Source organism: Symphalangus syndactylus, chromosome 11 (genome assembly GCF_028878055.3).
Source record: "Symphalangus syndactylus isolate Jambi chromosome 11, NHGRI_mSymSyn1-v2.1_pri, whole genome shotgun sequence".
Lineage (NCBI taxonomy): Eukaryota > Metazoa > Chordata > Mammalia > Primates > Hylobatidae > Symphalangus > Symphalangus syndactylus.
The window spans coordinates 43880230-44452564 of NC_072433.2; the positions used below are offsets into that span (position 1 = coordinate 43880230).

At 49.8% G+C, this 572335-nt stretch overlaps 3 protein-coding genes and 1 long non-coding RNA gene across 6 annotated transcripts in view; 3 read left to right on the forward strand and 1 right to left on the reverse strand.

Annotated features, from left to right (window-relative positions):
* Positions 1 to 2235, forward strand: part of LOC134731783 (uncharacterized) — an 11060-nt gene extending 8825 nt beyond the window's left edge. The window contains exon 2 of the long non-coding RNA XR_010114372.1: positions 1882 to 2235. This is a non-coding gene — a long non-coding RNA (uncharacterized lncRNA). The remainder of the gene's footprint in view (positions 1 to 1881) is intronic.
* Positions 2236 to 71440: 69205 nt separating this feature from the next.
* On the forward strand, positions 71441 to 439273 carry ZNF423 (zinc finger protein 423). Of its 3 annotated transcripts, none has more exons than XM_055299154.2 (8): positions 71441 to 71828; positions 138100 to 138159; positions 197141 to 197341; positions 288806 to 292020; positions 300894 to 300978; positions 401619 to 401750; positions 403375 to 403490; positions 435507 to 439273. In XM_055299154.2, the coding sequence occupies exons 1-8, from the start codon at positions 71789 to 71791 to the stop codon at positions 435534 to 435536; spliced, it is 3879 nt and encodes a 1292-aa protein (XP_055155129.1). In that variant the 5' UTR covers positions 71441 to 71788; the 3' UTR covers positions 435537 to 439273. The 3 variants fall into 3 exon arrangements, with proteins under 3 accessions (XP_055155129.1, XP_055155130.1, XP_063468815.1); XM_055299155.1 differs by lacking the exon at positions 71441 to 71828 and adding an exon at positions 105168 to 105236; XM_063612745.1 differs by lacking the exons at positions 71441 to 71828; positions 138100 to 138159; positions 197141 to 197341 and adding an exon at positions 264657 to 264766 and having other exon boundaries at positions 435507 to 436202.
* LOC134731870 (A disintegrin and metallopeptidase domain 3-like) lies at positions 404521 to 409346 on the forward strand. Its single transcript, XM_063613093.1, is given in 3 exon segments — positions 404521 to 404560; positions 408503 to 408772; positions 408775 to 409346. Coding segments are annotated over 3 exon segments (882 nt in total).
* Positions 439274 to 528159: 88886 nt separating the features above from the next.
* C11H16orf78 (chromosome 11 C16orf78 homolog) lies at positions 528160 to 551904 on the reverse strand. Its single transcript, XM_055299794.2, has 5 exons — positions 551619 to 551904; positions 547842 to 547961; positions 547095 to 547218; positions 530906 to 531161; positions 528160 to 528457 (listed from the first exon to the last, which is right to left on the reverse strand). The coding sequence occupies exons 1-5, from the start codon at positions 551766 to 551768 to the stop codon at positions 528310 to 528312; spliced, it is 798 nt and encodes a 265-aa protein (XP_055155769.1). The 5' UTR covers positions 551769 to 551904; the 3' UTR covers positions 528160 to 528309.
* Between the last annotated feature and the right edge of the window lie 20431 nt (positions 551905 to 572335).

Below are 572335 nucleotides of genomic sequence, written 5' to 3' on the forward strand. Positions count from 1 at the left end.
TTTGTTGAAAAGACCATCTTTACTCCCTTGAATTGCCTTTGCTCCTTTGTCAAAGATCAATTGACTACATTTATGTGGGTCTATTTCTGGGCTGTCTACTCTGTTCCATTAATCTAGTTGTCTATTCTTTCATTAATACCTCAGTCTTCATTACTGTAGCTTTGCCGTAAGTCTTGAATTCAGGTAGGGGCAGTCCTCTGACTGTTCTTTGGTATTAAGTTAGCTATTTTGGTCTTTTACCTTTTCATATAAACTTTAGAATCAGTTTATTGATATGCATAAAATAACTTGCTGGAGTTTTAATTGGGATTGTGTTGAATCTATAGAATTTGGGAAGAACCGATATCTTGATACAATTAAGGCTTCTTATACATAAACAAATAATATTTCTCTCTATTATTTAGTTCTTCTTTGATTTCTTTCATCAGAGTTTTTTAGTTCCCCTAATATAAATATTCTTGCATATTTTGTTAGATTTATGCCTAATTCATTCTTTTGGGTGCTAATGTAAATAGTATTGTGTTTTTAATTTCAAATTCTACTTGTTCATTGCTAGTATATAGGAAAGTGACTGACTTTTGTATAATAACCTTTATCCTGCAACCTTGCTATAATTGCTTAATTCCAAGAGGAATTTTTGTTCCATTCTTTTGGATTTTCTGCGGTCAGAACAGTTTCTTAAAACTTATACCCTACTTCTTTGCTACTAAGATCTCATCTACCTAGTGATAGATTTTGTTGGGGAATGGGTAGGAACTGAGAGGAGGAAAAGAGCTATCCTGCTGTGAAAGGTGCATAATAATTGTAAAACAGATACTAATTTAAGGAACTTTAAAATATGTGAGAAAATATGCATCATAGATCAGTCTTTTTCCTAGAAGCACAGCGCACCGTGAACTCCTTCTTAGAGTAGAAGATGCATTAGTGTTGGGGCTTCATGGCTCCAGGTTGCCAAGGGTGGGATGCCAGGAGCTAAGACCCAGGCTGTCCAGGGAGCTATGGGTGTCTGCGCAGCCCCAGATCTGCATAGGGCCAAAAGCCTGGTGTTCTGGGACTGGAGATTCAGTGGTGCAGCTCTTGTCCACCCTGGGGCCTTTTCCAAGCAGCCAGTGTCAGGGGTCTCAGTCCACAGGTTGCCAAATTGGTGCTTGTACTTTTTTCTGTGTTTGAGCATAAAATATCAACTTCTAGGCATGAAAGAGCCAAACAAATGAACAAACAACAACCCAAGGATAACAAAACACCACTTTTTGCAGTGGACATGTGTGGTTTCCTTCTGCAGGGATTTTCCGCTCACAGCCCTTTGACAGCCCTGTGGAACATCTCAACCCCAGGGACTGACTTCCCAAGCCCGGGCTACAGAGGCCGTCGTGTGACTTGGGCCTGGCCAATCAGCATATTCCATTGGCTTGGCCTTGGTGATTGATTCAGGGATGGTCCCGTGATTCCAGCTAGTCTGGTGAGAGCCCTCCTCAGGACTTCTGCCAGGACTTCCTGGGAACCCCGCAGGTGTACCCTTTCTGGTGGGACTGCCAAACCCTTAGGACGTCATCCTCGAACTGGGATCGGATAGGGAACAACCTAAGGGAGGGGATGGCGAACCTGCCTGAGTGAAGACACAGATGACTGCGCAGGCAAGGAGCAGGTTCCTGAGGCCCTGGGTCCTGGTGCTGGAAGGCAGCCGCACCCTGGCATTTTCAGATACTAGAACCAGCGACCCCCTTTCATACTGAATCCTGTTTGATGGGTGTTTATCACTTGACTGACATCCTCTAAGAATTGTGCAGTGGGCTGTGTGGAGCCAGCCACCTCCTTCCGGAGAGACAAACTCTCAACTCTTTCAGAAAATAGGCTGTGTCTGTGCCTCTCTCTCCTTCCTAGAACCTGAGGACGTCCCTCCTGACTCCCCACGCCTGGGGCCGACCTGCACGCCCTCCGAGCCACATTACCCACGCAGCCTTGCTGGCGATTGCGCTGAGCAGCACCTACCTGGTATACAGCTGCTTGAGCATCCGTCTGTCTTTCTGTCTTCTCTTCCGGAGAGTATGAGTCCTGGAGAGCTGGAGCCCAATCCGTCCTCCCTCCCCTAGGCCTGGGCACCCTACCTGGCACTTGCCTGGTGCTCTGTGAACTGAATGGGAAAAGGAAAACAGACCAAGTCACCTGGAAAGCAGGCATGGGACGAGGAAAGATCACTGGTCTTGGAATCCAAAAGCAAAGGGCGGCATCGTGGCACTGCAGCTCTCTGGCTATTTGCTTGGGCAAATCCTGGCTTTCATCTCCAGCTGCCTCGTCCATGGCAGAGAGATCATGGGTCTAACCCTCATTGTGTCACAGTGAAAGCATGCTCAGGGCCAGCATGTGGGGCTCTCACAGAGGTTCCTCCTATTCCCTGGGCATTCGCCCAGAGCTGTGTGTTTTACACTTGCAATCCCCTCCAAACCTCCCTGCTACTGGATCCGGAAGGCTCCATTTTACAGATGAGCAAACTAGATGCAGTGAGGTTGAGTCAGTTGCTCAATGCCACACAGCTGGTCATCGAAGAAGGCTGCCCTTGAGCCCAGATCTGCTCACCCCAGAGCCCTGGGTCCTAGCTTTTCGGCTCTGGTCTCTCTGAGGCTGGAAGGGCTTCCCTGAGCAGTGGCCAAGCCAAGAGGTGCCTTAGGGGAACAGCTTTGTTGTGGTTGTAGAGTCAGGGTCTCCCTGTGTTACCCAGGCTGGTCTCAAGCTTCTGGGCAAGTGATCCCCCCACCTTGGCCTCTTAAAGTGCTGGGATTACAAGTGTGAGCCACCACACCTGGCTGGCCTAGGAAAACTTAAACCCATCTCACATCTCCCCCAGCCCCTCCCACCCCTGAGTGAAATTTATGGTTTAGGTAAAGACGGTGTGCCTGTGCTTCAGCTTCAAGACCAGCCCGCAGCCTCTGCTCCTAAGGCAGGCTGCCAATCTCCTAGCCTGTCCAGCCTGCCCCTACTCGGTGAGCTGACGAGACAAGGAGTGGGGCTAGGATGCTCTGAGCCAGACCACACTTGAAGCTTCCGGAGAGCCAACACAGGGAGATCCTGTCCTGGGCTCCAGGCCTTTCTGAGATAAAACCCCTCCATCTACATGTCTCAGTTGGTGCCTGGTCCTGGGCAGCATGCGAGGCCAGGCTGTTTCCAGTTTTGAATGTTCCTATATGGTAAAAATGAAGAAGCATCAACACAAATTTCCACAGTTGTAGTGTACTTACATAAATAGCTTTCACAGATTAATGCTTCTAACACACAAACAGTGTGATTTAACTATGCCAGGGTACTAGCATATTACTTTAAAAATTGATTTATAGGTCACTGAAGGGAGGCTGGCCTGGCAACGGGCCGCAAGATTCAAAGTGGAGAATGTCCCTCGTTTCCATCCTGTTTCTGTGACTGGTATATGACAGTATTTAGGGAAGGTGAAAAGCATACCTTTGTGGCTCCTGTCCTGATAAAGTGGGCAACCAATTGCCACAGTCAGGGTTGGGGAGGGGCACGGGGATGTGGTGGAGCCCTGCACCTTCACCCCATCACCTGTGCTGGAGTTCCTGCCATCGGAGGCTTCCTGAGAATTTCCAGCCACCAGAAGGGGGCAGACGGTGACTTCTGAAGCTGGGATACAATGGGTCTGTGAGGAGGCAGGCAAGAGTGGGTGGTGGCGCCAGGCCGAAACCGCTTCCACCACCTCCACCACCTCGGGGCAAGCTGGGCCCCCATCAGCTGAGCTTGGCTCTCCGGAAGCTTCAGGTGTGGGCTAGCTCAGAGGATCCCAGGCCCACTGCTTGTCTAGTCAGGTCACCAGATTGGGGAGGGCTTGACAGGCTGGGGGGCTGGCAGTCTGCCTTAGGAGCAGGGGCCGGGGCTGGTCTTGGAGCTGAAGGACAGGCACATTGCCTTTACCTGGACTGTACATTTAACTAGGGGGTTGGAGGGGGCTGGTGGAGGTTTGAGGTGGGTTTAAGTTTTCTGAAGCCAGCCAGGTGCAGTGGCTCACATCTGTAATCCCAGCACTTTGGGAGGCTGAGGTGGAAGGATCGCTTGAGCCCAGGAGTTTGAGACCAGCCTGGGCAACACGGGGAGACCCCATCTCTACAACAAAAACGTTCCCCTAAGCCACCCCTTGGCTTGGCCACTGCTCAGGGAAGCCCTTCCAGCCTCAGAAACCCCCAGAGTCGCCGGATCGTCCTGCATGGAAGACAGACACAGATGCAAGTGTCTAAATGCCTTTGTGCATCCTGGTTCCAGGTGGGAGGTGCTGGGAGATGGGGGCCTCTCACTTAGAAACTGCCTCCCCTCCCAAACCTGGACACATGGCCTGCTGCTCCACACCACCACCACCAGTGTTGGCGGTCGCAGGACGCCGAGGGCCCGTGGTATGTCTGGAGCTTCCTCGTGGACAGGCCTTTCAGCAGTGTGTCCTGCTGGGCCCGGTCCCTGTTGAAATTGAGCCCTTTGCGGATTTCCTAAGCCACAAAGCATCCCCAGCCCTGGGATATCTCAAAGAGAATTTTTAAATGACATGAGCTGGACATGCAACCACAAGGTGTCTGCCCAGATTAAGGCGAGCTCCAGCATGGGCCTTTGAAGGGCACTCGATTTCCCAGGGTGAAGATGGATTTCCACAACAGAATTCAGAAAAGCCTCCCCAGCTCACACTCGTCCACTGGGACAGGCCTCACTGTCCCTGGGGACTGCGGGGGGAGGTTCCAGGACAGCAGGAATTTTTCACTTCCCACCATACACTGCTGCCCAGGCAGTGGTACCAGCACCAGAGTCCCCGGACCTGTATCTGCCCTGAGTGTCCTACCTCCACGCTGTCCCTTCTCAGCAAAAGACCCACTGTGTGTCTAGCCCTCAACCCCACTGGTTACATACCCACGGCTCCCGCAGCCTCAGAGCAAAATCCAGACGTTTACTGTGTTTCTGTGTGGCCTCCAGCCTCTCCACTTCCTCCCTCCACACACTACCAGCCACCTGGATGTCCAGTCTCTGGAGCCCTGGGCTTGCCCTGGGACCGTCCCACATTGCCATGCTCTGTCTGGACCCTCTTGCCCCACTATATGCAGCTAACTCCTCTCCATCCTTCGAGAGTCAGCTAAAATGTGGTCTATTCCAAGAGGACTTCCCTGCCCACCAGGACCCTCGGTCCTGTCCTTCTGCTCAGTGCTGTCATAGATCTCGTCATCACTTATTTATGTCACTACAGTCACAAGCCCAGCTCAGTGCCCAGCACATAGTAGGTGCTCAACAAACATGTGTTATGTGAACGCAGGAGCCCCTCATATGTGTCTGCACCCTCCGGGAGAGGCATACCTTGAGGGGGGCTTTGACCCTAAATCCAAGGGTATCCAAGATACATCTGAGCCAACCTTAGGTCTCCATCTGCCCATGACTCCCCACCCTCCTTCCCTCCCCTGAAATGCACTTTCTTCATTCACTACAGATCTAGAACCTCCTGCAGGAACCGAGCTGAGCTGGCTAGCTGCAAGCTTCTAGGCAGGGAGCAGGCATGGCCAGTCTGGAGGCTGCCTGAGAGACTGGGGCTTTGCTTCTCAGGCCTCACCCGCAGCACCCTCGTTGGCTCACTCTCTGAAGCCCACCTTCCTGGAAAAGCAGGAGCCCCAGCCCCACCATTCCACCAAGCTCCCACCTCCAGCCTGTTGCTGGAAGTCTCTTGGCCAGAAGGAAAAGTGTCCCTTCACCTAGACAAGGCCCAGGTCCCTCTGTGAGGGCTTTGGACTTGGCAGACAGCATTGGGTGCATCAGTCACCATTCAAACTGGCTTTTTGAGCCACACACAATGCTCAGACCTGGGGGACACCACGAGAAGTAAATATGGCCCCTGCTTCCCCAGCCCCAGGCGTATCCCAAGAGCTCTCATCCTTTCTGTTCAGGAAAGACTTTTGAACACATTTTAGTGGCTCATGAGAAGGGATTGAAGGACCCTAAGCCAGCAAAAATGACATGTCACTGGCAGAAGAGGATGACAGAGCCTGCTAGAAGCCCACTCTTATGCTGTCTGCTCAGGGGATCCTTTGGAAGCAGGACAGAGGACAGGCACCCCAGGAGTGGTGGCCAGAGTTAAGGTGCAGTGGGGCACAGCAGGCAAGCAGCATCCTGGCAGATGGGAGGTCCCATCCCAGCTCCCACCAGCTCTTCTGTGTTCCTGGACAAACCGTTAAATCAAGGTGGTGAGTTATGTGGCCACAGGAGCCAGGTGGCAGGATAAATGAATCTCACATATCCAGTAGAGAAAGCAAGACCCCCACCTGAAGGGTTGGCTACTCTAGCCTCTGGTGCCTGGCAGAAATGAGTTACCAGATTTGATGATTGTTTAAAAAAAAAAAAAATCTTCCCACTTTATTATTTTGTTTAGAGGCAGAGTCTCATTCTGCCACATAGGCTGAAGTGCAGTGGTGCAATCATAGCTCACTGTACCCTCGAACTTCTGGGCTCAAGGGATCTTCCCGCCTCAGCTTCCCGAGTAGCTGGGAACACAGGCATGAACTAGCATGCCTGGCTAATTGTTTTATTTTTATTATTTTTGGGGGACGGAGTTTCACTCTATCTCGCAGGCTGGAGTGCAATGGTGTGATTTCAGCTCACTGCAACCTCCGCCTCCTGGGTTGAAGTGATTCTCCTGCCTCAGCCTCCCGAGTAGCTGGGATTACATGCGCGCACCAGCATGCCCAGATAATTTTTGTATTTTCAGTAGAAACGGGGTTTCACCACATTGGCCAGGCTGGCCTCAAACTCCTGACCTCAGGTGTTCCACCTGCCTCAGCCTCCCAAAGTGCTCGGATTATTTTTATTTTTTGTAGAGAGGAGGTCTCGCTATGTTGCCCCAGGCTGGTCTCAGACTCCTGGGCTCAAGCGATCCTTCTGCCTCGGCTTCCCAGAGTGTTGGGATTACAGACCTGAGCCACCGCACCTGGCCTAAATTTCCCATTTTAAATCTTGGCTCAATTATAAAACAGAAAAACAACAGAGCAAGGCAGACAGTGTTTCTGCAAGCCGTACTTGACAGGGCAGTCTCTCGATTAGGCTCTCAGAGGGGCCACCTGTAAAATGAGGGCACTACTCGGGGGTGAGAGCCATCAACAGCGCCTCCTAATGGATCAGCTCTGCCCATAGGCCACAGACCTCATGGCTACAGCTGATTGGGCCAGGAGTGGGCACCTAGCCCAAGGGCAGCCAATCCCAGGCTAGCAATAGTTTATGCTGTGACTTGGGGCAAATAGTTTATTCTGTGACTTGGGCCACCACCGTCCTCACTCTTCTTACTCCTGGTCCTCCCCTGCCTAGCCCCGTAAGTCATGCAGAGCTGAGTTCAGATGGTATCTCCATGCCAAGGCCATCCCTGATCACCTCTGTTTAAATTGCCTCCTGTTGCAGGGCAGATATTTTTTTCTTTTGCATTTTTTTCTGTGATGTATCTACAGTACCCAGAACGATGTCTAACACATCATAGACCCTCATCAAATATTTGTTGAAGCAACTAGTAAATTCCCACAAGTCCTCCCTTGTCGCTCCACAGCCCCTCACATGTCTTGTGCTAGCTCCAGCAGGACTTTCTGGCACCCAAAAGAAGTAGATTAGGCCTGGCATGGTGGTTCATGCTGGTAATCCCAGCACTTTGAGAGGCTGAGGTGGGAGGATCGCTTGAGCTCAGAAGTTGGAGACCAGCCTGGCCAACATCACAAGACCCTGCCTCTACAAAAGTTTTTTAAAAATTAGCTGGTTGTGGCCGGGTGTGGTGGTTCACACCTGTAATCCCAGCACTTTGGGAGGCCGAGGCAGATGGATCACTTGAGGTCAGGAGTTCGAGATCAGCCTGGCCAACATTGTCTCTATTAAAAATACAAAAATTAGCCAGGCGTGGTGGTGCACACCTGTAAACCCAGTTACTTGGGAGGCTGAGGCAGGAGAATCGCTTGAACCTGGGAGGCAGAGGTTGCAGTGAGCCAATATCAGGCCACTGTACTCCAGCCTGGGTGATATAGCAAGACTCTATCTCAAAAAAATAAAAAATAAAAATAAAAATTAGCTGGTTGTGGTGGTATGTACCTGTAGTCCCAGCTACTTGGGAGGCCACAGTGGGAGGAAGGCTTGAATTTGGAGGCTGCAGTGAGTTATGATCACACCACTGCACTCCAGCCTGGGTGACAGAGACCCCATCTCGAAAAGAAATAATAAATAAAGCTAAATTTAAAAAATAAAATAAAATAAAAATAAAACAAGAAGTAGATTAACTTACTTCCTCACTGGCTGTTATGCAGAGTAAATGAGAAGGCTCAGCAACAGTGCCAAGCACAGACCCCGGCTCATAGTAGCTCCTCAGTACATGTGTGGATGTTTTCTTTTAGGTCTTTGCTCTCTTTCAGTTGTAGTGAAGTTGTCTCAGTGTGGACCTTTCCATGGCCTCCGTAGGCAGATGGGAGCCCTGTCAGTCATTTGGAAAAGCCCCTGGTCAGTCCCAGGCCCACACACTCACTGGGCCTCTCACACTCAGAGCCTTTCTGGAATCCTGAATCTGGGTCCATTCCAGGCCTGCTCGAAGAGCATCCAGACATGGGTGGTGAGCGTCATGCTGGAGTCTATGGCTGATAAAGAGATCACTGAGCAGCCCATTCATATTGTGTGTCATCCAAAGGAAAATCAACTTTAAACATCAGATTAAATATGACAGGCGTTTTAAGAATGTATTTTCCAAGCAATGCACTGCGATGGGAACAGGGCCGGTGGGCAAGTTGAGGCTGCGCTGCTGAGACGTGCAGTGAGGCCTGCTGCAGACACTTTAATGGGTCCACTGTCTCTGGTTCAGCATTGCAGCCTTGTGGATGCCTAGACTGGAGGGGGCCTTCAGGCCAGGCTGCTGGCAGCTGGGGAAACAGGCCAGGAGGGTAACTGCCACACTGATGCTGGAACCCCTTCCTGATGGAGAACCAGGAGGCTGCTGGTCAGTCCTGGCTAGAATCTTCCTGGGGACCCTGGGTCTGTCACTCTGCTTCTCTGGGACTCGGCCTTCTTTTCTTTGAAATGGGGATAACCATACCCACTGTATTAGTCTGTTCTTACATCACTCAAAAGCAATACCTGGGGCTGGGTGATTTATAAAGAAAAGTAGTTTACTTGGCTCATGCTTCCGCAGGTTATAGAGGAAGCATGGCACTGGCATCTGCTTGGCTTCCGGGGAGGCCTTGGGCAGCTTCTACTCCTGGTGGAAGGCGAAGCAGGAGCAGGCTGTCACATGGCAGAGTGGCAACAAGGAGGGCGGGGAGGTGCCATACACTTTTGAACAACCAGACCTTGTGAAAACTCATGATCACGAGGACAGCACCAAGCCATGAGGGATTCACCTTCATGACCCAAGCACCTCCCACCAGGCCCCACCTCCAACATTGAGGGTTACATTTCAACATGAGGTTCAGGTAAGACAAATATCCAAACCCTATCACCCACCCACAGGGAGGGATAAACAACACTAGCGAGGGTTAAAGCACTTGGGATTTTTTTAGAGGCAGGGTCTCACTCTCTTGTCCAAGTTGGAGTGCAGTGGCACAGTCATAGCTCACTGCAGTTTCAAACTCCTGGGCACAGGCAATCCTCCTGCCTCAGCCTCCTGAGTAGCTGGGACTACAGGCGGGCGCCACCATGTGTGGCGACTTCTTAATTTTTTATTTTTTTTTTGTAGAGTTAGGGTCTGACAATATTGCCCAGGCTGGTCTCGAACTTCTTGCCTCAAGTGATCCTCTTCCCTTGACCTCCCAAAGTGCTGGGATTACAGACCTGTTTTAAGCCACCCTGCCCAGCCTTAAAACACTTTGAAAACGAATTTATTATTTAAACAAGCAAAAGTCCCAAAAGAAAAAAATGTTCAAGCCATGCAAAAGGCTCTAAGATACAGAGTAAGTTTCCCTGCTGCCCTTGGACACTGGCTTCTCCCTCCCACCCCCCAGAGCGCGTCCCTCCAGAGATATTGCTCCCACACACACACACACGTGTACACACTGTCCTGGACTTGGCTTTTTCACAAGAGCCTATATAGACCTTGGAGCTTTCCATGTCGGTTTAGAGAGCGAGGCCTCGTCCTTTTCAGTGGCTGCTGTGGATTCTGCCATGTGGCTGTCCCGTGCTCTGTTAGCAGTCGCCTACCTACCGGCATTAGAGTGCTGAAATCTAAGCTGCAGTGAATAGCCTGGTTCATGTGTGCAAAAGCTTTGAAGAGTGGGAAGCACTCTGTAACTTAAGAGGTTTTGTCGGGAACCTGAGCAAAGGGTGGGGGAAAGGCTGGGACTCGTAGCCAGTAGGTTCAGGATTTGGCTTTGCTGACTATTCACAAATCTTCCTCAACCCAAACCTGATTTTGTACCTGTCCATGACGTGAGCTGAACCACATACAAAGATGAGTTTTACAGGCATCCAGCCCTTCCTTACCGTGGAGGAACATCTGTAAGGACTCTGCCATCATGCTGAGTGAAGAGACTTCTGAACTCCCAAGGGTCTATCTGAGGGAGACCAGGTCGGGGGTGCTGTACCCTAAAGAGCCTCGCATGCCTTGAGCTTCTTGTGCATTTGGAAATTCTTGATGTCATAGATACCCGAGGAGGCTGTCCAGTTTGTAAAGCTCCCCCAAGGGCTCTGCCCCACCACTCACTCCCTCCTCTGCTGGGACAGATGCTGCCCCTCAAGCTACAGACCTGCCCCTATCAGCCAAGGCCAGGCAGTTCCTAGTTCCTCCCTGGCCCCCCTGCCTCTTCTGCAGATGATTGACAGAGAGGTGTTCATCTGCTCAAAGTAGACCTGCTTCACTGCTGGGAGTGTGGCCTCACCCATGGCCCCTGTTGGATAAACTGCAACAGGACTCCACAAGACCATCACCATGCAGGAGCCCTCTCCACTAGGCACTGGGAGAAAGTTGGGAAAATATTCTAGCATGGTTTCTAGTCCCCATGAAGAACCAGTAGAGGCCTCTTTCAAGGGATAAGACTAATATTTGATGGACTTACAGGCTAGCTGAATGCTAGTCACATAATCGTAGAATCTGCTATGCTGTTTTCACGTCTATTTTCTCATTTCATGCAGGGAAGTAGGTAGAGCAAGTGTTATCTCCATTTGACAGATGGGGGAACTGAGTCTCCAAGGTAGTATGTGGGGGACAGGCTGTTGGTTGCCTGTCCCACAGCCATCCCTCCACGCCTCACACACAGACCCTTCTTCATCCCCATTTTGCTTGTCTTTCTTCTTCCCAGGGGCCTGTTCTTCTTCCCAGGGAGAGTGGGCCACTCCACAGCCCAGGGAGTGATTTTTGACTCATCAAGCCCTGTTGACCTCTTCTTGCCAAGGACAGATAAACAGAGCATGAGAGCCGGTGCTGGCTGAGAAGTCAACTGGGTACTGGCGGGGAGGTTTCCCTCGCTCTGATAAAAGGACCCAAGTTAAGAATACTCCCTTTCATTTTTTGCCTTTGATGGTCGTTGGCTACATGTGATTTCTAGAACTCCTATAGCCATCTTGGAGTCAGGAGGAGAGTTAATGTAAGTTGTCGTGCTAAGGATGTGCATCTGTTATCTATGGCCACGATAATACTGTGTGACAAGCAACCTCAAAACTCGAAAGGCATTCAGCAAGAAGTGTTTATTGCGCAAGTGACTGGAGTCAGCTAATATATTAGATTGGTGCAAAAGTCATTGCGGTTTTTGCCACTACTTTTTCACCAACCAAATACGTTGCCTCAGATGTGTCCTTTGTGTCTCTCATCCTGCAGCAGGTTCTCAGGGAAACGGCAGAGGTGCAAAGGACAAGCCCTAGCACGCATCATGCCCATTTCAAGCCTCTACCTGCATCCGTGTGCTAGAATGCATGGGTCAAAGTCAGTCCCATGACTGAGCCCCCTGTCAAGGGACTGGGGCTGATGGGTACCCAGGGATGTGGTTACTGCATAAATTTGGGGGTAGGGATGAAAAATGGGGGCCATTGCTCTAACCTATCACGGACGGCAGGGCAGAAAGATCAAAGGAATCTGCTCCCTGATAATGTGATTGACTTGCTGAATTAATCGAGCCTGGAGCTGCCCTACCTCGAAGCCATTGGCTATTCAAGAATAAAGCTGGGTGCAATGGCTCATGCTTGTAATCCCAGCATTTTGGGAGGCCAAGGCAGGAGGATTGTTTGAGGATTCACAAGTCTGAGACCAGCCTGGGCAACAAGCAAGACCCTGCCTCTGTAAAAAAATAAAAATAAAACAATTAGCAAGGTGTGGTGGCACATGTCTGTAGTCCAGCTACTGGAGAGGCTGAGGCAGGAGGATGGCTTGAGCCTGGGAGTTTGAGGCTGCAGTGAGCCATGACTGCACCACTGCACTCCAGCCTGGGTGACAGAGTGAGACTCTGTCTCTACAAAAAAAGAAAGACAAAATAAGACTGTTTTGGTACCAACGATATCAAAAGAAGAAAAAACAGTTCTTATTTTTTTTAAAGCCATTTAGTGGTTAGTCTTCTGTATTCGCTCCCTGAATTGCTAACAAGCCCAAGATCCCCTGGCTGGAAATGGGTGGAGCTGAGGCTGGATCTGAGCCTCTTGCAGTGGCTTGGTGTCTTAGGCCTTCGTTATGTTTCAGAGGATGTGACTGGACCTCCTGCTCTGCAACCCCAGACCACAGGAAGCTTTGTCATGCACAGGGCTGGCCTGGCCAGGGACGCAGAGAGAGACTCCTGCTCTGTGCTATGGCCTCACACTTCTGAAGTGTTACCCACAGCGCTGGGTGTGGTCTTGGGGAAAGGCTCAGGCCCTGAGGAGCTGGGCCGGTTGCCTGTGGGGAGACTGACACCCCACTGGGGAAAGGGGCCCATGCAGTGGCTTTTGTCTTGGGCTTTGAGGGCCACTACATATGAAGGAGTCTCCCGGACCAGTCTCTCCACTCTTATAGAATGGTTCCATCCAGAGCCATCTGGTCCATACCCCAACTCCATACAGGCACATACCTAAGCCATGCCAGGCTGATCAGTCAAGGTCATGACTGGATTCCCATCAAAGACAGCAGCTTCCCTGGGAATTTTGTGAACAGAGGACCCAGAAGGATCCCAGAAGGTCTGCAAACCATCTTTAGTCTCCTCTTCAGTTCATTCATGGGATTTGCTTGCAAAGGGGACATCTACTGGATTGGATTCTCCCCATCTTTCTCCAGGTTCTGAATGGTGGAAATGGAACTGAGCAGTCACCCCTTGGAAAAGGGTGTATAGGTTAGGAACAGGTCAGCTGCACATAATAGAAAACTCAAAATAATAGTGCCTTAAAGAAGATAAAGTTTATCTCTCTCCTATAAAACAAGCCCAGATATAGGCAGTTGAGGGTGGTAAAATAGCTCTACCATCAGTGACATGCTTCTCTTCTGCCCCACCAAACACAGCACTGGTGTTCATCCCTGAGATCACTGCATGGCCCAAGATGGCTGCCAGAGCTCCAGCCATCATGACCAGGAGAGTCATAGGTACAGGAAAAGCAGAAGAGCAAAAAGAGGCTCCTCCCAGCTCTGGCAGTTCCCTTTCAACATCCTTCCCAAAAGTCCTGTTCAACAGTTATACTCACTTCTCATTGGCTGGGACTATCTTTGGCTGCAAGGGAAGTAGAGAAATATGCAGGCTGAACATCAGCGTTTAATAACCTCAAAGAGGAAAGGAAAACTGGGTAGTGGGGAAGGCCAAGAGCAGCCTCTGCCACAAGGATTTCAACCTACCTCTTAGGCTACCACAGATCTATTGGTCACCTAGTGTATGCCAGGCACAGGGCTGGGCTGTGCTACACAGAGATAATCAAGACATGGTCCCTACTCTCAAGGAGCCAACAATCAAGGGCGATGGTGGACCACAGATAAAGTGGCTCTCCTAGTTATGAGTTTGTTTGGGAGACAGAGTGTTTTTTGTTTGTTTGTTTGTTTTTGTTTTTGTTTACAAAGCGATCTTTGAAACCTGGGAGAATTCACACATGCTCTGGAATTTTGGAGTCTCTTCTAACATTTGAAGCTCTGGCAACACAAGGCCTGCATTCTCTCATCATGGCAGCAGTTGGCTGGAGAAGTGGCTGCCCTTTCTAGGAAGGCGCCTCTCCTGTTGACCACAGTCCCACCCAGCTCTGTTGCCTCACACCACCGAGGATACCTATATGGCCATGGTGGGGACACTGGTGGGTGGCTGGACAGTGAGCTGACACTGCAAAAACCACCGTTGCAGATGAGAACTCACTGGAATTTGTGCCTCTCAGGGAGGAAAATGGCTCTGGAAATAAAAAAGCAAACCAAACCCACACACTTTCCCAAAGTCCCATGTTCTTCTCTAACAGAGAGAGGGAAGATGTGAAAAAATCCTTTTTCACCTTCTCCTTTCTTCGAGAAGGCATCTCCGGCATGTGGAGACAGGGAGGGCTGACAGAGGCAGGCATTTCTCTTTTCCGAACAGGCGACCCCTGTGTCAGGCCAAAGGCGGCCCTAACTCGCTGAAGGGGGAGCAGCTGTCGGGAGCTCCTCCGAATCCAGCAGGGACCACGGCTCCCCACTCAGCTCACCTTGGAGCAGAGGCCCTTCATTAGTGCTTGGTGCTGTCTTCACAGGCTGCCCCCTGGAAACCTTTCTCCCAGGCCCAGGGCTGGCGGATCTTGCTGGAACCACCCTCTGTCTGACTTCAGTGCGTCCGCCTGGCAGCCCCAGAGCCCGTGCAAGCCGCGGGGAGCTGCGGCCCATTCTGGGTGGCCTCCCCTCCTGCTCAGCCCAAGGGTGTCTTGCAGCTATAAATTGAGTAAATTGAAAATGTTACTGAGGGTTGGAGATAAAAGAGAGAGCTGGGTGTCTCCATGAATAAAACATGGGAGGGAGGCCATTTCTTGGAAAAATAGAGAGAATAAATTGCCGTGGATCAATTTTATCTAATTTCTTGGCCGAGCTGCTGACATGCAAATGAATGTGCTCATAATTTATGAGTGAGCGATGGAGATTACCAGAGGGAAGAGATGCCTGGAGTTCTGGTGGAGGAGAGGGCAGGGGGGCACATGGTCGAGGATTTAGCAAAAGTCCACTAGGCTTTTTTTCCTTAAAACCTAAAGATTTAGAAATCCTCCCAGGGAAGGTAAAAGCCAGGCAGAGGAAATCCTAGATTCCTGGGCCTGTCTTTGGGGCCAGTTCCTCTGATCACCTACGTTCTGTCCTAACCCCACCGCTGGCCAGCCCTGATCACAGCAGATGTGGTCGTTAAGCCACCAGGCCTTTGATCAGTGGGTCCCCACCTCCTTACACCAGTTTTGCCTGCTGGATTCAACCTTGACCTTTGGTTTCCAGCCTGAGACTTGCCTGATAGGTCCCATCTGAACTCACCCTTCCTTCTGAGTGCCAAAACCCTCTGGAGGAAAAAGGCACCTGTCTCTTTTCCTTAGAGATGACACATTGGCCCAATCCTGCCTACTGTCATGTTTTCTTTGGCCTGAGCAATGGCCACAAAAAGTCTGAATTGGTTGCCAACATTGAAAAAATTGGTAGATTCCTCACGCATTTTAAGATGTCTGGCTTCTACTGAAAGATCAGGCCATCTGGTTACACAGGCTCTTGTTTTCACTGGCAACAATGGTCTAGAATCAAGGTAGCCCCTGGCCCTTCGAGGCAGAGCCTGCATGCCCCAATTTGCTTCAGACCCTCCCTATTGCCTCTCTGGCCCTGAAGTCAAATGGCAGTTGCTATTGATGACTGGGTTTGCACTGTTGTTTTCTTACAGTGAAGTTAGTGGGAAAGTGAACTATCTCCTTTCCTCATAACTCTAAAAACATGGGAGGGTTACAGGGACAGAGAGAGAGCAAGTTTCAAGAGGGAGAGGGTACACTTTGTGGGGTTTTTGGTGGGAGTGATGGACGACATTTATGGTAGGTATGGTGGGATCTTACTGTGTTGTCCGGGCTGGTCTTGAACTCCTGTCCTCAAGCAATCCTCCTGCCTCAGCTTCCAGAGTAGCTGGGAACACAGGCAAGAGCCACCATGCCCAGCTCATCCCTTCTTTTAATAATTATTGAGCACTGACTGTGTGTAGACTATGAGAGTATCGTGGCATAAGATTAGGTCTCTGCCCTCAGGGAGCTTAGTTTCCAGGGGTGAAAGAGAATACACACAAAAGCAAATAAATAAACAAGATGATTCCAGAGGGACATGAGTGCTGTGAAGACCGGGTCACATGTGACCAAAGAGGCTACTTAGAAGAGGTGACCAAGCCCCTGGTGATAAGAGGAAAGCAGGACTGTGAAGATCTAGGGGAGAAACAGCAGTGCAGAGGCCGAGAGGCAGGGTTGCTGAGCTTCTGGCAAAGCTCTGCAGGGAATTGAGCTCACAGCCCCTGCTTCTCAGCGGCGATGGGGAAGGAGTGCACTGGGCTGCGTGGTCACTGAGTTCCCTGCAAGGCCCGGCACAGTCTTGAGTTTGCAGCCTTCGTCTTGCCATTCCAATTCTCTGTTCCTGGCACATGGTGACTCAGGGCTGGAGGAGCTTCAAGAAGGAGTACAGGTGGCCCAGGGCAGTCTCTGGGGGCTACTCAAATTCTCCTGGTGGTGAGTACTCACTAATTAGTGAGAGCCTGTTATGGACAGAATATGTCTCCACGAAATTCCTGTGTTGAAGACTAACCCTCAATGTGATGGTATTTGGAGGTGGACTCTTTGGATGGTGATTATGGTTAGATAAAGTCATGGAGTGGGGCCTTCGCAATGGGATTAGTGCCCTTCATGGGAAAATGAGGAGACACCAGCTTCCTCTCTCCACTGTGTGAGGACACAGCGAGAAGGTGGCCATCTGCCAACAAGGAAGAGAGCCCTCACCAGAACCTGACCATACACCCTGATCTCAGACTTCCCAGCCTCCAGAACTGTGAAAAATAAATACCTGTTTAAGCAGCCTCCCAGTCTATAGTGTTTTGTTATAGCAGTCTTAGCTGATGAAGATGGAACCCATGAGATAGGCTCCACTCCCACTCTACAGATCGGGACACTGAGACACAGAGGGTTTGGTAAGTTGTGCAACACAGATGGTTAACTGGAAGAGAACAGCTTTGAACCCATGTCTAGCTGGCTCCACCGCCCAACCTCACTAGTACCCTTTGGCCCTCTCCAGTTGGCCCTTTCTTGGTCTGCTAAGATGACAAGTTTTGTAGTCAAAATAACTTACTGACCACTCCCCGTCTAAAACCTTGGATGGGCCAGGTGCAGTGGCTCACATCTGCAATCCCAGCACTTTGAGAGTTAGAGGCAGGAGCACTGCTTGAGGCCAGGAGTTTGAGACCAGCCTGGGCAAGATAATGAGACCCTGTCTCTACAAAAACTTTAAAAAATTATCCCAGCACTTTGGGAGGCCAAGGCAGGTAGACCATGAGGTCAGGAGATCAAGACCATTCTGGCCAACATGGTGAAACCCCATCTCTACTAAATATACAAAAATTAGCTGGGCATGGTGGTGGGCACCTGTAGTCCCAGCTACACGGGAGGCTGAGGCAGGAGAATCGATTGAACCTAGGAGGTGGAGTTGCAGTGAGCCAAGAGTGCCAGTGCACTCCAGACTGGTGACAGAGCGAGACTCCGTCTCAAAAAAAAAAAAATTAAGAAATTAGCCAGGCGTGGTGGCATGTACCTGTAGTCCCAGCTACTCCAGTGGTTGAGGCAGGAGGACCACTTGAACTCAGGAGTTCAAGGCTGCAGTGAGCTATGATCACACCACTGATCTCCAGCTTGGATGATGGAGTGAGACCAAGTCTCAAAAAAAAAAAAAAAAAAAAAAAAAACTCGGACAAGCTGCATGCAAGGCACCACATGATCTGACCTTCTCTCCTTTCCTTCATAATGCCCCTTTCTGTCCCTCAACCTCCTCCAAGAAGCTCTGAGCTCAGTTTCCTGCAGAGCTTTGCCAGAAGCTCAACAACCCTGCCTCTGGGCTTCCGCACTGCTGTTTCTCCTTCAGATCTTCACGGTCCTGCTTTTCTCTTATCACCAGGGGCTTTGTCACCTCTTCCAAGTGGCCTCCTTGGTCACATATGACCTGGTCTTCACAGCACTCATGTTCCTCTGGAATCATCTTGTTTATTTATTTGCTTTTGTGTGTATTCTCTCTCTTTCATCCCTGGGAACTAAGCTCCCTGAGGGCAGAGACCTAATCTTATGCTGCTATACGCTCATAGTTTGCACATAGTAGGTGTTCAATAATTATTAAAAGAAGGGATGAGCTGGTCTTGGTGGCTCTCACCTGTGTTCCCAGCTACTCTGAAAGCTGAGGCAGGAGGATTGCTTGAGGCCAGGAGTCCCAGACAAGCATGGGCGATGTAATGAGATTCCATCTCTATAAAACATTTTTTAATGAGCCGGGCACAGTGGCCCATGCCTGTAGTCCTAGCTACTTGGGAGGCTGAGGTGGGAGGATCACTTGTGCCCAGGAGTTCAACATCAGTCTGAGTAATAGAGCAAGAAAAAAATAAAATAAAAAAATACATGACGAATGAAAAATGGCATATCTAGGTATCTGACCCTTAGGAAATAATTCACAGAAGAAGGGTGATGAGAAGGAGGTTCTATGATAGTGAGGTGAGGCAGAAGGGGAAGGGGTGCTGACACAGCTGCCCTCTGGAGCCCCAGGTCAGAGGGAGTCTCACAGCTCACCCGGAAGGGAATCCATATATACAATGATTTGCAAGGCCACCAGTTCAGGGAGGAGAGGCTGCTTGCTGGCAAAGGGGTGTCATTGGCTGAGTGGGCTCAGGGTAGGGCCTGAGGTGTGTTTCATCACTTCCAGAGCATCCTCATGGTAGCAGTGAGAATCAAGGTGTCCTGCTGCATGAATAAATAGAGAATCAAGGTGTCCTGGAATGTTGCAGCTGCGAGTGAAACTGATGCTCAGGGAGGGGACACCTGGCCCAGGTCACAGCAAGTCCATGTGGACACAGAGGAGTCTTCTTGGGGTTAGAGCCTGCATCTTGGGGCGTCTGAGAGTCCAGAGAGATGTAGGCACTGTCATTTCTGAGTCTCTAGATAGATGAAAACAAACAGACAAATGCCCAAACAGGGTTTCAGAAATTGGGGTAAATTTTAAATGTTTGCATTGAACAAACTAACATTTTAATATATTAAAAAATTATCAGGCAATGCCATCATGCTCTTCAGGAGATAATCATAGTTTTTAGGAAAAATGATCAACTCATATGTCCTGCAGGGGTGATCTGGGAGCAAATGGATGTTGTTGTAAGATAAACATTGTCTTTTTTTCTTTTCTTTTTTTTTTTTTTTTGAGATGGAGTCTCGCTCTGTCGCCCAGGCTGGAGTGCAGTGGTGCAGTCTTGGCTCACTGCAACTTCCGCCTCCCAGGTTCAAGCAAATCTCTTGCTTCAGCCTCCCTAGTAGCTGAGACTACAGGTGCACGCCACCACACCCAGCTAATTTTTGTATCTTTAGTAGAGACGGGGTTTCACCATGTTGGCCAGGCTGGTCTTGATCTCCTGACCTTGCGATCCACCTGCCTCGGCCTCCCAAAGTGCTGGGATTACAGGCATGAGCCACCGTGCCCAGCCGAACATTGTCTTTTCTATTTATTCATGCAGCAGGTCCCTATGACCATATGTGGCAGCCCAGTGGGAGACTTCAAAGCCTCAAGTTGTGGCAAAGGCCATATGGTTTCCTTGAAACAGGCCAGGGTTAGATGGTCCAGGGTGTGGGTCCCACTTGGGAAGCATTTATGAACTAAGTTTTCTGATCTAGAAACTGGCACACTTTGTATTTCACAGAGCTGATTTCAGGATGGGTGGGTGTGAAATGCTTTACACTGACTAAATACTGGCTGCCAGGTTCACCTGCAGAGCTGGAATCCAACCCCAAAGCTCTTGCTCTTTGTATACCACTCCTCTGCCCCCATAAGCTCATCTCTTGGAAAGGTTTCAGAACTCTTTATTAAGAGACCTATCCCTTGAAAGCAGAAATGGGATTTTTTCTCCCAAATATGTTCCTTGGGGGAAGTTTCAAAGTGAATTCTTGTAATTTCCCATTATAAAATTTCATGTGCAATTACAAACAATGAACTGTGAGCATTAATTGGACAGACTGGGAGATTTTCTGTTTTTAAATCACAGCCTATTTTAAATCCTTCCAGATCACAAGAAACTGACCTGAGAAAATGAGCTGCTCGAGGGCAGCCCAGGCAGTCACCTCTGCAGTTCTCCTTGCTGCATCTTGGATTCTCCAGGAAAGGTGGCCGCCATACACAGAAGAGCAATGGGGCAACAGGCTTCCCAGTTCTCTCAGCACACACGTGTGTTTGTGTGTTTAAATAGTGGCTTTCTACCAAGTCATTCAGCCTGATCAGCACACAGTAGGTCTGCATCCATCTATTCATTTAACCATCCACCTATCTAACCATCATCCAACCATCCATTCATCTACCCAACCACCCAACCACCCATCCATCTATCCCTATCCATCCAACCATACATCCATCTATTCACTCATCCAGCAATCCATCCATCCATTCACTCATCTAACCCTCCATCCATCCATGCCTCTACCCATTCATCCATCCACCCATCCAACTATTCACCCATCCTGCCACCCATCCATCCATCCACGCATCCATGCAGCCACCAATCCATCCATCCACCAATCATCCATCCACCCACCCATTCATCCATCCACCCATCCAACTATCCATCCATCCAACCATCCATGCATCCAACCATCCATCCATTCATCCAACCAAGCAATATTTGTTGAGTACCTACTATGTGCCAAGCACTGGGCATACAGAAATGAACATAACAAATAAAAATCCCTTCTCTTTTAGAGCCAACATTTAAACAATAGAGACAACGACAGTAAACACGATACACAAGAACATTATACATTATATTAGAAGGTGTTAAGTGCTTTGGAGAGAAACTAACTGGGATGGAGAGGGATAAAGTAGAGGGGAGCTGCAAGTTAAACAGTGTGGCCCAGGCAGCCCTTCCTGAGAATGTGACATTTGAGCAAAGATTTGAAGGAAGGCAGGAAGCAAGTCAGGAGGAACCTGGAGTGGGAGTGTTCCAGGCAGAGGGAAAGAGCAAATGCAAAGGCTCTGTGGGAGGCAGAGGGGGAGAGGGCAGCATGGAACCCGGTTCATCCTTGTCAGGACTTTGACTGTTACTCTGAGAAAAATGGGGAGATTTTGCAGGTTCCAAACAGAGAAGTGACATGCACTGATACACTTTTTTTTTTTTTTTTTTGTGACAGGGTCTCGCTCTGTTGCCCAGGCTGGAGTGCAGTGGTGTGATCTTAGCTCACTGCAGCCTTGATCTCCTGGGCTCAAGCGATTCTCCTGCCCCAGCCTCCTGAGCAGCTAAGACCATAGGCACACGCCAACACACCCAGATAATTTTTGTATTTTTTGTAGAGACAGGGTTTTGCCATGTTGCCCAGGCTGGTCTGAAACTCCTGAATTCAAGCGATTGGCCAGCCTCAGCCTCCCAAAGTGCTGGGATTACAGGCATGAGCCACCATGCCCGGCTGGTCCACTTTTTAAAAGAACTGCTCTGGCTGCTGTGTTGGGAATAGAGCTACTCTGTTCGTTATCAAAACCACTGGCCACATGTGGCTGTTGAGTGCTTAAAATGTGGCTTGTCTGAATACAGCTGCACTGTATGTATACATACGGTCTGGGTGTTGAAGACTTACTATGAAAAAAAGGGAAACTAATTAGCAATGTAAAAACATTGATTATACATTGAAATGATAATCTTGTGGATATATTTGGTTTAAAATACATGAATAAAATTGATTTTATCCATTTCTTTTTACTTTTTTGGGTGCGGCTACTAGTGTGGCTCATATTATGTTTCTTGTTGACAGCACTGAGGTAGATAGGACAGGCCAAGAGCAGAAGCTGAAGACAGTTAGGAGGCCATGGTCAGACCGCTGGAGAGAATGGCAGCTCAGCCAGGTGCTAGGCATGGTTGAATTCTAGGAGTGTTGGAAGCCAATTGTGATGGGTGGGGGGCGTTCATAGATGTGTGTGGATTGAGTATTTGGGGCAGGCACTGTCTATTGAGCTGGGATGGGGAGGTGTGTGGGCTGAGAGATGAGGAGCAGAGTCGGAGGCCTCTGACACCCTCTGCCTGTGACCCAGGGAGGCTGGAAGGAAGCTGAGCGTCAGTAAGGTGCAGTGTAAGCAGAAGTCTCAGATGACAGGTGATTGAGTAAATTCAGGGCCTTTACTTCCTCATCTGTAAAATAGAGGCAGTGGGACCCAAGCTCTTAGAGCTGTGAAAACTAAATCAGCAAGGATATGAAAGGCCTGGCGTAGGCGAAGTGTGTAATTGATGAGGCCACTGCCATTATTCCAGGTACAGGGACCGTGGGCGGGAGGACCAGGGGCTGGGGAGCGCCTGTCCCCCTTTGTTCTACTTCTTCAAGAAGTCCCGCAAGCTAGGTACAGTGGCTTATGCCTGTGATCCCAGCACTTTGGGAAGCCAAAGGAAGAGGATCACTTGAGGCCAGGAGTTCCAGACCAGCCTGGGCAACATGGCAAGATCTCATGACTACAAAAAATTTTCACGGTGAAACCCCGTCTCTACTAAAAATACAAAAAATTAGCCGGGCGTGGTGGCGGGCGCCTGTAGTCCCAGCTACTCGGAGAGGCTGAGGCGGGAGAATGGCATGAACCCGGGAGGTGGAGCTTGCAGTGAGCCGAGATTGCGCCACTGCACTCCAGCCTGGGCGACAGAGCTGGACTCCGTCTCAAAAAAAAAAAAAAAAAAAAAAAAAATTTTTTAAATTAGCCAGGTACAGTGGCACAAGCTTGTAGTCCCAGCTACCCGGGAGGCTGAGGCAAGAGGATTGCTTGAGCCTGGGAATTCGAGGCTGCAGTGAGCCATGATCATGCCATTGCACTCCAGTCTGGGCAACAGAGCCAGACTCCATCTCTAAAAAAACAACAAACAAAAAGAAGGCCCACAAGACTACTCTACTTGTTCTATTATCAGTGCTCAAATAAGTTGGCTGGCCTGCTGAAGAGGAAGGGGCCTCCCATTCTCTTCCCAGGGCACTGCCAAGATTGCAGATGGAGGCCTGGTGGCCGCAGAGGAAGCAGGTTGGAAGCACAGTCCCTGTACCCTGCAGCCTCCTCACCAGTTTGGAGGCAGAGGGGACATAAGCCAGGGGATGAAGGGACGCCTGGAGGTGGGATACTGGGGGAACCCTGTGGTCTAATGGGAGGAGGATGCTCCTACAGGCGGTGCAGAAGCTGGGAGTGAAAGTTGTCTGGGACGCGAGGCTCTGCCCTTTTGGTCTTTGCTGGCAGGGTGGGGCGAGGGAGTTTCTGTCTTCTTTCACCACCAACCCCCTTCCTACCCAGTCTAATGCGGAGTCTTGCATACAGTAGGTCCTGAATAAATATCCATTGCATTAAAAGAGCAAGGCACTATTGGGATGCACTAGGGTAATGTCTGTTTAATGTACAGCAGGAAGAGCACTGGAAGGAAGTACTGATCCCGCCTCCTGTTGACTGAGTCATGCGTAACCTACATCTGCCCACCCAGGGCCTTCTAGATCCGGTCTCCAACACCTCTCACCTCTCACCTGGACACCCGCAGCAGCTTCCTCACTGGGTTCCTTCCTTCCACTCTTGCCCCCTCAACCCCTTCACACAAACAGCCAGTGGGAAGGTTTTATTTTATATATATATATATATATATATATATGATGAGGTCTTGCTCTGTCACCGAGGCTGGAGTGCAGTTGTGTGACCACAGCTCACTACAGCTTTGACTTCCTGGGCTCAAGCGATCCTCCCGCCTCAACCTCCCAAGTAGCTGGGACTAGAGGTGCACATTACTGCACCTGGCTAATTTTTTTTTTTTTGGTAGAGATGCAGTCTTGCTATGTTGCCCAGGGTGATCACAAATTTCTGGCTTCAAGTGATCCTCCCACCTCAGCATCTCAGCCTCCCAAAGTGCTGGGTTTACAGGGGTGAGCCACCATGCCTGGCCAACAATGGGAGATTTTGAAGATGTAAGTCAGATTACGCTGTATCCCTGGTTAAAAGTGTCTACAGGCTTTCCTTTCAACCAGAATACAATGCTGTAAGGCCCTGCGTGATCTGGCCCCAGGTCTCTGGCCAACTTCAGGCTTTAATGCTCTTTTTCTCTATGCGTTGTTTTCCTAGATCTTTTCAAGCTAGTCCCTGCCACAGGGCCTTTCCACTGGCTGTCCTTCTGCCTCGAATGCTGCTTCCTCCCAACATTGCCTGGGTTATGTCTCATTATTCCTGTCTCAGTGCAAGTGTCTGCTCCTCAGAGAACACATCCTTGAGCCCCAGCATCTAAGAAACCCTCAATTACTTCCTATTTTAATATCGGCTGGCTGTGGATCGCCATCTACAGCACTCTTCTCCATGAATTTGGTTACCTATGTCCTGCTTCTCCCCCACCAGAGTGTAAGCTTTCTGAAGCTTCATCCATCTTGGTCTACTTCTCACATCCAGCCCAGGACCTGGAACATAATAGGTACTCAATAAATGTCCATCAAGTAAACAAAGGCCCTTGTTTATACTGATCTCGAGCACTCTGTACTCATCATTTTATTTAGTCCTTGTAAGGCTCCTCTGTCATCACCCTTCTGGAGACAAGTGACCTGCCATTGTGAGGACTGAAACTGAGTATGTCTGACCCTAAAGCTCGAGCTGTTGAACACTGTGTGATGCTATCCCACTGACCGGGGCTGTGGCCCTGTGATCTAGGTCGTGTCCTATTCCCTCTTAGAGCCACACTCTGCCCCTCTGATGCGGAGGGTGCTGGCTGAGCGCTTCTGAAGTCTGCAGCTCTAACTGTCAAGGGTGTGGTTCTCCATAGGGGTATAAGTGCCTTCTCAGGAGGTTTAGGTCTGGGATATTCCCATGGGGACATTGACATCCTGAACTACTATACTTGTTTTTATTATAAACACATATGCATGTATTATACTTTATTTATCTTCTTAATTCATGTTAGGGCCAGTCTATGAATTTCATATTAGGGTAGTAGAAGGGGTGTTACACAAACGTGTTATGAAAGGGGGCGTCCTGTCATCTAGGGTGACAGAAGCTGGAGGAGGGTCAAATAAGTTGGCTGGAGCTAGGAGCTCCAGGGTGGGGGTGGGGGCACACACTAGGAGCAGCAGGAGGGGCCTGCTGGAAGCTGACGGGGTCTTACATCTCCACCGAGGAGGTGGTCCCACGGGTGTGCATGTGTGTAAAAATTCTGTGAGCTGCACACCAAAGCTGGGTCACTGGACTATTTATAATGCCAGTTTTTAAACCTTAAATAAAATAATATTAATATATGTAAAATACATAAACAAAAAAGTGGGCCTTGGGACAGGAACCACAGGGCCAAAGGTCTCTGCCTGCAGCCTGGGGGTCCTCCGTGGCCCCTCATCTAGTGAGGTTCTGTTCCATTTCTCAGACTCAGCTCCAGTATAGACTCCACCCTGACCCCATCCCTCGAAGTTTCTCGGCGGAGCCCCCTGAGCCCCACCCCATGCTCCCTTCCTAGTCTTTCTCATGTGGTGACCTGGTGACTTGCCAGTGGCCTCCTTGGCTATGAGTCCCAGCTGGCGAATGTGGCTCCCACTTTGGCACGTGGGACACAAGCTGATTGCAGTGGTGTTTGTTGAATGAATAAGCGCCCACTGTGTGAGAGAGGAAGAGAGAGGGTGGCTGCTCTTCCTTTCCCCAGCCTCCACACTGTCTTCTCTAACTGGGGAGAATATGCACATCTAAGCTCTGTAAGCCCAGAGGAGGGAGAGGAGGAAGGCCTGGCCCCCTGCACACTCTTTGCAGGGCAAAGCTGGCCTTGGAGGGTGTGCCAGTGGCTACATTAGTAGCAGCTACCACTGGGCTCAAGGCTCACTAGTTGTCCCGTGTAATCCCACCCTTGAAATGAGTATCTGGATGCCACCCACGTTAGAGATGTGTACCTGCAGGCTCTGAGAGCTCCGGCCCCGTCCAGAGGCCACACAGCAGAAGGAGCAGGGTGGGAGCCGTACTCCAGCTCCCCACCCTTCCATTCCCTGCTCAGTCTTGCTCAAGTAAAAAGACGAGGAAGGAGGGAAGACAACATCTTCCAGTTTTCTGACACTTCCTTACCTCCAAACACTGGGTCCTGGAGTGGCTGGTCTTTAAAGCAGACTTCCTTATCACCCAAGATACAGATATGGCCTGACCTTCGGATACCACATTTGCAGAACATACCTACATGAAAATAGGAGGGGCGGCAGTTAGACCTAAGGAAGTACTTCCTGACTGTAGATGATAAAATACTGTCTTGGGAGGGTTGGATACAGTGGGCCTCCACCCCGTGAGATCTGGGCTCTCTCAGGCCCAGGGTCTAATTCTCTTTGAGCTCTTGGCTCTTGAGACCCTCCACGGCAAGAGTGAGGCCAGCCAGGCATGAGGCCTCAGGGAACTCATGTTTCTGTCCTCCTTGGAGAAGCAGGGGCCCAGGGGCCCAGAGGCCCAGAGGGCACGAGGGGGAGAACACTGGGAAACTTTTCCCAGCAACTTTCCAGTGGCCTGAGGCTTCCTTTGACAACACAGCCTGCTGCCTCCCTGGAATCAGCCCCCGTGGGTGCGGGGCCCTGGGGACGGGCCTCTGGGTGATTGGAGCTGGACAACTCCCAAGCAAACTTCCCCTCCCTCCGAGTTCCTTCCTAGGAGGGCCCTGACCCCAGAGTCTCACTTTCCAGTCCCTTCCCTCAGGGACCAGTCCCCTCTCGGGCTGGGGCTCAGCTTAGGTTGCTGAGCAGAGGCCACCAAAGACCCAGAGGACCAGGAGGAGCTGGAGAGAGCCCCGAGGACCCAGTGCTCCCAGGGCCTGTTGCCAGGGCCACCACTTGGAGACTGGAGCTGCATCCCAGAGGTTCCAGAGGGTGAGCCTCCCTGGGGGCCATGAGAGGCCTTGGTAAAAAAAAAAAAAAAAAAAAAAAAATGCAATATTCAAGTGGTTAACGAGGCACAAGGATCTGTAAGCAGCAGCTTACAGGGGCCTCCTCGCCACGTGTTTGCTTCTGAGGATTCCCAGTGGAAGGAGGGAGCCCACGCTCCCTGGGGACACAGGTGCAAGAAGCAGCTCCTGTTGTCTATTTCATTCACCTTCTCTTGCTGGTTGCCCCCAGTGGAATTTACTCATTCACTCATTCAGCATATATCTACTGGGCACCCATTCCGTGCCAGGTGCTGAAGCTACAGCACTGAGCAAGATGGCCAGAGGCCCTGATCTCAAGGAGCTGGCAGCAACAAACAGAGAGATCAGAAACAAACGCAGCGACTTCTAATTGTGATAGAGGCTGTGCTGGCAGGAATCAGAACGATGTGACGGAAAGCGAGGGATAGGAGAATATTAAACCAGGCCATCAAGAATGGCCTCTGTAAGGAGGGGACATTTCCTCTGAGGCTCAATGAATGCACTGAGGTTCTAAAAGGGCAAAGGGCCCCAGGCAGATTCCAGGAACAGTGAGATGACCTGAGTGCCAGGCGTGGCAGTCAGAGGCATCTGAAAGGTGTGATCAGCAGGGGCCCGTCGTCCTGGGCTGGGCTGGGCTGGCAGTGGGTGCATGTTGGATTTTACTCTGATAGTCAGGGAAGCCACTGGAAAGTTTTAGCCGGGATTGGTGTGATCAGCTCTGCATTTGGAGGACACTGTCCTAGAGGCCATGAATGGAGTGGGTTGGAGGGGCCAGTAAGGGCGTGCAGAGGATGGATCAGAGGTACTCCTTAAGAGCCCTGAGGCCTCTTAGGTGGGTGAGACACAGTGCTGGCTTCCACTTCAGTCTTCAAGGTAACAAAAGGGTGGCCTATGGAGGCATTTGCAACTATAGGGGTTACCCTGGGTTTTTTTGTTTTTGTTTTTGTTTTAGAGACAGAGTCTTGCTCTGTTGCCAAGGCTGGAGTTCAGTGGCACAATCACAGCTCACTGTAGCCTCGAATTCCTGGGCTCAAGCAATCCTTCTGCCTCAGCCTCCTGGGTAGCTGGGATTACAGGTGCCACCACCATGTCCAGTTAATTTTTAATTTTTTCATAGAGATGGAGTTTTGCTATGTTGCCCAGGCTGGTCTTGAACTCCTAGCCTTAAGTGATCCTCCCACCTCAGCTTCCCAAACTGCTAGGATGATAGGCGTAAGCCACTGTGCCTGATCTTACCCTGTGTTTTAATTAACCATCTGTGGCTGCTGTATGGGTAGAAGAGGGTTTCAGGTTATTATTTTAAAATGTGTAGATGGGGCCAGGCATGATGGCTTACACCTATAATCCCAGCAGATGAGGGAGTCTGAGGCGGAAGGATCGCTTTAGCACAGGAGTTCAAGGTTATAGTGAGCTATGATCAAATCACTGCATTTCACCCTGACTGAAGAGTGAGACCCTGTCCTACAAATGCACACACACACACACACACACACACACAAAGATTCTGCTTTTGTGGAGCAAGAAGGGACCTGAGTTCAACTCTGGCCTGAGAAGTCCAGGGCAGATCAGGCAGCTGGTCACTGGGCACCATGACCAGCCCACCCCCGGGGCAAAGCCCAGTGAACGAGGCATGGGAGGCTGATTTCACCTGTGCCCCTCGGAATGAAAAGGGAGTACTTAGCTGGGACTAGTGCAGAGGGCAAACGGAAGCTTGCTGCCCAGCTCATGTTTCTTTCTGGTAATATTCCTCTCTGCAGGATTCACTTGGGGACCAGCTCGTTTCAGGCTCTACAGTCACCAGGATGGTCCCATCTCTGATCATCAGTGGGCAGAAGATACCTGGTTGTGAGTTCTAAAGAGGAAATCTCAAGTTAGTTCTGGTGAAAGGCAGAGAAATAGCTGGAAAAAGTAGAGGGGACTGCCAAGCTTTTGCTCTTCCAAAAGTTCTGGAAAAATAGGAATGGAATAACTATCTTTCTGGAATAGGATGCAGAAACAGTCCCTTATAGTTGCTTAAAATTCTAACTCCAGGCTTCCTCATTCACAAGTCTGGATGGTGCTCCCAGGGAATATGGAGAAGTCAGCCAGCCCTGGAATCTCTGGCTGGAGAAATCTGAGGGTCACTGAGTGAACTCAGGGTGGCATGGGGTGAAGAGTGGGTGCTGAGGGAGCACTTCTGTGTTTAGATCTACAGTCTAACCCTAGGATCTGCTCCATCAGAAGCCATCTCAGAGACAAGGACACGAATCCAAGCGTGTTTAGAGGGGATCTCAGAGAGCACCACAGGGGAGACAGGAAAGAGCAGGGCAGGAAGGAAGCCAGTAAAGGGTCTGTTTCTCAGCAGGTCTGTTTCTTTCTTTCTTTCTTTCTTTTTTTTTTTTTTTTGAGACAGAGTCTCACTCTGTCGCCCAGGCTGCAGTGCAGTGGCGCGATCTGGGCTTACTGCAAGCTCTGCCTCCTGGGCTCATGCCATTCTCCCGCCTCAGCCTCCCAAGTAGCTGGGACTACAGGCGACCGCCGCCACGCTCGGCTAATTTTTTGTATTTTTCGTAGAGACGGGGTTTCACCGTGTTAGCCAGAATGGTCTCGATCTCCTGACCTCGTGATCCGCCCGCCTCAGCCTCCCAAATTGCTGGGATTACAGGCATGAGCCATCGCGCCCCGCCCTCAGCAGGTCTATTTCTGAGCAGCTCTGGGAGTCAGCACTTGGCTGCACCCAGATGGATGGGGGAGCCAGGGCATTTATATGCCAGCCCTCGCCACCTTTGGCTGAGGGCTGCGTGGAGGCATATGGGTGTGGCATCCACTGTGTCTGCTGCAGCAAGTTATGTAGCCCAAGCCTCCACCACTTCATCTATAAATGGGGATAATAAGAGCAACTACTTGCTTTAAAAAAATAAGTAAGAAGCCTGTCTCTTCAGGTGACTGAGACCGAATGAGAATGCTCGTAAGGCTTGTGCTTCAGGGCGGGGCACGGGGCATGTACTCTTCCCTTTGTTTGATGGATATTTACTGTGGGTCTCACAGTGCCAGGCCCTGGGATTCCACAGAGAACACAAGCGACTTGTAGCTTATCCCCGTGAAGCTGGACTCATGAGCAATCCTCGAGTCAGCGACAGCAAGTGTGACAGAGCCACAGAAGGGCAAGGCAGGGTGGGGAGGCGCCCTAAAGCAGGCACCGACTCCCCTTATGGAGGCACCATGTGAGACAACCCCACCCCAGTGTCTCCCATAACAGTAATATAGCCCGTTTCTTTTTTCTTTCTTCTTTTTTTTTTTTTTGAGAGATGGTCTCACTCTGTGGCCCAGGCTGGAATGAGTGGCGTGATCATGGCTCACTGCAACCTTGACCTCCTGTGCTCAAGTGATCCTTCCGCCTCAGTCTCTCAAGCAGCTAGGACTACCAGGGGTGTGCCACCACGCCGGCTAATTTTTTTATTGTTATTTATTTATTTATTGTTAATTTTTATTTTTTAGAGATGGGGTCTCGCTATGTTGACCAGGCTGGTCTCAAACTCCTGGGACATGGCCAGTTTCTATGGGTAAGGACTGGGTGACATTTTGGTTTGTGTTCAGGAGTCAAGTGGTAGGAAAAATATACACTAAAAACACTAGAGTGGTCCCCAGTGCAGGGAGGTGGTTGCATTGTGAGAGAAACGAGGGCCCCGAGGCCAACCGAGGAAGGAGGGGCTGTGCTTCTATTTCACACTCACCCATGGAGGGAGCAGTGGGCAGAGCAGCCTGCCTGTTAAGATGAGACCAGCCTGGCCAACATGGTGAAACCCCGTCTCTACTTAAAATATAAATATTAGCAAGGCATGGTGGTGGGTGCCTGTAATCCCAGCTACTTGGGAGGTTGAGGCATGAGAATCTCTTGAACCCGGGAGGCGGAGGTTGCAGTGAGCCAAGATCCCACCGCTGCACTCCAGCCTGGGCGACAGAGCGAGACTGTCTCAAAATAAATAAATAAAAAGTTGACCCTTTTCCTCTCTTTCTTCCCCCACCTCACATCCCGAGAGGTGGTCCCATACCTGAAATGAGTTGGGATGGAATTCCACTATTGTCACCAACACTGTGGACCCCTGCCGTAGCCCCGCGGCACTCCCCATGGTGGGGGTGCCCATCTGGTGGCTTTTGCTGCCAGCCCCTGACTTTCTCTGGCCCCTGTGCAGGAGGCAGGTCAGGGCGGTGGGGAGTTGGCGCTCCCCAGAGCAGCTCCCAGCCAGCTCAGCTATCCCTCAGCAGGAGCAGCTCAAGCACCCTACTATGTCTCCCAGGATGCCCCAGCCACCACAGCGGCCACCAGGGCAATGACATGCTCCGCCCCTGCTTCCCTGCCCTGCCTGGACTGTCTTTCCCCATTTCCTTCCCTTGGCAAATTCAGGGGTCCACTTCCAGAGCTTTGTTGACATCTTGCCCAGCAGCTGGTCACTTTTCCTATAAGCTCACCTGACAGTTTCTCAAACTTCTTTTGTCACGGATGTACACAGGAGCACTATTACCTACTTGGCATTTTTATTTAAATCAATGTTTTAAAATTCTTTATTAAGTTTTTAAAGGCAGGGTCTTGCTCTGTTACCCAGGCTGGAGGGCAGTGGCACAATCACAGCTCACTGGAGCCTTGAACTCCTGGACTCAAGAGATCCTCCCACCTCAGCCTCCTGAGTATCTGGGACCATAGGCACATGCCACCATGCTGGCTATTTTTTTTTTTTTTTTTGGAGTTTTTGTAGAGACAGGGGTCTCACTATGTTGCTCAGGCTGGTCTTGAACTCCTGGACTCAAGTGAACCTCCTGCCTCGGCCTCCCGAAATGTTGGGACTATAGGTGTGAGCCACTGCACCTGGTCTAAATCAATGTTTTAATTGACTCACACTTTTTATTATGACAAAATACATATAATGTAAAATTTACCATTTTAACCATGTTTAGGTGTACAATTCAGTGGCACTAAAATTATGCAATCATCACCACTACACATCTGCAGAACTTTCCCATCACCCCAGACAGAAACTCCGTCCCTACTAAACAGTGACTCCCATCCTTTCCTCCCCCAGCCCTGGTACCCTCTATTCCACCTTCTGTTTCTATGTTTCTATTCTAGGGACCTCCAATCAGTGGAATCACACAAAGTTTGTCTTTCTGTGTCTGGCCTATTTCACTTAGCAGAATATTTTCAAGTTTCTTCCATGTCGTAGCATGTATCAGAATTCATTTTTTTCAGGCTAACTGATATTCCACCATAGGTATATTCTACATTTTGTTTATTCATCTGTTGATGGACATTCAGGTTGGCTAACTTTTTTTGTTTTTTGTTTTTTGTATTTTTTGAGATGGAGTCTCACTCTGTCACCCAGGCTGGAGTGCAGTGGCATGATATCAGCTCACTGCAACCTCCACCTCCTGGGTTCTAGTGGTTCTTCTACTTCAGCCTCTCGAGTAGCTGGGATTACAGTATGTGCCACCACTCCAGGCTAATTTTTGTATTTTTAGTAGAGACGAGGTTTCACCAGGCTGGTGTCGAACTCCTGACCTCAAGTGATCCACCCGCCTCAGCCTCCCAAAGTTTTGGGATTATAGGCGTGAGCCACCGCGCCTGGCTAGGTTGGCTCACTTTTTAAACTCAGCTATATTCCCTAAGCAATAGTATCCATGAAAGCAAGAATTGGATAGTAAACTTTGTTTTCAATACTCGTTAAATAAATACATAACTAACAAACCAAAAAAGAAAAAAGTGTGTCTGCAACCACTGGAGTGACCCTGCCTGTCACCAGGGCTTCACATGCCACTCTGGGTAGCATAGAGGTCCCAGACTGCCTACATGTACAGGACAAAGCCAAGTGTCACCCATGGCTGAGGCTCCAGATCTAACCAGTGCCTTATCATTGCTGAAAATTACTTGCTGAATGGTTTAGGTCTAGGGGCTTAGAATCTCCTCTGGCCAGGAGAAGCTAGGGCTGAAGTCCTTCAACATATAGCACAATCCAAGAACTAATGGCCCCACCAACATGTGCCGGGACTGGGGGTTGTGCCCAGGGCCCTTGGATCTGGGCTATATCACCGATGCCTGTGCCTCACACAGGTTCCTCCACCCGGGCCACTTCAGTACACACCAGCCTGATTTCCAACTGCCAGATCCTGCGTTCCTTCACCTGTGGGTGCTCTCTGGGCACTGGAGACCATTTTGCCACTGTAGGGGAGTCAGAGATAAGCCCCCACTCCTCTTTTAGCTCTTAGTGAGCTCTGCAGCTGGTGCTAGAAACCAAATTGACACCTGGCTTCTGTCCTGAGTCCCTCTGGCTAAGAGTCTCCTCATTACATCCTTTTCCCTCTTTTTCTTTTCTTTCTTTTCTTTTTCTTTTTAAGACAGAGTCTTGCTCCGTCACCCAAGCTGGAGTGCAGTGGCACAACCTCGGCTCACGGCAATGTCTGCCTCCCAGGTTCAAGTGATTCTCGTGCCTCAGCCTCCTGAGTAGCTAAGATTATAGATGTGTGCCATCATGCCTGACTAATTTTTGTTATTTTAGTAGAGACTGGGTTTCACCATGTTGGCCAGGCTGGTCTCAAACTCCTGATCTCAAGTGATCCATCCACCTTGGCCTCCCAAAGTACTGGGATTATAGGCATGAGCCACCGGACCCAGTCACTTTTTGTTTTTAGAGATGGGGGTCTCTCTCTGTTGCCCAGGCTGGAGTGCAGTGGCATGATCATAGCTCATTGCAGCCTCAAACTCCTGGGCTCAAGCAATTCTCCTGCTTCAGCCTCCCAAGTAGTTAGGACCGTTGTGCCCAGCTCATTTCTTCTTTCTTTTTTTTTTAATTGCAATTTGGGAATGGAGTTGGGGAAGGACCTGAAACTGTCTCCCTTTCCAGTGATCTGTCGTCCACAGAGGGTAACCCCAACTGGATAGAGCTTCTCAAAGAAAGGGAAACATTGTAATTAACATGTGAAATTCTGACTTCCGATATTATTAAACTTGTTACGCTCATATAGTGCAGAACATATTTAAAAGGCAAATTAATATGTTATGTGTTAATCAGCTTGGATTAAATTGGGCTTTGAGAACTCAGAGAAGCAACGTTAGTCCCACATGGATGCTATGAAGGGTTTTTAAGGCGCTGTTCCCTCCTCTTGAAGTTGCTACCACTGCAATGACTCAAGAAGACACGGGATCTTAAGAGGAACCCCAGCCTGAAAGTGTAGATTTGTGAGTGTCTTTCTGTTAAGTGTCTGTTTAAAAGTGGGTTCCTCTACATTTAGGTCCCCTGACAGGTGTGTGGAGAGAGGAGGAGGAAATTAAGAAAGCTCTTAAAAAAAAAAAACAGGGAAAAGCCTACTCTCGGCAGAACAACCCCAAGGAACTAGAGCCGCCTACACAAACATCCGTTCCTCCCACAGGCAGTTGGTGACTGGCTTCCCAAGCTTGGAGAACGTGAGGGAATAATCTTGGTCAGGGTTGTGCTATTCAGGATCCACGGAAGGATGGAATGAGGACACTCTTAGCCAGTGTGACTCAGGACAGAGGCCAGAAAAGGTGAGCTGCTCTCTCGCTGCAAGGTCCATCCTGGGGTCCTGGCCACATCCTGGGGCTTCAGAGCCCTCATGCTAAGGCCGGTTGCATTTTAAAGCTCTCCTTTGCAAATGCCACATTCTTCCCTGATCTCCTCCTACCTCACACTCCCTCCAGTGGTGGTCCTCCAGTGACCCCTTCCTCCACCATCTGCTCTTTTTACACCACAAACCCTTCTGTTTGTGGAAGGGTGACCTTTTTCCACTTCCCAAGTTTCTCTTTGCATCTCCTCCTCTGCTGATCCTTCTAGGTCTCTCTCCTCCATCTAGACTTTCCCCTCAAACCTTTTGGTTTGTTTTGTTTTGTTTTTTGAGATGGAATCCTGTTCTGTCACCCAGGCTGGAGTGCAGTGGCACAATCATGGCCCACAGCAGCCTGCGACTCCTGGCTCAAGTGACCCTCCTGCTTCAGCCTCCCAAAGTGCTAGGATTGCAAGCGTGAGCCACTGCACCTTGCCCTCCAAACCATTATGCCCAGTGTACACAGGTCATCTCCACACAGGACCCCTAAGCTCAACATCCCCCAGTGGAGACTACCCTCTTCCTCCATGACAGTGCCCTACCTTGTGTCTCATCTACCCTAATATCCCAGGTGGAATCCAGGGGATGACCCGCCTGCCTACAGAGAGGAGCTACCCACTGCCGGTCTCCTCTGAGCTGTTCTAACCTCAGTAAACCTCCTCTTCATCTGGCTCACCCTCCACTTGCTTGCATACCTCATTCTTCCTGTATGTAGGACAAGAACTTGGGCAAAGGCACCACCAGCCACAGAGGTTTCCAGCCAGAAAAGCAATACCCCAAAGATCCTGTAACAATATACTATATATACATCTATATACTATACTATGTAGTATATGTATTCTTAGATATATTACATATAAAATATATAAATATATTATATATAAAAATAGTATATATAAATAATAATATACAGTATAATATATAGTACATATTATAATTTGATTCAATTGCTGATTTGTCTCCCAGCACTGGCTTTACTTCATCCAGTCACTCTCTATCAGCTTCTGGAGGGGTAAGACCCCTCAGCGGACCCCACTGTTCTTGGCTTGAAGTCCAGACTCTTCCGAGTGACTGGCAAGGGCCTCTGGGCCCCTGCACTTCCTCCTCCCCAGGTGCAGCTCCGGCTCCTCCCTACAGGCACCGCAAGATCCAGCCACACTGGTCTCTGCAGCTAGGAGGCAGAATAGGGTAGCAGCTATGCTGGGCATTGCAGCCAGGCTGACTGGGTTTCAGTCTCAGCTCTTTTACTTGTCAACTCTGACTTTGCAGAAGGTCTCCACTTTGCTTAGGCAGTGGTGGGGACTCAATGAGTTACTATATGAAGAGAATTTAGAAGGATGTCAGGCACATGTAAGTGCTCAATATCTATGTAAGGTGTTACCACCATCAACATTATTATTACTCTCTGAACACACTGTAGCAAGATCTTGAACATCGTCTCCCATCAAGAGCCAGAGCTCATGGCTCCCATCCTTGAATCTGGGGGGGCTTATGACCGCTTCAACCAACAGAAGGCAGTGGAAGCCAAGCGCAGTGGCTCAGCCTATAATCCCAGCACTTTGAGAGGCCGAGGCGGGCGGATCATCTGAGGTCAGGAGTTCAAGACCAGCCTGACCAACATGGAGAAGCCCCATCTCTACTAAAAATACAAAAATTAGCTGGGCGTGGTGGTGCGTGCCTGTAATCCTAGCTACTGGGGAGGCTGAGGCAGGAGAATCACTTGAACATGGGAGGTGGAGGTTGTGGTGAGTTGAGATCATGCCATTGCACTCCAGCCAGGGCAACAAAAGTGAAACTCTGTCTCAAAAAAAAAAAAAAAATGGTAGTTGAAGTGCTGCTTTGTTACTTCCAAGGCTGGGTTATAAAAGGCAGCTTTTATCTTTTCTACTGGAATACTCATTATTAGAGCCCTGAGCTTTGGTCTGGCTATGCTGAGACCACCATGATGTGAGGAAGCCCAAATCACATAGACAAGCCAGGTGTAGACACTCTGGCTGGCAGTCTTAGTCTCTGAGTCACTCTGGTCTGGAGCCAGACACGTGAGTAAATGAGACTTCAGGTGATTTCAGCCCTCAGTTTTGAGTTGCATCAGCCTCAAGTTTCCCAGCTGAGGCCCCAGACATCGAGGACTACAGACAAGCTCTCTCCTCTCTGCCCTACCAAAATTCCTAACCTACAGAGTCTGTGAACTTAATAAAATTGTTGTTTTAAGCTGCTAAATTTTGGAGTCATTTGTTACACAGCAAGTGATAACTGATATGCACATGATGCTCTTCTTCTTCTCTGGCAAACTCCTATACATTCTGCAAAACCCTGCAAAAATGTTGCCTCCTCCTCTGAAGCTTTCCCCAGTTCCTCTATGCCCTGGAAGCTTCTCGTGTGCGTGTCTCCTGTGGCCTTTTCTTACCTGTGTGGATCTGTTTTGCATTCATCTCTCTCCTTAGACCAGGCATCCCGCAGGGTGGGAACTTGGATCCACCTTTATGTCCCCAACGTCTGGTCAGGGCTGCACAGCATAGTCAGCTACATTTGCAGAATAAATTAATGTGGCCAGAGCTGGCCTGCAGGACAGAACTATCTGGAAGATATTAGCATAGTTTCTGCATCATGGGACTCAATGGATATTGGTGCAGTGAAGAAAAATCCTGACTTGCTGGGTTCGGTGGCTCATGCCTGTAATCCCAGCGCCTTGGGAGGCCGAGGCAGGTAGATCACCTGAGGTCGGGTGTTCAAGACCAGCCTGGTCAACATGGTGAAACCCCATCTCTACTAAAAATGCGAAAATTAGTCGGGCGTGGTGGTGCATACCTGTAATCCCAGCTATTCGGGAGGCTGAGGCAGGAGAATCACTTGAACCCGGGAGGCAGAGGTTGCAGTGAGCTGAGATTGTGCCACTGCACTCCAGCCTGGGTGACAAGTGATACTCTGTCTCAATTAAAAAAAAAAGGAAGAAAAGAAAAAGTAAAAGAAAAATCCTGACATTCAAATCCTATAAAATCACCTACAGAGCTTTAAAAATTCCCAGCCCCAAGCCCCACCCCAGGTCAGCTGAATCAGACTCTCTTTGGGGGAAGCCCAGGCCACTGAACTTAAAAAAATATTTGCTAGGTGATCCTAACATGCAGCCAGGTGGAAACCACTGCCGTTTATCCCCGACAAAAACGTCAACGATGGGGTTGGGTAGTGCTTTCTGAGCACTTACCACCTGCCAGGTGTTGTCCTGCAGTTTTCATGAATTAACTCATTTAATCTACACCACCACCTTATGCCGAAGACACTGTCATCAGTTCATCTGTTCCCCATATTTTTTATTGAGACAGAGTCTCACTCTATCACCCAGGCTGGATCGTGCAGTGGTGCGATCTCGGCTCACTGTGACCTCTGCCTCCCTGGTTCAAGCAATCGTCCTGCCTCAGCTTCCTGAGTAGCTGGGACCACAGGTGCATGCCACTACGCCCAGCTAATTTTTGTATTTTTAGTAGAGACGGGGTTTCACCATATTGGGGCTGGTCTTGAACTCCTGACCTCAGGTGATCCACCCGCCTCAGCCTCCCAAAGTGCTGGGATTACAGGCATGAGCCACTGCGCCGGGCCGGTTCCCATTTTTTAACAGCTTTATGAGGTATAGTTGACACACAATAAACTACACATTTTAAAGTGTACAATTCGATAAGTTTTGACATGTACACCTACACCCACAAAACTGTCAACACAGTCAGACAAGGACCACATCCTCACCCCCAAAATTTTCCTTGTGCCCCTTGTCATTCCTCCCTCTGGCCACGAGTAACCACTGAACTGTTTTCCATATCTATAAATTAGTTTGCATTTTCTTTTTTTTTTTTTTTGAGACAGAGTCTCACTCTGTTGCCCAGGCTGGAGTGCACTGGCACAATCTCAGCTCACTGCAACCTCTGCCTCCTGGGTTGAAGCCTCTCAACTTCCTGAGTAGTAGCTAGGATTACAGGCATGCACCACCAAGCCTGACTAACTTTTGTGTTTTTAGTAGAGATGGGGTTTCACCAGGTTGGCCAGGCTGGTCTCGAACTCCTGGCCTCAACAGATCAGCCCACCTTGGCCTGTCAAAGTGCTGGGATTACAGGCATGAGCCACCTTACCTGGCCCAGTATGTACTTTTCTTCCTCTGGTTTCATTCTCCCATAGTAATTTTGAGATTCATCCACATTGCTATGGAATAGCAAAAGTCCATTTCTTTTCACTGTTAAGCAGTATTCCACTGTATAGATGTATCACATCATCTCCCAATTTAGCTTGTTTGTTTATTTATTTGTTTTAGCAACAGGGTGAGGACCCTGTCTGCAGTGGCAGTGGCACAATCATAGCTCACTGCAGCCTTGAACTCCTGGGCTCAATTGATCCTCCAACCTCAGCATCCTGAGTAGCTGTCACCACAGGTGCATGCCACCACGCCCAGCTGATGTTTAAATTTTTTGCAGAGATTGGGTCTCACTATGTTGCTCAGACTGGTCTCCAACTCCTGGCTTCAAGAAACTCCTCCCTCCTCACTCTGCCAAAATGCTGGAATTACAGGCTTGAGCCACCGAGTCTGGCCTCTGGCCTCATGTCCCATTTACACAATGAGGAGACTAAAGCTCAGAAAGTGAAGTGAAGTGAGTTGCCCAAAGTTCCTTGGCTGGTGAGCTTGAACCCAGGTGATTGCATCAGGACCCACTCTCCTAACTACCACCTGTGCCTTCTCCCTGTCTCTAACTGGGCCATGATGCCTTTCACTAGGGCAGAATGATGGCTCCCATACATGTCTGCATCCCAGTCTCTGGAATCTGTGGGTATGTTATATAAAATGGCAAGCGGGAATTAAGGTTGCAGATGAAATTGAAGTTGCTATCAGCTCACCTTAAAATAAGATCCTTTTGGTCATCTGGGTGCCTGATGGAATCACAAGTGTCCTCTAAAGTAGAAGGAGGAGGAAGAGGGGACAGAGTCAGAAATTTGAAGGCAGTGAAGTGAATTTTGACTCTGAACATGGAGGAGGGGACCATGAAGCAATGGATGTGGGTGGCTTTTAGAAGCTAGAAAAAAGAAGGAAATGGATTCTCCAGAAACGACACAGTCCTGCCAACACCTTGATTTTACCCCCAGCAAGGCCCATTTCAGACTTCTGACCTCACAGACTGTGTGATAATAAGTTTATGTTGTTTTACGTTGCTAAGCTTGTGATAATTTGTTACAGCAGCAATAGTTAACTAATACAGTGACTTTGACCAAGCCCTTCTGGAAGGTATGTCTGAGCCTCTGGAAAGCAATTAGGGGGTGTAGAGTGTCCAGGGAAAATGGGGGCAGACTGAGCCTATCAGAGGATGTAGATTCCCAGGCAGGTGGTCACACCCCCAGATCTCTACCCCAAACTCACGTCCAGGCTCTGGCTGAGATATTCTCAAGGTTGCAATGGGGCAGCTAGGGACTGGGAGGCCCCAAAGCTCAGAGATGTCTGCACCAAGCCAAACATTCCCAAGTTCTCTGCATTCCTAGGGTGAATTCAAGAGGCAGGCTTTCTTCACCAACTGAGCCTAGCAGACCCAGGCCCGAGCTGCCAAGGACGCTGGCCTGGCCCAGGGTTGGCCCTGCAGTGGGTGCAGAGAAGCAGAGAAGACCAAAAGCCTTGGAGAAGGAGTGGGGCGCGGGAGCCAGTGGGAAATGCAGCGAGTGAGAGCATGCTTGCGCTTACAGAATAGGAAAACAAACTGTTTCTCCCATACACTCTCAACCCTCAACACAGAACACTTCTGCAACCAGATGTCTAGGGTTTTTCCCTGCACCAAGCAATTCTCCAATTGTCTGTGGACATCCACTGGGTGTCTACAGTTCATTTCAATTCTGACACTACCCAGAGCTACTGCAGACTCCACCCATTAAGGGCTTAGTTGCGCAATGCTACCCCCCAGTTCAGATGCCAATCACAAGTCCCAGGTTTTCACTTGTACCTCTTTTTTTTTTTTTTTTTTTTTTAGACAAAGTCTTGCTCTGTCACCTAGGCTGGAATGCAGTGGCACAATCATAGCTTACTGCACCCTCAAACTCCTGGGCCCAAACAATCCTCTCACCTCAGCCTCCTGAATAGCCAGGACTACAGGCACACACCACCACGTCTGGCTAATTGATTTTTATTTTCATTTTGTAGGATGGGGGTCTCACTATATTGCCCAGGCTGATCTCAAACTCCTGGCCTCAAGTAATCTTCCCACCTCAGCCTCCCAAAATGCTGAAATTACAGGCGTGAGCCACCTTGCCCAGCCCCTGTCACCTGTACTTCTGATGGACTGGTTGTAAATCAGAATTACCACAACTCCCTCATTGGGTTTGATAATTTGCTAGGATGATTCAGGAAACTCGGGGAAACACACTTGCCAGCTTATTGGTTATGAAGGATGTGATAAAGGGTGTGGATTGAATATCTGATGAACAGGTACATAGGGTGAGGCCTGAAAGAATGCTGAGTGTAGCAGCCTCTGTCTCCATGGAGTTGGGGTGCACCACTGTCCCGGCATGTGGATGTCTTCAGCAGCCTGGAAGCTCTCCCACCTCACGTAGTTCTGGGATTTTTGTGGATGTCATCATTTAGGCATGACTGATTTTTAACTCGCTCTCCCACCTCTTACCCTTACCCAGAGGATGGGGGTGGGGTGGGGAGATCCACGTTTCTAGTCGTGGCTTGGTCCTTCTGGTTCCCAGCCCCATTCAGAAACCCAGGAACTCACCAAGATTCACTTCATCAGAACAAAAGACACTCCCATCACCCAGGAAATTTCAAGGGATTTGGAATTTCTCCAGTACTAGGAACTGGGGATAAAGACCAAAATATAAATATGTTTCTTTTTTTTTTCTTTAGAGACAGGGTCTTGTTCTGTAACCCAGGCTGGAGTGCAATGGGTCAATTGTAGCTCACTGCAGCCTTGAATTCCTGGGCTCGAGTAATCCTCCCATCTCAGCTTCCTGAGTAGCTAGGACTACAGGTGCGTGCCATCTCACCCAGCTGATTTTTAAATTTTTGTTGAAACGAGGTCTCACTGTGTTACTCAGACTGGTCTCAAACTCTTGGGCTCAAGTGATTCTCTTGCCTCGGCCTCTCAAGTAGCTGGGATCACAGGCGCCCCCCACTGTGCTTGGCCCTGTATTTCATATCATAAATCACAATATCACAGTCCACCTTTCACTCTTCAGACACGGATCCCTTACAGCAAAAGGACATATAACTCAAAAAATACTGGCATGTTACTAGAATCCCATTCAATCATTAATAATTCGTCCAGTCCACCACCACGTCATATGAAAATCTCTCCCGGAGGGGGGCCACTCGGGTTTGCAGGCTTGCATTGATCTTGTCAGGTTCCAAAAGCAGGAGTGGTCTTGGCAGACATAGCCTCACCCTTTCAGGCATCTGCTATGATAGAGCTAAGATACACTCTCATTTCTTGCTGTGTGCCTCTTTCAAGATGTTAGTGTATATTGGATTTCCCTCATTATGTAACCCCTTCCTTCCTCCCTTCCTTTATCCTCAGCTACTCTTTCTCCTTCTCTCCATTTGTGCCCAAGCTTTTCCCTCTGTGGAAGGGACATTATTTTTGGCCACCGTGCTCATCCAGATTGCAGGCAGTAGAGCTAGTCCAGTAAGCACCTCCCCCTGAGTCCACTCCCATTCAGATAAAGTAAGATTACCCAGGTGTGGAGTTAGTGGGCTACTTTTAGCACCAGTCAATATAGCTGCTTTCACTGTGAACCCTGATTTTGCCAGAGGGTGTGAAGGCACAACACGCCCCATCAGGCCCTTAGGAATTCCAACAAAGTTTAAAAACAGTTACAGTTTATTGCCTAGGAATCATCCCGGCATCCAGTACTTGGAGTTTCAGCCCTGTTCCTGACCACTGCATCAGGTAAGAAAAAGGGGACAAAAAAAAGTTGACCTGATATGGAGAAGGCAAAAAAAAAAAAGGACAGGCATTTCACCAACCAGCATCCTCCTCCTCTGGCAACAATTGCATCATCACACCAGAGTGATATGATCAGATATGAGCAGGAACCTATGGTGCAAAGGTCCCTCTGGCTGTTTTGTGGCCAATCCACAGGAGAGGAACAAGACAAAGGGTCACCTAGGAGGCAAATTGCAGTTAGTGTGAGAGCAATGCCGGGTTTCGGGGGCGGGCACTGGGGTGGTGGCTGCAAGCTGGAGGGGACTGGGACAACTTTGGGAGGAGGGGTCGCTGACAGCCAGTGGGAAGCCCCATCCTGCTAGGATGAACTTTGTTCGTGGCTTCGGGATTTGCGTCCTGGAAGGTTTTAAGACCGGCACTGTGGCTGGTGGGGTCCTGGGACTGGGGTCGGTGCACATTCCAGGGCCGGCCAAACTCAGCCACATGTGAGGCCAAGAAAAAAAATGAATGCTGAAGAGCCCTGAATCCCTGAGTGTGTTTATGGAATCTTTTCATTGCCATTGTTTCTTTCCAGGCAGAATTTCTGAGGAGGAGGTTTAAGAAAGCTTTCCTGAGCTGGGTGTGGTGGCTCACGCCTGTAATCCCAGCACCCTGGGGGCTGAGACAGGAGATTGCTTGAGGCCAAGAGTTTGGGAACAGTCCGGGCAACATAGCCAGACCCCATCTCTAAAAAATAAAAATAAAAAAATTAGCTGGGTGTGGTGGCATATACCTGTAATCTCAGCTGCTTGGGAGGCTGGGGTGGGAGCATCACTTGAGCCCAGGAGTTTGAGGCTACAATGAGCCATGAAGGCACCACTGCACTCCAGCCTGGGCCACAGAGTGAAACCCAGACTCTTAAAAAAAAAAAAAAAAAAAAAAAAAGCCTTCCTGAGGAGCGTGAGCTGGAGGCAGCTTCCCAACCCGGTGAAGCATGTTCTTGGTCCATCTGGGCAGGAGGAAGGATGATTGGCGAGCTGTCCAGATGGTATTTGGGGCCCAGGTGCCCTCTCTGGCGCTGGATACAACACCCTCATCCACACAGGGCCTGGGAAGACTGTCCCCAAAGTGCTAGGGCACAGAGCCCCAGTGATGGCCTGAGTGTATGAAAGCTGGAAAAGGGGGCTCTGCCCTGCAGCCTCCATCCTCATGGAGGTAGCCCTGACCCAGTTCCAGAGCCCAAGCCTGCCCTGGCCTTCTTCCCACTGACCAGGGCTCAGGGGCGCTGACAGCCAGGCATTCAGGGTAGGGGGCGTCTGGGCAGCCACCATCTCTCCTCTAGCCTGTTCTGTCTCCAACCCTGCCATGGTAACAGGCAACCCCCTCTCCCACTGTTAGGGGCTGAACTGTGTCGCCCTAAATGTCATGTGTTGAAGCCCTAATCCCCAGCACCTCAGAATGTATTTGGCGGCAGGGCCTTTAAAGAGGACATGAAGTTAAAAAGGGGTCATTAGGTTTGGTCCTTATTCAGTATGTCTACTAGCCTTCTAAAAAGAGATGAGGACACACAGGTGGGGCACAGTGGCTCATGCCTGTAATCCCAGCACTTTGGGAGGCCAAGGCAGGCAGATCACTTGCGGTAAGGAGTTTAAGACCAGCCTGGCCAACATGGCAAAACCCCATCTCTACCAAAAAGTACAAAAATTAGCTGGGCGTGGTGATGCATGCCTGTACGCCCAGCTACTCGTGAGGCTGAGGTGGGAGAATGGCTTGATCCCAGGAGGTGGAGGTTGCAGTGAGCCAAGATCACACCCCTGCACTCCAGCCTGGGTGACAGAGCAAGACCCTATCTCAAAAAAGAGAGAGAGAGAGGAAAAAAAAAAAGAGATGAGGACATAGACTCGTGCTCAGGGAAGACCACGCAGGCTGGGGAGAGGACAGCCTCTACAAGCCAAGAAGAGAGCTCTGCCAAGAAACCACCCTGCTGACAGTATCTTGCCCATGGACTTCCAGCCTCCAGAATCGTGAGAAAGTAAATTTCTTGTGCCGAAGCTGTGCAGTCTGCAGTACTTTGTTATGGCAGCCCTAGAAACAAATGCAGCCACCCTCACAGCAATAACACCAGCCAAGACACACTGCAGGCTTACCAGGTGCCAGCTGCAGTGACGAGCCTGATCCACGTGTCACCATTCATGATCCTCACTAACCCTGGGGATCAGGGACCTTGTGGCCAGCCCGGCTCTGCCACCTGCCAGCTGTGTGGCCTGGTGAAATTACTTTGCCTCTCTGGGCCTTCGTTCCTTCATCTGTTCTCCAGGGCTGGAGTAGTACCATACCCCAGGGTGGTTTTTAGGAATGATTTAGGCTTAAAAAGGATTTAGAGAAGTTCCTGGAACATGGTTGGTGCTCACTAAGTGTTGGCTTTTATTTTTCTCATTTCGCAGATGTAGAAATGGAGATTCTGAGAAGTTAAGTAACTTGCTCAAGGTCACACAGCTAGGAAGCAGTGGGGCCACATTCGAGCCCAAACAAGGCTGACTGCAAATGAACTCAACTATGCTGCCCCATTGCCGCCTGCTCTGCTTCCCAGGCACATGGTGGCCACCTCTGTGACTTAGCCTGCCATACTTCTGGACTGCAGCTGGCCACGACGCGGTCAAGATCTGTTTGGGGTCTGCCTCCCCTGCTGCCTCGAGCCTCTCCTTGGGACCGGAGCAGCCCCAGCTCTGAACACAGGGCTCTGGATGTTTGTTTGGGAACCACGTTCAAGTTGCACTTGGCCTGAGGTTATCTCCAGGCCTTACCCTCTCTGTTCATTTCTGCCTCGAATACTCCCTGCAGCCCTGAGCATTGGGTGGGGCAGGGGATGTGAGGTTCAGAGAGATGAGTCACTTGCCCAAGGATACACAGGGCAGAATAGGGAGGAGACCCCTGCCCTTCTGACAACCTCAGGTCTGGTCCTCTGACTCCCCAGGCCAGGGAGCTCCAGGAGGGAGATGGGACTTGCCTGGGGCTGTGGGAGGGGACCGTGACCCTGCGTGGTGTGTCTGTGGGGTATAGGCCTGTGCTGGCCTCCACAAATGCTGCCGCAGCACCACACCTGCTGCAGTAACAGCCACGTACGTACATCTGAAAACTGCTCCATGAGCCCAGAGTCCCAGATGACAAGGAGGGCTGTGAGGGACATCTTCGGAGACCTGTGGCCCTCTCTGGAAAGATCTGTGTCCAGCCAGGGGTGGTGGCTCATGCCTGTAATCGCACCACTTTGGGAGGTCAAGGCAGGAGGATCGCTTGAGCTCAGAAGTTCCAGACTAGCCTGGGCAATATAGCAACACCCTGTCTCTATAAAAAACTTAAAAAATTAGCCCGGTGTGGTGGCATGTGCCTGCAGTCCCAGTTACTTGGGAGGCTGAGGTGGGAGGATTGTTTGAGCCCAGGAGATTGAGACTACAGTGAGCTATGATGGCGCCACTGCATTCTAGCCTGGACAACAGCGCGAGACCCTGTCTCAACAGCAGCAACAACAACAACAACAACAACAACAACTTATGTCCAGAAACGAATGTCCTTGCTCCATCTCCTCTCCACCTGGTAAGCGGTGTCCAGCCCACACTTCCTGCATCCTCTGCATGTCACAATGAGAAGGTGGGTGGTTTATGGCAGAGGCAAGAAAATCCAGCAGATCCCATCAGCTTGGAGGGCCCACTGTCAGCCCCTCTACCTGCTAAGGCTGGAGGGGTGGGTACATGGTTCTTTAGACCACAGACTAAAACAGCAAAACAGGCTGGGTGGCTCCATGTGTACCCCTCACCTCCTCACTCACATTGGCCATGGGCATCTGAGCTGTTGTTTTTTTGTTTGTTTGTTTGTTTGTTTCTTTTAAAGAGCCAGGGACCAAGAAAGGGTTAAGCAGCTCCCAATCTGACTTATGAAACTAGAAGCTCTCGCTCCCAGCTGGCCACCCACAGGCCTTTGTCATCTGGCCTATGCTGGGCTGGGAGGTCTCTGGGTCTCTGCACCCATCTGGCCACCCTGTCCTAGCACCATCGTCTCTCATCTGGCAGCTGGGACAGCCTCTCACTGGTCTTGCCCTATCTCTGCAGCCTACAGGAGCTCTCTGCCCTCAGTTGGTGCTTACCCCCTAAAATCCTTTTAAGTGGTTTTACACTGCTCCTATTAATAGGATGAACCAAAGCTTCTTAACTGGCCCCGTGGCCTGCCCGATCTGACCCCCTTCCTGACCACCCAGGCCATGCCGTTTCTCCTCAAATGTGCCAGTCTCTGTGGGCCCTGCAGGCCTTGGGGCATCCTCTCGGCTTGAAATACTTTCATATCTCCCTGCCCATTCCCCCTCCCTAGCCCGTGGCTGTAGACCAACAGATCTTGGTCCTCTTTTTCACAAGGCCTGCTTGGAAACTGGTTGTCCCCCAATGTCTGGGGCAGGCAATACCAGTCAATCATAGGTGGTATGTGAAATGAAACACATCTGCCACTCATGCACAAGTTCAGATCCCAAGGTCCCTCTCAGCTCTCCCCTTCTGCTTTCTAAGACTGTTCCATCCTCAACTTGCCCTTCTGTAAAACGGGGAGAAAGAGATCCCTGCCTCCTCTGTCATCCCAAGGGGCTGAGAGTGTGAATCAAGGTGGCTGTTTTCACCTGGGTATCTGTTTCCTTGGTGTCTGCCCTGCCTCTTGCCCCAGAATATCCCCTTCTACCCATGGATTTCCACTCTGACCCCTGATAGCTCCCAATAGCTAGCATAGTGCGCCCAACTGCAGGTATTAGGATGTTTAAAGTGTCCATGTAGACGTGGACTCATGTGCTGCACCCTCTTGGCTCTGAGTTACACATCCTGCTGCAAGTTTCTGAAGCAGGAAACAGTATGTGGCAGTGGAGGCCACAGGGCTTGCTGGGCGTGGGGCTTTCCTAAGTGACATACAGAGGCACCACTCCTGCTTGTCTCGGGAGGGGGGTGTTCTTTGCAGGTTGGTTTATCTTAAAATGATTCAGTGGCAGTTGGTAGTTACATAGGGTCAAAAATGAGCACAGGACCCGGAGTTGGAAAACCTGGGTATTTCCGAGTTCCAGTTCTGTCCCTGGAATCCGACCTGGGAGTATGTGGACACGCCTTGCCCCTCTCTGCCCTGAGTGTCCCTGTCTACACAGTGAAAGGGAACATAAGTCAGTAATCAGTGTCTGCTGGTTCTCCAACTGTTGGAGAAAAAATCAGAAATCCAGATTTCGGTGTGAAATTTCCAGACTTTTGGAAACAACAGGTGCTGGAGAGGGTGTGCAGAAATAGGAACACTTTTACACCGTTGGTGGAACTGGAAACTAGTTGTGGCAGAGAGTGTGGTGATTCCTCAAGGATCTAGAACTAGAAATACCATTTGACCCAGCTGTCCCGTTACTGGGTATATACCCAAAGGATTACAAATCATGCTGCTATAAAGACACATGCACACGTATGTTTATTGTGGCACTATTCACAATAGCAAAGACTTGGAACCAACCCAAATGTCCATCAATGATAGACTGGATTAAGAAAATGTGGCACATATACACCATGGAATACCATGCAGCCATAAAAAAGGATGAGTTCATGTCCTTTGTAGGGACATGGATGAAGCTGGAAACCATCATTCCGAGCAAACTATTGCAAGGACAAAAAACCAAACACCGCATGTTCTCACTCATAGGTGGGAATTGAACAATGAGAACACCTGGACACAGGGTGGGGAACACCACACACTGGGGCCTGTCATGGGTTGGGGGATGGGGGAGGGACAGCATTAGGAGATATACCTAATGTAAATGACGAGCTAATGGGTGCAGCACACCAACATGGCACATGTATACATATGTAACAAACCTGCACGTACCCTAGAACTTACAGTATTAAAAAAAAAAAAAAGAAATTTCCTGACTTTTACCTGCTAGTAATGAATTCACTATTTTATGAACTGCTCTGGGGATTTAAGGATACATGCCAGTAAGCCAAGCTGGGCCCAGGGACCACTGCTTGCTAACTCTGGACTGGAACGTTTCTGCCTGACATTCAGTACTGTGGTTCTCACCAGGGGTACACATTGTAATTACCTGGGGATTAAGGGGAAAAAAGCTAACTCCCCACTTCCCCCCAGAATGCTGACTTACTGGCCAGGGGTGGAGCATCTTGAGGAACTTGAGGCGCAGCTGAAGGGCTGAATCCTGGGCTGGCTGGGTGGCTGGGTGGCTGGATGGCTGGGGTAGGTTCCGTCACTGAGCCTTGTCTTAGCCATCTGAGCAGCGGGACAGTGGGCATACAGGCAGCATTCTCTTAGGTAAAGGGCTTGGCACATTAAAAAGGTGCCCAGTGAAGTGAGGGTGGAAAAGCAATTGGAAGCTGCTTTTGACTTAGATGCTTGAACCTGGCTTTGGAAAACAAACCCTTTGGCTTTCAGGACGGAGACAGTGGAAAGTTTCCCCAGGTTGGCAGCTGGAGCACGTGAGTCTGGGCGCCAACTCTGCCTCTGGCCAGCTGTGAGGTTTAATGTTCTCTGCTCTGAGTCTCAGCATCACCTGCTTTCTTGAACATCATATTGACTGGGCCTGTCTTCATTGTGAATGCCCAATATTCACCCCAATTTATTTGAGGGGAGACACTGACTCAAGGCGAAGCTTCCACCTGTGTTTCCCTGGGAAATCCCCAGGCAGCCTGAGAGAGTAGGTATAATTGGCCTATTTGACTGATGGTGCTCCCTCAGGGAGACACAGTCTGAGAGGAGCCCAGCTCGTTTTGGAACCCAGCACATAAATGTATCTGACTCCCAAGATTAGGGCAGGGGATGCCTTCAGGGGCTGGGTGAGCCATTGAGAGAAGGGCTGGGTTTACAGTGGGATGTGTGGGGAGTGATGTGGTAACCTAAAGAGCCCAGGCTCCAGCTACGAAGACTGGGACTCACGTTAAAAAACAAAAAAACAAAACAGGCCAGGTGCGGTGGCTCATGCCTGTAATCCCAACACTTTGGGATGCCAAGGTGGGAGGATCACTTAAGCTCAGGAGTTCAAGACCAGCCTGGGCAACATAGGGAGACCCTGCCTGTAAAACAAACAAACAACCCAAAAAACAAAACACACACACACAAAACAAACAAAAAAACGCCAGGCGTGGTGGCGTGTGCCTGTAATCCCAGCTACTCAGGAGGCTGAGGTGGGAGGATGGCTTGAGGCAAGGAGGTCAAGGCTGCGGTCGGCTGTTTTTGTGCCACTGCACTCCAGCCTGGGCGGCAGAGTGAGACCCTGTCTCCAAAAAGAAAAAACAAAGTTGTACACAAGTATGCTGGCCAGTGAGAACCCTGGGGCCCCCGGTTTGCGAACCCCTACTGGGCCTGCGCAGTTTGCGGGGCTTTGGGTTCTCGGATCCCGGCTGGAGAGAGAGGAGCTCCAGGGCCTGCGGGGCCCATGCCCAGGCCTGGCGGCAGGGGGCGCCCAAGCTCCCGCGTTGACCGCTGGTCCTCCCGGCCCTCGCAGACGCCTCCCGGGGCGGGTCTTCAGCTGCTTGCCCTGGGAACAACCCTGGCCAGCCGTTCCCGCCCCCCGCCCGCCACGCCGCACCCTGACCCCTACGCGGCCCCCGCCCAGCTCCCTCCTGTGTCCCTGCCCCCTCCCGCCCCCTGGGCTGGCCCCTCGACCCTCTGATCTCACTCATGCCTCCCGCCGCCAGGTCCTCCCTTACTCGGCCAGCTGGGCGGCTCCTCAGTTGGGGGCCGGGGCCTTGGAGCCCCCAGCCTCGGGCCTGCGCCCTGTTCTTCCAGCTTGGGGGCTCCCTCTTCTCTCGCCCTCCTCCCCTCTCCTTCCTCCCACCCCCGCTGCGACGGCTTCCTTCTCCTCCCACCCCCCATGGCTCTGGAATTCCTGGTGGAGCCTACTCCAGCCCGGCCTGCACCCGAGCGTGCAACAAGTCCCGCCGAGCGTGCGCCCGGGGGTGCAGGACGGGGCGCGGGCGAGCACGCAGATGAATACGCGGTTCGCGGGCAGCCGCGGCTGCATGGACCTAGCTGGATGTTTCAGCGTGCACACGTGCGTGTTTCTGCATCCAACTCTGCTTAGACACTTGTGTGTAATTTTCTGTGCACACACATTCAGTGACTCTTGAGGAAAGTTTTCTGAAAATCTTGGGCTGGCAGTTTAAATATAAAAAGGCTTTGTTTAATGCCAGAAGCGTTTTCCCCCATGTTCTGGAAGTCGAGAAGCGTTCACCTGCTTCCCCCTTCCCCTCTTAAAGACCCGGAGGCCTTGCTAGCATTGGGAGAGAGGGGAGAATAGAGGGAGGTACACCAAAGCAGTGGTTCTTTTAGAGTCCACTTCCCCGTGCCTGTACCACAACCCTACCCACAAAAGGCCTTCTCAGGCCCTAGAAACCTCCCTAGTCTTTGTCTTTTTCCTGGGCTGTTTAGCTTTGAATCTTCTTCCGCAAATATCTGGGTGTGTTACAATGATGCCAACATCATTCCGGTTTTGGAATTCAAGTTGCAACTTAGCCAGCATGTGGAAGACTGTGGGGCAGGGTGTTTGGAGGGCACTGTAGAGGAAGGTGGGCAAGGCAAGGAAACTGAGAGCAGGGGGGCAGAGTGGCCCAGGGAAGGGGTGTCCTCTCCTTGAGCTGACCACTGTGAAGTGGGTCATATGTCTTATAAGGCTGTTTGCGTCTATTTCTTTTATTGTACATTTAGTGCCTCGGAGTATCTGGGCATAATAGGTATTAAACAAAGACAGCTGGGCTGGGCGCGGTGGCTCACGCCTGTAATCTCAGCACTTTGGGAGCCCGAGGTGGGCAAATCATGAGGTCAGTTCGAGACTAGCCTGGTCAACATAGTGAAACCCTGTTTCTACTAAAAACACAAAAATTAGCCAGGCATGGTGGTATGTGCCTGTAGTCCCATCTACTCTGGAGACTGAGGGAGGACAATCACTTGAACCTGGGAGGCGGAGGTTGTGGTGAGCCAAGATTGCGCCACTGCAATCCAGCCTGGGCAACAGAACGAGACTCCATCTCAAAAAAAAAAACCCAAAAAAACAAAGACAACTGTTTATGATTTTGTTGGGTTTTTTGGAGGCAAAGGTATAGAATAGTGTATAAAACCATACACTTTGGATCTAGACGCAAATCCTGGCCCCACAATTTTCTAATAATATAACTTCATGTCAATTTCTGTGTGCCTCTTTCCTTCTCTGTAAAGTGGAGCCAGTAATGATTGCACACCTCCCAGGGTTTGTGTAAAGATTGAATGAGTCAATTTACATAAGCACTGGAACAGTACCTGGCACATATAAGTGCTGTGTAAGTTTCAGTTTTTATTATCCCTCTAGAACAGAGGTTGGCATCACCTGTTTTTATACAGCCCTCCCTTGAGCTAAGAGTGCTTTACACATTTTTAATGGTTGGGGAAAAGAAAAAGAAACACTCATATTTCAGGATACATGAACATTACACAGAATTCAAATTTCAGTGTCCATAAATAAAGTTTTATTGGAACACAGCCACACCTATTCATGCGTGTTTTCACACTACAAAGGCAGTTAAGTCGGTTCAACAGAGACCTTATGGCCTGAAAAGCCAAAAATGTTTACTCTCTGGCCTTTAGAGAAAAAATTTGTCAAGCCCTGCTGGACAAGGTCAGCTGCAAGAGTGCAGAGATTTTTGCCTGTTGGATCATTAGTGTATCCCTAGTGCCTGGAACTGTGCCTGGAACATAATAGATGCCCAATAAGTATTTGTTGCATGAATGAGTTTGGCCCCAGGCAGTGGTGAGGCAAAGGCTCCAGTGTTCCTGAGCTTGGCATGGGGGTCTGTAGTGATTCAAGCAGATGCTCGCTTGGAGATCAGAAGAAGGAATTTGCCCACCCCCAACCCCTCAGTCTCCTTAAGCGGGGACCAAAAATCAGACTGGCCACAGGGAAGCTGCTCCTGCTGAGTTTGGCCTTGCTTTAGGCGAGGCACTCACATGGTCCTAACCAGATCCTTTCTATCCAGCCAAACCACACCCTAGGGAGGGACAACTTGGTGTCATCACTGGGGGGGTCTCCATTCCTTCCCTCCCCCTCTGTCAGACTCACAGCAGGCAGTGAAGTGGCTGGAAGGAGTTTGAGAATGGCTTCCTTGGGGCCAGTCGCAGTGGCTCACACCTGCAATTACAGCAGTTTGGGAGGCCAAGGCGGGCAGATCACTTGAGGTCAGGAGTTTAAGACCAGCCTGGCCAACATGACAAAACTCTGTCTCTACTAAAAATACAAAAATTAGCTGGGCATGATGGCACACACCTGTAATCCCAGCTACTCGGGAGGCTGAGGCAGGAGAATCCCTTGAAACCGGGGGGTGGAGGGTGCGGTGAATTGAGTGAGATGGTGCCACTGCACTCCAGCCTGGCCGACAGAGTGAGACTCAAAAAAAAGAAGTGAGAGAGAGAATGGATTCCCTGACCTTCTGGGGAGAGGGCGCTCCATGGCAAAGGGGTGGTTGGCTTTGGATCTTCCTGTCCTGGGGGAAAGAAGAGAGAGGAGGCAGAGGAGCCCCAGGCTCACTGGGGGCACTTGCCATGATGATATTCCACTCAGCTTTGCCAAGGAGCTCTTCAAAGTTCCTAGCAAGGGATGACCATGGGCTGGGAGAGATAATACATAACCCTCAGTGTGAGAATGTGCTCAGATCCCCCAGCGGCCTGCCCTGGTGACTAGGCCCAGGGCTGCCAGAGGCTCCTTTCTTCATTCAGTGCTTCCTGAAATCCTGTGTGCAAGGTGCTCAGTTTGGTGCTGGTGCTAGTGCAGGAGGAATAAGATACATCCCCTCCCGGGTGGAGCTCACAGCCTTCTGGAACATAAATAACTCTGATCCACTGAGGTAAGTGCATAGTCAGAGTGCTCTTCTGGATTGACCACTCCCTAAAACGAACTAAGGATACAACCATGAGTTTTGCAGAAGAGGAAACTCAAATAGCCAAAAACGCATGAAAAGAAACTCAATATGACTCTTGGTCCGGAAAAATGCAAATTAGAGCCACATAAAATGCCACTAGTATGCCATGAGATCAGCAAAAATAAAATGGGTGATAGTCCTGGGGGAATCTGGGAGAGAAGGCACTGTCATATACAGTTGGTGCAAATAGGAATTGTTATGGCTTTGAGGGGAAAAGAAACTTGGCAATATATATTAATTCAGGTTGAGTAGCCCTTATCTGAAATGCTTGGGACCAAAAATGTTTCAGATTTCTTTTTTTTTTCCAGATTTTGGAATATCTGCATTATATTTACCAGTTAAACATCTCTAACTCAAAAAATCTGAAATCTGAAATGCCTCAATGAGCATTTTCTTTGAGAATCATGTCAGCACTCAAAAAGTTTTGGATTGGCAGGGTGTGGTGGCTCACGCCTGTAATCCCAACACTTTGGGAGTCCAAGGCAGGTGGATCATGAGGTCAGGAGATTGAGACCATCCTGGCGAACACGGTGAAACCCCGTCTCTACTAAAAGTACAAAAAAATTAGCCAGGCGTGATGGTGGGTGCTTGTAGTCACAGCTACTCGGGAGGCTGAGGCAGGAGAATGGCGTAAACCCAGGGGACAGAGCTTGCAGTGAGGGGAGATCGCACCACTGCACTCCAGCCTGGGTGACAGAGTGAGACTCCGTCTCAAAAAAAAAAAAAAAGTTTTGGATTTTGAAGCATTTTGGACTTTGGATTTTCAGATTAGGGATGTTCAACCTGTATAAACAAAACGATACAAACCAAAAAACATACCCTTTGTCCGGCAGTCGCACTCCTGAGATTCCATCCTGAGACTTAAGGGTAAATATAGCAGGATACTTATTAAAGTGTGTGTGTGTGTGTGTGTGTGTGTGTGTTTGAGACAGGGTCTTACTCTGTTACCCAGGCCGGAGTGCAGTGAAATGCCTGAAGCCTCAAACTGGGCTCAAGCCACCCTGTGGCCCCAGCCTCCTGAGTAAGTGGAAGTACAAGCACATGCCAGCATGCCCCACTAATTTTTAAACTTTTTGTAGAGATGGGGTCTTGCTATGTTGCTCAGGCTGATCTTGAACTCCTATGCTCAAGCTATCCTCTGATCTCAACCTCCCAAAGTGCTGGGATTACAGATGTGAGCCACCATGCCCAGCCCTTAAAGTGTTTTTATGAAGGAACAAAAGCATGGAAACATTTATACCCAAGATGAAAAGTTAAACTGTGATACATTTACATGTGCAGTATTATGTGGCCATGAAAAAATGATGAATTAGCACTATTTCTTTCTTTCTTTCTTTCTTTCTTTCTTTCTTTCTTTCTTTCTTTCTTTCTTTCTTTCTTTCTTTTTTTGAGATGGAGGCTTGCTCTGTCACCAAGGCTGGAGTGTAGTGGCACGATCTCAGCTCACTGCAACTTCCTCCTCTCGGATTCAAGTGATTCTCCTGCCTCAGCCTCCCAAGTAGCTGGGATGACAGGTGCCCGCCACCACGCCCGGCTAATTGTTGTAGTTTTAGTAGAGACAAGGTTTTACCATATTGGCCAGGCTCATCTCAAACTCCTGACCTTGTGATCCGCCCGCCTCAGCCTCCCAAAGTACTGGGATTACAGGCATGAGCCACCGCGCCCGCCCGAGTTAGCACTATTCCAAGTGCCTGGAAGGGCTTCTAGGATGTGTAGTTAAGTCCAGTGAGGAGAGCCAGAGGTGGGCAAGTGACCAGCCTCTTCAGTGTGATGCACCTTATCACGCTAATACCAACCCAGCCCCTTCCCATACAGGTACTTCTGTTTGTATATGACCTGTGAGCAGGGAGAACTCTTCTGGAAACCAGGCTGCTGGCCTTGGAAGTGAGGAGAGGGAAAAGGCTAGATAAGTAAGGGGGAAAACAGCTTGGTCTACAAGCCAAATGGATAAGTATCTACTGCATAATGTTGACTGAAAACATGTAACCTAATGTCTTATACAAGATACTATTGTAAATGTGCAGAAGCAAATTTGCATATAAACAATGAGAAGCTAGTGACAGGGACCGAGGATAACGTTGTTTTAATCTTGGGTGAGCTTGTCAGAGCGTGAGAACAACTGTCTGCTCCCTCCACCTCCACATTTTCTGCTTCTGGGAGGGTAAAATTGTGTTCTTTCCAATAAAAAATTGTTTCAGTGCCTTTGCTGTTCTAGGCTTGCTCTAGGTACAAAGGACAGAGCCGTGAATAAGATTCAAGAAGTCCCTGTCCTCATGGAGCTTATAATCTAATGGGAAAGAGGGACATTAAATAAAAACAAACTGGGTGAGGTGGTTCACACCTGCAATCCCGGTACCATGGGAGGCCAAGACGGGTGGCTTGCTTGAGCCCAGGGATTTGCGACCAGCCTGAGCAACAAAGCGAGACCCTGTCTCTACCAAAAAAAAAAAAAAAAAAAAAAAAAATTACCCAGGACTGGTGGCATGTACCTGTGGTCCCAGCTACTTGAGAAGCTGAGGTGGGAGGATTGCTTGAGCCTGGGAGGTTGAGGCTGCAGTGAGCCGTGATCACACCACTGCATTGTAGCCTGGGTGACAGAGTGAGACACTGTTTCAAAAAACAAAACAAAACAGAAAGCAAGAACACAAACAAATAGGAGACCAAGTGGGTAAAATGAGATAACCGTGTAGACAGCACAACATGGTGCCTGGCACACAGGAGGCAGTAGGTGCCCAACCTTGACTAGCCCAATCACATGCTCAATTTAAAGAGTTGGGGAGGCTGGGTGTGGTGACTTATGCCTGTAATCCCAGCACTTTGGGAGGCTGAGGTGGGCGGATCACTTGAGGCCCGAAGTTTGAGACCAGCCTGACCAACATGACGAAACCCCGTCTTTACTAAAAATACAAAACTTAGTCGGGCAGAGTGGTGCACGCCTGTAATCCCAGCTACTAGTGAGGCTGAGGCAGGAGAATCACTTGAACCTGGGAGGCAGAGGTTGCAATGAGCTGAGATCACGCCACTGCACTCCAGCCTGGGTGACAGAGCGAGACTCTCTCTCAAAAAAAAAAAAAAAAAAACAGTTGAAGAAAGAGGCTCACTCTTTCTTTTCTTTTTTGAGGCAGGGAATTGCTCTGTCACCCAGGCTGGAATGCAGTGGCTAAATCGTAGCTTACTGCAGCCTCAACCTCCTGGGCTCAAGCCATCCTCCTACTTCAGCCTTTTAAGTAGCTGGGACTGCAGACACACACCACCATGCCCAGCTAATTTTTATTTTTATTTTTTGTAGAGATGAGGTCTCTTTATGTCGTCCAGGCTGGTCTCAAACTCCTAGGCTCAAGCAGTCATTCCACTTTGGCCTCCCAGAGTGCTGGGATTACAGGCATGAGCCACCACATCTGGCCAACTCTTTCTCATTGACCTTGAAACTGTCAGGACAGCTGGACCCTGGCAGCCATGCTGTCACTGTGTGGAGTCTGAGAATGAAGCCACTATGCAGGAGAGCCAGGCTGAATGATGGAGAGATGGTGTCCTTTGTGATATGATTTGAATACCTGGATCCTCTCAAGCCTGAATCTGGAACCACACAGTTTTTATTTAAGCCAGATTTAAAAAAAAAAAATCATTTTCAACAGAAAAATTCCTAAATTGTTATTCTTAGTATTCTTGTTGCTATCATCTCACTGCTTTGACTCTGTGGCTTCTCTGAAAGTTCAAGTGAGTCCAGGGACCTGCCCAGGAGAGGGTTCTGCATTTCTGGTTCCAGATTCCCAAACCTTGAGGCTAGCTGGACAGATGTATTCATACAAGAATGACCCCCAAAAAGTGTGTGTGTGCGGGGAGTGTCCAAAGAAAAAGATGGAGGGTCTTATGCTTGAGAGTCACCATCTACCACCTGACCCAGGTGGATGTCCCATGGTGGCAGGCGGCCCCTTCCTCATGTCTAGGGATACAAACCTGCCTGACATGTTGCCTGTCTGTCATTCCTGAGGGTGCCTGTGAACACCCCCCTCCCAACTTCCAGATGCTCTGCTGGGTATCCCCGCTCAGCATCTCTGCAGGGGCCAACAGAGCCCTGAAGCCCCATGAAGCAGGCAGGGCAGCTGACCCCCAGGGCCCTGCAGCCTTCTTCCCTGGAAGCCAGGCACAGCCTGGCTCCTTCCCTCTTGCCAGGAGTTTTGTCTTCCAGGGCCCCTCCCTCAACAGGTGCCCCCTTCCTTTCTGCATCCATTCTTCCAAGGGAAGCAAGGGGGAAACAGGGAAGCAGGGATGGAGAAGAGAAAGAACGGGCAGAGTCTTTGGCTCCAGACAAGCCATTTTCCAGCCTCAGTTTGCAACCCTGTAAATCAGGACCCTTGCTATCTCCACTGTCTGTTCATAGGGCCTTTCTCCCGAGGGTGGTATGTTCAAGATCTGATATGTCAGTCAAGGCCCCTGCAGCTTCTATGAATACCTAACACTGGAGGCTTTCCCAGCCCTGCTGGTTACCCCTGCAGCCCCCTGACCCCTGTAGCAGCATTCTTAAATGGGCTTAGGTCTAGTTGGAGGGGTACAGGGAACCTAGGTGATTTGACTTGAAGCTACATTTGAAAAAGATTGAGAAAACATCAGTTGTCCATATCAACTAACCCACCCCACTCCACCACCCCACCCCCCAACAAATGTAACATTTTCACATCTATTAGGTGCACATAAGTATCAGCTATTATTATTTTCTGCATGTTCAAAATCTTTCCTAATTAAACATGAACACAAAAGAATTTGGGGGTTGATGGAGATTTAGAGGAAGGACATGCTGTGCCCCCAACCTGACACAATCGTCTGTGGTTCCCAGATGCCATCTTTATCTATCTGTTTGTATGTCTACCTAAACATCCATCTATCTAAAATCAATACGTCAACTATGCTTCAGGCAAGTTACAGAAACTGAAATTAACTGGCTGGGCAGGCGAACACCTCCAGCTTTGGAGGAAGATTTGCCTTGATTTCCATCCCGGTTCTATCCCTTAAGGGCTGTGTGACCTTGGACCAGTGACATGGCCTCTCTGAGACTCGGTTTTCTCACGAAAAATGGAGATAATGACTGCATCATGGGCCTGAACTTCAACGGTATAGGAAGACCACTCTGCAGGATATTGGGCTGGGCCTTGGAAGTGGGGCGCTGGGAGAAAAGCGTGGAAAGGAGGGGTCTGTCCTTCCCCCAGCCCAGGGGATCTGGGTCCTCTTCCTGCCACCTCCTGCTTCAGACAAGGTTTCTGTGAGGTCCATGGGGTTCCCAGGGCAGAAGATCAGGAGAGTTTGTTTTCGGGCTTGCTGGCTTTTTGAGTGCGGGTTGGCGCCCCACGGGAGGCAGTGTCCCTGCGGGCCACTGCAGGAGCCTGGGCCGCCCTGCTCACGGGGCTTGGCGAGAGTGCAGGACCCAAGCGCGGCGAGGGGCACCTGGCTGCGGCCCCGCCCACGGCCCCTCACTCCTAGCTCGCAGACCATGTCCGGGGTCGCTCCGCTTCTAGCGCTGGGAGGTGGTGCGAAGTTGGAGAGCCTCTTGGGGTGGGAATGGGCGGCGGGGAATGGAACACCGCAAGAGCGCCAGAATAAGGGCTCCCTCTTCTTCACGCACCACCTCTGCCTCCCTGGCACGTGGCAGGCAACGAGAATGAGCCAGACTCACCAGGCTGTGGGCCTGGGGCTTAGTCCCACTTACAAACATGGTTACAGCCTGTAAGGGGCGCTGCAGGGTGGCTTCCCCGTCTTTGCAGGGAACACATTCCCTTTGACTCCACGCAGATCCCAGCCTGCTTGCCTTCTCCTGCCTGGTCAGTTAGGATCTGGGGACAGCTGAATTTGTGGTCCCTGCTAACCTCCCATCAGGAGAATGGAAGATTAGCGTGTGCTACGTGCGGGCTCTGGGCTAACAAGCCAGAGTGTCAGTTAGTGTGATCCCCCACTCCCTTCACCACGACCAGGCAGTTCCATCAGACCAGGGGCTTTTCTGCCTTGCCCAGCTGGCGCCCACTCGTGGCCCAGTGGCTGTCACAGCATGCCCCCCCCCGGAGGTTGCAAACTTGGGTTAGGTGAAGAAAGCATTTATGATAGTAAGATGTCACTTTCTTCAGCACTATTCTAAGTGCTTTATCTATAGGCTCCTTTAATCCTTACAGCAGCCCTACCTGGTAAGTACGAGCATGCCCCCATTTTCACAGATGAGGAAACTGAGGCACAGATAAATGAAATTTCTTGCTGGGAGGCAGAGGAGCTGAGTTCAAAGCAGGCTGTCTGCATTCGTATCACCAGATGTTGGTCTCACCCAGGACTAAAAGCAATGACACCCGACGCCTACCCCCAACCAACATCTAGCAACTTCAGGATGTTCAGTTCCCTCACCTGCCTTCCCTCCCCCAACATTTCTTTGTTACCTGGTTTTGGAATTGAGAGTACTGGCTTCAAGGCCAGCTCTGCCATTAGTTGGCAATGTGACCTTGGGCAAATCTGTTCCTTGCTAGACATCAGTTTCTCCATCTTTCTAGTCCAAGACTAGATCATCTCATAAGGCCCTTCCAGGTCCTTTAGACCCAGAATTCTGTTGCTTTTGTAAGGGGGACCTAATTGTTCATTTTCTGCCCTTGACAAACAGGCCCTCCAGAAGTCCTTGGCTTGGCCAAATGGTGGCTCTGCTCCCATGGGCAGGAGAAGGTTTGGAGTGCAGGCAGAAACTTCCCAAATCTTCCCCTTACTCCTGCTGTGGCCTTGGCTCTGGGCAGGGGCTCCAGGGCCTCTCCCAGTGGGTGCCGGAGGCCAGAGCCGCCTTTGTCTGCTGCAGGAGGCCAGCCAGGCGGCTGCGGCTGCAACCGGCCCCTGCCCAGGCCTGGGAGATGGTTTTTTTTTTTTTCCTGTGTGTTGCAGCTGGGACCGTTTATAATAGGAAAAAAAGAGAATGACCAGGCCAGCCGGCTGGAAAATAAAGAGACTTAAAAAGAAAAGGGCTAGGCCTGTTCTTCTCCTGCAGAGGCTTTGGTTAAGCAGAAAGTTTTAGTTCCTTTCTGAAAGGCATTTGGGCTTTTGAAGTCCCCTGCGGGAGCTCCCTCTGGCCCCTGGGAAGCCAGGCCCTGGCATGTCCCAAAGCGCATGGCCAGGATGGGGCCAGGCCGCTAAGCGGAGGCAGTGGCAGCCCCGGGAATTACTGCACCGGGCTGTGTCCACTGAGGTCTGAGTGCTGCCTCATCTGCTCCCATCCCAGTGGGGCCCAAGCCCCATAACCTCCCTTTGGTGGCCTTTTCCCTGAATTTCCTCTGCTCTTCAGGCTTTGAATTCTGGCCTGGTGCCGGTTGGGCCAGAGGGTAGGAATAAGCCCAGATGTGCTTCTTCATTCAGACAGAGAACCAGGGGGATTTCACAAATGGGGAGACTGAGGCACTGAGCGGGTTTGCCCAAGGCCACCCAGGGAACCTAAACTTTTTTATTTTTTAAAAGACAAGGTCTTGCTTTGTCACCCAGCAATCATAACTTGCTGCAGCTTTGAACTCCTGGGTTTAAGACATCCTTCCACCCAGGTTCTGAGTAGCTGGAACCACAGGCACACACCACGACACCTGGCTAATTTTATTTTTATTATTTATTTATTTATTCATTTATTTTTGAGACAGAGTCTCACTCTGTCACCCAGGCTGGAGTGTAGTGATATGATCTCAGCTCACTGCAACCTCTGCCTCCCAAGTAGCTGGGATTACAGGTATCTACCACCATGTCTGACTAATTTTTGTATTTTTACTAGAGATGGGTTTCACCATGTTGGCCAGGCTGGTCTCAAACTCCTGACCTCAAAAGATCCGCCTGCCTTGGCCTCCCAAAGTGCTGAGATTACAAGCGTGAGCCACTGCACCTGGTCATTTTTATTTTTCTAGAGATGGGGGTCTCTCTATGTTGCCCAGGCTGCTCTTGAACTCCTGGAATCAAGCAGTCAACCTCACAAAGTGCTGAGATTATGGGTGTGAGCCACGAACCTAAACTGATTGAATGGCTGTTGTGTGTGCTCTGCCTATAAACATTAACAATAGCTAATGTGAATTAAGCCCTCACAATATGAAGGCCCCAGGGAAGGAATCCAGGGAACGGAGGAACAAATAAAAATAGGTGCTTGTGTTCTGGGGCTGTCAGGAAGCTGCTTACCTGCTCTCTTCTCTAGCCTTGTGAATGAGCTTACTTCCTTGTCAGCCCACCCCTCAGCAGAGTCTCAGCCATACTCATTACTGAAAAGGAACCACAATCAAAACTTTATAATGAACATTGATCAAGCACCTACTATGTGCAAAGTGCTGCGTACTAGGCATGTTACAGCATGAGCTGATTCCATGCCCCTTTCATATCATGGAGGCAGGTCACTATGGTGACATTGTCTTATGGATTACAACCACCCTGTGCCAGGGACACTATCCTCTCATTTTATAGGTAAGGTTGTCTTGCCCAAGGTAAGGCTGGGATTTGAATTCACCAGCTCTTTCCCCTGTGTGTCTAGAGCCCACTGCTGACCTCTGGACAGTGTCCTGCCAGCTTTTCCAGTCACCAGCACTCACTGGACAGGCAGTGGGCACCCTTGTGTGAAAGGGGTATAGAGCAAAATTGAGGGCTCTGCCCTGAAAGAGTGTTTGACCTAGTTGGGTGGGCAAAGCTTTCTTTCTTTTGTTTTCTTTCTTTCTTTTTTTTTTTTTTTGAGACAGAGTCTTTCTCTGTCACGCAGGCTAGAGTGTAGTGGCACGATCTCAGCTCACTGCAACCTCCACCTCCCGGGTTCAAGTGATTCTCCCGTCTCAGCCTCCTGAATAGCTGGGATTACAGGTGCACACCATCACGCCCAGATAATTTTTGTATTTTCAGTAGGGATGGGGTTTCACCATGTTGGCCAGCCTGGTCTCGAACTCCTGACCTCAAGTGATCTGCCCACCTTGGCCTCCCAAAGAGCTGGGATTACAGGTGTGTGAAAGCACACCCAGCTCAAAGCCTTCTAATCAGCCTCTGTTGTCTGGCAGAAAGCCTTCGTGTAACAATGGTTGATTGCCCAGGGAGATATTTGGGCACTTCCTCTGTGTGCCACACAGATTGATGTTTTTTTCTCCCAAAGCCAGCCCTAAGTTCTGAGCATCTGCAGGGTACTAGGGATGCAATGGGGAACAGTGTAGACTCAGCCCTGATAATCCTCTTTCTCTCCCTCCTTCCTGGAGGCATTGGGTGTCTAAGGGCATTATATGTGCCGTGTACAGGGACCACAAATGCTGATGTTCTTCTGAAATCTCCATGGTATTTCTCCCAGGCCTGGGCATCTAGTAGTTTCTTTCCATGATGGTGGGGAAGGAGTATTTATACAAGGAAAGAAATAAATACCAGATTTTTCCCCCCAAAATGATCTAAGCCAGTTTCATCCTTTTCAGTAGATAATAGTGGTCACAAAAGAGGTTAGAGGTGGATGAAGTTTTTCCACTCCCCCACAACCTCTCTACCAAGTGATACTGAAGGCCAAATTCTGTCGCACACACCGACCGTTATGAAACAGACATTGGCTGAGCACCATGGCTCATGTCTGTAATCCTAGCATTTTGAAGGCTGAGGCAGGCAGATTGCTTGAGGCCAGGAATTCGAGACCAGCCTGGCCAACATGGTGAAACCCTGTCTCTATAAGAAATACAAAAATTCTCCGGGTGTGGTGGTGTGTACCTCTGGTCCCAGCTACTTAGGAGGCTGAGGTGGGAGGATCGCTTGTGCTGGGGAGGTTGAGGCTACAATGAGCTATGATCGTGCCACAGCACTCCAGCCTGGGCAACTCAGCGTGACCCTGTCTCAAAAAAAAAAAATAAATAAAAAATAAAAAACCCAGATGTCCAGTAGCAAAGTAGGACCATTTTAAGCACAAAACAGATCCTGCAACCACTTTTGTGAGCTCCATGAAGTCTCAGCTCTCTATCCTTCCAGACTCTCTGACCAGTTCCAGTGTGAAAGGCACACTCCAGATATACCCATCACATTTCCAGTCAGGAATCTGTGTCCTCTACTGGGCACCATGCAGCTGAAATCCTACTCAATGGCTGGACTCAGGGCCCCTTAGGGCTCAAGGTATGTGTGCAGGGAGTTCGCCTTAAAGATACAGCTTATCTCAGCCTCTCTGGCTTTATAGTCCCTGTTCATGCAAGGTGGGGTGTGTCTCTGGATCATGTTTGCTGAACTGTACATGAGAGCTTTCAGTTTCATCAATGAGAGCTCACTGCTAAACGTATCACATTTTTTGATGTCCAGTTTGCTAATTAGATTGGATGGTGGTTGGTTGAGTTACTGATGGTGGAAGGACTTGTGACCAGTCTTGAAGTGTGTGAGTCATGAAATTTGCATGCTACAGAGCATTTTGCCTTATCACTTCTGGGTAAAGCTGAAAGAATTTGGCATCACATCACATTCATTAAACAGAAGTTTAAAAAATTTTCTTAAAAAGCCCAAGCACAGTGGCTCATGCCTGTAATCCCAGCACTTTGGGAGGCTGAGGCAGGTGGATCACTTGAGGTCAGGAATTCGAGACCAGCCTGGCCAACATGGTGAAACCCCATCTCTACTAAAAATACAAAAATTAGCTGGGCATGGTGGTGGGTGCCTGTAATCCCAGCTACTCGGGAAGCTGAGGCAGGAGAATCACTTGAGCCTGGAAGGCGGAGATTGCAGTGAACCGAGACTGCGCTACTGCACTCCAGCTTGGGTGACACAGAGCAAGACTCCATCTCAAAAAAAAAAAAAAAATCGTACTGAAAAAAATTGTAAAGCGAATCACAAACATTATAAAATAAGTATTTTAAGAGAACAAAGCAGCAAGTGACTCTAAGCCAAGTGACCCCAGGCTTGAGTGTGCTGCACACCTGGGCAGCTACAGGTGGTCGGGGTAGATGCTCTCAGGGCCAGAGCCTGGAGTTTCAAGCTTTCTGAGGGTACGAGTCCACGGGGATCCTCCCGCCAAGTTGGTTTCCTTGCTGTCTTGTGGGTGTTCCCTGCAAAGACTGCTGACGCTTGAAGAATTAAATAATTATAATAATGACGATAAAATAGAAATGGCTTTCCCAGCTGAACAGAAACCAGAGAAGACAAGGAGGTTCCCACACCCGCCTTATTGTTTTTGGCACCAGGCTACTACAGCCCCAGAGAGCCCCAGAGAGGCAGATGTCTGGGTCCACTGCTGGCCTCTTTGAGTTGTGGTCATGGGGAGGGGGGACAACGGGGACCTCTGGGGAATTTCAGGAGCATCTGCAGGGATTTCCCTCCTCAAAACACCAGGCTGAGAACTAAAAGCAGAGAAAAGGACTCTCTTTTCCATCTTGCCTTCCTCTCTTCTGAACCCTTAGGAACTTCAAGACCAAGTCTTGTGAGAAGAACCCTGCAAATAATGATGAAGAAGTGAGGAAGACCTGGGTTTGTGGCATCTGCTGGTTAACAATCATGCTGCCAGGCCATCTCCTGGAAGGCTTGACCAGAGAGCATGGCCATTGCTTCCTTAGTACCAGAGGACAGGGGTGTTCAGGGAAACTTGGATTCCACAAATAGATGCATCATTAAAATAAAACACAACCAGCCTGGCCAATATGATGAAACCTCATCTCTACTAAAAATACAAAAAAATTAGCTGGGCATGGTGGCACATGCCTGTAATCCCAGCTACTTCAGAGACTGAAGCAGGTAAATTGTTTGAATCTGGGAGGCGGAGTTTGCAGTGAGCCAAGATCGTGCCACTGCACTCCAGCCTGGGCGATAGAACAAGACTCCGTCTCAAAAAATAAATAAACAAATAAATAAAATAATAAAACGCAAATGCAGAAAACCTTCTCAATAGACATAAAGAAGCTAGAAAGCTTCTAGAAAGCAAGGGCAAGTCTGAATCAAGGAAATACCAGGGAGAAAGAGGAACTTATTGGTGCAAGGAGGGGATCTGCAGTTGTGTAACTGGCATCTCTATGAACATGGTTGACCTTGGAGGTGGTGAAGGTGAGAGAGAAAAGGTAAGGGAGGACAGTGAAGGCCGGATGACTGCTGTCTTGTGGCCAGACAGCCAGCACGAGCAGACGAGAAACCCTCAGGACCACACTATGAGATCCATGCTATCCGTTTTCTCATTTTGCAGATGCAAAAATGGAAGCACAGACTCCCTTGCTCCGGGTTCCTCAGCTAGGTGGTGAGGGAGGCTGGATTGGAAAATGGATGGAATTGGCTCCTAACCTGGCCATGGTGGCCTTTGCCTGAGCTGTGACAACTCTCGCTGAGAAGCCTCCAGCTCCTTTGTGCCCCAGGCCTTTTGCACACACTGTTCACAGCTGGGAACTCTATTCTCCATCCCCCCCCCTTGGCTCCTTCCTCCTCCTCCATAGGGCTCTCAGCAGACCACCTTTGAGACTCTGTTTTGTGGCCTCTTTGTACTATATTTTAATTTCTTCTCAGGATTGATCAAAACTATAAGTAAATAATTATTTTTGTGGCTATTTATTTATTTGAGACAGAGTCTCACTCTGTTAACCAGGCTGGAGTGCAGTGGCGTGATCTTGGCTCACTGCAACCTCTGCCTCCTGGGCTCAAGCAATTCTCATGCCTCGGTCTCCCAAGTAGCTGGGATTACAGACACCCACCACCACGCCCAGCTAATTTTTGTATTTTTAGTAGAGACTTTCACCATGTTGGCCAGGCTGGTCTCGAACTCCAGACCTCAAGTGATCCACCCATCTCAGCCTCCCAAAGTGCTGAGATTACAGATGTGTGCCACCGCGACTGGCCTTGTGTGGCCATTTATTAAGTCAGCCACCCCCCCCCCCACCCCCTACAACTAGAGGGCAAGCCCCAACAGGGAGGAACTGCTATCCTTCTCATTCATTGTTTTACCCTCAGTCTTGGCACACAGTAAGTGCAAAATCATAAATAAATGTTGAATAAACACAGGAACAAAGCAGTGAACTTATTCTCTGGGGAAAGGCTGAAGGGATAAATTGTCCCTCCCCAAAATGACTGTTCCTCATAGGCCGATGCAAATTCTTCACAGTAGGAACTGGGAGTTTCAAGTAATAAAGCGGTAAACAAAAACCACTCATTCCAGATATTCCAGATATATATTCAAGTGACTGCTGTCATTTAAAGTAAGTGATTTGTGTGTACGTGGAAGGGGAAAAGGTGGGCATTTGTTTTTTCTTTTTCTTTTCTTTTTTTTTTGAGACGGAGTCTTGCTTTGTCACCCAGGCTGGAGTGCAGTGGCATGATCTCAGCGCACTGCAACCTCAGCCTCCCAGGTTCAAGTGATCGTCATGCCTCAGTCTCCCGAGTAGCTGGGACTACAGGTATATGCCACCAAGGCACGTGCCACCATGCCCAGATAATTTTTGTATTTTTAGTAGAGACAGGGTTTCAACATGTTGCTGGGGCTGGTCTCGAACTCATGACCTCAGATGATTCACCCACCTCAGCCTCCCAAAGTGCTGGGATTACAGGCATAAGCCAGGGCCTCCCCAGCAGGTGATCCATCCGTTTCATCTTCCCAAAGCGCTGGGAGAAAGCCTTTATGTAACAATGGTTGATTGCCCAGGGAGGTATTTGGACACTTCCTCTGTGTGCCACACAGATTGATGTTTTTTCTCCCAAAGCCAGCCCTGAGTTCTGAGCATCTGCAGGTACTAGGGATGCAATGGGGAGCAGTGTAGACTCAGCCCTGATAATCCTCTCTCTCCCTCCTTCCTGGAGGCATTGGGTGTCTAAGGGCATTATATGTGCCGTGTACAGGGACCACACATGCTGATGTTCTTCTGAAATCTCCATGGTATTTCTCCCAGGCCTGGGCATCTAGTAGGTTCTTTCCATGATGGTGGGGAAGGAGTATTTATACAAGGAAAGAAATAAATACCAGATTACAGGTGTGAGCCATGGCGCCTGGCCAAAGGTGGGCATTTGATCACTTACTAGAAAGCATCTCTTGAGCAACTGTGGGAGCTCTGCAGGGATCGTAGGTCTGAGGCCACAAAGTGAACGCTACCTTGTTTTCTTTATTGTCCTATTTTGTTTTTGTAGCCCACCAGACCGTCGTGCATTCACCAGTCTGCTCAAAATGACACCTGCCTCTGAAAATTCAAGGAAGAAGCCTCAGTTGCTGCACGTCTAGGAAAAACATTCTTAAGGAGCATGGTTGGGGAAAGCACCCCTTGGGCAAGAGGTTTCCCCTCTTCCAGCCAAGTTACGACTTTGAAGGAAGATGCACCTTTTTGTGGGCAAAGTCTTACTTGTTCTCAAAAACCTCAACTTGGAATTTCTCTTGCATTTATGATGGTGGCTCCTGCTCCTTACAGCTTACAATGGGTTTCCACAGCCACTCCTCCTAGCAGGGCAGGAGCAGCTGTTCACTTTCCGACGAAGAAGGAGAGGCCAGAGGGGCCCCTTCTCATAGGGGAGGGGACCGGACCCCCTATTCCCTGCCAGAAGTAGGCAGGTGGGGGGTATAAAACACCACCTGAAAATGACCCTTTCTGATCCAAGGTCACCCGTGAGAAGCAAGGCCCAGGTGTCACCTGGTGTCCCTCGAGGCCCTTGCAGTCCGAGCTCAAAGGTGGGGTGGGGATTGCAAATAAGGAAGGCACTATTGGCTTTTTGTTTCTTTGAGATTTTCCTTAAAACAACATTTTTCTGGAAGGAGTTAAAAATGAAACAAACTTCAGAGGAAGCGGGACGGGCCGAGGCGGGGACAAGGTCGGGCTCCCTCTGCACTCTGACTGCCGCTGAGCTGGGAGACGCCGAACTTGGCGGGGGAGGGTGGAGCGTCGGGACGCGGACGTACGTGCAGGCGACGCGTGGGAGGGGGCCCGGAAAACTTTGTGCGCGGCTCCAGGATCTCTTCCTTTCGGATTAGGTCAGGATGGGCTATTGCGGGTTCCCCATCCTGTTGCCCCCACCTCCGTCCTCAGCTTTCAGCAGGCCCCTAGGGGTGGAAAAGGGCACCCCGTGGGACTCCAACCACCCCTCTCCCCCGACGGCACCTCTTTCGTCCCGCACACGCATTCCCCACCGCGCTCCTTTTGTCCGCCCCCTCACTCTCCAGACTCCCGGCTGGGCAGGATCCGCAATCTCCAGCCCCCCAGAGAGCCTGGGCGGGCGAGCTGGGGGCCGTTCCCCGCCCCCTCCCTCTAGCAGAGGCAGCCCGTGGCGGGGGCACCCCAGAGCCGAGGCCAATCGCCCCCCTCCCCCAGCGTGTGCCATCTGCCGCCTGTCAGCCACTCTCTGCGGGCCTCGATCCCAGGCGCCAGCGGGGGTAGGGGGAGCGGCTGATTCTGCCTCTCCTTCCTGGCTCCTTCCCAGTCGCCTCGCGGCCCCTGCCCTCGCCTCGGCCCTTGGCATCCCCGGTTCAGCCCAACTCCGTCCATCCCTGGGCCGCGGGGGGCGGCTCCCATTCCCTCCGGGAAGGCCGAGATGTTGGACACTCTTGGACGCACAAGCTGGGGAGGGCTGTGGCCTGGGGATGGCAGCGCTAACCCGGGGAAGGGCGGCCCTCAGGGTTTAGGTCTAGTTAGGGGACGTCTCGGTCCTGGCCCCCGCCCCTCTGGGGAGCGTCGCTCGCCGGCTCTCGCTGTCAGGGTGTCCACTTAGGCGTCGCGTTTAGCCAGTCACCCGACTCTACCTCTGAGACTGCCTAGGGCGCGCGCGCCTGGCCCCCCTGCCTCAGGCCTCTCCGCATCCTCCAGCCCGCGCTCCCCAGCCGCGTGTGTGCGGGGGTGGCATCTACCTCGGCAATCAGCTCAGCACGGTGTTGGCGAGCAGGGCCCGGCGGGACCGCGGAGAGAGCTGAGCGGGGCCGGTCCCGGCTGGCGGGCAGGCTGGGGAGCGGCGGGGCGCGGGCACCCTGCGTGGGGCGGGCGCCGCGGCCCGGCCGGCCCCGGAGCTGTTCTCTGCGGGCAGCAGGTTTTTCCGTGAAAGGTTGCCCTGGGTAACTCGTCTCCGAGGGGACGTAGCCCTCCCCTCTCCAAGTGGCAACTTATCGATCCGAGAGATTGATAACCCCCAGCGCCGCGCCATGCACCCGCTCCGTTCTCCTGGCTCCGGGGCGCGCCGGCCCGAGGTGGCGCCACTCACCCGGGAGGGGGGCGAGGTCGGGGCCGCTCCCCACCCGAGACCTGGCCGCCTGCAGCTAGTGGGGGAGGGAGAGGCTCCGAGGAACGGTTTAGGGGAGCCGTCTGGGGAAGACTTTTCCCAAGTCAGAACCCTTCCCCGGCTTGCCGGGAGACCGGAGTCTCAGCCGTTCAGGAGCTGCGGGGGGACTCGCGGCGCCCCCTGGCGGCTGGGTAAAACCTCGCAGAAAGTAGCAGCTGGTTTATTTCTTCTGACAACTGCGCGGGGAGGGGGTGCTCCTGCAGGGTCTCGGGTGTAAGGTGTTCCTTTTACAGTCAGACAGAGGAAGTGCACACCAGGCGCGAGAATTCTGCAAATGCGGGTGTAGGGGGCGCACGGGGTTAGCCCAGTGGTGGAAGAATTTGTTGGATGTGGGGCAGGGGTGGTCTTTGAACACCGACCGGTGGGCAAAAGCCAATCTGGCAGAGCCAGGTCCTGGGATAGTTCATGTGCGTGAGGCGTACATCGCGAGGTGGCAATACTAGGGCAGCCCACCTCGGTATGCTCCCCCATTCTCTCACTTTTTATAGTTTGTGAGGCTCATACGTCTTGGCGAGCTTGACAGCCGCGTGGGCCCTAAGTGTGTTCCCTCCTCCTGCCCCCGGTGCAGCCAGCGCCCAAGCCCCGGCCCCGCGTGCTGGTGCGGTGCCCGCGCCCGCGCCGTGCCTGCCGCCGCCGCCGCCGCCGCCGCCGCCGCCGCGGTCCGGGTTTTGCGGGCGGCCGGAGCTGTATTTCCAGCGCTGTCCATCGCTCGGTGCTGTTGGCCCTCTCTCCGTCTGATCCGAGCCGGAGCAGTGCGGGGCGCCCCACGGGATCAGAGCGCTCCCCCGCCGGGACTCCGCTCCTCACATCCTCCTGCTGGGACCCGGCTACATTTCCAGCCAAGCCTGGCTTTATTATGTGTCTCTGCAGTGCAGCCCCAGCAGCCGGATCGGGAGGAGGAGAGCCAGCGACCACAAAGAAGACAGGAGCGCGAGGGAGGCTGGCGGGCGGGCCGGCGCCGGCTGGAGCGCGGAGGAGCCGGGGCGCAGCCGCCGCCGCCGCTGCCCAGGAGGACGGGAGCCCGGCCGCCGCCGCCGCTGCCGCCTGCTCGTCCTCCTCCTCCGCCACCGCGGCCGCCGCCTCCCCCCTCTCCGAGCCCCTGGCCCATGGAGGCAGCTAGCGGGGCCGGCGACTTGGCACCGGCCTGGGGATCGGCTGCGCGCCTCGCGCTGAGCACCGCAGCCCGAGGGCAGGCAGCGGCGGCCCGGCGCACGGGCTGAGCGATGCCCGAGGCACGGGCGCGCCTGCCGGCCGCCGCCTGAGCGCCCCCGCGCGCCCCTTCCTCCTCCGGGGGGCCGGCGCCGGACCGAGCCGAGAGCCAGAGAAGGGGGCGTGAGCCAGGGGCCCGGAGCCGCGGCTTCCGAGCCACTGCGGCCGTTTCGAGCCTCCCCTCCAAGTAGGCTGAGTTGAGGGACCCCCGCCCCCTATCCATCATAATCTCCAAACCAGGCGCTTGGGCATTTTTGAGCCATTAATATTTATTATTTTTTTTGTGCGGCAGGGGATAATTTGAAGGCTTTTTTTTTTTTTTTTTTCCGGGGGGTACTGAGCTTCCGCGCTCCCGACCGCCTCCCGGTCTCCTCCCCCCTTGAGATACCCTCGACTCCAGCCCCGTTCCCCCTCCTCAGATGGGTTCATTGTGAGCTCCGCACCGGGCTGCGTGGCCGGACGCCTGCAAACTTTGCACAAAAATCCGGCAAGGGGCGGAGGAGGAGGAGAAGGAGGAGGAGGGTGAGGGTGGCGGTAGGGTGGGGGAGGGAAGGAGGGGGCCGCAGGGGCCGGGGGCCGGCGGGGGGTTGGGAGGAGGAGGGGGGCGGCTTTTTTTTTTTTTTTTTTTTTTTTTTTTGCATAACTCGGCTCGGCCGAGTGGCCTCCGGACTCCCCGCGCCGCTGGGACCGCCGCTTGGATCGGGAGCCCCCGGCTGCCGCATTGCAACAGGCAGGGCCCCGGCGCGCCCCCCGGGCCTCCCCCCGCCTTCGAGCGGCCTCGGCCGGCCCGGGCCGCCCCCCCAAGGGAGGCCGCCCCGGACCTGCGGTCCGCTCCCCACAGCCGCCAACCGGGCTGCAAAAAAAAAAGTTTCCAAGAGACAGGCGGAGGAGAAGGGGGAGAAGGGCTGCCCGGAGCGGCGGGGGGCGGCGGGGGGAGCCGGCTGCGGAGGGCGACGGAGCGCCCGGAGCCCCGGACATGTCCAGGCGGAAGCAGGCGAAGCCGCGCTCGGTGAAAGGTGAGCGAGCGAGGCCCGGCGGAGGCACGAGCGAGCGAGCGAGGAGGGAGGGAGCGAGGGAGCGAGGGAGGAGGGACCGGCGAGCGGGCGGGCGGCCGGGGACCCGCGCGAGAGAGCCGAGAGGAGGAGGAGGAGGCGGCAGAGGAGGCGGAGGCGGAGGCGGAGGCGGAGGAGGGGGAGGAGGAAGCCGGGAGCAGGAGGCGGAGGCGGAGGCGGCGGCGGCGGCGGCGGCGGCGGCGGCGGCGGAGGGGGTACGCCGCGGACACCCTCCCCGCCTGGACCCGGCGCCGTCGCCCGTGGGGGACACAGGCCTGGGGGCGCCGCTAAGGGGCCCTTGCCGCTCCCTCCGTGCGGGCCCCAGGCCCGTGTGGCCAATCAAGGGGTGCGGGCCCGACTTGGCGGGGATTGCGAATCTCGGCGGCGGCGGGCGGGCGACAGGAGGAAGGAAGAGGCGGCGAGGACGGGCGCCCGGCAGGCCGACAGCTCCGAGGCCGCCCTCGCTGGCCCCGGGTCTCGCTGGCTCTTTCTGGCCCCTGCCTGGTCGCCCGAGGACGCGGGGAGCGGCGGGCGCTGTCCGCGAGCGCCCCGGGCGCCGCGCCCTCGCCCCGGCTGCCAGGCGCCCCCTCCCGCCCCTGCCCAGGCCTTCTCCCGGCCCGGGCCCCTGCACTTCCTGCCTCCTCCACCGAGGCCCACCGGGCAGGGAGCCTCCGCCAGGAGTTCATTGTCTGCGCCGCGCCGCGCCGCGCCGGCGGGACGCGGTTCCTCAGGGGAGCTCAGCGGCCGCGGTGCGCGCCCCTCCGCGGAGGGCGCCCCGGATCTGACCCTGGGCACCGGCACCCTCGACACCCAGGCTGGCTTTCTGTGTCGGCTCCCCGGGGTGCGCGCGTTTGTAGGGAGCTGCAGATACATAGATACACACACCCATCCCTTCGTCTCCACGCTTTGCTTTCTATTTCCACCGAGGGCCCCCAGCTCGAGGGGACCCCTGGAGAGTAGAGGCCCCGGGGAAAGGCCGCGCGCCGTCAGCGGAGCCCCTCCCCTGGCCTCCTATCCCCGCGGCTGGCCTTTCTAGGCCTTGCCTGCCGCTTTGTCCCGATTCTAGCCCCTCGGTTGGGTGCCCGGGCGCCCGGCTGTGAGATGGGAGATGATCGAGGAAGGGGGAACGATGAGAGCGGCAAAGTCTACGGAGCCAAAGCCCCCAGGCCCTTGTCTTCTCCCAGCTCCCCTGATGACCTCTGGCCTGAGCCCAGTTCTGCTCTGAAAAGTTCATTTCCTGGAGGCCTGCGCGGGAAGGCGCTGGGGCCCCGCTCCCTTCCTGCCAGCCTTGCGCCTGGCTGGAATGGCTGGAACTGAATCTGGCAAGGAGGATCTTGAGACACCCGTCAGTTCTGTCCTCCTGAAGTCCCCGAAAGGACTGCCCCCTGCCCAGCAGAGACCCTCCCCGTCATATTAGAAGGAGACCAACTGAGTCCAAACGGAGCGCCCGGCCCGTTCCTACTCCTCCTTTTCCCTGAGAGAAGTTGGTCTTGTTCGCCTCACCCTGCCTGGTCTCCCAATCCGGGACGGCCTGGCCTGCTCCACAGAACTGGGAGTTCAGAGGGTGTTCCGATTGGGGGACTGGCAAACCAGAAGAGAGACTCCAAGAAGAGGACGGGAAAGAAGGGTGGATGTTTCTCTTTTGCTGATGAAAGGGCTGTACGGCTTGAAATAATACTGGATTTCTTTTCTCTTTCCCTGGCTCACTGCTCACTCCTTCAGGAGCCACTTAAGAGGCGACCCAGAAGAAAATGTGAAATTGGAATTTCTGGTTGGAAAAACAGTTTTATTTAACTCAGGCAGTTGATTTTGAGTTAAACCTAAGTACAGAAGCCGATTTTTCCGTCAAGATGCAAAGCTTGCTTACCTAGACTTCCAATCCACTTCTCCAAACCTCCTTATGTTAGAAGGCGAGACCCAGAAAGCAAAGGGAGAGCAGTTTGCAGTGAACAGATGGGTGGGTGTTTCAGAGTTGGTTGAACCGAGTTCTAAAACCACTCTATGGATCTCTGAGAAAGACTCAAGAATTGGTCTTCAGCCTTTCATGAAATGAGCCTTGAAATGATTTTTAGTGAGTTCCTCTCTCAGATATATATGTGTGTATGTGTAGCAGACAGTTCAAGCAGGTTGATAGGAAGACAGCAAGGTGAACAGGAGGCCAGTGGAGGCATTTCCAGGCTAGGTGTTGTAAATATCAGCCACACAGAGCCGTTCTGTCCGCGGAGTCGGAGACCCCCTGATTCTTCCCATGGCTTTTTGCATTTTCCAAAAGCAGCTACAACCCTTGTCTCTCACCATTTTACCTTTTATTCAGTTTATTGGGGTGAAGAGGGTGGAGATGTGGCCACTTACCAAGGGAGGAATTAAGAGAGAAGATAATTTGGATAGATAAGAGTTCCAGCAGGTGAGGGATTTATTGCTTTTCGAGAACTGCTCCCCCGCTCCCCCGCCCCTTCTCTTAACCAATATTCAAAAGTGTGTGCTTGAGTGTGGGCAGCTCCACACCAAGTGTTTGAAACGACAAGGTCTTCACCTTTAAAGATGCTTGAAAGTGCTTCTTAAGGAACAGCGGTGTCTTTTACATTTTATTTTATTTTATTTTATTTTGCCTCCACTGCTGTGTGTCAGGGCTAATGTAGAGGTTTTGTGGACTTCCCCAGCCCCGAGCATTCTGCCGCGAAAGTCGCTTGACTGTAATTTGTAATTGATCTCGGAAATGTGAAAGCCCATAGCAGGAAGGAAAGACAGAAATATAACAATTTCGAATGAATGCTCAGAAAGTGTGATTTGAAAGCACAGGCATTGCTGCTTTGAAAATAAAACCGGCCTCTGGGGGCTGGGGTGGTCTCACTTCCCACTCACGGACACAACCTCCCTTCTGGAGTGGGGTCACTTGTCCCCGCAGTATGTTTGTCCTTCTTTGGAAAACCCAGCTCACAGGGAGGACACCTAGTAAATAGGGAAGGGGGTCGGGGCAGTAGGGGAGGGGGGAGAATAGCCTCATTGGTTTTCAAAAGCCTTGTAATTTTATTAAAAAAAAAACCCCTAAAGCCAGGAGTGTTATAAAAGTCACATTTTTTTCTGACAGATTTTCCCTCCCTACACCTTTCTCCCCTTTTTTGTTTCCTGGTGGTGTGGTGTGGTGTGGTGGTTGCAGTGATTTGTTCTCTTTGATAATTTTGGCCTCATTTTCCCGGGCTGTTCTCATCATGCTCACTGATGTTATTTCGGCTGATGATATCAGGTGGTTTGGTTAACGATTACCACTGCAGTTCTCTCTGTCACTCAACATTAAGGAGGCCTGTCCCCTTTCACCCCGTGGCTTTCTTAGATCCATGCAACAGCCTCTTCATTTATAGAGAAAATTGATACATCTTTTCCCTTGCCTTAGCTTAAAACTTTTGAATAATTTTAATACTGTCGATTTTTTCTGTCTAGCAACTGCCTGTTAATTACAGTTCTTAATATTAATTAGCACTCAGGCTATGTCCATGCACCCGCCCACCCCAACATCCCAAAGTACCCCCAGTGGCTTCTCGGCACTCCCTTCCCCTTCTTTGTCTTCCTCTTTTGCCAGCGTGTAGCTCCTCAAAGTCCATCTTATAAATTTGGTGGTCTAGGGACTTGGGGACACTGCGCGTGTTTCCATGGAAATAATTGAGATGTAATAAATAGAGGCATTCTGAGGTTACAGGTTTCTCGATTCAGCTGAGACCACATACAAGTATAAATTGTCGAGATTTGTTTGGCTAAATGTACATGATCTTGTAGGAAGGGCAAAACAAATCCTTTATAGGATCTTTAGCTTTCTATGTGGAGTGGGGTAGCTAACATTTAATCCTAATATTTAATCCCCCCTCCTCAATTAAGTTATCGATTCCCAGCTTTGGAAGGGCCTGTTTCATTCTAGAAAACATCCTTTATGTCTAGTAATTGCTGTTTAGATTCTTACACCTGTTTCCTTGCAAAAACTTAATAAGCAATAAAATAAGATAACTATGTGCCTCTGGCAGGGGAATCCTGCTAAACGGTTAACCATAAGGTGCCTAGCATGCATTCATAATGAAAGGTGCAAAATGTCGGTGACTTTACAGTCATAAAGTAATTCAGAAGAAGCAGCCAGCCCTGGCAATGTTGTGGCATGCTACAGTGTGTTAACGGAGGAGGAGGAGGAGGAGGAGGAGGAGGAGGAGGAGGAGGAGGAGAAGGGGGAACCAGGAAGGCAGGAAACTGGAGCACTTGAGTACAGCGTTCCTAGCTGGAGACGAAAGGCTGGGGATCTGGTTCAATCTAATAGAAAGTTGCAATAATTGCTATATCGGTAGCCAACTCTTAAGTTAGTGGCTGTGGAATTCTTCCCCTGATGTAGGATTTAATAGTCTGGCAATTAGATGCATTGATTTCTCTTAACTGTTCATTTGGATGTGTAAACGAAAGGAACCTACCACTGAGGCTGATAGTGCAGACATGCTGCCTGGCTCTTTGAAAAAGGCTGATTTAGGTGGTGGTGGTGGGAGTATATGCTTTTTCAAGGCAGTGTTAGGACCAGTTCCCTCCTCTTTTAAAATTTCTGTCCATTCTGTAGTGAAGTGAACGGCACCTGTTCAAATTCTGTTTAAAAATAAAACAACGGTATCCCATTATAGCTGAAAAGTAAAAACATCCTTTTCTGCCGCAGATGCTGAGAGTGCCGTCCCTGTCTTTGAGTGACTGGACTTTGTGGCAGATGGTCTGTAGGGTACCAAAGGGGCAAGTCACAGAGCCCTTTGGCTCTGAGTTCCCGACAGCCCTCCTGCAGAGAGAGTTCTTGCTCCCACTCCTCCTCAACAATGGTCTGAGACTTGTGACCACCTAGACCAGTGACTCTGTCAAGCCTGGACTGGATGTGGGTCATGGCGTCTTGGAAGGTTGGAAGGCTGTAAGATGTCAGTGGCTTGGAAAGTGTCTAGGAAATGACCTCTTTGAAACATGAGGCTCTCTAACTTCCTGCTTCTGGACTTGCAGTTTTCTGTAAGTGTCAACAACTTCTGACATGCAGGCATCTGAAACTGTCTCGAAAGTAAGCAGGCAGAGGATGGCTGGATTTCCTGATGGCCCCATCGTTTTTGCCAAGGTGGTGGGTGGTTTTAGTTCACTCTTTGTTTGACATAAGTTAGGATGGACTTGCCTTTCCTGGCCACTGGCTGAAGCAAAGCCCAGCCTTGTCCACGGTACGCTAGTGTTTGCAAAGAGTATTATCTTCATGTCTTGAAAACATTTGCAGAAGATATCAGGGTTCCTTCGTGTCTGTGAGTCTAGGTTGATTACAGTAGAATACCTTGAAAACTGTTAGCGGGGTCCCCATTATTTGGGTAGCTAGGAAAACCCCGATACACTGTGGTTGGAGAATTTGACAATTTCTGCAAATTCCGGTCAGCTTTCAAGGGCATCTTGTGCATGGACACATTAGTGGGTAATCAAAGAAGTTTCCCACCCAAAATGGATGAATTGAGCCTGGATTGGTTACATCCTGCTTGAAGTTTTTGGGGCTGGCTGGCAGCTCCCTCAGCTGTGGGAGAGGCAGGGTGAAGTGAGTGAGGAAATGCTGATGGAAACTTTTGATTCATAGCTTACCTGCCAGGATCGGTGGCAGCCAACGATTGGGGTTGTACACTCAGTAAATAAAAATACTTTACCACTTTCAAGGAGCGCCAATTAGCTGATTGCTCCATGTGGCTGTCTTTAAGGAGAATGCTGTTTTACCTATCTTCTTGTACAAAGGTTTGATTTTTAATGTCTTGTGAAAAGGATTCTCTTTGTCTTGATTGATGTCAGGAATAAAAGTATGATGGTAACATCCCTTTGAAAGCTATTGTATTGTCAGCCCTGGCTGACAGCGGGACGGCCTCCCAGCGTTATAGATTGGTGCTGTGAAAACACTGACATTTTCTTTGTTACATTGCTGTTGTTCTACTTGCAAAGTCAATTACACAATGTCAGAGCTCAGTTACCAAGTTGACTTTGGAAGTAACAATGTCTTTCATTCTCTTTTTAAAGATATAATTTCCCTTTGTTGTTGTTGTTTTGTTTTCTTTCTTTCTTTTTTAACCTGCCTCCCTCTGTTTACCTCCCCTCCCTCTTGCCTCACCCCCCTCAAGAGTCTGAACATCCTAGCTAGGCAAACACACTCTGGTTTCAATTGTGACAAGTCAAATTCAAAGGCGACCACATCATTATCTCTGAATTCTTCAACTCATTCACATTTCAGTGGCTTCTTATTGATATAGTGACTAAAGCAGCCAAGATACATAAAAACCCATCAAATGAGATTACAGTGTTGATAATCTCTTATCAAGTGGGTTGTTCTGTGGATTTGGGGTCATTGAGGTTGGCAAATTCAGAGTTTTCTTTCTTTCTTTTTTTTTCTGGAGACTACAACCTGGGCTGAACCAGGTTCTGGGTCGATGGGACCCCCCCCGGCAAACAGTTTTTTCTTACAGAAGATTTATAGGCATTTGTATCTCAGAGGCTGGAGCCGTTGAGTCCTGGATTTGGGATCCTGAATGACGTCATGTAGAAGGGTAGAAGGGGTCTCATAAGAAAACCATGTCATCTGTCTTTCTCCCATTGCAGATGGCAAACTCCAATCATAAGGCGATCCTATCAGGTGATCCCAGTGTGCCCAGTAAGGACTCAGGAGTGATTTGCATTCCCGTCTAAGTGTGCAAAATCTTGCTACTGAATAGGAGGAGAAAACCTTGAAAAATATTCAAAGTTGAATACGGTTAAGGTGGATATTTTTTAGATGCCTGCCTCCTATCTTCTGTCCCTCCCCGCCTTCCCCAGAAAGAGGAAACCCTAATTCCTTAGTTCTCTAAACCTGGTCATCCAAGAAGCAGTGACCTTCGAGCTGCGGGTTGTTGGAGCATCCTCCTGCCTGACACACTGCAGTGCGAGGCGCTGCCCTGCTGCCACTGCCTCCAGATGACAGGGATCCATCAGGAAACTCCGTCCGAGACACTAATTGTGGGCCCCCGAAGTTATTATTATGAACCACCAGACAAGAGCCTGTATTCGCCAGCAATTTGTCAGGACTAATTTTGTTTTTCTCCAATAATTGAAAATTAATGTCTTGAAGTGAAAGCAGATGTTCATGTCATCTTCTGAATTGGGATATAAAATGGGGCTCTGTGGATGTGCTAATTTAACAGCAATTTCCCTTTCCCAGATAATGGGGGTGCTGGAGCTGATGTCACCTTCAGAGCAGGGAACAGGGGCCGGGAGAGAGAGAGGCCTGGGCTATGCTCGTGCTTCTTGAGGGTTCATTTTGGTGGGAGAACCCGTATAGAAAAAGATTTGCTTGTGCTATGAAACTTGGAGAACTCACTGTTTTGAATATTCATTTGCAGAATAAGTATTTATTGAGGTAATTCCAGCATTATGCTGGGGAGCCTTCGTTTGGGGAGAGGGTGGCTTCATACAGATGAGTGGATCCCCAGCTGTCATGCCTATCACCATCACCTACAATAATGCTGGTTAAATTGCATATTCCTGGGCCAGGTCCTGCAGATGCTCACCTGGCTGGTCTGAGGAGGAGCTTAGATCTCTTCATCCCCCAACTCCTGCTTTTAAACAATTTTGATAAAATATATGTAACTTAAAATTTACTGTCTTAACCTTTTTTTTTTTTCCTTTTTTTATAGACAGGATCTTGCTCTGTCCCCCAGGCTGGAGTGCAGTGACGTGATCATAGTTCACTGCAGCCTTGAACTCCTGGGCTCAAGCAATCCTCTCACCTCAGTCTCCTGAGTAGCTAGGACTACAGGCTAATTTCTTACTTTTATTATTTGTAGAGATGGGGCTATGTTGCCCAGGCTGGTCTCGAATGCCAGGCCTCAGGGAATCCTCCTGCCTTGACCTCCCAAAGTGCTGGGACTACAGGCATGAGGCACCTTGCATGGCCCATCTTAACCATTTTTCAGAGGCATTAAGTACATACACATTGTTGTCGGGCTGTCACCACCATGAATTTTTCATTTATAGTTGGCACCCAAGTGATGGTGGATTAGGGATCTGCAGCCCACCACCCCAGAGGAGGTCATCCAGGCCAGCCTCCCATTTCCAGGGTAAGCATGAGAAACAGAGGCTTAGAAGATGAGGCCATTCTCTCGGCGGGGGCGGGGGTATGTTCTTTGCCTTGTTCTAGTGTAAGAGGTGAGATTGGATTGTCCAAGGCTAGGGCAGGGCATAAGACTAGGGTTCCGTCAGGGCTGGTGGGGCTGGGGGAAAGGGCAGGTGGAGTGCTAACAAGGACTTGCTGAGTGATCTGATGAGCATTATTAGGATTAGAACATTTGTTTTGTCTCCTTGAGGGGACAGCATTCTTTTGAGACTGTGCCTGGTGGGTTGTGAGCTTGCCCAGTGGCCCTGGCAGATCCCTTGTGGCCCCTACGCCTGCCTGCCAGGACTCAGCTCCCTTGGCCTACCCAGTTCTGCACTGCAACTTAGGCTGGTTTGTCTATGACAAGGAGAGAGAGGAATGGCTGTTTTGTCCACTTGATTGCCTTGCTTTCTAGACTATCTTGGGCCCACAGGTCTAGGCTTTGCAAACTCTTCACTGCCTCCCTCCTTAGAGGTGCTTGGAAACTTTTTCTCCCCTTGTTTTCTCTGTAATTGAAATTTGCCCTTTCGTTACCTGAGCATGAATTATTTTTTGCAGTGTTGTCATTCCCTATCCTGCTGTGAGGTTTATCTCTTCTGTTGATCCTAATTAAATAAAACATACTGTTCACCTAACTCCTGTTGCACTGAATTTTACCTGCCTGAAGGCAGAGTGATGACCATCTGGGCTTAGTTAGGGAGCTGGGCATGGCCGGAGAGGGCAGCTGGGGTGGTATGACTGCACATTCAGGCTGGAAGACTGGGCAGGGGGACCTCCTTGGCCTGGAGGCTGCAGAACCTTGGAGCCACCAGCTCCAAGAACAGTATATTTTTGGTTCCTGAACAAGAGATGTGGCTTTGTCCCTCGCCTCCTATGGCTGCAGTTTTGAACTTGGAGAGAGGACCCTCATCAGCTCCTGAGGGTCCCCAGGGAGAGGGGGAGGGAGGAGAAGCAGGTGCCCAGGAGTGGGGAGATGGAAAGAGGAGGCAGGCTTCTGTCTCTGGGGTGGAGGCCACAGAGAGTGCTGGGGTCTCTGGGGAGCAGCAAGCAGTATGCGGGTTCTCATTGCCCAGGACAGCCCCTGCGGATGCCCTGTGCCCCTTAGGGAGACACTGGCCGGCCAGGGGCCAGACACACATGTTGGGAAGATTCACTGTTTTTGCCTTTGAACCTCTCCGAATCCTGAAAAACATAGGTTGAAAAGGAACCTTGGAGGTCACTTCATTTACACTTCTTTGGGTGTGTTTCTGGCATCCTTGGTTTCATCCAGCCTGGATGTACACACTTTCACTCGCAGGGTGCTCACTACCTCTGTGGCGTATCTGTGCCTTTTTTTTTTTTTTTTTTTTTTGAGACAGAGTCTTGCTCTGTCAGCCAGGCTGGAGTGCAGTGGCACGATCTTGGCTCACTGCAGCCCCCACCTCCCAGGCTCAAGCAATTCCTGCCTCAGCCTCCCGAGTAGCTGGGATTACAGGCGTGTGCCACCATGCCTGGCTAATTTTTGTGTTTTTAGTAGAGACGGAGTTTCACCATGTTGGCCAGGCTGGTCTTGAACTCCTAACCTCAGGTAATCTGCCCGCCTCAGCCTCATCTGTGGCTTTTTAGCTTGAATTTCACACATGAAGCTGCAGTCTCCTCTCTGTGTTGGTCCTGGTTCCACCTCCTGGGGCCACAGTGAATAGCTCAAATCCCCAGTCCCTCTAGCAGCCCCATGTCCTGCCTTTCTCAGGGGAAGGGTCTCATGTACGGGATGCCAGCAGCCTGCTGGGCTTCCAGGGCCCCATGCTCATTCAGAAATGGCCTTGGCTGGGTGCAGTGGTGGCTTACACCTGTAATCCCAACACTTTGAGAAACCGAGGCAGGTGAATCGCTTGAGCTCAGGAGTTTGAGACCAGCCTGGGCAACATGGCGAAACCCCCCCTCTACAAAAAATAAAAAAAAAAATTAGGAGGGTGTGGTGGCAGGAGCCTGTAGTCCCAGCTACTTAGGAGGCTAAGGTGGGAGAATCACCTAAGCCCGAAAGGTTGAGGCTGTGGTGAGCCGTGATCGTGCCACTGTGTTCCAGCCTGGGTGACAGAGTGAGACCCTTTCTCAAAACAAAATAGAACAAAACAAAACAAAACAAAACAAAACAAAACAAAACAAAAATGGGAGCCGCGGTGGCTCAGAACTGTTGTCCTGGTGCATAAGGAGGTGAGGCTACGTGTTCAAGGCCAACCTGGGCAACATTAAAAAAAAACCTCTCATCCATTAAAAAAAAAAAATTGCTGGGCGCAGTGGCTCACACCTGTAATCCTAGCATTTTGGGAGGCCGAGGCAGGCAGATCACCTGAGATCAGGAGTTTGAGACCAGCCTGGCCAACATGGCGAAATCCTGTCTCTACTAAAAATAAAAAACATTAGCTGGGCGTGGTGGCATGCACCTGTAATCTCAGCTACCCAGGTGGCTGAGAATCGCTGGAACCCACTGCACTCCAGCCTGGGTGACAGAGCAAGACTCCGTCTTAAAACAAAAACAAAAACAAAAACAAACCCAAAAAACACAAACAAACAAAAAAATCTGGCCTCAATCTTCTGGGTCATTATGTCTAAAAGATTTGTTTTTTTTTTTTTTTTTTTGAGATGGAGTTTCGCTCTTGATGCCCAGGCTTGAGTGCAATGGCGCGAACTCTGCTCACTGCAACCTCCGCCTCCTGGGTTCAAATGATTCTCCTGCCTCAGCCTCACGAGTAGCTGGGATTACAGGCATGCGCCACCACACATGGCTAATTTTGTATTTTTAGTAGAGACAGGGTTTCTCCATTTGGCCAGGCTGGACTTGATCTCCCGACCTCAGGTGATACACCCTTCTCGGCCTCCCAGAGTGCTGGGATTACAGGCGTGAGCCACAGGGCCTCGCCAAGATTTCTTAAATGAATGAGTGAATGTGTGAATTGTTGAGGGAATAAATATGAATGGATGAACAAGTGAAGGAATGAATGAGTGACTAGTGAGTAAATGACTCAATGATGAGTAAATGGATTCATAAATGAATGAGTGGATGAGCGAGTGGATGAACTGAGAGGGAGCACAGGCCTTTGCAGGACTTGGGTTCACCGTGAGCGTCAGTCTTTGTGGGCCCCTGCGGCTGCCCCAGCCTCTGTTCCTGATGAGGAGGTGGGAGCTGCAGGACACCAGACTGGGAGAGGCTGATGCCCGTTCTCCTTCATACTCAGGGTACATTGTGCTGTGAGATTGCAGCTGCTGTTTATCGAGGGCTTTGTGTCATGGATTGTGTTAGGCTTGTAAAACATTGCTTTTAAAAGGATAAAAGCAATGTGAGATTTTTGTACTAATTTAATTTTAATTATTTATTTTCTTAAAGTTTGGATCTTGCTCTGCTACCCAGGCTGGAGTACACTGATGTTATCATAGCTCACTGCCACCTCAAACTCCTGGGCTCAAGCTATCCTCCTTCCTTAGCCTCCTGAGTTGCTGGGACTATAGGTGCGAGTCACCATGCCCGCCTCTTTTTTTTTTTTTTTAAAGAGATGGAGTTCTTCACGTGTTGCTCAGCCTGGTCTCAAATGATTCTCCCACCTCGGGCTCTCAGAATGTTGAGATTACAGGTATAAACCTCTGTGCCTGGCCTTAATTTTAAATAAAACAGAATGTTCAACTCAATAACCTTGCCATCCTTCCCGTGACCCTCATCCTGCTACATCATTGCCGTGGCTCAGAATAGACACATTTGACCAGCTCTATCCTGGCCAGGGATCAGCCACCATTAAGTGGCCTTGGGACCCTCTTCATCTTTGGGCAGGGTGGGGGGTGATCTGCCCTAGGAACAGCACTAGGAGTGAGGGGTGGGGCCAGCTAAGTGGGCGGGAGGGGGAAAATAGGGTGTGTTGGCAGGGAACCTGCCGATCAGTCAGAATGGAAAAGAAAGACCCCATTCTCCCTGAAGGTCTGAGTCAAGGTTCCTTCATTTCTCTCCTTGGGGAGGGGAGGGGGTTGGAGGAAACATACTCTGACTTTGGGCAAGACAGTTCCTTCTATGGGCCTCAGTTTCCTAGTTTTCGATGTTTTCCTAGTTTCTCAGTTTTCTATGAAATAGGATAGAACTAGTAGGATTAGCTACATGAGTTAAGTTTCCAATCTTGGTTAGTTGCACATCAGTATCATCCTAGACACTTAAAAAATAACATTACCTGGGTCCACCATGGATGAAATAATCCAGAATCTCTGAGGATGGGGGTAATTGGAATGTGCAGCCAGGTTTAGGAACCATTAGTCTAGGAGATAGCACCTAGAGTATATAAATTTGCTCCATGTTAATAGCCATAAGGAGGTCTACAGAATCGTTGCACCAGACTTTATTTACAGTCTTCCATTGGTGAACATTTAGTTGCTTCCAGTTTTTTGCTGTTTTAAACGATGATGCAGGGAGTATCCTCATTTATAAACCTTTGTGTTCTTGTTTGAGTGTTTCTTTGGCGGGATTCCTAGAAGTGAAATTGTTGGGTCAAAGGGTATTCACTCAAAAAATTTGATAAATATTTCCAAATTGCCTTCCACAAAGTCTGTACCAATTTACCCTTCAATAATAGGGCATGAATGCATGTTTCTCCTAATCCTTGCCCATATGTGATGATATTTTGTTTTTTCTTTTTCCTTTTTTTTTTTTTTTGAGACGGAGTGTCGCTCTGTCGCCAGGCTGAAGTGCAATGGCGTGATCTTGCCTCACTGCAACCTTCGCCTCCCGGGTTCAAGCGATTCTCCTGCCTCAGCCTCCCAAGTAGCTGGGACTACAGGCACATGCCAGTACGCCTGGCTAATTTTTTATTTTTATTTTTAGTAGAGATAGGGTTTCACCATGTTGGCCAGGATGGTCTCGATCTCTTGACCTCGTGATCCACCTGCCTCGGCCTCCCAAAGTGCTGGGATTACAGGCGTGAGCTACCGCGCCCGACCTTTTTCTCTTTCCTTTTTCTTTTTGGCAATCTGGCAGGCAAAAAATGGCACATTGTTTAAATTTGCACTTCCCTAATTATTAGTGATGTTGCCTTTTTCCCCCCACCAAGATATGAGGCCTTGCTATGTTGCCTAGGCTGGTCTCAAACTCTTGGGCTCAAGTGATCCTTCCACCTTGGCCTCCTAAAATGTTGGGATTACAGGTGCAAGCCACCACACCTGGCCTTTTATGTTTATGGGCCTGCCTGCCTGCCTGCCTTCCTTCCTTCCTTCCTGTCTCCCTCTCTCCCCTTCCCTTCCCTTCCCTTCCCTTCCCTTCCCTTCCCTTCCCTTCCCTTCCCTCCCCTCCCCTCCCCTCCCCTCCCTTCCCTTCCGTTCCCTTCCCTTCCTCTGTCGCACAGGCTGGAGTGCAGTGCCACGATCTCGGCTCACTGTGACCTCTGCCTCCCAGGTTCAAGTGATTCTCCTGCCTCAGCCTCCTGAGTAGCTGGGATTACAGGCACCTGCCCCCATGCCTGGCTAATTTATGTATTTTTAGTAGAGACGGGATTTCGCTATGTTGGCCAGGCTGGTCTCGAACTACTGACCTCAGGTGATCCGCCCGCCTGGGCCTCCCAAAGTGCTGGGATTGCAGGCGTGAGCCACAGCACCTGGCCATTTTTCTTTCTTCTTCTGAAGGGTCACTGCACTATAGAGCTTGGGGATATGGGCATTTCTTTCCCTTGGTGAGTCCTTTGGTCATCTGCCCTCCTTCCCTCCCTTTCACATCCATCCTTCCATGTAAATCCTGAGCATCGGACTCAGGTGAGGCTCAGCCTAGGCTCCAAGGAAGATGCAGAGAGAAGGCAGAGGAGGTCACGTCCTCAGGAAGCCTGGAGGCCAGAGAGGGGAGTAGACCCTAACCACTGGACCAGACAAGGCAGCCTAGGACAGAAGTGTGGGCTGAGGGCTGTGGGAGGGGTGAGAGAGTTGGGGGGATTCCCTTTGGTAGTGGAATCAGGTGAAGCCTGGAAGAGGGGGTAGCATTTTTTATTTGGTCCCTGAGGGATGGAATCACAACACCAAGAGTAGCTAGCCTCTAATGGGCACCCCTTGTATACAGGCACTGGGCTGTGCACGTTACGGGCAGTATCTCATGGAATCCTGACACTTGCTTTTGACTGCTGAGGTGGGACCTTAGGCTTTCTTTTTTACCAGCAGTCATGGAGCTTGGAGAATCCTCAGCTGAGATTCCTTTTCATATAGATGATTAAACTTGCCCAGAAAGGGCAAGCTAGGTGTCTAAGGTCATACAGTGACCTTGTGGCAGAATTGTGCCTGGGGATAGGAGAAAGGGGAGCTGGAGGATCTTGCTGCTGCCACTGTCCTGCCTTCGGAACAACCTAGGACCCCCAAGCTTCTGGAGTTGGGGGGAGGATTCTGAGCAGACAGATTTGGGCTCCTACCCCTCTTTCCCCACATCCTTGCCATGTTATTGGTAAGCCTCAGTTTCTTTTTCTTTGAAATGGGCTCTACTCCCAGGAGAGAGGTGAGGAGGAACTCTCAGGTAAGGAAGAGCTTGTTGGTCAGGCTTTCGCCTGTCATTTGCTGGGGCAACCCTGCCCTTTTTAGAGACACCAGGTTTGAAGGGGGCTTTTGGATCTCTCCTCGAATCCATCCTCCCCACCCCACTAGAAGACAGTTGCCCTTCTCAAGGGGCTTCCTGGCCAGGCTCAGGGAAGGGGCTGTGTGGGAGGGCATATGCCCCATAATAGTTATGCATGTGTGTGAGTCTGTATGTGCCTGTATGTGCACATACGTGTGCATGCATGACTGTGCGTGTGTCTGAGTCTGTGTGGGTACCTGTTGGGTACGTGTGTGCATGTGTGTATGTGTACTAGTGTGTGCATGCGGATGTGTGCTAGAGTGTATGTCTGTGTACACGTGTGCATGAATGCATATGTGTGTGTGTGTGTGTTTGTGTGCCTGTGTGAGTGGTCATGTGTGCCAGCTTCCAGGGCAAAGAGACTCTTCAAATTGCTTGCCTGGTTCAGACTCTCAGTACAGGGACAGAGAACATACTAGTGGGTGGTAGACTTTGCTCATGAATTTACTTTATATCCATTCATTCAGATATTTTTGGAGCATTGTGTTTAACCTGACCCTGTAAAGAGGAAGAAGCAAGTTCTTTCTTTCTAAGATTTAGCTGGCCATGTATAAAGTTGTGGTTGTGAGGGTGGGAAATGAATTTATATTGGTGTTTCCCAAAATGTATTCCAGGATTTTGTTGATGTTCCACCCCCCAAAAAGAGAAAAGTTTTCTGTGGCCAAATGCATTTGGCAAACACTGGATTAAACAGAGTTAAAATTTTTTTTAAAAAAACCTTCACGGCTTCTCGGAACCTTTAAAATGCCAGCATGGGACTCCCAGAGATGTTAATAATTTGTGATTTCCAAACTTATTTGATCACTTGTCATGGAATCCTCTTATCTGGGGCGCGGTTTAGGTTTCAAGGCTTTTAGGAGCTGCTATCATTAGCTGCTGCTCATTTGTTCATTCATTCCTCTCACACGTTTACTGAGAACCTACCATATACCAGGCAGTATTCAAGGTGCTGTGGCCACCACGTGGGCAGGTTTATTCTAGTTGAGTGAGGAGCCATCTGCAAGCACATTTCTGTTAAGCAAATTAGGTTCTGGGGCAGGCAGGGAGGCTGTGCAGAGAAGGCCATCCTGGAGGTGATGCTGGATCCCAGACGGTGAAGGGGGCTGCTTCATGAGGGGAGCTGGGGGCCTGGAGGTCTTTGTGGTTGATGCTTTGGGAGGCTGGGAGGTTGTGGCAGGTGGGGGTCCTTCTCTGAGCCTCTGTCTCCTCACCCTGGGAGGGCGGGGGGCCGGCTGGGAAGGTGCAGGCTGCAGCTCCAGCCAGCAGGCTGGGCGGGGCCCGGCTCTGTTCTCTCTGGAGGCTTCCCTGGGGCCGTGAGTCAGTTCCCTGGGGCTGTTTCTGGTCAGAAGCCGCTTCAGGGTCCCAGTCTTGCCCTGGGGACCTCAGTGTCCTGTCCGGCTCCTCCGCCGCAGACATGCAGGCCTCTCAATGCACAGGTGACCGGGAGGGCTCAGGGGATGGGCCTCCCTGGGCCTGCCTGCTGTGAGCGCCACCCGGCAGAACTCCTGCCGGTGCCGGCCACTGCACTGCTCCCTGTGTCTGGCACTGGACCACGTTCCCACCCCCATCTGACAGATGGGCACATGGGGCCAGGAGGCTCCCACAGCCGGTTACCTCAGAGGCCGGCCCCTCTCCAAGGCATCTAGCCCTTCTCCAAGCCAGGGCTGTGGCCTGAGGCTTGTGGGGTGGGAGGAAGTGTCTGGGTGTGGGGGGCCGAGATTTCCAGGACGGGAGTGGGATCTGAATCCTCCAGGGTCCTCCTGGAGTCCGATTGCGGAGTTGCCTTGTAGGATCTGGGTCCTGGGACGAGGGGAGGGGGCGGAGAAACCGCGGGGGAGGGGAAGGGGTCAAGGGTCGGAGAGGAGGAAGAAATCCAGGGTGGGGTGGCAGTTGGGGAGGAGGCGGGGATGGGGGGAATGGCTGGGAAGAGGCGGGGAAAAGCAGAGGAGGGGGCCTTGGGGCTCTTCCCGCCCAGCTACCCGAGGGGAGCCCGGCCGACGCTTGGGAACGCGGCCCCTCCCGGGCCCTTGTCTGCCCGGCCCGCGGGGGCGGCCCCGGGACCCCTTTGAGGCGGCGGCATTGGGAACGCGCTGGGCCGCCCCCCGCGCGGGAGGGCTCCATGGCTGCGGCGCAGTCACTCAGGGCCAGGTTCGGGCACAAAGCGGCCGCGGCGGGGGGCCGGCTGGGAAGGCGCAGGCTGCGCAGCTCGCTCACGCGGCCCGGGTGGGGCCTGGCTTGTTCTGCGCCGCGGGCCGCCCCCCGGCCGCCCGCCCCTCGGAGTCTGGCGCCCTCAGGACTCCGGGTCCCAGGCCCAGCGCTGGGGACGGCGGCGTCGAGCCCACAGCTGGTGCCGCCCATGGGTGGGCTGCGGGCCCGCCAGCCAGATGTGCGCCTCGGGAGCCCTGGGGCACCGGAGCCCGATCGGGCCTCCGCTTTGGGGTGGGGCTGGGGGAAGGCGGGTGATAGCCGCAGGGCCATCCCCTGGTACATCCTCATACACGTAATGCCGCTGAGCGCATTTCCCAGGTACTGAGGACTGTTCTGAGCACTTAACACTCGTTGATTCATTCAAGGTTCACAGCACCCCTGTGAAATAGGTACGTGATGTGTATCCCCATTTTACAGAGGAGGAAACCGAGGCACGGGGAAGTAAAATAAATGGCCCAGTGCCCCACAGCTAGGGCAAGATTTGAACGGAGGCACTCGGCCCCAGACCCGTGCTCAGCCCCTGCCTGCAAGGTGCCCAGGCCTGCGTGGTGGGCTGGAGGCCTGGCCCCAGGGGTGCAGCTTCCAGTGCATCAGCACGTATCCAATAAATTACAGATGAAGATTGGCACACAGATCTGAGTCATGATTCTGGGCTTGCTACTTAAAATTCCTTCTTTGGATGGATCCTTCTTGACTTCATTCATTCACTGGATGGATAGTTCTGAGTTTGTGTTGGGCCAAATGCTAGTGCTGGGTCCCTGCCTTCAGGGAGCTTACAGCTTAGTAGCGAGATAGAAAATAAAGAGTGAGCAGCTCCCCGGATTGTAATTGTTCATTGAGAGACTACTCTGGCTTATCTGACTTTGACAAGGTCCTCCCGGGAGGGCACTGCAGAGGAAGTGACGTGATTGCTGGTGTAGGAAGATGAGAGGGAACTGCAGAGGACAGTGGCTAGTCTCCTCTAGCTCTGAACTCATTCACTAGGGCTGCCTCTGCCTGCCTTGGGCCCGCCCCATGTGGGGAAGGAGGGAGAAGAAGAGGCCATAGTCTCCGTCCATGAGGACATGATGGGACAAAATCTGGGGGAGTTTTGAGTGTGACTGTCTGGAGGGGCAGGGGCAAGTGCTGGCAGGCTCTCCTGGAAGGGCTGGAGCAGGGATGAAGGAAGAGGCAGGGTCGGGTGCTGGGAGAGATGGCTGGGTTGGAGTGGCATTGCAGGTGGCCTGTTGATGCGTGCACACAGCATGGTGTGTGGTTCTTTCTGGGGAGTCCCCAGAGAAAGCCACCGGGGCCTTGTGCTTAAATGACCCCTAAGGTTTGCACAACTTCTGTGCATTGTGTGGTTCCAGAGGCTCTCACAGGCACCTCCAAGTATCCAGGGAGTAGGTTGTGGGGGTCTGGGGAGGGGTTGTCCCTCTTCATTTGCCAGTTGAGGAAAGGAGGTTCAGAGATGCACACAGCCTTGCCCTGGCTCACACAGCCGCATGTAGCAGAGCCTGTGTCCAGCTGGCAGGCAGGCTGCTCCTTTCCAAGGTCTCCATATCCCATGGACAGGGACCCTGACCCCCAGGCCTCAGCTCGCCAGGGCCCCCTCTGTACATTACTGGTGTGGGAGGTGGAGGGGGATGCTCCATCACTGTCACCCATGTCTCTCAGCCTGGCTTTGCACACTGAGCTGCCCCCATCCCCCAGACATCAAACCAGGCCAGTGAGGAAACAGCTGGTCCCATGTGTCCCAGCGTCCACAGTCCACTTTGAATTGGGAATCTGAATGGGCTTTATTTTGAATTTCCTGTGTCTGTTGGCTCAAAATACCCATTGCTCAGGCTCTCCCAGGGGAATGTAGAGGCCTGTCCTGGGTTCCCAGGGTCTGAGCTAATTTTCCTACTGGGACGTGTTGGACAAGGTTGGGCCTGGCCCCAGACCTCTCTTTGTATCCTGTCCTGCCTTCTTACTGGTAGGAAAGTTCCAAGCCTGCTCTTGTGGAGAGAGGTTCGGCGGGGCAGAAGGAGCGTCAGGAGGGGATAAGGGCGTTCATGGGGAGTATTTACTGAGGTGATTGTGGGTCCAGGGCTCTCTGAGGGCTTCCTGCACGTGTTCTCATGAATCCCGTCTGCAGCCCTGTGAGGTTGGTACCATTATGTTCGCCATCCTGTGAGTGAGGCAGCTTTGAAGGTCAGCCTGAGGTCCAAGGTCACATGTCACAGTGAGGCTGCCCCATGCCTGGTGCCTGCCTAACTGCCAGGGTCACTGTCTACACACCTGATGGGCCAGCACCATGCCGGAATCTTCTCCCAGAGCTCCTGGAGGCAGACTGTAAACTCTGAGGCTGACAACACCTCGATCCCCCTGAGACCCAGCTGGTGACTAAGTCCCCCTTCCCCCCATGCCAACCCCCTCCCCCACTGGGCCTGCTCCTGAGGCTCACTTGGGAGAGAAGCAGCTTGGACAGGCTGGAGGTGGAGGATGTCCCAGGCCAAGTCCTGGGCCATTTGAGACAGGTGGTGGGCAAGGCTGTACTTGCTTCCTGATTTTTTGTGAACTGCACATTCAGCAAGGTCCAAGGCTGGGCACAGCTAGGCCAGCACCTCTGTTCTGCTAGGTGCGAAGTGGGAGGTGTTTGCTGCATTTAGGGTATTTAGGCTGGGGGGGTCCTCCTTTCTACTGTGTTTTCCCCACAAGGCCCCAGGAGTCCAGTTGGCTCAGCTAGGAATCTTAGCTGTGGTTGTCGGGGTAGGTGGCCTTGCTGAGGGATTCAAAACAGGGCCCTGTCCTCTGGGCCTCTCTCTATCTCCACCCAAACTGCTCCTTGGGCCCAGGACCTGGCCTGGAAGCCTGCCTCTTCTTCCCATCAGCATTTTCCCTGGGGCTTAAGTTGGAACCTGTGGGTGTGTGCCCCTCCTGGGCCCCGTTTTCCCGGCTGCCTATCAACTGGCACCAACACCCGGGAGCAGCAGCTCCTCTTCCCCTCCCTGCTGAAACCTCACTTCCAGGCACCAGACCCTCTGCATCCTCTGCCCTCCACCACCTCCTATGCAGGCTTCCTGGAACCTGGGGACCCTGGAGGTTTCTGGACCATATCGAGTTGCTTGGGTGGTTGTGTCCCTTTTTTTTGGGCCATGCCGGGTGGGGGAGCTGGGAGAGAAGCTGATGATTGGGTCAGGCCCAGCCAGGGGTGGAGGCTGCCCACTGGCCTGCGTCTCCCCGGATCAGAATGTGGGCCCCCAGCCCTGTCTCTGAGGGGCCCGGGGCCTGGCTTCCCCTCCTGGCTAGGGGGCATCGCTGTTCACCATTTCCTGCCTTTCTCCTTTTTATTTTGCACCAAGCCCCCGAGGAATGCCTCTGCGGGGACGTGGGGCCCATGCTCACCCTTCTTCCTGGTGATGAGGACTGACTTGGCCTGGCACCGCCACAGTCCTGCTGAGTCTGGGCACGGGATGGGGTTGGCTGTATTCTTCTCTCCACCCTCCTCAGACCCCACCTCCCAGCTGGACAGCTGGGCCCGAGGCCAGGGCTGAGCCAGGGGGCCAGCCCTGATTGAAAGTGCTCCTCACAGACCCCTTGGCTGGGGGCCCATGGGGTGTGGGGTCTCTGGAAGAGGCTGAGGGGCTAAGAGAAGAGGGAGCCCCCAAAGGCCAGGGGGTGGGAGAAAGCGAAGGACTGACTTTCTGGGGCAAGAGCCAAGGCTCAGCTCCCCTGGTGTTAATCCGGAGGTGATTCTGAGACTCCCCCCAAGGCCTCAGCAGCCCCTCTGCCACTCAGCCCTGGCCCCCCAAGGCGCACTGCACACATGGTTTTGCTTTTCCAGGCATCTTCCCCAGGTCCCCTCCCCCTGGGTGCCTTTTCAAGCTCCTTGGCCCCTCCCCCAGCCCTCCTGGGCCCCCTCCTTCCTCCTTGACCCACTTTAGTCCCCTGTTGCTGGGGGAGGGGAGCGCGCAGCCAGCGGCTCTGATCCTGGCGCTCTCCCCCAGCATCCCCTGGGGCGGGCTCTGGATGGAGCCTGCAGGCTGAGCCAGCCCGGCCCCAGGGACTGGCACACAGCGTGCTCCGAGTGGCAGCCTCCCTGCCCCCTCCGTGGACAGACAGTTCTGGACAGCTGCCCCTGCCCGGGCCCCTGGGAAGCCCTGCCAGGACCAGGCTCCGGTTTCCCCCAACCCCTGGGAGCAGTGGCTCCAGAGGTCCCTCCTACCACTGCCTCCTTGGCGAGCGCACTTCTCAGAGGGGATGCAGGGCAGGGCCCAGCCCTGGCCTCCACCCATTCTTCCCCTAAATCTCTGCTGGAGAGGCTGGAGCTGTGGTCAAATCCTTTGTCTGCTGTTGATCTGTGTGACTTGGGGAACTCCACCAACTGTCTCTGGGCCTCATCTGTGCATTGAGGGACTTGGAGCAGATAGCTAACCTCCATCAAACACGCCTGTGTTGCCAGGACACGCCTGTGTTGCCAGGACTGCTGACTGTTTACGTTTAGAGTCTCTTTGTATTGTCACAGCGCTGTGGTCATGCTGTCTCAATCTGTATTTTCAAGATGAGGCAACTGAGGCACCGAGAGAGGAAGTCACTTGTTTGAGGTTACGTAGGCTGTATGTGGTGGAACTGCAGGGCCTTAAGCCCAGGCAAGCCTGATGAGATGATTTTTCTTCTCCCTAACATCCTCCAATCGATCCTGACCCTGGGGCTGTTAACTCTTCAGGGACAACTGCCCAGCCCACTGAGGACTTGGGATCTTCACTCTTTCCTGCTCAGGTGTTGGCTGGGTCCCCAAGCCTGCCCCCTGCCCTGTGACAGGCTGTGGGAAGCCAAGGCCGCTGCCCACCCCAACTGGGAACTCACTCCATCCTGAGTTCGAGTTCTGTGGTCCAGTGGCCTGACGGAGTACAGGAGCCAAGTGCAAGAGCCAGGATCCAGGAGCGGCCTGTAGTTTCTGCCTGCCCTCCCTGCCCTCCTTGCCCACCCAGCCCTGCTGCACCCCTGCACATGCTCCCCCCCTCCCTTCCCATGAAATCCCTGAAAAACAAGTATAACATATACAGTGGGAAGGTCCTGAGGGGGCTGTTGAAATTTGGGAACCAGTGCTTCCCTAATCTCTGCATTTTCTGTCTTTTCCTTCTTAAGCCTTGACATCTGTCCATCCTCTGGGAACCTTTTCGTTTCACCATCATTGTCTTGCCGAATAAAGGAGAGGGTGGGAGGTGGGAGGGGCCCTGGGAGCGAAGTCAGGACATCTTTTCTTATTTGCCTAATTTCCTCACTCAAAAGTGTCTTGTGATTAAACATTTTCTTAGCGAACTTGGTTAGGGCCAGGCTGAGTTTCTTTTCATAAACATTGGCAAGTGAATTTAACAGCCCTGTTTGTATTAGCTGGAGGTTTCATTTGCATAGTGATTGTTCTTAGGAAACAAAATAATAGCTTGCAGTTTATGAAACTGTATAAATACCGGGGTCTGGAGCTGGGCGCATGCGCAGGCCTTTGCTCTCGCACGTAAATCCATCCTGTTTGGGGAGGAAATTCAGGCTCCAGGAAGAGCCAAGTGCTGAGGGTTTTCTCTGCGGAGCGGTGTTCCCCTGGCTGGAGTCCTGGGCTCTGGGTGTTGCCTGCTGGGCGGAGCTTGTGAAAGTGGATAAACCTCCCCAAGCTTGTGCGTGGACCCCAGTTCCAATCAGGGTCCCATGAGGGGCCAGGCCTGGCAGGGCTGGGCGAGGAGGAGGGTTGCTCACCTGAGCGCCCACTCATTTATGTTGCCCTTCCAACCTTTTAGATGAAGGCTGCAAACTGGAGGCTCGAGGCTGAGTGTTGCTCACAGATGTGTTTTGATTGGCTTGCTCTGTGTTTGAAAGGAAGAAATCAACATTGAGAGATCTGGAGATGTCACAGAAAAAAATCGGAGTTCTTGCTTCTGTCTCCTAAGCAATGGGTAGATCTGGGACTTCAAGGTCCCCATTTCAGGCTTGGCTACCATCCTGGGGCTGGGGGTGGTGACTACTTCTGTAGGTGGGCATATCTCTTCTGTCCATCACAGTCCAGACCTTGGCTGAAGTCACTCATTGATGTCCCTGCCTGGCCCCTGGGGAATTTAGGGTCCTGCTTGCAGTGGGTCCTCTCTGTTCACCATGTGCCCTGTAGGCTTGAAGTCAGCGATTCACCTGGCCCCTTGGGTGCTCTGTTCTGACCTGTCATAACTGCTCCTGCATCTTTTGGCTGTACCCTTTCCCCTCTTGCCCCGCTCAGGCCCTGCCTATTTGAGGAGCGCCTATTTGAGGAGCTCTTCCTGGGCCTTCTGGCTTTGCCCCAGTGGCTGTGAGTTCAAGCTCTCCTGATGTCCATATTGGCTGGGGGGTGGAGATATGGACAGGGAGTCGCTTTGCGAGGTCACACCCTTATTCCCAGGAGCTTGTCTTTGCTCAGAACATTCCTGGCCTTTTCCTCAGCAGATCTCTCTGGAGCCTGCTGCCCCAGAAGACAGGCGTTTCATGAGCTCAGAATCTGTTTTTCAGACTCAGGCAGCATCGCCGCCCAGCTCGGTCAGCTGGCTTGGCCCGATTTTAGAATCTACTGGAGTTAAGTGGGCCCAGAATAATACCTGTCCATTAAGGGAATGGTTTGACAAGGCATCAGGGCTGGAGTTGGATTTCTAGCTGAGGAATGATGCCTGCCTCACACCCCAGATGACCCAGCCTTGGTGGCCAGGGCCCTCGGATATTTGGTGCCTTTATGGAGCCTCCACTTTAGAGGAGGAAAAGTCAGAAGCAACAAAGAAAGCAGGTGAAACTGATGAATACTGACACCTTCCTTTTTTTTTTTTTTTTTTTGAGATAGTCTCGTTCTGTCACCCAGGCTGGAGTGCTCACTGCAATCTCCACCTCCTTGGTTCAAGTGATTCTCCTGCCTCTGCCTCCCCAGTAGCTGGGACTACAGGCATGCCCCACCATGCCTGGCTAATTTTTTTTGTACTTTTTTTTTCAGTAGAGATGGGGTTTCACCGTGTTGGCCAGGCTGGTCTGGAACTCCTGACCTCAGATGATCTGCCTGCCCTGGCCTACCAAAGTGCTGGGATTACAGGCGTAAGCCACCGTGCTTGGACTTTATCTATAATTTCTTCACCGTGCAGCGCTCTGCCCTGTAGTCTGGGTGTCCCAGGTGTCCCCCTGGGAGAACAGCTCCTGTTGATCCCCGTTTGCTTCCAGGCCTTCATCATGGACTGCCTTGGGAAGTCACTGGGAGTTTCGTGCCCTGTATGGTGGTCTCATGCTGTTCTCACAGCAGCTCCAGCTAATAGTTATATTAGTTCTGCTTTATAGGTGAGGAAACTGAGGTTCTGCGGCCCAAGGTCATACAGCTGCCCAAGGTCACAAACCTGGTAAATAATTGGAGATACTGGGATTTGATCTGCCCTCTTAACCCTGACCCTATATGATTTGTTTCTCCAATTATAAAATAGGGAAAATGAACCCATCTTCTAGGGTTCTTGAAGGCAAAGATAAAATAAGTAAAGAGAGATTTACAAAGATAAAATGAACAAAGAAAAATTTCACTGTAGAACATGGACTCGGGTGCTTTGAGGTTTCTTTAACTCTTTATTTCTGGGTGGTGTCATTAAGCATAACGCTTTCTCCTCTTCTCCCCCTGCCTCAGTCTTCATGAGCTGTACTTTGACCATGTCACTGCTCTGGCTCTGGCCAGGTGTTCCCCCTCACATCCTGAGGTTGTGAAATTCCCCTGGGGAGAGAGTTGCATCTCTGATAGTTGGGGCTCCTCTTGGCAGGGAGTGGTGCAGAGAAACCTGCAGCGTCTTCTGAAAAGAGGAAGAGCAAGCAGTCAGGTCAGAAATTCAGTGTTGGTGGAACTGGCTGGCTGACACAGGATTGTATCACCTGGGATGCTTTGAGCTGCAAGACATGCAATCCAAGTTCAGAAAAGCTCAAGCGTAAGGGGCTGTGAGATCTCCTAGGATGAGAAGTGTGTAGGAGTGTGGCTGCAGAGAACTTAGGTGAGCAGCTCAGTACTGTCAGCAGAGACCCAGCTGCCTTCTGTCTTTATGTTCTGTCCTGCTCAACTCATTGGCTGGTGCCCTCGGATTTGTCTCCTCCTGATGAAGAAATGGCTGCTGTGGTGCCAGACATCACCCCCCAACACATCAGTGTCCAAAGACCAGGAGAGAGAAGCTCCCTGACACAGGCCTGTCTTTAGGGGAAGGATACCTCTCCTAAATGTCCCCATGTTCCCTCCCTTGTATCTCACTGTGTTGACAACGGCATCCCTTGAACATCCTGCACCAATCTCAGGCCAACATATGGAACCCCCTTTGGAGTTAGTGAATCTGGGGATGTTCGAGCAAAATTTGAATTAGGCCAGCAAGAAAGAAGGAGGGGGAAATGCTGCTGGGGAGCACCCAGCACTGTCTGGGGGAGCTTGTGTGAGTGGCTGTCTCTTTCCATGCAAGGTTCCAGAGCATCTCCCTCATGTCATGGGAGCTCTCCCTCACATCTCATCAGTCCCCCGGCCTCAACTCATGTCCTAGGACTGTGCCGTTCCTTCTTCTGCACGGCTTTCCCCGTGACTGAGACTCTTCCTCTGTACTAGCCTGCCTGGCTCTTTATCCTTCTTCTGGACTCAGGTTCAATGTCACCTCTTCTGCGCGGCCTTTCCTGACCCTTCTCCCAAAGTGGGCCCACTGCTGTTACTGTCTCTCTCTTGCTCTTTTTAATGTCATGTTAGTTGTTCTCAGTAGGAATTTATTGATGTATTCACTTGTTTACAGTTCCTTCCTCAGTGGCTGCTCAGCTGTCCCCGGACAGGGGCCAGGTTTGACTTGCCCACTCCTGTGTCCCTAGGCTTCAGGAGAAAGGGTTAGTGGGATGGAGAAGGGATTCACAGTGCCTGGCATGTAGTTGGCATTTAGGAGATATTGACTGAATGAAGGAGCCATTGGTCCCCCATCTTACCTGAATTCCTGTCTCTTTTTTCCTGTTTCTGTCCTCCTCTCCACTGGAGCCCCCACATTTCTTTTTGTTCTTTGAGGAAGAACAAGAATGTCTCCATGAGCCCATGGACCTGACTTCTCTTGACAGTGTTGGGATTGCTGGCAGGGCTTCTCCAAAGGCCACTTCTGTGAAAAAATCCACATCTGGAGGTAGGGCATGCAGTGGCGAGCCTGTGCAGCGGAGCAGGCTGAGGAAGGGAGTCTGGACACTGTTCAGCCGCCTTCCTGGCTTGTAGGTGCCTGCTGAAGCCAGGGGGCAACGTGGATGCTGGTCTGGACATCTGGATCTGACCCTTTCTGCACAGGTTTGGTCACTTTGCTCCAGGACAGTTTTTATTTTTACATTTTTATTTAGAGACAGGGTGTCACTCTGTCACTCAGGCTGGAATGCAGTGGTGTGATCATAGCTCACTGCCACCTCCAACTCTCGGGCTCAAAGAAGGAGGGCTCGTTTACACTGCTGGGGACCCCCTCTGTCCATGAGATAGTGGGATCCTTCCATTTCAGGGGTATCCAGCCCAGCCCACTTCTGGGAAAGCAGTTCCTTTGTGAGGATTGCCAATGCCAGATTGTAAGGCTGATCTGGGAGCCAGTTGGACATTCTACACAACACAGAGGTGGAAAGAGTTGGCTGTGGTTCCTTCAAGTTTAACAAGCAATCTGAGTAACTGCCTGGAATAGCCAGCTTGACCATCCCCAGGGCTCAGATGACGTGGTGTGGGTGCTGCTGCATTATTGGTGTGGGACTGGGGATAGAGAAGAAAACAGCTTGCTCTGGCTGGGTTGGCAACATTGGAGGGTGAATGAGGGCCCAGGGGGAGCAGGGATCAGAGCAGGAGGTGAGTGGAACCAGGCTAGGAAGGGTCTTGAAGGCCACAGGCCAGCCTGCCATGAAGCCTCCCTAATTCGAGTCCTCAGGCTGCCAAAAATACTGTTCACTCTCCCTGGGGGTAGAGAAAGAGCCTCCCTGGGTCTCCAGACCTCTCCTCCATAGCTGGTTGTGGGACAAATTATGGCCTTTCTGCCTGTGCGTGGGCGGGACTGTAGTGTATACATGGATCCACACAGGACTCGCCTGGAGCATGGCGCCCACCCAGGGGCTCTTTGGGGAATTTGTTGGCTGCAGTGTGAGTCTAATGAGCAAAGCATTCAGTGGTGGGTCTGTGGGTTCCCCAACAGGGCTCAGTCTTCCCAAGTCCCTCAAAGTGGAGCTGTTTAAGCTGGCGGAGTCTTTTCTAGACCCCCGCTGTTGCTTTTAGGGAACTTGCTTATGTTATGTTGCCTTTTCTTTTTCAGTGGGAAGTGCCGGTGTGAGTAATTATATATATTTTCACAAACTCGAACTATGCTTCATTTAAACTTCTATAAACATGTCTGTGTAATTCTAATTAACTACTCGCATAAAGCCATCACAAGTTACATGGGGAAATGCTCATTTGCCAGACTGTTGCCTAAAAGCCAAGGAAAATATTATGTTCTTCCAACAAACGGACTATTCATGTAGACTGTTACCAAGATAAACAGGAGATATTTGAGGACAAGTGAGATTCTAAGCAGTGATGGCTGAGCCTCCTGTAAGTGGTGTTATTCAGGGTTGGCAGGCTGGGTGGCTTGATTGAGTGATAAATGCTCTTCAAGAAAAATGCCTGAATTTGGAATGTGGGGTCAGGACCCTGGAGATGGGCCATCTCGTGGTACTCTTTGGGCAGGAGGCCACTCTGAATTTCATGAAAAGTCTGAATCGGAGAAGAGTCAACGAAATGGCTTGCACTTGTACTTCCAAGAAGTTCTTTTAGCAGTTCGTACTAGGGTCACTAAGAAAGTGTGTAAAAAGAGATTCTTGGGGCTGCTTTAATAAATGCGTAAGAATGATTTCAAGTTAATCATTCAGACTGGGCATGGTGGCTCACGCCTGTAATCCCAGGGTTAGGGGATATTCTACCCCCAGAAAAAGAATGGAATAGCTCTTTCTGTACCCCCACTGAAAAAAAAAGGCAACATAACAATTTTTCCAGAGGCTGAGGCGGTAGGATTGTTTGAAGCCTGAAGGGTGAGACCAGCCCAGGCAACATAGACCCTATTGCTACAAAAAATAAAAATGCAAAAATTAGCCTGGCGTGGTGGCACATGCCTGTAGTCCCAGCTACTCGAGAGGCTGAGGTGAGAGAATTGCCTGACCCCAGGAGTTCAAGGCTTCAGTGAACTATGATTGAGCTGCTGCACTCCAGCCTGGGACACAGAATGAGACCCCGACTCAAAAAAAAAAAAAGTTAGCCGTTCATTCATTCATTTTTCCATCCAATCAAGTATTACTGAGCATCTGTCATGTCCCAGACTAGGTAGGGTTCTTGCTGCCGCAGTGAGAAACATCCAAACCCCTGCCCTCCTGGAGCTGATGTTCTGCTTGTTGTTGTTGGTAACCAGACAAGGAAGTGAAATGTATACAGTTTGTTAGAGACAAGGGCTCAGGAAGACAAGGAAGGATGAGGGGTGGGGGAACTGGTGAAGATTGTCTGGCGTGTTTGAGGAGGGATGAGGCGGGGGCCTGCTCTGTGGCTGGAGGCTGGAGCGAGCAGGTGATTGGGAGAAGTGGGTGATGAGGTCAGATGGCTGACCTGGGCCGGGAGATGTATCTCTTTTATTTTATGTGGAAGATGTTTCTGAGCTGCTTGGCAATTATAATTTTTAATATCTTTTCCTTCAGAGAATGGTAAAGTCCTTAAAATATTGCAATACTTGCTCAATTGCAGCAGATAAGAATACTACACAAAACTATAGAGAAGAAAATCAAACCCTCCGGAATGTCCCCCTGAAGAGGACCACTGTTGCACTGGGGACCCTCCTTTCAGGCATCCTCATTTTATCATCTCCCTTTGCTTTCTTCCCCATGGACTTTTCAAAGGTCAGAGAGAAATGCTTAGTCAAACCCCTACTTGAGTATCACAGGTGACTAATTTTGGGATCGAAGATTAAGGAGGTTTTGTTGCGTCCTTAAAGAACTTGGAATTGGAGTCCAGGTAGTTTTGGTAAGTCATCAACAGCTGGAAAGAACTCTCAGAAAGTGACTCACTTCCAGGCTGATAGTTCTGTGTAGAAAACATTCCCTGTAATGGTGAACATGTATTGATTCCCTCCTGCGTCCCAGGCATTAGACATAAGCAGTCCCTATTTAGTTCTTTCAATTCTCACAGCAACTCTATGAGGTTGGTGCTGTTATTCTTATTATCATAGGCAAGGAACAGGGTCAGGGAGGGTAATGACCTTCCCCCAATCACACAGGTGATTAGGGAATGGGACCTCAACATCAGAGTCCTGGCTCTGGGCAGGAGTTAAGGTTGAAGACGCCATGAAGCAATCCAGCCTGACTTGTTCCCCTTCCCCTTAACTGCATATTGGGTAGCCTCTGTTGCTGTGTGCCCCAGCCATATTGAGAGCTTTGCCTCTCTCATTTGCTTTTAAGAAAGCCATCTTGGAAGGTTCTCTTTGAGTCCTCTGGGCTGGATTGACCAGAGACAGATGTAATAATGCACATCAAAGCCCATCCCTGGCTTGTGACAGCCCTTTCTTTTTTATTTTTTGAGACAGGGTCTTGCTTTTTCACTCAGGCTGGAGTGCAGTGGTACAATCTCTGCTCACTGAAGCCTTGACCTCCCGTGCTCAAGCAGTCCTCTGGCCTCAGCTTCTTGAGGAGCTGGGACTACAGGTGCATGCCACCACACCTGGCTAATTTTTATATTTTTTGTAGTGACGGAGGTTTCACTGTTGCCTAGGCTGGTCTCGAACTCCTGGGGTCAAGAGATCTACCTGTCTTGGCCTCGGAAAGTAATGGGATTATAGGTGTGAGCCACCACACCTGGCCAGCCCTTTTCAATAAACAAGAGATTTTATTATTAGTAAATTCTTCTGAAACCTTGTTGGTCCCTAGGAAAGGGCCTGGAACTGCCTGTGTCTGAGGGGGCTGGATGGATTAGGTCTGGATGTTATGGTCTGTTTCTGACCGCTTCGTTCATTCACGCCCTCGCTCATTGATATTGAGGTGTGATTTTCCAGCAAGAGAGTCCCCTGGTCTCAAGTTTCCGGAGGCACCCACTACAATCTAGATTCCAATTAGCTTAATTGCTTCATATTAGACTTCTTAGAAAAGATTTTTTTTTTTTCTTGCTGATGGCTGCGTTTCCAGGAATGTCTCCCCCACTGCCTTCCTTCCTGCTTCTTCCAAGCTTGTTTCTTTCAACTTTATTTCTCCAGTACTGGCCTGCACCTCAGTCCGGTTAGACCCGGTGCCATTGTGTCAGTTTACATCTGAATGGCCAAAGTGACACCAGGAAAAAAAAAGCATATATTATATATATGTATGGAGAGAAAGAGAGAGTGGGAGCTTATATATCCCATGTATGTAAAATTACGTGTGTTATTTTTAAATAGAAAATTTCTTTTTAGGGTGTGTGTATGTTTCAGTGAAAGAACTGGACACAGAATCTACCCAGAGTTCTGACCCTATCTCTCTTCCTTTTGCCATCAACACCAGATTTTTTAAAAAGTAATTTTCAACAACCAAAGGAAACAGTTACATCCTGATTGACACACAGGATGTCGGAGCAGCATTCTTGCTGTTAAGTGATCAGGATTTCAGCCAAGGGAATATAATGAAATCCACATAAAAATTTATTTACCTAATGAAAATCCTGGAGTAATGCATAAGTGGTTCTCTGATAATAAAATGCAAATCTAAAACTATAACCAGGAGGACAATAATCTTCATTAAATGTATTGTCTAGAGGAAGCCTGTGACATCTACTTAACAGTGATTTGATTTGTTTAGTAATTTCCACGTAATATTTAAACTTTATTTCGAGTCTTAAAAACCAGCCCACGAGTTTCTTTTGCATCAGAGAGGAGGGCAGCTGTTGGTGGATGGAGGTGCCCGCCCGTTGGATTCTCAGGGCCTCTGCTTACGGGGCACCCTGGAATCTCGTCCTTTTCTGGGTAGCGCAGCGTGGCATTTGGTGGAGAGGCGGGATCCAGGAAGGGAAAGCAAGGAGTCAGGTTTCCTTCTGGGTGTGAGACCCAGAAAAGCTCCTGTTCTGCAGGAAAATGGCATCTGAGGCTTAGAAAGGCTTGGAGATGGGAAGTGACTCACCCAAGTTTATCTTGGAGCTCTGGTGGTGCCCAGGTCTCCTGGCTCCCCACCCAGTGCTCCTGCCTTCCTGAAATCTGGCCAGAGCTGAGGATTTGAGTGCCACTCTTCTGCCACTCAGGCTCTGTGTAGCATCTCTGTAGCTCTCTCTCCTGGCCCGAGACCACTTAGCAACAGCACACCTCCCCCACCCCCAACTTGGGATTGGCATGATTGGAAGTTGGAAGCAGGGTGGAAGTGCTTTGGAAGCAGGCTGACCTGGGTTCAAAACCTGGCTCTGTCTCTTGTCAACTGAGGAACCATGGGCCTGCACCTTACTTTCTGTGAGGTTCAGGGTCCCTACCTGTGACAGGGGGGCTCTAATCTCTGCCTTTGGGACTGCTGGGAGGACTCTGAGGAAGCGTGTGCGGTGTCTGGCTGGAGATGCAATGCCTGGCTGTGGGCTTGGAAGTCTCTTGGGTAGCTTAGAAGCATGATAGGGAATAATGTATTTTGGGACATTCCCCACAGTTTTGACACTAATAATCTAAGCCCTAGATGAGAAACATTACCCTTTTGGATTAAAAAAAAATTTTTTTTGAGACGTTATCACTCTGTCATCGAGGCTGGAGTGCTGTGGCATTATATGGCTCACTGTAACCTCCACTTTCTGGGCTCAAGCAATCTTGCCACAGCCTCCTGAGCAGCTTGGGACTACAGGTGTGTACCAAATTTTTATTTTTATTTATTTTATTTTTTTATTTTTTTTGAGACAGAGTCTCGCTGTCGCCCAGGCTGGAGTGCAGTGGTGCGATCTCGGCTCACTGCAGGCTCCGCCCCCCGGGGTTCACACCATTCTCCTGCCTCAGCCTCCCGAGTAGCTGGGACTACAGGCGCCTGCCACCTCGCCCGGCTAATTTTTTGTATTTTTAGTAGAGACGGGATTTCACTGTGTTAGCCAGGATGGTCTCGATCTCCTGACCTCGTGATCCGCCCGCCTCAGCCTCCCAAAGTGCTGGGATTACAGGCGTGAGCCACCACGCCCGGCCTTAAAATTTTTATTTTTTGTAGAGAGGTCTCACTTATATTGCCCAGGCTGGTCTCGGACTCCTGAGCTCAAGTGATCCTCCTACCTCTGTTTTCCCAAAGTGCTGGGATTACAGGTGTCAGTCACTGTGCTCGGCCCCTTTAACACAAAATCCCAGATACAAGGCAGGTGAAGCCTGTTGGTGCATGTACATGTCCAAGTGTGTATGTGTGTGTGTGTGTTTTCCCACCAGATATCATGGTAACTTCACAGATTACTCAACCTTCCTCTCACTGTCTCCCCTGCCTCCTTCTCCTCCTTTTTTTCCCCCAACAAGTTATAACTTTTTTCTTTCCCCTTCGGAATGTTGCAGAGCATTTTGAAAAAATATTAAAACAAATTATCCATAGTCTCAAGCAAGAATCTCCTTCCAAGGGCAGCATAGGACTCTGGTTAGGAACACAGGCCTGTTCAGACACCAGCTTTGAGCTTACCAGCTAGCTGTGCACCCTTGGGCAACTTCCTTATCCTCTCTGAGCCTCAGTTTCCTCGCCTATGATGCAGCATTAACACTAGTTTTTTCCTGCACAGCTGTGAAGATTAAACAAGATAATGTGTGTAAAGTGCTTAGCAGAGTGTCTGGCACTTAGTCAGTGCTTAATAAATGGGAGCTGTTTTGTTGTTGCAAGAGAAAAGGTTGCTCTGAACAGAAGCCCCGTGAAATGGAGAAGTGAGGCTTCTGTTCAGGTAGTGATGCCAGCCGGCCGGCAGGCCAGCCAGGCATAATGGCTTGAGTTTCCATCCAAGGGCTGGCTCAGGTTACTCCTGGCCCATTAGCAATGCTGGTGAGAGCTTGGAGCTTCTTAAGTTCAAGGTCGATCACAGGCCTTGTCCCCCACTTGGGCCTGTCTGCTTTGCCCAGAGTCATTAGTCACCGGGGTGGTCTGATGAGAAAGTGAGGATGCCTTAGGGCCTCCTATCCTGACCCCTGGGCCACACCCCAGGGAAGGGCCTTGCTCAAGGCAGGGGATCAGCCATCCAGAGGCTTTGAAAATTCACTTGTGTATCTGGAAAAGCAGTTAAATCCTGGCTGCATAGATGACTACCTGGGCAAGTCATTAGGTAGTCTGAGCCTCAGTTTGCTCATCTGTCAAATGGGCATACAAGTAGTATTTCACCAGGAGATTGCACATGCTTACTAGCCTGCAATAAGAAATTCTGTATTTATTCCCCCAGGAAAACTTCCTGGAGAAGGATGGATTTTACCCTGTAAAAGAAGAAAGACATGGATGCATAAGAAGAGGGGTGAGCAGGGGAGGCCTTGGGCTGAGGGGTGGGGCAAGGGAAGTAGGCAGACAGAAGGAGCTCGAACTAGAGCTTAGTTCTCTTAGACAATGTGGGTCTCATACCTTCTGACTCAGCTAGGGGCCTTGCCTGGGGAGGATGAAGGAGCAACATCATCTTGACCCCATCTAACTTGGATTTAAAAATTCCTGCAGGGGGCCGGACGTGGTGGCTCACGCCTGTAATCCCAACATTTTGGGAGGCCGAGGCAGGTGGATCGCCTGAGGTCAGGAGTTCGAGACCAGCCTGGCCAACGTGGTGACTCCCTGTCTCTACTAAAAACACAAAAACTAGCCAGGCGTGGTGGTGGGCACCTGTAATCCCAGCTACTCGGGAGGCTGAGGCATGAGAATCACTTGAACCTGAGAGGCGGAGGTCACAGCAAGCTGAAATCACACCACTGCACTCCAGCCTGGGCAACAGAGAGAGACTCCGTTTCAGGAAAAAAAAAAAAAATTCCTGCGGGGGTGACTTAGACAAACGGGTTGTCCTTTCAGCCCAAATACTCCCACAGTCTCCTGTATCAGGAGATCCTGCCCACGTGCTCTTGGAATTCACCAGCCAACCAGGGGTGTTTCTTCTTACTCATCTTCGGCTTTCCCAGCTCTTTCCTCTAGTAGGATAGGAGATGTGGAAGTGATTGAACCATCTGTGGGAGAGAGAGGAAAACCCAGCTGGAGGCATTGAATGCATCCCCCAGAGGCCCTTTCATGGGTGTGCACAGCAGACCTCACCGCCTTTGAGCACAGCCTTGGAGGCTGCAGAGGGACTGGGCTGTAGGGGGTGGTAATAAATACCCTGAGGCCTGGGGAGCCCCGTGTGGCCTCCTTCCCTGGGCCCACAGAAGGGCCGGAGTGACAGCCAGGCTCGGCCTTCGCACACCCTGGAGCCAGGGGGAGGAAAAAAGAGAGCGACAGGGGCAGAGGAGGGGGCTGCCAGCCAGGGACAAAGGCAGAGACAGAGAGAAACAAAGGAAGAGGGAAATCCCTTCTTGTTACAACCTGTGGTTTAAAGAAAAATGTGCTTTGTCACCCCTGAAGGCCTTAGAGTGAGACCCTCGGTTCATCTGGTCACAGAGCAGGACTTTTCACTTTGCAGACCACGCCTCGAGCCCAGGTGTGGGACCCTTGTCCTGTGCGTTCTTCTGGGCCTGAAGCTTCCTCCACTTAAGCTTGCATGGAATCAGTTGGAAACGGGAAGAATCAGAGGCAATCATCTGCTGCCAAATTTGGGAGCAAACATTTTTCTTTCTGGATTTAAATAATTGCATTGCATCCCCAGCTCTGGTTCTCTTCTAAAGCCAGCCCCAGATGACATTTGGCAGGCTATCCATGGTCTGGCTCCCCACCGCCCCCCGCCCCTGCCCCCGCCCCACCGCCCTGTGGGGTTTTCTCAGAATATTTTCCTCCGTGTCTGGGTAGCTGGCTTTTAAACTCGTTCAGTTTTTCTTTTTTTTCTTGTTCAGGTCTTAAATTTTATTAAATTTAAATTTTATTCCATTTCAGGCTATAAAATCTCCAAAAGTGGCTTTGAAAGTGAACAGGTTTTGGCATGCTGGAAATAGGTTACCTCCAATGCAAATAAAAGAGTCTAGCTTCCGAGTCGAACAAGGCTCCAAGGGTTGGGAAAATGCATGGAGCAGTTAGAGACTGTGGCATAGAAATGGTCAGAGACCAATTTAAAAGCACATATATTTTAAATGAAACATTTTGTGGACATATGGAACCCATAGCTTTTGCCAAAAGCCCAATTGTGGGGATCAAGTCTTAAGAGCTAAACTTCAATCTACTACCCAAGGTGATTTTTAACAGACAAATGAAAGCTCCTTTTTGCTTTCTAGTCTAAGGGGAATCTTAATACATTTTTAAATTATTTGGCATTTTGAATTAATTTTCTTAGAATGAAACGAGATTCTTAAATTGGGATCTTGTAGGGAAAAGACAGCCAGGTAATTAGTGAACTGATCTCCTTTCCTGACACACGAATGCAAGGGGGAGGGGGAGAGTTGAACTCCAACCAAGGTGCACACAAAATCTATTTTAGAGCAAAAATTTCAAAGTAAGCAACACCATCTGTTCTTTAATTATTTCTCCTTATTAAAAAAATGTAGCTAAATTTATTTGGGTTACTTAGTTGGAAAGAAATGTCTTTAAGACCAGAACTGGAGCTATTAAAGTCAGATTGTCAGCTCTTGTTTGCTAGGTATCCAAGAACTCAAAATAGTAAAGGCGTTTTAGAATTGACTTTCTTTTCCAACAGAGCTTCCTCTTGGTTAAGCAGGACATGGTTATCCAAGGCCTAGCAGATATTCCTCTGCTGCTCATATTTTGGGGCAGGGGCTATGGGATTAAGCAGAGGGTTCATGCTCTAGCAGGACAATCAAGGGAGGTAGGGGGTCTGCCTTCAAGAGGAGTCAGGCTACTGGGAGTCTCTGCCCCTTTCGGAGTTCTTGCCATTCAGCTCACTGTCCATCCTTCCATTCATCTGTCTGTCTTCCCGTCCATCCATCCATCCGTCCATCTGTCCATCTGTTCATCTGTTCATCCATCCATCATCCATCCATCCATCCATCTATTCAACAAATATACCTTTAATAATACTCCTAACCTACAAACATCAGCGCTTAGCCAGCTTATCTTAACATACTTGGAACACTTACATTAGCCTACAGTTGGGCAAACTCATCTAACACAAAGCCTATTTTATAATAAAGGGAAGAATATCTCACGTAATTTATTGAGTACTGTACTGAAGTACAGTTTCTACTAAATGTGTATTGCTTTCATACCATTGTGAGGTTGAACAGTTGTACGTCTGCAAATTTTAAGTCGGGGACCATCTGTAATCAGATACTCATGGATGGGCCAGGCGCGGTGGCTCATTCCTGTAATCCAGCACTTTGGGAGGCTGAGGCGGGCGGATCACCTGAGGTCAGGAGTTTGAGACCAGCCCGGCCAACATGGTGAAACACTCTCTCTACTAAAAATACAAAAATCAGCCAGGTAAGGTGGCGGGTGCCTGTACTCCCAGCTACTTGGGAGGCTGAGACAGGGAGAATCGCTTGTACCTAGGAGGCGGAGGTTGCAGTGAGCCGAGATCACATCACTGCACTCCAGCCTGGGCGACAGAGTGAGATTCTGTCTCAAAAAAAAAAAAAGATACTCGTGGATGAGCCTATGATTACTAACAGTAACATGTACTCTAGAGTCTAGACCAGTGCTGTCCAACAGACCTTTTGGCAAAGATGGAAATATTCTATATCTGTACTGTCCAATATGGTAGCCATTGGTCACGTGGGTTTTGAGCATTTGAAACCTGGCTAGTGGGACTGAGGAACTGCCATTTTTTTTTTTTTTTTTTTGAGACGGAGTCTCACTCTGTCACCCAGGCTGGAGTGCAGTGGCGCGATCTCGGCTCACTGCAAGCTCCGCCTCCTGGGTTCACGCCATTCTCCTACCTCAGCCTCCTGAGTAGCTGGGACTACAGGCACCCACTACCACGCCCGGCTAATTTTTTGTATTTTTAGTAGAGACGAGGTTTCACCATGTTGGCCAGGATGGTCTCGATCTCTTGACCTCGTGATCCACCCGCCTCAGCCTCCCAAAGTGCTGGGAATACAGGCATGAGCCACTGTGCCTGGCCAGAGCTGCCATTTTAAATTTGATTTAATTAGAAAAATTTAAAAATATTTATTTTAACAATATTTATTTATTTATTATTTTTTTTTTTAGAGACAGGGTCTTGCCCTGTTGCCCAAGCTGGAGTACAGTGGCATGGTTACAGCTCATTGTAGTTTTGAGCTCCTGGGCTCAAGTGATCCTCTCATCTCAGCCTCTGTAGTAGCTGGGACTATAGGCGTTCACCATCACACTCAGCTAATTTATTTTTATTTTTTAAGAGATGGGATCTCCCTATATTGCCCAGGTAGGTCTTGAACTCTTAGCCTCAAGGGATCCTCCCACATCAGCCTCCAGAGTAGCTGGGATTACAGGTGAGAGCCACTGCACTCAGCTCTTTTTTATTTTTAGACATGGGGTCTCTCTGTGTTGCCCAGGCTGGAGTGCAGTGTCTATACACAGGTGCAGTCACAGCACACTATAGACTTGAACTCCTGGGCTCCAGCGATCCTACTGCCTCAGCCTCCCAAGTAGCTGGGACTATAGGTATGCACCACCATGCCCAGTTTGATTTATTTTTGTTAATTTTTATTTAAATACTCACATGAGGGTAGTAGCGACTGTATTGGACAGCATGGGGTCAGCCTCACCTGGGAACTTGGTAGCAATGCAGATCCCCAGGCCCTATCCAGGCTCTGCTGAGTCAGAATCTCTGTGGGAGCCCAGGCATCTGAGTTTCAGCAATCCCTCCAGGTATTTTTATATGGCCTTGCTCTAGGAAAGGTAGGTGTGGGTGTGATGCTATCATGCGATCCATTCTGAGGGGCGATGCATCAAGGAGTAGGGGAATTCGATTTCAACTGCACAGAAGCCTTCTGAGAAAAACGACTGATGAGCTGTGACTGAGACATGAGTAGCGAGGTGACCATGGCAGGCCTGGCACTGGATGGGGCTTTGGTGGTGGTGGTGGAACACAGCTCACCACGCCCAGCAGTGGGGAGGGCTTGGCACAGTTGATGAACTTAAAAAATGTCAGAATGTTGGAGCGAAGAGATGGAGCATTTGTGAACTGCAGCTATGCGATCCTGAAATGGTGTCTTCACCTCTCTGGGCCTCGTATTCTCTTCATTGATAAAATGGAGCTAAGCACACCTTGCTACGCACTTACCTAGTAGGGTCGAAAGATGGATGGACTCAAACTGTATGGACAAAGCATGCATGTGCACAACACAAACCGTGGGATAAGTGACGTGGTGGTCTTGTTTCTTACTGAGTTTTCTTTGTTCTCTAACTGCACTGTCCCCATTTCTCCTACCTTCAGGGTCTCAGCTCTGCCTGAGCACCTCCTGCTCAGCACCACTCTCCCCAGCTGTCCGCAGTCAGGCTAAGGTGGTATCAGGCGGTCTCTGTGGCTCTGTGACCTGCACCCTGGTCTGATGGGACCTGTGTTCCTGTTGCTGCTCTGCATTTCCTTCCTGGAAAGTCCTCCCCAGGCCTCTGCATCTCTTTTATTGGGTTTATAATCTCAGGGGCCCTTTCCAGACCCTCATCTGGAAGCCCAGGATGGGCCCAGAGTGGACTTCTGCAAGTGCATGTTAAAATCAGATGTAACCAAATGCCTTTTGGGGAAAGACTTCATAGTAATTTTAGCAGCATCTTTTGTGTTGTCTAGACCTAAGATCAGCATTTTAGGGAAAAGTGTCCAGGTAAACTTTCCCCTCCTCCCCCTGCTCTCCCTTCTCCGCCTCTAGGACTCCATGCAAGGCCCTCCCTCCAGGACGTCAGGTGGCCAGAGCCTCAGGCGTGCCTCAGCTATTTGGCAGCCAAAAGTTTTGTCCATGGAGGATGCCAGACTTATTTCGAGATGGCAAATGTGGCGATGCTTCTCTGCTGGAAAGACACCAAGTGTCTGATCTCAGCCTTGGGAGTGGTATTTTGGGGAGATATTAGCAGCTTCTTATCTAAAATAGACACATGCTTTTCTTCACCCTCTCAAAATCCTTTGCAGTCAACTGTGTCCTCAGTACTTGGGATGGTGCTTGAGCATACTGATTGCTCAGTATAGGTTTGTTATTGCTACTGTTACTGTTATTATTATTACTTTGTTTTTCCAGGACGGAAGCATTGCTTAGGCCTCTCCTCTAGACTAAGACATTTACAATAAACGCTTTGGAATCTTCTTTTTTTTTGAGACAAGGTCTCGCTCTGTCACCCAGGCTGGAGTGCAGTGGCATGATTATAGCTCACTGCAGCCTCAACCTCCCAGGCTCAAGCAATCCTCCCACCTCAGCCTCCCCAGTAGCTGGGACTACAGGTGCATGCCACCATGCCTGGCTAATTTTTACATTTTTAGTAGAGATGGGGCCTCACTATGTTGCTTAGGCTGGCAACTCCTGGGCTCAGGCAATCCTCCTTCCTCGCTCTTCCAAAATGTTGGGATTACAGGCATGAACCACTGCATCCTGCCTGAATCTTCTTTTTAAAAGAATATCCAAGGAGAGCACTATTTGACTAAAAGGAATTAGTAGCTAATGGTGGAATTTTAGTCACCTGAGCAAGACATTGCTTTATAGGGAAAAATACTTTCCAAGCACCTCTCATGTCATTTTAGCTCAATGACAAAACAAACAAACAAAAATACTCAGGACCTACTTTGAAATCCTGGGGGAAGGTTGCAGTCTGGGAACCCGAGGAGTGCATCCAGTGTCAGGATCATTTTGTTTTCTTGGCTGCTCAGGATTAAAATTTGTTTTTGGCTAGGCACAGTGGCTCACGCCTGCAATCCCAGCACTTTGGGAAACCAAAGCAGGTGGATCGTGGGAGCCCAGGAGTTCAAGACCAGCCTGGCCAACATGGTGAAATCCTGCCTCCACTAAAAATACAAAAATTAGCCCAGCATAGTGGCGGGCGCTTGTAATTCCAGCTACCCAGGAGGCTGAGGCAGGAGAATCGCCTGAGCCTGGGAGGTAAAGTTTGCAGTGAGCTGAGATTGTACCACTGCACTCCAGCCTGGGCAAAAGAGTGAGACTGTCTCAAAATATATATATATATATTTTGTTTGGAATTAGAATGTAACACTTAAAATTCAGGAAAGTATGCACAAAAATCCAGATTTCTAGCTGTTCTTCAGAGCAATCAGGAGATCCAATTCCCGTACAGCAAGGATGGGCTGGCGCTGCCTGCTTATACCCAAGCCCGCGTGCTCTGTTCCTCGTACCTGTGACTCCCTGTTGTGTGCATCAAGCCCTCCGTACCCTTTAATGTTACCTGGCTGGCCCTGGAGGCCTCAAGGTTGCCATCCGAGGGTTAAAAGAGCTGGGCAGTGCTGCCCTGCCAGAGTCTGCCTGGAGCTCCTGGACCAGCCCTGCCTCCTGTTTGCTGTGTGACTTGGCGCCTGTCATACCACTTCCCTGTGCCTCAGCTTCCCCATCTGTCCAGTGGGGCACTAGACTGAGTTGTCAGTTTCCCACTGTGCCTGATGAAGCAGAAGCAGGTGCCAGGCCCCCCACTTCCGTTGTGAATTAGGTCTGTGCCTTAGATTTCTCATGGAAAGTTAGGGAACTCCCAGATAACTTCCTGTCCTGACCCTGTATCAAGATCTTTGTGCAGCTGCTGCCTGGGGGGGCTGCTTTTTTTGGTTTGTTTTGGTGGAGTGGCTGGGGGTATCAGGGCAGGAAAGGGATAATGATAGTGTTATTAATGAGAATGGCCACATTTACTGAGCAGCCTATTCTCCCACTAAGGCAGGCCCTCTTTGACCCATTTTACTAATAAGAAACTCAAGTTCTGAGAGTCCGAGTAACTTGCCGAAGTTCACACAGCTGATGAGTGGCTGAGCCCCGCTGTGAGCCTGGTTGGTTTCATCCCAGACCCTGACGCCCTAACCAGCAGGCTGCCCTCCTCGAGGTGGCTTGGGAGGTGGCATTCTAGGACACACATGTGGGAAAGAGGAGGTCAGGAGAGATGCCCGCTGCAGAGTTGAGATGGCCAGTGCTCTGAGGCTGCTTCAGAAGAGACCCGACTGCCTCCTGTCGCCTCTGTCTTGCTGGCCATCCACACTCCTGGGGTGGGGGATGCCACCTCCTCCTGGCTCCTTGCTCACATGCCAGGCTCACCCCTATCAGAGCCCTGTTTTGGGTTATGCTCCTGGGTTTGAGGTAAGGGAAATGGGGTGCTAGGCCTGTCGAGCTGTAAACTCATTGTGGATTAGTTTTTTTTTTTTTTTTTTTTTTTTTTGACAATAGTGGCTTGCAAAACTTTTCTGGAGCAAATCTTATAGGAAGCCAATTGATTGGGTTGTTCAGGAGGACCTTGGAGGATTGGAGTAATTTTGTACTTCTCAGGAACAAGCGTGTTTCCTGTCTGAGCCTCAGTTGCCCACCTGAGAAAGCACAGCCCATGCCTGTCCTGCTTGCCCTCCGATCCTGTCCCATTGTTGGAAAGGGCAGGTGCAGTCTATCCTGGGCACAGGACATGTCAGGGATGTCATCCCCCCACCCCCCCAGAGTCCATGGGAAGGCAGATGAATCATGTCCATTTTACAGGTGATGCCTGAAAAGGTTCAGTGTTACAGGCCCCATCTGGGGTCCCCCAGCTGCTGAGGGCTGGGCTTGCGGCCTTGACCCAGGGCCTTCTGTCTCCGAAGCCCCGGCTCCTCAGGGCCTGGCTCTTGGACCCTGGCAGCCCACAGCCTTCGACCTCACACCTTCCCTGGAACTGTCACTTCCTGCGTCCTCTGGGCTTTCCAGGAGTAAGAAGTGGGAGTTCGGCAAATCCTGCTAATGTCCTTGAGGAAGGAGCTATTTGTTTTCTTTCTCCAGCTTCTTCTGCAGGAGCCCACCTGGGGCCTCCCGGTTCTCCAAGGCATTCATAGGAGTTGGGGGGCGGATGTGGACCTCTGGCCCCTGTCCAAAGGGCTTTTGGCCTTTCCTGGGTGGCTTCTGAGTCAGCTGCAATGGCAGGACCATCCCCATGGTCTCAGCTGCTGTCTCAGCCACTGTGCTGGTTTCCTGTCCAGCAGGGTTCGGTGGTGCAAGTGACAGAAGCCAATTCTGGACAACTTAAGCCAAAAGAGACTTTAACAGGAGGCCAAGGGGGAGCCAACAGTGTGAATGTACAGAGATGGAGGCCTTGGGGCAGCTCTAGAGATGTGGGAGCGAGAGGGAATGGATGTTCTCTTCCAGGAACTGCCATGGGGTAGGAGTTCGTCACCTTCCCTGTCTCCTGCGTGGCTCTGCTTGAGGATCAATCCCTGGGCAGATCTAAGCATGAGCCTGGGCCATGGCTCAGGGGAGGGCAGGGCATTTTGACTGGTGGCACACTGAGGTTAGGGTTAGGGGCGGTTCCTCAGGGCGCGATCGGGGTGCTGCTGTTATCCGAGGCTGGGGCAGTGGATACCTGGAGGATGAACATGTCTGCTTGGCTGTCACTGCTCTCCTGGTGGCCTGTCCTGCCACCTCAGAAGGCTCCGGCTGCCCGGAGTCGGGGCACAGGGTGGGCTGGGGGTGAAGTGCGCCGTTGCCTGTTAGGCCAGCTCTGGGCTGTGGGGTTGGAGTCACCAAGGTAGACCTGTAGGGCACTAGGGTGGGTGGGGATTTGGGGGAAGTCTAGTCTAATGTCGTTCATACACACAGGGAAATGGGAGTTCAGAGAGAGCAGCAAGAACTTCCCCAAAGCCCCACCACTTAGTAGGGCTACAGCTAGGGGAGTGGACCAAGGTGGGAAGGCAAAAATGCAGCACCCCAAGGCAAGCATGGGTGCCCCTGGTGGTGTGGCAGGGGGTTTAAGTAGACCACACACACACTTTTAAACACACGAATTGCTAATGTATGCACAGGGAGCAAAATTAGAAACTCCCCCAGCCACCCACTGTCCTCTTGGAGGCCACTGCTGGTCCTAGTTTCTTGTGTCTGGTTCCAGGGCAATTTACATGTGTTCAGACACATGAAAATGTGTGTCGTTATCTCCCCTCCCCCACACAAATGAAAGTACACCATACAGCCCCTCACCCTTTCTCACTTTCCAGACTGTGAGAAATGATTCCAAATCAGCTACTTCAGTACTGCTTCAGGACTTCATTTATTCATTTATTTAGGTTTTCTGAGATGGGATCTCACTCTGTTGCCCAGGCTGGAGTGGAGTGGCACAATCACAGCTCACTGCAACCTAGAACTCACAGGCTCAGGAGATCCTCCCACCTCAGCCTCCTGAGTAGCACATGCCACCACACCTGGCTAATTTTTGTATTTTTTGTAGAGATGTGCTCATCCTGTTGCCTGGGCTGGTCTTGAACTCCTGGGCTTCCAATGATCCACCCACTTTGGCCTCTCAGAGTGCTGGGATTACAGGCATGAGCCACCATGCCCAGCCCCCTTATCCCAGTCTTTATCAGTAGCGTTGGCTATGCCCTCTCTCTCCTGTCTCATAGCCAGCCAGGCAGCAGGTGCCTGTAGCTTCTAGAAAACAACCAGGTAGCTGGGGAACGTGGATGTGGGGGAGCCAGGACCCTCTAGCCCAGTGGCTTGGTGTGGGATTTTAAATTGCATAGGTCTGGGTTTGAATCCCAGCTCTGCCATTTGCTGGCTGTGTGACCGTGAGCAAGTGTCTTAACCTCTCTGAGTATAGGTTTTCTTGCCTGTGCGATGAGGATGGTTGAGGACTCCCCGCAGGATCCCTAGGAAGGTGACACGAGTGCTCTGTGTGTGGAGCACCCCGCCTAGTCGCTGGTGCTCAGCAGAGTTTTGACTGTGGTGGCACCAGAGGTCTGCTCCCTGTCACAGGCCTGGGGCAGGAGGAAAGGGAGAGGAGAGTAGGACAGAGCCTGCTTCTCTGCCCCTGTGGCATCCATCCCAGATGAGCAAATGGCTCTCAGCGGGGCATGGGGGACGGAATCTCTTTCTGGCTGGCGGTGGCCGGCCAGCCTCAGGGCAGCTGCCCTGTTCCCAGATCTGGGGTTCCAGGCTGGGTGGCTGAGGCGGGCGGTCAGGCGGGGCCTGGGCAGCTGACAGGGCCTCCGGGGGCGGGGGTGGGGGTAGGAGGCCAGCTGTAGTCCTGGAGCAGCAGAGAGCCAACTCAGACTTTAACCCATTCCAGTCCTGCGGAGATGGCTGCTCTTCCAGGCCCTGAAATAGCTCCCTTTTCTTTCAGTAGCCTCGTTTGCGCTGTGAGCTCCTTGTCCGACCAAGAGGTCTGTAGTCTGCAGTGCAAGGACTGTATTTGGACTGCTAGAAGTTTGGTCAGCCTGTCTAAAAATTGGAATGATTCCTATAAATATTCAGATCTCTGGTCTCCCTGGAGAAACCGGAAGATGGGAGCCTGCTAAGCACACTCTGGGTGGCAGCGTGGGCTGGGCTGGGCTGGGGGTAGAGTGGTGCCATTGTCTCCTCCACCCCCAGTATTTATTTCTGGTACCTACTTATTTCCCCTTCGATCATTTGAAATCCCATCAAGGCCAACTCTAACTCCTCTCCTGGCTGTGTCTTGACTTGCTTGGGGGTCTCTCTACTGCTGCTTGGTCCCCTCCCATGCCGGGAGCCTCACTACCCGCCAAGCAGACCTCCCTTCATTGCCTCTGCTGATAGTGTCCCATCTGTTTCTTCTTGAAATCTTTCTGTAGTGCCTTCCACTGGTTGGTCCCGGTTTGACCCCTTGAGGCCACACAGCCAGCGCAGTCTGTCTTCGCTGTGACAGCCCTTCAGATGCCTGAAGACAGCTCTGAGGGCCCCCTGAGCCTACCCCTCTGGGCTGAACAGCATCAATTCCTTCACTTCCTCCCCCAAGATGTGGTTTCAAGACCCCCCATTACCCTGATGCCCCTCCTTAGCCACGTCCTCGTGGGCCCGTGAACTTCTTGTGGCCGGACTCTCAGCGCTGCCCTGCACACCCCGAGGGCTTCAAGACCACTCAGACATGCCCCAGGTCCCACTTGTGTTGAAGGAGAGAAAGTGTAAATGCACAGAAAGTGTCCGGTAGGGCCGACTGCCCTCAAATACCCACGGCATTTCCGAGGGGGGCATTATAGGTGGTTTTATTTTTCCCTGAGTACTCACCTGTATTTATTTATTTTTCCTGCAATCTGGAAGATTAAAAAAGTAACAAAGCAAAGGGCTTGTGATGAATTCATTTTAACCAACTCATGGCAGTTGCCTGTGGTGATGAGGCCCTGAGCTGGGAGTGAGGGGCAAGGAGGAAGAACAGGATGGGGCTGTCCCTCAGGGAGCTCACAGCATAGGGGACCCTGATGCACCCAGGGGTCTCAGCTGAGTCGGGTCCTCAGAGAGGATTATGGGGACCAGAGGAGGAGGCGTCTGTTTATCCAGGGATCTGGGAAGGCCTCTTGGATTGCGGACGTCTGGTGGAGGCCTCCAACATGGCGGGGGTGTTTTGGGTAATGAGAGCAGCAGTGGCAGAGGTCCTGAGACAGGAAGGTGTTTGCCTGGAAGGGAGCAGGTGGGTGCATGGCTTGGAGCATCAGGAGGTAGGAAGGGTGTGTGGCAGGGCCGGGGGCAAGGGGCTGGCAGAGGCCACTCTCTGGCTGTCCCCTTTGGGGTGAGGAGTCTGTGAGCCTGGTAACGTGTTCTTTCTTCTAGATTATCTCCAGGTGCCAGGACTCCCCCAGCCTCCCCGACCCCAGACCACCCTGGACCTCTGGGGCCTCTCCTTGTGTTTGTCTTCCCAAGGGTGGACCAAACCTTCAGTGTGCATTTCCCAGTGGGGAAGGGGTGCTGTCAGCAGGAGATGGGGCCTGGGCAGACCTTTGACACATGGTTGCCCCTGTCCTCCAGGGAAGGAGCTGGGGGTGGGAGGAGAAAATGGGTGGGCGCAGGCTGGGGGCCTGGGTCCTGACAGCCGGGTGAGCTCTCACGCTCACGGGGTTCAGAAGGCTTCCCTCGTGTCCTGCTAAGAGCTTCCGGGTGGACCCTCCAGCCCCAGATCCCCTGGTTTCTTTGTCTCCAGTCTCAGGAGCAGGCTTCAGATGCCTCAGGGCTTGGTGGAGGCACTTTGGAGGCCATCAGAAGCGGAAGCAGGAATGCTTTTACCAGCTGTGCTAACCCACCTGGGGGTCCCCACCTCTCCACTCCGGGAGCCAGCGTGTGGTCCGCTAGGGGAGGAGGAGGCAGCCACATCTGTGTTCGCAGGTGCAGAGCGGAGCCTCTGGGACCTTTCTCTCGCATGCTCTTTTTCCCCAAAGTCCCCCTCTCGCCTTCTTGGGGGTTCCAGGACCAGCAGGACCTGGGTGTGAGTTCCACTACACACAGGCTGCACCAGCTTGTGTGTAGTGGAACGCAAGGCTTCTCTGAGGCCTCTCTGCCTGGGTGGGGAGCTTGAACCTGCTGCCGCCCGCTGGAGCATGGCACTGTGAGTGACACACAGAGCATGGGACCACTGCAGCCTATGCCGCTTTGCACGAGGCAACTTTTCCAAGGGCCCCCAGGGCCGGCCCCTGCCAGCCGTGGACCAGATGTGCTTTTTCTGATGGTGTGGGAGAGCTTCTCTGTGTGGGTGTCCTCGCATTATGTGTGGGCCGCTATGTTTTGATCGAAGGGAGCCAAACTGATTTTCCTGGCCCATCTCTCCGCCATTCGAAGCAGAAAGTTAAATAAACACAACCAAGTATTATCACAGGACATGCGGAAAATGAACTTGGTCCCTATGGGTGGCCACATCTGGCAAGTGTGGGGCTGTGCAGGGCTGTGGGATGAGACAGATGTGGTTGGGGCAGGGAGGGCTCAGTTGTGCCCCCTGCTCAGGGACGTGCCTCCTGCCAGGGGCTCTGGCCCTCGGTGGTATCCTTTCCCATCGCTGAACCTTTCTGAGGCTGTGCCTTCTGGCCTGGCTTCCCCTGAGCCTTGCCGCAGCCTGGTGGGTCTCTCTGGCCCTGTCTGGTGTGTGTAGGGAATGCACAGCTGGGCCCTGGGGGCAGGTGGTCAGGCGCACTTGGGAAATAGTTGCACTTGTCATGGTTTCCACCCCTCTCCACCCTTATGCTAAGGGCCCTGGGGGTGGATGAGCCACGGGTTGGGGGAGTGCTTCACTGCATGCCAGAGTGTGTAGCCGGCATGTCCCCCGCCCCTCCCACTGTCCTCTGCCCAGCACTGCCCTTGGCATGCAACAAAGCCCTTGCTGAACTCCAGTGGGCTGAGTGTGTTCCCGGAGATCCATTTAGGACAACTGACATGCACCTCTTTATCAGAGGTGTCCAGCACTTCTCATGCCCACTGTCCCCAAAATGGGACATTGCACCGGAGGCTTGTGGGATTCAAGTGGCTGATAGGTGAATGGTTCTCTTTTCTTCATACTTATATATATTTATTCCTTCGTCTGTTAGGAACATGTTACTTCTTATGTTTATTTTATTGTCTATTAGAAAAATTGGGCCTGGCATGATGGCTTACACCTGTAATCCTAGTGCTTCCAGGGGCCAAGGCAGGAGGATTACTTGAGGCCAGGAGTTCAAGACCAGCCTAGACAACATGTTAAAACCCTGTCTCTACAAAAAGTTAAAAAATTAGGTAGGTGTGGTAGTGCACATCTGTAGTCCCAGCTACTCAGGAGGCTATGGCGGGAGGATGGTTTGAGCCCAGGAGGTCGAAGCTGCATTTAGCTATGATGGAGCCACTGCACTCCAGCCTTGGTGACAGAGCAAGATTTTGTCCCTATAAAAGAAAAAAAAAAAGAAAGAAAAATTGTTACTAGCTCACCAAATGTGTGATTTCTTGAGTAACGCTGCTTAGGGAGAAGCTAGAAAAAATGGAATGTAAGAAAAAGCAGGGAGTTGATGGGAAGAAAAGCATCCTGTGACTCTGAGTGCAGGACGTGTGTCCTCCTGGCAGGAGTTGTCTGGGGAGGTCCCTGCCAGCCCTGGGGCAGGGACATCGGAGAGGCTGAGTTGCTGCTCTGGAGCCTGTACTCGGGCAGACCCTGCCACGGCACCTGGGATGGTTGGCACGCTTAGTGAAGGTTTTGGGGTTGTCTTGGGATGGCAGGCAGGTTTGGAGTAGGGAGGGCCTGCCTTGGTGGGACCAGCTGCCAGGCGGAGCTGCCTGGGGTACCCTGAAGGCCTTCTCCACGTGCAAGCTCCCCACGGTGGATGGGCAAAGGGGCCAAGTCGGAAGCACATCTGTGCCAGTGAAATGTCCCCCTCCCAAATCAGACATTAAAAATACAAACTCCTTAAGCCGTGAAGTACTGTGCTTGCCCCTACCCCGGGGTGTCTTTGTGGAATGAAAAAGTGTTTGGAACCAGACATTACAGTTCGTTTCTGTGGAAGGCTTGGGCTTTTATTTTTTATTTTTTATTTTTTTTGAGATGGAATCTTGCTCTGTCGCCTAGGCTGGAGTGCAGTGGGCTATCTCCGCTCACCGCAAGCTCTGCCTCCCGGGTTCACGCCATTCTCCTGCCTCAGCCTCCCGAGTAGCTGGGACTACAGGCACCTGCCACTGCACCAGGCTAATTTTTTGTATTTTTAGTAGAGATAGGGTTTCACTGCATTAGCCAGGATGGTCTTGATCTCCTGACCTCATGATCCGCCTGCCTCAGCCTCCCAAAGTGCTGGAATTACAGGCGTGGGCCACCACCCCCCGGCCTGGCTTGGGCTTTTAATATGAAAGAGAAGGAAGATGATGTGTGTGGAGTTAGTACTACTGTGGTGTATGTTTAAAATTGCTAAAATAGTACATTGTATGCTGTGCACTTTTTTTTTTTTTTTTTTTTTTTTGGAGACAGAGTCTTGCTCTGTCCCCCAGGCTGGAGTGCAATGACACGATCTCGGCTCACTGCAACCTCTACCTCCCGGGTTCAAGCGATTCTCCTGCCTAAGCCTCCCCAGTAGCTGGGATTACAGACGTGCGCCACCATACCCAGCTAATTTTTGTATTTTTAGTAGAGACGGGGTTTCACCGTGTTGTCTAGGCTGGTCTTGAACCCCTGACCTCGTGATCTGCCCGCCTCGGCCTCCCAAAGTGCTGGGATTACAGGCGTGAGTCACAGCGCCTGGCCTGCTGTGCATTTTTTTTTTAACCGCAAAAAAAGTATGAGGAAGAAGAGCAATGTGTAAAAAGAGAGATGGATGGGTGATCTGTGTGTTCAGAACCAGATGGAAGCACACACACACATGTCATACATACACAAATCAGTTTTCAATGACAGACTCAGTTTCCTCTGCTCGTGTTTAAAATAAACCACATGTATAACAAGGAACTGACATTTATTTACAGTATGTTAGCACAGAGGACAAGCTGTTAAGGGGTTGTAAAAAAATATTAGTTTCTACTTTATAGTGCTTTTTCTTCAAATGAAAGTGGAAAGAAGGAAAGAGAGTGGGGTGCCGATCTTACCCGCTTCTTCCTTTCCACCCGAAACAGCAAACAGACCTGGGCAGATGTGAGTCCTCTGTACCATACCCTGAGTGAGGGGCTGGGCCCCAGGCTGATGTGCCCACTGTCAGGTTCCTGACATACAGGCTGCCACTTTCATCTGGCGGTTGTGTGGGCTGTTGTGTGGCCCCTCTCTAGGGGGCTGGGGTGCCCTCCGCTCCACCACCTTCCATCAGCATTTCCCAGCTGGTGGGCAAGAGCCCAGTGTTGCCCCCGAAACAGGATGCAGGGGCCAGACCCCATCGTAAATCCACATTTATATGCTGCATGTTTCTGGTTAACGAGACCACGCAGAGATGACTGTATGAAATGAAATACATGTATGAACGAGGAGATTAACCTCAGGGAGAGATGAGATTAAACAGGAGGGCAGCCCGGGAGGCTGGGGGCCCTCCCTGTTGAGGTCCAGGCAGGCGGTTCCCCAGAAAGGGAATTTTCCGCACACATTGCAACCCTGGATGGACTGGCTGGGGGCACAGAAGGAATCATCCTATTTTATGTTGCTCGCTGGATGCCAGGCACTAAGCTGAGATCTTTACCTGTGTTATTTCACTTTGTCTTTAAGATAAACGGAATTTTTTAAATCCCCATTTTATAGACATGGAAATAAAGACTCCAAGAGTCCATTACCCAAGGGTGCACAGCAAGCAACAGGTGGAGTTTATGATCAACGTGGGCGGGCACACCCAATACTGACCTCTACAGACTGGTCACTGGAGGATTCAGAAAAGAGGAGTTATTTCAACCCTTACCTGCCTGGCGAGCTTCGCCTTATTTTGAGAGGGTACAGGCAATCTGGGAAGCTCGGCCAGTCAATTACTGTTTGTTTCGAAGGGGCCGAGAGAGGCAGGATGGTCTGGTGAACTTCAGAGCCATGTAGACCTAGCTTCAAATCTGGGTTCTATCTCCCTCTGCTTCCATAATTTGGTCCACTTAAAAAAATTAATTTAGCCCCTGGTTTTTCCATCTGTAAGATGAGTACCTACCTTTGTAGGGCCATTGGGAGGATCAGCATGAACCTGGTAACGTGTGAAGAGGTGGCTCAGTGTGTTCTCACTACAGGTATGTGATGGTTGTCACTAGTGTCTCTGATGTGCGCAGTCTGCTGCCAAGTGTACTGGAAGGTGGGAGAAAGAGGAGGTGGAGAGGCTTTCCCTAAAGGGGCTGAGAGTATGGTTGGGGGCAACATATAATGCTGTGGGATCTTGGGAGGCTGAGGCAAGTGGACTACCTGAGGTCAGGAGTTCGAGACCAGTCTGGCCAGCATGGTGAAACCCCATCTCTACTAAATATACAAAAATTAGCCGGGCGTGGTGGCAGGCACCTGTAATCCCAGCTACTTGGGAGGCTGAGGCAGGAGAATTGCTTGAACCCAGGAGGTGGAGGTTGCAATGAGCCAAGATCAGGCCACTGCACTCCAGCCTGGGCGACAGAGTAAGACTCAGAGTAAGACGCAGAGTAAGTCTCAGAAAAAAAAAAAAAAAAAAAGCTGTGGGATCAGGGTTTCCATTTGCCAGGCACTGGGTATTGGGTCCTGAACCATGCACTTTATACACACCGTCTTGTTTGATCTTCAGAGCTAACTTGCAGGGTTGGTGTGCACAGTGTTGGTGTGTTACCTGATTTGTCCAAGTCACACAGCAAAATGTGGTGGATTGGAATTTGATCCTAAGGCATCTTACTTCAATTACACCCTGCTGCAGGTGAGAACTAACTTCAGTCCATGGCTGGAGAAGACTTCTTGGAGGAGGTGACCTTGAGCTCTGGGCAGTGTTTCTGACCAGGAGAGGAGGTGGCCTTGTAGCCTGTGGTCAGGCTGACTCTGGGGACTTGGATGAGGAGCTGGAAGCCCTGGGCCTGTTTCCAGGTCTCCTCATAAGCTGGATCCCAGGTGATGCTAGGCTGGGTGGGGTGGGGTGAGGCTACCTAGCTTTCCTCTAGTATTGATTTCTTTGCTTAGTTAAATTCAATTTGATTAGCTTTTTTTCTGAACTTTACTTTTGAGCAGGAAAACTTGCTTACATTAAAAAAGAGACCCATGGACTTTTAAGATTTTGTCCACAATTATCATTCTTCCTGAAAATGGGATTTGCATATTAGTGTAAAAAAATCAGAATTTTAACTCTGATTGAAGTAGAAACTCATATGAAGGCAGGGTGCGGTGCCTCAGGCCTGTAATCCCAGCACTTTGGGAGGCTGAGATGGGCAGATCACCTGAGGTCAGGAGTTCAAGACCAGCCTAGCCAACATGGTGAAACCCCATCTCTACTAAAAATACAAAATTAGCTGGGCGTAGTGGCGTGCATCTGTAATCTTAGCTACTGGGGAGGCTGAGGCAGGAGAATCACTTGAACCTGGGAGGTGGAGGGTGCAGTGAGTTGAGATCTCACCACTGCACTCCAGCCTGGGCGACAGAGGGAGACTCTGTCTCAAAAAAAAAAAAAAAAAAAAAAAAAAAAAGAAGAAACTTATCCTAGCCATGGGCTGGTTCCCCACTCCTGAGTCTGCTCTGGGGCTATGGCTGTGGAGACAGAGACCCCACCTTGAGCTCTGGGCCGTGGGCCTGCCTTTCCCCTTCCCTAGCTCCCTGCCCCTCTTTGTGTCTGCACTCCAGGTCCTCACGATTTCTACTTGGTTTTGTCTTGTTCTGAGTTTGGGATGCATTTAGCAACCTCCAGCATACCGTAGTTTGTTCATTAATTCATTCACTCACTCACTCAGCTCCTGTGTGCCAGCCCTCGAGGGGCACAGTGACGGGTAACACTTGTCACTGTGGATTCACTGTCTAGTGGTTGAAGGTCAAAACCCAATTTCCTTTTCTCATCTCTCTCATGCTACCTAGCACAGAGTTCTAGGTAGCCTAGAGGTGCTCAGTGCTTGTTAAAGGAGGAAATGGCCAAATGCCTCCTGGTAGTGTATCCCAAAAGCCTAAAAATGGGTACACTCTTTGTCCTAGCAATCAAGCTTCTGAACTAATCCTAAGGAATATTGTTGATTATAGAGGAGGAGACAGCTGGAAATAGCCTGGCTATCCAGCAACAGGATATTGGTTATTTGGAGCCTCCTGTGATGGGACTCAGGCCATCATTGATAATAGTGTTGGTCTCTGTTTTTTTAATTTTTTATTTTTTTGAGACAGGGTCTGGCTGTGTCACTCAGGCTAGAGTACAGTGGTGCCATGATAACTCACTGCAGCCTTGACTTCCTGGGCTCAAGTGATCCTCCTGCCTCAGCCTCCTGAGTAGCTGCGACTACACATGGGTGCCACCATGCCCAGTTAATTTTTTTTTATTTTTCTGTAGAGATGGAATCTCGATATGTTGCCTAGGCTGGTCTCGAACTCCTGGCCTCAAGTGATCCTCCCACCTTGGCCTCCCAAAATCTTGGAATTGCAAGTGTGAGCCACCAGGCTGGGCCTTGGTCTCTGTTTTTGATGTGAAAGGATGTTCACTGGGTACTGCTGAGTTAGAAAAGTGGAATACAGGGCACTACATGTTTTTAATATTGTAACAATGTATTTACATACTGGAAAGTTGTGCTTTTAGTTTCTTCATTTTAACTCACATGTATTCCCTAGTTTTCTATGTTGTACATGGATTACTTATGTCAGAAACTTTTACAGAAAGAAAGAGATGTTTGTTCTAGGAAACAATAGGCAAAGGGCCACTTGGAGTGAATTCTGTGTTTCTGACATATTTGGAACATAGGGGCAAAGCCTAGGCAGGGTGGGGTGGGGTGGGTGGGAGAGCTGGTGTCTCTGTGGCGTCCTAGGCTGGCTCCAGCTCCCCGCTCTGCTGCCAAAGCCCCTTCTCTCCTTCCTCCTCGTCCTCGTCCTCCTGTGACACTATGCCTTTGTCCCTTGGTGCGCTGATTGTGCACATTTCTTCCGCTCCGCAGTGTCTTGTTTGGTAGCTTGATGTTGGCTGCAGTGGGGGCATTTACACTGCAGAAAGTGGCAAACCCTACAAACCAGAGCCTCTTGTTCTCCTGGAGAGCCCCCTGTTAGACATTGACCAGCACACCATTGTCTCTCATGGTTTCACCCCAAGGATCTTGAGTGCTTGGGGATGAACTCTCCTCTTCTTAGGGTCTCCTGGGGCTGGCACAGGGAGGGACCTAAGGATCTTAAGGCTCACGGGAGCGGGGCAGAGCGAGAGAGAGGGAGAGTCCAGTCCTATGTTGGCTGATCCTACTCAATCTGGAACCAGAGCTGCTGCCTGTTGGAGGCAGAAGTGAAATCAAGGGGTTAAGAATTCTATTCCCGGCTGGGTATGGTGGCTCACTCCTGTAATTCCAGCACTTTGGTAGGCTGAGGCGGGAGGATTGCTTGAGGCCAGGAGTTCAAGACCAGCCTGGCCACACAGTGAGACGCATCTAAAAAAAATTAAAAATTAACTGACTGGGTATAATGGCATGTTTCCCTAGTCTCAGCTACTTGGGGGGCTGAAGTGGGAGGATCACTTGAGCCCAGGAGTTTGAGGCTGCAGTGAGCTCTGATCACACCAGTGTACTCTAGCCTGGGTCACAGAACAAGGCTGTATCTCTAAAAAAATAAAAATCCAGTCCTGGCTATACCCCATCCTAGCTCCGTGACTTTTGACAAATTGCTTAACCTTAGTTTTCTCATCTGTAAAATGGGGTTAATAAATATACTTACTCATAGGTTCTCAAACTTAAGCACGCATCAAAATCATTTATTGGTCTTGCAAAAACACAGATTCCTGAGTCCCACCCTCAGATATTCTGATTTTGTAGGTCTGGGATGGGGTCTGGGATTCTGCATTTCCAACAAGCTCCTAGGTAATGCTGCTATTGCTGGTCTGGAAACTATATTCTGAGAATTACTTTGTGCAACCGAAGTGCACATCACAGTGTGTGGCGCATGTGAGGGCTCAGTTGCACTTCACTGCTTATTCAGAGGTGGGCAGCATTGTCCAGGAGGATTCCAGGGCCTGGAAGCTAGAACACCGGGTTCTGAGTCTGCTTTTGCCGCCTCGTCTGCGCCCCCAAGAGAGCTATTTCTCTTATTTGGGACTCTGTTCTTCCTTCTGTGAAATGGGTCAGTAAAGCCCTGACTTTCAGGCAGAAGCTGAGGAAACATCTGTAAAAGCCTCCAGTGCCAGACAGTTCTGGTACAGGATGGTGGGGAAGGACATGAGGGACCTGGGCCAGGCTAGCGTCTGTCTCCTCACCCACATGGGACCGGCACAGAGGGGCAGGCTGTGGCAGGGCACGCTCTCCTCAGTCCCCCGGGGCTGCCAACGTACCCAGGCTTGGCTCCTCTTCTGACAGAGCTGCGAGGGACTCTTTTAGAAGAAGAAAAAAGACATTGTTTTAATTCACGTGGGTTCTTGCCTTTGCAATGTTGTCTTCAGTTCTTCTCAGTTCCTGATTCGGGCTTTCCACTAACATTGCCACATCAGGTGGCTTTGCGATATTCAGTTTCCTTTTCTTTTCCTGCCCCATGGCTGGGCTCGACCAGGGCAGAACGAGGGGTGAGTGGCTGGGTGTTCACAGCTCCCCTTTTTCCTTCCCTTCCCTCTTTTGCCTTTGAGCGGAAGCCATGCTTGGAAACATCCGCCCTGGCCTGGGAGTCCATGGCTGGCATCTGGACAAACGCTGTGGCTCCCTGGGGCTTTGTTTCCTCACCAGAAAAGTGAGGATTTTAAGGGCTCCCTCTGAGGGGGCCTGGGAGGATGAAAGGGGAGCCAGTAGGTGGGATACCCAGCACTGTGCCAGGTGCCACTTGGGCTCAGTGAAGGGTGGCCTTTCCTGCTCACGTTGGGCACATCCTCAAGTGTGTGTGCAGGAGTGTGTGTGTGTGTGTCATGCCCAGGTGCTTGCAGGGAAGTTCTATGGACCAGAACAGAGAAGCCCAATAGATTTTAACCCTTGCTGTTGAGACTTTTGAAGCTGCATCTGTGCCAAATTAGAGAAAGAACCCTGATCAGTTGGCAATATCTATGGTTGGTGCAGGATAGAGGAGCTGGGGCAGGTGTTCCACGTGTGTGCTGTCCCGGGTCTAGTGGAAAAACCCTTTTCCTAGTACCTCCCAAGGAGGGAGGATCACGTGAGGCCAGGAGTTTGAGACCAGTCTGGGCAACGTAGTGAGACCCCGTCTCTACAGAAAAATATCTTTTTTTTTTTTTTTGAGACAGAGTCTCATTCTGTCACCCAGGCTGGAGTGCGGTAGCACAATCTCTGCTCACTGCAACCTCTGCCTCCCAGGGTCAAGCGCATCTCTTATCTCAGCCTTTCAAGTAGCTGGGATTACAAATGTGCATCCACATGCCCAGCTAATTTTTGTATTTTTTGTAGAGACAGGGTTTTGCCATGTTGGCCAGGCTGGTCTTGAACTCCTGGCCTCAAGTGATCTGCTTCCCAAAGTGCTGGGATTACAGCTGTGAGCTCCCATGCTTGGCCAGAAAAATATAACAATTAACCGGCATAATGGTGTGTGCTTGTGGTCCTAGCTACGCAGGAGGATCCCTTGAGCCCAGGAGTTTGAGGCCGCAGTGAGCCAAGATGTCACCATTGCTCTCCAGCCTGAATGACAGAGTGAGAACCTGTCTTAAAAAATAAAATAAAACAAAACAAAACAAAGAAAACTTCAAGTGTTTCACACTCATTGTCCTATTTTACACATCATCATCATCATCATCATCATGTTTTTATTAGGGAAAGATGGAGGAGAGGAGTCACCTTTCTGCAGAGTTGCCCAAGATACAGATTTTACTGGGGTTAGTGTCTGCTCCTTCTGCAGAGATCTCCTAGCCTTTCTCTTTTGGGGTGATGATGGGGAACAGGAGGGTGAGAGGGAGATGAGCTGGCATGGAAGCTGAGCCCCTTGGCTGTCACCTCCAAACAGTTCCACATTTAGGGACACCATCCCTGCACTGTAGTGGGAACAGGAAAGCAGTGATGCTGAGGCAGCTGTGGCTCTAGCTGGGCATTCCTGTGGGTGGGGCGGGGTGGGCTAAATCTCAGTGGGAAATTTGATCTCCCTGCTCAAAACTCAGCTCTCCTGTCTTTCCAGGGAGAGTGAAACCTCCGCAGCCAGCCAGGAACCTGGCGGGAGAAGGGGAGCTTGAATTATCCCAGGAACATGAGCTCACATTGATTGCATGTTTCCCTGGAGCTAAGTGCTTTAGGGTATCATCTCATTTCGTTCTCTCCATCCTCCTCCGAGGTTGGTATTCTGATTATCCCCATTTTACAGAGATGGAAGATCAGGGTGGATCAAGTCTCTTGCCTGAGATCTGATGGCCTGTAAGTGATCACTTGGGGGACAGCAGCCTATTCCAGAGCCCACTTCTCACACCCCAACATTTTATAGTGTCTCTCCAGGTTCCCTCCTCTACCTCACTGCCGTAGCTAGATGAGCTCTGTTGTGTGACTTCTGCAAGGGTCACTTTTCCTGTAAGGACAGATGAACTTCCTTTTTGGAATTCTTGGATTATTCCCTGGTGTCTTTCTGTTCTATTTTATATATAGCAAGGCAAGGAGAGGAAGGGGCACAGTGGCTAAGCAAGGTTTAGGCTTTTAGCCCCTCTGCCTACAATTCTCCAGGGCAGCAGTTTATGAGGAGTCTCTAGTAGCGTGGCAGCTTCCAGAGGTGCTGGTTCTAAAGTCAGTTTAACGAGAAAGTCAAGCATTGCCAAAATGGCGCCGACATGGAGACCCACTGACCATCTATCAGTAATTCTTAGCAATGGTTTTTCTTTGCATATTGGAATATTCTGCTTTAATTTTTTTTTTAAAATTGTATGTATTTATTTTTAGAAAGCACTAGATTGGATAGAAGAAGATTTCTGGTTAGGAGTTGTGTTGTCTGAAAACAGGTTTCTTTTTTATTTTGTTTTGTTTCTGAGACAGAATCTTGCCCTGTCACCCAGGCTGGAGTGCAGTGGTGTGATCTCGGCTCACTGCAACCTCTGCCTCTTGGGTTCAAGCAATTCTTGTGCCTCAGCCTTCTGAGTAGCTGGGATTATAGGTGTGCATCATCACATCCAGCTAATTTTTGTATTTCTAGCAGAGATGGGGTTTCACTATGTTGGCCAGGTTGGTCTCAAACTCCTGAGCTCAAGCCATCTGCCCACCTCAGCCTCCATAAGTGTTGGGATTACAGGCATGAGCCTCTGCACCTGGCTTTCTTTCTTCTTTTAACAGATAGGGTCTTGCTCTATCACCCAGGCTGCAGTGCAGTGATGTGATCATAGCTCACTGCAGCCTCGAACTCCTCCTGGGCTCAAGTGATCCTCCCATCTCAGCCTCCCTAGTTGCTGGGATGACAGGCACATACCACCATGTCTGGTTACTTTTTAAATTTTTTAGGGAGATAGGATCTTGCTATGTTGCCCTGGCTGGCCTGGAACTCCTTGGCTCAAGCAATCCTCCTGCCTTGGCCTCCCAAAGTGCTGGTACCATAGGTGTGAGTGACTGTGCCTGGCCTAAAAAATAGGTTTCTTTAAATACTAGACCCAGCCTCCTTTTGGTGAGATGCCCATATATTGTGGGGCAGGATGTGGACAGAGAGACCCATGAGACAGAGTCAGAGGGTCCTGTCCCTTTCACCCTCACTTTGGGGCATAGTGGCAGGTGATCTTACCTGTGCTGTTGAAACAGCTTGTTCTCTTTTCAGCAAGTGGTCACGGTGAATCATGAGAGTTAAACAAAGGTAATTGTAATGTGACTGTCATATCATGGCTTTTCTGAGGGTCTGAGCTTGGTGCCAAGGGGCCTGTCAGTGGAGGTGTTGGGTGGTTTTATCTTTAGCTGCAGGGAGCCTTGGCTTTTGCATGCAATCACCCCCACCCCACCCACTGCCTGAACAGATCGCCACCTGAAAGGAGCCTGGAGGATGTGGGCTTCCTTGTTGGGTTTGTCTGCACTTGACCCTGGTCATTTGACCTAGGAGTGTGATGCCAAAGATGATCATGGGCTGTAGAAAAGTGATTGGCTATGCTTTTGTGCAAAGGAATGGGCACCCCTTTCTCTGGGCATTCGCAGCCCTGCACCCAGGACACAGTGCTGGGTAGACAGAGTGTGGGTCACATTTCAGCTCTTTCTCGCCACTTTTGCTTGGCCTTCTGTGCAGTGCTTGGCCTGTACCGCTCTACCTGCTGGGCCTCCCTGCCTGGTCTATGCTTTTCCATTCCTGAAGGTTGCTCAGTAGTAAGTCAGGAGCAGTGATGATCTGTTTCATGCTTGACAATGAGACTTGGGGCTCTTGCTGTCCCCTTTACCTGTCATGACCTTGGCCTGCAGTGTGTGAGAGGGTTTCCCTAAGGGTTAGCTAAGGAGGGGCAGTCACGTGCCCCTTGCCTGGCCACCACCTCTGCTGGGACAGGGATGTCTCTGGGGAGGCATGGGATGCTGTAAGGGTGGGATCATCCCAGGGGCCAGCAAAGCATGGGGAGATTTCCCAAGGCCTTGGGGAAAGTAGCTGAGAAAACTTCGCAAATGAGAGCCATTGGTCTATGGGTGCTTAAAGTTATTTTGGGGATGGAGGTGGTTCTAGATCTTCTGATGAAATCTATGGATCCTTTCCCCAGAACAGTGCGCTTCTGTGCCTGTGTGCAGCAGCTCACACCCAGAGCCTTCTTCCAGCCTTGAAGCCAGGTTAAGCAAGTGGCCCTAGCGTGGATTTTGGAGTTCAGAAAGGAGCATTCTGGGTTCTTCCCTGGCCCTACTAGAGGCCTCCTCTGACCCTTGGACCAGCACTAGCTTCTGTTTGTCTCTCATTCACCTCCTGCGACTGTCTGCCTCAGAATCTGTCCCCCGAGCTTTCCTGCCTTTGACCTGAACCTTCTCTGCCAAAACACATCTTGCCTGACTTTGACAAACTCCTGAGCAGGGCCCCAGCCCTGTCTAGGCCTCACTGCTGTGTTCTGGGCTCTTTTTCCAGACCCCACGCCCAGCTTTAACCTTCCCTTTCTGTTTCCCTCTCCAGCTCCATCTCTTCTGCCTCTGTGAGGTGCTGGGGAGCCCTCTGGGTAGAGGGCATTACTCTCCAGGCCAGGAGCAAGTGACCTGGAGGAGGTGGTGCATGCAGGTGTCTGCCTAGTGCCACTTGCTCTGTGCCACTGGATATCCAAAATCCAGAGGCCTGTCACACAAGGGATCTCGGTGGTGGCAAGGCCTGTGCTAGTGCACAGGGGACGAACTGTGGCCAATCCCAGAGCAGGAGAGTTGCAGCTACTTATGCACCTGCTGTGGAGTTGGGGCGACAGCATTTGGGGGGACTCTATATTCCCATTCATCAATCAGCCTCCCACAACTTGTAACCCCAGAGCTGAGAGTCAACGTGGAGTCCTGATCTGCCTGAAGCCCTGGCAGAGCCCCAGAATCCTTCTTAATGCACCCCAGGAACCATGGTTAATAGTGAGAGCTGGTCTTAGACCTGCTGCCACCAAGCAGGTGCCCTCTAAGGGCCCTCTGGCCTCTTTGAGCCCCTTCTTGTCCATTGTTAAGGATCTTGACTCACACAGGGAACTGGAAGCCCCCCAGGACTTCAGAGATGGCCGCAAACATCCCCTTTCTCTTAACAGGATGTGTTGGGGTGCTCCTTTGAAGGGCTTTCTACAGCAGCCCTTGTCCAGAGGCTGCTGGACATCGCCCATCAGTCTCCACAGCTTGGGGGGATTATCCCAGGACAGCTGGGAGTCTTAAGAGCAAGCCTGTTCCCACCTCCTTGTGCAGCCCCCTCCATCCCTGTGGGGGCGGGGCCTCCAAGGCCCTGTCCGGTGAAGGGTTTTAGCAGGAGCTCCTCACGGGGCTACTGTGGTGCCCTTGGGCCCTCCCAGGGCCACCTGATTACTGAGGTCGCACTCAGCCCTGGGAAGGATCCCATCTCTGATGAGCGATGATGATTCCCATTGCATGGGCAGGAAGCACTCCCTGCTCCATCCACTCTGTAACTGGATTCTGTGGCCAGAGTTTTCTGTTCAGTGCCTTCCTGACTCCAGGCAGGAGTGGTTTGTGCTCAAGGCCAGGGCAAGTGTGAGCACCATGAGGGAGCTGGATTGGCACGTGTGACCTTTTGCTCCCAGAGCCGGTGTGACTCTAGTGTGATGGAGTGGGGACAGTGGTGGCATGGAGGGGACAGGTGTGTCTGTGGCTGCCTTGCCCACTGCTTGGTTCTGAACAAAGCCCAGCCCTGCTGCAGGCCCTCTGGGATGTCACCACACATCCTGTGTGCTTATTGATTAAAAAATTTGGACAGGGTGCAGTGACTCATGCCTGTAATCCCAGCACTTTGGGAGGCTGAGGCAGGTGGATCACCAGAGGTCAGGAGTTCAAGACCAGCCTGGCTAACATGGTGAAGCCCCATTTCTACTACAAATACAAAATTTAGCCAGGCATGGTGATAAGCGCCTGTAACCCCAGCTACTTGGGAGGCTGAGGCAGGAGAATTGCTCGGGAGGCAGAGGTTGCAGTGAGCTGAGATCACACTATTGCACCCAGCCTGGGTGACAAGAGTGAGACTCCGTTTCCAAAAATAAAATTTTTGTTTTTTGTTGAGCACCTGCTACTATGCTTGCACTCAGCTAGGCACTGGGCTATAACAGTGAACAAGACAGGCATGGTCCATGCCCTAGTGAGGGAGGCAGATGAAAGACTAGGAAACCAATAGGTGGAAGGAATAAGGAGAGGTGTTCGGGTTATGCAGGGGCTAAGCCAGAAGCTGCCCTGCAAGGTCAGGTCTGGGAATCATGAGCAGGAGCTGGTAGACCACGGGGCAGGAGTGGGCAGCTGCAGCCTGGCCATGTGACCTGGGCCACTCCAGAGCCTTTCTGCATCCCACACATGAGTGTATGCACGCCTGCACGTGTGCTTGAACAGAGGGTACTTGAAGTCCACTGCCTGACCCCAGCACAGAGCTTGTGTGTGGGGCCGTACGGCTGAAACAACTGGGGGAGTCCTTTGAGACAAAGAATGCAAAATGCCTGTGGCCATTCTCAAGGTGACTGACAGGAGAGGAAATGGGATGGAAGAGAGTTTGGAGTAGAAAGAAAATGTGGGCTAGGTGCAGTGGCTCACACCTGTAACCCCAGCACTTTAGGAGGCCAAGGTGGAAGGGCTGCTTGAGGTCAGGAGTTCAAGAGCAGCCTGGGCAACATGGCAAAAACCTGCCTCCACAAAAAAAAAAAAAAAAAAAAAAAAGCTACAAAAATCTATCGGGCGTGGTGGCATGTGCCTGTGGCTCCAGCTGCTCGGGAGGCTGAGGCAGGAGAATCACCTTAGCCAGGAGGTTGTGCCTGCAGTAAGCTGTGATCACACCACTGCACTCCAGCCTAGACAACAGAGAAAGACCCCGTCTCAGAGAGTGAGAGAGAGAGAGAGAGAGAGACAGAGACAGAGAGAGACAGAGACAGAGACAGAGACAGAGAGGTCTTAAGTAGGTAACAGATCTTTCCTTTGCAAAGGTTACAAAACATGTAGGGCTACAGAACCCCACTGCTGGGACCCCTCCCAGTGTGCAGAGGGGCTTGTGTTTGCAAAGGGCTCTGGAGCTGGGGCTTCATTAGCGTCGTGGTGAATTGGGCTCTGCCATGTGCCCCCTCCCTGTGTATTCACATCCACCCTGCATGCCCTCCTTGTGTGCACGCACTTGCCCTCATTGCCTGCGCTCTGTGTCACACACTTGCCCCCATGCCTCTGCTCTGTGTCACACACTTGCCCCCATGCCTCCTCTCTGTGTGCACACACTTGCTTCATGTGCTCTCCCTATGCCTATATACTCTGTGCGCCCTCCAGTGTGGGCACACCCTGGCCACCCACCTACCTTACAAATGCCCATCATCCACAGGAGTCCTGTGTTCCCCTTGAAGTGGGGTAGGGTGGGGGTGTGTATCTCTTGGCTTCAGTGGGGCCAATTGTTGTATAAATTAAACAACTAGACATGGAGCTAGGGACGTCTGGAGGAGGCCCGCGGGCTGGCCGAGTAGCCCCTTTGGTGTGTTGTCCGTATCGGCCCCTGTGCGGATTGGGGTTTCTCCGAGCTGCGAGTCTTCAGTGTGCAGTGGGGCTCGGCAGCAGAACTCCCTCTTAGGGATGTCGGGGGCTCGCTGCTTGGGCCCCCAGAGAGTGCCTGCTGCCGGTGTGGGTTAGGGCCACCTGTCCCCGGCTCCAGCTGCAGACGGGCCCTCCTTCCTCTGTGCCTTCTGCCCCTGCTAGTGATGCCATTGCTGGAGATCCAGTCTGGACAGAAGAGTGCAGCTGTGGGGAGAAAAAACCTCACACTCATTGCCGGGTAGCACAGGGCCTTATGGGGGTGGTGGGGGGTTGGGTGTTGACTCTTTCTCATCAAGAATGTATAAAAACCAGGCGTGGTGGCTCATGCCTGTAACCTCAGTGCTTTGGGAGGCTGAGGTGGGGATCACTTGAGCCCAGGAGTTTGAGACTAGCCTGAGTAACATAGCAAGACCCTGTCTCTATAAAAAGTATAAAAATAAAAAAATTAGCCAGATGAAGTGGCACACGCTTATAGTCTTAGCTATGCAGGAGGCTTGGGTGGGAGGATCACTTGAGCCCAGGAGGTCAAGACTGAGAAGTGAGCTATGATCGCACCACTGCACTCCAGCCTGTACAGCAGAGCGTGAGCCTGTCTCATAAAACAATCCTCTGGCCCATATTCTGTTTTTGTTTTTCTGTTTTTTGAATTCTGTAGCCCATATTCACCTTTGAAGGTGTGCTTCTACCTTCAAAAAACAGAATATGGGCTAGAGGAGGGCATGTTCGTGGGGTGGTGCCTGCAGTTGTAGGAAAACGCATTAACACCCAAGTCGTAAGTAAGGTGACCTACAGACCCCTCACCACACAGGGACGTGGTTCCAGGGACTGCATTGTGTTACACTGCTGCGTGCAGTGTGGGACCAGGAAGCCTGTAGTGAGGTCTGCCACTCTGGACCTCCCCAGCCAGTTAGCACTGGGCCACTTTCCTCCTCTTTCTGCCCCTGCAGGCCTGTCTGGACTTGTGGGACCCAGCACAGAGCTTTGACTTCCCCCAGAGCTCCAAAATGGTGGGTGTTTCCCTGTTCTCTTTCCCGTTATAGCTGAGGCCAGATCTTCCTAAGAGGATGACTTGGCATCTTTGGGACATCCTCAAGTTCAGTGACTTGGGTGGTCACACTTCTTAATTAAACTGCCTTGAGTGGGTGCAAGTGTGCGGACTATTTGTCCTGATACCTGGGTGCACAGAGGTCAGAGGAGAACTGGGGTCGTGTATGAATGCTGTGATACCTGCAGATGACTAAATCAATAAAAGAAAAAGAAAAAAAAAAAAAAAAGAAACTCTGTATCCTTAGCTATCACCCCTACCTTCCTACCCCTCCCAGCCCCAGGCAACCACCGATCCACTTTCTTTCTTTCTTTTTTTTTTTTTTTTTTTTGAGATGGAGTCTCCTTCTGTTGTGCCCAGGCTGAGAGCAGTGGTGCAGTATCAGCTCACTGCAATCTCCACCTGCCAGGTTCAGGTGATTCTCTTGCCTTAGCCTCCCAAGTAGCTGAAACTACAGGCACACACCACCATTCCTGGCTAAGTTTTGTATTTTTAGTAGAGGTGGGGTTTCACCATGTTGGCCAAGCTGGCCTTGAACTCCTGACCTCAAGTGATCCGCACGCCTCGGCCTCCCAAAGTGCTGGGATTACAGGCATAAACCACTGTGCTCGGCCCTGGACATGTCTTTTTAATGCACACAAAAGGGATTCTGCTGAACATATTTTTTGTGCTTTTTCTTTCAAATTTAACATATCTGACCTCTTTATCAGCTCATATAGCTTTACGTCATTCTTAAGGTTTAGGGACCCATGGAGACCTTGTTGAAGGTGTCTAACAAAATGGCAGCATGGTAACCTTGCACACTGGCAGCAGTCTCTTAATAGAAGCACCATATATTTACATGTGTGTGTGTAAGTAAAAGATGAAATGTAAGGGAAACTGATTTTTTGGCATAGCATCGAACACTGTTAACAACAGCTCCTTCCATGCATGGCCCACTTCTGATGGCTTTAGGCATTAGCCACCCGTGTTTTGGAGGCTGTCTGATTGGAATCATTTTAGTGAATAATATCAATTTTGTCTGACATGAGGTCTTGATTGCTATTTATAAAGCTGCACATTTGAAAACCCACCCCAGCTGTAACTAGCTAAGTAAAACAATAGCTTGGGTCCCAGCTCAAATTATCTGTGCATTTCATTGTCTTGATCCTGCCTGTCCACTCTCAGGATGCGGGCTTGGAAAAGAGAGCACACTTCATTAGCATTCCTTGGCTAGTTGCTCACGGATGTTCCCTCTTGCATGTGCTGTTTCTCAGGGTTCAGAGAAACCCATTCGGTGAGGCTTTGGGGAGGAGGAAGACCATGGTTAGATGGTCAAGAGGGTAGATTGAGCACCATGTAGAGCAGGACTGTTTGAGCCGTGGCAGCGACCCCCACTTGGTTGGTTGGGCCACTGTTCCAGCAGATGACAGCCCTGACATTATTATAGGGGCAGTTACCCTGTGCCGGCACAGCGCCCAATGCTGCACAGATGTTATCCCATTTAATCCTCCCAGCAGCCCTATGGCTTAGGTACCATTATTTTCTCCATTTTTGAAGTGGGAAAACAGAAACTCAGAGGTTAGATCATTTGCTCAGGTCATACACAGCTAGTAAGAGGCAGAGCTGAGATTTGGAGGCGGGCTGTGCCTTGTGCTAGAACTCAGGTTCTGACCACAAGCCAGCCTGCTTGCTCCACTCGCAAGGCGGCTGCATGCATGTTGTACATGCCTTCCATGTGGTGGGTTGGGGTCACTGCCCTCCAGTCTGAGTTGCTAGGGTTCCGGATAGCATCCTTTGTACCCCGGTCAACAGTGGTTTTCAAAGCAACCTTGGAGACAGAAAACCCTGGGTTTGAGCCCAAACTCTTCGTGGCTCTCACTACCTGTAAGACCTCAGATACCCCTCTGAGAGTCCATTGAGGAAGACTAAACCCAGTGATGGCTGCAAAGTGCCAGCACAGTGCCTGGCTCAGTGTGCACCCACGTGGTGCCAGCAAGAACATCGACAGTGCAGAGAGAACAGGGTGGTTCGTGGTGGCTTCCACCTGCACATATGCAGAGCTAGAAAGGCCATTAAATCTGAAAAATACTGTGTATGCACATTTTTGGCTTAAACAAAGTTCCATTTACAAAGTCCATAACCCAGCTTTAATATTATTACATGCCCCAGACTGGGATTAATTCCAGGACAAAAGTATTGTTATGCTGTGTAGTGTTTCTCCCATATTCTCCTAGCGTATGGTCTCTACCAGCCTGGGCTTATGTCCTGGGGTGTGGGATGGTGGGGACACCTATCTCTGCCCAGCTTGGTTCTGTGGGGTCCTGGGTGGAGTTGGGGGAGGCTGGTTGCCTTCTGATGTTGTCAGCTCATGAGTTGTAGCACTCAGACGTGCTGTCATTAGGAGAGTTGACCTCAGCGTGTCCTGAGGTCTGTCTGTGGGTCAGGTCTCAGCAGGGTCATGAGCACTCACCACTTTGCTGATCTCTGAGAGCAACCTTATTGGTTTCTTGAGGCAGTGCTGAGATTGATTAGTGATGTCTGCCAGGGGCACAGGGCTGGGGAAATCATAACTGATCCAGCACTTAACTTGCTATTCCTGTTTTATTCTGATCATTTTACATCTCTATGAAACCAATAAAGGCCTCTTTGTAGGCTTTGCCCCCTCTCCCCTGGTGATGGGTATTATAATAAGGACCCCCACAAATGTTCCTTCTTCCTCGCCCTGTGCCTTACCTGATCTATTTGTACAGACTTCATACTCACAGGCCCATCTCTGTTCTCTCTTTCAGTTGAAGAGGGGGAGGCCTCAGACTTCTCGCTGGCCTGGGATTCCTCCGTGACAGCAGCAGGTAAATGCCCGGGGGCTGGTGGAAGAGTTGCAGGGGGTCCTGGGGGCTGGCCCAGGAACTCAGAAAGCCACCCAGCTGGTTATGGAAATGATATTCTTCGTGTCACATTCCTGCCTCCAGTCCAGACTACCCCACGCAACACGATTTTTATATCAGTTCCATATGGTCAATAAAATCTATTACATACGGAGACTAATATTCCCTTATTCTCCCGAGGGCCACATTTCCTTCTTGTGGGTACAGTTCAGATGGGTGGTGATTTTCCCACTGCACAAGCCTTGAAGCTCCCTGCTATGGGCGTCACTGCACATTCATTCCAATCTAATTGCATAAAAACCACTTTAATAGGACTTTTAAACTCAAGTCTACATCAAAATTCCTCTTTCCTTCCCTGGAAGGGGCTGCTCTGCACTCTCAGGACTAGCACAGCTGAGCTCATGCCTCCAGGGAGAGGTAACAGAGGGAGCCCAGACTCGTGGGGTGTCGGGGGTGACATGACAGTCAGGATTCCCACATAAGCTCTTTCCTGTACTTCTGTTTCTTAGCTGTAAAAAGAGGTGGATGAGTAAAGTTTTTCTAACTGTGAAGTTTTGTAGCTTGGAGCCTTCCCATGAGTACTGAGATTAGAACTGGCTTTGGGGGGTCTTTGGGAACTCCTGAGCGAGGGCCCAGGCCCTCCTGTTTGCTCCGCATGCAGCCAGGGCCTCTCTTGGCAGTGATGCCCCTGGCTCCCTGACCGGCAGGCGCTGGGATTCCCTTCCTTGTCCTCCTCCCCTGCCTTGGGCCAGGCCTGCCCTGGGATCCTGACCAGCTTTTTCTGGATTCGTTGGGGAGCTGGAGCTGCTTCAGTCTTGCAGAATCTTAAGGCCTGAGGAGGCCTATGAGGGAACATTCAGTCCAAGCTTCTCCTCTTTTAGTTGTGGAAACTGAAGCAGGAAGAGAGATTTGCTCTGGGTCAGTATTTCAAAAACGCAGTTAGGCATCAGGTATATAAACATTTAATGTTTTCATGGTTATGTGTCTAATGTGTGATATTATAGACATTTGTGACTTACGATGATGCTAAATTCATTTAAGTGAACAAACTGAGTTGACAAGAAAGTGTTAATAGTACAGAATACAGAGATTCAGCAGGAAGCTTGAAGATGATTCTGTGAAATTTGGGAAAGGAGACTAAGCCCTCGAACTTAAGCCTGTGGCCCCTGGTTTCGTGTCCTTTTCATCAGGAACTAATGCTGCCTGCAGAGTCTGCAGGGTCCTGGTTGACCCAGGCTTGGGCACTGTTGTGGCTGCAGGTACCCTGGCCCTTGGTGACAGGGGCTTCCTCCATAGAGAGGGGCCTTGTCTGAAGCCAACATGGTGAGTGGTGCTCAAATTCTAGGGAGGAGGGTCCAGGACTAGGACAGGCCTTGGGGTCAGCACTGGGCAGATAGGAGTCTGGGGGAAGGGGCTGTGTAGCCCCCGTGTGTCTCCTTCTGTGCGGGGAGTGCGTTCCCCATGGTTGGCGGAAACAGCAAGGCCGTAAGGCGCCGTGTCTCAGAGATGTAGTCCTCCTGAGAGACGAGGGGTGCGGGGGCTCAGGCTTGCTGCCCGCTCTAGAGAGGATCCCACTGTACCCCAAACCCGTGAACTAGGAAAGCACTCAGCCCGGTGTTGTCTACAGAAGGTCCTCCTTCCCAGCTGCTTTCCCGGTGGGGCCGGAGGTGATGCAGACAGATGGGAACAGCAGTGGCGTGCAAGGAGGGTGCTGGCAGTGATTGCTATAGACAGACAGCCCTGGGCAGGGGGGTGTCAAGCACCCCAGCTGCATCCCTAGGCAGTGAGGTGTCTCCCAGCTTGCAGAAGGCAAGGGCAGTGTTGATGCTAGGGACCTGGGTTCTGTAGTTCTGTAGTTCCATAGTTGGGCAGCCAGTCTTAGGGCCTCTCTGGGGTGCCTGGGAGTAGTGGGAGCTGTGGGATTTGCCAGTTTCCAGGCAAGAGCTGAGCATGCCTCGTGCATGTAGGAGGATGCACACTCCTTGTGACTCCACAGCCATGGCTCGCCATGGTGCCAGTTTTGGATTCTCTGCTCAGCTATGGGGAGAGGGAGGGCAGAGCATCCGTGGCAGTGGATAATCCACAGCCAGACAGCCAGGCCAGGAATTGTTTTGTTTTCTTTGGCTCATTTTTGCTGGTGTTTTTTCTTTTTGTTTTGGCTTTTTTTTAGTAGTTTGTGCCGTGCATGTGATAAATTTTCCTTCCCAGTTCTATTGGAATTGGGCTATTAAAGTCAGCTTGTATTCCCTGAGCATGGGGCGTGTGAGATGGCTCCAAGCCTGGATGGCAGGCGGAAGTCAGTGTGGGAGGTAGCCCTGGATGTGGGCGATGTCACATTTATTGAGCACTTACTTAGTGTGTGCCAGGCACTGAGTGAACACTCTACCTGCAGCATCTCGCTGAGCCATCGTGACAGCTCTGTGAGGTGGGTGCCACTTCCAGCAGCAGCTCCGTAATTTCTCCATGGGCTTGGTTTAGGGACAGCCATCTGGTGGGCACCAGGGCCAAAGGCCTGGTGAAAGCTGCTTTTGTCTAATACTTTTCATTAAACTGAGAAAATGTCACTTGGCCACATCAGAGAATGGCAGCAGATGCCAAAGAAGATTATGGGGAAGCAAAACCTCCCAGGCCATCCTTGGCACTGCTACTGAGAATCCCCATCCTCATTTGACAGATGAGGGAAGGAGCTTGGAGCCGTACAGTAGTGAATCCATGGTCCCCAGCCGACAAGCTGTGGATCAGGGACTCGAACCCAAGTCCTCCAGAAGCCAGAGCCTGTGGTTTCACCTCTGCACCACTTGGCTTCGGGAGGTGGAGAGCTGAGCAGGACCTGAAGGCAGGGCATTATGGGGACTTCTGGAAGGTCCCTGGCAGGACAAGCCTGGTGGCTGCAGGGCATAGGTGGTTCTGCTCACAGGCCCCCAGTGTCCCTGGGCTAAGGGCAATTTACCAGGAGGAAGGGAGAGCTGTAAGGCATGGAGCAGCCCCTCTTCTGGGGGGGCCCTGTTGGCCCAGAGCGCAAGCTTTTAATGAGCCTTCCTCTCCCCTGCTTTGCCCAGCCCCGGGTGTGTGATGGAGAACTGCAATAAAGAAGCAGAATGCGCAGTTTGCGTCTTCACTCACCCCTGGCCTCCCCTCAGCACCCTGCCAGTGGGGACCCTGTGACCCTCCGCCCCCAGAAACAACCAGGCTTGCTCCTTCTGTGCCCTCAAGCAGGGGCCCTGACAGTGATGGAGAGCCTGGCCTTGCCTGGCAGGGAAAGAAGCGAAATGATCAGCTCATGGCAATATCCTGCAGTCCGGAGGCGGGGGCGTGGGGAGCGGAGTGCGCAGGCCCACTCATGCCACTTGCTGGTGAATGGGGCTGCTAATGGTGGGCCCAGGGGAAGGAGCACTTCATTTGGAGTCAAGATGTGGGAGTGCCTTGGAGGTGTGGAGCTGGAGGAGTTCTTAACCTGTTTTGAGCCACAGGTGCCTTTGGGCATCCGGTGGAACTGTGTGGATTCTCTTTTGGACACACACCGAGTTTCATGTGTGACTTCAGGGGAGTTCATGGGTCATTCTTCTTCTCCTGCCAACCCCAACTTCTCCCTCCTTGCCAGGCCATAGGTGTGAACTCCTTACAAATGTGAAAGTCCTTTGCAAATGGGAAAACCTTGCCAGGGTCACAAACTCAAAGGCCCACCCAAGGCAGGCTAGTGGCCCAGGTGGGCTGATACGTGAGGGGGCCATGGTGGATGGTGACACAGACCTTGCAAAGGGGATGGCTGACCCTCAGCTCCTGCCGGCTGGGCCATGAATTGCCAGAATTCTGGCTGGGTCCAGAGTTGCCAGATCTTCAGATCTTCAGAGGTTTTAAAAGAAAAGCCAGAAAGCTGGATTTTCATAAGAAATCTTTAGATTCTTAAAAAAAAAAAAAAAAAAAACCCAGCTTGTATCTTTTTAAAAACAGTTTTATTGAGATATAATTCACATATCATACAATTCACCCATTTAAAGTGAATTTTGGTATATTTAGAGATATGTGTGACCATTATTACTACAGTCAACTTAGAACATTTTCATGTCCTTAAAAGGAAACTCTCGACCAGGCGCGGTGGCTCATGCCTATAATCCCAGCACTTTGGGAGGCCAAGGCAGGAGCATTGCTTGAGCCCAGGAGTTTGAGACCAGCTGAGTAATATAGTGAGACCCCGTCTCTACAAAGAATAAAAACAAAATAGCCCTGGGCATGGTGGCATGCACCTGTAATTCCAGCTACTTGGGAGGCTGAGGCAAGAGGATCACTTGAGCCCAAGAGTTTGAGGTTACGGTGAGTTATGATCATGACACTGCACTCCAAGCCTGGGTGACAGAGTGATAACCTGCCTGCCTGCCTCTGAAATAACTAACTAAATAAAAGAAAAAGAAAAAAATAATAAAAAAGAAACACTGTATCCTTAGCTATCACCCCTGCCCTCCTACTCCTCCCAGCCCCAGGCAAACATTAATCCACTTTCTTTTTTTTTTTGAGACAGAGTCTCACTCTGTCGCCCAGGCTGGAGTGCAGTGGCACGATCTCAGCTAACTGCAATCTCCACCTCCCGGGTTCAAGTGATTCTCCTGCCTCAGCCTTCCAAGTAGCTGGGATTACAGACGTGTGCCACCACACCTGACTAATTTTTGTATTTTTAGTAGAGACGGGGTTTCACCATGTTGGCCAGGCTGGTCTTGAACTCCTGACCTCAGGTGATCCACCCACCTTAGCCTCCCAAAGCGCTGGGATTACAAGCATGAGCCACCGCACCCGGCTGATCCACTTTCTGTCTCTGTAGACTTGCCTTTTCTGGACCTCCTGTCAGTGGAGTCATATAATATGTACTCTCCGTTGACTAGCTTCTTTCACTTAGCCTAATATTTTCAAGATTCATCCATGTTATTACAGGAGGTGTCTGTCCTTCACCCCTTTTTAGGGCTGTATAATATTCTATTGTATGGAAGGACCACATTTTGCTTGGGTATTGTTGATTGACATTTTGGTTGTTTTCATCTTCTGGCTATTGTGAATAGTGCTGCTGTGAATATCCACGTAGAAGTTTTGTTTTGTTTTTAGGGGTGGAGTCTAGCTATGCTGCCCAGGCTGGATTTGAACTCCTACCTCAAGGGATCCTCCTGCCTCAGCTTCCCCTTGTAGTGGGGACTACAGGTGTGTGTCACTGCACCTGGCAATGTACAAATTTTTGCTTGAACACTTGTTTTTAGTTCTTTTGGGTATATTTGTAGGCATGGAATTGCTGGGTTATAGGGTAACTTTTTGTTTAACCTTTGGAGGACCCACCAGACCCTCCCAGGCATTTTACATTCCCACCGCTCATGAAGATTCCACGCTTTCCAGGTCTTTGTCAACACTTGTTATTTTCCTTTGTGTAAATTCTAACCTTCCTAGTAGGTATGAAGGTATCTCTTTCTGGACAACTCATGGATTTTTTTTTATTTTCTTTTCTATTTTTTTTTTTTGTTTTTGAGATGGAGTCTTGCTCTGTTGCCAGGCTGGAGTGCAGTGGCACCATCTTGGCTCACTGCAACCTCCACCTCCCAGGTTCAGACGATTCTCCTGCCTCAGCCTCCAGAGTAGCTGGGACTACAGGCACGTGCCATCATGCCCAGCGAATTTTTATATTTAGTAGAGATGGGGTTTCACCATGTTGGCCAGGATGATCTCGATCTCCTGACCTTGTGATCTGCAAGTCTCGGCCTTCCAAAGGCTCCCAGTGCCTTTGACCTACCTCCTACCAACGTCTCCAAATCCCCTTTATTCTGCCCATCACAGCCTGGCACAAGCCCTAACCCTAAACCACTCTCTCCTGCCCATCCCAGCCTTGTACTAAACCTACCCCTACCCCAACCCGCCTCTTTCCCACGCATTTCAGCCTGCTACTAACCCTAACGCTAGCCCTAACCCCCCTTTCCCGCCTATCCCAGTCTACTACTGACCCTAACCCTAGTCTAACCCTAACCCTAACACACCTCTTTCCCGCCCATCCCAGCCTGCTACTAACCCTAACCCTAACTCTAACGCTAACCCTAATCCCCCTCTTTCCTGTGCATCCCAGCCTGGCACTAACCCTAACTCTAACCCTAACCCTAACCACCCCCTCTCCTGCCCATCCCAGCCTGGTACTAACCCTAACCCTACCCCTAACCCCCATCTCTCCCACCCATCCCAGCCTGGTACTAACCCTAACCCTACCCCTAACCCCTGTCTCTCCTGCCCATCCCAGCCTGGTAGGGAGACACATCTTGCCTTCAGCATTTCCTCCCTCTTCCCACAAGCCCTTTGGAATGAGGTCTCTAAGTGGCAGACACCAGAAACATCATGCATGATCCTGAGGTCTATGATGTGGGGTTTCAGGGAACCAACATGACCATGTGGAAATTTACCTCCTCTTTCCCCATGACTGAGTTTGATCTGGGAGCTGAAGCTGCTCATCTTTTTTTTTTTTTTTTAATTGAGACAGGGCCTTGCTATGTTGCCCAGGTTGGTCTCGAACTCCTGGGCTCAAACAATCCTCCTGTCTCAGCCTCCCAAGCAGCTGGGATTACAAGCATGTACCACCATGCTTAGCGTGAAGTGGGTAAGGGGGTCATTTTTATGTAATCGTCTAGTCAGAGTCTCATTGGAATCTCCCACCTCTCCAGGCTGGGTTCTGGGACTGGTTGGGCAGAGTCTGCTCCATGGCTTCCATCCAGCATAGCAGCTCTGGAACAGCAGCAGGGAGAGGCAGTAGGAGAAGGGTCCGTGGGTGGACCAGAGATAGGACACAGTTTGCTGACACATACTTCTTGTGAATGCCTGGGCAGGTTAGGTAAGTTTATTTCTGGCATGGTGACAGACACACTTGTGGTTTGAGAGGAACACTCAGTATCATCAGTTGACCATGATGGCCCCGTAGCCTGAGACCTTATGGGTGTTGCACTGTGATCAGACTTTTGGGCTTTCCTGCCATGGGACAGATCTTCTTGCCCTGGTTAATAGGAACCGTCATTCCCATTTACGAGGTGCTTCTAGGAGCCAGGGCTCCTTTCCAGTGCTTTTCACATACATGTGAGAAAACTGAGAAACAGAGATGCTAGTAACTTGCTTCTAGGTCACTCAGCCAAGAAGTGGCAGAGCGGGGGTTTGAACCCAGGCCGCTCGTGCATGAATTTAGTGCCTCAACTATAGATGGCAGACCTGCCGGTGAGAATGCGGGTCCCATGCCTTGTTTTAGAGGAGACTCTCTGGAATCAGCTCTGTGCCCCGGTCACTACTGGGTCAGGTAGAAGAGTCTAACTGAAGCCAACTCTCAGGATTTGCTGCCTGGAAGGAGAGGAGGTGCATGTTTTGAAGACCTTGCACACATCTCCCATGTTCAAAGCCAGGCCTGGAAAACACTGGGCCAGGCTCTCCGCAGGGACTCACACCACCTCCAGCCCCGTCCCCAGCCCTCCTTTCACAACTGGGTGTTGGGCATGGGGGCAGTTTGCAGGGGAAGGTGGGGTTAAGGCTGCAGGCTCTGGGAGCTGCTCAGATGGGAGGTAAAGCCGGCAATGGGGTAGCTGGTGTCCTGGGACCTCCTTGGGAAGAATGCATCGAAGCCTCTCATTTTTCTTTTAGCCTGGTTCTGGGTAAAAGTTGGGGTGAGAATGGTCAGGGTCCCTGCTCCTTACCAAGGTGACAGCCTCATCCCCTGCAGTCCTTTGCCCTGAGATTTTGGCTGGGGAAATGGATAGAAATGTCCAGAAGCCCGGGCCTTTCACCATGGGGAGGCGAGGCCACTCCGTGCAGTCTCGCCTGCACTTCTGAACCACGTGGAGCTGCCTCCTGCCCTGCTTGGGTTTTGCTGGAGTGCATATTTATTATTTCAACAGCTTCACAGAAACTCCACCCACACCCCTGCGCTTCTGCACTTGCGTTTGCATTTCTCCCGGTCCCCTTTCGAGCTCCATTTGTCTATAAGCTACTAGATGAAGTCCACGCTGAACTTGCAGTGGGTTTCCTTGTAGTCCCCTTTGGACCTGAGCTTCCTGTGATCTTGGGACCCACGTACCTCCCACCTTAGTGTCTGTGCTGGAGCCCTTGAGTGGATGGGCATAAATGTTATTCTCCGCCCCTCCCCTGTTGGATGCTCGGACTGCTTTAGGTGATGGCTGTTGTAAATAACGCCATGATGAACATCTTTGTGTGGGTGGTCTTTTTTTTCTCCTTTGGAGATTTTCTCAGGGGCTCCCAGCACCTTCTAACTTTTTCTTTCAATCCCCAATCAAGGCTGGAGAGACTGTTCCCCTCTTCTGTGTCCATTGCTCCCCACTGGGTCTCACTTTAAACACTTCCCCAAGTGACCGACCTGCATTGGGTCACCGTGGGATGTCCCACCCACCCATGATACTTGCCTGGAGCTGCCTGGCTGTGGCCTGTGGTGCATGCTGCCTGGGCCCCCTTTGGCTTTGGGCTGGTGTGCTGGTGGCGCCCACCTTTTGTGCTTGAGCCCTCAACCCAATCATCTTCTTGATGAGGATCAAGGGACATTTTAAAGGAGCAGAAAAGTCTCACTAAATAGATGTAGAATTTCCCAGCATTTTAAAGACTTATGAAATGCATTTTTATATGGGGCCAGCTGGGGAGTTTCTCATTAGCTCGGCTGGGGAGCCTGTGGGGAGTTGAGCTAAGTGGAGCCAGGCAGGCTGGGTAGGAAGACGCGGTGGCCCCGAGCTCACCGGGGGAGCGTGGCAGGCATGCGCCAGCGGGTCGGCTCCATGGACCCCTGGCCAGGCAGCCTGGGCTGCGCCTTTGTTAGAGCTGCTCCCCCCGCAGCACAGGGGGCCTCAGAAATCGTCAGGTGGTGCCTGGAGCTGAGAGGTGGCCACTCTGTTACCATGGTGAGCAGTCCATGGGGTAGGGCATTCTGTATCTTGTGTGCACATGGATGCATGCACTTGTGTGTGTGCTTGTGTGTGAGCATGCCCAGGTAGCTGCAGCCCTGACTCAGACCCCTGGCGGGGGGAGGCTCCAGTGCCCCCGTGCTCCGCCTGCTGGTTGGTCTGCATCCTGGGCTCCCTGGGGCTGCCTTGGACCAGTTCTCTGAGGAGGAGGTGGCATTTCCTGCCCACCCTTTTCCTCTGGCTCTGTACCAGCCTTGGGGCCCCCATTGGGCTCCACTGTACTTGGCTTCCTCGTCGACATGCCTGCTGTGCACATGTGTATGCAGAGCCCGTGCATACATGTACATATGTGTGCTCTGGACTCAAGTGTGCTGGTGCCTAGGACACGTGGAAATGAACATGTGTGCAGTGCGTCTTCTGACTCCTGTTTTCCTCCTGTACCTCTACCCTGGCTGATGACTTCGCTTCCACGGAGCTAGGCTTGTCTTGCCGATTTTCACCCTCTTGAGATGGACTTGGGGCTTCCCTGATGGCAGGATGCTATCATTTGTCTCATGTCCCTGGCCTGGCATTGAGACTTTGCAGCACAGTTGCTCAGTTGATTTGGGACCATCTGCCCCAGCAAGCCCATGGCCCTGCCCCTCCTCTCCTGGTGCTGTTGTGCTTTTCGGGGGACATCAGTAATGAGGATTGTAAAGACAAGGAGGGGCCAATCTTACTTTCTCCAAAGCTGGGGTGCTCCCTGAGGATGGAAAGGCCTCTCTTTGGTGTTGGCCCTTTCCTAAGTCCCCAAGGATCCTGCTGTCCTGCCGGTGGACATTGGAAATCAATAGTTCTTTGGCGACTTGAAGCCTGCCTGTAAACAGTCAGGCATGTCTGTGGGTTGGGGTGTGTGGGGTGGGGTGCTGATGGCATCACTCCTCATGCATTTGGAGGAGTTGCTGCCCATCCTGCTCCCTCCAGTGTTGCCCAGCCTTGTGCGTCCTGGGGTGGTTTGCACCAGTGCTGCTCAAACTTGAACATGTGTGCAAATTGTCAAGATGCAGATTCAGACTCAGCAGGTCTGGGTAGGGCCTGAGATTCTGCATTTCTAACAGGCTCCGGGGTGATGTTGATGCTGCTGGTCCACAAACTGTGTGTGTCCCCTTGGCACTTTTTGAAGCTCAGTCTAAATGACACCTCCTCCAGGAAGTTTCCCATGATAGCCCTGACATAATTTTGTGCCCCCTGAGCCTGAGAGTTCCTGATCCTGGCCCTCAGTGCTCCCGCTGCCCTCTGCTTGGTTCTAATGTTCCTTCTCTTCTTATACCCAGCTCCCTGATGCTCTGCTCACTCCTAGGGGGCGGTGACCAAGTCTGATTCTCTGTGTCCCCACAGCCTAGCCCTGGCTTGGCAGTTGGCAGGTGCCTGGCAAATGTCTGCCAAGATGCAGAACCTCACCTCCACTTCTTCGTCTGTATTTGTCCTGGGAAGTGCAGGGCCTGAGTTTTGTTCACTTTGTTTAGAGCAAAATCTGGGTTTGAGGTCTAGATACTTATTAGCTGTTCAATATGGAGTACGTTACTAAACCTCCCTGTCATTTCATTTTCTCATCAGAAATGGGGATAATAGTTCTACTTCCTAAGGCCATTGTGAGGATGGCACAGGGAATCCGCATGGAGCGCTGAACCCCTAGGGTGCCGCATGGCACCCTGCACCTTTACTTTTGCTATTGACACCATGTGGAGGGAAGTGCCATAGGAGCTTAGCTCTGAGCTTTGGGTCTGTATGGGTGACAGAGAAGGCTCAGATGGGCCCGTCCTTCTCGTCACATCGTCATAGCTTCCTGCCTTTCTCCCCACATCGTGACTGGCAATCTCTGGGCATGGCCACAGTGCCTGGGGCAATCCGCTTCACCTTCCTGCAGATTTGGGGTGGAACTGAGTCTGTAGGGAACCATTCTTGTTCACCGTGGTTGGTGAGGCATGACTTGTTTCCCAAGTGGGGAAGGCCAGGTGGGGTGGGGGTTGGTGGGAGGTGGGCAGGGTCTGCTCTGAAAGGCGGAGGCCTGAGGCTGACCTGAGATCAGGTTCCTTCCCTGGGTGGGGCTGGACACATGGACTGTGCGGCCATGGGCCACTGCCCAGTAGGAAATGGCCAAGGTCAGCTTGACCACACCACCTGGTGTGTATTGGCTTCCTGGGTGGACACTCTGCAGGGCCTAGCTCCTGGGTTGGATATGGTCAATGGTGCTCTGCTGTAGACTGCAGGCAGCCCACAGGGGTTAGGCTGCTGTCATGTCAGCTGACATTCCCTTAACATCCTTGAGTGTGCAGGCAGGTGCACACACACACACACACACACACACACTCACACATGAGATTAGGCTGAACCTGGCTATCTGATGCCTCTCTGGTTCAAAAAATTATTATTTTACCTCCACTGATAATTTGTTCTCCTTTGTCATGGTTGATTGCTTTAACTGATGGCTGCTGGCCATACGTGATAGTAGTTAGCACATCAGACTCATGCTTAGTCCGGCAAATATGATGTATTTTACTTATGCTATTCTACTTATCAAGGCTAAATGCCTTGCAAACCTGGCAAGCTTGTGGAGGCAGGGACAGTGCCTGTTTGCTTACTGTTGTATCCTCAGCAATTATCACTGTGTTAACAATAACAATTAAAAAATAATAACCATCTAGTGAGCATCCACTCGGTGCCAGACAGGGGGCTGTTACATGCATTATCTCATTTAAGCCTTGTTAAACACAGTATTAGCATTTCCATCTCACAGATGAGCAACTGAGGCCAAAGAGCTAAAGAGACTGGTCCAGTCTGCACAGCTAGTTGGGGTTTTGTCTGAGTCTAGGGCACGCTTTCTGTAGTTGCTAATTCACAGTGCCTGGGACTCAGTGGAGACACTGCATCTTTGTGGAATGAGGGGCACTAGAGTGTGCTGTAAGCCCTAATGTCATTGCAGCGACACACCACTAGTGAGAAGCCACCAGGGTCAGTGTGGGAATGAGTGATTGCTGATGGGCACAAACCTGTGCGTGCTCTTTGGTGGTGACGTGTAAATTCACAATTCACACGCAACATACACATATTACACGCACACAAACACAAGGATGCATGCACACATTCATACATATATATGCTCATACTCTCACTCAGTGCAAACGTACTCCACACAATGCACATGGACACTCACACACATGTAGATACACATTTGCACACAATGCACATGTACCCCCATGCACATGTAAACACACACACGTACTTGCACATTGGCATATGCATACTCCACACAATACACACATTCACATATTTGGGCCTTCACATACATGTTCCTGCATACTACACACATATGTACGCACAGCCAAGTGCATGTATATGCATAATGCACAGCCACACAGATTCCTGCAGACACAGGTATGCACACACATGCATAACACAGATGCACACCCATACATGCATACAGGAGTGTGTTCACACTGCCAGCATACACATAGTGTGCATGTGCACACACTTACAAATGCATGCACATACAGAGGCATACACACATATGCAGCATTCACTCATCCACACCCAGGCATGCAAATGAGCAGAAAAAGCCTGTTTCTGGGCTGTCTCCCTTGAAGGATCAGGAACAGTGCCCAGGCGGGGTGTTCAAGATGTCCAGATTGTCTCCTTGCTCTCTGTTTTCTTTCTTCCATTTCTTTGTCGTACCCTCAGGGCCCTAGACATTCTTTCCATCCAAAGATTTGCACCCCTGCACTTGGACCCAGTGCTGGGCTGACCCTGGTGTGGACCTAGACCCCAGTCTTGGTGCATCTGTCTGTTTGCCTGCCTGGCCTGCTGTGGCCTGCATGGGCTGCCCCGCAACCCCCAACTTGCATGTGACTTCATTTTCCACCCTGCACCTGCCTCTTTAAGAGACCAGGGGCCTGGCAGGCCTGTCCCCAGGGTCGGGGCTGGGGGAGGCTGGACAGCTGCAGGTGGGGGGAAGCTTTGTGAGCTCCCAGCGGCCTCTTGGAGCCTGGGTAATGCTAGGGAAACTGAAACAAAGGCCGACAATGGCCTCCTTCCCTCCCCGGGTGGCCTCGGAGCACGGCCTGCCTGGGCGGCCTCTGGGGGCCCCTGTTATTTCCTGTGCTGGCTGTGGGGCTCCTGGCCAGCTTGGAATGGGGCAGGAAGCTGGGCAGGGCATCGCCTCCCCACCCGCTGGGCTGGCCCTCGCAGGCCAGAGTAGCCGTTCCTGGGAGTGGGGGTCGGCTCGGCGTTCCTGTTCCGTGACCGCCGCTCCAGCGCCGCTTGGCCTGGTCTGCCCTACTCAGGTCTGGCCAGGCCTCCCAGGAGGGAAACTCAGCTTTCCGTCTCCGCTGCCCTTTCCCTGCTGCCGACTCCATGTGCTCCCACCATCTTCACTGAGTCCATCTATGCTGACACCTGAGCTCCTGCATCACCTCTCCCTAAGTGGCCCAAGCCTCTGTGGTCAGAGCCCTTGCCCCACAGAGCCAAGGACAGGGCCAGGCAGGGAGCATTTCATGGCTTATTAATTAATTCATTTGGGATTATGCTAGAGGTTAGCACAGGTTTGTTTATCAGGGTTAGGGTTACACTGAAGGTTAAGGTTAGCATTTGGTTTACCAAACCCTGCAGACCAAAAAGGCACGAGCGTTAAGGGCATGGGTTTTCAGGCAGACAGGCCCTTATTTCAATCCTGATTCACCACCCGTTATTCATCACAGTATTGTCAGGCATCTGTGTCCTTCTAGGCCACAAGGGCACAGTTGGGTCCCTGACTTCCAGGACTCACATTCTAGAGTGAGGAGGCAGCAGTGGGCAGGTGAACACACACAGCGCAAATTAAGTGTATTCACTGCGAGAATGGGCTTGACTCAGTGATTGCACCTTCCCAAAGCTCAGTTTCGTGATCTGTAGAATGGGAATAACAAAGCCCCTACCTTGTGGCACCATTATAAGGACAAGTGAGAGGGTACATGGCATGTGTCCAGCATGGTGCCTGGCACACAGCATGTCCCCAATAAGTGCTAACTGTGATGATTATTAATGAAAGGTGTGGAGGTGGCCTGTGGGTCGCTGGGGAGCTCAAATAATAGATGAAGAGACTAATTATGTCAAAACCTAAGGGAAGGGTCAGGATGCCTTTGAGCCTTGTGGCAGCCAAGGCCCAGAGAGAAATAGAATCAAAGCTGCTTCCGTCTGATGTAAGAGCTTGGGACAGACCAGTGTTTTCCCCCTGGCTTGGAATGCTGAGGAATTTATTCTGTGGATCCTCATTAATGAATGGACAAACAGCAGGAACCATCTCAGTAACAATTTGGCACACGATCCAGAAACATCTTTCTTAGAGTTCCTTCTTCAATTGACCCTGGAAAAATGCTCCGTGCCTCAGTGCACCGCATAGCCCTGGAGTTCCATGCAGTATAGCCTGGAGGGAGCTGGGCGGAGGCGACGCTGCCTTCACTGGGCTGCATCTGGGGGCTGGTGGGGCAGCTGCTCGGGTAACTTTCCTAAGTGCCTGGTTAAGTGCAATTAAATGGGTTTCTTTAAGGCAGGATCTCCAAGGGCCGTCAACATGCCTGTGGATGCTTTGAGTCATAGGGAGGGTTCTTAAAACTCTTGGGCTCAGAATCTGTCCTTCATCCCTTTTTTTGATGATCACCTATCCCTAAGCCCAGAATCTTGGAACACAGTTTGGGAATCTCTGTTTATGTGCTTCTCCTTTGAACTGAACACCACGGGAGGCGCCTCACTCACGGTGTCCCCTCCTCCCCTTGCCCAGACTGTCATTTGGCTGTGGTTTATTCCAACAGGCCTGGGGGTCTTCATCTGGCAGAGCCCACCTGTTGCTTACTTCTTACTGGATGATTGCATTTACTCATCTTATCTGAGTCCAATCCAGCCTCCAATAGGGGTGCAGTTAGGGAAACTGAGGCTCAGAATGCTTAGAGGGCTCAAGGCTGTGGCTCCTAATTCAGGGTCTTTCCACTGCCCCATATTCCATAGACACCCACACCCAGATGCACACGCATGCTCACACACATGCGCACACCTGCATGCACGCATGATCACCCACTTTTTGCTCTGCGTATGTAGGGATGTTGTTCTGTGTCTGAGATCTAAAGTCTGGCTGGAGTCCCCCTCCCTCTCCTGATCACCTCCTCGTCCTGGTGGGCAGGACTGGGAGCCTGCCCCAGTTAGGCCTGCCAGTGGCCACTTACTCCGTGTGTGGCGGGCGCCCTGTGGAGTTTCCATGGTGAGCTGCCCTCTGGGGTCCCTGGGTGGGACTTTCCATCTGGGCGGAAACCTGACCCACTGGCCCAGGGCTGGAAGGGGAGGAAATGCCTTCTCCAAACGTGGAAAGAGGAAGCAAAGAGAGGTGGCCGGCCTGGGATTCCAGTCACGGTCCCTGACTTCTGCAAAGCCACAGGGCCTGAGGACCCCAAGGAGCCTGGGAAAGAGCTGCGTAGGACTCACCCATTAGGGATGGCCACAGCTCAGATAGGCCCGCAGCTGCACACTATGGCTTCGCTCTGGGAGCTGACTATTGTAGGCTCCCGTGGTTCTGCCCATGAGCTCATGCATGTCTGTGCTGGCATTCCCTGCATACTCCTGCAGAGATTTCGGGCCAGCCAGTTGGTAAATGGCTGGGCCAGGATTTGAACTCAGCTCACTGTCCACAAGGCCCACGTGGTTGTCACTCTGCCTCCTTGCCGCCCTCAAGCAGGCATTTCCATAGGCATTGCCTCACTGAGTCCTTGCAGGCGCACTTTGACCATTGGTATTATCATTATTCTTGTATTTCATATGTGGAAATTGAGGCTCAGAGAGGCTTGGCATCTTGCCCAATGTCACACAGCAAGTTTGTGGCAGAGCTGCACTATAGCACAGATTCCACTCACCCTTTACTTTGCTGACAGCAACATATGCCTACGTATAGGTCATTATTTATCATTTAACTTCCTCCAACCAAGGTAGGCACATTTGCCAAAAAACGAGGACAATAACGATGTAAAGAGATTTGGCAATTGCAGTCAACAGGAGCTGGCTTACTCAGGGAACCTGAAATGTGGTTAGGCACTGTGTCCCCACCCAAATCTCTTGAATTGTAATCTCCCAAATCCCCATGTGTCAGGTGGAACAGGTGGAGATAATTGAATCATGGGGGCGGTCTACCCTCTGCTGTTCTCGTGACAGTGAGTGAATCCTCACAAAATCTGATGGCTTTTTTTGTTTGTTTGTTTTTTGTTTTTTTGTGAGATGGAGTCTTGCTCTGTCACCCAGGCTGGAGTGCAATTGTCGCATCTTGGCTCACTGCAATTTTCGCCTCCTGGGTTCAAGTGATTCTCCTGCCTCAGCCTCCCGAGTAGCTGGGATTACAGGCACCCACCACCATGCCTGGCTAATTTTTGTACTTTTAGTAGAGATGGGGTTTCGCCATGTTGGCCAGGCTGGTCTCGAACTCCTGACCTCAGGTGATCCACTCTCAGTGGCCTCCCAAAGTGCTGGGATTACAGGCATGAGCCACCGTGCCCAGCCAATCTGATGGTTTTATAAGGGGCTTCCCCCTTCGCTCAGCACTCACTCCATCCTGACGCCCTGTGAAGAAGGTGCCTGCTTCTCCTTTGCCTTCTGCTATGATTATACGTTTCCGGAGGCCTCCCCAGCCATGTGGAATTGTGAGTCAATTAAACCTCTTTCTTTATAAACTACCCAGTCTCAAATATTTCTTCATAGCAGCAGTCCAGAGAATGGACTAATACAATTTGTGATGTGGGTGAGAATCTGCTCTTCCCTCGGGTGTTGGTCTCTGTGGCCCCTTGTGGGGCAGGTGAAATCGACTCCGGGGTTTTAAGATTTTTTTTTTTTTTGAGACGGAGTCTCGCTCTCTCACCCAGGCTGGAGTGCAGTGGCGCGATCTCGGCTCGCTGCAAGCTCCGCCTGCCAGGTTCACGCCATTCTCCTGCCTCAGCCTCTCCCAGTAGCTGGGACTACAGGCGCCCGCCACCACGCCCGGCTAATTTTTTCGTATTTTTAGTAGAGACGGGGTTTCACCGTGGTCTCAATCTCCTGACCTCATGATCTGCCCGCCTCGGCCTCCCAAAGTGCTGGGATTACAAGCGTGAGCCACCGCGCCCGGCCTTTAAGATGTATTTTTATCCCACATGCTTGATGTATGGACCAAGCCATTCTCCATGGATGTATCTCAAGCCACAGCAGTTGTATCTTAGGGGAGAGGAAAGAGTTTTGGGGAATAACTTTGACTCTAAGACACATTTGCCTCATAGACTAACTTTAGAACCTGGCACTCCCTTGCCCCCGAAGCTGGGACAACAGGGGTGAGCCTGTGCCTGACCCACAGGTTCACCAAGGATGCTTGGATCAGTGTGCCAGGGCAGGTGTGACGGCCAATTTTGTGTCAGCATGACTGGGCTAAGGGCTGCCCAGACAGCTGGTGAAACATGATTTCAGAGTGTGACTGTGCAGATGTTTCTGGAAGAGATGAGCATTTTGATGGCTGGACTGAATAAAGCAGACGGCCCTCACCAGTGCGGGCTGGCACCAACCGGTCCACTGATGGTCCAGATAGAATGAAAAGGCAAAAGAAGGGTGAATTTGCTCTCTTTGTTTGAGCCGGGCCATCCGTCTTCTCCTGCCCTTGGACGTTGGCACTCCTGTTTCTTGCGCCGTCAGCCTGGGACTGGGACTGACAACATTGGCTCCCCTGGGTTTCAGGCCTTGGGATTTGGACATGAACTGCAGCATCAGCTTTCCTGGGCTTCCAGCTTGCAGATGACACAGGGTGGGATGTTTCCAGCCTCTATACCTGTGTGATCCAGGCCCTCATAACACATCTCTTTTGTTATATCCATATGTGGATCCTCTTGGCTCTAGTTCTTGGGAGAACCCTGGTGAGGGTATGTGGGAGCTGAATTTTCTCTGTATGAGTCCATTTTCATACTGCTATGAAGAAATACCCAAGACTGGGTAATTTATAAAGAAAAAGAGGTTTAATGGCCTCACAGTTCCACATGGCTGGGGAGGCCTCATAATCACGGTGAAAGGCAAAGGAAGAGCAAAGGCACATCTTACATGGTGTCAGGCAAGACAGAATGAGAGCCAAGCAAAGGGGGACACATCCCTTATAAAATCATCAGATCTCGTGAGATTTACTCACTACCATGAGAACAGTGTGGGGGAAACTGCCCCCATGATTCAGTTATCTCCAACAGAGTCCCTCCCACAACACATAGGAATTGTGGGAACTACAATTCAAGATGAGGCTGTGCTCGGTGGCTCATGCCCATAATCCCAGCATTTTGGGAGGCTGAGGCAGGAGGATCACTTGAGGTCAGGAGTTCAAGACCAGCCCGGCCACCATGGTGAAACCCTGTCTCTACAAAAAATACAAAAATTAGCCAGGTTTGGTGGTGCACGCCTGTAATCCCAGCTACTCTCAGGAGGCTGAGGCAGGAGAATTGCTTGAACCTGGGAGGTGGAGGTTGCAGTGAGCTGAGATTGCGCTATTGCATTCCAGCCTGGGTGACACAGTGAGAGAGTGAGTGTCTCCTTCTCAAAAAAAAAAAAAAAAAAAAAAAAAAAGAAAGAAATTCAAGATGAGATTCGGGTGGGGACACAGGACACAGCCAAATGATACCAGTCTCCATCGATGGTGTTATGCTTAGTCTTACTCCTGAACAACGCCTCTCAGCCCAGTTCCCGGGGCCTGACCCGGAGGTGCCTTGGGCCTTGGCAGAGGGGAAGATTGGCTTCTCTGCTCCTCTATCCCTTGGTCTCATGACTCCTCCAGCGTCCAGCACCCCTCCAAGCTCTGGTGCGAGGGAGGGAAGGTGGAGGGCTGGAACCCATGGCCTCCTGCTGCTGTGGGGAGGCTCCTGTGGGGTGGCTGGCTGGATTCAGAGGCCACCAACAACCTTGGGAAGTCTTAGTGCCCTCGGCCAGGTGGAAGCAACGGAGGCTTCACTGGGGCAGTTGGCTGGGAGAGCCATGTTGGTGGGTGATGTCGCAGGGCCCGGAGATGGTCTCTTGTAGGCCCCCACTTTGTCCTTCGTCTGCATCCTGGCCCCTATGCCTGTGCCCCTCCGAGAGCACCCTCTCTCCCCCTTCCCACCTACTCCAAAGCAGCAGTCTTCCAAGGCCCAGCTGCTGTCCCTGCCCTCCACAAACCCTTTGCACATGTGTCTCCTGGGGGGGCCTGTCCTTTCCATGAACCCCTATCCTGCCCTTCAGAGCCTATGACGACCACATGCTGGCTTGTTCCTTTTCCTCAGCCGTTCATAGGCTTCGTCTCCCTCCCACCGTGGAGCAGGTTCTCTCCCTCCCCCCTCCCCCTAACCCCAGTAATCTAGCACCGGGCTCACACTATGCATTTACTCATGGATGGACAATTTCTCAGCACTTCTAGCACCAGGAAGTTCTACTTAATGTCTAACCACCTTTTCCATTGCTGCTGGCTGAGCCTCGGTGCTGTTGTTGCAAGACCTCTCCTTGAAGGGCTGTGGTGGTTGTGAGCCTGCACCACTGACAGGATCCACGAGGGCCCATTCATTCTGTCATTCATTCGTTCATTCGTTCATTCTTTTATTCACTCTTTCAGTCACAGATATTATTGAGCACCTACCGTGTGCTGGTGAACATCCAGGAACAGAACTGACAAAGCCTCTGCTGCGCTCAGAGCTCACCTTGTGGGGAGATGGCACTAGAAAAGTAAACAATGAATCAATGAATAAAAATGCACCACGTGTTTTCACTAGGGGTGGCCAGCAGGGTGACCAGACAGAGTGGTGGGAGGTGAGGAGGAGAGGGCCGGCTGTGTTGGGGTGGTCAGAGAGGCCTCTGTGCCAAGGAGGGGGCGTTAGAGCCATGCACAGCAGCGGAAGCAGTGTCCCAAGTGTTCCCCACTGTGGGACAGAAGGGACTTCACTGTGCCTGGAGGAGAGCAAGTGCCAAGCAGAGGAGGGAGAGGTGGGCTTGGAGATGAGGCAGGGAGACGGGGCTGTGAAATGAGGTGGTGGGGGGCGCGTGAGGTCAGAAGGATGAGAGGGGGCGAGAGGGGAAAGATGGAGCAGAAAGGAAGGAGGTGAGGTTGGGAGATTGTCGAGGGGAGTGGGCAGAAGTGTCTCATTTCAGGCCTGGAGCTTTAGTGGGCGCCTTGGCTTTTCTTCTGAGTTGATGGGGAACCCGGGAGGGCTTTACACAGGGCAGTGGCGTGATCAGTTTTATATCTGGAAGAGATCCCTCTAGTTGTGTGTGGGGAAGAGATGGTTGGGGCTGACCAAGTACTCATCCAGGTGCAAGCTTATGGGGCTGGGAGCAAGGTCAGGAGGTGAGCAGAGGTGAGATTCTGAGTTTCTTTTTTCTTTTCTTTTTCTTTTTTTGAGACAGAGTCTCATTCTGTTGCCCAGGCTGGAGTGCATTGGCGCAATCTTGGCTCACTGCAACCTCCGCCTCCTGGGTTCAAGTGATTCTCCCGCCTCAGCCTCCTGAGTAGCTGAGATTACAGGTGCCCACCACCACACCTGGCTAATTTTTTATTTTTAGTAGGGATGGGGTTTTGCCATGTGGGCCAGGCAGGTCTCGAACTCCTGACCTCAGGTGATCCACCCGCCTCGGCCTCCCACAGTGCTGGGATTACATGCATGAGCCCAAGTTTCTTTTTGGAGGTAGGTTGAACAGAGTTTGTCTCTGGATTGGATGTTGGGCATGAGAAAAGGAGAGGAGCTGAGGAAGCCTGCAAGGTTTTTGGCCTGGGCAGCTGGTGGCTGGGGCTGTGCTCACTGAGATGCAGGGCGCTGGGAGAAGTTGTCAGGGCATAGGGCAGCTCGGTGTGGATGGCGTGGCTCAAAAGTGCGGCTTGTCCATGATAAGCTTGAGATGCCCGTGAGATGTTGAGGGGGCACTTGAACATGTATTCTGGCAGTCGGGGGAGGATGGGACAGAGATGTGTTTTGGGTGTCATGAGTGTGTGGCTGGGACAGATGCACCCACTAGGGGGTGAGCATAGACTGAATACAGAGGAGCTGAGGTCTAGGGCCACATTGACATTGCAGGTTGGGACATCGGCATTGAAGGTTGGGACATCGACAATGAAGGATGGGATGATGAGGAGAGACTGAGGAGATGGAGAAAGGTGTCAGGGAGGAAGGAGGAAAACTGGGAGCGGGCAGGTCCCCAGAACCCTATGAAGAAAATCTTCCAGGAAGGACAGGGTCACCAGGCAGGTCCAATGCTTTCCAAAGCAGGCGATGGTGTGGGAGTACATGTGCCGTGACCTTGATGACACCGGCTCTCTGTTTAGATGTGGCCAGGTTGCAGGAGACGTGTGGAAGGGAAGCCCAGCCTAGCGCCTCTCACGCTTTGCTGGAGCCGGATCTGCTAAAACAGCCTTTGCTTGAAACCATTCTGGGCCGAGAAGAGATGGGGCTCAGGGGTTAATGAAATGAACTCTCGTCTGCAGACTGGCCCATCCGGGGGTGTCCGTGCTGCGCCCCCGTTCCCGGCTCCCGCTCGGGGACGTACCCACGGCTGGAGCAGAGGTGGTGTCTGGGAGCTGCAGACTGTCCGCGGCGGAGTCCAGCTGTGCGCGAGCCCTCAGCGCTGAAATTGCCAGCCTCATGCAGCCCAGAGCCAGCCTGCGGAAGTGGGCCAGCCGCACCTCCGTACAGGATTAGAGGGATGTGTAATGGATTAAAGATCAAAAATGTTAATTAAGAAATGGTCTTTTCTAATAAGATGCCTTCAAGGGCACAGGCCTGAAAAGGAGGGGATTTCTCATTTTGGCAACACGATTTCTGTTGTAATGAAATTGGTTCACAGACAGTGGGGAGGACCCGACGTAAGCCTCGTTTTAAAGACATCTCCATCCAAATTAATTAGCAATAAAATACAAAGGCCCAAGTGTCAGGCTGGCAGGCAGACAGTGCGTATTGGCCTGGCTGGAAGGATGCGTGGACTTCAGAGGATTCCTTCTGTGTCCTGGTGGCCTGCTGGAATGTTGTCCTCGATGCTGTGTTAGAGGGCATGTTCTTGGGGGGCCTGGTGGGGTCTGACTCTCCCTGGGATTAAAGGATGAGGCCTAACTCAGTGGAAACTTGCTGTGTGACTTCTGACTGCGCATGCCCCTCTCTGATCATTCCACTAGTTCCCTTTTTTATCAGTTGTGGATGACAGTGAATGACATCTAATTAGATGTCAATGACAATGAACAGCGCTCCATGGGCTGTTGGATCAAATCGATTCCTAGATCCCAGTGCTGTGAAATCTCAGAATGGTCCGTATGAATCAGTGTGATGATGGCTAAGAGATAGTTTGGTCTTTGTGTACCTGATGCAGCCTCTTGGTTGGGAACAAAGCTGTAGGTGCCTTGGCCCACTTCGAGTTCTGCTTTCCCCGGCCTTCCCTGGTCTCCAGGCTATGAAGTCCCCCATGTTGTTTGAATGTCTCAGAAGATCATCATAGTCTAATGGTTAAGAATTGGGTTCTGGGGCCAGGCATGGTGGCCTGTAAGCCCCGCACTTTGAGGCCGATGCAGGAGGATAGCTCGAGGGCAGCTGTTTGAGACCAGCCTGGGCAGCATATCGAGACCCCATCTCTACAAAAAAAATTAAAAAATTATCTGGGCATGAGTGGCACACACTGGTGGTGTGGGAGGACTGCTTGAGCCCAGGAGTTCAAGACTGCAGTGAGTGAGCTGTGTTTGCACCACTGCACTACAGCTTGGGCAACAGAGTGAGACCCTGCCTCTAAAAAAAAAAAAAAGAATTGAGTTCTGCCAGGTCATAAGTTTGCATCCCAGGACCTCCTACTTGGGACTTTAACCTTAGTACTTGACTTGTGAGCGTCAGTTTCCTCATCTGTAAAATGGGATCAGAGGTCCTAGTTTATAGCACTGCCGGGAAGTGAGGAAGGAGATACTGCTGTGATGAGCCTGGCCTCTGAGGGACTGAGGCTGGGTCTGCAGTGCTGGAGCTGTTGTTTTATTGCCGAGATGCAGGGAATCTGCCTGTTGGTTTCAGACTGGGCCTCAGTTAGAGGCTAGCAGCCTCCCCACGGCTCAGGCTCAGGCCTGTAATGTTGTGAGTTTCCTGGGCCTCCCAGGGTCTGAAACTTCGTTTTATAAGAAGCCAAAGGACTGGGAGTCCCCCAGAGCCTCGGACTTGCTCTGAAGGTCACAGGCTTGGAAAAAGCGTGGGTGAGGATGTCTGAAGGAGGGTCTCTCAGTGCTGTGGCATCAGGTCTCCCTCTAGCTGATGGAAGCATGTGTGTTTTCTTGCCCACCACAAACCTTGCTTTCCTGGGAGTGATGTTGGGAGCCCGTGTGAGCAGGGAGAGGAGCCTTCCTGTCACTTCTTGGGCAGGAGATTTCCTCACCCGCTGTGCCTGGCTCCTCGTTTAGGCTCGCTGGAGCTGCAAACCTTCACTTAAAAAAATATGAAACAACCTTGTCTTATTTAATGATATTTCCCTTGAATTGCATTTGGTCCTATGTTAATATTCTGACTTCTGCTTTGAATTTTCTTGCATCTGCCTGCTATACATTTTCTTATCATTCTACTGTTTTCCTCCATTAAAATTTTCTTTTTAGAAATTGTGGTAAAATACATGAGATAAAATTTACTATCATAACCACTTTAAGTGTACAGTTCAGCAGCATTAGGTACATTCTCGTGCAGCTGCCTCCACCATCCATCTCTAGAGTTCTTTTCATTTTCCCAGGTGAAACTCCATTCCCATTAAACACTCACTCCCCATTCCCCATCCCCTAGGCCCTGACAGCCACTATTCTACTGTCTATCTGTATGAATTTGACTACTGCAGCCAGGCCCTCGTGTGAGTGGAGACACACAGTATTTGTCTTTTTGTGCCTGGCTTGTTTCCCTTAGCATAATGTCCCCAAGGTTCATCCAGCTTGTAGCGTATATCAGAATTTCCTACCTTTTCTTTGACTTAATTTTTTATTTTTCGAGGTAGGGTCTCGTTCTGTTGTCCAGGCTGGAGTGCAGTGGCGCGATCATGGTGCACTGCAGCCTCGACTTCCTGGCCTCAAGTGATTCTCCTGCCTCAGCTTCCCAAGTAGCTGAGACTCCAGGTGCATGCTACCATGTCCAGCTAATTAATATTTGTGTGTGTGTGTGCGTGTGTGTGTGCGTGTGTGTGGAGATGAGGTCTCACTATGTTGCCCAGGTTCGTCTCAAACTCCTGGGCTCAAGCATTCTTCCTGCCTTGGCCTCCCAAAGTGCTGGGATTACAGTCCTGAGCCACTGTACCCAGGAAAATGTGTTTTTATTATAGTAAAATAAATGTCGCATGAAATGTATCATTTTAACCACTTATGTGTGCAGTTCAGTGGCGTTACAGTACATTCACCTTTCAGTGCAGGTACCACCACCATCCACCTTCAGAAAGTTTTCATCTTCCCAAAGTGAAACGATGTTCCCATTAAAACACAAACTCCCCATTGCCCTTTCTCAGGCCCTGGCAAACACTGTTCTACTCAGTTTGTTCTTTCACTTAATAAAAGAGAAGGCTCACTGCTGGCTCATGGGGTTGCTTCTCTATGTGGTGGCCTTTTTGCATACATGGGATTGAGGTGAAGGTAGAGAAAGGTAACCAAGAATGGGGTTGTAGGAAGAAAAGAGGTGGAGGCACTCGGCTGGGGGTGGTGGCTGTAATCCCAGCAGTTTGGGAGGCTGAGGCGGGCAAATCACTTGAGGTCAGGAGTTCGAGACCAGCTTGGTCAACATGGTGAAACCGCGTCTCTACTAAAAAAAAAAAAAAAAAAAAAAAAAAATTAGCTGGGCGTGGTGGCGCACACCTGTAATCCCAGCTACTGGGGGAGGCTGAGGCAGGAGAATTGCTTGAACCCGGGAGACGGAGGTTGCAGTGGGCCGAGATCGTGCCACTACACTTCAGCCTGGGGGACAGAGTAAGACTCTATCTCAAAAAAGAAAAGAAAAAAAAGGTGGGTGTCCTATCCACAGGCTCAGCAGCCCTGCCGATCCAGCCAGTTCTTTTCCACCAAGAGGTTGATCTTTGGAGCCATCTCCATGCTGTAGATCTGCCGGCAGGTTCCGTAGCTTTCCCCTGTTGCTGGTGGTGTGGCTTCTCATGGCACCGCTGATGTTGAATGTCCTCATCGAGCCCATTTATGGCCACGATTCTGTGTTGGGTCCCGCACGCACCTTTCACTGTCCTTTTCTCTAACATCACAGTCCGGGCAATGAACTCCAGATGTTTTGCCCTGACCTTGGATTTAAGTCTCCACTCTGCAGGACCTTGTGAGCTCAGTCCCAGCCCGCCTTCTTTTTTAAGGCTGAATCATAGTCCATTGTGTGTCTAGCCCACTTTTTGTTTATCCCTTCCTCTGTTGATGGACACTGGATTGCTTTAATTTGTTCAGGAATGGTGGAGTGAGTGGGACCCAGTGCAGCATGGTCTTCTCTTATGCTGGAGGGGACTGGTGGTGAGAGGCTGCGTGTTTGGGAGTGGCTGTCACGTTCCCCGCAGCAGGGCATGGGAACGAGGGGTCCTCTGTGGGGTTGGGGGCTCTTGCCAACATCCATCTTCCCCACACACATCCTCCCTTTGGCCTGAGAAAAGTACATCGACCTCCTCCCTCTTGCATTTTGGCTGTGGGAGTGGGTGACTCACAGACACAGCCCCTTTCCTGTCTCCTCCTGCCCCTGGGGCCAGCAGGCTGCCTCAGCCGTGAGACTTTCTGCACAAAGGTCTGTCGGAGGAGAGGGAGCTCTCCGCTGAGTGGTATCCGGTTGCCAGACGTGGTGATGGAAATGCGTTAAACCTTAAACGAGCCACCCAGCAAATGGTGGGAAGGAAGGAACAGGCTGATCTGATCTGTGGTCTTCTGTTTGTTCATGGTGACATGGATGGGGCAAAAGGATTGGGTGGAAACTGACCCTTTGGAAAACAAAAATTAACAGGAGGGCATGAATGCAGCAATAAGGACGAACGACCAGTTGCCACCCTCAAGTGTGGGTGACTCGTGTAGACATCATGTTGAGCAAAGGAAGCAGAGGCAGCAGAGAAGTGGGGTGCACGTGTCCGTTCCTGTGACGCTGGGGAGTGGGCAAAGTGGATGTCTGTGATAGAGGCGAAGAAGTGACTGCCTTCGGAGGGACATGTGGGAACCTACTGGGGTGCAGGGAATGTCCCATACCTTGATTTGTGTGCTCATTTATGTAAAACCTTGCTGTCCAGCAAGGCAAAACCCCGTGTCTAGAAAAAATACAAAAATTAGCCAGGTGTGGTGGCATGTACCTGTAGTCCCAGCTACTCAGGAGGCTGAGGTAGGTGGATTATGTGAGCCTGGGAAGTCGAGGCTGCAGTGAGCCTTGATTGTTCCACTGCACTCCAGCCTGGGCAACAGAGTGAGACCCTGTCTCAAAAAAAAAAAAAAAAACCTGGAGTACAAAGAACAACAACAACAAAAATACCTCCTGTCACCCAGTTTGCTTAAGATTTGTGAGTTAAACCTGAATAAGAAAGGGATGCCGGGCACAGTGACTCACGCCTGTAATCCCAGTGCTTTGGGAGGCTGAGGAAGAAGGCTGTCTTGAGGCCAGGAATTTGAGACTAGCCTGGGTGACATAGCAAGACCCAATCTCTACTAAAAATACAGAAATTAGCCAGGTGTGGTGGTATGTGCCTGTAATCCCAGCTACTCAGGAGGCTGAGGTGGGAGGATCGCTTGAGTCCAGGAGTGCGAGGCTGCAGTGGGCTATGATCATGAAAGGGATGTGAAAAGAACTGATGAGATTAAACATTTTCATTTCAGTGATTTGGAGGTTGTGGGCTTTTTACTTGGCTCATTTCCCCCTCAATTATTAGAATAAGATACTCCAAGACCAAGCGTTGGGCTGGTTGCCTGGGCCCAGCCAGCCTTCAGATGGGGTGTTGAAGGTAAGAGTCAAAGGGCCCACCTAGGCCGTTCCCGAGAGTGGAAAGGTATTGGGAGAGTCTGGAGTGTCGTTGCACCTCCTGAGTGACAGCTGCCAGCCCTCCAGTCCTCCCCTCTGCACTTGTAAAGTAAGTCTCGGGCCTTCTTATGCTGGGGAAATTGTTGTAGAATGAGGTGCGGGATGCCTATCTTTTCTTCTTCCTGGCCTGACCTCATCAAATTGCTTGACCCCATGAACGTAAGTCCTCTTGTCTAGACACAGACATGGCCATTCCTGGCTCACCAGCCTCACAGAGAGGTTGAGAAGCTCACTCGGGCTGTTTGTGCCCTGCGAAGGGCTGGCCACAGGCTTCTGTGTGGGGCATTCTGTCTGGGCATCATGGGCTCCTGTAGCCAGAGATGGAGGGAAGACATGGGGAAAGGTGGATACTGCCTGAGTTTAGGCCCTCAGCGGAGGCCCTCTTCCTTCTGGGGTGCTAGGGGACGTGCACCATGACTAACATAACCTGGTGTGGGGATTGAGATTCACAGGCCTTTTCCGAAAGGGCTGGCAGTTCTGAGCATAATGCTCCTCTAGGTGTCTGGGCACGGAGGCTCAGCCTGCTGGACCTCAACGCCTTTGCTGAGCAGCTTTTAAATATGGATTTGGGCTGGGTGTAATGGCTCATGCCTGTAATCCCAGCACTTTGGGATGCTGAGGCGGGAGGATCACTTGAGGCCAGGAGTTCGAGACCATCCTGGGCAACATAGTGAGACATCTTCTCTACAATTATTTTAAAAAAATTAACTGGCCATGCTCCTATAGTCCTAGCTAGTTGGGAGGCTGAGGTGGGAGGATCACTTGAGTCCAGGAGTTGGAGGCTGCAGTGAGCTGTGATCGTGCCACTGCATTCCAGCCTGGGCAATAGAATGAGACTCCGTCTCTCTCTTTTTAAAGGATTCATTCATGTATTCATTCCCTTATTAAGCCTTATTTGAACACTGTTACTGTGCCTTGGATGTATGTGCAGAGGTCAATAGTATTCAGAATTAGCCGGTTAGTGGGAGAAGAGGAGGGAGGAAACGGAGGAAGGAGTTGCCATTTTCTCAGCACCCACTCTGTGCCTATCTGGGTGCAGGAGGGCTCCCATACGCACGCACGTTGCTGCATTTACTCTTTACAACAGCCCTGGGAGGTGGTTTTTATGGCTCCTGTTTTGCAGGTGAGGAAACGAGTTAAGTTGGGCTGAGTCTTTGCTACTTAGAGCATGGTCCTGGGACCAGCGTCGTTCTCCTCACCGGGAGCTTCTAGGAACGCACAATCTTGGGCTTCTTCCCAAGATTCTGCTGAAGCAGAATCTGCATTTGAGCAGGCTCGCTGGGGATCTGTGTGTAGGGTGAAGGCCCTGCCGCAGCACGGGAGCAGGCTGTCACAGGCCAGGTTTGCTTTCCTCTGTAGTATGGCCTCCTCAGTCGGTGCAATGGCAGTCAGAATGGAGCTATTGGCAGCGATGGTGCCCAGTGTTGTGCAGGACCCTTTCATGGTTTCTCACATTTAACCCCCAGCAGTCCAATGAGGTAGGCACTGTCATCATCTCCCTTTATTGCTGGGGAGACCCAGGTCGCAGAGAGGGCAAGTAACCTGGGCTGAACCTCTCTCAGGTCACACTGTGTTTGGGAGGCAAAGGGCGTGTGTGTGCATGTGCATGTGTGAGTGTGCATGTATGTATGTGCATGTGTGTACATGTACATGTGTTTATGTGTATATGTGTGTGTGTGCGTATATGCATATGTGTGTTAATGTGCATGCGTGTATGTGTGTGCGTGCGCGCGTGTGTATGTGTGTGTTGGAGGGAGGTGGTGGTGATGGCATGGCAGGGGGAATTTGGGGAGATGACTCTTGGAAGCAATGGATGTAGCAGATGGTTGGGGGAGAAGTCAGTGGGGTGGAGGGGACCCCAACCACCGCCTGGGGTGGCTGTCCTGAGTCTCAGGGGGAGACTTTCTGGCTTTTCTTTTCTTTTTTTTTTTTTGTTTGTTTGAGACGGAGTCTCGCTCTGTTGCCCAGGCTGGAGTGCAGTGGTGCGATCTCGGCTCACTGCAAGCTCTGCCTCCCGGGTTCACGCCATTCTCCTGCCTCAGCCTCCTGAGTAGCTGGGACTACAGGCGCCCACCGTCACGCCCACCTTATTTTTTGTATTTTTAGTAGAGATGGGGTTTCACCGTTTTAGCCAGGATGGTCTCGATCTCCTGACCTCATGATCTGCCTGCCTCGGCCTCCCAAAGTGCTGGGATTATAGGCGTGAGCCACCGCGCCCAGCGACTTTCTGCCTTTTCAATCAACAGTCAGGTCCAGATCCCCTCCTCTGGGAAGCCCTCCCTCATTCTCTGCTCAGTTCGAGTTCCGTCTGTGCTCCTATCTTGTGCTGCTTGCCCTCATCACATTGTCTGATGTGTGTTTCTCCATTCCTGGCTAAATGGTGAGGTCCTTGGCGGCAGGACCATGTCTTGGTCATCTTAGTATCCTCTATCCCTAGCACAGTTGGTTTTTCTTCACTCATTCATTTATAAAAATATATTGGAGGCCTACTATGTGCTGAGCTCTGACTCAGGTGCTGATGGGTCCGTGGCAAGTAAGGCAAATATGATTCCTAATCCCCTAGAGGATATGCTGGAGAGGAAAGCTCTTGTGAAAGGGTGACAAATTTATTCATTAGTTCATCCATCCACCCATTCATTAATCCATCCATCTACCCACCCCACCCACCCATCCAGCCATTCATCAGCCCATCCACCCATTCATCCCCTCATCCATCCATCCATTCATTAATCTATCTACCTACCCCACCCACCTATCCACCCACCCATCCATCTATTCATTAATCCATCCACCCATTCATCCACTCATCTGTCCATTCAGTCATTAATCCATCCATCTACCCACCCCACCCATCCATCCACCCATCCATTCACCCATTCACCCATTCACTAGGCAAACACTAGACACTGGGGTTACAGTGTAAGCAAGTCTAAAGTGATCCTGGCCCTTGGAGCTACATCCCAGGGGAACACCCACAACTCGCAATCTCTCTAAAGAGAACCAGGGCCAAAGGGCAGGTGCAGCAGGGACCCTGGCCTCATCTGCACAGGGCCACCTCCTGTGACGTCTGAAGGAGGTTGTGGAATTACACAAAAAAGGACTTTACACTTGGAATGTCAGGCACCCAACACATTCCAAATTCACAACACTTCCATAGTTTTGGGATCTTAACTCTAAGCCGGCACAGTGGTTAAAAGCAGGAAGGTTCAGAGTGTGTCTGGATTTGCAGAAGTGCAACTCCATGCTTTACAACAGCCATTGCCCTGCAAAGCGCACTCCCAGCTGAGAACTTTCATGAGTATGTGCTGCTCCTGAGGCTGCTGTCATCCCACCAGGGTTGTCTCTTAGGGTCAGTAAGCTGACCCTGGGCTGGCTAGATGTCACCCTGCAGCCATTTGCTGGCTCTTGGGTTGCATTGCGTCTAGGCAAGGGGATAGCAAGCTTTCCCTTTTTTTTTTTTTTTCTGAGGTGGAGTCTCACCCTGTCACCCAGGCTGGAGTGCAGTGGCTTGATCTTGGCTCACCGCAACCTCCACCTCCCGGGTTCAAGCGATTCTCCTGCCCCAGCCTCCCGAGTAGCTGGAATTACAGGTGCATGCCACCACACCCAGTCAATTTTTTGTATTTTTAGTAGAGGCGGGGTTTCACCACGTTGGCCAGGCTGGTTTCGAACTCCTGGCCTCGTGATCCACCCATCTTGGCCTCCCAAGGTGCTGGGATTACAGGCGTGAGCCACAGCCACCACGCCCAGCCATCAAGCTTTCCTTTTATTATTATTTTTAAATATGGTTTTATTGCAAAATGAAACACAGATCTAGAAATCCACAAAGTCAGTGTAGAACTTAGGAATTTTTATAAGGTGAATGCCATTGAAACCAATTCCCAGGTCTAGAAATAGAACTTTGCAAGCTACTTCAGAAGGCTTATCCTTGTTTCCCATCCCCCTTTCTCCTTCCAGAAAGAATCACTAGCTTGACTTTTATGGTGATCGCTCCCTTGCTTTGTTTTAAAGTTCTGTCACTCACGTGTGTACCCCTTGCCACTATAATTTAGTCTTGGAGTGCCATTCTTTAAGGAATATAAGGGAGTAATTTTTTCTTTTTTGCAGTGATGATTATTTTACATTTTTTGGAGACCACTCTGCTGCCCAGGCTGGGAGTGCAGTGGTGCCATCATAGCTCTCTGCAGCTTCAAACTCCCAGGCTCAAGCGATCCTCTCATCTCAGCCTCCCTAGCAGCTGGGACTGCAGGTGCATGCCACCATGCCTGGATAGTTTTTAAAATTTTTGTAGAGATGGGGTCTTGCTATGTGGCCCAGGTTGGTCTTGAAGTCCTGGCCTCAAGCGATTCTCCCTACTTAGCCCTCCAAGTAGCTGGAATTACAGGTGTGAGTCACCATGCCCAGCTGATTATTTTAAAAATCTTTTGGTCAGGCACAGTGGCTTACCTCTGTAATCCCAATACTTTGGGAGGCTGAGGGGGGTGGATGACTTGAGGCCAGGAGTTCCAGACCAGCCTGGCCAACATGACGAAACCCTGTCTCTACTAAAAATACAAACATGACGAAACCCTGTCTCTACTAAAAATACAAAAATTAGCCAGGCATGGTGGTGGGTGCCTGTAATCCCAACTGCTTGGGAGGCTGAGGCAGGAGAATCGCATGAACCCAGGAGGCAGAGGCTGTGGTGAGCTGAGATCGTGCCACTGCACTCCAGCCTCGGTGACAGAGTGAGACCCTGTCTCAAAAAAAAAATTCCTTTATAGCAGTTCCTGATCTGGAAGCTTCTGGTGATTAGGCTCCTGGGGAAACCATTTTCTACCTTTGGCAGGTGAAGGCGAGGCAGGAAGTGCCTACCACTTAGCAGGTGTCCACTCGAAGTTTAATGAGAGGCTGGAGATGCCAGGGATGTTTTACAGTCACCTGGGGAGAAGGTACCGCAGTCCTGAACCAGGGTGACCACAGCCAGGGGGACCAACAGTGTGGAGGGGAGGAGCCGAGGGCAGGTCTGGGGGAGGGATTAACGTGAGGGGAAAGGAGAGAAGGAGCTGTGCGTCATCCTTTCTTTCCCTTTCTTTCCCCTTCAGTACACTGGGGGAAATTAATCTCGCACCTGCCATGGCAGGGAAACCTGAGTTTGCTGTTGGGACTGTCCAGGGCACGTGGGGTGTTTGTCTTTGAGGCCTTTCTTCACCAGAATTGATGACAGGGGTGTATTTCCTGCCGAGCCCAGCTCCTCACCCCACCCAAGGGGGATTTGGAGGCAGGCGGTCACGTGTCTGGCTTGGTTTGCGTGTCCACAATAGCCTGTAGAGATGTGTTGAATTTTAGAAGTTACTGACAGGTGAGTTCTATGGGAGAGGGCCATGGTGATTTTCAAATGCTGGGTCAACAGCATTCTGCAGTCCTCACCATGCAGGTGCTCCTCATGTCCTGGAAACTTAACTTCAAGCAGGTGGCTGATCAAGCCTTGCTGTTGGTAGGAGCAGGGGGCTGGTCTCCTTATTCACCTAATCTTCTCTACGTGGGAACATGATAGTGGTTTTATGACTCATTACTGAAGGCTCCCTTTGCTAGAAGTTCAGACTATAGGAGATGTCAGTGTAGCCAGTTTTAAGCTGAGTCGGGAAGAGCATCATGAACCTATGGAATCTCCAATAGCACATGGAAACACAGGAAAAAATGAGAATGGAAATTCTTGGTCTCATTTATAAATAAGCGTTGATTAAAAGTCTATTTTTTTGTCTTTGGTGTGGAGGACACAGGAGTGTTGGATTCAGTCCCAACATTGCACAGTGTAATGGAAAAGAAATAACTGTCATTGTGCATTGTGACAAGTAATTTATAAGAAAAACAAAACACTTGAGCACAGGGCCAGTTGTCTATTTGTGTTGGTGACACAAAATGGGACTTCTCACTATAGTTAGGTGGAGTTTCTGTCTTTTGGCAGGACTTTGGCTTTTAAAAGTGCCACACACTCTAGAAGAAAACAAGGAATTATGCAGCCATGTGGACACGGGTTCTGAGGCCTGTTCATGTCTGCCCCTCCCCGCGATGCTGGCTTCCCCACCCCCATCTCGCAATGGACTTGTCCTCAGGGGTGCTCACAAGTGTCCAAACTCATCATGGGTGCTTCCCCCTGTTCTCAGCCTACCCATGACCCCTGCCTTCTTGCCCGTGTGCCCTGGGAGTTGGTGATGGTTGCCACCTCCTCCTTTCCATGCAGGTGAGAGCTGGGCTGGATGAGGTGGTCTCTTAGGTCCCTTCCAACTTGAAGCTTCCCTGGGTCCAAGCTTAAGGGATGGGCAGGGACCTTCTGAGACATGCATTTGGTGGGAAGATGCCCCTGAAAGGTGCCACGGAGTCATCTATGGCAGTCCGGGTGCCCTTTGTCTTGGCCAGTGTTGGAACTCCGGGAAGGGGTCCGATTCCATATCAGCGTGGTGAGGACTGGCCTTCCAAAAGGCTGTTTTCCAAGCGCCTGATGTTCGTGCTGTTTTCATTCTAAGATGTGTATTTTGTCATTGCCTAACATTTCTGAAACTGGGAAGCATTTTAATGTCTGTATGTGTGTTTAATAAAATGACAGTCCCTCCAAAGAGAGAGCTGTCATTAAGATAGTGGTGGGCCACACACTTACAGCCTCTTAGACCTCACAGGCTGTCGTAACTGGTGATAGGAGGCCTGGGCTGATGCAGGCTGCCCCCAGGATTCAAAACAGCAAGTCCGTTTTGAAAACTCTTGACTTTGAAACCTTCCAATCATCTCTGTGGGCTGTCGTCTAATTTTGCTTAAACACTGCATTTGCCTCCCCTCCCTCACTCACAAACCTCCAATGGCTCCCTATTTCTTCTACCTGAACCTTGGACTCAGCCTGGCTTTCAGTCTGGCCCCTGCATCATTCTTTCTACCTCAGTCAGACACCCAGTTCCTTTCCAGTGGATAGATTTCATGATCTCCTCCGAGGCAGGGCCATCTCTGACTCCACTTTTGATCCACCGGGTCCCTAGCACAGGGTCTTCCGGGTGGCAGGCATTCCGGCAACACTTGTTGGCTGATGCGTTGATGTGGCTGCAGCTCAGACCCGAAATCCTTTGGGCATTTTATTACCATCAGCATCTGGGCAGTGTAACTCGAGGATTAACAGAGTTATAGGAGAAAACTCCACTCTAAGAATGGCTAATTATTATTATTTTTTAACCAACTACAATTTACAGAGGGTTCGTAGAGGCACAAAAGAGCACACACCCTGTAAACGAGGGTTAATGAGAAAGCTTCCCGATAGCTTGTGCTTCATCAGCAACAGAACGGCGTGTAAATAAATCTAATTTCCCTCCAACTCAACTCGTCACAGGCTTAATTACCGCAGCCACAATGTGTGCATGTGTGTGTTTTTTTCATTAGTGAAAGAGGGTCATTATTAGCCATGTCTGGTAAGAATTATGATGAAGAGCCTGGCTCACCCTCGATAGGTGTCCTCAGAGAGCAGAAAGGAACTTTCCTTGTGAACTAAAGAGTTCCCAATTAAGGTGGTTTGGAGGAAGCAGGAAGCGGCAAGCAGATTAGAAAAAGATTACAGAAATGGGAAAGCGGGCGAAGAGGCCGGAGGGTTCTGGTGGGCTTGGTTAATGACCGAGGGAGGAAGGTTTTCTTCTGGGGGCTGTGCCCTCTTTTCCCCCCTGCATTGTCATTTGCTTGCCCAGAAATCTTGGGGGCTCCGAGACCCCTCCTGGGGTCCTCTCTTGCATTCTGGCTCCAGAAAGCTGAAAATGAGACTTGCACTTGTTGGGGGACAGGGCTTGACTGCTCCCAGCCACCTCTTTTCGATGGCTTTTCACACCTCCCTCCCCTCCTGCTGAGGAGGGAAGCAGGGGAGAGCGTGCCGCTGCCACCGCGGAAGATAGCCACACCGGCAGACTGTTGCAGTGAGTGTATTGTTCTAGAAATAAATAGCTGAAAACCCCGAGTCAGAAATTAGTTAACACAAAGGAAGTCGAACCCTACAGGCCAAGTTCCAATTGTCTGCAGGAAGTGCCCTGCCCAGGGGGCCCTTTGAGGGAGGATTTAAGTCCATTCTGCCTGGCACTCTGTACACAATGTTGGCAAAAAAAGTTTTTTCTTTCCTTCCGACCCCAGGCCTGCAAGCCCCCCATAATGATTGCTTTCCTCATTAAGCAGTGCAGGAGGCCGCACTTTGAGGTGCAAATACATCTCTAGTGATTGAGAAATGCAGGCGGCTTCCCTGGCTTGGTGCACATGTGTTCCGGCTGCTCAGACGCTGTCTGTCCCTGTCTGTCCTGCAGCTGCAGCCCGAGCTGCCCCTCCATTCCTTGCACTGGGCATAGGGCAGACCTGACAGCCTTCAGAGTGGAAGAGGACCTGGAAGCCTCTTCTGGGGCTGAGGGTCCCTAGCATGTCTTCTTCTAGGTCATGCTTGGATGCCTCCAGGGATGGGAGTCTCATCTTATTCCAAAGCAGCTTGATCCCTATTGGCAGCCCTGATGATCACATTTACTTAGCATTTACTGAGTGCCAATAATTACTTAATTAAACAAACATTATTGAGAATCTCTTCTGGACCAGGCACTGTGCTAGGCATTGGGGATTAATCAATGACCCTGGATGGAGATTTCCTGCCCTCTTGGAGCTTACACCGGATTGCATGCAGGAGGCAACTGATAAATGCAATGATGAGTGCTTTGAAAACTAAGTGTAGAGAGAGGGCAGGTTAGGTGGGGGCAACGCCACTGCCTTGCTCAACAAGGAGGAGTTACTAAAGCCAAACTACTCCCCGTTTCTTTATGAAACCCCACCTGACCTGGCCTTGGGTTGGGGCCTTTGCATAAACAAACTATTATTCCTCCACCTTTTAATGCCTGGCTTTTTTTTTTTTGTTTTTTGATGGAGTCTTGCTTTTTTTGCCCAGGCTGGAGTGCAGTGGCGCAATCTCAGCTCTCTGCAGCCTTCTCCTCCCGTGTTCAAGTGATTCTCCTGCTTTAGCCTCCGGAGTAGCTGGGATTACAGGTGCCCGCCACCATGCCCAGCTAATTTTTGTACTTTTAGTAGAGACGGGGTTTTGCCGTGTTGGCCGGGCTGGATTCGAACTCCTGACCTCAGGTGATCTGCCCGCCTTGGCCTCCCAAAGTGCTGGGATTACAGGCCTGAGCCACCATGCCAGGCCAAATGCCTGGCTTCCTTGTGCCATTCAAGTGTTTGCTCAAATGTCCTTTCCCCGGAGGGGCCTTTTTTGATACTCAGAGCTGAAGTTGCCTCTTTGCTTTTCAACAGTTCCTATCCTAACAACTTTTATTGTGTTTTTTTTTTTTTTTAAATAGGGTCTTACTCTGTTGCCCAGGCTGGAGTGCAGTGGTGCAGTCACAGCTCACTGCAGCCTCCAACTCCTGGGATCAAGTATTCCTCCTGCTTTAGCCTTCCAAGTAGCTGGGACTGCAGGTGCACATCACCACGCCTGGCTGATTTTTTTTTTTTTTTTCTGTAGACAGGGTCTTGCTATGTTGCCCAGGCTGGTCTTGAACTCCTGGGCTCAAGCAATCCTCCCACCTCAGCTTCCCAAAGTGCTAGGATTATAGGTGTGAGCCACCGCGCCTAGCCTTCCGTCACCTTTGTTTCAATACTTGCCTTGCATTTATCACCCTCTGAGATTTTCTGATTATTATTATTTTGCTTTGAGACAGAGTCTTGCTCTGTTGCCCAGGATGGAGTGCAGTGGCATGATCTTGGCTCACTGCAACCTCTGCCTCCCGGATTCAAGTGATTCTCCTGCCTCAGTCTCCCAAGTAGCTGGGACTACAGCACATGCCACCACGCCTGGCTAATTTTTGTATTTTTAGTAGAGATGGGGCTTCGTCATGTTGGCCAGACTGGTGTTGAACTCTTGCCCTCAAGTGATCCACCCACCTCAGCCTCCCAAAGTGCTGGGATTACAGGCGTGAGCTACTGTGCCTGGTCAATTTTCTGATGATTATATTCCTTGCTGCCTAGTGGATTTTGTCTCTGCGGTTGACTGCTGTGTCCCCAGCCCAGGACATTGCCTGGCACACAGCAGCCCCGCAGTCCTGACTTGTTGAGTGGGTGAGGACATGTGAGACTCATACTACCCTCTCTGTTACCTTGAATGAGCTCCACAACAACCTCCCATTTTACAGATGAAGAAACGGAGGTTCCGAGAGGTTAAGTAATTAACCTAGGGTCACACGGGGATGCATCTCCAGCCGGTGGAAGGTCAAGCCCATGCCCTCAGTTGTCCCGATGAACTTGTGCAGGTTTTTTCTCCTCCTGGTCAGCCCGTGGGGTCTGTTCTGTGCTCTGTGACCTCCTGGAGCAAGCCTGCTCACTCTATGGGCCACCCTCCTGTGGTCCCTAGACAGTCTCCCTGGCCTCCCTGGGCTCCCCTTTGAAAAGGACAGGAGGCTTGAGAGATATCCAGGGCTAGAGTTCTCTGGTGATGTTGCTATGGTCAGAAAAGGGGACCAGCCTGGCTCCCCCAGACCCCTACTGTGTCAAATGGCTGGTGCTGTGGATGCCCAGGCGGTTATGCAAGGGTTTCTGTGGCTGGGGCTCCATCAGGAAGGGCTGCTGAAGACTCCAGGCCCAAGCCATGTGGGGTGGGGGAGGGCCACTGGTGTGCACCCACTCTCCCAATTCCGGTGTGCAGTTCTTGCCTGGGGGCCATGGAAGCCAGGCGAGGCACCAGGCCACCTGCTTGCAATGCCTTCCTGGGCCACGTCACGGGCACAGTGGCCCGCATTCTTTGATTCCTGAGTTAGTGAATATCAGGCAGGGGGAAATGTGGCCACACAATTCTGCTTTCTTCAGGAGCTGGATTTGGGGATGAGCACTTTGATACGGGCCAGGAGAGCCTGGGGTGGGCACTAGGGGTCCTGAGATGAGCTGCTGCTCTGCATTTGCTCCCTCCTTGCTGTGGGGTTTTGGCCAAGACCTTGCCCTCTCTGGGCTGTGGGGGCCTCTTCACTGTCCTGCCTGGATGGGAGTTTGAGTTCTGAACCACTGAACCTTAGCCTTGGAAGGAAGAAAAACAGACTGTGGCTCCAATGCACCTCTGGGGCAGACAACCCCAAGCCCCACTCCCTGTCATAGTTGCTGAGTTGGCAAGGCTGATCCCATCATTATTTTGGGAAGCAGAGCCCATGCATGGGGGGTACTGCTACTTCCTCTCCCGACACTCAGAAGCCCAGCATGGGTTTGAAGATCATTTACTCTTTAATAAATCAGAAGACTAGTTCTGGCTGAGGTCATGATGGGATTCGAACCCAGGTCTGACCTTGCAGCCAGTGCCCAGGCCAAGGCACTTTGCATGGAGCTGGGTACATCTTGCTAACTCAGAACTCTCATGTTAGAAATGTTTCCCAATAACATTTGACCAATTTAGGCTGGGCACGGTGGCTCATGTGGGCTCCTATCTCTGCCTCCCAAAGTGCTAGGATTACAAGGTGGGAGGATTGCTTGTGGCCAGGAGTTGGAGACCAGCTTGGGCAACATAGTAAGACTTCATCTCTACAACAGATTTTTAAAAAAACTAGCCAGGTGTGGTGGTGCTTGGGAGGCTGAGGTGGGAGGATCACTTGAGCCCAGGAGTTGGAGGCTGCAGTGAGCTGTGATAGCACCACTGCACTCCAGCCTGGGTAGCAGAGTGAGACCCTGTCTCATACAACAACAGCAAAAATAAAAGATTTGACCAAGCTGAGTTATTTTAAAGTATGGAGGCTGTCAAACAGTCTTGTATGTGACATGAGCATGTGCAGTCTATCTTCAGTCTAGAGTTCCCATGTGTGCCTTGAATGGCGTTGTGTGCACTGACTCTGGGCCGCTTGAGGGGCTCTCCCAGCACCTTCTGATTTCAGGATTTGATGACGTGTCCTGGGCCCTCTTCGGGCCTTTAGTCGCCGTTGGGCCTCTGTTTCTCAGCTGTGTGCTGTAGACACACCGGCCTCCGCTTGGTTCTTGGAGTGCACAATGCTCCGTGCCTCAGGTTCCTTTGTGCTCGCTGCTCCCCATCACTGTCACCATCACCGTCTGGTCCCCTGCAGCTTGGCTCACGCTGCTTCCTCAGTGAGGCTCTCCCTCCTTCACCACTCTGGCTGGAGCTGGCCTCTTCCAGCCCCTGTCAGGTCAATTTTTCTATTTCCTTGGATGCGCTGATCACTCACAGCAATGATTTTATTTCTCTATTTATGCATCTTCTGTCTTTTTCCCCACTAGAGGGTAAACTCCCCATGAGGATCTGTCCACCTCATTCCCGGTTTTGCTCTGGGACAGTCCCTGGCATGCTGCAGGGTCTCCGTGAGTGTTTTGTGAGTGCACAGATGGCCTTAAATGCCCCTGCGCCTCTCTTCTGGAGAGGAGCGTCTGGCTGGCCCTGGGGGCTCCGGCCCTCCTCCCTGTGTCTGGCCGACACATCTTCTGTGACTCAGTGCTGGCAGTTGGCAGAAAGAGAGGAAGGTACCTCCCAGAGGAGTCCGCTTCCCAGAAACACCCAGCCCACTTCCCCCACCTGGGATCCCCCAGGACAGAAGAATGCAGGGACTTCTTGGAGACCCCTAACTCGGCCCCTGGAGGGTGATGACTTGGAGCCCTATATTTAAATGTTAGTGACAAAACCCAGGAAGCCTCACAATTTTGTGCCTAGGAAGGGGTATTGTTGGAGGAGAAAGAGGAGAGGAAGCCGCCAACTGAGAATTCCCAGAGTAGGAATTTCCTAAACTTTCCCCCAGATCACTGGGTGCAAGGAAGCAGCCCCGATGTGACTCACCCCGAGCAGCAGCATGATAGGTGAGCTTGCACTTGCCTGCCCAGGTGTGAGTGACAGCCAGAGATGGGCTGTTCGGCAAGGTTATGGGCTGACGGCGGCCTTCCCTTCAAGGTCAGCCCGGACTCTCCACCACATGGCCCTTTCCATCTGCACGGATGGACTGGGATGTGGGGAGAGTGGATGGTAGCAATGCTGACGCAGGTGGCCCCGTGAATTGCACCTCCAGAGACACATGCGTTCGCGGGAGGGAGAATCTCCTTAATGCAAAGACTTCCAGGGTGAACCCATTTGCAAAGCGAGGAAACCTTTTCTAAGATAGAAACCCCACCCCCCCCTCCCCAATTCACTACTGGGGCCTGTTCACATTTAACTAGGAGTTGTGGACCCGTGTGATTTCCCTCCAGACGAAACTTTAAAGGCAGACTCTCAAAACGATCCCTGGAAGAGATGACCATGGCCCAGGGGCGAGTGGAACAAAGTGTAGAAAGGTTACAAATCAGCGTGTGGCGCAGGATCCCATTCGCACACGGCGATTGCTGCGCGTTTCCGTAAATGCAGGAGAGGATGTGCGGGATCGCGCTCATCAAAGTGGTCACAGCCCCAAGCTCTGGTGGTGAGATTTGAGGTGATTTTTACTATTTTTCTTTATACTTTTCTGTATAGCTTGTATCTTTGACATCAGTCGCAGTTACCTTTGTAATCACAAATAACAGTAAAGCATCATTTTTTTCTGGGAAAGAAAGATACTCAGAAACACAGAAGCAGTTCCGGGGAGAAAGCCAGTGAGACCACAGGCTGGCCGAATGCACGCCCTGCATCCCTGTCAAGGTCAGGACCTGGGATGCTTGTTGCAAGTGTGGGCAGATTCCCGGCGTGAGCGTTTCTTGTGGGGGTGGGCTGGGTCCTTCCTGCACCCACTCCTGCTCCCGGCATAACCCAGGGCTCCCAGGGGACCTCACTTCTGGGGCTTCTGTCTTTGGCGAGACTTGGTGCTGCTAGATACCCCTGTGGGTTGGTGCCTCGGCTTGAGAGGAGGTTACTCTCCTATGCTGTTTCGCCACCTTCCTCGTCTGTTTATTTAATGCCGTGGAGTTGGGACTGTAGCCCCTGGACTCCATAGAAACCGCATTGTCCATGTGGAAAAGCTGCAGCCTCTGGTCACGCTGGTCTTTACCATGCGCTGGACTTCTCTGTTGACCTCTTTCTGCATGAGAGGGGTGCACGCAGAGGGGCTCAGAACCTGGTATCCCGGGAAGCACCTCCATGCTCAGAGGAAGCACTGGTCTCTTAGAGGTTGGAACCCCCTTCTACCATCCTCTAGCAGTGACCTTCCCCCCTCGGGGCCTCAGTTTCCCCATCTGTAATAGTACCTCTGTCATAGGGCAGGGGGTCACAGGTGGGTACCCATCAAGATACTTTCCCATCCTCCCATCCCTGCACGGAAAAGGGGCTTCGCTGGAAACATTTCCAGAAACTGTTTTGAACTCTGACCCTGGCCATGTCTTGCCTGTAGTAAGTGATCAGGTGACGTCACCCGGTGTGATTTCTTAGCAACCAGCTACTTTGGTCGGCCAGCCGGCAGATGCTCTCCTACGGAGAGAGTTGGAGTAATTTTTTCTGTTCGATGTGCACTCCTGGAAGGGGGCCAAGATGCGTTTTAGGCAGTACCTGGCTCCTCCTTGAATTAGGCCGTTTTCCATTCTCGTCTCCCCGAAGGTGGTTTTCCAGCCTCAGCCATGACTCACAATCTCAGCCTACCCACAGGAGGGTCAGAAAATTGGTGAGAAGTGATTTTCTTTTTAAACTCAGAGTTGGAAAGTCTGCATTTACTGAAAAATGACTAACTTGGTGTTGTTCAGCAACGGGGCTTGTCCAGGAAGATCTGCTTTATGGAATGATGTGCATGACTTTGATCACCTCAGTCTACCTTCATTCATCCATTCAACACGGGGTTATTGTGCACCTACTACGTGCCAGGCACTGTTCTAGGTGCTTCGGATTCCACAGTGAACAGATAGAAGTTCCTGCTTTGAGAGAACAATGTACTTAGGCCCTATTTGTTTATTTATTTATAGAGACAAGGTCTCATTTATTGCCCAGGCTGGCCTTGGATTCCTGGGCTAAAGTGATCCTCCTGCCTCAGCCTCCCAAGTAGCTGGGACTACAAGCGACAGCCACTGTGCACCTCAGTACTATTTATTCAAGCTCATTCCCTAACCAGGGCTAGGCTCCTCCACACTGGAGGGAGGGAAGGAGCACAGGGCTGGGCACTAGCCCTGGTTCTGCCACTAACTTGCCTTGTACCCTGGGGACAATCTCTTGCGTCACAGATTCTGAGAAAGCACTGGATTGGATTGGCTCTCTTCTTCAGTGCCTTCTCCATCTAAAATTCTGTGCTTGCCTGTGGTTCTCCGATTTATTCACTGTTCTTTTAAAAACTTTTATCATCTAAAAATTTTTAGTGGCTCAACAATGGTGTTTTTTTTTTTTTAATGAAATATCTCAGATAAACAAAAGAGAATAACGACTGCCCAGGATATACCTTTCAGCTTAAGGAATCGTTCACCCAGCTGAGTGCCAAAGTGCCCTACTCTTCCTGCCCCGTTAGGGCTCAGTCATCATTTCCCCGTATGCCTTGCTTCTGGAGATATGTGATAATTATAAATGATATCAATTCATCATTTCCCTGTATGTCTTGTTTCTGGAAATACATATAAATGATATTTAAATACTACTGATATACATGTTTTAAAACAATATAGATACCATATTTTACCATATGTATAGTTTATCTTTAGCAACTTGCTTTTTTTTTTCCTCTCTCAACATTATGTTTAGAAGATTATTCCGTGTTGATACATGTAGCTGTTTCATTAATTTTAATTGCTGCATGGTGCCCACTCTGTAAATGTACCACAATCTATCTATCGATCTGCTGTTCATGGAGATGTAGATGCTAATTTTTTTTTGGCTATTACAAATCATTCTGCAGCAGATACTCTCACGGCGGACTTTCACAAACAGGAGTTTTCTAAGATATAAGCCTCTGTGGGCAGTGGCTGAGTCGAAGGGCATGGCTCAAACTCTTTTCCCCGATCTCTGTCTGCCCGCTCTGCTCTCCTCACTTGAAGTATCTTCTTTCCCGGTGGTTCTAGCATGTCTCCGGATTGTGTCTTAGTGTCCCCACTTGGGTCATGGGCCGAGCTCGGAGGTCGGGGAAAGGTCAGGATGCTATGGCTAGGGGTGCTGAACACTGCTGGGCACCGTGGGGCGCTACTCGGGGTAGATGGGCTCCAGCAGTTAGGAGGAAGTAGTTCTTTTGCTTCTTGCCCTGAGCTGTCTTAGAAAGCACCCAGTCTTGGCTGGGCGTGGTGGTTCACACCTGTAACCGCAGCACTTTGGGAGGCTGAAGTGGGTGGTTCACCTGAGGTCAGGAGTTCGAGACCTGCCTGGCCAGCATGGGGAAACCCCATTTCTACTAAAAATGCAAAAATTAGCTGGGTGTGGTGGTGGGTGCCTGTAGTCCCAGCTACTCAGGAGGCTGAGGTGGGAGAATCTCTTGAACCCAGGAGGCAGAGGTTGCAGTGAGCCAAGATTGTGCCACTGCTCTCCAGCCAGGGTGACAGAGCAAGATTCTGTCTCAAAAAAAAAAAAAAGAGAAAGTACCCTGTCTTTTTGGAAATAGCAGTAGGTGAGCGGATGAAAGAAGCTTGGGTTTGTACTTCCCTGTGTTTGATAAGGGCAACCCCAGGCCATGACATTTAGCTTGTCCTCTTTTGAGGTGGGGAAACTGAGGCTCAATGAGTCCAAGCAGATCTCCTGAGACATCTGTGAGACCCGCTAAGCCCAGGAAGATGCTCTTTTATCCCACATTTTCTTCCCACACCCAGTGGCCAGGTGATTCCTTTAACGGTACTGGAAATTGATCCTGCCCTTTTATGGGTGGGAAAACAGAGCCTGGAACAGTAGGGGCCAACATGGCATTCCACTCACAGAATGCTCTCCACACAGAGTTGATGTAGGATGTTTTTACAGGTGGGGAAACTGAGGCTCGGGGAGAGGAAGTGACTGGCCTGAGGTCATGCCAAGAGTTAGGGACAAAGCTCAGATGAAATTACATACTTTCTCAGATCCCCCCGCACCTGTCCTCATTTTAGGGTATTTCCCTGCCCCGAGGAAGCTGGTGTTGCAGCGCAGATCCCAGTTGGACCTTCTGCGGGGTGAGGGGATAGTTCATTGGGCCCCAGTCCCCTCAGCTCCATCCCCGTGGGCTCCCCATAGAGAGTCCTTTCCTGCCTTTGATGCAAATTCTTGCACTTTCCTGATAATATTCTGGGCTCTTCTTAACACGAGGGGGTCAGCGGCAAGCCATCTCGGCAATTTATAATTCTTGAAAATTCTGTTTGGTGACACGAGTTAGCATTTAATAGACACCCTGCCACCTCCTCTCTCCCTATTGTGACAAGCTCCTGGCAGAATCCTTTTGAGACTAAGGGTAATTGCACCACGCTGCGAACGGGAAGACCACGTCGCGCTCGAGTGCGCCTCAAAAACGTCTTCACAATAGACAGTCAGGTACGAGTTTGCTGGGCTTCAAGGTAATGATTTAAACTTAATTTGACCCTTGATGAGGAAGCCCATGTTTCTGATCGGATGCAGTCTTTCAGTTTGGGTTTGCCTGCCATGCCTTCAATAGTAGCACAAATAATTCCTTCATAACAAGTGCCTTTCAGAGGATGTCTGCTGCTGACAGCTAATATAGAATTATTGCCCCTGAATGCATTTCTGTAATTACTTCCCAGAGATCTGTCTTTGTGTTAGAAGACATTTCGCACTTTAGTAACATAAGTGTTTTGGGAGAGCACGAGCAATAATTATGAACAGTCTTTCCGTGAAAATAAACCTAAAAAAATTATAAAAGCTAATGGTAAAATTGGTTAGAGCCAGGGAGGAATTTCATTTGAATTTGATTCATGTATATTTATTCTGAGTATAATAACCTTTCCTGCATGGAAACTTTTTTTTTTTTAAACAAAAGCAATAATGATACAAAGAGCCCGCTTTCTAATTTTTGAGCCAGACCGAAACTGAAAACTGATTAAAAGTGACAAGTTACTCGAGAATGAAGAAAGAAGCCTGATGGTGGAGCTCTGATAGGAGACATTTGCGGTAATGGAAAATGAAATGATTCACAGTGTGATCAATAAAAAATTAGCAGCATTTAATAAAAGGTTTCTGCTTCATGTTGACTAAAGAACATCGCCAGCAGTTTGAAATCCGAGTTAAGTGACGGTTTGAGGAGGACCCTGGGGGTGGTGAGTGGGGTGTGGGGTGTGCGTGTGCATATAGATCACACTGATATTGGCCATCAGGCAGAGGCAGCCAGGTCCCTGGGGTGGGTCTGGAAGTTTCTTGGTGCGGTTCACTTGACCTTTGGCCTGTGGCTAATCCCCCCATGTCTCTGCATCTCTTTGCCTAGGAATGTGAATCCAGGGGTCCTAGGCTACCAAACAGGCCTTGCTGTCATTGGCTGGGGGCTCTGAGTGCAGTCCCCATCAAAACCCCGACCCCAAGCTGGGGACATCCCGGCTGGCCACATGTGTGCTGAGCGTGGGGACACCCTGCCTGGCCTTGTGTGTGCTGGGCCTGGGGACACCCCACCTGGCCACGTGTGTGCTCGGCCTGGGAACACCCCACCTGGCCACGTGTGTGCTCGGCCTGGGAACACCTCACCTGGCCACGTGTGTGCTCGGCCTGGGGACACCCCACCTGGCCTCGTGTGTGCTGGGCCTGGGGACACCCCACCTGGCCATGTGTGTGCTCGGCCTGGGAACACCCCACCTGGCCATGTGTGTGCTCAGCCTGGGGACACCCCACCTGGCCTCGTGTGTGCTGAGCGTGGGGACACCCTGCCTGGCTGTGTGTGTGCTGAGGCTTCTTGGACCTCTGTGGCAGATGTGTCATGCTGCCCAGGCCATTGGCTTTGTTCTGTGCCTTGCTTCCAGAATCCAGGTTTCTGGAGACATCCGTGAATGTCTTAGAGCCCACTTGTGGGGCTCCGAACACCCTCTTGGGGACTGACGGGAAGTCAGCAGAAAGCCGGCAGGCCTGAGCAAGTGGATGAGGTTAAGCGGTGGGGAGACCCCTGGGGTCTCCTGGAGGAGCCAGCTGCTCGCATGGATTCTTGGAGGTGGGCTGAGGCTGCCGCCCTCCTCCAGGGAGTGGGTGCCTAGATGGGGGTTTACTGGGAGCGGCTCCTTGGAATCTGAGTGTGCTCCTCCTGGGGTGGGACAGCACAGGAAAGCCACTCCACGAGGCCTGCTCCCTTTTCTCCAGGTGCCACTTCCATATTCCCTGGAACGTGGCTGCACACCAGGCTGTCTCCATGCCTGGCAACTGGTTAATTTTTAAAGGCTTTTTGTGGAGCCTCTGCACTGTGGCTGGAGGGAGAGGGGGCTCCCCTGGCTCGTTGGTAGGAGGATCATTGCTGGGAAGGGAGCTGCTGGCTTTTGGGTTACAATAGAGGCCCTAGAGCTGGGTCTGGGGAGTCCCTTGAGCCCCCTGTGTCCCAGGGCAGCAGGCAGGACCAGGGGCCTGCTTCAGGCTTCATTCCTGTTGTCCCATCCCTCCCTGAAAATACAGACCTGTGGTTGGATCTTTAAATGTCAGCGTGGGAAGGGCCCTTCCAGACAGCTTCTTCAACACATCCTTATTAATCACCTGCTGTGTACCAGGCTCTATGCTGGGTGCTGAGGGGTGGAGAAGAGGGAAGCAGAGTGAACAAAACTGATGCGGACTTGCCTGCCTGGAGCTTGCATGCCCAGGAGACCTTCGCACATGCAGCAAATCAAATCATGAGGACTGCTATGATAAGTGGGGAAGGAGAGGTGCCCAACGAGCTCCCAGAGCTCACAGGGGAGGCCTGACCCTTTGGGGCGCAGATTCACTGAGCTGAGACCTGAACGGTGAGGAGGAGTTGGGCGAGTGAACTTTTGCACTTTCTATTTTGACAGTGAGGCTCTTTCTGCAAAGTGCTGCTGTGGGACCCTGGCGTGGAAGGCAGGTGGCAGCGGGGCTCCCTGGGTGTAGAGGTGTTGTCTTAGAGTTCTGCCCTCAGGCCTGCCCCTGGCACAGTGTTGAGCTGCTAAGGTGCATGGTTTTTAAAATTGCTTCTCTGTGGTCCATGCCTTAATTTACAGATGGGGCAGCTGAGGCCCAGAGAGGGCATACCTTGCCTGGAATGCACAGCGATGATGCATGGCCCCTGGGCTCCGGGCTCTCCATTCACACCGCCTCTGTTTATCCTTGGCCCTGAGCCAAACTCCATTAGCCTGGTCACTGGTTCCGATTTTAGGGGTATAGATCCCTCCTCTCCCTGCTTTTCTTCCCCAACCGGGATCCTTTTACTGCAGCCACAAGGGGGGTGATTTGCACCCTAGCATCCTGGCCTTGAGTTCTGCTCCAGGACTGAGAGCAATTAGGAGTGTCAGGCACTGGCACTGGCCACAAATTAGCTGGATTTATCGAGCTCCCCATGCTGCCTGACCATCCTCCCTCCCCTGCCCACCGCCGGCCCTGCTCCCCCATCTCCCCCTTCCCAGAGACAAAACATGACAGCAAGGCGAGGGCAGAATGGTCACTGCCTCAGGAGGTCACGAGGAGGTAACAGTGCACAATTTTCATGGTTCCAGGGTGGCTTTGTCTGACCGTTCTTCATTACTGCACGCGGCTAGATCAGTTTTATTAAGATTGTAAGGCTTGGAGGAGTGACACCGTTAACTACTTGCTGGAAAAATAGATTTGATTTTTTCTTGCAGGGGGTGTTTGTGGTTTATTTTTCTTCCCTCTGCTTCCCTCCTCCCCTCTTCCCTCCCTCTCATCTGCCTTCTTTTCTTTCCACTCATTCCTGACCCACTGTAGTTGAGAGCTGAGTGCAAGTGTCTGTGAGGTTGGGGAAGCTGCCATCTCTCTTTACCTTCCTGGATTTTGTTGCAACTGAGCCCTGCAGGGAGGGTAGGGTCATTCATTCCTGCATATATGGAACACCCATAAAAAACAAGGTCCTTGTGACCAAATGTCAGCCTGTCCTGGTCATGGAGCTGTGTATGGTTCTTTCATGTGTTTGCATCTAGAACAGGGGCTGGCTGGCACATAGTAGGTGCTCAGTAAATGTTTGTTGACTGATTGAAGATGTGGAGGATTTGTGTCTGACATGGTTCCAACGTTTAGGGAGCTCACTGCTGACCAGGGCCTGGCGGGCAGAGACCTGGAGTGAGGTCACCTGGAAAGTGGTCCCATAGGGAGCATCGACAGCGTGAGTACCATCCTCATTTTCTAGGTGAGGAAACTGAGACTCAGAAGTACAAGCAACCAAGGTCTTGCACAAAAATGGACTTGAACTCAGTTTCTGAATCTCTAAAGAAGAGACACTTTCATCACTGCCTAGCTGACTGCTCTTTCTGGTGAGGAATGAGCAGATGACCCTGTGCTCTAGGGGCTCTTGCTGGACACACTCCATGGCAGAGACCCTCAGTGGGTAGCCCCCAGGCTGGACCAGCCCTCCAAGGTGTATTGTTTAGCCCATATTATGTTTCTTAAAACTTGAAGTCAACATTTAGAAATCATCCAGAAATTTTATAGAGAACGGTGGAGATTTCCTTCTTCTTCTCCTTCTTTTTTTTTTTTTTTTTTTTTGAGACAGAGCCTTACTCTGTTGCCCAGGCTGGAGTGCAATGGTGCAATCTTGGCTCACTGCAATCTCTGCCTCCCAGGTTCAAGTGATTCTCCTGCTTCAGCCCCCCGAGTAGCTGGGATTATAGGCATGCGCCACCATGCCCGGCTAATTTTTTTATTTTTATTTTTTGTATTTTTAGTAGAGACAGGGTTTCACCGTGTTGGCCATGCTGGTCTCCAACTCATGACCTCAAATGATCTGCCCGCCTCGGCCCCCCAAAGTGCTGGGACTACAGGTGTGAGCCATGGATTTTCTTCTTAAAAAAAAACAAAAAAAAAGCAGTAGGTGTGTTTGCAGTGCTGACCATCTAGAGGAGTTGAGACCCCTCCCTGGGTGGGCTTCTGTGTGCTCACTCCACACCCCATTCGTTTGTACACTCATTTCTGTAATTTGTGTGGTGGTGGTGGGGGAACTGGAGTTGAGAGCTTCTCTCCAGTCGTTATCCGAGTGACTGAGGGGGCTGTCTCAGCCATTGGAGCCTCAGTTTTGACCTCTGTAAAATAGGTTGGTGGTAACGTCTCCCTGACAGGGGCTGGGGATCACGAGGCGAAAGATACAAACGAATTGGAAGGTCTGGCCTGAAGGAGGCGATTGCCATCACACCTTAGGTTCACCTTTAGGTTCTAGATTTCCTGACAACTGAAGATACATTCTCTGGAAGTTTCTAGTCATTTCCGTGGGCCTCTGCAGATCGTTGTTCTGTATCCAGTCCCTCATGGCCAGACAGAGCAGCCCAGCGAGGCTTGTGTGATGCAGCCGAGGTCAGGTTCAATGTCTCTGACGGACCTTGGCTTGAAATTCCATCCACAGAGCCACGGGCAGTGACAGAGACACCGGGGCTCCCCAGACAGCCGTCGGGAAGTTGCTTCCTTATTTAAGAAGCCGAACTTGGACAGCAAATTATGTGTTAAAATATTTGCCTAGAGCTCTGCTGCCAAGGGGACCCTTTAGGCTGAGTGTTAAATGTTACCCCGCTGCCTGCACTGCAAATATTTTAAACCTGAAGATAAATAATGGCTGCCTTTTGGAATTTGGGGCCAGCAATGGATGCACAAGCAGAGTGCGGAATTGGGGTTGGTGGGCTCCTTGCCCAGCCCTGGCCACACCCCTCCTGGGGCCTGCTTGAGAGAGTGTTCATGGAGGAGAGGGTTCTTCTCTAAGAGCAGGGCCCAAACGAACACTGAGTAGAGGCTAAGCCAGGGCTTTGACCTGGTGCCCAGGTTCAGAAAAGGCATCTTGCCCTCGGGAACATGTTTTTAGGAAACGTGCAGGCTGTTAGGGAGGAGGATATTTTTTTTTTATGAAAAAGAAATGTCGGCAGGGTACAGTGGCTCACTTCTGTAATCCCAGCAATTTGGGAGGCCGAGGTGGGATTACTTGAGGCTGGGAGTTTGAGAACAGCCTAGGCAACATAGCAAAACCCCATCTCTACAAAAATTTTAAAAATTACCTGGGTCTAGCTGGGTGCGTTGGCAGGTGCCTGTAATCCCAGCTACTCGGGAGACTGAGGCAAGAGAATCACTTGAACCCGGGAGGCAGAGGTTGCAGTGAGCCGAGATTGCGCCACTGCGCTCCAGCCTGGGTGACACAGCAAGACTGTCTTGGGGGAAAAAAAATTACCTGGGTCTGGTGGTGCACCTGTAATCCTGACTGCTCGGGAGGCTGACATGGGAGAATTGCTTGAGCCCAGGAGTTTGAGGCTGCAGTGAGCCGAGATCGCATCACTGCACTCCACCCTCGGTGACAGACCAAGGTCCTGTCTCCAAAAAAAAAAAACAAAAAAAACCCCCAAAAAACCCGTGTTGCTCCAGGGTAAAGACTTTGGAAATAGTAGGTATCTTCCTGGACCGTTTTTCCCTCAGCTACCTACAGAGGGCAGGCACAGGAACAGTGGGCTTGTGGATTGTAAGCTGATCACACGCCTTCACGGAGGAGGTGGCTCGCACCTTACTTAGGGTCGCACAGTCTGGGAAGGGGAGGATTCACACTTGGACCCAGGACTTTTCTCTCCTGGTGGAGTGGATTTTTTTTCTTTTGGTATGCATGGACATTTTTGTGCCTTGCAAGAGGGCCCGTGCCCTGACATTCCTCGTCCTCCTGCATCCTCAGGAGCATGTGAGCCCTCCTGCCAGACCCTTCCAGGTTTGACGCCTCCAGCTCTTGTCTGCACCGCGATGCTACACATGTTGGTTTGAATCATAATGCAGCAGCAAGACAGTGCTCACCAGCTACCATTGTCTCAAGCTGTACTGTGAGCCAAGCATCTGGCTTTGTATATATCACCTTATTAAAATTATGTGACTTAATTAAATGAGTCCCAGAGAGGGCAAGTGACTTGTTCATGGTTCCCCAGCTGCTAAATGGTGGAGTGTGGATTTGAACCCAGACAGGCTGGCTTCAGAGCCGGTGATTCTTTTCTGTTTTTTCTCTGTCATCCTCGACAGTCCCTGGAACATGCATCCAGCCATCTGCTGCTTGTATGTGTCATTACTTAATGACTGTCTTTATTTCAACAACTTGGTTCCATCAGCTCCACTGCACTCCTCTACCCCAGTGTCCCGATGGCTCCTGTACAGTTGGGTTCTCTGGTAACCCCTGGATGCGCCTAGAATGTGACGCCTGGTGGTTCTGCTTTCTGCAGGGGTGGATGGTATGGTCTCCCATCCAAATCTGATTGGGAGAAGAAGTGAGAGGTGGGGAAGCCTTCCCAGGGCTTGATGGCCCTGCTGGTCCTGCTGACCCCGCTGCCCTCTCACTCTCACCTGGCAGTGTTCCTGGCTCTCTCACTCTCTCCGCTCCACTGGTCTCCCTTCTCCCCTGCACCCTTCCTCCTCCCACCCATCCCTGCCCTGGCCTTCCCTATCCCCTCGAAACCCCACAAGGCTCCTATAACCCCTGATGTGGAGCTGAGCTGCGTGCCTGTCTCATAGTGGCCATGCATTCAGGTGAGCCCCGCCTCCCCACTGTGAGGTTGGAGAGGATGGCTTTCATGAGATTCAGGCTCCTTTTGGGCCTATGAGGAATCAGAGGCTCAGGTAGGGGACTTGCCTTGGTTAAGGTCACTCATGGTTGGGGGCTGAGGGGTACTGGAGCTAAGACTGGAACCTGGGTCCCTGACCAGCCCCAGCCCTGAATGCTGGCTCTTACTACTTAGCGTATCCTCTTGGGCATTCATTTATTCATCTAATCACTCATTCGCCCACCCCATATTTATTAAGCATCTTTTCTGTGCCAGCCTTTGTGTGGGCTTTGAGGCCGCCAAGATAAATAGGGTTGGGGAGCACCCCGTATGTTGTAGCAAATGTGCATGTGTTATGCCTGGCACACAGTAGGCACTTAATAAATATTTGTGGAAAGAATGAAGGAAAGAATGGGTGAGTGCGTGTGATTGTTGACCCTGGTCTGTCTCACGTCTCTCAAGCTCTGTCCTGAGTCTCTCTGTCTCGGGTGCATGGAGGCAGCTCCTGGCCCCCTGCCTCCATCTTGTGGATACTCAGCCATGCGGCCCCAGAGGTGGGACCTCTGATGGTTGCTGGGACGTTTTCAGTGTGCCCAGGGCTCCATGCTGACTAGCTGACTCCTGGGACACGAGGGCGAGGAAGAGGCATCCTTCTGGGTGGGTTTCTTTCTGATTCGTGTGCTGGCCAGGGGCCGACACTGGCTGATCTTTTCCTAGCTGGCCCTTGGGAGGGTGAGGCCCTGGCAGCCCTGGATCATGACCTCTCGAAGCCCTGCTGAGAAGGTAGGAAATGTCCTGTTCTCAGACCTGGCAGCCTGTGGACCGTCTGGTCCCCTGGGGCCTCTTCCCCATTCCCCTTTTCCTGGCAGTGGACCCAGCCAGCTGTCCCCTGCCCCGTGATTTTGCAGGCATTCCCTTTCTGCCTTTCTGTATAGTGGTTAAGAGCTAGGATCAGCTGGGTGCAGTGGCTCACACCTGTATTCCCAGCATTTTGGGAGGCCGAGGCAGGTGGATCAGAAGTTTGAGACAAGCCTGGCCAACATGGCAAAACCCTGTCTCTACTAAAAATATAAAAATTAGCCAGGCATGATGGTGCTTGCCTGTAATCCCAGCTACTCAGGAGGCTGAGGCAGGAGAATCGCGTGAGCCTGGGAGGCAGAGGTTGCCGTGAGCTGAGATTGCGCCATTGCACTCCAGCCTGGGTGACAGAGTGAAACTCTGTCTCGGGAAAAAAAAAAAAAAAAGAGTCAGGATCTAGAGTCAGAAGACCTGGATACAAATCCCGCTCTGCCTTTCCTGGCACGTGCTTTGAATGGGCTCCTGAGCCTTGTTTTTGTTTTCCTCATTGACAAAGTGGGCGAGTCCATTGCACCTACCTGCGGAATGGGGATATCCATTGTACCTACCACGTAGAGTTCCTGTACTCATCGAAATGGGGCAGTGTGAATGTAAAATGGTACCAGGAGATGCTCACACCATACTCAGCATCCCCTCAGGGTGTAGGGGAGGCTGTGCCACCTCCCTCTGTCCCTGGCAAGGCCCTCTGTCCCTGGCAAGGCCTCTACTGCTCCTTCCCTCCAGAGGGCATGGGGCCAGCTGTCTTGCTGCACAGCGTTTCTGCAGGGTCCGCTGTCTGCTCTCAATGTCATCATCTGGAATGCAAGCCCTTTCTTAAGGGCAGTAGCTCAGCGGGGTGGGAAAATTCACTACTTTTACTTTAGTTTTTGAGACTCTTGCTCTGTTATCCAGGCTGGAGTGCAGTGGTGTGAACACAGCTCACTGCAGCCTCCAACTCCTGGGCTGAATCGATCCTCCTGCTTCAGCCTCTCAAGTAGCTAGGACCACAGGCATGCACCACCATGCCTGGCTAATTTTTAAAATTTTTGTAAAGATGAGGTCTCACTGTGTTGCCTGGGCTGGTCTCAAACTCGATAGATTCTCCTGTCTCATCCTCCTAAAGTGCTAGGATTACAGGAGTAAGCCATTGTGACCAGCTGAAAATTCACTGCTTTCCAGTGAAACGTGATTGAGGTGAAAGGTTTTGTTATTGCCTCTCTTTGCTCATAGAAAGTCCCCCAAGTCCATATCTTGGGTTCAGGGAAGCTAGGTTTGGGTGGGTGTGGTGTAGTGGGGTTTCCTGGTGTGGGTGTACCCTCTTCCTCCTGGCTGCAGGAAGAAGCTGGCAGGACAGGGCAACCTCATCATATGTGAGGTCGAGCCATTTGAGATTGCCAATATTCAACTTTTTTGACCTAAAAAGATGGCACCTTTATATGGTTCAATCTAATACTTATCGTCAGACAATAAACTGCACTGTGGCCCCTTCCCCTCCTTCTGCCTCCATCTGTGTGGGGATTCAGAGGCCTGCTTTTTTGAAACCAATCAATTAATTCACTCATCCATTCATTCAACATTTATTGAGCCCCTACTATATGTCCATCTGTATGCCAGGGTTGGGGGAGGTGGCACTGAGCTAAATTAGACACAGCTCCTGCCCTCATGGAGCTTATAGTCTGGTGTGGGGCGAGAAGGTCGGCTATCCATTGCTAAGTAACAAACCATCCCAAAATGTAATGGCCTGAAGCAATAATTTACTACTACTTCTCACAGTACTATGAGCTAACTGGGTTCAGCTGGCAGTCTCACTGGGTGTTTCTTGTACGGTTGCAGCCGCATGGTGTTTGGAGCTGCTGTCATCCAAAGGCTTCTTGGGGTGGGATATCCAAGATGGTGTGCTCCCATGGCTGAAGTCGGTGCTGGAAGCTGGGAGTTGTTGACTGGAGCCCCCATGTGCTCTCTCTCCATGTGACTCGGGCTTCATATATTATGGCTGCTGGGCTTGAAGGGGGAGTGTCCCAGGAGACACAGGGAGAAGCTGCAAGCCTCCTTCTGACCTAGCCTCAGAAGTCTAGAATAGCACTTCTGTTGCATCCTGTTGGTCAAGGAGCCACTGAGTCTGGCCAGCCCCGAGGGGGACTGTGGGGGAGAATTCAGTCCCTCGTTATGATGGGGGAGTCCAGGTCTCCCTGCAGAAGGGCAGGTGGGGTGGGAGATATTGCTGTGGCCGTCTGGGGAAAATGCAGCCTGCCACAGGGAGAGAGAGAGAGAGTAGACAAATTAGCCCACAAAAGCATGAGTGCACGTGATGCTGAGAGCTCTGACTGCAAAGGGAAGAGAGCCCTGGGGAAGGAGTAATGGGGCCCCGAGTTCCGTAGGTGCCCAGGCTGGTGGAGATCTTTGGGAGCTGTGTGAAGACTTAACGGAAATCTTCCTGCTGGAGATCAGGAGTGGGAAGCCCTGGACCAAAGAGACTTGGCAGTTTATGGGGTTGAAAGATGACCTTCAAGGCTGTGGAGGTGGGCGATAAGTGAGAGAGGTCAGCAGAGCCATTGCTGAACCTTAGGGGCTGTGACCAGGACCCTACATGGGACTTTGAGGGGTTTTACAAACTCCCAACACCTGGCTCAGGTGTTCATTGTGTCTTGCTGTGAGGAAACCATGTAGTAGAGTGGTTAAGAGTCACATGCAGTGGGCTTGAAACTCGGCCCCACCACTTCTCTGTGGCCTCACTTAAGCTCTGTCACTTCCCAGAGCTCTGCTTTCCTCACCTGTAAAATGGGGATATGATGGCATCAACTCGTAAGGTGCCTGCACTTGATTAAGCATTGAGTGCGTAATCAATGCTCACTGTTCTTGGGGGATGCCTGGACAAAAGGATGCAGGTGTGCACATCAGAAAACAGTTGTCCATCGTGGAAAGCATGAGCTCTGGGAGGTAGGGAATCTTGTCAGCTGGAAGGACAGTCAGCATTCATAGCACTGGTTCGGTTTCTGTCCCACGCACATGGCCCTGAGGGAGAGGTCCCTGATTTGAAATCCGTTTGGCTCGGGCCTTCCCTGAGAGAGCTGTCTTCATGCTGCTGCAGACAGCCCCCAGGAGGACAGGGGAGGAGCCAGAGGGAAAGGAGCCAGCAGGCTGTTTTCGGGAAGCCCTCCCCAGCCCTGGAGGCTTCTGCAGAAAAGCATTGAGCCATTGGCCTTCTCCTCAGGGTTGAAGTTGCTTCACTGGGCTCTGGGGTGATTGGAGGAACCAGTGAGCTACAGTTCTAGCCCAGGTCATAGAAATGAGCCAGCACTTGTGGTGGGACTCACAAGGCAGGGCCAGGTGCTGGGCCTCTGGGCCCTACCTTCCCTGAGTTTGCACAGGTGATGTCCAGACTCAGGACAGGGACCAGTTGGGGGGCCTCTGGGGCTGGACAGAGCAGCACACAGGACAGGCAGGGCTGGGTTGAAGGAGTAGGGAAGGTCCAATCATTCATTCCATGCCCAGGACTTACGAAGCAACCGATCAGGTGGGCCTGGAAAAGAGGAACCCCAGAGGGTTTCCAGGTAGGACTGATGTCCTTGGAGCTCCCTGTTCTTAGAACTCCTGCCTCCTGGGCCTTAGAGAGCTTGGGGCTCCAACAGGCCCTGGGACTTCAGGAAAGGTGTGCTGCTTAATGAACACGTGAACGTATAGATTCGATCCTGGCATGGCTTTGGGTGGCCTTGCAGAGGCTCAGTTTTCTCATCTGCAAATGGAAAAATAACACCATTTATTCTTTTGTCTTATGGTGAGGTTCAGAAACTCCTGGGCACGAAAGTGCCTTGCAAGAGGCAAACCCTGCGTGGGGTGGAGGCCTTCCTGTTCTCCAGCACCTGATTCTGCTGAATCAGCAGAGGGGCCCTTGGGTCTTCAGGGAAGTCCCATTCCCCAAAACTTCTTCAGGCCCGAGTCTTCGCTGTCTTGTGTCACCTTCCTGAGGGCCAGGCTGGGACCCCTTGGGAGCCCAGAGGATGAGGTCTGCGCCTTTGTGTGGTCTGAGCTTGCCTCCGTCTCCGTCCCTTTCTGCACAGCCACCCTCCCTTCCCATTAGTAGCCGGCCGTAGGGGAGGTGACAGTTGCTTAAAACAGATTTATACTCTTGGATGACTTTATGGGTTTTTGCCTTATAAAAACCTGAGAGTTGACATTCTGATTTATCTACTCCCGAGTCAACAGGATGTACCAGATTTAAAGAGATCAAATGCATTGTGATGTTTGTGGTTCCAGTTGTGGATTAGATGAGCTATTATAGAAAGTGCTGCCAAGTAAATACGGCAAAAAAATAACGAGGGGATAATTTAAATATGTCTATTAAATTGTGTGTTAAGTAAAGTAGCACAAGTGTGGTGCTGATTGTAACTTATTATCTGGAGAATCGGTGTAGTAGATAAAGCCAGAATTATGGCTCTTTTATTTTCCCTTTCCACAGAACATTTTTTTTTTTTATTAAGGAAAGACTGTAAACGAGGAATTTTGGAGACGGGCACTTGACTGTGTAACCATGGTTGTGTGATGACTTATAATATCGAAGGCTCCAAATGATATTTCTCATTTCTTTGCTTTCTATTTCTTGCCCTCACCGCAGCGGCAGATCAGATTCCCTGAGATAAATATGCTGCCTGGCTTTTAATGGGATTTCTGTCTTGCCAGAAGTTGGCGCGTTCTGATAATAAAAGAACCTAAAAACTGTACATCCCTTAATTGGTAAGAAGAGAGATGTTTTGATGGGCCACAAATGGAAACATTGATTTTTACTGCCTCCGCGCAGTTCCAGTCGGCGTGTCGTGCAACGTTCCCTGCCTTGGAAGGAAGCAGCTGGCTCTCCGATGAGCCGATTTGTGTTCCCAGGTTCTTGATGTCGGGTGCTTGGAAGGGCATGTTCTGTGCAGACGGGAGAAATAGAGCCTTTATAACATTATCTGTTTCCAAATTGAAATATTCATAGGACTGTGGTTTCCACCTTGAATTGAGTGCATTCTTTGCTTCATGTCTCTCTTTCTTGCTTTGGCGCCCGCCCTCAGGGGTTTGCAGGTTGTGCACTGAGCCTTTTCCTGTAACTGTGATGTTGCATGTACACACGTACATACAGGTGCACATGCACGCACTTTTGCATATGTATATATGCTTTCAAAAACACCTTTATCGATGATAAGATCTCTCTTTGATTTAAATCAGTGCAGCTAATTTCCGGATGAGTAGATCTGTTTTCCAGGATGGGCTGTAGGAACAGACAACACACACTTTTATTTTCCAATCCAAGGGTCTCTGCATTTTAACAGACACATTTTATCCATTGACATTTATTAGGATTACTGATATATTCTGTGTGTTATATTTACCATGCGCTTTTGCACTTTGATTTACAAGTTCCTGGTGTGTCTTATTAATCTGTAAGATTGGGGCTGTGCTCCATTTCCCACAGTTGTGCAGGGAAGTGAACTAGACCAGGAGTCATAAAGTTGAGCTGAGCCTCTGTAAGGTGCTTGGGCTGTTGCTTCTTCTGGCTGGATGCCAGGTACCTTACCTGTGAGACAGAAATAACAAAGCTGTCCCTCTCTGCAGGGGGTTGGATCACATGATCCTTTGAGCCTTCTTTGAGTTTAGGATATGCAAGGCTGTGAAATGGGGCTGTGTATGAAGCACCGAACAAAGCACAATTGCAAGGCATCATTATGATCACGAATTCACTTTTCCCTATAGATTGGCCACTCTCTGCACAGTGCTAAGCATAGTAGCTGTTTTATTTTAAAGAAATCAGTGAGATCATTCCAAGACTGATTCTCACTGTCTAGGCCTGTACCAGGTCACAGGTGACGCTATTTATTTTATTTTATATTTTTTAGAGATAGGGTCCAGGCCCAGGCTGGAGTACAGTGGCACGATCATCGTTCCCTGTAACCTCGAACTCCTGGTCTCTAGCAATCCTCCTGAGTAGCTAGAACTATAGGCACACACCACTATTCCAGGCTAATTAAAAAAAAAATTTTTTTTTTTGTAGAGATAGAGTCTTGCTATATTGCCCAGGCTGGTCTCAAACTCCAGGCCTTCAGCAATTTTCCCACCTTGTTCTCTCAGAGTGCTAGGATTATAGGTGTGAGCTCCCATGCCCAGCCTGGATGCATTTTAAGCTTGAGATTCGACCATCCATGGTTCTTCAAATGTGTACTTCCTTTATTTCAGAGTTGGACATCTTTGCAAAGAACTGAGCCAACGTCACTGCCCTGGGAGGCCTGTTGTGTGGAAGGTGAACTTGGCTAAGAGATCTCCCAGCTCTAAATTTCAAGCCTGTGGGGAAAACTTAAAAGTTTAGGTGTGTTAGGAACAGCTGATGGGGGCTTTAAAAAGGTGTGTAACCGAATCTGGTTTTTAGGAGACAAAATACTAAGATTTTTCACCTCTCTGATGGGTCACGGCCCCCAGCATCCGTGCACAGAGGGGAGATGACAGGAAATCCCCCTAGATGATTTGCACCAAGAATTAAAGAATCTAGTTGAGAATTATGGCACCACATGCTACAAAAAAACCCCGTCTATTAATATACTGAGAGGTGTCAAGGATAATGGACCCCGGGAGGTAGAGTAATTAAATGTATCTTAATAAATGCCGGGCGATTCTTTTAAAACCCTTTCCCAAGACCCCATCAGCTGACATGGACTGTATTCTTCCTGTTGGCAGGAGGCCTAGAAGGAGAGCCGGAGTGCGATCGGAAAACCAGCCGTGCGCTGGAAGACAGGAACAGCGTGACAAGTCAAGAGGAGAGAAATGAGGATGATGAAGACATGGAGGATGAATCAATTTACACCTGCGATCACTGTCAGCAGGACTTCGAGTCTCTGGCAGACCTGACGGACCACCGGGCCCACCGCTGTCCTGGAGGTAATGCAAAATAGCCCCGGGACTCTGACAGGTGGTTACACGGGTAATTGGACATAGCAACAGCTTGAAGCCTCAAGTGAGATTAAAGAATTAATAATGTAATTTTACAGTTAATGTCATTTTATTGTGGTGTCTTGGGTACCCTGTATCCGCCTTTTAAATACAATTAAAAATAAAAGCAACAGCTTTCCGGCAGGCAGGAATTAGATGGTGGTGCTCTGTCCTGGCCCCCTCTCCCCGCAAGCTGTGCTCTGGTACTCAGGCCATGAATGGGTGGATCTGCACCTTGAATTTCTGGAAGGCCTTTTGGAAACGCAGTAATTAAGAGGTTGTTAGTGCAGAGTTAAGCAGCTTAAGTGTGGAAAGCTGCGTAAAGGAGTAAGCTCTGAGGCAGAGCTTGTGATGGGACGAGGAGAATTTCAAAGGCCAAGGACAGCCCGTGAAAAAGGGACCTGATTCCAACTCTGTGCTTGACCTCACGCTTCTCTGAGTAGGAGGAGAAGGGTAGCTGGGAGCTGCTTCTGCTAGATTTGACTGGAGCTCTTTTCTCCATTTACTCAGTGCCTTGGAGAGGGTGTGTAAGACCAGTTTTCTAGGAGCTACTGAAGACTTCAGGAGTTGTGTGTGTATATGTGTATTTGTCTGGGGTGATTGGGGTGGGGAGTCAGAGGGCATGTGCATTCCCTGGGATGTGGCAGCCATGCTACAGGGATGACACATTTCTGGGCTCTGAGATCTGCAGAGGGAGTCCGTAGGACCTGTGTTCCTTACACAGTCTTCCTGAGAGACCATCTTCCATCAGGGTTGTTGATGAAACTCCTTGGATACTGGTTTGTGGAAGAAGGCCTGAAATCTCAGGCCTGCATTCTAAAGGGAACCCATCATCTGTTGAGGGGAACATTTACTGGTAGGGATTAGATTGGCACCCAAAGCTCTTGCTTTTTCTACTCCTCATATCATCTTGGAATTTTGAAACTAAGTGTTTGGGGAACTGCTATGATTTGCCCTCTAGTGACACCTGTGCCTGCACAGCACTGGCTAGACCAAGTCCTCATTCTCAACCTCTGGAGGAACAGATATTTAAATAATAATAATAATAATAATAATAGACCTAAGAAGAATCTTACAGTTTTGGACATTTTGGGGCCCAGTAATGCAAACCCCAGTCATTTGGAATTTATGATATTGCAACCAGAGGCAGAGGTGATGGTTAATTTTCAATTCTAAATCAGAATTGGAAGGGACCTATGAGGTTAGCTTTTTAAGTCTCCTCACTTCCCCAAGGGAAATACTAGGGCAAAGGGAGGAAAAGGTGATTGCTTGGCCAAGGTCACATAGCTGTTTGGTGCCCAAGCTAGGACTTCCTCTGGACCCTGGGCTATTGACCCTCATCCTACTTGAGGAATAATATTATAGATGTTGGTATGTTTCTTGATTTAGCCAAGAATTAACATGGAATCTTAACTATAAGAGAATGAAATATTGCCACTTACTTTACAATCAACTAATTCATCTAATGAAAAGTTATTCTCTTTATTTTCTAAATGCAAGAGAATAGGCCATTCTGTGTAGTTGTTAGAGTGGGGCCCCAGGCCTTCTGCTAAGCTGTACTTATATGAGTCCCTGCAGCTCTTAGAGGCTGCCCCTTCCTCCAGCCCTTCAAATCAAGGAGATTCTCCTGTCTTTCAGTCTCACTTTTAAGAATGGTGGCATTTTGGGCTGGGCACAGTGGCTCATGCCTGTAATCCCAGCATTTTGGGAGGCTGAGGCAGGCGGATCATGAAGTCAGGAGTTCAAGACCAGCCTGGCCAATATGGTGAAACCCCATGTCTACTAAAAATACAAAAATTAGCCGGGCGTGGTGGCACATGCCTGTAGTCCCAGCTACTTGGGAGGCTGAGGCAAAAGAATCGCTTGAACCCGGGAGGCGGAGGTTGCGGTGAGCCGAGATCATGCCACTGCACTCTGGCCTGGGCGACACAGTGAGACTCCGTCTCAAAAAAGGAAAAATAAAAAAAGGTGGCATTTCTAGATGGAGAAAGGATACGGTGAAACTGGGCTATATGTGGGGGTCTGAGCCAGAAATAAGAACTGGTAGCTAATTGTGCTTTGGTCCCCAGGAAGGATCCTCCTCCCAGTGGCAAACCCTTCTCTCATCAGCCTCTGACTCCAGGTGAAATCCATGGCAGCCCTGTTTGCAGGGTCCCCAGCTGCCCTTACTGATGCTGGTGGTATCCACCGACACTCCTGCCCGCTTCCTAACAGGACCTTGCTAATGACCTCCGTGGGGACGCAGGAGCTAGGAATACCCCCAAACCCTGGAGCATTGGAGGGTAGTCAGAAATTCCTTGAAAGAGTGAGGGAAACAACCTTGCCTAAGCACATCCCTGAGAAATTCATTACCGCCCAGTAAAGGCGTGACCCAGCCTGGGATAGTTTCCTAGATGTGTGAGGAGTTATTTTCCCACAGGTCTTGGGTTCTTAGGATTACCCAATGATGGGATAAACCACCGGGAATTGCGTATGTATTATTCAAAACAGTTCCCTACCTGGAATGCCTCCACACCCTTCCATTGTGCAGTGGTTTTCGAACTGTGTTCCCAGAATTATCTCTGAGGCTATGGTGTGGTGTGTTTGGGGCGTAGGGGTGAGTATTGGGGCCTGTCAGACTGAGGGGGCGCTGATGTCCAGTCCAGTCAGAGCGATTCACCTTAAAAGTCTGTTTTATACCTGGGGCTTTAGCCTAAGATGTTGTTGGAAAATTGGCCTCTGATTTAAAGGTTTGGAAATGATATAAATGTGCAATCTCAGGCTCCCCCTGGCCAGGCTGATGGGTCTGCTGGACGCTCACCACTGGTCACTCGATAGAAGCCCAGCAGAGACCGTGTCTGAGAGGGTCGCGTTGGGCGCAGGCTGGGCAGGCCACGGTGCCCTGCAGATGTTTCTGTGGGAACCAGAGGGTCTGCCCGCTTGGCCTGGAGCAGAGAGTCTGCTCCTCAGGAATCGTGACCTGGGGTGTGAACAACCCTCCCCCTCATAGGGACTGTTGCTGCTGGAACGTGGAGGCAGCACACGCCTCCTCAAATGGGTGTGTCCTGGCAGGGTCAGCCCTTGTGAGCCATTGGCCTTCTGGGGAGAGTGCTGTGTGTTGGGGTGTCGGGGGTGTGTTTGTGGGTGGTGACTGTGAATGTGGCTCTTCCTGAAAACTGCTTCTGTGTCTTTCTACGGCAGTTGGGGTGGTGTTGAGGGGGAGATTGGGGGCAGCATTTTGCTCCCTCAGAATCTGGGAGAGTGCTGTGGTGAGGTTTGGGGGTTTTCTAAGGTGGGGGGATGCTCACCCCTCAGGGGTGGGAGGGGAGCTTCATGCCAGAATGGCCACGATGGAAGACCCCCCCATCCCCAACCTGGAGCCCGGCCCCTGCACTAAGGAGCCTTCATTTCCAGTTGGGAGCTCGAGAAGGCACCTCTCTGTTGTTCCTCAGCAGGAGTGGCATGCCGGGCCCATGAGCTGTTGAAGCGTGGACTTTAAGATCTCGGACAACTCCATCAAGTCCTGTTCCTCTCTCTCCCTCTCGCTCTCATTTGTGTCTGAGGAGAAACCAACCTTAAACCCATAAGGTATCAAACATTGCATTTTTATGACACAAACTGAAAAGAGCAAAAATCCAGTCCTCTCCATTCATTCTCCCCCCCGATGTCTGTTTGATTTTTCTTTGTTCCTCTCCAGCCCCTGGCCACAGGATGCCACACGTTCACATGCTTGGGGTTGTGAGCACATACGTTTTTACGTTCTATGTTTGTCACATAACATGTTATGAATGGGTTCCCATGTGGTTACCTGGTCTTCGCCATTTTTCTTTGTTTTTTTTTTTTCTGCTGGGGGGAGCTCTGTCTTTTAAATAGCAGTACTCAAGGGCAGGAAGATTGGGTTGCAGGTACTGTGTCCATACTCTATGAAAATATTAAATTTAGACTAAGATGTCTGTAGATGAGGCCTTTTGCCACAGTGTAGATAGGGACTGACTGGGTAAGTGTGATGGGCTTCTCTGTTCCTAATGGAGACATGTTTGTGGGCACCAAGTCAGGAAATGGCAAAGGATTTGGTGGTTGTCTGAATTGCCAAGGATGGGCAGTCCCTGTCAATTCAGGTCTCACTGATTTAAATCACGTTGGAACAAATAACGTCATAATTTGTGAAGCGTTGGCCAAGCAAATTTGGGTCCTTTAAACTCCAGCAGGGGGTGTTTGTCATCATCTTCTAGGAGCCAGGAGGACTTGGACTGCTTTAGAAAGTTTCTCTAGGAACTGCCTGGGGTACCGTAGAAGCAGGTGCGAGAGGTTTGGTTTGCCCATGGGCTGATGGTGGTTTTTTATGTGCTCACTGAAGCCAGTCACCTGTGGGCCTGTAGTCTGGATTTATCACTTCCTGGTGCAAATACTCCCTTTTAAAGACACTGCAATTTATGTTGACCCCTGCTTTGGCCTGAATTAAGAGGCTGGCTGCTGGAGGGTGTGTGGGTGCTCCGTCTGCGCTGTCATGCTTGAGATCTGACTTTCTTAGTGCCATTCCTCAGAGTGTCCACAGTGGGCTGTCAGCAGGGGTCTGTGCTGTGCCAGTCCTGAACGTGCCAGCCCAGGTCCCCAGGGCTGGAGGACTTGACAGCTTTTGGGGTCTTTGGCCTCTTTGCTAAAGGGGCTGCTGGCCTGATATGGCTTTTCGTTGTAGGTAGTAAGACCGCGGGCTCCAGGCACTTGCCTTGGAATAGAAATCACCTTCAGGACCAGTTCGGAGCTCAGCATTGGTGTCTTCCCTTCAGCTCCGTTCCCTGATCTCTGACTTGGGCCAGGCTCCTGGCAGGCCCTAGAGAGGTGGTTCTGAAGCAGATGGGGTGCGTGCTGCCCTCCAGGGGCTGGCAGTCTGGTGCTGGGGGCAAATGTGTGAGCAGGTGTTGCCTCCTCCACACTACGGCAAGGGCTGTAGTCCTGACATTCTTTGTATTTTCAGTGCCCACAGCCTGCGAGGCACTATGGGACTCTGCCTGAAACACACGCCTTGCAGCCCTCCCTGCTGGCCCTCTGCAGCCCCCACGCCCACACAGTCCAGAGCGCCCATCCCTTTCTGTAATTGTCTTTCACGTGTTTCTCACCCATCTCCCTCCCTACTATTAAGCTGCATGAGGACAACAGCCATACCTGTTTTGTTTCCCGTTATGTTCTAGCCTAGCGCTAGAGCAGAATTCAACATGTTTGTTGAATGAAAGAATCATCTCACCTAGTCTTTATAACAATCACCTTTGGTGTCCAAGGTGACACTGTCTTTATTTTTTTAATGAATTAGTTTTTTAAGAGACAGGGTCTTGTTCTGTTGCCCAGCCTGGAGTGCAGTGGTGCCATTTGTAGCTCACTGCAGCCTTGACTTCCTGTGCTCAAGTGATCCTCCCGCCTCAGCCTCCTGAGCTAGGACTACAGGGGTGCCCCACCACACCTGGCTCATTTTTAATTTTTTCTTGTATGGATGAGGTCTTGCTATGTTGCCTAAGTTGATCATGACCTCCTGGCCTCAGGCAATCCTCCTGACTGGGCCTCCCAAAGCTAGGCACTATTTTCTACCATTCGTCCTCATTTTGCAATTGGGTGACTGAGGCTCAGAGAGCTGGAGGATCTTGCTCAAGGTTACAGATCTTGTCAGTAAAGGCAAGCTCCGAGGTTGGAACAGCTTGCCTGTGCTTGAGAACACAGATTGGGGACTGTGAGCGATTTCAAACTAAACTCCAGATGGCTTTTATGAATGCTCAACTTCCAAAAAAACAAGAGGGAGGACTCTGTTCAAAGAGCAACAGCAAAAAATATGTTCCTGGTGGGTTAATTTTGTGGCTCCCCTCTCCGCTATCCCTTCTTGAGGACTGGGACCAAAGAGTGTTTCCCTAGCCCCTGTGAAAGGTAGGCCCTCCTTTTCTGGCGAAGGTGAAATGCTGCTGTGCAACAAGCCGGGTGGAAAGTTAATTACACCCTGGTTTGTTCAGCTGTGGCCAGAGTGACCTGTGGGCCCCAATTACAGGGCTGGGGCTGTGTGGAGCTGGCACCTTTGCCAGCCGTGTGCTGTCGGCCGGCTGGCCAGCGCTTGCCTTTGTGTGCCGGCTCAGGCCCCTTTCCTGCTCCAACAGCATGAGGGGCTCCCTGCCTCATTGACTTGCGACGCTCCTCAAACTGGCTCTGTTTCGGTCGTGCAGTGTGGGGCTGGGGCCAGTGCCAGACACTGTGCTACGTGATACACAGGTGCTGGGTGTAGGCTCCTTCTGTCCACAGGGAATGCACTTGGGGCCTTGGTGTCAGCTGACGTCATGTGGCGCAAAAGGCTGGGGGCTTGAGCACAATTGATATCTGCCCCCCACCTTAAGAGTTTTCCTGCATGCAGACAGCTTCCAGTTAGGAAACACAGAGCAAGAAATGGTCCCGTTATGTCAGCCACAAAATGTATAAAAACCAGGGAGCAAACCCAGTAAGAAACATTCAAACGGCATGGAGAGGACAAACAAAATCAATTACAGTGGGGTGGGGGTTGGGGGAAGACAGGGAACACAGAAGAGACCTTATTCCTATTCTTGTGGAAAGATTCAGTATCATAAATATGCCAATTTCCTCTAAACGAACCTATTGGCTTAATGTTAGCTAATGAAAGCAATGGTAAGATTTGTTTAGAAATGGATGTGCTGAATTTATAGCTCATAAGGAAAAGTGGGTATGCAGGCATCAGAAGGAATCTTCTGGAAAAGGAACAGGGAGTGGGGACAGGAACCAGCTCAGATTGCTCTGGAGCAGAAAGGATTCGAAGTGGTGTGAAACAGAAATGGACCCAAATACAACTGGAAATCTAGTGTATGAGAAGGGTGTCCCTGCACGACAGTGGAGGACAGATGGCTCTCTCAGCAACTGGGATTAGGATGAAGAGGTGGCCATCCCCCAAACAGGAAATTGGATCCTTCCCTCACTCCTGACACCAAACTCAATCCCAAGTGGATCAGGAATCTAAACATAAAAAGAAAACTTTAAAATACTAAAAGAAAACAGAGAGCTTTTAAATATTTTAATTCAATAGTATCAGAGTGAGGAAGGCCTTTCTAAATATAACCTCAGTGTCAGAAGCCATAAAACCAAAGTCAAAACATTCAACTACATAAAAATAAAAAATTTCTACATTGTGAAAACCACAATAAATCAAGCCAGGGACAGATATCACACGCAAAAGATATTTCCCTTAATGTGTAAGGAGCTCCTACAAATGCTAAGAAAATAGCCAATAAATCAACACAAAAAAACATGGCAAAGGCTGGGTTGAGGCACAGCCAAGCCTGCTTGAGATGCCTGGCCTTCCCCAAGGTATGCACCATCTCTGATCCGTTGGTGCCACGCTGGTGGTTAGGTATTTTGAATATCTCCCATGTGCAAACTACAGAAATGGACAGAAATGGAACCAGAGAAAGAAATACTAGTGGGATCCTAAATATTTAAAAAATATCTATTGGGAGGCCAAGGCGGGCGGATCATGAGGTCAGGAGATTGCAACCATCCTGGCTAACACAGTGAAACCCTGTCTCTACTAAAAATACAAAAAATTAGCCGGGCGTGGTGGTGGGCACCTGTAGTCCCAGCTACTTGGGAGGCTGAGGCAGAATGGCATGAACCCAGGAGGCAGAGCTTGCAGTGAGCTGAGATCACGCCACTGCAGTCCAGCCTGGGCGACAGAGTGAGACTCAGTCTCAAAAAAAAAAAAAAAAAAAAAAAAATTAGAGCCCCGTTTATAGTAAGGGAACTGCAAATTTAAACCATAAGGAAATACCATTTTAAAAATACCAGAATGGCACAGATCAAAAAGTTTGCCAACACCATCTCACTGGTCAGGTTGTGTTCCATGATGTCCAGGCTTGGGGTCTTATTCTCTTCCCTCTCCACAGAATTGCTTTGGCCTGTGGCTAGAACACATAGTAGGTGCTCAAAGAATGTTTGATCTTGGGGCTAAGGAGGCTACAGCCCTCCTGCAAGGCAAAGGGGTGTGTGCAGTAAGGAAAGTGGAAATGCCACGGACACAGTGCTTTGGGATATGAGATAGAAAAAAACAGAAGTTCTGGACATAGTAGGTCCTCAATTAATGTATAATCAGAAGGGTAAGTTTAGAGATGGAAGAGATGGTTCATTCATTCAATAAGTGTTCCTTTAGTGTGTACTATTAGCAGGGATCTGGGCTCTAGGGATGCAGAGGCTATTATAAAAGGTAGCTCAGTGGAAAAGGTGTTCACTTCTCAAAAGGATGCTTTGACTTGTGTGATGAAGTGCTGTGGTGGTCTTTAAACAGCCTCCTTCTCTAGTGTCCTTAAGAGGGGCTTTGATGAACAGAGAGGTTATTCTCTATAGCTCTCAGGAAGATGCTGACCTGCTAGCAGGCTTCCACTTGGGAGGGAAGTGGATGGGCAGGGTGGACCACTGGCCAGCCTGGGTCTGCTTGGCTGGTGGCATTTGTGGAAACCTTCCCTAAATTGTCTGCCCCCTGCCCTCCGATGGCTTCTGATGGGGAACCATCCGTAGTCTAGCTGGAAGATAAAGTTGCTGTGATCCTTTTGTCTGCCAGCACATAGTAGGTCCTCAGTTAATGTGCTGTCTGCATAGAGACCTGGCTCAAATTGACAAGCAGAAAATAGAGGATTCATTGCCTCCAGGAACTGAGAAATGCAGATGTAAGGCTGGCTTCAGACTTGGTCCTCCAGGGCCTCCAGAGACATTGCCCCAAGTCTGTCGAAATGAACCCCATCACCGTGTGTACATCAGCAGAGGTGCCCCAGCACCTCCAGGCTCCACCCTCTCGACTCAGCAGTGACAATGGAATGAGCAGCCTCTTACCATTGCCAGGGTAGAAGTCCTGAGGTTGACTCTGTAGAATGGCCAGGACCAAGACTCACCCCCGCCCATGATGCGGCCAGGGAGACAACATACATGTTAGCAAGGGTCAGCGTTGGGTGCGGGGAATCAGGGCAGCTCCATGCAGACCACTGGGCCTGAGAGCTGGGGAGGGGCTCCCCTGAATGGTGGTCAGGAGCCACAGACATCTTCTTTAGGAGGTAGGAATTACATGCAGACAAATAGGAAGTAGTAAAAGAATGCAATGAAATGCCAGATTGTCAGGTATCAGTTATCAATTGATAACCAATACTTTTGGTTTTGACAGTGTCTAGTCAGGTAATCTTAGAATTTTAGGGAAGCGGAATCCTTGGTGTGCATATCCTCAAACCTTTTTCGTTTGAATGTGGTTGAAAGAATGGCAGAATCAGTCTCTCAAACACAGCCAGGGCACTGATTGGACCAGGCTCCTTAGTGAGGTAGTCCTTGTCCCAGGTCACACAGGGAGGTGGTAGCTTAACCAGCACTCTCTGAGGTTATCTGCTAACTGCTGGTGGGGTGGGGAGGTGGGATTGCAGCTCCCAGGGTGGACAGGCGACTAGTGCAGCCTGCAGGGCACCCATGTTCTCTGGCAGGAGGTGCCTGTGTATATGCAGCTCCTGCCTGGCTCATGGGTGCTTCTGGGAATGCCACATCCAGCTCACTGTCTTTGAGGTCTCCAGACCCACAGACCTCACACTGTTTGCACTGGACCTTTTCTTTGTTTGCATCTTGTGGAAGAGTGACTTTGACCCTTGACTTCTAACAAACTTCATAGAAGTTGTGCCCCCACCTTGGGTGTTCCTTAAAGCCATGGTCCCCCAGAACCTCTGCTGCTTGGTCCTTTGGGGGCAGTGCTCTGGGAGGTGGAGGGTGAGGTAACGGTGTGTCAAGCCCTCGTGGCATCCACCAGCAGCTTGGCCCCTACAACATTATGTCCAGGCCTCAGGCCAGGCTGGAGAGAGGCTGGGCAGCCACCAAGTTAGTCAGAGCCTTGAGCCTGAGTGGCTCAGATGCCCAGATGGTGTTGAGAGGCGACTCTGAAATCAGCCAGCTATGCTGAACCTCTCCCGTGCATTCCTGAGAAACCCAGTATATTAGTTCATTTTCACACTGCTATAAAGGACTACCTGAGACTGGGTAATTGATGAAGAAAAGAGGTTTTTAATGACTTGCATTTCCTCAGGCTGTACAGGCAGCGTGGCTGGGAGGCCTCAGGAAACTTATGATCATGGTGGAAAGTGAAGGGGTAGCAAGGACGTCATAGCATGGTGAATCAGGAGAGATAGGGTGAGAGGGAGGTGCCACACACTTTTAAACAACCACATCTTGTGAGAACTCACTCATCACCAGCACAGCAAGGGGGAAATCTGCTCCCGTGATCTAATCACCTCTCACCAGGCCCCTTCCCCAACATTGGGAATTACAATTCCACATGAGATTTGGGTGGGGACACAGAGCCAGACTATATCACCCAAGTGTTACCAAAAAACCACATCAACTGCCATCAGCCAGAGGGAGAAAGAGGGATGCAGCTACGTATTCTAAAATTGCACTAACAAGGTCTTTTCTTTATTCTGTAGATATTTCAATAATAAGGTTTTTTCCCCCAGTGTATTAGTGTATAGCTCTAAAACCTCAGTGTCACTGAGCCAGCTCGGGGCCCGTCACGTGGAGCTGCTCTTCCTTTCCCGTCAGGTCTGCTTTTTCATTAGGCCAGCACTTCCTGCCCTCCTTATCCTCTGTCTCACCGCTGGGCGGGAAAAGCAAAGGCCAGGGCCCCCCAGAGAGGCCCTGCTGCCTTTCTCCTGGAGGTGCTTGTGCTAATTCTGGATTCTGTTGGGCATAAAGATCTGAAAATTGTGTTCCCTGAGTAATCAATCTCGGTTACTACCAATTTGAGGTTTGCAAAAGCTTTGAGAAATGCCTGTGGGTGAGGATAGGAATAGCCTCCAGCTGGGATCCTGACCTGATTTTGGGGTAAAAGAGGCAAATAGAGGGGAGTTGTTCTAGAAGAGTCCTTTATTATAACTGGCTATGGTCTGAATGTTTGTTTTTCCCCCAAATTCATTTGTTGAAATCTAATCCCCAATGTGGTAGTGTTAAGCAGTGGGCCTGTAGGAGGTGATTAGGTCATGAAGGCTCTGGAAGAATGGGATGAGTGCTCTTACAAAAGGGGCCCCGGAGGACTGCCCAGCTCCTTCCACCATGTGAGGACGCAGCAAGACCGTGTTGTCTATGAGAAATGCGCCCTCACCAGACACAGAATCTGCCAGCACCTTGATCTTGGACTTCCCAGCCTCAAGAACTGTGAGCAATAAACGTTTGTGGTTTAGAAGCCATTCAGTTTATGGTATTGTTGTTATATCAGCCTGAACAGACTTAAGACAGAGCTGAAAAGTGTTGATGCTGTCTTCCTCCATCCCTTACTCCACAATTCCAGGCACTCAAAGGAACAAGCAAACTTAGTGGATGAAAGAGAAGTGTGTTCCTTAGACCACAGCATCCCCTGGCACGTGTGCATTCATTCACAGATGTTTTTATTTTTGAGACAGAGTCTCACTCTGTCACCCAGACTGGAGTGTAGGGGCACAATCTCGGCTCACTGCAGCCTCCACCTCCTTGGTTCAAGCAATTCTCCTGCCTCAGCCTCTTGAGTAGCTGGGCTTACCACACTCAGCTAATTTTTGTATTTTTAGTAGGAAGGGGTTTTACCATGTTGGCCAGGCTGGTCTTGAACTCGTGACTCAGGTGATCCCCTCACCTCGGCCTCCCAAAGTACTGAGATTATAGGAGTGAGCCACCACACCCGGCCACAGAGGCTTTTTTTAAAGCATCTACTGTGTGCTGGGAACTGGGTGAGCAAAACACTGGGTGAGCAAAACAGACAACAGTTCCTGCCCTTGTGTAGCTTACTGGGCCCCTTGATAACTTTGGCCAGGGGATTCTTGAATGGACTCCTATGAGTTGGTTGGTCCCCTCCCTCTGTGGAGTAGTCCAGTAGTTCAGTACTGGCCAATGCCTGCATGAGTGGTGTGGAAATGAAGAACAGGAGCCGGTTCACTGCCAAAGGGTTATTTATTGTGCTCTGACGCTGTGTCAGCAGAAGCAGAAAGGGTGTCTGTTCCGTATGTTGCTGGAGGGAGTGGTTCAGGGAGGACAGAGAAGGAGAGGCCTCAGGGTCATGCTTGCAAGTTGGAAGGTTGGGATTCCATGCCAACCACTGGCAGACAACCAAATCCTAACCAGCTGAAATCAAACAGTGCAATGTATTGGCTCATGTAAATAGAAACCTAGGTGTAGGACTAGCTTCAGGTGCAGCTGAATCCAGGGACTCCAGTGAAGGGCGAAGGACCCAGTCTTCCTGCATCTCCTGGCTCTGAGGAATGCCACAGTGGCTTTTGGCTCAGGTCAAATCAAGTGCTCTGAATAGCAGACCTAAAAAGTTTCCCCAGAGGAAATTAGGGTGCTGCTAGCAGAAGAAGCGGGGATGGATGCTGGCAGCAGAAGCAGCCCGAAGAGAGAAGGAGCTGAGGCCATTTAACCTAGAGAGCAGGTGACCTGACCTCCTGAACTGAGGGGTAGGCAAGAGCTTGGCTGGAAGTCCAGCCAGCCCTACCAGTTCCATGGGGGTCTGTTCCTATGACGGTGAAGGTATGGCTTGAGTGGCTGATGCTTTTATTATTGCCTCTGGGTAAGATGCCTCTGTGTGCCAGGGCAGTGGGGGAGCGGGGATGAGACCCGTCCACCCCTTTCTCCATTAATGTTGATACTCCAAGGGCCAGACCAGGACCAATTCCAGAAGTCCCCAGGGACACCCACCTGGCCTGTGTGTAAGGAGTGATGTTTTGGTTGGTGAGAGTCTTTGCAAGCCTGGAGATGAACACATCAGAGGGTGGCAGTGGGAGGAGAGTGGGATGCAGGCTTGGGGCTGAGAGATGGGCATGGTGGATTTATCAGGTTCCTTCAAACCTTGAAATCCTGTGATTGGCATCCCTAACATGACACCCTAACACAGAAAAATAGAGAACATCCCCAAACAAAATGATAAACCAACCAAATTTATCTCCCGCTGACTGGGGCTTGCAGTTCAAGGAGTGCTCCCAGCAGGAGATCAGCCCATAATGCGGATTCCGCTTTCCTCTGGTCACAGCCTCCCCAGCACCCCAGCCCACTGGCCTAGTGGCTCAGAGGGGTGATCAGGAGGAGCTGCTTCTAGTGTCGCAGCAAAAGCCAGGTAGCAGGGAGAGGCGGGGGATTCAGAACAGGAAAAGAGCAAGGAAATTTAACTCTGGCATCGGTCTAAAATAAAGCGCTACTATTGGTTGAGTGTTTTGGCAATGTTTTTAAACACTCTGTGCCAACTCAGAGAAAAAATGTACAGGGGATTATAAAATGCTTCATTTTGTGTTAAATAGTTTTATTTTGGAGTTGACTGGCTAGGATTTGGCTGCCTTTGGAAATGACGTCATGGGTATGGGGGTGCATGTGGGAAGACTGAGGCAGGCGAGGTGGCTCTGCAGGTGGGGAAATGGCAACCAGCTTGGGGGAGCACACCTGCACCTCTGCCCCCGCCCTTGGATGTGGAGTGTCTCAGCCTCTCCAAGGGTTGCTGAGTGGGTTGGTGCTGCCACATGATGGGAGTGATGAGGTCAGATCTGCTGGAGCGGGTCTGACCCCTCTGAGGGTTGGTGGGGGGTGCTGTTGGGGGTAGGTGGAAGGAAGGTGGCTGAGGGGCAGGCAGCAGGGAGACTGGGGAGGAGCAATGGCTGGCATCCGCCTGTGGGCACCCAGCCTGTACCCAGCCTTTTCTCCTCAACTGCCCTCCGCTGTCTTCAGGACAGCTTGCGCCTGACTCTGCTCCTCCCCCACTGCCCTGGGGATGAATCCGCTCCCCTGCCTGGCCCTGTGCCTCTTGTGGTTTCTCCTCCTCCTGCTTGATTACCACAGCTCACTGCAGTATAGACCTCCTGGGCTCAAGCAATCTTCCCACCTCAGCCTCCTGAGTAGCTGGGACTATAGGCTTGCGCCACCATGCCCCACTGTGCCCAGCTACTTTTTTGATTTTTTGCATACATAGGGTCTCTCTATGCTGCCCAGGCTGGTCTTGAACTCCTGGCCTCAAAAATTCCTCCTGCCTCAGCCACTCAAAGTATTGGGATTACAGGTGTGAGCCACTGTGTCTGGTTTTTGTTGTTGGGAGACGGGATCTCACTCTGTCACCCAGGCTGGAGGGCACTGGCACGATTGTTGCTCATTGGAGCCTTGAACTCCTGGGCTCAAGCCATCTTCCCACCTCAGTCTCCCCAGTAGCTAGGACTATGGGTGCACACCACCATGCCCAGCTAATTATTTTATATTAATTTGGAAGAAATGTGGTCTTGGTAAGTTACCCAGGCTAGTCTCAGACTCCTGGCCTCAAGTAATCCTCCTGCCTTGGCCTCCCAAAGCACTGGGATACCTGTGTCAGCTGCCATGCCTGGCCTCAGTTCCTCCTCTTGAGCCGTCAACAGGCCGTGCTCATTCCACTGCAGGGCCTTTGCACCACCCGCCTTCCCCAGGTGTTCTTTCAGCTTTTCATGTGGACAGCTCTCTCGCTTCCTTCTGTGTCTCCAAGGTCACCTCCTCAGCGTGGCCCTCCTTGCTGACACCCTCCCCCGTCTCCCGCAGCAGCGGCTCCCTTCAATGCCAAACACGTCACACCATTTATTTCCTTTATGGCAGTGATTGCTTGATGTTTTTGAATTGTTGTCTCTGCCACTTGAAGGTGACCCTCTTAGGAGTCCCGTCCTGTGCTGTCTCCCTCATGCCTGTTCCTGTCTCTGGCCTTGTGGCAGTCCTGGTACATAGTAAATGCTCAGGAAATACTTACTCGGTGATTTGTTGGAAGTGGCCTGGGTGGTGCTAAGTTGTTCCCTTGGATGGCACGAGCACCAGGAATTCTTAGGGGCTTGCAGCTGGGCCATCTCCTTGGGACTGGAAAGAAGCCTTCTCCTCAAATTCCACCAAGCCACACCCTCCTCACACCTCCCTTCCCATTCCAGAAATGGATCTTCCCATGGCTTCCTGGGGGCTGGAGAGCAGGGGCCACGGGACAAACCCCAGAGTGCATTTCGGTCTTCAGTGGAGGGGGCAGTTCATATTTCGGACCACCCATTTTTATTTTTAAATTAATTTTTTTTTGTAGAGATGGGGTTTCACTATGTTGCTTAGGCTGATCTGCAACTCAAGCAATCCACCCATCTCAGCCTCCCAAAGTATTGGGATTACGGGTGTGAGCCACAGCACCTGGCCTCATCAGTTGTTTTTTTTTTTTTTTTTTTTCTCCCAGGCTAGAGTGCAGTGGTGAGATCTCAGCTCACTGCAACCTCCACCTCCTGGGCTCAAGCGATTTTCCTGCTTCAGCCGCCCAAGTAGCTGGGATTACAGACACCTGGCTATTTTTTTGTATTTTTAGTAGAGATGGTGTTTTGCCATGTTGGCCAGGCTGGTCTTGAACTCCTGAACTCAGGTGATCTGCCCACCTTGGCCTCCCAAAGTGCTGGGATTACAGGTGTGAGCCACCGCACCTGGCCCCATCAGTTTTAAATTTAGCTCCTAGTATGTACTAGGCCCTGGGTGCGTGTTGAAATATAGCAGCACCCTGAGTAGACCGGATCCCTGTCCTGGTTGGGGAGACAGATAATAAGGAGGTAAGCACCGGGTGCTTCGTCATACCATCATACCATCATGTGTGAGGTGATGAATAAATACAGTTGGCTCCCGCCCTTTGGAGCCCATGATCTCCTGGGAGAATGAGCCATCTGCAGAGCACAGGAAGATGCTCTGGCTCCTGGTGGGATTTGAGAAGCACTGATGGGGTGTCAAGCAAGAGACCTGGAGCTGGGCTTCAGAAGCAACTGTGCCTGGTGGGTTCACTCTCTCCTCCTTCCTTTACCACACTGCCGGGCTGACTTGTCTGCCCTGTGGGAGGCGTGATGGAGTTGCAGGGAGAAAGCCACTGGTCATTGACTCCACACAGCCAGATCACAGGGGAGGGATGGGGGCCCCGGCAGTGGGGGAGTGAGTTACTGGAAGATTCCCTCCTCGACCACATTCTCTGGGCCTGCGTATCTGATCACTGACTTTCTGTCTCTCCAGTCTCACGGATGGCATCTTTCACACTGCTTCCTCGAATGCCTTTTTATCACAGTCTTAACAAACACCTTGCAGACATATTTACTTAAAAATTCTTGAAAGGATACCCCCTTAGTCAGGGTCCCAACAGAAAACAGATGGCGCACTCAAACTGGGAAATGGAGGAGCATTTAATAAAGGGCCCATTTGCAGAGGTGGGCAGGGGAAGAAGGGGAGCTGTCCAGGAGTGGGGCATCATCCTGAGAACCTGCCAGGGTGCGGGGAGGGGCATTTAGGCCACCTGGAGAGAGTGGCTGTAAGGAGGCTGCTGAGGAAGAGGGGTGCAGCAGGGCAGGGCAGAGGCTGGGAGAATAACTACCCCACTTTTGTCTCCTCCCCCACTGCAGTCTCTGCAGGAACACAGAGCAGGAATGGACCAAGGTGGGGGCGGATCTAGAGGGGACAGTGGCAAATATCCTTTGTACCCACCCCACTCCCTGGGCTCTCTTAGATCCTGCGGATGAGCAAATGCTCAGAAGTCAGATTTTGGAGATCAGCCCCAGTTTATAGCAGTTTCCTGTGTGATTTGTGTGGGGGAGTGGGCGGTGCCCTGTTTCTCCTGGACCCTGAGGCTGTGTCAGGTGACTGTGGGCTTTTAGCTTTTGGTGGTCCCTTTTCCTGGGACAAGCCAATTGCCAGCACTTTGTTCTTGCTCTGTAAGGCCACAGATGACGGAGCAGAGGAGCAAATTTCTCAGACTGGAGGCCCAGCGCCTGGCATGTGGAGCTGTACAAATGGAGGCCTGAGCTGCCAAAACTTTGTTATTTGCATAAATGGTGACGTGAATCAGTTATCATTCTGATTAAATCCATTTTCTGCTTAACTCCTGGAGAAATTGGCAATGGAAGTCATTCTGTGGCTGTCACCCGCACGACGGTGTCATTCTGTTTGTGGCTTCATAGGGACAATGGCAGCGGAGAAGTCAAGGAAAAGCAGGAAGGTCAAGGATGCATCTGCGGAGCCTCTTTGTTCATTATGTATTTCCATCACACGTGGTTTCCATTCGTGGATCGCGCCGCTCCCGGGACCCCCAGAGGATAAGACAAGGGAACCAGTGCTCTGAGCACCAAAGCTATTTTTATTTGTGTGCAGGGCAAGGTGATGTGGCGGCTGCAGGCCGAGGTTCAGCCGTCCCCGACACACAGAATTGGATATTAAGGTGGAATTAGAAGCTTGAGTCTGAGGAGGTCCCTAGCGAGGGATGCATTCAGGATGGCATTATGACTTTCCAAACTGCTTTTGCAGAGGGCAGAGAAGGGAGATGGAGGAGCTGTTTTGAGGGCCAACCCTCAGCCCCTGAGTAGCCCTCTATGAGTAGATTATGAATTGTTTGTTTCCCCAAATCAAATTCTCTTTCTGTTGTTTCTTTTTTTTTCCAGTGGCACTTTCCCCTCTGGACATTCCTAAGAGCTTTTTTTCTCCTCTTCACAAAGCTTTGCGGCACCTGATCAGGCACGCGAGCCCCACCGTGCATTAGCAGTGTGGGTGCCGGTTCCTTCTGTGACCAATGCAGGCCCCTATGTTATCAGCATCACTTCGCCTCCAAGTGAGGAGCAGAGAAGGCCTTCCCTCATTATTTTAAAACAGTTAAACGTGATCAACTATCACAGTAATACATAAATGTATTCTTTATTATTATTATTTTTTTAAATAGCGACAGGTTCTTGCTTTGTTGCCCAGGCTGGAGTACAGTGATGTGAACATAGCTCACTGCAGCCTCCGGGGCTTAAGCGATTCTCCTGCCTCAGCCTCCTAGGTGTCTGGGACTGCAGGCATGTGGCCCCATTTCTGGCTAATTTTTGAATTATTTATTTATTTTTTCTAGAGACGAGGTCTCACCATGTGTTGCCCAGGCTGCTCTTGAACTCCTGGGCTCAAGCCATCCTCCTGCCTCAGCCTCCCAAAGTGTTGGGATTAGAGGCATGAGCTACTGCATCTGGCCATAAATGTATTCTGTTTGTAAAAATTTCAAAGATAGGCTTCAGGCTGTCCTCACCCCCTTGTTAACTACTTTTGTTACCATTTTGGCTTTCTTGATTCCAGACCTTCTCCTACACCTTTACATAATACTGTATTTCGTAGATTCTAAGACACGTTTTAACATTTCTGAAATTGAGGTGCATCTTTCAACTAGTGGCTTGTCATGGTTGAATTGAGAGTGGTTTTTGTTTTTCTTTTTCAGTGGTCTATAAAATAATGGTGCATTTTACCATCCACAGTGTCTTAACGTTCAGTGAAATATAGTGTTATGTGTATCCATAGAAACAATGTTGTATTGATTTTTGATTAAAAAATGAATGATACCATATTGGATCTATCATTCTGCAACTTGCTTTTTTTCCATTTAGTATTAGACCTCAGAGAGCTTCTCACCTTGGCGGATACATCTCCCTACTTCTTATTAGCTGCGTGGGGCTTGTGTAGTGTGGATGCCCTGTGCTTTATGCAGCAGGCCCCTGGTGGGGGGCATGTAGGGTGTTTCCAGTTGTTCACTATAGTAAACATACTTGTACACGTCTCCCTGTAGGAACAGCTTTTTCCATGGTTGATAAGGAGAAGGGGCATCATTGGACCCAGCCTCTATAACGTTCTCTTTCCTTCATTCCAACTGTTCTGTTCCATTGCATCTTATTTCATCCCACCTGCTCTACTCATCCCATTCCACCCCTCTCATTCCATCCTACCCTGTCCCATTCCACCTCTCTCATTCCATCCTATCCTGTCCCATCCCACCCCATCTCACCCTGTTCCACAGTCGCCACCCTAGTACCAACTTGGCTTTACATACTGTGCTTGAGGGGCCCACAGAGGGGAGTCACTACCTGCCTACCCAGCAGCTTCTGGTGCAGCTGGGAGAGAAACCCTGAAATAAGACTTGGATCTGAGCCCCACGTCCCCAAGTGAAGCCTGGAGGTGGGGCACAGGTGTTGTCTGGTGCTGAGGGAGACATTGCAACCTCATTTTACACTCATTTTGGGTCCTCTCAGGCTGGCAAGCCCCTCGGGAATTAAAGAGAGTTCCTTAGCATTGCCACGTGTTGTCACCTCTTGACTGGTATGGAGCTTAAATGAGAATCTTCCGCAGGTGGGTTCCTTAAGGCTGGACACCTGTTTGGCTTGTTATGGAGTCTCCTCTCTTGTTTTCCCACCATTAAGAGCCACCCATCATTCCGGTGGCACCTGGCTGCTCTGCACAGAGGTGCTGTGCCATCTCACCAGGATGCAGGGGATGGAGAGGATGCAGGGATGGAGTCTCCCTCGCTACTTCTGCCGCCTGGTGACTTTTGAGCAGAAAGTGCCAGAGTCGGCCCTGAAGTGGCTTCAGGCAGTGCTTCTTAGGCATTTAGGTCCTTATGATCACTTGGAATCTTATGAAAATGTAGTTCCATTGGAACAGACCTGGGGTGCCGGAGAGTCTACATTTCTTACAAACTCCCTGGGGATGCAGATGCTACTGAACCACACTGGAGTAGCAAGGACGTTAGGAAGGATAGGCCAACTATGGAGGCAGGGAGGACCTGGGAAGTGTGGAAGAAGAGTTTTGGTGAGAGCTGAGGTGTTTTAGGGTCCAAAGCTGGACATGACGAGCAGGTCACCTCTTCAGACTATAGATCATTGTCATTATTATTATTTGTACTTTTGGCTCGCTATCTCTAGCAACTGTGTGCAAGTCAGGGGAGAGTTTGTTGGTTTATTTTCGGCTGATGGATTTGTTCTAGAGTTTTCCACTATCATGTGGCATGTAGTTAGTGGAGGATAATTCTTCATTCCGAGGACTGTTCCTTGCTTGGCAAGACATTCCGCATCCTTGGCATTGCCCACTAGATGCCAGTAGCAACCTCCCTGATTATTGTGGCTGCCTCAGTCCGCTCTGGCTGCTATAACAAAATATCCGAGACTGATTGTGTGATTTACATGCAACAGAAATTTGTTGCTCACAGTCCTGGAGGCTGGGAAGTCCAAAATCAAGGTGCCAGGGGATTCCGTGTCTGGTGAGGGCCCACTCCTCATAGATGGAGCCTTCTATGTGCCCTCTGGTGCAAGGGCGAAAAGGGACTAATAAGCTCCCTCGGGGCTTTTTGATAAGGGAACTGATCCCACTCGTAGGGATGGAACCCTCATGACCTAATCACCCCCCAAGGCCCCACTTCTTAATACCGTCATCTTGGTTAGGTTTCAGCATACAAATTTTGGGGGGATGTAAACATTCAGACGATAGCAGTGGCACTTGAAAAATGCTCCTGAAGGGCAGTGCTGCCCCTGGCTGAGAGCCGTTGAACTAGATGCACCCCTTGTTGAGGGCAGAGACCATGGTCTGGTTTCCATACCTGGAGTGGCTGGCATCGTGCCTGGCGTGGTATAGGAACCTGATAAATGTGTCTTCCATGAAAAAAGGCAGCCTCTCGGGCACTAAGATGATGTCATTGCGAAGAGCCCCTGCTTCAGGGAAGAGTCAGATTTGTGTGCCTCTGCTACACCCAGCAGGGTGGCACCTGCTGAGGACAGCAGTGTCCTGACCTCAAGGGATGGTTGGGGGAGACAAGAGGCAGGAAATGATGGTGTTTCTGAAGTCAGCTCTGTTTCCTTGGCTTTCCCCCAGGGCTCCGAAGCTCCGTTTTCTTATATATATATAAAAAAAAAACGGCTGCTGTACGTTTGAGTTTTTTATGCGTTTGTCTTTTCTGGGCCGCGCTGCTGGAGGATAAGGCCTGTCTTCTTCATCCTTATGTCCTCAGGGCCTGGTATGTAGTAGGTGTCTTGTAAATGTTTGCTGAAATAACTATTTGAATTCCTTAGGGAAATCAGCTCTTCCCAGGAGCTCAGTGATGGATCCTTCTGTGTCACCGAAGAGTGAGCTTGTAATGTGAATCTTTACCCCCCGCCCATTCATTCATGGAGTTATTAGTTCATTCATTCATTCAACAAATATTTACTGAGCACCTACTAGGTCCCATGCCCTGTGCTGAAGCAGGAGGAGGCAGGCATTGTCCTCACTGTGGAGCTGAGGGTGTGCTGGGGGGAACAGACATTAGTTCAAGAATCAGACAAGCAGTGGGAAAATGACAGCCTCCGCAAGTGCTTCTAGAGGAAGGTACATCCATGGCCTGTGAAAGGCTGTGCGGGTAGCATGTGTTGGGTCCCCGTGGCATGTAGGCAGCAGAGGATGGTGGGGAGGGGTCCCTGAGGTGGTAGAGTTGGAGCTAAGGTCTGCAAGGAAGAGCAGGGCATGGTGGCTCATGCCTGTAATCTCAGCACTTTGGGAGGCCGAGACGGGCAGATCACTTGAGGTTAGGAGTTTGAGACCAGCCTGGCTAACATGGTGAAACCCCATCTCTACTAAAAATACAAAAAAAATTAGCCGGACGTGGTGGTGCACACCTGTAAGCCCAGCTACTGGGGAGGCTGAGGCGGTTGAACCCTGGAGACGGAGGTTGCAGTGGGCTGAGATCTTGCTGCTGCACTCCAGCCTGGGGGACAGAGTAAGACTCTATCTCAAAAAAGAAAAAAAAAAAAAAGAAAAGAAAAAAGAGGTGGATGTCCTATCCACAGGCTCAGCAGCCCTGCCGATCCAGCCAGTTCTTTTCCAACAAGAGGTTGATCGTTGAAGCCATCTCCATGCTGTAGATCTGCCGGCAGTTTCCGTAGCTTTCCCCTGTTGCTGGTGGTGTGGCTTCTCATGGCACCGCTGATGTTGAATGTCTTCAATGAGCCCATTCATGGCCATGATTCTGTGTTGGGTCCCGCACGCACCTTTCACGGTCCTTTTCTGTAACATCACAGTCCTGGCAATGAACTCCAGATGTTTTGCCCTGACCTTGGATGTAAGTCTCCACTCTGCAAGACCTCATGAGCTCAGTCCCAGCCCGCCTTCTTTTTTAAGGCTGAATCATAGAATTGCTTGAACCTGGGAGGTAGAGGTTGTGGTGAGCCAAGATCGCACCACTGCACATTAGCCTGGGTGACAGAGCTAAACTGTCTCAAAAAAAAAATTAAAAAAAAAAAAAATAAAAAAAAAAAATAAAAAAATAAATAAAATAATATCTGCAAATCTGCAAGGAAGTGCTTAGGGCACTAGTATTTTTTTTAAAGCATTAGAGGATGCATAAGTAAATAATAAGTAAATTTTATCAAGGCTTCTTTATAGTTATTTTATAATTTAGTGTTTTTTTATTTTGAATTATGAGTAGGGAAAGTGCTCTTTTTTTTTTTTTTTTTTTTTTTTTTTTTTTTTTTTTTTTTTTTTGAGACAGTCTCACTCTGTCGCCCAGGCTGGAGTGCAATGGCGCGGTCTCGGCTCACTACAACCTCCCCCTCCTGGGTTCAAGTGATTCTCCTGCCTCAGCCTCCTGAGTAGCTGGAATTACAAGCGCCTGCCACCACGCCTGGCTAATTTTTTTTTGTATTTTTATTAGAGACGGGGTTTCGAGATGTTGACCAGGCTGGTCTTGAACTCCTGACCTCAGGTGATCCACCTGCCTTGGCCTCCCAAAGTGCTGGGATTACAGGCATGAGCCACCATGACTGACAAATGCTCTTTTCTGTATATAGGTTCTCCCCACATCTTGACCCTGGGTCTGAGAGGAGCAAGAGGTAAGTGGGTGGAGGCTAGTGGGGAGAGTACTGCAGACAGTGGGGAGAGCATGTGCAAAGGCCCTGGGGAAGCAGAGGCGACACAGAGTGTGGGGGTACCGGCAGGGACGGGGGTTAGGTACCCAGGGAGCGGTGAGGTGAGGGCATGGCATGGGGCTGGGGCCAGATCACATAGTGCCTCGCAGGCCATGGAAAGGGGTGGGGATTTTATTCCAAGCCCAATGGGAAGCCATTGGAAGAGGTCAGCCGAAGGGTGACAGGATCCAGTGTGTGTGTTTAACAGATCCCTCTGGCTACTGTGGATAGCATGGGTGGGCGTGTGGGTTGTCCTGGGGGTTTGTTTATAGGTTTCTGCTTCCTGGCTGGCAGTCATGGGTCCTGGGACCACCTGCCATGTGAGGCCGAAGGTGCCCTTGCATTGTCGGTGCCCGGGGCCATTACCTCACTCTGGTCTGGGTTTCTGGACTTTCTCTTCTGTTTCTGGGTCAGGCAGACCTGGCCTTTTGAAGCCAGATGGAGGCAGAAGACCTTCGGGTGATGTTTAGATTTCTAAGTCGCTGTAAATCTCACTGAAGTGACCTATTTTTCTTCCATGTTGCTCTTGTATTTTTTTATGAATGGATGATAAAAAATGTGGCAGGGTCATTTGTTTTAATTTCCTTCTGACACCTGGATTCTGTGTTTGGTGGCAGCCATCCCGCCAATGGCTGGAAGTCTGCCTCCAGGCGGTGGGGTGGCCCTGGGCCCAGTTCACACCTGGCTCTGTTGTGGATGGTGGGGCAGCATGCCCTGGCCCCCACAAGGCAGTGAGCCCCCTTTAGAGCACAGGACTGGAGGGTCAGTGCTGGTACCCAGGGATGGGATTCTTCCAGCGTGTCTGTCTGATTGGCCAGGCAGCTGTGGCCATGGCTGGCCTGGATGTGAGAACTTGAAGGCTCTATCCTTTTGGGACTACAGTCCTGCCCATCTTATGGAGGGTCCAATTGTTAAATGGAAACTAGTTCTTTAAGGCGAACTGGCTTCACCTTTGATGGGGAGTGGTGAGGGGTCAGTTCTGAGGGCTGACAGCCTCCAGTGCCCATGAGACCAAAATTCCTTTTTTTCCCTAGGGTGGCCATTTGTGGTCATGTCTGTCCCTATTTTCCAGGCTATATCAGCACTCCCCACCTCGCCCTTGCCTTTGAAGTGTGTGGTGCCCTTGCCCACGCCGTTCTCTCTGTGTTAAACACCACCCCGCAGTGTGCCTCCCTGTAAAGCCATCTCGTCCTTCCAGTCTTCCTGGAAGCCTTTCCTGACCTCTACACAGATGGTCATCCACGTGCCTTCTCTGGGGCTCCCAGAAGCAGTGGAGCACTTGGACACTCCCTTGTTTCTCAAAATACATTTTTCTTGTTTTATGCTTGCTATATAAACTTACTGTGGGGCCGGGCGCAGTGGCTCACGCCTGTAATCCCAGCACTTTGGGAGGCCAAGGTGGGTGGGTCACCTGAGATCAGGAGTTTGAGACGAGCCCAGCCAACATGGTGAAACCCCATCTCTACTAAAAAGACAAAAATTAGCCGGGCGTGGTGGCGGGCACCTGTAATCCCAGCTACTCAGGAGGCTGAGGCAGGGGAATCGCTTGAACCAGGGAGGTAGAGGTTGCAGTGAGCCTAGATCGTACCACTACACTCTAGCCTGGGCAACAAGAGCGAAACTGTTTCAAAAACACACAAAAAAAATTAAAATAAACTCACTGTGGAAGGTCTATTAAGTACAGAGAAGTGAAAAGAAGAAAATCCAGTTATAACCTAGAGATCCAGAGAGTCATTTTGGCATTCATCCACCCACATTCTTGTCCTGCAATCTGCTTTGTTTTTCTTTACCCATAAGTTGTAAACAGCTTATCATGTTAATATTGTCCAAAAGCCTCCTTTTAATCGGCTTTATACTGTTGCATTGTGAGGTTGTGCTCAGGTGTGTATTACAGTGCTCTGTAGCTAGACAGAGGGCACGCCCCATCCTAGTGATCCACCTGCCATGCTGTGACCATGGCAGGCTTTGTGAAGGGCTGGGGCCTTGACTTTGTTGAATGAATGAATTCTCCTGCATTCTCATCTGTCTCCTGATATACCAGATAAGCGTGTATTTAAGGCCTTCTTCTTCTCCCATCCCAAGTACCCTCCCACCTTTTTCCCAGAAAGGAGACTTGACAGCCCACCGTGCTGTCATTTAACCTTTAAAAGTACAGGCCAATAGCTCGGGCATCCAAGAGGCTGGAAGGGCTTGGCGGGAGTGGGTACACAGGGTGGCCTCCTGGAGTTGGCAGTGTTGGCATAGGCTTGTGAGTGGCTTCCAGGCCAGGAGGGAGCCCAGGGAGTTCTAGGTGGCCTGGGGCTGCTGATGAGCAGGAGAGACTCCAGTTGGAAGTGGAGGTCCCTTGGAGCTGGGAAGTTTTCATGCCTGGTTCCAAGCTCTGGCAGCCATATTTGAAGGCCCCCAGTGCAGCTGAGGTGGCGCTGTGGTGTTTGGGAGTCTGGTGTGTGTGTGCTCTGCATAGCAGTTACATGGGAGTGGAATTCTGTCCTCTGTGTGTGATGAGACACAAACCTTCATACTCCCTCCAGACCTACTGGAGCCTGGAAACAAAGCCTTCGTTTATTCAAGCATGCATGCATGGAGTAAGCAAATGTTCACTGCATCTTCCTCTCTATCAGGCTCTATGCTGGTTCCTGCTCTCACAGAACTCACAGTCTTGGGGGTAAGGGTACAGCTATCCCAGTTTGCTCATGACTGACTGACTAATGGGCTTCCTGGTATGTATGTAGCATTTTCAGTTCTAAAATCGGGGAAGTCCTAGACAAATTGGGACAAGTTGGTCACTGGGTTACTGTCATCCAAGGAGAAAGGGGTCAGAACCCTGTGGTTAGGACTGAGGGACCCAGAGGAGGGAGGTCACCTCTGGATTTCCTGTTATAGGTGTGGCATGCTTAGTAGGAGTTTTCGTGGAGTGTCATGGAGTGGAGTTGAGATGCCCTAGAAGGGGGTTCTAGCAAAGATTCTTCCCTTCTCCTTTTCAGTTCTTTATGCCCCTGCTCCTGTGTTCCCCTTCTGGCTATGGCATAGCCAGGGTGTTCCAGAGGGGCTAAGACTGCCCTCTGGAAAGTCGATCCCTGAAACCCAGGCTCAGTCATCCCTTTCTGCCTCCAGGCCCTCTTTGAAGAACAGGGTTCTCCGAAGTCCACTCTGAAGGGGAAACCTGCCCTTCCTCCCTTGCACTGAATGGAGTCTACTGGGGTAGACTTCAGTGGCTTCATTTATGGCCTGGGCCCATCACTTATCAGTTTCTTCACTCACCTCTTCACTCAACACAGGGCTCCTGTTCATCTCTTATGTGCCGGGCACTGGGCTGGGCATAAGCTGGTGATGCATTGAGCCCAGGGTGGGGCATAGAGGAGCTGGGAGATAAACAACCCCTGCCAGCCCAGCGAGTTGGGGCGACCTAGGAGCCAGCCAGCTCCAGAAGCCTTAGCAGCTTCTCACCCAGGGCAGCTGGTGGGAAGGCATCCATTAAGTCAGCAGAGCCGGATCCACCCCTGCTGGGCCTCCCGGGGCTGACCCCATGGGGCTCCCCTGCTAGGTGCCTTTCTGGAACCTTTGTCCCTAGAAATCTGTGAGGGGCCTTGGGAGAATGGAATCTTGCACCCTTCTCTAGGGAGAGCCATTTGTCCATTGAAATGTAATTTTCTCCTGAAAGGAGGAAAAAGACAGGAAGGGCCACCAGGGTGAGGATAGGATTCTGGTCCCAGCTCCAGAGTAAATTTCCAGCTTGCAGGTAAAGTCCTTGAAAAATGTAGGGCTGGGTGGATGGGCGCCCTGCCCCGGGAAACCCCCACCCCATCCCTGACTCTAAAGGCCGTTGTGCCTAAAAATTAAATTGAGGTCGGAAATGATTTTTACTCCTTCACATGCTTTAAAAAAAATTCAGTGAAGGAAAACCCCAAGCTGACGTCATGGATAGAGTACAGTTCAAAAAGAATAAATTTTTTCAAGAAGAAATTTCTAAAGGAGATTTCTTTGTGTGTTCCAGCGGCCATGACGTGGTTAAGCAGGTCGCCTCTCTGGTCCTGGTGCACCTGTGGGGAGGTCCTAGCAGTAACCGCAGAGCCCAGGAGGGAGGAGGGCCCAGCATTGGAATGCGGGCGTGTGCATGCCTGCGCGCGCGTGTTGGTGCATGTGTTCGTATCAACACATGTACACATTTATCAAATTACATCTGCTTTTACCTTTAAAATTTTATGAACATGAGCATATGGTGCATTATCCTGCCATGGAGTGTGTGTGTGTGTGTGTGTGTGTGCACGCGTGCACACAGGCAGGTCAGCTTGACACTCACTCCTCCAGCACACATGGGTCTGTGGCCGAGAAAATCCTTTGGAGATGAGAGCCTGGAAGCGTGTGGGGCTGTGGGTGAGCCGGCCTCCCCAGGGCCCCAGCCTGGCCCTTGGCCCACCAGGCCATGAATACATTTCCATCCATCTCTGGCCCCCATCACCTAGGCAGCTAATTCCTCGGAGCCTCTCAGCCTTATTAAAGTCACAGATCACTTTCTTGAGCTTAACGCTGTCAAGACCAAGCGTGCCCCTTGTTCCGACCCCCTCCCGCCATCCAGCCTCTCCTTGAGGGCTGGGGGTGGAGGTGAGGGGCCCGCCAGCCCCCCGCCCCCATCCTGCCCCCTCCTCAATTTGATCTGCATGACGCCTTGCAGTGATCTGTGAGGTCGCCTCAAGATTCCTTCAGTAAAGCCCTTGGCAGGGATACAAGGGCCGTCACAGCTGTGCTGCACAAACCAGCTTCCAAAGGCGAGGATGGGGCTGGCCCACTCGAAGTGGCTCCTCGGCGGAGGGGTGCGAGGCTCGCTGCTGATTTGGAGAACACTTCTCCCGTCCCTGGCTGCCTTGGCCTCCCCTGTTATGAAATATGGATGGTACCGGTTCCAGCGTTCAGAGACTCGCTGGCAGTGTGAGCGTCTCCAAAGGCCCGCCTTGTGCATGCACCTAAACACTTCACTGAGCAATCTGTCAACATGTCAGCAACACATGTTTTGTAAAAAGCTTCCAGTGGGAGTAATGACTCCCACCAGGACTTCCAAAATGCTTTGAATTCAGCAGATTTCTATTGCGGGCATCCCCTGGGGTGCCTTTTACAATGCCTACATTTCAGAAATTTGAGCCACAGACCCCTGGGGGTTTCCTTTCATAATGCCTCAAAATGTAGGGTTATATTGTTGGAAGTCCCCATGGGGTCTTTATTAATACCTGAATTCTGAGGAACTGGAAATTACACAGAGCACTGCAGGGGCCCAGATCCACACCAGGAAGAAGAGAAAAACTCTGTGGGGAGATTTTTTTTCTTCATGCAAGAGTGAAAGAGAAGAATTTGCTAAAGGACAAAATTGAGTGTGTTTGAGCTTCCTTCATTTAATCTGCCTTCTAGAACGCTACAGTAAAATCTGCAACGGGGAAGGGGGGAAATGACTTTTCTATTTTTAAATCTCACTTTGATATTTTAGGGGCCAGAGTATGTTCTCTTTAAACACCCAGTGTCGAAGGGGTATTGTTTAAAAATAAATTATTTTTCTTTTTGGTAATTGAAAACACCTCTGCCGTGCCCCTCTCCCGGGTCTCCCCTCTTCCTTAGAGCTGTTAAGCTCCTGTAGCGCGCTGCTGTCTCATTATCATTAACCGTTTGGGGTCGGTTTGAGATATTGGCCCACTTGCTCCCCCCTCCTCCCCTCTCCTCCTCTCACCTCCCCTCTGCACATTAAAGATGAGAAAATCAACCTTGGAGATGGTCCAATCCCCCGTGCGAACTGGTTTCAAATCCTCGTTGCTGGTTGGGGCCGACAGTGTAGGAAATATCAAGGCTGCCTGCTACTTTTTTTGCAAGCATTTTGCTGCTGAAGTCTTGAAAAGACAGAGGGGTGCCTTCCTGTCCCCCACCGTACACACGCACGTGCGCATGCACGCACACGCGCATACACCGGCTTCCACTTGTGACTCATCTCAGCCTCCATCACCTGCACACTCACCTTTGATTCTGTTTTTTTAAAAGTTACAAGACTTAAACATGTTAAGCCTTAGGGTTAATTTAAGCTGCCTTTTTTCCTTCTAAATCTGGCACTCATTAGCTTGCTGAAAAGAGACCTCTCTATTTCTATTACAATCTCATTGACTGGGACAAGAAAATAACATTGAGAGAGCTAACTTACAGCAGCCAAGGCCAAGAAATTCTAAGTTGCTGATAAGACCCTCCTCCCTTCTCCTCCCTCCTCTGCCCTCCTCCCTCCTCCCTCTTCCCTCCTCCCTCCTCCTTTCTCCTGCCTCCTCCCTCCTTTCTGCCAGAGTGACTGGATCACACAGGGGACTCAGGAACTCACATTTTCCCCCCTTGGTGAGACTCCCAGACGGTGTTCAACCATCTGTGGTCCCATGGGCCCAGCAGAGGGGGCCCAAGGAGGGGGGTTTGCCCATCAGGAGCTGGTTGGGTCAGATGCTCACAGAGATCCTCTGCACCCACCCCGAGCAGGCTGATTAATTAAGCAATTGCATCATTGATTCAAGGTTTGTGATTTGGTGCCAGGGCGCCGGCGGCTGCGTTCCTGAGCATTGCTTCCCCTCCCTGGGCTGTGAGTTGCGGGATCCCTTTCCTTTCTCCAGCCCGATTTGCCTCCCCAGCGCCAATCCTGGATGTTCCATCAGGAAAGGAACGGCCCCCTGTATTCCAGCTGCCCCTCCACCCCAGTCAGGAAGCCCTGTGCCTCCTGGGGTGTCATGATGGGTGGGGCTGTGGGCCATGAGCAGACCTCAGGAGGGGCCTTTTCTGCTCCCAGCAGGCCCTGTGGGCTTCAGCAGGGGCTTGGAGATGGAGAGAGCAGGGAGCCCTGTGGTGCTGATTTGACATTTTTAGCTGAAGACCTTTGTTCCGACCAATTTCCAAGTAGCTTGGGGTTGGAGTGCGTTCTGCTTTTTTCTTTTTCTTCTTCTTCTTCTTCTTCTTCTTTTTTTTTTGAAATCCTGGGCCTCTTTTTCCTTTTTCTTTCAAAGCGGTGAAATAGAATCTGACCCTGGGAATCCCATTCTTGCCATCTCTTTCCCCAAGCCACCCTCTTCTGCCTGACCAAGGAGGCCTGGATTTCCTGGCAGCCTCTGGGTCTCAGAGGGTCTTTGGCCTTGAAACCGTGCTTCTAGCCCAGCCCCTCCCCCTTATCTTCTGAGGGCTGCAGACTCCCCAGGGAGGCTGATATCCTGGCCTGGGGCCCTGGCTGGGGACCTGCTGCGGGGTGGGGTCCACTATTTTCGTGTCCTCCTCCCTCTTGGAGACTTTGGCCCTTACTTGGCCTCGGGGTCAGTGGGTGGAAGAGCCATAAGATAAAAATTTAGCCCACTTCCCAAGAACACAGGCTTTTCCTAAGGAAGCCTGAACCAGGCAGTCAGAGCCCCTTCAATTTTCATCCAGTGGGGGTGGCATGGTAAGAGCACTCAAAAATAAACAAATCAAAACTGAAAACATCAAAACAACTAAAAGCTGGACAATAGAAATTCCTTTTCCTTGTGAGCCTCAAAGTAAACAATGAAGATACCACCTCTGGGAAAGAGGACATGACAAACTTAGATTCTTTTGAAAACACATACTATTTGCCAAATCAGATGGCAAACCTCCTTCCAGCATCAAAATCCATGTGGTTCCAGGGAAGAACGGGGGCAGGGGGCGGGGGACGGTGTGGGAGGAGCCTTTGAGCCCCCAAACAGATGTCCAGGGAAGCGAGGCCAGAAAGCCTCCATGGAGCAGTGATTTATTTTATTTTTTAGATCTAGATGTTTTGGCCGCATTTATTTATTTATTTCCAAAGGGCTATTTTTGGCGTCTGCCTGGGCTCCTTTGTAGCAAAGCCCCCTTTTCTAGAATTTCCTTTCCTTTATTAGAGTTACAGCTCAGCTTTGTGCGGCCCCCGGGGGAGCCGGCCAGCCGCTGGCAATTTCTCTCAGACACCCAATTACCCCCTGACGTCAGTGCCGCCTCGCCCAGCTCCCCTGGGTGCTTCCATTTTTCCCTTTGTAACACTAATAGCTGACTAGCTAAGTGCCTGTCGGCTCCTTGGCAGAGGAGTTGATTGTGTTTTCGGCTGGATACTAAATCCAAAAACTATGTAAAAATGTCAATAGGTGAGTGCACATTGATTTTGGTTAGTCACAGTGATATTTGAGCCCCTTTGGGGACTCTGTCTGGGGAAGTATTTTACAAGAAAGATAATATAACAGAAAATTACTGGAGCTCCGCGGGTCTCTGGTGGGTTTCTTAGGGGCCTGCTAAATTGCTGTAGAATCAACAAATGCTTTATTAATCTAAATTTGTGGTTTTGTTCTTTCTTCTCTTCAGAAGGTTGGAGTTTTAATGATGCAGGCGGCTCCGGCGGCTGGGCTCGGTGGCGCGGCCCGCACCTTGGCTGACGGGCTGGGGTACCCTGGCTGGTAATGAACTCTCAGAGGGTCCGGGAGCAGGGCGGCTGTGTTCCCAGCCGGCTTCCTGGGGAATGTGGAGCAGGCGCCGGGCCCACCGCTTGCCAGGCCGAGGTCTGTGTGAGCAGATAAAGTGAGGGACTGAGGGCCTGGAACAGCTGTGGCGGGCCAGGCTGACTGGGAGAGGCTGATAAGAGCCCAGAAGGAGCCCAGGCGGGCGGCGTGGCAGCGCCAGAAATCTGACGGGTATCACGACTGGCAAAGAAAGTTAAACACGGCCGGATCTGGGGGATGGTTGGTGGACCTGCGGAGAAAGATAATGGTAATTGATGGAATCAAAGTCGCAGCACAGCCTTGTGTTTTCTTGGCAATTAATTCCCCCACACCTCCCCAATTTCTAACCCCCTGGCATTCTTAGAGCCCAGGATGCCCCGTGAGCAGGCTGCACACTCAGATAATCAGCACATGCCCTCCTTGCTTCGGGGGGCGGGAGCAAAGGAGGTGCAGCCAAGAAAAGACACAATTAGAGACCTGGTTTAAAAAAAATGTTACAAACAAACAAGTCAGAAAAAGAAAACCCCACTGAAAAGTTAAGGACATGTCACTCCGGGAGCTCATCTGATCTTGCTCTGGAAGGGAAGGAAAGAAAATCGATGTCTTTGTAAGAGTGCCGCACTCTGCGTCTCCTGGTTGGGCAGGACAATGTGGAGTCGGGCCGGTCCCTGCACACACACACACGCGCCCCCAGATGCTGCTGTGGGGGAAGGCGGCGTAATGGGGCAGTGGTTCATGCCACAGACAGATGTGCCCGCCTCTCCCCGTGTATCCTCCTGCCCACTCTACCTTTTGTCCCTTGAAAGGCATTGCTCCCCAACAATGGGCTGGTTAAGGATGATTCACATCACCGCGGGCTCATGCCGCCTGCCCGCACCGTAGGTAAGGCTTTCAGCCGGCCTTTTGTTGTGTCACTGACAACGTGCACACGCTGGGACACACCTGCTTGCAGAAACACGCGTGAACGCACAACTCTGGCACTCCTGCCCATCCCACTGCACGGTCCGGGGTACTGCTTCCTGGGCCAGTCCTGTTGTGCCCCAGGGAGCCCCTGTGTTTGCTGCAGAATCTTAAGCAAATAAAACACTCCAAAAAATTTCCCTAGAGTCTTTTGAAATTAAAATCAGTGTGCTGTAAACCTGCGTGCCAGTCTGGCATACGAGACGCAGGCCTCCAAATAACTGGAAATTGTATGAGGGAATTGATTAGGAATGGCCTTCTAGGTGGTTCTACCTGGTGCTTGGCATGGACTCCAGGAGCCTACTTGGTAGGTAATTAGCATTTTGGAGTGAGCCCTCCTGTTAGAAGGCGATGTGATAAGCCAGAGGGACTTTTAAAAAACATCATGTGCCTGTTCCCTTGCACAGGATTCCTGGCCTTCTCTCTCTTTCTGGGAGCTGCTCTGCTCCCAGCCCATCTCTGGTTAAGTGACATCAGTTCTGTACCCAGAAACCAGGTGCCAGAGGGACCTGGTGAGGCAGGGACTGAGAGGCTTCTGACTTATTCTGACCACTTGTCCTGTCTACTCCATCCCACCTTGGTGAGGGGCTGAAATGAGCCTTGCTTGGAAGCAAGGTCCTGAGCCCTGGGGAATTCTGGAAGGTCGAAGAAAGGTGTGGGCCAGCCCGTCACCAGCCAGCCTCCTCCCCCACGATGGACTGCATTCCTGCGTCAACCCTCCGGCGATTCCCTGTGAGCTTTGTCTCCTTGACAGGGTGGGAGGAAGGAGGGTTTGGAAAGGAGGCCCCCCTGGTGACTTCTGAGCCATCAAAGCCAGCTCCCCTCCTGAAAGGGCTCTGCAGGCTGGCAGCTGTTTTGGGGCCTGGAGAGGAGACAGGGGGCTGGTCCTTTGTCCCTTCGAGGAGCCTCCTGGAGGCCCAGGCCTGCATGGCGGGCAGCCACATTAACCTTCCACCCTGGGTGGGGGGGGCTTGCCTGAGGTCAGGCACTTAATGAGGCCAGGTCCCTGGCTGTCCCCCGCCAGGACTCTGGCAACAAAGGCCCAGTCAGGCTGCACAATGAGGGGGAGGTAGCCGGGTGGGGGTGGGTAGGTGCCGTCACAGCCTCTGTGGCCCAGGGTTTCCTTCCAGCCCACCCCATGCTGGGCACTTCAAAGGGGCTAGGGGAGAGGCCAGCCAGGACTGGCGGGCCTGGGCCTCCTTTTCCCAAAGCCACTGGAGGTAGAAAAACACCTTGAGAGCAGGGCTGATGGAGTCAGGTTTTTGGAATCTGGCACCATGGGGAGCCCCTTGTATGAGGTCCTTCTCTGGTAGCCTTGTTTCACTTTCTTTGTTTGGAGCTAGAACTCAGTGTGGCCCAATTACTTAAATCAGAGCCTTCTAGCCTTTCATATCAATAATAACAACAACAATAATAATACCCCATGTATGAGGATGCATGTCACTGAATTCTGAGCATGCTACCCCACCCCCCACCATCGCAATGACTTTTCTACCTGCTTAGTGAGGCTGGGGAGCAGGCGTGAGGACCTTTGTCATTCAAGCGAGAGGAAGGAAAGGAAAGGAACAGTTCCAGGGCTCCATGCCTGGCTCTTCTCCCCTCATTCCCTTTGTGGGTTCTCACAGTAACAGCGAGAGTTGGGCATGGGTTGCCATTTTACAGATGAGTCCACTGGGGTCAAAGAAGTTGAGTAAACCTGCCTGAGATCACACGTCTGGCCCCAGCACTTGCAGATTTTATGACTCTGGTGAATTTCCTGAAGGTCTCTGTGCCACAGTTTCCTCATCTATAAAATGGGGATAATAATAGTACCTACCTCAGGGTTGTAGGGAGGATGCATTGGAATAATGTATGCAAGAGCTTGGAGTGTGCCTGGCACAGAACAAGCACTCGATAGTAGCTGTTGTCCTTCTGGTACTAAATTGTCTAGTCTGGATTCCAGTCCACACTCTCCGGACTCCAGAGCGAGTACTCTTTTTGGTTTATGAACAAACAAAATAAAAACCAGTAAGGGGCCTGGCGTGGTGGCTCACGCCTGTAATCCTGGCACTTTGGGAGGCTGAGGTGGGTGGATCACCTGAGGTCGGGAGTTGGAGACCAGCTTGGCCAACATGGCGAAACTCCGCTTCTACTAAAAATACAAAAATTGCCGGGTGCGATGGCTCACGCCTGTAATCCCAGCACTTTGAGCCTGAGGTGGGCGGATCACCTGAGGTCGGGAGTTCGAGACCAGCCTGACCCACATGGAGAAACTCCATCTCTACTAAAAATACAAAATTAGCCGGGCTTGATGGTGCATGCCTATAATCCCAGCTACTTGGGAAGGCTGAGGCAGGAGAATTGCTTCAACCTGGGAGATGGAGGTTGCGGTGAGCAGAGATTGCTCCACTGCACTCTGGCCTGGGCAACAAGAGCAAAACTCTGTCATAAAATAAAATAAAATAAAAATACAAAAATTAAGCCGGGTATGGTGGCGCATACCTATAATGCCAGCTACTCGGGAGGTTGAGGCACAAGAATCACTCGAACCTGTGAGGCAGAGGCTTCAGTGAGCCCAGATCACGCCACTGCACTCCAGCTTGGGCAAGAGTGAGACTATGTCTCAAAAACCAAAACCAAAACCAAAACCTATAAGGTTGCTGAGGGATCCTTCGCCTGAGCTGCTTGGTGCAGAACTGGGGAATGGAAGCCCAGGGAGGGGAAGGGACTGGCTGTGGGTCTCAGGGTGAGTGGGATATGGATGTGGGAGCCAGAGGCTGCCTCTGAGGATCACACTCTCACGTCTTCACTAGGTGGACAAGTATTTGTAAGGCTTGGTCATATTTTGCCTGGTTTCCCTTAGTTGCAGAGACACATTTCTTCACATGAAAGCAGACCCTATTTTGTGTGTTGGAAATGCTCACAAGTATTTCCCAAGGCTCTCCCTACCCTACCTCAAGACACTGTTAGGAGTAATCCTCCTCCCTCACTGTGGCTGGGGTGCCTGCCCTGGCCAGAGGGCATCAGAGCCCTTCCTGAATGGAGGAGGGCAGGGCCTCCCTTCCTTTCCCTTGGAGGCCAGCGGAGTTCTATGTGTGGTGTGTCTGTTGCAGGAGAGGAAGGCGTAAGGGATTTGACCCTTAGAAGTCTGGGGGTATAAAGAATGGGAAAGAAAAGGTATGCCCTGAAGGTAGCTGAGCACGGGGGCAGGGGGCATGATTCCCAATCCCTGCTTGCAGGTGAGCAGAGGCAGGATGTTTTTACCATGTGGCCAAAAAGGTGTTCAGGGCTGGAGGCACAAAATCATGTGTGTAGTTTTACAAAACCAATTCTACTGCTAGTGCCCCTAGCAATTGGGGGATTTAATGGAACCCCCTCTGTATCATTTGGCACAGCGAAGACTCATGCTTTGTTCTGTGCATTCACCCTGCCACACATCTGATTAGTTTTAGAGAGGACTCTGTATGCCAGGCACTGTGCTGGGCACTTGATGATACCAAGCTGAATAAGAACAGGTTTTGATCTCTGGGAATTCAGTCTCCCTCCCTCTCCCTCCTGCTCCTCCTTCCTACTTCCCTCCTTTCCATTCGTTAAATATCTGTTAAGCATCCTTATTTCCTATGCTAATAATAGGGGTCCATAGAAATGATCAGGGCATGGGGAGAACCTTGTTAGACAGACTGAAGAGGAATGTTGCACTGGCAGAGGAGTTTTCGTGAGACTTGGTTCTAGCCTTGGCCTTGACACTGACTGAACTTGACTAAATTACTGACCTGCTGTGAGCTTTCATTTATAAAAGGAGGATATTGAATTGAACAATGATAGTATTGGGCAGGCATCTTCCAGTTGCAAGGAATAGAGACGCATCTCAAACTGGCTTAAGGATAAACCTTCAGGCCTGGTCAGATCCTTAGGAGTTCATCTCTCTAGTGTTCTTGTCTCTGCTTTTGTTTTTGTTGGCTTCATTCTCTGCCAGGCTCTTCCTAAAAGAGGGCAAGTTAATCCCCCCCTTCCCCCAGTGGCCCCAAGCTCATAGCCTCCTTGCTGAGGTAGAGCATCTCTTTCCTGTAGTGTAATGAGGTCTCAGGATTCACTCTGATTGGCCCGGATTGGTCATGTATTCATCCTTAAGCCAATCACTGGGGCTGGAGGGTGCAGTGCTATTTGGCCAGGCTTGAAGTACCTGAATCACGTAGCGGGTAGGGAGTGTTTGCTCAAAGAAGACAGGGCTGGTCTACAGAATGCAGGGATAGATGCTAGCCAGGCTGAAAGGCACGGAGCATTGTGAAAGGCACCACAGTCATTGATAAGCATCCTTTGAACCTTATTCACGCATAAGACAGGACCAGGCGCCTGACTGTGGGTTCTAATTCCACGTATGCATCCTTCTTACTGTGTGACATTGGGCAGGTTACTTAATTCTGTTAGCCTCAGTTTCCTCATCTGTAAAATGGAACTAACAATAGCATATACCTCATACTCACGGGTTCTTCCCACACCCTGCTCATTTCTGTGGACCCCTATTATAAGCATAGGGAACAAAGATGCTTAATAGATATTTGATGAACGGAAAGGAGGGAAGTAGGAAAGGGAAGCAGGAGGGAGAAGTAAATGTGTTAATCAATTTAAAGTGCTCAGAACGATGCTTGGCACGTAATAAGCACTTAATGTTAGCTATCATTATTTTTATTTATTCACACATTTATTCATGAACTCTATGGCTCATCCAAGCAAGTGAATACATCATAATGTTTGCCCTTGTGGAACTCACAGAGGCATTTTACGATTGCTTTTCACTCGTTCATTCAAGAAACATTTATTAAGCACCTACTATGTGCCTGGCACAGTGCTAGGCTAAGCTTAGGACACAGGGGTGAAGGAAATAGCCCCTGCCTTCATGGAGATGTACGAGGTATCTTTGCTTATTCTTTACTTCGCATCTAAACACTAGAGACAATATTGTCTTCTGCAGAGAGACTGCATAGAGAGAATAGATGTGGGCATATGTTAAAAACTCGAAAGTGGCCTTTTATCTAGCATGTTGTGAGTGGGTGGGCGTTTGCCTGCCCTTCAGGGGTGTCCACCCAGGATTGTAGCTTCCCCTGCCCCCTCCTCGTCCTTTTTCCAGGCTTTCCTGTGTGTGGCTGTTCCCTTGGCTTCTGTGCCTCCTAGCAAGATGGACGAGACGGCTGCAGGCTTCTCAGTCTCCACCCTGCGTGGTGAAGGGAGGCAGTGGGGGTCAGGCATGGGTTAAGGTGCTGGTTCTTGGGTCCAACACCGATCGGACCTCAGTCTCTCATCCCACGTCAGCTTGGGCGGGGTCTTGGGCCTGGCTTCACTCTGGTTTTTTTTGGGTTGTTTCCTGGGGCAGACCTCTTGGCTCTGCATCGGGCTGTGTGCTGGGGGTCTGCCAGAGAGGAGTGGGGAAGGAGAAAGCCTCATCGTTTTCCCCCTTATAGCCCATGGGAAGAAGTCCTCATATGTCAAGTGCTCTGCATAAGAAATGGGGCAGGTCAGGTGTGGTGGCTCACGCCTGTCATCCCAGCACTTTGGGAGGCTGAGACAAGAGGATCGCTTGAACCCAGTAGTTCGAGAACAGCCTGAGCAACACAGTGAGATGCCTGTCTCGATTAAAATAAGCTGGGCATGGTGGCATTCATCTGTAGACTCAGCTACTCTGGTGGCTGAGGCTGGAGGATCTCTTGAGCCTGGGAGGTGGAGGTTGCAGTGAGCCGCGATTGCACCACTGCACTCCAGCCTGTGCCACAGAGCGAGAGACCCTGTCTCAGTAAATAAATAAATAAATAAACAAACAAACAAAATAAGAAAAGAAATGGGGCAGTGTGGGGATAGGGGGCCACAGCCTCCCAGTCCCTCAGCAGCAGGAGGAGGCCAAGTGCTCAGCCCCAGGCTTATAGTCACTGCATGACGGCGCTTCCCTCGTGTAGCCACTCACCCCATCTTTTATACCCTCAACATTTCTGTTACATGTGAACGTTGAGGATCCTCCATTTTTTTTTTTTTTTTTTTTTTTTCGAGATGGAGTCTCGCTCTGTCGCCCGGGCTAGAGTGCAGTGGCGGGATCTCGGCTCACTGCAAGCTCCGCCTCCCAGGTTCACGCCATTCTCCTGCCTTAGCCTCCTGAGTAGCTGGGACCACAGGCGCCCGCCACCACGCCCGGCTAATTTTTTTGTATGTTTAGTGGAGACGGGGTTTCACCATGTTAGCCAGGATGTTCTTGATCTCCTGACCTCGTGATCCGCCCGCCTTGGCCTCCCAGAGTGCTGGGATTACAGGCGTGAGCCACTGCCCCTGGCTGAGGATCCTCTGTTTTAACCTATGAGGAAACCGAGCCTTAGAGATGTTCAGTAGCTTGCTCACGATCACCCAGCCAGGATGTGGTGGAGCTTGGAGGCAAACCCACTGATCACACAGCCCAAGTTCTTGGTCACCAAGTTGTACCGTCCCACAGAGTGAATGTTTGTACAGACCCCGGCATCCTCCCAACTGGGAGGGGCATAGAAGGTGGCCGCTTTTCTAGCTACAAGTTGGAAACTTTGAAGACCAGAACTTGCCAAGAGGGCGAGGGCTCTGATAGATGAACCCACTCTCTATGTCTATCTGTCTGACTCCCTCTGTCGGGCCCTCTGCCCTGGTCAGCTGATTCTTCCCCACTAAGGGCCCCTCAGCCCCCTCCGACGGCTGCTTCTGAGAAGGATATGATCAGTGTCTCTGGTCAGATGCCTGGGCCTCAGGCTGGAGCCACGGGCTGCCCGGGAGCTCACCCCTCCTGTCTCCACATGCTCCCCAGGCCTGCGGCTGGTGAGACAGGTTGCTTTAGTTTGCTCGCGGACCTCCTGGCTGTCTCTGGAGCTGCAGCTTCCTTCTACCTGCCACACGCCACCTGGGCCTGCCGTCTCCTTGTTTCCAGGTCTCCATCCCCCTCCCATCCTCCAGTGACTCCTGTTGGGAGCACTTGGGGGTACCTCTCTGTGTGCCCCTACAGGGTGTAGTAGGGCTTCCAGGAGGCACCGCCTGTCGGGCATGGATAATCCATTTGTTTATCCAATGGTAACCCAGTGGTACCACCTCGCTGCCTCCTCCAGAACCTCTCTGGTCAGTAATTTCTCTGCAAAGGGATTTATTAATAGGGGTGGAAGCTCTGAAGAATCCCTGGGAGATGATGTCACATCATGAAAAGAAAAGCAGATAAATCGAATTATTATTATTTTTTGTTTAGAGATAGAGTTTTGGTCTGTTGTCCAGGCTGAAGTGCAGTGGCATGATCCTAGCTCATTGCAGCCTCAAATCCTGAGCATGAGCGATCCTCTTGCCTCAGCCTCCCAAGTAGTCAGACTCCAGGTGCGCACTACCATGTTTGGCTTTTTATTTTCTAGAGGTGGGATCTCACCATGTTACTCAGGCTGGTCTCAAACTCCTGGCCTCAAGTGATCCTCCTGCCTCGGCCTCCCAGTGATTTGGATCTTGACAGTTCTGTGTTCACATTTTTTCTCTGCCCACAGTCTTTAGCAGTTAATGTATTTGTGAGCCTCAGTTTACCCCTCTGTGAAATGGGGCCACTGAAGCCTCCCTTGCTTGGCGATGAGGGTTCAGGGCAGTAATGGGCATGAAGGGCTAGCACACTGCCTTGTACACTGGGCTGCACTTAGTAGATGGTGGTTCTGTGCCCTTTTGTGTAGAACAGGGCACCCCTGGGGGTGCAGGGAGGTGGAGTAGGGCGTGGAGAGGAAGCCTTTCGTGGAGTGGCAGGTGGGGCAGAGTGACGCAGTCCAGGCTACCATCCTCAGTGGACCTGGGAGAGTGTCCTTGGCTATTGAGCTATCTGGTGGCAGAGTTGGGTCACTGCCTAGGAGCCTTTCAGGAATTGTGAGGTCCAGAGATGTGGCCATTCTGAGGGAGGACTGCCCTGGTTTTTTGGTCGGGAGAAGGACAGCCACCCCTCCCAGATGCATCTCCAGCCTGGATGCCTCCTCAGGTGCCACCCTGCCTGTCCCTGACCTTGGTAAAGTTATGTGGAGATACCAGCAATGGCGTACCATGCCTTTGGGGCCCCCGGGGTGCCACACGGGATTGCTTGCAGTAACTCTCAAGGCCTCTTGGCCTCTGGCTGGGTGTTATGGAGTGTAGGGAGAGGGCAATATCCTTGTTCCGTCACAGACACTGTGACACCCCTCGACCTCCTGGAGGTCACGGAGGTGTGGGGCGGGCTTTTAATGTTTCTGAAAATACTTCAGGAAAGCAGCATATCTTTGCAAATATTGGCCTAAATTCTTTTTTTTTCTTTTTGAGGCAGGGTCTCTCTCTGTCGCCGAGGCTGGAGTGCAGTGGTGCCATCATAGCCCACTGCAGCCTTGACCCCTCAAGTGATCCTCCTGACTCAGCCTCCTGGGCAACTGGGACCACAGGCACGCACCACCACGCCTGGCTAATTCTCCTCACCCACCTTTTTTTGTTTGTAGAGATGGGGTCTTGCCATGTTTCCAGGCTGGTCTGGAACTCCTGGGCTCAAGCCATCCTCCTGCATTGACCTCCCAAAGTGCTGGGATTACAGGCATGAGCCACTGTGTCCAGCCCCAAATTCTTTATTATACTACACAATCTTAGACCCATGCCCTGGGTAAACACATGAATCAACACATCAGTAGGAACAAATCCTTCTCATCCCTACACCCAAACCTCCAAATCCTCACCTGTGTGGCTGTGCTCCCAGCCAAGATCTCCTGAGGTGCCCGGTATGCTGTCCTGGCAGCCAGGGTAGTGCAGGTGGCTCCCGGTCCAGCTCTAGGCTCTTGCTAGTATCTGGAGGACAGCCACTGTCCCAGGAGCTTCCGTGGAGTGGATACTAGGGTGGCCATTCCCAAAGAAATGGGACACCAACCATAGGGTAACGCTGAAGGTGCTGAAAGAAGCAAATCCTACAGCTTGAAATCTGTCTTCTGCTCCCCACCCACCGCACCGCCTGCTGGCATCGGGAGTTTGTAAGTTTTCCTTTTTTAATGAGTCTCTCATTTATCACGTGAATAACACGATCATCCTCCATTGTTTGTGGATGTGTTTTAAGAGCATGAGTGCTGTAAGTGCTTTAATTATTTAAGTCACTAGACATTTTAAATGTACCGCTCTTTTGGTCACCTTGGCCTGGCATTTCTTCCTTGTTAAAATATACATAGAGTCTCCCAACTTAGGAAGACCTAAGCCTCATTCAGCCTCCGGGGGAGCCGCCCGGGCTGCCAGCAAGACATCTTCCTGAAGGCTCCCGCCACTTGGGGATCTCGCTGGCCTCCCTGGCCCAAACCTCCAACGGCTTCCCTCTGTGGAGCAAGAGGGCGGGCTCCTATGTCTTTTCTGTTGAAATGATTTCTCTTGCTCCTCCCCTTGATACAAAAGACCCAAGTCTGGGTCCAGAGTAAGTTATTTGTAATGCATTTTTAGAGTCCATATTGCAATATTAGCCATGACTGTCTGCTGTGTAGAAAAAGGAGGAGTTTGCGTTTGAAGTTTAATCCAGCTTCTACTTAAGCTCAGTCCCTGGGCAATCCTTTTTTCTGCCGCTGAGCTCAAACAGCCGGGCCTCAGGTTTGATCTGCTGCCCCACGGAGCCCTGCCCAATGTGAATTTGAAGAGTTTTTTTTTTTTTTCCCCTCTCAACCAGGGAGACTCGCAAAAAAAAAAAAAAAAAAGGCACTGTGGTCTGCAGCGTCCACTCCCACTGTGGGTCCCTGGGTCCCTCCCGGAGGCCCTCTGGCTGTTTTTTGGGAGGGCAGATAGGTTGGGACCCACCAGGGCCTTCCAAGGTACAGCTGTGTCCCGCCCTTGGGGTCTCCAAGGAGCCCCTCTGAGCTCTCTCTGCTGGAGGACGTCAAGCACTGGGGAGTCTGGGAGTCCTGTCTCACATGTGGGGGGCAGAGAAAAAGGAGGGAAAAAAGGGAGGGAAATGAAAGGCGCGAGTTTGTCGGGAACTGGTGCTGGCTGTGGAAACAGGAGCCGCAGCAGGACGGAACCTGGTGGCCTTCAAAACTTTTCTTCTCCCCTCTCTCCACATGACTCGGAGGATGCAGGCAGTAATTAAAGGCCCCCCTGGTTCCTCATTTTCTGTGCCCACGTCTTTGATCTGGCTCATGTTGGGCAGCTATTTTCATTGTTCCTGCCTTTCTTTCATTCTTTTTTGATGGCAGAAATGATGATCTTTGATTCTAGAGTCGGAGGTGGGCAGGAGAGTGTTACAGGTCTTACATAATGCATCTTTCACATCTTATTTTTAAACGCGGGCATAATCAGGGCTGGGCAGAGGCTGGGCTCGGTTTGCACCGTGTTTGGGGAGAGGCGGTTGCCTGCCCTGCAGTGCTAGCCCGGGGGTAGGTGGGGACAGGCAGTCCCGTGCAACTGAATGAAAATTACTAGAGGAAGCTTCCCCCACTTCCACCCCTTCCTAAATATAACCTGGAGGGAGTTTTCCCTAATTGTTCCCTTATGGTGAAAAATGTGCTGAGAGAGGGCAGGACAAGGAAGGCCCTGCCCACCCGGCCAGGCGTCTCTTGGTGGCGCCCTGGGAGGCCTGCACACTGTTTATTAGTGGATGTTAATAAACTATAGGGGGCAAACCACGGGGGTGGTGTATGAACAGTAACTCAGGTACCCAAGATGAAATAGGGGTGCTCTGCCAGATGTGAGGAGGTGGCAGACATGGAGGGGGTGTCGCCATCTGGTTCTTCTGTACACTCTTCCTGGGGCTTCCCTCCAGGCAGGAGACCCTGGGGCAGACAGAGATGAGAAGGTGAGGCCTTCTCCATGGTTAGGAACATGTGATCCAAGCTGGGATGGGGATGCGAGTCTGGTGCAGAGATCGCAGGTTCTGATGATGATGGGGGTTCTGCCTGGGAGGTGAGGAAGCGTGAGTACAGGCTGGTGGGGCTGGTGAGTCGAGATCATGCTTGCTTCTCCGTCTGTTCCTGTCCATGGCTGCCTTGCAGGAGGCTGGGCCTGATGTCACCCAAGCTTCTAGATTTCCAAGAGAAGCCAGTCACTTGGGTCTTTATGGGAAATCTCTTAGAGATGAGAAGAAGTCTGCCTTGTTTAGGGGACAGTGATAGTAAGGTAGGTAGGAAGCCTGGGTGTGGTGGGAGAGGGGGTGATTGGAGCGTCCAGGCTGCTCGAGTGTGGTGGGTCTGGCAGGAAAGGCTAGGAGGGCACTGACAGGGGACCCGCATCCTCTGTGTGGGGCGTACGCAGGCCTGTGTGCTCCGAGTGGCTGCAGGGCTGCTTCCTGGCAGTGAGCTCCACAGGGCCAGAAGGTTTTTGTACATGATACCTGAGGCTTCATGTCACCTCCACTACGTGCCTGGTGTTCATGATGGTGTGGTCCCCTCCTGCCCCAGCATGGAAGATAGAGCCTCTGTGAGACCCGCCTTGCACTTTGGATGGTGCTAAGGAAGGCTGCGAGGCTGGCCTTCCTGCCTGCCTACCCGAGACTCAAGCAGCAGGACTTTCATAATTAATATGAATTAATGCATATTAATTGAGCACCTACTTTGTGCCAGGCTGTGTGCTGAGTGCTGGTGAGCCAGACAGGCCTGGACTCTCCCCCTGTGGAGCTTCCAGCCTGTGGGGGAGAAGGACAGCTAGACAAACCACCCCATAAATAGCTACATTTATCTTCTAGACGTGGAAGCATCTGGAAGGACGAGCATGGGGCGTGAGAGAGAAGCAAAGCCTTCTTTGAAGAATGGACACTGGAAACGAGGGCAAAACAATGAATAGAAATTATGGGGATAGCCATCCAGACGGAAGGTTTGAAGACTGCGTGTCAGGAGGGTGCTGGCATGTTGGGGGGACTGGTGGTAGGCAGCATGGGGGAGCATGGTGAGCCAGCAGAGCGTGTGTACAGGTGGGACCAGGTGGGGCATTTGTATTATGTTCTAGGAGCAGTGTGGGTGGTGGGGGTCTTGGTATCCTCAGACTCACCCTTTGCAGAGCTCCTGCCAATGCCCTGTGAAGGACGGACGTGGGCAGGTGGGGACATGGAGAGGATGGTGCGCAGGCAGTGGGGACCGAGAACAGAGGGTGTGTGCGAGAGCCCCCCTAGGGACCATGTTGACAAGGTGTGGAAATGGATTAAATTTTGGAGAACCCAGGAGGATCCCTGATTTCCTGGCTTGGGCATCGAGATGAACAGAGGGATCTCTCCTGAAATACACAGGGCTGGAGGAGGAATAGGATTGGAGGCAGAGAAGTCTTTCCCCTTTTCTGACTGAACTGCACCAGGGCAGGGGCCTGGGGACAAAGCTGGTAGGGACAGTGGGGTGTCAGTCCAAGGAACTAGAGCCTGGCTGCTCCTCGGTCCCCTCAAGACCCCACGCTGCATGTGGGCAGGAACCTCTGTTGCTCTATCCCTAGCTGAGCCCACCTAGTCCATGCCTGGCACACAGTAGGTGCCCCGTTAATGTCTGTTGAGGAGACCTGCTCTAGGAGGCTGCAGAGCAGTTAAAACACGCTGGGATGGGGGTGCTGCTTGATGCGGGAAGATCCTGCCCTGGGCTGCCTCCTCCTACAACTTCAGATGTTGAGTTTTGGTGGCTGCTGCCTTCCAGAGGGAGGCCCTGAGCTTGAGCTCGAGCTGTTGTGCCTGGCTGGGCTGCCGTATGCCCGCTTGTTGTGGCCCCAGATGGAGGCAGCCTGTCCAGTGTTCCTGACTCCCTTGTAAATCCTCTTGGCTGGCCTGGCTGGGCCTCTGAGCCTGGGGACAGCCATCAGCTGGTGTTGGCGGTTCGTGTGCCCCTGCCTTTCTGGGCTGTAGATTCTGCCCGCGGTCCAGATTGCATGCAAATCTGCTCTGCCTGGTGTGTGCAGAGCCTGGCTCCAGCCCTCGCACACTCCAGCTGGCTGCGTGTCAGGGCCCCCTCATTTATGTCCACCAACTTTGGCAGCTCCTTCTTGCAGCTGGGCTGGGGTGGAAGTGGGGTGCTGCTTAGCCTGGTGGAGGGCCCCAGGGCTCAAGTTGAGGGGAGGGCTTGTAGGAAGATGCGGGTTCCACTCCCTACATGAACTGGACTGCTGCTGCTGTGTCCGGGTAGCTCTCCTAGATTTGCTGCCTCGGGTGAAGGAGACTTACGTCCTGGGGCCACTCACATCCTGACCAGAAACTTGAGGGGCTCAGCTTCTCTTTTCTTCATCTTCACCCCAAAGCAGACTTTTAACAGAGGCATGACCAGGTCTAGGTAGACCATGGGGAGGTTTCTTCATCTGTAAAATGGGAACATCAGGCACCCACCATAGACACATTTCCCCCACCATTCAACATTTAATTAATGGCATGGACATCCTCAAGATGGTTACAAATGTCTCTTTAATTCTCCCCAGGGCAATTTGAGAATCTAAATATCCCTGATATAATCTGGCCATGTTGATATAGTGTTACAACCTGAGAATTCAATAGATGAATCTCAGACAACACAGTTAGTTGTATTTTGAGAAAAACATTCCTCATTACTCAAACACCCTATTTTCCTGATGATATTTCTTTTGTGTTGGTCTTTGTCTGCACACATGCGAGTTTACAGGATTCCAGCCAGAGGGTGTCTAACATATTCTGCTTTTTTTGCCCAGGGAGTTCATGGTCTGACTTGTCTCTGTGGTCTGTGGTCCTTGTAGCTGCTCTTATTTATTTTATTTTAATTTTTTGAGACCAGATCTTGCTCTGCTGCCCAGGCTGGAGTGCAGTGGCACAGTCATAGCTCACTGCCGTTTTAACCTCCCAGACTCAAGCAATCCTCCTGCCTCATCCTCCCAAGTAGCTGGGACTACAGGTGCACGCCACTAAGCCTGGCTAATTTTTAAATTTTTAGTAGAGATGTGGTTTTGCCATGTTGCTCAGGCTGGTTCCTGGGCTCAAGCGATCTGCCTGCCTCAGCCTCCCAAAGTGCTGGGATTACAGGCGCACACCATCATGCCTGGCTAATTTTTAAATTTTTTGTAGAGACAGAGTCTCACAGTGTTGGCCAGGCTGGCTTGTAGCTGCTTTTAATGCCCGCTCGAGGAGCTGGTGCTAGGTGTGCATCAAGTGTTGAGCGTCGGGCCAGGCATATTGGAATTACCCAGGGGGCTTCTCTTCCTCCCGGTTTCTTTTTGGACAGTGGCCCCTAAGGGAACTATTCTCAATCTACCTTGTGGCATAGAGGAAAGCACTTCTTTAATTTGGAGTCAGGAGAACTGAATTCTAGCCTTGGGTTACCAGTAAGTGGCTCTGAATGAACTTGGTCCTTTGGGTGTCAGGTTCTCTGTCTAGAGATGAGGGTTGGTCTCCTCCACCACCCACATCCTAAAATTTGCGATTCCAAAGAAGGAATACACTTATATTAAGTATAAGAATGCATTTTCAATATTAAGATGAGAATATATTTGTATTTAGTTATTTGTAGCTCTTTCTCCAGTAGTGATTTTACACTTCCAGGGTGCAATTTGCTGGCCAGTGTCTGTCTCCTGCATGAGACAATGGGCTCCTTGAGGGGCTGCCTTGGCCTCGGTCACTGCTGAATGCCCCACTGATGGCACACAGGAGAGCTGAGTATTTGTTGAGTGAATAGTCAGATAGCAAAGTTGGAGGCAGATGCCAGGCACCCCTCTGCCACTTGTTCATAAGATTATTATTGGGGAGAAATACAGGGAGATGGCCAGGGCGGGTCCCCACTCCTCTGGGCACTGCACCTCTGCAGCCTAGAGAAGGGCCCCTTCTTTATTTGCACAGGCGGAAAAGTGGCTGGGGACTCCCTCAGTCCTGAGGCTCCCTTGCGTGACATGGGTGCCCAGTGGGGTGGCAGCTCTGTGCTGGTTGTGGTAGGGGCATCTCCTAGATACCCACTCCGTTGAAGTCCTGACACCCACTCGGAGCCACCAATACACAGTGCAGATGTAAGAATTGCCATCATGACAAAATAATTGCTATTTATCGAGTTCTTTGGACATGCAGCATCTCATCTCATCATTGAAATGGCCCTGGGAGGTAGATATTGTGACCATCGTTCCCATTTTACAGATGAGGAAACTGAGGCTCAGAGAGGCTAGGGAATTTGCCCAAGGCCACACAGTCAGGGAGTAGCAGGGACAGTGTTTGAACCTGGGCAGTCCACGTGACTGACCTCTGCTGCTTCCTTCGGCTCAGCATCCCCACCAACGTCTCCTCTCTTCCCATCTTTCATGCCCTCCTGTCATACTCGGGACGACATCCCATCTGTCAGAGGTTCTGTTCAGGCCAGATGCAAGGCCTCTCCTGGGATCCTAGACCAGGACAGTTGCTTTAGAGGGAGGTGAAGGGAATTCTCAGGCTGTGTCCCTGCTCCAGACCCTGGCATTCCAAGTGTGGACCGGGAGGATCTGGCAGCCCTTGGCTCTCCCCTGGGGCCAGGCCTTCTGTGCCCACCCTCCTTTCCTGAGCAGGAGGGGTGGGATGTGTTCGGCCAGCCCTGGCACTCAGAGCAAGCTCCAGTATGGTCATCCACTCTCTTGCACTTTCTTTCTTGAGGTCCAGGGAGAGGATTGGAGAATGGGGGAAAATGGGGTTGAGAGAAAAAGGGGCAGGAGGAAGGCTGAAGACAGGAGCAGGCAGAAAGGCAGGACAGACCCTCTGGGAGAGCAGAGAGGAAACTGGCCAAGAGCCAGCAAAGACATGGGTGGGGCAAGAGGTGGCTTCCGAAGGGGAAGGGGAGGAGGAACAGGGGGATAATTAGAGGACAGAAATGGAGGGAAGGGAGGAGGGATGAGGGGAGGCAGAGAACAAAAGGGGAGATAGACATGGGGACTGTGAGGGGTGGGAGCTTGTTAGGTACAGAAAGAATTCTGATGCTTGAAAATCATAATGTTGGGCATGGTGGTGCATGCCTGTAGTCCCAGCTACTTGGGAGGCTGAGAGGGGATGATCTCTAGGGCCTGAGAGGTGGAGGATGCAGTGAACCGTGATTGCACCGCTGCACTCCAGCTTGGGTAACAGAGCAAGTCCCTGTCTTAAAAAGAAAAAGAAAAAGAAAATCTTAATATGAAAGGCCAGGAAGCCAGCATTCAGATCCCTGCAGCCTCCAGGAACCCGTGGGCACCTGGGGGAGTGGCCGAGGCTGTAGGGGTGGGCACGCCCATGGGCTGCCCTTGCTGGCAGGCCAGGCCTGGGAGCCATCCCTTTGAAGTCCCTGACATCGTGGTGAAACGATCCGGCCTGAGGTCTCATTAGTCTCTACTTTGCTGCACACACCCTGTCATTTAATCTCCCAGTCCATCCTTCCAGCACCAAGGTTTATACATCTGCCCCATTTGCTTTATAAAGCCTGTCACTGATGTGAACTTGGCAGCGTGAGTACATGAGAGTTTTTCTCCCCTCTCTGTATCCCCAAAAAGCACTCAGTTACCAAAGTTCTCCTGCTGATGGGGAAGAAAGCTGCCAAAAGAGAATCCATGTTTCATTTTGTTATTTAGACATGGGAGCTGTGTAGTCTGGATGCTGTTGGATTTTATTTTCCCCAAACTAGAGCAGCTGCAGTCATGGCTTAGGATAAAAGATACCTTGGTGTTCAGTTGTTTTTCCCCAAATCCACCCTTCGCTTCTCGCTTCCTTTCCTATTGGGGTTTGTACTGAGTCTGCCACATAGTGCTTTCTGCTTTGTTCGCCAGAAGTGGGAATCCCTGACTGTCGAGTTTGGGCGAGCCTGTTGGTCTCCTACTTGGAAAGGCCTGCTGCTCCAACTCTGAGGTGTGCAGAGCTGAGGGGCCCTGTTTGGACACCAACATTTCTTAGAAAATTTGCCCTTGGCTGGGCATGGTGGCTCACACCTGTGATTCTAGCACTTTGGGAACCTAAGGTGGTGTCACAGGATCCTTGGGGTGTTGCTTCACCAGCCAGAAACCTCTGTGGCCAGCAGTGCCTTCTGCCTGACTATATTGCTCATGCCTGCTGGGCTCGTTCTACACCCTTGGCCTGGCAGGCTGTGCTCGGCTCATGCTACCAGCCTGGATCCCATACCTGCCAAGGGTGATCCAGGTGCAGAGCAGTGAGGCAAGTGAGCGTGAGGTCTGGCCACTTCACACAGCCAGGTATGCTGGCTGCTGTGGCGGGGTGGGCAGCTCCATGTGCTGGCACAGGTGCTGGTTCCATGTGAGGCTGTGGCTGGACCAGGTGTACTGCAAGTGACTTCCACTGGGAGTACTGGGGAATGCGGTGGTGTCCAGAAGCTTGGAGATGCCAGGAACCACAGAACCCCAAGGAAGGTGTCACAGCCCTGGCTTAGGGAGCCTCTAGGTCTGGGCTCCCCAAAGGGCTACAGCTCTTTTGTCCTTCTCATTGCCTGCAACATGGTAAGCAGGGAGTGTTTTTCCATGCTGTTTGTGTCACAGCTCTTTCCGTCCTGCCATTCAGCATGTACCAAGTTCTTGTCCCATGTCCAGGAAGAATGCAGAGGTATGCAGACAACTGGAGAGTGAGTGAGGCAGAGAGGAGCCTCAATGTGTGATAGAACATCTCTCAGGAGACCTCAAGCGGGCAGCTCCTTCCCACAGGCAGGTCACCCAACAAGTGCCCAGCTCTCAGCTGAGAGGACACCTGCAGTGGGTAGCTCCTTTCTGCAGGCAGGTCCAGCTCTCAGTGGAGTGGAGACTGCAGTGGGTCTCCTTGCCTCAGGCAGCTTGTCCCCATGAGTGTCTAGTTGCCTCAGGCAGCTTGTCCCCATGAGTGTCTAGTTCTCAGCTGAGAGGAGAGTGCAGTGGGTAGCTCCTTTCCACAGACAGGTCGTACCAACTCGTGTCAAGCTCTCAGCTGAGAGGAGAGCGCAGTGGGTAGCTCCTTTCCACAGACAGGTCGTACCAACTTGTGTCCAGCTCTCAGCTGAGAGGAGACTGCAGTGGGTAGCTCCTTTCCACAGGTAGGTTGTCCCGAAGAGTCAGGAGACCCAAAGTGGGTAGCTCCTTCCTGCAGCTGGTAGTTCCAACATCTCTGTGAGTCTGGCTGAGTCTGGGGTAATGGGCTTCAGAAGGGAGGAAATGCGTACTGATTGATCCTTGGGTGGTCCCAGAAACAGCACTATAAGTTCTTACTCTGGGCTGGGACTCCACCCAGAACTGACAGCCCAGACCCCAAGTTTCAGGCCATTTCTGGCTAGAACATGGGGCTTCACTGGGGACCCGCCCCTTTCTTCTCAGGAGCCTGTCTGCTTCCTGCCACCATCAATCATGTCATCCACAGCACCCAGACTGTTTGTGCTGAGGGGCACCTGTAGGCCCACTCTGAGCCACCCTCAGCTCCCTCTCAGTGTCCCTCCCATGCTCGTCTGCACCCAAAGTCCGGAGGGGGCTGAGGTGGCAGGGGGCTTGCCTGTCAGCACTGCCCTGAGTGCATGAACATCTGGCTGGGTCATGACAGTGTCTGGGCTTGGCCTCAACGTTGCTCCAAAATCAGAGAGGGTGCTGGGAGCAGAGAGAAGCCAGGCAGCAGGAGCAGGCACTTCCGAGCCTGTGGGGACAGGAGAGGGGGGCCTCCCAGATTCCCAAGAGCTAGGTGGCTGCAGCTGTGCTGGGGAGGGTGGGAATCCCACCCTGCCAACTTGGAAGGAGGCAGAGATCCCACCTATTCCCGTCTCCCACCAGCTCCATGGAGGGCGCAGCCCTGGCCATGCCTCCCCCACTGCAGCTGGCGTCTTTGCAGCGGTCGCTCCAGACTGGGTGCTGCTGCCATTAGTGGGAGGATTTCTTGATCCCAGGGGTTCAAGACCCAACCTGGGCAACATAGTGAGACCCTGTGTATACCGAACAAAAACAATTTTCCAGGCATGGTGGCACGCACCTGTAGTCCGAGCTATTCGAGAGGCTGAGATGGGAGGATCCCTTGAGCCTGGGAGTGTGTTTACAAGTCGCTGTGGGCTCCTGACCTGTGTACCACTGGGGTGACTGAGGCCCAGAGAGCCTGATAGGCTCGGGGCAGTGAGGGCTGGTGTTGTGAGCCAGCGCTCCAAGGTGTCTCTGAGCATTTGTATGGATTGAGAATTTATTCCTGTATGTCATGTCAGATCCTCTTCATGATTTGTATTCATTCGCTTAATAAATAGTTGAGATTGGTTTCCCCAAACTGTGTGCTGTGGCACCCCAGGGCACCACAGCTAACCTACAGGGCCTCTGTGAGATCTTTGAAAATTTCAAGTGAAAGACAGCCATACCCAACATCTGTCAGTGCAAATTACAAGCTGGAGGTTGTTCCCAATGCAGGGGTGAGAAGAGGGAGGAAAGACACCCATTAGGCACCTAGCACTGGGAGGAGAGCATGGGAGGCCAGGGTCTCACACATGGTAGGTGGCAATCAATACTTTGCCCTGCTTAATTTTTTTAATTCGATTCCTGTTCCCTGACATCTTGCCCAGTCACTTGTTTACTGGTTTATTGTTGCTTCCCCCACTGGACTGTCAACTCCACGAGGACAGGGACTTTGTGATATTCTCTGCTGTTTTGCCATCACCCAAAATGATGCCTGATACAGAGCTCAAATGCTCCACTTTCCTAGTTCATGGCACCTTACTGTTGGTAACTTTTTTATGGTGCCCCTTAAGCAAAACAAAACAAAACAAAAACCTCACAGTTGTCTAAACAACTTAAATATTTATGTCCTAACAGCATAGTAGCTTTTAAAAAAATAAAACACATACATTCAAATAAAATGTAATATTTTATTTTATTTTTGAGATGGAGTCTTGCTCTGTCACCTGGGCTGGAGTGCAGTGGTGCAATCTCGGCTCACTGCAACCTCCGCCTCCCAAGCTCAAGCGATTATCCTGCCTCAGAGTCCCGAGTAGCTGGGATTACAGGCGCCCATCACCACGCCCAGCTAATTTTTGCCTTTTTAGTAGAGACAGGGTTTCACCATGTTGGCTGGGCTGGCTTTGAACTCCTGACCTCAAATGATCTACCCGCCTCGGCCTCCCAAAGTGTTGGGATTACAGGTGTGAGCCACTGTGCCTGGCCAAAAAATGTCATATTTTCATTTCATTCTTAACACAATTACTAATGGAATGTATGAAATTCAGATTCTTATTTAGCAGCTCCAGTTGGACCTGAAATTCTGCATTTCTAATCATTCTCTCTCTTTCTTTTTTTCTTTTTTTTTTTTTTTGAGACAGGGTCTTGCTCTGTTATCCAGGCCGGAGGGCAGTGGTGTGATTATGGCTCACTGCAGCCTTTACTTCTTGGGCTCAAGAGATCCTCCCACCTCAGCCTCCCTAGTAGCTAATTTAAAAAAAATTTATAGAGACAGGGTCTCACTGCATTGCCCATGCTGGTCTTGAAGTTCTGGGCTCAAGCAATCCTCCTGCCTCCCAAAGTGCTGAGATTACAGGCATGAGCTACTGAGCCTGGCAACAAAATTCTTTTCTTTTCTTTCCTTTTCTTTTCTCTTCTCTTCTCTTCTTTCTCTTTTCTTTTTCTTTCTTTTCCTTCCTTCCTCTCCTCTCCCCTCCTTTCGTCTCCTCTCTTCTCCTCTCCTCTCTTCTCCTCTCTTCTTTTCTTTTCTCTTTTCTTTTCTTTTATTTTCTGTTCTGTTCTGTTCTGTTCTGTTCTGTTTCTGTGATGGAGTCTTGCTTTGTTGCCCAGGCTGGAGTTCAGTGGCGTGATGATGACTCACTGCAGCCTTCACTTCCCGGGTTGCAGCGATTCTCCTGCCTCAGCCTCCTGAGTAGCTGGGACTACAGACATGCACCACCATGCCAGGGTAATTTCTGTATTTTTAGTAGAGATGAGGTTTCACCATGTTGGCCAGGGTGATCTTGAGCTCCTGACCTCAAGTGATCCGCCCACCTCGGCCTCCCAAAGTGTTAGGATTATGGGCGTGAGCCACCATGCCTGGCCTAAATTCTACATTTCTGAAAAGCTCTCATGTGATGCTGAGTTGCTGGTCCAGGGCCACATTTTGAGTGGCTGACTCCCATGGCCCCTAAGTCCACCATCCCCACTCCTTCCCACGTCCTTTGCTCTCTGTAGATAGCTTTACCAGCCCTGTGGCATGAGTTAGAAGGTCAGTTGTTCAACTGATGTGGTTTGAGGTGCCCAGCACAGCTGTCCCCATCTCTATGAACAGAAATCCTTTCCCTGCCCATCTAGGGTGTCAAGTGGTTGACATTCGTGTATGAGTGTCAGGTCCTCATAAAGAACACAGTTGTTTGTGGCTGTAGAAGTGGCCACCTGCAAGGTGGTCTCGGTGGACCTGGAGCATACTGGACATGCTTGCTAGGGCAGGATTGACCCACTCGGGGCTGTTTTTGTTCCCTAGAGTCACCTGCCTGTGTGAAGGCCATGTGTCTGATTTAGTCCCAGAATGTCAGGCAGCCTTGTGGACCGCCAGGCACCTTCCCTTCTGGGACTAAAGTCTCATTAAAGGTGACCGATTTCTGTCTCCTAGCCTGGATGGCCGCACGCAGCCCTCCCTTGTCAGTTCCTGGTTGTTATGGATGTCCAGATCTGGGAATGTGCATTTTCCAGCCACATGCCCGTGTGCGTGTGTATGTATCTCAGTTAGTGCCTGGTGGAGCTCTGCAGCACAGGTGCAAGGGCAGAGCTGTGCCTCCAGTCTCTGGAAAATCCAATCTGCAGTGATGCAAAATTGTACTTGTGGGCTGTTCCCGTTTGCCCACTGTATCATTGATCAGTGGATTCATTTATTTATTCATTCTCTCTCTCATGCAGCAAGTGTTTATTTACTAACCATGGCTGATGTTCTGAGCTGGAAGGCCCAAAAAGCTGGAGAAGACTTCCTGGAGAAGGGGGCACTGTGGGGTGTGTGCATGCCTGTGTGAGCGTGTGCATGCATATGTATGCAGGTGCGTGTGTGCATGGATGTTGCACACCTCTGCACAGTGTTGTGTGTGGAGCAGTCATGGACGTGTTCAGAACACACACATGTGCAGGCACATATGGCTTGTATGTGCACACAGGCTTGTGTGTAGGTGCACACATATGCTTTTACATTTGTGTACAGCTATGTATACAGGTAGGGTCTTATGAGCAAAGTCTCGGTGCCAGTAATATCAACTTTGGAACCCCTGTCCTGGCCTGCATCGATCCCAGGCTGGAGCAGAGGAGCTGCTGTTTGGTAGAGCTGATTTTGTAGCTTGGCTCCATGTGCGTGTGAGCACTTGGGTGTGTTTTAATTAACTAGAACATTTGCCTGGAAATGAGCAGCAGCAGCAGCCGGCGCACAGGCAGCTGGAGGGGGGCGGGGCGGTGCAGTGTGGTGGTGGAGGCCGTGGCAGCCCGGAGTCTGAGTTTTAACGTGCCCAATTCCAGCTCAGGGCACCATCGAGGGAGGGGTGGGGCAGGTCACCCCTAGGTATTCTGGGAGTGGCTGAATTCTGTAATTCCCAAGCTTCCTAGTCAAAGATGGCCAGGTTAATGGTTCCAGCACCTAGGTGGGTACGTGCCTCTCCTGCATGATCCAGGGTGGGCTTCGGACCCATGAGCCATGCAGGACTGACCAACTGCAGAGGTCACCAATTACAGAGCTTATACCTGGCAAATAGTGGGTTGTCTGTATGTGAGTGAGTCAACAGCTAGAGGAAGCTGAGGCTCAGAGAGGTTTAGTGATGTCTCCAGGGTCACACAGCATGTTAGTAGACCAGCTGTAAATGTTGACCTTGTTTCCAGTGTTATCTTTCCAACCCTGGTCATGTTGCATGATGAAATAGCATCATCTCACAGCAGATGAATTCCACACACCACAAGCCTCCCGCTCTGCCCTGGGTGGCTGTTCAGTTGCCTGCCTGCCATCCTGTCTACCTGGGTGGTGGGAAGGATGGACTTCCCAGGACATCTTGGTGTGCTGGAGTTTTCTCTCACCAAGGGCAAGATGAGAGGAAGCAGGGGTGGTCATGATTGGAGGGAAAGGGCTGGGACTCAGTCCCTTTCTAAGACAAACCGGCCACTGGGAGCTCACAAACTGTAGTCACCGAAGAAAATCTCACTCAGATCGCAGAGTCCCCTGGTGCCCTCTACCCTGCCTTCCCGTCTGTTCCAAGGCCTCAGAGCATCCTTGTGGCTGCAGCCCCGTTCCGCCCCTCTGCACAGCACTGCATGGCTGCCTCTCGAGCTTTGGTCTGTGCCTTCACTTTGTCCCACCCAACCCTGAGGACCCCTGCCTGATTATTTTCCCTGAAATACAGCTTTGTTCACATCCCTGTTCCGTCTGGTGGTGCAGGGGTTGGACTCTGGGCCACACTGCCTGGGGTCAGATGTGGGCTCTGGCCCTGACTGGTTTTGTGTTTCCAGTAGAGTGACATCACCTCTCAGAGCCACCCTGTCCTCCCTTGTAAAGTGGGATGACGCACCGTGTACACATCGACTGCAGCACACGTATGCACATGGCCAGGATTACTGACTGGACTGCTCCCCAGCCGAGAACACACTGCATGCTCTGCACACACGCACCACAAATCCCTTAGGCACTCTGTGACACTTGCTTTAGGAGAGGTTACTGGAACGTCAGCTGTTGGACTGGACAGCAAAATTTTGTTTGCATCTCACACTCATTCCTGTCTCAGATCCTGTGCACAGATTTTCTTTTTGCTCAGCACACAGCTAAATTCATATAGGTTTAAAAGAGTACCCATGCTAGAACTCCTGTGATATCTACATTTACCCGTTTTTCATCTGCCTATTTTTCACTGAGAATAATTTTTGCTTTCAGAGTGCCAGCTACCTTTGCTTGCCTTTGCCCTGGCTATTTTCTCTACCTGCTCCATGGCCTTTTATATTTTTTTCTATAAATTAAGACCCAGCACCAGGCCTTCATGTCCCAGGGTGTCCCTGATCACCCTGCCAGAACTGAGCTCTCTGGGCTCATAAGGACTCTTTTAAAGTCCCACCATGGACTGCCTTACCTTGTGCACTTTTCTCAGCCTCCTTTAGAGCTCATGCTCCTGAAGGCAGGACCCTGGGTTTCTTCCTGTGGGGCACGTGGAGCACGTGATGCTTGGTGAATCCTCATCAGGGTAGACTGAATGGATGACCAGATGGCGGTTTGTAGCCCCCCATGGGCAGAAGGGTTTGTGTGCATGTGCAAGTGTGTGCACATGCATACATATGTGTTTGCACACCTTGCATAAGCATGTGCATGTGACACATGTGTGCCCATGTGTTTGTGTGTGCACATGTGTGTTTGTACTGTCAGCCTGATGCTAGCTAATTGGGTTTCTGAGGAAAGACGCCTGCTTTAATTTTTAATTAGAAACCAGGGCAGTATGGGAGCAGGCAGCTGCAGCTGGAGGTTTTCCTCAATGCTGGAGTTCTCCTTAACAAGCATCCGCAGTCCAGGCTAGCCTCGGTTAGCGCTGGACACCACCGCTCACGCTGGTGGGAGTGTCTTAATGCCTATGAAATGATCATGTAATTATTTGGTAATGGAATGCCAGGATTTTGCCTATGCAACAATCTTTCCCAGTGGGTGAAAAAATTGCCAATCAAGAGAAGTTGGAGATGACCAGGGGGGTGGTGGGGCTCCAATGTCATTTTGATGGGATGGGGTCACCCACTCCTCCCAAAGGCATCTTGGAGTCCTGCTGGAAGCTCCAGCCCCTGTTAAATGGGATTTACCTGCAGCCTGTTTCTCCTGGCCTGGGACTGTGTTTAGCATATTTGTTGTGGGTAAAATGATCTGTGCAGACTGTGTCAGGTAGGGAGTAATTATCTGTGTACCAGGGCGGGGTGGTGAGCCTCACCTGCTGGTGGGAGCCTGCCTTGGGCTCCTGGGCTCCAGCAAGGCCCTGGGCAGGTGTGGGAATGCCACCCAGGGTTTGTGTAACTCCTAGGTGGGTGCCTCCTGGTGGAGGCTGGCCCATAGATCACACTGCGTGGTGGGGCAGGCTGTGGACACTGTGGGTACATTTACAGATGCTCCGCTCTTTTTTCGGAGGCTTTTATTTTATTTAACTTATTTTTAAACTTTTTGGAGATGGAGATTTCACTCTGTCGCCCAGACTGGAGTGTAATGACGCGATCTCGGATCAGTGCAACCTCCGTCGCCTGGGGTTTCAAGGGTTTCTCCTGCCTCAGCCTCGCAAGTAGCTGGGATTACAGGCATGTGCCACCATGCCTGGCTAATTTTTGTATTTTTAGTAGAGACAGGTTTCGCCATGTTCGCCAGGCTGGTCCTTTTTTTTTTTTTTTTTGAGACGGAGTCTCGCTCTGTCACCCAGGCTGGAGTGCAGTGGCACGATCTCTGCTCACTGTAAGCTCCGCCTCCCGGGTTCATGCCATTCTCCTGCCTCAGCCTCTCCGAGTAGCTGGGACAACAGGCGCCCACCACCACGCCTGGCCTCAGGAGGCTTTTAAACTGCAGCTCCGTACTTTGGTCAACTATGGGACACCCTGGGGATGGAGAGTGCAGACCCTCCAGGCCAGATGGCCATGGTTTCTGCCCTGCTGCCCCACAGACTACGGGGAAATTATTTCTTAACTTCTTTGTGCCTCACTTTCCTCTCTGGGAAGCAAGAGTAGCAACAGTACCTACCCCACAAGGTCACCAGGAAGATTAAAGAGGCAGTGCAGGTCCAGAATCCCCTATTCACAATTCTGAATTCCAGAAAGCCAGAAACCTGAATTTTTTTTTTTCTGTAATGTATTTGTCAGCCAAGTTTGACCTGAGCTGATGTGAAGCTATTTATGGTCTTTATTTTGTTCACATTGGTGAATACCTATATGTTTTGCTGCAGAAGTATCAGTGTGCCTGACTGCTGCTAGGGTGTTCCCAAATTTGCAGCAAGTGCACTGTCTCACCTTTCTAGAATCTGAAAAAGTCTGAATTCAGGAGTACATCTGACGGTTTGGGTTTGGGGTAGGGAGTTGTGGACAGGCAAATAAAAGATGTGGGCTGGGCACGGTGGCTCACGCCTGTAGTCCTAGCACTTTGGGAGGCTGAGCTCAGGAGTTTGAGACCAGCCTGGGCAACATGGTGAAACACCATCTCTACTAAAAATACACAAATTAGCCGAGCCTGGTGGTGTGTGCCTGTAATCCCAGCTACTCAGGAGGCTGAGGCATGAGAATCTCTTGAGCCCAGGAGGTGGAGGTTGCTAATGAGCCGAGATTGCACCAGTGCTCTCCAGCCTGGGCGACAGAGCGAGACTCCGCCTCAAAAAAAAAATAAATAAAAAATAAAATAAAACGTGTGGGGCACCTCTCCCGGAATAATTGCTCAGCAGACATTAGGTGGAGCCATCACCTGACCCATCACACAGAGCAGCACTGCCAGATTTCTTCCTATTCCTTTCTTCCTCGCACTCTTGGCCATGCAGGGCGGGGTGGGTGGTGGTGGTGGGAGGGCTCGTTTGCTTGGAAGTCATGTGCACACACACATGCACACCCATGCTATTTCTCTTGGCTGGAGGTGGGACACCCTGTAGCGGGTGGACGCGTGCTTGGGACCTCATGGAACCATCAAGGCCGGGCTTGGTCCTAGGGTGGGCTACAGGACCCAGGGCCCATGGTTTGCCTCTGTTTTGGACTTGGCTGCTGCCAGGCCTTGAGCTCCCTGCAAGAACAAGATCAGAGGGGACCCCCTTCACACATTGTCCCTTACCCTCACTGCCTCTCCCAGGGGGCAGTCATCCTTGTGTTGGAGGGCACTGCCAAGTGCATGCTGACACCATTTCTTCTGTGCCCCCTGGGTGGCCAGGCACAGCTAATGAAGGAAGCTGGGCCTTCCTAGTCCCGGGAATCCTGTTGGCGCTAAAACACCTGAAGGGGCCGTGGAGTGTGGAACTGCAGCTGCCTGCAAAGGAAGGCAATTAGGAGGGCTGCAGGTGGACCTCCCTTCTTTTATGTATTTACTTTTACTCCCCAATAAGACATCTCCTTCGAGAGGCTTGTCCCCTGGCGTTGCTGGCCTGACTCCCTAAGGGAAGTAGCCTCCAATTTAGGCTGCAAGCACAATTCCATGCCCATCACACCAGCTTTTTAAAGAGCCCACACACTTAAAAAGAACGCTTTAAACATCTCGCCTCAAGCCGGCGTTGTCAGCTAGCTGTACTTTATCTCTGCATTTGGGTTGTAAAACCCAGCAATTAAGAAAATCCCTGCTTCAGTTTAATTGTAGCCTACATTGGCTGAGAATGAGGCAGCATGCTGTTTTGCTTGGGTTTCATAGCTTATGGGGCGGGGGTAGCCGGAGCATGTGGGGAAACTGAGTCCCTGACAGAGGAGTCCCCTAGATGCAGATGGCACAGGGGACAAAAGTGGGCAGGACTAGAATGCAGCCCCAACTCCTCCTCTGTCTATTCCTTGGCACTAGGGTGGCTGCCTGCATCTAGCTGAGCCTGCCTGCTGGCAGAGTTGGGCAGGTAGGGACAGCTGCTCGTGACCCATGATGTGGGAAAACCACGCCCTCCCATCCTTACAGGGCCACAGCCATGGGGGTGTCTGAGGCCTTGGGACCAACCTGTTGAGCTGGGACACGTGGTGCAGTCTGCTGATTTTGCACGGAGCCATATTTTTTTCTGGCTTCCATCTGTGGGCATCTGCACTGATCTTTCGCATAGGCAGGTTGTCTGAGGGTTGGTGGCTGGGAGAACTCAACCAGTGGGTGACGCCTACTGTGTGCTGGGTGCTGAGCCAGGTGGCTGCATCCCAGAGACCCATGTTGTCTGCTTTCCCCTTCCAATGTCACTAAACAGAACTTCTGGGCTGCACCAGCTCCTGCCTGCACTCTGGGGCCCTGGAGGGAGCATCCAGCCCTGGCGTGAGCCTCCCTGACTTTGTCTTCTTGGCCTTTTTTCCTCTCTTCTTGTGGCGGGGCCACTGCCCTGATGCAGGGGAACGGACAGATGGGGCTTGCCCTTGGCATCTCCTCCCCCTTCCTATCCTGGTTATCCTCAATAATCTCGTGTGTGGCAATGGCTCTCAACAGTTTACAAAGCATCTCCACAGCCATCATTCCCCTCTGACCCTCACTGCAGCCCTGTGAAGTAAGCAGAGCCAAGGAGGGGAAACTGAGGCTTGGAGTAGAAGGGAGGCTTGTGTAGGGCCATCTGGCTCTGGAGTAGGGAAGCAGGAGCCCTGGCTAGGGCCTGATTTCCCATCCCAGCTGGGCTCTGTGTTGGGGGTGACCTGGATGGTGAGGGGGTGCAGGCGGAGATAGCACCAACTCTTTTTTCTTGTGGTTCTCTTCTGAATCCTGATGGTAAGAGAGTGAAGTTTTGGGCTTTCCAAGGGGTCTCTAGGTCCAACTCCTGCCTGGTGGGCCCAGATCCCGTAAGGAAGAGGTTTGCACCCCACCTGGCTTGGCCACGTCCTCTGGGCTGCCCTGTTGGCTGCCTGCTGGGCTTAGCTTAAGAATGGCTGAGATGGGGCCGGGCGCGGTGGCTCACACCTGTAATCCCAGCACTTTGGGAGGCAGAGGCGGGCGGATCACGAGGTCAGGAGATCGAGACCATCCTGGCTAACACAGTGAAACTCCGTCTCTACTAAAAATACAAAAAATTAGCCGAGCGAGGTGGCGGGCGCCTGTAGTCCCAGCTACTCGGGAGGCTGAGGCAGGAGAATGGCGTGAACCCCGGGGGACGGAGCCTGCAGTGAGCCGAGATCGCGCCACTGCACTCCAGCCTGGGCGACAGCGAGACTCTGTCTCAAAAAAAAAAAAAAAAAAAAAAAAAAAAAAAAAAAAAAAAAAAAGAATGGCTGAGATGAATCTATGCTGGGTGGGGGACAGTCCTGCTGCATCTGAAAGAAGGGTGCCCCATATCCCGCACATTGGGGATGGTGGCCTGGGCCTCTAGGGACGCCATGTAGGAGATGAGATGGATTTTTTTTCTTTTTCTATTCTTTTCTTTTTTTTTTTTTTTTGAGACGGAGTTTCGCTCCTGTTGCCCAGGCTGGAGTGCAATGGTGCGATCTTGGCTCACCGCAACCTCCGCCTCCTGGGTTCAAGTGATTCTCCCACCTCAGCCTCCTGAGTAGCTGGGATTACAGGTGTGCGCCACCACACCCGGCTAATTTTGTATTTTTAGTAGAGACAGGGTTTCTTCATGTTGGTCAGGCTGGTCTTGAACTCCTGACCTCAGGTGATCTGCCTGCCTTGGCCTCCCAAAGTGCTGGGATTACAGACATGAGCTGCCGCACATGGTCGAGATGGATTTAAGACCATGCTGCACTCTCCCCTCCCCACTTCCTGTGCTTACTAAGGGTTACCACTGGGGAAGGGGGACCAGACACTGAGCTAGAAACTTCCCTTCAGTCCTCATGTAAGGAAGGAGACATGCACTGTCACCATCTTCATTTTATAGTTGAGGTTTGCAGCTCAGAGAGGGGAGGTCACTTGCCCCAGGTCACACAGCATGTAGATGACAGAGCCAAGATTCAAACATGAGCCCATGTGCTTACCTCCCTGCCCACCTCTCCTTCCTCTTAGGGGCCTGGTGCTTACTGGGGGTGGGGCTGGGAGAGCCTGCAGGCTGTGGGTCTGCAGCATTAGTGGGTTAGCGGAAACTATTTCCCCAGGTCCTACTCCCTGTACTGAGGCTGCATCAGGTGGCTCTGACCCTCCTGCCACCTTCCTTGTATCTTGGCTGACCTCCAGGCATACCAGGGGTCAGCTTGGGCCCTGTCAATCAAGTGGAAAACAGGATCCCTAAACAGGACCAGGACAGCTACCACTAGTCCAGTGGGACCTTCTGGATGGAGCTTGTGTCCAGGTTCTTTTTCTGAGCACTCCCTGGGGTCTCAACAATGCTCCTCACCTAGTGGATCCCAGGAGGACCTGCCTGGGCAAGGGAAGGGCAAGGAAGGTAGGAGTCCCATCCTGGGAGGACTCACGGTTTGCAGAGTCAGCTTCTGAGTTGTGGGAGCTTGAGCCTCCCACCCCTGCCATTTTGGGGCCTCAGTTTCTAAGTCTGTAAAATGTTTTCCCATTTTACAGTAAGGCCTCTGTGTACAGGTTCTTTCCCACCTCCTGCTCAGCATGGGAGGCGGGTAGGGAGTAGGGGCTTGAGGACTTGGTAAACTCCTGCGTGGAAAAGGTCCACACTCCTGGGTTTGGGTTGGGTGGTCTGAGGCTCTTGTAGTTCCCAGAGCCAGAAGCCAACTTCAGACTCTCCTACCTGCTGGAGTCCTGCTAAAGAAAGTTTGCAGTTGGGAGAACAGGTTGCCTCAGGAAGGAAGGTGGAGCCGGGCTGGGCATTAGCATGCAGCTTGCAGCCACACAGGCCTGTTTGCATGCTGCCTCTGCCAGCCCAGGCTCCTCACCTCCCTGAGCCTCATGCTCCTCTTCTTTATTATCATTATTATTTTTGAGACAGGGTCTCACTCTGTTGCCCAGGCTGGAGTGCAGTGGCACAGTCATAGCTCACTGCAGCCTCAAGTTCCTGGGCTCAAGTGATCCCCCTGCCTTAGCCTTCCAAGTAACTGGGACTACAGGTGTGCACCACCACACCTGGCTAAATTATTTTTTAATTTTTTGTAAACATAGGGTCTTGCTATGCTGTCCAAGCTGGTCTTGAACTCCTGGGCTCAAGGGATCCTCCTGCCTCAGCCTCCCAAAGTGCTGGGATTATAGGCATGGGCCACTGTGCCCAGCCCTCCATTTCCTTTTCTGTGATATGGAGATAACAATTGCTTTTACCCCAGGATGTTGCTGTAAATACCAATAGAGCAGGTCTTCAGAAGATATGGTCTGTCTCTGGGCCAGAAGTTTTCTGAAGGCTTCCCTCCATCCCAGTTGGTTCCTCTTTTTACCCTGTTTAATTTCTTTTATCCAGTTTTAAAATTCTCCCCTTCCTCACTCTGGGGATGAGGGTTGAATAAGAAATTGAAAGTCATCAAATGGCTAGCTAGAAATTGAAAGTCATCAAAAAGCTCTTGTCTGGCTGTGCCCTGACCCGCTGTCTGATGGTCTCTTCTCGGGCCTCCATGCCCACACCTTTCAGTTGCCAGAGTGGCAAACACTGACCCAGTTTGTTCTGGACTAGGCATTTTACTGGCATCTCTAATGAAATCAGCACAACTGCCCCTTGGGATAGGGACTACTATTGTTTCTCATTTTTTGGATGAGGAAGGGGAGGCTCAGAGTTAGTAAGTGGTGGAGTTGGGATTTCAACCAGATCTGGCTGACTCCAGGCTTATTTCCCTGTGGGCTGAGCACCCAAGGAGGCTCTGGGCCTAAAGGCAGAGCTGCAGACTGGCCAGTTTAGAGGCCATGGGAAGGAAATTTGAGGTTGGTGTTGGTAATGGAGTCAGTGATGGGGCTGGCCTCCTTCCTCCCCACTGGGCCATGGGCTTGTGCTTACCCCTGGCATCATGCTTTCCCACCCTGCCCTTTTTTCTGGGGTCCCAGCCCCCCTCCCCTGGCTTTTTGTTTCCCCTCTTCCATTGCCCTAATGATTTAGCCCAGGTGGCAAGTTGCATAGAGAAACTACTCCAGGGAAATAAGAGTCCTTACTACCAGCCTGGGCCTCAGGTGTGCACCCAGCGGCCCTCCCTGGGGGTCTGGTGAGCTGGGCCTCCCCCATCTCCAGCTGTTAGGCAGGAGCTTGAGGAGCTGTGTGTATTGTGTACACATGTACTTGTGTGTGGCATATATAACTCTGGGTATGTAATTGTGCATGCATGCATGTAACTGAGTATATATAACCATGCGTATGTAATGTGTTATACATGACTGTGTGTATAGAACTGTGTGTCTGTGTAACTTTATGCATGTGGAATAGGCAACCGTGCATGTATGTAACTGTTCACTTATAACTACATATATGTAGCTGGTATAATACATGATCGTGTGTATAGAACTGTGTGTGTTTGTAACTCTGTGTTTGTGAATGTAACTGGCGTGTGTAGGTGGCTGTATGTCGTAGGTGTGTTTACGCCTCTGTCGAAGGCAGGTGGGGAATGGGGAGGTATTAAAGGCATGAGGCTTGGGAGCAGGGCCCCAGGAACGTATGGCAGGGGCTACAGTTACCTCCTCTGCTGGTTAAAACACTCTTTGTAGAACAGAGTTACACACATGTTTAGATAATTAGAACAAAAGCCAAAAGAACAATTCCGTTCAAAGGGACGAAGCTGGGAGGCGGGGGCCAGCCAGGATCTGGGGGGCCGCATTCCGTCTCCCCAGCTCTCCCCAGCCTTCGCTGCGTTTTGATCGCACTATTTAGAAAATCCCTTTGTTGTAGGATAAACTGACATTGGCCTGCGCATTTCTGCTGTGAAGTTTGCTGTGTTCCGGGGCCCACTCGGGACAGCCAGGCCATTAGGAGCTGATTAAATGAGCTAATTTTAATTTGTTCAGTGGTTACAGATGCAGAGACCTTTCCATGCCCTTTTCTTGAGGCTCTATTTATTTATTAATTTTCTTTTTTTCTGAAAAGAAAAAGCCCTTTAGGTCTCCGTTCTGTCTTCCCATCCCCCCTTAAAAATAAACATGAAAACATTTTTAACTAGAACTTCAGCTGGGAAAGAGACGGCTGGATGATGGCTTTGTGGGATTGGCCTCCAAAGGTGCTGATGGGGGGCTCCCCGAGTCTGTGAGCTGGGGTAACGGAGGCGGCGCTACCAGGGCTGGGCCACCCACTGTGGCTGAGAGTGAGGAGCGGAGGAGGCTCCATGAAACCTGTCAAAGACCTCAGTCTCACTTCCAGGCCTTTGCTCTTGCTGGTCCTGCTGCTTGGAGCTCATTTCTGCCCCTTGCTTCCTTCACTTGGTGAATTCTTCATCCTGCTGGTCTCCACGGAGAGCCTGCTTTTTCCAGGAGGGCTCTGGCACCCTTACTGCACCCCTGTTCTCCCCCCAGGCCCCACACACTTCTCCTAGCAAACACAGAGGATCAAATGTTGTCCCTCTCCCTAGGCTGCGAGCTCCACAGGCCAAGAGCTGCCAGTGTGGCTCACCCTCCTACTCACCACCTAAGTACCTGCTGGCTTGTAGGCACATCAGAGACATCCTGTGAATAACTAAATGGGTGAATTAATGAATGAAAGGATGTGTGGGTGACATCTATATTTACTGAATGCCGCTACCCACCAAGCTGTTGATGGCAGGACCCTGGTGTCCCACCAATTTGGAAGTGCCACCCCTTGGGCCTCAATGCACCGTTGAGAGTTGAATTTCCAAATATGGCAGGAGTGGGGACTTCAGGCCTGCCTAGCCAGGCCAGTCCCCAGCCCCAGGCCCAGCTCTGCTGAGAACCTGACCAAGGCTGGGCGGAGGGAAGCCAAGGGAAGAAAATTGCGCAGTTAGTTGGCTTTTTACAGCACTTCCAGGCAAGCAGGCCTTGGGAGTACAATGTGCCCACAATGAGGGGCGTTCAGAGCACAAAAGAGCAGGGATCGTGCGGCTGTAGCCGGGGGCCACCCCTGATCTCGCTCAAGCTGCCTGGCCCCTCCTAGCTGGTTCATTTTAACATCACCTTTCGCTCTGGTTGGGGCACCTTTCGGTGAGCAGCGGGGTTTTCCCTGGAGCTGTGCCCTGGCTGTAGCCCGGCCAGTTTCCAAGGCCTGGTTTTCATTTGCTGAGAGCTGCTTCCCGCAGACAGCTCCCCACCCACCCCACCCAGAGGCCTCCCAGGGGCCGTCCCCCCACCCTGTCCTGGCAGACAGGGGCAGTGTCCGAGAGAGACCCCTTGCTCCCTCTCTGTGGTCCTCGCTTTAAACCCAGCCTCAGCGCCAGGCCCTGGCATGGCGCCGGCCCCAGGCCCTCCTCCATCTCTGTAGAATCTCAGAGCTGGCAGGGGAGCCAGAACTCCCCGGTCGCCCCCGGGGCCTGGATCCCTCAACTGGGTCAACATCTGGCCGCGTGGCCTGAGCCCTGGGCCGCCTCTGTCCTCTCCCTCCCCATCTGTGCCTTTTCCCAGCCCCTTTTCTTCCCCAAGGCCCTTCCTCTCCCGCTAGCTGGGTCCTCCGCCAAGGGCCGCCGCGGGAGCAGCACACCCTCGGCCCATCCTTCTCCGCCGGCCCAGGCGGGCGGGTGGGGATGCGTCCCGTGGCTGAGATCACCAGTGGGCCAGTGGGAAGCGCCTCTCCAGCCCTCGCCTGCCCTGCCGCCGGGTGCTGGGAACCCGGGCTCAGGTTCTGGCCCTCTTGGCATCGGCCAGTTTGCCCTGGGACGCCCTGGTGAGCAGGGGGAAAGGTAAGCGGAGGCACGGGAGAGTGATGAGGGGGTGGCTGGGCTGGAAGGGGGAAGAATGAATAAAACAGGCTGGTGTCTGCACCGGAACGCCGAGTCCCCTTAGAGGCTCCCAGCACGTTGGGGAACGGAATGTTTGCTCAGAGTGGAATGAAATCCAGAAGGAAGGAAACGTTTTTTTCTGGAATGAGAGAGGAAAAGTGGGCGGCCAGCTGCCAAGCAGGTGGTGGTGGCCAGGGTGTCAGACCTGGGTGGGGCCCTGCGGCATGGGGACAGGGAGGGCCCTGGGGTGCACCCTGACTCCTACGTCTGGAGTCCCTCCCTTGCGTCTCTCCTGTCCTTCCCTCTGTGCCCCACCCACTGACCTCCTGTCCCCTCTGTCTCCCGTGGGGAGGGCTGGCTTGCATCTGTGATGGTTTTTGCACCCAAGTGCTTGCCTGCCTCTGGCTCCTGCCCTCTCCCGTGCCCTCCTGAAGCCTCATGTCTGTCCCACTTCCTGCACCACTGGCCGGGAGGGAGGCCACCAGAGTGCAGCTGCCGGGCCTGACTTTGCCACCTAAAAAGCCATCCCATCCTGGGCACTGGTCCCCTCTCCAGTCACAGGGGCGGCGTGCCAAGGGGACGTTGAGACCAGCCTCTGAAGTACTGAATGCCAGACTATGATTCCTGACGGATTCTGTAGGGCCTCGAGGGGGGCTGGGGGGCCTCGGTGGTAATCGGGTGTTTCTCGTGGCCAGCCACTTGTTCTCCTCAGGAAGAGGCTGGTGAGTTTCTTTCTGTTTATGTGGTAACCAGGCTACCGAGATGGCAAACTTAGGTTCTGCAATTACACAGCGTTTCAGAAGCAAATTGATAGGATAACGTGTTATTATTGGCTACTGGGTTAATAGCTATTTTGGCAGGAGTACCAATCCTGCGTGGTGTTGCTGGCGCCGGGTGTGAGAATGGCGCGATGGGGTGGAGAGGAATGGTGGGTGCGCGTTGCATAGGGCTGCAGACTCAGGAGGACTCTGGGGGCCTCCTGTGCCAGCGCCTGCTTGGACAATGCTCAGTTCTGATTAGCTATTGCCGAAACCAAGACCAGAGAGGTTGAGAGACCAGCGTCAGATCATACAGTGAGTTGATGCTGGGATTGGATTCTGGGTCCCTGTGGGGTTTTGGATGACAGCTTGGCCTGTGATCTTAGAAGGCAGGGCACATGCCTTCACACTGAGCCCCATGTGGGCATCTCAGAAAATGTGCCCTGAAAAGTTTGCATGCTCTGGCTTCGGGGTACTTGCACCTGCTAGATCCCTGCCTGGGATCCTCTCTCTCCAGATTCTGCCTTGGCCTGCTGCCTTGTTTGCTTCTGGTGTCTGCTCAAGTGTCGCCTTGTCACCTGTCCAGAGTGGCACCCCACCCTCCACCCTTTTCCTGCCCTGAATTTCTTCATAGCAACATGTGATTTACTACAGACTGATTTATTCCTTCTTCAGCAGGAAGATTTAGTCTCCTCTCTTTGCATTGTAAGCTCACTGAGGGCAAGGACTTTGTTTCTTCATACTCTATCCCCAGAGCCTCGAACAAGGCTGGCAGAGTAGGCACTTATTCATATTTATAGAAGGAATAAATGAATGTAAATTGCAATGTCATTTTGAAAAATGGCTGCCATATAGCAGGTGACTCGCTGTTTGTCCTTCCTCTTGGAAGATGGTTGGAGTCAGGGGGTCCTGTTATTCCTGTCCCTGAGAGGAGATCAGCAGGCCCTCCTTTGGGGCTCATCAGGAGATCATTTCTTCTTGCAGACTAAGGGAGTTCAGAAGGGAGTGGATTCCCCTTCACTGGAAGGGACCAAACCTCTTTGTAGAAGGGATTTGAGGACTTTTTGGGGTGGACCAGAGCCCTTCAGGGGGACTGTCTTTTTTTATGACATGACATTGGCAGGAATGACATAAGGAGGTGGTAAATTGGGGATGCCCGCGAGAAGGGTAACCTGGGAGTGGGGGTGGAGTTCCCCAAGGGCGGGGGTCTCACAGTGAACCACGGCTCTGCCCAGCGGTCTCTGTGTTTGCTGCCACTGGACTGGAAACCACACACAATGATCTGTTCATTGAGCATGTGCCATGTGCCAGGCGCTGGGCCAGTGTGCTTAACCTGCGGTATCTGATCTCATCTTTTGCACAATCCGAGGAGGCAGAAGGGATTCTGCCTGTTTTTCCTCTTGGTGAAGATTAGAGAGGTCCATTAACGTATCCTGGTTTACACCACTGGTCAGTGGTGGAGCTGAGATTTGAACGGAGGCTCTCTGGCTCCAGAGCCTTCCTGGACATGATCCTGATGCCCCTGGAATGCAGCCTGCATGGTGCAGGGCTTTGCTGGGTGTGCTCACTGCCCCAGGAATTGCAGCAGAGCCTGGCACAGAAGAGGCACTCCATAAATATTTCAACAGTGCAGTCGCTGGCTGATCGAGTGAGTGGATGCGAGGAGTTTCCCAAGATGAGCGGGAAGTGCTCACTTTTTACTGTTGGTCCATTGGACAGAGAGAGGGAAGCCCAGGCTGGGAAGGAGGTGACACTGACTTGTGCTTGGCTGGCCCGACTTCCTCCTGAAAAAATTACAAGGGCGCTGCTTGGCTGTGTATTCCTTGTGGAGGGGTGCATTTGTTCACAGGTCCTGGTTAGGAAGTAAGGAAGTTTCTGGTGAGTTTCGGCGGTCCCCCCTGGTGGGGAAGACAGACATGCCTGCAAGCATATACATGCATACTCACATACCCTTATTCTCCAGTGTGGTGTGTGAAGAAAGGCATCCACTTGAGGGTGTTTTCCTGGAAAAATATGGAGACCCCCACCCCAAATCCCACTGTTGAGTCTGCATCTGTTTTTTTCTTTTCTTTTCTTTTCTTTTTTTTTTTTTTTTTTTGAGATGAAGTCTCAATCTGTCGCCCAGGCTGGAATGCAATGGTGCGATCTCGGCTTACTGCAGCCTCCGCCTCCCAGGTTCAAGCAATTCTTCTGCTGCAGCCTCTTGAGTAGCTGGGATTACAGGTGCCCACCATCACGCCCAGCTAAATTTTATATTTTTAGTAGAGACAAGGTTTCACCATGTTGGCCAAGCTGGTCTCGAATGCCTAACCTCTGGTGATCCACCCTCCTTGGCCTCCCAAAGTGCTGGGATTATAGGTGTGAGTCACCGTGCCCGGCCTGAGTCTGTATCTTTAAGAGCATGGAATCTGAACTTATTATCTTATTAAATCTATCCATTTGTTTGGCTCTGGTCTGAATAAGTAAGCTCCCCCACATCCCCCCACACCCCGCCCCAGCTCCATGTCTCCTTTGTTTTAATGCCATTTCTTCGAGATTCAGGCTGAGGCTGGGTAGCTGAGCTGTTCCTTCTGCCTTCGTCCATGCACCCTGACCCCCATACCCTTGCTGCTTTCTTGGCTCCAAGAGGCTCTTTCAAATAAAATCATAACAAATTCAGACCCCACTGAAGACCGGAGTAATTGCATTCTGCCATAATGAGAGGGGGCCCCAGGGACCTTGGTGATGCTGGACAGGCTCTGCTGGGGGCAGCCCCACTGGACCCAGGTGGTCAGGAGGGTGGTCAGGTCAGGCTCATTTACTCCCTGGCTTCCAGCTGGAGGCTCTGTCCCCAACTCCTAGGCCCCACCTTACAAGGTCCTCTTGAGTGGCTCCTTGCTGCTTCTTTGTGATTAGACTATTCATTCATTCATTCATTCATTCATTTTCTCATTTTCTCATTCTGTATTCATTCATACCATAGTTTTCAAGTGCCTCCTTTAGACAAAGCCCTGGACTTCAATATTTCATCCATCCATCCATCCATCCATCCATCCATTTATTCATTTATTCATGCCACAGTTACCAAGAGCTTCCCATAGGCCAGATACCCATTCATTCATTCATTCATTCATTCATCGAGCAGATAGTTATTGCCAGGCACCTTGTGGGGGCTCCTGGGGATCCAGGAATCCAGGACTTATCAGAATTGTCTCCAGGCAGTTCTAAGCCAGGAGTACCTGCGAGGAAACTTTAATCACATTCTTGGAAGAAGATAAAAAAGCATAAGGAAAGTGGTTGAGAGGTATATTGTGGATGGAGGAGGAGGAAGGAAGGTGCAGCTCCCTTCTGGCCCTGCACCCCACCCTGATGAGTGGCCTGACTAAAGTGTGCATCCATTGACTCATTCGGCAAATATTGAGGGCCTACTGTGTGCTTGGTGCTGGGAGGAGCTGGTGACCATCGGGGGACCATCTGGGGACCGTGGAGCTGCCCGTGGCAGACTGTAGGCCCAGCACCACCCTCAGGGGTGCTGTCAGCCTGAGCTGGGCTGGGAGTGGTATCTCCCCTTCCCAGACCCCCCTATGAGGAGGGTACCAGTGCCTGCAGCGGTGGGCACGTGAAGCCCCCCGTGTGCCATGTGCAGGATCCGGGGTGACTGATCGCTCTCCATCAGTTTCTCTCTCCCCTGCATTACATCTGTCCACCCGGCCTCCTCTTGAGGGTATGTGTGTCAGGGTTGTGTTTCCCATAAACCCCACATCTCAACATTTTATATGGCTGATGAGTCAGGTGGTCAGATTCTCCTGGCTCTGCCGGACTCTGCCCTGGGGCAAGTCCCTCCCTCAGACCTCAAGGGCCTCAGTATCCCTATGTGTACAATGCACAATACATTGTAAAATGGGGGGTCTACGGAAAGGATTATGTGTGGCTTAAATGCATTAAATAGTAAAACGGCCGAGCACAGTGGCTCACGCCTGCAATTCTGACACTTTGGGAGGCTGAGGCAGGAGGATTGGTTTAGCCCAGGAGTTTGAGATCAGCCTGGCAACATACCTCGCGAGTCCTCATTTCTACAAAAAAAATATAAAAAATTAGCCAGGTGTGGTGGCATACCTGTAGTCACAGCTACTTGGGAGGCTGAGGTGGGAGGATCACATGAGCCTAGGAGGTTGAGGCCACAGTGAGCTATGATTGCACCACTGCACTGCAGCCTGGGCGACAGAGTGGGACTCTATTTCAAATTAAAAAACCCAAACCGCCCCCTGCTAAAACAAGTAAAACATCAAAGACTAATATGAGTAAATAAATAATATAGATTTTAAGAAAGGCCGGCACGTAGGAAGTGTTCGGTGAGTGTGGTTGATATTCAGGTCTGTGAGCAGGGGCACACAATGAGGCACACAGATGAGGGCCTGGTTCCAGTGGGAGGAGGTGGTGGCCACTGAGGCTGAGAAAGCAGGGACAGGCAGGGTGCTGGGGCTGGGGTTCCTAGGAAAGGGTCAGCGATTCTGGGAAAGGGCGGGGGACCCAAATGCCCCAGCCTTGATGCCTGGGACTTCAGTGGCCCTGCCCCACACTCGGGAATCCAGTCAGGGGAATGCCCTGCCACAGCTGCCTCCAGGGACCTGACGTGCTGGCCAAACGAACTGGAACTCCTCCTCCTCGCGGTGGTCCAGGGCCAGGTGGCTGCCTCTCTGCTGCTGCTGCTATATCCCAGAGCCTTCCCCAGGCCTGATGAGTCATTTTCATCTCCTGCCCATCACTGGCAGGGCTGGGGCAGCCTTCAGCCATGAGGCTCAACAGCCCAGCCACAAAGTCCACGATGACAATTACTCTAGGGGTGGAAACATGAAAATCAGGGGAAAATTGGAATTTCCTCTGTCGTGTTGTAGATTTGAATGAGTTTAGGGGTGAGTGGGGCCCGCAGAGGGGCTGCCTGGCTAGCCCAGCACATCCTTGAAAATGCTCTGGCCCTTCTCTTCCTGGCCCTCCTCAGGCCCTGGGCTCCTTGCAGCGCCCAGCCCACCTCTTCTCTCCTGCCTGCCTCTGGCCAGGCACGGTGCTGGGGACACAGCAGCTATGAAGGTGCGTCCCCATCCCTGCACTGCCCTGTCTGAAGGGGGAGAGGGACAGACCAAGAGCTGCAGTCACTGCAGTATGGGCCAGGGCAGCAGGACCTGCACCACATCTAGGGCTGCCCAGCCCAGTTTCCGGTGGTTCATGCATGTTTAACCCAATTACATCTTTATTTTAATGGGCATTACAAAAACATCATACTCATGATTTCATCAATATCATGATTTAGGATTACACTCAGGTACCTGGCATTGTTAGTCCTGAGGTCGTTGAAAGGACAAGGTTGAGTAATAGTATAGGACACAGACCCTGACGGTGGCCTCTCAGTGACTTGAGCATGGCAAATCCTGGCAGGTGCAGAGAGGGGGCTGTGGAGGAGGCTGTGCAGGCTGAAAGACGTGGCTTCCAAGTCTGATGCCACCATCTGTGGCAGTTGTACCTTAGTGTTGCAGGGAGGACCCCTGAACACAGAGCCTGAAGCAAGGGCTTAGTGCACGTATGTGGCGAGGAGGCACTCCCAGGAAGTAGGATGGAGGAGACAGGGCCAGGGAAAGGCCGATTTTGGGGTGCAGTGTTGAGCCTGCTGCTGTAGACTGCTGGGCTTGAACCTGCCAAAACCTTCGTGTCTGTGCAGGATGCCCCAGGAATGGTCTTCAGAGGAGCCCACTGGCTCCAGGCCCTTTTAGGTGAAGGTTGCCCCTGGGGCCATCACCTCCCCTGCCTTTGGGGTCAAGCTTAAGACAGGCAGACACCTGGAGGCGAGGCCTCAGGCTCTTTTACTCAGACTGTCCCTGCAGCTGCTGAACTCCTAGGGGGCCACTGGCCGCAATGCATGCATCAGGTCCCTGAGTTCCTCCGTCCCTCAGCGTTCCCTTCCATAAAATTGGACCAAGCTCATAACTGTCTCCTGGAGCTGCTGGAGGGCACCCGGCACATGGCTGGAGACAGGGAGTGTTTTTGGGGAGTTTCTCCATCCTCCAGATACTTGGAGTGGGACCCTGGGGGTAGGCCCTGGATGGGATTTGACTGAGAAGCAGGGGATCTGTGATTTGAGGTCACACAGCGTGTGCACCTTGTCTGTGGAAGTCTCCAGCCAAAGGAGCGTGTCACCCTGAGAGGTGTCCGGGCTGAGAATACGGACCCAGTCCAGACATCCTCTCAGGCTGGGCTCCACGGGAGGCCACCTCCTTGGCAGAATGCTTGTGCCCCTGAGCGGGTGTCACTCCCTCTCTTTCCCTGGGACATAGTGGTTCACAAACTCACATCCCGCGGTGGTTAGGAACACAGCCTCTGAGGTCAGGGAATCCGTGGTTCAAAGCCCTGCTAGGCCATTTCCATCTGTAAGGCCCTGAGCCTGTCAATTAACCTTTATAAGCCTCAGTTTTCTCATCTATAAAATGGGGCTGGTAATAGGAACACATCAGATTGCTGTGAATATTAAAATGAGACAACTCATTTTTTTTTCTTGGAGACAAAAAATAAAATGAGACAACATGTGACATGGATCAAACACCCAAGAAATATGTGGCACTTAATAAACATCATTGATTAGACCTATATGTACATATGCAATGTATGATATCGAATACAAAGTATAATCTATTAATTATTCTTCATTGTTGCCAGTTGGTCTAAGCTCAGAGTTCTAGCTCAGAGTTCTAGCTTGGCCCGCTTGCCTTTTTTTTTTCTTTTTTTTTTTTTAGACAGAGTCTTGCTGTGTCATCCAGGCTGGATGTAGTGGTGCAGTCTTGGCTCACTGCAACCTCTGCCTCCTGGGTTCAAGCAATCCTCTTGCCTTAGCCTCCCGAGTAATTGGGGTTACAGGCATGCACCACCACACCCGGCTAATTCTTATAATGTTAGTAGAGACGGGATTTCACCATGTCGGCCAGGCTGGTCTTGAACTCCTGACCTCAGGTGATCCACCCGCCTCAGCCTCCCAAAGTGTGTGGGATTACAGGCACGAGCCACCACACCTGGCCTCCGCTTGCCCATTCTTTATTCGCATTGAGAGCTTCCTCTGTCTGCATCTCTGGTAAGAAAGTCACATAAACCAGCTGCATTCAGTCCTCCATCCCATCTACACTGCCCCAACGTGGGGCACCACTGTCAGAAGGATTTGCAGTGTAGATGGGATGGAGGACTGGAAGTCAGAAGACCTCTGTCTTGGGTCCCTAGGTAGCCAGGGTGGGGGTGGGAGGAGAGAGGGAGGTGGGACAGACACTTGGAGAGTTGGAGACTTGCCCTGGACCCAATGAACAAAACCCCACTGAAGTTACCTCGTGCACCCACTTAGCATTCAGTGCTTCAACTGTATGTGCTCTGCAAGGGAAAGACTGTGTGGGTTTGTGGAAGAAAAATAATTTAGCAGTGTGGGTTCAGGGGCGAAGTGACCATGCGATGGATGCTGTTCTGGGCTTTCGGCTTCTACACTCCCCTCCTGTGGGAGCAGACGCTTGTTCAGCATGTTGAAGTCCATGTGTGTATTTGGGAACACCGTGGCTCTTTCGCATAGAGGACATGGCAATTTATTCCAAAAGTGGAGGAAAAGCTGGCTGGGTTGGACTCACTGAAGGATGGTGCACCCATCCCCGTTAGTGCCCCAGCAGGGGTCCTTGTGGGGGGAGTTGATACTTCTGCTGTCCACAGTGACTTGAGTGTTCAGCCCCCACGTGGAAGGGGACCCCATGCAGATTGTGCAGGGGTTGTCTCCTGCAGGGGCACCCGATCTTGGCTGTTGAGAGCCCTGGGTCTTTGGGGTCACTGATCACTGTTTTCCTTGAAATGGGTTCTGCTTATAGGCTAGTGATTGTTTAACTCTCAGTCATTCGTAGACCCGGAGTTATGGGAGGTCTAGAAAGAGCCCTGGGCTGGGGAGTCCGGATCCCACTTACTCATGAGCTAGTGTTTCAGATAGTGTTGGTGGTTGCCAGGGCCTGTGGAATGGAGTTCTTGGCTCCTTTGCTTGGTATTTAAGGTCTTGACGATGGGCTGTCATTGCACCTTCTAAGCTGCTTCTCCCACTGATACCCAAGCTTCAGCCATGGCTCCCGCCATTCCTTCTCCTGAGAGGCCTTCTCCTCCCATCTCTCTGTATCGGGGGGTCCCAGGCTTTAGTCATTTGCATATCTGTACTGTGATTCTTGCAACATTTGAGTATCACTGATGCTATGATTCACCTAGTATTTTTCTTTGCTGGTTCTTTTTGTGGTTACATTAATTAATTTACTTCATTCTGCAAATGGAAAACCAGTATCATTTACTGTAAGATGACAGTAACCTTAAAAGTAAATAAAAAACAAAACCAAAGAAAATTCCATGCTCATGCTATTCCAGCCAGGAGCTGCTGTGTTCTGGAAATGCTAAGCATGGGGTCTGCCCTCTCTTTTGCTGAAATGCTGGAGAGGAGTTAGAGACAGCCTTTCTCCCTGGTCTAATCTGAAGGCTGACAACAGAATGGAAAGTTTGCACTAACTTTCTCATTTGTGCATCAGGGTTATTTAAGACCATCTTGGCTGCTCCCTAAAATGATCACGGGTCCTACCAATGGGAGGGAGCCCATGTTTGGAAGAACACAGGTCAGTGGAGCTCCTACTCCTTCTTCAAAGCCCAATTTGAGTGCTCCTGCCTCCCACGATGGCACCTCATCTGTGCATTTCCATTCCCAGCCCTCCTGGGCTTGGAGCTTGTGGCACCCAGTGGCCTTGGCCAAGGGAAAGCTCCCTACAACCCTGCAGGGACAGCATGAGCTCCTTATCTGTGCCCCTGCCTGGGGCCTCTGCCCTGTGCCCCCCAGGACATATTGGACTGCCATCTTTTGTAGGCCCAGATGAACACCAGGAAAGGAGGAAATGAGGACCTACTCTTAGCCATGCAGGAGACCACCCCTCCCAACACCACCTGTGAGATGCTTGGGGAGGTGGGCAGAGCTGGGCCCCAAGTCATGGGTTGGGCTTGGGGGGGCAGTGACCACCATGGCCTGAATGAAGGCTCAGGAGCTGGAGCAGGCGAGGCATGCTCAGTGTACCTCTTTGATGACAGCAGGTGGTCTTGATGGCTTTCTGGAGATCTATGGAGTCATTCCAGTCTCCTTCTACTTAATTGCTCTGGGAGTCTGGGCCCTCGCCCTCTCTATGTCTCAGATGTCTGATCTGTAAGATGGGGGTTAATGGTGGTAGTGGTCACCACATAGGATGGAGGTGAGGGTTTAACAAAATGGAGCTTACGAAGGGCTTGGCACGGTGTCTGGCCACAGAAGGGGCTCTGCAGAGGCTACCAGTCTGAAGTTCAAGTGGTTCACTATGACCATGCCCCAGACCCAGAAAGATGCAGGAGACACAAGGACACCCCAACCACTCAAATATAAACAGGTAATGCCCTGAAGTCAGGGAGGATGACAGAGGCAGTCAGGGAAGGCTTCCTAGAGGCTGTGTCTTGAAGGATGGGCTTGTGTTAGCCAGGATAGAGTAGGTTTGGCATGCCACAGTGGCAGTACAAGCCTCCAAAAGTGTTGTCCATCTCTCTCCCTGCAAAGGAGAAAGAGCATCTGCTTCCCTGTAAGCCGTCAAATAGGGATGCAGCTCTGCACCCCACCCACCCCTTTCCCTGGAGGTGGCAAAGGGGATGACTGAACACTTCTCACAGGCTCCTAAGCACGTCCAGACCTTAGCTGTAACTTCTGCAGCTAAAATGTGTGGATGGGAAAAATGCTATCCAAACATGCCTAATCCCAATCAAAGGATTATTTTCTTACAGAAAAGCTTCACCTATACTTAATAGTTTTAAATTGTTCCGGGTACCAATTAGACTTTTAATTTTGCTGTTCCCTCCGGCGGCTGGAGGATGTGTGTGGTTTGCGTTTAATCAGAGTTGAATTCTTTTTTTTTTTGGTGTTTCTTGGGGAGGGAAGGAGATGAGGAGCCTGTTCAGGGTTTCCTTCAGGTCCTCCCAAGACTTGTGTAGGGGGTAGACGTGCTGGGCAGCTCTGAGTTCGGGGTTCTCTGTCTGGGCAGCAGGGGATGCCTCCAGAGTGGGGAGCCCAAGTCCCCTCCCACCCGCCTGAGGTTTTGCCACTGCAGCCCTGCCTGGGGAATCCAATGCCGCATTAAATATATGGATTATCCAAAAATTTCTGCAGCAATAGGGTGAGTTATTATTGATTCACAGAGCACGACAAAACATCACTGCATGAATTAGCAAACAGCTGTTTCTAATTTGAGTTTAGAACGGTACACAGAGGAACTTGTTTCTCTGTTCACTCCTTTCATTTATAATGAATTTTAATCACCGCTACAGGTGAGAAAAATGTAGAAACAAGCTTGTATCTTGTGGAAGAAACAAAGGAGAGACAGATGCTAACAGATTTCCAGTCTGTGATAAAAGGGATGTTTTGGTACACTTTACATGTAATTAGAGCGCAGCTGTTTCCAGTCCCAGGTCCACGAACACGGCCGAATGTGGGCTCTGCCGATCTCCAAAGGGAGTCAAGAAAAACAGTGATTCAACCCCGAAAGCATTTTGCTTTCTCTCGAGTGGAGCAGAGCGCCCTTTGCGCAGGCCCTTGGCGGTGTTGCTTCGTGAAGCTCACGGAGATGACTTCACAAGGCGCCAACTCCTTGTGAAGAGGCGGGCAGGCGATGTCAGGGTGCGCAGGAGGCCCACGCCAGGAGGCTGGCAGGAGAACCTTCCGGAGCTCCTGAGTTCCTTGTGCTCTGGGGGAGTCCCTTGTAGGGGCAGACTTGGGGGGCTCTTCCTTGCTGGCAGGAGTTGATCACTAGGCTCCTCTTTAGCAAGTTTGATCACAGCCAGCTCTCGGGTGAGTTGATGAGCATTGGCTTTTTTTTTTTCCCTTTCCTAGTCTGTTTAATTTCTGCAATAAAACTCGAGCTCAATTGCATTTTCAATATCAGTGCTAAGTAAATTTGTCTAAGGGATGGAGCTGCCTGGCAGGCTGTGTGTTCTGTGAGGTCAGAGGCTTCAAGGGGAAAGGTGGATGCGCCCTTGCCCTGCATGTACGACAGCCATGTGGGGGCGGGGGAGGGGGTGTTCTGGGAGTCTGAGCCTCATCCCCCACCCCCTCCACCATGAGCTGAGGGACCTATTTCCAAGCCATGGATGGCTCCCAGTGCCTTGTATAATGAGAGCATTGGGCTCCACCTGTATAATGAGGGGTCTTGAAGCTCCTTTCAGGGCTGATGTTCTGGGATTGTAAATGGCAGGGGCCCTCCGAGAATTTTGGCAGGTTGAGTTTGCTTTGTTTGAAAACCATCTTGTGCACGGGTAACTATAGGTTTAGTTTAGACCCTCTTGTTTATCAATCGGGGCTCAGGGAGATGACATTGTGTCTTGTGTCCCCTCAAACCGTCCCAGCCATTGCCAGCCTCTCCTTGTCCCTTGACCACCTTATGGTGATCTGGGAGCAGTAGCCAGTGACTATTTTAGGCATTATAGAACATTTGTCATATATAACGCCTTACAGATATTCACTGATTTCATCTTTAAAACAACTCTATAGTTGGGTCTATATATAGTCATCCCCATTTTACAGATGTGAAAACTGAGACAGGTTTATCAATCTGTAAAACTGAGCAAGGGTCATTCACTTGGCTAAGGTCACATACATAATAAGTGGGGGGAGCTGGGAGTCTAAGCCCTGCTGCTGGCTCTCAGCCACCAGGAAAACACAGATGTCTCCAGGGCCCGGGACACCCCCTAATGGGGAGGGAAGTCCTGGGGTGCTGGGCATGCAGGGAGGTGGGGGTCCCTACTCCAAGAAGCCCCAGCTGAGCTCCATCTTCCACATGCCAGATGCAGAGTCTGTGCTCCCAGGCCTTCTTCTCCTTCAAGAAAAACCAGAAGTGGGCCAGGCGTGGTGGCTCATGACTGTAATCCCAGTGCTTTGGGAGGCTGAGGCAGGAGGATCACTTGAGGCCAGGAGTTTGAGACCAGCCTGTGCGACATAGAGAGATCCTGTCTCTACAAAAAAAAAAAAGTAAAATTAGCCAGGCATGGTGGCACGCACCTGTGGTCCCAGCTACTTGGGAGGCTGAAGCAGGAGGATTGCTTGAGCCCAGGAGGTTGAGTCTGCAGTGAGCCATGATTGCATCACTGCACTACAGCCTAGGTGACAGAGGGAGACCCTGTCTCTAAGAAAAAAGAAAAAAAAAGCCAAAAGTGACTGTGAATTAAGGAACAAAAAAAAGTTGGGAATTCTTGATTTGTAAATGTTGGCATTTTCACAAAATCACTAATACTGATAACTGGGTGGCCCCCAGACTGTCCAGTGGGAGGACAGCCATGACGACCTGTGACCCATTGCTCAGGGCATCATTTCTCCCAGTCCAGCTGGCTAAGAGCCCTGGGTTGGAAGTTCAGGCTCAGCTCTTCCAGTCACTTTGTGATGTCAGGATGTGACCTAACCTCTCTGTTCTTTTTCCTCATTACTGAGGCAACCACACAACTTACTGTGTAAGCTCAGCTGTTCATGAGGGTGAAAGGGATTCACTAACTGGATGGGATGCTGGGTTCCATCTCAGGACGCCTGGGTGTGTAGCACCCCACTTACTTGTAATATGGGGATAATAACAATAACGAAACCACCATGACCACCACCACTGCACGGAATTGCTCCAGATGTCAAATGGATAATGGGTGTGAGGTGCTGTGCAAAATGTTAAATGCCCTGTAGATGATGGGATTTACGATGAATGATAATAGGGTCAGTTACATTAGGAACCCCTTTATTTTCTTTAGCCAACGTTCATCCAGTGTTTAGCAGTATGTAAACATTAACCACTTTGTAAGGTGGTTACTTTTAGTTTCCCCAGGACATGGGCACTCAGAGAGGGGCAGTAACTTTCCCATGATCTCACAGCTAATGATGGCTGAGCAAGCGAGTGCACGCTCTTACTCATGGCTCTGCTGTCCCTCAGGGCTGACGTCTCCCTGCAATTGTCTGAGTTTCTTCGAGCTTAGCAGCTTAAGCTAAGTTTTGAGTCCCTGGAAGTTTTGTTAAGGGCCTTGGTGGCAGCTGTTCACTGTCACATGGCATTTCAGCAGCCCCCAGAGCTGACTGGAGAAGGGCAGGCCTGGCCAGTCTCTGTCTTTGAGATGTCCAGTGACCTCTGAGTCTTTTTTCTCCCAAACCGAAAGAATGATCCCTACTTTTCCTTGCGTATACCTTGGGGATGATGAGATCACATTTGTAAGAAACTCTCAGCTCCCTGGAGGAGGAATTAGTGAATAGGAGCTGCTATTATTTTTGCTAGTAGCATAATTCTAACTCAAGATTTCAGGCAGAGCCATGTCAGCTTCTGGTCACCTTTGTGGAGCTCCTTGGCCTACCTCTGAGGAAAGAACCTCCACTAGCCTCATCCCTTTCCTTTCCCAAGGTGGACTTTTGATGTCCCTGGGGTCAAACTTAATCCTTTACACTTCTCCTGTCAGATATCTAGGTGCAGTACTGATGTTACCATTAAAGGGATTCTCTCTCTCTCTCTCTCTCTGTGTGTGTGTGTGTGTGTGTGTGTGTACTTCAAAGCAGTAAAGGGTTGCTTTAGCGTTTAATGATTAAACAGTAATTAATTGACATGGAGATTGGGCAGATAAGAGCATAGAAACCTAAGAATGCTGGGTACCTCTACACCCTTTGGAAAACTGGGTATTTAGAGCAGGCGTCCTAAATATGTGTTGAATTAAAAAACCACCCGAACTAGGAGATAGTAGAGAGCTGGGATACCTACCAGCTGAGACTTATTCTGTACCCAGGGCAGGCACAGACATCATTAATTGATAACAGACTGTAAGAGCTACAAAGCCTTAGAGACCTGTTCTCTCTATCAAGAGTTGGGGAAATGAAAGCACAAAGAGGGTTGCCCATGGTTACACAGTTCTGGAATCTGAACCTGGTCCAGTAATGATCTCATCCACTATGGCTCATGGCTCCACCCTCTGGGCTTGAGGTTCTGCCCCTTTAGTCATCCCTTTTTTCACCATGAAAGGTAGCATGTACTTTCATCTAAGTAGTTTTATTAACCTGTTTCCTGCTTGTGAAGTTTTGGGTGCCCAACAGACTTCTTTCATCTTGTACTCTCTCTGTCCTTTTTGGTTCAAGCTGGCAGTGTTTCTGCCAGTATAAACTTTTCAAGAACCTTGTGAGTCTCCTGTGTATGTCATGGGTATTTTCTCCATTATTCAAGATGGTCCTCCACAGATATTTCCCGGATAATCCCTTCTCTACTTTTGTCTTTTGCTGAGATTGCTCCAGAGCAATGCCCCCAAATTTCCTAGATGCTCTCTAATTTGATCTAGGAGATCTGTGAGTCACACCCTTAATCTCATCAAAGAGCCTTTGTTGTGACTCAATATTCAATACTCTGGCATTTTGATTTTTCTGAGATATTAGCAATACGTGCAGTCCTACCTTCAGCTTTTTCTCCAGAGCATGCTTTCTTGTTAAGTAAATCTCTTAGAGGTTTTTTTTGTTTTGTTTTGTTTTTGAGATGGAGTCTTGCTCTGTCAACCAGGCTGGAGTGCAGTGGCATGATCTTGGCTCACCACAACCTCCACATTCCGGGTTCAAGCGATTCTCCTGCCTCAGCCTCCCGAGTAGCTGGGAGTAGCTGGAATTACAGGCATGTGCCACCATGCCCAGCTAATTTTTGTATTTTTAGTAGAGATGGGGTTTCTCCATGTTGGTCAGGCTGGTCTTGAATTCCCGACCTCAGGTGATCCGCCCGCCTCAGCCTCCCAAAGTGCTGAGATTACAGGCATGAGCACTGCACCTGGCCTGTTTAACAGTTCTTTTCTTAGTCTTTTTTCTTTTTAGCAGCAAGAAGAAACCATCCCATACCTTCCACATTTTGCTTGGAAATCTACTTAGCTAAGTGTCCAAGTTTATCCATGAAAGTTCTGCTTCCCACATAACTGTGAGTCATAATTTCACTTAGCTTTCTTTCACCAAATATCAAGGATCCCCCTTCCTTCAGTTTCCAATAACATATTTTTGATTTCCTGATAAGCTTTCACTGTCAGTGCCTTTATTAATATCCATATTTCTCTTAATAGTCTGTTCATGATGATTTAGATATTTCCTAAAGTGATTTAGGTTTTCTCTAATGTGTTCCTTACTTTCTTCTGAGTCTTTATTAACAGAGTCATTAATATCCACATTTCCATTAATCTGTTCAAGGTTACCTAGGCTTTTAAATAAATCATACTTCTCAAAATTCTTCTACCCTCTGATTGCTGCCCAATTCCAGAGCCACTTCCATGATTTTAGGTATTTGTTCTCGTAGCACCCCACTCCTGGTACCAAAATCTGTATTAGTTTGCTATTACCGCTGTAACAAGTTACCATAAACACAGTGGCTTAAAATGACAAACAAAAAATAGTATCTTACAGTTCTGTGGGTCAGAAGTCTGACCCAGATGTCACTGGGTTAAAATTAAGGTGTTGGCAGGGCTGCATTCCTTTCTGGGTGCTCTTAGGGAAAAATCCATTTCCTTGCCTTTCCAGTTCTTAGAGGCTGCTCACATTTCTGGCATATGGCCTCCTTCCATCTTCAATACTAGTAATTGCTGGTTGGGTCCTTCTCATATTGCATCACTTCAACCTCCTCTTCTGCCTCCCTCCTGCACATTTAAGGACCCTTGTGATTACAACGGACCCATGTGGATAATCCAGGATAATCTCTTTATTTTAAGGTCAGCCAGTTGTCAACCTTAATTCCATTTTACCATGTAACGTATTCGTATGTTCTGGGAGTTAAGACTTGGACATCTTTGGGGTAATTATTATTCTGCCTACCACAATCTCCAAGTTTGCTTCTGCACAGGCTATTTAAGCAGCAGACTTCTTTACCCACCATCCAGTGAGGAAAGAGGCCAGCAACATTCATTAGTGCTTGGCATCAGACCCAGCCTAGCCTGGTCATCCATCACTGACTTTGCCTCAATGGCAGGGGGGGTTGTAAAGCTTAAGACTTGTACCTGGTTCAAGTCACAGAGCCTGGTACTGTGCTTGTGCATGGTGGACCTCAAGAAAGAGGGAGCACGTCCAGCAGGGATATAGGCCCTAGACTGGCTCCAGGGCCTGGTGAAGCAGTGTAGCCTGGTGGTTAGTAAGTGGGTGGGGGCATCTGCCACTTGCAATCTCTGTGTGCTCAGAAGTTACTTTCCTTCTTGGAGTGTCACTTTGCACAGTTATAAAAAGGGGTTGTTAATAGTACCTACCTCATAGGGAATGTGTGAGAATCAATTGAGAAAAAGCTGGAAAAGGACCTGGCATATAGAAAATGTGTCATACAGCTGGGCATGGTGGCTCACGCCTGTAATCCCAGCACTTTGGGAGGCCAAGGTGGGTGGATCACAAGGTCAGGAGTTCAAGACCAGCCTGACCAAGATGGTGAAACCCCGTCTCTACTAAAAATACAAATATTAGCTGGGTGTGGTGGTGGGTGCCTATAATCCCAGCTACTCAGGAGTCCTACTGAGGCACAGAATTGCTTGAACCCAGGAGGCAGAGGTTGCAGGAAGCCAAGTTCGTGCCACTGCACTCCAGCCTGGGTGACAGGGCGAGACTCCTTCTCAAAAAAAAAAAAAAAAAAAAAAAAAAAAAAAAGGAAAAGAAAAGAAAATGTGCCATAAACAGTAACCACTGGATCTGCCTGTGACTTGTCATGTTGCCTCAGTTTCTCCATCAGTGAAATAAGATGAGGGAGGAGCTATGCACCCTCTCTTGCCCTCAATACACTGATGCTAGTTGTACAGGCAGGGATGTAATTGAGTTGAGGAGTATTCTGGGATGGATGGCTAGTTCTGGCATCAGGTGTGTGCAGGTACCCCTGGTTTCCCAAGAAGTGATCAGGAATATGCCCAGATGCCCCTTGAGCTCAATTTGGATCATTTCACGTCTTGAAGGCCACCTGCTTAGGCTCTGGCTACCTCTATGGGAACCACAATCTGCAGTGTGCCCTGAAGCATATTCAGGTCTTGCAGCTTTTGTTACCCCAGGCTCTAGGAAACACTGACTGGCTCTCCTCAGTTGTCCGGGCTGCTTTGTGTCCACTTTGGGCAACCCTCACCATCGGCTGATGTCACAGCTGACCTCTCTGGCTGGAGATCCCTCTCCAGACTCCAACACAGTTCTACAATATATTAGTTCATTCTCATGCTGCTGTGAATAAATACCCAAGACTGGGTAATTTATGAAGGAAAGAGGTTTAATTGACTCACAGTTGTGCATGGCTGGGAAGGCCTCAGGAAACTAACAATCATGGTGGAAGGGGAAACAAACACGTCCTTCTTCACATGGTGGCAGGAAGGAGAAGAATGAGAGTTGAGCAAAGGGGGAAGCCCCTTAATACAACCATCAGATCTCATGAGAACTTACTCACTATTGCTAGAATAGCAATGGGGAAACCGCCCCCATGATTCAGTTACCTCCCACCAGGTCCCTCCCACCACATATGGGGATTATGGGAACTGCAATTCAAGATGAGATTTGAGTGAGGACACAGCCAAACCATATCATACGGTATCTGTCAGGGCCTCTTGTCTCTCCGTGACCAACAGGATTTTGGGAACACCAAAGCCTCATCTCTCAAAGAGAATGGACAGCTCCTTTTTTGGAAGAGGAAACCTGAAAAGCATCTAGCATTGGGAGTCAGGAGACTCCTCTTTCCAGTTTGCTCAGTGCCCTTTGACTATTCCATTCCTACATGTCTCTGCTCATGGCAGACATCATCAATTGATTGCAGCACTCATTTCTTTGGACCTAAGATAAGGCCTTGGAATCCTTCTGAACACAGGATTCTAGGCAACCACTACCAATTAGCTAGGCTTGTAAGTTTTCTTCTCTTTTCTGGGCCTCAGCTTTTCCATCTGTATCATGTGGGATTGGGTAGTTGGTTCCTGAGTCTAGGGTCCCATTCCTCTGAGCTTAGGAAAGGGCCACAGTGATTCCTATTCCTGGAGCTCTGGATGGGGGCAGCAGAGAAGCTCTGCTTGGTGTATTACAAAGCTTTGTCCTGTCGGGAAGTAGTCTCCTTGGCAATTTTCATTTTTCTGAAGAAACAGTTGAGTGGCAAGGAGTCTTTTCGGGGACTTTGTGAAGCACTGTAAGGCCTTTTTGTGTCTATCATGAAGACGGTCTTGATGGTTGGAGTATTGTACAAGGTGATCTTTATATTCATCTGGCAGGGGCTATAGAGAGCATGAATTCCAGCTTCCCATGAGCCAGCAGAGGCAGTGGAGGCCCAGCCTCCTGATGGACTCTCTGCCCGTTGCCCCAGCATGACTCCCACTGGTGCCTTTCTTGCTCTACTTGGCCTCTCCTTTGCATGGTCTGGAATGTCCATGGGGCAGGACCAAGGTAGGATGCACCCAGGCGACCCTGCAGCATTCAGCACAGTCCTGGGCACAAGAGGCCCTGCGTACTGGGATGGAAACCTCATTCCAATGGCTGGATGAGCTCTTCTTCCCTCTGTAGGCTCATTTTTTTTGTTGTTGTTGTTGTTTTGTTTTTTTTTTTTGGGTCAGAGTTTTACTCTTGTCACCCAGGCTAGAGTGGCATGATCATAGCTCACTGCGGCCTCAAACTCATGGGCTCAGGTGATCCTCCTGCCTTGGCCTCCCAAGTAGCTAGGGTTGCAAATACACACCACCGCGCCTGTGTAATTAAATTTTGTTCTTTTTTTTTTTAGAGGCAGGATCTTGCTATATTGCTCAGGCTGGTCTCAAACTCCTGACCTCAAACGATCCTCCCACCTCAGCCACCCAATGTTCAGGGATTACAGGCATAAGCCACCATGCCTGGCTGGATGGTCATTTTTATTCACACAGATGTCCTAGTAACCTGGAACTTCCTGGGCTCAGCTGTCTTCCCCCAAAACTCAATGCAGAGAGTCCCCCTAGTGTTCTTTTTAGGGCCTCTTGCATAGCTTCGATGGCAGGAGTTCACTTCCTCCTCCATGTGTGCCCCCGCTGCGGGAAGGTTCCCCTTCTGGCCCACTCCTGTGAGTCTGTGGGCCAGTCACTCTCCTGCCTTGGCCCGAGCACCTTCTCCAGCAACTCTGACCTTGATTCTCTGTGACAGAGGAGCCGTGAGCTGTGGCTCCCAGCCATTCTGGGTGGCCACTTGCACTGCTCTGCCTAGATGAGGTGTGTCCAAGGCAGTTTTACACACTGTAGCATCAGCCTGCTGAATTCATGTCCTGCTCCATGCTGGTCACCAAGTGTGACCACATGAGCTTGGGAATCCCCTGGCTCTTTCTGCTGCTGATGTGTTCTGAAGCCCAGTTTAATGTAGTTTTTTCTACTTAATTGAATTTTTATCAAAAATTCTCTCCTCTTTTATGCTTGTTTTCTTTCTCTTCCTGCAGCAGACAGCAAAAGCCTCATATAACCCATTTCCTATTTGGCCTTTTTGCAGGATTAGTCATTTTTAAATGACTTTAATCTCCATTTTGCAAGTGTGTGTGTGTGGTGTGTGTTTTTAACTCATTTTTGTTACAGTTCTTTGATTGCATTTACTCTGGGAGGCGGGGGAAGCACGGGTCTGTCATTAGTCATTGTACCTCCCACTTGATTTTCTCATGCTTTGCCTCCCAAAGCAGGGGGTGAGGGGGTAGTGAAGCCTTGTGGGTGAAAACACTGACTGAACAGGACTAAGGGGGGTTTGCATCCTGACTCTGCTGCCTGCTGACTGTGTGGCACTGGGCAGGTCACTCAGCCTCTCTGTGCCCTGGTTTTCTCATCTGTAAATGGAAATTATAACAGTCCCTAACTCATTAGCCTATTGAGAGGATTGAATGAGTGGAGTACACATAAACTCTTAGAAGAATGCCTGGCACACAGCAAAATCGATGCAAGTATTTGCTTGAAAATAAAAATGTAGCGACTGAACAGGACTTTCCTTGAACCCACCTTCTTCTTGAGTTCTGGAATGTTCATGTTGGAGGGGGCTTTGGGATTGCCTTGGCCACAGTTGCAGGTGTGTGTGTGGTGTCCAGCATCCAGCATGAGGAAAGTGTCATCGCTGTAAGAGAAGATAACCTTGGGCCAGGCGCAGTGGTTCACGCCTGTAATCCCAGCACTTTGGGAGGCTGAGGCGGGTGGATTACTTGAGGTCAGGAGTTCAAGACCAGCCTGGCCAACATGGTGAAACCCTGTCTCTACTAAAAATACAAAAATTAGCCAGGCATGGTGACATGTGCCTGTAATCCCAGCTACTGGAGAGGATGAGGAAGGAGAATTGCTTGAACCCAGGAGGCGGAGGTTGCAGTGAGCCGAGATCATGCCACTGCACTCCAGCCTGGGCCACAGGGCAAGACTTCTTCCCCACCGCCCCCGCCAAAAAAAAAAAAAAAAAAGAAAAGAGAACCGCTTTCTCTGCTGACGCCCCTGTAGATATATCCTGAGCTTTGGCCCTAGCTTATCTCTCTAGCCTGTTTCTAGAGCACTGAGCTAAGTGCCCCCAAAGCAAAATGCATTTGGAGGGGGTGGGATGGCAGCAGGCGAGGTTGAGTGTTCTTTGAATAAAAGACTTTAAACAGGGCAATCTGAGTTTGGGACTTTATATGTCAACATGCCCATTTTCCCTGATTGGGCCTTTTCAGTTTAAGGAGCCTTATTTTCATTTCAATTCAGATGATTATAATCTCAGCAGTGGCTCAGCTTGTTGCTCCCAGAATAATATGCTTTGCTTTAGTTTCAAAACTTGTTTGCAGAAAAATAAAGCCAAGCAGCCAGCCTGCAATGAACCTTGGGTACTCTGGCGCCGGGCAGGTTAAGATTCTCCTTTTCAAAGCCTACTGGGTGAATGACTGATGTGGGGCCTCGGGACCAGGTTCTGTACTACTACAAGATGAAGTTTGGCCAGACACTAACCGAGGCATCTGGCTTGGTATTGGGGGCCAGTTCCTCACCTCCCTGAACCCCACTTCCTCATCTCAGAAATGGGAATGTTACTGCAGACAGCCAGATATGGTTTTGTGAGGATGAATAGAAATTAATTGCGATAATAGACGTACTTAGCACAGTGCTGGCATGTGGGACGTTCTCAATAAATGGAGCTGTTAATATTGTTAGCACTTGTGGTACTAATTAGTATTAATTCTTATTATTGGCAAAATAGTGCTTTTGTTTAACAACTTTATTGAAGTAGAATTTGCATACCATAAAATTCACTTGTTTGAAGTGAGCAACTCAGCCAGTCTTTGGTAAGTTTACAGAGCTGTGCAGTCTTCACCCACAGTCTAGTTTTAGACCATTTCCATCATGTCAGAAGGATCCCTGTCGCCTGTGCAGCCAGTCCCTGCTCCCACCTCCAGCCTCAGACAGCTGCTAACCTGCCTTCTGTCTCAGATGCGCCTTATTCTGGACATTTCATGTCAGTGGCATAATAGTGCTTTCTTCCATTAATTTTTCTCATCCACTCCTCCCAGTGATTCCCTTTTTTCAGATGCATAAAGTGAGTGGTTAAGAGGAATGTTCAGGGCATGGATTAATTCATAGAAGAGCCAGGAGGGCTCTGGCTCCGAGTGAGTGTCCTCTGGTCCTCAGGTGGTGCGAAAGGTTTAGGAGCAAATAAACCCTGGCAGAAATATCTGTTCAGGCTTGTCCTAGGGACAAGAGTGATAGTGGTTTCACCTGTTCAGTTGTTGAGACTTCTCCACACGTCAGTTGCTGGGTGGGCTGCAGCGAGCTCCTGTGTCTCTCTGAACCCTGATGAGCCCCTCCCAAAAATGCAAATCATGGGCCAGCCCCAGCCCTCCTCATGAGGCAGGCTCCAAGGAGATCAAGTCCTGAGGACCCTGGAGACTTTACACGTGGGCCCTCTCCCCTTCTTACCCACGCAGAAGTGGTCTTGTTTGACTGTTTGCCCCCCAGAAGCTGGTCCAGGCCTACGTCACAATCAAGGGGCCTGAATGTGGACAGTCCTGCCATCAGTCTCTGGCACTGTCATTTCCCAGAGCAAGTCTCTGAGGCCGTGCCTCAGTTTCCTCGTCTGTCCAGTGGGAGTGGCCCTGGCCACTCATTTGCAGTTGCGAGAAAGCACTTAGCACTGAGTGCTGGGCACACAGGAAGGGCTCAGTGGCAGCTTGAGTGAGTCTGAGTGAAGACATCAAAATAATAAGAAGCCAGTCCAGCCTGGCCTGGAGCGGGGGCCGAGTAGGTCCCCTGGCCCCAGCCATCTCCTCCCTGGGGTCCCTTTTGTCTGTCCCCACAGAGCCCAGCTGGCAAGAGCTGGGAATTGGCAGGCAGGGGCTGGGGCGCCTCCCACTACATCTCATCTGGGGAGCTGGCCACGACTGCTGCATCCTTCCCGTCTGCCGAGCCTGTCATGTGAGGCCCCCAGGGGAGAAGGTGCTGGTGCTCTGGGAGGGCGTTCCGGGAGGCCCCTTGAGCTGGGCTGGGGAGCCGGGCTTCAGAGGTGGGTTGGCTGCCGGGAGCCTTGCAGCCGGGAGCTTTGGAGAACTGCGAGCTTCGGAGAGCCTCATGCATCCCGGTTGAGCTGTGCCAATGGTGCCAGGGGGGTCAGGTGGATCTTCACACGGTCAGCGCTGCGGAGGCCAGGGGGTGGGGGCGGGGCCTAGGACCAGGCTCAGCCCCAGCTGTGAGGGACCTCTCAAGACCCCCCAGTCAGCCCTTGTTGTCTCTTTAAGTCTTAGGATTGGCCTGGGACAGCAGAGGCAGCTTGTGTGGAGAGCCTTGTAGGGAAACCGGAGGTCTGTGATGTGTGTGTGTGTGTGTGTGTCTGCAGGTGAATGTGTGTACATGAGCATGTGCATGTATATTTAAGTTTGTGAGTGATAGTGTGAGTATGTAGGAGTGATGGTGTGAATGTGTGTGATGGTGGGTGTTGTGTGTGTATGTAGGTGGGTGTGTGTGTATGCGCATGTGTGTGCCAGTGTTCACCCGTGCTGGGAGCGTGGTGCGTCTGCCCCATCCCTTCCTGAAGGTCTGGGCTGCCTCTGGGCCAAGGTTACGTCTGGGTTACGTCTGTGAGGCTCTTCTGAAGACTCAGCCAGGCTGGCTGGCGGCTGGAGAGGCGGGGGCAGTGGTTTATTTCCTCGGGGTTACAAGAGCAAGGTCAGCACAGCCGAATCTGAGCTTTTGTTTGTCTCTCCCCTGCCCGCAGCAGCCTGCGGTCTGTTTCATTCATTATTAAGTTTTAAATCCAGCCGAAGAGAAACTTGAGCCTTGGAACTCACTCCCTGCCCGGGCTGGCTCTGCTCGGCCCCTGCCGGGGAATGTCTCTGGCTTTATTCACTGTGTCCTGTGTGCCTTTGTTTTCCCAGAAACAGCCTACCCTTAGGTTTGTTTAGTTTTCCTCTGAGGCTGGACGGGCCAGCAAACGACGGGGTTGTGGGGGCTGTCCCTAGGGAGGGTGGGACACGCTGGAGTCTGTACGAGGATTGCCTCTTCCTTGCCTTTGCAGTGGAGTTAAGGGTCCGCCTGGGTCTGAGCTCTGTGGCCGTCCATGTCCTCATTTGTCCTCCAATCACTGTCACCATCTCTCTTGATCCTGGGTGGTGTTGGGGCAAATCCAGGGGTGCAGTGGAAACAAAGAAAACAAGGGTCTCAGGATGGCCTGGGCCAGGAAACCCACAGATGCCTCTTCAGTGCCCTAGGCTCACTTCCCGCCTGAGCACTGGAGTCTTCTGTCTCGTGCCCTGTGATTTCACACCTCCTATGTCTTGTCTACTACCTGAAGCAGCAGCTTCCAGCTCCATCAGTCCACCCATCCCCAGAGAATGGTGCATGCTATGGCCAATCCGATAAGGGCATTTTTGTTGTTGTTGTTGCAAAATTTTGCCTGTGTTCATAAGGACCAGTGGGATTTCCTTCCCTCCAGGATTAGGGATTTGAGGGGAGTTGACTCCCAGGTGTGGATCAAGTGACGGGACTTGTCCTCCTTTTGGCCTATGGGACTGATGGTCTATGAGTTCGTTTCCAGTGACTTTGTCCAGGCTGCCCCTCCTTTCCCTATCAGGAAAGTGGCCGAGAGCCTCCCCTCTGATGGGGGGTACCATGTCCTGCCACGTCCAGGCAAGTGTTGTTAAGGGAAAAGGCGCTCCCCCTTCATTATCTGCCACCCCTCTGGCGTGCCCTCTGCAGACAGGAAGGCCCCGGTGTCCACTTGCTTCCGGGCCCTGCCCCTCCCCACAGCCCCCCACAGCCGTTGGCCAGCTGCACAGCCTCAGCCCGTGCGCTGTCGAGAAGCTGGCTCTGTCCTTGTTTCTCAGCAGCCCTGGGAATTGCCTCTAATATCCTCTCTGCCTTCCCCTGCAGATGGTGATGACGACCCACAACTCTCCTGGGTGGCCTCGTCTCCCTCCAGCAAGGATGTTGCATCACCCACGCAGATGATTGGAGATGGTTGTGACCTCGGCCTCGGTGAGGAGGAAGGGGGCACGGGCCTGCCGTACCCTTGCCAGTTCTGCGACAAGTCCTTCATCCGCCTGAGCTACTTGAAGAGGCACGAGCAGATCCACAGCGACAAGCTGCCGTTCAAGTGCACCTACTGCAGCCGCCTCTTCAAGCACAAGAGGAGCCGCGACCGGCACATCAAGCTGCATACGGGCGACAAGAAATATCACTGCCACGAGTGCGAGGCGGCCTTCTCCCGCAGTGACCACCTCAAGATCCACCTGAAGACCCACAGCTCCAGCAAACCCTTCAAGTGCACTGTGTGCAAGCGCGGCTTCTCCTCCACCAGCTCGCTGCAGAGCCACATGCAGGCCCACAAAAAGAACAAGGAGCATCTGGCCAAGTCGGAGAAGGAAGCCAAGAAGGACGACTTCATGTGCGACTACTGCGAGGACACCTTCAGCCAGACGGAGGAGCTGGAGAAGCACGTGCTCACCCGCCACCCGCAGCTGTCTGAGAAGGCGGACCTGCAGTGCATCCACTGCCCTGAGGTCTTCGTCGACGAGAACACGCTGCTCACCCATATCCACCAAGCCCACGCCAACCAGAAACACAAGTGCCCCATGTGCCCTGAGCAGTTCTCCTCAGTGGAAGGTGTCTACTGCCACCTGGATAGCCACCGGCAGCCCGACTCCAGCAACCACAGCATCAGTCCCGACCCCGTACTGGGCAGCGTGGCCTCCATGAGCAGCGCCACACCCGACTCCAGCGCCTCTGTGGAGCGCGGCTCCACCCCGGACTCCACCTTGAAGCCGCTGCGGGGGCAGAAGAAGATGCGGGATGATGGGCAGGGCTGGACCAAGGTGGTCTATAGCTGCCCCTATTGTTCCAAGAGGGACTTTAACAGCCTGGCCGTGCTGGAGATCCACCTGAAGACCATCCACGCGGACAAGCCCCAGCAGAGCCACACATGTCAGATCTGCCTGGACTCCATGCCCACCCTCTACAACCTCAACGAGCACATTCGCAAGCTGCACAAGAACCATGCCTACCCCGTGATGCAGTTTGGCAACATCTCCGCCTTCCACTGCAACTACTGCCCCGAGATGTTCGCCGACATCAATAGCCTGCAGGAGCACATCCGCGTCTCCCACTGCGGCCCCAACGCCAACCCCTCCGACGGTAATAACGCCTTCTTCTGCAACCAGTGCTCCATGGGTTTCCTTACTGAGTCCTCCCTCACCGAGCACATCCAGCAGGCCCACTGCAGTGTGAGCAGTGCCAAACTAGAGTCTCCAGTGGTGCAGCCCACGCAGTCCTTCATGGAGGTCTATTCCTGCCCCTACTGCACCAACTCCCCCATCTTTGGCTCCATCCTGAAGCTCACCAAGCATATCAAGGAGAACCACAAGAACATTCCACTGGCCCACAGCAAGAAGTCCAAGGCCGAGCAGAGCCCAGTCTCGTCCGATGTGGAGGTGTCTTCCCCGAAGCGGCAGCGGCTCTCAGCGAGTGCCAACTCCATCTCCAATGGGGAGTATCCTTGCAATCAATGCGACCTCAAGTTCTCCAACTTTGAGAGCTTCCAGACCCACCTGAAGCTGCACCTGGAGCTGCTCCTGCGGAAGCAGGCGTGCCCCCAGTGCAAAGAGGACTTTGACTCCCAGGAGTCCCTCCTGCAGCACCTGACGGTGCATTACATGACCACGTCGACCCACTATGTGTGCGAGAGCTGCGACAAGCAATTTTCCTCGGTGGATGACCTGCAGAAGCACCTGCTGGACATGCACACCTTTGTGTTGTACCACTGCACCCTGTGTCAGGAGGTCTTTGACTCCAAGGTGTCCATCCAGGTGCACTTGGCGGTGAAGCACAGCAATGAGAAGAAGATGTACCGCTGCACGGCCTGCAACTGGGACTTCCGCAAGGAGGCTGACCTGCAGGTGCACGTCAAACACAGCCACCTGGGCAACCCAGCCAAGGCTCACAAGTGCATCTTCTGTGGGGAGACCTTCAGCACTGAGGTGGAGCTGCAGTGCCACATCACCACACACAGCAAGAAGTATAACTGCAAGTTCTGCAGCAAGGCCTTCCACGCCATCATCCTGCTGGAGAAGCACCTGCGGGAGAAGCACTGTGTGTTTGATGCTGCGACCGAGAACGGCACGGCCAATGGGGTGCCCCCCACGGCCACCAAGAAAGCTGAGCCTGCTGACCTGCAGGGCATGCTGCTTAAGAACCCTGAGGCGCCTAACAGCCATGAGGCCAGCGAGGATGACGTAGACGCGTCGGAACCCATGTACGGCTGTGACATCTGCGGGGCAGCATACACCATGGAGGTGCTGCTGCAGAACCACCGGCTGCGGGACCACAACATCCGGCCGGGTGAGGATGACGGCTCACGCAAGAAGGCTGAGTTTATCAAGGGCAGCCACAAGTGCAACGTTTGCTCACGGACTTTCTTCTCGGAGAATGGGCTACGGGAGCACCTGCAGACACACCGGGGCCCTGCCAAGCACTACATGTGTCCCATCTGTGGTGAGCGCTTCCCTTCACTGCTGACGCTCACTGAACACAAGGTGACCCACAGCAAGAGCCTGGACACGGGCACCTGTCGCATCTGCAAGATGCCCCTGCAGAGCGAGGAGGAGTTTATTGAGCACTGCCAGATGCACCCTGACCTGCGCAACTCGCTCACAGGCTTCCGCTGTGTGGTCTGCATGCAGACAGTCACTTCCACACTTGAGCTCAAGATCCACGGCACCTTCCACATGCAGAAGCTGGCAGGCAGCTCGGCGGCGTCCTCCCCCAACGGCCAGGGGCTGCAGAAGCTCTACAAGTGCGCTCTGTGCCTGAAGGAGTTCCGCAGCAAGCAGGACCTGGTGAAGCTTGACGTCAATGGGCTGCCCTACGGCCTCTGCGCCGGCTGCATGGCCCGCAGTGCCAACGGACAGGTGGGTGGCCTGGCCCCGCCCGAGCCCGCCGACCGGCCCTGTGCTGGCCTCCGCTGCCCCGAGTGCAGTGTCAAGTTCGAGAGTGCAGAAGACCTGGAGAGCCACATGCAGGTGGACCACCGTGACCTCACGCCGGAGACCAGTGGGCCCCGGAAAGGCACCCAGACGTCGCCAGTGCCCCGGGTAAGTGCAGCCCACCTCATCCTGCTGCCTGCTCCTCTCCTTGAGGCTCCTCTGGTCCCCACAGGAGCCACGTACCGAGTGCCGTGTTTCCAAGAAGCGGCACTATCGCGCAATGGCGAAACACAACTGCTGTGCTGTAGACTCCTTGAGTTTGAACCTCAGCATTGCCATTGCCTTTCCAGCCGTGTGATGGGCTCATGTTATTTATCTCTCTGGGCCTCATTTGTCAAGTGCTAATGTATAAAATGGGAATAATAATTGTCCCAACCTCAGAGAATTGTTGTGAGAGGCCGAGGACATCATGCAGGTAACGTGCCTGGCACAGTGGCTGATGTACAATGAGGGCACCATGGGTGGTGGCTGGTGTCTTTGTTGTTGAGCTGGGGTACGACATACTCATTTGCTTATTGGGTCTCCTTAGGCAAGTCACTGACTTCTCTGGGCCTTAGATCCAGGATTCTTTTGACAGTTCATAGAGATCACACACACACAAGGGGCCAAGAGCCTGGCACTCATGGCTCATTGGTGCTGGCTGTCATCACCAGCTGGTACTCTTATCACCAGCGGCATCATTTCAGTTAGTGCAGTTGCTGGTATGTGGAAGGCCCTTCGATGTGGTTTCAATTGCTGTTATTGTTAATGACTGATTGATTTGTTCATCAAATTTTCCCTGAGCACCCATTATGTTTGGAGGTGCCTGGGAGCCAAGGAGAACCAGAAATGGACCCTGACTTGGGACTTGTGGACGAGAGGGAGCCACAGGCCCATGATAAGTGGCTTTCCATGAGCTGGGGAGAAGTCTAGGCTATGGATGGGCCCACACAGGCCTTGGGTGCAGGGGCTGAGGGGCACCCAGTGGTGGGCCGGGAGTCTGTGTGGCCCTTGGGTGTCAGACAGCACAGGCCTGGGGTTCCCGTTGAGTCTGTGTTGTCTGTTTCCAGACCAAGGAGGTGCCAGGCAGATCTCGGGAGTATCTTTCCCTCGAGGACCGCTGCTGGCACCATTGGCAGGGAGGCAGGATTTGGGGAAGGGCCATCTGCCATAGGCACCTGCTGGGACACAGGGGTGTTTGCTGAGGGTGTTTTTCCTGGGACCCTGTGATTTTGAGGAGGTGAGGAGGGCAGAGGGGGAGTGAAGAGGGCCAGAGAGAGTGAAGGGAGGACACCACAGTGGAAGGGGCCTCAGTGCCTGCTGACCCTGCCTTCAGGTGTTACACACAGGCCCACAGGAGCCCAGAGGGCCAGGGGACCCGCCCGTGGATATCTTCCTGAAGAGAGGAGAACTTGAATGAAAATAACGAGGCCGGGCGCCGTGGCTCACACCTATAGTCCCAGCACTTTTTGAGCCTGGAAGATCAAGGCTGCAGTTAGCTATGATCACACCATTGCATTCCAGCCTGGGTGGCAGAGTGGGACCCTGTCTCTTTAAAAAAAAAAAAAGCCGGGCGCAGTGGCTCACGCCTGTAATCCCAGTACTTTGGGAGGCTGAGGCAGGTGGATCATGAGGTCAGGAGATTGAGACCATCCTGGCCAACATGGTGAAACCCGGTCTCTACTAAAAATACAAAAAAATTAGGTGGGCATAGTGGCACACACCTGTAGTCCCAGATACTCAGGAGGCTGCGGCAGGAGAATTGCTTGAACCCAGGAGACAGAGATTGCGGTGAGCCGAGATCACACCACTGCATTCTAGCCTGGGTGACAGAGGGAGACTCCATCTCAAAAAAAAGAAAGAAAAAAGAAAGAAAGAAAGAAAAAGAAAGAGAGAGAGAGAAAGAAAAAGAAAGAGAAAGAAAGAGAGAGAGAGAAAGAAAGAAAGAAAGAGAAAGAAAGGAAGAAAGAAAAGAAAAGAAAAGTAAAGAAAAGAAAAGAAAGAGAAAAAAGCAACAGAGCTGCATGTCTGGCTGGGGCCTGGGGTCTCTCCTCAAACTCCTGTCTGGAGTGGAGAGCTCCTTTTAGGGGCTATAGCAATACCCCACCCTCTCAGGGCCCTTTGTCTGAGCCAGGGTTCTAAACAGGGCCCCAGGAGGACCCCCCTCTAGGGGCTGAGCATGGGCACTGGTTTCTGCTGCCCCGCTCCGTCCCCCTCAGCCTTTCTAGGGGGGCATAGGTGCTCTCAGGGAATGTTCGGTCCTGGAGTCAGGTGGCCTGGGTTAAAATCTCCTTCTCCCAGGACCCAGTGGTAATTTGACCTCTCTGGGCCTCTATGTTCCACTACAAAGCCAGAGGTAGTGGCAGTGTTAATGAATAGTGATAGTAATGGAACAGTAATAGAGTCTCTCCTGGGCTGACATCTCTGCATCCAGGGAGAAGCTGGGGGGCCTCTCTGGTTTTTTAACGATTATCTGCTCTGATTGGTCACTGCCTGTTCCCCATCATTTGTGAACCATTGTGACTATTTCTTATGCTGACCTCAGCATTTTGCTCTGAGGATTAAATGTGTAAATTAAGTGCCAAGCACATAGTAAATGTCACTGATATTTTTCCCTTTTACAATAGCAATCCACACTCGTTGAGGAGTAAGGACTTGCCAAGCACTTTCTATTTAATCCTTACAATGTTTCATGTTGTGAGCAAGGAAACTGAGGCATAGCACAATGAGGTTGCTTGCCTCACGCCCCCAGCTTTCGAGAGCTGAGAGGAGACTTGAACCCAGGCAGGCAGCATCTGCACCACAGCCCCTGGTCTTGACCAACAGTCCACCCAGCAGCTCTGGACCGTATCCTGGCTGCAAGAAGGGAAAGGCCAGCTGGGGTGGGGTCCTGGGTGGTCATAGCTGTGCTCAGGCTGTAGGGCAGTGCAGCTGGGCTGGGTCACTGTGCCCGCTTCTCCTGGGTGCCCCCCAACCCGGATCACCCCTCCCTTTCTGGCACTGCCCACCATGGTGCTGGGTTTTCTGATGGCCAGGGGGCTGTTTCTAGAGCCTCCAAAGCCTTGGGCGGTGTGAGCCTCCCTGGAGTGCTCTGCATCCAGCATCAAGCACCACTTTGTGAAAGCCCCTACTATGTGAGTGGTGCTCTGCTGGGCACCAACTTTTAGGTCATCTCTGTAGCAACAATCCAGGAACCTTGCTGTGGCCTGTGTTTTGGCGAAGAGGGGCTCCAGCTCAGAAAGGTGATGCCATATACCCAAGGATGCACAGCTGTGCGCAGCTGTGCAGGGACTGAAACTCAAGGGGACCCTGTTTCCTGGGGGCCCCCAGGCCTTCCTCTCCCTGCCTTCCGGCCTTGTGTGAGCAGGGATGAGCTGAAAATCATGGCTCTGCCTGCCTAGAGGCCCAGGGAGACGGGCCGTTGCAGAAACAAAGCCCAGGTACCTCCCCAGCCAAGGCGGCATTCTCTGGGGCCTTGCCCCTGCGTGGGCACACGTGGGGGCAGGGGCCCAGATGTCAGTTAGCCCACCCCTTCCCTCCCTGAGGACCCACTCATGTAAGAACAGACTCTGGGGGCTTCACAGGGGCTTGGGGGCTGGCAGGCTGGGACCCTCGGGAGTGTATCCATAGCAACCAGCTCTCAGAGGACTGGGTTCCTGTGGGGCCGAGGCTGCTGTCGGCTGGAGCACGAAGCATTGAAGTTCCACCTCCCCCTCTATTTATGGGTAATGACAACATCACCCCAACTCGAGACCAGCACGGGCAGACCCTGGCCGTCCATTGATCCCACAGATCCCCACAGTGCCTTTCTCTGCGGGGTGGGGCAGGCCAGGTGCTCTCATACCCATTTTACAGCCAAGTAAACAGATATCAAGGTTAGAGGGCCTATCCAGATCCCACTAGCTTTCTGTCACCTAGACCAGGCCTGGCAGGAGATCTGTGACATGGAACTGAGAATGGCATCTCAGACAGTGGGCATTGAATTCCAGTTCTCCTACTCACCAGCAAGAGGCTCTGACCAAGTGATGCAGCCCCTTGAAACTCCACTTACCCCATCCCTAGAGTGGAGCTTGCAGAGGGTTTGTGAGTATTTAGCATAAACGCTGCCCACACATGGCATGTGCTCAGTGAACATTGGCAGTGCTCACGATCATGGAAATATAGCAGCTCTGGCTGGCTTTTCCTTCTCTCCTTCCTGTCTTGAAGGGCCCAGCCATTTCTTCCCTGCCCTCCCTCTCCTGTCTCCGCCATTCTCAAGTGTGTTTTCTTCCTGCCTGGGGCCCCCCTCTGCAGTTGCTCAGGGCTGTGTTGGGGGAGGCAGCCCTGGCCACAGGCCCTGGAACTCAGCTCTAGTTCTCCTGGGCTGAGCCCCAGGGAAGGGGCTTATGGCAGGGGAGGTGCTTTGAGTGCCAAGTTCTGTCTTTCTGTAATTATGTCTCCTAGTGGGGGCTGAAGCTCCAGGAGGAAGGGGTCTCCAGGGGGGTTGAGAGTGGGGACAGACCAGGAATAGATGTTGGGGTGAGGACTGGAGTCCAGCCATGCTTGGAGGGTTTGGGAGCTGGTGAGCCTGTGTGTGTATGTGCCTATGTGTGAGTGCACATGTGTGCATTTATGAGTCTACATGTGTGTACATGAGGGTGTGTGGTACATGTGGGGATGAGTCTGTGTGTGTACTTGTGTCAGAAGCTGCGTGCATGTCTGTGGGCGTATTTGGGAGTACCGGTGTGTGTACAGGGGTTGTGGTGAGTGAGCTGAAGGCAGGGTCTCTGGATGAGTGTGGACATGCCCATCTGTGTGGTCTTGTTCACCCATGTGGATGGCCCTGCTTCTCTGGGGGTTGCACATATGTATCTGCGTTATAGGTTGCTGTGTGTAGGGGTTGTGGGTGTGTCTGTGAAGGTCTTGTGTGTTGCTGGTGAGTTGGGGTGAGGGTGAGCATGTGAATGCACACGTGTGCTTGCACATCTGTGTGTGTGTCTTGTGTGTACCTGAGGGGTCAGCCCTTCCCCCGGCCCCTCCCTTGGGAACCCTCTGAACCGTATGAAGCCCAGTGCCCCACCAGGAGGGGCTCAGTTATTGGGCAGTGTTCTTCCTATTACCAAGGGGTGGCAGAGAGGCATTTGAGGGCAGCCTGTTTTCCTGCCCAAGCCCCTCGGGATGTATTTTCCAAGCACAGTGAGCTCCCTTTATTCACCTGCCCCTGAGAAGATCAACCAAGTCACTGTGATCATGGACTGTTCCCTGCACGCCTCTGGACTAGCCATGGCTGCAGCCTCCAGAGACTTGCACCCAAGCAAATCGCCATCCTTGGAGGGGGGATGTGGTCTTCTGTCCTCAACCTTCACTGCGGGTTGGTACCAACTCCTTCCTCCCACCCACCCACCTACAGGCCTGGGCGGTCCTCCTCCAGCAGGCCTCCCACGGGCTTCCTTATGATGAAGCTTCCCTTCCTGGGGTGTGCGTCATTCATTAATTCACTCATTCCATTCATTCATTCATTCAACCACCAAAGGCTCTTGCACTTTGCCAAGCAGAGTAGGTGGGGACACATGTGAGGCAGAAGGGATGGTTTTGATGCTGGAGACACCCGAGGTGGTTCCTCTCCACAACCATGGCCCTGGAGTTGACCTGAGATGAGTACTCTGGGCTGCATCTCCTGAGAAGACCTCAGGCCCTGTAGTCTCCTTGTGGCCTGGACATCTTCCTTTGTCTGTGGCGAGGCTGGACTCCCCAGCCCTGTCTTTCTCTCCACCCTGCCCCTGACTTACCTAGCTCTTCCCAGGGCCTTTCCATGCAGAGTGCCTGTGTCTGGGCCTCAGGCTGTGGCCTGTACTCAGGACACAGCGAACCCCCCAGGTCTCTGAAACACTGTGGGAAAGGCCCCTGGTTTTGTCAGAGCGGGTCCTGGAGCCTGACGCACCCAGCACCAGCTTTTCCAGTTGTTTCTTCATTCATTCATTTGTTCAAGAAGCATTTTCTTGGCACCAATAATAATCGTAATAAAAGTTAAATAATTATTATGCACTGACTCTAGGTCAAGCCTGCGCTAGGGTGGTGTGCGTCCAGGACACTGAAGTCATCTTTTGTTCTCTTTGTCACTTCTGCCTGAATAGACTCCTCTGTGTATGTTATTCTGCAACTTCATGTATTCAGCAAATGCTCTTTAAGCACTTCATGTGCCTGTGCTGCCTCAAAGGTAGACAAAACACATTCCTGGCTCTCTGGGTGCTCATGGTGCAAGAGGGGAGCAGATGAGCCAATCTACCATGACACAACAATGTATTAATTACCCAGGGTCCTTTAGCATAAGTTCAGGGGTGTGGAGGGGGTCCTGGACCCATTCTGGGTGAAAAGAGACGGCTTCTCAGAAGAGATAGCATTTGAATTGAGTCAAGGTTGGAGGGGGTGTTGCACGTGGAGGAACCAGCACAGGCAAAGGCCTGTAGTTACTTAGGGAACTGCGGGTATGGGTGGAAAGAGGGAAATAGGAACAGAGAACAGGTAGGATAAAATAGAAATTAATTCAAAAGATGGTGAGATTTAAAATCAACCATATTGACAATTACACTAAGTATAAATGGAGTTGAAATTTCAGTCAAAAGGTAGAGATTGTCAGATTAGATGCAAAGAAAAAAGCAAGACTCAATTGAATGCTATCTACAGGGCCCGGACTATAAATATAAAGACACAGATAGGTTAAAAGTAAAAGGAAAGAAAAGTGTGCACTGTGCAAGAACTCATCATAACATTTCAGAATGATAAAAAGGGACGTGGGAGCTGAGATGGTTAAACCCCCTGGTGGTTCATCTGGCTGCATAGTTGAGGGTTTGGCCTGGGACCTCGGCCAAGAAGTGTGAAGTCCTGCTCCCTTTTCCAGAATTAAGAGAAGCCCTGTCATCCCAGGAACCAAAGTGGTCTTCAAAAAACTTGGATATTGTGATTCCCAATACCACCCCTCTTTCTTCAAAAAACTCCACAGCCACAGTCCTTCCCTCAGATGGGCAACACCACCTCTGTCCCTGGGGTGTTTCAGAACCATCTGGGATTAGTTGTGTGAGTGAGGTTCACTCTTTGGAATGACTCTTCAAGAAGCTTTGAAGCTTCTCATCTCAGTTTTTCTGCCCTCAGCTCCCACAGGAAGCTGGTAATAGCCCCTGTGTGTGGAAACCAGCTGTAGGAACTCTTGGTGTCATTTGTGCTTAGGGCAGATGAGGAGTTCCTTAGCCACCCTTGAACACCAGAGTTGGCAGGAATAGTGTCCCCTGCTCAGCCACATGGTTATTAGGGTGAGTAAATGGATGAGAAGGTTATTGGATAGGTAGAAAGATGATAGATAGATAGATAGATAGATAGATAGATAGATAGATGATAGATAGATAGATAGATAGATAGATAGATAGATAGATAGATATGTGTGTAGATGGACCAATGGGTAGACAGATAATAGGTAGGTGGATGGATGGATAGACTGATGGGTGAATAGATGGATGGGTGGATGTGTATGTGGATGAATGGGTAGATGGGTGGGTGTGTATGTAGTTGGATGGGTGGGTAGATAGAGGATGGATGGATGGGTAGATGGAAGATGGATGAATGGGTAGATGGGTATGTATGTGTGTAGATGTGTGGATGGGGAAATGGATGGGTAGATGGAGTATGGGTGGATGGGTGTGTGAGTATGTAGATAAATGGATGGGTAGATGGAGGATGGATGGATGGGTGGATGGGTGGGTATGTATGTAGATGGAGGGATGGGTAGATGGAGGATGGATGGATGGTTGGAGTAGATGGATGGATGGATGGGTAGATGGAGGGTGGATGGATAGATGGATGGGTGGGTATGTATGTAGATGAATGGATGGGTAGATGGAGGATGGATGGGTGGGTGTGTATGTAGATGGATGGATAGGTAGATGGAGGATGGATGGATGGGTGGAGTAGATGGATGGGTAGATGGAGGATAGATGGATGGGTCTATTTGTGGGTGTGTATGTAGATGGGTGGATGGGTATATGGATGGATGGGTAGATGGAGGATGGATGAGTGGATGGATGGATGAATGGGTGGATGGATGGGTGTGTATGTAAATGGATGACTGGGTAGATGGGTGGGTATGTATGTAGATGGGTGGGTGGGTGTTTACGTAGATGGATGGGTGGGTAGATAGAAGATGGATGGGTGGATGGATGGATGGATGGATGGGTAGATGGAGGATGGATGAATGGGTAGATGGGTATGTGTGTGTGTAGATGTATGGATGGGGAGACAGATGGGTAGATGGAGTATGGGTGGATGGGTGAGTGAGTATAGATAAATGGATGGGTAGATGGAGGATGGATGGATGGGTGGAGTAGATGGATGGATGAGTAGATGGAAAATGGATTGATGGGTAGATGGAGGATGGATTGATGGGTGGATAGGTGGGTGTGTATGTAGATGAATAGATGGGTAAATGGAGGATGGATGGGTGGGTATTATGTAGAGGGATGGATGGGTAGATGGAGGATGGATGGATAGGTCTATTGGTGGGTGTGTATGTAGATGGATGGATGGGTAGATGGAGGATGGATAGATGAATGGGTGGATGGATGGGTGTGTATGTAAATGGATGAATGGGTAGATGGGTGAGTGTGTATGTAGATGGGTGGATGGGTAGATGGAGGATGGATGGGTGGATGTTTGGATGGATGGGGGCATGGGTAGATGGATTTGCCCTTCTAAGCAAGGAGGCCTCCCCTCAGCTCCCTTAAAGCTTCACCTTGAGATGGCAGTTTTCCCAGATCTAGCAGAGAAGCAGCTCCCTTGGAATGTAGCTTCATGCCCCTTCCCCAGTCTGGTAGAGCTGGATTTAGAGGAAGGTGGGAAGAGAATGGCCTGGGGAGACCTAGTAGGGGACTGGAACCATTCTGGAAAGTCTTGACCCAGGCCCCCTAGGAACTTTTGCTTTCTCCTTTTTCCTACCTCCTGCCTCTCTAAATCTTTTATTTTTGGTTTCCAAACAGAAAAAGACATACCAGTGCATCAAGTGCCAGATGACCTTCGAGAACGAGAGAGAGATCCAAATCCACGTTGCCAACCACATGATTGGTAAGAGCATTTCCTCCCAGCCATGCTGGAGCTACTCTTTGGGGTTTTAAATTTGCAGTTCCGATCATCATTTTACTGGCTTTTAGGCCAAAGGACAGAGTCACTGCTGCTGTTTCTGAGACATTGCACATGGGAGTGAAAATGTCAGAATGGGAGCCCTTTCTCCATCTGAGCCTTCTTGTCGCAGCGGCACTCACATTACAATCAAACTTTTGACAATCTCTTCCATTTTCCAGCATAAATTTCCCTCCATTTCTGAAACAAAGTGCTTTCCAGTTGTCAAGCACTCAGGAGCAATTATGCTTCAATTTTGTGTGTCATGACATTGAATAGATTTAACTGCTCATATTTCCCTACTCAACATGGTGAATTCCTCAGGCACATTGTCAAAACAGAACGCTTACAAAGTTATTTCAGTACTTTTCCCATTCCTCTTCAAGTGGGTTTGGACTTTGGAAAATTCAGCCCCTCTAGAAGGGCAGCTTGCAAAGTTCTATGGAGTTCACACACTTGGCACAAGAGACCCGGGAAGCTGTGAATTCCCCTCTACCTTGGATGGGTGGATGTGGTCTCCTTGGCAGCTAGGGGTACCCTCATTGTAGGAGAGGGCACAGCTGGATGTTCTGATGTTCTGATGGGCATGGAGGTTCTAAGGGAAGGGTCTGGCCTGGGATGGGCTGGGGCCTGGGAGAGCTTCAAGAAGCCTGGTACCCTGGATCTTTGTTGGACATGTGATCACTTTCTCCAAGACTCTAGTCTGAGCAGTAAAGTTGCAGTCATGGGTTGAACTTCATCTTTTTGTTAATTTTTTATTTTAGATGGAGACTCACTCTGTCACCCAGGCTGGAGTGCAGTGGTGCAATCTTTGCTCACTGCAACCTCTGCCGCCTGGGTTCAAGCGATTCTTCTGCCTCAGCCTCCCAAGTAGCTGGGATTACAGACACCTGCCACTGTGCCCGGCTAATTTTTCACCATCTTGGTCAGGCTGGTCTTGAACTCCTGACCTCGTGATCCACCCGCCTCGGCCTCCCAAAGTGCTGGCATTATAGGCATGAGCCACCACGCCTGGCCTGAACTTCATCTTCACTTCGTCTCTGTTTTTCTTCTTCTAGCATCTTTTCATTGTTGTCTTAACAGCTATGCCATCGGAGTACTGGTTTACAAAACCTTTTACTGCGTACATTTAGAAAACCTCTCATAAGTGAGCAGCTTAATGAATTTTCATGAACTAAACACACTTGTGTAACCCACACACAGATCAAGAAACAGACTATTTCCAGCATTTCAGAAGCTTCCCTCTTGGCCTCCTTCAGGCCCTCCCCTACCACCAACAGGTCGTCACGATGCTGATGTCTAATAATTTAGGTTGGTTTTGCCTCATTTCTACTTTATGGAAATGGAATCACAGTTTCTACTCGTTTGCACCTGACATCTTTCACTTTTCACATTATTGCCTCTAGTTGGAGATCATGCCTTTCATTGGTGTGTAATAATCTGTCATAGGAGCACACCAACCACCCTTTATCTATTTGATTCTTGATGGGCCCATTCTGAAATAGTGCTGGCACATTCATGGACATGTCTTCTTTTGTTTTGGTTTGGTTTAGTTTTTTTTTGAGACAGAGTCTCACTCTGTCACCCAGGCTGGAGTGCAGTGGCACGATCTCTGCTCACTGCAACCTCCGTCTCCCGGGTTCAAGTGATTCTCCTGCCTCAGCCTCCCAGGCAGCTGGGACTACAGGCATGCGGCATCACCCCTGGCTAATTTTTTTGTATTTTTAGTAGAGACAGGGTTTCGCTATATTGGCCAGGCTGGTCTCAAACTCCTGACCTCAAGTGATCTGCCCATCTCAGCCTCCCGAATTTCTGGGATTACAGGCATGAGTCACTGCACCCGGCCCCATGTACATATCTACTGATGAACATATGTATGTGATTTTATTGTGATTATAGGAATATATAGATATTATATTTTGTGTTTATATATAATACATTATATACTGTTATATGCTATATTCTTTATATGTGTAAATATGTATATAAAATAGGAATATAGGATTTGGACGGACTTGCTGAGTCACAGGTTAAATGATGTTCACCTTTAGTAAATGCTGACAAATACATTTCTGAAGTGGTTGTATGGACTTATGTGCCCACCACTGGTGTATGAGAGTTGCAGCTTGCTCCAAATTGGTACAGCCATCAAGATTTTGTTTAAGGTTTGCATTGCAAAGGCCCTTCTTTAGTAAAGGTGCTCTCAGGGCAGGTATGGGTCCCCTGGTCCGTACCTAGCCACAGCATTGGCCATGCTCATGCCCAGCATCCCAGTCCCTCTGACCCCCAACCTATCTGACAGCCTCTGCCCCCAGTGCCTTGGAGCCAGTCTCCTGCAGCCACTGACTCCCAATCATGTGTGTGGTGGGGCTCACCTGGAGGAGAGTAGGGAGGAGGGGCCCAGGAAGAGCAGGTGGGGGCCCTGGGAGCTTGGCCTGACAGGGAGATTGGTGGCTTCTTAATTTCTCCATCTGAAAGGCCCCTGCTGAAGGATAAGAAGGGGCACTCCCCTGTCAGTCACTGGCTGCTGAGAGTCCTTTCACGGAGTATCAGGGAGGTGAAGATGAAGATGTCTAAAAATGTTTGCTCTTGTAGCAGGTGTTAATGCGCGTTCCTGTTTGTAAGCATGAAGGGCACAAGCCTGGCTAATTGGACCGCAGTGATTTCTGAGGTGTTTCTGCCCCCTCCCTCCTCTCTTCCACCTTGCCTTTAGTGCAGAGCCTGGAAGCTATGTGTCCTCAAGTGCAAGGCGAGGGGGTTGCTCTTAACTAGATTTGCGGGAAACACAAAAGGAGGATGTGAGGGGCATTTGGGCTTGTGTGTGAGCTGTGGGCCGGGCTTCTGAGGGAAGTCTCCTTGGCTGGGGAGCTGGACAGGTCCCCTTGCCCATTCCTGCCCTGCAGCGCTGTCAGCTGACCTGGAGCCCAGGAACGTGGGAGTTGGAGGCCTGGGGAGCAGGCAGCAGGGAATGGTTGGTTGGTCCCCGAGCACAGATTCCAGTTCACTACGGCATGGAACCCCAGGTGAGCCAGACCTCTGGTGGCTGGGCAGTCCCTCTCGCTCTAACCTGCACTCCCTACCTGCCTGCCCTCCCCAAGCCTCATCAACCCAGTCTACCAGAGGACCTTGACTGAGCACCTATGGCATGTTGAGAGTTGCAGCGGTCTCTGTGGGTGATGGGAGTAGAGGGGACATGGTCTCTGCCTCAGAGATCATCCCATAGAAGACACTGCACATAGCATGCAGCAAAGAGGTCACATTGAATAAGGATGCTAACAGCTGCTACTGACTCAGCCTTTCTACGTGCCAGGCACTTTACATGGGCACTAGTTCCCCATCTGACAGATGAGGAACCCGGGGCTTAGAGAGGTTACGTGACTTACCCAAGTCCTTCCAGCCTGAGTAATGGAAGCAGGGTCTGAACCACAGCTGGGGTCCCTCCATTGTGTTTGGAGCCCCTGCCAGGGCCTGTGGTGGGAGAGAACTCAGGGTTCCCTGTCCAGAGGAAGGCTGATGGGCATGCAGGTAAGTGCAGTGCAGTGGTGTGGGTGCTCCCAGGACAGGGCCCCCTGGGCGTTGAAGGATGAAGAGGGGGGACATTGCCTTCGGAGGGATGGCTGAACAGCAGGAGGAGGCTCTGGAACAATGTGTTGCTGCCAGACTGCGAGGGTGGTGAGCCTAGCAGGATCGGGGGTGAGCAGAGCAGGTGAGTCTGGTGGGCTGTAGGTGCTTGGCCTGGCCAAGATTGAGGCATAGTGGGGAGTGAGAATGGGGAGGGGGTTGGGGTCAGCCATGGAGCACCTCCGATACCAAGTGGAGGGGTTAGGGTTTGTCCTTCACCCCGTAGACCAGGGTCCAACTTTGGGGGCCCCTTGACTATGATTTATTAGGCTTCTCTTGAAAAACCACAAGAGGTGGCAGCCAGGGCTTCACATTCCCGCAATCATCATTCCCACTTGGCGTGACTTAGCAGCAGCAGCAGTTTCCTGTAGGCAAGGCATGCATTCCCAGGCATCATGGTCTTGCTCATTTAAGTCTCCAGCCTGGTCCCTGTGGGTACCTGAGTTTAAACCTCGGACTTAAGCGCTAGGGAGCCACTGAAGGTTTTGGAGCAGGGTATATCCTGGCCTGAGCCTTAGGAAGATGAATCTGGCTGCAGTGTTGAGAAGGAACCAGTTGGGAAGAGAACGAAGACCCACCTGGTGTGGTCCTGGTGTGAGTGAACAGGGCAGGGGGAGAAGAGAAGGAGTTGATGGAACTTAGATGTGGCTTGTGCTGTGATTCTGGCCGGCCCTGGTAGCTTGTTAAGGCTGCTGGGGAAATGGTGAGAGGCAGGCACGGCAGGCCTGGTTTGGGGCTGGCTCTGCAATCCCAGTAAATCTGTTGGGGCCCAGTGTCCCTGTGGATGGCTTCTCCTGCTAAATGGTCCGAGCCCAGAGTGGCTGCCCTGCCGCTGACAGGGGTAAAAGTCCCCCTTAGTGGCACCAGGGGGACTTGGTGGGTAGAAGTGGCCCTGTTCAGCTCTGCAGCCTTCCCATAAACTCAGGGCACTTGGGGGTCTGAGGCAGGCCTCCCCTGGGACCTGGACTGCTGGAGAGCTCCCCTGGGGGGCGGTAAACCGGCCTTTTTATAGCGGGGGCCTCTGCATGGCTCTGCAGCCCAGAGACCCTGGGAGTTACGATGACTCAGGGACATGTCTCCTTGGAAACATTTTCCCGGCACCCCTCTCCCGGCTGCTGCTGGAGGGGAGTGTTTTGGATCTGATAGAAAGGCGAGGGTCTTTGGAAACCTTTCAACAGCGGGGTCTCCTTTGAAATCCCCCCTCCCCATGGAGAATGAGGCCCCTTCCCTGGGAATCCCCCAGCTTTTGAAATGGCTTTGACACTTCCTCCCCCAGAAGGCACACGAAAAACTTGGAGCAGCCCAGAGCTCTGTGCTGTGGCCTCCTGCCGGGGTAACCCGGCTCTGCCCAGTCGCCCTTTCCCCACCTCCCCTTCACCCCCTCCGAGGACTCTGGGAGAATGGCTCCCACCTCTGCCGCCCCAGGAAATGGCTCTGCAGGAGGCCCCTGCCTTGGGCTTCCCGGGGGGGCTGCTGAAGGAGAGAGGAGGAGGCTTGTGGGGGGCCTGGCCCAGAGGAAGCTGGCCCCCCACTGCTGGGAAGGGAGGAGCAGTGGGTCTGCCCACATGTGTTGAACATATATGTACAATGTGTGTACACGGCCCTCCTGGGGCACATGGCACCTCACCCTGGGGGGCAGGGCCTGAGTCTAGAGACCCCCAGGAAGCCGATTTGCTGCAGAGGCCTTCCTTTTAGTTTGTTTTGGGTGGGGATGGCTGGATAAGGGGTCTGAGAACTTGTCCTTGAGATAACAAACTTGCCATGACCCAGGTTGGCCCCAAGGGAGTGACTCAGCCTCTGGGCCCCTGGACGTCCTCACGCAGGGCCTCACAGGCCCCCTGGGGGAGCCCTGGGGAGGGTCAGGGCTGGGAAGGGATGGTCCTCGGGGAATCTTGTCAGGAACGCTTGCCCTTGCTGTCCTTGGAAAGTGGCTGCGGACTCTCTGGCGGGCAGCCAGGCCAGAGCCAGGCCTGTCCCGGTGGGGTATTAGTCATTCCGGAGGCCTGCTTTTCATGCTCACGCCGGCTCTTTCCCTGGGTGCCTTCAAGGGCTGGGCTCTGCTGTCAGGGGCAAATAAATGGGGGAGGAAGTGGGTGTTTGGAAAATCAACCTCTCCTGCCTCCTGCCCAGGCCCTTAAAGTGTCCCCAGTGCCAGCTTCTGTCCTTTTGTGTCCTCTCGTCCCCAGCCCTCCCGTCACTGTGGCAGGACTGGCCCTGGCCCACCTGGAGGGAGGCGTGTGTTTTGTGTCTCTGTGTGTATGTGTCTGTGTGTGCATGTGTATGTGTGTGTGTATGTGTGTGTTGTGTGTGTGTGGTGTGTGTGTGTGTAAAAGAGAGAAAGGGAGAGAGGGAGACAGACGGAGAGAGGGTTTTTCTACCTTACAAGTCTTTATGAAGCACATCCCTGGAGATACTTTCAAACCGCCTTGCAGAGCCAGGGCCCACTGTTCAAGCTGCCATTTGGACCCTGGCCCTGTGCTGAAGGCCCAACCTGCAGCATTTTGGAGGGGAAGGAATCTCTGGTCCAAGGAGGACAGTCTGGAGTGGAAGTCAGTGTCTCGCCCCAGCTCCAGGGAGATACAAAAAACTCAGATAGAACCACAGAGGAAAATCTCATGAACAGGAAAAGAAAAAGGGGTTCCTGTCTCCTTTCTGCCAGGATCACGTGTTGCTGAACCGGGCTGTGTCAGGCTCTTCAATGGTGCTTTTGATTCAGGTAACACCAGACCCAAAACATCTGTCTAACCTTAATATGTGATAAAAATGTCTCCCTCTCCCTCCAGAGATCATGTTTCAGGTTCCTGTCAGAATAACAAGCCTGTACAGCAAGCCTATAATCCAATGCTTTTTCATTCTTTTTTTTTCCTTGCCAAACCCCCAAACTAGGGCATAGTCACTTCCCCCTCAACAGTCTTCCTGGGTGAGAGAACCAGCCCAAAGGACTTGGTTTCCCTGACTTTGAATCCCATTGGTTCATTTGAGGAAGCTGTTTAGGTCTATGGAGAATCCATCAATTCTGAATTTTAAAATAGTGGAAATTTTCTCATTTTCTTGAGTTCCTTTTGTATGCGTATGTGTATGTTTGTTTGCTTGTTTTGGGGGAAGGCCTCTGTCGTTGAGGTTTCTTCTAATAGTAACCTCATACGTTTATGCTCAGTAAACACTATTAAAATCTTCGGTGGGCTCTGCGAGGGGCCGCTAACTCAGCTCAGGAGATGGTAACCTGCAAGTTCAATGTAACGTCACAAGTCTAAGATAAGGGAGCTCAGAGGACAGGCATGTTGCCCAATCTGGGTATTCCAGGAAAACTTCCTGGAAGAGGTTACACCTAATCAGGGTCTCAGAGTATAAGAAGTAAGGTGGGAGGGGAATTCCAGGCAAAGAAACTAGTACAAGCCAATTATAGAGAAAAGAGGTCCACGTAGGGACACTGTACACAATTCAGTACTGCAACAGAACAAACTGTGAGGTAGGAGGTGGGTGGATCACAGCAAAGGGGATGAGGTAGAGTAGGTGAGAGAAGGTGAGGATGTTGGATAGGAGGATATGGGCTGGAGAAACATTTAAGAGACAAAACCAGCAGGATTTGGCTATTGAGCGGACATGGGAGGGGGAGAAGTTAGGAAGACTCAAAGGTCTCAGGTGACCAGATTTTGGGTGACAGGTGGCAGATGATACCATGCCAGAGGAAGAGCTCTTAGGGAATGGCAAAGAAGACAATGATGCTAGCAGTGGTTCATGTAGCAGTCCATTCTCACGCTGTTGTAAGGATCTACCCGAGACTGGGTGATTTATAAAAGAAAAAGGTTTAATTGACTCACAGTTCTGCAGGGCTGGGGAGGCCTCAGGAAACTTACAATCATGGTGGAAAGGGAAGCAGGCATGTCTTACATGGCGGCAGGAGAGAGAGAGGAGAAAGCAAAGGGGGAAGAGCACCTTACGAAACCATCAGATCTTGCGAGAACTCATTCATGAGAACAGCACTGGGGAAACCACCTCCATGATCCAATCACCTTCATCCCTCGACATGTGGGGATTACAGGTCTCTCCCTCCACACATGGGGATTACAATTTGAGATGGAATTTGGGTGAGGACACAGAGCTAAACCATATCAATCAGTACCATCTAATGAAGCTTACTCAGCACCAGGCCCTTCTTTCCATATCTGCAGGTGTTATCACACTTCACCCTCACAATACCCTGTGAGACGTGCTGTCATTACTTCCTTTTATCCATGGGGAGTTGAGGTGTCATGTCCAATGTCGCTAAGTTTCAGGGTAGAGACCTGAACTCAGCCAGTGTGACTCGGAGCCTGTGCCCTTAACCCCTGCACCTGAAGGCTCATCACGTTTGGTGGGCTTGAGTGTTTGTGATAATGTGGCCTTGCACAAGATACCCATGGAGATCTGAGTGTTGGTGTCTGGCCAGCAGGGCCCTGTCTGAGGAAGAGGATCTAGCAGCATCAGCATAGATGGTGAGAACATCTGGGAGGAGCCTGGAGAGTGAGGAGTGTGTGGTGGTTGGTGCTGAAGGAGCAGTGTTTCCAGGAATATCAGTTGGGTGCAGTGTGAAAAGTGCCCTGGGCGGGAGGCTGAAGAGGGTCTGTGTGGCTCAGCAACAAGTGGCCATTGTGTCCTGGGTGTGAGCAGGGTCAGTGGCATCAGATGGAAGAGGTCAGGAGGAGATGGGGGTGGGCAGCAGTGTCGGTGGACTTTCCGGGTTCCAGGCTGGGAGGGGAGGGAGAGAAGCGGGAGCTGGAAGGCTCCAAAGGTAACAGGAAGTGTTTGCGTTTTTAAGAGAGAGAGACCAAAGTGTGTTTCTAGGTTCGAGAGAGAGAGCCAGCAGGGAGGGGAAGAGGAAGGATGGAAGTGAGGGAGATGCTGATGGAGCTGGTCCTGGAGGGGCCGGCACTGGAGCCCTGGCACCATCTTGCTTGAGCCGGCTCATAAGCATGTCCTTTCTTCTTGCTGTCATGTCACATGGGCTTGGTGGCCTGGATTGTTGAACTGACTTTGTTGAGCATCCTTTGATGTCATTTGGCTGCTTGGCAGCAGCTGATACATGGACAGTTTCCTTTATACCTGCTTCTGGCTGAGCCTTACTAGAATAACAGCAGACAACAAGGGTCCTGTGGCCAGCGGCCCCAGAGCTTGATCCCCTCTGCCCTGAGCACCCAGTGGGCTTCAGAGCCTCAGACCTGGCCTTGGACCTTGGGGCCCATCAGGGAGAAAGTGGAAGGCCTCTTCCACTGGCCTCAGGAGCGTCCTGAAGCTGCCCATGAGCCAATCATTATGGCCAGGGAGGTGGAGCTGGTTGTCTGGTCAGGCTGGTGACCCCTGCCCTTCCTGGGGGTCCGCCCTGCAGCAATGGAAGTAGGAAGAGTATTATTGAAAAGAAAGAGGGCTTTTATTTCCACAAGAAGGGGCAACACAAACAGTGCAACTCACCACACCTACTGGTTGGCACTATTTGGAGGATTAAATGAGTTAACAGGTATGAAAAGGTCCCAGCACACTGCCTGGCACATGTAAGTTCTGAATAAATGGTATCTACCAATATTGTATTAGTGTTATTAGGTGATGATAATGATAGAGTCCCTGTTTAGGGAGGAAAAAGTGGCCATGCTAAGCCTATATCCCAGATGTCAGCACTCATCAGCTCAGAGGATGCTCCTGAGGGCTTTCTGCAAGAAGAATGACCCCCTCTCTCTGCTTTGTCAAGACTCCAAGGGGCTGGGCCTGGAGGACAGACCCAGAAGGAGTAGCTCCAATCAAGCCGATTTTTCATTTATTCCTTCATTCATTCAGTTTTCTTTCTTTAATTTTTAATTTTTATGTGTACATAGTAGGTGTATATATTTATGGAGTACATGAGATCTTTCGATACAGGCATGCAATATGTAATAATCACATCAGGGAAAATGGGGTATCTATCACCTGAAGCATTGATTCTTTCTTTGTGCTACAAACAATCCAATTATACTCTTTTAGTTATTTTAAAATGTACAACAAGTGATTGTTGACTGTAGTCACCCTGTTGTGCTATCAAATACTAGATCTTACTGATTCTGTGGAACTATATTTTTGTACCCACTAACCATCCCCACTTCCCCTCCCTCCCCACTACCCTTCCTAGCATCTGCTGACCATCACTCTGCACTCTATCTCCATGAGTTCAATTGTTTGAAATTTTAGCTCCCACAAATGAGTGAGAACATGGGACATTTGTCTTTCTGTGCCTGACTTATTCCACTTAACATAATGTCCCCCAGTTCCAAGTTATTTTTCTTTCTTAAACATCTACTATGTGCCAGGCACTAAGCATGAATATTGCAGCAAGCAGAACAGTCTTTGCTATTTTGTCCCAGAGCATAGAGTCTGGTGGGAGCAGATGGGTGTTCACTAAGAGAACAAGTAAGAGCTCCTGATGGTGTCCAACAGTGATGGGTAACACAGAGAAGGGAAGGGCGGGTCCTGGGTGTGTGTGGGAGCAAGGTGAAAATGAAACGTGTGCAGCGGCCTCCCTGGAACTGACTTGCAGGCTGATAGTAAAGTCTCATCAAAGCATTTTTTGTTTTGGTCAAGCACGTGGCTGCCCACTGACCTGAACACTTGAACCCACTTCTCAGCACGTCCTTTCCCTGTAGGGAGGGGAGACCATTTGGGTGGAGCCAGATCATGGCGACAGAGGCCCAGGGGTCAGCCTGGGGTTAACTGGGTGATGCTCCTGGTGCCTAGAGGAGCCCCTTGGTCAGGCTGCCAGGCCCCCTGTTACTGAGACTCCAGCATCCGCTGTTTAGACCTCTGGATTCTGCCTGATTGCCCCACACAGGGTTGTTTCACCAGCAGCTTGGGGACTTCAGGCCTCCCAGCTTGTGACTGCCCCCTGCCCCCACCGTGGGACTGCCTAGCCTGCGTGCCTTTCTGGTCCTCTGGCATCCCTTTGCTCATTCTCTTTTACTTCTCCGTGTTTCCACCCTGCGTTTTTCAGCCCAGTGTCCCTGGGGGCTCCAGAACCCTCCTGTCCCATCCTTCCCCTCTAGGTGTCCAGATTTAGCCACTAAAAATACAGGCTAAGTAAGTTTGAATTTCAAATAAACAGCCAATACATTTTTAGTCGAAGTATGTCTCCATTCATTTGCCCGGGACATACTCTACTAAAACATTATTTCTTATCCAAAATTTGCATTTGCCTGTCGTCCTGTATTTTACCTGGCAACCCTGCACCCTCTCCACCATCCCCATGCCTCAAGCCAGTTAGCCTGGGAAGAATGCTGGTGCTCATTACCCCCCCCCCCCGCCCCGTGTGTGTGTGTGTGTGTGTGTGTGTGTGGTAGAGTTTCTTTCTTGTTGCCCAGGCTAGAGTGTAATGGCACGATCTCGCCTCACTGCAACCTCTGCCTCCCAGGTTCAAGTGATTCTCCTGCCTCAGCCTCCTGAGTAACTGAGATTACAGGCATGCGTCATCACACCTGGCCAATTTTTGTTTTATTAGTAGAGATGCAGTTTCACCATGTTGGCCAGGCTAGTCTTGAACTCCTGACCTCAGGTGATTCACCCGCCAGAGCCTCCCAAAGTGCTGGGATTACTGTTGTGAGCCACTGCTCCCTATCCATTCCCCCTTCTTTTAAAGCCCCTCCTGGGCTTTTATTTGTCCTTTAAACATTTTTAGCTTAAAGACAATAAAGTTTTTATTTTGAGATAATTGTATATTCACGTGCAGATTCACATAGAGGTCCTCTGTACACTTTACCCAGTTTCTCCCAACAGTAACATCTTGCAAAACTAGAGTACAATATCACATCCAGGATATTGACATTGATACAGTCAAGCTACAAAACATTTCCACTGCCACAAGAATCCCTCCCGTTGCCCTTTTATAGCCATAGACACTTCCCTCCTACCCAGCCCTCCATAATCCTTGGAAACCACTACTCTCTTCTCTGTTTCTATAATTTTATCATTTCAAGACTGTTATATAAATGGAATTATATTTAAGTTTTCGTTATTTTGGGGGTAAATTCCCAAGAGTGCAATTGCTAGGTCTGTAGTACTTGCATGTTTGACTTTTTAAGAAATTGCCAGACTGTTTTCCAGAGTGGCTGCACCATTTTACATTCCCGCCAGCAATGTAGGAAAGATCGCATTTCTCTACATTCTCACCAGCATTTCTTCTGTCACTATTTGTTTAGTTTAGCCAATCTGATAGTTGCATTGTGATATCTCATTGTGCTTTTAATTTGCATTTCCCTAATGGCTAATGATGTTGAACATGGGCTTATTTGCCAGCCATTCCTCTTTGATGAAATGTTCCTTCATAAATTTTGCCCATTGTCTAATTGGATCATTTACTTTTTTACCATTTAGTTTTGAGAGTTCTTTATGTATTCTAAGTACTAGTCCTTTGTTAGGTATGTGGTTAGCAAATATTTTTCCCAGTCTGGAGCTTGTCATATTATCTTAAGAGGAGTTTTTGCAGAATAAAAGTTTTTAATTTTGTTTAATTAGATTTATCAATTTTTCCTTTATGGATTATACCTTTGGTGCAAAGATTTTCTCCTATTTTTTTTCCTGAAAGTTTTATACTTTTATTGTAGGCCATGGTCCATTTTGAGTTAATTTTTATATACAATATAAGACTTAGGTTGAGGTTTTTTGTTTTTGTTTTTATTTTTGCCTATGAATGTCCAGTTGATCCTGTATGATTTGATGAAAAGGCTATCGTTCTTCTATTGAATTGCTTTGTTTGTTTTTAGAGACAAGATCTTACTCTGTAGCCCAGGCTGGAGTGTTTGTAGCATGATCATAGCTCACTGAAGCCTTGAACTCTTGGGCTCAAGCAATCCTCCTGCCTCAGCACCAACTTCCTCCCTAACAAAATAGCTAGGACTACAGGCATAGGCCACCACATCTGGCTAATTTTTAAATTTTTGTGGAGAAGGATCTCACTATGTTGCCCATCTGGTCTTGAACTCCTGGCTTCAAGCAGTCTTCTTGCCTCAGCTTTCCAAAGCACTGGGATTACAGGCATGAGCCACATTGCCCAGCCTCTCCATTGAATTGTTTCTGCACCTTTGTTAAATATCAGTTGAGCATATTTTTGTGGGTCTGTTTCTGGGTTCCACTGATGTATGTGCCTATCCCTCTGCCAAATACAATATAGTCTTGATTACTATAGCTATAGAATAAGTTTTGGAATTGAATAAACTAATTCCTTCTTTATTGATTGTCTTTTTCGAAATTGTTGCTATCTAGCTCTTTTTGCCTTTCCATATATATCTTAGAATAATCTTGTCTGTATCTGCCAAAATTCTTGCTGTAATTTTGACTAGAATCATGTTAAATGTGTATATTGATTTGGGGAGAAATGACATCTTTACTGTCCTGAGTCTTCTAATCCATTAACATGGTATGTTTCTCCATTTATTTAAATCTGTGATTTCTTTCATCTTTTTTTTTTTTTTTTTTTAAGTTTTCGACATCCTAATTTGGTACAGGTTTTGGTAGATTTATCTAATTAATTTTTTGAGAAATTATAAATGGTATTGCATTTTTAATTTCAGTGTTCATGTGTTTATTGCTATTATATAGAAATACAGTTGGTTTTTGAATGTTCATTTTTGTATTGCTTGACTTTGCTCAACTTAGTTGTAGGAATTTTTCTGTAGATTCTATGGGATTTTCAGCATAGACAATTATGCCATCTGTAAACTGGGACAGTTTTATTTATTTCTTAGCTACCTGTATGCCTTGTATTTCCTTTTCTTGCCTTATTGCCCTGGCTAGACCTACTGGCACTATGCTGAGTAAGAGTAGTGAGAGTGGGTTTGTTTGCCTTATTTCTGATCTTAAGGGAGACAACATTCAGTCTTCTACGATTAAGTAAAATAACAGCTATAGGTTTTCTTTGTAGATACTCCTCATCAAGTTGAGGAATTCCCCTTCTATCTAACTGTTTTTTGTTTGTTTGCTTCTTTGTTTTTTACCATGAATGGGTGTTGGATTTTGTCAAATGTCTGAAGTTTTTGTCTTTTTTTTTTTTTTTTTTTTTTTTTAGTGTACCTATTGTGAGACCATGCACTTTTTCTTAAGTCTGTTAATATGGTGGATTATATTGACCAGTTTTCAAATATTGAGTAAGCCTTGCATCCTTGATATATATATCTCATTTGGTCATGGTGTATACTTCTTTTTATATATTGCTAAATGCTATTTGCTAATACTTTGTCAGGGATTTTTGTATCTGTGTTTATGAGGGATATTGGTCTGAAGTTTTATTCTTGTCCTGTCTTTGACTGGGTTTTAATATAGGGCAATATTAACTTACTGAAATAAACTGGGAAGTGCCCTTTCCTCTTCTGTTTTCCAAAAGAAGTTATGTAGAATTGATGTTGATTCTTCTTTAAACATTTGTTAGATTTATCCAGTAAAACACCTGGGTCTGGAGATTTCTTTACAGGGAGTTTTAAATTATGAATTCCATTTCCTTAATAGAATAGGACTATTCAAAATATCTATTTCTTATTATGTGTATTCTGGTAGTTTGTATTTTTTGAGAAATTAGATCATTTCATCTAATTTATCAAATTTGTGTATGCAGAGTTTTTCATAGTATTATTCCCTTGTTATTCTTTTGATGTCTGTAGTGTCTGTAGTGATATCCTCAGTTTCATTCTTGATGTTGGTAATTTGTATCTTCTCTCTTTTTTTGTTAGTTTTCTTAAAAGAATTGTCAATTTTATCAATCTTTTAAAACACCACCTGTTTGTTTAATTGATTTTCAATTTTGTTTTACTATTTTCTGTTTCAAGGTTTCTGATCTTATCCTTATTATTTTCTGCATTCTGCTTGTTCTATGTTTATCTTGGTCTTTTTCTAGGTCTTTGAGGTGGAAGCTTAATTAATGATTTGAGACTTTTTCTCTTTATTAAGTATTTATTGCTATACATTTCCCTCTTAGCCTTTACTTAGCTGTGTCCCACGAATTTTGACATGTTGTAGTTTATTTTTTTGTTCAGTTCAGTGTATTAAAAAATTCCCGTGAGCTTCCTCTTTGATCCATGATTATTTAGAGGTACGTCTTATAGTTTCTATCGTTTGGAGGCTTCCCTACCTTTCTGCTATTAATTTCTAGTTTGGTTCCATTGTGATAGGAAAAAACACTATGTATGGTTTCAGTTATTTTAAATACATTGACATTTGTTTTATGACCCATGATATGGTCTGTCTTGGTATTTGTTCTCTGCGCATTTGAAAAAAATGTGCATTCTGTTATTGTTGGGTGGAGTGTTCTATAAATGTCTATTAGATCCTGTTGGTCAATGATTTAGAGTTCTTCTGTATCTTTTCTGATTTTCTACCTAGTTGTCCTATCAATCATTGAGAGAAAGGTTCTGAAGTTTCCTAGTATAATTGTGGATATGTCTATTTCTTCTTTCAGCTCTATTAGCTTTTGCTTAGCATAGTTTGCAGCTCCGTCGTTTGGTGCATACATATTTAAGATTTTCTTGGTAGATTGACCCCTTTATCATTGTTTAATGTTCTTTTCTCTCTTGCTAATTTTTTGTTCTGAAGCCTTCATTATATAATATTAATATAGCCTTTTTGCTTTCTTTCAATCAATGTTTGCAAGATATATCCTTTTGCATTCTTTTACTTTCAACCTGCCAGTATTGTTATATTTTAAGTGAGTTTTTTGTAGACAGCACATAGGTGAGTCATTTTCCTCCCAGTCTGCCAATCTCCATCTTTTAATTAGTATATTTAGGTTATTTATATTTAATGTTGTTAATGATATGTGAGAGCTTCAGTTTGCCATTTTATATTTTATTTTCTGTTTTTCATTTGTGGTTTTCTTTTTTCCTTTCTGTGACTTACTTGAACATTTTTAAGACTTTCATTTTGGTTTATCTGTAGTGTTTTCATTTCTTGATATAGCTTTTTATCATGATTACTGTAGGTATTATATTATATACACATAACTTATCAAAGACTACTGGTATCATAATCTTACCAGTTCAAGTGAAATGTAGAAAAGTTACCTCCCGTAGGTCCCTTTACTCTTCCCTACTTATAATTGTCTTAACTATTTCTTCTGCATATATTTAGTACTACATCAGACAGTGTTAACATTTTACATTAGACATCAAACATAATTTAGAAAACTCAAGAAGAGAAGGGAAATTAGTGGTATCTACAGTATAATTTCCTTACCATTTTGTTTCTTACTACCTAATGTTCCAATCATTTCCTCTCTGTTTAGAAAACTTCCTTTAACCATTCTTTTTAGGATGATTCTGCTGGTGACGCATTCTCTTAGTTTTCTTTTATCTGAGGTTATCTCAATTTCCCTTGATTCTTGAAGGTCATTTTCACTGGATGTAGAAGAACTCTGGGTTGACAGTTCTGTTTTATTCAGCAGTTGAAAAATGCTCTGCCACTTCCTTCTTGCCTCCATGGTTTCTAATGAGAAATCTGCTGTCATTCAAATTATTTTTTCACTGTGTATAAGGTGTCATTTTTTTCTCTAGCTGCTTTCAAGATTTTTTCCTGTCCAGGAGTTTTCAGGAGTGGGAATATGATTTGTCTTGGTGTGGATTTCCTTGTGTTTATTCCTTTTGAGTTTCACTCAGCTTCTTGAATACATCTACATCTCTTGCCAAATTTGGGAGTTTTTCAGCCATCACTCTTTTGAGTACATTTTCAATCCTGCCCTCTTTTTTTTTTTTTTTTATCTCCTTCTGGGACTTGAGTCACAAAAATGTTGTAGTCCCACTGGCCCCTGAAACTCTGGGTGATTTTTATTATTCTATCTTCTATTTCACTGATTCTTTTTTTCTCTTCTCTCTTCTGCTGTTAGGCCTATTCATTGGGTTTTAAGATTTTCTCCTTTATCCATTTCTAAAATTTCCATTTAGTCCCTCCTTGTATCTCCTATTTCTTTGTCAAAACTATCTAGGTCTTTGCTAGACTTCCTTTTTTTTCCAGTTGTTTCAAGGATGATCATAATTGTTTATTGACATAATTTTATGGTGGCTCCTTTAAACTCCCCATTAGATAATTCCAACATCTCTGTCATTTTGATTTTGGCATATATTGATTGACTTTTTTTGCCATTGAATTTGAGATCTTGTTTCTTGGTAGGATAGATGATTTTTGATTGAAATCTTTATGTATTACATATGACACTGTGGATCTTATTTAAACCCTCTGTTTTAGCTGGCTTCCTTTGACCCCACTCCAGTGCAGAAGGGGTGCAGATGCCATCTTGCTACTGCCAGGTGTGGGTAGAATTTCAGGCTCATTTCCTCCCTAGGTCTCCACTCATACCTCTCTGAGCAGTCGTGGTAGGAATGCCTCATTTCTGCTCTCCACATGGTCTCCACTATACCAGGAGGATGGGTTAGGGCACTTGCTACTGTTAGGTAGGAGGGGAGTCCAGGCTCCCCATGTGGTCTCTACTGACACCATGGGGAGAGGCCTTGTTACTGCCCAGCAAGTATGACTGTCTTGGCTCCCTGCTAGGGTTTCTGTGATGCCACATTAACAGGGATGGGAAGAGCGGGCGGTGAGTGCCTCATTATAGCCTTGCCAGCATGGGAGTCTCAGATCTCCATTCAGCCTTTGCTGGAGTGGATGGTGGTGGGGTCATAGTTTTCTTCTGTGGGGTTTGCCTGGAGCAGAGCTGTTATTGTCTAAAAGTTTTCTGTTCTGCCAGGCAAAAATCTTTCCTGGTCCTTTGGCTAGAAAGAGTGGGCTTTGGTTAAGGCTTAAAACAAAATCCTTGTTGGTATTTCTGGGTTGCCAGTTTTGTCAGGTCCTAGTCTGGGATATATGAAGCAAAAAGAAAACCCAGGGTCCTCACCGCTGTGTCACTCCTTGGGTCCCTGGCTGGTCTGCCTTCTTCTCTCTGCCTTTCTGAATCTCCTTCTGTTTCTTTCATATATAATGTTCAGGGTTTTAGTTGTACTTAGACAGAGGAATAGGGAATAGTACATCTGTGGGAGTGAACTGGAAGCAGCATAGGCAACTGAGAACCTCCATAAACATTGTTTTATTCCACAGCAACTTCTGTGCTAGCTTGTAGGACTCAGGGTGCGGAAATTGGAACTAAGAGTTTGAGGGCTTGAGCTCAGGCCCCTCCTCCTTCCCTCTCCCCTCCTCTTCTGACTCACCTGTTGGTGGCAGTTGTAAATCAAGCCTAGCAGTAAACGTTGATGCTAATGATCCCTTGTTCCTGTGCCAGCATTGCTTTTTATTTTCTTCCCTCCGATGGTCCTTCTCACTCTGGTTTTATCCTCCTAGGAGCTGATGAGGTAGACAGGCTGGGGTGGGGTCCCACCTGACATATCAGATGGGTGCACTCACAGTGTAGACCAGGAGCTGGGCAAAGGTGGGGCATAATTGGTGCTTGGGGGTTGAGGGGAAAAATCACTGATCCAGCGTTGAAGACACAGGGTGGTAGAATGATCTCCAGTCATTCATGCCTAGGGCTAAAAGCTGTCATGGGAGTTGGGAGGGGCAGATGGAAATTCCACTGGCCATATGGTGGTCTTGTCTTTCAAAGGAGGACAGCTCTCGCACTAACACTACTTCTCCTGACTGGGCGTCTTGAGCCCCCTCCCCTCATTCCCACAGGTGGGGCTTCAGGAAGCTGTTGTGGAATTATAGCATTTGGATGGATAATGGAAAAGGGTGGATGTTTCTGAGATTTCGAGGCAAATAAAAACATGCCAGATTGTTTTTGAAGCATCGAATGCAAATTGTCAACATGAACATATTTCTGGACTTAACAGTTGAATGTGTGAATTAATTATGGGCCTATTAAGATGCAGAATGATCCTTACTTTCATATGACTAAAACAACCCCATTACCCAACACTTTCACTTTGGGAAGTGGATTCCATGGGCTGCTCTTTTAAAGTTGCAGGGGCTGATTGAAATCAAGAAGCTCTGTGACACAAACCCAGCTTCTTCAGTTTTGATGATCTGCCCCCAGAATCTGGGTTAGGATTAGATTCCCATCAAACATCAACATACACAGTAAAGAACCCATAGCTTTGGGAAAAAGGTAGTCGTTTCTACTGATAACATGAATCCTTAAAAGATGCTGAAGTTGAGGTCCTCAGTCCATGCTGGGCTTAGTTAATCTTCTTATGTTTATGAACTCTGAATTCTGTAGCCTGTTATGCAGGGCTGCAGTGAGCCACAAAAGGCACCTTTCACTATGCAAGGACCACAAAAAATGCTATCCTAGTGGGGTTTTCACGAAGGGTTTATCATAAGGCCTGCTTCCTTAAAGGAAAAACAGAACAACAACTCAGTAGTCACCTGTGTGAATGAAGGACCTTGACTCTCTCAGCTGTCAAGATCTGTTTTACAAAAAAAAAAAAAAATCCAAAACATTTAACGTTTCACCATAAAACATTCTGGGGCTTCTCTCTGCAGCATCAGGATCAGAATCTGGGTTCAGACATCTGGCTCTGTCTCCTGCTCCTGGGGCAGCTCATCTGTTTCTCCTGGTGACCTCCTCTCCCTGCAGACCCCCACCCCGTGGGCTCTGCTCTGGTTCCAATGGCCTTCACATGGCTTGCATGGTCCCCACTTCTCTGCTTGGAGACTTGGGAGGCCTTGTTTCAGGGATGGCAGGAGCATTACTCAGTCAGTTAAAGGAACATATAAGTGAAAAGATAGAATGTTCCTCGCCATGTTCTCACCCATCCCAGGGCCCCTGTGATCACTGTGCACCAAGGCACCTGTGTGAGGACACCTTAGCTGGTATGCACCAGTACCACTGTACTGTTTGATAAAACATTCATGTGCTTCCTAATCACCTAGCAAATAGTTTCTGCCCTGAGACCCCTATCTGCAGGTTCTCTCTCTGGGACCTGAGTCCCCTGGGCATCCCCAGCACTTGAGGGGACAACCCCAGTCCATCAGGGCTACCACACCACCCCCTGGGATAATTCAGGTTGGTGGGGACCCTGGTGCACCAGTTGTTGAAACATTCTGCCTATCAACTTTGCTTGTTACCCTATTTTCTACTCTTTCTTTCCCTCCACTCCTCAGCAAGTGTTACTGAATTCTAACCATGGGCTTGGCATGACACCATTTCCTCACTCTTAAGCTGGCTTCTCTAGGTCCAGCGTGTGTCTTCCCAGTCACATACCCTCATGCCAGGCCCCTTCTGTGCCGTCGGTGGGCATTACAGGTGTTTCTTCTTACTGCACAGGAGAGCGTCTAAGAGAGGACTTTATTTTGCTCTAATTCTAATCCCAAAGGATGGGACTTTCCCATAGGAAGGTGACTCCTACATGTCCTTCTGCAGCTTTCACTCTGTTTACAGTTTGATGACAGTTGCTTGCTTCTTGTTACATCCTCAGAGCTGCTATGACAATGGCGCTGGCTGCAGGTGCATGTGGCTGTGACAGCGGCCCTTCCCTCTTTCTGCTCAGCCCCTGTTGCATTCTCATTACAAAGTCTTGATGACTCTGAGCTCTGTGTTTGGCTAGTGTTTTTCTCATTCATCCCATCACCAGGTAGAGGTTGGGGAAACACCTTTCCCGGGAATCCACTCCTTGTGTTTTCAGTTTGGAAAGTTTTGTCATTAGCATATCCGCTCCTTGTTTCACAGCCTGTTGGCCTCTGCTGATCAGCAAGCTGAAACTGACACTTGTCAGTCAACCGCTGCCTGCCAGTGACCACGGGGGTCTTGGGAATGACTCCACTCTTCAGAGTGGCAATGTCTTAATAAGTGAGGCACATGCAGGAAGCCACCTCTCCCAGCTCACAGTCCTCCAGGGCTGGTGCAGGGCTGGGGCTTCATTTATTTAAAAATAGTATTTTAATTCTCCTGAGGGAGTGTCTGCTGTCTCTCAGAAGGGGGCCTGAGGGTCAGTTCTGGGGAATGGAAGGAGGTGGGATGGGCTTGGTTCTCTTTTAGGAGGCTGAGTTGGAGTTCTCTCTTTGTTTGGAGCAGTGTCTAGAAGGGGCTTGCTGCTTTGTTGAAGCCAAGAAAAAGCTGGAAGCTTCAGGACTAAGTGGTCCATTTTACTTTTCAGGAAGCTGAGGCTTTGAGAGGGACAGACACTTTCCCGAGGTTGCACAGCTGGCCAGAGGCTGGGATGGATGCAAACCCACCCAAGTTCCATCTCATTCAATAAGTATTTAATGAATGAGAGAAGAGATGGAACTTGGGTGTGAGGAGGCCTGGAAATCTGGGTAGCCAACAAGCATCCTCCACCCCCAGGATTTGTGTCTTCAGGGAAGTCTGGGAAATTCTGGTCGATAATACGTCTGCTGGTGGTGGGACCTGGAGCTTGGTGGGAACCTGGGAGCTGGGACTTTGGGACCCAGTGGCCCAGACCCAGGGCCAGGACTATTTCTAGAACCCTCAATACCCTTGGCAAGAGGAGAAGAGTGGGCTGTTGTGGGCATGGAAGCCAACACATTAAGCCAGGCAGCATCCAAGGCAAAAGTTGAAAGTGATAATACATTTCCCCCTTTCCTCTGGGGTGTGATTTATTTTTCTTTCAACTGTTCCTTTGCATTCTGATTCTGCCCTCCCAAGATCTGGTGATGTGGACAGGCTGGGGTCTGGAGGGGACAGTGTCCAACTTTCATCACATCAGTAGGGACAGTGGTCGTGGCAGCCCAGGAATGGGGTGGATACAGCAGGCTTCTTGGTGTTTGGTGGTCAGACACAGGGGCAGAACAATGCAAAATTCTGAGCCTTGAGGATGGGAGAAGGATCTCAGGTTGCAGGACCAGATGGCTAGACTGGAAGTTGGGACAGGGGCAGAGGGAGCAGGGATTGCACTGACCGTGATTGTGCATCCCTCAAAAAAGCTGAGCTCTTGCACAAACCCAGGATGCCCCTTTTATGGATACAGAAATAGAGTGAGGTTTAGGAACCCTGCTGAGGTGATGCAACTATTTAATATTGATGGAGACTAGAAACGAGGCCACTAGATCACTGGTTCTCAAACTTCAGTGTGGCAGCATTGTGTTCAAGGCAGGTGCCCGTGGGCCACCTAGATGGGGTTGGGTGGCGCCTTGCTCTGTTCTGTTCTTTGAAGGTTTCACTGGAAAGCTCTGTCCTGGACCACTGTGCCACTACCAGGGCTAGGGGAGGTGTGGGTCAGGCCTGTCCTGGAGGGTGGCTGTGGCCAGTCTTCAGCCCTCTGTGACTCCAATGGTGAGGGCACTCTCTCACTGGTGGCTGGGCAGATGTGATGAAATGTCAGTGGCCGTGGGTGCTTCGAGAGGCCTGGGTTGAGAGACAGTGGTGAGGGGCCCGGGTGCCCGCCAGCAGGGTGCCGATGGTGACCCTGTTTGCCACCTGCTTATGCATATTCTCTGGCCTGCTTTCTGTTGCTCATCCACTGCCACAACCAGGGGCTGTTCCTGCAGCTCAGATACTGGTATCGTATGAGAACACCCAAGGGCCTTTCGTCTCAAATGGATTCCTGCTATCAAAAGCTTCTCCCTGTATCAAGGCTTGGCTTTGGAGATTTCTGGCATCCTTGTGCGCTTGCCTGTCCCCAGGGCTCTCCAAGCCCTACCCCTGCTCCTGGCAAGCCACAAGGGGACCGCTTGGAGGATGAGGAAGGAGGGAGGCTATTTTCTTACTTTTGGTATAAATTATTCAGGCATGGCTCTGGTACTCAGACATGGAGGAAAGATCGGCTGTATAATTTGTGGGGCCTGATGCAAAATGAAAATGTGGGCTGTATGTCAGAAAATTATTAAGAATTTCTAGGCCAGGCGTGGTGGCTCATGCCCATAATCCCAGGACTTTGGGAGGCCGAGGTGGGCGGATCACCTGAGATCAGGAGTTCGAGACCAGCCTGGCCAACATGGTGAAACCGCGTCTCTACTAAAAACACAAAAATTAGCCGGGCATGGTGGTGGGCACCTGTAATCCCAGCTACTCGGGAGGCTGAGGCAGGAGAATCACTTGAACCCGGGAGGCAGAGGTTGCAGCAAGCTGAGATTGCACCACTGCACTCCAGCCTGGGGGACAAGAGTGAGACTTCGTCTGAAGAAAAAAAAAAATCTAGACAGTGACAGTAGGGTATAAAACCATATGCTGGGCTTTTCTAAATTCAGGAACCTGTGTGACTGCATGTATTACACGTCCTTGAAGCCAGTGCTGTGTGGAGGCAAGATTCTTTGAGTGACAGGAACCCCACAGGACAAAGGCCTGCAGGATATGGTTGTGCAGGTTGTCTACTGCACAACTCTAGGGGACATCATTTACACTGTGGTCCGTGGCGGCTCTGCCAGAGATCACTGCAGCCGGCCCCTGATAGTGACAGTGATCCAGAACTTTGGGACAGAGAGGCTGCTTGGTGATGGGCTGGTGTCCTCCTATCCAGACCCTTTTCTCGCACCAGTGTTTCGGAACCTCCTCCTCCCATCCTCCCTTTCTCCTTGGCATTTCAGGGACACGTTTCTCTGCGAAACTGAGGTGCCAGGGCTCCACGCGGGCGCTGCTGGGGAAGCTTCCGCTCCTCGGTGCTGATCGCCCGCCGGCAGCTCCGCTGTTAACCTTTGGGGTTTGCTCACAAAATAGAAACTCTCTTTGTAGGTCAGTTTGTCAGTAATTTTGGCAGCCGCAGGGCCACTGAGGGAATGAGGCTTGGTTCCCACTTGTCTCTTGTGCTCGGTTTGGAGACTTTTGCGGAGCCCTTCCCTGGGAGGAACACTCACCCCTGCCGGAAACAAGAGCCGGTTTTCTCTGACCTGGTTTTGAATCGGCAGGAGCAATTCCTGCATGCTGGAAACGCATGGCCGCTGAGAAGGAGTTTGGTCCATACCCAGCCTGTGCCCTGGGCCTGCGGCTGGAGCCCAGGCACTTGTTTTCCTGGGCAGGAGGCACTTGGATGGGGCTGCCGGGTTTTACACTTCTGCTCCCACATTAGGCGACTTGGAGGAATCTGCTGAAACTGCCCCTCACCCGAAACTCGCTGAGTGTGCTCTGGTCTATGGACACCTTCATGACCTGACAGCTGACCTGGTTCTGTGCAGCCCCTCCTGACCTTCACCCCTACCCTCAGCCTGGGCTGCCAAGGCTGTGGACACCTTCTATTGTGAAACTCTTCGAGTGCAGAAAAGATGAGGAGGGCCTCCTCACACCCTGCCTTCCAGGGGCTGGCAGCAAAACTGAGGGTCTGGGCAATTAGGCCATGAGCAGCCTGGGGAGGACTGGTTGTCAGAACAGCCATCAGGCAGTGCTGAAGAAGTCAGGAGGCCTTCCTAGCAGAGGCAGTGATGAACTGGGCTTTAGCCCCTCTCTCTGTTATTTCGGGGCTTCCAGGGAGTCAGATTCAGAACAGAGCATCTCTGGTCCAGGACAGGAAGCCGGGGAGCCTAGGCTGGGATAGCTTTATGGCTCAGAGATGTAATGACACCCAAACAATAATTGAGCACCAACTGTATGCAAGACCCAGTGCTGGGACCAGAGTTAAGTCAGAGCTGGAACAAGTCTCCACAGCCAAAGCTGAGGTTTATAGGAAAGACTCCAGATCAACTAGAGACATGAGGGTTGTGTGTCAAGGAGGGAGAAGAGGAGGGCTCAGGATCTTGAGGAACAAGCCCCTGCCTGAGGCTTCCCATCTGTTTCCTCCGCCCTGGCTCCTGCTTCCTCTAGGAAGACAGGCTGGGAGGATGTTCTCCAGCTGCAGCTGTGTTCCTGAGCACCGCCTGCAGGTCCCAAGGCCGAGGGGGGACCACAGGCTGACTGAGCCCAGAGAGAAGCCTGCAGCTCTCCCTGGCTCACTTGCTGTGCTGCGCAGACCCCTGTAGTCATTGACGTTGCATGTTTACAGAGAGCGCTGCCTTTCATGTGAATGAGCCACAGCCTAGACTCCAGCCTGTCCCCACCCTGTGCCTTGTGACCTTGAACAAGTCACTCAGCTTCTGGGATCCACACTTCAACAATACCAGGACTGAATTGGAGTAAGGAGCATTTCACAATGTTAACCAGGTTCCCTTCCTGTGGGACGTTTCAGAGTTTTAACACGATAATAACAACAGTAATATTGATCCCAAACGAGTGTGTAGCACTTACATGCCAGGCCCTGTTGTAAGCACTTAATTCTCACATCAGCCCCAAAGGGATACCCCTATTCTCTCCATTTGTAGATGGGGTAATTGAGGAATACAGAGGCGAAGTGACCTGCCCAAGGTGACACAGCCAGCGGATGTCACAGCCAGGATGGGAACCCGCGTGGTATGGCTGTGGAACCCGTGTGCCTCACCACCGTGCCAAATTGTCCCCAATTTAGAGCATCTACCTAGAGGGAGCCGGGTTCTCTAGGAGACCCTTTTAGTCTGTCGTCAGCACATGGGCCCTTCCGAACCCTCGAATGCCTTGTCCAGTCTCAGACAAGGATTTTGTTCCAACCTCCAAATTCCCACCAATGTGGACTCCTGTGGAGCTGCAGAGATTAATAGTCCCCATTTTTTCTTTTTTCTCCTTCTTTATAAACATCATATCAGAGAAATTCTCTGATGGTGCATCCACCCGAGAACCCCCTCACTAAGGCAGCTGAGTATTAAGGGGAAATTCGTGAAATGAAGTTTGGAGGCCGCCGGCCGGGCTGGAGCCCCTCCTGAGTGACGGTGATTTATTTCGGCAATGTGGTAGTCATTAGTATCTTTGGTGTCGGAGCCGGAGCACTCACTCCGGCCTGGGTCTGTGGCTGAGGGAGCCTTCGGGGCCATTACGAGCTAATGGCGCAGTGTGGGCAGAGGAGGGCTGCAGTCAATCTTGCTGCTGGCGGGTAATAAACGTCGGCCGGCTCCTTCCTGCTGCCCACGAGAGAGGGGAGGCCATGGCGCATGGTTCCCTGCTGGGCCTTGTCTCCCCTGCTGTGGGGGCCCTTCCTGTCACTTTTTGCCGTGGAAGACCGAGACCGAGAAGTTGCCCAGAATTGTGTCTGTCTGACCCCGAGTTTAGAATTGTGAGGCTGGTTAGGGGACTCTTGGTTCTGCTGGCTTGGCTTTGGGATGTCTTCCTGCAGGGCTGCACAAATTCATCGCATCCTGTGGGGAGAGCTGCCCAAGTGAGGGTCCTTGCTGCCTCCATAACTTGGGAGGATCTGCCCCCTTTTACTTTATTTTTTTAATTTTTATTTATTGATTTATTTTTTAGGGACAGTCTTGCTGTGTCGCCCAGGCTGGAGTGCAGTGGTGCGGTCTCAGCTCACTGCAACCTTCTCCTCCCGGGTTCAAGCCGCTCTTCTGCCCCAGCCTCCTGAGTAGCTGGAATTACAGGCGTGCACCACCGTGTCTGGCTGATTTTTGTATTTTTAGTAGAGACAGGGTTTCACCATGTTGGCCAGGCTGGTCTCGAACTCCTGACTTCAAGTGCCTCAGCCTCCCAAAGTGCTGGGATTACAGGAGTGAGCCACCACACCTGGCCTCTTGCCCCTTTTAATTGAGGCTTAACTTACATACAGTGAAGGGCTCAGATCTTATGGTATTGCGTGATACAGTTTTACAAGTGTGTACACCTGTGTAACCAGCACCTGCATCAACAAATTGAGCACTTCCTCCTCACCAGTAATTTTCTTCAGGCTTCCTTCTAGCTGATACCCCTGTACCCCTACCAGAGGCAATCACTGTTCTGATGTCTTCCACGGTGGATGAGTTTTGCCTGTTTCTGAGTGTCATTTCTGTTGAATCGCCCCCATGCATCCTGTGGTCCTTGTGTCTGGCTTCTTTGGCTCTACATTTAGTTGGTGAGATCCATCTGTGTTGTGTGTGCGTCAGGAGTGTGTTCCTTTGTATTGCTGTGTGTTTGTTGCACTGTGTGAATATGGGAAAATGTGCATTTTACTGTTGCTGGGTGCTCGGGTTGTACCTGGATTTGGGCTGTTAGTCACAGTGCTGCTAAGCCCATCTGTGTTCCATGTTGTTTATGAGTCCTGGCTCTGGGGTCTCGGGATCTGGCTCTGCCACTCACTTGCTGTGTGACCTTGCGCAGGTTCCTTAACCTCTCTGGTTTACACATTTGTGAAATGAGGGGATTAAGGAATCTATGGTCAAGTGCTCAGCACAGTCCCAGGGAACACTGAGGGACTGGAGCCTTTTACATCAATGAGCTTCACTTGGGCACAGATTGTTGTGTACCGATTGCAGTGGGGTGAGTGTGCAGGGTAGGTTTCCCTTGAGTTTTAAAGGCTGCCAAGTAACCCAGACTTTTTCTCTGGAACATGGAAATTTGCCATTGCACAAGCCTAGATGGGTCTGTGTCTTTTCCCTCCCTTCTTTCTTGGTTTTTAATTTACTTCCAACCTGTAAGCTATTTCAAAGGCAGACAAGCATGTTGCATGCATGTCTGTGTGTGTCTATGTGTGTGCACACACATGTGTACAGTTAGGGAGGGATTTCTGCTGAGCCCGGGGTGCCTGGTGTGAAGTGTGGCCTCCAAGTCACAGTTCAGAAACTGGGGCTTTCTTAGAAACCATGTAGCCTTTCATTCCAGCCAATAGTCACCCCACTTTCAGGTGTTAAAGATAGTAAGTTGAGCATCCAGTTTTTGACCTACCAAAATGACATTTTCATATGGTTCAGCCTAATACTTTCAGACCCTTTAGAAGCAACCATTTACAGTGCTGCAGTAGTTATAAACCATTTGCATCCAGTCCTAGCATCACCCCCGACCACTTCAGTTTTTCCCTGGATATTTCCAAAAGTGTGTGGAAGTGAAGCAGTGAGTTTCTTCAGCAGACAGCCCTTACCTTGGACTTTCAGGTGTCTCTGCACAGCCAGGATTGCAGGGCCAGGCCTGAGCCTTTTGGCATGATGGGCTCCCTTGCTGTTTCCTGTACAGTGGAATGCCCTACCCAGCTCTGTCCCCAGCGCGCATGCTCACCAGCCAGCTGGGGTCTGTCAGCAGCGAGGGCCCACAAATCTCCAGGCAGCCCCCTTTCTCCTCTACACAGGCTTTCACTCTGGCCTGACACCTGTTTCCCTTCGCTGCTTCTGCCCCAGGAATGATGCTCCAAGCTCCAGCTCTGGAATGACAGAAATGTTAATGATGGTAAAAGGAATAAGAGCCACTGTTCATGGAGTGTGTGCTATGGCCAGGCACCTTAGGTGCATTATTGCAGTTTTCCCTCAAAGTTTTATAAAGTAGGAGTTACCGTTCCCATGTGACAGATAAGGAAATGGAGGCAAGGAGAGGTTCAGTAACACACCTAAGCTGTCACAGCTAGAAAGTTGCACAGCCTGGAGATATAGTCAGGCTACCTAACTCTAAATGTGTCCTTCTCACCACTCCTGTCATCTTTCTGGCTGTTTTCTTCAAATACACACATTTGAGGAGAAGTTGAGGAACAGTTTCCAGGAAGCGGATACTACCCAGGGAAGGAGGTTGTGCGTGACTGACAAGCTCTCCCCATGAGGACCTGTTCTGCATTCTGGGCAGGGGAGAGTAAGGGAGGGTAGGAGTCACCCAGGAGGCTGCCATAGGGAGGGTTGAGCTATGTTTGAGTTTAGGAGAGGATGGGGGGAAGGTAGCTGTGATTACCAAACATTCCAGCCCTTTCTGACTGAGGAATGAACAAGGCCAGGGCTGCGGTCCTGCCCTCTTCATGATGGTATTTGTAAAGTCTGTGTTAAATGCAGAGAACCAATGGTAATATAATCTCTGAGTATTGTGCCCTCTTAGAACTGTAGACTTGCAGATTGTTGGAATCGCAGAGTCCCAAACTCTGAGAACTGCAGAGCTCTAGAATCATAATGTCAGGGGCCTCCCATTTACACGGTACCTAAGAGAACGGCACTGACATGCGTGGACACCACGCAGGCTTGCACACGGCAGACTGGAGCGTCCTCTACAGCAGGCTGTCCAAGGGAAATAGGATTCAAGCCACAAGTGCAATTTCAAATTTTCTACTAGCCACATTTAAAAAAAAATTAAAAGGAAACCGGCAAAATTAAAGAGTATACTTTTTGTTTAACCCAATATATCCAAAATATTATGATGGTACCATATAATCAACTTAAAAATTATGAATGAGCCTTTTTTTTAACATTCTTTTATCATACTAAACCTTAACAATATGGTGTGTATTTTGGACTGACAGCACGTCTCAGGGTAGACCCACCCCATTTCAGTTGCTCAGTAGTCACATGTGGCTAGTGGCAACTGGAGTGGATAGGACAGCTCTAGGTAGGAGACCCTCCTCCCCCAGGTTCCCACTGGGAGGTGCATTGTGAGGCCTGGGCTGTGGGCTGATCTTCCCCTGGCCAGAGGAGCAGGCTCTTGGGGAACATTGGCAGTGGCGTTACTCTTTTTGTGGTTTGGAAACAGACACTCCCAACTTGGAGTGCTCCAGCCATCTTGTCAGCTGCTCCTGTTCATCACAGCTGCTTCAGGGCTGACCTTCAGAGAGATCTCTCGATGCCCAGAGAGAGCTCTTAGGCGGTTGGATGGAGCCCGAAGCCCAAGCCGGCCCAACAGGGCAGAGAGGAGCCACGTGGCCAAAGCCCCAGCCATCCTTCTTGCTTCTGCCCCTGGCTGGAACAGAATGGCTGGGCTGTGCTTCCTGGCGTGTGGTCCTGCCATATTCCATCCCTGCCTGCCAATCCCTAGGGGGTGAAGAGGTGGGGGTGGGGAAGCACACAGCCCTGTGCCTGACATCCCCCTCCTCTGCACAGCATCCAAGGCCACCTTCCCGGGCTGATGCTGTGAAAGTGATTCTCTGTCTCTCTCCTGCAGCCACGGGGAGATAAAAGCCAGGGCTGTGGGGATGGTAGAGAGGGAGCCAAATTATATTTATAATATTAAAGTGAGTGCATTTGTGGCTTGCTGTTCTCCAGGGTTTTTCATAAGTAGAAAAACACAAATTAGCATTTTCCATTTCCATATATTGACTAGAAAAATCGCCTGCTCTCAATTAAGACCTATAGCTTTTGGGATGTATGCAACAATTTTATAAAATATTTACAGCGAGATTTGCATTTTACATGGTGTTACAGTTTTTCTTGTGTTTAGGAGAAAGGGCTGAGGCCTTCGAGAGGAAATACATTCTCTGGAATCGAGGGGGAAGGAAGCTGCAGGCTGTTGTTTTTCTTGCCTTCTCTATCTACTCCGGCTGTCCAGGGCTGACGTTGTCTCTGGTAATTACCTAAGGCTGATCCACCCCTGAGCTATTTGTTAGTCCGTTTTCAAAGCCCGTGCCCCTTTGACAAATCTATTACTTTCCCTTTAAAACTTGCCGGAATGGAGCTGTTTGCGGCTTTGTGCGAGATGGAGAACATTTTTTTTTCCCAATGTAAAAGCATGCCATAAAGAACATAGCTATTTCCTGGATAATTTGCAGTTGTATATTTTATGTTAATTTCACCGAAAATACTGCACCCCTGCCAGGTTTAGTAGCAGCTCACTGTGATATGAATAATTTCTAGTGAATCATTTTTTTTCTTCATTTAAGATTTGGCACCTTTTTAAGATTTTAGTAATAGCAACAAGGAGGAAGATTTAGAACAAGTGAAACATTAGTGCCAAAGAAATTCACGTTGAGCGCTAATGTAAAATAGCAAGAATAATTACATGGAAAGCAGTTTCCACAGATGTTTTTCCTTGTAATGTAATAACTATTTACTAAACTGTTTATTTTAGGCCTTTGGTTTATAATAAAATATTTATACATTCTCTGCTGTAATAAAAAAATATTGACAAAATACTATAGAGGTTTAAAAAGACAATTGATATTTTTATTTTCCAGGAAGCGAGCATGGTTTAAAAGTTTGGTGCTATTTTGGTGGATGTTTCAATATTAGTGAATCTGGGTTTGGTTTTTGAGTTCATTTCTTAGTTTACTGTTCCAGAACTAACTGCACACAAAAATTTCGTTAGCCTATCATTGGATGCAGATACTGGTGGGCACTTTATTTTTTAAAATACGATTCTTACCTGTGAATCCCGCCAGTCTAGTGCTAAATATGAGTTGCAGATCTCTCCCTATTAATCAGTCAGGCTAAGCTGGTCTGTGGCTGGAAAGGCAGGAAGATGCTAGTGAGTGCTCCTGGGAATTTAAATTCAGGCAGGATCAGGGGCTGTTTGGAGGGCAGTTTAGCCCTGGGGTTTCTGGAAAGATTTGACCTCGATTTTCAGCCTCTGTCTGTAGCCACTGAAGTGTGTCCAGGGACAATGTCCCAGTGTGAGTTTGCCACATGTGAGCTCCATCTGGAGCTGGGAGGGGCAGGGAAACCCTAACTTCTTGAGCCCCTCTTTTGTACAGTCCTCACTGGGGAGGAAAACCAACAGGAGGGGACACAAGAGAGACCCCCCCCACCCCCACCTCAGCAGCACTCCCTGCCCTCCCGCCTTTAGCTGTGATGGAGATCGTGCTGTTGGGGTCACCCGGGTGTTCAGGGTGAAAATGGCCAAGGTGGTGGGGCGGAGAGGAATTTAAGGACCAAAACAAGAAAGAGGATGCCAAGGAGTTCTGAAAGAGCCTGGCTGGGCCTTGCCTGTGTGCTGGGAGCAACTGACCAAGGTCCAGTTTTGTAAGAACTGGCCTCCTTCCGCCCTCTTGCTCTCCCAAGACATCTGTGTTGACAGCCCTGTGTGTGCCTGTCGTAGCTCCTGAGGGTATGTCTCTGAGCCTGAGTGGTGGCCTCTGTGTATTCATGTTGTTCTTGCTGCTGTTGGCCGTGTGTGCTCTAATTTGTGTTATATTTGCGCCTGTCCGTCTGCATCCCAGTGCGTTTGTTTCGAGTCTTCTGTTTATGGGTTTAGATGTCTTTGTGCCTGTGGGTGTTTTTTTGGGTTAACGCATTGGATGCTTCTTTCTGTGTTTTGTGTTTGTCTTTTAGTGTGTTTGTGGCCTTATGTGTTTAATGCTTTCTATTTGGATCTGTGGGTTTATTTTTCTGTGTTTTTGTGCCTGTCTGGGAGTGCATGTCTCTATATTCCTGTTTGTGTGTTGTGTGTGTGTTGGGTGTGACAGTGAACCCCTCTTCTGTATGACTGTGTTTTTCTGTTTGTGTCAGTATGCACTTGTGCGTGTGTGTGTGTGTGTTTGTGTGAGAGAGGTAAGCATTCCCTCTGTTGAGGAACCAGCCTCTTTCTTGAGAGAGGCCTGGGGGCTTCCCAGCTTGGAGGCAGCTGGCTGTTGTTACTGCAAGGGTGTGGCCATCTCTTTCCACCAAACTTTCTGATGGAAGGAGAGGAGAGAGGAGGCAGGGAAGAGATTCCAGAGGGGCCAGAGGGGATAGCGTATGGGAGGGAAGTGTGGAATTTTTAATAAAGAGAGAGACAACTGAACCAGGGTCTAACACCCTGCACAATCTGAAAGGGAACATTTACTGCTCTGGGTTCTTAATCCAGACATGTCCCCACTTCTGTTTACCCCCCAGCTGAAGGGCAGGCAGCTAGGGGGCTGAGGCGAGGGGATGGTTCTCAAGGACTTGCTTTGCACTGCTAGTTTTTGAGTTCTGTCCTGACTTGGTCCATCCCCAGTAATCTAGGACAACATTTCCTCCTGTTCTCCTGCAGGGGACAGGAAGCTGCCTCTGGGGGCCCTGCGGGTGCCATGGGGGGCCAGGAGGAGCCTCTTACAGATAGAGATTTCTGCTGCCTTCTGAGCCCCTGGCAGAGTTCTTGGTCTTCTCTTCAGTAGTGTGTTGCCTCCGCGGCCCCCCCTCCCCAACCTTGTGCTTTCCTAAATAAGCTTTACTCACTTTGTAAAGGAAGTGGGTTTCTTCCAGGTCCCACACCAGCAGTGCTGGTCTTGGGGGCTTCTCGGAGATCTAAGGCCATTCTCCCTTCTCTGTGAACAGGCTTGGGGCTTGGGTGTATACAGATGGAGAAACCAAGGCACAGAGGGCATATGGCTTGGTTGCAGACAGAGAGTCAGGGTAGAGTTTGGAAGCTGACCTGTGGGAGGTGCTACAATCCCACTAGAAAGAGATCTCTGCAAACCCTGTCTGCCAGACTTCAGAGAGGGTTCTGGCGAGAGAGGCAGGGGTGAGACCTCCAAGGGACAAGAGTGAGGTCTGTGAATGGCAGAGAATTTTTTTTTTTTTTTTGAGACAAGGTCTTACTCTGTCACCCAGGCTGGAGTGCAGTGGCATGATCATAGCTCACTGCAGCCTTGACCTCCCAGGCTCCAGCAATCCTCCCACCTCAGCCTCCTGAGTAGCTGGGACCACAGGCACGTGCCACCACCCCCGCCTAATTTTTAATTTTTTTTGTGTGGAGACAGGATCTTGCTATGTTGCCCAGGCTGGTCTTGAACTCTTGGCTTCTTGTGATCCTCCCAAAGCACTGAAATTACAGGCATGAGCCACCACGCAGAGCCCAGAGGTTTGGCTCTGTGGGGTGGGAATGAGTTTGGGGTCAGAGCTGGATTGCTGTGGATAGCAGTCACCACTAGGGGTCCCCCTTCACTTCACTCCCCCATACAACCTTTCCTCCAAATCCATCTGGATCAGGTATTTAAAGGATTTTGGTTTGGGGAGGGTGAGATGATGACTCCACCTGGATGACTGACCCTTCTCCAGACCCACAACTGCACGAACGCTGTCTCTCCACACCTTGCTAACATATCTTCTTCCCTGTTTATGGATGGCAGTGAGAAGTTGAGCCTGTGAATCTGGGCATCGCAGAGTGAAGACTGATCTGTTAGAAAGGGATCTAAAATGAGCAAGGACCATGTGGGGAGGGGAGGGGAGGGGATAGCCCTGCAGGTCCGCTGGTTCTGGCAGAGGTGGAGGCATCACACACCTTTGCTGAGTGGGTTTGAGTTTCCTGCCTGCTTTGTCTTTTGTGTAACTATTTTCTGGTTGCACGTGGCTGACTCCTGGCTGGTGTGGGTGACGAGGATAGGCTTTACAGTGATGCCCTGGCACACAGAGCTGTCTTATTCATGTTTTGGTTCATGGTTTATGGGCCAGGCCAGGGAAAAAGAATTTACTCCTGCAAGTGACTTCTGCAAAAGAATTCTGTCACTGTGTTTTAGGGGAGCCTGCATTAAGAAGACTCTGGGGTTGAATAGGTCCCAAACTGCATTTTAGTGCTTTATTTGTTGAGTAGATGATGATGTGGTGGTTGTTATTAATTTTGCTAATTGGCTGTGTTCCTTATAATTTCAGCTGAACCACCCCTCCTGTTTTTAAAAAAGCTGTGTTTTAAAAAACTCAAGTAATACACTTTCCTTACAAGAAAAAAAATGCTGATAAGCAGAAGAAAGAGATAGAAATCACCCTTAATCTCACCTCCCAGGGAAAACTGCTGTTAACAATTTGATGTTTACCTTTCCCAATTCTGTGTGTTCACACATGCATAGATACAGTTTTAAAAAGCATTTTGTTGTAGTTTGATATTTATACAGAAAAGTAGACATATCAATAAATAGAAATTAAAAGCAACTGCAAAAACCGCAATTACTTTTACACCAATCTAATGTAATAACCCTTTATTGATGCATTACATACAGAAAACCTTACTTGTCATAAGCAGCAGATAGCTTGCTGAATTTTCCCAGACCAAACCCAGGTAAGCACTACATCATGACACAGTGTGACCCACACCCCAGAAGTTCACCTCCTGCATCTTCCCATCCCAGCCCCCAGAGGACCTCAACCTTGACTTCTAACAGCAAAGACAGTGGTGCCTGTTTTTTTTTTTCCTGTGTAGAAATGGAATCACTGCCTACTCTTTTGCATACTCATGTTTGGTTTCCAGCAGAGTTTTAATGTCTATACTGTTTTTGCACACTTGTGTTTGGTTTCCATGCCATTTTAATGTCCATACCGTTTAGTTTCCAGTGGAGTTATAATGCACAGACTTTTGCACACTCGTGTTTGGTTTCCAGTGCAGTTATAATGCCCATACTATTTTTGCACATTTGTGTTTAGTTTGCAGTGGACTTACAATGTCCATACTATTTTTGCACACTTGGCTTGGCTTCCAGTGGAGTTATAATGCCCTACTATTTTTGCACACTTGTGTTTAGTTTGCAGTGGACTTATAATGCCCATACTATTTTAGCATACTTGGTTTGGTTTCCAGTGGAGTTATAAATGGCCATACTGTTTTTGCACACTTATGTTTAGTTTTCAGTAGACTTACAATGCCCATACTATTTTTGCACACTTGGCTTGGTTTCCAGTGGGGTTATAATGCCTATACTATTTTGCACACTTATGTTTAGTTTGCGGTGGACTTATAATACCCATACTGTTTTTGCACGCTTGTTTGCTTCCCAGTGGAGTCATAATGCCCATACTATTTTTGCACACTTGGCTCGGTTTCCAGTGGAGTTACAATGCTCATCCTATTTTTGCACACTTATATTTAGTTTGCAGTAGACTTATGCTGTCCATACTATTTTAGCACACTTGGTTTGGTTTCCAGTGCAGTTACAATGCTCATATTATTTTGTAATCATTTCCCCCCAACAGTAGACAGTGACAGTTTTCTGTGTCAGCACACATGTCTCTACACCATCATTTTTAGTGGCTGCTTGGTGTTCCATTATAAGAAGTGCCACAGTTTAAATTTCCCGTTGGAGCTTTTAGTAGTGTCACTATTAGAAACAACTCTCTATTGAACATCATGCTAACCAAATGGGTGACTTTCCCCTCCTTCTCTGGGGACAGAGTGGCCAGAATGGTGGTGGGGGAAAGGCCCTCACAGGGCCGGCTGGAGCCCAGGTTGTGGCGTGAGGATGCTGGCATCGCTTCAGTTTGCCAGCTGGACCTCATCAAATGCGGGTGTTAATTACTGGGAGGCCCCTGGTTCTGTGAGCAGGCGGGGGACGCTGGGGCTAACTCGTGAAACAGGGTCACCTTGAAACAGACGCTTCCAGGGGAAGAGAAATCGAGGAGAAGACCAAGGGGAAGCACAGGGCTGAGGGGACGGCTTCCCACCAGCCTTGGCTAAGTCACCCTGGTGCCCTGGAGCCCCTGTATGGGATGTGCAGAGGCTCTCCCTGGCCCTGGGTGATAATGAGTGTGTGTTTTTATCCCTGCTTTTAATTGGGGTGAGCTGGGAGCAAGAATGCCCGTATCTGTAGCTTTCTCTTTTCCAGAAGACCCTTGCCCCCCGAAGCAGCCGTGATGCCTGCATGTCTTGAAAATGTGGCCGGTGTGAGTGCTGTGGCTTGGGTGTGAGCCGGGGCTGGGAATGGGGGACTGCCCGGCAGTGCCAAACGGGAGTCCAGCTGTGCAGCATGCCCAGGTCAGGAGGTGCTGCCCGCAGCCCCAGCCAGGTACGCGCAGGGCTGCAGGCGCGGCAGGGCCAGGTTGGAGGAGAATTAGGTTATTGCATTTCCTCTGTAATTCTTCATCAGGGCTGCTGCCTGTATCTGCTGCGGGAAAATCAATGTGTTCTGACTCCATAATTTCCCAGGTTGCCTTACTCCAAGTACCTTGCGCAGGGAAAGGTGACATCTCTGGTCACGTCTGTATGGACCAAATATATATATATATATATATATATATATGTGTGTGTATATATATATATATATATATTCGCCACTTCCTCTTCACCCCACCCCATCTCCACCTCCCAGCACAAGACTCGTTGGAATTTCACAACCTTTGCATGCTTTTGTGAAAACACTCATTTGTGTTTGCGCCAGGCCGCTAATGGCGGACGCCAAGGTCTGCGGAGCCTACCTCTGTTGAGCTCTCGTTATGGCGAGGAATGTGCCGTTAATAATGCATCTATGGAACTCAGCTGTGTGGGAGCCAAGTAATTATCCCACTGTAGCGTTCCCGGCTTCAGTGTCATCACAACTGGGGCTTCATTAAAAGTCCTAACAGAGACGGTGTTGTGTGCTGCAGCCTGTATATATATTTTTTCATTTAAATTATCAGCCTTGCTATGGCTCAGAGGTAATTTGACTTTTTGAAACCGCTGAGCCCCTGTGAATTCCCCTCCCCTTCTCCCTCTCGCTGCTCCACCAGCTGATCAGCCCCAGAAGAACAAAAGGTTTATCTGAAGCTATGAAGCATATATTCACCAGCTTCTGGCGTCTAGATAAAAAAAAAATCAAAGTACTCCATTGAACATGTTAATACTGAGCAAAATGCACACAGCTAGACACTAAACCTTTACAGGGATTTGGGCATTTGAAAAGTGATACCCAGATCAGGTCTTCAGCTACGTTTCTTAGCCCAGAGTAGAGTGAGTAGCAGGAGGAAGAAATCATGTTTATAAACTAATATTAAAGACAGCAGATGGATGGCTCAAGAGTTCCTACCTTTTGTCTTATCTCTTTGTCTGATTTTGGTTGGGTAGGCAATGGGAAAGCTTGGACAAGGGCACATCCTAGGGAGCTGGGTTTTCCCTTTTGCGATGGACTTTGACCTACTGAGACTGGAATGTGGAGTGGGAAGAGGGGTTTCAGTGACTCTTGGGGGAAATGCCAAGAATGGGGACGGTGGCTGTTGTCTTTGTTTCTTCTGATTTTCTGTGGCCCTTTCAGTTGTTGACAGAGGAGGGCTGCTAGGAGGACCTCAGAGAGGGGCTGCATCCAAGCACATTGTTGCTGTGAGCAGTACCTTCTTGGGGCCTCCTTGAAGTTATGCATTTCACAGCTCCTTCCAGTTCTGTTGGAGAGCAGCTGTCCGATAAAACTGGCAGAAGTGATCAAGTTGCATGCATGAATCATTCATCATGAGATAGCAGATAGGTGCTTGTTTGGCCATGTCTGCCACTGGTGGCGTAGTGGTAGCAGGCAGCACTTTCCCACTATTTTCCTATCAAATATTCTTGCTTGGCTTTGAATTAAGGTAGATATTTTAAAAGATATAGGATTTGTTGCTGCCCTCTAGAAGCTTTCAACATATTTGGGAGGCAGACATAGCTACCGTAAAACATCTCATGTTACAAACAGTTTAGGATTAAATGCTGGAGTCTGAGTTTTTGATGGGAAAGAGAATGTAGAGGATGGAATAGGCAGGAAAGGTTTAGAAGAATGTAGCCTGTTTGGGTACTGATGAGACCAGCTTGGGTGGAATTTAACCTGCTCATGAAGCCAAGAAAGTGCAGCATAATTTGCAACAGCTCATACCCAGATGGAGTGAAAGGGAGAAGAATCCAGTTTTCACTTGTTGTGGGCCTCATGGGACCCGGTGAGAGCTCTGCCCTTTGGGGATGGGGCTTAGCCTCAGTGTATGTAAGGTCGGGAGCCAGCTGCCACCCCTCTGGGCAGACGCCCCTGGTGTGCCCTGGGAGGAAGATGTTCATCTCTTGCACTGAGTACAAACACATGGATGCCCATGGTCTTCTGGTTTCTGGCCCTTTTGGTTCAGGAGTTGACCTCCAGTACGACTTACTGAGGCAGCCTCCTGTAGCAGGGAAGATTCACAGGGTCTCAGACTCTCCACCCTAGGCTTGGAATAGTTTTCCTCTCATGCCATCCGGTCTGTTTCTGCCAGCTCCATGCCAGGCCTTTTGCTGATTGCTGGGGACCCTGAGCTAAGGCAAACATAGCTCCTATCCTAGAGGAATATCCAATCTGATGGGAGAGGTAGACGCATAGATGTGCAAATTCCTAAGTAGTATGAATGGGTTAGGAAGTGATTGCCTGTCCTGGTTATGTGTGCGTGGGAATAGATATGTGAAGATAGGGGGTGGTCAGTGGAAGTTTGAAAGAGGAGAGGCATTTGAGTTGGGTCTCCAAAGTGATGAATAGGAGTTCACCAGAAGAAACAGTGAAAGATAATTGTTAGGTGATGAGTACAGCAAAAGTTAGAGGCATTGCAAAGAGCATGATGCTCTTTGGAATTCTTTTTGCTAGAGTCACTGGTGACTCCTGATTGTAGAAGTTGATGACTTTTATAGTCTTTCCAGGCCATTAGACCCTGTTGACCACTCCTTAGACACTCTTGTCCTCAGGCATGTCTGAAAACCCTCAAATCAGTGGTGTCCAGCCCTAGCTTCCTTCTCTCTCCTGTTCCACCCCCACAGCCAGCTGCCTGAAACTGTCTTCACCCTCTCCCACACCAGTGTCAAAGCCCCTTGTCTCAGTGCTTCTGACTCAGCAGCAGCTCCTAGATCAGCTCCTTCCACCTGTCCCCACAACCCCTACCCATATGGTTGTTGGACCCCTGACTCTCATAGCCTCACTCTTCCCACCTGCCAAGCCCCAGCTCTGATCCAGGCCTGTGGCACCTCAGGTTATTTTGCCAAAGAGGCTTCATCTGGATGCCTCGAACATTCGCCAAATGCAGGGTCAGTGGCACTTCATTCTTTTTGCTTTTGTTTGTCTAAAGCACAGGGACCGTTTCCAAGGCCTGTCTGTCATGGTCAGGGACTCAGAAGCTCTGCAGAGGGAGAGCAATTCAGACCTAAAGGAACGCATGGGAAACTGGATATTGACCCTCAAGACGTTACACATCCTGGGACTTGGCCTCCCAAGCTGAAAGCCTCCACCCATTTCTGGGAAAATCGGTCTTTCCCTCTTTTTGGGACAGCGAGTTTGTGCTTGTGTAAACCGTTGTGGAATCATTTTGGCTGTTAAGTCTCCACAAGGGCTACTTGTCCCTCATTAAAACCAACGAGACATTGTGCCTGGTGAAGTTACACCCACCAGGAATGAGGTTGCCCCTCCTCCAAGGCAGCTGGGACTGGGGTTTCAGAAAACAAAGTGCCTTGGTGCTGTCTTCACCATTAAGGATTCCGAGGTGAACAAGAAAAATCACCTAGGCTCGTGTTGGCATCCAGGGACTGGCTCGGAGGTCCCAGCTCCCGGTTCTCCCTAGTTCGGAGCTGGAAAGAAAGAGGCGGAAAAAGTGTTTGAATACTGTGCTGTGAAGGGAACAGTCCTGCAGCGAGGCAGTTGTGATATTAGAGCAGACCTCCTAAGAGATCCCCTGGCTCTGAGCTGTGATCCACACGCCACATTCGCAGACAGCTGGTCGCCCAGCGTGGGCTGCGCCTGCCGCTCGGAGCTGGCACACTGGCGGGGACCAGGTAATGCTCTAATTTCCCTCGTGCAGATGCGGCCAGGAATATCTTAATTTATTGGTGTGCTGGCATGCAAGAGGGAATGCTGCCGGTGCAGCCTTGCATAACTATTAGCAAAAAATGGAGCTGATAGGGGCTTGACTCTTCCTAAAGTGGCTTTGAAATAATCATCGCCTTTTGTTGTGTTTGGAAGGGCTTGAACAATTCTTAATTATTTAATTATAGATATGCAAGTAATACACTGGGAATGGCCCAGTCATTCCAGGGATACTGAGCAGAGGAAAATGTTTAGTTACAGGAGGAAAAAAAAAGGTGGTAATTAAATCGAAGTGTCGTTTGTATCACGCCACGCTACTCTGTCAGCGACGCAGGCAGGAAGAGGTCTGGTGGGCCTCACCTTGGAAATTCTTATGTAATAATAAGAACATCAACAGCATCGCCACCTTCTTCCAGATGAGGCCAGGAGAGTTAGCAGTGCTCTTTCATTGCCGTTTGGTTGTGTTGTGCCAGGTTAGCGTTCTGGGAGGCAGATGCTATTGTTCCCATTTTACAGATGAGGAAATGGAGCCCAGTGTCTCATTTCACTCAGGGCTTGAAATCCCAGTTGTATATTTCAGACGTCACAGTGGCCTGCCTTCCCACCCTGTCCAGTGACGGGGCTAAGCCTCCTCTGGATCACAATTCCTTTTCTCTCTCCTAACAGCCTAGGCCGGCCTCGAGAACTTTGGTGACTGTTTGCCTGAATTGTGCGTCTGACTCCATGGCTCGCCTCTCATGACGGACACCTTGTAATTATCCCTTATAAGCACTCATTGTATTCATATCATTAATTTTGTTTGGGCTGTTACATTTGATAGATACATTAAGCATTATATAGTTCTCTTTATACATGAAATTGAACTGCCTTTGAACAGTCAGCCGGCTAATTGCCGGTAATTTGTGTTGCTAACGAGAGGCAGAATAGTGGTATAACATTAGACTCAACAGTCAGTTAACAAATTTGCCGATTCAGATTGCAAAGCCTGCTCTCTGTAGCACAGGCAGGATGAATCTCACACATGAACAAATTTACAAAATGCATGCAACTAAAAAATACCTCCCAAACTCTCATCCCCCGCATCGAGGCCTGTGTAACAATGGCTGGCTGTACAGCGGCTATGGGTGCGGGGGTGGGGGGTCTGACCCTGCATTGGTAGCTGTGGGACTTGGGGGGATCTTGGGAGTGGGAGGGAGGTGTGGGCTGCTCCTCAGGGGGCTGAGAGGCTGAGTCAGTGCCTGCCTCCTGAGCGCTTTCTCACCCACACCTGATCTGTGTTCTGGGGGCAGCCACGGCTCTTTCTTGTCATAATTTTCCTTCTGCAAGGTCTTCCAATCGATCAGGTCTTGCAACCCTGAGGGGGTCTTGGGGGAAGAGATTGGATGAAGTTACCTTTAAGTCCCTGTTGCCATAGCCTAAAGGTAATTTAGAAAGAGGGTGGTTGGGGGAGAAACAGTCAGGGTCATCGCCTCTGGAAGTTCTGACCCTTCTGCCTTGAGAAAGCCATGGCAGTACTTAGAGAAGCCTGGTGCACTTAGCTAATGAAGTGAGTGCCGGGGAGGAGGCTCTGGATCTGACACAGACAAGACAGCTGAGGCTCCTTCCTTCCGGAATAACAGAGACCCAAGAAGACACTGTTCTGGGCTGAATTATGTTCCCAGTGCATTCTACATATTGAAGCCCTAACCCCCAGTACTTGAGAATGTGACCGTATTTGGAGATAGCGTTGTTACATAGGTAATTTAATCAAAATGAGGCCCTCAGTTGGGCCCTAATACAATCTCACTGGTGTCCTCATAAGAAGAGGAAAATTGGACAGAGAGACATCAGAGATGCATGTGCTCAGAGGACAGATCATGGGAGGACACAGCGAGGGGGTGGCCACCTACAAGCCAAGCAGGGAGGCCCCAGAGGAAGCTAGCCCTGTTGACACTGCCACCTTGATCTTGGACTTCCAGCCTCTAGAACTGTGAGAAGATAAATTTCTGTTGCTTAGGTCACCCAGTCTTCATGTGGTTCTTCATTATGGCAGCCCCAGCGTATGAGTACAGACAATTCCTGTAGCTCTAGGAGGCTCGGGGGGGCTGTGGTATGGGCTGTTGGAAAAGTCCCAGAAAACCAAAGTTCAGCAGCCCCCTTAAAGCTTGAAAAATACAGTTTTTGGACAAAGTACACGATGCCCTAAGCTTAGGCAGTAGACAGCAGCCACTCCAATTCATTCCACAATAGAGGCCCAGCTCCTAAAGGGGATTAGATAGACATTCTTTCGTATATCCAGTTAGCTACTAAGGGACACGGTGGGGGCTGGGGGAGGGATCTTCTTTGTCATTTGAAATGGGCTCCACAGAGGCCTCTTGCACCCTTGCACCAACCAGCTATAGCTCTCATTTTCATGGGAAGTGTGGGAGAGGTTTGCATTCCTGCATCTTCCTTCTCTAAGCACATGGGTGTTGGTGCCTACAAACCAATATTTACAAATGGGACTTTTTAAGCCTGGAAGACAATGCTTTGTGGTTATCAGAGCTTATTCTAGCATCTTCTAGGCCTGGTATCTGCTCAGTGAACAAGCTGGGTTTGTGACTGACGCATTCCTGAGCACCCAGGCTCCAACTTCCTCCTGCCCCTAGCTCCAGTCCATAATTTAAAAGAATTTAGCTTTCTTATAACTTAGCAAAGTAGCAGAAAACATTTGGATTCCCAACTTCAGGACAGATTGTTGATATTTGCAAAGTTGTGGTACTTGGTTATAGGACCACTAGCCTAAACCTGATCAATATATTTTATTGATTGTTCATTGACACTATGTCACACTTGCTAGGCACTTGCCATTATTGGATATAGATTTGGTACAGTATCCACCCTTTCTCCCTGGGTAATGGTCATTGAGCTTGACGACATATAAGTGTATGTATGTATGTATGTATTTATGTATGTGTATACATATATATATGTGTGTGTGTGAACACATATGAAATATGCATACAGTCATTAGTACTTTTGTAGGTGGTAAATGCATCTGTAAAGAAAATTATGTCCTTAGAATAAAATTGATAGGCTTAATATTTTTGTGCATATGTATTTGTTCTCAAATCATTTAGAATCCATAGACATTTCTTATAGAATGGGAATGATGCTGCCATCATGACTTTTTTCCCCCACTTATGGTGTGATTAGCATCATCACAAGATGCTTTTCTAATGTCAAACGGAAGCTTTATCTGGAAAACCCAAATGTCAGTGTCCTGCCAGCATCCCTGGTCATATTGTTCTTGCTATTCTTTCATCCAAGGATAGGAACATACAGGAAATGAAAAAACCCACCATTGGAAGTTGGCCAAAATGCCTCAAACACATGACCATTTGTTCCCATCAGTCCAGGAAGGTTCCTAGGGTCCTGACCCTTTGCTAGTGTCCAAAATTGCGGTCCATAGGTGGCCTCTGAGGTCTCATTGTGGTTCTTCTTGGCTGGCCTTTCCTTCTGTTTACCAGCCAGGCAGGAACAGAAAGGGGAAGGCAGAGCCCAATTTTGAGTAGGTCGCTAAGAGAATTTCATCTTCAGAGGGGTTCCATACATACAATAAATTAATAGTTGTGATGTCAGCAAGATATTCACATATGGATAGGGAGTATGGGTCATTTAGAAAGTTGTGTGATAAAACTGATCTTTGGTGATAGTGATTTATCCTATGATAGCATTCATTCCAGTGAGTTAAATGTAGAAATTCAAAATGGTGCTAGTAAGTCTTTTTCTCATCAACATAGGTTGATTTTATTATTTTTTCATCCAAAAGTAATGCATATTTGTGGAAAAAGATTTTAATACATAGAAGAATATAAATTCTTCCTTCTCTAACCCCTCTTGACTCCTCCCTCAGTTTCCACTCCCTGGAAGCCACCTACCACTCTTACTGATGTTTATGTGCCTCCAAGAATTTCATATGCCCATTTCCATGTATTATTCAGATGGGATCAATTACGTTGATTATTCTGCGTCTTGCTTCCTTCGCTTTTAGGATTGCACTGTGGACTTCTTTCTATTTCAACCCATTTGGTTCTGCTTCATTAAAAAATAGAGTATGCATAGTGTTTTATTTTATGGCTGCACCGTAACTTATTTAATCCCACCTTTCTGGATGAAGTAAAAGCATTTGCAGAATGCAGTGGGAGCACAGATACAACTTGGATGCTGGGGAGGGCTTCAGAGAAGAGGTGACATTTGATAACAGGTTTTGAAGAGTGGCTTGGAGTTTGTAAGTTTGATCAATGTCTGCAACGTGGAAAGAAGCCATGGGGGTTGAGAAGAGGAATGGGAGACTCAGTGGATTCAGGAAGGGAATAGAGTAGGATCTCATGCACCTTCCTGCCTAGAAGGGGCTTCCCCTGGGAGGAAGTCCTGCAGTTGGAGAATGGGACAGTTTCTTGCATCCCCAGCTTGCATGTAGGCATCAGGTGGGCTCAGGAGACTGTGTGAGCGTGGTGAGTTGCATGGGGGTGCAGACAGAGTATGTGCAACTAACCAGATATTTGAGCCAAGTTTCCCAGCGTGTCAACCAAAATAAAGAGAGCAAGAGAGAAGGAAAAAACTCACTCAGCTTGCTGATAACCCTGGTTATTGCTTGGGAAATGTTGCACAGAACTGATGCCTAGTGACATGTCAGCTCCTGACAGAAACCTGGGTTGGCAGGTCCCGTTTTTTAAGCCGAGTGCCTGTCTGCCAGATCGCATTTGGATTGAGTGGCTGGCATTCCTCGAGCCTTGCTTAATAGGATTGAAAGGAAAGAAATGTTACTTTTCATCACCCAAGACAACAAAGAGAAACGGGGAAACGAAAATATTATTTCGTTTGAACAAATTACAGGGAGACTCTCTGGGGCGCTTTCAGGGAGTTAGATGAGGAAAAGCACTTAAATATCATTCCATCAAACTAAATTTTTAACTACAATTTTTTACAGATAAAATGTGTTGGGAGGATTCAAAGAAGATTAGAGCTCACCTAAGAAACAGTATTCAAATTTTACCAGCTAATGGAGGCCCAGCAAAAACTATTAATGCCTATAACTTTCCTCCAAGGAACGGAGATTTCAGTATTCTTATAAAAACACATTGAGCTGATTTCATTTCGTTGTCTCTGCAGACTTCATTCGTGTAATTTCAGTAAGTGTTATAAATGTTATTTTAAGTATTATAATGATAATCCCTACTGACAATGGGGCTGCGCATCTCAGCTTCCATTACTAAGGTAATGTTTACCTCGGATAGCACATAATTGTTTGCTTTTTTTCACAGTAAACTCTCCGCTCCCAACTGCTTAATCAGCCATGGAAAAGAGAGGAGACTTTAGAAATGTTTAATGTTCTTCTGATTACATTAGAGTAACGAGTAAGCCCACATCAGTGGGGCTGGAGGAACATACCGCCTCTCTTCCCCCCTTGTTTATTTTTTGGGGAGGGGGTGGTGAGTATGTGTTTGTTTTTGTCCACGGTTCTTAAGGAGGACAGCGGTGGGCTGTGGCAATCTCGTGAATCATTTATTGTTATAAATATCACGGCTGGAGGGTACATCTACTCAGCCCGTGAACTCTCAGGGCCCTTTTTCTGTGTGTGTGGTGGGCCTGGCCGGGCCTCGGGCTGTCCTCCTGGTGGGTCCCGTGAACTCCGGTATTCTGGTCACAGTCCACATTTCTATGCTCTCACGATCCACAGAGCGCCCTGTAGGCTTTCTGAATGTGTTCTCCGCTGCCTGCTCGGTGGAAGCAAGATTTTATTAGGCTTTATGAAAGTGAAACTTTTCTACCCTCGAATGTGGAATCTCTGGGGCCTTCTCGGGGCATTGTATAACATTTGCTTCTCTGGCTTCTTAAATATCTGAATCCAAATGTGATCAGGAATTAAGAAGGAGCAAGGAAGATTGATATGCATCACAGGTTGGAAGAATATTTGTTTCTACGGGTCTTGAGTGTTTAGAGCTCTCCTTTCTTCATCCCTTGGCAATGGGGAAGTTCTGCTTTGAGCTAACTGGAAGGCCTGTGTTCTTTAATTCATTCAACAAACATTTGAGAGACTGCTCTGCTTCAGGTACTTTGCTGGGCTCTGGGGAATGAATACATTATTTTCCACACCTCCGTGTAGTTTGCTGTGTTGATGGGAAAGCCAGGAATAAACAGGCAAACAAGTAAATACATAATTAGAAACTAAGAGATGTATTATTGGTGCAGGGATAGTGAAAATTGGGAGGATGTTGGTCAAGCCAAGGTTTAAAGTATGAGAGGGAGCTAGCTGGGTGTGGGGCTGGAGTGTGGGGAGTGACCTGGACAGTGGCTCCCATGACATGAGAGAGACCAGCAGAGCCCAGGAGATATTGGGCCTTGCAGGATGTAGCCAAGAACTGGGATTTTATTCTCTGCAGTAGGAAATTATTGCAGGGCTATAAGCTGTGAGTGACATTTTCCTATTTTAAGTTTGTGTAAAGATTGCTGTGGCCTCTGGGTGGAGATGGGAACATCCAAGAGCAAGGGTGGAAGCTCAGGGTCCCGTGGGTGGCCACTGCTGCTGCTGTACTGGTTGAAGATGACAGTCCATGGTGGTGGCAGTGGCTGGGGAGGCCGCGTCAAGGTATAATTTGAAAGGTAGGTGGACAAACTCACTGGTAAACTGCATGTGAGGCAGGAAGGTGTGATGGTCTGGATGACTCTGGGCCACTGAGTTTCTTCACCTGGCCCTCTGCCAGCCCTCCCTGTGCCCTCCCATGGGAGAGGTCATCTCGCAGGACTGACTACCTGGGGTGTCTATCTTCTTTCCCCAAAGACTGTTTGGCACCCTTTATGGTGTTCCTTGAGAAAGGATGGAGCAGGGGCTGGCTGGATTCCCTGCCTCCCCAGCCCTTCATGAATTATGTTCCTCCTAATCAAGCCTCAGTTTCCCCAGCTTTTCTTGAGAAGTGGATGCCAGCATGCTCAGCTTGCCTGGACCCTCCCTTCTCTCTCCCCACAAGCCCAACAACAGCCCTTCCTCCAGCCACCACTCCCAAGCTCCCCACAGTCTGCAATATAATTTAGCTCAAGCCTTTAGTTAAAGACCAGGGCCAGTAGGTAGTTGATTTTCCCGGTCCTCGGGGTGGACGCTTGACAGGTTTCTGTGCTGGGACTGAGGAGCGGAGGGAAAGGAAGTGGAGTGACTGATAATTAAAGGATCCTGAGGGCCCTAGTCTGGTCCAGTTGGCCCAAGAGGGGTCCTGCCCCATGGGGATCTGGTCAGTGGGCATGTGTGCACCTGACCTTCTGGAGGGTAGGCAGCTACCACCAGGGGCTGGGGTGGGGCAGCAGTGGGTGGGGGTGGGGGGACAGGGATTAATTGCTTGGACAGAATATTCCCAGTGCCCAGCTTTGAGTTGAATTAACTTCCAAGAAAATATCTAATATCCCTCCCCTTTCCCTTGGAGAAGCAACAACTAGTTGGATCCATCCATCTGTGTCTCTCCCACCCTCTGCATCCTGGGGAACATGGAGGAATCTAAAAAAGAAGTTGCCAAAATCAAGGTGGAGCATGAACCTCCCAGGTGTGCTTGGGAGCAGAGGAAGCGGGGAAAATAATGTTTTTGTTTCCCTGAAACACACACACCCCCTCAGTCCCAACCAAAACCAGATGAATATTTTAACACTAGCATGTTTTGTTCAAGCCAGGAGCACACTGCATTCCTGGCAAGGCCAGAGAATGACCTGAAAACCTGAATATTTCAGGGAACAAAAGGTCCTTGGGTCTACCTCCGTCCATGGTTATTTGATGACTGGTTTGGAGGGGTTTCAGGAGTGTGGGAGGAAGTGGGCAGGGTTTCTGCTGGTCCCCCTCCCTTCCAGGCTGCGTACTGTGGGAGCCCATGCCCTACTCCGTGGCACCAGGCAGCCGTGTGGAGCCACGAGGCCCCAGCCCCCAGCCATGCACCAGGCAGAAAGGAAGAGGCGGGAGAGAGAAGGAGAGGGCGAGAGGCAAGGGGGATGGGAAATAGAGAAACAAACTCTATTTTCTGCTCATCTGTGACGGGAGGCTCCCGCGGCCCACAAGCTCTTGGAGTGAAGCAATTTCAGACAGGGATGAGTGTCTGTTTTTCCCTGGAGCGGAGGCTAAAAAACCCCAAAGCCCTCGGTTTCTCTTCCCTTAATATCCTGTTTTAGAAAGTGCAGTTGTGAGAAGGTGAAGGAAATGAAGAAGACCCTTAGCAAATGGAAGCAGTCCTTCCCCCGCTGGAGCCAGGGGGCTGGGATGCCTTGTTCCAGCTGCTATGGATAGGCTGGGCAGAGGCCACCTCTGGGATTGGGAGAGGGAGCTTGTTGCTGAAGGGGGTCCCTGGCAGGTGGCCATTTGTGGACAAGGATTCAGATTCCCGTCCTGTCTTGGGGGATGTTTACTGGGACTGGTGCCATTTGTGTGGCTTCAAAGGCCTTGGACAATGGCATGCCCGGCTCCCTGCCCAGAGAAATGAGGATCTTGGAATACTGTGGCTCTAGGCTCTGTTGATCCTGCCTTTCTTCCAAATGCAGGTGCTGGACATTCACCCGCTGCCGCCTTCTTCCACCTGCCCACAGTGTGTGCCTGCCATGTGTCTAGGTCGAGCAGGCACTGGCCTTTACTGCAATGTGAGTGCAGAGTTTCAGAGGCAGCCTGGTCCAGGGCGGCTGGGAGCTGGGTCTCTATCGCTGGCAAATAGGAACTAGAGAGGCTGTTATGTCCTGGAGAGGCCTTTTGCACCTGCACGGTGGAAGGAGGACAGAAGCTGCTTCTACAGTGGAGGTCTCCCTCTCGTGCCATCAGTGGGGCGTGGGGAAATCCTTCTCTCCATGAGTAAGGAGGGTCAGCACTGCCTGTGGCTGCCGACAAGGTTTCCTGCGGGCCTTAAGTCACCTCCTGGCCTTGCTCTCCTCCTGCACTTACCTGCTGCAAGTTCAGTGGCTGCTTGGACTGCCTGCCCTACCTTCCAAGTCTTGCACCACATTTCCCTTCTCGCTTGACCCTGCTCGGAGGGATGTCCCAGCCCTCCTTTTCTCTATTTGTGGAGATGCTGGCTCCTGGCTGGCCGCTGGGCCTCGCTGGACATGGGGCCCTGGCGTCTGCCTGGGTGTGAGACTCAGTTCTGCATCCTGCTGTCTGGGCAACTAGGCAAGTCATGTAACCTCACTGTGCCTGCTTTCTTTTCAGTAAAACGGTGGTGATAACGGCACCCTCTCCTTATGTGCTAGTGAGAATTACATAAGCTAAGTATGTAGAGTGCATAGATCAGTTTTGACATGGAGTAGCAATGAGTACATAAATGTTTGACATTATTATGGCTATGGTGGTTGATTTATTTTCCTACAACTCTTTCCCACTCTTGGAGACTTGGCTCACAGCACCCCTCCTGCATGGACCCCACCCCCCCACACCAGCTGGCCTGACCCCAGGTCTTCCATTGTCTGCCCTGGGTGGTTGGACACCCAACCTTACTGCCTCGTTGTCTGCCCAGGTTGTCTTTAATGTTGTCACATCCATTTGGCACATCTCAGTTATTTCCAGATTCTTTAGAGAACAGGGACTTGCCTGTCTTCTCATCTGTGCCCTCTGTTCCTGGCCCCCAAATTCTGGATTTGGTAAATGTTTAGTAATCACTTGCTTCATTGAATAGTATTAAACTACATTTTTTAAAAGGTAAAGGCCTTTCACTTCAAAGACTATAATAAAGAATATATGCACATTTATTCCTTATCATACGGTATCTGCTGTGGGCTAGACCCTGGGAATCACACCCAGTGCCAATGGAAAAACTTCAGCTCAGAGAAGAAAACTAATTTGCTCAAGGTCACAGCACTTGGAAAGTCAAAGGTAGGACTTGAATTCAGGGCTCTGAACTCTACTGGGGCAGACTGTGTGGGCAGCAGAGAGTTGGGCTCTGGGGGTTTTCCAACAGGACCAGTTTTCTGATGGGTAGGGGCCAATTTGCTAAGGGTTGACCTTGAGCTAGGGGCTGCCGTGGCCTGAGTCTACAAGTCTGTGAAAGAGTGCCTGCCTCCAGGTAGCGTCCACGAGTGGCATGGTGGCCTCCGTTTTTATTGGTAGTGAATGTGGTTGCTTGGGGCTAACACTCAATAGACTTGACTCTCTCAAGGTTCAGAGCACCTGGCAGTGCCCAGCCCAGCTACTGCTCTTGCCTGCACCCCTGCCCCTGCCCCTGCCCCCACCACGAGTTCACCTGGCACCATGAGCTCCCTTGGACAGCAGCTGGCCAGGCACCCCAGTCAGCTGCCTGAGCACAGGGACCACAGCCACGGTTGCTGTTCCCAGTGTTCCCAGTGTCTATCTTGGTATACAGTAAGTAGTCAACGCGGGCAGCAGGAAATATGATGAGGGCCAAAGGGATTTGTCTGATTCTGGCAATTTCCTCCAGAGAGCAAAGGAAACTTCTGGTTCCATGTCTGGGTATGGAGTTTGAGAAACGAGATGAACAGGGTAGGGTGAGAACACTGACCTTTGAAATAGCCTCGCCCCTCTGTCTCTCCCAGGAGTCGGGAGCACTATCTGGGGTAATCAGGAGAGAGCCAGGGGAGAACCAGGATCCCCACCCCAAGACAGAGTTTGGCCTTTGCTTCTCCCAGCCTGCACTCTGTCTCTGATCTAACCACCCTGGAGGGCTAGCCCGTGCTTCCTTCAGGCTCCTCAAAGTGTGGGCCAGTGACCCACACCATCTGCAGTGTCTCAGAGTGTGCAAGAAACACCAAAGGCCAGGCCTCACCTGGTCCTGCCAAACCAGAATCTGCATTTTTAAAAGAGCTCCAGGTGATTTGCATGCACAGTCAAGTTTGAGAAGTGCTGGCTTGGAAGTCAGGACACCCAGGGCAAACGCTGCCGGAGGTAGCACAGTGCCCTCCCACCTGGCCTCTGTCGAAGCCCCGCCCACTGCTAGCCATACGGCTTGGGGATGTGGCCTGTCCTGGTTTCATTTCCTCCTAGACACAGTCGGGCCTATCTCCCTGTGCTGCTGAACGAGGACTGGGGCAGCCGCTCCTAACACATGCTCTGCACTTAGCACACAGCCCGGGCGTCGTGAATGCTGGCTGGGTGTGATGTTAGAGGCCTTAAGAACCTAGAGAGTGAAGGGGCTGCAGCAAGTGGGAGGGGAAACTGCTGATCTGAGAAGCTAGTTTTGCATTGGGCTTGTTTAGTGGAGCTTAACTTAGGAGCTAAATACCCGCCAGGACTCCCCGTGGAATTATTACATGAAATGGCAGGGAGACGGGGAGCCAGAGTTAATGCTGGTGATAGCAGTTTTTTTTAAAATCTAAAAAAAAAATGTGTTGAAAGCAAGTGAAACCCCTGGTGATCGCAAATGAATTGCCTAAGTTCTCTTAGCATATCCACCTTCCTGAGTGATGCCTGGGTTCGCGTGAATGAGCCACTTTCTTCTCATTACGAAGGTGCAGTGCGGCTCCTGCAATGACTCCTGGTTCCGGCTGGCAGTCTGGTATGGGCCCGAGCCCTCGATCCGCCTATGGAAGATGCATCCTTGTGTGGTGGCAGGAGGGGCTCCATGGGCAGGGCCAGGCCTCTGGGCCTTCCAGCAACTTAAATGCCTCCCATTAGCAAGTCGGGCGGGAAGAGGTGCTAAAAAGAATCCTTCCCACCTCCTCCGCTGGCATGTTTTGAAGGGAGTTCAGTTATGAGACTATTAAAATGTTATTTTGATAATTAAGCCCACAGCTGTTCCGAGGGCAGCAGGGGCAGGCAGTACACAGGCAGCAGAAGGCCTGGTGCTCTCCCGGGCTCCAGGAGAGAGGGAAGGCAGGAGGGAGCAGGGCAGGGTGAGGTCGGACTCAGGACCTGGAGTGCAGCTGGCTGTAGGCGGAGAGTGCCCCTGTCACTGGGTTCAAGGATGCCTTTGAATGACTGGAGGGAACAGTGGCTCCTGCAGTCTTCCTGTCTTAGGTATGGCAAGCTGTCCCCCACATGGGGATACCTACTAGGTTTCACCAAGACTCTCAGAGCAGGGGTTGCTAGATCAGTGGTTCTCCAAGTAGAGTCCAAGGACCAGCAGCATCAGCATCAGCATCGCCTGAGAGCTTGCTAGAAATGCAAATTCCCAGCCCCACATACAACTGCTGAATCAGAAACTCTGGGCAAGGACTGGCAATCAGTATTTTGTCTTTTTAGAGACAGGATCTTGCTCTGTCACTGGAGTGCCGTGGTGCTATCATAGCTCAGTGCAGCCTCAAACTCCTGGCTCAAGTGACCCTTGTGCCCCAGCTTCCTTATTAGCTGGGACCAGAGGCGTGTACCACCATGCATGGCTAATTTTTAAAATTTTGTGTAGACAGGGGTCCCACTATGTGGCCCAGGCTGGTCTCGAACTCCTCACCTCAAGCAGTCCTCCTGCCTCAGCCTCCCAAAGAGCTGGGATTACAGGTGTGAACCATTGCACCCAGCCTGTAATCTTTGTTTTAAAAGACTCTCCAGCTGATTCTGATTCACAAAAGTTTGAGAACCACTTTCCTTAAAGATCACCTGGCAAATGGGGCTCAGCTGTGCGGTGATTCCTTAGAGATTGGTATGGCTTGCTGTGAGGTATGGATGAAGGCGTGGGGATGATCAGCAGGCTCACCACATGTAGGTATCCCTGATCTAGTCCTATTCCTTCATTGAACTGGATAGCAAAGAGAAGCCCAGAGAGGGGAAGGGGCTTGTCTAAGGTCATTCAGCACATCAGAGCAAAACTGGAATTAGTAGTCAGCTGGGTCTCTTGATTCCAGATCTTTCTGTTGGACTATCTGAATGCAGAGGATGGATGCAATGGTTTGAATGTGTCCCCCAAATTTCATGTGTTGGAGATTTAATCCCAAAATCCGTATGTTGAGTCATTTGGAGGTGGGGCCTTTGGGAGGTAATTAGGATTAGATAATGTCATCAGAGTAGGCCCATATGATGGAACTGGTGGCTTTACCAGAAGAGGAGAGACCTGAGTAGACAGGCACACACTTGCCTTCTTGCCATGTGATGCCCTGTGCTACATTACAACATAGCAAGGAGGCCCTCTCCAGATGTCATCTCTGTGCTCTTGGATTTTGCAGCCTCCAGAATAATGAGCTAAATAAACTTATTTTCTTGATAAATTACTTGTCTGTGGCATTCTGTTATAGCAACAGAAAATGGAGTAAGACAATGGAGCTGGGAGAGAAGAGGTTTCAACTGGAAGTGATTAGGTAAGCCAAGGAGATACCCCATGGTTTATAAACCCAGAATATATTCACTGGCCTGGAGTCTCCCAGCATCCTCTAGACATGTTTTGCCGGGAGTTACTGCAGGACATACATCAGTCCATCCACGCATCCACGCATCCACTGGTCCATCCATGTATCCATTTACTCCTCTACCCACTTCTACCTTCCATCAGTCCATTCATCCATCCATCATCCATTGTCCACGTGTTCATGTATCCATCCAAACATTTAAGTCACCATTCACTCACCCATTTGCTTATTCACTCCCCACCCATTCATCCATTTACCTGTCCACTAGTTAGCCAAACCTTCCCGCTGTCCCTTGTGAAGAGCCTACATGTACTATGCACTCCATATCATTCTCAACCAGTAGAAACCTAAGTTAACCCAGGTCACATGAGTTGGTCACATGAGTTCTGTAAGAGACTATTGAGCCAGGATTATGACAACAGTTGAGTCTCTGCACAGCTCTGCCTAGGACCTGCTCTTCCATTCCTCCCATTGCCAGCATCCCTCTCCAGTGTGCACCGTGGGAGGCCTCATGTTCTCGTCCTTTGTAGCACCACCACCTCCTCCATCCACACTTCCTCACAGTTCCTTGAGCTATGGTAGTGGCATGTCAGCTGGTCTCCCCACAAGCAGCCTCTCCCAACTCGTGCCGTTACTTACAATCTGGAAGTACCACACTTGATCATGCCACTTCTCAAAGACTCCAGTGGGCTCCTCAGTGCCTGTAGAAAGAAGCCCACTGTTTTGCTCAGCTATCTGATGCTCTCTGTGCTTGGCCCAGTCTAAGTATCAATGTTATGGCCCTTTGGTTTCCAATTTGTGCTGCAGCCAGAGTGGGTGATTTGGTTTCCAGACTGTTTTTGGCATGTGCTTTTGCTTCATGCTTTTGTGCATGCCATCTCCTGCGGAAAACACCTTCACCCCATGTGCCTCACTTCCCCCAGTTAAAATCCTTCCCACTGTCCGTGGTCCTGCTCCAATGCCTCCCCCTCCTTTTACTCATGGGGTCTGTCCTTGTGTCCCACTGGGATGGGACGTTCCCTCTGCAGAGGGAATTGTCATGTTTCTGGCTCCTGTTTGCAAGTCTCCTGCTCACAGCAAATTTCAGGCAGCTGCAGGTCTGTGTCGTCCCCCCTCCAGGTCACTGCCCAGTGCCTGACACATAGTAGGTGCTGTTTCTGAACCTGGCAGTTCAGGGCTTAGTTACATGTGTCTAAGACGGTGTTGTAAGGGAAAGACCTAGAAAGGGCTACTGGGGTCCGACTGTTGGGTTAAAAGGCCTTGAATGTTGTTTGCCCCTTAGTACACACAGTGCTTGGCACATAGTAGGTGCTCAATCAGTATTTTTTGGGTGGAAGAATGAATGAAAATATTTACCTTATCTTTTAATGTTTGTAATTTCAAAATAAATATGGAGCAAAGGAAGCAAGAATAATACCAAAAATTCAAAATCCAACTTGTCCTCTGCAGTTGGTCATCTAGGAGGGCAGCTGCCTGTTCCCTTTTCCCTGTTTTGGAGTGACCTATGGGTTCGAGTGGGGAGAGGCTGTGCATTTCACTTCTGAACTTGCAGTCAGAACCTGCATCCTCTCTGCTCTTCTGGTCTATTCTGCGCCCCTAACCGCTCATCTGTTCTCTATGGTGAACTGGAAGTAGCCTTCTGAATGTGTCTCCCTGTCTGGAGCCTTCAATCACTCCCATTGTCCTTAGATAGAGACCCTCAATGTAGCCCACAAGGCTCTGTAGGGTGGTCAGACACCCCCATCCTCCCCTCCCCTCCATCTGACACTTGCCCCTCACTCTGCATTCCAGCCACAGGCCTTTGTGCATGCTGTTCCTCTTCTGGGACTTGCTCTCCACGTGTCAGACCTGCCAAGACACAGGCCTGATGCCCTCGGAGGAGCTGCCCCTTTCTCTACCCTCCTGGGCATCCATCTCTCAGACTGCAGTTAGGTGGTGACTCGTGTGTGCAGTTGGTGAATATCTTCCTCCCTGGCTGGACTGGGAGTTCCTGGTGGGCAGACACCACCAAGACATGAGGCTTTATGCACAGTAAACATTTGATGCTTGTTTTTTGAATGAATGAATAAATGGATTAAAAAAAGATACAAGGTAGGTGCTTAGTAGATATTTATTGAGTGAATAAATGGACGGCACACTGTAGATTCCTAGCAAATTCTTGTTGGATAAACCAAAAAACCCAAGCAAATTGAGAAGGCTCAGCACCTTGTTGGGAAATCCTGGCCAATGACTCCTCCAGTTAGGCCTTCTCCAGACCAGGGATACTATGTGTCTGTCCATCCAGCCCTCCTGCTCTTTCCCTGTTAGCTCAGGAGGCCATGCATGGCCATGCCTTTGACCCTCCTGCCTGCTCTACCCCAGCACACGGGCAGGACCTGGAGGAGGGTGGCCATGGGGCCCTAGAGACCTCTGCTGACACACTTGTGCTGGGGTCGGTCTTCTGGTGAGTGATGAGATGGAGGCTGCCCTGGCCTCTGGCCCCTGGTATCATGACTCTCTTTGCACTTCTGTAATCTTTTCAACTCCAGAGTCGTCTGGTCCAGCCATGATCTGGAAACATCTTCCAGAACATCTGTTTTCCTCCTCAATCAATACACTCCCCAAAGAGGGCCAACTTGCCAAATATTATATATAACATCAAACATGCTATCTGAATTCAATTAAGTGGTTTGGTTGGGGAAGAGGTTGTGGTAATTAAGCATACTGTTTTGGAGCAAATTATAGCAAACTGTTTCATTCTTCATTAGCAGGCACCTCTCTTGACTCCCTGTGAGCTAAAAATGAGGGAGAGGAAGAAAAAGAATTAAATAAATACCCCCCAACTCACCATATAAATGAAGATAGCTTGATTTATTGGAGCCATTATGGGTTTTAATTTTTAGCTCTGTGGTGCTCTGTGGCCATGGTGCAATTAACCTTTCTGAGCCTCAGCCTTCTCATCTGTAAAATGGGGATGGTAACACCCATCTCACAGGGTTGCCATGAGAGTTAAATGAGATAATGAAAGAAAGAGCCTGCCTGGTACCGTTCCATGCACAAAGCAGGCCTTCACTAAAGGGTCACAATGGCGTGGAGGTGCATTGAGGCTGGATGATTTATGCTCTGTCAGTCAGAGCCAGATTAGAAGTCCTTTTTCTACCATATGCATCTCACGAGTGTGCTAGTGTATTTGTGAGTTTCTGGGAGCAGGGATAAGGACTCTCCTGTTTCATTTTGTTTAACAGCCATAGTCCATAGCTCAGAGCAGGCAGGCTTCATAGGTGAGGAGGGTCAGAATGCAGACCTCAGATGGCTTCAGATCCTAGTTCAGCACCTCCTTTAGCAGCTCCGAATTCCCTGGGCAAGTTGCTTACGCCCCTGCCACATCAATTTCCTCCTCTGTAAAATGGGATATCACTAATTATTACTGACCTCATAGGCTGCTGTAAGGATTAAATGAATTTAACAAATGGAAAGCACTTAAACAGTGCCTGACACATAGTAAAAGCTCCCAATACATGTCAATTTTGTTATTCATTTATTTAAAGAATGGCCCATTTAGGCTGCCAGTTTTTTTCCATGGGCACTCCACTACTTAGGCTAGGGATACACCACACAACCAGCCCCAGACTAACAGCAGTGCCCATTTATCAAGTGCCTACCATGTGTCAGTGGAAGGCCCAGAGGAGGTGCTTAACATCCATTCTCCATGGCTGTTGCAACAAGCCTGCTGTTACTTTCATCATCCAGGGGAGGAAACTGAGGCTCTTAGAGTAATCTAGCTGAGGCCATATAGGCAGCCAGGACGTTACAGGGCTAGGATTTGTACCCAAGCCTATGGGACCCCAAAACGGCTCTCTTTTCACTCTGCCATGCTGCCACTCAGGAAAACACACCTCCCAACACTGACCCTAACTGGGCATCTGCTCTGTGCAGACTTTCATATCTGCAGTCTCAGTGGATTATCCACAAGTCTTGGAGGATTCGTATGTTGACCCCCATAGGGCATTCTGACCCTTAGGAATTGCCTTCTCCAGGAGTCCATGAAAAGCTCATTCTGGGTTGAGTGAGCTTAGGACAGGCTCATCCTCCCTGGAAGAGGGGAAACTGGTTAGAAGGATTTTGTCATCCAGGAGGGAAAAGATGGCGGCCTGAAGAAGGATGCTGGTAGCAGAGGTGGAAAGGAGAGGGTAGATTGTGGAGAAAACAGGATTGGTCACCAGTGGCATGCGCAGTAGGTGCTAGAGTTCTTTAGAGGCGGAGGTTTTCCTTGGAGGGATGTTGTTCTGGGAAGCCTTACTAGAAGGGGCTGATGGAGTCTAATCTGACTCCTGAAGGAGGGATGGAGTCATTTCACACAGTAGAGACATGAAGAGTAAAGGTTTGGAGGTGGGAAGGCCCTGGGACCAGCTTTGGGGAGCAGAGGAGGAGGATGTGAGAAGGTTCCTGCATTCAAGGAGCCCCCCGTGTGTTCTGGGACAAGAGGCCTGCAGCCAACAGTGGCTCAAGCAGAGTGACATCCAACACCAGCTATTCCACAGATTTGGGTGGGCTGTGAATTTTAGTGAATAGGAATGGGTGTGGGAGAGATTGGGGAGCCCTCACTGGACCCAAAGGCTCGCGCAGACAGCATTTGTCATTCATTCATTCATTTGTTCAGACCATCGATGTACTAATTCTGTGGGGCAGGAGACCAGGCGGAGGCAGGAAGGGAGACAGACAGAGGGACAAAAAGGGACAAAAGCCCTCCATGGGAGGCACTGAAGATTTAGGAGGCATACATACCTTGTATGCCTTGTCAGAGGTTTTTTGAGTTGCAAGAGCTGGAACCCTGCCTCCAGCTGGTCTAGGCAACAAGGGAAGGGCTCACTGCTGCTGAAACTAGGGTTTCTCAAGGTGCAACAGGCCCAGCCCTGCCCTCTCTGTCTCCAGCTCTTGGTCCTCCTTTTCTCTATTAGCCTCCCTCTCTGCCAAAACCCTTGCAGTATGGTATGGCAAATGGCCACCAGCCCCTCCAGGCCCACATCCTACCAGCTTAGCTGGTAGTTCCATGGGGTTCCATGACGAGAGAGTCCTTTAACCTCCTAATACCAGAAAATTCTTACAATTGGCTCTGATTGGCCGGGCCTGGTCACATGTTCATCTTTTAACCAATCACTTTATCCAGAGGCATGGACTACACTCATTGGCCAGGCCTGAATCACATGCTCACCTATGATTCAGGAGTGCCATTATTCTCTGATGGAGGTTCCCCAAAAGACACTTGGGTCATTGTTCCCAAAAGGAGGGAGAATGGATGCTGGCAGGAATAAAAACAAGGTCCACTTCCGGAGGAGTATAGGCCGGCTCTCCCCTGCAGGAATGAGTGGAATGAGTACTTAGAGCTGGGTCCACCCTGTCAAGTGGGATGTCAGGAGCTGGCCATCAGAGAGGGCTGGGTCCATGGGAAGGGGGGTCTTCTGGGCCAAGGAATGGCCACACCTGGTGGAGGCCACATGGGCAGACGAGGCCCTAGCCTCTCTTGACATCTCATGCACCTAGTTTCCTTGCACCTGCACTGGACGGCTATTCTTTGCATCCTCCCTACTGGGGCTGGGCTCTTTTCAATGGCTTCCCTTTTCCCTGGTGAGTGCATTTCAGGGTGGGAATGGGAGCTTTTGTTAAGGCTGCTTGTGGTCCGATTCCTGGTTGGCCAGCATGAACGGCGACCGAGATGGCAGGGCTGGCTCTGACTGGGAGACCTTTTTCTTTTGAACCCTTCTGGGGTCTGTCTAGCCTGATTCTATCTGGGCAGCGCATAGTGTTTTCTGGACAGAAACCCAAAGCTCACCCCTGTTTCCACATTGTGGAGCTGTGCGTCAGCATCATGGGAGCATTGCAGTGGCAGCTTTGTATCTCCCTTTTGTCCTGAGAGGGAGAGAGGTTGGCTTGGGAAATGAAAGGATCAGCTAATGCCATCCTGGGTCACATCAAAGCCAGCTAAAGCTGGGTGAGCTAGCTCATCACAGCTTCACAGGTGGGGAGGTTCAGGTTGTCAGAGGCCCTAGTCCTAGCCTCAGCCCTGCTTGCAACTTGCCTTGTGATCTTTGACAAGTCTCCGTTCCTTTCTGTGCCTTGAATTCCTTATTTGTCCACACAGGAACATGAACACTTTGTGAGGGGTAAAACTTAATTCGTGAGTGATGTCCTCAATTTGGGCCCATTCCTTTCTGTCCCAATGAGAGTCCCAGTGAGAGGACCCTGTCTTACCCCTCTTCTGTGCTATTGTTGTTGCTGGCAGCTTCGGAACACGTGGCTCTCATTTTAGGACAAATGGCTCTCCCTACTCAGAGAATCAGCTGTGAGTTTTCTGCTCAGGCTACCCCGTCTCAAGGTTGCTGCTGACCCCCTCCCCAAAGTTCCCTCTTCCCCTCTCCTTCTCTAACTTCCGGGGTGAAGCTCGAGGCTGCCGCCACCTCCCAGCGCTGCCCGCCAAGCCATTAGCCTCCCTTCTCACTGGTTGCACATCAGCACAGTAATCATTTTCAGATTTACAAGCATTAAATATTTTAATTTAATGCCTTGGCTCTCTTGTAATTCATGCACTTAATTATATGATAATTACTCAAATGAAAGAGATACAGCTGCTGCCGTATCAATTCTGAGGGAAGACTGGATTTTTGAGTTGGACTCATTTTGGGAGGTGGCCTCCCCCACCACACAGCTCCACATCCCTTCCCAGAGGCCCCCTGCAGCCCTTCTTTTCTTCAGGCCATGGAGTCTTTCATAGCCCCTCCTCCCCCAGCCAGTGCTGGGGCTGGGCTGCAGGTGGGGTGAGAGTCTAGGCAGTCTGCACCCATCTGCTCCAGGAACAGGGTGTGGGTCCTGCCCCAGTTGGGTGACCCAGACTTTTATGGGTGCTGCTCTGCAAGCAGAGAAATCTAATGACCAGTGAGCCAGGTTGGGAGGAGCCATGGGGCTTCTTTGAGTTGTAGAAGAGGAAGGACCCTCTCCATGCCTCTCTCCCCACTGGGCAGCAGAGGTGGCTGTGAGTGCTGTTTGGGGGCCTCTGTAGCAGGTAGAGAAGCCAGGAAGCCTGTCTCCTCCGCTGGTGTTGGAAGCCTGGAGGTAAGGAGTCAGCTTCTCCTCTGAATATCTTCCCTGGAAGTCGGGTTAGACCAGGCCTCCTACCACTGACCACTGGGGGGTTTGCAAAGACAGATTAAGGATGGATGGAAGGATGGATGGAAGGAAGGAAGGAAGGAAGGAAGGAAGGAAGGATAGATTGATGGATGGATGGATGGTGCTTTCTGATGGGAGCACCCACCTTGTTCCTATCACCCCTCCCCTCCCCTTCTCTCCCCTCCCTTCCTCTCCCTTTCTTAACCCTCCCCCTCTCCTTTCTCTCCTTCCATCCTTATCTTTTCCATTTTGTTTTCCTACTTTTCTTCCTTTTTCTCTTTCCCTATTGACATCTAAAATGTGTTGGATGCCTGAAGGGTACTGGCTGTTGTGTAAGAACTGTAACTATTAATATTTGGCAAGCATTTCAACTCCTGCCCTCCCCCGTTCATGGAGCCCCGTTGGGTCTGATGTTGCTGAGTAGATCGACTAGAGACCCTTTGAGTTGATGGCACCAGCAGATTTGAGAATCAGGTGGTGTTGCCTTGAGCCAGGTCCTCATTGGTTCTGAGGGTGGGCAGCACGTGGGAGGGCCTCGCAAAGCTGAGCCTGCTTCCTTAGGGGAGAAGAGCCCCTTTCTCTTACTGAGAATCAAAGAGAAGTGGCAGAGGAATCCTGGGCAGAGCCCTAGTGAGAGGGGCTGATGGTGCTCTGGCGCTCAGGCTTGAGCTTTTGAAGAAGCATTTTGGCTTTCCTTGGGATGAGAAGTTGGGTCAGGAGAGTGAAATTTCCAAGCCAATAATGTATTCAGGCTTTTTGAAAGTTTCCTGGTTGTTCGGGTGGGGAATCTCTTGGTTTAAGGGAAGATCTTGGCCACTCTGGGCCCACGTGTTTCGTAGGTGTGGGAGAGCCGGACAGTGCATTTCTGCCGAAGTGTAGGTTTGCACTGAAAAGGGTTACAAATGGTTCGCCTGTATGCAGACAATTTTCAGCTAGCTTACAGCAGCTGCGGCGCCGTGCTGATAGATTAAAAGCAGCAACCAGCCCCAGAATGAAGTGTATTAGAACTCCTGCTGGGTCGAGCTGGGGAGAGGCCCACACAGCTGTCATCTGGGCCAAGTTTCCAACCGAAACCTCAAGAACAGGATGGAACTCTGAGAAAAGTTAGCTTTCTAAATGAGGTGGCCGGCTGTTAATCAGGAGAGTAGGGAGAGGGACCCGTGGAATGCCGGGAATTTAGAAGATGAGGACGAGGAGGAGATTGGTGGAGGTGTCCCGCCCAGACCAGGAACTTTGTACAGAGCTGTGATTTCTGGGGCTAGGGAACAAACAGGCTGTTGCTGGCGGGGAACCAAGGGCTGGCACAGAAACCCCTTCCTTGTGCCTTGCTCCAGGCATCTGTCTTGGGAGTTGGGTGAAGAAGAAGGACATCTGGGTGTTTCCACACTACTTCCAAAGGCTCCAGGAGCTCAGTGCCACCACACCATGCTCAGGCCCCCCTGGCTGAAATGGTAGGGTGATTCTTGGATCTGGGGAGCTGCACAGATCTACTTTTGTCCTGGGAAATTTCTCTGTAGAGCCACCTGCTGCCAGCTGTCCTTTGCTTTCCCCTGGCTACAACATGGGGCCTGTTTTGATTTCATACATTTAAGGGATGTCTTCTCCTCTTGTGCTGAGAAAGGCTCTTGGCAGGGATTGGGTCCTGGCCCCTGAGTCTGACTCAAGGCTGGAGAAGGGGGTCCTTCCCATTGTCACAGATGCTACTTGAGAGCATATCTAGCACACCCCCATCCTTAGCCAGCATGCCGAAAGAGAGATCTGGAAATATTCTTTTTTTTTTTTTTTTGATATGTACTTATTTTTGCAATAAGCAAAATGCTTCCTGTTTTAAGGGTCAGGTGAGTCTTTGCTGAAAAAAGGAATAAATCCGACTTAACTACACTGTGATTATAAATAGTACAATATATGGCCATAATTCAGTGGCAGTGGCATTTGTGGTACATCTATAACAAATCTATCCATTTAACAATTTGCTGTGTCCTCACTCAGGCAGGTCATTGGGCAGGCCACTGTGCAGTCCATCAGCTGCAGACGTGGCTCTAAGCATCAGGTGCAGTTGGTCATCAAGGAAACACAAACCTAGGCACAGAGCCAGCTGGTATCACACATCAACTGTGGCAGTCTTATGTTGGGAAGAGGCCTGGCTTCCAAAGCTGCTGTGCATGACCTTGGCCCATCAGATGGTGGGAAATAAGCTCTGCCCATTGGTGGTGTGATTGGAGGCTCTTCAGCAGACATAGAATTCTCGTGGTTTCTTGCCTGATGAGCAATCAGGTCGCAGATGTTTTCTTGGATTCCTGAGCTGGCCATACCAGTGGGATGTGTATGTTTCAGTGGCAGGCCATGGGGAGGGGTCTCAGGGGTGAGGGAGAGGTGCAGGTGGATGCCATTGGCCTGGTCCAAGGGTGTGATTGGGACGGTGCAGACAGACCTAGAGGCCAAAGACGTGGCTCTGGGAGGCAGACCACCTTGGTTTGAGTCTGGGCTCTGCCCCTTCCTGGCTCTATGACTTTGGACAGGCCGCCCCACTTTCCTTGACTATAAAATCAAGATAATGACAGCATCTCTCTCAGAGAGTTGTTGTGAAGATTAAGTGAGATATCGTTTGTCTTAGGCCTTGTGTGTTGCTATGAAGGAATACCCGAGGCTGGGTGATTTACAAAGAGGTTTATTTGGCTCCCAGTTCTACAGGCTGTAGAAGAAGCATGGCACCAGCATCTGGGGAGGGCCTCAGGCTGCTTCCACTCATAGGATAAGAGGGAAGAGAGCCAGCATGTGCAGAGGTCATGTGGCTAGAGAGGGAGCAAGAGGGAGGGGAGAGGTGCCAGGCTCTTTTTAACAATCAGCTCTGTGGGAACTAACAGAGCAAGAACTCACTCATGCTCCTGCCCCTGTGACCCAAACACCTCCCACTGGACCCCAGCTCCCAACACGACCACACTGGGGATTAGATTTGAACATGAGATTTAGAGAGGTCAAACATCCAAACTATAGCGACATGTAAAATGCTTGGAGCTGGCTGTGTGGGCGCGGTGGCTCACGCCTGTAATTCCAGCACTTTGGGAGGCCAAGATGGGTGGATCATGAGGTCAAGAGATCAAGACCATCCTGGCCAACATGGTGAAACCCCATCTCTACTAAAAATGCAAAAAAATTAGCTGGGCTTGGTGGCTCGTTTCGTGCCTGTAGTCCCAACTACTCGGGAGGCTGAGGCAGGAGAATCGCTTGAACCCAGGAGATGGAGGTTGCAGTGAGCTGAGATTGCGCCACTGCACTCCAGCCTGACAACAGAGCAAGACTGCATCTCAAAAAAAAAAAATAAATAAATACTTACAGCTATGCTGGGCATTTAAGTACCCAATGAACGTTGGCTATTTGGTCAAATTCTTCCATAATCTTGAATAGTTTGACAAGAATCCTAGAACCTCTAATCATCTGGTCTGATTCTAGAATCCATTCATGAATCTCTTCCACAAATGCCCAGCTTTCCTTGAATGCCTCCCATGATGGGGAGCTCACCCATTACAATCAATCATAGACAACTTTTTGTGGATCTAGTTTCCAGACTGTACTTTTTTGGTGGTTCTCACCTGATACAAATACTTTCCTGGCTTCTTCAGTATAGACTCCCAAGAGCAGTCAACAGCTGCCACCCATCGGGTGTGTATCAGGCCAGGCACTGTGCCAAGCACTTTACCTACATGAGCTCATCCATCCTCCTGTGTCCTAAGAGACAGATGTTATTTTGCCTCCATTTTACAGATGAGGATAAAGGGTCAGAGAGTTAATTTGTTTAAGACTCACACGGATCCAGTTCAGCTGGCTGGGACTGAGATCTGTCTGACGTCCTAACCATTATCCTTTCCAAGCAAGCTCAGAACCAGCTAATTCTTTGGTGTTTTTCTCTGCTTCTCCATTCTCAACTGCAGTCAGACCACTCTCCCATAATGGTTTCTTCCCATTGATGTTTTATTTGCGTGATTTGGGGAGACTGTATAGGGATGTTACCTTCTGTGAGATATTATATCTACAGCTTCTCACAGCACCATTAAACTAGCAGGATAAATTCTGTCTGCAGGAGACAGAAACCACTCACCACTGTTGTCTAGTCTCTTAAATTAATAAAAGTAATAATCTGATAAACTGGTTATTGTAATTTATCCCCGTAAAGCAGAGCGTGTGCCTGAATTGTCAATCGGCCCTCAAAGCAGTAGAAAATAGCCAGCAATTACCAGAGGCTCAGTGAGCAGGGCGACTGCAGTCCTGGGGTCTTCAAATTAGGAGAAATAATGAATGCATCCAGAACACATCCATTTTTCAGCAAGTGCTGCATGGATTATAAAATTTATTATCAATAAAATTATTCATTTGTGCCCTATACCGCACTTAATGCATCTGAAGTGAGAAATTAGAAGTGTGTTTAATTCTGGGGCTGGAAGAAAATACAAGTGCAGCAAATCTGCAGTAATAGGAGAAAGTTAATGCCTGGCAAAAAAAGGAATCAATTTAGTGATTGCTTTTATATTTTGGAAGAGCAGATTGGTTTTTCATGCTTTTTTATGATAAAAGCATACAGATTCACTTAGATCCATGCTTTTCATATTGCTTTCAAAGAATAAAGAGAGGTTATGGATTAAGGGGAATATACAAAGGTGAAAAGTACGTGCATGTCATCTGTATTCTATGTATCTGGTGCATATATGTAATATATATGTGTATATATCTATATATGCCTCTATACATCTATATACACACATACCCCCAGTAAAGTAGATGTAGTAGCAATATATTTGGTAAATATTTAATAACTTGCTGTCTGATAAAAAACAGAATTTTGATTTTGTAGCCTTTGCCGATTTCTGTGGTGTAAATACTCCCACTGTGGGCCAATTTCAGTCTACCAATATCATTTCGCTGAATCTGGAGTTGGGAAGAGAAACGCACAGTTGGCTCTCAGGAGTCAGTATGAACTGGCTCTAGCACAGCCCTGTTTTATATGTGCACATGCACGTGCATATAGACAGAAACATATTATCTCTATGGTTTAAGAAAAAAAGAAAGGAGACATAAATGCTATCCATCAGTTTGAGCCCTGAGTATCATCTGTGTGTTTTCCCAAGTGCCAGCCTCCTTTAGTGAATTTGCATGTGCATTTTATTCAAGTAAAGAGCAGCCTCCTGCCCTGGAAACACGGTGACTTTATTTTCATTAAGTTCCACATGCTAAAGGGAAAAAGAAAAGAAGAAAAGAAGAGGTGAAGAAGGAGGGGGAGAATCCAGGCTTGGCTTCCCTTGCATTAGCAACACTGGCTTGTCTTCAGTGTACTCGGCGGACTCGCCTCAGTTTTTATCCAGCCATTGTTCTTTTTACACCGAGTTTGCACACTGTGGCGCGTCTGGGGAATTTCAGCAGTTGGAATATACATGAAAAGAGTTCCGTTCCACTTTCATAAGGTCCCTGGATGGCTTGGACGAGGCCTCAAGGCCCCATGGTAGAGCCGGCACCACATTCATATTCCTTCCCACACCACACACGATAGCACGGAGCCCAGACCAATCGAAAACTTGACAGTAAGCCTTTTGATTTTGCGGGGAAACCTTCATCACGCTGCGAGAGGGAAGGGAATATAGCCCAAACTGGACTTCATACTGTGGCAAGCTTGAAATCCCAGCCCAACCGCAGAGCTGGCTGATTGGAATAGTTGGAAACTGTGTCCAGGAATTCGGCTGCAAGAACTTGGCTCACAGCAACTTCGGCCTTTTTGAAAGAAAAATTGTCAACTGGGAGAGCCACTTGGGGCCTGGGTTTAATCTGTCCAGGCAGTAAAGATTCACGGAAATGATTGGCCAAGTTTCCCTATAATGCTCAGAGCTCCTGCCTATTTGGGGACTCTGGGGGTGGGAAGGAGCAGGCTCACTGGCTCCTGGTGACAGCTGTCGTCACTGCCGTGATGATGGCAGTTGTCACCGGCTTCGATGCTATTGCTATTTTGTTAATCGCCAACCTGCTGCTTGTGAGATAGCAGAGTCAGAGGTGCAAACAAAGCCGTACAGAGCATATGTTCTACTCAGTACCCTGCTCTGAGGCTGCTGTGACAGGGTGGCAATTTTCTGGGCACACCTTTTGCCCTAGCAAAGTCACCATGACATTTAGACAGCCAAAGACCAAAGAGAGGCTAACATTGAAATCATAGATGTGCATTGGGTAAATCTACAAGCAGTGGTACCATTTGCACCTCTGTTGGGAGGACGTCTGTGGGCTTTCTTGACTGGGATCGTGCCGTCATTTCACTCATCTTTGTTTGAAAAGGTTAGTGAATATGGGACCCTGCTATGAAATACCCATGAAATTCTAGCATCTGGGTACCATTGGCCAGCAATGTCCTGATGATACTGATGTAGACAGTAGACCTTGGTTCAAATGCACAAAAGATGGAGCTTGGCAAAGGTCCACAGAGCCAGGAGTCAGGAGCAGACCGCCCATAGGAAAACATGTTGTCGTCAACTCTTCTTCCTTGACAAGGATATTAAGTCCTGGTCTTTTCAGTGGGGGAAGATTCATCCTCTTGGGACAGAGATAAGTCAGTGATGTTGAGATAGGATTGGGTCCAACCACTCATTCTGCAGCAGGAGGGAGTTGGAGTAATTTCATCAGGGATGGACGGAGACTGGTGAGGATGTTCCCTGGGGCCTCCTAGAAAGATTAGGGGGAATCTCTCGCCATCTGGCCCCATGCTGATGCTCCAGCCCACCATACCTCATTAGCAGAGAAGGCTTTGCTTTTCTGTTTTTCTTTTTATTTCCCATAGTCTACCCTGTTCCCTGACCCCCCTTGGTACTGAGTAGGAAAGTACAAAGCAGGAAGTGGCAATATCCCATGGCTTTGCCCCTTTTGTGTGGCCAAGCCACAGATAAGTCAGACCTTTCTGGGACTCGCTTTCTCTGTCTGTGAGATGGAAAGTACTCCCCACCCCAGACATATAACTGCCTTTCAGAGTGGTGTTTAGGAGCCCAGGGGATGGCGAGAAGGTGGAAGGGGCAGCTGACTCAGGCCATGCCTGGGGCCAGCCTGGGTTAGGGATGTCCAAGGTTGGGGGAAGCCCCTGTGGCCCTAAAGAGCTCAGGACTTGCCCCCACCTTGGACATCCCTGCCTCTGAGACCCCCTTTCTGAGTGGTTCTGACGTCATTGCTGGGCCCCTCCAGGTGGGACCCCCCACAAAACCCCACTCACTTCCAGGTACACCTTGGTGCTTCCCAATGCCAAGACTATTCAGGAAAGGGCAGAAACCTAGCAATTTCTCAGCTGGAGAGTGTTGTAAAAATAAATGTCTTCTGGAGGTTGAAAGGTTGTCAAATACACACTGAGCTTAATTGGGTCCTCAAAATGTGCAATTCCTGCTGATTTCATGGAAGATGTGGACGTGGGATGTGTGTGCATGTACAAGTGTGTGCACGTGTGTGTGGATCCCTGAGCAGAATTGGGCTGATGCTAGCTTTTGAGCTGTGTGATTTGCCTATCTGTGCAGGTGCCTGGGCCTCTTGATGGGTCCATTACTGAGCAAAGGACGTGATTTCTCCTGCACACTGGGGAGGGCCCCTGCAGCCACTTCTGGGCCTACTCCTCTTATCCTGGATCACTTTCAAGTTGGGAAATGACCCAGGGCTGGGGCCAGGATCTTTGCCAGGGCAACTCACCTTTTTCATGACATGGAACTTTCTCTCCTTGCCCCCAACAAGTAAACATTTTAATACTAGCTAATGCTCCTTGAGTGCTTGTGTGCCAAGCAGAGTTTAAGTGCTGTGCATCCTTTATTTAACTCATTTAAGTCACCCCTTAGCCCTGTGCAGAGATTGTGACGATCAAATGCAGTGCACCTGTGAAATCTGCCTACCATTGCTGCGGCCTGGGACCCCGCAAGCTCCATCCACAGGTCCAAGTTGTGAACGCCTGCCCTGGAGAGTTAACCACCAGGTTCAGAATTGATCTCAAAAACAGTCCTTGCCTCTGTTTTTCTGCAAGCAAAACTGGCTTCAGAAACCCCCACCACTGCAGGGTGACACTGTGTAGCTCCAATCTGGCTGTCTGTTGGCTCTCTCTGTGGTGGGATGCACGTCTTTTCCCCTCTGTGGGCTGTTTTCCTGTTTGAGGCTCAGCCGCTCTGGAGCCAGCCCTCTCTGGCTTTGGGGGCCCCAGGTGCCCAGGCCCAGACTCCTTCTCTAGATCTGGCTGCCAGGACTGAATTGATCACTTCCTTGCAGGGCTGGAACCAAGGGGGCTCAGGATGGAGGCTCTTCCTCCTGGCCTTTCCTGGGACTCCTGCGTGCTCATCCTGTGGGTGGGAGGAGGCCTTCCACCATCCTTGAGGCCTTCATGGGAGATGAGTTCCTGCATCTTTGTGAACTCAGCGCTGTGCCTTCAGAAGGACAGATTCCCAGCCAAACTGCCCCATCACCTGACACCTCCTCCAGCCCCAGCCCAGAGGCTGCTTCTGCTGCCATTTCATTCTCTCACCTGGGCCAACATCGGGGCCCTGCAGCCATGCCATCCTTTTCCACCGAAGCACCTGTGTCCCCACCACCGGCCCCTGGGGTCAGAGGGTCAGAGGGTCAGAACACTGCCTCAGGGCCACCTGCTCCTAGGATCCCCTCATGTGATTCCCCTAGCCCCGGTGGCCCCGGGAGTTTCTCCTTCTCATTCCGCCCAGCCTGCAGCCCTCTCCACTGTCGCTGGCTTGTTTGTTCAGCCAAGACAGCCAACCCTGGGAGGAGGAGCGGGCAGGGGCTGCGGCGTCTGCCCCCCCTCCCTCCTCCTGCCAGGCACTCATTTGTATGCAGAAGGGATTAGGCGGAATTTACCGTGGCCTCACCCTGGGGAGCTGCTCGCGCCCTAGGAATACTCTCCGATGGCGGCGTGCAGTTGGTAAGATTAGAACAGCCCCTCTGCTGCCCTGCACGCCCTGGTCACTCTCCAGGCCGCCAACATCGAAATCATTTTCATTTATAACCTTTTTGATCATCCAGCCTCAAAGAGGGCCCGCCTTGTGTGACAGCGGGCACCAAAATGGCCCAATTATTTGGAAGAGGAGGGAGCAGCTGAAAACAGTCAGATATGAGAGACAGGGCACTTGATCTGGGCTCATAGCTTTTTTCCTTCCTTCTCCCACCAATATTTTTACAGCTGTTGACATATATTGAGTTACATGTGCCTGGGCTAGATCCCCGTGGTACTGTTTCAAAGATCTGTTCACCATAAAGTGTGCTGTTCTCAAGTAAATGACTGACTTCAAGAAAGCACAGTAGTTTAAATGTTACTATAAATACAGGAGCTAAGACATTTTAATTATAATTTTTGAGTTATACAGTGTTCTATAAGTACAGCAGGCATTTACAAAAGAATTTGTGCTGAGCTTCAAGACACTGTGCTCTCTTGTGGATAAAGAAGTAACTGCAGGTGGCTAAATTCCGCAGCCCAGTGGCTGGACTCTTGTTTATTTGTGGCCAAGAGGGGTGGGGGGAGGCTGCAGAGTCTGTGGAGGTCTCAGTTTGGGATGTTGGAATCAATTCCACACATATTTATTGAGCTCCTCTATGTGCAAAGTACTGAGCTGGGGGCGGTGGGGGCCTCCGAGTTGATAGGGCAGAAATCTCTATTCTCACGTGAATGGTCCCATGGGAGAGGACAGCTAGCAAATCAATGCGAGAGATGCTGGGATAGAAAAATCTGTATGGGAGCTCTGAGAAGGGGCATCTGACTCTGCCTAGGATGAGAGGGAGGGCTTTGGAGAAGAGGGGACACTTCTGCTCTGACTCGAAGAGTGATAAGAGCCACAGGGAATGTTTGGAAATGAACAAAACCAAAGTCAGTCTTCAGCGTGAGAGCAGGTATTCTGGGCAAGCTGCATGGACTGCCTCTTTCTGTATGTGGCTTGCCTTTACCTGATGCCCTTTAAATCCTCTACTGTCCACAGTTGGAAAGCTCCGAAGGTCGGAAGAGACCAGTGATCTGGTGGGCTTGAAAACTCAGCCCTTTGATGGGTTGAGTGGAAATAATTCCTAGGTACAATGGGAGGGAAGCAGGTCTGTGGTTCTCATGTTATTGTGGTTTTGATGGGAGCAGCCTTGTGGATCATCTTCTTGTGTGTGCTCCAGTGCTGAGGCATTGGGTTAAGGAAAGGAGGCAGGTCTGGACTGACACATGACTATTGTCCACCTGACATCCACCCATTCATCGATCCATCCTTTCAACCTCCTCATCCCATCAATCCATCCACTCATCCATCTCTCCATCTCCCCAACCTCTTCATTTCATCCATCCATCCATCCATGCACCATCCCTCCATCCATTTATTTATTCACCCATACAGTTATCCTTCCATCTGCCCACTCATTCATTCTTCCATCTACCGTCTACCATCCACCTGTCCACGGTTACATTCACCTGCCAGATGTCCATCTACCCATCCACCATCTATCCATCTATCTGTTCATAATACATGAGACATTATAGTGTGTGGATCAAAAGCAAGGATTCCGCAGTCAGATTTCTTGAATTAATGTCCTACCTTCAACACTTACTAGCATTATGTCCTAGGAAAGCTACTTAACCTGTGTGTTAACCCTTTCATCTACAAAATGGGAAAAAATAGCAGAGGACAACAGAAGCTAGTTGTCAAAATTAAATAAGATACTACACGCAAAGTGCTTAGCACAGTGCCTGGCATGGGAAGGGCTCAGTAAATGTTACCTCTGTTTATTGAGTGATGCCTGTAGGCTGGATGCCACCCTGCACAGCCTGAACTGAATTACTGGTGCTCCAGGTATAGACTGGAGAGGTTCCTTCCCAGCTTCTGCCTTGTGGCAAGGGCTAGGATTTTGGAGTGGGAGGGACCTACTGACATAGGCATTAAGGATCATTAAGGAATGACCAGTGTATTTTGTTTTTATTGTTGTTTTAGGGGGAAAAATCCTAGTTTTGGATGTAGGTGTGTTTAATATGTGTCCATGAGGTCTCTTAATTTTTTTTAACATTTAATTATGAAATGAACCCATGAAATACAGAAGAAAATGATACTCCTTGGTGAGTTGTCTACATCCCAGTTTCCATCTTGACCAAGCTCTTAATTTTAAAGTGCTGTTTTAAAGCACAGACTCAATGCCACTTACATCCAAATTCACTCATTCTTTGATTGTTCTCACAGATTTCTTCAAGCTACATGTGTTGAGCACCAGCTGTGTACCAGGCACTGTGCCAGGTGCTTTTGTCCTGAAGGTCTCGTGTAAGATTTGTATCTTCAGAGGGAAATAGACCAAAATCTTGACAGTGGGTTTCTAAGAGGGATAGAATTAAGGGCGATCTTTATCTGTTTGTGTATTTTGCAAATTTCCTACAACAATCATATAATGATTTCATATCAGAAAAGCCAACTGAAAATAATTCAGGGAGATCAGAGAGCTCACAGTCAAGCAGAAGAACCACCATTTGTAATAGCCGAAGTGATACCATAGGAGCCTATTAATGTAATGAGTCCCTGAAAACAAATGGAGAACATTGAGTTGGCATTTTCAGAACAACTGGTCCTGGAGACACCCTGGGTGCCCACCACCCACTGCCCAGTCGGTTCTTGGCACTTAGAGCACCCTGTTGAAATGGTTTAGACTGGACAAAGTAGGGAGAGGATGTTCGGCCAGATTGTTTAGGAGGTAGTTGGGATTTGGGGGCCTGGGTCAAGGTGTGGTCACCAAGGTGGGCTGTGAATGTGGTGTGGGTCTTGCCTCTGAGCTATGGCAAATGGGTAGAGGTAGAATGCTCATTCTTAGTGCACTTGCTCCCTGGCCTGCTGTGCCCGGCGTTACTACCTGAGGATCTAGGATTGGGGAAGGGAGGAAGTCCTTAGGCATGCTTCAAACTCCTGGTTTGAATGTGGAGTTGGAGCTGTGGCCTCAGGTGTGGGGTCTGTAAAGTTGGGAGCTGGATAAGCTTGACTCTGGGGCTCTCCAGCATGGATGCATCCTGTTCTAAGTCTGCCCAGTGCCAGTGTCAGGAGAGAAAAGATATCATTGTTTTGGGGGGCCATGAAGCCCAGCAAAGGAATGGGCACTGGAGGCGCAGCTAAGAGTCCCCTCTGCCTCCAAGGCGGGACTGTGTTGGGCTGGAGGCATTGCTCTTCCTGTTGCTAACTTGGCAAATTTGTTTGGTTCAGTCATATCACTTTTGGGGGGCTTTGGTTCCCCATCTAATGGAGAATCTTTCACTTCATCTTCTGAGCAACCCTAATGAAAATGTTATGAGAGAATCTTATAAACAGGGGAGCCCTATGCCAGGGAAAGATGTTATTTCATAAAAAGACTTAAAATTATCATCTAATCTACTGAGTGGGTGTTATTTAGAAATACATATAAAATTGATCATGCCACTGCACTCCAGCCTGGGCCAATAGAGTGAGACCCCATATCTAAAAAAAAATAAAAATAGGCCAGGCTCGGCGACACATGCCTGTAATCCCAGCACTTTGGGAGGCTAAGGTGAGAGGATTGCTTGAGCCTAGGCATTTGAGACCAGCCTGGGCAACCTAGCAAGACCTCACCTTTACAAAGAAGTAAAAAAATAGCCCGTGGGGGCGGTGCATGCCTGTAGTCCCAGTTACTTGGGAGGCTGACGCAGAAAGAGCTCTTGAGCCCAGGATTTCAAAGCTACGGTGAGCTCTGATTGCATTATTGCACTTCAGCCTGTGTGGCAGAGCAAGACCAAGAACCTGTCTCAAAAAAATAAAATATAAGAAAAGAAATATATATGTAAATTATAATGTTTATATTTTTAATCATGACCATAATATTGAAACTGTTGTAATTATTAGAACTCAGTATTCTGCCAGACACTGCACAGGTAGTACCTCTAACCCTTCTAACATCCCTGTGTAAGGTAAGACTTATTATCATTTTTCCAGTGGCTTCATTCAGATTTGAGCCCAGCTCCTTCTGCCTTCAGAGTCTGTGCTCTGTTGAATCTTAACACCCCCGAAAGCATGTTTGATATTTTTTTTAATTAATATTTGATCTTTACAGCATCCCAGGAGAAAGCTGGGGCCATCTTTCTGTACCCATTTTACAGCCCAGAATAGCCCTGCTGGTGCCTCTGCCCTGGGCCTCCTGTTTGTTCTTGCTTGCACCATAAATGCTGGTTTCCAGGGTAGAGCGTGTCCAGGTGCGGTCAGGTCTCTTCTGCATCCCCATACCCTCCTGGAGGGTTGGGGGCCCTTGGGGAGCACCGCTGGTTCCTCCGCTTGCCTTGTGGGATCGTGGCCCGGCCTCTGAGCGAGAGCCTACAAGCTGCCTTCCATCACCCAGGCAGGACCCTGTGTGAGGTTTATGCCTTTTGCTTCTCGCCCTTCCTGAATGACACGCCTGCACTTGTCCCTTTGGTTTAGCTGGAAACCGAAAGTGTGTCTTCTCAAATGCAGACTGACGCGCTTCTTTTATAAATTCTTGGGCATTACTATTGATTTTTGGCTGAGGATTTCGAAATCCTATCTCTAGGACTCCCGGGATTTCCCTCTGCAGTAATAATGCATTGTCATTCTTAATATCTCCAATTTCTGACACAATATTCATATCAAGCTGGAAGAGTGGCATCAGCACAGCCTCGGGGACGGCTGCAGGGGCTGCACCGGCCCCTTGCCCCCCCTCCCCCCTGTCTTCTCACCAGGAAAATTGCTCCTGGCCCACCCCCTATTTGTAGGGGCCTAAAATTGCGTCAGGGAGGCATCGAGTTTAAGAGAGTTGATTTCTACCCTCCTCATTGCAGTTTTTACTGAGGCTCAGAAAGGGGCAGGAGCTTGCCCAAGGTCACACAGTGATTCAGTGGCAGAGGGAGCTGGTACCCTGGTCTCCTAGGTCAAGGGTCATCAACTCTGTGTCTGTGGGGGCCAGGCATTAACATAAGTTGGTGCAACAGCTGCACATGGGACAGTGAGGGTTATGCAGACCCTGCAGAGAGCCCACACCCCTTCCATGGCTGCCCAGGGAATTGCATCTGGGAGAGTCCAGATGTTCTGAGTTTTCAAGAGAAGCCAAAAGCCCATATTTTAATATAAAATTTCTTGTATTTTAAATGTTGGCAACTAATGACAAAGTGCATGAGTGCATGCACACACACACATGTGGCCCTAAAACAGAACCACAGATTTGAGTTGAAGATGGTACAGGACTTGCACAGTGTACAAGTGGGAGGCCACTCTCTTGGTCCAGATGTCCAAACACCTTGACTTCCATCCATCTCAGATGCCTTCCTGGCCGTTCCACTTGTCCCAGCCACAGACTTGAGGGGCCCGTTCTCGGTGTCCCTTCCAGCTCCTTGTCTTCCAGCCCCCACCCACTCTGGCTCAGCTGTGCCCCCGAGGGTCTCCTCACCCTTCCTGGGAGGAAAGGATGCCTTTCCTAAGCAATCCTCCTCTCTGGATCCCAGCTTCCACACACCCTGCGTGTTTTGCAGCAGGTGCAGGTCTGACCCCATCTCCCACCTGGTTTGTCCTTTTCCCCCACGCTGCCAATGAGACAGAGCTACTAGTTTGGCCTCCGGAACCTCCTGGGAGCGTCACTGAATAGGTTCTCACTGAGGGATTGTTTTTCTAGTCCTTGGAATTGATTCTGCTTAGACCATAAAAATAAAAAGACCGTATCCTGGGTACTTAGAGCGTGTCTCTTGAAGAAGCTGATGTGTGTGTATTTTGGGAGGGGGGACGGAATTGTGTTTTGAGATGCTAATAGGAACCAATTCCTTGCACCTTGCAAAAATCTCCGATGGAGGCTTTTGAAACTTTTTGGCAGAAAAGCGGAGCGTTGGATGTTGGAACTGAGGTTGAATCTGTGAAAATTAAAACAGCCAAGAAATGCTGTTTTCTTAGTTGCAAAAACATTTTGTCAACACGATAGGAAGTTTGAGTGGGAAGGAGGGTGGTGGGAACACACATCCCTCCCAGTGTCCCAGCTTGAGGGCCTTCCGTGGGGGGCCCACCTGGAAGTGGGATAGAGATAGCTCTTCTGTTTGGGACATGATGATAAGGGAGAGTGGGGAGAGATGGTGCTGATTCTGCCTGTGGCCCTGTGAGAATCACCTGTTTCCTCCTCTGTCTCTTCATCAGTCCAGCAGCTTCCTGCAAACTCAGCCACCAAGGGGCCCCTATAGGTGCCTGCGGAGGGAGGTCCACCCTGATGGAGGTCACTCCTAGGCAGGCGGTGCCTCCCCTCCTCTGTATGTGACCACATGGGCTCTGCCCAGCAGGCTGTGGGCAGTTGGCAAGCAGCCCTCAGAGCTAGACTTGTTGGGCCGGCCACATACCCAGAATCATTACTGGCGTGAGTTGAGGGCCCCTTTGGGGAGCCCTACATTCCCTTGTCTGTCCCTTGCTGCCCACGGCTGTCCCTTATCCACAAATGATGTCCCCACGCTATGGCCAGGGACCCAGTTATCCCCAGTGTGGTTAGAAGGGGGCACTGAGTAGGCCCAGGAAAGGCTTACTGATGGCGTTGACTGCGGGTTTTGTAGAAAGAGAGCTGGAGGCCTGGGCTTTGATTCTGGCTGGGCCACAGAGTTGTGTGGCCTTGGCCAAGCAGGCTTCTCTTTCCGAGCCTCAGTTTTCCTTCTGTAAAATGAGGGAATTGAAATAGGCAGTGTTTTCCACATTGCAGGCTGCAACCCATTAGCAAATCATGAAATCAACTTAGGCAGCCACAGCCAACAACATGAAAGAGGAAACAGTAGGGCGGAGCAGAACACAGAATGGAAGAGAATGGACAAGAAAAGGGAAAAAGGAAGGATAATGTCAGAATCCATCCTACTGAGTAAGCTCACACGTGGTTCCATGAAACTTGCTTTGGTTTCCATGGGTATTAATGTGCAGCGAGGTCATCATGTGTATGCTTCTTGCTGTGGGTTGCAGTTTAAACAATTTGAGGCTGGGCTCAGTGGCTCATGCCTATAATCCCAGCACTTTGGAAGGCCAAGGTAGGAGGATTGCTTAAGGCCAGGAGTTCGAGACCATCTTGGGGAACATAGCAAGACTCTGTCTATATTGAAAAAGATTGGCTGGGCATGGTGGCGTGTGCCTGTGGTCCCAGCTACTTGGGAGGCTGAGGTGGGAGGATCGCTTGAGTCTGTGAGGTCGAGGCTGCAGCGAGTGGTGATTGCGCCACTGCACTCCTGCCTGGAAAGCAGAATGAGACCTGTCTCTTAAAAAAAAAAAAAGGAAAAAACAAAACATATTTGAAAAATACAGAGTAGCTTATATAAACATTCTTCTAAGCCTTACGGTTCAGAAATGTAGTTAGTTCACTAGCTGGGTTGATCTTGAGCAAGTTACATAATCTCTCTGTGACTCAGTTTCCTTATCTGTAAGATGAGAATAACAGTAGTTCCCAGCACAAAAGGACGTTACAAGGACCAGGTGTGTGAATTTATGTAAAGTATTTAGCACGTTAGCACACAATCCATGCTCCATGTTAGCTGCTGTTGCTGAAGCTGTAGATGCACCCTTCTACCTAGGGAAGGAGGTGTGGTCCCAGACTTGTCACCTTCTTGGTCAGCAAACCTCTGGAGGAGAGGAGAGGAAATGGGTCTGCTGTGCCTCAGTTCTTTGGGCCCAGGGACAGTCCCAGGGAGCTGCAGCTGATGTGGGGAGGTTCACAGGGGAGCCCATGCCCCTAAGCAGAATCATGCACTTGCCTGGTGAGAGCTCTTCTCTGCCCTCTGGCTAGAGGCCGGATGGGACGTTTGTCTGCTTTGGGGGGTGCAGGCGGGGTGGGGCATGGCCTGAGTTGCAGCCCAGACCCCCAGCCTGCAGCTCCTGCCTGTTCCCACCCTCAGTGTTTGGTGGCCCCGAGACCATCTCTCCTGCCCCCCATTCACTGGGCAGAGCCAAGAGCCCCACGGCCCCAGGAATCCAAAGCCCAGTGGAAGTCCTCGCATGCAGATCTGAGATCTGCCACCATCGGAGCATTTCCATTTCATTCTATAGTTCAAGTCTTTGAACCCTGTGGCTCCATTTTGAACCATCTGAAGGGGGCACACATCTGACAATAACTACTTTTTTTCACCACTCTTCCCACTTAAGAAAAAAAAATGCAAGATAGGCCTGTGAAGAAGTGTTAAAATGAAAAGGAGAAAGAAAGAACTGAAGTTGTAGAGGAAGCTGCCTGGTCAGACCAGTGTTGCAGTAACTAGGAACTGGAAGGTTCAAGATGAGTCTCTAGAAAGGCGGGGAAAGGAGGGATGACACTGGGGCCGCCTTTCTGGCCAGGGGCAGGAGTGTGGGTCTGGGTGTGGACACCAGAGGAGTGGAGAACGGACCCGGCGCTCTTGAGAAACTTTTCCTGGTTCAGGTACAGCTTGCCTGGCAGCGAGGAGCAAGGACATTGGTTCGATATCAGGAGAAGGCTTTGTGCTTCCCCGAAGGCGGCTGTCTCCTTCTCTCTCTTCTATCTGCTCCGCCTTCCCCGTCTCTCTCCCCTTCTCTTTCTCCTGAGGTGCAGATGGCCACATTTGCAGGTTAACTGGAACAGCTGGAAATGCATTATTAGTTTCCTGCTGCTCCTTCATATTTGCTTGGATTTTTTTTTTTAACGGCAACATAATTTACAACTAGTACACTGGTGTCAGAGCTGGCATGTTCTGAATCCGCATCAGATTTATGTAATGCCGTTGCTTATCAGTGAATGAAGTCATAATTATTGCTTTGTACCATTAAATAGCATAAATATATAAACTGTTATACAAATTGCAGCAAACGTTTCCTCTGGGGAGCTCTAGACCAAATTTTAATGTTGTGCATTTGTCTGGGATGGCAGTTTCTATGGTATATAATAATGTTGATAAATTTTACTGTAGCAAGTGACATTTTAAAGCATTAATTTTGGTGTTAAAAAAAATTCTGAAGAATGCTCAGACCGAACTGGGAGGTGCTTGGAGGACCCACTGGGTGAGGTCGGGTGAGGTGGGGGTTTTTCCTTAGGAGGACAGTGGGTGACGTGTGGCACTCCCAGCACTCCTCCACGTGAGATCACCCCTCCTCTCTCAACTCCCCAAGGAAAGCGGCAGATACATTTTCCATGGCAATGATGATAATTAATTTCAAAAAATTCAAATAGATTCATTTCTGCCTTAAATTTGAGGTGTGCAAGGGAAAGTGGAAGGAGGCCGTGGAAAACGCACAATTGGTGGGGGTGGTCCTCGTTGTAACTTCCTTCCCAATTATGTAAATTCTGTGTGGGGTGAAAAAAAATCCCCATCCTAATTAGAGATGCAACACCTGGCCTCAGATGAGGTTTCAGATGCCAGGCGTGTGGTCGCATAGCCTCCTAAAGCCATTATCATCAAGAGCGACTTTTGCGAGAAGCCCCAGGACAACGCCCGGCATTTACCTGCTGTGCTCTTTGGAGAGCCGGGTGGCTGCGGTGGAGTGCTGGAAGGAGCGTGCCACCCTCTGCCTTCAGGAGAGGGCGTGGGGGTTGGAGGTTCCCCGCCAGGGCCCACTCACCACTGTGGAGCTGACCCAGGGAGTTGGAGAGCATGCTGCCAGCTGCTCACCCCCACCATTCCTGGGCCTTGATGAGTGGGAACATCCTCTGAGAACCTTTGTTACCATCCTGAGTTTTCAGGCTTCATCTTTTTTCTTATGTCCCTGACTCTTCCCTTGAGATTCTTAAAGTGCTCTGCTGAGCCTCGTGGCTCTTCTTGTTAACGTGGTAATCCTTAGTGTCGTCGTCTTTTGGTATGTGGGAGGATCACGCGTCGTGGCCCCTTTGTGTTGGGTGAAGCCTTGTGGCTAATTCTGGCCAGAGAGCTGTGAGTGGAGCCTTTAACTAACAGAGTGGGACCTTTTCAGCGTTCTCTCTTTCCCTGGGGCACTCTCAGCATCTGAGTGTTTTTCACAAGCAGAACCCCCTGCAACGAACATGAAGGGCAAATAAGAAATAAACCATTGCACTCCTTGAGATTTTGGGAGTTGTTACTACAACATAGCTTTCCCTATCCTAATACACAGGTCTTTGTTGATTTCTCTAAACTTTATGACTTTCTGCAGGGTATTGGGAGTGTGGGAAAGCTGGCTGATTTTTTTTTTTTTTTTTTTTCTGGAAAGAGTATCAAGTAGATAAAACTTTTGTCCACTCTGGACAGTGGAAAAAACTGAGGCTCAGAAGAGTTAGGTGACTTTCCTAAGATCACACAGCTTCCAGGCACCAGGCATTGACATCCCCCAGTTAACAAATGTTATGCTCTTTCTTCTCTCTTGCTTTGCCTTTGAAGAATGAATTCTCTTTCACTGGGGTCACAAACTCAATGACCTTTGAGGTCAAGCAGATCAGGGTGGGGCTGAGGAGTATAGGACAATAGGGACTGTTAAGAAGTACGGGGAATATTCGAAAAGCATTAAGGTTCAGCCTTGGCGTTTAATTCTGTGCCCCCTGATGACATCTCGAGCTTCCACGGATAGCTTCGGCTGCTGTGAGTGCTCACTATGAGTGCCTCCTTCTGATGTCTTGCCCTCGAGTTTAAATCTTGAACTTTGTAATGGAAGTCTCACATGCTCATCCCTTTATAGCCGCCAACTATCTGATAAAGTCCTCTACAGTTAGGATGGGGACTGGCCATTAACATCCTAGTACTCTATCCCCGAGTGACCTTGTGAGTTATCAAATCCTACCTCCTCCTTTCACAAATGAGGTCTCTGAGCTCAGAAAAGGGACCAACTTACCCAAGGACACCCCACTGAGTAGTTTCTTAATGAAAGCGTTTGTACTGTTTGGAAGTGAAGGAAGTCACAGTTTAAGTGGATGGAGGGGTGTTGAAATGGAATTGAGAACAGCCAGTAGGGAAGGAAAATGTGTTCTCCTTAAAAAATGTTAACTTTTGTTTGTTTGTATAGTCAGAAGACATTTATTGTGCAAGATGCTGGGCAATGTGCTTGATCATTAAAAAAATCTTAGTGAAAAGATGTCTTGCATTTGTGGGTATAAAAATCTGAAACTTCTTGCAGACAGAGGTCAGTTCTCATTCTGCTTATGTTCCCAACACCTGGCTGTATGCTTTGCACATAACAGAAATTAAGTGTTGAATTTAATTGCCTCTATCCTTATGCTACCAATGGCCATTATGAATAATGGTAAGGAAGTTAGCACAGCCCTGGGGTTAAGAGCACAGCTCTGTGGTTGAAGGGCCTGGGCGCTGTCACTTACTGTAAAGTGAGGACAAGATCATGACCTCCTCGTAGAGATTTTATGAGCCCATCCCAGATGTAAAGTGTTTAGCTGAATGCCTGGCAGGTAGTTAGCACTTGAATGCCTCCAAGGTAGTCCAGGAGAGCTAATCATTATTAACTCAGCCCAGTCTTGGCCAGTGTCTGTTCAGCTTTGCTTGGGAGACAGAACTGTGGCTCAGCACGGGTAAATCCATTCTACCCACTCCCCATGTGCTGTGGACAATAATTTTGTACCCCAAACTGCAAAATCGCCATTTAAAGCAGCTTGGGAGAATTGTTTCAGCATGAGCTACCGCTGCAGTCTGGGGTTGCTTTTCTGTCGGAGGCTCGGTGCTGAATGGTTAGAGTGGGTGGTTACCCTGCCTGGCAGGGCTGGGCATGACACCTATGTAGCTCACAGGCTCTGAGCAGGGTTGATGGGGTGGCATGGTCATGTGGCAGCCAGGGCCCAGGCTTGAACATGTTGACATGTGATGGGGCTGCCCTTGTCAAGCCTGCCCGGCCCCTCCTCTTCATGACAGTCCCCATTATCCTGTCCAACAGCAATAGGCAGGGGAAGGAGCACTGGACAAGGAGTCAGGGCCCTGAGATTCACTTCCTCTGTCACTTACTATCTTTTCAACTTGACAAATTAGAAGCTTAGTGTTCCAACTTGCAGAATGGGATGAAGAATGCCGCCTCCATCCAGCTTACATGGCTGAGAAACAGACCTGGGAATAAAGTGTTCTGTAGAGGCCAAGGGGAAGGGCCATTGCTGGCAGAGGTTACGAGTTGCATTTCGGTCCTGGATCAGCCACGTGGGACAATCACTTTACCTCACCCAGTGTCACTTTCTCCATGTGTGGAGTGGGAATAATAACGGCACCAGCCCCACAGTGCCACTGTGATGAGCAAGTGACTGTGTAAAGCTGGCTTCGCTTCAGCTCTGATCCTCTGGTCACACTGTGAGGTTAGAGGTCCTGTTGTCCTGTTCTGCTGCACATCACCAGCACCCAGTGCTGCACCCCGTGGTTGGGCACTCAGTTTCTGCAGAATGGAAGAAGGATGCGACCCCCTGGAGTTATGTCTTAGATGTCTGATGCCTGTAGAGTGTGAGCCCAGCAAGGGCAAAAGCCCTGGCTCCCAGGTCACTGCTGCATGCCAGCACCTGGCTCAGTAAGCAAAACCCTCCCAAGCCTTCAGCCCCTGCAAGCACCCTCCCCTGGAACGCCCTCCCTGCTTCCACATCTCAGCCTGTTCATCGAAGGCCACCTCATTCAGGAAGTTATTCATTCACTCATCCATTCAGTAGGTACCTATTTACCAGACACGTGCTAAGGTGATCCTCACCTGTCACAGAGGAAGTTTCTTCCCCCTTGGCGTTACCTCGACCCCCATCCCAAATATTTTATTCACCCTTCTTAAGGAGCTGACCCCTTCCTGCCTGGTGTAATGCTTATGTGCATACCCAGCTGATCTCCCTCCCTAATTAGACGTGAGGGTTTTTTAAAACTTTGTTGAAGTATAGTGTACGTTCAGAGAAATGCACACCTCTTAAGTGCACAGCTTGATGAGTTTGCAGAAATAGAACACATCCAGATCGAGAAGTAGAACCCAATGGCCTCTGGTAGCTCCCTGCACTCCTTCCTGCTATTGCCTCCCTCAAAGGCAAGCACTGGCCTCACCTCTGGACCATACTGTCGTTTTGTTGCTAGAGGCGATTCAAAGGCAGGTGTGTCTAATTCATTCTCTCTTCTCCAGACTGCTTAGCACAATACCTGGCATTTGTTGAATAAACAGATAGGTGGATGGATGGTTGGGTAGATGGACAGATGGATGCGTGCATGGATAGACCCAGTACCACAGGGATTAGACTAATGACGGTATTAATATAACAGCTGACAGTTGTTGCATTCTATCAGCCTGCTCTACTCAGTGCTTTATAGGCACCTCTGCTGGTCCTCACAGAGCCCTGTAGGGTAGATCTCCCTCTGTTTTTACAGATCAGCAGACTGAGATTCAGAGAGGTCAGCGACTTGCCCAAGGTCAGCCAGCCCGTGAGTGGCGGTCGCTGTGACCGGGGTCATATGACTCCGGCTTGTGTCTGGAGCTGGCGCTCTGTGCCTGAGTTCCTGCTGGTTTACAGCCCTGGGCAGTCCTTCCTCAGCTGGGCCAGCTGGACATAGGCTCAGCGGGCGACAGGGCTGAGCTGTCCTTGGCGGGCAAGCTGATGGTTCCACGCTGCCCCCGCCCACCCGCCAGGCGCCCCATTCCTCCCGGGCTGCACTGAGCCTTCTGTTTGCCTCTCCAAAGGACAGGGCATATTTCTTCCCAACCCTCTTAAGACCCAGCCCGCACTGGAGGGCTTCATCATTATGCAAATTAGCTGGATTGGATCCGCTCCCGCAGAGGACTCCGGGGGCAGCAGAAGGACGGAGCTGCCTCTGGAGCGCTGAATTGAGCCTCAGATTAGGCCAGTCGATGGGTGGGGGCCGGGGTGGGGAGTGGGCACGGAGATGGGGCTGGCACCGATGATTTGCCACCCCTGGGGAGGCTGTGGGGAGTGGGGGGCTGGGGACTGGTGCTGGAGAAGGCCCGTTGCTCGGGCTTACCCAGGCCAGGCTCCCAGCATTGTTGCCGAACATGGGACCAAAGAAAGACATTCTTTTTGGATTTTCTTTGTGTGTTGAGCCCTTTTATGATTCATCAGTAAGTAAATATCAGCTGAGGGGGTGATTTGTTTCTAACAAGCTTATAAAATACTGGCGTCATTTGTGGGCTTATTGGAGTGCTGATTATAAACACTCCCCATGCCCACTCCTCTATGTCAAATTAGCATTCAAAATACAAATACTGGATCTTTGGATCACTTTCTGCTGTCTCTTTGGAAGCTGGTAGGCTGGGAAGGGGTGACAGACCCCAGCCTCAGATGAAGAACATTTCCACTCCACTAGGGGACTTGAGGGGTTGCAGAGAGAACCTCTCACTGCGCCCTTGGAAGGGTGGGGGCCACGGGGTGCTCTGAGCTCAGCTGCTCCTCTTGTCTTTCTCGTTGCCAAGTTTCCGCTGACCTGGCTTCTCCCCACCCCCAGAGCCTGTCATCTTCAATCTCATGGAGGACGCAGATCTGGGCAGGCGGCATCTGGCCGGGTGAGCCTGTGGAGCTGCCTCCTCCCCAGGGTGGGCTGGGGCCCAGCCTGCACCCAGCCAGACACAGTGGTTGCTGAGAGTGTCTGAACTGGCTATGGGAGCCATCACGTGGCAGCCTCCTCATGGGGGGTCCCAGGCCTCCCTGGCATCTGTCCCCGACTCCGAACCTCACCTCCCAGCTCCTCACACCTCCTGGCCTCTGGCCTTCTGGCCATGCGTCACAGCAGGCACATTCCAGCTCACATGGGACAGAACACTGTGTGAGGTACGAGAGTGGATGGTGACTCACATTTTTTCAAGGCCATCCATAGGGACCAGCCCAGCAGGTGCATTCACTCCAAGCTCTACAAATGCATAGGATCCGTCAATCCTATGCATCAAGCACAATTATATCCCCATTTTACTGATGAGGCCACCGGGACACTCAGTGGCAGAGCCCGGGCTTAAAAATTGGCCTGTTCATTCCACTTGACAGGTGATGGAATAGAGTCAAGGCCAGAGGGAGCAATTTGCCCCCATGAAGGCAGAGACCCAGCAGGGACCAGAAAGCAGATCTGCTGAAGCCTCAGCCCAGCAAGAGCTGTTGAGTGAAGAGTCACTGCCACTGGGAATCTCTGGTCTGAAGATCTGTAAGGCAGAGGCTGAGTGGGGCTGTGGAGCTCTCTGGTCCAACCATTTCCAGTTATAGATAGAGCGACCCAGGCCTAGTCATTACCAACATTGTGTCCATCACTACTCAGTGGATTAAAATTTTTAAAAAGCTTTTATTGTATCGTATTACTTCGTTCTCATGCTGCTGTAGAGAACTGCCTGAGACTGGATACTTTATAAGGAAAGAGGTTTAATTGACTTGCAGTTCCGCAGGGTTGGGGAGGCCTCAGGAAACTTACAGTCATGATAGAAGGGGGAGCAAACACGTCCTTCTTCACACGGCAGCAGGAAGGAGAAGAATGAGAGCCAAGCATGGGGGGAAGCCCCTTATAAAACCATCAGATCTCGTGAGAAATCACTGTCATGAGAACAGCATGGGGGGAAACTGCCCCCATGATTCAATTATCTCCACCTGGTCCTGCCCTTGACAGGTGGGTATTATTAAAATTCAAGGTGAGATTTAGGTGGGGACGCAGAGCCAAACCATATCAATTACAAAGGCTGTACATGTTCATTGCAGGAAAACCAGAAAATCCAGCCAAGCGAAAATAAGAAAAACATATCCTGCCTTCCAGAGATGACCCTCTAACACCTTAATGTGTGTCCTTCCAGCAAGTTTCTCAGCACACACAAGCACACACAAATATAGTCATTCCCTTCTTTCCCCCACTTTTCTTTCTTAACCAAAATAGCATTGTGTTTACTACCTGGTTTTGTGTATTTCCACTTAATTGTGGGTGAAGTGGGAGATTGTTAGTCTGAGTGATTGTTAGTCTGCCTTTTTAGAGAAGATGTTTGTCTCTGGTCCACAGGGCTGTGGACAGGGACTAAATGTTGTTTGTCTCTAGAAAGCCCCCTGCCATTGAGCAAGCTTTGATTGAGTGCCACTGTGTGCCAGGTTGTTAGGTGCTGGGAAATGCCTAGGCAATATGAGAGAGATGGTGGTCCATTCTTCCTCCCTACCTGTGCCAGGGGAGGGAAGCATAGGTTCTGGGTGCAGAGAGTGGGAGTCCCTGATGGGGCAGACATGAGGGGCAGGTGGGCAGGGAGTGTCCCTGTGGAGCTGATTCTTCAGCTGGGTTCTGAGGACATCCTGCTCTTGGCAGGAGGGGCTCAGCCATGGAAAGTTGGGGAGGTGTTTTCTGTTGTCAACTAGACAGAGGGCCACTGGGACCCCCATTTTCATGCTGGAGCTTGTTTCCACCAGCACATACTGCATGGTGTCTTGGATTCCTACTTTCCTCAGCTCTGGATGAGGAGAAGGGAGCCATCCACATGGCGGCTAGGATAGGGCCGGGTGCAGGTCCCCACTTGAGGGCATGGAGGCATGGATTGGAGACACAGTCTGTTTTGGAAGTGGAATTCAACAGGCTTCACTAAACCCTGGCTTCTGGAATTATAAATTGTTACTAAGGTCCTGCCCTTGTGCATTCAGGGTGTGATTGAAGCATGAGGTGAAGGCAGAGTAATCGACTTTGGATTTGCTTTTTCCCCCAAAATCTGAGTTTAACATTGTGGGCCAGGCGCATTGGCTCATGCCTGGAATCCAAGCACATGTGGAGGCCAAGGTGAAAGGATTACTCGAGGCCAGGAGTTTGAGACCAGCCTGGGTAACGTAGTAAGGCCCCATCTCTACCAAAAAAAGAAAAAAAAAATGAGCGGGGCGTGGGGGCCTGTGCCTGTGGTCCCGGCTGCTCAGGGCTCTGAGGTGTGAGGATCGTCTGAGCCTGAGAGAGGGAGACTGCAGTGATCTGTGATTGCTCCACTGCACCCTAGCCTGTCTTAAAAACAGAACGAAACAAAACAAAACAAAACACTGTGGATGGGATTCAGGGCCACAGTCTTTGCTGTGACTGGAGGTTCTTACTGGAAATTCCTTAGTATGCAGGACCTTGAAATGGGTTCTGGAGCAGTGAACTATCAGCTAGATTCCCCAGCTGAGGCCAGCATTCTAGAGGCTATGCATGTGTGTGTCTGCCTCTTGGTCATGTCCAGTAGGAAGGTAGGTATCACCCCTCTAGACCAAGCCCTTCAATGGCACCAGAACATTGGCCCCTCACACTGGCCCTCTGCCCTTCTGCCTGCCCTCTTAGAGTGGCTCCTGCATCCTGGGCCCTCGGTCACTGAGGCTGTCCTGTGGCATGACAGAGGCAGGACAGACAGCTCTGGCACAGGCGGGGCTGAGGTGCTGGGCCCTCCAACTCCTGCCAGCCCAGATGCCCATGGCATTTCACCTCGAGCTCTGCTTCCCCACTCGGAGGTCCCAAAGGACTTGGTTTCGTTTTTTTTAGGATTTCTGGGTGACTGTGTATTCACACAAAGTATGTCCCTTGACCAGGCCTCCCAGACTCCTCCTAAGCAAGCTGGGTGTGACAGTGTCTCACTGGTCTCTGTTATACTCACACCCCCTACACCCACCGCCTTGCACAGTGCCTGCCTCAGGGTCAATAATAACCATGACAGTGAAATTAATAACCCAAGCTATTAAGCCTGTTCACCTCCCAACGGTTATGATGTGGGCACTACGATCATTCTCATTTTACATGGTGGGGAACATTGGCCCGGATCTCACTGCTAGTGGATGGTGGTGGGGGATTTGAACCTGTGCAATCCGACTCCGAGGCTGCACTTCTGTTCATGTGCTATGCCACCAGAAAGCAATAGCTGAATGCAGCCGATGAGCAAATGAGGGGGTATGTCCAGCCCTGAGAATGGCATGGTGGCTGAGGTGGTATGGGGTTCCCGGGAAGATGCAGCCCCACCGCATCACCCCCACAGAGCAAGCCTTGCTCCCAGACATGCAGAGTGGCATCTGTGGACCCAGAGCCACATGTCTGGGCTCCTGCATTTGGGATGGTATTGAGACCGGGACCTGAATGCTCCAGGACTGATGTCCAGAGCCGCGGGGGGTATAATTGAGGCAGGACTCTATCCATCGGGGACAGTGTGAGGGACCAGTGTCCTGCTGCCACTGAAGGGCATGGTCTATAGGGATGACACCTCTCTTCCCACGGGACATGATCAAGAGATGGACACACATGTGCACAGCAAACTATTAGCATTTATTGAGCACCTCGTGTTTGTCTGGCTCTGTAAGAAATACCAGAAAAGTGAAAGAATTGCTTTTTCATCCTCAGATAATGTATTAGCCAGGATTGTTTTGGTTGGAAGTGACAGAAAGTCAAGTTAGCTTAAGCAAAGAGAAAGGAATGTTTTGAAAGATACCTTTTTATTTCACATAGCTATGAATAACTTGGGTGCAACTAAAACTCCTTTTTGGAAAATTGTGGCCTGGAGGACAGAGGCAAGGCATCGAGAGCTACTTGAATAAGGGTACAGAATCCATAACCTAACCCTAGCCCTAACCCTTAGGAATGAGTGAGGCCCTGCGAGTGCAGCCCGTGGGCCAGGAGGAAGCTGGGTGCAGCCAAAAGTAGGGGTGTTAGGTAGGCGGGGCCAGGGCTGTCTGGCAGAAGAGCACAGCTTTCCACTGGGAAAAAGGGAGCCACTGCAGGTTCTTGAGCAGGAGAGGGAAATGATGGCTGTGGAGCCTGGGGAGGATTATCCAGGCAGTGTGTCTGAATGCAGCAGGGGGAGAGGCTGGAGCAGTCATGATGAGGTGGGGCCAGGGGCGGAGAGCAAAGGGTGAATTGCCAGGTGTCTGTCGCATGTGCTTTTTGATGAAGGTGTCTATGAAGATGTCTTTTCCAAGTAGGAAAAAGGCAAGATGCCAGCCAGAGCCGTACGGTGGGGCGTTTTCCTGCTATGGTGCATGGGTCTGGCACTGCTCACATCTCATCACAGCTAATGGCAGCTGTTCTGCTCACTGCACCGCACTGGAGAGTTGGAGGCTTCGTGGAGGTGGCCTCCACCCCCACTCCCCTGCCACTCAGCAGTGAGACCATTCTTTACCTGCCCAGTCCCCCTCTGCCTGTCCCTGCCTCTCCTGGTGGGGGCTGTCAGGAGCTGTCAGTAAGCTCTGCCTCTGTGGGTCAGGAGTGGCTGCTGGATGGGATCAGCCCAGACCTTGGGCTGCAGGCACCTGCTTGGCAGGTGGGAGGCACAGCCAAGGGCAGACAGGAGGGCTGGCTGGGCTCTGGGAGCTGGCAATGGGGTCTAAGCTGCCCAGAGGTGGCAGACCCCCACCCCCATCTGGTCCCTGTGTGCTGGGCCCAAACCATCTGAGAAAATGGTCTGGGAGGGCTCAGCTCTGGGAGCTGAACACATCAACAAGCTAATGTGAGCTTGGGGCATCCCATCGGCCTCATTTGGTCTCAATCCTGAGTCTGTTGAAGAGAGAAAGGCTGAGCACTGGGCTTGGCCTCAATAAGGTGGTATTTTGTTAGGGGAGCGAATGAAGGAAGGGGAGAGGTGAGTAGACTCAAGAGGAAGATGTGACCTCAGAAAAGACCTTTAGAGGGCCCTGTGCACTGTGACCGTAAGCCTCGCTATTTTGGGTGGCTTTTCAGCCGAACTGAAGAAAGATCCGCTCCCCTAGAGTAGACCCAATACTGGTATTAGCGTCGGAATCATGTGACTACTTGAAGGGAGTATCATTGATTTGAATGTATTCATTTATTCCATGTTGCGTTTGAATTTCCAATTTAGCTTCAATTTTCATTTTACTTGGGTCACAGTAAAAACCCGGCTCTCTGAGACATAGCCTGCAGAAGCAGAGCTGAGAAATCGCACAGACCACTTAGCTCAGCATCAGAAATCCAAGCATTTATTTCCTCGATGAGCCACAGGGCTTAGCTGGCTTAAAAGGCAACTCAATTGTGCAGTGGCCTGTGGGCTTCTTGACTGGTTAGGTGCTATTGATCCACCATATGACCTGTTGGTTCAAAGTTATGGTATTTGGGTTACATCCTTCAGAGAAACTTCATGACTCTGCAGTGTTCTGTGTTCATCATATTCTTACCCACCTTGGGCAAAGTGCCCACATAATTATCAGGGTGTAGGTTTATGTTGAACGTTAGAGAAGTTCACATCTAAGTGGTTTCTCAGGCAGGGCAATTGCGATTGCAAGCAAGTGCTAACAGCAAAAGGGCTGAGGTGTTCTTCACAATATTTGACACTCACATTCCACAGTTCAATAAGTATTTGTTAATCACTTGTTATGTGCCCAACGCTGTGGCAGGCTCTGGGATTACAGTGTTGAATAAGACAGGGAGAGCCCCTGCCCTCACCTTGCCTGTATTCTAACACAATGCTTTCCAAATGAAGTTTCTAAAATGATGGAAATATTCTGTATTACCCAGAGTGGTAGCCACTGGCCACATTAGCTATTGCAACTGAGGAACTGAATGTTTAAATATATTCAACTTTAATTTAAATTTAAATAGCCACAGGCTGGGCACAGTGACTCATACCTGTAATCCCAGCACTTTGGGATTTGAGGCCAGGAGTGTGAGACCAGCCTGGGCAAGATAGCAAGATCCTATCTCTACTAAAAATCTAGCCAGGTGTGGTGGTGCCCTCTGGCAGTCCCAGCTGCTCAGGAGTCTGAGGCAGCAAGATCTCTTGAGCCCAGGAGTTTGAGGCTGCACTAAGCTGTGATCATACTATGGCACTCCAGGCTGGGCAAACAGAGTGAGATGCTGTCTCAAAAAAAAAACGAAAAACCAAAAACCTACAGAAAAAAAAAAAACCCACCCAGAAACTAAAGAGCCACAGGTGGCCAGTAACTACTAGACTGACAGTGTGGATCTACTTTTTAAAGCTTTTCAATAGAAGTCAGTCATTATTTTCTAGTCTCATTGTTAATTTTTTCAGCTGGAGGGTGGTGTCCAGTGAACCGGGTCAAGGTGGACTTTGAGAAGGTGGTGAATTTCAGTTTCCAAGTTGAACTCTGGGGGTTTTTTGCTTTCAGTACTAGTAACTGCAGGAGAAGTTCTGTCTGTATTTACCTAGATGGGGAACTTTTGAAAAATGTTGCTTTCTTACATTCTGCAGGTGTGTGTTGTGTTTGTGTGTGCCCGTTGGTAACTGTCAGGCTTTTTGACACATTGCTGTTGCTCATTTTAAAAAATGATCTTGGTGGGGACAAAAAATGATGTCGGCAGTAAAGAAAACCCTTGTAGTAGAAGCAGGGGTAATTCATGTGTCCCTGGCAGGGTCAGTGACAATAAGGGTTTTGCAACCTGCCTGTCATGTTAATTGTATATTATTAGAGGCCATTAATCTGAGGATTATTAACATGATGGATTTTTAGGCAATCGTCTGGTTGAAAACTTTAATCTGAAGATCAGTGATATACATCAGTAGGTGTTTGATGTATTAAGAAAGAATAAGCTACTTGTTTTTACCTAGTGGATCTCCAGGGATGTAGTGGAATCTTCATTTTCTGAGGTGATCAGTCTTCAGTTCTTTACAGGTAAAAGGGGATGTGTGTGAGGAGGGCTGTGGAATGCCTTCTGAAAGTGTGCAAGCAGAGAAGTTCTGAGTTGTATAGAACTCCAAGAGTTCTCTTTCCTCGGTTCTCAGTGAAGTCCTGCTTGTTTTCTTGTGTGTGGTTTATTTCATCACTCAGACATCCATTCTCTTTCTATTAAGAAGCTGAGATAGTTACCTCCTGTCTCTTGGTGTTATGTCCGGGACCTGATCTTTGTCTTTTCTTTTGCCAAAGACCACCCGTCATGATTGCTTATCGCTCAGAGAGCTGGGATTTGGATGTGTCTGCTAGTGATGTGACTCTGAGCAATTGCTGATCGCTCAGAGAGCCGGGAGGTGGATATGTCCGCCAGCATCATAGGAAGTTAGCAAGCAGGACCCTCTGTGATGGTGATGTTCTCCTTAACCACCCGGGGCCGCTTGCACCTCAGTGCTAGCTCCCTGGCAGTGTGGAATCAGCTCTCAGAGCTGAAAGGAGCCACCATTGGTAATCCCATCCAGGCTGGGCCCCTCTGTCTGCTGTTTTTGGGCGCTGAGGCCTTTCAGGTTAGGGAGATTTCTGCATGGGCCCATCTATGGGGAAGGGCTGGCCAAGGGCCAAGGGGTTGGGGGGTGCATGCAGCTGATCACGCCCCTGACTCAGTCAGGCCCTGCTCTGACCTTCATGAAAATCTCAGGGAATTTCAAGAGAGAGAAGCAAGAAGAACCACAAAGAAATGGGAAACTTGGCCCAGGAGCATCAGAGGGGAGGCAAAGTCAACTCATATGGCCCGAAGTAGGAAGCTGCAGTGAACCACAAGGGAACAAAAGGGCTTAAAATCTGGACATGAGTTTTGCCATTGAAAATATGGGAGTGGTGTGGAGGTAGAGGAGGATGGAGACGAAGAAAGCTGACACAGAAGCATTTTGAAGATGGAAGTAGCATAGGACGTGCCATGAGAGAACACATGATGTCCCAGGTGCTAAGGGTGTTTAAACATTTACTGGGGTGGGGGCATGGGCATGGCTGGCCATATGCCCTGAAAGAGGAGCAGAGTTCCATTGCCTTGATGGCCCCCACAGCGGGATTGTATGTGCCATGTCACCAGGCCTGGGCATGGAGTTTCAGGTAGAGTCATGTCAGAAGTGACAATGGCAGGCTAGGCGTGGTGGCTCAGTCCTGTAATCCCAGCACTTTGGGAGGCCAAGGCAGGCAGATCACCTGAGGTCAGGAGTTCGAGACCAGCCTGACCAACATGGTGAAACCCCATCTCTACTAAAAATACAAAATTAGCTGTGTGTGGTGGTGTGTACCTGTAGTCCCACCTACTCGGGAGGCTGAGGCAGGAGAATCTCTTGAGGCCAGGGGATGGAGGTTGCAGTGAGCTGAGAACGTGCCATGGCACTCCAGCTGGGCAACAAGAGTGAAACTCGGTCTCAAAAACAAACAAAAAAAGAAGTAACAATAGCAGTAATAGTAGTTGTGGTGGTAGCATTATGATCAGTATTCTTTAATTTTTTTTTTAATTTTAAAAATTTTTTGTGCTTTTGTTAAGAGACAGAGTCTCCCTCCGTCACCCAGGCTGGCTGGGGTGCAATGGTTCATAGCTCAATGTAACCTCAAAGTCCTGGGCTGAAGACATCTTCCTGCCTCAGTGTACCACCCACCACCATGCCTGGCTAATTTTTTACTTTTTTATAGAGATGGGGTCTTGCTGTGTTGTCCAGGCTGGTCTCGAGCTCCTGGGCTCAAGCAATCTTTCTGCTTCAGCCTCCCAAAGTCCTGGAATTACAGGTGTAAGCCACTGTGCCGGGGGTCATGATTCATATTCTTTACTTGGCTCTCATATACTCTCATAACAGCCCCGTTAAGTGGACCACCTTCTCCCCATTTCACAGTCAGAGACTGAGACACAGAGGGAAGCGCTTGGCCCAGTGTCACCCTGGGCGTCTGCAGCAGAGCCAGGATTCTCCTCCACGTAGCCTGGTTCTCAGCCATGTTTTTCCCCACTCCCTGAAGGATCTAGTCTTGATGAAACAAGGGCGAGTGGGGGGCTGTCCGCTGAGCTGTCCTGTTTGCTGTGATGGGAAATCTCACAGGGAGTTTACCCGGAATCATTCTCAAGCTTAACTGACCCCTAGCTAAGATCCATCTGACATGGCTCTTGGGAGCAGTTGGTCAATGGAACCATCTGCAGTCTTCTGATTTGAGTTTCAGAGAAGGAGAGAGCGAGCAAAGTACTTATAACTTAGGAGAGCAGTGTGGCCAGATGGCCGATCTTGCCATGGAAACCCTGGGGTGAATGTTGGGGTGGTTGAGCCAGCCAGCCCTTCACTGGGTGTGGGACCAGGAAGGAAGGCCTCTGTCCTCCTCCTCTCTTAGCCTTCCTTCCCCAAATCCCATTGCGACCCCCAGGTGTAGAAAGTGATGAACTTCCACCTGGCCTCTCTGTCCAGCCTCTGGCAGAGGGGAGACTTGTCAGATGCTGGAATCAAGGAAGGCAACCTAGTGATCAAGCCAGGCTGAAACCACATGCCTGCATAGCAAGTAAGAGGGCAGATCGCAGAGGCGGTCCCTTGGTGGGCCTGGACCAGATGCTGGGAGGCAGGAGAGTCCAGTCTGCTGTGGTCAGCAGCGAGGCCGCAGGGTGGGGGTAACCCTTCCCACCCACACCCACGTGCCCATGGGTGGAATTGACATTCTACCCAGATGGGGCATTCGGTCTCTCCCTGTCTCCTGCCATCGGCCATCAGGTAGCGTTCCTTTGCACATGCGATGTCGGTTTATTGTGGCGTCGACAGCATTGTCGAAGGGGGACGTTGGTGGGTACCTGGGTAAATAAGTATAAATAGTTTTCTTTCTGATATGTGACCGGATTATTTTCCAGTTGATTTCAAGCCCTGGCCCCAAGTGGCCCACAGATCAAAAAAAGATAAGGGTCAGTTACAAGGTTGAGCTCATTCTCCGTTGCCATGGCAACTGACCTCAGGCAACCCTCGGAGGACTACACCCAGCTCCCCAGGTGATGTTTTTACTGTCCACACCATCAATCCCAAGCCTTTCAAAACTCAGACTGCCTAATTGTCAGGGCTCTGTTTTGAAGAGGCTCTGGGTCCCCCGTGGGGCCCGGTTCAGGCTGCCAGAGCTCATTTAGAAGCCTTTGTGAAACACGGGGGACCATACGATGGGTCCCTTCTGGGCGGAACGGCCTGGGAAGGTGCCCCCAGGGGGAGGAGGAAGGGCACAGCCCATCCTCCAGCATTAATTAGGAAAATGTGAGCCCAAAATGGGAGCAGCGTGGTGGGCTGTGCCTTCAAGCCATGGCTGAGTGGTCTTGAGTAATGAGGACACCGAAGGGTGGAGAGCCCCTGGCACTGGGGGTCGGGGACAGTCGTGATGCGGGGATGGTTTGGGGGAGTGTTAGCCACCCACCCTCAGAGTCTCCAGCAGCCTCTTCAAAGATACTCGCATCATTTCCATCCCAGGAGTAACCACAGGAAATATTTTTCATTGCTGACGATTTTTCAGTCTTTTGCAAAATGTGGACAAAAAGTGACTAGAAAACTTCCCGCCTTTTAAGAGATCCTTCCACATAGAATATTGGTCAAAGCAGTGGGACAGCTCCCAAACCCAGCTTCGGGACAGCAGGATTCCAACAAGATCAGCGTCCCTAAGCCCCTTGTATCGCGCTCAGTGGTTCTCAAGCGTTAATGGACGCCCCAAACACGGGGGCACCTTTAAAATGCTGCAGCTCTGGGGCAGGCCTGAGACTCTGCATTTCTCTCAAGCTCCCAGGTGCTGCCAGGGCTGCTTGGCAGGGAAGTGGGTTCCCGTGGGCTGCCAGGGCTGGGGGTGTTGGGGCTCCCATGGTCATCCCCCATCACCACTCACCTGCTCCCAGCTCTTGCCCAGCCTTTGACAAGGGACACTCCTCAGACCCTGAGTTCTCCTATGACCCTGGTTGACTCCCAGCCTAAATGTCACTCTCCCCTTCCCTTCAGCCTGGCCTGGTTAATTTCCTCATGGCGTTTAATGACAGATCAATAGATAAACGGCCCAATCTGGCTGCCCAGATATTATCACCTGCCCTCCTCTTTCTGCCCGGGGGTCTTTGTTTTTACAGGAAACAAAGGACAGAGTCTCCCACAGCTCAGGTTCCTAGCTCCTGTTCTGCGCTATTTGTGGTTATCTATTGGGATGGTGTCAGAGGGGTCCTCTCCTGGGGTCACCCTCACCTCACCCTCTTGCCTCCTGGCAAGATTTGCCTGGATGAGTGCTGGGGCCTCTGCTCCCATGCTTCCTCTCTCCAAGGACCATGTGCCGCACCCATTTACAGTGTGTGTGTCTGAGCCCCAGGACCTCAGGACTTGACCTGATACTAGGCGCGCGGGCTGCAGGCTGAGTCCCTGGTGCTATAGAATGTCAGTCTGGCGCGTTTATTTCTGGGGCTGATAGTGGAGGGGCCTCAGCTCGGCCAAGCAGCCTGTGTATTCCCTGCCTTGCTTCCACCTCCAGACACACTCTTGGAGAGAGGAGGCACAGCCTGGACTGTCCCACGCTGTCACATGCGGGGCTACCTCCTCCCCTTCCTCAGGGAAAGCCCCAGCCCTGCTGCCAACTGGTGCTTGTGCTGGTGAGGGGACCCCCCAGGATCAAACATGGAGGTGGGGAAGGTGGCTCTGTCTTCCTTCTGACCTGGATTTTTTGGGTGATCAGGGAGCAGGGGTGGCTTGCTGGGTCCCAGGTTTTAAGTCTTGTGGCTGTTTCTTGAATTTTCTAAAGCCAGAGACGGCTGCTGGGGGTGAACAGCAGGGCTGCTGCTGCCCCGCTCTGCCCTGCCACATCCCTGTTAGGGGCCCTGCCTCTCTAAGCATCCCTTCCTCTTCTGTCAGCTGAGGGAGCTCTCCACGCCTGCAGTCTTGGAGCAGGCTGTTGTTCTATGGGGTTCCAGAAAGCGTTACTGGAGTTGAGGTTTTACAAGCCGAGTCCTGTGAGATTAGGGGTGACCATAGGTGCATAGTGATGGCATTTACCATCACTCCCACCCTACCCCAAACTCTGTGCTAAGTGCTTTATATAAATCACTCATTTCCTGCTCATCAAGCATCTCCTGGGTGCCAGATCCTGTTCTAGGCACTGGTGACACAGGGCAGGGCAAAGCAGCCCTCATGGAGTTTATGTTACTCTGTCTGTGTGCCAGAGGGAGGGAGGGAGGGAGGGAGGGATGAGAATGAATTAAACAATGAACCCTGTAATATACCGGGTGGTAGTAAGCGCTGTCCAGGAATTAAAGGTGGGCCAGGTGCTGGAAAGGACGGGGGTGTGTGCTGTGTTAGATGTGGGTCTTGAGTAAGGCCTCCCTGAGGAGGTGTCCTTTAGGCAGACCCCTGAGTGAAGCGAAGGAAGGCATGTGGGATGGTCTGGGGTCTCAGCAAGGGCAGATGTCCTGTGGCCGAAGAAGACTGCTTGGCTGCCATACAAAAGCCCTGTAATGACTCTGCCTGTTTTCTAGTGGCAGAAGCAGAAGCTCAGGGAGGCAAAGTAACTTACTCCAGTCTACACAGTGGGTGAGTGGTGGAAGTGGGGCTCAAACCCAAGTGTTCCCGGCTCTAGCTTTTGTGTCCTTCATTGCCACGTCCTGGATATAGGTGGCTAGTCATGCCCCTTGTCAACACCAGGCAGAAGTCATTGGTCCTCTCCTAGACAGGTGTGTGCATTAATGATGCCACTCTGGGGTCAGCTTTCCCAAGGGGGGTTCCTGCTAAGAGAGGGGGTAGGCAGGGACTATCCGTTGTGGCTGGAGCAGGTCACGCTCAGTGCACCAGAGCCCGAGAACAATGCCCCATCCACACCCCGCTGCAGCCTGCCGCTCCTGCCTCCCAGGCAGCAAATTATGGCCTGCGAATGTGTGCCCAGGCCTGCCTTTGACATCAGTGGGGCCCACCTGAGCTTCACCTTCAGGATTCTGATAATCAGCTCTCGCTCCTCCCGGCTTCCCCCAAGACCCGTATGGAAATAAGTATGTGTCTGCCAGGGATCAAATGCTTTTGGAGACAAAAGTCGGTACCAGGGACATTACAGGGAGCTATCATCTCGGCACGATGCTCTTCCACAAAGCCCTCTGCTCCTCTTTTGGGCTGACACAGTTTCAGCCTGAAAGGTTCCAGCAGACTGACTTGGTTTTAAGCAAAAGCACATCCTATTATTTTTTTTGAGAAATGAAGTGTAAAATTAACACTTATTATTCCTGAGCAGAGGAGGGAGAAAGGAGAGACAGGGACTTTGGGATTTTCGTGCTTGGCGGGTTGTTTGTTTGGCAGTTTGGGTTTTTATTTATTTTTATTTTTTTTAATCATAATAAATCAATAGATTTCCTTGTGCCAGCCTCGACTTATGGGGAACAGGAGGCAAGATCTGAATTTCAGCAGGTGAAATCTGCATTTCACTTTACAAATGAGCGGGGCTGCATAATTCACTTGAGTTGTGTGGGTCTCTCTTATGGATGCCTGTCATGTGCTATTTAAAAAAAAAAAAGGCACAGAAAAGGAAGGGAAGCGATCGTGCGTCTTAACTCACAAAATCCTCCAGTCCCCACGCCGGGGCGGAGGGGCCTGCAGGCTCCCAGACAGCTTTGTCATTCTGCTCCAAGGTGTCGGCTGAGCACTGTGCGATCTTATATAATTCAGGAAAGTGATTCTCGGAGGGTGCCGCTATCGGCGGACCCTGCATCTTGGGGTGGAACGAGAGGTTGTCAGCGCCTGCGGGGTGAGAGTGATGGTGCTAGCAAATTCTATCAATATCCATGGGCTGGCTCACATTGGGTCACCAGCACGCAAAGGAGTGTTTGTCACACTAACTAGGGCAGCCCCTCCCCGCCCTCTCCACCTCCCCGGCCCTCCCTCTGTTTTCCTGGATGGTTTCATAGGCAGAGATACACGTAATGGACACCCAAGGGAGTACCTCGAACCCCTCCAGTGGGGAGAAGGCCTCGTCTTCAGAAAGATTTGCAAATCAAAAGGTCTTGCCTTGAGTGGGAGTGAGTCCCAGCTCTGCGGGAACCCCTCAGGCTTTATTCCATCCCCTCCCTTCATTTTCACTTTTTGCTTGTTTTATTTCCCCTCCCCTCTTTCCCCAGGTTTGACTCTTAAAACACTTGGGGGAGAGAGAGGAAAGGGTCCCGAGACACACAGTGGTCTGTTGGGCTCTTGATCTAATTAGCCTGGAACCTTACTTTGATACTGGTTTGGGGCTGTGATCTGCTTAAATGGTAGCCATTTGGGCCCCGGACGGCTTGCAGCTCCAGGGCTGCCTGACTGTGCACATATTTATGAACGTGGGCGCTGGGTGTAGCTGCGGCTATGAATCAGGGGGGACCAGCTGATGAATTGCTCGGCACTCGGAGAAAGGAAAGTGACTGTCAGACATGATTTCTCTGATTTATAAGTTGCAGGAGGCTTCTTTGTCCTCTCGGTGTTTGTGTATCAGATGGGCACGTCGCCATTCACAGCCAAGTGGTTAAAGGCCCCCGCTCGGCAGAGAGCAGTAAATCCTGTTTGCCATCTCAGCCCCCAGAGCCCCTAGCTGGGCAGGGAGAGAGGGCCCAGCCTGGGGACGTCTCTCCTCTGTGAGTATTCCCAAGCCCCTCCTGCAGGCGAGCCCAGAAAAACTCACATGGTTACAGGAATCAAGGGTCGTTGTGCCCAGTGAGGGAGTAGTCGTGTGTGTGTGTGTGTGTGTGTGTGCGTGTGTGTGTGTGTGTGTGTGCGCGCGCTCATGAACTGGAATAGGGCAGACTGCCTGGAGGTGGTGTACAATGAGGGGTACAAGTCAGGGCAGGCTGCCTGGAGGTGGTGTACGATGGCGGGGGTACATGCATATAGGAAAGGTTTTGTATCCTCTTCTGCACCACCCCCATCTGGCTGTGTTACTTGAGTAAATGGTCTAATTCTCCGAACCCATTTCTTCTTCCCAGAAATGCAGTTTTCCAAGTAAGCTGGGTTATTTCTGAGATTGAAATATGTTATAAACTATTCTTACAGAAAACTCTGCACAGTTGTCAACTTCACATACCCCCTCCCTCCTTAATGTCCAAGGGGTGTCCTCATTCTAATAAGGTCACATATAAGGATGGAGTCTCTTTCTTTCCTTGATCCTACACCCTGTGCCAGGTACTGGGCAATGTTATTTGTGCAGGGGGCAGGGGATGCACTGGGGGGTCTTTTGAGGCAGCCCCCCACACTGGAGGCCATCTCTAATTATGATGAACGTCTCCCCAAGGGAGGTGGAGGACGTGCGTGGGGCCTGCGGGGCGAGAGTGCTGAGCCTGCCCCGTGTCCCAAAACTTGTCAATGAATTCCTTTTCTGCTAGTATAAATGGAAGATCTGTTTGAGTCTCTGTCGGGTGTATGTGGCCTAGTTGCCAGGGCTCCAGGGGCATGACAAACACCCGGTAGATTCCAGCCAGTGGGCTATGTGGGGCAGGCCCACCTGTGTGTGCACGTGTGTGTGTGCGTCTCTGCGGTGGGGTGCCCGGGGGTGCGGGGGATGGCTGGGCCGGGGAGAATGCCTGCTGTCTCTGCCAGCCTCTGCCAGGGCCTAGGGACCCAGGGACTCGCCAGGAGCCTCAGCCCATCTGTGTTCATGTCTTACCACCAGCAGAACCCCTCTGCTACCTAATTCTTGCCTTTAAGGGCAAATCAGAGCACCTGGCGCCTTCAGTGAGGCTGGTTCCCTGGGGAAGCCCAAAGGGGAACCCATGTCCTTGGCTGTCCCAGATAATACTCTCACCAACACTGACATACCTGGCAGTAAACACTTATTGAGCACTTGCTGTGTGCCAGGGTCCGTTCCAGACCCCTGTGCATGTATTAGCTCATTTAATTCTCATAGCAGCTATAACAGAAAAGCTGTTATGGAGTGTTTCAGACAGACGAAACTGAGGTACAGAGAGGTTGTGTGACTTGCCTAAGATCACCCAGTAAGGGGAGGGCCGGATTCCAACCCCAGGTGATGTGAGGCTCAAACCAGGGGATTCCCTATCCCCACCACTGACCCCTGGGCCCTCTGTCCTCCTGCAGCCCGGGAGGCAGGGAGGACAGGTTGTCCCCATCTTACTGCACATGAGCTGGTGCCCGCAGCATGCTGTGTGGGAATGAGGAGCCAGAATTCGAACCTGGCGCTGCTTGATTGTGAACGAGGGCACCAGAGCTCTGAGCCTCCTTGACACCGGCAAGGCTGGTGCTCAGGCACTGTGTGTCCCCCGGCGCCTTTGGGTGAAGGTTTGGGGTCTCAGCGGCTCCCAGGTGGGAGATGGAGGAGCTGTGTTCTGGTCTGAAGCAGGATGGCGAGTTTGCCTGTTGTCCATCATCCACCGGCTAGACCATTTGTTTAAAAGAAAAGCAAATAAAAACAACGTTTGATGCAGTATCTTCCATGCTCCCCGTCAGTCTCGAAGTAAAATTCCAAAGTCCTCCAGGGGCTGACAAGGCTCTTCTTGTGCATCCCTGTGGCCTCTCTGACCTCACTCTTGGCCCTCCGAGCTCAGGCACTCTGTTCCCATGCTGGGCTTCAAGCCTGTCCAGCATGGCATGGACCCACCTCAGGGCCCTGCCCCCACCCCTCTCCTAGAGTGCTCTTGCCACGTGTTCACATTACCTGACACTGCATTATGTGCTGACGATTTTGTTTATCATCTGTCTACCCCACCGCCAGAGTGGGGGCAGAGACATGATTTGTTTAGTTGCCTAAAGAATCCTTAGAGCAAAGTTCCTGGCACATAGTACATGCTCAATAAATATTTGATTGGATTTTTTAAAATCCTGGTTGGACCACCTTCTCCATCCCGTACCTCATCCTGAGTGCCTCTGCACAGTGACCCAGTCTTGGGACTGAAGCTGTTGACCATGGCCTGCACACCTGGCTGCTTGATCAGCAGGAGAAATCACAGCAAATGGCACCTCCAAGGGCCACATATTTGGAGCCGGTCCTCTGGGGTCTGTAAGCCTCTAGGGGTGAGGCCACGTGGAGCCAGGATGAGTCTTGGTGTCTGCGGTCCCCTCAGCAGCCCAGGTGCTGGGGATTGGACGGGGGTTGGCGCTGGGATCTATGGGAGGCCTTGTGAGTACCTGTCTGGGGGACATGGCATGCTTTTCACTGACTGGTCACGGGTTTTCCTTGCAGAGGAAGGCATCAACCACGAGTGTAAGCTGTGCAACCAGATGTTCGACTCCCCGGCCAAGCTCCTCTGTCACCTCATTGAGCACAGCTTCGAGGGCATGGGCGGCACCTTCAAATGCCCCGTGTGTTTCACAGGTAAGGTACCCAGCTTGTGCCCCTCGCGGGAGAGAGATGAACGCAGGAGCCCTGCCCCGTCATTGCGGGATCCCAGTGTGTGCTCTTCCTCTTTCCTTGGCAGGCCTGTTATAGACCAGGACTCCATGGGGGATACCCTGAGGGATTAACAGGCCCTTTGCCCTACGTCCCTCAGTTCAGAGCTGACACACGCCCTCCGTCAGTGCTCTCTGGCCTCTCCTCATCAGCAGGCTGGTTGGCACCCTCTCCCCGCCCTCTTCACACAGCAGCTGGAAGCCCTTTGTCCAACCCAGCCTCAACCCTCTGCTGCAGTTTTCCCCTCCCGGGCCCTGTGTTTGTCTCCCCGAGCCTTGAGCTCTATTCAGCACTTCTGGGGCTCCCAGCTTCACATACTCCTGGTTCCTCCTCTTCCCTGGCCTACCTAGCTCCCATCCATGCTCCAGGATGTAGGGTTCAAGGGCAGCTCTGCCAGCCAAGTCCCCAGCCCCCAGACTGGCTGCCGGCCCAGGCGAATGGCTGTCCCAGCCTGAGGCAAGTCTCAGGGGCTCTGCCGGCCCCCTCCTGCTGCCCAGATGGCAGCCGGTGTGCGTGGGAGAGCCTGGCCTTCCCTGCCTCCCCCGACATCTGCTGTCTGCCACGGCAGGAAGCCCACCCTGGGGAGGACGCCTGGCAGGAGGGTATCTCTGTAGTGCTCACCTCCCAGACACACAGCTGCTCTGGGCCGCCTCCTGGGTGCGCCCAGGGCCGGGGCCACCTCGGGACTCCTGCCACCAGGAAGCTGGGGCTAGACCTGCTCCATGCCAGGCCCAGGGTGTCCACTCTGGGGCAAATCCCCCAAACACACACCCCTGGGGCTCCCTAGAGCCCCCTGAGCACCCTGATGCCATCTTCCCCTCATTTCAGGAGCCCCCACCCATCTGTCACTGTCACACTCTGAGGCTGGCACTGAGGGGCCCCAGCTGCCCGTCTGTCAACCCAGGACATGGAGGCCTCTGTGTGGGGGCCCAAGGATGCTGACAACAATAAAAATAGGAATTTGTATTGGTTGAGCAACTTCTTGTACAAGGCCCTGTGCTGAGCTTATTTAATTCAAGTCTAGGCTCTGCCACTTGCTAGCGGTGGGACCTTGGACAAGCCATTTAACATTCCTGGCACCTCAGTTTTCTCTTGTATAAAATGAGGATAATAGCACCTGTCCTGCAGGCCTGGGAAGGGTTCAAGAAGCTCACCCCTGTAGGTGTCTGGCTGTTGATGATGGGGATGAGGAGGACAGCACTTATTTGTCTGTGACAGGCCATCTTTTAAGCACTTTATCAATATCCCATTTGATCTTCCCAGCCACCCAGCCAGGGACATACTATAATCTTCATTTTTTGAGTGAGGAAATGGAGCCCAGAGAGGTTAAGTGACTTACCCCGGGTTGCACAGCCACTAAGTACCAGAGCTCAGCTTATCTAACTTGAGCCTCCTCTAGTATGTGCTAAGAATGCTCCCAGTAGCCCACTGTTTGGCTGACTGTACCTATGCCACAGTGATCCCTGCCTGTGAGTGTTGTGGGGGCAGCTGCCACAGGAGGCTGGGCTGGTGTCCTGAGTTTGGCCCTGACGGCCGTGTCTGTGTCTAGTCTTCGTCCAGGCCAACAAGTTGCAGCAGCACATCTTTGCCGTGCATGGGCAGGAGGACAAGATCTACGACTGCTCGCAGTGCCCTCAGAAGTTCTTCTTCCAGACTGAGCTGCAGGTGGGTGCCCACATCCGCTGCACCACGCTGCCTGATGGTCCTCTGTTCCCCCGTCAACACCGAGGGTCTCAGGGTTAAGGCAAGCTGGTGGGGTCTTATGCTGGCAGGTCTGCAATCAGGGGCTGACCTCCTGGCTGGCAGGCATGGAGTGTCAGCCCCCTGGCCTCTGCTGGCCCAGCGTTCTCAAAAGAACCAACTGCCACCGACTAAGCCCTGAGCAGGAGTCAGAAGCTTACATTTGAGGTGTTTCGTGGCAAGTCCTGTCTGCTCGTGGGGATTCCATTTCCCTACCTCTATTGTAAAATGATATTTGACTGAGCTTTGGTTCTGTGGCTAGAAGCCCATGATGTCTTTGTAGCTGGGTCCTGGGGCTGTGTGGGGACAGGAGTTGGGTCTGGGGCCTTGGAGCCTCCTCCAGCTTTGCCCATAAAAGCTAGAAAAGTAAGAGTAGTGGTGCCCGATTGCCTCAACTTGGAGGGAGTCACCAGGGGTGCTGAGACTGATGTGGCCCTCAGGCAAGGGACAGGGGCCTCAGCCAACTTCCTTGCATCCTCATCCCCAGCCTGTGGTAGCTGAGAGGACCTTGGGAAAGGAAGCTGCTGTGACGGTCTTCCCAGGCATTTGCAGCCACCTCCCTTGGAATCCCATGGGGCCCCTTCTCACCTGTTAACTGGTTTTTTCCAAGGAACAAGATCTGTGCCCAAGTGAAACTACTTTCTCTCCCACTGGTTTTTGCAAAAAATTCTTACAACACTGGAGAGATCACATGCCCACCAGAAATACAACACACATACACAGGAAAATCTCACATTCACTGTACCTGGACCATAGCATCACACACACAAAGGGAAGGTGCACGCACACAGTTCCTATCACAGTGCATATGCCCAGAGATGTCACTCACAAAGAGTAACACTGCATCCACACTGAGGAATACCGCACACATGCAGCGCAACACTGCACCCCCAAAAGAACGACCACACTCATGTCCACAGATAGATCACACATACACACAGACAGACATGCCGAAATGTCACATACCAAGAACGAGCCTGTCGGGAAGGATACGGGTAGGTTAGGCTGTAATAACAAATCTCCTCTCGGTCTGTGTGTCCTCAACAAAAGGTTTATTTGTTGCCCACGTGACATATCCAAGCAAGCGATGGGGAAGAGACTCTGTTCGTAATATTCACTCAGTGACCCAGGCCCATGGAGGGTCCATGCCCATCCATGTTTCCGTAGTCACCGAGGCAGAGAGAAGAGGGAGGTGGTGACTTCTGCACCAGCTCTTCAAGCTTCCCCTCGGAAATGATGCACGCCACCTTCTCTCACATTGTGTTGACTACAGTAAGTCCCGTGGGCATGCCCAACCTCAAAGCGAGTGAGGCAGGGAATTCCACCCTCAGCCTGGAAGGAGAAGGGAGCCCTAAGGACTCACACATACCAGTTTGGCCCCCCAGGGGGGACACTCCACACCCAGCAGCACCCTCCCTCATCCCCATGCCACTGCTGCACCTGCACGCAGCAATCTCCCACACACCCAGGTTACAAGGCTGGGGCCACTCACCCCGTGCAGAGTCACTTGAATGGCGACAGTTTTGCCCTCCTCTCTGGGGTTAGAGGGGCACAGCTGTGGCCTGTTTTAGGGGGCCCTCTTCTTACTGTGCTGTGGCCCACCCACACTGCCAGGCCTGGGCCCGCCTGTCTGCACAGCTGGTGGTGGCTGTTGCCTGGAGGACATGCAAACAGGCCCTTGGAAGGTGCGGGGACCGGGGGGATTCACCATTAGATGGTCAAGTCCTGTTTCCATAGGCTGGCCCCATGCCAGGGCTAGGCAGGCTGAGCTCAGGGCTGGCCCCGAGGAGCACCCAGCTGGTGTGGTGGAAAGCCTGTTTCTTTTCATCCTTATGGTGCTCATAAATTTGTGTATTGTACATGAGGCCTTTATCCCACTGTCACAACGTGGGATAGAGTTATGAAACCAATCATACAGACCCAGCCCAGAGAGGGGGTTCCACTTCCAAAAGGCCACCACTGAGCTAGTGACCCTGACCATGCCACTGCTGTCTCCCCATTGATCCACAAACTGAGCTGATGTCTCTGTGCTTAGGATGTGTGGGGCGACAGCTAGGCGTTGATGCCATCCAAGAAGCCTCCCTGCTCAAGTGCTGGATGCGCACCCTCTCCCAAATGCAGTCCATGCAGCCGCCTTATCCTACCTGCCTTACCTGAGTGGCCCAGCTACCAAAATAGTCCTGGGTCCCCTGACAGAGGAAGCTTTCTATAGCCCAACAGGTCAGGCCTCTTTTAAACCCATGAGTGCAGATAAACTACGATTTATTTACACTTTGGACTTGCTCAGCTCCTGCCTGGCTCCCCTGCATTGTCCCAAATGCCAAGAGGTCTCTTCTCTGATGGCCATAAGATTATTCCCAGAGAAGGTTTCCCATCCTGACGTTTTTGAGCTTCATCGGTGTCACTGGGCTGGGGGCCTAGCTCATAAGCGCAGAGGTGGAGGGAGGCTGCTGCTTTCAATCTGGATCTTGCTTCGATCCCACCTATCTCGAGCTGTGGGCCACACTTGACCTGAGAGTGGTTCATGTGAGCTGGTGGTTTCCTGGGTCATCCTGTTAACCTTTAAGTCAGATCGTCAAATACTGAGAAACCGCTAAATTACAGCCTTAACGAGTCACTATTTTCTGCAATTAATGATTTTAATTATAGACCGTTTAAATATGGAAGTGTTGCTGCAATGCCAAGTCTATGCAAATAATGGCTCTCATTAAGTAACTTGAATAGCAATTTTCTCATTTTTGAGAGGAGGATTTTTCAGGCATTGGAGTGTTCGTTGTCCCTACACAGAAGCTGGGGCTGGAAGGCCCCGGTTGGGTGGAACAGACAAATGTGCTGTTTCCTGGAACGAGCTGGGGGTTTGGGTGGGGCAGTGGGAGGCAAGGCCAGCTGGAGTTCTATCCTTGCTGGTTTCTTGTGGCCATGTGTAGTTTGAGGTTATGGATGGAAATTCCAGGCACCTGTTACTTGCAGGCACAAGGGACTATGGGCTGAGAGGTCTTGAGAAGATTCTAGGCTTAGGATTGAGCTCACTGCAGGACCAGGAAGTGCTGCTGCAGGAATAGAAGTATAGGAGGTAGAATTGAACCACGGCAGGCTTGGTCTCCGTCAACATTGACATGTCTCCCTCCAAACGTAATGTTTTCTTAGGATGCATTAACAGGAGCACAGTTGCCAGTATAAGGGAGGTGTGAGTCCTCTTTGATTCCAAGTTCAGAGGGCTCTGCCCAAAAGACTGAGATTAATTCAAAGGAGTTTAGACAAACTGTTGCAAATTCACAACAGAATGATTAGGAACATGAGAGGGAACTAGCTTTCCTATTCATTTGTTTGAAGCAAGTATGTGAAGGGCCCATGATGTGCCAGGCCCTGTTTCTAGCACCTGAGAAGACGGTGAAAAGATGAAGAACTATCCACGGGGTCTGCATTCTAGGGGATTGATAGGCACTTCCCAATATGAGCCAATGACATGAAAAAATAAAACCAGATAATGGGCTAGAGCATGCTGGGGAGGTTGAAGTTGGACATTCCTTGGTAAGTGTGGTCAGGGAGGGCCTCCCTGAGGAGGTGGCATGCAAGCTGAGGCCCGATGGTATGAAGGCAGGATTGTGTGGAACAGAGCCGTGAGTGCAAAGGCCCTGTGGCCACTGGGTGCCAGGGCTAGGATGACAGAAGGCAGAGTGCAGCTGAAGCACAGTGAATTGGGGCAGAGGCAGTGGAGCCCAGATCATGGCAAGGTTTTCAGGACAGTGAAGGACTTTGGATTTTATTTTCATCGTGATGGGAAACCAAGCAGGGGACAGATATTACCTGATTTACACCCTGAATCAAAATGTAAGAAGTTTGCTTTTGAAAGACATGGTTAAGAGAATGAAAAGTCACCGATTGGGAGAAAATATTTGCAAATCACATATCGAATAAAGCACTTGTATCCAGACTATATGAAGAACTCTCAAAACTCCATAATGAGAGGGGACACAGAACAACTAAAAAATGAGCAAAAATCTTTTGGCAGATGTCTCACCAAAGAAAATGAACATCATTAGTCATTAGGGAAGGGCAAGTGAAAACCATGGCCCGATGCCACCCACATAAATGAAAAACTCACAATGCTGAGAGTTGGTGAGGTTGGGATCAGAACCTTCACACATTGCCAGTGGCAGTGCAAGATGGTATGGCCATGTGACAAAATATTTGTCAGTTTCTTATAAAGTTAAACGTTCATTTACCATTAGACCCAGTAATCCCACTCTTAGTGTTTAGCCAAGAAAAAGGAAAATTTGCACTCACACCAATACCTCTACATGAATGATGATAGCAGCTTTGTCATGGCCCCAAACCGGAGGCCCCCTCGTTGTCCCTTATTTGGAGGATGGGTAACAGATGGGGTCATGTGTTACATTGGTACAGGTCACGTATACATTCTCAGCAGTAAAAGGCAACTGCAGATACATGTAACAATGTGAATGAATCTTGTTTTGTTTTTTAAGTGACAGGGTCTGGCTCTGTCATCCAGGCTGGAGTGCAGGAGTGTGATCATGGCTCACTGCAGCCTCAACCTCCAGGGCTCATGTCATCCTTTCACCTCAGCTTCCTGAGTAGCTGGGACTGTAGGTGCACACCACCACACCCAGCTAATTTGTTAATTTTAACTTTTATTTTTAGAGATGGGGTCTCACGATATTGCCCAGGCTGGTCTCAAACTCCTGGGCTCAAGCAGTCCTCCCACCTTGGCTTCCCAGAGTGTTGGGATTATAGGCGTGAGCCACTGTCCCTGGCCCCATGGATGAGTCTCAAATGTCACATGACAAAAGCCATACTCAAAAGGTTCCATGCTGTATGGTTTTATTGACATGACGTTCTGGAAAAAGGTAAAAATATATCACCATAGAAAACAGACCAGTACTTGTCAGTGGCTGAAGGTTGGAGTTGGGGGGAAGAAATAGGGGAGACTTTTTTTTTTTTTTTTTGCAATGGAACATCTGAGTTTTGTGTACCTGATGTGAAAGCTGCTGATTTAGAATACTGCAGTAATAAGACTAGATATTGCTTTAAAGGAGTATGCAGAGATAGGGATAGACAGTGTGCACAGTTATTTGGAAAATTTTCTAAGTCTGCTAGTGTTCTGTGTACAGAAAAAGTGAATTTTCTAAATGACAAATTTGGAAACTGTGGTTCCCATTGTCATTTTTATGATATTCTTTGTGGAAAGATTGTCACCGGACACATTCAGAACCAGTACCAATGACAGACTTTGATATACAATATACTTACCTTGAGGGTCATGTATGTTTGTCTGCACGTGCAAGAAATGGTTCAAAACAATGGGGGACCTATGCCGAAGCTATAACTGCGTGTGATCCACACAGGTTATGTAGATTCCGAGGATGCGAAAATCTTAGTGACATAAATATAACAAGATATAACATAAATTGCGGAGAGAATGGGGCTTGCAATGAACTTTTCCATTGTCAGTGTGATCCTGGTTATGCTCCTCCAGGTTGTGAGCCAGCAATATCATCACCAGGAGGAAGTGTTAATGATGGATTTTGGCTTACGGTAGAAGAAAGTGTACCCTTGTTTCCAAAACGACGTGCTGCTCCTAAAAACAATGGTCTTTTGATCAGTTTCTACATTTCTTTTTTACCTTTGCTCATTTTAATTGCTATTGTTAGTCTTAAATGGAATAAAATGAAGAGATTTTGGAGCAAAGTGGGAACAGTAAGCAGCAGATCTATCTCAGAAGACAGCAGCAGGAACAACAACCAGTCACAGCCCAAGTGATAACTTCGAAGCCATAGCGTGGAGAAAGGATATTACCAAGAAACTCACCATTAACTGGCCTGATCTAACAATGAAAAAAAAAGTTTTCTCTCATTTTGTTATGGCTTAAAGCTTTCAATTTCACAAAACAAAATAAATCCTGTGACTTGAAAGCAGGAAAAAAAGAAATAGGGGAGACTAAACTTTGTCCATATACCTGTACCCTCACCCACATATACACCCGCCCACACTCACCCCACACCCTGAAAACCCAGGCAGTAGGGGATCCAGTCTGACCGCAAGGTGCTTCCAGGAGTCTGTCCTGAGTCTGTTTAACCAGGAGAAGACTTGGATGGATTGCAGAAGAAATGCAGGGACAGTTGGCGTCGAGCATTTTAAGAACTCTGGGTCCTGGAGGGGTTCTCATTGCTTCAGGTGGCTCCAAGACTTTTGGCAGTGGGTACCAACTCAGAACAGGGGTTTTGGTCTTCGGTAGTCATGGCTCAGGCATCACTCTATGCAGTTGGCTCAAGCTAGAAGGGAAATTAAGCTGTAAGGACATGGGTGGATTTTGGATGCTAAGAGCAGGAAGCAATGTTGGGTTTTTGGCAGCCCTATTCCCGGAGCCAAGTGTCAACTTAAATAAGGCAGCTATACTCTTGTCTTCTCTAAGACTGCCTGGTCCCTGCCTTCTGCCTCTTTCTGGCTTTTATTGTCCTCTCTCTCTACAGCCTGACTTTCTGGGCTCCTCTGCACAAGGAGGAAAGTGGTCAAGGTTCCACAGCTCCTGTCAATTCTGCTAAGACAGACACCCTAGGTAGCTCAACAGAGAGGATTTAGTGTGAGGATTGGTGACACAGGTAGCCAGAAGGAACACCCAGGAAACCCTAGAGATAGTGACAGCGGTGGCAGCCAGCCCTCAGGCAACAGGTGCTAGATCCCTGGAGGGGGAATCTGGTAGGTGAGCCTGGGTCAGCTGTCCACCCTGCTCCAGTGAGCTGTGGCCGGGGGTAGGGTCATGCGATACTAACCAGCAAGTTCAGGGTGCTGTTCAGGGAAGGGGTGCATGACCTGGATGGACACTGTGCATTTGCAGTATGTGGGAAAACTGTCTAGAAATGGAAAGTGCTGAGGTCCCTGTCAGTAGAAGTGTGCAAACAATGCACGTGTCTGAAATGCTGCCAAGAGTGAAGCAGGGAGCAGCCCAGTTTTTGTGAGGGCAGCTCCGTATTTAAAACCTCGCTCTGTCATGCACCAGCCGTAAGCCTCAGTTTCCTTACCTGTAAGGCAGGGTGTGGCTGGCACACAGAGCACGTAGCAGACACTGCCTGTGATTATTATGGACATTGACTTCTGGGCAGTTTGAGGATCAGATGGCTTTGAGGGTTCCCTGCCCTTGGAGTTCGCTCTGCTTTCATGGTTTCCAACCTGAGTTTGAACAAAGTGAGACTCCAAGTCCTTCCTTGTGTGGCATCCCACCAAGCCTTAGGGCTGTGGGCACAGGAGACCCCACATTGGGGCATGGGGAGGAGCCAGGTGCCCAGGGTAGTGAGACGGGGCATAAAGGAGACGGAATGGAGGCCAGAGGGCCGGGGCTTCGGGTCCCCCTTCCCCTACCTCTCTGAGCGCCTTTGACCTGGCCTCTTTTCTTAGGACCCTCTATTTCTGAGCCACGTCCGGGCGCTGTGGAGGGTGGTATGTAGATTTGACTGGGGGTGCAAGACAGCCTGCAAATGTCAGAGCTGTTGGCCTTGCATTCCCAGCCTCAGGCCTCAGCAGATGAAGGCCTGGGGCCCTATCGGCCCCATGCCAGCGGTTAGCCAACCTGAGGGGAGGGGCAGCCTCTGGCCACCAGCCCAGCTGTCTCTGCATCCCCATGGGCACCTCTGTGCCCACAGACACTGGGCATGGATGGTGCCTCCATCTCCCCATCCTAAGAGCCTTGCTGCTTCCTGTTCTTTATCCTCACTGTGGGGATGCATGCATGAGGGTCATGTGCGGCTTACCAGCCATACAGGGCTGGGGTTAGACAGTGGACAAGCTCCCCTGAAATTGTACAAGAGACAGTTCTCACAGCCTTCAACCGTGGGCCCTAGGTCTGTGCTGTGGGCCAGGCTCTGTTCTAAGCACTTTGCATGGATTGTGTACAGCCCTATGAACAAGGTACTCTCATCCCCATTTACAGATACAGAAACTGAGGCTCTGAGAAGTTAAGCAGTTTGCCCAGGGTCATTTGCAAATGGCAGAGCCACATATAAAGCTGAATTGTCTTTGCCACCAAGGCAAACAGAAACTCTCCAAAGTTTAAATAAATTGCCATTTATATGAGCTAATAGATTTAAATGAGGCCTGCAGTGCTGAACTATAAAAAGCTTTCGTTGTCAGGGGACCCAGAAACTATTTTAGTAGTTGGGCCAAGCAGGTAGCACAAGTAGCAGTAACAGGGGATGCAAAAAAAATTGCTCCTGGGTGAGCCCAGGTGGGAACGCCATGGGGCCTGTGCGCACGGGGCCAAGGCTCTGCATGGCCGCATTTGCCAGGCTGCAGCTCGAGGCCAGGACCCTGCAAACCCTGTTGCTTGCAAATGAGCGTCAGGATGGGTTTGGCTTCGGCTGGGCTTGGGGAGAGGAAGGATTCATTCTTGTGATGGAGATAGGGACTTCCTAAGACCTCAGGCTCTTGGTGCTGCCACCTTTCTCCCCTTTATGACTTGCTTGGTCCTGTCATGGGGAAATAGAACTTGAACTAGAGAGACGTCTTTTTAGACATAGAACTTCTGGGATCTTGGAGCTGCGGGGCACTGCCTGCCAGGGCATGTCAGAGTTCACAGTGCGTATATGTGTACACGCACACACGCACATGTCCTTGATGAAGCCGGTTTTGGGGTGTTGGACCAGCGCCACGCCCTGGAATCTTGACTCCCTCATTGACAAAGCCAGGGGCTGCAGGAAGTGATTCCGTGAGCTGGGCCCGTGGTGGCAAAGCAGCCAGCCCAGCGTTGAGCGGGCGCATTTAAAGGATTAGCTCACGCTGTTTGCTTGTGTGTGCCTAATCATGCTGCTTCCAGCTAAATGATTACAATTGATTAAAAGCAGAGCTAGGTATTCTAACAAGCAACCCGGAGCCCTTCCGATAGGGTGAGCCGGGCTCTGCCAGGCTGGGTCCTGGTACCCAGCCAGAGGGAGAGCTCTCTGAGACAGGGGTGGGATCTCAGCTCCCTTGGGACCCTTCCTTCCTAGCCCTTGAGAACATTTGATTCAGCCCTTGCCCTGATTCCATTTACTGAGTACCTACTCCTGGCACCACCTCAGGGGCCTGAGACAGAGCTGGGAACAAGGAGACAGGGTTTCTATTCTCATGGAGCTGACATGCTTTGGGAGACACTGATGATAAGTCGGTAAATATATGAACTAGGGGATTTCAGAATGTGAAAATGCTGTACTGTGATGGAGAGTGGTGTGTGTATGTGCATGTGTGTGCGTGTGTGCGCGTGTGTGTGTGTGTGCGCGTGTGTGTGTGTGTGTGTGTGTTGGGTGGTCAGGAAAGGCTGGCATTTCAGCTCAATCCTGGAGGTTGCAGAGCCAGTGTGGGGAAGAGCTGGGGGATCCTCCAGGAGAGGGAAGAGCCAGTACCAAGTATCTGAGGCCCAAGCAGATTTGGGGTGTTCATGGAACAGAATAAAAAGGCAGAGGGACTAGAGGGGCAAGCAGGACAGACAGCCATTGCCTTCCTGTGTTATTCTCCTGGGCTGGCCTCACATCGCCTACCCAGTGAGATCAAGATGGGGCTTCCTAGATGCATGTACACCTGCCCACCTGCCTGCAGGAAGTACCCTTTCTTTCTCTTAATGCATCAGCCCAGCTCCAGTGCCTCCTCCCCTGAGAAGCCTCTCTGATTCTCCTTCCTTTGGTTTCTCCAGCACTTGGTTTAACCCCCCTGATTCCTTTGGCAGTATGGATTGTGAGTCACTGTGTCTACACCAAACTCTCCACTCTGATGTGAATTTTTGGAGAGTGAAGACACTCTTTGCCATCCATCCATCCATCCATCCATCCATCCATCCATCCATCCCCATATGTGTTAACGTATTTTTTGAGCTCCTAGAAAGTCAGAAAGAGAACACAAGCAGGAAAGGAGGAAAAGGAAGAAGGGGAAACCCACAGATTCCGGAAGCCCAATTTTAAAATCCCTGGTCCTTATAAGATGGGTAACCAAAGAGCCAGTTTCCTTGTCTCTTTGTACTGCTGCTGTTGGATCCAGCCAGATAATTATAACTAATAATAATTAAAAATCAAAAGTGCTCTAGGCACATACTTAGCATTTGACTCTGGCTGCGCTTTCTGTGAGTGGCGGCATCTTCCTCCTTCCTGCTTTAGAGATGGCCCAGTCCTTGGCAACCTGACTCCTGCCGGGAGACCAGGGCCCGGATGGGCGTGGCCTGAAGTTGCTGGCTGACACCCAGTGGTGGTTCCAGGGAGTGAGAACCTGTTGGTCACGCTGGAGTCAGCCACTTGTGAGGCCAGGAGCCTGGGGGAGGGCTGAGAGTTGGGCTGGCTGCTGACCCCCCAAAGTCTCCCCATCCCCATTATTTTCTTTTTTATTTTTTTGAGACAGAGTCTCACTCGGTCACCCAGGCTGGAGTGTGCAGTAACACGATCTCGGCTCACTGCAATCTCCGCCTCCCGGGTTCAAGTGATTCTCCTGCTTCAGCCTCCTGAGTAGCTGAGATTACAGGTGTCCACCACCATGTCTGGCTAATTTTGTATTTTTAGGAGAGATGGAGGTTTCACCATGTTGGCGAGGCTGGTCTCAAACTCCTGACCTCAAGTGACCCGCTTGCCTCGGCCTCTCAAAGTGCTGGGATTATAGGTATGAGCCTCCGTGCCCAGCCGCCCATTATTTCCTACTGCAGATGTTGTATTTCTCTGGGCTCAGTTTCCACATCTGTTACATGAGGTAAGACCTGCTGCTTCGGGTTGTTGTGAAGATGGAGTTTGCATGTGTATAGCACTTTATAGCACTTAGGATATAAGGATTGCTGAGGGTCATTGTGGCCCTTTTCCAATAGGATCACTTTATGCTTCCTGCCTTCCCCACTAGGGCAGGAAACCAGAGCCCAGCGCAGCCTGAATTCTACTGAATGTGAAGCTCCATGCTGTGGAGCTCACAGTCTGGCCTCAGATGCCAGCCCTGCCACCAAGCAGCTCCATGACCATGAGCAAGTCACTGGCCTCTTGCTTTCAGGAGACCAGGGTTATTGAAGATCCCTTCTTTATGGGGTACTGGGGGAGCTGAAGGCAGTGATGTCTGAAAAGCTCCCAGCATTGGGTCTGGGTCAGAGTCAAAGGTTGGTGAGCCCCAGTCATTGCCCTGCCTGTGGTCTGGAGGTGGTGGGCTTTCTGTTAATGCGTTCATTGACTCATTCAATCAATCATGTGTGGACGTGCTCAAGCTAGCCCGCAAGTGTTTATTAAGCACCTGATCTGTGCCAGCTGTGCGTAGGTGCTGGGGACAAACAGAGGCATAGACTAAGCCCCTCACATGTTGCAGGGAGGGGAGAGTAAGCTAATAAGGACAAACAATATTTCTTACGTGTTTGTGGAATATAATATAATATGATGTAATATGGTATAGTATATAATATAGTATAGTATAGTGCTGCATCATACCATATCACTCATACTATATACTAAATACAACATAAGTGCTACACACAACAGAGCCCCACAGTTGGGCCCCCATGTGACATCAAAGGGCACTGTGGAGCCTGAGCTTTGCCCTTGCTCCCTGTAAGTTACTGTGTTACGAGCACAGTTGGTCTGTGTCTCTAAGCCTTGGTTTATTTACTGTCAAGTGGGGCAAGGGTGTTCCCAGCCTAATAAGGTGTGGCATCATCGTCATCATCATCACTGTTGTCATTGACATGATTATTATTGCTGCCACCACTGGAGGCAGCTATGTCTCCTGAGGGGCCATGTGTGGCAGTTTGGGGTCTGCCTTGGGAGAAGGCTGGGGTGGACACTGACGACACTCCTTGTCCTCAGAAGGCCCAAGGCACAGGCCTGAGCCCCTCACCCCAAAGTAGTACAAATGAGACAGCATTTCCTGAGTGCTTACTGGGAACCTGACTGTAAGCCCTTCATGTGGGTAGCCTCTTAGGACCTCACGCATGAGGTCCTTGTCATAGATGGGTAAACTGAGGCTCCTCATGTGGACATAGCTGCCAGCAGGGAGGAGTGTGAGGCCAGGCAGTCTGACATGAGTGCCTGTGTTCGCAGCCCGCGGGCTGAGGCAGTGGGGTCGGAGACGATTCTCAAAGCCCTTAGAAGCCACGGGTAGGTTTCTGGGTGCAGGGGTGTCTGAGCGGGCCTCACCTCCCAGCGAGGCAGGCATTCCAGAGGGTGACATGGAGGCTGCATGCAGCTCCCGGGGCATGATACTGTCGCTGGTCTGGACAGCACTGGGTGAGCAATGGCTTCTCCCTGGTCACCACAGAGGCGCAGTGAGGAGTGGGCACCGGAGGGGTAGTGTTGAAACAGAAGTCTGTGCCCAGCTGTGCTCAGATACCCTCGTGAGCCTTGAGGGTCAGCTCGCCTGAGCAATGAAGTGTGTGGAGGCCCAGGTGGGGACTGGGGGCCTCCCCTCAAGGCCCAGCTCCAGGCAGAGATGGCACTTGGAATCAGCCTCCGGCTGCCCGTCTGCCCATTGGAGCCTGTCATTCATGCCCTAGGGCGGGGTGCCAACCAACTTTAGAGGGCACCATGCCATCTCGACAGATGGGCACGGGGGAGCTGCCAGGAGCCTCAGGCCGGTGGCCATTGTGTGTGCGGCGAGCCGACCCCCTCCCCAGCGCTGTCTCAGCCGGGACCACATGCCTTCAGTTTCTTAGTAACAGTGACAACACTGTGAGTGGCGGCGCCTCACTGGCTCCACATCCACAGAGGTTTGCACCCTGCAAAGCCCTGTCCTGCATTGACTCAGACAAAGAGGGAGCCTCTCAGACGGGAAGACATGGGGCCTGGGGGCCTGAGGGGGTGACTCCAGACATAGACACAGACACAGACACTCCTTTCAGACCGCCTGGGCTCACAGCTCTGCCCCCCTGGCAGCTCTGCCCACGTGGGGAGCCTCAGTTTACCCATTTACGACAAGGAGACACACTCATGTGAAGTCGTAAGAAGGTACTCATGAGAAGGGCTTGCTGTGAGGTCCCTAGCAGCACTCAGGAAGCACTGCCTCATTTTTACCGCTTTGCGGTGAAGGGCTCAGGCCCGTGTCCTGGGCCTTCTAGGGACAAGGAGCACAGTCAACGTCCACCCCTCAGAGATGAGGTTTGGGGGCCTCAGAGTTGCTTTGTCAATGTAACCTTGGGCATGTGACCTCCCTCACGGTGACTCACTGTCATCACCTGGACAGTGGGCTGCCAGTGCCCCTCTTGGAGGGTTACTGTGGGGATGCAGCATCATGCTTGTGGATCATTGAGCATGATGCCTGGTCCCCTAGGAAGGCCACATGGAGGAGGCAACATCGGGGTGGAATTGGCAGAGTTGATGTGGATATCACTGTCCCTCTTTCACAGATGGGAGAAACAGGCTCAACAGCGAGTTTAAGCCACTCACTTGATGTCGTGTCCCACAGCTGGTAAGTGGCAGAGCTGAGCCTGCAACCCTGGTGGTAAGAGGCAAGGAGGAGGTGAAGGACGTTGGTAGCACTACCACCAACCAGGCACTAAGGGAATCCTTTTGCCTTGATTTTCCCATTCTGAGGACAAACCTATGAAGCCAGTGCTGCTGTTATCCCCATTTCACAGATGGGGAGACTGAGGCATAGTTGGGCAGAGATGAGATTTGAACCCAGGCAGCCTGAACATACAACCATTGTCCTAACACCAAGGGCAGGATGTTTTGTGTTGCAGCACTCCATTTGTGTCAGAACTTTCTTGATACAGCAGCCTGTGATCCTGACTTGTTGGGAGTGGGGCTGGCTGCCTGCACCAGGAGGCTGGGGTCTGGCATGACTGGGGATGTCTTAGCCCCCATCAACGAGAGACCAGGGTGCTCTGGGTGGAAGCCTGGATTGTACTCTTTGGTCAAGCAGGAACAATTACTAATGACATTTGCAAAGAAATTAATGATGAGAAATGCAAGTTGGCATTTCAGGAGCATCCGTCAGCAGCCGTGTGCCAATACTCATAGGAGAGGCGAGGTGCTGGGGGCCGGGCATGGGGAAGAGGAGATGGCAGAAAATTAATTTTGCTGTGTCAATAATGAACGTGGCTCCACTCATTCTGCTTCTGAAGTTTAGACAGAATCAATCATGGACGGACTGGGGCTTGTCCGGGGCTGCATTGAGATTCACTGTGTGGCTGCATTATGAGCAAGGGAAAGTGACAGTTTCAGTTTGGTGTCTCCTTTAGGCATCCCAGGGGACAGCAGGGATGGGAGTGGCAGGGAACAGTGAGAGGGAAGGAGGTAGTCATCCTAGGACAGGGCCATTTGGGCTAAAATCTATGTACCACCTCTTACCGGCTAGACAACTTAGCAAGCCGCTTTGCTTTTCTGAGCCTCAATTTCTTCATCAGTCAAACGGGAACAACTGGGAGAAGTAAAGATAATATATAAAGAGCAGAGAGTCCAGTTTCTGACACATCGTAGGAACTCAGTATATGGGAGCTGTTGCCTTATTTCACGGTTGTATTTTAAGATACACAACTTTCCTCCTTAGAGCCTCTCTTATGTTAAGTTGCAATATCTCATTTGTGTGCTGTAGTTTAATTGGTCATATTTTTTGTTTGTTGTGATACATAAAATACTGGAGCATCTTATGCTCTTTGGGGTTCTAGGGTAAATAAAATACAGTGTTGGTGTGAAGCGTGGTGGAAGGTGAGGAGCAAGGTGCTGAAATTGTCTAGGGCAGGGAAGGGATTTCCAGTAGGATAAGGAACCATGCCTGCCCCTGCCCTCCCTGCCTTCAGGAGCATCCAGAGCAATCTAACCCGGTCTCTCCTTACATACGGGAGAAGGGACGCACAAGGAAAAGTCACTGTTTTTATAACACTGAACATTTTTATAGAGCAGAGGGTGAAAACTCACAGTCCATGGACTAGGGATTGTGGAACTTTTAGAGGGTTGTCTGTATTTTATTTTCTTTTTTTTTTTTTTATTTTTAAGAAAGAGAATCTTGCTCAGGCTGCAGTGCAATGGTGTGATCATAGCTCACTGCAGCCTTGAACTCCTGGGTTCAAGCAGTACTCCCACCTCAGCCTCCCGAGTAGCTGGGACTACAGGTGCACACCACTACACCCAGCTAACTTTTTCATTTTTTGTAAAGATAGGGTTTACTATGCTGCTTAGGCTGGCCTCAAGCAATTTTACTGCCTTGGCCTTCCAAAGTGCTGGGATTACAGGCGTGAGCCACCGCGCCTAGCTGGTTGTCTGTATTTTAAAACAGAGAATTTCCATCATCATAAAGCGTCATTTGGCTAGTGCTTTTTGAGTGCCCGGCATTGTTCTTAGCACTTGTAGGCATTAAAACATTTGATCCTCACAATGCCTCTAATATGAAGACAAGCAAAATGAGGCACAGAGAGGTCAACTAACCCCCGAAGGCCTCAGAGCTGGTTAGTGCTGGACCCAGGCCACCAGCCACGGATTCTGTCCTCTTCACCACCACACTAAAAGGCTGGATTTATTGATTTTTCTATAAATCAGGCCTGGCAGCCCCTGGCCGACATTTCTGTGTGACCCCCTTTGGATACTGGGATGTGCTTCCTGGTTCAACACAGCCCACACCCGGCCTTCCTTACCTGGCTTATTACCAACTTGCACTGTGAGTTTGTAACCCCTGTTGAAACACTTCACAGTTTGCAATTATTATCTCATTGGTGCCTCTGCAACCTTCTAGGGGCCACTAGAAATGCTCTTGACTCTCACCGTTTTGTAGACTTGCATACAGGCTTGGGACCTGGGCGTTAAAGTAGGATACTGGCAGGGAGAAGTGGGGCTTGTGGTGGGAGTGTGGAATGTGTTCTACTCATTTGGGTTTGAGTGTTTGAGCGGAGGAGGCAGGTGAGGCTCTCTGCTTCCTGCGCAGCGACCAGTTTCCCAGCTGAGGCCACACCTGGAGGTATAGTCTAGACAGCTGCAGCCCTGACCTGTGGCGCCATCTTTGTTTCCTCATCTTTGCCTCAGAAGCTGCTGCATCAAAAATGTGGTATTGGCCAGGCATGGTGACTCACACCTGTAATCCCAGTGCTTTGGGAGGCTGAGACAGGAGAATTGCTTGAGGTCAAGAGTTTGAGACCAGCCTGGACAACATAATGAGACCCCGTATCTACCAAAAAAATATGTGGGATCATCCATGTTTTTTAGTTGACAGAGATGACAAAGCCCTGTGTTTAGTATTAGTTATGACCCTATTAAGTGTCTATACAGCATTTTACATTTGTAAAACCTTTTACATATGTTATCTAACTTGAAGCTTCTAACAAGGCAATGAGGTAGATATTATTAGTCTTACTTTTCAGGTGAGTGAAGGAGTACTTAGAGAAGCGAGTGACTTGCCTAAAGTCAGAAAGACAGTAATTAGCCAAGGCAAGATTTGATCTCCAAAGCCCATTGTCTTCTCATCAACTCGTTTACCGTCCTACCCACTTATTTATTCATGCACTCTTCTTCCTCCCACCATTCATCCATTCAGCTACACATTTATCCATCCACCCACCAATCCATCTACTCATCCATCCACTCACCAATCCATCCACCCATCCATCCATCCATGCATCCATCCTCTCATCCATCCTCCAGCCACCCATCCACTCATCCATCAATCCATCTGTCTATCAATCTATCACCTACCCATTCATCCACCTACCCATCTCTCCACCTATGCATCCACTCACCAGTCTGTCCACCGATCCTTCCACCTATCTATCTACCCACCTTTCCATCCATCCATACATCTGTCCATCACCTACCCACCATAGCATCTATCCATCCATCCATCTATTCATTCATCTACCCATCAATCTGTCATCCACCCACTCCTCCACCTACCCACCTATCTATCCACCCATCCACCCACTCACCAATTCATCCACTATCCATCTTCCACCCACCTATTCCTCCATCTACCCATCCATCCATCTGTCCATCATCCGTCTACCATCCATTCCCCCATACCCATCTACCCACCTATCCATCATTTATCCATCCATCCATCATCTATCATCCATCTCCCTATCCATCCAGCTACACATTCTTTCACCATCATCACCCTTCAGTATTGAGTGTGAGGTACGTGTCAAGAACCACACAGCTTTTCCGATGCCTTCTTCATGTGCTCTTAATTTCACACTTCACTGTTACCTATCCCTCTCCTTACTTTAAAACTGTGCATATACCTACACGCACACACATACACACACACACGAAAGCACACACACCCCTCTGGTGAGATGAGTGGGATGGGACAAACTGGGGATATAGATAATTCTTGGTTTGCATCATGAAAACCAGTGACTTCTGCCTGGTGATAGAAGGGGGGGCACAGGGTGGACCCACTTGATCATTGTGGGGCAGGTGTCTGGGCAGTGACAATGTGCCCACTGTTTGGTTGGAGGCTGGGTATGTATGAGAGGGCAGACAAGGCATTTGAGGCCACAGCATTCTTCAGCCTCATCAGTGGGACCAGCTTCCAAAGAGTGGGCAGCCCATGGAGCCCTGCCTTTTTGGGTGACGAGATCACCCTTTGCTGGGTGCCAGGTTGGACCCCCTCTCTGGACTGGCAAGGGTGTACACCTACGTATTTCCCAAGAACCGTCACAATCATAAAGTGTAATCGGTCTCAGCTGCAGTTTTGCTCACTGGTGCGTGCACACGATTTATCACAGCAAATGAGGTCCATCCTTACAAGCTTCTGCCCTGCAGCCTGGGGGTCTGTCAGCAAGGGGGCTGGGCCATGAGGAGCTGGGGGCCATTCTTGGGGGTTGATGGGCCATGTTTTCTGAGGAAGCCCCCTCAGAATATCCGCCAGAACAGTTCTTAGTCTGTAGGACTTAATTTTCTAGAAATTATGAGGATGTACAAAAGTTTTCCTTTTAACCAAAATTTGGAAGAAAGTAGAAATGGATACGATCAAAGTTTCCTTATATCATTTGCAAATCCTAAAAGCACTGGGTTAGTTTGGGGACCTGAACATATGTGTTCTGTATAATTAGTGACCGTGTGACCTAGATTTTCCAGTACAGTCCTGATTTTAAGTACTCCATCCCAGCTCTTGGCTGTTTGTCCTGATTTTTGGTTTGTGGAATATGGTGACTCTATGTGGATCTCGGTTTTCTCATCATATTTTGATGAATAAATATTTAAAGTGGTAAAGGCCTGCAGAGTCAGAAAAAATTTTTTCCCACTTATTTTTTTCCAACCTGGCAAAACATGTCATGTGTAGGTGTGCCCTGTGCTCACCTTCCTGACTCCCACCTGCCCTGCCAGAGCAAACACAAACACTTCCTTCCTGCAGCATTTGTAAACCGTCAGGGCCCCCTTTGCTGGACTGGCCTATGACTGCAGGTGAGGCCTTTCTGTAGGGGAAAGAGCTCCCAGTTCCACGAGTCTCTTGAGGTCTTCTGTTCTTCCAGTAGCTGGCACTGGGAGCCACGCTGTAGACAACAGTGGACGTCTCAGCTCCAGCAGCACAGAGAAAGCCCCTCTGCTTGCGCTCAGCTGGTGGCATGTTGTCCTGGGATGCTGTGGCTCCCTCCCACCCAGCTGAGGATGTCTCAGGCTGCTGTGATCTGTGCACCTTCCAGCCAGGAATGTCGCTGAGTGTCTTAGCTATTGGTGCAGCAACGCTTTCTCTTACCTTCTAAGATCCTGCCCACTTTTTTGCTGTTGGTGGTGGTGACAGAGTCTCACTTTGTCACCCAGGCTGGAGTGCAGTGGCACAATCTCAGCTCATTGCAACCTCCGCTTCCTGGGTTCAAGCGATTCTCCTGCCTCAGCCTCCCGAGTAGCTGGGATCACAGACACACGCTGCCATGCCCAGCTAATTTTTGTATTTTTGGTAGAGATGGGGTTTCGCCATGTTGGCTAGGCTGGTCTCGAACTCGTGGCCTCTAGTGATCTGCCCGCCTTGGCCTCCCAAAGTGCTGGGATTACAGGTGTGAGCCACCATGCCTGGCCTGTTTTTCATTGTAAAAATTCACATAGCATAAAATTTACCATCTTAACCACTTTTAAGTGCTGGTTCAGTGGCATTCAGCACATTGACACTGTTGTGCAATCATCACCACCATCTACCTCCAGAACTTTTTCATCTTTCCCATCTGAAACTCTGTTCCTGTTAAACGTTAACTCCCCATTTCCCCTTTTCCCAGCCCCCAGCAGCCACTGTTCCACTTTCCGTCTCTGTGATTTGGCTGTTCTAGGCACCTCGTACAAGAGAAATCTTATAATAATTCATTCCACCAGGCCTAGTGTCCTCAAAGGATCCACCCCAGCTTTAAGAAAAAGGTATAACCTGCTCTGGGCATGGCCGGGGCAAGGGTTATGGGGAAGACAGTGGAGCGGGGCAACTGTATTTTTTCTTCTTCTCCCTTGACCCTATCAGTGGAGGCTTGGCTTTGCTACGGTAGCTTGCAGGCTGTCATTTCAGAAATATTCGTTGAGTTTTTACCAAGTACAGGCTCTGAGCTGATGGGGTACAGTGGAGAGCTGAGACAAGGTCCCTGTCTTGTTGCACTGATGGTGTCATGAGGGGCAGTTGGCCATGGTGCGTCAACAACCAGGTCACTGCAAGTTGCAGGACATGCAGAGTTGAAACCTCTGCAAGGTGCAGAGCGATGCTGTGATGGGAGTCTGTGGTCAGCGGACAGGAAGCCTGCTCCAGGAGGATGGCTCCGATGTGGAGAAGCCCCAGGAAGACAGGGGTGTCGGGGACACTCTGGAGAGCGGGAGTGCTGCTGGGAGGGGGAGGGGCTTCCGGGCTGCGGTGTTTGGGGGCCTGGCAGAAGGTGGTGGCTGAGGCTGGGGCCAGCGAGAACCAGACCATGGAGGGCCATCTGGGCTGTGGTCAGAGTCTGGATGTGTTCTGGGTGTGGGTGGGACCCGCCAGGGGGTTTAAAAAGCAGAAACCCTTCTACAGCTCTGCCTCCTCGAGGAGACAACCCAGACTGTGCTTCACGTTGTTTTCTCAGCTTTCCTTTGCCAGGAAGGGGGCCTTCAAGGGGCGCTTGCGTCCTGGGCAGGTGGGGCTGCTGGAGGGACCCAGCAGTGGGGTGAACGTGGGGCAGGTTAGCCGCACAGGGTGGGGAGACAGAAGGCCAAAGTAACAGTAACCGGCCTCTGACCACTTAGCAGTACACGGTTAGTGTCAGGACTGGGATGTGTGTGTGTGTTTCGGGGTGGGGGGGATTCGAGGGTATCCATGAGTGTGTACCTGCATGGGGTTGTGGGGTGTCCATGAGTGTGCATGGGATTGTGGGGTATCTGTGTGTGTATGAGTGTGCATGGGATTGTGGGGCATCTGTGTGTGTGTGTGCACACGTGTGCACATGGGATTGTGGGGACCTATGTGTGTGGGCACATGGGATTGTGGGGTATCTGTGTGTGGGGAGGGTGGGCACATGAGGGGGGTGAGTGTGTGTGTGACTAGAGTATTTGTGTGTGTGCATGCATATAGAGTGGTGTGTGCACAGTAATAGGAACGCTGCCTTGGCAGGCTGCTCTCGTAAGCACCCCAAGGGGCTGCCCCTCTACCATGCCTGGCCTCTCCTTTTCCCCATGGGACACCGTGGAGGGTGGAAGGGAGGGATCTCAGGTCCTTTGAAGCAAGGAAGGTGTGGGGGTTACTTATGGTCCAGATTCTTGAATGCAGTCATGTGGCAAACTCTGGCGCTGGTCTCTCCAGATGGCCCACGGACAACCCCCGAGACAGCCGTGTTGAGCCTCCTGGGTGGCTCTAGGACAGTGGGAATTTCTGGTCTCCTTACATGCTCCTTGGTCTCCCAGATTTGCCAGCACCTGGCGCACCCAGAAACACTTGGGCTGGCTGGGTGGGAATGCCCATGAGGCAGAACCCAGGACATATGGATGGTTCTGTCTTAACAGAACTTCATCTTCTACCCTTACCCTCTTCATCAGAACTTAACCACACTGAGTCCCACATCCCAGCCCCTTGGGTGAGGATTCAACTAATATTGGGCCATCTGCTGCCTAATGACGCCACTCCCCACCTCACTTCAGGGTGTCTGGGGCTTCTAGGGGCCCTCACCAACCCCAGAGGTCTCAAGCTGGTGGCCCGAGGGCCAGATTCAACCTGCAGATACGTTTTCGAGGGCTTGCATAGTGCTTTAAACATCAAGAAAGTTTATGGATTTATTTTACTTCCTTTTTCCCCCAACATGTATTCCAGGAATACATGTGCAGGTTAATTACATGGTTATATTGCATGCTGCTGAGGTTCGGGGTATGACTGAATGCATCACCCAGGTCGTGAGCATAGTACTTCATAGGTTGTTTTTCAACCCTTGTCCCCTCCCTCCCTCCCAGCTCTTTTATTCCCCAGTTTCTATTGCTCCCAACTTTATGTCTGTGTGCACCACAGTGTTTAACTCCCACTTGTGAGTGAGAACATGTGGTATTTGGTTTTCTGTGTCTGTGTTAGTTCACTTAGGATAATGGCTGCTAGCTGCATCCATGTTGCTGCAAAGGACATGATTTTTTTCTTTTTTATGGATGCATAATATTCCATGATATATATGTACCACATTTTCATTATCTAACCCACTCTTGATGGGCACCTGTGTTGGTTTCATGTCTTTGCTATTGTGAATAGTGCTGCAGTGGACATATGAGTTCATGCTTCTTTTTGGTGGAATGCTTATTTTCCTTTGGATGCATCTGCAGTAATGGGATTGCTGGGTTGAATGGTAGTTCAATTCTTAGTTCTTTGAAAAATCTCCAAACTGCTTTCCACAGTGTCTGAACTAAACTGCATTCCCACCAACAGTGTATAAGCATTCCTCTAAGAAAGTTTATATTTTAAACAAATGTAAATTTCCAGTTTTCTTGCAAAAACAGAAGCAACACTGGGCCTATATTCGCATGTGGCAGTCATTGCCTAGAGCTGACAAGTGCTGCCTCTTCTTGACAAAGTTTGAGTTCTTGGGGCTGACACAGACCCCACTAGATCTTACTGCTTTGCACCTGGCCTGGGCTGCACTTGTCCATGCTGTGAACCTGACAGCACCCACACTCTAATCTTGAGGCCTCCATCCAGACATGCAGTTCCATGTGGTCAGAGGAATCCTCCCCACTGCAGACAGATCTCCTGGAATTCACCCGCTCTTTTTCATGACATAAACATTTTCTGAGCATTGGTACCCCTGCTGACAGGTGCTTCCATCTTCCCAAACTGCTTCACGTGCATGATCGTCTTTGACCCACACTAAGAGCAACAGATATACTTTGAAGTGAACCCTTTTTTGGTTTTGAGAACCCGTCCACCCAATAGCCTTTTTTTTTTGAAATGGGGTCTCACCCTGTGGCTGGAGTGCACTGGCATGATCCTAGTTCACTGCAGCCTCGAATTTCTGGGCTCAAGTGATCCTCCCGCCTCAGCCATCCGAGTAGCTGGGACTACGGGCACATGCCACCACACCCACCTATTTTTTTTTTTTTTTTTCGTAGAGATGGGGTTTCACCGAGGCTGATCTCAAACTCCTGGCTTCAAGTGATCCTCCCACCTCAGCCTCCAAAGTGCTGGGATTCCAGGCATGAGCCACTCACCCAGCTCCAGTGCCATTTTTTATGGAGTTTCGTCACTTCCACCCCGGGCTCTTCTCAAGGCTTTGCAAGAGGTGCACTTGATTGGATTCCTGGCCCAGCAGCATCAGATTGGGGCCCCATCTTTTAGGGGTCTGATTCAGGCTCTTTTAGGGCAGGAGACTGTGCACTAATTCATATTTGAGATGAGCTGTCCCATGGGGGCCTGGTTTCAAACGGGCTGCTGTGGTTAGAATAGCGTTTGCAGTGGCCACAGGTTGACAAGATCAGTGCAGCATTTCTACGCAGGAGGGGGCCAAAGACCACAGAAGTGAACTTGTGGTCACCTGGCACACTCTTGCTAGGACCCCTGATTTTCAGTCCTGAATCTGCTGCTAGGTACCGTGTCCCCAAGGGGCTTAGCCACTGGGTACTCCCACCTTCTTTGGAGAAACAGCGGCAGTAGTTGGGGGTCACATTAACTCAGGCCTCAGAGTCAGGCGTGGACTCTGTTGCTGAGGAGGAGCAAGTCTATAAGCAGCCCTGGAAGCATTCCATCTTCCTTTGCTTGTGACAACAGCCATAAAACTCTCATTTTCCCTTGCATGGCTGCTATCTAAAGTCTCACCGCTCACCCGATTCTCTGCTCACAAACAGACTGACGGGGCCCATTTGCATTCTGAAGTGCAGTTCCCCTGAGTCCCCTGTCCCTCCAGGCAGGTATTATTAGTCCCCTTGTTTTGTTGGGTGACTCTGAATGGGAGCCTGTTTATGGGCTGGGTTCCTAATAGAAGGCTTCGGTTCCCTCCTAATAATCTATCCCCTGGTGGGTTTTATTTCCAAAGTACAGCAGTACAGAACCAGCCCCCTTGGGAGTTTATTGGGCTTTTCTCTTCCCCACAATATTTTCTCCCACGTTTTCATGCGAGGGAAGAGTTTCCCGCTCATGGAACTGATTGTTGACCAAGCCACCTGCTTTGGTCTTTTGTGTCCTGGCAAGAGGGGATTCACAGAAAGTGGGGGGCACCCTTCTCCCCGCCTTGGCTCCATAGAGCATCTCGAGAACACGGAAAACCCGGATCCAGTTGGCACCAATAAAAGGAGTCTGGGTCAGAGGCTGTGTGGATGTGGCTCTTTCTCAAATGTTACCCCAGGTGACTCAGGTCGCTGCATCTGCTTCTGCTATTGGTTCGGCAAGGAAGCTGCAGAACCCCCACCCCAAAGCCAATCCCCTTGCTCCTTGGAAGTTGGAATCTCCCTCCGGGCCGGGAGTTCCGGATGAATTGAGGCTCTCACATGAGAGACAGCTTCTCTGGCTGAGCGTTGCAACACTCATCTCCTGCTGCTCCGGGGTGGCAGACGACAGGCTGTCTCACTGTCTGGGAGGCAGGGACGGGAAAACCTCACGCACATCCCGTGCATGGAAGAGCTGCTGCTCCCTTTGCCATAGGACATCTCAGGGCTTTGTCCAAGGCCAGTGGGCCACCAACTTCACTCTGAGGCCAGGGATGGGTGTCACACCCACTCGGGCAAACCTTGCCCTGCTCTCTGCGTAAACAAGGCAAACCTCGGCTTGCTGGGTGGGGGTCATGGGAGAAGTGAGGTGTGTCCACGTCATAGCCTGGGCCCCGGGGGAGTGGCTGCGTCACAGGGCAGGCATTTAGAGGGAACCTAGGCCATCACTCACTCCTAATTTTAATGACATGCATTAGCTAAATTGTGTTCTGAGTATTCATTCGGCGCTGTTTATGGTGTGCTCTCGAGTACGCTTACCGTTTGTCAGAAGTGCAAACTAGCGAACATATGAGCCTTTAAGACAGGCCATCTGTTCATCTTAGACCCTTGGACGATTGTCAAATGCTTCTAAAAATAAGTGCTCACAAGCAGAGAGGGGCTGCCCAGGTGATACACAGCAGATAGGGGAGGCAGGGCTGCCTGTATCTATACCCTTCCCAAAGGGAAAGAAATAAAGTGTGGGGGGAAAGGGGAAGATTTTCCAGGGAACAGGGGATGGGAGCAGAGGGAAATGATGGGCGAGAAGGCCCTGCTGACACACCTTTTAGGCTGGAGGCATGAGCTTCTCCCTGTGTCTTGCCTCTCCTGTAACTCCACAGCTCAAATACCTTCAATGGCTCCCCATGGCCCAGATTTAAGGGCAAGTTGCCTCATCTGGCATCAAGGATCCTCATCAATAAGGCTCCTGTCTTCCTCTCCAGGCTGGTCTTCATGGCACATACCCTGTGCTTCTGCCAAGCTGAATTATTCATTGTTCCCCCAACATATGCTGCACTTTTCACATCTCACAGGCAGAACAGTGCGGTGGTGAAGAGTGGGCTCTGCAGACAGACTGCATGGGTGCAGACCCAGCACTGCCATCACCAGTGGCAGGACCTGGGCCTCTCTGCGCCTCAGTTTTCTCATCTGTAAAATAGGGATGATGAGAGTATTTAATGCACAGGGCAGTCATGAGGCTTAAATGAGTTAATATGGGTGGAGGTTAAGAATGGTGTCTGGCACACAGTGAGCCTACCATCAGTGTTAGCAGTGATCATGATCGGTGCCATTCCCACCTTTTTGCTGTTGTCCGGGGGTTCACTCTGCCTGAAAAGCCATCTCTCAAGCTCACACACACATACCTAGTGCAAATCCTCACCTGGGCTGTCCTTAAAGGGCAGCTAAAAGGCCAGCTTCTTCCTTAAGCGTCTCCTATCGGAAGTCCTCTCTCTATAGTCCTTAAAAGGCCAGGATTGTGCCTCACTTGCTCTCTTCCGCCAATTGCACAGGGCCAGGAGCCTTGTTTGCTAAGTGAACAAATAATGGGACCCAACTTCACCCCTGCCAAGCACGAACATGGCTGCCACCTCAGCCTCAAGGGCTACTTCTTCCCCTGGAAAGGGAATCTCTCAGGGGTTAAGGTGCATTCTCGGGCTTGGCCCCAGCTCCTGGAGAAAGTGAGTTGTAAAGCCAGCCTTGTGAGAGCCACTGTGGCTGGAACCTGCCAGGGAGTGGCCAGTGGTGGGCAGTGGGGAGAAGGGGGATTGGCCACAACCTCTTTCCCAACCGGAAATCATAGTGAGGTGATGTGCAGGCCGGGTGGCTCTGCAGATGGGGCTGGGAGAGCAGGGTGGGATGCTCTGGGCGTGGGGGCTGAGTGTTCCTGTGCCTTCGTATGCTGTAGGGACTCAAAGACTCAAGGGCCAGAGCCACGGCCTAGTCTCCAGAGAAGAGCCAAGCCTTCTTTTTTGCCTCTTCAGGGTCTATGAGTTTGGCCATTGTCACCCTCACCATGAAACTGTGAGCCTCTTACGGGAGGGCACTGGAGCTTCTCAACCTGTCTGTGCCCAGTGGCCAGCCCAGGGCCTGACAGACAGAAACTCAGTGAACATCTGTGGAAGAAATGGATGCATGGATGGATGGATGGATGGATGGATGGATGGATGGATGGATGGTTGGATGAATGGATGGATGGATGATTAGATGAATAGATGGGTGGATGGATGGATGGATGGGTGGGTAGGTGGATAGACGAATAGATGGGTGGATGGATGGATGGGTGAGTGGATGGATGGATGAGTGCACACCTATTCCATCCCCCGTGGAGTCTCCCTGAGGCTGTCCTCCCCTGCAGACATGGCATTCTGTTCCTGAGGGTGGGGAGGAGAAAGCAGTGATTTGTGGCTACAGGGGTTCTAGCCGGGGGGATTGTGGGGAGGGGATAATGACACCTGTTGTTCCAAGGGCAGGACCATCCAAAGTTCAGCCGTCTTGGGAGCATTCTTAAGACCTTGCCAGCCCTTTGGACACCCAGAGGGGAAGGGGGAGGGGTACAGCTGGTCAGTCCATTAAACCTCTATGAGGCCCTCACTATAAGCCCCAATCGTACCTGGTCCCACAGAAGTGGCAGGGAGCAAACAGTCCCTCTGCCATGGAGCATGCTGCCAGGTCAGGAAGACCAGAAGACAGTCCTCATGCCACAGAGCACCCTGCCGGGTCAGGAAGACCAGCGCAGACACCACTGTGGAGATCTGTGGAGCATTTACTGTAGCCAGACTGGGACGCATGCAGGCATTAGCTCCTGAGTCCTCAGGGCATCTGTACTAGTCTGTTTTGTGTTGCTATAAAGAAATACTTGAGGCTGGGTAATTTATGAAGAAAACAGTTTTATTTGGCTCACAGTTATATAGGCTGTACAGGAAGCAAGGTGCCGCCATCTGTTTCTGGTGAGGCCTCAGGAAGCTTCCAATGATGATGGAAGGCAAGGGGAGCTAGTGCGTCACATGGGGAGAGAAAGAGATTGCAAGGAGGCACCAGACATTTTTTAACAGACAGATCTCATGGTAACTCATTACTGCCCAGAGGACACCAAGCTGTCCGTAAGGGATCCTCTCCCATGACCTAAACACCTCACACTAGGCTCCACCTCCAACACTGGGGATCCCATTTCAACATGAGATTTGGAGGGGACAAACATCCAAACCCTATCAGCATCTTAGGAAGAGGGCTGTGTTATTAACCACCCCCAAAACCTGGAGGTCACAGAACTTGCCCGAGGCCACATGGCCAGTAAGTGGCAGAGCCAAGATTCAAACCCAAGGCGTAGCCCATCTCGGCCCACTAAAGCTTCCTGCCCACCTTGGGGTCACTAGGGCAGTGGCTAGTACCAATGGGGCACTTGCTAAGGACAAGGCAAGGTGCTAGGACTTTACAGACACTGTCATCAGAGTAGCTGAGAGCCAGGAGAGGCAGCTAACAGGGTGTGTGAAGAAGCTTTTTTTGCTTTATACAGCTGGCATGCTTAAGCCCCTCGCGTCTCTCCCACTTGATATGGCAATGGATAGGTATCAAAGGGAGACCAGGCAGGGTCCCATGCCTAAGCAACAGAGAATGGAGCCAAGATCTTGAGAAGCAATCCTGGGCTTCAGACTAGGGAGAGGCACACAGTGTTCCTGTTTGTGACTGTGTTGGGCATGGGGGTGGGCTGAGCCAGGGCCCCCTTCTGGGGCGGGCAAAACCAGCATTGGACCCCAGCTGAACCTCCAAGGAGCCCATTCACTCTAGTGTGTGGCGATGCTTTGGGAAGGACAGTGTAGCCACCAGGCTCTGTACTCCAGCCCGCTCCTTCCACGCACAAAACATGACCCTGGATTGGGTTCAGGATCAGGATCATTTTGCTGCTGAATTCCCAGCAACAAGCATAGTGGCTCATTGGCTCAAAGATGAATGAATGATGAAATGAATGCTGGGCTTCTTTCGCTCCAGAGGCTGAGGGTGTGTCAGGGAACCCGTTCCTGAGTGCTTTGCTGACAATTTGCACAGAGAGGGCTCCTTTTCTAGGTCTCACCAGGACCCAGGGTAGGCCTGCCCCCAGGATAGGCAGCACACAGGTTTCTGTGCCCGGGCCCATGCCATCCCCTTGGCCATCACTGTCTTGTGTCCCCGGCCCCATGTGCCAGGCAGAGGCTCCCAAAACAGGCTGTACCAGAAACCTCCATCCAGGAGAGCACACAAGCTCTGCCGAGTGGATGGATCGAGGCTGCAAACCATTGCTACCCACCCCCTCCTGCTCTCCCGTTTTATTTTCCTCACCTGCTTCTCTGGCCCACATCTGTGTCTCCCTGGCAGGCAGTGAGGCCAAGTGGATGCCAGGCCTCCCTCTAGGCATTTTCCAATCCTTCCCTGGGCCCCTGTCTCCACCCCCAGCCTTTATGGGGGTGGGAAGTGTTCATCTGTGGGGTGAGTAGCATCTTTAAAAAACGATTTTCTTCCTTCTCTAAAGGGGCTAAATATAGCACAGGCATAAACAGAGAAAGAGACATTAAGGCAGAATGCCCTTGTGAGAACTATGCTGGATGGGAAGAACTCTTTAAGAAGTTTTGCTGAACCTCCCCATGTCCCTCAAACCACAGCTTCTAGCTGTGGAGGACAGACCGCGGGTCCTTTCAGGGTTATTGAACTGTGCTGATTGCAGTGGCTATCCAGAGCTGCTCTGTGTCCTGGTGTCGGGCGACGGGTGAGTCTTGGGGACAGGGGTCCCACCACCCCTTCCGCCTGTTGAGATAACTGCCCTTGGCCTATGAAGGAGCCGGTGCCCTCCTTGGCCAAGCACCTGGGCACCTCTGTGCTCCCCACCACCATCACACAAACTGATCGGGTGGCCTTGACCAGTTTCCCTAGCTGAGCTGCCAGCTGCACCATTAATCCCACAAATGTTTGGGTGTCTGTGTCTAGCCCCTCTAAATCAGGCCCCTCGAGGGGTAGGCCCAGCTGGTGTCTTCCCCTCCCCCTCACGGTGCCAGCGCAGAGCAGAGCATCCAGCAGGTGCTTAATAACGTAGTGCTGAGTGAATTCTGGTGCCTGGTCCCCTTGGGGCATCAAGTTTTGACATTTCCATCTGCTGTGACATCCTGGGCTTTTGTTCCTGTCACAAAACTTCAGGGAAGGAAGTTTTATCCTTCTGTCTCATAACCCTCTAGGAGGAAGTTCTTTCTTGAGTCTAACCTCAGAGCCCCCTGCTACTGCTATTTAAGTGGGCAGGCACACTGTGGCTTTTCCTGGGGAATGGCGTAGGCATTCTGGAGTTTTCCTCACCAGTGGTCCCAGGCATGGGTTCCAGCCTTCATCATGTCTGCACCAGCAGTGCCCCGGTGAGCCAGTGTGGGCCATGTGTGTCACACTGACCCTGTTCTTGGCGTCCTGGCAAGAGGCTGCTTCATTCTCCAGAGATCCCAGACACCCCCTGTGCCCATGTTGGTAGTGGGTGGTCCTTGGGGGTTTTGTGGAGATTGAATATCATGTCTGGTTTTCTGTGGCCTGTGGAACAAAGTCCATGTTTGTTGGTACTCAAGGCCTCCACTGTCCGTAGGCCATGTGCCCACCAGCCTTCCTGTGACTTCTGTGCTGGGACCTGTGCCTGCATCGCCACTTGGATTCCAGGCTCCACACCTCCGTCTCTGCTGTTCTTTCCTCTTGGAATGCCCTCTCCCCTTTCCACATATCCACATCCTACCCATACATTCATTCGTTTTCTTTCCATTGATTCATTCACAAATACTGCCTGAGTCTACTTTGTGCCAGGCCCTAGGAACCATAATTTGAGGACAAGAAAGAGCTGTCCATATCTCCCTTCCTCATGTCCCCTCTCTTCCTCCTCCCTGTCCTCCCCCTAATAAAGAGTGACCCAGCCACACCAAGATAGCAGGGGTTTTTGACTGGCGGTTGGCAGGGTGTGAAAGTGCAGACCTCCAAGTTGCTCCTGGGCAGCTGTGCCTGCTGGGGATTGGAGGCCCAGGGGTATGGTCAGGACAGTGCGTGCTCAGCCCTGGGTCCTGAGAAAGGAAGTGGCACCACCCTGTGTGCAGCTCAGCAAAGGAGGTCAGTCTAGCTCATGAGAGGTGTGTGGCTGTGTGGGAGGTGGGCTGCAGGTGCCTGGAAAGGTCTGCAGGGATGGGAAGTGATCCATGTGCCTAGAGGATTCTAAGGGCGGCTTGGTTGGGAGGGAGGAAAAGGGAGGCAGAAACTGAGTCAGCAGAGGCTTGAAGCTAGCAGGAGGATGGCTGTGTAGAGTGTGGATTCGGCTCCCCACAGGACTAGCTGGCTGTCCCTGCACAAGTACAGGGAGAGGTGCCACGGCTGGAGGGTGCGGGTTCCCATGGAAACCGCCTGCATCCCATCTGTGGCCTCAGACAACCTGCCTGGTGCCTCCGGGTCCCTGACACCCCCAACCGAGGTGTCAGGCCCGGCCAGCAGAGGTGGCGCTGTGTCTGGTGCAGAATGCGGGTGATTTGCAGACTGTGGTGCCCATGGGGTGCAGGCCCTGGGAAGCCTGGCTCCCCTGAAAATCCCCTTGCTCTAGTGGATTCCAGCCGTCTAGTTCAGTGCCCGGTGCTTCCAACCTGGGTGACCTTGGGCCTGTAATTTTTGCCTTCCTAGGCCTTAATGTCTTCATCTTAAGAAGTCCCACCTCGCAAGGCTGTTGTGAGGATTGAAGCAGCGGTGCCTGCCACGGCACAGAGCACGCATGCCCACCAAGCCCTGGCCGTGCGCCTGCCCGGCCCGCATGAGCACGAGGCTGTCGCTGACGCTCGGCGCTGTGGGCATCTGCTGGGAGGCAGGCGCGGGCTGCCTCTTCCCGGCCGGGAGCTCGCAGGAAGGGTCGGTGACATCACCACGGGGGCCGCAGCCTTCACAGTGCCCGTCACGGGAAGGCGCTGCGCGGGGCCCTGCTCCGGGGAACAGGAGTGGCCCGTCTCGGCCTCGGCCCCGGCCTCTGGGCAAGGCTACTGGCATCACCTGGTCGCCCTCGCCGAGGACCCGAGCCCAGGAGAGACGCGGTGCCTCTGCTGACCCCTGGCGGTCAGCGGCACAGCTGCAGGAGTCGCCGGGCCTTGGAGGGCGCCCAGAAGGAGCCTCTCCCGGGGATCTAGGGTCCTGTGCGGCTCCAAACAGGGCCACCCTGCCCTTGGTGGATGTTGCCTCCTTTCTCCAGGTGTCATGAGGTGGAGCACCACCTGAGGCTTTGATGAAATGGGTCTGAATTTGGAACACGAACCACTGAAAAGAAACAAAAAGACGGCTTTCAGATGCCAAATCCCACCCCCAGTCCCAGGCCGCTGGCTCCTGTGAAACAGATCAACCCTGCTGGCCCCCTCTGGCTGGCAGGGGGAGGAAATGCCATTGGCTGTAATGAGAGGGAAACATTTGGCCACAGGGTCCCACCTGGGCCCTGGATTCCTAGGTGCATTCGGCCAAACTGCACTGAGTCCCTGTCTCTGGTTGGGCCATTGCCATGTGACCAAGCAGGCAGGCTCCCGGAGCCCAGCAGCAGAGGCTCCTCCCGCGTCCTCCTGCCGGGTGACCTGTCCCCTGCCTGGGCCGCAGGCACCACGGCCGCCCACTGCCTCAGCAGGCCTGTGCCCGCTCGGGTGTTTCTTGGCGGGAGAGCTGCACAGCACATCTGCTGTCTCCCTCTGCTAGGCTCGGAGCAGCCACGGGGAGGACTGAGAGGGGGATGCTAGGGCAGCCTGCAGGCGATCAGAGTTTCCTCCTCTTCATTAGAGGAAAAGGGAGATGGAGAGGTGAACAGGGATGTTTTTAATTCCTGCCTCCTCCCCGGCATTTCCCCTTTCCCTCCACCTAGCCAGTCCCCCTGGTAAGACCTGAATGGTCTTTAAAAAAAAAAAAGCCAAAAAACAACATATAGGGAGTCCAAGTTGGCAGTAACAGGAACCTATCCCCAAGCCCCAAATCAACGTGGCGTCTTGGCAGCTGCGTCCCTGGAGCACTTTTTCCTTGTTGCATTTTGTTTTGTTATAATCGAGACGCTTTTCTGCGGCTCCCGGCGTAAATGCACTGAGTGGGAGGGACGAGCATGCTCTCCATTCTTCTCCTTCATGTGTGTCTCCTTTCTTCGCCTTTGCAGAACCACACGATGAGCCAGCACGCACAGTGAGGGATCGCTCAACAGGACACCTCTCCGCAGAAGGCTTGCCGGAGACGCCGTGGGGAGGGCCATTTGAACATTACATCCAATCAAAGTGTCATTTGCAACCCAGATGTAAAACTCTAATGATTTGGCCATGAGGCGCTGCTATTATAAGCAGCTGGAAATGAATATTAATGGCAGAGATTAAAAGTATTCCATGCTCAGTATTTTTTATTGTCCTGCTACAGCTAGTGTGCTTTTAGAGTTTCCGCCACAGACTACATTTCTAGAGTTAGAGAAACCTGCTTTTTAAGGCTATTGTCCTTTGTTCCTTCATGTATTATATTGATAGTTTTTAAAAAAGAATTAGTGTGATTTTTTTTTCTTTGCTTCTTTTTTTTCTTTCTTGTTTTTCTTTCCTCCCCCCCACCTTCGGTTAACTACTTTTTAATTGCAATTCTAGGTAATTGTGCATCGTGATGTGATTGCTTGGCTATTGTCTGAATATTTCCTTTTAATTTTTTAATTAAAGACTAATGCTTTGATTGGATTTGCCAGTTCACCGGACAGTGATTAAAACTATGTAATGAATATAATCGGTTTCAGTGCAACTGGATGGTCTGCTTTTAAATGTGACTTAATCTGACTGCAGTGACTAGTACAGTTCAATAAAGGGAATCCATGCGATTAGCATCCGGCTGCCTGGTTCTCTCCTCCCCAGCCTAGGGCCTCGTGGGGGGCTGTCAGCTCCTGTAAGGTGTGTTCCCCTACAAGTTCCTGTGGGCTTGCACACACCCTTGGGGACCTGCACACAATAGACCCTGCTCCCCTTGGGAAAGAATCGTACTAACCTAATGCATGCAGACTGGACAGGCTGGCAGTGGCCACAGAAGTCAAAGCAGAAGACCCCTTAATGATGGAATACCCTGATCTTCCCCCTCTTGGATGGGGAAACAGAGGCCCAAGGGTAACGTGCAGCTTTCCCAAGGCCACGCAGCAGGTTGGTCACCATGCTGATCGTGAAGTCTTCTTGGCTTTCCCTTCAGGGTTGGCTTCCCCTGTGTTGGATACAGGCAGGCGAGTGGGTAGCCCTTCCCTTGCCAGGACTCCAGGTGGCACTTGGGTTCTGAGGCACGGAGATGTGTGACTGGGGACTGCAGAGCAGAGCCAGGTAGGAGCCGCAGGTTCCCAGTCATAGAGATCAGTAGGATGTGAGAGCATTGAGACTGGTGGCCGGGGCCAGGTCTGCAGTGAGGCAGGCAGGGGCATGGGGTACATTATTTCAGGGGGCACTCGCTCTCAGGGCCCCCCTACACCTGCAAGTGCTGGGAATGGGTGTCCTCTTTCATTTTACACTCTAGGCACCTTGCATATTTCACCTACTCCTGGCCGTGCTGGCATCCCAGGGCCCACCCAGCAGCCTTGGTCTCCAGGCCTCCTCCATGTTACCTCCCACACCTCCATCATGCTGGTGCTCAGCTGACTTGCCAATCAGAGGCCGGAACTTGCACGGGGAAACCCTTCCTTGCTAACTTTTCACAAGGGGCAAGGAAATTGGTTATTACCCTCTGCAGAGCAGAAATGAAACAGGCAGACAGATTGCACCTAATTATAATGTAATACTAAGTCACGGGCGTGGAATTTGGAGCAATTATACCCATCATCTTCTAGAAGGCTCCCATATCAAGGGGCTTCTGGTGACCTATAAGAGTTCCCCTTTCTTTCTGTCACCTCATGTAATGTTCTCACGTGGGCGGGGCTTTCGGTTTTTCAAAAGGTATCTTACATATGTGAATCATAGAGCAGACCCTGCCATTAGTGGGCCATTGCCTCCTGGAAACTGAAGGCTGTGAATGCCAATTTTCAGCCTCCTGGAGACTTGGCAGTTTTGGGGGAAGACCCCAGGGTAGACACCAGTGTTCCTCTAAGTGTGCCCACCCGTGGACTGGGGCTCGGGGCCTGGGGCTGGGGCTATGTCTGAGTGAGGCTGCCACACGTCCACAGCCAGGCCTACCTTTTGGGCAGTGCTGGGACTGTCGATGGGACCAATGTGTCCTGGGGCCTGCCACATCTCTGTCTCAGGGCCTTCTCCAGCTCTGGATTTATCCCAAACCCCATGGAGCCCAGGTGAGCCCTAAGTAAGTACCAATTGAAGATTTGATTTGACGGTTGGTGGCGTAGGGCTAAATTAGTCACTGCCCCCATTAAAAATACAGCGGGGGGTTTAAGAGCTTTTCACGCCATGTGGGAATCAGCAGCGAAGCTGGCTGATGCCTTGGGTAAGGAGAGAGGCAGCCTAGGGGACCGCGAGGTAATGAGGTTTATGGCGGTGACAAGGCAGCCAGGGAACCCCACCGACTCCCCCCTCACCCCGGCCCCATTGTTCTCCGGCTGGCTCTGTCCCTGCCGTTATGGCTGAGAGCCCCTCGTGACTTTGTGTGGGGAGGGGGCTGGCAGTGGGGACACTGAGGCCCTTCCTGGGACTGGCATTCTTTACCATCAGGTGGTATTAGGGTGGGGAGCAGTATAGGGTCATAAACCTGTGCCTCGTAGAACCTACTAACCCCTTCCAGAGGAATGGTCTGGAGCTGGGATGAGACATTTGCGTTTCAACTGTGAGGGGCCTTAGAGGGTCTCTGGGAGGCTTGTATGAAGTGATGCCTGACAAAGGGCTGCACACAGAGACCTGTAAGCAGTACGGTCGTCAATGATGGCGCCAGGCATCCTGCAGGAGGGCACCTTTTCAGCCAGGAGGGCGCGATGGAATCAGCCTCTCATTTGCATTTGGCTTTGGGGAGTGGGCGAGGTGAATGAAAACCTAAGGTTCATTGCTGCTATATTTAGATATACAAATTGTCAGCTTCTAGTGGCTCTCTGGGCTGAGGAATTTTGCCCAGGCTGGGAAATGGACCAAGACCCCTGGGCCACAGGCCCCTGTCATGGAGCACCTGCCCAGAGTGCCCAGAAGCAGGCAAGTAAGGGTTTCAGTCTCAGTGGAGAAACTGTCATGGGAGAAATCTTCTCGAGTTCCCCAGCCTTAAAGAATGCTCCTTTTAAATTCACAGTTGCTTAATATTGAACTTTTCACCTGTTTTTCTTCCCTCCTAAGGTGTGTGTTCCTAGGGATGGAACCTGTACCTATAAATATTCAGTAAATAGGACCAAAACTCAAATCCATGCCTTCCTCCACTCATTCATTCAACAAGTATTTACTGAGCTGCCTCCATGTGCCAGGCACTGCACAGGGCACTGGGGATAAGGAGATGACCAGCAGATGTGGCCCCTGGTCTTGTGGAGGCCACAGTGGCACAGGCAAGCATGCCAGTAAATTCACAGCCACACCTGGTCATGAGTGCTGTGATGGCAAAGCCAGAAGCTGCCAGGGATTAATGGAGGGACCTGTGTATGAGACACAGGGGTGCATTAAGGAAGGCCACGCTGAGGCAGGGGCTTGAGACCTGAAGAAATAAGGGAGGTGGGCAGTCCAAGAGCAGTGGGAAGAGAGCACCGCAAATGCAGAAGCCATGAGCTGGAAACGAGCCAGAAGTACCCTTAGACAGCTGTATTCCTATGGAGTTTCAATTCTAGGTGGCTTAAAACAATCCCAGAGAAGTTCAGAATCTTGTCCAAGATCATACCATTCAGGATAGACTTGCGACTATAACTTGGGTGCCTCATCTTCTGGACTGGGGTGTCTGATTCCATTATTAATTTTATTATAACAATCATGATGATGACAATGAATACAATGGTATTGTACTGTACAGGAAAGACTGCTGGTTCTCTTTCTTTTCATTAATGAAGTACCCAATTTATAGCTGAGCAGAGGTTACCTTGGAGAAGGGAAGGGGCAGATTATATATCCTATCCTTCCCAGAAGTTAAGTGTGGTCCTATTACTATTGGTAGCCATAGGTTCTATCAATAGGGTATAAATAACGGCACTATGTGCAAATTCTAAGAATTGTCCTGAAAGAGAAGAAATGAGTTCATTCCTCCCATCTTTCTGATGGCTGGAATGTGGCTGCAATAGCTGGTGTTCCAGAAGCCATCTGAACCATGAGGTAACTTGATTACCCCAGTAATCACTTCTGGTTCCTGTCTATCATAGCTCCTGTGACATGTGGTGTTATGTATTTATTGGTATGGCTTGGAACTTGCCTTTGGAGAAGAGAGAGACACCCTACAAGGATTTGTCCCCCAAATGCTTGTTACCCTTCACAGCAAGTCCATGGTGCCACTATTTTACAACTTACAGGTTGATTTTGGCTCATTCAGGCTTGCCAGGAGAGTGCTCCATGATTATATACCCTGTGCAGCACTCTTGATGTCATAGAACGGGAAAACTCACAACACTCAATAATGGCTGAATATTTGCCACTCTATCTTGCTTGATCTCTTTCCAAAAGCACCAAATAAAGTACAGTTTGCCATGCATGCCCCTGACTGTCCTTTCCCTCCATGCCTCTGCTCATGGTGCTTCCTCTTGCTGGAATGCCCTTCCCTTCTCCCCCTGCCCCACCCCAGGTTAACTCCTACTTTTAGACCCAGCTCAGCTGTCTAATTCTTGGGGCCAAGACTTGGGTGAGGTCAGTGAAGCACTCCCCTGGGAGCAAAACTTAAGTGGGTGCCAAAAAGCTAAGTAATCCAAATAAACAATATTTTCATGTAATATTTTTTTAAATCACATTGGCAGGCTATAGCCTGCAGGCTGGCAGCCCATTTTTGAAAATAAAGTTTTACTGGAAGCAGGGCTGGGATTGGGATTTGGCAAGTGAGGCAGGATGGCACAAATGTAGCATCAGATTCTGTCTTTACTTAACACTTTGCCATTTTTTTCCATCATTTTTTACATTAATTTTTATTTTCAGAAACATGAAAGTATTACTCTGGCTTTTTGTTTGTTTTGTATTCACTTAAATTTTGGTCCCAAAGCAAGTGCCTCATTCATCTCACCCTAGTCTTGGCCCAGTTTATTCTTTAGGCCACTTTGACCCCCACAGCTAAGTAAAATGCTCTCATAATAAGAACTCTGATACTACCTGGTGTAGAAGTCCATCCCTGGGCATGCACAGTACTGCCTTTTATACCTATTTGTCTCTGGGACTGTCTATCAGTCAGGACAGGCTAGGATATGGCACATTAACAAAAGGGCCCAAATTCTCATGGTTTAATACAACAAATATTTCTTTCTGACTCATATTCTACAGCCATCTTGGATATCCAGGGGGCTTTCTTAACACATCAAGGTCACTCAGAAGTTAGGATCAGGGAGCAGCCACCCCCTTAAATATGGTCAGCAACCAAGCAGAGAGAGAAAGAGAGAGAACTGGCAGTTCAGTGCTCTTGCCTGGGACTTACACAAATACAGAGCTCTTAGACTCACAATGCATTGGCCAGCAATTGTCACATGGCCCCATTCTATCACAGGGGCCAGGAAGTGCAGTCCTGCCCTATGCCTGGAAGAAGTGAGAATCAGCAAGGCTTGGAACACTGCACTAATGACTACCCAAGCTGTCTCCACCTTCCACCCACCTGTCTCTGACTATCTTTGAGGGCAGAGCCTGACTCTTAGTAAATGCCGTTATATCCAGCACCCTACATAGGATCTGGAGTAGATAAGATATTTACTAAATGAATGCAGATATTGCATATGAAAGTGAATCAATGACAATTTAAAAGCTCTAGGGGAAGATAAGCATGTATATGAAGACAACTTGTAGCCTAAGCTCTGTGGACTATGATACCTGGATTCAGACCTCAGCTCTATCACTTACTAGCGGTGTGACCTCAAATAAAGCCCTTAACTTCTCTGAGCCTCAGTGTTTTCATTGGTAAATGGGAAAAATAAAAAATAATACTTATCTCACAAAGTTGTGAAATTAAAATAAGAATGATGGTGACGTTTAATAACATTATCGGTGCCTGGTATTCTCCTAGGCACCGTATATTAACTCCTTTAATCCACACAACAACGTTATCACGTGGGTACTGTTATCGCTTTTTTACAACTGAGAAAACTAAGGCAAAGAGATGCTAACTTGCACAATGCTCAGATTCTAATGCTGGCAGTCTGGTTCCAAAGCCCTGTTCCCAGCCCCTAGAAGCCCTTGAGCAGAGCACATAAGAAATGGCTAGCTCCAGGCCAGGCACAGTGGCCCATGCCTGTAATCCCAGCACTTTGGGAGGTCTAGATGGGGGGATCACTTGAGGCCAGGAGTTGGAGACCAGTGCGGACAACATAGCGAGACCCTGTCTCTACAAAAAAAAAAAATAGTAAAAATTAGCCATGCGTGGTGCCGTGCCTGTAATCCCAGCTACTTGGGAGGCTGAGGCAGAGTATCACTCGAGCCCAGGATTCCAGGCTGTAGTGAGTTGTGACTGCACCACTGCACTCCAACCTGGATCACACAGTGAATTCGCCCCGTCTCGAAAGAAGAAAGAGAGAGAAAGAGAAGGAAGGAAGGAAGGGAGGAAGGGAGGGAGGGAAGGAGAGAAGGAGAGAAGGAGAGAAGTGGTTAGCTCCTGATACTCTCATCACTGGGGTTGGTTCCAGGTGATAGCCCACTGGGGTCAGCCTCTACCTGGACTGCTCCTGGCTGGGCGGATCCTTGACCTGCCTGAGCCGGGACAGCGCGGGGGCGGCCCCAGCCTGGGGTTGGTGCGCAGCCGACCCGCCCCTTCCCTCCCCTGAGCCCTGATTGGCCCGCATCGGGCCGGCCCCACCCACCTGGGGGCCGCGGGCTGAGCGCGCTGAGAGCGGCTTGGTGTTACCTTATTTGTGGAGTTATTAATTACTGAAGGGCGCAAACCGTGCTTCTGTGCATAAAAATATGTTTGAGCAGTTTCTACTTAAACTTTAAAGAGAACGTTAATCAATTTTATTTTAACAAAATGACCTTAAGCAGGGGAAAAAAAAATTGGTGTTATTTGCCCAAACAGGCAAATTAATTTCTCTCTCTTGAGAAATCTGAGAAGTTTCCAGAAATAGCTATGCATAATTTACGCCTGCCCTGGCCGCTTCTAGTTTCACGCCAAGCCCAGTCACGGGCCCCACCCCGCTCCAGCCCCAGCAAGAACTGCAAACGAGGGTCCCTGCAAAAGTCCTGCCATCCAGAAGCCGACTCATTTTACGACCTTGGGAAGAGGATCAGAGGGGAATGGGCCGTGTCGTCTCTGAAAGGCCAGCCCAGCTTGGGTCAAGGTCACTGGCGGAAGAGGGGTGGCTGCCCAGTTCTTTGGCCTGGCATTTTCGGGAGGCCTAGAGACAGTTCCCAGCGGAGGACCATCCTCCAGCCTGCCGGCTGGGTCCTGACGCATGTGGCCTGCGGCCCCCTGCTTTGCCCTCCCCTCCACCAGTCCCCACCCTTGAGGGCTTCCGGGATGTCAGAGTCTCCAGAACATTCTGCAGAGTCCGTGTGGTCCTCCAAACTCCTGACCCTCTGGCTCTCCACACCTGTGGTGTTTCCCATACAATGGGGCAGTCCCTTACCCATGCACTCGCCTTGAGAATGGGGCTTACAGTCAGGGCACGGGGGCTGCTGGAACTGTGGTCAGTTCCCAGTTGGGCCTTTCAGTAGCATTGTGACTTTTGCCTGGCCATTGGACCTTCCTGGACTTGGGTTTCTCTCCCTGCACTTCTGAGGGATGACATGACCATTGATTCAAAACAGACAACCCCAGAAATACTGAGAGAGAATTTCAGAGCCACCTATGGTAACCCCTGCATCACCCGAGCAAGCATGGACCAGGGCCTTGCTGTGTGTTTCTCACGCAGAGCCACGGGCGCTGGGCTGGGCATCCATGCTCTTCTCTGTCATCGCTTCCCCCTGTGACTCTGGGCAAGCCCCTTTCCTACTCAGGGCCTCGGTTTTCTCATCTGTGAAATAAGTGTTTAATCACAGCTGTCTGAGCTGATCTTGGCTTTAGAGCTCTCTGTGCGAATGAGGCTTCCTTGGGAGGCCTGGATCTGCGACGGGGCTCATGGGTGGCTTCTGGATCTGTAACTGGGGACAAGGATGTCTGCACCCTGAGCTGTGGAGGGGATATGAGGATGTGCTGCACTTGGCAACACTTTGTGGCACACTGAGCACCCGAAGGACAGTTTTATTAGCTGATGGCTTTTAAAGCCTCATAGAAAACAGAAAAGAAAATCAGCTCTGAGAATACAACGAGGACATTACCCTGGCCCTACTGTCTTCTTAACGAAGTAAGAGCTCCGATCGGCCTCCTTGAAGGAGAACTGCCTGCCCTGACAGCCTGAGGACTCCTGGCTGGGTTCCCAGGTGCCCCCGGCCACCCTGTCTCCAGGCACCGTGGGTTTGCCTTGCCTCCTGACATCTCTGTCTATAATTACATTTCTCCTCTCCTGGGCCCAAACAGATCCTACAGTTCCTTCGGGGTTCAGCTCAAGAGCCACCACCTTCAGGCAGCCCCCTGCCCTCCCGCGATTTCCCCTCAGGTGCTTCCCGGATTTGTTCTTGCTCCTAAATCTTCACAGCACCCAGCACAGTGCAAGGTACACCGTGCTGCTCTGCTAATTTCAGAGTCCTGGCACTCCCAGACACTTATTCCTCATGATCTTTGTCCTTGTTTGACAGTGAGGGAAGCTGCGGTCACCTCTGCCAGCTAGTGGGTGGTAAAGTTGAGATGGGAAAGCAGGTAATGTGTCTGTAAAGGCTGGGCTCCTATGTTCTGTGCTACTCCGGACTGAGCAGCCAGGAAAACCGTGTGGATGTTGATATTTAAAATAATGTTAAATAATAAAAGAAAAAAGTGTAAACTGCTTAGAAGGATATAAAGTAAAAAATCACCAAAAACCAACTGTCCCTCTTACACTCTTCCCAGTCTCATTCTTTCCAAAAATGGTCTGTGCACATACATACATTTCCATATAGTTCTTTCGTTTCTTACATAAAATCTATGTTATTCTGTGAATTGCTCTATGACTTTTCATTCTCTTATAAATATTCCGTTTCTTTTCATGTGAGCACTCACAGATCTTGCTCTTTTTGAGGAGTTTTTCAATTATGAATCCAACTTCCTTAATAGTATAAGTTACATTTAAGGCTACTTAAATGATCTATGTCATATTGGGTAAGTTGTGGTAATCTGTTTTCCAAGGAATTGCGTAATATAATCTAATTTGTCAAATGTATGCACGTAGAGTTGTTCATCCTATTCCTTTATTATCCTTTTGGTATCTGTTGGTCTGTAGTGCTATCCGCTACTTCATTCTTGATATTGGTACTTTGTGTTTTCTCTCTTTTTCTTTGTCAGTCCTGTTAGATGTTCTTCCATTTTATTGATCTTTTCAAAGAACCAACTCTTTGTTTCAGTGATTTTTCTCTGTTGGTTTTCTGTTTCAATTTCATTGATTTCTGCTTTTTATTTTTTTCCTTCCCTCTGCTTGCTTGGGATGTATTTTGCTCTTGTTTCTCTAGATTCTTGATGGGGGAACTTAAATGACTGATTTAACACTTTCTCTTTTTTGTAATATATACACTTAGTGCTATAAATTTCTCTCTCAGCACTGCATTGGCTGTGTCCCAAAATGTTTGATATATTGTATTGTCATTTTCAGTCAGTTCAATGTATTTGTAAATTTATCCTGAGACTTTGTTTTTGACCCATGGATTTAGAATTGTGTTGTTTAGTTTCTATGTTTTTGGTGACTTTTCATTATCGTTCTGTTATTGATTTCTAGTTTGATTCCACTGTGGTTGAAGAACACACTCTGTGATTTCAATTATTTTAAATTTGTTGAGATTTCTGTTTTATGGTCTATGATATAGTGTATTATGGTGTATGTTCCATGGGCCTTTGAAACAATGTGTATTCTGCTGTTGTTGGGTGGCATGTTCTATAGATGTCTGTTAGATTCTGTAAATTGGTGGTATTGTTGAGTTCTGTATCCTTACTGGTTGTTTTCTAATTGTTCTATCAATTGTCCAGAGAAGGTTGTTAAAATGTCCAAATGTAATTGTGGGTATGTCTATTTCTTCTTTCAGTTCCATCATTTACATATTTTTCAGCTCTGTTGTTTGGTGCATACATATTTAGGATTGCTATATCTTCTTGGTAAATCCATCCTTTCATCATTATGTAAGATCCCTCTCTGTCTTTTTAGTTTTCTTTGCTCTGAAGTCTACTTTATCTAATGCTAACATAGCCACCATGTTTTCTTTCAATTAATGTTTACATGATAGATCTTTCTCCATCCTTTTATTTTTAACCTGTTTATATTATTATATTTGAAGTGAATGTCTTGTAAACACTATATAGTTGGATTATCTATTCTGCCAATCTCTTTTAGTTGCTGTGTTAGATTAGTTATATTTAATGTAATTATTGGCATGTTGGGACTTAAGTTTGCTATTTTATACTTTTTTCTGTTCTTTTTTTTTTTAATTCTTCTGATTTCCTTTTTCTGCCTTGGACATTTTTTAGAATTTCATTTTGGTTTATTTACAGTGTTTTGGATATATCTCCTTCTGTAGCATTTCTAGTGGTTGCTGTAGATATTACTCTGTGTGTGTGTGTGTGTGTGTGTGTGTGTGTGTGTGTGTGTGTGTGTATGGCATATTAAAATCTCCTGGTTTCATCATCTTACCAGTTCGAGTGAAGTATAGAAAAGTTACCCCAGGCAGGGCACAGTGGCTCATGCCTGTAATCCCAACACTTTGGGAGGCCGAGGCAGACGGATCACCTGAAGTCAGGAGTTTGAGACCAGCCTGTCCAACGTGGTGAAGCCTGTCTCTACTAAAAATACAAAAATTAACCAGGCATGGTGGCGCATGCCTGTAATCTCAACTACTCAGGAGGCTGAGGCAGGAGAATCATTTGAACCCAGGAGGCAGAGGTTGCAGTGAGCCAAGATCGCACTGCTGCCGCTGCACTCCAGCCCAGGCACAAGGGTGAGACTCTGTCTCAAAAAAAAAAAGTTGCCTCGCTTTATATCAGTTTACCCTCCCCTTATATATATCAGTTATATTATAATATAATTGTCTTAAATACTCTCCTACACACATTTAGAATCACATTAGACAGTGTTACATATTTTGCTTCGGCCATTAAGCATAATTTTAAAAACTCAAGAGGAGACAGAAACTCTATTGTATTACCCATATTTTTGCTTACTATGTTCTTTCTCCCTTCCTCATGTTCCAAGATCTTTTCTTTTATCATTTTCTTATGTTTAGAGAACTTCATTTTGCCATGTTTTAGGGCAAAAGATCAGCCCTAACAAGATCAGCTCACTACAGATTTTCTTGGTTTTTCGTCCTCTGAGGATATCTTGGTTTCCCTTTAATTCCTGAAGGATATTTTCACTGGATATAGGTTTCTGATGATAATTTTTTTTTCTTTCAGCACTTGAAAAATGTTGTGCCACTTTCTTCTAAGTCCTGTGATTTCTGATGAGAAATCCACTTTCATTTGAATTGTTTCTCCCCCTCTAGGTAAATGTCATTTCTCTTTTGCTGCTTGGAAGACTTTTCCTTTGTCTTTAGTTATCAGAAATTTGACTGTAATGTGTCTTGGGTGTGGATTTCTTTGGGTTTTATTCTGTTTGAGATTTACTCAGCTTCTTGAATCTATAGGTATATGTTTTTTGCCAAAATTGGGATTTTGTTTAGCCAGTATTTCTTCAAGTATTTTATTGGCTCTACTCTCTTTCTCCTCTGCTTTTGCTTTTTTTTTTTTGAGACGGAGTCTTGCTCTGTCTCCCAGGCTGGAGTGCAGTGGCGCGATCTCAGCTCACTGCAAGCTCCACCTTTTGGGTTCACACCATTCTTCTGCCTCAGCCTCCTGAGTAGCTGGGACTACAGGCGCCCAATACCACGCCCGGCTAATTTTTTTTTTTTTTTTTTTTTTTTTTTGTATTTTTAGTAGAGACGGGGTTTCACCATGTTAGCCAGGAAGGTCTCAATCTCCTGACCTTGTCATCCACCCGCCTCGGCCTCCCAAAGTGCTGGGATTACAGGCATGAGCCACTGCACCCTAACTCTTTCTCCTCTTTTTCCATAATTCCAATGACACTAAAGTTAGAGGGTTTTTTGTTGTTGTTGTTATAGTCTCACAGTTTCCTAAGGTTCTGTTTAATTTTTTCCCAGTTTATTTATTCTTTTTAAATTAAGATTGTTAATAGTTGGGCAGAAACATAAATACAAAAAAAAAAGGATTGGATAATTTCTATTATTCTATCTTCTAGTTCATGAATTTTTTTCCTGTTCCCTCCATTCTGTTGTTGAGCCTGTTGATTTAATTTTTTTTATGTTATGGAATTTTTCAGTTCTAAAATATCCACTTGGTACTTTTTGATACCTTCTATTTCTGTGCTGAGACTTTCTATTTTTTCCTTTGTTTCAGGCAGGTGTGTAGTTGCTTGTTAAAGCATTTTTATGATTGCTGCTTTAAAACCCTTGCCAGGCATTTCTAGCATCTCTGTCATTTCACTTGCAGCATCTGTGGATTTTCTTTTTTCATTCTGTTTGACAGCTTCCTGGATTTTGGTATGACAACTGATCCCTTGTTGAAACTTTTACATTTTGTATATTATGTTATGAAACCCTGGGTCTTATTTAAACCTTTTTTAGCCGGCTTCCTCTAATAACTCCCCAGAAGGAAAAGATAGTGGGCAGGGAGGGGTCTCACTGCCTCCTTAATGCCAGATGGGAGTAGAATCCCAAGTTCCCCACTAAGCCTCCATTAACACCTTAGGTGGGGGGCTCATTATTATAGCTGGGTGGGGGTGGGAGTTCCAGCTCCCCACTAAGTCTTCACTGATATGTCCCTTTCTGGGAGGGGTAGGAGTGCCTAGTTGCTGGTTCCCAAATAGTCTTCACTGATACCACAGAGGGGCAGGTGACCTTGTTACAACTGAGCAATGGCAAAAGTCTTGCCTCTACAGCCCACTTCCTCTGATATCATCCCCGTGGGGACAGGGGCAGGGGTGCCTTAATACTACTGAATGGGGAGTGGAAATTCAGGCTCCCCTGGCACTGTAGAGGATGGCAGTGGGCCTTGTCATTGCACAGCAAGGATGAAAATCCTAGGTTCCTGTTTGGCCTTCTCTGATTTCCCATCCTGGTGAAGAGCACTGAGGAGTCTCATTATAGATTGGTGAGAATGAAAGCAGTGTGCAGTGGAGCCACAGTTTTTTTCTGTGGCATTTAGCTGGAGAAACATGGTTATTGTCTAAGAGATTTTGTTTTGCTAGGCTGATTCTTTACTGGTTCTTTGGCTACAGAAAGCAGACATTTGATGGGGCTTTTTGGTCTATGCACATTGGTGTTTCCATGTTGCTGGCCCTTTCTGGGACATATGAAGCAAAAAGGAACCCACCATCATTTGTTCCTTAGATCTGGAGGTTTCTAGTCAGTCTTTTCTCTTCACTTTTTGGTGGCTGCTGCTGCTGCTGCTTCTTCTTCTTCTTCTTCTTCTTCTTCTTCTTCTTCTTCTTCTTCTTCTTCTTCTTCTTCTCTTCTTCTTTTCTTCTTCTTCTTCTTCTTTCTTCTTCTTTCTTCTTCCTTCTTATTCTTCTTTCTTCTTCTCCTTCCTCTTCCTCCTCTTCTTCCTCTTCTTCCTCTTCTTCTTCTTTTCTTCCTTCTCTTCTTCCTCTTCTTCCTTCCTCCTCCTCTTCCTCCTTCTCCTCCTCCTCCTTCTTCTTCCTCTTCTTCTTCTTCCTTCCTCCTCCTCCTTCTTCTTCTTCCCTCCTCCTCCTCTTCCTCCTCCTTCTTCTTCCTCTTCTTCCTTCCTCTTCCTCCTCTTCCTCCTCCTCCTCTTCCTCCTCCTCTTCCTTCTGCTTCTTCTTCTTCCTCTTCTTTCTTTTCTTATTCTTCTTCTTCTTCTTCCTCCTCCTCTTCTTTCTTTCTTCTTCTTCTTCTTTCTTCTTCTTCTTCCTCTTCCTCTTCTTCTTCCTCTTCTTCTTTTCTTCCTTCTCTTCTCCCTCTTCTTCCTTCCTCCTCCTCGTCTTCCTCCTCCTCCTTCTTCTTCTTCTGCCTCTTCTTCTTGTTCTTCTTCTCCTTCTTCCCTCCTCCTCCTCTTCCTCCTCCTTCTTCTTCTTCCTCTTCTTCCTTTCTCCTCCTCCTCCTCTTCCTCCTCCTCCTTCTTCTTCTTCTCCTTTTCTTCCTTCTTTCTTCCTCCTTTCCTCTTCCTCCTCTTCCTCCTCCTCCTTCCCCTCCTCCCCCTCCTCCTCTTCCTTCTTCTTCTTCCTTCTTTCCTCCTTCTCCTCCTCCCCCTCCCCTTCCCCTCCCCCTCCTCCTCCTTTTTCTTCTTCTCTTCTTCCTTTCTTCGTCTTTCTTTCCTCCTCCTCTTCCTCCTCCTCTTCCTCCTCCTCCTCCTCCTGCTGCTGCTGCTGCTGCTTCTCCTTCTCCTTCTCCTCCTCCTCCTCCTCCTCCTTCTTCTTCTTCTTCATCTCCTTTTAAAAATATTTACCGTCCAAGGGTTTTAGTTATACTTAGCAGGAAAAGTAGGGAAATATGTCTACTCCATCTTGCTGAAAGCAGAAGTCTCTCCAGATCTTGTTTTATTATAATGGCCACAATACATCTCATTGGCTGAATGAGTTATAATTGATTGACTTCATTTATGCTGCAGTGAACATCTTTGTGTGTAGATCTTTGGGTCCTTGTATGTGTGTATAACACTTCATGGATTTGTAACTGAGCAGATTGAATTTCACTTAGTAATCTGATTCTTGGGGTAGACGATTTTGGTGAAAAAGGAAGAAGAGAAAAATGGTGGAGGGAGTTGGACTGGGACTGACCAGGAAGAGCGTGCATCAAGTCCCGCAACAAGTAGACTGCCTCAATTTCTGTCAGAGTGTTGCACAGATCTCTGGAAAATTCTTGATGAGTCTTGGTGCAGCCTCACCGTATGTCTAGGAGATGGCACCTTGTGACTGCTATCTTTCAAGGCTTATTCCCTGAGATCAGAAAAGAGGCCAGCATGCGAGAATATGCACACTTTTCCCTTCCAGCAGCTCTTGTCCCCACAGGGGCAGCCCTGGTAAGGGCTGAGGGATGTCCTCCTGTGGATCCATCATTCTTCCCTCAGGATAAGGATCCAGCTTGGTTCATTCCCATTGTAAGGGCACTCCCCTAACTGCACCATAGCACACAACACACTTTATACATGTTATCTGATTTGGAGCTCTCTGCCATGCAGGAAGGCAGGCTCAGAGAGGTTAAGTGACTCCTCCAAGGTCACACACCAGGGAAGACACCTGCAGAACTTAGTCTCTGGTGATCTGATTCTGAGCACAAAGTCAGTAGAGGAGTTCAGGGTCCAACGTTTCTGGAAAGGGGCACATCATAGAAAAAAAGACCACCCGGAGGGCCACCTAGGTCTAGGCCTGGCCAAGGGAGAAATCCTGAAGGAAGAGATGGGGAGGGAAGGGAGGAGAGAGGAGTAGGTGCCCACTCTTACCTGGTCCCTGGCAAAAGAAGATGGAGCAAGTGGAATTATTAATACTTGGGGATGTGGCAGTCCCCAAGAGGGCCTGCTGAACTGTGTCATACAGCAGTATGAATGCCAGAGGAATTTCAACCAGTCCACTCTTACTGGAGGCCTGAGAAACATTACTTATCACTAGAAGCAAAACTGCTTTTAGCAGCCATGACAAAGATGGGCAGGCACACAGAGGCACATGTGGAGAGACACATCCAGGCCCACACAGACACACACAGCCCAGACACAGCCAGATACGCATGCACACGATAGCCTGGAGCTGTACCACAGACATGAATACCTATACACACATCATACACACACAGAGAGGTGCACACACATGCAGAGATAGACACACACATGCCACACAGACAACAGAGAGGCACACAAACAGCAGGTAGACACGCACACACACTGCACAGACAACAGAGAGGTGCCCAAGCACAGAGAAGATAGACACACACACATATACACTCCAAATGGACAATAGAGAGGCATACACACACACAGCAAGTGACACACACACGATATACACACACACTGCACGGGCGAGAGAGAGGTGCACACTCACAGCAGAGAAACACACACACACCACACAGACAACAGAGAAGTACACACACAGCAGGTAGACATACACACAGCACTGACAACAGAGAGGTGTACATTCACAGCAGAGACACACACACACCACACAGACAACAGAGAGGTGCACACACAGCAGATAGACACACACTGCACGGACTACAGAGAGGTGCACACTCGTACACAGTGGACACACACACGAGCACACACCAGGCAGATGTGCATGAGCTGCCCGCCTGAACACACACAGGTACACACAGAAAGCGGGCTGCACGAACACACATGCATACACGTGCACGCACCCGCACACACCCACATAGCGGCATATGGAGCAACCCTGCCTTCCCAACAGTTTCCAGGAGGCTCAGCGGGGGGCGCGAGTTCCACATCTGACTTTCCTTGTGTTCGTTAGACTGTCAGTGTAATTAAATGTTACATTGAATAATCCAGCGTGCTCAGTGTAGGCAGAGGCAGCTGTGGAGGGCTGGCAGATGTGGGGCCGGATGCCCATCCCAGTCTGGCACCCTCCTTGCCCCTTCATCCCCTCCAGCCATCCCCTTGCCACAGACTCTGGAGCGGTGTGGACAAGGAAACCCTGGCCAAAGCATCACCAAGAGCAGAGCAGCTGTCAGAGCTGCCCCTTCTAGCAGGCTGGGGAGGGTGCGGGTCCCCAGGGGAATGAGTGCCAAGGAAGCCCTGGCTGGTCCTGGGGCTGAGCTGTCACTCGCCTCCTGCTCTTCCTGGGAGTGATTCCCACCTGGAGCTCACAGGCAGAGGTGGCATCTGGATGCTGGGAACTTTTCTGTCCAGCAGAACAAGCGCCTTTCACACCTCACCTGGGAAGAAGAGGCAAGAAGTGGTTCTATCTCCTCCTTTGTTCTTTTAAATGAGTTTGCAAACTCCCTTAGCCTCTGTGGGAGGCAGCCCAGGGTGGTGGTCATGAACCACCCACACCAAGTTCACTATGGGACTTGCAGTGAATTAATTCACCTCTGAGGGCCTCAGTGTCTCAATAGGTAAAATGTGATAATACTGATACTCACCTCATGGGATTGTTGAGCGGATTAAGTAAGCCCTTAAGACAGCATCCGTCCCCTCTTGGAGCCTCAATTTCCTCACCCGTGCAGTGGGGTTGATTATCATTCGGGCCTGGCAGGGCAGAGAATGAAAGAGTCCACTGCAGGGGAAGCAAACTGATAAACTGTTGGGTGCCGTATGCAGTGAACAGCTTGGCCTCCTCTTCTCTGCCCTTCTTGTTCTGACCTCCTTTTGGGCCATTGAGCCATAGCTCTTCTCCCATCTCCAGGCTGCTCCAGGGAGCACAGAGACAGGGTCAACACAGTGGGACCCCTTTGTGTCTGTCCCTGGCAGGGATGTAGGTTGCTTGTCCTGGTAGTGAGGGCCTGGTGTAGACAGCACCGTGTGGAGCTGGAGTGCCCAGGGTGATTTCACCATGGCCAGCCTCTTTCTGGTGTGGATTTATGAAATGAATGCCAGCCTCTGGCATATGCCAGCTGGGCAGTAGGCAGGGTGTGCTGAGGATAAGCCACCAGAGAGGTGATGTGGCCTCTGCCTGCTCCAGGAGGGCCCACCTTGGAAGCAGAGTGGCTGGAAAAGAACTCGGAGTTCAGGACCTCACTTGAAGCCAGCTCCCCCCGCCCCTATCTGCCATTGTCACTGGGGCTCCCAGAGGTGGGTGAGCCCAGAGCATGAGCCCTTTGTGTGCACACACACTGGTGCATGCTCAAACCTCCATGTACCCATGGGCACAAATATGGGCAAGAGCCAGAACATACCAGATAGGCTCCTGGAGTTCCACATGCAAACCCAAAGGGACCCACCTGGAAAGATGGTCAAGTACACGCATGCCCACGGAGACACAGCTGGATCCCAGCACATCACATGTAGAAAAGCATGCTCACTAGACATGCACAACTGTGTGCACACATGCAAGGGACATGCATGGCACCGAGCCACACCACTGCTGGGCCTTTCATTGCTTCAGAGAGTCATGCCACTTTGCCTCCCGTCCCGTGTAATCCCCATAACCATCCTGTCACCTCTGTCTTATGAGGGGCTCACAGAAGCCAGTGGACTGTGCAAAGCCATGTCACTCTTGCATAGTCCAGCTGGGTGGGTTCCCAGGCCAGTACTCTTTGCAGCTTCTCACGGAAGAGGCCTCCTGGCTCCCCTCCCCTGGTCTCCTGCAGAGGCCGAGACACCAGGGACGGCTGGAGAAGTGGGTGCCTCTGAGAAGAAACCACGACTTTCGAAGGATGTTTTAAACATGGAGCGCGTCCTGGTTGCCTCCCCCATCACCCCAGACTATGAGCTGTGCAAAGGAAGCTCCTGAATATTCAGGACCCCATAGACACTCTTCTCTGGTTCTTCCTCCACTCCTCATTTTGTACTGAGTCTTAAGTGAAATTGATCTTTTTTTTTCCTAGGAAAGGGAAATCTGTCTTTTGTTCCCCTACTCCCCCAGGGGCCTCTCGGAAGAGGAGGCTCCCCACCAGTTTGAGGGGCACGCCTCAGAACCAATCGCTGCCTGGCACGCCTCCCCGGGTGAGGGGCTTGGGCGCAGTGCCATGTGAGCAGATGGCTGTGATTGCTGGCAACCCGGAGACCCTGCAGGAGAGTCACGTATGGGTGTTTACAGCATCCTGGTCCCTCCGCAAGCATCAAAATGGCAGACCAAGTGGTGCCCAGCCCACCCAGGGTGGGGTAGGGGCAGCTCGCATTGCTGAGAAAGGAGAAGGAGGTCCCCTTCTTCTCCTAAGGAGAATCCTGCCCAGCGCCCAGTGCCTAGTGTGGGGTCACATGTAGGGAAGAGCAAACCCTTGATTCTGGGGTAATAGTCCTCCCTAGTCCTCCATCTTCCTCCCATCCTGTCTTCGAGCACTGTCCCTGCAGTTCCCCAAGGTCCCTTGTTCTCTGAGCTAGTCCCCAAGAGAGCCTGCATTCATTCACTAATTCATTTGGAAAATAGATATGAGCACCTACTGTGTGTTCAATGAATGAAGAGCAAGCTAGAGGCCTGCAAAGCCTCTCTCCTTTCCTTCCAAGCCCCCTTTGGCTTGTATTTAGAATATGGGTGTTTAGTGGACAAATGCCTATCTCTCTCATCAGAGTGAACTCTAAGGGCAGGGGCCTGGCACATAGTAGGTGCTCAATAAATATTTGTTGAATGATGTGGGGGACCTTGCCCCAAAGAGATTACAGGCTGGTGGGAATGTGCTCCCTCTCCCTCTCTTCCCTCCTTCTCCCTGTTTTATCCTGTGCTCTATTCTCTGCCCAATTAAATGGAGGCTCCCTAAGGGCAGAAGCCATGGCTGGTGCACCCATCCCCCTAGATTGCTGACCACATGGTGGCTGCCAGTTATATAGATCATGAGACTGATGTGGAAATGAGGTGCCTGAAGGGGCTACAGAACTGCCTGGAATGCTGTTCCCAGATAAATTGTCAGGAAAGCAAATCTGACCCATTCCTCTCCTGCCCGTAGCTCATGGAAAGGTTCCATTCCTACTCCTTAGACTGACATTTAAGGCTCCCTCATTGTCTAGAGCCTCACATCCTTCCTTTTTCCCCTTTCATTCATTCAAAAGTATGCATTGAACACTGCTGTGTGCCAAGTCCTACTCAGGGGCTGAGGACAAGACAACGAATAAAACACACAAAGTTACAGTTCTCAGGGAGCTGATATTCTATTGGAGCTATTCCATTGGGGTGGACTGGAGACAAGGGGCGAATAAATGGATGAATGTGTTCTACGCCAGGAGGAAATCAGCGCTTTGGAGAAGGATGAGGCAGGGTAAGCTGGAAGGGGAAATAATGGTTGTGGGCAGGAACAGCTTCTAGGGCATTTGAGCAGAAATCTGAATGAAACGTGCGGGAACTATGTGGCCATTCAGGAGAAGAGCATTCTGAGTAGAGGGAATGGCCGGGTGCGGTAGCTCAGGCCTGTTATCCTAGCACTTTGGGAGGCTGAGATGGGAGGATTGCTTGAGGCTGGGAGTTCAAAACCAGCCTAAGCTACAAAGGGAGACCCCTATCTCTATTAAAACAAAACATAGGTGAAGGGAAAAGCAAGTGCAAAAGCTCTAAGGTGCAAATGGCCTGGCTTTTCTGGCCTTCAACCACTGCAACAAACCAGGGTCATGAATTCCAACACCCACGGCTTTAGGCAATAAGAACGAATGAGGTGAACCAGGTACAACCATGATGACAAATGCGCCCTACACTCAATGCCTGTGAGGGAGGTGATAAGGAGTGGTGGGGACTGTGGGCGACAAGGCAGGTCGGTAGCAGGCAGCTGGCTGGTGACATGGGAATGCCAACCTGGAGTAGCCAGAGCTTCTAATATTTCAAGCCAAGCTACAAACCTCTATCTTTTAAAATGTGAAATCCTCCAACTTTGAAATGTTGGCAGCTAATTTAAAAATGGCATTAAAAAAACTCTGCTCTGGCTACACAAAACTCAATGACAGATCGGATCCAGCCTGTGAACAGTTCATGGTTTTGGAATTAGCTCTGAGGTCCCTGCAGGGCATGACTCTGAAGTGTTGGTTCCATTCCCAGTGGACAGCCGGAGGGGGCCATGAAGTCTTCAGTGGTGGGAATTTGGGCAGAGCTGAGGGATCTATAATCTGGTTCTAATTTTAGAGCCTCAGGGGCCTTGAGGGCTGGTCCAAACCCCTGTCTCCCAGGAGCCTCCTCTCCTAGGCCTGTCCCAATGAGAGCAAAGGCTGATACAGAGGGTGCAGAAGCTGTGCCCCACTCCCAGGGCAGGACCACCGCTTCTTTTTTTTTTTGGCAGGATCCAGCAGGCAGCTGGATGCAGCCCTGCCTGAGAGTCTAAGGAGGGAGAGCCTTCTGCTCCAGCCTTTTTGGGGACCCCAGTGCTGAGGGGACTACCAGGGTCTCCCCACATCACAGCGCCACCTGCTCTTGCCAAACTCAGGCAGACAAGGCTGGAATTGCCCTCATAGCCCCCCTACCCTGCAGACCAACTCTCTAAGCAGCTTCATCAGGAATGATTTTCACGTCTGCCACACAACCCCGGGCCCCCAGGCGCCCCCAGCTGAAGCCCTCTGCCCAGAGCCCCCCATTAATGTTAATGGAAGTCCCGTGGCTCAGACAGGGCGCCCTGCTGGAAAGAGGCCTCGGGACACCCGCCTGCAAACATGACCTTTTCCTGTGTAACAGACAAGATTTCAAAATCAATTCGACCTGCGAGGCCTGCCCATCCCCGCCACATGGTGCTGCTCAGGGAAGAGGCCACGTGCCCCATGACAAGCAGAGGTCAATACTGAGTCTAAGGGAGCCCAGCTGCTGGGCCAGGACATCTGGGAGGTTGCTGTCTAGCCCCTCTGCTGGGGTGTCTCTCTGCAAAGGCCACAGGAATATTTCCTGATTGTACTGAATCCTCCCACGCCCACCTGGAACCAATGCAGCAATGGTGGCAAACACTCACGCATACAGCTGTGTGTCCAGACCAGCTGCACAAACCCTGAATGCTCACCAGACTGGTGAATTAGGCACTATTATTTATTTATTTATTTATTTATTTATTTATTTATTTATTGAGACAGAGTCTTGCTCTTGTCTCCCAGACTGGAGTGCAATGGCACAGTCTTGGCTCACTGCAACCTCCGCCTCCCAGGTTCAAGCAATTCTCTTGCCTTAGCCTCCAGAGTAGCTGGGATTACAGGTGCGCTCCACCAAGCCCGGGTAATTTTTGTATTTTTAGTAGCATGGGTTTCGCCATGTTGGCTAGGCTGGTCTCGAACTCTTGACCTCAGTTGATCCACCCACCTTGGCCTCCCAAAGTGCTGAGATTACAGGTGTGAGCCACCATGTCCAGCCAACACTATTATTATCCCTATGTCATACGTGGGGAAACTGAGGACAGAGAGGTTTGAGCTACTTGCTGAAGTCATACAGCAGGTACGTAGCCGTATAGGGATTTGAACCGAGGAAGCCTAATATCTGTGATGCTTCTTAACTTTCTCCTGTGCACTCAAAAAACACTTGCGGACACCTGCTCTGTGCCAAGCCTGTGCTAGGGGCACAGGAGTGAGTCATATACAGTTCCTCCCCACCAGAGCCACTGTCCCCAGGGGAGGGGATGCCACAGGTCAGTGTGAGGTATGATGAAGGCCTGGAGAGAGGGAGGGGCAGATCTAGCATGTAGAGTGAGGGAGTGTAGTCAGGGAGGACTTCCTGGAGAAGGGGATCTATGAATAGAGCAGAAGGTGCCCAAAAGCACCTGAGTATGCCTTTGCGGGTAGGTGCTTGTGTGCACACAGGCATGTCCTGTGTCTGTGCACACATGTGCAGGCCTGGGTGTTGGCCCTGGGGGTATAAGGTTGCCAGGTGCCGGCCCCAGGGACCTAACTGAGGACATGAAGGCAGCAACAGCAGTAGGGAAGGACTGCTTCCTCTGAAGAGTTGGGCTGCCAGGCTCTTAGGGAGCATGAAGGATGCAGATGGAGCTGGAGCTGTGACCTGGGGCCTGGATGTCCCCATCCTGCACATGAAGGCAGTACTCTGGCAGGCCTCTCGCTAGGCTTGAAGGGAGACAGGATTCAGGAACCATGCCTGGGAGGCCCTGAGTGGGATAGGCCTTCAGATGGACATGGCCCTCAGATGGCCTCTTGTTGGCTGTAGAAGTGGTGCTTAGTTTCTGCAGTTTGAATGTCTTTAGGTGCAAAAAGCCCTCTCTGTTTGCCTGTAGTCCCCACACATCCCTCTTGGTCAACACCTTTGCCCATCCACATTTCCATCACCTGCCTGGCCTCTGAAGGCATTTGTTTTTGAGCACCTGGCTTTAGCAATTTCAAGTTCTTCATGGAAGAAAAACAAACAAACCTTGTCAATGGCCTCTCCTAGGAAAACTCCTATGTGCAGTAGGCTAACAATATCTCTATTTCTTTACCTTACCAAACAGCCCCCTTTCCGCCAGGATGAGGTTCATTCATTCATTCAACAAATGTGTACAGAGCACCATCTTTGTCAGACCCTGTTCCAGGTGCTGGGATGGATCAATGAACCAAGCAATCAAAAGCCCTGACTTCCTGGCACTTCCATTCATGTGGTCCTGGATAGTGAGAGGAAGTTACAAAGAGCACGGGGCCTGGGGCCTGCATGGTCAGTTCCTGGGGCCAGCTGGCTCCCAGGAGCCTGACTACAAGCTCAGTCCTTGCCTCGTGTCCTTGCCCCATCAGCTCAGCCTAAGGCCCAAGTTTATGGGTCCAGTAGGAGTCAAAGGAGGAAACAGCCAGCAAGTCCTTCCTCGAGCAGCAGCCCGGTCCATCAGGCACCCTGGTGCCAGCAGGGTGCATCATCAGCTCCTGGAAAGTTAATGCCAGCCCAGATGCTAGGCTCTAGGACTGGGAGGGGGAATGAGTCAAGCAGCTTAGAATAGCCATCCGATAGCCAGAGGAAAGGGCACCATTATTATCCTTACTCTACAGTTAGAGGAACCGAGGCTCAAGCAGGCAAAGTCACACAGCTAGGAAAGGATATGGAGGGACCCAGGTCTGCCTGACCCCAAAGCCAGGAGTCAGGTCCAGACTCTCAAGGGAGAGGTTTCCTATTATTCAAGAGACTTCACCTTCTTTCCCTTTCTCCTTTCCTGCCTGATCTTCGGGCCCACCTCTGTAAAGCAGATACTGCTGTTCCTCCTTAGTGAAGCTCCCATTCCATTGCTATTGGCACCCCAGACCCGGCGTCTTTGTTATGCTGATGGGTGGTCCTATGTGGGGGGAGCTGGTTTCTTAATCCTAGGATGCCCCTTCTCCAAGGAGTTGTGTCAGAGGCTGACCCAAAGCTGGATGCAATCATATGTGCTCAATAACTGTTTGTGGATAACTTTTGTGGACTAATTTACTTGACCAGAAGCCAGCATTTGAGAGGAGCCGGGCATAGTGAGCAAATCTCGGAAATCAGCTACATGTGGCCTCACCACTTAACGGCGATGGGACCTTGGACCTGTGAGCCCATTCTTTATCCATAAAATGGGGATGCGCCTTCCTCTCCTGCAGATGGCTATGAGGATGCATCCAGTATGAGCCCCATAAGTGCCTGTGTGGGGCTTCTTCTCCCAGAGACCTGGAATTAGCATGAGTAGCCAAGAGAGTGAGAAGTCAGGAAGGCCTGACATAGGAGAAGGATCCATTTGTGAAACTCGATCCTGAACAGGAGGCTGAGAACAGGGCCTTGAAACAGACCTGTGGACCAAATGGGGCAGGTGAACCCTCTTTGCTTGGCTCAGGTGGAGAGGGTGATTTGTTTGAGATCCTATCTTATCGGACAAGTCAGTCATATGCCTGCCCTAAACATCCATGGGCCATGGGGATGTGATGTGCTGACTGGCAGGGTCATGTGTTCCTCCTGGTGCAGTCCAGATCCTGTTGTCTGAAGTGGCGACCGGGGACCCCCGGTCAACTATGAGGGACTACTGTCTCTTGGCAGAGAGGCACTATGACAACCCACCAAAGTGGGCTAATCAGGCCTCTGCTCTGATTTATTTGGAGTCATCCTTCCTCCTCTTGCAACTTCTATTCATCCTTAAAAACCCAGCTTAAACACTGCTGCTGGAAGCATCCCTGTGCAACTTCAACCTTCTCTGAGCCTCTGTGGTGCGGGCAGCCTCTGCCACATAATGTATCAACCTCCAGATCATCACTGCTCCAGCATAGCTGAAATCTTGCCTATGGTTTGCCAAGTATGGGCACGTTATCCTCATAACAACTGAGAAAGGGGAAAGCCCTCTGACAGCCTAGGCTGGCCTGGCACTCACAGCCAGGCCACGGTGTTCTGTTGGACACGAACAGTTCTACAGCCCAGAAGCATCAGACAAGACTGCTCGGTAACCATGAAGGATCAAAACAAAGACGAGACCACTCTGTAGTCCTGTCTGAACGCAGATGAAAACACGAACATCGTCCAAATGACAAAACTGCCCAAACGTTCCCCCTCCTGGCTCAAATGTTTCTTAACTAATTGCAGCTGTAGCTTTGCTTTGTTCCTCCTGCCGTCTAGAAGAGAATCATTGACATACCCAATCACAGAATTACCCTTGCTTCCTGACAGCATCTAGCCCAGAGAAACAGCCTGCAAAATAACTTAACGCGAGCCCAAATCCCATGATCAATCCTACTGACATCCTCTCCCCGAGACATCCAGGGGTGCGCATTCCCCTCCAGTGCAGTGAGTCAAAAAACCAACTTTGTTCAACCGAAAGGTGTGTTCCTGGTAGCCTTTGGCTGGAGGACATTGCACGATCCTGCAAAAGAGATGTTATTGTTCTTATGTCACAGGCAAGGGAACAGAGGTTCAGAGAGGTTGGGAAGTTGCCTAAGGTCACAAAGCAGGGAGGTGGGGAAGCTAGGGTCCTCAGAGCTCTTTCCATGAAAGCTCATTCACATTTGTCCTTTCTTGTTTTACTTTACTGTGTGTGTGTGTGTGTGTGTGTATTGTGTAGTCATCAGTGCTGTTTGGGATGCAAATGACAGAACTCAAACCAGCTCAAGCAAAAACAGGGTTTGGTTCAAGGTGGAGGCTGAAAGCAGGACTGGGTTGATCTCAAGAACAAGAGCTAGGTGCGCAGACCCTGTTGCAAGCCTCTCTATCTCCTGCCCTTGCTCCTGTCTCTCTGATGATCAGGCTTTTCTACTTCTTAGTTGATGCAGCAGAAAACACCCGCTGCCAACAACCCGCAGTTCAGCTCCCAACCTCTCAACACAGATTGGAGTGAAGAAGCCCGATTGTCCTCCCTGGGGTGCTGCACACCCCTGAACTATCCCCTGAGGTTGGGAGGTGGGGACCCTGGCCGATGTGGGCTCTTGCAGTAATTGCACGTAAAATGGAGCTAAGAGCTGGGAACTCCCTGAAGAGGGGAGAGGAGTTTCTGGGCTGCTGTGTGCACAGCCGCCTGCAGCGGGACCCTCGTGCTGCTGTCTGGCGCCTCTGCTCCTTGTAGGTGGATCCCAGCTCTCCCCACCTCACACAGCAGGGTGCAGGAAAACGCAAAGAGGCCGCCGGGGCCCTCACATCCCGGAGATTTTTTCTTCTAACAAGGCCCAGGTGTGAAGTGGCCATCATCGTTAAGGGACCAGCCACAGCCCCGCCGGTCGCCACTCCTGGGTCTGGCCCCACCTCCCCGGCACCCCAGGGTCTCTGGGGTCTGGCTCAGCCTACGGTGTCAGAACGCGGGACAACAGGTCGGGCCCAGACCAGACTCCCAGCCCGCAGCCGAGGGAACCCCGCGCTCAGGCTGCCCCCGGGATTTTCAGGCCTCTCCGCCTCCCGGCAGCCCTCACCCTCACCGGGCGCTCGTCACAGCGCCACCTACTGGGCCCCGGGGCCTCTCGGTGTTTCCGGCGCTCTTCACCAGACTGTGTCTCAACATTCCCCTCTTTTCGGAACACTCTATGTGCTTCAGCAATGAACTGACAAGTGTGTGGGTGTGTCCCCCAGTGTGTCCCTGTGAGAGTCCCTGCCTGTGTCCCTGTGTGGCTCTGTGTGTCCTGCTCTGTGTATTTGCTCTTCCTTTCTTCCCCTCCCCGTTTTAGGCGTTTCTCCGCCCTTCTCGCTCCACCCCAAAATCTTTGCTCCTATGCGAGGTGAGTGGGGTGGGAGTGCGGGGTCCCAAGCATTGAAGGGGGAGGTCTTGTTTTGCGTTGTACATCTCTTTCCATCTTCCAAGCACTACCCCTCTGTTGCCTTGAAACAGCCCTGTGGACCAAATGGGGCAGGTGAACCTTCCTTGCTTGGCTCAGGTGGAGAGAGTGATTTGTACCACTCAGGGCAAACTCTCGACACCCCAAAACAGACAGGTCTGAAAGAGAACTCAGGGATCCTTTTACCCAGCCCCTTATTTCTTTGTACTAAATGGATCTACTGTATGGCTCAACCCTATTATCATGGTCCCTGCAAAGCCCGATTATTAGAATTATTGTGTAGGTTGAACCATATGAAATTGCCTATATTTGACCGTTTTTCATCCACAAGAAAGTCAATTTCACCTGGTTCAATAGAATGCTAATTTTTAATTATATGACACCTGCCACACCCCTTCCAATCCTAGGGCCAGAGCATTCCCAGGGACTTACCCTACGTATGTGCCAGCCCCCACCCCCACCTTCTACAGAATGGAAAATCAAGACACAGGGAGGTCAGGGGATCTCCCAGGCTGCACAGGCAGTGACAGAGGGCTGAGATCCTGCTGGCCTGTCCCCTAGGATTGAGGTTCCTTGCCTGGAACTTTCCCCTTGACTTCTAAATCTTTTTTTCTTTTTTTTTTTTTTTTTGAGATGGAGTCTCACTCTGTCACCCAGGCTGGAGTGCAATGGCACGATCTTGGCTCACTGCAACCTCCACCTCCTGGGTTCAAGCGATTCTCCTGCCTCGGACTCCCAAGTAGCTGGGATTATAGGTGCCCACGACCACATTCAGCTGACTTTTTCCCTTTCTAGAACTCATCTGCTCATCTGTTGCAAGCTACCTTGTTAGCCGGAATTAACACACATTTCCTTTCAGAAAATACTGCAAGGCCATCTCCACTGCCAGACACAGAGCATCAAGACTGAACAAACTGGATGTGGTTCCCACCCGCAATCTTGTCAAGGCAGACAGAAAGCCAGGTGTGCCATGAAATGCATGCGTTACCTTGGTGACATTCAGAGAAGAAGGGGAGGGGGCCCCCTTGGGGAATGTGGCCAGGGAAGGCCTCTCTGAGGGGGTGACATTGCAGCCACCATCTCCCTGCAGGTCCCTTAGCCACCCTCCCTCGCCTTTTTGAATCTTGTACTTTTGAGCCATCCTGACCTCTTGGCCCTTTCCTCAGCCTTGGGTCCGGAGATTTTAATGACAAGGTTAACAATTCTCTTGTAACTGGAGCATTGAAATCCCTGAATGAAAGCAGCTCATAGGTTTAGTGAGGCCCACATGCTCTGCACTCTCCCCCTACCTTGCCATCCCTCCCTCCTGCCAGTTAATGTACCACTTTTATTATTATTTTTTTAATGGGAGAAATACGATTTTTGGCATTTATGTTCCTGGCTTTTGAGGGGCTGGAGCTGTGGGGTGTGTCGTGGGCTGCACTGATGGCTGTCCTTGGGGGAGGAGGTCTCCTGCAGGGAGGGCACAGGTCCCAGAGAGAGTGCACTGAGGTGAGATCCCCTCTGGACGCCTTTGGCTGTTGCTGGCAGTGGGCAGGTGTCCTTGAGAGTGGAAACAGCTGCTGATCTGGTGCCTCCCTTGCTTCCTGGCAGGCACAAAGGAGGGCTGTAGAGGTGGAGAGACAGAGAAGAGAAGGAGAAAGGGCGGCCAAAGACCATGGGGGTGAGGGCCCATGTTCACGAGGCCCGGCCAGTGCTGAGCCACATCCAGGGAGGCACACAGCGACCCCATTTCACAGATGAGGAAACTGAGGCTCAGAGACTGAGCTAAGGGGCACTCAGCTGGCTTTCCACCCAGGCAGTCTGGTCCCAGAGCCTTCTGCTTCCAATCTCACTGGAGCCCAGGACTCACGGTCCAGTGCTCTATGACCTTGGAAGTAGTGAGCGCTCTGCCTGGGTCCCTTGACTGGATGCAGGCACAGAGGGATGGACGGGCACTGAGCGTGAGTGGACCTTTGTCCCTGTGAGTGTGTGTATTGTGGGGTGGAGCAGGTGGCTTGGCATTCTGTCTGAATCTTTCCCTCTCTCTCTGGGTTTCTGGGACTTGCTCTCACTCTTACCTCTTTGTCTTTCTCTCTTCGTTGTTGTGGTCTCCATCTTGTTCCTCTGTCCACGTCTCTTTCTGTCTTGGTTTCCCTTTGTCTCTTTACATCTTGTGCCCTCTGTCTTCCTCTCGTCTTTGATTCTCTGTCTAGCTCTGCCTCTCTCTCTCTGTCTCTGCTCCGTCTTTGATCTCCCCCAACTGCATCTCCTTTATGTCTCTCCTGCTTTGTCTCCGTTTAGATTCTCTGTCTTGTTGACTGTGTTCTTGCTCTCTTTCTCAGTTCTTCCCTTTTTTTTTTTTTTTTTTTTTGAGACAGGGTCTCACTCTGTCACCCAGGCTGCAGTGCAGTGGCACAGTCTTGGCTCACTGCAACCTCCGCCTCCCAGGTTCAAGCAGTTCTCGTGCCTCAGCCTCCCAAGTAGCTGGGATTACAGGCGTGTGACACCACACCCAGCTAATTTTTGTGTTTTTAGTAGAGGTGGGTGTTTTGTTATGTTGGCCAGGACTGGCCTCAAACTCCTGGCCTCAAGTGATCTGCCCACCTTGGCCTCCCAAAGTACTGACATTATAGGTGTGAGCCACCATGCCCAGCCCATTTCTAATTTTTTGTTCATCTCCGTCTCTCTCCTTTCCCCCTCCCCCAATTCTCAGAACGTGCACTGTTTGTGGCCCCTTCCCAGGCTCAGCAAGCCCAGCACATCATGACAGACCAGCCCCGGGTGACCCTCATGTCATCGTCCGACACAGCAGGAAAGGCGAGGGCCTGGTCCCTGCCCAGGCTGGGGAAGCTGAGCTGGGAGGTGTGAGGTGAGGTGTGCCTTATCCCCGGCCGTCAGGCAGGACCTGGATGAGAGCCCCAGCCTGTGTGGTCCGTGTGAGTGTGGGCCCCTGTGTCTGTGTGCTTGTGGCCGAGTTCGCCCTAAGGTGTTTGCCACACAAGTCCCTGTGGCCCCCACCTCCACCATACCTGTGCCCTCCAGGTCCTCCCTGATCTGCATGACAGGCTATGCCCAGAGTGGGTGCTGTTGGCATACAGTGGGCCCTGTGGACTTGTCTCTGTGCTGAGATAAAGGGGGGCTTAGCAAACATGTCAGCCATTGCAGCCAAAGGTTGTGCAAACCCCTGCTGACCCCCCTGGTCCTCTTGGAGGACTGGGCCACTCTGAGTCCTTAAGCCTTGAGGCCTGGAGGCACCATCTGCCCTTCTCCTACCCTACACCCTGACCTCTGCCTTCTGCTGTGTGGCATGGCGAATTTCTTCTTTACAAATGTTATTCAGCAAATCCACACAGGATGCCTGCTTGAAGTTACAGCTGCGCTGGCCACTTGTCTTGCCATCTACACCTTAGGGGTCTGAGGACAAGAAAGGCCCTGCTAAAGCTCCTTCATCAGGGCAGATAATGTGACTCTGGCCAGAGGTGTCCCACCAGGCTAGCGCTTCATCACCTGGGTGAAGAATTAACTTTCTCCTGGGGCAGGGACAGAAAAGCACCCGACCTCCCTGTGCAGGGGTGAGAAGGCAGAGATGGGCGTCATTTGAATTCCTGTCTGTGGCTTGAAAGGGCTCCAAGTTTCCTGAGTTTAAAGGGAAAGGAATGAGTTTCAAGTTAGAAAACTTAATGGGTGTCCAGCCTCTCTACACCGTCCTCCAGCCTCACGGTCCTGGCAGGGGGGTAACATGAAAGGTGCCTATGGAGGACAGAGGCGCCAGCTCGCCCAAGCCCCGGCTGGGGACAGCCCCGCCCTCACCCACTTTAGAAGCCCCCTTGGAAGCCCCCAGGTAAAACCCCCACTTCCTTTATCCCAAGCCTCTTGTTTGAGGTTTGCCTGCATTTTTGATCTTAACAAGTTTCCTTTTTTTTTTTTGTCATCTTTGCCAGAGCTTTTATGCGATTTCCTTTTATTTTAAAAATGGTGGCTTTCAAGCCTTGTCTCATCTATGATTGTTTCATGTTTGCAGGTTTCTGGAAGGTTTGGAGCTGGTCCCTGGGTGGGCAACTTCCCATCTGCTTCTTGCTCTGCTTGTCTGCTTGGAAGGGGCACATGAAGTGACGGCCCCTTTTCAGGGATTGGGGCAGGCCTTGAAGCGACAGCCTCCTTTTCAGCTCCCCTCCAGCTGGGTTGGTGCTGCTGGAGAAAGAGGCAGGGTCCTCGTCCTCCTGCCTCCCTCAAACCTCCCCTTCTCCATGTAGCAGCAGTAGACCTCATGGTTGCAGGCAGGCTGCCTGAGTTCCAGCCTCTAGCCACATGACTTAGGGCAGCCACTTATACCCTTAAAGCCTCAGTTGCCCCATCTGTACAGTAGAGAAAGTAATACTTTACTGTAAGATAATAGTAATAAGTACTTACAAGTAGTATAAGTAATAGTGCTATAAGATGATACATGGAAAGTGCTTGGCATAGTGCCTGGCACAGAGTGAAGACTTAACAAATAGAACCTATTATAATAGGACAAGCCCTTGGGCTCTCAGACCCCTGTGAGCTGGCCGTTATCTCTCTATCCAGCCTCATCAGCTGCGTAGCCCATCTGGAATTTTGTTTGCTCACAAAGCGCCATCCCAGTAGTGCCACAACTCACCTGGAACCTTTGCAACACTGGATCTTTGCTGACACTGGTCCCTCTTCCTGGGACCCTTCTCATGCTACCGTACGTGGGAAGACTCCTCCATCCTTCAGGTTCAGCTCAATGCCACCCACTCTGGGATACCTTTACCTCCCCAACCCAAATAAGAATTAACCTGGCCTTCTTCAGTGCCTGTATAAGTGAATTTGATTTTTATTTCACTTAATAATGGAGCAAGTGCTGGGTTGGTCTGTCTTTAGAATCAAAGAGATTTGTATTTTAATCTAATTTTTGGCAGGTGCTAGCTTTTCCATTTCATATTTGTGCAACCATGAGCATTCTCCTTAATCCCTCTGAGCCTCAGTTTCCTTCATTTGAAGATGGAGGTGGTGATACCTTCTATAGCATAAGTTCTTGAGAGTGGCTGGAAATGCACTGTGTATTTCTAGCATGGGAACACTGTGGGCACTCAATAAACACCTGACCATAGATGATCACTGAGCATTCTTAACTACTTGGCATATAAATGGTGCTCAATAAATGGCAACTTCCTTTATACCATGTCCATTTTTGTTGAGGAACTCATTCATTCACTTATTTGTCAACAGATGCAAATATTGAGTAACTGCTGTGTGCAGACTCAAGGAGACCTCCCAGAGGAATGAGAGGCATCTCTGCCCTTGCAGAGGTCCACTGACAAGCTGATGCAGGCAGAGTGAGGATGTCCTGTGATGTGGTAGTGATGAGCCTGGCTCAAGGTTCAGAGGCACTTCTCTTGACCATTCACTCTGTGCTACACAGCCCATGGGCCTGCACACGCTAGATGCCTACTAAATGCCCCTGGACTGAATTATGTCTGATCCTTGGAAACCCATCCTTCAGAGTTGCCCTGGGTTGGGCTGCCCCACAATTTAGCCAATCCCCAGTGCCTTGGGACCAGTTCTCTGTTATGTTCTTTCTGATGCTTTCCTTGGTGGGCTCCTCTGCCTCAGAAAACCCAAAGTAGATATGGATTTGGAGACAGAGCAGCTCCTCAGCTCCAGCTTCAGCCCTATGATTGATGTTTCTGCTGATTCCTCTTCTCTTTTGCTAGTTTGTGTGTGTGTGTGTGTGTGTGTAACTTTATTTGCCCTAGAAAGCAGACATAGGCTAACACATCATTTTGGTGTCCCCCAAAGCAAGGATTTTCAGATACTTCTTTCCACAGCCAGCCCAGGTCCTTCAGGACTCCATAGCACCACGGGGCCCCGGAGCACCTCAGGCCATGTGCCCATGATGGCTACACCCTGAGACTGAGGATCTAGGTTTTGGAACCCTCCTCCCTCATCAGCCCAGCTCCGCCAGTCCTACTCAACACATGTCATTCTTTTCCCATCTCCAGGCCATTATTTGGCCTGCCCATAGAACTTTAAAACTCCCCCTGTCCTTCTCACTATTCAGTTTTATGGTGGACATCTCCTCTTGGTCATGCAGCCTCCATTTCCCTTTATTGGAGCAAACACGTTCTGTTTGTTCATCTTCCTTTAGGAGCCACACACTCTCTTACTTGCCATCCTTGGGCAGCAGGTGGATGAACACTACCCTGCTCCCAGGGAAGAATGTGTGACCGAGAGCTGACCCATTCAAGTAGTAAGTCCCTCTGACCATATGATTGGCTCATGGATGCCCATGTGGCCAAAGAGGAGCCAATCAGGCCCAATCACTGCTAGTCTGGGACTTTTGCTCCCTGGACTAGAAAAGGTACTCTTGACCATTGGCCGTGGAGTGGGGAGGGTCGAGGTTGGTTGCTGGCAGAGACACCGTTTGGAGACAGTCTGCCTGTAAGATATGGAGGAGAGATGGGGAATAATTTATTTGTTCAAGTCACTGTATTTTGCCACTTCTACCTACCCCTGGACTTCTTGGTTACATGCACCAATAAATTCTGCTTGTCTGCACATGCTCACATACACACACATATACCTGCCTTTTTGTTTCTTAAGCCACTTGGAATTGGGTTTTCAGTTACCTTGCAATAAAAATATCTAGCCATTTGCTGGAGTCTCTGGTGGATCTGAAATTCTAAGCCCTGGAAGCAGGAAGATAGGTAAAATGCACCCCCAAGGCCACTTCCATGATGGGATTGCAGGTGCAGCTGCCTTTTTTACAGACCCCCCTCTGCTTTTCCCTTTGGCCTTGCCTGTTGGAGAGAGAAGGCTTTTCCCCTTATTTGGGCTGAGAGAGGGACACTATAGAACAAGGAAGCCCAAACCACCTTTCCTTCTGCTCCAGGGGTTGGAGGCCACTCTCCTTGGGTTTTTATTTTGTTTTACCTTTTATTTTTTGCAGATTTACCTTCCTAATTAGGTTCTGCTCAGGCAAATATGTTAGGATTAGTTTGTAATCCTTGAGCTCACAGAAAGTGAGGGTAGGATGGCCCAGGAGCGGGCTAGGAGCCAGGAGGAGGAGGTGTTTGCTGTGGAAAATCCACAGAGTGGGAGATTCATGTGGATAACAAGGTGTGTCTGCACATTAAATGGGTTTCAGATGTATCATTTGTTCATTGTTTGATCCAAAGCTATGAATTATTAATTATGTACTAGGTGTTGGGGAGACAGAAGTGAACAGGACAAGACACCTGTCTTCACGAGTCTCTAGTGGAGGGTGAGAGGTGATGAGCAGGACCAATGGTGGTAACAGGTTGCCCAGGCTCCTGGGCCGCTGCCCCTGGTGCTGTGGACCACTTGTGTCCCTGTCTGCTGAGGCTGAGGCTGTGGCTGCTCCAGCCCCAGCAGGCGGAAGAGGCTCTGTAAAGAAGGGTGTTCCTATTTGCCTTTGCACTTGTTTGGTCTCCTCTGGTTCCAGCGTTTTTTGGTTTTGTTTTTTGTTTTTTGAGACAGGGTTTCACTAACTCACCCAGACTGGAGTGCAATGGCATGATCAGAACTCATTGCAGCCTCGGCCTCCTTGGCTCAGGTGACCCTCCTGCCTCAGTCTCCTGAGTAGCTAGGATTGCAAACATGCATCACCATGCCTGACTAATTTTCGAATTTTTTTGTAGAGACGGCGTCTTGCCACGTTGCCCCAAGCTGATCTCTAACTCCTGGGCTCAAGCAAGCCAGCTGCTTTGGCCTGCTGTGCTCACTCTCCTGTGCTCCAACTCAGCCAGGCTTCCTGAAACCCATCCTCCGAGCCACACGTCTGGGTCAGGAGTAGGCCCCAGGCTGTGTCAGAACCAACATCCTCCCCTCCTGGCCATTCAGACAGTTTGTACTTCCCCTTTCTTTGCGGTGAGCCTCCTCTCGGTATTTGCTGTCCTCGGGGTCCCTTCCAGCCAGGAGTCACTGCTTTGGGAAAGAAGAAGGCAAGTGTCAATTCTCTCCCCTTGAGGCTTCTTGGCCCCAGGGCAGTTGTGTCACAGCATGGCAGGTAGAGAGTACAGACGGATGGGGTTAGCCCTGGTCAGGTTCCCAAAGTTGGGGCCACATCCTTACCCTAGCCATGGTTGCTCACTCACCTAACTTGTGCCCACTAAAGCAAAGGCCCTTTCCTGAACACAGACGACCATTCCAAAATGGCCAGTGGCTCCACTTCAACCGGCAAGCAATGCTGCAGCTTGCAAATGGCTCCTTCTTCAAGCACTGCCTGAGTGGCCCCTTGAGTCCCTTGAGTCCCTCAGGGAGCAAGCATCTTGGGGCACAGCTCAGGGGCTCCCAGGCATCCCAAGGACCCCCACTTCTCTCGTGGGGAAAAGATAGTTTCTACTCCAGGGGGTTGGATGTCACCATCACTGCCCTGGGACCAGGAAGCCTGCTGAGCCTAGGGCTGCTGCCATGCGTGGGGGAGGCCCTGGTGCAGGTTGGTGAAGGACACTGAGACCTTCATGGGGTGGAAGGGAGCCTCGCGAAGGGGGATGCCTCTCACAGGGAGAGCATCGAGGCTGCCTGCTCTCCATTTTGCCTGTCATCATCTCCTACAAATGGCCATTACAGGGCCCAGAGCTCTCCAGAAGGTCGTCTGCCTGAAATTAAAGCCCAGCCTCCTTGGAGTGCATCAGAAGCAGGGTGCTGATGGCCCATTTCTCTCTCATTGAGGGGGATTTACATCTGTTAGTAAATTTAAATGATGAGTTAAATGGGGTTTAGATGGCACTATGAGCATGGCACCTCTGCCTAATGACCATGCGGGCCCATTAGCGGTTTCTGAGCTCCTGCATGGGCATGCTAGGAGCAACTCCTTCCCCTGGTGGGGGACATCCCACCACTCTACCCCCACCCTCCCATCCAAGGCCTGGGCATTGCAGAGGACTCAGCCTTGGCAGAGAGGAGAGCATAGGCAGTGGCTGTGATGCAAGCTGGGAGGACGGGGTTCTGCAGTCCCTGTCCCTGCCACCCCCTTCCTGCCTCCCTCTCCCCAGCCTTCTTCCTCTTTCTCAGTTTGGGGAAGTCTCATGCTCTCCAACTCTTCATGGTGCAGCAGAGCCAGATGGGTCCTGGGAAGCTGCTGAGCCCAACATCCCACATTAGAGCTGGGGACGCTGAGAGTCCCTGGTTGGGAAGCAGGTTGAGATTCTGTCCTGCCTCCCGCTGAGGTGGACAGAGTGCACCATAACAGAATGGGTGTCAACCCTGGCTGTGCGGCATCTCCTGGGCAGCTTTGAACAAATAGGAGCGTGGGTTCTCCCTAGAGCTCCTGATTTCACTAGTGGGGGTGGGACCTGGGCCTGGTTGTCTCTCACAGGCCCCCAGGTGATGTGGCTCTGAGGTACGCCAGGGTTGGGAACCGCGGGGTGGTTCAAAGGAGTACCTGGGGGCTGAACTGCCATCAAAGCAACCTCCGTCTGCCTGGCCACACCAACCTAGGGCCACAGAGGGGGCATCCACAGCAGTGACATACATTTGTGTGGTTTTGCTTTCATTAAATATTGCAAGACTCCCAGAAACCCCCTCAAACTGTCACCCAATTATTTTGGGGACACTCCAGGCTTGCCTCCTGTAGACTCACAAACATGTCTGTCAGCTACCAAGGGGCACCTATGTCTGCTGCCTAAGCAGTTGTTGGGGTCCCCTGGCTCCTGTCCCCATGCTCTGCTGGATCCTGCACCTGTTTCAGGCACCATGATGTCAGCTAGACACGCCTTGGGCCCTCCGGGTCTGGCTGTCTCCTTTGGGCCGTCCTCCCTGCTGACCCTTCAGTGGTCTCTGAGCACCTCGCCCCCAGTGCTGGTGGGCTGACACTCCCACACTTTGGAGCTGCAGTGGGCTTCCCATCACTGCTGCTCTCTGTTAGTGGCCCCCATGGCGAAGCTACTTGGTCTCACTGTCTTTTGAATTTCTTTTTTTTTTTTTTTGAGACAGAGTCTCGCTCTGTCGCCCAGGCTGGAGTGCAGTGGCGCAATCTCGGCTCACTGCAAGCTCCGCCTCCTGGGTTCACGCCATTCTCCTGCCTCAGCCTCTCCCAGTAGCTGGGACTACAGGCGCCCGCCACCACGCCCGGCAAATATTTTTTGTGTTTTTTAGTAGAGACGGGGTTTCACCGTGGTCTCGATCTCCTGACCTTGTGATCCGCCCACCTCGGACTCCCAAAGTGCTGGGATTACAAGCGTGAGCCATCGCGCCCAGCTGTCTTTTGAATTTCAATGAAAACCAAAATTTCAATTTTCGTAGAGAAGCTCTTCTCACTCCCAAGGACTTGGAGCATGAATCCAGGAGGTGTGGTCAGGAGACAAATCTATACTTTCCAGACACTAGAGTCCTGGCCTTTCCTTGCCCCAAGCTCAGACCTTTGTTAAAGCTAAGCTGGTGTTCCCGGCTTTCCCTTTAGAAGGCACTCTATTCCAGGAGGCTTCCCAACCCGTCATGCTGGGAGACTCCTGGTGGCCCTGTCCTGCTCCTTCCACTCCCAATACCCGGATATATTCTGTTTCCATCAGGAGACATGATTCAGGCCCAGGTTGTCCCTTCAGGGACCCCAGTGTCTTGTATCAGAGTTTCACCTTTAGGAAGCATTTTCCTATATTCTATGGTTGTGGGAAGTTTGTGGTTGAGATTAGGCTCTGGCTTGCATCATAACCTGTTCCTGCCCCACCTTCTGCAGGCCTTTCCATTGCTCCCTCTCGCCCTCATGCTCAGGCCAGCCGTGTGGGTGCACAGGTAGAGATGGTCACACTCTAGGAAGGAAGAGGAGCCATTTTTCCCCGGGACACGGTCCTCTCCCCTCTCATCGGCTAAAATGGGGTCACATGCCCACCCTTAAGCCAATCACTGGTGAGGGTCCTGGGACAACCGTGATAGGCTGAGACTTGCGGGAGCCTGTCCTCAGGGTGGGGAGGGGCTGAGCCATCACCCAGCACCAGGTTCCAGTGAGGACCATAGCAACTCCTGTCTGCACTTTGCATACTTATATTAGTTTCCTGAAGGTAAATTGTCACTAGCTTGCTGGCTTAAAGTAACAGAAGACCAGAAATCCAAAATCAAGGTATCACGAGGCTGCACTCCCTCTGAAGCCTCTGGGGACAATCTGGTTCTTGCCTCTTCCGGCTTCTGGTGGCACCAGGTGTTCTTTGGCTCATGGCCACATCCCTCCAATCTCTGCCTCTGTCTTTGTGTCTCTTCACTGTTTGTCTCTTATAAGGATACTTGTCATTGAATTTAGTCCACGATGATCTCAGGATCCTTAAATAATTACACCTACAAAGACCCTTTTCCCTATAAGGTAACATTCACAGATTCCAGGAGTTAGAACGGGGACATATTTTTTTGAGGGCCACCATTTAACTCGCTTCAGTATTCGTTACCTCTGTCAGCAGAGACAAGGGTGGCACACAGACTACTCTTGGTAGACAAATGCCAGCATAGCTGAGGGCCGCATGAAACTTTGACTAGCGGTGCTGCCTGGCCTGCTCATATGGGGCCTGCTTGGAGGAAGAGGAGGAGGAGGGGGAAAAGTTGTGTCTGCTTTTGATTTTACTTCTAACCCTCTCCGTGGTTTATTTTCCCCACTGTCCCATTTGGTCTTGACTTCCTGAATTTTTCTGTGATTGCAGAATTCTCCCATTGTGCCTTGCCCGACATCTGAGAGCAGTGAGTGGTCTGCCTGGCATTGAAAAGGAAAAAGTTTCTGGAAGACCCACCTGGGGCTAGAAGCCTTGAAGTTGCTGTGGGTCTGGGGCTTGTGAAAGGAAGCTAGAATGGGGGAGGGCTGCGTGGAGGCAGGGGACTGGCCCTGAAGGCCAGAGACGATCTCCTGGGCTACAGATCCCAGGCCCCTGGGGTGGGATGGTGTGTGTATTGGGGGCACCTGAGTTGCCCACCTCAGGGGAACTTGGGGGTCCTCCAGGGCCCCCACTGGGAAGCCCCTATTGCTGTTTTTCCTAAGCCCCCAGGCCTAAAAGCTAGAGTCCCAGGGAGAATAAAACAGCCTGAGCAAAAAGGCTCCAAGGCAGTTCAAAGACAGAGAGAGACTGAGGATGAAGTTTTCAAGCCACATCCAAGGGGAGGGCTTTTCATCTGCCAGCCTTTGAATCGGGAATCAAGGCGGGCAAAGTTACTACCAGGTTAAAGTTTAAATGGCACAGAAAGGGGAGACAGGAAGATGAAACGACGGCCGTCTGGCCAGGGGAACAAAGCCGGAGCCCAGCCTGGGCACCTGGCCGCAGAGGCGCTGAGTGGTAGCAGTCCCAGCCAGGAGGGGCTGCGACGCTGCCATTGTTCAGCTGAAGAACGAAAGTAATTGAAAGGAAAGGTGAGCCAAGGAGAGGCAGCCGGTGTGTGTGACTGCCTGGATCGTTAGAAAATAATTTAAAGGGAACAGGCCTATCAAGCAGTTTCTCTTATGGAAATGCCATCATTGAAGAGAAAGGAAGGGGAAGGTGGGGGAACCTTTCATTCTTTGAAAAAGAGTGAGTTTTTTTCCCCTCACCAAATGCAGACTTGAATATTATTTGAAATCCCGTCATTTGGCAAACTTGCTTTACTCCCTGACTACCTAGGCTGGGGGCCCTCCACAAAACCTTGAGACTTTGGGAACCCTGACGTTTGAGGGGAAGCAGGGATGACGTGGCTGCATATCCACAGGATTTTCACTATGAGACTGGGAAGCTCCCTGCATCCTCAGGAAGCCCAGCCCTTGTTTAACCTCCTCCCTGGTTCTGCCTACAGTTCTTACCTCAGAATTGCCCCTAGCGCACTGCTGCTTGACTGCTTACCAGCTGTGATTTCTGGGGTCTTGAAGACACAAACAGGTGCGTTAGCATCCTGCCCCAGGGGGTGCAGGTTCCCCTTACACCCCTACATTTCTAGATGAAACTTCCCTGTCCCCAGTATTTGACTGTACACAGGGGGGAAAACCCTGATAACATTGTTTTAATCTTCTGGAGCTAAAAGACATGTTCAAAATTGTCAGCATTAGTCAAGCACTTATTATGTGCCAGACAGAGTCCAGTGAACAAAACACAGACCCCTATGTTTGGGAACCTTCAGTCTAGTTGAGGAAGTGGACAAACAAATAAGCAATAATAATATAGACGAATAAGAACTGTGATAGATGAAGCATTATGGCTGTGGGGGGTCCATAGCAGGAACACTTAACCTGGTCTGTAGGCCATGAGGGAAGTCTTCCTGCAGGAGGTGACACATGGGCTGAATTGTGAAGATTCATGAGCTATTAGTGAGGGAACTTCTACTTCCAGCCAAGATGGAGTAACATGAGCCATACTTACTTTTCTGCCTGAAAAAACTGGACGAAATGTATGAAACGGTGGTTTGTAAGACACTGGACATTAAGGAATGCAGGACAGTGTTCCCTGAGAGAAGAGAGGCAAATGATGCTAGCCCTGTGATTGCACCAGCTTACTGCCTTGAGAGGGCTTCTGAGCCATGACACAAGGAGGGGGAACCACAGAGGAAGACTGGCAGGCCTCCTGAGTCAAGGGGACAGAGCTGAGAGTCAGGACCAAGGTGGTGAGAGTCTGCAGGCAGGAAGTTCTAAGAGGAAAGACCTGCACTCAGAAAGAGCTCTGGAGATTCTGCTCAAGTATTCAGCAGAAAATTAGTCAGCATGTGCATGTGAAGGAACTACCTGGAGCTTGGGAATTAATCATTCAGAGGATCAGAGTGAAGAGTATCTAGTGCTCACACAAAGAATAGTGCCTGTTCCGGCCAGCCAGACTAGAGGACCTAATAAGTCACGCGATTGAGTAGGGCCCTCAGGAAACTCTTGCCTCAGTAGCGGGAAATGATTAGCCTTAGACTGAGCCCTACTCTGGCCCCACCTGGTAAATCTAGAAAATAAGACCCCAAAGGATCAAACTGTCTCCAAGTGCTTTAACTGCATCCAGAACAAACTCAAGAATATTTATAGGAATACAAATGTGCCCAGCACCTAGAAAGGTAAAATTCATTATGTCTGGCATCCATTTACAAATTACCAGCTGTGCAAAGAAGTGGGAAAATATGACCCATGATGAAGAGGAAAATCATTCCATCAAAACTGATCTAGAACTGATGTAAATGTTAGACTTAGCAGACAAGGACATTAAAACAGGTCTTATGATTGTATCCTGTATGTTCAAGAAGTTAATTAGAGATATAGAAGATGTGAAAAAGATGCAATCAGACTACTAGAAATGAAGACTACAGTGTCTGAGACTGAAAGTGCACTGCATGGAATTAATAGGAGATGACACATTGCAGAGGAAAAGACTGGCGAACTTGAAGACATAGCCATAGAAACTATCCAACATGAAATAAAGAGAGCAAACATAATTTTAAAAAATTCATTGAAAGGGCATACGTGAGCCATGGCACAACATTCAGTGGTCTAATATACATGGAACTGGGGTGGCCCAAAGCGAACAGGGCAGGAATAGAGGCCAAAATTTTTCCAAACTTTATGAGACCCATAAACCCACAGATCCAAGAAGCTCAATGAACTCCAAACACAAAAACATGCAGAAAATGGTGGCACATCAACTTTAAGTATCAAAGAACTGTCAAACCAGAATTCTATTCCTAGTGAAAATATTTTTCAAAAATGAAGCAAAATAAAGATTTGTTCAGATACACAAAAGCTTAAGGACTCCGTTTTAAATGGAAATACACAAATAGGGTTAAAAGTAAAAGGATGGAAAAAGATACAACATGCTAACAGTCATCAGAAGAAAGTAGATAAGGTAGATTTCAGACCAAAGAATATTACTGGGGTAAAAAGGTCATTTTATAAAAACAAACGGGGCAGTACATTGAGAGGATATGACAATTCTAAATTTTTATATACCTGTTAACAGAGCTTCAAATAATGAAGGAAAAAATAATAAGACTGCAAGGGAAATAGACAACCTTGCAATTATGGACAGAGATCTTAATACCCCCTCTCAATAATTAATAGACAGAAAATCAATAGGAGTATAGAAGACTTAAACAACTCTATTAACCAACTTGACCAAATTGACATTTATATAACATTCCACCCAACAATAGCAGAACACACATTCTTTGTAAGTATACATGGAATACACTTTGGCCAAGATAGACCATATTATTGGCCGTAAAATGAGTCTTAATAAATTTAAAAGGATTTAAACCATACAGTATGTTCTCTGACCATAACAAAATTACATTAGAAATGAACAACAGAAAGATCTTTGGAAAGACTCCAAATATTTGGAAACAAAGTGACACTTTCTACATAAGCTATGGTTCAAAAAAGAAATCAAAAGGGGACAAGAGAGTATATATATATATATATATATATATATTTTTTTTTTTTTTTTTTTGAGACAGAGTCTTGCTGAGACACCCAGGTTGGAGTGCAATGGCGTGATCTCAGCTCACTGCAACCTCTGCCTCCTAGATTCAAGCAATTCTCCTGTCTCAGCCTCCCGAGTAGCTGGGACTACAGGCGTGTACCACCATGCCTGGCTAATTTTTGTATTTTTAGTAGAGACGGGGTTTCACCATATTGGCCAGGCTGGTCTCAAACTCCTGACCTTAAGTGATCTGCCTGCCTCAGCCATCCAAAGTGCTGGGATTACAGGCGTGAGCCACCGCGCCCGACTGAAAGAGAGTATTTTTAACTGAGTGGAAGTGATAATACGTTATATCAAGATTTTTGAGAAATCTCCAAAGCAGTGCTGACAGGGAAATTTATAGTACTGAATTCTTATATTAGAAAGGAATAAAAGTCTCAAATCAGTTATCTCATCTTTTGCCTTAAAAAAACTAGAAAATACAAGAGCAAATTAAGCTCAAAATAAGCAGAATAAAGAAAATAAAGATCAGAGTAGAAACTAATGAAATAGAGCATATAGAGAATAGAAAAACAATAAAACCAAAAGCTAGTTCTTTTAGAAGATCAATAAAAATAGTAAGCCTCTAGCCAGACTGATCAAGAAAAAGAGAAGACAGAAATTACCAAAAACTGGCTGGGCGTGGTGGCTCATGTCTATAATCCCAGCACTTTGGGAGGCTGAGGTGGGCAGATCACTTAAGGTTAGGAGTTCGAGACAAGCCTGGCTAACATGGTGAAACCCCATCTCTGCCAAAAATACAAAAATTTGCTGGGCATGGTGGTGGGTGCCTGTAATCCCAGCTACTTGGGAGGCTGAAACAGAAGAATCACTTGAAGCTGGGAGGCAGAGGTTGTAGTGAGCCGAGATTGTGCCACTGCACTCCAGGCTGGGCAACAGAGTGAGACTCCATCTCAAAAAAAAAAAAAAAAAGACCAAATATCAACAATGAGATAGTTGACATCACTACAGAATATATAGATATTAAAAAGATAATAAGGGAGTATTATGAACATCTCTCTACCTTAGATGAAATGGACAAAATCCTTGAACATTACAAACTACCAAATCTCATCCAAGAAGAAACAGATAACCCGAATGGCTCCATGTTTATTAAAATAATTGAATTTGTAATTAAAAACTTTCTGATAAAGTAAGCCCTAGACCAAGATGGCTTCACTTGTGAATTCTGTCAAACATTTAAAAAAGCAATAATACCAATTATACACAAACTCTTCCAGGCAATTGAAGAAGAGGGAATATTTCCATCTCATCCTATGAGGCCTGCATTATCCCGTCTTCAAAACCAGACAAAGCCATTACAAGAAAAGAGAGCTACAGACCAATATCCTTTATGCACATAGATGCAAAAAATCTAAGTAAAATTTTAGGAAATTGAATTCGGTGACATATACAAAGGATAACATATCATGACCAAGGTGGTTGGTTTAGTATTTGGAAATTGATCAGTGCAACTCATTTTATTCATAAACTAGGGAAAAAATGGTATGATCACTTTAATAGTCACAGAAAAAAACATTCAATGAAATTCAGTACCCATTGATGATTTTTAAAAAAATCTCGACAAATTAGGAATAGAAGAAAACTTCTTTAACTGGAAAAACCTACAGGTAACATCATACATAATGAAAAATTGAATGTATTCCTCTTAAGGAACAAGACAAGAATGTCATCTCTCACTGCTTCTATTAAATATTGTACTAGAGGCTGTAGCCAGTGAAATAGGGGGAAGACAAAGAAAGAGAGAAAGAAGTAAAAACGTTTGCATTTGCAGATAACATGATTGTCTATATAGAAAATCTGATGACACCTATAAAACAGCCACTAGGACTAATAAAGATATTTAGCAGGGTTGCAGAATACAAGATCAATATACATAATCAGTTGTATTTTTATACACTAACAAGGAGCCATCAGAATTGAAAATTTAAAATACCGTTTACCGTAGTATCAAAAACCGTGAAACACTTAGAGATAAGTCTGAGAAGAGACGTGTAAGATCTGTACACTGGAAACTCTAAAACAATGCTGAGAGAAATTAAGGAAGATCTAAATAAATAGAGACATGCCTTGTTCATGGGTCAGAAAACTCAATGTTTTTAAGATGTCAATTCTTCCCAAATTTATCCACAGATTCAGAGCAACCCTAATCAAAATTCCTGTAGGCTATTTTGAAGATTCTCAAATTGATTTGGAAATGTAAAGGGAGCTAGAATAGCCAAAACAATTTTGAAAAAGACAAAGTTGGGACCCATGTTACCTGATTTTGAGTCTAAGGCCATAGTAATCAAGAGCCTGTAGTACTGGAGTAAAGACGGAGAAAGAGATGACTAGAACAGAATAGAGAACCCAGAAACAGAGCTCTGTCTCTACATGTGGACAACTGACTTTTGACAAAGGTGCAAAGGTGATTCAGTGAGAAAAGATAGTCATTTTAACAAGTAGTGTTGAAACAACAGGATGTCAATACACAAAATAAGTCAACTCTGATTTATACCTTACACATACAGACTTTGACACAAACTGTATCATAAGCCTAAATGTAAAATATAAAGCTATACAAATTCTTTAAGAAAACAGGAGGAAGCCTTTGCGACTTTGGATTAGGCAAAAGTTTCTTAGAGACAACACAAAAATCATGACTCCTGAAAGAAAAAAAAGATACATTAGACTTTAAAATTTACATTTTAAAGATACATTTACATTAAAATGAAAAACTGATGCTCTTTAGAAGCTGTCACTAGAAGAATGAAAGGACAAACCACAGAATTTGATAAAATATTCTCAACCATATATTTGATAACAGGTTTGTTTCTAGAATATATAAAGACCCTTCAAAATTCAATAATAAGAAAACAAAACAATGGAAAATGGCAAATGATTTGAACAGAGACTTCACCAAAGAAGATACATGGATAGCAATAAACACATAAAAAGCTGTTCAACATCTTTAGCCATTAGAGAAATGCAAATTCATATCACTAAGAGCTAGCTACCACTGATCATCTATTAGACTGGTTAAGATTAACGAGACTGCCCAATTGTTGGTCATGGTGTGGAAAAACTAGAACTCTTTTATTCTGCTGATTTGAAAACAGTTTGGTGGTTTCTTTGAAATTTGAACATACACCTGTCGTACAATCCAATCATGTCACTCCTAAGATATATATCAAGACGGATTAAAGCAGGTGTACATCCAAAAACTTGTACATGAGTGTTCATAGCAGCTTTATTTTTAATAGCTACAAACTGTCAACAACCTGCGTATTCATGGATAAGCAAATTGCATGGCATTCATACAATGGAATATCACTTAGCAAAAGAAAGGCATGAACTACTGATATACACAAGAATGTGGATGGATCTCAAAATAAATGCTTAGTGAAAGAAGCCAGGGATAAAAAGAGTGCATAGCATATGACTCAATGTACATAAAACGCTAGAAACTGCAAATTAATCTACATAGAGAGAAAGCCCATCAGTGGTTGCTAAGCTATGAGGACAAGGGGTGAGTAGGAGGGATTACTGAGCCGGGAAGAAACTTTGGTGGTTATGGACAGGTTTCCTACCTTGATTGTGGTGATGGATTCAGGGGTGTATACATATGTCAAAACTTGTCGGCCGGGCGCGGTGGCTCACGCTTGTAATCCCAGCACTTTGGGAGGCCGAGGCGGGCGGATCACGAGGTCAGGAGATCGAGACCACGGTGAAACCCCGTCTCTACTAAAAATACAAAAAAAATTAGCCGGGCGTGGTGGCGGGCGCCTGTAGTCCCAGCTACTCGGAGAGGCTGAGGCAGGAGAATGGCGTGAACCCGGGAGGTGGAGCTTGCAGTGAGCCGAGATCGCGCCACTGCACTCCAGCCTGGGCGACAGAGCGAGACTCCGTCTCAAAAAAAAAAAACAAAAACTTGTCACATTGAACATTTTAAAAGTGTGCAATTTATTGTGTGTAAATAGAGTCTTACTAGAGCTGTTAACAAAAGTAGAAAGCAGAGCAGGAGAGAGGAGTGGAGGTGCTCCAGGCAGAGGTCACAGCTTCTGCAAAGGCCTGGATGTGAGAAGGAACAGGGCATCTTGGCTTGGCTGGGGAATAGGGCATGAAATGGGGAGGTGGGAGACAGGAAGGAAGCTGATTATCCTACCCTGTGTTCTATGCCTCATTCAGAAGTCTCCCGGGAGCTTCAGACAGTGTCCAGGCCTGGCCCAATTCTATCTTGTTATTCTGCCTCTTGTAGGTGCCTGTAACACTCAGCCCCTCCTTGCAGTTGTTCAAATGAGCCAGATCCTGTACGTCAGGGCTCAGGGACTGCAGAAAGGAGGCTGTCAGCTGGAAGAAGGAGAAGGTGTCAGGATCCCAGGTCCACAAGGCCAGATGCTGGAGGTGGAGGCCTTAGGGGCCAGGGAGATGGGCCCCTGAGCCTCCCTCAGAGAGAGAAAAAAGAGGGAGAGAGGGACAGAGAGAGAGAGAAATAAAGGACCATGCAGGTTTTTCCATGAGGATGAGAAGACAGAAGGGTCAATACTCCAACCCACGAGGGGAACTAGGTCAATTCACGAAGCCAATGTGCAGAAAACTTGTTGAACAGAGTCCCCTTTGCTGAGTGAACTATCAGACACACATCTTAGCCTCCATCCAGCAGAGTCCTCTGGAGCCATTGTAAGTCCAAAAGCCAGGTGCAGAGGCAGAGTTTTGGGACAACTTGTGTATTTGCATGAGAAATGGCAGAAGTAGGGGCAGAGACTGGGATGAGAGAACAAAAACTTTCCAAAATACCCCACAGTAGCCTGGTCAGCCAGTCGTTTGGTGAACTGAATTTCTAGATTGACTTTTGGCAATGGGATTTCTGCAAAGTAGTTTTCCACTTCTCTTCCTGTCTCCCACCTCCCATTTCAGACCCTGTTCTCCAGCCACTTGGGAAGACAAGTGTCGTCGCAATCCCTAAGGGAGGGCAGAAGTCGTTCACGGCACTCTACAGAAGCCAGAAAATGTGCTTGTTGGCGGTGTTGGGTGTTGTCTGGAGCCCACAGTGGGCCTAAGCTGTACTGGGGATGTTTAATGAAGGCAGAGAGAGAAATAAAAGATCATGCAGGACCTTCCATGAGGATAGGAAGACAAGAAAGGTCAACACACAGCATGGCCAACAAACAAGACAGTCTAAGAATGAACATGGTGACTTAAAAGATGACATGGGGGCTGCGGGGAGGGAGAAACAAGCGGGGAGCGAAGCACAAGCCCTTGTGAGTGTCTTTTTGGAGAGACAGGACTGAGACGGGCCTGCAAGATAAATTTAGATTTGGATCAGGACAGGAAAAGAGAGAAAGGCCCTGATCTGAGGGTAAGGACAAGATGCACAAAGAGCAGCACGTTCTGTAACATGTCAGTAGTGAGTAGAGCTTGCTCTGAAATGATCCTACATAATATTAAAATCACCCTTGATAAAAGATGTGCAGCCAGTCTGGAAACACCAACAGAGATTGAGAGTATAGGTGATGGGGTTTGCACGTTTGTTAATTTATCTGTTGTTTTTTTTTATCTTTCTACTATGAATATATAGTACTTGTGCATTTAAAAAATGTTATAAATCTGCAAGTTAACAAATCTAATGCATTTCCCTTCAATCTCATCATCCCAAGACTAGACCTTTTTCGGACAGTGGCTTGAAGACAGACAGGCTCTCCTGAGAGATGGAAGCCCAGGGTGTTCAGCCCCCACCGTCTAAGGCCCCCCGACCCCAGAAGCCCCGTATGTTTCTACCAGGCCATAGGCTTAACTGGATATAGGCCAGGGTTGGGGGAATGTGCTCTGCTTGGCATTGTAAGGTGCCAGGTGCACCTGAGCAGCTGGACAGGTGTGACAGATGCCCTGGATTGCATGGAGCTGGCTGTGCCTGTGCACACATACCCGTCTGCACCCCATCCTCCCCTCCCTACACCTCCCTGTCTTCCCAGCTAGCTCAGGTGTGGTGCATCTGTGGCCCATTGGCAGCTCTCTTGCCCGCAGTGCACAGGGAGCTGTCAGGTTAAAAGCTGGCTTGCTCGATTTGATCCCACATGCAAGCTGTTTTATTTCCCTCTCTCTCCCTTACATGGCTTCGGTGTGCTTTTATAAATATTTCACTAGCCTTGCTAAAGTCTATTTCATCTCTCTCTTAAATTTATTAAATATAAATGCAGCAACAACTCTACCATAATTCTCTCTTTGCTGTCAAAATCTCAGGCTCCCATGGAAGTAAATATAATTTGCTTTGTTTACCGTAGGTAACTTGGAGCCGTATCTGCTATATCAACACCCCCTAAGCACCCCCAAATCTCTCTGTTTTTGTTAGCAGGGGTCTGTCCCATCCCAATGTAGTGCACAGGGACACGGCTCACGCTTTGAAGAGGGCATGACAAAGGGGCTGTTCTCCGACACTCGCATGGCAGGAAATTTCCTGGTCCGCTGGTCCCTCAATGACACAATCAATGAGTAAAGGGGGATACCTTTACTCATCACCTCAGACCTGAGCACGCCCTGGGCCCCATTTGGGCAGAGCTTTGCTCTTTGCTTTTCTTTTAAAGTAAAGGGCCCATCTGCTGCAGCTGGTGACCTGGCCAAAAAAGACACAGACCGCTGTGAAATGATTGAGGGCAGTGACTCCCCTCCCACCCCAGGAGACAGAGCCGACAGAGCCAAGAGCAAGGCAGGAATTCAGGTCCCCAAAATCAAGCCAGAAGCACCACCTCCAAGCGCCCTGCCACTTCCTTTGTTCTTTGTTAATTGCAAAATAAACACAACCCTGCCCACCGACTGTGGAGAAAGATTTCTGCCAACTGGGGGACCCAGCAGGTAGTGGGCAGGCATTTGCCCTCCATCAGCCACATGTGATTTCCTGGAGGAGAAGGGGCAGTAGAGAATCGCAGAGTGGCAGGGCTGGGATGGACCTAGCTTAGGGCTTGTAGGTCAGGGAAATGAGGGAAGTGGATGTCAAGATGGAAGACACAGGCACGCTTTGTTTGCATCTGAAATCAGTGAGAATAGCTTTCTCTTCCACAAAGAACTGGGTTTCTTTCACCCAGGTGAAAGGTGCTATTTCTTGCTCTTATTTCTTAATGAAAATGACCCTCTCAGTCTGTCCTGTTTTTCTCTACTTTTGGTGGTGACACTGGAGCAGAACGATGGCATTTCCGCTTTCTATAAGAAAGACCGCCAGGCTTGTCTAAGAACCCCCACCCCAACTCCTAGCCTGGAATCTTCCATTAAACTTGCAGAGATGAAACAGGTGACTGACACCTTGGGCTTGGGGGACAGAAGTTTAGAATTAGCTCCTGGATGCATCCGGGAATTCAGATTTGTGCTAAAACTCTCTACAGCTCCAGAAGACTGGCTTTTACAGTGGCTGTGCCCTGGAGTCTCAGAGACTGTCCTGCAGATTCAGGAAGAGAGGTGTTGTACAGACTTGCAGATTTTCTGTCTCACTGTCCCATTTAGACACAGGAAGACAAGAGAAAGTTACCTCTAGGAGGTGAAAGGAGTAACTTTTTTGGGGGGGTCAACTGAAGATCTCTGTGAGAACCTTTTCCACACTACAACAATAGACTGAAAAAATTGACTCAGCTTACACAGAATGCAATTGTTTTGTACAATTATTTTGCTTAAAAAGTGAAAAACATTTTAGAATTGTGGTTTTGAACTTGTTCGTAATTTTGATTTTTCAGTTTTATCCTTATATTTTAGAGTCACAATTATTATTATTATTTTTTCTTTTTAGATCTCGAGCATGTTTAATGGCCCCTGAAAAGAATCTATAGACCCCACACTGTTTATGGGGTAAATCAAGCCTCTGGGTCTGGGATGGAAGAACCAGAGTGTGGGGTTTCAGAGAAGGGTAGTGGAGAAGAAGCCACTTGCCCTGGAGCAAGTGATCATTGGGCCTTCCCTGGGATGTCCCCAGGGAGCACGCCTCTGGCCGACCTCCACCGGCCTCCCAACCCAGGCTGCGGGGGCGGCTGCGAGTCCCCCAAAGGTAAATGACGCGGCATCAGCAGGGTCCCTGTGTCAACTGCATGATGGCTTTCAGTCCTGGGGCTGGTGGCTTCCTGTCTCACTGCTGAGAGCGAGGCTATTTCAGGATCTCGCTGCTTCCGTCTGTTCCGGGGAGGGCAGGATGGAGGGCAGGCAGTGGAGAGGAGGCGGAGGCCCGGGTCTACATCCACCAGGTGTTTCAGAGGCCAACTTTCTTTTTCCTCCTGTTTCTGCTGCCCACTGCTGGTGGAATGGGTTTGTCAAGTTGGCATTACTTTCTTTGAAATGCTTTTTATTCCCTGCTTTTGGAGTAAAAAACAATACTCAGTCATATCCCTATTCAAGGCTTCGACAGTTGTCCAACACGGCAACATCTTCTGTAATAAAATTTACCTTCAAAAATCCTGTGAATCATTAGGACCTGATGGGTTCTGAGAATTTCACTTATTTTGTTAGTTTGTCTCTTGGGCATTTTAGCTGTGGCTTCCCTGCCCTGGGGCAATGGGGACGAGGGAACAGCGACAGGGTCAATAAATGCGCCTCTGCCTGCCTATTTCTCTCTCCCTCTCTTTGTCTGCACTCACTTAGCTGAATTTGGGTAAGACGATCGTTTGTGGGAGCCAACCCCATTGTACTTCTGCACAGTACATTTACTGCTGTCAGAATGCTCTCACACTCACACGCACCAAGCCATTGTTTGGGGAAACCTCCCTGGCAGGTTGAAGGAATGGAATTGCTGTCTCCATTTCCCATCTCAGGACTCTGAGGCTGGGAGAAGGGGACCGGCCTGTGCGGGTTTCAGGATGCGTGGCTGGGGTTTGAAGCAGTGTCCCCACCCCCATGCGTGGGCTCTTGCCATTGCCCCACGTTTCCCCTTGGCCTTACTTGAGATTCCCGGTTCCCTGTGGAGGGGCCTAGAAAGGGCCCCTGATTGACTTTTGGCCCCAAACCGTGACTCTCTCCCAGCAGTGGCTCAGGGAACTTTAATGATTTAGGGCAGCGCTGCTTAGCCGGGGGCAATTTTGTTTCTCAGGGGACATTTGGCAGTGTCTAGAAACATTTTTGGTTCTCACAATTGGGGGTTGCTACTGGCATCTAGTGGGTAGAGGCTGTTAAACACCCTGTAGCCCACAGGACAAGCCCCTCCTGACCTGCAACAAACAATTATCCGGCCCAGAGTGTCAACAGTGCCAAGGGTGAGAAGCTCTGGTTTAGGGAAGTGAACTCCAGGTGGTTAGGAACCATCACCACGTATTTCTTGCCTTCTTCTAAGCACTCAGTCCACGATGTTCAGCAAGGAGTCACTGAGCACCTCCCACACGCATGGCACACTTCCAGCTAGGCTGCCTGCCTGCGTCATCTCCTTATACCCTCAAAGGCATGGTAAGGTGGGTGAATCTCTCCATAGGACACATGAAAACATGAGGGTTTAGAGGGTGTCACCGTTGGGTTTCCTGGGAGGTAGGCTCTGGGGTGGATATTTGCATGCAGAGCCATCCTCTGTAGGGAGGGACTCAGGATGGGGCAGAGAAGGAGCTGGGCCACGATGCAGTCATAGCAAAGGCCTCTGTTGATCCCCTGGGAGCCCTGGCACTGCTATGATCATTCAGAGATGTTCCAAATTGAGATGAAGAATCCAGGCTTTTCTACCAGCCCCCGACATTGACCATTAGATGTGGCCACCCCAGGGTGGGGGGTGTCAGTGTGTGAAGTGTCCGTTGGCTGAGGGTAAGGCTCTGAGACGGGCTCAGCCAGGAGCAGAGCCGCCAGCATGCCTAAGCAGCTGTTTCCAGGGGGCTTTTGGGGAGTTGGGCAGAGCTCGGTGTCCACTCTAAGGGGCTTGAGTGCTTGCCCAGGTTTGCTCCCTAGCTGGGCCGCCCACCTCCCTCATAGTGGCATTGGGAGTATGTGGAAACTGAGGCCTCCTAACCCAGGGCTGTAATCTCTGGCAGAGTACCATCAGCATTTCTTAACCCCATAAGCCACAAACTGGCAGCACCGATTCATGTTTTGTGTAGCACTATTTTTAGTGAGTTACCACTGTTCTAAAATAAGGAGATTTTTACATAAAGTTCTGAATTCCTAGGTTTCATGGAAATATTGGGAGACCTGACCGTGCTGGCACACTTTCTAGCTGTGCAGCAGTGGTCCCTTTTGCAAAGTAGGTGTGTGTGTTGGGGGGTGTCTCACCACTCCATTGTACGCCTGACCCACCACCCTCATTTACTCATCCATGTTATGACTCTTACTCTCTGCATGGGCTGCTATTGGGGCCTAGTTCTTCTGTGCTAAGCATTGGTGTTTCTCTCTTCAGCCAACAGGGTTTTGCCTGTTCTTTGACCTTAGGGCATTTCCCTTTACCCCATTTCCCACTGTGGCCTTTAAAGAAAATCTCAAGAATCACAGAGAAAGCTTCTCAATGAAAACCAATGGGAACAAATCCGGCCTTTGTTCCAGGACATCCTGCCCTTCTAGCTGGCTCTGGGGCTGCAGGTACGAAAGCTGTCCCTGCTCAATCCTCCCCCTCAGAGTGGGCTTTGGTTTTCGTGGGCGACTCCATTGTTAAAAGCCAGCCCTACAATGGGACGAGGACAGTTGACAGGTTTCTGTGCAAGCGCGTTTCCGATCGCGCAAGGTAACAGCTTCATTACTCAGTGATGAGTGACCCATATTTCCTAACATGATTTCCCTGCTGTAACTCAAATTGAGTTCATGTTATTCTAATGATATCAGTTGACCTTGAGAATTAGACCAAGAAGCCTGGGGTTATTCTTCCAACTTCCACTGCAGATTCTTGTGATGTGTTTGGAAATACAATCTACTCCTCATCGCCCTGAAGTGGGCAGGGGGAAAATAGAAAACAAAGATCCCGACCTGCTCTGATTTTTAGAAAATACATCTGGGCAATTTCAGGCAACGGGAGGCTCTTTCCCTCTCAGTTCTGCTCCCCCACCACTGCCTCTCCCCCAAGATCCTGGATCTTTCCTGCCAGGAAGAGTCCTCCTCTAGGTCCTATGGGATCTCCTTGCTGCAGCCTCTCCCTGCCCCACCACCCTGCTGGGTCAAGCTCCCAAAACCAGAGCAGATGGTGCTTCTCTAGTTCCCTCACTGGCTCCTCATTGCCTGCTGGTAAACCCCAAACTCCTAAGCCTGGCATTCAAGGCCCATAATTCAAGCTCATCTGCATCCTCAAATACAGGATCGGAGCTGATGGATCTTTCCTGCCAACACAACCCCTGAAAGTGCGTGGCACAGAGGGACTGCATGCCTTGGTACATATCACGTTTTTTTGTTTGTTTTTGAGACAGAGTCTCTCTCTGTCACCCAGGCTGGAGTGCAGTGGTGGGATCTCAGATCATTGCAATCTCCCCCTCCTGGACTCAAGTGATTCTCCTGCCTCAGCCCCCCAGTAGCTGGGATTAAAGGCGTCTGTCACCACACCTGGCTAATTTTTGTATTTTTAGTGGAGACGGGGTTTCACCATGTGGGCCAGGCTGGTTTCAAACTCCTGACCTCAAGTAATCCTCCTGCCTCGGCCTCCCAGAGTGCTGGGATTATAGGTGTGAGCCACTGTGCCTGTCCGACATCACATTTTTGTACCTCTATGCCTCTGCTCAACCATCCTTTCCTCCTGAAACATCCCTGGCCACCTCACTCCTCTGAGCTGTGCCAGCTCCATTTGCTTGCATTTACTAGTTTACTAGACCTCTCTGCAGCTTGGATTCTGTTCTATTGGGATTATTGCTAGAACAAGACAGATCAGGTCTCTGTCCATAGTGAGCTTCCATTCCAGGAAAGGAAAAAGACAGTAACCAAGAAAACAGATAAAAACCAGTGGGGACATCCCAAGGTGATAAACTTTGAAGGAAATAAGTAGTGCGATGTCTTGGGGAACTTGGGGTAGGGGCTGTTTTCCTGGGGGGTCTCAGGGACGGTCCCTGAGAATGATATTTGAGCTGAGACCCAAAGGATGAGAGGCAACAAGCCCTGCAGAAAAGTCGGGGGAAGGAAGCTCAGCCCCACAGATCTGGGGAGGGAAGGGCTTTGTTGTTCTAGGAACCAAGGCGAGGAGGGCACTGTGCTCACCAGAAGGACTGCATTGCAGGCCACGGGAAGACAGCAGAGGGCGGCACTTCCCAGCTGGAGCCCCAGGGTGGATGGCGGGGCTCAAATACGCTGGGTGGCTGTGTGACCTTGGCAAGTTATCTAACTTCTCTGTGCCTCAATTTCCTCATCTAAATCGTCCCATTTAAATGGGATACATTATAAAGAGTACATGAGTTCATATTGGACATTGTTTAGAATTATGTGTGTATTCATTTACCGAATTGTCCAGGAACTTGTATACATTTTTATTTAGGTCTTCATTTTTACAAGTTGTAACCAGAGATAACTACAATTGGAAGCCAGCAAGCACTTGTTCTTGGGATGGAATAGAACAAAATAAAGAGCCTGGATGTGAACCTTGGGAAATCCGAGCTGGCTGAACCTTGCCCGAGTCCCAGGCCCACTCTCTGGAGAGTGGGAGAGGATCCTGCCTGGAATTTCTGGGGACCAAAACCATTGAAAGGGCCCTGCAATGTACCCCCTTCTCAAGAGGAACAGCCAAGCACCCGTTTGGGGAGAAGAGGGTGATTTCACCAGGGCCGGTGGGGAATGTGTGATAAGCCAGGATACAACGTGGCTTGAATCTTTGCCCTTGTTGAACGGGAATATGAAATTAAGCATTCAGACCTGGAAACCCTGTGTTTCCCAGGATTCTGCTCCTTTGGAAGACAGCACCTCTCCTAGCACAAAGGGAGAGGAAGCAGCTGATGGAGCTGAAAGAAAAGGAGTTCCTGGGATGAAGGAAAATACAAGATTGTTAGGGGGAGAGATGAGAGGAGACACATGGAAGGACAGAGAGACCGAGAAACAAAGGAATGGAGTCCCAAAGGAGTGTGTGTGTGGTGGGGGAGAGAGAGAGAGAGAGAAAGAGACAGAAACAGGAGACAGGGACACACACAGATGGACAGACAGTGAGAAGTAGAGACAGAAAGATGGAGACATTGAGACAGGCAGAGACAAGCAGAAAGAAACTGAGAAGACCTTGGGGCACAGAAAGAGAGACAGGAGCAAAGAAAACTAGACACAGAGACAGAGCAAGGGAGAAGGCCAAGGGTGAAAAGTTTCAACTGGACCCCTTTGGCTACAGCCATTTGCCTGAAATAAAGTTCGCACTGTCTTCCAAGGTTGTGTTGGGAAAAAGTTATTTCTTTTGTGGCCACTTCCAGCACACACTCTCCAGCAACCCCTCCTTCCCCCGGGCATGCACTGGTACCTACGTGTGCACGAACAGGCGCACACACTCACCATGTCCCAAGGCACATCTCTGCTCCCCCAAAACCCAAGATCATTCATTCCCCTGGGTTTCATGTCCTTTTCTGTCCCACCTATATTTGAAACTGTTTTGCTCGAGTCTAGAGAGTGTGTGCCCTCACCTTAACAAGGCTTGGAATGTTATCTTTGATTTTAACAAACAATAAGCACGTGGATCCTGGATTCATTCCATTTGCTTCGGGATCCCCTTCAGTCCGGTTTTGAACCTAGTGGCTGGAACTGTCCTCTTCAGTGGGTGTCCCTGTTGCTGGTGGGCTCACCTGCCACCACCAACACTTCTCTGTTTCTGGCTTCTGGAATTTTTGCAGCAGATTTAGCCTGAGGCTGGTTCCATGGGAAGCCCAGAACCTGGGGTACCAGAGTACGGCTAGGCCAGATGGGGAGCAGCTGATAACTTGAAATCATCCCCTTTCTTCAGCTGTCTCGAAATATGGTTGCCCAGGCACTCCTGTGACCCTTGCTCACCTCTGTCCTGACTCCTGATGTTGACTGTGACACTGAGGGGCAGGGGACAAGGAGCACTGTGGTAGTTCTGGACTGGTGGCTCTGCCAGCTTTAGAAATGTCAGATCTGGGGGAAACTGGATCATAATACCAATTGCCAGTATCAATGTGGCCTTAGTGTCCTAGATACATCACATGCACCCTTTTATGTAATCTTCACCAAAGCTCCATGAAGTGGGCACTCTTACCATCTCCACTTTACAGTTGCAGAAATGGAGTTTCAGAAATGTAGAGGCACTGGCCCAGTGTTACCTTGCTCTGATTCTAAAACCCATGCTCCTAAGCAGTCTATATTATAGTGACTTTTGATTCCCTTGAGGATTTCTTTCCTCAGTGGATATTTGCAGGAAGATTTGGGAGCCCATCACTGAAGGACTGTGCCTTCCTCAATCCAGCTGCTGGGCTGTTTTTCAAAAATGTGCATTTGTAAAGTGTGTTCATGACTATTTTCTTATCTGGCCCCCAGGAAATACCTGTGGAGTAGGTCAGGCTGCTGTGTCCATTTGAGGGCTGGGGAAATCAAAGCCCAGAAAGGGCTGCCCTCTGAGTGGAAGGAAAAGCCTAAGCTTGATAAAGAATTTCTGTGTCTAAACCTCTAGGAAGACCCTGGGCTCAGGTGATGGTCCCCCCACTGTGCTGTGGGCATCTAACTAACTGCTCTGCCCAAAACTTTTTTAATTTTTTTTAAAGGAACATGCTTCTAAGAATCTCCATGGGATTGTACTGAGGCTGGGCCTTGATATCCAGGCCAACTGTGGGCCTCCGTGCCAGTGGTGGGAGCTGGAATCTGCCTTTGAGCTGGACTTGAACTCATTTCCTCTTCTCAGTAGGCTGTCGGCTCCAGGAGGGCAGGGGATATGTCTGTCTTGTTCAACAAATTATCTCCTCAGGGCTTTGCACATGCTGTTCTCTTCTGGTACTTGTCCCCGCCCCGCTCTGGCCTCACCTTGTTCATTCTCACTGGGCTTTGACATCTCAGATGAAAAACTCCCTCCCCTAAGCCCTAGTCTATACTAGGCCTCTGTAATAAGCTCCCCTAACACCTTCATCTTCTTCTTCACACTCTTCTGGGTTGAAATGATGCATACGTGTAAGCATTTGCTTAGTATCTGGCTCTCCTGTCAAAGTATAGCCTCGTGAGGTCAGAGGCCATGGCCGTGACCTCAGCATGATGAGGCTTGGTTATCATAGGTCCACAGAAGCCCTTCAATAAGGGCTTGTTGGCAGAATGAACTACAGTCCCTCCAGCCACTCATGAGTGGAGGTGGGTGGCGTGAAGGTGGGGGACGGGGCGGGGTCGGCATCCCATGGGAGGTCCCTGAGTTTGGGGCATCTATATCTTGGAAAGCCAGTGCCCCAGATTTCTAGCTGTCAGGCCATTAAAAAAAAAATGCATCATTATTATTTTGTTGGAGATGGGGCTCACTCTGTGATCCAGGCTGGAGTGCAGAGTGGGACAATCATAGTTCACTGCAACCTGAAACTCCTGGTCTCAAGCAATCCTCCCATCTCAGCCTCCCGAGTAGCTGGGACAACAAGCACATACTACTATGCTCAGCTAATTCTTGTATTTTTTTGTAGAGATAGGGTCTTGCTATGTGGCCCAGACTGGTCCCAAATTCCTGGGCTTACTCAATCCTCCTACCTTGGCCTCCCAAGTAACTAGGATTGCAGGCATGAGCCACTGTGCCTGGGCCACTGTGCCTGGTTATGGTGCTATTTTAAAGGGAGAAAATGAAGATATTTGGTGAACTATGTGTAGCCATTCAATCTGCCTTCCACTTTCATCTTCTCTAGATCTTATCCTGGGGCTGCATCCAAGCCTGGCCCAGCTCTAGGATGTTCTGCTCTGTGAAGCCGCTGGTGAACAACACCCTCCAGTCCTGTTCTATGTCTCTTAGAATAAATCCCAGCTCTCCAGCATGCCTATAGGGTCCTTACCCCCACTGACCTCATCTTATGCTCCCCACCCCACTTTACTCTAGAAAGGAGCCTACTTTCTGCTCCTCAAATATGCAGAACTTGTTCCTGCCCCAGGGCCTTTGCACTTACTGCAGCCTCTGCCCCTGTCTTTGCTTGGCAGGACCGATCTCTTATTCTGTAAGAGATCACATTTTACTTCCTCAGAGGGGCCTTCTCTGACCGCTCAATGTAGAGCAGCCTTCCTGTCCCCACCACATGCCACTCTATCCTGTCTCCCCATTTATTGCCTATGCTACCCTCTGGAGCTCAGCTTCCTTATCCATTCACTTGTTTGTACTCCCATGATAATGTGAGCACCAGGAAGGCAGGGCCTCTGTCTGTGCTGTTTGCTGCTACATCCCCGGAGACTAGAAAAAGACCCAGAATATAGTAGGTGCTCCAAGAACACTTGTAGGATGCAGATAAATGAATGAACAAGATCTGATTCTAAAGGGGCAGTGTAAGACCTTGAGTTTTACACCTGCTAGAGGCACCCACAGGTTAAATTCACCACCCCTCCCTTCTCTTCCTCTTGGTGTTCCTCTTTGAGCTTCCCTCATCTGTATCACCCATGAGAGATGAGTTCCTCAAGAGAAGGTGGTGGGGCCACCAATCATTTAGCTCACCTCCCGCAGTGGGTCAGGCATAGAGGAAATGTCTGAGCTGGGGATCTGATAGTCTGGTTGGTGAGATTTCCTTGAGAGGAGCCCTTTTTAGGTGAACCAGAGCTCAGCAGCCTGCTGGTAGGCCCCTCACTGGTAGCCAGTGCCCTCTGCCCAGAAGCAGCTCCTTCTCAAGGGTCCTGAAGCCTTGAGTGGCAGCAGACCTGGGCATGAGAAGTCCTCAGCCTTGTGAGCTCTTGTCATTGAAAATAGCCACCCAACAAGGCTGTGAGCTTGCACTGGAGGTGAGGTCTTTCGGGGATGCAGACATCGGGAGAGCATGATTCCTGCCTTCAAGAAGCAGTTACAAAAAAAACAACACCAATGAAATATCCAGACAAGCAAATGTATTCACAGAACAAAGGACTGGAAGATTAGACATCAAATTGTTCATAGTAACAGGTGACTTTTTGTTGTTGTTGCTTACCTACATGTAATAAAATGAAGACACTTGATCTGGGCTACCTGAAACAGGCTTTGCTTGTGTGTTTGTTTGCATATAGCATAGCTTGTGATACAGGGCAGCATAGTTCCCTTCTAAGAGACTGGGCAAACCAAGCACACAGTGAGCCAAACATTCAGAGGAGGGGGACTCATGGGGGTGACAGAGTCCTTGGTGGGCTCCTAGGGCAGGCGGGCTTGGAAGGAGGAGGGGGCTTTGGGTAGAGTGAGGAGGAAGCATCAGGAAGGAGAGAAGCAGAGCCATGCGGAGTGTGTCCTTGGTGGGGCACAGTGTGCATGCCATGCTGGTCAGAACCATGCTGCCACCGGGCGAGATGGGGCTGCATCTTTTCTGTTGTGGTGTATGCATCAGTTGCATTTTTATTTGCTTGACTTCTCTCTGAATGATGAACTTCTTGGGGAAAGAGCCCGGTTTTATTTGCTAGTGAATCCTTAGTGCAAGGCACAGAGTAGGGCTGATCAAATATCTTGCATGAATGGATTTAAAAAACACACAGAAATAGCTGATTCCAGTTGAACAGCTGGTTAGCACCTGGTTACTGACTCAGCTCCACTGGTTCTTCCACACCACAACCCATTTGTGAGGGAAGGCATCCTCGGAGCGCTGGTGGCTGGCTCCTGGCAACCCGACACCTGGTCTGACGGAACTGATGAGATACTCTGGCATGCAGTCCAGGTTGCCCCTATGATGCCGAAACAATCAATCACTTCAGCCGAGAAAGACACTGAAATGGCCAAGTCCATTTGCAGTGCTGGGTAGATGGAACAACTGGTGCTTTCCTCTTGCCATTTGGCTGGTTGTGTTGGGTTGTCCTCTAGACAGCCCAAGTGTGGCCAGGGCACTGTGTCCCTGGCTTTTCTCCAGTGGAAATGGATAGTGGAGGTTCCCCCAGGAGAACTCTGGGTGGGCAATGGGGTGCCCCTCCTTCCTTTGGGAATTCTTGCTCCAGCATCTGCAATACCACCCGTCTTACATAAGAGGGGCCGAGGGTCAGAGGGGTTAGTCACATGGACAGTGTAGTTGAGCTGAGGCTTGCAGCCAGTTCCTTCCATTGCAACCCATGTCTCAGGGTGCTGAATTTTCAGAAAAATAATATGGTCAGATATTAGACCAAAATGATGGGGCAAGTTAAATCTGAATAACCATCAGTCCATCCTGGACTCAAGCTCTTAGATGTTTCATGCTCGGTGGGACGTGGTTCAGAGCAAGCCCTGGAGGCAGACTGCACCTACCTGGGTCAGAACCCAGTTCAACCCTTCAGAAGCTGTGTGCCCTGGGGAAACCTACTCACCTACCTGTGCTTCAGTTTCCTAACTGTGAAAGGGACCTGCTCCAGCCGACCTGATGGATTGCTTCTGGATTAATGAGATAAGCACACAGCACTGGCACAGCAGATCTCATACATGTGCTTCTGAATCAGAGCTGGGCAGCAGCATGCACCCAGCATGCAACCCTGTGGGTGGGAGAACTCACATGTGGGGGCCCTTGTGCGGGCGGTCACGGTGCTGCCGTGGGAGGGTGCTGGTAAATGTTCTGTTTAGAGTGGTGACATCAGGATTCAGGATGTCGAGGGTAGCACACCGCTGTGGGAACACCGACCTGGAGGATGGAAAGGGTGCTGCGTGGAGCTGGAACCCGGGATTCACAGACTGGCTGAAAACTGGACATTGTATACAAGGGTTATTACTATTATTATTATTATTATTATTTGAGACAGGGTCTTGCTCTGTCACCCAGACTGGAGTGCAGTGGCGTGATCACAGCTCAGTGAGACATCCGGGTGTAATGAAGGGAGCAAAGACCACCTGGCGGCCATTGAGTAGGCCATCCAGACGCACACACGAAACTCCCGTATGAGGGATTTAAAGTAAACGCACGCGGTCTTCGCTTGCCAAGGTGCCCTGCTGCATGCTTCTGCATTGTTCTGCTTTTCTAATAAAACTTCCCTTTTTCGGCTAGGCGCAGTGGCTCATGCCTGTAATCCCAGCACTTTGGGAGGCTGAGGTGGGCAGATCACCTGAAGTCGGGAGTTCAAGACCCGCCTGGCCACACAGCAAAACCCCATCTCTACTAAAGATACAAAAATTAGCTGGGCATGGTGGTGGGTGCCTATAATCCCAGCTACTTGGGAGGCTGAGGCAGGAGAATCGCTTGAACCCAGGAGGCAGAGGTTGCGGTGAGCCAAGAATGCACCATTGCACTCCAGCCTGGTCAACAAGAGTAAAACTCCATCTCAAAAAAGAAAAAAAAAAAAAAAAAAGAAAAGAAGTCTTCTTTTTTTCAAACCTGTGCTGTTGTTGGTAAATTGTTCTTACCAATCTGCGAGTCAACTAATTCCTAATGCTAGGGCTCTGACACCTCACCCAGCAACTGGGACTACAGGCACACACCACCATGCCAAGCTAATTTTTGTATTTTGAGCAGAGATGGGGTTTCACCATGTTGCCTTGGCTGGTCTCAAACTCCTGGGCTCAAGTGATCCTCCCGCCTCAGCCTCCCAAAGTGCTAGGATGACAGGCATGAGGCACTGCGCCCAGCCTGAATGGTTACTGTTTTATTTGCCCTCACCCTCACTCAGACAGACATTTGACCAGCTCCACATGTTAGCTGTCACAGGGAAGACATGTTGTAAATGCCAGCATGGTAGGGAAGTGCATCATCAGAGAGGAGAGAGGGACATTAAACAGTGAAGTACATTTTAGTGGGATGAGCACAGTGCTGGAGATTTGCATGGTAGGGACAGGCTTGGAGGGTGGGTGCTAATCCACTGTGTGTGTATGTGTGTGTGGTGGTGGTAAGGGAGGGTTTCCTGGAAGAGATGACATCTGGGCTTAGTGTTAAAGAGTAAGTAGGCCTTATCCAGGGCATGGGGTGGGGATGGTGCATGCTGGCCAGCTAGAGAGGCTAGCATTAGGAAGGCACAGTGTGACAAGGATCCTGGCTTGTGCAGATGTGTAGGCTGGGGTGGGTGAGTGAGGTTGGTAGGGATTCCACTGGTGGGGATCTTGCGGGCCTTGGTGAGGAGTTTGGGTTGTGTCTTGGGCGATGGGGAAACTTGGCAGGTACAAACAGGTCACCCTCGCCAGATGTATGTTTTTGATAGTTCTCACACACTGCCAAGATGAGCTATGGTCTGTGCTGGGTGGCAGATGGAGGGAGTGGGAAACAAGGCTTGAGGAAAGAGTAAAGGTTATCAGAGGCTGTAGCCATGGTTCAGGAAATAGTGGTTGGTAGCTGGAACTGAGGAAGTGGAGGCAGAATGAATAGAAGGGGAGTTGGGGGAGGGATGTAGGATATTGCATTCACTGAGTGTGATGTTTGGTTGCTGAGATGCTACTGAGGAAGAATGAGATGTCAAGGACAAAACAATTTGGTGAGCTAATGGACAAGGGGCCAACAATGGAGATCTGGAATGCAGCAGTGGGGCAGGTCTTGGGGTACCCATGAAACATCCAGATGATACACTTGGAAACAACTAAACATATGATGCACAAGCTTGAAGGATAGTTCTGGGCTGAAGATTTGGACCTGGGAGTCATTGAGAGATAGTGAAACCAGGGAGCAAATGAGTGAGAAACAGCAGGCCAAACACGGAACACGGGCAGCAACATTTGCGGGATGGGCAGAAAGAGAGGAGCAGTGAGAGTGGCAGCCCAGAAACAAAGAAGAGTGGTGCAATGGAAACCATGAGAATTCTGTATCACTCAGGGTCTGCTGTGTTGTGCTGCAGTGACAAACAGCACCTAAATCTCAGAAACAGAGATGGAGTAACATAACCATGTCAAGATAGCTTCTGCCTTTTGCCAGGGCCCAGGCTGATGGTGTAGCTGTAACCCAGGGTCTCTGGGTTTTGTTTATTTGGGTACACACTGTGAAAAAAATACCCACTTGCAACTGTCACACCTTGACTTCTTGCTGTTTCAGAAAAGTTCCAGGAAGAAGCCCAGCCCTGGTAAAACAAAAACTGATTGGATGCAGAAAAGCCTGAGTTGGAGGTGATCTTTGAAGAATTATCCATATATCCATACTAAAAACCCTGCCCAGAAAGGAACTTACTCACCATTTTCTATACATGTGACTTATGTAGAAGCACGAGCTGCAACTGCACCTGTGCTGACTTTATTCCACCTCTGCATATGATGACTCAGCTCTCCAGCCCAACAAGAGCCCTGTTTTTACCTGTGTTCCGGGAGTCACTGCTTTGGGAACTATCCCTTATGTCCATCTTACTTGTTGTAAGTCATAAAATTCCCTTGTTAAGTTCTCCTTGGTTGTGGTCATTGGACTGTCACCCACTAAGTGAGAAAGCCCAGTCATTGTGTGGGTAACATAGCTTCTCCCTATGACGCCACCTGTTTCATGGCAGAGGTAAAGGGGCAATCACAACCATGCACTTCTTCTTGAGACTTTTGCTCCAAAGTGACAGATGTCACTCCTGCTCATATTTTATTGACCAAAGCCAGTCCCAGGCCAAGCCTGGGGTCCATAAGACAGGGAATTATAATCCTTCCCAGAGTGGGGGCACATATGTCCTGCACAGGCATACACTTGAGCACAGGTACAGAGAATGCAGAAGACAGGAGAGACAAGCAGTGCGAAATGTAGCCAAGACAGAAGGGATGATAAAGATGGAAGAACCTCGTCCAGGGTTACAATTGGCAGATCTCCACCGGATTCACCAAGAGCAGGCTGGGTGGGGTGATGTCCCTACTGGATCTCCACTGGACACACCGAGAGCAGGCTGGGTGGGGTGGTGTCCCTACTGGATCTCCACTGGACACACCGAGAGCAGGCTGGGTGGGGTGGTGTCCCTACTGGATCTCCACTGGATTCACCAAGAGCAGGCTAGGTGGGGTGATGTCCCCACCGGATCTCCACCGGACTCATCAAGAGCAGGCTGGGTGGAGCGGTGTCCCCACTGCAGCAGAGACAGGCAAGTAGCCAGGGCAAAGACTGCAAGAGTCATCTGCTCTTTTGGGAAGTTTTCAAGGTAAAGAAAGATGCATAAGGAGGGTGGTAGCTGAGAAGAAATGCTGAACAGGAGAGGGATTTGAATGATTCTCCTGCTTCCGTGTTTTCTCTCCAACCAGACACATCTATGTGGCAGAGGGCAAAAGTGGCCCCAAATTCTTCCCCATTCTGTATTTGTGCCCATCTAAAAAGACTTTGGAGCTCCTACTGGGAGGGAGAGTCTTTCTCCACCTCTTTAACCAGCTGGCCCTTTGACTTGCTTTCACCAGTGGGCCTGGGTGAACATGACCCAAGAACTTGAAAAGGGCTTGTGCTTGGGGCTTGCCCGCTCCCTGCTGTTGGTACCCGGAGACAGCCTGTGGTCGAGCCTGGGCTAGTTTGCTAGGTGATGGCAGACCTGTGTGCCAGGGACCTCTTTCCAGCCCTATCTTGCCACAGTTGATAGCCAGCCGACTCTACAAGTGGAGCGGCCCTACCAACCTGTGGCCTGTAGCTGACCACAGAGGCAGCCCAGCCAAGCCCAAAAGACCTGCCCTGTTGAGTCCAGCCCAGCGAGCCAACCTCTGGAATCAGGAGCTAAATAAATACTTGTTTCAGGCAGCTGCATTTTGGGGTACTTCATTTTGCAGAAAAAGCTAAGTGATATAGCCTGCGTAATCCAGGTGTTTCATGATGAACAGATTATCTGTGGATTTTTACTGGAGGCCTGAGCTCACCAAATTTTCCTCTTTTGATGTCTACTATTGTAACTAATTTAGGGTAGGAGCTTCCTGTTACTTCTGTTTCTTCAGCCCCTGACCTGGAGTGTAGCCTGTAGTAAGTGCTCAGTAAACATCAGTTGAAAGAATGAGTGTTTGAATTCCATTTACAAAATACCACCAGACTATGGACTTTGGGTGGTGATGTGTCAGTGCAGGTCCATCCATTGTAAGAAATGTACGGCTGTGGTGCAGGTGTCAATAGTGGGAGGCTGTGTGCAGGTGGGGCAAGAGGCATATGGGCACTCTTGTTGTACTTTCTGCTCAGTTCTGCGGAGAATCTACAATTGCTGTGACAGATAAAGTTTATTAATTAAAAAAAAGACAATAAAACCACCAGCAGAGTTTTCAGTTGAGTTTTGGGAGCTGGGTGGGGGAAGTGATTGGCACAGGCTCTGCAATGCTCATGGGCAACAATAGGGCCATTCTTCTGTCCCAGTTCAGAGCCCTGGTCACCCCCAAAGTCTCTTCCCCATACTTAACTTCCACCCAAGGGCACCAAGATGGCCTGCGGTCACATTAAAAAGATGATGAATATGAATATTTTATCTTCTTTCCCTTCTTGTCAAAACCCACAATATTACTTTCCATAAATCAATTTCACTCGCGCACTCTGTCCGGGGTGCGGCATGCCTTTATGTATTTAGTCTTGATTTGGTCTCTGGCCTGCCTTTATGAACAGCCTGACTCTCAGAGACTCTTCAGAGCAGGGACATTCTGATAGTGAGCGGGTGGCTCCCTAAGTTGAGCGACTTCTCATCAACTTCATTGCTTTTACATCAAAATAATCATTTCAGCTGGGGAAGCAGGGGCTGAACGTTAGCTGCTTAATTGCACCCATCTTTCAGCCCTCTTCTCAGAGACTGATTCCAGGGCTTTCTTAGCATAATACATGCTGGGGTCTGTAAATGCAGAAAGTGGAGGCCTCTTAACCAGCACAGCAGAGCCAATTGATGCATTTCTCCTGTTAAATTTACTGGCTTTATTGAAAGGTCTTTTGGGAGTTGCTTGCTCATTAAATACACCAAATACAAAATCTCTCTTAATACAGTATTGTCTTGGTAATTTAGAAGACTTTCCCAAAGTGAGCTCAGAGAGATGGAACTGTCAAAGCTTTTAGGAGGCCACACTCTCAAAGGTTGTGCTTCCTCTCATAAGCGGCTACTCTGCAGCTTTGTGATTTGGGGTGACCTTCTGTCTAATCTAGTCCAAAGCATCACCCTCCTATTGCCCCACCCCATCCCCATTCACCTTCCAGGTCAGTGTGTGGCCAAAGATATGACAGCTTCCAGAATCACAGAAAATTTGACATCAGATTTCTCCACTGACTTTTACTTTTATGTGTTTATTCATTTATTTATTTATTAGAGGCAAGGTGTCACTGTTACCAAGGCTGGAGTGCAGTGGCATAATCATAGCTCACTGCAGTCTCAAACTCCTGGGATCAAGTGATCCTCTCACCTCAACCTTCCAAGTAGCTGAGACTACAGGCACATGTCACTCTGCCCAGCTAATTCTTAAAATTTTTATTGTAAAGATGGGGTCTTGCTATGTAGCCCAGGCTTGTCTTGAACTCCTGGCCTCAAGTGATCCATCCACCTCAGCCTCCCAAAGTATTGGGATTACAGGTGTGAGCCACCATGACTGGCCTCCACTGATTGTTAGAATTGAGGAGTGGAAATATTTAGAAACACGCAATCCTTAAACCAGGTGTTGGTTCTGATTCTGTGTTGTGGCAAGAGGATTAATCTGGTGGTGGAAGTGGGGAAGGGGACAGTGGCTGGTTCTTCCCACTCACAGATACTTTGGGACTCCAAAGTAGTAGTGAGAACTTGGGACATGTGACCCTGAGTCAGACCCTGGCCACACCAGCTGAATTCGGCTTCCAGCAGGACATGGCAGGGGTGGAGCAAAGGTGTGTCCCCCTGACCAGGGCTGAGCCGCAGAAGGAACACTGAGCTCTGAGCACTCCTACTTGATGTGACAGGTTGACAAAGTCACTTCATAAGTTCTAACTGTCAGTTTCTCTCTAAGTAAAATCAGGTTAGAAATTCCATTCCCTCTGTTATAAGTTTGGCTAAAAAAAAATAAAAGATTCCATTACATTCCTAAAAGGATATGGGTCAGCCAACAACGCAGGAAGTCTTGGATAATTTTAACAGAACAGAAATAGAAGGGAAAGCCCAGAGTGAAGGGGAGGAAAGGGAGCCTGCACACATTTAGCCAGACAAGGGATAACAAGTGCTATGGGATGCTCTGAGCAAAAAGCTCAGGACGTGCTGGTGCAATGGTGGCTACCCCATCTCTTCACTGCTTCTCTCTGCCCCCTTCCTTCCAGAACCCCAGTTTTCTTCAGGTCTATATGGCAGCTGCCAGGAGACCACAAATTAGTGTAGCTGTCCCTGTGTGATTCCCTTCCTCACCCCTGACGACCTGGGCTGGGCCCCTGTCCTCAGTGGATACAAAACTTGGGATTCATCCTCCATGATTCTCTTTCCTTTGCCTGCCACCCATCCACACGTCCTGTAGGATTCAGTGATGAGGAAACCCAGCCTCAGTCTTGCCCTAAGGAGCACACAGTTGTTGAGTGAGATGTGCCAGGCTGTCCTTCTGTCCCCAATTAGTGGCTGCCTCCTGGAAGGAAATCAGAAGACCTTTGCCCACTGAGACTTGGCTTGGAATTTGCAGTGTCTCATACTGCAGGAGGGTGAAGCTTCTGCACTACCCTCTGGCCAGGCCATGGATCTTGCTTTACCAATGGAAGGTGTGGCCACTGTGAGCAGAAGGACCATCGCGTGGTCCTGCCATTGCTGTGTTCTCTCTGCCATGGGAAATGCATGTCCCGAGTGGAGATGCTACTTCAGCCTTGATCCTGGAAGGAAAATGACATGCAGAACAAAGTCAGGGATGGTGTGTGGGCAGAGAAGGAAGTATATCTGTACTGTTGTAAGTTGGTGAGGTTTGGGGCTGGTTTGTTATCTAAGCGTATCTTAGCTAAAGCTGACTAATACACATTGAGACCAGAATTACATATTACAAATATGTCTAAATAAAATGTGTAAAATGTAGCCACAGCAAGTGCTCTGATGGAAGGTCCCTGAAGCCATGACAGCACATGTTAGAAGGAGATGGCCCAGTGAGGCAGCAGCAGGGGTTAAGGAGGTGAGGAGAAGGGGGAACAGCATTCTAGGCAGAGGGAACAGCACCTGCGAGGTACCGAGTTGGGAGGGACTGGGGGTACATCTGAGGAACAGAAAGCAGAGGGAGTGGGAGTGAGAGGGGAATGGGTGTGGGATGAGGCAGGGGCTTATGGAGCAGGCTGAGGATTTAGGTCTTTCTCCTAAGAGCAAGGACAGTGATGGAGCATTGGAAGTGGAGTGTGGACATATGAGACGGGACTTTTTTTTTTTTTTTTAGACAGAGTCTCCCTCTTTCGCCCAGGCTGGAGTGATCTTGGCTCACTACAACTTCTGCCTCCCAGGTTCAAGCGATTCTCCTGCCTCAGCCTCCCGAGTAGCTGGAATTACAGGCACGTACCACCATGTCTGGCAAATTTTATATTTTTAGCAGAGATGAGGTTTCACCATGTTGGCCAGGCTGGTCTTGAACTCCTGACCTCAAGTGATCTGCCTGCCTTGGCCTCCCAGGGTGCTGGGATGTTTTTAAAAGCTCACTAGGCTGTAATGTGGTGGGTGGTTTTGGAGGTGGGGTGGGGCTAGAGGAGGCAGAACAGAGGCAGGGAGACAAGGTGGGGGGTACAGGGAGGTCCGGGGGGCTGCCTCAGGGCTTGGGCTCTGCTGGGAGCTCAGCACCGAGTGGTGGTCTGCACTGAGCTGGGAGGTGGGGCTGTGGTGTGAGCAGACCCCAGGCAGAGCCCTGAGTGGCAAGGGAGTGCTAGCGGAGGGAGCAGAGGCTCAGGTTCATCTGCAAGGCTCGGTGATCTCCTCTGGGGCTCTCCAGGGTCCTCCAGAAGAGGAGCAATCGGGTTATTCTTGCACTGAGACACCGTCTGTCTCTGTCACCTTGTGAAGGATGATGGGTGAACTATCCCTGGGTCCCTACTTTGCACTGGGCGACTGCATTCACTCATCGTGGGGAATGGAGGCCTTAACCTTTATTGTGCCATGGAACACTTAGCAGTCTCAGAAGAATGCTTTGAAATGCATAAAATAAAAGATATGGCATTGTAAAGGAAGCCAATTATATGGAAGCACAATTATTAAAATATTTTTTAAGTCGTGAAGTAGGAATATGCTTCCTTGTTAGCACCTTACCTTGTGTCAAGTGACTATCATTTTGCAGCAGTGATAAGCATAAGTGCTATCTAGAGGTATCTGCAACACCGTGGGATGATGAGGAAAATGTCTGTGCTTTCTTGCAGTGATGAAGTGGAAGGCACTGATCAGACTATTTTATTTTGTTACTAAATTTGTAATTTAAGGGAATAGTAAATTTTAGTTAGAGGTGGGTGAAAGTAAAGATGTCACCTTTTTTTTATATCCTAGTTCACAGATTCCATGAAGCTGAGCCTCAGTTTCCTCATATTGAAATGTGGGTCATAGTATCATGTTAAGAGCTGTTAGGAGATTGGGGAACAAATCTGATGGTTCATCTCGAAGGTCTGATATGATCTGTCCAAGACCCAGGTGAAGGCTCCAGGCGAGGTGCTCTGATTCGGAGTAACCCAGAGTTGAATTCCACGTCTCATGGCAAACCTCTCCTCCCTCCTGAACCTTGCCTCTCCAGCTGGCCCTCCCTGTCAGGGCCTCCCAGGCTGCTTCTTCCCATCCTTAGCATGTGACCCAGGGCACTGCCATGGACATCCTCCCGAACAGCAGCCACTGCTCCTAAGAGTCCAGGCCTCCCTCCTAAGGCATTCTCCTTGCCTTTGGCAAATCCATCTGGAGTGAGGAGCAGCTTCCTGAAATCCAAGGATCGATAGGAACAAACCCAGGTGCACACCCACTCTTGTGGCCAGGTTGGCTTTCCAGAAAATGGAATCGATGCCTGGACTGTGGGTGGCTCTCCCTGTAGACGCACTCAGTGGGCAAACCCAGCCATTCCAAATGGTGCTGATGGGAGCGGCAGGCATGGTCTCTGCTGCTGCTGGCCCATGTGGCCTTGACCCAAGCCCTCCAAGCCTCCTTCTTTCCACCTACAGGTTGGGCTCGTCGTCTGTTCTGTTACCTTTCCCCCAAACCATCAGCAGCCCTCAGAGCACCGTGATGAGGGTGAGGGCCCAACCCCACCACGAGCTTGCTGAGAGACTGTGGCCTTCACCCCCAGAGCCTATGTTTTCTCACCCATGAAATGGGCTCATGATCCATATTTCTCAAGGGCTGTGGTGTGAATTAGAAATGTGCTTGATAGCTCATCCTGAATGCTTAATATGCATCAAAAATGTCATCTGCCCCACACAGGACTCTTGACAGACTCACCCTGCCTCTGTCCAATCACACTGCTTCTCTGTTGTGAATCTTGTCGTGATTCCCATCTTGCTCAGCTCCTTGCAGCAGCTTATAGAGTCCTCAGTGATCTGGCCCTCTCTCTCCCACCCCTTCCCTACCCACGTTCACAGCCCCTCCAGCCATGTTTTCCAAGTGCTCACTAAGCCTATGCCTGAGCAGTGCCCTGGTGCTTGTTCTGCCTGGAGCACCTTCCCTGCCTGTGCCTCATGCCTTGCTCCTTCTCATCAATTAGTTCTGGGCCCAACATCATCTCCCAGAGAGGCCTCTTGGACTGATCTGCTTGGAATGACCCCTCGCATCTCTCCACCCTCCACCTTGCTTTAGTTTTCTTCCTGATCCTAATTGGTCTCTGAAATGACAGTGTTTATTTATGTTCTTGTGTGTGATCTTCCTCCCCGACTGCCAGGGGCACCCCATGAGCACAGGGACTCTGTTTCTTGTTTGCTGCTCCTACAGGTGCCTGCTAGAGAGCCTTGCTCATAGTTGGAACCCCCAACTATTTGCTAACTATAAGAAGACATTTTGGAGAGAATTGAGAAGAATCAAATAAGAACTAGGTGTTAGATAATATGAAGAAATTAATAATTTGGTTCAGTGTGATAACGGCATTCAGGTTAGGATGAAAAAAGAAGCCTTTGCCATTTGTTACAAGCTGCAGGATTTACAGGTAAAATGGCATGTCTCGGATTTTCTTTCCTTTTTAAATTTTGTTATTGTGGTTGTTGTTGTTGTTGAGACAGTCTCTCTATGTTGCCTAAGCTGGTCTCTAACTCCTGGGCTCAAGTGATCCTCCTGTCTTGGCCTCCCAAAATGCTGGGATTGCAGGCATGAGCCACTGTGCCCAGCCAATGGAATTTTCTTTAAAATAGTCCAGTTTAAGCAAAAAGTAGGATGGGGGTGAGAGGAGACAAAACAGCAATGGCCAAATGTTGATAATGATGAAAGTTATGAGTACACTTGGGGTAATTCTATTATTCTCTTACCTTTGGTAGGTGTGAATATTTCCATATTAAAGAGTTAAAAACATATATTTGTGGAACTCATTGAAGAGTGAGTGACTAGTGTATAAAATGCACTTAGTACAGAATCAAACGCACAGTAGACATGCTGGCACTGGGCTAAGCACTTTGCATGCATAACCTTACTGAATTCTCCTGATGATGCTATAAATTAGGTATTTTTATTATCCCCATTTTGAACATGGAGAAGCTAAGCTTTCTGGAGGTGAAATGACTTTTCTTGGTAGAATCAAGACTTGACTCTAGAACCTGAGCTATTAGTCACTGGTTGTCTATCATCTGGGCTAAGTTATAGGGGAGACTCAGCCCTTGGGGGCCAACCCTACAGGAGCTTGGAAGACTGACAGCATAAAAGCAGCCAGTTTCATGTCTTGGACATGAAGCAGCCAGTGTCCGTGCCTTTCCCGTGGGGGCTGGAAAGAGGACTGTTGAGGACAAATAAAAGAACTCCTGCTTGACCCCATGGAAAGCAATGTTTTCCTAAGCATACACTGGTTTGTGGTTGAACAGCAGGCGATGCTGCTCCCTGGTGCCATAGTAAGAGCAGAGTTAGGCATGGCTAGGGCTGGGTGGCATCCCAGGAGGAGCACTAGATTAGCAGTTCCAAGATCATCTCCCTGTTCTGATTCTTAGATGCCTTCCATGGCTCTGGCCAAAGTGATCAATGTGGAGGAGGCCTTGTCATCCAAGCCTAGCCAGTCAGAGCCAGTCAAGGGGCATTTGTGTGACCAGGAAGCAGCATTCTGGCTCCCTCTTGCTGGGCTTGAAGCCAGAAAGGCGTAAATTCAGGGTGGCACAGCCCCCCTACTATCCGAGGGGAGAACTTGTCAGAGAAGAGAGCCTGCAAAGGAAGGAGAGCTGAGCAGATCCATCCAGCTCCTGGATCAAGCTGTATCTGATGTCAGGCTGGCCACAGACCTGTCAGTTAACAAGAGCTAACACATTTCCCTCTTTGCTTACGCATTTTGGGTTGTGGTTTTTGTCACTTGCAACCAAAGGAGTTCTAACAGCTGTAATATATTGGCTGCTTGGGAGTTTGAAAACCCATTTGTGGATGGGGAGCTGCTGCAAGTTTTTGAGCTGAGTGGCCAGCCCTGAGCCTCACTGCAGACAATGTCTATGCTGCTTCTTGGAAGAGGAGTGAGCAGGCTGCCCACACTCACCCTGGCCCAGCTCTGCCACCTTGTCTCTGCCTGTTGCCTCTGTCTGCCGTGGAAGGTGAGGCTCTGAGCTTCCACCCGCCCTGGTGCTGGCTTCATTCACCAGCATCTTCTCTGTGAGAGAACGAACCTCACATCAAAGTGGCGTGGCAGCTTTCCTTAAACAAAACAGTCCTTCCCCTCCCTGCTACCTTGCACAGGCAAGAAACTGCATTTAACCACCTGCAAGTTTCCTTTCATGGTCTCCTGTCATTATGGGAATGCTTTGATGGGGCGCCGGGACGCGGGAGAGGGGGAGGCGCACTCCACCATCACAATTAACTTGTTAGAGACAATTACTCCCAGCCAAGATGCTCGCCTGCGTGGGGTGTCAGGTGGGCATGATGAGGGGCGGGCATGATGAGAGCCGGGGCCCCCTGATGGGGGCCCTGGGCCTCTGGGGTGGAGACCATCTGAGAGGGGCCCCAGCTCTTTGTTGGCTCTGTGAAGGTGCCAGTTGGTGGTCTTAGTGCACAGGGTGGCCACAGTGGCTCCACGCATCCCCCGACACCAAATGCCATCTTGGCACTGTGCCACACTGAGGAAGCCAAGAGCTCAGCCCCTGGCACCAGAAAGCTTCACTTTTTGAAGCTATCGTCAGCTTCCATCACTGCTCTAAGCCTGTGCCTTATCTGTAAAATGGGACTAGGAAGAGGATGCCCATAAGGGGTAGCGGCATGTCTGGGCTCTCTGTGCATCATTTCTATCCTTATCAACAAACAGTAGGCTTCTCCCCCTGAGTCCTAGAAGAAGAGCATGGCAAATACTGCCGCCACGGTGATCTTGGATGTGAAAAACCTCAGCCAGGAGGGTTTTGGGGTTGTGTGAGCCACTGGCTTGGGCTCCTTCCCTTCTCAGGTCTGTCTCTGGCATGTGGAAGGTGGGTGACCATGGAGCCCCTTCCCTAGCAGTGAGAGTGGCTGTTCGAATCCATTCTCCCAGATCCTTTGACCCCCAGACTCAGGGGAATCCCGGGACTTTAGGACTGGAAGGCACCTTGGGATCTCCAAGTTCCCCGCTCCTCACTGCCAGCCGTGGCAGCCATCCTAGGATGGCTCACCCTTGCCTCGAAACTCACACAGTTGAGACCACAGAAAGCCCAGCCCCTGGGATTCCTGAAGACTTGAGGTGGTGGCTATGGTCTTCTGGTTGTTCTGGGAGTCTTGCCTGTCTCCCCTTCACTGCCGCCTCCTCCAGGAAGGCATCTGAGAGGATCAGTGAAGCCTCAACTACCCCATGGGTTCTGCTCTCTGCCTTCCTCCCCATGCCCAAGAGAGGGTGGGTTTTGAGGCACCCTGCTCTTTGGCCCTGTGTGCAGCTCTCCTGGCAGAGTGGAGAGTTGGTGGTAATTGACAGGGAAGTGATTGGGTATTCTTGTGTCTCTGGCCTTAGTAACATCAGCATAGCCCTCAGTGTCTACTTTTCTCCCTTTCCCTGCCACCTGTGGGTTCTCTACAGATGGTGGCTCTGGTGAGCCCATGGTTCTCTCCTGCTAAGTCTCTCTGTTCCCTGCCTTGTTTCTCTCCACATGGTGGCCCTGATAAGCTGTAAGAAATGCCAGGCTGAACCTCTCATTCTTCTGTTTTATTTATTTCATTTCATTTTATTTTATTTTTTTAGAGATAGGATATTACTGTGTTGCCCAGGCTGGAGTGCAGTGGTGCAATCATAGCTCACTGCAGCTTCAACCTCCTGGGCTCAAACCATCCTCCTACCTTAGCCTTCCAAGTGGCTGAAACTACAGGTGTGTGCCATTACATCCAGCTATTTTTTTAAAATTTTGCTTTCTGTAGAAATGGGGTCTCACTGTGTTGCCCAGTCTGGTCTCAAACTCCTGGGCACAAGCGATCCTATAGCCTCAGCCTCCCAAAGAGCTGAGATTATAGGCATGTGACACTGTGCCTGATCATTTCTCTGTTTTAAACCACAACACTCCTGACTAGTCTGGTTTCTGCCTGGGTCTCCACCTCATACCCCAAACCCATTCTTCATAACTCTCACTTGGGCCTTTGCACCTGCTGCTCCCTCTGCCAGAAGCCTCTCTTCTCCTGCTTCAACTCCCCCAGGTTGAAATGCCTCTTCCTGACCTGGCTCTCCCAGCGGGGGTCTGAAGCCACAGCCTCCGCAGCCACCCACGGGCAGCCCCACACTATCCCTTCCCAGCAGCTTTTCTCTTCTTCTTCTTCTCTTTGTTGTTTTTTTTTTTTTTTGTTTAGGCGGATTTTCATTCTTGTCGCCCAGGCTGGAGTGCAATGGCATGATCTCGCCTCACTACAAACTCCATCTCCCGGGTTCAAGTGATTCTCCCACCTCAGCCTCCCAAGTAGCTGGGACTGCAGGTGTGTGCCAACACGCCCAACTAATTTTTGTGCTTTTAGTAAAGACAGGGTTTCACCATATTGTCCAGGATGGTCTCGAACTCCTGACCTCAGGTGTTCTGTCTGCCTCGGCCTCCCAAAGTGCTGAGATTACAGGTGTGAGACACTGCGCCCAGCCGCACCTTTTCTTATCTGTGTGGCCATATCTCCCCCGCCTTCCTCTCTGTTGTGGGACTGCCCACACCATAAGGGCGGGGAGGGTCTGCACTGCTCCCCACTATATCCCTGGCTTCCAGGGTAAGACCTGGTCTAGGGAGGCCCTTCCCCACCTGACACCGGTCCTGTCCTGCCAGGTAACCCAGGAGACCCCTGAGCCGAGGCCTGGTATCTGGGTGAACCATCCTGGCTCCATCGCAGCACACAATGGCAGCCGAGTAATTAACTCTCCAATTATAGGCCCATAATAGAGGCTTAATCTGGGGCTCGTTGGTAATGAGCCTGTTCACAGAAGGCCTTTCATCCAGGCCCCAGCCCTGCACCACTCAGAGAGCCTCCGCCTTGGCTGTGTGTCAGAGTCCACCCTCCTGCTCACCGGGGCCTCGGCCCTGCACCCCTAGCCTGGCTGCAGCCCACCCCCTGGCCTGTGAGGTGTCTTGGGCTGTGTCCGCGGTCCCAGGTAAACCCGAGGAGAAAAGAGCATGCTCCAACCTCTCCTCCCAGGGCTGGGTGGGCAGCAGAGCTCAGAGCCTGCAGCAGATGCCTCTCCGCCAGGACAGGATGAGCCTGGAAGCTACCAGGAAAATGTGCCCCCGGAGCAGAAGGCCCCCCTCATTATGGAGACACACCAATTGGCTCGGCCCATGAAAGCCTTCAGGTTTGAGAACGTGAAGACTTAATTGCCTTATGGACATGGAAAGAATGGAGGGGCTTCTCCAGGGAGCAGTTCCTCGCCTCGTGCTTTCTCTCTCCCCCACTGGATAATGACAGGACTTATGACTGATTAAAGGGGGAAGACAAACTTCCCTCTGGGGGGCCAGTGACAGGTTCCACCTACATTTAAAGCATGCCTCCTCCTCAACTCCACTCCTCCTCCCACTGACTTTTCAGAGGTGATTTTTAATTGCTTTTTCCCAGGTGGAGAGAGGGAGTGGAGATGAGGGGTGCGCGGGGAATTTCACATTCGACAGCGGCCCCTGCATCTTGGTTCTTACTGGGGCACGCTGTTCCTGTGGGGCTTGGAATCGCAGTAAATTTGTGGTCCAGGGCGGCATGGAGAGCAAACAGGCATACAAAAACTCCCCTCTCTCATCCCTGGGCTCAAGGCTCATGGTTCTCTTCCTGGGCCCTCTGGCCTCCCCTCCCTTTGCACCCCAACCCGCTCCCTCTGCTCTGGCCACACAGGCCTCTCATGCTCCTTCGGGCTACCTAGCTCCTCTCGCCTCTGGGCCTCTGCCCTGAGCGGTGCCCTCTAGTTGGAAAGCACAACTTCCTCCATCTTTGTAGGGCATCCTCCTTGTTATCTGGGTGTGGCTGCAAAGCCCTGACTGCTCACCCCACAGAATGTCCAGTGCATCCTTTGGAAGCCTCTCCCATCATTTTGCGCTCACACTCTCAGTATATTTATTTGCATTTTTATCAAGGGTTGGTCTCCCCTAACTGAAATGCAAGCTCTGTGAGAGCAGCCTTGTCTGCTCAGTGGTTACTCACGGTCTAGCGCAGTGCCTGGTAGGTAAATATTTGTAGAAAAATAGAAGGGAACTTCCCCTTATGGACCCACAAGTGCTCTTTGGACCCCACGGGCCTGACAGAAAGCCTCACCTCACCGGCAATGCACCCCTCCTAGGACTTTGCCGTTGACAGTGGTGCCTTCTGGAAGTCACCTCCATTTCCAAGCTGGCCCGGTGGGGCCCAGATAACGAAGCTGCTTTAACATAAATAATTTGCTTCTGAGGTATAAGAAGTGGGGAATATTTTTAGAAGGCCTGCCCTCCTAGGGGAAGTAAATGACTTATGAAAACGGGATTTTTCAAAGTGGCCTTCAAGAGAAAAGGGAGCCGTGTGTGATGGCCAAAATGGAATTCTATGAATTAGTGCGACTCATTATTCTGGCCGTACGCACACAGAAACACGCACACACACACACGCACTCACTTTTCCTCCTGCCTTCCATTTCATGGTCTTAGCTCGAATCTGAAATAAAACCCCGGCAGCCCTCCTCCCCTGGCCCTCAGCGGCGGCCTGTCTGATTGGATGCCTCCCACAGCCCTGAAGACCAGAGCTTCAAGGAGGAAGCCGCCAGGGACACGCTGAGTCCTCGCTTCTTAAAGTGCGCCCGTAAGTTACCTTGAAATGTTATTTAAAAAAAAAAAAAGTATTTTAGGTTCAACAGACACTTGGGTTCCTGTTAACAACTCATTTAAGGAGAAAGTGGGGGGAAGGCATTCAGATCAAGGCTTCTTTGACAACGTGAACCTCCTTACTTTGAATCCTTACATTGTCGATGGGATGAAAGATTTCGTGGAGACGCAGATGGGTAAATGCGCAGGTGAGAAAGGACAGATGTTCGCTACAACGGAGACGCAGGGATCTTGGGATGAGCTTTGTCTGGCCAATAATGGAGAATAGATATTGGAGGGAGGGGGGAGTGGGAGACCCAGAAAACCAAGACACAAAAACCACTTTTGTGGCCATTGTGTTTCCACTGGAGTCTTGATCTAGCGAAGATGTGCTGTTTGGAGAACTAACAAGACGACGACTGCTTTGATGGGCCATGTTCTGAAAACCAAGGTCTACAGAAGTCATCCATGGCTGGCTCCCTGGGGCCTTTCTCCCCTTTTCTACAAAATCTGGCTGCCAAGGAGGCACAGATATGTTTTCTGCCCATCACCCCCCAAAGCCCCAGACAATCAGCTCAGACCGTCTTTTCTCGAAGGTTCATGGTTGCGTCCTGGTGCCCACAGGCTCAACTTTGAACTTCTCAGCCAGCAGCCAAGGGCTGCCATGAGCTAGCTCCACCTCGCCTTCTCTTCGCAGTCCCCACACCTCCCCAAGACCCTACTCCCACCAGACCAATCTTCTCCCTGATCCCATATTATTCTTTGCTCCTCCATGGAGGTCCCCTTATCCAAAGATTCTCCTGTTTACTTGTCTGAGGTCTACTCGCCCTGGACAACCTGACTCCCAGGAACCTTCTGAGCCCATCTTCACTGAGCTCTTGTGAGTTCTGATTCTATGTTCCTTTGATCCATCTCATTGACTGTCTTTCTAGTCTACTCTCCCAAGAGGACTTTTTAACTCTTTCGAAACAAGGGTTCTGCCTGGGAGGTGCCAGCAGATGGCACAAGACCAACAGAGTGGGCACAATAAGAAAGCAATGGCCTCTTCCAAACAGCATGAAGTGGCCAGGCTGTGGACCAGAGCGTGCACATGATATGGTTCACCACCCTCTCTTGGAGATCTTCTATCCCTAAGGCTGGGGGGCAGAACTCAAGAAAAACTGCCACTGTAGTGCTGTCACCCTCTGCTCACCACCCCGAAACCTGGAGGCCCCCTTATCCCTTGGGGCAAGACCCAAACTATCAGCCTTTCTATGTTGTCCCAACTCTTTTTTTTTTGTTTCTAGAACAGTTCATTCATTCAATAAAATTGTTGAATGGCCCACTGTGTGCCAGGCACTGGGGATCTGGGGGTGAGCATCCTATACCCAACTCCATTGTCTTGGGACTTACAGGCAATGAATTAAGAGCCACAGAAATGACGGATTACAGTCAGATAAGTGCAACGACAGTTTAAGTGCGGGCTGCTCTGAATATTTAGATAGGCCTAACAATTGCTTCTCAAGGTTGCTGTTTTGTATCTGGTGGATTGTGAGCAGGCTGCCCTACAGCAGTGGCAAAAGGAGCCATAAGCTGCCTTGATGGGCCACTTAATGGGATGCTGAGCCTACGGGGACTGATGGAAGAAGGTCAGTTCTCACTGTGGGTCTGAGGCGAGGCTGGTGCTCTGAGTGCTGGTGAAGTATCTCTAGGCAGGGACTGTGCCTGGAATTCTTAGGAATGTGGAGGAGGTCAGAGCAGGAACCAGCTGTCCCCCCAACTTAGGCCATAGACAGAAATGTCTCAACATCCCCTGGTGCTAAGTGCCTTCTCCTCTTTAAAAGGAGGGCCTTCATTTCAACAAGCTCCCATGTCCCATGCAAAGAGTCCTCAAAGCCTTGCTAGTGTCACTGTATTGGGTACCAGTTACTCCCTCACTGGCTGTATTTTACTTCCTTGATTTTTCTATTAATGAAGCCAATGAGATGCTTTGTATTATGGCTTCTTCTGCTAATGTTTATCTACTCTACATCATGGTGAGTTCCAGGAGAATTAAAATTATGTCTAGTTCTTTTTGGATATCAAGGATCCTAGTGAGAGCATAAACCAGATAAACAAGTATCTGGCATGCATGCCACCACTTCTGAATCCAGTGGCCATGGCAGACATTATTAATCAATCGTGATGCTCATTTCTGCTGTGCCTTGGTATGGTTTCAAAGTACCTCCTCAGAACACTCTCTTCTGGTTACCCTCTGGCGGAAGTCACTTCTCCTCTGACTTTTTTTTTAATGACTTAAATCATTCTTTTCTTCACAGTGCTCTTTCCCTTGCAATTATGTACTTTTAAAGGCTTATTTAAGGATTGTTTCCCCAACTAAGCTGTAAAGTTATGGAACCATGTCTGTCTGTGCTCATCATTGCAGTGGGGTGGTGAGCCCATCCCTTGTCCTGTGGGAAGACCTCAGTGCATGTTTGCTGCAAATTGACTGAATGCTTGAGTAAATGAGTGATTTAAAAAGAGGACCCAGGTTTCTCGTCAAAATGCCTGGCTTAATGCTGGCTTGGTAGCTTCCTAACTGTGCACTTGGACAGGTCCCTCCCCTTCTCTGGGCATCAGCTTCCTCATTAGTAAAATGAGGATGAAATCGTTCCTTTTGCAGAGTTGCAGTGGGCATCTGATGGTGGAAAGTAAGTGAAAACGTTTTGTAACTCGAGGCAAACGCTGGCAGTGGTGATTGTTGGTGTGGTTTCTCCCCTGTTCTCTGCTGTAGGGCTGGGAGCTGTTCAAGCAGAGGTGTCACTTTTCTGGAGCTTTTGGAGGATCTGGGACAAAGACTGCCCTCCTGAGCTTGGGGGCCATGGGGAATTTTATCTTGGATTCGGGTTGGTTTGGGGGGTGCTAGCAGGCTGGTGTTCAGTGTGGGGCCCAGAGGGTGCATGCCGGGAGCAGGCAGCTGCTCCTCCCCTCCTGCCTGGGTCCAGGGTGGCAGCCTCTCCACCGCTGGAGCCCTGTGGGGAGGGACCCTGAGGTCCTGGGTACTGAGCCCTGCCCATGGGAGGCATGCACGTGATTCTGGCCTTGACCATTTAGGATGCAGCATGGCGTCACTGCCAGCATGGGCGAGGAGGGAGGGGCCACTGTGTGCTGCACCCCTTTGTTGTTTCTACAGCTGGGGCCAGGCAGCCCCTTCCCTTTGGGGATTTGAACCCCTGGAGCCTGTTTCCCTACAGGGTGGTCCTTCTCTGGCCAGTGAAGCCTGCCTAATGCACTCTGGGGAGGCTGATGCCTTAAGCAAAGTGGCTCGAGCCAGCCCTGCTGAAGCTGATCCCAGCTGGCCTGGAGCGGGTGGGAATTTGTGTGTGTGTTGTAGCAGGGGATTGAGGGAGCTCGGGAATGGCCAAGTGCAATGGCAGGACCTTGACTGGCTGTTACCAATCCCAGAAAGGTGCATGGAATTGTGGGGCTGGCCAGGGCCCAGTGACTCCGGGAAACACAGAGCTCCACTCCCCTGTCCCCTGACTCTCAGCTGGGGTGGGTGGCAGGGCCCAGCAGGAGTCAGGCCTTTCTCCCAGAAGGGCAGGGCCCATAACTTGTCCTCCTAGAGGGCCAGTTCACTGGGGGAAATGGGTCCTGGTTGCAGAGAAACCAGGCCCGTTCTCCCTTGGCAGCCAGAGATCTTGAGTTCTGGGGGCGGGAAGCAGAGGAGGACCTGGTCCCCCACAGGCAGGTGGGGCTTGGGAAGCTTGAAAGTCTTTTTCTGCCCACTCTCCTGTGCTATCCCCATTCAACCACTCAGCAAAGCTAGATTCCACCCACTTCCCATCTCCTGCCTTTGCCTGGGGTGCCCTCATCCCACCTTCTATTTCCCTACAAGGTCCAATGCAAATGTCACTGCCTCTGCAAGGACCCCCGTGACTCCTCCAGACAAGGTCAGTTGCTGCCCCTTCTTGGGTCCTATCCTCTTTTTTCTTTTTTCCATTACTAGGGTGTTCTTAGCTGAGTAATTATGAATTAACGAGGGCATTGTTTTCTTCTGTCTTCCTCTAGACTGTGAGCTCCAAAGACATCATCATTGTGGTCAGTATCTGTCATTCCTGCCTGCCTTGCCTCCAGGTCTGCTTCCTTCTGTAATGGCATCTGTGGTCTCCAGTCCTCACCATGGCCCCCAGTGATGCTTGGCTCCTGGTCTCCACACCCTTGTGTTGTTCCCTCCCACGCTGACCAGGGCTGAGTTGTGTGACCAAGAGGACATTACAGAAGTGACGCAATGCAGCAGGGTGTGTGACTTCCCAGGGGACAGAAACAAGGGCCCTCTAGCTTCTGCCCTGTTCCCTTTTGGGCTGGTTGCTCAGATGAAGCCAACCGCCATGTTGTCAGGACACTCAAGTAGCCCCATGAAGAGGCCCATGTGGAGAGGTGTTGAAACCTCCAGCCAAAAGCCAGCACCAGCTGGCCAGCTGTGAGACTAAGCCACCTTGGAAACAGATCCTCCAGCCCAGCCAGGCCTTCGGATGACTGCAGCTCTGCTGACAGATTGACATCAACCTCATCACAGGCCCAGCTACACCACTGTGTTCCTGACCCACAGGAACCATGTGTGATGATACGTACTTGTTATTGTTTGGGGAGAAATTATTAGCCAGCAAAAGAACGAATAAGTATCTCAGTTCTCCTTAGAAACTACCCTTCTTCCACTGTGTGTGGCCTTGGTGGAACTGGCACTTTAGTTGCTCCATCTTCCCTCGGCCAAGGGATGGGGGCCTTGACCCTAGAGAGGACAATGAGACCCTCTTTCTGGAATTTGTATCTTGAGCTAGAGAGACTGGACCGGGAAATGACTGGACTGATTTCCAGAAGCTACTTGACATCACGCACACACACGTAGGAACACACATACATATATATGTATATACATATATACATATAAACACATACAAATATGTATGCACAACACATGCATATGCACCCATGCATATATAAACATACATACATATACACATGCACATATATTTTCCTTTTTTTGCCAAAGTTAGGTGCAGCCATCGCTAGCATCATCTTCACAGTGTCATCAGCAACCACACCACTCATATTAGGCCCTGGAACACACGTCATTCAGTAAGTGCTCAACCAGTGCATGCTGGATAAATTAAAATCCTAGAAATAAGAATGAAGTCAGGGCTGCTTCTTGTGATTTTAACTTGTGTTTTGTTCATCATCTTGGAGAAGATTTTGAAAGCCTGAGAATTGATGACTTTTGTTCTGTCTCCCTCCCTTGCCCACCTTCCCAGAGGAGAGTAGCTTTGTGCTCAGTTACCTGCCACAGAAAGGTTCTGCTGCCAGGCAGGGAGTTGAAGGGATCTGCAGACAGCCTGCCTGTGTTGGTCTGGAAGCCCATGCTCTTTGAGGTGAGAACTTGGGTGAGAGGAAGGCATAAGCCTCAGAAGAAAGCATGGCAGCGGTGGGGGTAGGGGATAGAGGATAGAGAAGTGGTTGTTGTGAGCGGAGACTTTGTGAGCTTTTTGGGCTGTGACCTGCAGCAATTCAGCAGTGACCAGTATAGGTTGGCACCAGATGCTGGGAATCCTACACACCCCAAGGTATTGCTCTGTCCAGGACCTTGGGAGTATAAGAGAGGGAGCCCCACTAAGGGATGGAAATTGAATTTCCACCAGTCCAGCTCAACGGGCATGAAATCAGATTTTTAGTGATTTGATTTAGGGGGCTGTGCCATTTCTCCTACACTCAAGTTTGTGGAATAAGTCCCAAAGTTACTACAGTGGCAGGAATTTTCATTTTTTGGTCTTTGTTCATTACTGTATTATGAAGCCTGGCACATTGCCTAAAACACTGTAGGCACTCAATAAATGTTAGTGCTTAAAGGCACATGTAGAAAATGAAAATTTCCTGGGTTCCTGCTAAGTGCTAGAGACTCTTGAAACTTCACTTGGATTCTTCTTTTCACATCAACACTTGAAACTTGGTATTTTCTTTCACATTTTATTTCTCCTTCCTTCCTTCCTTCATTTCTTCCTTCTTCCCTTCCCAATCCTTTTCCAGCTGTCTGAGTGTATTTGCATGTGTCCTTGTAAGCAGTGTATTGTTGTATGTGTGTATTTTCCATTTGTGTTAAGACTAGAGTGTCACTTCTCATCCTGTTTCCCATCTTTTTCACTCACCTTGTTTTGCCATCCACCAGCACCCAGACACTCCTGCTAGTGCTGGGGTCCTTAAACAGGTCTCCTGGAATAGAACTTTGGAATATACGTCCAGGAGTGGGGCTGCTTGCTAGGTCCCTGCAGTGTCCATGTGTAATTTAACCCAGAGCGGCTGCAGTGGCCTACACTCCTACTGCAAGGCATGAAGCTTCCTTCGTTTCCACATCTGTGCCAACACTGGCCTTCCCTAGCTTTCTAACATGTTTCAGTCTCACAGAGTGGTACCTCATGGTTATTTTAACTTGCATTTCTTGCCCTGATTTGAAGGAAAAGAATTGAAGTCTCAGAAAAGTGATGTTAGTGAGTAGCTGGGCTTGTGTCCATCTACCCGAGGCTTAGGCTGGAGGGCCTGGCTTCCCCTTGAGTGGGCTGACGGCTCTGCCAGCAGCCGGGCCAGACAGCGTGGACACCGTCAGGAGAGTAGCCTTCTGCTGTGATAGAGCCCCACCTGGTGGCGCGGGAAGGGAAGGGGAAGGGGAAGAGGAGGGAAAGAAATGCAACGGGAGAACTTTACTCCAGCAGCTGCATTAAGGCCACGCCCTGCCACAGTCATTGCACACCTGGAGGACATGGGCCAGGCCTTAAGGGACTTAGGTTTAGCCTCTGTCTCTGCGAGGTGGAAGGAACTAGAATAGCTTCACCATTGAGGAGCCTATTGCTTTTAGCAAATGAAACCAGACTTTTTTTTAAACAAAAAACACTTAGTATATTTCTTTTTAAAATGTACTTTTAACTAAAGTACAACATACCCATGTAAAGGGCATAAATCCCAAGTGCACAGCTCAATGAATTTTCTAAGCTAACTGGCCTCCAGTGGATCACATACCCCCTCTTCAAAGGATAGCCACCATCCTGACTTCCAACACTATAGATTAGGTCTAGGTCTTTTCTTTTTTGGCCTGGGTTGAAGGTTGTATAAATGGAACTCTACAGGTGTTCTTTTTTGTATTTTGCTACTTTTGCAGAATATGGTGTGTATAATTCATCCATATTGTTTGGTCGTTCTTGTTTTCATGCGGTATTGCATTGTGTGATTATACTGCAAGATATGCTTTCTACTGTTGACTGATGGATATTTGGGTTGATTCCAGTTCTTGGTTATATAGAATAAAGTTGCTGCAAAATTTAGCACATGTCTATTGTGCACACATCCATTGGCACACACGTCTATTGGTGCACACGTCCATTGGTGCACACGTCCGTTGGTGCACACGTCTGTTGGTGCACACGTCTATCGGCGCACACGTCTATCGGCGCACACGTCCGTTGGTGTATTGTCTATTGGTGCACATGTCCATTGGTGCACACGTCTATTGGTGCACACGTCCATTGGTGCACATGTCTATTGGTGCATACGTCCATTGGCGCACACGTTTATTGGTGCACAAGTCCATTGGTGCACACGTCTATTGGTGCACACATCCATTGGTGCACATGTCCATTGGTGTATTGTCTATTGGTGCACATGTCCGTTGGTGCACACGTCTATCGGCGCACACGTCCATTGGTGCACACGTCCGTTGGTGCACACGTCAATTGGTGCACATGTCCATTGGTGCACACGTCTATTGGTGCACACGTCCATTGGTGCACATGTCTATTGGTGCATACGTCCATTGGTGCACACGTCCATTGGTGCACATGTTCATTGGTGCACACGTCCATTGGTGCACACATCTATTGATGCACACGTCCATTGGCATACACATCTATTGGCGCACACGTTCATTGGTGCTTACGTCTATTGGTGCACATGTGCATGCAGTTCTGTTCAGTATGTATGCATAGGAAATACCAGACCATAGAGGAGTGTATATTCAACTTTACTGGATGCTCCCAGTTCTCCAAGGGGTTTTGCCAACCTGCAGGGGCAATGGCAAGAGTGTGAGAGTTCTGATTGCTCCAGATTCTCACCAATGGGCTTTGCCATTGCCAGTCTTCAACTATTCTAGTGTGTGTGTAGTGATTCTGCATCGTGTTTTATAACTTGCATATCCTGATGATTAATGACATTTTTTATGTTTATTGGGCACTTGGCTATCCTCTTTTGTGAAGTTCCTATACTAATAGAATACTTTTGTCTATTTTTTCCACTGAGTGACCTGCCTTTTTCTTACCAATATATAGGAGTTAAAAATATATCACCTGGATAGGAGTCCTTTGTCAGATATGTCGTCAGAAGAAATATCTTCTCTTGCTTGTGTTGCTGGCCTTTTCACTCTCTTAGTGATGTCTTGGATAAGCAGAAATTCTTTTCTTTTCTTGAGACAGGGTCTTGCTCTGTTGTCTAGGCTGGAGTGCAGTGGCATGATCATGGCTCACTGCAGCGTTAACCTCCTGGGCTCGAGTGATCCTCCCACCTCAGCCTCCTGAGTAGCTGGGACTACAGGCATCCACCACCATCCCTGGCTAATTAAAGTTTTCTTTTGTATAGATAGGTCTTACTATGTTGCCCAGGCATGTCTTGAACTCCTGGCCTCAAGTGTTCATTCTACTTCAACCTCCTAAAGTGCTGGGATTACAAGTGTGAGTCGCTGTACCTGGCCAGAAATTCTGAATTCTAGTATAATACAATTTATTACATTTTTCTTTTATTATTGGAGCTTGTTGTGTTGTGTTCAAAATCTTTTTGCCTACCCCAAGGTCATGGAGATTGTCATCTACCATTCTTCTAAAAACTTCCACAATCTGCATCCATCTGGAATTGATTTTTGCATATGGTGGGAAGCAGAGGGTCAATATTTTTTCCATATGGATATTTAATTGACCAGCCTGATTTATTGGAAAGACCATCATTTCTCCAGTGCACCGCAGTGTCACCTTTGCCATAAACCAGGGGATAGTACACGTGTGAATCTGTTCCTGATATATGTGTTTGTCTGTTTCTGTATCTGGTGGTAACTGTTTTAGGGAGTGCAACAGAATTATACTATTCATAAGGCAATTTCAGAGTCTGTAAAACACCTGTATAGAGTGTGCTGCAGGTGGTGCTGTCTGCTGATGGACGCTGGCTTGGGGTTGTCTGATAAAAATTCCTTTCTCAATGCAACCTGTGAATCTTAGGACTCACTGTAGGCTTGACTGGCTAGGATGTCAGGAACATGAATCTGAGGCTTCTTATGCTTGTGAGGTCCAAGAATAAAAGCACTCTGCACCCACAGAGGGAGCCATGTAGCCTCAGCTGTTTTGAGTGGGACAAGGTCTCTTCTCTGCTTTCATTTCCTTTCCCTTTTCCAGTTCATTCCGAACCCGAGGAAAGCCTTCAGTCTGGTGCTGCAGGTGCATCTGGCATCTGAGAAGTGGGCTTCCCACAGCAGTTCCTCCTTGGAGGTTTTGGAGGCACCAAGCAATCTCTTGAGGATGTGGCATTCAGCTCAACTGGGGCTAGGCTAGACCTCCTGCTAACGTTACTTCATGAAGAGGATTTTTTTGTTGATGTACAGGTCTCCAGACAGAGGCCTTGGGGTTGCAGATGGAGAAGCTCCCCAGGCCTGGCTCTGAATATAGCACTGGAGGGGCAGTGGGATGGGCCTGCCTCCCAGGGCCATCAGCCTGGGGCTCAAGCTCTGGCACTTTCACTGGGCACAGATGGGCAGCAGGGTGTGGCTGTGGGGACAGGTTGAGGAGAGCGTTAAGCATGTGGGTTCCAGCAGCAACTCTACCATGAACGCAGAGGAATCACAGGGGGATACTCCACCTGTCTCTGGGCCTCTGACTCCACCTTTGACCTCTGTATTATGGGTTGGTTGTGTTCTTCCAAATGATATGTGGAAGTTCTATCCACTGATACCTGGGAATAATCTTATTTGGAAACAGGGACTTTACAGATATAATCATGTTAATAGAGTGGGCTCTAATTTAATAGGACTGGTGCCCTTAAAAAGAGACAGAGGCACACGGAGAAGAGGGCCCTGTGAAGATGGGGGCAGAGACTGGAGTTGTGCTGCCACAAGCCAAGGAATGCTTGGGGGTGCAAGAAGCTAAAAAGATAAGGAAGACCCTCCCCCAGAGGTTTTGGAGGGCGCATAGTCCTGCCAACACCTGGACTTTGGACTTCTACTCTCCAGAACTGTGAGAAAAATGCCTGGGCTGAGTGTGGTGGCTCACACCTGTAATCCCAGCACTTTGGGAGGACAGAGCTGGAGGATTGCTTGAGTCCAGGGGTTTGAGACCAACCTGGGCACCATGGTGAAACCCTGTCTCTACAAAAAATAGCTGGGTGTGGTGGTACATGCCTGTAGTACCAGCTACTTGGGAGGCTGAGGTTGGAGGATTGCATAAACCCAGGAAGTCAAGGCTGCAGTGAGCCGTGATCATGCCACTGCACCCCAGCCTGGGTGACAAGAGTGAGACCTTATCTCAAAAAAAAAAAAAAAAAAGGAAGAAGAAGAAATAATCTGTTGTGTTAAGCCACCCAGTTGTCATACTTCATTCTAGCAGCTCTGAGAAATGAATATACCCTGTCTCTGGGCTTGCTTCTCCAATCTGTCCTTCACCACATTATTTCCTGCTCCAAACCCATTAGTGGTTCCTCATGACCCCTGGAACATCATGGATACTGGCAGCATCTCCCATCTAACCAATTCTAACCCAAATCCCTACTCGTGCGTTTCTCTCTTTTGTTCTTTCCCACTGCATTTCATGGCACAACCGACAGTCACTCAGGCCAAAGGATGGCTTAAGGGTCATTCCTGAGTCCTCTCCCTCTTGTCCACACCCAACCTGGTGACAAATTCTTTCAGCTCTACCTCCAAAATATATTCTCAATAATTTGCTTCTATCATGGTCATTCTACTTTAAGCCTCCAACCTTCTCTTTCTGGAACTGCACACTAGCCTCTTGAGGTAGGCTGATTGCAGAATTGCCCATAGTCTTGGACTACTCCCTGCATCTAAGTTATCTGAAACTCTTTCCTTCTATAGGTACAGGTTATTTCTCCATCCTTGAATTTGAGCTGACCTTGGGACCTGTGTTGGGCACTGAAGACTAGAGTGAGGTGAGGGTGATTGTGTACCATTTCTGAGCCTAGTACTCAAGAGACCTTGTGCACTTCTTGGAATGCTGCCACCATGAGCACAAGCCCAGGCTAGCCTGTTAGAGGAAGATCTGTATGGAACAGAGGCCAGCCAGCCCAGACAAGGCCACACTAGACCAGCCAGACCCAGTTAACCCACTAGCTGACTGCAGACGTGTAACTCCAGCCTAGCTCAGCTAAGCCTGGCCAACCAAGATCAGCAGAGATGCTCAATTGACCAGTGGAATCATGAGAATTTGTGTTGTTTTAAATTATATTTTGGAGGTTATTTGTTACACGGCTGTAGCTGACTGATATACCTCCATAATCATCTCCAGGCTTTGTCTTTCTCACAGAATAGTTTCTCCTCTCAGAAGTCAGAGGGGCCTCTCCTGTACTTATTGCCCTCCAACATGATTTTCTGTTGCAACTAGAATGATCTCCAAACTCAGGACCATAGCCTCCAAGGCCTGACTTGATCAGTTCTCCCAACTCTCTCCTTTGTTCACTCTGCTTCCACCACACTGACCTTCCTGCAAGTCCGATGAACATGCCTTGGCTTTTGCCATCCCCTCTGCTGCAGCTGTCCCTTCAGGTCTGCTCATGGTGGCTCCTTCTCATCTTTCAGGTGCCAACCCCATCACTTCCTCCAGGAGGCCTGGCCTGACCACATTGGCTAAAGCCATCCTTTCCTACCCTCCTCCCAGTCATTTTTCTTGCATTCCACCATTTTTATTTTCTCATTACTTGCTAAAATCTTTGTCATTACTTGCAAAAATAGCCTTTTGCTGAAGGGCATATTATTTGTGTCCCCAACTAGAATGTAAGCTCAAATCAAAGCAATGCTTTGATTCACTGCTGTGTCCTTAGTAGTTATAACAGTTTCTGGCACATAGTAGGTGTTCAATAAATATTTGCTAAATGAATGAATAACAAATAAATAACAATAACCTTCGGGGGTGAGGGGAGCTTTTGTTGTGAAGCTTGCAAACCCTTTGAGCATATTATCTCCTGCCACTGTGCTTCCTGTTAATCGTCCGCTCCATCCAGACTGACCTACCTGCAGCTTTCCCGCCATGCCACGCTGTCTCTGGCCTCTGAGCCTTTGTACATTTTGTTCCCTCTGTCTGCTCTTTCCTCCTATACAAAGATCCTGGAAACTCCCATTTATCCATAAAAGTGTTACGTTAGACATCTCCTCCTTCGAGAAGCTTTTCCATCATCTGCTGCTCCCAGCCCATGATGAAGGGCCTCCTCCCCCTGTTCTCTGAGGACATTTGATTCCCTTCACCTCATTCATCATGTGGTGCTCTCAAATAGCTGGTTATTCCTCTGTTTTCAGGACTATAAACCTCATGTGGGCAGGACAGGTTTTCTTAATGACTGCATCCCTGGACTCCCATAGGGGCAGGGATGACACACCCATAGCTGAGTGCTTAGTAACTATGTAATGGCTGAGTGTCAGGATTGAGGAATATGACTGGAGTGCCAATGGACTAGAGGAGCTTAAGGTCTCCCTCTTTCTCCGACTGCACATGAATCGAAACCTGTGAAAAGTCAAGGACAATGTGGGCCCTAGGTGGATTTGGAGAAGCTGAGAGTGGATGCAGCATTTGGGATTACACACATTGTCCTGCTACTACCAAGCACAACACAGTGAGGAGAGCTCCTGATTAAGGTCAAAATGCTGGCATCTCCCTCAGCTTCTCTGTGACATCAGAAGGGCTGGGCTTCCTTTTTTTCTGAATACCTTTCTACACATTGGGGCTCCTAGTGAGTTGTGGAGGAGCGGAACTGATGGATGACTCCAGCTCTTCAGGAAATGATCCAGGGGTCTTAGTGGACCACAGGGGGAATATAGCACATCAGCCATGTAATACAGCTAGTGGAGGAGAAAAATGAATACATAAAATCTACATGTCATCTTGAAGTCAGTCCTTATTACAAGAAAGGAATCCAGCCACTGGCTTCATGCCTTATTCTGGGTCCATTTTTGGCTATTGCATTTTTTTTTTTTTGAGGTGGAGTCTTGCTCTGTCTCCCAGGCTGGAGTGCAGTGGCGCTATCTCAGCTCACTGCAACCTCCGCCTCCTGGGTTTACGCCATTCTCCTGCCTCAGCCTCCCGAGTAGCTGGGACTAGAGGCGCCCGCCACCACGCCAGGCTAATTTTTTGTATTTTTAGTAGAGACGGGGTTTCAGCGTGTTAGCAAGGATGGTCTCGGTCTCCTGACCTTGTGATCCACCCGCCTTGGTCTCCCAAAGTGCTGGGATTACAGGTGTGAGCCACTGCGCCCGGCTGGGTATTGCATTTTTAAAAGGGACACACTAAGGATACTGCGGAGATAATCAAACTGAATTGTATCACAGAAAACTGTGGAAAAAACAAGTCTGAAGGTGAAATGGCTAAATGGTCACTGTCATATTACATCGCTATGGTTAATATATCTGACATTTAACTTTTTAGGGCCATTTTATCTGTTGTTTAATTTGTTCCTCATCACTAGTCCTGACTGAATGTGAATATTTACCAGACAATGAAGGCTAGGGCCCTCAATGCAGGATAGAGGTTGGCAGTGCTCTCCCTGGCTGCCGAGTCTGTGATACTGAAGTGAAGGCCTCTGAGGATGCTTTCAGATTTGATTTTGGTTGAGATAATATTGACGAAGTGCCTACACTTGTGATGCTCAGAAAATTTGTTTCCTTTCCCCTTTTTGAAGCACCATTTCTACCCAAGGGACCAGTCTTTGCTGGAGAGAGGGAGTATCGCTTAACCCTTTGCAGCTGTTTCCTTGGATTCTGGCTTGGGTCTCACTGTAGTTCTGTCTAAACATCGCTTGCTGGATCCCAAGTGTCCTACTTAGTAGCTGTGTGACTTTCGGCAAGTTACACGGGCTCACACTTCTCTGGCCTGCTGGCTCCTTGGAGGGATGTTGTATTACTTAGTGGTGATGGCAACCCTAGGGTGGGCTGGCATGGGGTCGGGGAGGGTGGGTCTGACAGCCTCCAGGGCCTCTCTCTGAGCCCCAGTGGCAATGACTTTCAGTGGAGAGAGCGACTTACCTTCAAGGGATTACTTTAGAACCTCAGGGTAGGATATGGAAATTTAAAAGTACATTGAAGGAAAATCCCTGCTATTTTAGTATATGGAGTCAGGGAGTAAAACCTGCTCACAAGACTGGCTGGAGCAGTGGCTGCCCAGCGGAGATTCTGTACCGGAGTCTCTCTGGCGTGTGTCCTAGCTCTTGGAGGCCCAGAGATCATTAGATGTTCAGGTTTGCCATGAGCAGATGTGGATTTGGTATTAGCAGCTTTTCCATGGGGATTGACGTGCCTAGTTTTGGGGATCCCTTTCAGAAAAGCAGCGGCTGGAAAATCAGCTCGTCTACCCCAGTGAACTACGAAACAGCCCACATTTGTATGGAGTTCTCGGCTCTCACTGACTGTGCTCCCTGCTTCACATGCAAGCTCTCATGTGCTCTTCACAGCACCCCTGCTCAACACATACTGTCATTAACCCCATTCTACAGGCGAGGAAACAGAGGCACAGAAAGGTAAAGTAACTTTCCTAAAGTCACACAGCTATTAAGTAGGACACGTGGGATTCAGACTTGCTTGAAACACTTGCAGGGACTGGAAGGGCCTGAGTTTGTGACCTTGATTGGCCAGCATACCCAGATGGGAAGGCTGTGTCTCAAAAAATTCCTGCAGGATTGGCCACAGTCATGCAAGAGAGCAGGGCAGGAGACTTGGGGAAGATACTGTTTTCATCTCAACCCTGCCGTTTCTCATTTATGTAACTCTGAGCAAGTTTCTTGCCCTCTGTGGCTTCTTTTATTCAAATGAATAAGGTCCTGGACTTGCTGATATTGAGGCACCTACCAGCTCTGAAAGGTTTCAGGTCCCCTTTTGGGGTCTGTGGTTGTAAGCACAAAAAGGTCTCCTTCCTTGCCTCCATATGTTGATTGCATTTCCCTTTCTCACTGCCCCTGTTCAGTCCCCCACTCTGCACACAAGGAAGCCAGGTCCCCACAAAGCCAAGTCGTGCCATGGGCATGGGGCCTGTGTGTATGTTCTCAATCAACCCCTTTACACTTTACACTTTCTAATGTCCCTCTGAGGACCCTGGACCACCCCCCCCTTTTTTTTTTTTTTTTTTTTTACTCCTAAGTCTTCCTTCCTAAGAAGCCCTTTCTAAGGATTCTTCTTTTGGTCAGGAGAAAAACCACAGTTTCTCCTAAGCTGGTTGTGACTTGGATGTCAAGGACCAGTCCTACAGCAGCACAATGATCACACAGCCGAGGCTTGTTTTCTGATTGCTTACTTTCTAAAGGGATGCACTAAGTTGGAAGGACCATTTGTAGCGTGCCAGAGGATGGCATCTGGAGGTGAAGGGTCCCATGACAGAAGGAGCCTGAAGGTGGCAGTGAGAGGGGCTATTTAGAGGGCCACGCTGGGTATTCTGGTGAACACCTTTTTAGCTTCTATGTCCCCTTCGACCATGTGGGGGTGGATATCCACATTCATTCCTGCATCCTTGCACAGCTTGAGCAAGGTCCGAATGTTCTCCTTGGATAACCTCAGGTGTCTGTTCAAGAGAAGGCAAAAGAGGTCAGTTGAAGGTGGAGTCATAGCAGCTTCTAACTTTATTGAAAAAAGCTTAGATTTAAGCAGCAGTAAGTGTGGGTGCTCTGCAAGGGGCTGGATCTCCCAGTCATCCGTGGAGCGGATAGAGACTTTATAAGACAGTGGGACACCCCACAAACGCGGTGGGAGTTTGCATTGGTGTAACTGTTTTGGCAGTCAGTTGCCTCCAAAAAAAAGCATTCATTATCTTTGACTCAGTAACCCCACTCAGGTCCTTAATGTATCCCAAGAAGAGAAGTCAATGGAAAGAAAAGCTATATAAATAAAAGATGTTCATTTTGGGATTGTCAACAACAGGAAAATGAGTAAATCCACTAACAGAGAAATGGTCAATCTGACAATGGACTACCTCATGTCAAGGATCGTAATTAAACGGCCATAGTTAGAATGGCATTAGGAAGAAGATGGTGCCACATGGCTGTGACAGTACCAAATGGAGAGAAAAGACAGAATGTGAATTGTTACATGATTTGTCACTGTCATGTGCACATACACTGAGAGAGGTCACGGGCCGGGAAAGATACAGACAGTGGCAATAATCGCTGAGCAAAGTTGCAGGCATAGCGGTTAGCATTTGTTTTTAATAATATCCACACAACTTAAAAATCAGACCATTGATTTAGAATATTAGCTAGAGCCCTATAATTCTGCTACTGAAGAATGGGATCAATCCCATTTGTACTGTGTGATCCAGAGAGCTCCTTATTCTACCAGCAACTCTGACCTTGGTCCCAGCTTTAGTATAGGGTGTAGGCCCCCTATTCAGGCTGCCTGCTGGTTGCTTACTTTGCCACAGACTACGGGAGAGGAGCTGTGTGTTGATATAACGTGATTTTCTGCCTGTTAGGAATGGCCACTGTTCTTTAAGATCTTCCCAGAGCCTACCTGTTCTTATGGCCAGCTCAGACCCCCTCACCAATCCCCACACTTGGACTACTTTTTCCCTGATCAGCCTAGCCTCTGAGGGTCTCATGCATATGTATACTGGGAACTCCTTAAGATCTCATCCAAGTGCTGTGGCTCACATCTGTAATCCAGCACTTTGGGAGGCCAAGGCAGGTGAACCACTTGAGAATAGGAGTTCAAGACCAGCCTGGGAAACATGGCAAAACCCCATCTCTACTAAAAATACAAAAATTAGCTGGGTGTGGTGGTGAATACCTATAATCCCAGCTACTCAGGAGGCTGAGGCACGCGAGTTGCTTGAACCTGGGAGGTGGAGGTTGCAGTGAGCCGAGATCGCACCACTGCACTCCAGCCTGGGCGACAGAGAGAGGCTGTCTCAAAATAATAATAAATCCTACTCTGAACCACTTCATTCTTTTTTGGATGTTTCTTGAATGGCTTCATATGCTGTCTCTTCAAATATTCTTTCCCTCTCTTTGGAGGGCAGGAGTCCTGTCCAAATCTCTTTTCCCCCACCATGGAACCCAGGTAGACTGTCTGTTGCTCAGAGTCAATTAGAACCACATGGCCCATCTGAAAGCCATGGCCAAAGTCATCCACCCATGGAACCAGCCAGCAAAGGCAGTCTGCTGAGATCTCTCCCGTTCATCTTGAAGCCAGTTAACCATTCTACTCATCCATCCTTCTGCCAGTCAGTGAGCAGAGCAGGACTTTGTGATGGAGTTATTAGATTGCCAGATATTTGAGGCCATCTTAAACCTACAGATGAGTTTACTGATGTCAACTTTACAAGGATGATGACAACTACATTACTCTGTTGTTTTGTTTCCTTATTTGCTAAAGTTTCTGAACTTTGTCAGTTACAACTTTACAGTAAAGGAAAACACTGAGCTAGGGAGAGGGATGCTTGTTTTTTGAGGGGGGAATCTGGACTCCATTTGCTGAAAACCAGAGAGCACTGATAAACAGGACAGAGAGCAAGTGAGAAGGGAGACTCTTTGGGAAGAGCAGTAAATATCAAATGGTTTCACACTTTGTTCGTGATCCCTTTGACAGTCTAAAAGTCCAAACATGCAGCAGGTAGGTCACTGAGGATGGTGGCTACCATCACCAACAACTCAACCCCACAGTGCAAAGGATCATAGGGAAATCTTCCTATTAAGACAAAGCCACATTCTTTCCTTTTTGAGTAATATTGAAACAAATGGAAATATTGGGAGGGTTGTTGAAAGGTGTGGCATCAAAGTGGCAGCACCTAAATGACATGCCCACTCAGGGGATGGTCTACCAGCAGGTGAGCTGCTGGAAACCCACTGGCTTGAGCCCTGGAGCAGTCCTTTGGGACCAAAGGGCAGAGCTCAGCCAAGCCAAGCCCCTACTCCTAGATCTTCAGGTTAAGCCAAAGTGTTTGAGCCAGGGACAGGAGTGAGCAAAGCCTGTTCCAGGACCCCACCCCATCTGCCCAGGGGGTGGCAGCTCTCACCGGCAGCTCAGCACCTCCTCTGGCTTCAACATCCTCATGGTTTCCATCTTAGGTTCGGTGCTTTTCTCCATTAGGCTCTTTAGCTTGCGTTCGTAAGCCATGTCAGGCATCTTGTTGGACCAGTCTCTTGTGAAGGTTGTCCTCCGGCTGCTAAAGGTACCCTCCTGTAACATGGGATCTAAGACAATGCTTTGTCGACGGAATGGGTTTGGCCACTGAGTGGACTCTGGGTCGATTGCATCTTTGATGTCTGTATCTGAAATTAGACAGATGCCATCAAAGAGTTAGATCGTGGGAGACGTGAGAGGTGGGGTAGGCGGGAAGGGGATGAAGGCCGGAGGAATGCATGGACTTCAAACAATACCTGTTCTGAGATATGAGGTCTTTTCATGGCTTCCACAGGTTCTCTATACCCCTTCTCCCCTTTCTTTTTTTGAGACTGTTTCCTCTCTCTGTGGCCCAGGCTGGACACAGTGGCACAATCATACCTCACTGCAGCCTCTATCTCACAGGCTCAAGCGATCCTCCTGCTTCACCCTCCCGAGTAGCTGGGCCTATAGGCACATGCCTCCACTCCTGATACATTTTTATATTTTTGTAGAGCTAGGGTTTTGCCATGTTGCCCAGGCTGGCCTTGAACTCCTGGGCTCAAATGGTCCACCTGCCTCAGCCTCCCAAAGTGCTGGGATTACAGGCATGAGCCACTGTGCCTAGCCCAGGTTCTCCTTCTTTATTTGTTCAATCCTTTTACCCCTCCCTCCTTTCTCCCTGCCCTGTTGCAACTCCTTTCCTTTCCCTCCTTCCCCCTTTCTGCTTCTTTCAATCTGTTCTCTCCATCCTCCCCAGCAGGAGTTCCCCTAAGTGGAATGAGCCTAGAGGAGGTAGCTAGAGGATATCTTCTGATATCCCAGGGAAGGTATCAGAGGAGAAAAGCTTTGAGCTGGGTTTAATAGGGCGAATAGTTGATCAGTTAGAAAAGGAAGGAAGGGATCACAGGCAGAGGAACAGAGTGTGTGAAGGCACAAATACACGAAATGAAATGGTGAGTGTCCGATGTGACCCAAATATGGGGTTTGTACCAAACAAAATGTTGTTGGACTTGCAGGGGTGCCCAACATTTTGGCTTCCCTGGGCCACACTGGAAGAAGAAGAATTTTACTGGGCCACCCCTAAAATCCACTAACACTAATGATAGCTGATGAGAAAAAAAAAATCGCAAAAAAAATCTCATGATGTTTTAAGAAAGTTTACAAATTTATGTTGAGCCACATTCAAATGCGTCCTGGGTCCCATGTGGCCAGCCCGAAGGTTGGACTAGAGCTTGGACACCTTAATATTTTTTTCTTGCTAAATTTCCTGCTAAGTGTTTTACGTATTTTTACTCAGGAGGATGGAATATTCTGTACTCATTTCCATTTCTAACTGGTATGACAAGTATATAGAGAAAAGTCTACTGTTTTTTAAAAACTATATTTGTCAGCTGGGCATGCTGGCTCATGTCTATAGTCCCAGCACTTTGAGAGGTGAGGCAGGTGGACCATTTGAGCCCACGAGTTCAAGACCAGCCTGGACAACATGGATTGAGGCCAGGAGTTCAAGACTAACAAAGTGAGACTCCATCTCTACCAAAAAAAAAAAAAATTAGGGGGGTAGTGGCACATGCCTGTCATCCTAGCTACTTGGGAGGCTGAGGTGGGAGGATTGCTTGAGCCCAGGAGGTCAAGGCTGCAGTGAGCTATGATCACACCACTGCACTTCAGCCTTGGTGACAGAGCGAGACCCTGTCTCAAAAACAAACAAACAAACAAAGCAAACAAAAAACTATATTTGTCTAGTATACCAGCAACCACAGTAAATTTTATAACTTTTTAACTAGAATTTCATGAGTTTTGCAGATATACGATCATATTAGGGGAAAAAAATGAATGTATCATTTCTCTAATATTTATCAAAATTATACATTATTTTTAATACATATTACATTTGACAGACCCTGTAAAACATTGCCAATAATGATGATAGGGATTATGCCTCATTTTGTTCCTGATTTTAAGTAATTTGGGCATCGCATCATTTAGAATGTTATTTGCCCCTATTTGGGATACATGTTTTATAATATTTTAGTGGTTTTATCCCTGGTTAACATAGAGTTTTTACTGGTAATAATTGCTTGATTCTAGTCATTGCTTTTTTTTTTTTTTTTGCCATGAACTGATATAATCACATTTTTTCCTTTAATATGTTAATGTAATAAATTGTGTTCTTAGATATCCTGATAATGAACCACTGCTCACCTGCTGTAATAAAGCCCACTTGTTCATGGTGGAATTCATTTCAGACACTGTACATTTGATGTATTTTCATACATTGAGTATGTTTGCTAAAAATTTTTAGATTTTCGCATTTATATTATTGTGAGATTAGCCAACTTTTTTGGTATAACTTTTAATATTAAAGTTCTGCATTAATTTAATAGCTTTTTAAATTAATGCAGAAATGTCTATATTTTATACAGTCTGTAATAGTTGAAGTAATGTTAGAATTATTTGCTCTTTAAATGTTAAAACCTTGCATGAAACCATTTGTCTTAGTGCTGTTTTTTACTGGGAAAATGTTAATTATTTTTCAACCTTCACTGCAGAAATTGCCCTATTCAATTTTTCTGCTCTTTATTGTACCAATTTTGATAATATATAGTATAATAGAAAATCATCCATTTCCTTTAGGTTTTAAAATGTATTGTATAGAGGAATAGTATTCTACTACAATTCTTTTATTTGCATCCCTTCTCATATAAAATCTTGTGTATTTTTACTCTTCTTTTTAACAAGGCTTATGATTACTTTATAGCAATTGCTTTCATGTCACTTGCTTTCTCAAAAAGCTAGCTTTATATTGAGTCTTTTAACAACTTTTGATCTTGATATTATTCATTAATCCCAGCCAGTATTTAATATTTTAATTTTCTCTTTTTCATAGTAATTCTTTCTTCTACTTATTAAATTAATAAAAGTGTTGGCAATTTCTTTTATTATGTGTTTTATAAAGAATTATTACTTTTAGTTTTTACTGTAAATTTTCTTCTGAGCATATATTTTGCCTATGTCTCATAGGTTTCGGTATGAAACAGGCTTATTTCATTAGTTATTTTCTTTGATACAAGGGTAATTTGGATGTGTGTTTTTTAATTTCCAATTTTTAAAGTTGAGGGTTATTTCTAATTGTTGGTTTAGGATGATGTAGGTAGCCCTAAAATCTTTACTTTTTTGAATGTTAATTTTTTTTATGACAAAGCACACAGGTGATTTTTGTAAATATTGTTTGGATATATAAAAATACGTGTTCTCTATTCAGATGTAAAGCTACAGTTTGTTAACTGCATTGTTAAATTCTTCTATGTATTTCCTGTTATTGTCTATATGATCTTCTGTTTGGTTCTGAAGGAGGTGTATTAAAATTTACCCCCATAGTGGGGAGAATGGGAGAGAGATGTGGGTTGGAAGGCTACCTATCGGGTTACCATGCTGTATTAGTCTGTTCTCATACTGCTAATAAAGATGTACCCAAGACTGGGTAATTTATAAAGGAAAGAGGTTTAATTGACTCACAGTTCCACATGGCTGGGGAGGCCTCACAATCATGGCAGAAGAGCAAGGGACATCTTACATGGCAGCAGGCAAGAATAACTTGTGCAGGGGAACTCCCATTTATAAAACCATCAGATCTCATGAGACTTATTCACTATCATGAGAATAGCATGGGAAACACCCGCCCCCATGATTCAATTACCTCCCACCAGTTTCTCCCACAACACTTGGGAATTGTGGGAACTACAATTCAAGATGAGGTTTGGGTGGGGACACAGTCAAACCATATCATATGCTCACTACTTGGGTGATAGGATCATTTACACACCAGGCATCAACGACACAGAATTTACCCATGTAACAAACCCGCACATGTACTCCTAGAACCTAAAAGTCGAAATAAAATAAAATGTACCTCTATAACTGTATGTTTAACAGGTTGTCCCTGCATTTCTAAATGTTTTGTTTTATTTATTTACCTACTACATTTTTTGATGCATGTAGGTTTATGGTTATTACTTATTCCCTTTAACTTTATAAAGATCCCTTTTTTACTCTATGTGTTTCTTTTAGCCTCAATTCTAACTCATCTACTTGCATTTCCTTGTTGTTTCTTTGCTTTTCCTTTTGTCATAAACTTTTCTATCTCACCTGGTTTTAAATGTGTATCTAGATTTTTATTTTAAATTACTTCCTAATATGTTGTTTCTAGTCTCTCCTAGAGAATTTTCTGCAGATGAAGGAACGTATGGCTGATAAAAATCCCTAAATATTTCTGAATCTACAAATATAAGTCATTTATTTGATAGTGACTTATGTGAGTTCAGGTCAGTATCATGGGGGTCTTTACTCTTAGTAATGCATATGTGCTATTCCACTTCCAGGTTGATGGCAGGCTGATTTTTTTCCCCTTGTAAGTAAATTATTCTGTCTGTAAGCTTATAAGATTTTATCAACAAAGTTTGGGAATTTTATCAGGATATTCCTAGTGGAAATGCGTCTAGACCTCCTACAATTACATAAATGCAGAGACAGTGGCCTGAGGTGTGGGTGTGACCCGCCCAAGGTGTCACAATGAGTTAGTGGCTGAATTAGGACTCTTTATGGCACATGGTGCTCTGGCATGGTAGCTGGTCCTTGACAGGGTGATAAGGTCAGGTGGCCTAAGCAGTCCCTGTTTGTGCGTGGAGGAAATTGGCACTATGCTCCTGGAGGATCATGAGCTGCACATTCTCTTTGACACAAATAAGGAAATTCCTTGGAGAAAGGGCAATTGCCTTTCCTGAAACATCTGATCCTCTTCCATGCAAGGTGGGTCTCATGAAGGAAAGAGCGATAGCAATATAAAAAGTAATGACAATTACACAGATTAGTTAACATGTGTTGAGTGACTCACATACCAGGCAGTGTTCAAGGGCTTTCTGGCAGTGGGGGCACTTTAGTCTCACAACCACATCATATCCATTTGACAAAGGAGAACATTGAGGATCAGAGGGATTAGGTAATGTGCTCCAGATGTCACAGATTGTTAGTGGTGAACCGAGGACATGAGCCCACATTGTCAGAGCCTTTTTCTGGAAGCCTGTCCTGGCCACTCTTTTGGACAAAAATGACCCACATTCCTGGGTTTGTGGCTGAAGAGATAGGTTATATTTCTAGTGAGCCATGTTTGGGACACCAGAAGCTCACTCTGTGCTCATGGAGACAAAAGGGGTATGGCCTTCTAGCCCTGTGCATTAGGAATGTATCTTTGGCCTGGCATCTACACAACATTCTGGACATAGGTGCACAGGGAGGGAATTCCCTTTCCAGTCTACTACTCAGACTTTGCAAAGATTTACTTTGGCAAGGTGTTACAGTTGTTTTCCCAGGATCTTTTCCTGGCTCATAGCCAGAGCAACCTTTCTAAAATTTAAATTCAACTTGGTAATTTCCGTAGTAAAACTTTTCAGTGACTTGCTATTGCACTCAATAAGGGTTATGTTTTGGAAAGGCCAATCTGAGACTTCTGCCTTCAGCCAAGATGGGGTAGCAGGGATTCAATTTATCCTTCCACCTTAAGCAATTAAAAAACTGGGCATGTCATATGAAATAGCGGTGTTTAGACACTGGACAACACACGACACAGGGCAGTGATCCTTGAGTGAGGGGAAAGAAATGAGGGGAGCCCAATGATTGCCCCAGCCTTCATTTGGAAGATGCTTCCAAGTTGCAGCATGGGGTTGTGGGGAAGCCTAGGCAAAGGCAGAGCCTAGCAGTCCCCTTGAGTTGGGGAGAGAAACCAGATAATTTAGGTTAAACCGTAAGAGCTAGAACAAGAGGAAAAAGCTGCACCAAGAACTGCAAAGTTATGCAAAGATTCCTCTCAGCTGAGGACTAGTCGGCACAAGCCAGAAAAGAAAGTACTCCAGTGAAAGAATTGGTAGACAAGAACATGACAGCAGCTAGTATGACATACTCTTGTTATGCCCTCCAAGGCAGGGTCACATTAAGAAGAGACACAGAAGATTTAAAATGACCCAAATTGAAGTTCTCGAGATGAAAATAACAATATTTGAAATAAAAATTCTATTGGATGGCATTAACAGAAGATTAGGTATTAGAGAAGAAAAGATTAGTGGACTTGAAGGTATAGCACAAGAAACTATACGAGATGAAACACAAAGAGAAAAGACTGAAAGATGAAGAAAAACACAAGATGAATTTTGGGACTTTAAATAGGTGTAATTGGGGTGCCTGAAAGAGAGGGGAGAGAATGGAGAAATGAAATAAATTTGTGAAGAAATAATGTCCAAAAATTTGTCAAATTTGATGAAAACTGTAAACCAAGAATTTCAACAAACCCCAAATACAGACCCAAGAAACATTAAGCAAATGACACTAAGGCACATCATAAGCTCCTTTCTTAAAAGAAAATCTTAGAAGCCAGAGGAAAAAGATACATTACAGAGGAACAAAAATTAGGAAGGGCACCAGCTTCCTGTTGCAAACAAGCTAGAGGACAGTAGAGCAACCTTTACAGTATTGGAAGAAGAAAGGTTGACAATCTAAAATTCTACACTCAGCAAAAGTGTCTCTCAGAAACAAAAGTGAAATAAAGACCTTTCTGGATATACAAAAGCTATATGAATTTATTACCAACGAAGTCACACCACAAGATACGTTAAAGGAAAATCTTCAGGTAGAAGGAATTATTCCACACAGAAATCTGGATCCAATGAAGAGCACTGGAAATGTTAAATGTGTGAGTAAACACAAAAGTCTCTTGAAAACATAAGTGCTTGGGGCAAAAATCATAACACTTGCAGTGTTCATAATATGGAAAAATATATGTGTGGCAACAACAGCATGTAGAAGCGGAGGGGAGAAATGGAAGTATACACTCGTAAGGCTCTTATGCTTTACATAAAATGAAGATAGACTGTGCTAGTTTAAAGAGGTATACTACACACTGTAACAGAATCACTAAAATGATTTTTTTTTTTTTTTAATACAGAGTCTCGCCCTGTTGCCCAGGCTGAGTGCAGTGGTGCAATCTTGGCTCACTGCAACTTCCGCTTCCCAAGTCCAAGCGATTCTCCTGCTTCAGCTTCCTGAGTAGCTGGGATTATAGGTGTGCATCACCACGCTTGGCTAATTTTTGTATTTTTTTTTTTTTTTTTGAGATGGAGTCTCCCTCTGTTGCCCAGGCTGGAGTACAATGTCACGACCTCGGCTCACTGCAGCCTCTGCCTCCTGGGTTCAAGTGATTCTCCTTCCTCAGCTTCCTGTAGCTGGGACTACAGTCACGTGCCACTATGCCTGGCTAATTTTTGTATTTTTAGTAGAGACGGGGTTTTGCCATGTTGGCCAGGTTGGTCTCGAACTCCTAAGCTCAGGTGATCCACCCACCTCTGTCTCCCAAAGTGCTAGGATTACAGGCATGAGCTACCGAACCGGGCTGCAACAAAGAGTTATAGCTAGGAAGCTAATGAAGGAGATGAAATGGAATCATAATATTTGGTCTAAAAGAGGGCAGGAAAAGAAGAAAGAAAGCAAAGAATAGATGGAACAAGTTAGAAACACATGTGAAGATATGTGTTAATTTCCACATTTTTGAATTTTCTAATTTTTCTCATGTTATTGATGTTTTGTTTTATACCTTTGTGGTAAGAAAAGATAGTTAATATAATTCTAGTCTTCTTGAATTTGTTAAGATGTGTTTTGTGCAGTGCAATAAAATTAGAAATCAAGACCAAGAAAATAACTTAAAACCATATAATTTTGCTGGGCACAAGCCTATAATTCCAGCACTTTGGGAGGCCAAGTTGGGCAGATTTCTTGAGCTCAGGAGTTTAAGACCAGCCTGGATAACATGTCAAAACCTTGTCTCTACAAAAAAATACAAAAATTAGCTGGCCATGGTGGCATGCACCTGTAATCCCAGCTACTTGAGGGGCTGAGGTGGGAGGATTGCTTGAGCATGGGAGGTCAAGGCTGTAGTGAGCCACGATCCTGCCACTGCACTCCAGCCTGGGTAACAAAGTGAGACCTTGTCTTAGGAAGAAAAACCCCATACGATTTCATGGAAATTAAATAGCCTGCTCCTGAATGACTTTTGGGTAAATAATGAAATTAAGAAAGAAATCAAGAAGTTATTTGAAACAAATGAAAATAAAGATAAAATATACCAGAATCTCTGGGATACAGCTAAGGCAGTGTTCAGAGGGAAATTTGTATCACTGATCACTCACATCAAAAAGTTAGAGAAATCTCAATTTACCAACCTAACATCACAACTAAAAGAACTAGAGAACCAAGAGCAAACCAACCCTAAAACTAGCAGAAAACAAGAAATAACCAAAATCAGAGCTGAACTGAAGGAGTTTGAGACACACAAAATAAAACATTTACAAGATCAAGGAATCCAGGAGTTGTGGGTTTTTTAAAAAAAATTTTTTTTCTTAATAGAGACAGGATCTCACTATGTGGCCCAGGCTGGTCTTGAACTCCTAGGCTCAAGGCATCTGCCCGTCTCGGCCTCCCAAATTGCTGATATTGCAGGTGTGAGCCACCACAGCTGGCCTGGTTTTTTGAAAGAATTAATAAAAGAGATAGACTGCTAGCTAGACTAATAAAGAAGAAAAGAGAAAGGATCCAAATAAACATAATTAAAAACTACAAAGGAGATATTACCACTGACCTCACAGAAATACAAATAACCGTCAGAGAATATTATGAAAACCTCTCTGTACACAAGCTAGAAAAAGTGGATAAATTACTGGACACATACACCCTCTCAAGACTGAACTGAACCAGGAAGAAACTGAATCCCCAAACAGACTAATAATGAGCTCCAAAATTGAATCAGTAATTAACCTACCACCACCACCAACAACAACAACAAAAAGCCCAGGACCAGACAGATTCACAGCCAAATTCTACAAGATGTACAAAGAAGAGCTGGTACCATTCCTACTAAAACTATTCCAAAAAATTGAGGAGGAGGGACTCCTCCCTAACTCATTCTATGAGGTCAGCATCATGCTGATACCAAAACATGGCAGGGACACAACAAAAAAAGAAAATGTCAGGTCAATTCCTTGGACATTAATGCAAAAAGCCTTAACAAAATGCTGACAAACTAAGTCTGCACAAGAAAAGAAACTATCAACAGAGTAAACAGACAACCTACAGAATAGAAGAAAAAAATTTCAAACTATGCATCTGACAAAGATCTAATATCCAGCACCTGTAAAGAACTTAAACAAACTTACAAGAAAGAAAAAACAACAACAAAAAAGTGGGCAAAGGACATGAAAAGACACTTTTCAAAAGAAGACATACATACATGCAGCCAACAAGCATATGGAAAAAAAAATCTCAACATCACTGATCATTAGAGAAATGCAAATCAAAACCATAATGAGATACCATCTCATACCAGTCAGAATGGCTACTATTAAAAAGTCAAAAAATAACAGATGCTGGTGAGGTTGTGGAGAAAAGGGAACACTTATGCACTGCTGATCAGAGTGTAAATTGGTTCAACCATTGTGGAAAGCAGTGTGGTGATTCCTCAAAGAACTAAAAGTATAACTATCATTCAACCCAGCAATCCCATTACTAGGTATATACCCAAAGGAATATAAATCATTTTACCATGAAGACACATGCACACATATGTTCACTGCAACATTATTCACAAGAGCAAAGCACGGAATCAACTTAAATGCCCATTGATGGTAGGCTGAATAAAGAAAATATGGTACATATACACCATGGAATACTATGCAGCCATAAAAAGAACAAGACCATATTCTTTGCAAGAACATGGATGGAGCAGGAGGCCATTATCCTTAGCAAACTGATGCAGAAACAGAAAACCAGAGACTGCATGTTCTCACTAATAAGTGGGAGCCAAATGATGAGAACACATGGCCACATAGAAGGGAACAAAGGAAACTGGGGCCTACCTGAGGGTGGAGGGTGGGAGGAGGAAGAGGTTCAGGAAAAATAACTAATGGGTACTAGGTTTAACACCTGGGTGATGAAATAATCTCTACAACAAACCCCCATGACACGAATTTACCTATGTAACAAATCTGCACATGTACCACTGCACTTAAAAAAAATGACTTGTGGTCCAACATATGATCACTTCTGGAGAATATTCTACGTACATTTGAGAAGAATGTATATTTTGACAGAATGTGTAAACATATGTTAGGTCCATTTGGTCTATAGTTTTGTTCAGATCTGCTGTTTTCCTTATTAATTTTCTGCCTGCATGACCTACCCATTGTTGAGAGTGAAGTGTTAAAGTCCCCTACTATTATTGTATTGCTGTTTATTTCTCCTTTCAGTTCTGTTTCTTTTTAATATATTTAGGTACTCTGATGTTGAGTGAATAAATATTTTAATTGTTATGTCTTCTTGATGAATCAATCCCTTGTTATATGACAACCTTCTTTTTTTCTTGTGACAGTTTCTGACTTAAAATCTGATATAAGTATAGCCACTGATTCTCTCCTTAGATTACCATTTGCATGGAATATCTTTTCCAATTCCTTCTCTTTCAAGCTGTGTGTGTCCTTAAAGCTAAAGTGAGTCTCTCATGGGCAGCATATAGTTGGATCTTGTTTTTATTGAATTCAGTCAGCCAGTCAGTGTCTTTCAATTGGAGCATTTAATCCATTTATATTTAAAGTAATTATCAATAGGTAAAAACTTACTGTCATTTTGGTCATTGTGTTTTGACTGCTTTGCAGTTTCTTTGTTTCTTTTTTTCTCTCTTGATGTCTTCTTTTGGGATTTAATGAATTTTTGGAGCGATATGTTTTTATTTATTTTTCTTTCATTTATTTACTACAGGTTTGTTCTTTGTGGTTACCACAGGCGTTGTACAAAACTTTTTTTTTTTTTTTTGAGATGGAGTCTCACTCTGTCGCCCAGGCTGGAGTGCAATGGCATGATTTTGGCTCACTGCAACCTTTGCCTCCCAGGTTCAAGCAATTCTCCTGCCTCAGCCTCCCGAGTAGCTGAGGCGCATGCCACCACGTCTGGCTACATTTTGTATTATTAGTAGAGATAAGGTTTCACCATATTGGCCAGGCTCGTCCTGACCTCGTGATCCACCCCCTCAGCCTCCCAAAGTGTTGGGATTACAGGCATGAGCCACTGTGCCCGGCCATAAAACATTTTATAGTTATAACATTCTATTTTAAACTAGTAACAACTTAACTTAGATGATATACAAAAACTATACTTTTACACTCCACGTGCCATTTTAGGTTATTGATAAAAAATATACATATATTTTGTATTGTGTATCCACTAACAAATTATTATATAGTTAATTTTAATACATTTGTTTTTTAGCTTTTATGCTAGAGTTGAAAGTCATTCATCCATCACCATTATGATATTAGAGAATTTGAAATTTGACTATATATGTATCTTTACTAGTTAATTTTATACATTCATGTGTTTTACATTGTTAATTAGTGTCCTTTTATTTCAGCTTGAGGAACTCACTTTATGATTTCTTATAAGGCAGGTTCAGTGGTGATGAAAACTCTCATTCTTTGGGAAAGTCCTTTCCTCTTATTTCTAAAAGACAGCTTTATCAGGTATAGTATCCTTGGTTGGCAGTTGTTTTCTTTCAATATTTTAAATATTCATTCCATTCTCTCCTGACCTGCAAAGTTTCTGCTGAGAAATCTACTCACAGTCTTGTGGGGGTTTCCTTGTATATAACAAGTAGCTTTTCTTCTGCTGCTTTCAAAATTCTTTCATTGTCTTTGACTTTTGACAATTTAGTTATAATATGTCTTGGTACAGACCTTTTTGTGTTCAACCTGTTTGGGAATCATTGGGCCTCATGAATCTTAATGTACATCTCTTTCCTCAAATTTGGGAACTTTGCAGCCGTTATTTCTTTCAATACATTTTATTACTCTATTCTCCTTATTAGACTCCCATAATATGTATTGTTTCACTTGCTAGTGTACCATAAGTCTGTTGGCTTTCTTTATTCTTTTTCAATCCTTTTTTTTTTTTACTCCTCAGACTGAATAATTTCAAATGACATGTCTTTAAATTCACTGATTCTTCTGTTGGATTGAGTCTGCCAATGAAGGGCTCTATTGAGTTTTTCAATTCAGACATCTTGTTCTTCAGCTCCAGGAATTGGTTTTTGGCTTTTTTTTTTTTTTTTTGATGGAGTTGTGCTCTTGTTGCCCAGGCTGGAGTGCAATGGCCTGATCTCGGCTCACTGCAACCTCTGCCTCCTGGGTTCAAGTGATTCTCCTGCCTCAGCCTCCTGAGTAGCTGGGATTACAGGCATGCACCACCACACCCGGCTAACTTTGTATTTTTAGTAGAGATGGGGTTTCTCCACGTTGTTCAGGCTGGTCTTGAACTCCCAACCTCAGGTGATCCACCATCCTTGGCCTCCCAAAATGCTGGTATTACAGGTGTGAGCCACCGTGCCTGGCCTTTTTTTTGCCTTTTAAAAAATGGTTTCTATTCCACTGCCGAATTCGTTTTGTCCAAGTATTGTTTTCCTATTTCATTTAGTTGTTTGTTTCCTTGTAGCTCAGTGAACGTCCTTAAGAGGATTATTCTGAATTATTTGTCAGTCAGTTCATCGAGTTGCATTGCTGTAGAATTGGTTATTGGAGCTTTATCAATTTATTTTAGTGGTGTAATGAAGAAACTCTATTTATTTGTTTATTTGTAGAGATGAGGGTCTCACTATGTTGCCTAGGCTGTTCTCAAACTTCTGACCTCAAATGATTCTCTTGCCTTGGCCTCCGAAAGTTCTGAGATTACAAGCATGAGCCACATTGCCTGATCCAAAACTCACTTTAAATATAAAGACATAAATAACTGAGGAAGGCCAATGTGGCAGTCATAGAGGTTGAAAGCAATTGGTGATTCTTATAGTGGATGAGGATCACGGTTAAGCTAAGATACTGGTTGTGGAAATGGAGAAGAAGAGAAAGAGATTAAAGATATGAAGGAGGCAGAAGCTACAGGACCCAGTAACTGGTCATGAAGGGAGAGTGAGGCAGAAGTGGTAGGATAGACTCTGACATCCAACTTCCACATTGAGATAGTACCATTTCCTGGGAGGGTGTATGTAATGTAATGCAGTCAGGATGTGCTTTGACTATGGCAACCCAAGCTAACATTGGGCATGGTGTATGTGACTATCTCTAGGCCCTTCCTAGGGGCTGCTTTGTTTTGAATTTGTCTGCCAATTCAGATCATACCCATTCATTTTAGTCCTCTTGCCGGTCTACACAAGAGGCTCTCCTTACTGTGCCCAGGCTCAGCCCTGACTAGGTCCTGGGTGCCACATCTTGAGGCCCAGACTGTTCCTAGATGCCTCTGAGCACCTTTTGCACTTGGGCTGGCCCATTTGCAACCATGTCACCCACTGGCCATTGGTCTTATTACATCAGGAGAGACAAGGCTTCTTCATTCTCCCGTAGAGTGGATTCGACTTGAATGGTGGAAAGAAGGGAACTGCGGGGAACCAAATGGGTGTCAAGTCAGCCTGACCTGCTGGCATCCTTGTGCAGTGAGATGTAAATAATTATTTAATCAGCTGGTATGGGTTTATTTTAGGGAGTGAATTGTTTAAGAAAATGTCTTAATAGACTACTTTGAGTGTGAAACAAGACAAATGAAACATGGTTCTCTTCAAGTAAAAAGCCAATGGGAAAGTGTTAGGTGGAGAAGGAAGAGGAGGGAGGAAAGAGATAGGAAGAGGGAGAACTGAGCAGTACCAGGACTTGGGTGAGGAAAGCAAGGTGCCCAGGGTGCAAAATTTAAAGAGGTGTTCACTCTCAGACTCACACAAGTGTATGATTCGCATCTGAGAGTGAGCGCTTCCTTAAATTTGGTGGCCTGAACTCCTGGTTCGCCTCACCTTACCCAGTCTTGGAGTGAGAAAAACATCAGGGGGCTACTTCCTGCAAAGACATGTAGCTAGGGAAAAATCTCCTGGTGGTAAGGGATAAAAGACTTTGAAGAACAAAGGAGTCTAATAATCAATCTCTAATTTGTTTGCTGTATAATTCTGTGATGTAATTTTTTCCCTCTGTTGACCCCAAGCCTTCAGTAGAATGTATTTACACACAATGACTTCGTGTGAGAGGTTTCAGGAGAAATCAAAGAGACAAGATAGCAGCCACTTGAAGCAAGATTTACAGAAGCTCCAGGGCCCAACAGGACCAGGATTTTGGAGCCAGACATTACGCTGGTAGTCACAGAAAATTTGGGGAAGGTATGGGGCTTCCCATAAGGCATAAGGGAGTCTAGTTTATTTTAAAATAAACCTTAAATATTATAGAATAATTGTGGTGTATTAGTCAAGGTTCCATTGAGGGTCAGAATTAATAGGATAGATGGATATATGAAGTGGAGTTTATTAAGGAGTATTGGCTCACACGATCACAAGGTGAAGTCCCACAATAGGCCATCTGCAAGCTGAGGAGCAAGGAAGCCAGTCCAAGTCCCCAAACCTCAAAAGTAGGGAAGCCGACAGTGCAGCCTTCAGTCTGTGGCCAAAAGCCCGAGAGGCCCTGGCAAACCACTGGTATAGATTCAAGTGTCCAAAAGCTGAAGAACTCGGAGTCTGATGTTCAAGGGCAGGAAGCATCCAGCACATGAGAAAGATGAAGGCCAGAGGACTCAGCAAGTCTCATCCTTCCAACTTCTGCCTGCTTTATTCTAGCTGTGCTGGCAGCTGATTAGATGGTGCCCACTCAGGTTGAGGGTGGGTCTGCCTCTCCCAGACCACTGACTCAAATGTTAATCTGCTTTGGCAACACCCTCACAGACACACCCAGGAACAATACTTTGCATTCTTCAATCCAATCAAGTTGACACTCAATATTAACCATCACATATGGATTTACAGAAATGTTGCAAAGAAAGTAAGGAGGATTCCTGTTTATCCTTTATCCATTTTCCCTTAATAACATCTTACGTCCATGGTATGTTTGTCAAGACTAAGAAATTAACATTTTTTTTGTATATTATAGAACTTTTTCAGATTTCACCAGTAATGCCCCTAAAGTGCCATTCTAGGATTTAATCTAGGATCCTAAACTGCACTGAAAGCCGACTGCATTTAAATCTTAAAGGGAAGTGACTGCAATTTGGTCACAATGGCTTTGGTATATTAAATGAAAAGGGGAAAAAAGATTTTGTTGCTGCTGTTGGGCACAATGGGGGCAATTTTATATATGAGAATTGACAGCCTCTGCTTGAAGGCTCCTGTGCACTTTTCTCCTGGGCTAATTGGAATCCCTTCCAGATTTCTCTTTTACCCTACACCTTTGTCCCAAGGGGCCAGACATAACAAATGTATCTGTTTTTCCAACACCACAGTAAAGACCACCTGAAATTTTAGCAAAATTTTTACTTAGAAAAAAAACACTAATATTTATTCAGCACCTCCTCTTGGTCAGGCTAATTACTTTTCATGCATCATCTTGCTTAAACCTCACAACCATACCGTGAGGCAGGTATTGTTATTGTCCAATTTTATAGATGAAAAACTAGACTCCAGAGATGGAATAAGTTGTCCAGGATTATACAACTCTGAGCTCCTTATAAAGTGGTAGAGCCAGGGTCAGGACCAGGCAGTCTTTGAAACTGGGGATCTGGCACAGCCTAAGCTCATCCCTTCCTAGAGGTGAGCAACCCCTGGCAGGTTTCAGGCCAGCAGAATTGCTACCTTCTCTAGTTGATATCGTCACAGTATCTAAATTAATTAGATGATTTGTAACTCATGAAGTTGATGTCACCAAAATAGCTTCAGGAACCCTGACACATGAGGCTGGTTTCCTGAGAAGGCAACACTTGGGAGGGGGCAGGGCCTTGACAGACACTTGCCTCCTGTTCACGTCACACCCCACTTGCCAAGAGTGACCCCAGGAGTGGTCCCTACCTAGCCTCCATGCGGGCTTCTGACTCCTGTGTGAAAAATGATTGGATTGACGTGGACGCTACTGCTCTAAGAATGGCGTGAGCTTTCGGTTTCTTCTAGAGGAGGAGATTACGGAGGAGGATTCTGGTAGCCGGGGCCAAGGTTTTTCCCTTACCAGATTTCTTGGGGCCATCCTTGACGTAGCTGCCAGGGACCATGCTGAGGTGTTTCCACTTTTGCTCCACTCCATAGAGCCTTCGGTATGAGGTGGCGTCCTTCCTGAATCTCTTTCCTAAGGCCTTGGAGGGAGCAGGTGAGAAGTCACACCCCAGTTACAGGACCTGGCTCACCCTCCCCGCTCCATCCCAAGCAAACAAACAGAGATTTCAAGGGTTTGCCGAAACTCAGGCAAAGGTAACCAAGGAGAGAGCTTCCCTGGGCCCTGGGAGAGGTCGGAGGGGCAGGGTCTGCCCATGGGTGCTTGCTCACCAACACCTCCCTCTTCTCCCCACCATATATCGGAGGGGTCCCTGGGGGCCTTGGAAACACAGGCCCTCGGAGGCCATTAGGTCTGGGTGGGTCTGCCCTGTTAGCTGCGTGGCCCGGAGGCTCCTGTCCCTCACTGAGCCACGGTGTTCTCATCTTCCAAGTGGTCTTCCTGAATGGTTTCGGGAATAAATGTGGGCAAGGAAGGATGTGACACCTGTGAAGAATGAAACTACAGGGAGGCAGCAATTGGGTAGCATGGCTGGACAGGGTAGGGAGGGGTGGAGATTTTATTTGAGTGTTAATGTGGGGCCAGAGTGAATTTCAGAGGCTTAAAATTTAGAAAGTAGGCAGACATTATGCAGGAGAGAAGCAGGGACCCCTCCTCCATTTGGAGACCCAGTGGGGGTGAGAGGGGGAAGAGGGGCCGTGTTACCTGCTGAGAAGTCTCCTTGGCCCTGCGGTTCCCTCTCCGTGCCGTCATGAGGCCTTTGCCTTTCTTCTCTTCCTTCTTCTCATTTTGATTAAGGACTGTCACCACTTTGGGCTTTTGCTTCTGAAAAGACAAGGGAAGAGAGCCCTGCAGCCACCCCTGTGGGGACAGCATCTCCTCCCTTTCCCCAAGGAGAAGGCTCCCAGGTGAGGGGCTGTCCCTCCCCTCCACGGGCTTCAGTACACACTCTAGGGCCTGTCGTCACTGTCCCTCTGCTTCCAGATGCTCCCTGGTATACATGTCGCCGCCCCCAGAGCGACTTTCTAAGCCTCAGGCCTGGTCCTGTTCCTCTCCACCTCAGAATCCATCAGGGGCTCCCCATCACCCCCCACATAAGGGCCTCACTCCCTAGCCTGCTAGGAAGCCCCTCCAGCCCCCACGTGGCCTTACCAGTTGTGACTTCCCTGCCCCTGCCTCCAGTCTGGAGTCACAGGAAGGCTGCCTGACTTTGAGCAGGTGCTGCTGATCCAGACCTCTGGGCCTTTGCTCAGCCCGGCCTCTCCCTTGGTCCCGGAGCACCCCAGGCCCACCCTATCCTGTCTTCCTGGAGTGGTGGTCACCACTGACCTTGCCTTTCCGTTTCCCCAGGTATTCCTTACCACCTGCCCAAGAGCTGAGCACTCCCTGCCCTGAATGGAGTTCCTTATGCATGGCACATTCCTGGCCCTCCTGCTCTCACAGGGGAGGCAGGGAGGGCAGGGTCATTAGGCATCTCCAGGGTCCCACAGTCCGGGAGCCCAGCAGAAGCACTTAAAGGGTGGGCCACCCAGGAAGCATCCCGCCTAGTCTATAAGGTGTAGGGATGGGTGCCAGAGCATCATGGGAGAAACTAAATAGACTGGGTCTCCTCTAGGAATGTGCTGCTTATGGTTACAGGGAGACAGTGGCCTGGACTGCAGTCTCCAGGTCAGACTGCCTGGATTCCTGCTCTATCCACGGCTGAGGGCTGAGTGACCTCGGCAAGTTTCTGCTCTCTCTGTGGCTTAGTTTCCTTGTCTGAAAGGTGGGAATAATAGTAGGACCTACTTCATAAGGTTACTGAGAGCAATAACTGAATTACGACATGCATGTGCAATGCCCTCCACGAATTATGGGGGGCGGGTTATTATGCGGGGTGGGTGGAAGGGAAGTTTCGATAAGCCATTTGGGAGTATGGAAGGAAGCTGTCCAAGGGCCTGCTCCATGTTGCAAGCTGCCTTCTAAGGAAGGTAATGCTGGTTAGCTTTGGGGTTTTGTTTGGCTTAGTGGAGAAACAGTGCAACTCAGAGCCAAGGCTGCATTTTCAGGCTGTGAGGAGCTAGGATGACCTATCTCCTCCAGGGCAGCCCCTTCCACCATCCCCCACTCAATCCTCAGCCTCCCTTGAAGAGTCACCTGAGCAGCTCCCCACACAGCCCCCATTTTGGGGAAGCTGAGCAGAATTGACATGGCAATGCTTTAGACTCAAGGAAACTGCAACATTCACTGATTCAGCATTCTCCATTGCTGAGACTTCAGACCTCAGGGGTCTTCGCTGATGCCAAATGGATCACAAGGGGAAATACCATGAGCAGTCTGTTGGGGGAAGAGCCTGGATGGCCAGGTCAGACCCCAGGAGAGAACAGAGGAGGTAACAGAGGGCCCTGAGTGGTGAAGATAGACCCCAACCATCTCACTAGAAGGTCCCCCATCACCTGCCGCTGTTGTGGAGACCTGCCAGCACACGTCATCTTCCTCTTAGAAGCTTCTTTAAAAGCCCAGATGCTTCTGGGAAAGGTAATGATGCTTGAAGACTTAATTATATTTCCCATGTAAACTTGCTCCCTCTCTAGGTCCAAAGTTATTTACAATAAAAGCCACATTTAAGGTAAAGCTGTTAAAATGTGATTATTAGAATCTTATCCTGGTAAAAGGAGATAGACCTGAACATATTAACCATGGAAGTGAATGTAATTCCTGTGATGATATTAAATTGAGTTTGGAGAGACCCAGAAGTCAAGCTTCCCCTTCGCCCCCAAATCAAGGCAGTGGGCAGGCTATCTGTAAATCATTAGCACCTTAGACTAAAATATGTTTGTCAGATGTGTCTGATGGAATTGGCACTCGAGATGTTTCTGACTATAAATGGTAAGTGGTATGGTTTGGATCTGCGTCTCTCCCCAGATCTCATGTCAAGTTGTAATCTCCAGTGTTGGAGGTGGGGCCTGGTGGGAGGTAATTAGATCATGGGGGCACTTTCTCATGGCTTAACACGATTCCCCTTGGTACTGTCACGAAGGCGAGAGTTCTCGTGAGATCCGGTCATTTAAAAGTGTGTGTGGCACCTTGTCCTCCCACTTCTTGCTCTGGCCATGTGAAGTGCCTGCTCCTCTTTTGCCTTCTGCCATGATTGTAAGCTTCCTGAGGCCTCCCCAGAAGTGGAATCTCCTATGCTTCTTGTACAGCCATGAGCCAATTAAACCTTTTTTTTTTTTTTTTAAATAAATTACCCAGTCTCAGGTATTTCTTTGTAACAGTATGAGAATGGACTAATACAGTAAGTACATGAACATAATGAAGCTTTCCCCAAAGGCAGGTGCTGACCTGGATAAAGCAGAGGAAGTGGAGGCAGTTATGGGGAGTTGGCCCAGCAAAGTCTGTGCGTTTTGGAATTGGATAAATCTCAGTTTGAGCCCTGGCTCTGCCCTTTATTACTTCTGTGACTTCAATAAAATGACTTATTTTCACTTTCCTTATCCTTCAACTGGGGGTAAAAATGGTGCCTCCCTGGTAGCCTGACTGGGAGCAATTGACCACACAACCCAGGTACAAATCTAAGCACAGGGCCTTGACCAGCGTAAACATTAAAAGTTAGTGATGTGATGAGCATTGTTATTAGTAATGGCATTTTTTACTCATTTTGCTCTAGGGTCAGAAGATTCAAGACCAGGTGGCATCATCTGCAGAGGACACCACTTTCCAAAGACATGGCTTGGTTCTTCATAGATGATGGGTCTTGGGGGAGCTCTGGGAAAAACTGAGGCAAACTTGGTTGCTATACTTCTTGGAGAAAGAGGAAAGGGTGGGTTAGAACTAGCTCTATGTAGGGTAGAAAAGAGGAGGTATGTTAGCTGGAGTTGCAGTTGCAGTAATGGCAGTGAGGAATGAATGTTCTTTGATTCTGAAGGCATCACAAGGAGGGAAGAGCTGAGGGCAGTAGGAGGATCCCATCCTGCAATATGGAGACCCAGAAGCCACTGCCCCTTGGCCCTTCTGACCAATACTAACATTTGCCCAGCTTGACTAAACTTTAGGCAGGTTTCTTCCTGATGATAGGCCCTTGGCCTCCTTTTCCTTAGAGCATTTCCTCTAGAAAACTTGCATTTGTAAATTTTTTCTCTGCCCCTTTGAGATGTAAATCTCTCAGTCTCTTGCTAGTTTTACAATCCAAGTATGTTTTTCTCAAGGACCTGGGAGGACCCTTTGAAATGTAATCATCACGAAAGATTGTACCCTGTCTCTCAGTCTCTGTGAGAGGATGGGAGCCTAACATTGATAAGTGCAAATTAGCAACACAGACAGCCTAATCATATTAACCAATCCCCCCACCCCCTTAATGTCCTTGGGTACTTCTCACTAGCTTATCCCAGCACTTCAAAACCATCCTGCCTTTTGTTTCAGGAGAGTTAAGTTCAGTCTCTCTCCCCTACTGCAACTATCTTGAGTAAAGTCTTCCTGCCATTTCTCTTGGATGGTACCCACCTCGGGAGCTTGTTTCTTCTTCCCCTGTCTCCGCTCCAGCCACTCCAGCACACAGGTGAGGTCAGACATGCGCCTCTCTTCAGCAGTCTCCCACACATATTTCCTCTTTGTGGGCATTAAATCCTTCAGGTCCACTGGTTGCTCTGACATTGTGGAGTCTTGCTAGTGGCTCGGGTGGGAGGTGGCTGGCACTCTCTCACTCTTTTGATCCCTTTGTCTGGACTTGATGGCCTGGTGACTCAGAAGGTAGGGTGTGGCCTCCAGATGTGAACATAAAGGGCAGAGTGAGCCAAGATGCTGGGATATTGGCCTTAAAAGGTGGAAGGCCTGGGGAGTGATTGTGAAGTCATTGCCAGGCTTGGTAGCTGGCCCTGAGGTCAGAGTGGAGGTGGGACATTGGCCACCTCCCACTGTTCTCCATGTGGCCACTACCCCTCTTCAGGCGCTATGTCTCCTCTGGACTCTGCCACAGCCTCTTTGCAGCCTCTCCACCTCTACCTCCACAGAGATCTTACTAAAATAAAGGTCAGTCCGTGCATCTTCCTTTCTCAAAAACCTTCAATGGCTCCTTGTTGCCTATCTAAAAAAAATCTAAATTCTTTAGTTTGGCATCCTGTCTTTCTATAGTGTACTCTAATTAGAAGAAAGCTTTTTATAAGCCCAATTCGTCTATGTTCACTTATTCATCCAACATGTGGTTATCAGGCACCCACTAAGTATTGGGAATGGTGCTGGGGATACAATGCAGGAGAAAAACACAGGCAGACCTCCTAAGACATATGGGCTAGTGGAAAAGACAGGGCAGATAATTACCGTATGAATCCATAATGACAAGTGAAGATGAATGCTCTCAAAGAAAGGAATGTAGTCTATGAAAGGCTCTATCAGTGGTACTAGACTTGGATGGGGTGGTGGGTAGGCCACCTTTGAGCTCTGAGCTAAAGGATAAATAGACTTCAGCAAGGCTGTTATGGTCTGGACATTTCTGTCCCTCCAAAATTCATGTGTTGAAATCCTAACCCCCAAGGTGATGGCATTAAAAGGTGGGGTCTTGGGAGGTAATTAGGTCATGAGGGCAGTTCTCTCATGATTGGAACTGGTGTCTTTGCAGAAGAGACTAGAGAGAGCTCCACCATGTGGAGATGTAGTGAGAAGGTGTCACCTATGAACCAGGAAATTGGTTCAGCAGACACAGAATCTGTCAGAGCCTTAATTTTGGATTTCCTAGGCTTCAAAACTGTGATAAATGAATGTTTGTTGTTTATAAGCTACCCACTTTGTGGTATTTTGTCATAGGCCCAAGTGGATTAAGACAAGGGCTTTGGACCAGAGACATATGCCTGTGCAAAGGCTCTGTGACAAGCTGGAGGCATGGCACTAACAGCAGAAGGCAAGGATGGCTACAGTACCGGGGGAAAGAGGCGATGGTACAGAGGTGGCCAGAGGCCAGGCCATCCAGGAACTTGGTGGCTGCAGATTCTGCTCAGACTGGGAAGGGAAAGGGAGCAAAAGGAAAACAATAAAGGAATTCAAAAAAAGGGGAGAGAGTGGCATGCTCAGGCTTCCCTTTTTTGCTCTAGCAAACTTCTATTGAAGGAAATTATGTACACAGAAATGTGCCAGAATCACAAATGAAGACATCTATGTAAGCAGTACCCCAGAATCTCCCCCACAGCCCCTGGTAGTTATTACCACCCTCCAAGGGTAAACATCATCTTATCATCCAATTTCTCTTTTTTTTTTTTTTTTTTGAGAGAGAGTCTCGCTCTGTCACCCAGGCTGGAGTCGGCTCACTGCAACCTCTGTCCCCCAGGTTCAAGAGATTCTCCTGCCTCAGCCTCCCGAGTAGCTGGGATTACAGGCATGCTGTAATTTTTGTACTTTTAGTAGAGACGGGGTTTCACCATGTTGGCCAGGCTGGTCTTGAACTCCTGACCTCGTGATCCACCTGTCTCGGCCTCACAAAGTGCTGGGATTACAGGCGTGAGCCACCGTGTCCGGCCTTATCATCCAATTTCAAACTTTTTCTTCCTGTTATTGAGTTTAATATAAACAAAATAATATGCATGTGATATTTTACATCTGGATTTATTAATTTTGCAATATATTTGTAAGATTTTAGAACTAATGAATTATTTTGTCTTTGTTTATGTGATAATGTCTTTATTTTACCTTCATTCTTGAAGGAAGATTTTCTGGATAATGGAACTCTTGGTTAACGGTCTTTTTTTTAACACTTTGTATAGGTCATTTGATTGCTTTTTGCCCTCTATTGTTTTATATGGGAAGTCAGCTGTTAATTGTATTGTTGCCTCTTGTAGTAATAAATCGTTTTTCTCTTGCTTGTTTTTCTCTTTCTTTCTGTCTTCTGACTGCTTGCCTCTGATTTGTCTAGGTGTGGATCTCTACATATTTCTCTTACTTGAGGTTTATTGAATATTTTGGATGTGTATTTAATTTTTTTTAAGTCAAATTCTGAAAGTTTTTGGCCACTGGTTTTTCCATATGTTTTCTGCTCCTAATTTTCTCATTATACGTCTGTTGGCTTGATGTTGTCCCACTGGCCCCTATGGTTCTGTTCATTTTACTTCAATCATTTTTTTTCTCTCTGTTCCTCAGATAGATACTTTCTATCACTCTATCTTCGAGTTCATTGATCTCTTCCTCTGCCATATATAATCTGTTGTAATAGGTCTTCACAATAAAATTGTAATTCAACACCACAATTTCCATTTCTTTCCTTATAATTTCTATCTCCTTATTTAGAATCTTTTTCTGTTAATTTTTTATTATCATAATTTTATTTACAAATTTAAACAGTTCTTTGAACATATTTAGAGTAGCTATTTGAAATCTTTGCTAAATACAGAATCTAGGGAAACTCAGAGACAGGTTCTACTATCTGCTATTTTCCTCAGTGTGTGTCACACTTTCCTGTTTCTTTGCATATCTTGTACTTTTCTGTTGAAAACTGGGCATTGAAAATATTGCAATGGATATGTTAATTGATATGTAATGAATATGTTAATTATCTTGATGTAGCTGTTCCATAATGTATCATTATGTTGTACACCATTAATATATACAATTTTATTTGCCAGTTAAAACAATTGCAGCAACTTTGGATTCTGATTTCCCCCACTCCATGGTTTATTGTGAATTATGAAATTGCTATCTGGGAATCTTGTCTTCTCTGTTGTGTGAAGCTGCTGAAATTTCTGATGAAATTTCTTACATTCTTGCTTTTTAAAAATATTTAAGGCTGGCTTTCTAAGCATTATCTCTGTGTCTGCATATCTAATTGGACAGAGTTTGTGCTGAAACACCTTAAACAAGTAAAGTCATCTGACATCTGCTGATGAATCTACATGTGGGTATGGGAGCTGTATCAGTTATCTTATTGCTGTTTAATGTTACCTCAAAGTTTAGTGGCTTAAAACAAGAGAAAGATTTTACAGTTTTTGTGGGTCGGGAATCTGGGTGTGCCTTAGCTGGGTTCTCTGGCTCAGGCAACAATCAAGGTGGTGGCCAGGTTGCAGTCATCTGAAGGTTTGACTGGGGAAGGATCTGCTTCCACACCCCTCATGTGATTGATGGCAGGATTGGGTTCCTTGCAGGCCATTGAACAGAGAACATCACTTCTTTGTCACAAGAAACCCTTTGTTCCTTGTGACATGTGCCTCTTCATAGGTTAGCTCATGACATGCAACTTGCTTCATCAGCACAGGAAGGGGGAAGAACCAGAGAGAGAGTGAGAGCAAGGCAGAAGTCAGTCTAACCTTGGAAATGACATCCACCATTTTTGCCATATTAGAGTTTGATTTTTTGGAAGCAAGTCACTATGTCAGCTTCACCCAAAATGAAGGGATTACACAGGGTGCTAATACTGAGGACAGGATTTATAGCAGCCATTTTAAAAGCAGCCTACCATAGGAACACATTCAAACTTCAGTCCATTTTCATGCTTTCTCTATTTTTTGCTTTCTACTGGGCTCTTTCTCATCTCCTCTGCATATCTGTGCAGCCTCAGAGTTGGCCAGCAGAGTCTGGCTAGATTGGGCACTTTCTGGTTTCTGCTATGCAACCACGCAGCTTTAGCCAGAAACATTTGCCCCAGTCATGACTGCAACCTCAGTCTAAAGGACTTTTTGGCCCTCCTGCTTTTCTGCCTTGGCAACTTTTACTTAAACTAACATGGCTGCCAAGAGTGGATGTTGCCCAGTGCTCTAAGTCAAGTAAGCTCCCTTTAACTGCAGCAGAGAAACTGCCTCTCCTCCCAGTGTGCCCCACCCTGGAGGAGCCTCCCTACTGACTTAGCTAGGAGCAGGAGATGGGAGCAGCCTTAGGCTAGAATGCCACAGATTCTCACTGTTGTTACCCAGATTTCTGCAGTTCTCAAGCATAAATGGTGCTCCAACTGTTGCATGCCTTCAGTTGATTTCTGGAGTGCTGTATGATGATTTTGATCAAATTTTTTGAGCTTTATAGTTGCTTTTTGGGGAGAGCTTGGCCATAGACAATGTCCCTTGCTAATGCCCTTTTAATACGTTTTGTAATACCTTGTTTGCCATTTGGAAATGAAATCCATATAAAACTTATTTGCATGCATACATTTTAAAAAATTGCTATAATCCTCTAAACTAATATAAAAAGAAAATTTTAACAATACAGTCTCCTTTTGGGTGTATTTCAATATTGTAATGTCTGGTCACAACTAAAATAATTGATAATAATTTAGTCATTCCACAGTCTATCATCATGTTTATTATTAATGTTTACAACTTTATTTGCCAATTTAAAAATATTGTAGCAAATTTGGGTTATGATTTTCCCCTAAATAGAGTCTTAGGATCTCTATTTTAATGTTAATGCTGGTTAGTTGTGTTGACCAGAAAAATAAAACTCTGTAGTATATTTAAAGAGTTTTATTCTGAGCCAATATGAGTGACCATGGCCCAGGGAACAGTCTCGAAAGATCCTCAGAATATGTGCCTGAGGTAGTTGGGTTACAGTTTGGTTTTATACATTTTAGGAAGGCAGAAGTTATAGGCAAAGGCATAAATCAATATATGTAAGATATGTAATGGTTCAGCCCAGAAAGGTGGGACATATATATATATATATATTTGTTTGTTTGTTTGTTTGTTTTGTTTGAGACAGAGCCTCGCTCGGTCACCCAGGCTGGAGTAAAGTGGTGCGATCTCGTCTCACTGCAACCTCTGCCTCCTGGGTTCAAGCAATTCTCCTGCCTCAGCCTCCTGAATAGCTGGGACTACAGGTGCATGCCACCATGCCTGGCTAATTTTCTGTATTTTTAGTAGAGATAGGGTTTCACCATGCTGGCCAGGCTGGTCTTGAACTTCTGACCTCGTGATCTGCCCGCCTCAGCCTCCCATAGTGCTGAAATTATAGCTATAGTGTTGAGATTACAGGTGTGAGCCACAGCGCCTGGCAGGTAGGATATCTTTTTTTTTTTTTTTTTTTTTTTTTGAGGCGGAGTGTTGCTCTGTCACCCAGGCTGGTGTGCAGTGGCGCGATCTCGGCTTACTGCAAGCTCCGCCTCATGGGTTCACGCCATTCTCCTGCCTCAGCCTCCCGAGTAGCTGGGACTACAGGCACCTGCCACCACGCCCGGCTAATTTTTTTTTATTTTTAATAGAGACGGGGTTTCACCAGGCAGGTGGAACATCTTGAAGTGGAGTGGGGTGGTGCTTACAGGTCACAGATGGATTTTCTAATTAGCGATAGGTTGAAAGAGTTAAGCTAAAGACTTGAAGTCAGTCGAAAGAAATGCTTGAGTTAAGATAAAGGGGGTTGTGGAAGCCAAGGTTCTTGTCATATAGATGAAGCCTCCAGGTAGCAGGCTTCAGAGAGAATAGATGGTAAATGTCTCTTCTAGACCTTAAAAGGTATCTGACTCTTAGCTAATTTCTTCTAGATCTGAGATAGGCCTGGCTGCATTAACGGAGGTTCTTTACAGATGCAAGCTTTCCCCTACAAAAGACGGCTTTGCAGGGCCATTTCAAAATATGTCAAAGAAAAATCTCTTGGGATAAAATAGTTTCATTTCCTTCAGGGTCTTCTATCTGTCATGTGATGCTATACCAGTGTCAGGTTGGAATTTGGTATCTTATTGCCAAAGAATCTGTTTTGTGAAACTTGGGATCTCTATTTTAATGTTAATTCTGGTCAGTTGTGCCTAAACTCCATAGGGGAGGGACTATACTGAGGCGTATTCAATCTTCCTTCTTATCAAGGCCAGGAATTCAATTTTTCAGGTTTCTCTTGTCCCAGAGAGGTCTGTACAGTCAATTAGGGGGACTTAGGATTTTATTTTTGGCTTACAAAGGTAATTCCCCAAATTTCCTAAATGTCTCTTAGGGAATGGTACAACCCCACTGAAAACTAACAGCATAATCAAAACTGTCTAGATTCTATTTCTGCAGTTCTTGTGGGGGGGCAAGTTCTGTTTTGAAAGTTTTCCATGGCTGAAAGTTTATCTTCCAAGGTCTATTTTTTCCCTGAACATTCATGCAAACAAATCAACTTTGAAAGAGAAACGCACTTTCCTCAAAGGATATTAACCTTGGGCTGGAAAGCTTTATTATATTTTTTCTGACTGGAACACCTCAGAGACACTGGTGGTGGAAGGGAAACAGAAGCCCAGGTTAGTTTCCCAATGGGAAGGAGAGGCAGAGTGGGTCTGAAGTGACTTGGCCCAGGGACTAGAAGGCACTTTTGCTGGGCTCCTGGCCTTGTGGGATAAGGGTGTATTTAGAAGGCATCAAAGTCAAACCATGATGTTGGTTATGTCTCCAAGAGTAGATACTTTCTTCCAATGATCTGGGCTCTTTAATCTTTCAGATACTCTCCCATTTCACAAATGGCTGCTACTATTAAACTTGAGAAATACCCCTGGCTTTTCTTATTTTTCCTTCTTTCTAATTTCCAAATTCAAACTGAAGTAGAAACTCTTTTACGGCCTAGTCTCTCCAAGAAATATTTTCTAATTTTTATCCTGAAATCCTTTCCTTCTACTGAATGTACAATGCACATTGATAAAAGAAAAACTTCAGCTGAATTAAATTTAGAAGAGTTTAATTGAGCAATGAATGATTTGTGAATCAGGCAGTCTCCCAAGCCAGAGTAGGCTCTGAGACTCCAGCACAGCCACATGGCAGAAGAAGATTTATGAACAGATAAAGGAAAGCAACATAGAGAAAACAGAAGTGAAATACAGAAACAGCTGGATTGGTTACAGGTTGACATTTGCCTTATTTGAATATGGTTTGGACAGTTGGCTACATTTGATTGCCAAAACTCAGTAACTGGCACAAGTGTAGGCTACGGTCTATTTACACTTCCATTTGTTACAGTTCATGATGTACAGAAAAACCTTTAGGCCAAAACTTAAAATATGTAAGGAGGGAGCTTTAGGCTAAACTTGACTTAACAACATTGATATTTATTAATGTCTACCTTATACTTAATTGCATTCCATTCATGTTATTATTCATGAGGCTTTGAGAGTAAAGACCACACCTGGTTCATTTCCACATGATCTGGGGTGTCAAGCACAGGGTCTGCCACATAGCAGGTGCTTGACAACTATTTTTTGCTATAATAAACAAATGGTAAATCAATGTGTAAATGAATGACTGAATTATTCAAATGAAACATTGAGTAGATAAAACCAGTGAGGGCATCAATCATTGCGTTAAGGTTAGAATGAATCAATGTATCAATATCTGTACTAGTCAAAGCATTTTTAGATGCAGAGAACAGAAACCTACTCAGACTAGCCCAAGTAAAAATAGCACTAGGAGAGGGCAGGCTATTGCTTACCAACTCAACACAGTGTTTCTCTGCTGAGAAGGAAGGAAGTTTCCACAAGGACATAGAAGTAATGATACCATGTGAACTGGGCTGGAAAGCCCACACCCAAAATGTCCACTAGAAAATTTTACGGATAATCTTAGAACCCAAGGCTCCAGGGTACACAGCTGGGCCTCAGGGCACTAGAACCAGAAACAGAACAGATGGGAGCCAAGGCTGAGGGCTCCACGTCCCTCTCATTCCTGTCGATCCGTCTGTCTAGCTGTTGTGCCTTCTCTCCTTGTATTCTGACTTTCTGCTTTTGTCTGTGTCACAATCAGGGTCTTCTAGATCATTTTACCTACATCCTTTTCTTTACAAGACATTTCAGCGTAGGCGCCTACCACTGTAACAGTGAAAAGGAGGTCTAGCATGACTAACTCTATTTTGCTTCTAATCTCCCTCCTTATGCGATGATTATCTTTTAGGTTACCTGCTTTTGCTTACTTCTGTATGTAGGCCAAGCCAAGTATGGGAGCAATTTTAGCTTATAGTTTACCTTTAAAGCAAGGATGACAATAGCCCCTTCCCAAAACTAACCCCTGAGAAGATAAGGAGGGTGTACACATGGTTAATACTGTTGTGTTAAAGATTTACAGGAGCACTGTGACCTAACCAAGACAGCGAAAGTTACCCTTGCTGGTGCACAGATGTCTGTGGTCATCAGTCGCCTTTTGACCACCACCCTCTCCTTCCCCTCTTCCCATAACATTAAAGGAACTCCAAATTCATATGAGCTTAAGATGTCTTTAGGACACTAGTCCGTCATCTTCTTGGTTTGCTGGCTCTCTAAAATAAAGTCACTTTCCTTGCCCCAAGACCTTGTCTCTTGACTTATTGGCTATTGTGCTGCGAGTGGTATGAGCTTTGGACTCGAAGACACCAAAAATTGCATTTTTTCTTGGTTCAAATCCTCCCCCAATACTCCCTGAAAAGAAAGAAATCTAAAGGACTCAGTCCACTCTCTTTGGCTCAGACCTGATTTTCCTCGGGGCAGCTGTTATCCCAATCTTATCAAGGGTGGTGGGGGTGGGCTCAGGCCAGCAGGGCACAGTCACATGGTCTGTTCCCATTCAGCAGGCCTGTAGGTAGGGGAGGCACAAATACAGCCAGCGAGTGAATGAATGAGTGAATGAACAAGACGTGGGGGTGACTCTCAGGCTTCTTCACCTAAGGTTGCTCTTTCCCAAATCTGCAGTAGAGACCAGCAGCTACATGTTTAGGAAGCATTGCCCCTGTCTCCACAGAAGGCAGCTGGAGGCCTTGTCGGGGGCTTGGGTGTGGATTGGGTTACCAGAATTCTACTCTTGCAAATACAAATTATTAGCTCTCTCTTTCATCTTTTAGAGACAGGGTCTTGCTCTGTCACCCAGGTTGGAATTCAGTGGTGCAATGATAACTCACTACATCCTTGAACTTCTGGGCTCAGGAGATGTTCCCACCTCAGCCTCCTGAGTATCTGGGTCTACAAGCATGTGCTACCATGCTCAGCTAATTTGTGTACTCCTGGCGTCAAGTGATCCACCGATCCACCCACCTCAGCCTCCCAAAGTGTTGGGATTACAGGCATGAGCCACTGTACTTGGTCTTTCTCTGTTATTTTAAAAGATACCAAAGGCCAGGCCCACAATGCCCCAGATGGTCATCTGGTACTGTTAGACATAGTTAGACAGGCATGAGTGGGGCAGGAGCGGGCTCTCCCCAAAGCACTAGGGATGTTGGGTGATGGTTTGGCAATCATCACGTTGCGTCTCTAAAAGTGATAAATTGGCAGCTGGCACTAGGGAGAGGCCATTTCTTGATGGTCCACCTCTGTTGCACCAAAGTGTTAATTGAATGCAGGTACCAGGGAGAAGCAACTTCCTGGGCACATGCATTAAGAGATAAAATGGTGGAGTATAACCTTCCAGGGGCACACCACAGGAAAAGGGAAGAAAGCCTCAGATGGGCATGCATACAACTTCCTAGACACACTACGTGTGCTCACCTCCCAAGGGTAAGGAGGGCACAGCGCACATGGGCAGCCCATCCTAAGGGAAGAATCATGGGAAAGGGGTGCAGGATGCTGGAGGTTGGCAATATGAAGACTTTTCATGTCTATTGTGCTAGGCCATGGGTCTCAAATTCAAATATCAGGCAGGTGACATAGAGGAGTGAAGCTGGCTGAGTATAAGGCAGTAGGGAGTGTGTGGAGTGGGGTGAACTGTCAATTACATGCCCTTCCTAAAAGGGTGGCTGTCACTTGGTGTCAGGTGGTTGTGGCCACGTGGGAAGGTGAGCCCAGTGTGGCTAGATCTTCTGATTTTTTTTTGAGAAGCTAGAAATTTTGATTTGTATGTGACACTAGTTGGAAACAGTGTTAGTTCATTTTGTGTTGTTATGAAGGATACTTGAGGTGGAGTAACTTATGAAGAGGTTTATTTGGCTCACAGTTCTGCAGGCTGTACAAGAAGCATGGCACTGGCATCTGCTTAGCTTCTGGTAATTCCTCAGGAAGTTTGTATTCATGGTAGAAGGAGAAGGGGAAACCAGTGTGTCCCGTGGTGAGAGAAGGAGAGTCAGAGAGGAGGTGTCAGGCTCTTTTAAACACCCAGCTCTCATGTGAATTAATAGAGCGAGAACACATTCATTAACTCAGGGGTGGCACCAAACCATTCATGAGAGATCCACCCCCATGTCCCAAACACCTTTCACCAGGTGAAACATTGGAAATCACATTTCAACCTGAGATTTGGCGGGGACAAATGTCCAAACTGTAACAGGAACAAATTTGAAAAGAAATGTTGGCCAAGAGCGATGACACATGCGTATAGTACCAGCACTTTGGGAGGCTGAGGTGGGAGAATTGCTTGAGGCCAGGAGTTATGAGGCCAGCCTGGGCAACATAATGAAACCCTTATAGCTACAAAAAAATACAAAAAATTAAAAATTAGCTGGGTGTGATGGTGTGCACCGATAGTCCCAGCTACTCAGGAGGCTGAAGCAGGAGGCTGAACCCGGGAGTTCAAGGTTATAGTGAGCTATGATTGTGACACTGCACTCCAGCCTGGGCAATGGTGAGACCTTGTTGTAAAAAAAAAAAAAAAAAGACATGCTAATTTTCTATTATTATTATTTGGACAAAACTCATGTGATCATGCTCAGGCCGATCTGCAGTCTCTGCCTCGTTCAACCCTCACCACAGTTAGGAGGCACATCAGGCCAAGTGACTGCAGATGAAATTGAAGCACAGAGATGTGGAGGCCACTTATTCAAGTCTACTCAGCTGGGAATAAGAACAGTCAGGACTTGAACCCAGTTCTCCTGACCCCAGTCCAGTGGGGTTCCACAAGACAAGAGTCTGAGAAACAGGGCTCAGGCAGCAGTCATCCCTCAAGGATGAGGGGGCCTTGAAGGTGGAGAAAGGTCTGAACACATCTCCAGCCCTGGGGTGTTGATGGCGGGGAAATCCACAGGATTTTTCACCTTGGTGCTGCACAATTCCTGAAGAGATGGGGCAGATGTCTTGTTTTTATTTTGTCCTACTTTCTGCTGTTTTAATATCCAGTATCATTGCAATAAACAAAAACCATCTAAAGAATATATAATTTTATTAGTGAGAACTGGCTTCCCTGTGGCTGGTCTAAGTTCCAGAGACAAGCCATTGGTCCCCCTGTCTTAGCAGGGCATCTCAGGTGAGTGGCTCTGACTCTTGGAATGCCACATCTGCCCTATTTTCTAGGACATTCCAAGCAAATGTCTCAATTAGGCCACAGGATGGATGTGCTGTGGAGTGTGCTGTGATTTACATATTCAGAGCCCTGCAGTCTCTTTTGCCCTAGTAATGTCCTTCCTTGGCTCTGCAGGGCCCTTGAGGAGACTACTGGCTTCCTGGGGGCACAGGCCTTGGGGCTGGATGCCTGTGAGGGTGATGTTAAAGACCAGGCAAGTAGCAATGTGGAACTGTGGAGATCAGGCTCATCCAGGAGCCAGGGATATTCTATGAGGCCTAATGGGCTCTGTGTCCATTTGCTGGATGACCCTGGGCTTGCTACATGCCCTCTTTAGTCTTGCCCTTCTGCTATGAAGTGAAAAGGATTCGATTAGGGGTTGCAAACTGGTGCAGGTTGTCTTAGTTTGTTCTCATGCTGCTAATAAAGACATGCCCAAGACTGGGTAATTTATAAAGGAAAGAGGTTTAATTGACCCACAGTTCCACATAGCTGGGGAGGCCTCACAGTCATGGCAGAACATGAATGAGGAGCAAAGTCACTTCTTACATGGATGGTGGCAGGCAAGAGAGCTGGTGCAGGGGAACTCCCACGTGCAAAAACATCAGATCTCCTGAGACTTAGTCACTACCAGGAGAATAGTATGGGCGAACCGCCCCCATAATTCAATTATCTCCACCTGGCCCCACCCTTGACACATGGGGATTATTACAATTCAAGCTGAGATTTGGGTGGGGACCCAGCCAAACCATATTAAAGTGATATTTAGCCCACACATGTATTTTATTCAACCTGCAAAATGTTTTAGAAATCAGGGAATTACACACACACACACACACACACGCTCTCAGATTTCTGATTTGTTAAATAGTCTGATATGACTGGGCCTGGATAGCACTGGCTCCCTTGAGCAGTGGGGGTGCCATCTGTTGCTATAATCCCACCTGGCCAGCTTCACCTATCTATGGAATCTGCTTGTCCCTTGAAGACATTTGTGTTTGTGACCCCTGGATTAGGTAATAATCCCACCCACTTTACTGTTACAAAGACAAAGTTATATCTCCCTATCTTTGATCTGGAGAAGTAGAGATTCTTATTTTATAGGTTTGGAGCCCAAGGCTTCAAGACACGAGATCACCCAGGCTGTCAGTTACTATGTGGTGCAGCTGCACTCACACCTGTCTGAGCTCAAGCCTCATCTCCTTCCAGGCTCTCATTACGTGGGGGATTTATCTCCAGTGCATACCTGAGCTGACTGAGGCTAAGGGTCCTACTAGGTCTCATTGCCAGTGAAACCCTGACAATTCACTGCTTGCCACTGGGAGGAGAGAGGGAAAGGCTAAGGGGTTGGGAACACCTGGAAAGTTCTCTGGTGCACCTGTTGTTGCGTTCCACAGGGGGACTAGGAGGGAGAGGGAGGCCTTTGGGATGAGGGATTTACAGAGAGGCTGGGCAGGGCGGTGGGCAGAGTGCAGGGCTGGGCATCAGGGGATTCACCTACTCTGTTCCTTTCCTTGGGGCCTCCTGATCTCATGACTATAGGGAGGCCAGTTTTTCATAGACCTCATTTTCCTCATCTGTAAAATGGCATTGACATCACCCTTGCTTCTCTTGTGGAGGTGCTCATGAGACAACTGAGGGCTTTGCAAAGTTGCAGAAACTCAAGGCACAGATTTAAGAGCCCAGGCTCTGTAGGCAAATCCACCATGTGCCAGCTGTGTGCCCTCAGGCAGGTTGCTTAACCTTTCTGGTCTAAGTTTTGTGTCCTGTAAAATAAAGTCAATAATAATCCCTATTCCGAGCAACCGTGAGCATCCAATGAGATATCTCTACCAAGTGCCAGGCACTCAGTAGGTGCTTCATATAGAACATGGACAAACACATGGGCCTATGATGACCAAGGGTGGGAGTGATGCTGAAATGCACAGAATGAAGGCCCTGGGAAGGCCAGACCAGGGGGACCAGTGCAGAGGGATAAGCACAGAAACAACTTCAGCAAAGTCCAGGCAATGTCCTCGCCCTGGTTCCTCCTCCTGCAGGTCATCAACACCACAGCTGGAGCAGGGAGGCAAGAATCCATGAGGCGGTGCTTTGGGGCTGGGCATAGACTCTCAGAGGGTTTGTCCTGCTGTCCAGGATGATAACTCAGGGCTCATTTCCTTCTATTACCAGTCTCCTAGAGAAAGTCCAGCCTGGTAGGCTAGAAGTCTGGCCCAGTGGGTAGACAGAGGGTGACTGACCCTAGATTCTGGGCAACTTGATCAAGCGGGGGTGGTTTAGTCTGGCCACCTTAACCTAGTCCTGCTCCATGCTGGTGGCCTGGTTGACAAGTCCCAGCCCGGTTATAATCATTGTAATTTAAGTAGTAATAACCCCTAACCCTCTGCTGCCCTCAGGGGAGTGGCCTCTTACAGCAGCGCACACTGCAGGAAGGGATGCCGGAGGCATCTGTTTTATAGGAAGCCATCCTGCGGAACCAGCCTAGCAATTCTTTCCTTGAAAAAAAAGCCCTGGGTGTGAAGTCTTTGTGCATAGAGGTGGGGAGAGGAGGCTGAGCTGACCCCTGCTCATAGGTGTCCCAGCTTTCTTGTTGTTTGACCCTAGGATATAAGAGTTGGGTTGAGAGTGAGGGTTGGGGCTGGGATTAAGGCTGCCAGGCCCTGAAGGAAACATCTGGGGTGTGATACGAGGCTGATACTGGTTTTCGGGTGCTGTGGTCTCATCCACTGCCAACCAGGCACTATGCTAGATGTTTCCATATATTTTCTCATTTAATTCTCCCAACGAACTGGCAAAAGAGGTATTATAATCCCCACATGATAGCTGGAGAAATCAAGTGTCAAGGAGGTAAAGTTGCTGACTGAGGTCCCATCAGTGGCAGGGAGTAGAGTCCCCATTTCTCTTGCTTCTCAGGAAACTGTAATTCTTTTCCTCATTGCATAGCTGAAGAGACTGCAGCTCAAGAAGGGAAGCAATGGTGCCACAATCAATCAGTGGAGGGTCAAGAATTTAAGCAAGCCCCCAGGTCTCGAATCCACAGCCCTTTCTAGTTAGCCCAATGGGGAAGGCCCTCATGATGGAACTGCCAGCTCCTTTGAAAAGCTTCACATAGGTGTTTTGCCACTTCTTGTCCCCAGAGCCATCTCCTTTATGCAGTCCTGCCAAAAAAGAGGCCAACTTTTCTGTCCTCTGGCAGGGGCTAATGGAGTGTAACAGGCACGTGCATGAACTCCGAGGCCAAGTCACTAAGACTTGAATCCCAGCTCTGCCACTGGCCATCTGTGACAAGTACAGAAATAACAACAATAAAACCCTTTCTGCCTCCCTCTCCTCCTCTGTAAAATGGGATAAAACGATATGACAAATCTCATAGATCATTGTTTAGGGTTCAGAAATCAGGCTATAGGTGTGAAGTGCTTACAGCAGTGCCTGGCATATGAAATTGCCAGCTGCCATTGTTTTGGTGCATGTGAACGGTGGTGTGGAGCAGCAGGGAGAACATGGGGGGCTGAGTTCCCACCCCCAAGCCCCTCCACTCCCTGAGTCTGAGTTTCCCTGCTGCTGCTCAGTTTCTTAGCACCCACTCGCCTCCAATTCCGAATCCGCAATTTTGCTGTGCCAGAGGAGTTTCTCAGTGACCCAGCACAAGCATTCATCTTTTCAATGCATGGGACACACAGCATCACACGGGTCTCCCTCTGTAGCGCGTGAGCCCACGTGCTCAGCTCCCCCTGGTATTCCATGGCTGCACTTATTTCACCTCCTCCCTCCCACGTGCTCAGCTTCCCCTGATATTCCATGGCTGCACTTATTTCACCTCCTCCCTCTCACCTGTTCCCACAAAGCATCACTGAGACCCCGTGGGTGCCAGGCCCTGCACCAGAGATAGACGCTGCCCTGCAGGAGCTCTCATCCAGGGATGATTTTGCCCCCTCCAAGCTCCAGCAGTTAGCAATGTCTGGAAACATTTTTGGTTTGGTGGGTGCTACTGGCATCTGTGGAGCTCTGCTTACTTGGAATGCGACCTGGAGGGAGCTCCTACCTGTCTTTTTGTGCTGCCCTGGCCCTCCCTACCCCAAGGCTCTGTGGTTCTCAGTTCCCAGCTTTCTTCACCTAGAAAGATCACCTGGGACATGGGAGCCTAAGACACAGCTCGTGGTTATGGCCCTTCCTTTCTTTCCTGTGAAGAAGTGTCTCTCTGCTTTGTAAGCTAGTAGTGTTGTTAATAGTTCCCACATGCTTATTGTGTTCAAAACCTTTACGTGGAGTAATCCTCACCACCACCCTGGGAGGTAGGTGTTATGATTAACCCAAATTTTGCAGGTAAGGTAATCGAGGAAGAGAAGTTAAAAATTGTGTCTCTGGTCACACGGGCAATAAGGGAGCCGTGGTGTGCACTCCAGACAGGGATGTCGCTAAACACCCTGCCAGGCACGGGGCAGCCTCCATGACAAAAAATTATTCAGCCAAAATTGTCCATAATGCTGAAGTTGGGAAATTCTAGTCTGTTGGACAACACAGACATGTGGCTGAATGGTTAAATTAAATGAGAAGCCTACGGCAGAAGTAGGGACAGAATTATTTCGAGGTCCAGAAGTGTGGGGAATAACCGCATCAGAGGGAATCAAAGGCAGTGCCCATGGGGGAAGTGAAAACATCCCTGTCTCCTCTGTGTCTCAAATATGTTCCCGATCTTCAGTTGATTTTGTAGAGCCTGTAAATACAGCCCTTCTGACAGTTGAAGCCCCATCTGCTCTGGTAATTTCATTTGTACTCCTGGATCCAGCCATGCCTGAATTCTTGTACTCTCTGTTCATGTGGCACCTCTAGGTTTCTTTATTCCTTAGACTTGTTTGAGTTTAGCTCTAATAAATAGATAAACATTATGCTAGTAACACACTCACATATCTTGGGCAGAGTTTGCTTCTCCCCTAAGCACCTGATGGCCCCCCAACTCATATCTGCTCTCTTCCTCCTTCCTATGGTGTATTATTTATCCTATGGTTGGTGGCTTCCATTAGGGCTGCAGAAGTGGCAGCTGCCATCCCTGCAGCATCAAAATATCCAAGCATCAATTGCGTGATTGAAGTGTTCCATCAGCCCGGACTGGGGACGTCATGATCAGATGTGGTTCGTGGAACAGCTGCCCGTGCAGGGCTGGCAGTTAATTAAAAGCCCCACGCACTTAGTGATTAACTAATCACAGCATGGTGGCAGTCGGTGATGAGGCGGTGACTTCTCTGCTGGAGTCAGCTGAGAAGCTCCAAATGTCTGCCTTCCGGCGGCCGGCCCCAGCAGGGGGCTTTGGGAGCCCCAGTGTAGGCGTCCCAGCAGTTTGCCTAGCAGATTCCCAGCTGTGCCTCTTGTTTAAAGCTTACAGGAGAGAGAGTGAAAGGGGACTCTGGTGGGAGGAGGAAGGCGTGGCCAACACTGCAAGGGCAGGGCAGGGTGGGGCTGCAGAGGAAGGGAGGGGGCGCATTTGGGGACCACTGTGCAGGCAGAGGCTGAGCCTGATGAGATGTCAGGAAGGTGGCAAGAAGGGAGGGAGTTGGCCATAGGTCCTGGGTGGAGTCTCGGGTTGAGCTCAGGGTTGGGAGAGAGGACACAGCCCTCTTCATCTTAAGGCAGTGTGGTCCAAAGTTTAAGGGTGTGCTAGAACCAGACTGCCCGAGTGCACAATACGGCTCTGCCTCTTACTGCCCGTATGACCACGGACACAATTTTTCACCTCTCTTCCTCAGTTTCCTTACCTGCAACATTTGGGTTAATAATAACACCTAGCTCCCAGGTGGTGGTGAGGGTTAATCCACCTAAAGTTTTGAACACAGTAAGCATGTGGGAAATAGTAAAGACACTATTAGCTTGAAGAGCAGAGAGACACTTCTGCCCAGGAAAGAAAGGAAGGGCCAGAAGCCTGAGCTGTGACTTTGGCTTCAGTGTCCCAGGGGCTCCTTCCAGATGAAGAAAGGTGGGGACTGAGAGCCATGGGACCTTGAGGCAGGGAGGGCTGGGGTGTCTGAAAGGCAGGTGGGAGCTGCCCCCATGTTGCATTCTAGGCAGAGTTGCAGGAAGCAGCTCAGGCTCTGCGTCTCCATGAAGGACCCAGGCTGGCACCCCTGGAGCCGTGCGGGTTGGGTAGCTGGCTGCCCCTTTCCCACTCTGTCCTGCCCTCGAACCCAGTTCTCCGGCTCCTGATTCTGATTAAGTGCCACCCTACATGATTGGGAGTAGCTGTGACTTCAGCGTCACGAATGCTGCCACCCCGCCCCGCCCCCCGCCAATTCCCCATGGTCCAACAGGAAAAGTTCATACAAGGCTTGTGGGCGTGTGGCCAGCTGGGTCTGAACTCCTCCAAGTCTCTCTTTGCTGGGGCTGGCTGGGCCACTGGGCAGGCACTGGGGTTGCAAGCCCCAGCCACTGGCCCTGACTCACTTGGACCAAACACATTTGTTGGAAGGAACTGGAGTAGCTCTCAGAGCAGCAGGAAAATGTGGAAATCTGGGTCTTGGGAAGCCTGAGCTGGGGGCAGAGCCATTTGTCATCTGCCTCCACTGGCTATGCCATCTGTGTGTCCCTCTGCTCGAATTTTGATGGGGGACATAGCTGACCAGCTTGGCTGCTGGCCACAGGATACCTCTCTGTCAGGGGAGGGCAGGACCCTTGACAACAGACTCAGAATGTATCCCATGAGGAGGGGTGGTTCCCCAAATCAGGATTGGGGTGCTAGCATCAGAAGAGAAAAGTGGATACTGAGGCATCCCCTCAACTGAGCTAGGTCCAGGTTTCTGGGAGGGGCACGTTGTGGGGCCCAGAGCCCCAGGAAGATGCCCTCCCTCTGCCTTTACATCTGTCCAGGCCCTTCTTTAAGGGGCTGGGTCACAGCAGGGCAATGGTCAGCAGGTGCATGTCCTTTCCTGTCCTTCCTACGTCTACCACCAAGGGCCCGAGTATCTGGACCATTTTCCACATTCTGAGGAATGTTGAAGGTGGGCGGACACAGTGTCCTGCTATCAGAAGACGAGGAGGGACACTACCGCTCTCACTGCCGTGTGACCTTGGCACGCCCTCTGAAGTCTCTGAACTCTTGTCTCCTCACTGGGGATAAGGAGACTGCGTAGACAGGGAGTGCTTTGAAAGGTGTGAAGTGTGTGGGTTTGGTGACACCTTAGCAGGGAGTTGCTCTTGTCAGCCCCACTCCCCACAGTGTCCTCCCTCTCCTTCCTTTCCAGCCGTTCACCCTGGGGGCAGGACCCTGTCCCTGCATTCCTGCTGAGGCGGCTGCTCTGGGAGCTGCCCCAGCACCTTGTCACTTCGTCGCCCAGCGAGAAGACCTGGCTGAGAAGTCAGCAGAACTGGCGGCATGCAGGGTGCCTGCAGGCAGAGGCCAGGTGGCCACAGGTGAGGGTGTGGGGGCATCTGGGGAATGGCTGATGTGATGATGGCTGTGGAGGGCAGGCAGGTCCTCGGCACCTCGGACAACCTGGTCCCCACAGTCTTGCTGCTGCACAGAGGACATTCAGGGCACGTTCCCTACAGAAGAGTCTCAGGGATGGATCTCTCAGCCAGAATTGCTGGAAATAAATACACATCCCGGGCTCAGAGACCGTCACTGATTTGGTGGAGAGCTGTTGGTTTTAAAGATTGATCACTCACCGGATCATACAGATAAGTACCTCATCTTAATAACTTTGGGCTGCTGCAACAAAAATGCCACAGGCAAGGTGGCTTACACAACATATTTCTCACAGTTCTGAAGGCTGGAAGTCTGAGGTCAGGGTTCCAGTGTGGTAGGTTCTGGTAAAGACTGTCTTCCTGGGGTGCAGACGGCCGCCTTCTCCTTGTGTCCTCACCTGGCAGAGAGAGAGGACGAATGCTCTCTGTTTTTTTTTTTTTTTTGAGATGAAGTTTTGCTCTGTTGCCCAGGCTGGAATGAAGTGGTGTGATCTCGGCTCACTGCAACCTCCACCTCCCAGGTTCAAGTGATTCTCCTGCCTCAGCCTCCTGAGTAGCTGGCACTACAGGTGCACACCACCACGACTGGCTAATTTTTGTGTTTTTAGTAGAGACAGGGTTTCACCATGTTGGCCAGGATGGTCTCGATATCCTGACTTTGTGATCCACCTGCCTTAGCCTCTTTGTCTCTTTTTATAAGGACACTAATCCCACTCACAAGGGCTCCACACTCATGACCTCATCCCCTCCCACAGGCCCCTCTTCCTGATCACATTATGGGGTTAGGATTTCAACATGGATTTTTGGGAGGACAAACATTCAGTTTGTGACATGACTCTACAGTTTACATAACGTGTTCATGCCTACTTTCTTATTTGGCTTTATCTGCATTTCACAGGTGAGAAACTTAAAGCCACCAAGGCCAAGAGGCTTGCCCAAGTGCACATGGCAGTGACTTACGCTTGGTAGAAGTTTCTGTCTTCACTTACATGGTGAGGTGATCCAGAGCTGGCCCTCAGCTGTACTGGACACCATGTGGCCTATGAAAGACCAGCTGGGAAGGGGAGGGAAGTCTTATGTTGGGCTTCCAGAAATCCACCCAGGGAGGACTTGTGTGAAAGTAATTCACTGAGAATTGTTCCAGGAAAGACCAGCAGGGACTGGAGAATGATCTGCGTGAGAGACAAGTCTTGCCCTGTGGAAAGGGAAGCCATGGTGGCTGCTGTTACAGGGCATATGGCCTTGTGTCCTGCTGGGACCCAAAACTCAAACAGAAGAGAGCAGGTTGGTGGGCCAGGGCTGGCCCAAGCCCCCTTTATCCTGGGCTCCACTGTCCTCAGTTCATGGCTTCTTCTTCCTATGCGGTGGCATGTGCACTGGCCATCGTGCCTGCTTTCCCAGACAGCAGGAATGAGGGAGGGAGAGGAAAGGGGGCACTGCTCTTCATAAGGACACTTCTCTGAAGCTGTACATGATGTTTTGACTCTGGGTTTTTGGCCAGATCTAAGGTCACAGGCAGCCACAGCCAGCAAAGGAAGCTAGGAAATGAGGGCTTTGTTCCCAGCAGCCTGTGTCTAGCTAGAAAACGTGGATTCTGTTAGTGACGGAGGAAAAGAGAAGGATGAAGGGGCACAAGTTGCAGCCATTGTCACAGCCAGAGAATGCAAAAATTGGACTTGA

Excerpts from the sequence above, each read along its gene's own strand:
- C11H16orf78 (XM_055299794.2), bottom strand. The coding sequence starts at position 551,768 with ATGTCAGAGCAACCAGTGGACCTGAAGGATTTAATGCCCACAAAGAGG. Across the intron at positions 547,219-547,841 it reads CCAAGGAGACTTCTCAGCAG|GCCTTAGGAAAGAGATTCAG; the intron begins GTAACACGGCCC and ends GCTCCCTCCAAG. Across the intron at positions 528,458-530,905 it reads GAGGAGGTGCTGAGCTGCCG|ACACCTGAGGTTATCCAAGG; the intron begins GTGAGAGCTGCC and ends TCTCTTGAACAG.
- ZNF423 (XM_055299154.2), top strand. The coding sequence starts at position 71,789 with ATGTCCAGGCGGAAGCAGGCGAAGCCGCGCTCGGTGAAAG. Across the intron at positions 197,342-288,805 it reads GGCCCACCGCTGTCCTGGAG|ATGGTGATGACGACCCACAA; the intron begins GTAATGCAAAAT and ends CTTCCCCTGCAG. Across the intron at positions 403,491-435,506 it reads TCTTCCAGACTGAGCTGCAG|AACCACACGATGAGCCAGCA; the intron begins GTGGGTGCCCAC and ends TCGCCTTTGCAG.